Source organism: Diceros bicornis, chromosome 20 (assembly GCF_020826845.1).
Source record: "Diceros bicornis minor isolate mBicDic1 chromosome 20, mDicBic1.mat.cur, whole genome shotgun sequence".
In the NCBI taxonomy this organism is placed as follows: domain Eukaryota; kingdom Metazoa; phylum Chordata; class Mammalia; order Perissodactyla; family Rhinocerotidae; genus Diceros; species Diceros bicornis.
The window spans coordinates 30,806,953-31,383,668 of NC_080759.1; the positions used below are offsets into that span (position 1 = coordinate 30,806,953).

The window sequence follows — 576,716 nt, forward strand, 5'->3', positions numbered from 1 at the left end:
CAGGGAATATTTTTTATATAAATATTAAGATCAAATTATTTTAGAGCTTAAACTTCTTTCAGCCCTGCCGCTTCATTTTACAGATGAGGAAACTGAAGCCCAGAGAGGTAAGGAGAATTGTTCAACGTCACATAGCTAGTTAGTGCCAAAGTTCAAACCGTATCTTTGCCCAGAAACAAGGGATCAAAATGGCAGACCGAAAGGAGTATTCTAGAGTTTTAGGGGTTTTCAACCCAGGTCCCAGTCTTGATCGACACTCACTAGCTCTGTCTCCTTAGGAAAATCACTTCACTTCTCTGAGCTTCGGTTTCTTCATTCGTAAAATGGGAATGATAGAAATCCTTTGTATCATTGTTGTGAATATTGGGAGATTTTACATGTAAAATGCCTGGAACGGCATCTATCTCATAATATGTGCTCAATAAACAGTAGTTACATGTGTTATTCTCTATTATCCAGAATCAGCAAGGCCAAACTTCTCCACTTTGGGGACCAGCAGGAAAATGTCCAATAAAGACAATCATTCCTTAGCTCTCACTCCTGCCTAACTCTAGGATACTCAACAAACACTAAGAAAGCAAATCCGGTGTCCCATGGACTAAGCCTAATGAACACATCTGAACCAACAATTCATTTAGGTTTGCACACAGAAAAGAGTAAAAGAGTTTCTAATTAAATAAGGGGTCATAAGTTTTGCTCCAAAGCATATATAGTACAAAGTTTAGAAGAGCATAAAAACGTTACATTTTTTTCTTATTCTTGCTAAAGAAGTAAGTGTTCAGCATACTGTTATAGTTGTCATTTTCCCTCAGTTCCTTGTAAGAGGGAAGGTGGGGTAATAAAAATCTCTGTTTTTCAAATGTATACGGGTTAATCATAATAGTTTTATTTTGTATTTTAAATTGAGATTGTGTGGAATGCAAAAGGCATTGTGAAATTTATAATCACATTAATAACTTTTTTGGGTTTTTTTGCTGGGAAATATTCACTCTGAGCTAACATCTGTTGCCAATCTTCCTCTCTTTTTTTTTTTTCTCCACAAAACCCCAGTACATAGTTGTATATTCTAGTTGTAAGTCCTTCTAGTTCTTCTATGTGAGCTGCCCCACAGCATGGCTACTGACAGACGAGTAGTGTGGTTCCACGCCCCGGAACTGAACCCGGGCTGCCAAAGTGGAGTGCACCGAACTTCAACCACTAGGCCATCAGGGCTGGCTCATTAAGAACTTTTTTTTAATCTCTAAATTTAGTGAGGGTTGAAGATTTCTAAAACGTCAAAGCTTGTAAGTCACGTGGAGCTGCAGGCATTTCTAATGCGCAGATATTCACGTCTGAATTGCTCTCCCTGCCCATTGACTGACTTGAGACAGCTTGTGAACTGTGTCTATGCAGGTGGATATGCATGTGAGTGGCAGAGTGTCCCCAAGAGACACCTCTCTAGAAGGTAACTGGTTGCTGTCCACAGCAGGGAATCTGTGTACGTGGCCAAGAATCTGGGCTGAAATTCAGATGTCTTTCAATCCAGTAGTGGTAGTGTAGTGTAGCACTCAGGTCTCAACAGAAAACAGAGGGTGCGTTCAAGGTGGTAATCAGAGAGTGTTAAAAAGGGGTCTATTTATAGAGGTATGGACAGGAGTCTGGAGTCAGAAGGGACGGTGAAGCACCAAGGGGCTGATGACAGTGAGGGGGCATTATCACCGCTAAGGGGAAGGAGAGAAGGTGGAGTTACCGGAACCTAGTAAGAGCTGTAATGCGGGACAGGAGCCATTTGGTAGGAGTTTGACCATCATAGATGAAGAGGGCCACCACAGCCCAGCAGACTGGGGGTCAAAAATACCCTGACCTCTCCCTCTCCCACCCTCTCACTCCTACCACTGCCACCCATTGACTGAATCCAACAGATGCCTATTGAAGCAGTCTTTATAGGCCAGACTCCTGGGGTGCAGAGCAGAGTGAAGAAATGGATTTGGAGGGGCAAATGGAAAATAATCCAGTGTGGCCAGTTTTTGAGTGCAGGGAAAGGCCCCAAGACACTGTTTTCCCTGCATTGTAACGGCTCTATGACTAATTTACACTTATTGATGGAAAAAAGTATCTATTGTACCAGATCATATTAGATATAGCAATTGGAAGGTTCAGCCCAATTCTTGCAAGGAGCTGAATTCTCTCAACTAGGAAGGCTGTTTCACTTTGCAGCCATTGAAAGATCCCCAAGGATTGATGTTCTCAATAGTCTTCTGTACACGTTGGAGTTTTGAGGGGCCCAATAAGTGACACTCCTGTTCCTTGCTCAACATAGACATAAGAATTAGACAAATGAAGATTTTTTTAAAGTCACCTTTAGTATTGACAAAGCTGATATTAGAAAGCAAAGTTTAGTAGGAAGCCAAATGGTCTGCTGCAGGATACGACTTACCACCCAGTCACAGACGAGGCAGGAAACCTGCAGGTCTTCCCCCAGGGGCAAGGGCTTTACTGCTAAATTCTTGAGCAGAAGAAAACACACACCTCATGCAAATAGACAGACCCCAAACAAGGAGAGGCGGGAGCTGAGGCACGGTGCTTAGTTCCTTCTCCCAAATTCAGGGGATAAGTCTATCCTGTCCCCTGCTGGGAAGAGTTTCAACAACATTTAAAGAAGTATAAGAACAGAAAAATCAGATAGACCTGTGGTTCCTCCACCCATTGTTCCCTTGCTGATAGCAACACCCAGGGGTGATCTATGGGAGAAGGGGTTCCAGTTGTCCCCCAGGCTGTCAACATACCCAACTTCCAGGAACACTTGTTGGACCTGTTGACACTGATATATACAACTTCTTGAGAAACCAGTTCCTCGTTTCCCCCCTGTGGAGCCTCTGTACCCCCACGCTATGGATGAGAGAAGCAGGAAGAACAGGCTACATCCCCGCTTCTGTCCTCCAGGTGGCAGGAGCACCATCTCGACTGTTCTGCCTCTGGGGCAGCCTCAGGCCAAGCCAAAGATAACACCGTGTCCATGCACAGGAACACACTGTGCTTTTCTAGGTTCCCGGGGAAACCAAATCACAACGAAGTCAACAGTGTTGTTAACTGTGGATAGCTCACATTTGGAGTAGGAAGGACAAATATGAGGCCCCAGAACTTCCTTCCGTCAAGGACTCAAGAGCCCCCTCCTAGGTCCTCTCTGATCTCTTGCTAACTGGGTTCTTTCAAGCCCTGTTTACTCTGTGTCAGAAATTGTTGAGCAGCCTAACTCAAGTACCCTGGATAGAAAGCCACTCTAGTCCCTCTGGAGAGAGGGGCAAGGAGTTGCAAACACCCTCATGCCCAAGACCCACTGACTCTCTTCTCCAGTGTTCCACGCCCCCAACCACCCATAAACCCATCCTAAAGATAGTATGGCAGAATGCAACACAGGCTACTTTCTCAACTGATTGCCGGAAACTACAGCTATGTATGCAATTGCCTACTTGATATTTGTTCCTGGATGTCTCAAAGGAACATTTTCCCCCTCCATCCCAAACCTGGTCCTTCTGCAGTGTTTCCCCTCTCAGTGAAGGCATCCCCACCCAGCCAGATGTGCAAGCCAGAAACCTCGGAGTCGCTCCTGCCAACTCAGCCCATATCTAAGTTGTTGCCAAGTCATTTCGATTTTGTCTCCTAATTACGTGTTGAATCCCCTTCGCTACCGTCCTGATCAGTGCCACCATCATTTCTCGCTCCACCTGCCCTGTCTCGCCCTCTCTCCAGTTCAGCTGGAATAATTTTTGACAGAATGCAAATCTCATCATTTCACTTCTCCACTGTAAAGCCCTTCAGTAGGCTCTTCTTGCTCCTGGGACAAAAATGAAGATTCTAAAATGGCCCAGTAGATCCTAATCTGGCCATTCCTCCACCTCCAGCCTCTTGTCTGGCTGTGCTCCGCTTTGCCTCCCTCTGTAGTCCAGTCTCCCAGGCACCATCTCTCCTCCTCCCAAAGAGCCAGTGTGTATGTGCTTTCTCTGCTGGCAACACTCTCTCGTCTCCTCTGTGCAGGTTTAAGCCTGTCTGACACTTCAGATCTCAGCTAGCAGTCATTTCCTCAGGAGACTCTCTGACTTTCTGGAATAAAACAAATCTCCCTGTTATATCTTTTCATGACACCACTGTGCATCTCCTTTCAGAGCACTTGCCGTAGGCTCAATCTGACACTCATTTTTAGGTTATTTTATTAATGCCTGTCTCCCCAATGAAATTGTATCCCCACGTGGGCAAGGACCACCTCTACTTTTGCTCACAATGGATTGTATTCACAGTGCCTGGCATAAAGACTAGTAGATTGTCTATAAGTGTCTGTAGAATGAATTGCAAGGTCCTTCTCAAACATCCAGTGGAGCAGGGCATCGCTCGTGTATTGTGACTTTCACTTGGGCTGTCCCCTCCAGCTCAGCCCGGCACCTTGGTTTATCCAGCTTCTACCCCTGTGGAAGCCTGTCCTTCCCCCCTGCTCTGTGCCTCCCAGGGAGGGTGACACCACCAGGATGGGCTTCAGTGCCAAAGGGACTCATCGCTGAAGCTGCTCCACCAAGACCCCACCAACCTCCTCAGAGCCATTTCATTGACTTAACTACTTTAACATTGGGAAGTTTCCTACCCCCACGCTGCCAATGTCACCTCCTTTTTGGGGAATTTGACTGAGCTCACTAGGGTTCCTCTAGCTTTTTTTCTGCTTCAGGTGGAGTGCAGAATTGAGGCCTGTAATGTGAATCAAAAACTCTTGGCTTTCTTTCATTCTCTATCTCTGCCCTGCTCTCCTTTTCCTCCTCTTCTTTCTCCCCCTTAACTTCTCAACCAGCCCCACTGTCTAGGGGAACTACAAACCAAACCCTCTGCTTAGGAGCTGTCAGGTAGACATGACAGAGTGGTCCCCACACCAGCACACTAGGCCCACAGAATGGGGGGACGTTCTCTGATGCACACTATTTTCTAGAAAGATATCTATCTGTGCCTTTCATCAAACATCACTCTCCCATAGTGTGTGTGTGTCCATAGCACACAGGTGTGTGTGTGTGAGTGTGTAGGAGACCCGAGGAGGGGTCAGCCCCCATTTTCCACAGGCAGCCTCTCTCACTTCTCCAGCTGCCTGAGGTCTCTGTAAGAGATCCTGGGACAGTTAGAGACTATTTTTCTTGGGGTGGCCATAAGAATGCACCTTTCAGAACTTCAACTTACAGGGAGCAAAATTGACCCCAGCTGCTGAGATCTGAGATCCATCTCCCGTTTGCACTAAGCACACTTTTTCAGGGGATACCATAGCAAGCTTGTTCCTGGGTGACTTAGGACTCCTCTGACAGCTGACTTTCACTCAAAGACTCCCTGACCATCTGGAAGGACCTCTGTAGACTGCAGGGCAACCTAGGATGCTTCCATCCAACCTTCTTTCCCTCTTTCCTGGACTTGCATTGCCACTCCCAGCCACACCAGCTGCCTATGCATGCTCTCTCACAGGCATTTCACCTACTAAATCCTTGCACGTTTAATCCCATCTCAGCATCTGCTTTTCGGAGGACCCAGAATAACACCTCTTCTTATCCACCTCCTCTGGAAGAGCAGCCCATTTAGTAACAGCAAAGCCTTCCAACCATGCTCTCAAGGATGTATAGATCTTGAGATAAGAAAGGATGAAAAATAACATTAAAAGCTACACGTATATAGTACATAGACATATAGATGGACTACACACAATATGTATTTCTTACATAAACAAGGCAATGGCATGTTTCAAAGATGCCCTTCCAAAGAATGAAACACTTCAACATGCTGGGGTTCCTAGGTCATCCTTAGTCCTGCTGAAACTCTTCTTGACTTTGAGAAGCATTTTACATAGTGATGAGTCCTTCAGTGAGTACAGCAAGGTCAAAGTTTTCTACATAAAGGCCAGGACCACTTCAGCATTTAGTGCCGGGCTCTGCATACTCTTGTTCTTGCGGGTCTTCTCCTCCTTCATAGTGTCAGAAACCAAAAACGAATGTTTCATATTCCAAACAGAAGTGGGGAAACTAGTGAGAGAATGAACAAAGCATCTATTCTGAAGTGGGGTTGCCAAAGCTGTGCTGTGGGAGAGGAACATGAAGTCCAAGGCTTCACCAGTGTTCTTGGATCAAATCACCCATTGGAAGAATGGTGTCATTTACATGTATATGGCATTTATTGTCATTTTATATTCATATATGTGCACATAAAATGAAGTCCTTTTAATCTAGGAAATTATTGATCTGTAATTCTAACCAGAAAGTGTTTATTATGAAAAATAACTACCCCATGGTGTTGGCCTGGTGGCGTAGCAGTTAAGTTCGCGCACTCCGCTTCCGCAACCCCAGGGTTTGCGAGTTCCGATCCCGGACGTGGACCTACACACCGCCCATCAAGTCATGTTGTGGCGGCAACCCATATACAAAATAGAGGAAATTGGGCTCAGATGTTAGAACGAATCTTCCTCAGCAAAAAGAGGAGGATTGGCAATGGATGTTAGCTCAGGGACAATCTTCCTCACCAAAAAATAAAAAATAACTACCCTATTTATTGCATACTTGTATTACTATATGTTATGTTAAGCTCTTCACATACACTATTTCATTTAATTTTCAATTTACAGAAAAGGAAATTATGTGGTGTGATAGGATTCTGCACACTAAAGACATAATTTTATCCCCTCAGACTTTTTTTTCTAAATAGATTTATTTTCAATCATTGAATCAGTAGCAGAATGAACTAATCACAAGGTTCTAAGATGCATACCACACAGGACACTTCTGGAATAAGGAAGGCGGGTAGCGTTTAAGAACCTGCCCTCAGTTCCACAGCTCGTAACAGCAGAAACAAGACTCAGACTCAAAATTGTTAAACTCTAAAGATTTCTGTTTCTTAGAACAATAATAGTGAGCACTTAACAACAGAGTTGAATGCTTGAAAAAACAAATAACAACAACAACAACAAACTTCACAATTAAGGAGATAGCTGGGCAAGTCAATACCAGAAATGACTGTAGATTTGAACCTGAGCTCTGGTTCAGGCGTTAAATGACCTTGACAAACTGAACTTTCTCTGGGGAGAAAAGAGCCTCTCTTCTTAAAAGTACAAAAGAGCTAATGGTACTGAAAACACACCGCCTTCTCTCAGAAGCAATGGAAGGAATAAAAAAGAAAATGAAACACTCTCTCACTGTTATGTACAATGTAATTGCTTCAATCAAGCTAAAATTTTAGCATTCCTAAGGGTGTAGGAAACATATTATCACGGCTGACTTATGTTTTCCTCACTTCCTGATGGCCTCAGAAATTCCAAGTTGAAAAATGAACTAACTTAAAAAAAATTTTTTTACTTCTTTGAAAATTATTCACTCTTTTCCGCCTGTTTTCTCCCCGAGAAATATTTTTGAACAGTGTTTGCTACCCCCTATTTATAGCTTTCCAATTTTGGCAGGTATGGGAGAGTTTATAAGTGGTTTGTTTTCTTTGCTATATCCAGTGTTGATTTAGGTCGTTTTAGCCACTGAAACAATTGGAAGCACTTTCAAGGAAGGTTGAAATCTGTTGACGACTGATAACATTGTGAAATCTAGGTAGTCTCAATCAAGATTTTGTGGTAGCGGGATGGGGGGAGCTCATGTCAATTAGAAAATCTTAGCAATGTAATGCTGAATAATTATCTTACTTCTTTTTGGGGACAGTTCTGGAGGAAGTTTCCCCTTGACATCGGTAGGAAGAGCATCTCCTGAATATTTTCCTAGTTGTTGATAACTCTGGGTTGGATTGCTAGTTTGACAGCTAGATAAGAAAGCATGTGGCAGCCACTCTGGCCTGTAAGGAACCTTCCTTAGGAACTTATGTATAACATTTGGGCTTTAACCAAGTTTCACCAGAAGCAAACATTAGCGGTTCCTTTGTTTAGGAGAAGGGCCTGGAATTTCTGGGTTTTGTTTCATAAATGACTGAACTAAATAAATACATTTGAAAGCCAGTAGAATTATAGGCATCTTCCCCTCCCATCTGGCATGTTTTTATGGGTGGTATGGTTGGGTTTTTTTCTGGATTTTTCCACCCTTTGCCTCCCTATAATTTGTGGGCCTTGAGAAAAGTCATGGTTTTCCCTATAAATGTGGAGGGAGAGCTTGTTTGGGGTCATCTCACTTTTTCTTGTCGCCTTGTTCTTGTCTGCGGTGCTGTAGGGAGGGGGACCACAAGGAAAGAGCCCCAACACAGAGATGGATTTCCAACTTCAAAAGCATCAGGGAAAACGTCAGTGTTTCTGAGATTAAGCAGCTCCTGGAAAGTCAACCTTACTGAGGACAGGAGCAGAAGGTGGGGGCTTCTAGCCTGCCATCTGATCCAGAAGCAATCTGATCAGGGTAGAACCATCACAGCTCGCAAAGACACTTAGAAGAACACGAGACCCTTGAATAGCTCTACTCACCCACTGGAGCTGCAGAAAAGGCCACTAATCCTCATACACACCTGGGAGGCCAGGCACTCTCCACAGTTTCACTTGAGGAAAGAACTTTCTCCAAGGTCACTCGGTCAGGATAAGTCAAGTCTAGAAATAGATCTGAGGCAGCTCCATACCCACCACCCACTTCTCCACCTCCCAATCCCTTTGCAGCTCAGTTCTTTCCTTTCCTCTTTGGTCATTACTATGATTTTTTGCCCTTCTGCTCTTTTTAAAATGGAACAAGTACTTTAACGAAGTCTTTAAACATTTCTTATTATGAAAAATTTAAATACATATAGGTAAAAAGAAAAGCATCCTGAACCCTATATGCCATCACCTAGATTCAACAATTCTCAAGAGTTTTGCCACAGCTACTCCATGTCTCCCTCATTTTTCTCTATTTTAAAGCAAATCCCAGACCTCAGACATATCTCTTCTCAGACTTGTAGCATTATACACATCTCTAAACATTGTAGATATTTTCATTTGTAGCCATGCCATTTTTCCACTCATGAAATTCCTTGATATCATCTCCCACACGCTTATATCTAAATATCCCCGGTGGTCCCAGAGAAGTCTATGTACAGTTGATTTGATTGACCAAGGATCCCATCAAGGTCTTCTCATTGCATTACGTATCTGCCATCTGTCTTCATCTTTTTCTTTTCTGACACAAATATTTTGGAGGAATCAAGTCAGTTGTCCAAGTGCTCACTATTTTCCTACATTACGTGTATTATTTGAGAATTGAGAGTTGGAAAACCTCTCCCACCAATAAAGAGCATTAAGTATCCAGAAAGAAGATATTATTAACGTGAGGATAATGTGTAGGTGATGACGATATATCCAAACAATAAGAGAGAATTTCCTTAGATGTTGAAATAGGTTAGTAAGAAGGATTATAATATAAACCATTTGTTGTGGTTTAGGTATGGTTCTTTTCTAGAGATACAGAGTAAAGCAACAGGACAAAAACTCATTTTTGAGGCACTAGGTTGAAACTGGAAGGAGTGCCCACCAATAGAAGTGTCTGGGCTGCACTAGCAGAAATAGTCCATCAATTGCCTATTTTTCTCTCCTAGTCAATTCTTGTTTCCCCTGTTGTCTGTTTTTTCTATTCTTGAGTTTTAAAAACAGCTTTATTGAGGTACCATACAGTACAGTGCACATATTTAAAGGGTATAATTTGATACATTTTGAGGTACAAGTATACTTGTGAAACCATCACCACAATTAATATAATGTTCATATGATTCAACCTGAAAGTTTCTTGGTGCCCCACTATAATTCCTCGCTCCAGCTCCTACTTGCATTTCCTCTCTACTCCAGACAACCACTGATCTGCTTTCTGTCACTATCGATTAGTTTGCATTTTCCGGAAATTTATATAAATGGAATCATACAGTATGTACTCTTGTCTGGCTTCTTTCATTGAACATAATTTTTGTGAGATTCATCAATGTTGTAGTGAGTATCAATAGTTCCTTCCGTTTCATTGCTGAGTAGTAATCCATTGTTCTCTATTCCTGATTAACCATGGTACGGATTTAGGAGTCCCCTGTCTGGACCACCCTTGGGTCTTTAATGGCTTCAGGACTTCTGATGAGACACTGGCCTTTCTATAGCCTGCGGCAAATGACACTTCCTCCGTGAGCCTATTCTCAAGAGAATAAATTCTTTCTCTGTCATTACAGGCTTGAACTTCCCTGACTTCAGTTCAGATACATGGGGATCTAAAGTCACTGTCTCTTTCTAATTTTATAATTACGTGAGTATGTAGGTAGCACTAGTGATGGACATGGTTGGAATCGGGAGAAGAATAACATCCATTTAATAAATCGTACTGACTCCGATTTTCACTCAAAGGCAACACCAAAATCCCTTTACCTACCAGTCCTATGAATGCTGCCTTGAACTATGGAATAGTTGATGGATCCTATTTCTTTAGCTACTATAATATAGATTCCTTCACCTTTTTTAAAGATTAAAACAATGATTATATTGAGACTGATTTTCTTTAAATCTTATGCAGAGGATGTTGTTGTTATTTATCACTCGTGATTATTTAAGATGCATTAACATCCTCCAAAGGTGGGGTTGTTTTGTTTTGTTTTAAAATGAGACTCGAACCCAGGTTAGTCTGATTTCAGAGCCCATGTTTTTTGTTTGCTTGTTTGTTTGCAGGGGAAGATTCGCCCTAAGCTAACATCTGTTGCCAATCTTCCTCCTTTTTCCTTCCTTTCTCCCCACTAAAGCCCCAGTGCATAGTTGTGTATAGTTGTAAGTTCTGGTGTCTTCTACGTGAGCCGCTACTGACAGACGAGTGGTGTGGTTCCACGCCCAGGAAACTGAACCCGGGCTGCCAAAGCAAAGCGTGTCAAACTTTAATGGCTAGGTCATCAAGGCTGGCTCCTCCAAAGGCGGTTTTTAAGCACAAACTCAGAATGTTGATCTAATGATCATAGGACATATCCACACAGTTCCAGAGGGGGGAGGCAAACATAATCACAGTGAGAAGAGAAAGAATGAGAAAGAGTTTTTCATCCTGCTCCTAATCCACATTGTAGAATGAAAATGATGTCCCCACACTATCTCCCATCCCCACCCTGTTCAGTAGGGGCAGGATGTATTTTTACTAGAAAAGCTTATCTTGCGCAAGAAAGCACTTCTGGTTTGCTTGGCACACACTGGTCTTCTTCCTTGATGAGTCAAAAAGAGTGTGAAGAGAGTGTGGACGGGGATCCAGGGTCACAATTGCCATTTTATTTCTTCCTAGAATAATATATTCTTTGCTGGTGGCCAGCATGCTTATTTTTATGTAGATTTGACCTTGGTTGCAACCTTGAACAACTAAAATAGAATAAAATAACTATAAGCTACTTCAAAAAGCTTGACCTTAAAAGTATATAAAAATGTAAGACAAAGGCAGGAAACGAACCAGGCCACAGCTTTAAGCAAAGAATCAGTGAGCTTCTTGGGTCTAGTTAAAATATCAGCTTTGTGCATATTAGATTCCATCCTGTGTTTGACTATTTCTGCTGTGAGTGCTGCCTTTATCGATTGTTAGAGTGGAATGTTCAAGAGCATTATATTACAATCTGTCTCCAAATGGCTTTTTAGAAAGAAATTTCCTGTAACTCAGAGGCAGAAATGATGCAGAGAACTTTGAAAGGGAAGAGGCTAGACAGCTGAATTTCACTCAGACTTCTGCATATGTGGAAGTGATAGAGTGCACCCAGAGAGAACTTGTATTGGTTTCCTGAGTATGGAGGGTCAGTTTCACCCCATTATTATCACATCACCAGAAACTATGCTGAATAATATATAAAGCCAAAATGATGGGGAGAGGTGTGGCTTTGAAAGTCACAATACTTAAAAGATGCCTTAGAGTCCAGGGCCTCTTAGTTCACATTGCTCTCTTGCTTATCTCTCCTTCATCCAACTGCCTCCTGCATGTTCTTGCCTAAATCTCTCCTCCACCATGAAGCTTCTCATCCTTTTTCATTGATTCCCCTTTCTCTGAAAGCACTACCTTTTGTACCACTGAATGCCATCTGCATATTTCCAAATAGTTACATATGGATTGATTTTATTTTACAATTAGACTACCAAGTTAAGAGTATGTCTTACACATTGTGTATATCCCAAAGAGAGTTATAATGCATTGTGTAGAAACCAAGTCTTCTTTCTGTGTGCGTGTGTGTGTGTGTCCCACCCTACTTCCCATTGGTTCCTTTAGTCAAAGCTGTGGTTTATCTAAATTAATATATTTGAGTTATGTATACCAGAAACTTCAACTCAACTCAGCTTAAACAATAAAATGAATTTCTTGGCTCAACATAACCAAAAATCTAATTGCAGATCTGGTTTCAAGTAAGGTTCAATCCAATGACTCAAGGATGTCAAAACAGACCTGATTTCTCTCTGTCTTTCCATGAAACTGGCTTTATCCTATTATCCTTTTGGTCTCAGGATGGCAGCTAGCATTTGGGGGCAACATGTGTATCCTTGTTCACATTCATGGGAAAGAGAGCATTTTTGTCCCAGCATTCCCAACAAAAGTCCTGAGAATCATTCTGCCTGGACCAGCTTAAGTTACATGTTCATCCCTAATGATCCTCCTAGAAAGGAGTATGGATACACAGATTAGCTTAGCCTAACTTCCCTGGAATGATATGGAGCCCCAAACCAAAACTGGGAAGTCAAATTAGTATATGGGGGCTTTGGAGGCCACCAACAAATGCTATAAAATTTCAATCGACTTTATCAACCTCCCACAGTCTGCTCATATTGCATCTCATATGGAAGGATCTGTTCTCTGCCTTTCAGGTTTTTTTACTCTAGAGAAAATAAAAGGAACCAATTGAGAACTTGGGCACTGGCTGGCCTCCACAGATTTTGGCAAATTCTCATGTTGTCACGTCACTGTACGGTTTCCAGGGACTGTAGTTCTCTTCTACTTACTGTCCATCACCACAATTTTCTCTGCAAAATAAGTGCAAAGAGGGAAAGGAAGAAAGAAGGAAAGGAGAGAGAGAGAAAGAAAGAAGCAAGGAAGGGAGGGAGGGAAGAAATGCACTTTAGTTTATGGGCAAACACGGAAGCCCCAATGGCTCTGGTTCACTCAAGCTGGGGAGAATTCCTGGACCAGGTGTCAGAGTATAGTATTGAGAATATAAAATGAAGAGCCACCATTATTTGCTGGATTTACTTGCAATTGCTAGTTTATTGCCAGATGAAGACCAGATATTTCTGAGTGAGAGACTGGGTTCCTGAAGGTGACACTCCCTGAAGTATGAAGCTTGTTCCTTCTTGGCCCCATTTGAAAGCTCTACAGAGGGCAGCCACATGATTTCAATTTCTACGTTTCTATTTTGGACCAGATCTGGGATCGTTGCTGCTGTCAGAAATAAGCTATTGTTGATGACAAGACTAAAATGTACTTTCAATTTGTGTGACTAACCAAGCAAAGCCCGGTTTTTAGATATCTGCCCACAGAAGCTAAGAACGAAGGGGAAGGCACACAGTGAAAATGATCATTACTGCACTGATTTTGGAATAATCATCTTGTCATCCAAGAAAGTCAATCTTTGATTTGAATCGAGTGTGGGAGGGGGTGGCAGGCAGGGAAGAAAATAAAACTCTTCAGAAGGAGAGTTTGTGTAGAAGAAATACCTCCATGTCCTTTGGGATAACACCAATTATTTTTGAATATAAACTCCAGACTTAGAAACAGTACAAATATTCTTCACTTTGCACAACCCTGATATCTGAAAATATAATTTACAAAACATCAAAGAAAGAAAGTAAAGGAGATAGAGTAAGGAATTCTTTCTTTTACAGAAAGATTTCTTCAGGGACCATTTAAATAACAAAGTCCCCTTGACCTTGCAAGATAGTTCAACTCTCCCCAAACTTTTCTGGAACCCATCTACTTTGCAAAAGGAGGTGGAGGTGAGATTCAATGTTTAGCTACTTGTTGAAGCTTGAATAAAAATGTGGAGTGCTTGCTTCATCTGCCTAGTGGAAGACTTCAGTTTAAAGAAATCTTAGACACATTTTTCTTTAGTGCCTTATTCAAATTACTATGTTGAAAGAGATCTAGAAGATAGGAATTGTTCTTGCTTTTTGGAAGGAATCATATCAGATGAAAGAGGCACAGACTCTACTAAAACTAAAAATGACCTTGAGAGACACATTGTTCCGTCTTCTCAAAGGCCTGTCTTGACAGGATGAAACTGGTGTCTAGTCATGTCACCCACAAGGTGAGGGGGTTGCATTGCCAATCTCGAGGGGCCCTTCAGGCCCCATCAGACTTGAAGTCTGTGTGCCTGGGTTGGCCAGGCAAGAATGAAGGACAACACAATGCACACATTCAACCAGTGTGGTCTGCTTGCCAAGCGTGCCTCCTGGGCACTGACTGTCCTCCCACAAGGCGATTCCCACATCCTCAACATTGTTTGTGGCATTCCAGGGCCTGCTAACCACTTCTCCACACCAAAACACCTGTGAAAGGAGCACTCTACAATCAAAAATTTGAAACATCATTTATATCGAATGTTTAGACAAGATAAGCTGGAGGTCTTTGCAGCAGCTCGTTACTAAAAGATTGTTTAAGAACTAGCAGTTACTGTCTGGAAGATTACAGCAAGGAAGAGGCTTTTATAGATGGTCCTGATGTGTTTTAAATTCTTAAAGGAATGTTCACGGCTGGTTGTTGACCTGTAATAGCGGCTGAATATCAAAGGCAAGATAGTTGTCACAGTGATGGTACACCGGAAATAACATAGATACTGCCTACAATACAGGACTCGATTCTGAGTGTCAAATGGTAGTGGGAGCCACAGAGAACCTCAGAAAAGGCACAGAGAATGCCAAGAAATCTGATTAAAAAGTAGGAAAATAAGATAAGAAGGAAACTGATATGAAGACCCCAGAATCATTTAGCTCAAGGAAAAACAAAGGTGAATGAATGGTAGCTGGCATTCTTGTCTTCACTTGAAGCACACGCAATTCATGTGGAGGGAAATGTGAATGTCAAGGAGCTTGTTGAGATGGGGGAGGTTTGCAAAGGTGATTGAGAATCGGTCTTTCCAATCTGGGATAATTTATGAATAACTGTGCCCTTTGCAGAAGAAGAAAGACTCCTTAAAGCTTCTTCTCACTATTCTATTTTTCTCTTCATGGACTTCATGTTTCTAAAAATTCTGTAAATCAATTCTACTTATTGAGTAATCACATATCCAACCTGGTTTTTCTAGTCCCAATTTACGCTTTTTGTCTGGTGCAATTATTAATAGCTTCCCCTTTCAATCTCTGAGTATCTCATTTGAAAAATAAGGTTTATGGTTATCCTAATAAGAGGTGCAGTTTGATTTTGGAAATATCTGTGAATTCCCTAGGCTAAACTCTTTGATTCGTCCTGAGCTAACTTTTGTGCCAATCTTCCTCTATTTTTTAGTATGTGGGCTGCCAGCAAAGCATGGCTGCTAACAGAGCAGTGTAGGTCTCTGCCCGGGAACCGAACCTGGGCCACTGAAGTGAAGCACGCTGAACTTAACCACTCGGCCACTGGGGCTGGCCCCAAAACTCCTTTCTAAAGTAGCTCACAAGATTCTATTATTGGGAAAATTGGTCTAGATAGATGAACTTTTATCTTGCAAATGTATGATTCTGTGATGCTACTGACATTGTCTAAAACACCAATTATTCGTCCCAGGAAAGTGACACGGACAACCACCCATAGGTCTCTTCAGTCTCCTTTGGAACAGACAGGAACTATAACAAAGTTCATACCTCTAGCCATGAATCGCAAAGGAGAGGAAACCTCATTCTACCATCTGAGCTGGGAACTTCATAGTTTTTTGACGCTCAGGAATCAAGCCTCTCACCCATCCTCGTATTCTTCCCACCTCTGAGAATGTATGATTGTGGAAAGAGAATAAACATGATATCTCTGAATTGAATTCTCATTCCATAAATTCAGCAGATACTTATTGAGCACCTACTTGTGCCAGGTATTGTTCTAGATACTGGAGAAATAAGAGTGAAGAAAAGAGACATAATCCCATCTTCTTGGTACTTACAGTTTCATAGGGTGACAGATAGTAAATCCAAACAAATGAATAGATAAATGATATGTAGTGTAGATCATGTATTGTAAAATATTTTGAAAGAAGGTGGGCCTTGAACAATAAAACTCAGGTCACCAGAAAGAGAAGAGCAGAAGAGCCTATTCTCCAATCCTGCCCTTGGATGGAAGGCAGCACCATGGCTGCCCGTGGACTGCAGGATTCATGCTTCTTCTCTTGATATAAATAAAACAAGTGAGTGCTGGTTGCACAAACCAAATGATTGTCACTACTTGCTGTCATACTGGGGAGTTGGGCTCCCCAAATGTAAGAGTAATAGCTGTGGGGGTTACCTGAGCTCTCAATGGAAGTGGCTCATTCATCAATTCAAAGGAAAGGCCATCCCTGCTCAGGCATTCCATGTTTCCTGAAATAAAAGCAAGGCCAAAGAGACACAAGTTTTGTTTTTGAGAAATAATTGGTTTGGGGATTTGAGTTTATTATTTTCTTCTCCATTCTCATTCACTGATTTCCTCTTGAAGCCTCTCCTCCCCATTTCATTCATTGAGGTGTCAGAGTGAGCAGTATTAGCTAGAGGAAAAGTCTTGGGTTTTGTTTTTTTGTGTTGTTTTTGTTTGTTTGTTTTGTTCTAAATCATGGAAGAATTTTGAAGGGACGATGGCCAAAAATAAACTTTTGAGAATTATACCATGACCGTGGTCATAAAATTTTCCACAAATGGGCTACAAAATGACGTGGAGTTGTTATCTGTTCTCCGAACAAAACTGGAGCATTTTATCTAGATTTTACAAGATGGTTGCAGGTATATACATGGTGCTTCATAAATACTTACTGAATTGACTGGAACTATCTAACGCATTCAGAAAACAAGCATTGTAGTAGGTTGAGGGCCTCGCCAGAGCACTGCTCTGGATGCATTCCAAGAGTTGTTGTCACTAAAGGTTTAAATATATAAAGATGGTACAATAGACTCTATTTCCATGGAAGTAAACTGGACTCTAATTAATACACCAGAAGCTGAATCGTTTTGTTTTTTCAGGCACATAGAGAGGAAGTGCCATCCCCTTGGTTATGACACACTGCCAGTTAATTGATGTAGAGTTACTCCTTTTTTTAAAGGAGTAAGAAAAGAAACAGAGTTGAGAGCGAAAACTGCAGAAACCTCAGGGAGAATTCATACAAGGAAGAAGAAAGCCTGGGAAGTGACTCGCGTTGCCCGCCATCGCAGAGTCCAGCAGCGTCGGACTCCCTCTTTCCTGCATGTTCCAGAGGAGAGGAGCCCTCATCTTAACGCAAGAATTCTTGCAAGTTTACCTGGACAGCCTTACACTCCCATTCTCCACAGTGCCTATTTAAAGCTTTCCTACCTGTCTCCACGTCTTCAAGCTCAAACACCATCCCCTACACTCCCAGCAGAGACGCGACCCTTTACTTCATGGACAATAGGAGAAGCATCAGAGGGAGACTCCTCCACTTCAGTATCACCATTCTCCGCCCGGCTCTCATTAGACAATGGAAGAGGTGTCTTTCCTCCAGTGTCAACCGTGCTCTGGTCCCGTTACTTCCCACATCTTCAGGAATTTGCCCCTTTGATCACCCACACTCTTTCCTGTACCTTCCACTCACACAAGAATGTGCTCGAACCTCCCTCATCTTTAAAAAAATAAAATAAAATCCCTCAATTTCATGTTTCCTCTAACAAGGGATCTTTATGCCTTCAAAGCCAAGATTTTAGAAAAGGTGGCCCTCACCGTCCCCTCTTCCTCACTGCCATTTCCTCCTTACCTGCAGTTTGCCTCTCCCACTTCACAGAAATTCCTCGCACTAATGCCTCTGATTCCTGCTTGGTTACTGAGTGGACATGTTTTGATCCTTGACTTTTCGACCTCCCTATGGCACTGGGCACTCTTGCCTCGCCCTCCTTGAAACACTCTCCTAGTCCACAAAACCACTCTCTTGGATTTCCTCTTAAGGGTTTGACGACTCCTCAGTCTTCCTCTTGGCTCTGTTGCCCTCATAAATGTGGGAGTTCTCTGGGGATCCATTCTGATCCATTCTTGTCCTTTTTCTTTGCTGTTCCCAGAGTGATTTTTTAGGCAAACCTAATTATGTTCTTCTCTTTAAGGTTCTTTAGAAGCTCTCAATTATCTTCAGAATAAATCCCAACACCTAGGCAGGGCTTATCAAACCTCTCCTGGTCCAAATCATGTCAGCTTCATCTCTTACCCCTTCCCCACAAACTCTCTAAACTCCAACTATAGTTAGCAATTAACTGAACAAATCATGTTCTCTCTGGTTTCCATGTCTTAGAAAATGTTGTTTCTTCTGCTTAGAGCATACTTTCTTTCTCCTTCCTCATCTAACAAATGCTAAGATTTTCTCCCAAAGCTCAGTGCACATTTTTGTCATAGGGTTTATTAATTTGTATTGCATTTGTCTGTTTTTTCCATTGGAGTTTGAGTTCCTTAAGACAAGGACTTTATTTATTTACTCTTTTAAGCTCTATATTCTCTTTGCCAAACATAGTACCTGCATGAGCAATAAATTTGTTGAATGAATGAGTGAATAAATGAAAGACCTCATTCTTCTTAGTTCCAAGGACAATATATAAACTAAGCTCAGGTCACATAGCCTTTTCCTATCAGATCTGAGTACCATGCTTCTGAACCAATTGTACATATCTCCACAAAATAAAGGATATTGATTTTCCATCTTCAAAATAAATGTGGTTCCTGTTGGAAGAAATGTGTTTGTTCTGGCCTTCGTGGTAGTCATGGAAATGAATTACAGACCTGGGCAAAAGGGCATCCCTCAGTCAAGGGGATGTGGTGTGATCTGGTGGGTAGAGAGGGCGTCTCAGAGGCAACGTTCTATTTAGAGCCCATGTTGACTTCTCCAGGCCACTAAGGTGACAAGCAGCAAGGACTGACCCCTTCTCTTCCAGTTCATCCCTCACATGAAGCTAGGCAGAAAGGATTTGTTCTTATATTTTCAAATTGGGTTTGTTTCTAGGTTAGAAAAGCATTTGCTGAGAGATGCAGCCCAGAAAGAGCTTTGCTAAGATTTTGTTCCCAAGAAAGTTTCTGGTTAGGTTGCTACATCTGTGTAGTTTTTATGAGCTCATTATGGGTTTGTGCTGTTTCCCCCACAAGATACCAATGTCTTTAAGAGCAGGAACCATATGTTTTTCTTTCTTTGTAGTGTCCCTTAAACTAAGTTTAGCTGTCTACCTTCGGAGGACTGGCTTACAGACCTTATTAATTGTTTATGAGAATAATTACCAATCATAAACTTAGATACATTGTCTTGAAAAAAAGTGTAAAATAATCATAAAACTACCATTTAGTATATAGATCTTCAAGACGATAACACGTAAGCTTCTCTACAGAATCCTGGAAAATATGAGAAGACCTCGATCAGAAGGGATGCAATTTCATGGCGCTAGCTCTTGAAGCACAATGACGTGATTTTCTAATCTATTCCTAGGGCAATAAATAACGTATTTTTAAATTGTGGCATAATCGGCTGCAACAGAAGATTATTGCAGTGATGGGTTGCTTTTTGGAAACATAGTTATATATGTTATTAAGCAGTATAGCAGGGAGAGAATTGATGGTCTTCAAGTAGGATTCCAACCAGCTTTAAGTACTAGGTATTTATAGCCCCTTAACACGCCTCAGACAGTGAGTTAAATATTAAAATGACATGAGCATTTGATAGAAGGACCTTTGGTTCAAGACTTCTAGATCCCTGAAACCTCTTTGTGGTAGCTAGTCTCCAAGATGACCCCAGCTGTCTTTGCCTTCTGGTATTCATGCCCTTGTGTAGTCTCTTCCCAAAATGAATAGGGCCGACAAGCATAACCAACAGGATGTTGTAGAAATGATGGTCCATAACTTTTGAGGTTGGGTCATAAAAGACATTGCAGTTTCTGCCTTGTTCTCTCTTGGATCAGTTGCTCAGGGATCAGACAGCTGCTCTGTTATGAGGACTCTCATAGTAGCTGTATGAAAAGGTTCATGTGGCCGGGAACTGAGGCTTCTTGCCAACAGCCACCAGCCACTTGCTAGCAATATGAGTGAGCCATCTTGAAAGTGGATTTTCCAACCTCAGTCAAGCCTTCAGATGACTGCAGGCTCAGGAATCATCTTCACTACAACCTTGTGAGAGATCCTGAGCCAGGACCAACCAGAGAAGCTGCGCCCAAAATCCTGATCTACAGAAACTGCAAGATAATAAATGTTTATTATTATTTTAAGCTACTAAATTTGGGGTAATTTCTTACATAACAATAGCTAAAACTTCATATGACTGACATAACCATCTCCCACCTGCTAGAAATATTGTCTCTTGAAAACATATACTTTTGTCCTTCGCTAGAAATTGCCTTCAACTGAAGATATGTCTCATCCAAGATTATGTATGGCCCCCTGCCTAGGACAGCTTGTGACCAATGACTAGCTGATATGGGGATAAAAATGTCTAGCCCCTTTGCTTCAGTTGCCCTTCTCCCCAGTCCTGCTTCTTTCAATTGCTTAAAGATGTATCTCCTGAGTGCACTCCAAGATAAACCATCTACATGCAACTCTCTGTCTCAGAGTCTGGTTTCCAGGGCACTCAACCTAAAACAGTTGGTACCTGGAATGGTCTTTGGAAGCAGAGCACGTGGGAGATGGCCTGGTTGGTTTGCCAGGGCCTAGGAAGATAATAATTGAAAGATTGGGTACAAGGATGTCTGGGGAGAAGGCACTTGGATGGGCCTATGGGGGTGGTCACCACCAGATAGCAGAAGAGGCATTAAATAACCAAGTGACTCAGCTAGTAGATGTCAACTAGCCTCTGTCCTCTTCAACCCAGTGCTTGTACAATGGATTCATGAACAGAGGAGCCATGATGGCAGAGGTGAAGGCTTATGCATGGGCCCAACAGCATACTCACAAAGGCTGATTTAGCTAATGATGCTGCTGAGTGTCCATCCAACTTGCTAGCAGCAAAGAGTAATGCTGGGTCTCCAATATGGCACCTTCATTCAAGGAGACCAATCAGTCATTTGGTAACAAATCAATTCCTTTGAATCTTTTCAATCCTAGAGAAGGAGCAATTTATCTTGACTAGGATTGACATTCATCCCAGATATGAGTTTGCCTTTCCTGCCTGCACAGCCTTAGCTGGATGTCTTCTGTGATCCCATGCCTAGATTTAGTGGTTTTGTGGACAGGAACAGCAGCCACAGCTTGAGAAGGACTTGATACCTCGGGAAAGAGGGTCTAGGTCCCCCCACCACGCTAGCTACCTAGACCAGCAGACATGCTGGCTGCGCAGTGAGTGGTGGAGGATAAGGACAATGAGCATCAATCATGAATGTGAGGACAAATGCAGCAGTAGGGCTTTAGTTCATCTCACTAGCACTTCTAAGTTTTCATAAGAAACAAGACTAACCAGAACCATCGAGAAGTTGTCTCCAGATGAGGCAAAATTACCATTAGATGCAAGTGGATCTGTGTGGCCTGCAGTAGACGCTGTGGTGCTTTGTCAAAGTCCCCTCTTTAGGAACAATGTATTCATGCCCCAGATGCTGAGATATCAGCTGCTGACAGGTCACAGATACATGGCTCACTGCGAATTCTCCTCGGCTACAGAGAACCACTTCATCTAAAGTTGTGCTCTCTCCCAGGGACAGCCAGTGGCCAACGACTGGCTGATGTGATGATGCAAAGGTTGGCATATTTGCCTCAATTAGGACATCTCTGAAAGGCCATCTTAGCTCCAGAGCTTCACATAGGAACGGCTGAGGCCTCTGTTGCAGCTTCACTGTGGATCAGCTTCTGCTTTCCCCCAATCCTGCCCTTCTCAGGCTCTTATAGGTGAATCTCCTGAGATACTCCTCCGATAAACCTTCTGCATACAACTGTCTCAGAGTCCATTTCCAGGGAACCCAACCTAAGGAACGCTTCCATATAGAGATTTTAATCTTCCATCGACACAGCAAAAATATAGACCAGAGACAAGTCCATGCTCTTGGTTGTTAACACAATAGACAGGAAAACTAGAAATTCCAAGCTCTGAGGTAGGAAGATAGGAAGAAATTTGAGTAAAGAAGATGTTGCAGAAAGCACTATTGGACCTAGAATCTTGTTTACAAATTACTTTAGTATTTAGTAATTCTAGTTTCCTAGAAGAACGTGGTCTCTAAGGCATGAGACATAGGACAAATAAGTTTTGATTGAGGCAAGGAGAAGGAGAAAAATGTTAGCATCAGTGAGTCTGATTGACTTGCTAGTGGCTGCAAAGAGAAACTGAGCGTGTCCTGAAAGCATTAAGTGGCTGGGAGCATCATGACTATTTCCTTCCTGGATGGGGCATTAAAAAGAGTAAGGTGTAGGGAGTAGGTATACCTTATATATCCCAGCTTTCCTGAGGGAGAGGAGCAATATGGAAAAATACTATCATAAGGCTCTTTGCTTACTGCAATTCTTATTGATATTGTTGCCATATAATGTTTTGCTGGTTGTGATTACTCTAGTTTAATTATTTATTATCTGTAAGTTTCGTAATGTATTACTAAACAACTTGTAGCTTCTTTAAAAGAAGAAATAGTTCCATGGAAAGCTGATATTTTGCTAGAGAGAGAGAGCTATTAATAGGAATTAGTAGGTTGTAGGTTGAGAGGGTGAAGGTTCACTGATAGGGGTGTGCAGAGTTTACACTTACTGAGATTGGTGCAATCCTTCTGTGTATTACTGATTTTTTCCACCAAACTTTTGTCTTCTGTTTGCCTGACGCACTCTTCCCCCTGCTCCATCCTGCTCTCTGCCCCAGGAGGGAAGGCTGACCAGTAGGGATTACCATATGGGCCTCATGCCCTCCAGCTTCTGATTTGATTCAGCCAGCGGGGAGCTCAGCATGGGCAGGTGATATGAAGGAGGGAGGAGAGCAAGGCTGTGGTAATTATTTCCCTTGCTATCTTCCTGTGAGGTTGCCACAGGCTGGATGCATCCCTCCACTCAAGGTCACAGCTTCTGTCAAACAGCTCCTTCTGCACAGCTCTATTAATTCACGTTCTGGTAACAGCCCTCTCGCCAGCCCCTTTTGGCTCAGGGGCGCTGACTACCCCAACTGTTACTTGCTGTGGGCTACTGCATTATCCCTTATGGTTTCCCTACACCCTACCCACATCTTTGTCAATAGTCCTTTCATCAAGCCCTCGTATTATCCGGTTCAAATGTGCCACCGTTTACTGCCAGGGCCCTGACAGAATCATTTCCTTCTATTTCTTTCATGGTTAGCAGACTAAATTCTAGACCTGGCTCTTACAGAAACAAGCTAAGCATCCATGTGCAAATTGCCTCATTAATCTAGACTAGGAAATCCCCAGGATCTGGCATTTGAAGATTTAAAACATAACTGAATTGGATGAGGAAACTCTCCTGACTCATTTCACTGCTTCAATATACAGTATTGTTTTCTTGAGGAAAGTGACAAGGCAGGAGACTGGAAAAAAGAAGGATTAAAAATACTAAGCTGCTCATGAAGACAGAGTGGTCAACACGAGGATTTGGCATAAGAACAGTAGCAGGCAGTAGCAGGCCCAGGCTGGTGGGAGATGGAATCCAGAGGCTTTAGCAGAGCAAAGCCTGAAAGAGACTTTAAGCAAACTCAACCTCCTGGGAAGCCACGGACAGACAGACAGTGCAGTTGGTAGGCCATTCCTACCCTTCTTGGCCACTCCCATGTCTAAGGTTCTAGCGACAGCCTCCATTGACTAAGCACCTCCATGTCCCAGCCATGATGCTTTATCTTCATGGGCTCATTTCCTCTTCACAGGACAGAGAAAGCTGGTGTGGGGAAACAGGCCAAGTGACACGCCCAAGGACCCAGGGCTCCTAAATGATAGAGCCAGGATTCCAACCCTGGGATTTGACCACTCATTCAATTACCTTCTTCTGGAACAGATTTGGCCTGACCCTAAGAATGCACATCCAGACCAGAGTGGACGCTGGGAAGGTTCAGCACTACCTTCTCTTATCTCTCAGAGATTGCTGAGGCAGACCTAATGTGGTTAGTCGAATACCGATCTTCTTTGCGTGAGTCCAAAATTATGCAGGAGCGGAAAAGGCCCCCAACAGGCTGAGCAGTCCTGGATTGGGGAACCCCTGATCACTGCCCCCCTTCCACCTTGCCCTTCCTGCCCACATGTTGGTCCTCACTTCCACAGGGCCACATCCACAGCAGAGCAAGCTCTGGGAAGCAGAGAAATGGGACATTGAAAGGTATTTGTCTTCATGGATTCTCCTCTGTGTGTGGGATTGCATTAGGGGAGAAGGGTGGAGGGAAGGCATTCCTCAAGCAGTAAACAACCCAGACCAATTTGCACCCCAGCCACTAAGCCATAATCTTTTCATTATGCTTTGCATATTTATAACCAAGAGTTCTATTGCTCTGGTACAAACAAGATTGCAATCAGCCTGCCAAAGGATTTTCTTTAGACACATCGGTCTTTATAGAAGAAAAAACGGTCATCCACATTGAATGCCCTTTAAAAAAGCAAGCTCCTCTCCTATTCTCTTTAGCTAGAAAATAGTGTGCAAGCTTGGTCCTAAGAAGAGAAGACTTGGCTTCATTTATGCTGCCCTCCCCAGCTGTTCTTCAGTTTGGTTAGAGCAGCCTCAACTCCTTTTAAATGCTTTGCCTAGTGGGTGCCAGCGTGCTTGAACTGCTCCCGAAGATGCCAATTTCAGCTGCCACATTTAATTTGATGTCCTGAGGGCCTCTTGTGCTTTTTCGGATTCTCTTAAGTGAATAAAAATAACTAAGGAGCATAGAGCACATGACCCTGATTTCGATGTGCAATCTTTTGCTATAGATAGGTTTGCCCATGTCCAGGCCCATTTGTGTTCAAGAAAAGATGGAACAGAAAGGAGAAACCTCCTATCTCTGTTTGCTAGATCTTTGGGGCCTACATCAGCCGGTGAGTTAGGATGGAAGAAGTTTAGTTATCCAGAGGCAAAACACACATACCATGACAGAAGCGTGCCCTACTTCTGTTCCTCTGTGAAAGGAGCAATTGAAAGAAAAAAGCCAACTAGTGTGGGTAGATTCCTTGCTCAACTTGGTGACGCAGATCCTAGGGTCTCATCAGCACAAGTATGTGACCAGAGCGCTGAAATAATGGGAACTGTGATGCCACGTTTTCTCCAATGAAAGAGGAATCTGGAATTTTGAACTGGACTGGAAAATCCTGGACTCCAGGGGATCTTTTTTAGGGTCAAAAAAAAAAAATGCCTTTTAGAAGTAGGAGGGGCCTTGAGAATCCCTATGTTACCCTGAGAAATATCCCAAAGGAATCCCCCGACTGGGCCCGCAGTTGCCCACACCGCAGGGTTAAGACTGTGCCAAGCCCAGCCATGAACACTGGGATCTTTTCTATGGTTCTTTTAGGGCCTGTTTGGGGGAGAAGCAGAGTCAAAGAGTGCATTTCTGCTGCTATTCTTGCTCCTTTACCCAGCCAACCCTCAGTCGCCAGCGTTTCTCAAACTATAGTTTAGCTGTGAATAACTGAGATTTTTTTCCTGTGCTGACCACGGTCGCCTTGGTGGTCATGCCACTTTCTGGCATAACCAGGCAGAGGGCCAGCTGCCTCAGAGCCTCTGAGAGGAGGAGAGAGGAAGGATGCCTTCCCTGCATGGCCCAAAGGGGCTGTGGGTCCCAACCGCCTGGACACTCAGGGTAGAATCAAGCTAAACAAATTATAGGGAGTAATTTAATGATGGGGTGGGCAGAGGGGGCATGTGCCTCAATCCAGACCAATGTTTTCAAAGCCCTCTGTTTTCTGAAGGTGTGGGAACCAAAGCATGGCTTTCTCTTTGTGAATGAACTCACTTGTGGAAAATCCTGCAAAAAAAAAAAGGCGGGGGGAAGGAGAAAGAGAAAGACAAAAAATAAATCTTTGTACTTCAATGCTAATTATCGAATGTACCCTACAATTTCAGAGCTTTTAGTCTCCCCCAAGGATTCTTCTGCCAATTGTTACCAACGTTTTGGTCCCTTACATCTTCTCTTCAAAATGCCAGGATGAGTTAGGAAGCATCCCGTCCTCTTCAATTTTTCAGAAGAGTTTGAGAAGGATATGTATTAAACATGGACCTTGAGGGTGTTATGCTAAGCAAAATAAGTCAGGCAGAGAAAGACAAATACTAAATGACTTCACTCCTATGTGGAAGATAAATAAATAAACACATGGATGAAGAGAACAGATTAGTGGTTACCAGAGGAGAAGGGTTGAGGGGAAGGCAAAAGGGGTAAAGGGACACATATGGATGGTGATGGATAAAAACTAGACTATTGGTGGTGAACACGATGCAGTCTATACAGAAACTGAAATATAACAATGTACACCTGAAATTTGTACAATGTTATAAGCCAATGTGACCTCAATTAAAATAAAAAAATGCCAGAACAGCAGTCATAAAACTCTTTGGTCCCCTTAGAGGCTTACAGTGGAGGGAAATCAATTCAATTTCAGCCACTGGGTAGGATTTGCTGAGCCTTGTACTGAGAACTCACCAGGGTCTCCTGCTTTTGTTTGGAAGCTAAGATTTCCATATGAAACATTAGAAATGATTTCAAGTCCATATATTAGTAAAGGTAGTGGATACAAGATACAAGAAAAGAGGGAATTTAAAGTTAGCAAAAGAGAATCATGACGCGGGGCCTGAGAGGGGAGGGAAATTGAGCAAAGGATTGAGTGAAATATAGTGTGAAGTTGAAGATTTTGAGTAAATAGTGTGTACTTTACTTAGCACCTCCTTGTCTTTGAATCTACCTCTACACACACACACACACACACACACACACACACACACACAACCCCAGCGTTTTCCAACGTCCTTCCTTCATTTCTTCTTTAGCTGAAATCTTACTCATCTTCCATAGCCTAGCTCGACCTCTATCTTCATGTAGACCTTTTTAGCACTATCAGCCCACATTGATTCCCCTTTCTGGAAACTCTTCTTCCACTTATAGTCAATATCACCCCTAAAGTACTTAGTTGATTTCTATTTATTTTAACTGTGTGTTTTCTTGGTCTTTATAAACGAGGTCCTTGAGGACGAGGATCATATCTTCTAGTGGGATCAGACTAGGAGGATACAGTGGAGCCACTTTTCAAACACTGGTTTGACGGATGAAAGGTCCAGAACCTTGTTTCTCTGGGAACATTATCATGCAAGTGTCCTTGACTGGACAAGCTTCCCATTTCTTGGCCATTTCATCAGTACCACCACACAATCTGCCTCATGCTTCTTCTTCTTTTTTTTTTTTTTTTTGGTGAGGAAGATTGGCCCTGAGCTAACATCTGTTACCAACCTTCCTCTTTTTGTTTGAGGAAGATTGTCCCTGAGCTAACATCTATGCAAATGTTCCTGTCTTTTGTATATGGGTCACCACCACAGCATGGCTTGATGAGTCGTGTAGGTCCATGGCTGGGATCTGAACCCGGGAACACCCCAGGCCACCGAAGTAGAGTGCGTGAACTTCACCACTATGCCACTGGGCTGGTCCCCACCTCATGGTTCATAATGGCTCTTTTCAGCCTAGTGGGTGAGAGTGTGTTAGTTCCTTGCAAAATGTTTGAGAAGAAGACTTGCATTGTTCTTAGAAGACAGAGAAGAGCAATTGGCCTGCCTTTTGTACTTTATACATAAATGTTTGTTTCAGCTGTGATAAAAAACCAAACTTAGAGACTGCAGCTACACACTCAGCATGGAAAGGAGGGCAGGTCAGACAGTGATCTTTTCAGCTAATACTCAACAGGGTCAGCTGCCATTTCAAGAACAGTCAACCTTAGTTAATCAGTACGTGGGTAATCCAAGACCTTTGTTCTGGTTCAGATCCCTCTTGTCCTCTTTCTCACATTTTGAGTTTCTAAGATTTCTTCCCCAGAGGGCACGGAGGATAGGGAAGAAGGACAAGGGAAGGGAGACAATTAACATAGGCAGTGGTGTTAGCGGTCACGCAAGCCTGCTTAGAGACTTGCTGGAGAGAAGGCTGAAGGCTGATGTTCACAACAAAAGTTTGGGGGTTAGGCTCACCTCAAGATTTAGGAGATTGACATCGGTCTTAGCAGTATTTTTTCGAATACCATGTTCACTCAGGCAAGGGAAATAAAAGAAAAAATAACCAAATGAGACTACATCAGACTAAAGGTCTTCTGCAAGGTAAAGGAAACCAAGAACAAAACAAAAAGGCAACCCACCAGCTGGGAGAAAATATTTGCAAATCATATATCCAAGAAGAGGTTAATTTCCAAAATATATAAAGAACTCATACAACTCAACAACGAAAAAACAAACAATCTGATCAAAAAATGGGCAGAGGATATGAACAGACATTTTTCCAAAGAAGATTACAGCCAGCCAACAGGCACATGAAAAGATGATCAGCATCACTATTTATTAGGGAAATGCAAATCAAAACTACAATGAGATATCACCTTACACCCGTCAGAATGGCTATAATTAACAAGACAAAACATAACAAATGTTGGAGAGGATATGAAGAAAAGGGAACACTGCTGGTGGGAATGCAAACTGGTGCAGCCACTATGGAAAACAGTATGGAGATTCCTCAAAAAATTAAAAATAGAAATACCATATGATCCAGCTATTCCACTACTGGGTATTTATTCAAAAAGCATGAAATCAACAATACAAAGAGATTTATGTTCATTGCAGCGTTATTCACCACAGCCAAGACATGGAAGCACCCCAAGTGCCCATCAATTGACGAATGGATAAAGAAGATGTACATATACACAATGGAATACTACTCAGCCATAAAAAAAGATAAAATTGTCCCATTTGCAACAACATGGATGGACCTTGAGGGTATTATGTTAAGCGAAATAAGTCAGAGAGAGAAAGACAAACACCATATGGTTTCACTCATATGTGGAAGATAAACAAACACATGGATCAAGAGAACAGATTAGTGGCTACCAGAGGGGAAGTGGATGGGGAGAGGGCCAAAGTGGTAAAGGGGCACATACGTATGGCGACAGATAAAAACGAGACTATTGGATGTGCGCAGGATGCAGTCTATACAGAAAGTGAAATATAATAATGTGCACCTGAAATTACACAATGTTATAAACCAAAATGACTCCATAAAATAATTAAAAAAAAAAGATTTACGAGCTATATGCCAGCTGTGTCCTCATTGCCTTGGAAATATGCAAAACGGTAGTTGGAAGGCAAAGCTGGCCATGTGCAGTATTTGAAATGTGCCACAAATAGTTTTGCCCTCTGTTTTAGTTTTATTCCAGGATGCTATCATTTAATGAGTATTGAGTGAAGACACTTTATGCACAAGATGATCTCGTCTGCAAAACAATTCTTCACAGTGACAATAATTGCCTCATTTATACAGATCAGGAAACTGAGGCTCAGAGGAGTTAAATAAACTTCATCTGTTCAACAAATATTGATTGTAAGTCTTGCATGTACCAGGACTTAGAATGGGCAAGTGGCAGAACTAGGATCCAGTAGTAGACGTGTCTGGTTTCCAAGCCTGTCTTCCTTCCATGGAGCTGCATTGCTTCCCTGAGGGAGGAATATCTCCAAAGGGCCTTCTTTTTCATCTTCATTTTTAAAATTTTCTCTTTGCATTCTGGAAGCTCTTTGAGTACAAAGTGAGGACTATTAACTATGTTCACCAAATGGTAGTGATGATACTGGAAGATTTCTGGTCTGTTTGTCGTTGTTTTTTCGAAAGAAGTGGTAGGGAGAGGCAGGGTCAGGGCTTAATTTTGTGCTTCTCGATTTAGGAGCAGATTTGGGAAAGAATAGGAGAGCATGTAGTTCCTAAAAGCAATATTTTGGCTGTGGGGGCCTCTGCAATCTGATTAACTGAGCTGAAGGAATCAGGGGTTGGTTTTGTTAAAGGGACTTAGTCTGACACTTAAATTACATTATAGTCTTGTCCTCTAGGCTCTGTCTCAGGAAATCTATCCAGCTCCCCACTCCACCTAGCCTGGAGTCAGCTTGGACTTCCCTCACCCGGTCTTACTGAGGGAGTCTACCTGTGCAATATGTCCACTTCCTCTGTCCACACTGCCATTCACAATTCAGACCACAATTTTCTCTTACCTACATTTCTTCAACTAATTGATCTCCATAGCTCTGGTTTTAGTTCCCTCAAATGCATTTCCCACACAGCTGCCAGGGTAAATTTTCTGATATGTAAATATGTAATATGTAAATTCAATCTTGTTTTTTCCCATTGCTCTTAAGATAAAGTCCAAACATTTTAGAAGAACAAGTAAACTCCCTCATAATCTAGCCCAGTGCTGTTCAATATGATGAGAGCCACATACATAATTTAAAATGTTCTCATAGCCCTATATAAAAGTGAAAAGGAACAGGGAAAAATAAGTTTAATATATTTTGTTTAACCCAATATATCCAAAATATTATCATTTTAACATGCAACCAATATTTTTAAAATATCAATGAGATACTTTTCAGTCTTTTTTTCTTATACTTTACCCTCAAAATCTAGACATCAAATTTTTATTACAAATACTTGATGTATATTTAGATTTCATAAAATTTACACTTTAAAGAGTAAATTCACATATCCAAATTGTTCCAGACATACTTAAAATTATTCCAATAACTGAATCAAGTAGTAGTATAAATTAAAATTAACTAAACTTAAACAAAATTTAAAATTCAATTACTCTGTCACATTAGGCCCATTTGAAGCACCTAAAAGCTACATGTGCCTAGTGGCTACCATGTTGAACAGCACAGAACTAATCTCTGGTTAAATCTCTCAATAAGACCTTGAGGACATTACCCTAAGAGAGATAAGTCAGACAGAGAACGACAAATATTATATGATATCACTTATATGTGGAATCTAAAAAAGTCAAACTTGTAAAAACAGAGAGTAAAATGGTGGTTACTAGGGGTTGGGGGGATGGGGGAATAGGAGAGTGTTGTTCAAGAGCACAAACTTGTAACTAGTAACAAGTTCTGGAGATCTAAGGCACAGTATAGTGATTATAGACAACAATATTGTATTATAATCAGCAAACTTACTAAGAGACTAGATCTTAATTATTCCCATAACAAAAAAGAAATGATAATTATACAACATGATAGGAGTGCTAACTATTGCTACAATGGCAATCATGTTACAATATATAAATGTATCAAATCAACATGTTTTAATCAACATTAAATTTACACAATGTTATATGTCATATTTCAATTAATGAGAAAAAAATAATAGCAGATCACACTGGTATATATTAGGCACTGCTCTAAGTGTTTCTATATATTAGCTTATTTTAATTGAGTTGTCAAGGACAATCCTACGAAGTAGATACTATGATGTCTCCATCTTACAGGAGGCAAAATCAAGGCACAGAGAGGTTGAGCAATTTGCCCAAGTTCACACAGCTAGAAGGCAGCAAAATTGAGGTTTGAACCCAGAGAGTCATGCCCTAGAATTTGTCCTCTTAAGCATAACAATCTTGACTGCCTCAAATTCCTGGAGCTTCTAGAAGCTTCCTCTCACCTCAAGGCTGTCACATCTGTTTCTACCACATGCTTTAGTGATTCTCCAGTAGGGGCTTGGGAATGCACAGTGGCGCCTTCAGACTGGGAGGGTGCCATTTCCCACACTGCAGCATTATTTTTCTGGTAATTATTTGGTACGTATCTATGTGGATTGTGGAAGTCAGTGTATTACTAAGACAAATGTCAGGGTTCATAACAAATCCCCGGGCAGAAAAAATACTTAATCAGATGTGCTTATCAAGGTTCTTTTCCCTACTTCAGAAATGTCCAAGCTGCTTTTAAGCTGATACTGTCCCCGTGCCCTGACTGAAGAGTTTGATGAACCCTCTGGATTACATAACGTGGTGTGAACTCTCTTCCTCTGGCCGTAGGAGATGATGGTTCTCAGAGCGCTGACACGAACATTTCCTGTCCTTCCCGGCTAATGAAGAACAGCCTTTCCAGGAAACATGTGTTTTGTGAAGTCTGATAGTAAGAGTCAGCCTGAGAATGGTGTGCAGTTAAGCATGATTAAAAGTAGAAGATTAAAAATATTACAACAGGAAATGGAAAAGAATGAGAATAATGAGCAAGGCAGCTCTTGCTACACTTTGACCTCAAAAAGAAGTTACCTAGTTACAGAAGGTAAAGGGATGCTGTTACCATAAATCACTCTTAAAATTCACATTAACAAAATTACATTTATAGATGAGAAGAGAGAAAGCTAATTGGATTCTGGCATAGTCAAACTAATTAGTATTTTTTTCCCAGGCAGAAGATAGGATTTATATAGAGATGCCACTGACATATTAATGGTCACTGGTAAACAGCACCAAATGGTTTGGCGTAACTACTGGAGATGAACCAGCTTCTTAACTTAACCTCATAGACACGAACCAAGAAACATTATCTTCTAATCCACTTGTAGCCAGTTTGGCCTTAACTTAGCACCAGATCCTAAGAGAAAGATTTGAACATCTGTGGGCCTCAAAAGCATGGGTGGATAACCTATGACAGAAATCCAATAACGGCATAAGAGATGAGTTTTAGAGAAATAATATGTGGATGAGGTTGTGAAAAACAGCTTATAAACTTGAAGAAAACAAACAAATCCTTCCTTTCCTTCTCCCCTAACCTATCTCCATATACATCGGGGTTTCTCCTTTATCCCTATCCACAATAAAGAAAGGAAAGAATAAACATTGGCGTGGCACTTCAGCAAGGTGGCTGACGTCCACTCAAAATGTTTTTCCTGGAGACCAGACTTCTACTTCCAGCCAAGATGGAGTACCAAGGACCAGAATTACCCTCCCTCTTGAAACAACCAAAGACCTAAAAAGTATATGAAACAATGGTGACAAGGCACTGAATATCTGGCAATAAAGGATAGTGATCTATGTGAGACAGGAAAAAAAACAAAGTGAGTCCCACAATTGTCCCAAATCACTGCTTTGAGATAATTTGCAGGCCATGATGCAGGGAAGGGAAACCCAGAGAAAGCCCTGAGTTGAGGAGACAGAGCTGAGAGATGGAGGAGACCAAGGCAGCTAGAGTTCTCAGGACAGCACACTAGAGAAAAAAGAGAGAGATCCACAGAAAAAACTCCAGAAAAAATACTCCTTTGAGTAAGTATTTGGCTGATAAGAACAGTCATGTGAGGATCTACTGGAGCCCAGAGGAAGAATCACCCAAAATGATGAGAGATGACAATGTTCAGCTCTCATATAAGGCCAGAAATAATGTCTATTTTTACATTATAAACTGAACACCATCACAATTCATGGGGAATTGCGTAGGGTACACAGATGGGTCTTGCCTCAGTAGTGGGGAATAATTAGCCCTAATTATTGAACACTGAACACTGTTCCATTCCCACCCAACAAATCTTAAAAGCATATCTGAAAGAAAGGACCAAACTCTTTTCAAGTAACTTAACTCTGTCCCAAAACAAGCTAAAAAATGTTTATAGAAATAAAAAAATATTCAACATCCACCAAGGTAAAATTCACAACGTGTAGCTTCCAATAAAAAAGTACCAAGAAGCAGGAAAATATAAAGAGAAAAAGCAATCAATTGGAACTGACCCAGAACTAACACAGGCATTAGAATCAACAGCAAAGGACATTAAAATAGCTATCTTAGCTCTTTTCCGTACGCCTGAAAGCTGAGTAGAGAATGGAAGATATAATAAAGTCCCAAATTGAACTTTTAAAGTTGAAAAGTACAATGTCTGAGATGAAAAATGCACTGGATTGAATTAATAGCTGATTAGACATTCTAGAAGAAAAGATTAATAAACTTAAAGACATAGCAAGAGGAATGATCCAAAATGAAGTACAGAGAGAAAAGTGAATTAAAAAACAGCCAACAGAGTATCACTGAGCTGTGATAACTTCGTGTGGCCTAATAAACGTGTAATTGTGGTTCCCAAAGGAGGGATGGGAGTAGTAGGCAGCTTCTAAGATAGCCCCCTAATGACACTTGCCTGTTGGTATTTATGATCTTCTTCTTTAATCACCACCTCTTGAGTATGGGATGAATTATTGACTCATTTCTAATGAAGAGAATATGGCAGAAGTGATGGGCTATAACTTCCAAAATTATATTACAAAAAGATTCTGGTTTGTATCTTAGGTACTTTCTCTCTCTTGGATCCCTTTTCTCTGGGGAAGCCAGATGCCATGTCACGAGGCAGTCTGTAGAGAGGTCTACCTGGCAAGGAACCAAGGCTGCCAGTAAGTGGGCAAGTGAGCTTGGAATCTAATCTTCTGAGATCTCTCAGTAGCTATGGGCCAACATGTAGACTGCAACCTCACGAGAGCTCCAGAGCTGGAGGCACCCAGCTAAGCTGTGCCTAGATTCCTGACCCACAGAAATGTGAGATAACAAATGTGTATTGTTTTTACCTGCTAAATTTTGGGGTAATTTGTTATATAGCAATAAATAACTAATACAGAAAAAATATTTGTAGAAATAATGGCCAAAAAGTTTCCAAATTTGATGAAAACTATGAACCCACAGATCCAAGAAACTCAATGAACTTCAAGCACGAGAACAATGATGAAAATCACGGTAAAGTACATCATAATCAACTGACTCTAAACCAGTAACAAGGAGAAAATCTTAAAAGCAGTCGGTAAAAAAAGACACACTCACAAAGATAAGGATGACAGCAAATTTCTTGTTAGAATAAATTTAAGCAAGAAGACAGTGGAACAATACCTTAAAGTTCTGAAGAATAAAAGCTGTCAATAACAAAACTATCTTTCTAAAACAAAGGTGAAATAAGGACTTTTTCAGACATACCAAACTTGAAAGAATACCTCAACCGCAGGCCAGAACTTCACTACAAGAAGTTTTACCTGAAGTCCTTCAGGTAAAAGGAAAATGATACCAGATGGAAATGTGCATCTAAACAAAACAATAAAGAGAAATGGAAATGGTGACTACATGGGTAAATTTCTAAGATTTTAAAAAATATTTAAATCATTTAAAAAGATAATTGACTATTTAAGCAAAAAAATCAAAAAACAAAACCTAACAATGTAGTGTGAGGTTTATAACATATGTAAAAGTAAAATGTGTGACAACAGCAGCACAAAGGATAGTAGGAGAGAAAAAGATTAATGTCAGATTTTTATACTGTTCATGAAGTGGTATCTTATCTCTAACTTAGACTGTGGTAAATTAGAGATGCACACTATAAACCTAAAGCAACCACTAAAATAACAAACCAAAGAGTTTTAGCTAATCAGCCAACAAAGGAGATAAAATACAATCATAAAAAAATACTCAATACAAAAGAAGGCAGAATAAGAGGGAGGGGGTGCAAACAATAGATGGGACAAATACAAAAGAAATAATAAGATTAATGATTTAAACCCAACCATATCAGTAATCATATAAAATATAAATGATCTAAATGCCTCAATTAAAAGGCAGAGATTGTGTATTAAAAAAAGTCAACCATCTGTTGCCTACTAGAAACCCATCTTAAATGGAAAGATACAAATTGGTTAAAGGTAAAAGAATGGAAAAATATATACTATGCTAACAGTAATCGAAAGAAAGCTGGAGTGACTACATTAATATCAGACAAAGTAGACTTAGAGAAAAGAATATCTCCTGGGACAAAGGGGGTCATTCCATAAACATACAGAGGTCAGTTCACCACGAAGGCATAATAATCCTAAGCTTTTATGCACCTAAAAAGAGAGCATCAAAATACATGAAGTAAAAACTGATAGAAGTGCAAGGAGAAATAGATAAATAAACAGTTAGCCAGAGATTTCAGTGTCTCTCTCTCAATAATTGGTAGAACAAGTAGACAGGAGACTTCAAGAAGACATGAATAATACTATCAATCATCTTGACCTAATTGACATTTATAGAACACTCCACCAAACAACTGAAGAAGACACATGTTTTTCAAGTGCACACAGACCATTTACCCAAGGTAGACTATATTCTGGGCCATAAAGCAGGTATCAGTAAATTGTATATTCTATAACCATAATGGAATTAAATTAAGTTAGTTTAAATTTAAATTAAATATCAGTAACAGAATACCTTTGGAAAACCCTCCTAAATATTTGGAAACTATATAATATACATATAAATAACACATGGGACAAAGAAGAAATCAAAAGCATTAGAAAGTATTTTGAAGTGAATAAAAACATAAAACCAACGTATCAGAATATGTGAGATACCTCTGAAGCAGTACTTAGGGGAATTTTTATAGCACAAATATACCTGTATTAGAAAAGAAGAAAGGTCTCAAATCAACAATCTCTGCTTCCACCTTGAGAAACTAGAAAAAGAAGAGCAAATTAAAATTAAACCCCAAACCAAAATAACTTCAAAAAAATAACAAAGTTGGAGAACTATCAACTGATTTCAAGACTTATTAAAAAGTTACAGTAATCAAGACAGTGTAGTGTTGGTGTAAACATAGACACATAGATCAATGGAACAGACTAGAAAGTTCAAAATAGATCCTCACATATATGGACAACTGATTTTTGACAAAAGTGCAAAGGCAATTTACTAGAGAAAAGATAGTCTTTTCAACAGATGAGGCTGGAACAATTGGATATTCACATGCAAAAAAAATTGAACTATTATAATCCATATCTCATACCACATGCCAAAATTATCTGAAAATGGATTAGAGACCTAAATGAAAACCCAAAATGAAAACACATCTAGAAGAAAATATAGGACAAAGTCTTTATAGCCTTGAGTTAGGCAAAAATTTCCTGGATACAATACCAAAACCACGATCCATAAAAGAAAAGATTGATAAATTGGACTTCATCAAAATTAAGAACTTCTACTCTTCGAAAGATACTGTTAAGAGAAAGAAAAGATAAGCCACAGACTGGGAGAAAATATTTACAAAGCATTTATCTGATTTCTATCCAGAATAGATAAAGAACTCTTAAGACTCAAAAATAAGAGCACAATTGACCCAATTGAAAAAAATGCGAGCATAAGACTTGAAAAGACACGTCACTAAAGAGAATATATGCCTGGCACATAAGCACACAAAGAGATGCTCAATTTTGTTAGTCATTAGGGAAATGCAAATTAAAACCATGTTGAGATACCACAGCACACCTATTCTCATGGCTAAAATGAAAAAGACAGACTAAATCAAGTATTAACCAAGATATGGAGACATTGGGACTCTAATACACTACTCCCGGGAATGCAAAATGGCACAACTGCTTTGGAAAACAGTCTGGCAGTTTCTTCTTTCTTTTTTTTTTTTGTGAGGAAGATCGGCCCTGAGCTAACATCTGCCAATCCTCCTCTTTTTGCTGAGGAAGACTGGCCGTGGGCTAACATCTGTGCCCATCTTCCTCCACTTTACATGGGACGCCGCCACAGCATGGCTTGCCAAGTGGTGTGTCGGTGCGCGCCCAGGTTCCCAACCAGCGAACCCTGGGCCACTGAGGCGGGGCGCGTGCACTTAACTGCTTGCGCCACCCGGCCGGCCCTCGGTTTCTTCTTTTTTTAATGTGCATTGTTTTCAACTTATTGAGATATAATTGACATATAACATTGTGTAAATTTAAGGTGTGAATTTGATACACTTGAGTTGATTTGACACCTTATATATTGTAAAATGATTACCACCATAGCGTTAGCTAATACATAATTACCATTTGTTTTTTGTGGTGAAAACATTCAAGATCTACTCTCTTTCCAACTTTCAAGTATACAACACAGTATTGTTAACTACAATCACCATGCTGTACGTTAGAGTCCCAGAACTTATTCATCTTATTAAATGGAAGTTTGCGCCTTTGATCAACATCTCCCCATTTTCCCCACCTCCCAGCCCCTGGTAACCACCATTCTACTCTCTGCATCTGTGACTTGGGCTTTTTTAGGTTCCACATATAAGTGATATCATACAATATTTATCTTTCTCTGTCTGACTTATTTTACTTAGCACAATGCCCTCAAAAGTCCGCCTGTATTACCACAAATGGCAGGATTTCCTTCTTTCTCATGGTTGAATAATATTCCATTGTGTGTGTGTGTGTATATATCACATCTTCTTTATCCGTTCATCCATCAACGGACACTTAGGTTGTTTCCATGTCTTGGTTATTGTGGATAACGCTGCAATGAATATGGGGGTGCAGATAGCTCTTTGAGATCCTGTTTTCATTTCCTTTGGATATATACCCAGAAGAGGAAATGCTGGATCATATGGTAGTTCTATTTTTCATTTTTTGAGGAACCTCCATACTGTTTTCCACGGTAGCTGTACCAATTTACATTCCCAGTAACAGTGCAGATATGAGAAGGATATTCTAGCCTCCTCTTTTGCAACATTAGTAAAGACTGTTCTTCCAGTGATTTCCTTCCTATGGGCAAGTCAGCAAACTGACCTTCACGCTACATGTAGTCTAATAAATTGATTCACGATTTACTGGAATAATCATTGGACTTTGTTTACATGTTGTGTTATTTGCTTCAGAAGTACAGGGATTTCCCCTAAATCTGGAATTAGGAACAAGATCTCAGCTGTGACTTATTCAAGGAGTAGGCCGAAACGTAGCACCAGGCTGTGAGAATAACCCAAATTCCTTGTTTGGGACCAGGACTTTTGTGTCTTGGTGTTCACCAACATGTCACGCCTGCTGTTTGCATGCTGATGGCAGACTGTTTCCTCACATCCAGCAATTGTAAGCTTGCTTGCTACTTTTGTATAGAATGACGGGTGAAAGAAAAGGCGCCAACTTCCATCTCCTCCTTTCTCAGAAAATGTACCAGAACCTATAAACTCTCCTCTCAGTGGAAGCCCTGAGTTTCATGTGCATAGATCAAAGTAAGTACCAAACCCGTTTCACCACTTTCACGGGCCATGGAGTTGGCACAGGCACGTTGCGGGCTCAACTCCAGTTCCTTGTATTGATATGAGGCCATGTCTCCTTGGTGACTATCATGTCAGATCCACATGAACTTTAAAAGTCACATGTGTGTCATCTCTGGGACTCAGGAGTGTGCAGAACCTACTCTTACTCTCCTTCCATCAACATCATAAAGGCTAAGAACCCCTATATGTCTGAAGCTCATGTATAAGCACATCTGTGTATGTTTCTTCTCAAGTAAATAAGGTAATTTTCTTTTCTATAAAAGGATTCTCAATTATGCTTTATAGATGTGTGTAAATAGACAAGCATGAATGACGATAGGACAGTGTTCAAGTGACTCTCAAGACCGTTAGCAAAATACCAGAAAATTCCAATTCCTCACTAGATTTTTTGTGTCGGATTGTAACGTGAGTGTCCACAGTGCTCAAATTAGCCAGATAAGTAGCAAATCTCCCTTAACTTGGTGTCTTCCAAGGAACAACATTAAATTAGTATTTGATTGAGTTTGGTTTTGAATTTCAGGATTTCCTTTCATCCGTTGAAGAGGCCATGTGGAAGAACTGTACTATTTGAGCTGAGGAGATATTTCTTGTCTCTGGTTGGTTTGTTTGGACATTTCTGGCAGCGAACAGTTGCGTTTGTTTGCATGTTTATAAAGAGTCCTTTATTTCACCCTGTGTGAACTTGACATTTCACTTTTAATATAAATAAAATGAAAATAAAGCAGTAGTCATTTAACCCTGTGCTAACCAGAGTACCTGAATACAAAAACCAAAAGTCTAGAAGCTTCCAAATGTGTCTGCTTTTGTTGGAACGACAACCTTCCTGCAGTAGCGCAAAGCTGAATGGTGCAAGGAAACAGTGTTTTCAAATTTCTATTCACTGCCTCAACTGTGGTTCACAACAATAGTGATCTAGCCATTTTGACATCTTGGCTTTGTTAAATGAGCTTAGTGATGGGAGACCACGTCTTCCTGCTTCTGACCAATACTTGGGCAATGACTTCTAGTCTCTTCTCTCCCTCCCCTTCAGCACACAAAAACATACTACTTGTGTGTCGTTGCAAATAACCTAACCTTTTTGAGACTTTGTCTCACCTGTGAAATGTCGATAATGCTATTCTCTCGCAGAGTTGTTGTGAAGATAAAATGAACTGTGAATGTGTCTTGCGCTGTGTCTGGAATATAGTACAAACCCAATAAATGTGAGTCTCCTTCCCCTAGGTTTTCTCCTATCCCCAGGGCTGACCTCGCGAGCGTGCAACCTGTGGAGTCAGGAAGGCCCCATGCTTAGAAGGGCCCCTGCCTCATGGTTTTATGTTCTGCTGTCATTGTCTTAAAATTCGTAATATTTTTGGGAAAGGGGCCCATCCACATTTCCATTTTGCACTGGGCCCTGCAAAATATAGCCAGTCTGCATATCCATTTTTACCCTTTCTCCCCTTTTCCAAACTTTTTGGGCTCGAAGAACTAGATGTTCTCTTGGTTGCTCGGGTTGGTCCATTCCGTCAGTTGCCCACGAGGTGTTCTGGTGGCCAGAGTGATGCCCATGGCTGAACTCCATTTTCTCAGCCTTGCCCTAGGCCTTACCCTTTTCCTGCATAGAGTTATCACCATGCTTCTGGTTAAGGTGCATGTGAACAGGTCAGGAAGTAGCTTCAAACAATAAAGCTCCTCTTAAAAGAATATAACTTCTAGTTGGCCCAGCACAAGGATAGTCTAAAGAGGACCCATCAGCAGCCAAATCATCAGGTCATTGGTGCTTTTTGCTTTCATGGTCTGTTCCTTAATTTTCCCCACCAGAGGCAGAGCTAGATTTTGTGAGGCATGCGCTTATGTAATTTGGGAGCCCTCTTTAGAAAAAAAAAAGTACAAAATTACAAATACAAAATTATATCCAGGGTGTTGTGAGGTGCCCGTGCTGAGAAGGAACCTGAAGCTTGTGCTTCCTTAGCTTCCCAGGAAATCTGCCCCACTTCCTCCCCTTTGTATCTAGGAGCTTTTTACTTTCTAGTCTTTCTGCTGTGAAAACAGAAAATAATTATGCTATGGCCTGGCCCACTCACTCACACCCTGCTGCTTTTCATACCTTGGTGATATGAAACCATCTAAGGGACCTTGAGCATGGCACATTGTTTAGCTCCTGTGAGTGTTGGAATTACTCAGGCCAGGGCTCCCTCTCTGTTTCATTCTGTGAATGCCTTAATCTGTTCCTATCCTTTGACACCATGCAAATGTCAGAGGCTTGTTTATTCTTGTCCCCAACCCTGAGCTCTTCCCCGAGCTTCAGGCTCGTGTGTGCAGTGGCCTCCTTGACACCGTCAAGTGGGTCTTCTCTTTCCCTCATTCTCCTCACAACCGTCATCGTCCTATTGCTGCTTTCTCCAAAATAACCCCCAAATCCAGCCATTTTTTTTTGCATGCCCACTGCCATCATCCCAGTCCAGGTCACCTCAACCTCCTATAGGGTCTCCCCATCACCACAAATGTCCCGCTCCAATACAGTCTCTGTTTAGCACCCAGAGTAATTTTCTAAAGCCTAATTGGATCATCACCATCCCCAATTTAATATCCTTTAATGGATTCTCATTGGGCTTTAAATAAAATTCTTTATCGTGGCCCATATCAGGTCCATGGCTCTGGATGATCTGCCTCCAGCTTCATCTCCACTATTCTCCTCTTTAACCACGTCAACCATTGCAGGGCCTCCAACACACCACGCTCGTTCCTGTCTCTGAGCCTCAGCCCATGCTGTGCCCGCTGACCTGAGAGGGGGCTTCTCACCTCTGCTCTTTGCATGATGGGCTCTTCTCTTCTTCAGGTCTCAGCTGAGACATCTGAGAAGACTTTCCAGTCCACTTCAGGAGTGTAGGTCCACCCTTCCTTTATCACTGCACCCTGTTTGTTTCTTTTATAGAACTTAGTATTTTTGGAAATTACATACCATTTTTGTTGTTTGTTCACTCGTTGTCTATTCTTCCGTCAAGCTGCAAGCTCTATAATAAGGTTAGGGACCATGTTTGACATGCCTTGGACAGTGACCAGAGGAAATAGGCATAAATACATATTTGTTAAATGAATGAATGAATGAGCTACCTCTGAACATTGAACAGACCTTATTGTGTTTTAGTGTACTGCAATTTAACTATTTCCATGTATTTTTTCCCTGCTTGACTATAAACTCTATGGGCAAGTTATCAATAATATTTACTCTTTGTATTGCCATTATTTAACACAGTGCTCAAGGTACACATATCTTACTACGTACTCAATTAATGCATACTTACTTAAATTAGCTGCCAAATTATTGATGACCACCAGCTCTCAACTTAGAAACGTTCAATGGAATGCAGGAGAGGTGATCTTCTCAGTTGGAGGAGCAGATGATAGGGAGAGAATTTTTAGAATTACCTAGGGATAAGATAAAGAAATGTTAATTCCACAGTAGCAAATTAGATCCTTGAGAGATACTTGAGACAGTAGATAACACCAGACCACTAACTGAAGCGTTAATGCAGTGTGTTACTGTAGCTTACGTAGGGGAAGAAAAGTCACAGCTTTTCCCTAAGCATATCAGCACTCTTATCTGTGGTATTCATTAGGTTAAGCTCTGATTCATCCAATAGGTGCCCAAGAAATATTCATTGATTTAATGAAATAGCAATTGGCACGTCTGAATGTTTTTATCTGATGTAACTTTGTCTTCCCAACTAAATTATAACCTCATTGATAGTAAAATCTTAGAGATGTAATTGTTATTTCTTTGAATTCTCCATAGCAATGACTCGTAGCTTTTGCAGCTAGAGTAATGTCAGTAAATATTTGTGATTGATATATACCATGTTTCCACACTATATGCCAAGGCAGAAAACCAAGCACTTCATTGTTATCTAGGGCTGTCAAACTGGTCATCTGCATTCTTGCTAATTCCTAAACCTGACAGCGATCTTACATATCACCTGGTGACACCTTCACTTTACGGACGAGGAAACAAGTCTAGAGAAGTTAAGCGACTTGCAAAAGTGGTACCATGACATGAATTAGACTTCAGGCTTCCCAACTTGGGGTCCAATGTTTATTCTACTATAGAATTCTGAGAGTGTGGCTGCAGAAGAATAAGAAAACAAAAAGAAACAGAAATTAGATAGGATTTACTTAAGTTACAGATTATTTAATGAGATTCTTAAGCATTGAGAGGTATTTTTATTTTATCGGTTTCATCAGTGAAAGCACAGTAATGATTCCAAGGTTAATACCAGATTAATTTGCCTTGTAAAGACTCCATTGGATTGAAATAGGGAGGAAATGTACAGAATCGGACTTGTCATATTTCATAGAGAAAATGTTTGTGATTTATGATACTGTTCTATTATTTTTCATAAACTTTAAAGCTTTAATTTAGGGTTATTTTATCTTTCTACAAGGAAAAAGGCATTTTTCCTCAAGACAAATAAACAGCTAATAGAGAGTGCTTAATTATGAAGATAGCTTTTAACCTTTGATTTACCCTTTTCCTGATTTTGATAAACATTAAAAATTAGTGTAAGCCCCAGTTTGAGATATAGAAAGACTCTAAACAAACATACTCAAGCAATCTAAATTTTTCCAGATGACCCAGGCTGACCACACAGTTAAAAGACTTCCCTTCTACTGGAGGGATTGGATCTTCTATAGCGCTAATAGGTCCCGGAAGAGTAATTTCCTACAACTGTTTAGGGAGGTCTGTCCTCCCCACACTGAGCAGGCTGCCAGTCCGGGGGCTTATTACCTCAGGCTGCACATTGGTATTATCTGCAGAGTTTTTAAAAAATATCAACCAGATCCTATCCCAGACCAATTCAATTTTAATTCTGAGTATCTGTATTCTAAATATTTAAAATATTTGAAATGACATGAACCTGATATGCAGCCAGGGTTGAAAACCACTGGTCTGAATGAGTCCTTCTGTGCAGATAGAGCCCTCTGTCCCAGCCCCTGCCCAGGTGGGAGAAGTACCCACAGAAGGAATGGAAATGCTGGTTCTGCAAGATCCCGCTTGTTTTCTCCAATCCTGAGCTGAGAAGTGGGGGAGAGAACAGTGGGTTCCAGGTGTGTGCCTGGAGGACAGATTTTGTTTCGTTTTTATCTTTCTGCCAAAAGTGCAAAAAGAAACTAGAGGCCTCCACTAACCCCTAGAGCAGGGTTTTTCAACCTCAGCTCTATCGACATTTGGGGCCAGATACTTCTTTGTTGTGAGGGGCTGTCCTGTGCACTGTAGGATGTTTAGCAGCATCCCTGGTCTCTACCCTTTAATGCCAATATTACTCCTCTCCTCGAGTTGTGACAACCAAAAACTGTCTCTAGGTATTGCCAAATGACCCTTGGTGGGGTGGTGGCAAAATTGCCGCTGGTTGATATCCTAGAGAATCCTAGAGATAGCAGCAGAAGCTCTGATGGGGAATTTGGTGGTGACTGGGAAGGCATGGCTTTTGTAGGTATTGGCAGAGGAAGGCAAGTATGGCTGTGTTGGTGAAGACACTGGTGGAGATGGGGATTTTGGCCAAGGTAGTAAGAAAAACCCTAGAGGTGGTCATAGTGACCATGACTGTGGGCCAGCAGGGAGTGGTGGGAGAGACCTCAGCTGGTCATACTAAGGCTCTGGATTAAGGGAGCAACGCCAGGCAGCCAGGAGGTGGGAGCAGTTGCAGAATCTTCAAGAAGAAGGAAGATATTGGTTGAACTTTGATTGGGGCTGGTGGAGCGAAACATGGGAGGTATGTAGAAGGGTTGGGAAGGGGCTTGAATGCCACTTTTGAAAGACTAAACTGTCACATTTGGATTGGATTGCTGAGGACTGCCAGTGAGAAGGAGCTGTCCTTGATAGTGTGGGATTCCCAGATACTAAATTAACGGAGTGAAAACAAGAGCCAACTTTGCTTTGAAATCTTCTCAAGATTTATTTAACACCCTAATTAATGTTTCATTAGTCATAGGTATTAAAGTAGGACCTTAAAAGTTACCCTGCATTTCCTTCCACTCTCATAAATTTAGTCATATTTACCTACCTCACTCTCCCTCCTTAGATAAAAGAGGAGAGCAGGTTAGAGAAGATGAAAAGAAGCAGTATCCAAAGCCTGTGAGATTAGTCCTGACTCCACAATTTAAATCACATCATTCTACCATTTAGGCTTGGAAGGGACCATGATTTCACCTGTGCTTTTCCATGATATTCTTATACAGAAAGATTACTCACTGTGTCTACACTGACAAAGGGCGTTATGGCTTTCGGCAAAACAAAGGATAATACAATGTACAGTAAATTCTTTGAAGCAAACAAAAAATAATTCAGAAACACTTTCCAGAGTTGGTTCACCTAATTCACCAGGTTTTTCAGGTTTAGGGAGCAAATGACTTTCTTTTTATGGAGAATCATAAATTTTAAAGCAGAAAGTGATGTTAGAGGTTATCTAGTCCTTCAAACATCAATCTTAATAAAAACTTAGGACTATAGGAATGTTCTATTAACCAATTCTAACCTTAAAAATGCTTTTGGCTAAATACAAGAAATGTTAAAATGGTGCTTAAACTTCAAAGTAAAAAGAAAAAAATTCCATCAGCTCTCTATTTCCCCTTCTGACATATATAACTACCATTTTACCACCACTCATTCAATAGTTTAGGAAATGTACTGTTAATTCAGCAACCTCAAGTGTTTCACTGGAAATAAACCAATTGCCACTTGGAAAAACTGTTGAAATGTGTTTGGAGAACCCTACACCAAGGTTTAGCTGGTCACGGTCCAGGTCTCATATCACGTTGCAAACAGGCTGCTTTTAGACCAGCTCAGCTTGTGCCTCCTTTTTTTTTTTTTTTTTTTTTTGTTAAGGTCATGGAAGCTGAAGGTTGAAAAAGCAAAGCAAACAGAAAAAAGAAAACACATTTTCTTCAGCTTAGAAATAAGCAGGAAACTCAGAGAACACGTTCTTAACAATAAGACCTCAGTAATAATACTGAATAGAAACTCAACCAAGTGGATCTGACAGAAGCCCAGGCAGAGATCCAGGAGATTCTTGTGGCGAGCGCTGAGTCACTCCTGGGCCTCCTTTTCCTCATCTGTACATTGGGGCTGTAAGCAATGAAGCTTGTATCACTATGATCTCATTTTATGTATTTTTTAAATGTTTATAAATGCATAGATCATTTCTGAAAGAAGCCTCCTCCTGAGAGATGATAGAGTTAATGCACAATCCTACATTCTGAATAGTGTTGAAAAATATTGTTGGTATGATGATCACCTCTAAATTAATTCCAAGTCTGTGACAATTGTCATCTGTGCTACTGCATATGACCCCACGTACCTGACTTTACCTGTCTTCAGATAATCTTGGTTTTACCACTGGCTTACTGTGGGATTTAGGGAAAGTTACTTATCCTCTCTGAGCATTGCTTTCCTTGTCTGTCAAATGGAGAAGGAGAGGCGGGTTATCCTAGGGCCTCCAGCTCTCATACTCTAAGGTCAAGATGAGTCAGCTGTAGTGTGCTGATCCCCTGCTCCACCCACTCTTGTAGAAGGGTCTCTGTCCTTCTAGAAGAACATACAGGAATTTTCCATTGGTTGGGAGAAAGGAGAAGCTCTGATCTAGTGTGTGTGTGCGTGTGTGTGTGTGTGTGTGTGTGTGTGTGTGTGTGAGATAGAGAAAGAGAGAGAGTGGCCGGGGTGGGGGGCCTTGGAGAAGCTGTGTTGAATGCTGAAGCTCCTGTTTTCAAGAGAAAGCGCTGATAGGTGAAAATGACAAATAGAATTCCAGCACAGGCCCCTGCTCTGATCTGTGGGGGTGCTGGATGCACAAAGAACATTAGGAGGCCCCTTCTTAGACAAGGATGCGAGGCCCACTGAGACTGTGGGATCTGGTTATTCTGGCTGGAACCTTGAGCTGTAAGTGCTGTCAGTAGATTATCAACAGAAATGTCCTGACAAGTGCAAGAAGATTCTATGAATAAAAGTGTTTGGATTTCGAAAGTTACATAACCAAAGGAAGACACCAGTGTATGAAGTAGATCTCATTTCTCTATATTATAAAGAAGATATTTACAAATGCATAGATTGTTTTAGAAATGTTACCCAAGACTTTGGAGAATGGAACTGGTGGGGATGGAGAAGGTGAAGGAGGAAAGAGACTTGCTTTTCATTGTAGTTGTGGGAAAAAAAGTCATGTGCAAGTTTAACTTTTCTAATAAAAGTACTAATTAGTCTAAACATATAGGTGGGATATGACATGAGGGTGTGATTTTAGAGGTTTATAAACCACTTCCCGACCATAAGAAGTATTGGGTTGCCTCTAACCCAGGAGAGAAAGTGTCACTTGATGAGGAAGGATTGGGCTTGGGAGTGGGACAGACATGATTTGGCTCCATCACCTCCATCACCTAATGCGGAGCTGTATAACATTGAGCATGTTAACCTCTGAGCCTGTTTTTCTCTATAAAACATGAAGATAATACCCACTCTGTAGGTTGTGTGGGGATGGAATCAGACAACAGAAGTACTAGCTTTTATTACTATTTTTAAACAGTAGATTCTGGCACTACAGATAATTCCTACTATCTGGCCGTTATTCATTATCTCATCCTGTATCTGCCCCAAAATAGAAATTCATATTGATTGACTGATTTTACAAACACGTATATAGCACTTGCTACATGCCAGGCACTCTTCTGAATTCCAAGTAAATTGTAACTCATTTAGTCCTCATAAGAATCCTAGGAGGTAGGTACTATGATTATCATTCTCATTTTACAGATGGGAAAACTGAGGCACAGAGAAGTCAAGCAATTTGCCCAGAGTCACAGAGGCAGCAAGTGGTGACGTCAGGATTCCAGTCCCTGCACTGAGCACAGTGTTTGCCCTAAATCTCTACACGGCGCTGGCTCTGTGCAAGACTGGAAATATAGCCTGATGTCTTTAAAACAATTGGCCTTCTTTGGGCGAATGTGGTGAATATTCAAGTCAGAGATGCTATTCTGTCCCTTTCTCCCGTCCACGGAGGAGGGAGTTAAACACGAACTAGTGAATTCACCTTCTTCTGGGAAGAAGCGGTAGAGAAAAGGCTGCTCCCCTCAGCCTCAGAAGCCGCAGAGAATGGCCTCCAGGGCCTCCGAGTACTTGAGTTCAGGCTCTGCGTTATCACATTTGCATCTCTGCTGCTTCAATGCAGATAGGAAATATTAAATTTCGCTTGTGTTTACTGCATTCAGTAAACATTCTTTGGTGCCCACTATGTGCTTGGGACTTTAAAAGTCTACAGAGCCGTGTAAATGACCAGCATCTACCCTCAGGAAGCCTAAAGTACTGCGATTGGAGACCACTAGGACATACACAGGAAGATATTAACAACAATAGGATAATAGATGGAGGTGTTAAGTGAGTTGAGTTTAGGGATGTGATTCAGCCTGGGGCAGGCCAGTTCAAAGTTGAGTCTGACCACAAGAATGAATATGAGAAGACAACATCCTGGAAGACTGGACTTTCTTTATATAATAAAGCTCTTCTGATATTCACATCCAATCCTGAAGTTCAGTCTCTGGAAGTATGAAAAGACCAGTTTTCCTCCAGGGGGTTAAATAGGTGACTATCGTATTGTGAGTGATGGAGATCACTTCTTCCAGAAATGCTTCTAGAACCCCTCGAGCCTGGGCTGGCTACTTGTCTCTTCTCCCAGGTCACCCTGGGCACATCTCCACCCTTGCCCCTTGCACATGTGTTGTAAGGATTTGCTTAAGGATCACCCCCTGCCCTGGGGTTTGGAGGAACTGAGTTAAAGCAGGTCAGACAGGTTTCCGCTGAAAGACTTCACCGAGCTCATATGTATTGTCAATATGCAGCTTTCCCCAAACATATTTGACCACAGATTCTCACGTGAGGAATACCTTTTAATGACTCATGGGACCAGAACTATGAAGAACACAGTTTTTGAAGTGCTATGCTAGCTGTGGAGGAGAGAGAAATTGTGAGACAAGGCCCTGAACTCTAGGAGCTCAGATTTCAGTGGGGAAGATAAAAGCCTAAGCAAGGAATTACAATTCAGTCTGCTAAGTGCGAGGTTACAGGTGTGTACAAGGGATGTGGTAGCGGAAGGGTATAGAGAAATAAGAAAAGGTCAGAGAAGGCTTCAAAGAGAGGCTTATACAAGAACTGAATTTTTAAGGATGAGTTGTCCACCAGGACAAAGGAAAAGGGCATTCCAGCTAAAAAAGCCCTGGAATTAGGAAATGGCATGGTTATTCAGGAGATGGCCACTGGTTGTAGATGAAGCATGAGGTACTAGTTGGAAAATGCTGTAAATAAACCTAGAAGAAGGAGGGCTAGTCAGGAAAGAGATTGTGTGCCAGGTGTTGTGTTTAAATTTTATCTGGTGGTAGGCAATGAGAAGTCATTGAAGCATGGAGTAAAACCATCAACTTCCCACTTTGAAAAGAAAATTATAGAGTGGCATGGAGGGCAGATTGGGCAGTTGTAAAACTGGACACAAGTGACTGGATAGGAAACTGCTGGAATATCCAGTTGAGAGATGATGGGGGATAACGAAGAAATTGGCAGTGGAGAAGGAAAAGTGTGAACGAATAATCACACGATTAAGAGGCAAAATTGACTTATGGATGGAGGAAGGCAGATGAGTCAAAGATGACTTCCCAGTTTCTGGCTTGGATGACCGGGTGGCTGGTTGTATCATTATTAGGAGAGAGAATACAGGCAGAGGAGCAGAGTCAGCTTGAAGAAGAGAACGGCTTCAGTTTGGGGCATGTTAATTTTTAGGTTTTTATGAAATCTATAGGTAGAATTACAGGTCTGGAGTTAGCCTGGAGATATATATTTGGAAGTTGTCAACCTAAAAATAGTATCTCAAGCCACGGGAGTGGATGAGATCACCCAGCAAAGTGAAGAAGGAAATGAAAAGAAGCCAGCCAAGTGCAGAAACCTGGAGAACAAATGCTAAGTGAGCATAGCGGAAGGAGGAAGGAGGTCCCAGGGGAGTGATGTGGCAAAGTGTCACGGAAATATGGTCTGGAAATCAGTACCTATGTGTTGTTCGTGATCCTGTATGGAGTGCACTAACCTGTGGAAGAGCCATGCCGTGGTCAGAACTCAGGGTCCATGAGTGAAATCTCGAACCGACACCAGACCTGCGTGTACCTTGCCTCTCTCCCTCTTCCCGTCTTTACTCCACTCCTTCAAGTTTGTGTCCTGGTGGACTGGCCCCTCTAAGGTCAATCTTCCTGCTCTGTTCCCTACTCTACCTCTGTCCTTGTCTCCTCCACCAGACCAGTGTTGGCTTCTGGCTTCAGCCCAGGGCTGCTGGATGCTTTGTTAAAAAGTGCCTGCCCTCATCTCCTTCCCTCAGTTGCAGACGACCAGGCCCAAAAATGATCAGGAAGGGCATCCAGGCTTGAGTCTTAGACTTCAAAGTCATTGTCATAGAAGCCATAGCTGAGACCATGGATGAGATTGTCAAGGTAGAGTTTGAAAAAGGAGAGGAGAGGGACAAAAAGAAATTTGATCAATCTGCTTTAGGGGACTGAGAGAGGAAGAGGGCCAGCAAGGGAGGCTATAAAATAATATTCAAGAAGACTGAAAAGAACCAAGAGAACATGGTGAGATGGAAACCATGGGAGGAGACTGGTAAAGGAAGGAGGGGTGTTCACAGTGTTGAAGGCTGCAGAGTTTGCAGAAGGTGGCTGGAGAACAGGCCAATGGATTTGGCCGTGCAGAAGTCACAGACAATTTGCTGAAGAGACATTTCAGGCACATGATGGTGGCAGAACCCAGAGAGGTGAAAGTTAAGGATTTGGAGGCAAAAAGAAAGCTCTTTCCAGAAGTTTAATGATGGAGGAAACAGGTTTAATTAATTAATTTAATTAATACATTTAATCCTTAAGCATCTACTCTGTCGAAGGCAGTAAGATGATCAAAAAAAATTTAAGTGTCTAAAGCTGCCCCTCATACCAAGGAGCCTGCAGTCTAATTGAGAAGATAAGCTACACAGAAAAAGTTAACTAAAAATATGAAACGTTGTGGAATTGTTTGCCATTTTCCATACTCAGCTCTGTTCTCACTCTATGTTTTTACCCCTCTGTAATTTCACCTGCTCTCGCAGCTTCAGAGACCACCTCTGGTATATGAGCTGTGCCGAAAATCCCGACCTGCCCTCCAATCTCCAGATCAGTGGTCCTGCCTGCACACAAGGTCTTCCATCTCCACTGTTATTATTACACCCCATGGATTCTGTAACTGGGCTGGTGACCCTTTTAATATTGGTGCCAGAACACTTAAAGTCAAATTTGGGACCACTTCATCAAAAATGCTTATCCAAGCTCTAGGATTTGAAGGCAATGGTTTTCACTGTTTCCTGGAGACCTAGCCATGGCCCCTGGTGTATCCTCCAGAAAGGAGAATGGAAAGACCTGGTGTTTATAAACCCGTGTCCCTGGCTCGCTTGCTGTCCTTACTCTGTTTTTTTCTGTGCCCCATTTCTGAGTTATGCTCTTTCTCGGGAAGCACAGCTCCTGGGAGAAGCCTGCTCATTCTCTTTCCTGGCCACAGGTCTGGGTGAGGTTTAGGACCCAGAAAGGAGCATGGAAGAAGGTCTCACCCACTTCTCTTCCGGGAAATCCATGCACTTTTCCTTAGCACAGGGATGATTTTAACTATCTCAAAGGGGGTTGAGAGGATGAACTGAGATAGTGAGTGCAGATTCTCTCATGTTTTAACAAATATGTATTGAGGGTCTGCTATGTGCCAGGAATTGTGCTGGGCACAGCTGCCTGCCCGCAGGTTCCTTACGGACAAGTGAATTACTACAATAAAGTGGAAATGATGCTACGAAAGGAGTAAACTATGGTTCTCTTCTAGGGAAACTCAGAAAAGGGGCGAGAGTCTGCTATTGAGGAGTTAGAGCCCGTGTCCTTTGAGGAGGAACCGAGGAGGAGGGTGGCAGTTAGCCACCTGGGGTGTGTTGGGGGAAGGAGAGGAAAGAGCACGGGGTCTGTGAGTGATTCATCATGGCTGACGCTAAGACTGCGGAGTAGGGTGAGGTAGGGGGCCAAGTTGACAGTGTGCTTTCAAACACAAGGCTATTTATATTTTATCCTGAAGGCAATAAGAAATCAGTCTTAATTCCTGGAGCCACTGTCACAGATTTGTCTCTTAGAAAGATCCCACCATTCCGGATGCAGCTGGAGAAAGCATATCAATCTAGATTCTAATCTAGACCAGTGTTTCTCGACTTCTTTTTCATTATTGCCTCCCTAAGGAGCTCTTTTAGACATTTTTTTTTTCCTAATCACTCAGCAGCTCACCCATGAAATTTTAATATCAGAGAAATGCTGTCAATCTGTTTATGTACTATAGACTGCTCCCCCAGAACCAATTTTCACCTCCTGGGAAGTGATAACAGCTCTTTAGACTCAGGTTCAATAAACACTTGCCCATTCTTAATGCCCCTGGACCCCTCTTCTCCCATGCTCAGTTTCCAGCCTGTCATTTATCAGATTCTATCTGGACTCCCTCTTAATCACTCCAGCGCAGGAGTTCTCAACATCTGCATTGGGGGCTGGACAATTTTTTGTTGTGGGGCTGTCCTGTGCATGGGAGGATGTTGAGCAGCATCCCTGGCCTCTGCCCCTAAATGCCAGTAGCACCCTCCTCCCCAGTCTCGACAACCAAAGATGTCTCCAGACATTGCCAGTGTCCCCTGATTGAGAACCACTACTTGAGTGCTTTAGCTGCTGGTTCTTCTGCGCCTGCAAAGCAATATTTGCAATTACAGTGACTAATTTTTCAGCCCAGGGGAGATGGCACACCAGAGGGAAGCAGGAAGGGAAAGCCCTTGCTCCTTGCATTGTAATCCTCTCAACCTACAAGCTACTTCTGTGTCTTTTCTTTATGCAACACTGAACTCTCCAGCTCAGACCTCTAGGTCCTGGGTTGATAATCTCATTACAACTAATCCTGTTTACAGCCATTCTCTTGGCAGAACAATCTTGTCAGGACCGAGGCTCTGTCCTTGCCACCCACTGTTCTTGATGCTCCATTGTTCCTGGGGACTGTGGCCTGGCTGCGTATAAGCGCTCATTGATAGGGCTTATCCTGTTTACAGGGAGTCTGCAGAAGGGCCTCATCAAATACTTCCATCCCTTCCTTCAATAAATGGCTCCCTTTGATCTGTCCAAGGCAAAATAGTGTTTATCAGAAGCTTGGCTTCCTCTGGCTGATGATGGGGACATCCTGTCCCAGAAGTCTCCTCAAAATAACACTTTCTGAATTTCAGAATATTTTCAGGTTTCTCTTTTTTTGTAAGCATTTTTGCAGGGTATCTTTTTATGGCAAGTGAAGAAAGCAGTGATTTTAGTTTTTGAAGCCCAAGGTAACACAAAGTTGAATGGCCTTCTACAGGTTACTGCCAAACAGGAGAAAAGGAAGGGGCTGATTAAAATATAAACATTTGGAAGCAGAACAATATACAAGGTTAGAGCTGGCCAGGTGAGATCCCTCTCCGTATTATCAACTCAAAACTCCAAGTTATCTAACAAGGTGAGAAAGAGGTCATGGGTGTTAGTCATCTGAATAACAGGGCGGTTGAAGCTAGTTCAGTTGTGCAAATGAATAAGTGGGATTTTACACTTTCTTAGCTTTTAAAAAGTTGCTGGGTGAAGTGAGATTGTCCATCTGTAGCAGTGGGTCTCAAAGTGTGGTCCCTAAATCCAGCAGCATCATCTGGGAACTTGTTAGAAATGTAAATTCTCTGGGTCTGCCCCAGATACTGAACTGGCAGCTCTGGAGGCGAAGCCAGCAATCTGTGTGCTAACAAGCTCTCCAGATTTCGATGCATGCTACAGTTCGAGAACCACCAATCCACAGCAATAACCGCCAAACTGCGGTGTACCTAAAAATCACTTAGAAAGCTGATTGAAATGCAGATTCCCAGACCCCATCCCTAAAGATCCAGATTCAGTTGGTCTAGGCTGGGCCCTGGGAAGTCTGTCTTGTTAGTAAGCGTCCCAGGGTGACTTGGATGCAGGGGTCCAAGGCCCATGCTTAGGGAAGCACTGAGCTATATACACAGGGGCAGTCGAAATTTCCCACAGTGCTCCAGTCCTATTCTGAGACTCTCTTCAAGGCTAAGAATAAGCAGGTATCATAATTCAGCTTCCGTTCCTAGTCACTCTGTGAAGCTGGCTGCTAGGATTACCTATTGCGGCAGGTGGTTCTTTTCAGGATTATTCTAATACTAGAAGGTTAGACTGGGCCCATCAGTTCCTTTCACACTGGCTGACATCTGAAGCACTTTACTAACTCCTAACCTGGATTGGCTCGCACTGTGGGCCTAGAAAGGAAAGCTTCTTATCCCGTTACTAGTTCGTTGAACCACAATCCAGGACACAGCTTGGTTTTCCCAGGAGTTTTATTTTGCACAGTTGATGCATTCCAGTCATTGTTGGGATGCGTTTTCCGTCTCCTCTTTCCCTCCAGCCCCGGGATTATGCCACACATGCGTATATAGCCTCCCGGTGTGATCATCCTCGGATCCTAACCATCTCTCCCAGATGCTGTCTCTCCCACCAGGCCCTTTGCTCTGCAGAACTGTGCTCGCCAAGGTCACTATCAGCTCCGAATCCCAGCTCAGAGAGGGAACTGCTGTGTCTCAGACGTTGACTGTGGTTTGCCTCCTGCCTTCCTAGCTTTGTCCCTGCGTCCCTTTAGACTTCTTACTTAACTTCTTACAAATTTTCTTCTGGTTCTAAGTGTCTCTCAGGGCTCTGTTCTTGACTTTCCACTAATGAAAAATGATATTTCTCATATGGTTTATTCTCAACAGACTCTTCCTCCAGTCAGTCTTTGGCACCCTACAGAGATGGTTCTCCTTTGTCCCCAGTTACTGTAACAGTGGCTCCTAGTAGAGCCACTGTGTACAGTTGTGCAGTTTGTGCACTGCACAAAGACACCTGAGGAAAGGGGCAAGTATGCACTAAAATCCAGCTTGCACTCTGCTCACCAAGATGAGTGCCTGACACAGTGCTGTGGACACCTGGAGGAAGATGCACTGTTTTCTTTTTATGAAAAATATTTATATAAATACATAATTACATTAGATTATCAGCTGAGACTAGATTAATGTGTTTTATTGTCATCTCATTGTTTATGTGAAAATGAAGACTTTTAGAGTGCTTGAAAATATTTTTTGGGAAATAATTAATTCATGGATTTTATTTCTTAGAGAAGTTTTAGGTTTGCAGAAAAACTGAGCAGAAAGTACAGAGAGTTCCCAGTATACTCCTACCCACTCCTTCCCACCCTACCTCCAGTTCCCCTGTTATTAATATCTTGCAGTGGTGTGGAACATTTGTTACAACTGATGAACAAATATTGATACATTGTTATGAACTAAAGTCCATAGTTTACATTCGGGTTCACTCTTTGTTTTGTACATTCTACAGGCTATGAGAAATATATAATGACATGTATTCACCATTTTTGTATCATACAGAATAGTTTCACTGCTCTAAGAGATCCCCTGTGTTCCCCATCTCCAGGTCCTGGAAACCACTGATCTCTTTACTGTTTCATAGTTTTGCGGAAGGTACACTTTTTTCTTGGTACAAAGGAATACCCACCAGCCAAAACCGCAAGGATGCTTCTGGCCAGAGGCACACCATTTTTAAAATTTAACCAATGCCTTGAGTCTAAGATCAAACCCAATTCAGGATCTCTCCCTGGGTCACTTCAGGGTATCCCATCTACTTTCTTTCTCCCTATCTTGTACATCCTTTTCTTGGTAAACATTACCTTATGCTCTCCTTTCTCCCCTTCATCCCTCCCTCCCCTTCTCCGATGAATCTTCTATGTCAGTTCTGTCCAAAAGAATCTCTGCAATGATGAAAATGTTCTACACCTGTGAGGGCTGGTACAGTAGCCACTAGCCTCATGAGGCTATTGAGCACTTGATATGTGGCTGGTGTGATGGAGGAACTGAATTTTAAAACTCTATTTAATTTTAATAATTTCAGCTTAAACAGGCCCATATTTAGTGGAAAATTTCTACTACCCTTGTGTATATAGGTCAGTGCTTCCCTAAACTTGGGCCTTGGACCCCTGTATCCAAATCACCCTGGGACGCTTATTAACAAGGCAGACTTTCCAGGGCCCAGCCTAGACCAAGCGAATCTGTATCTTTAGGGATGGGGTCTGGGAATCTACATTTTAATAAGCTTCTCGCAATAGCTCGTGGCTATTGCATTGGACAGCACAGGTTTAAATTTTTGCCTATGCCAAGATCACCCATTCTGACAGTGTTCGTAAACTCCCCCCCACCTCATGCTTGAAATCCTCCCCTTCTCCTTGAACCTTCTCTGACTAATTAGAAAAGAAATAATTCTGCCTCACCCCATTGCTGAAATACACAGCTCCTGTGTCTGCCACATTTTTCACCATCAAATATGCACATATTCTTCTCTTTACACATAATATTAAGATGTCTTGTAAAATTTCTTTAATTTATGAGCTCTTCCATGTTCCTTGTCTATATATTTTTATGTCTCCCTCTGTTAAATGTTTCCTGTTCCAAAATGTATACTCCCGGAAAACAGAGTAGAATTACATAGCTAAAGCCTTGGTTGGAAATAACTATAAGCCATTGTTAGTGGGTTAATACATGCCATTTAAACGACTGTGGCACAACATTTAAGGTGTGAAAGAGAGAGAAGACAAGAAATAATAATATCAAAAGAAATTAAGAGGTTCAGTCAGGAGTCAGCATGCAATGAGTAAGGAGCTATCCACTGTGGCTCTCAGGAGGCTGGAGTTCTAAGCACATCTGTGTCACTAGCAGGCCCATGACATTGGTGATATCACTTAATCTCTCAAGGACTCAGCTTTCTCCTACTAGAATGCAGGGGTTTGACTAGATGCTCCAATTCAAGGTGTCTCCTAGATTAATATGCTCCTTGGGTAGAACATGATAACACAATGCATAAAGATACATGCACCCTGTGTTCACTGCAGCATTATTCACAATAGCCAAGACTTGGAAGCAACCTAAGTGCCCATCAAGGGACGAATGGATGAAGAAGATATGGTATATATACACAATGGAATACTACTCAGCCATAAGAAACGATGAAATCCAGCCATTTGTGACAAAATGGGTGGACATTGAGGGTATTATGCTAAGTGAAGTAAGTCAGAGGGGGAAAGTCAAATACCACATGATCTCATTCATAAGTAGTAGATAAAAACAACAACAAACAAACACATAGAGACAGAGACTGGATTGGTGGTTACCAGAGGGGAAGGGGGAAGGGAGGAGAGCGAAAGGGATGGTTAGGCACATGTGTGTGGTGATGGATTGTAATTAGTATTTGGGTGATGAACGTGAGAACATGATGTAATCTATGCAGAAATAGAAGTATGATAATGTACACCTGAAATTTATACAATGTTATAAACCAATGTTACCGCAATAAAAAAAAAAGTAGTCTGGGAATAGCTAGGAAGTTGAAACAAACTTGTCACACAGAACATTTCACGGGGTCCCACCCCCGCCACCCGCTTCCCCAGCTAGCAATGTTTGTGATGAACACATCAACTTTGCTAAGGACAAGACCCAAACAATATTTTAAGAACCAACAAAACCCAGCTCAGAGTGAGTCATTGGTCCTGACTATAGTGGCTAATCTGACCACAAACGTTTGTGAAGAGTCTATATGGTATCCTTAAAACATCTACACAAAACCTTTTATTTCCAGGGCTTTGAACAGAAATAAACACAGTCTTTAATCCAAATTCTACATTCCACAACACAGATGAAAAGTTACAGTATAAGCATGGACTTCCCGGCCATGTATCTCTTGCCTGCTTGCCCATGTGAGCGGTCAGTTCAGTGCCTGGTCTCTGTGATACACGCAGTAGGAAATCTTTGCGTATAAAAATAGGGTGAGTTGTGCTAAAGTAAAATCCGTGTTCTGGAACTCTTAATGTGCACATAATTACCACTCAGGCCTACGAGCTAAATGATTTGCTAATGGTAACTAAAATGTGACACGCCCCAGAGTGAAAGAATTGATTCCTAACTTGGAAGAATCTGAGTAGATTGTCCTCAGCCAACTGCCTAAATATTTTTCCTCTCTCTCCCTAAACCTTGCTTCTGCTACCCTGTGTATAGACTAGGAATAGTGTTCTGATGACTAAATGAAACTAGGGCACAGAGCTGCAAACCCTTCCTTCAGAGTCCTGGGCACCGTTGCAATTATACATTTGTTTATGTCGTCACTTGACTACTGTCTCTCTTTGCTGGACTGTAAGTTCCAGGAGGGCAGGAGGTCAACTTGTGCTCAGAGCCTGGTATGGAGTAGGAATCAACAAAAATCTGGAAACATGAATGAAACATGGAAGCCATTCGCAGTCCCTGGAGTCAAATCCCTGGGCTGGGATCCTGAGTTCTTAGACAAGTAGCTTCCCTGTTTCTGCCTTAGTTTCCTCTTCTGCAAAGGAAGGTAATAATGGTGTCTGCTTGATTGAATAATTGTGAGAATTAAGTGAGATACTACATGCAAAGAGCTTAGAACAGTGTCTGGTACATAGTGAGGACTCAATGTTAATGATTTTTAATTATGATAATGATGATAGTTGATGTGTAATATGCACTTCACAAGTGACAGTTCTTCTTCTTCTTATTTACTATTGTTACTGAAAGACTATTTGCCCTTTGAAGTATCAGTTATGTGGAGGTTCTCAGTTACATATGTTATAACAGGACCAATGCTTTACCTTTATATGCTATGCCAGGCACAGGGGCAGAGACAGGGTGTCAAAGGAGACGCCAAAATGATGTTCACAATGGTACATGGGTCTCTAGGATCCAAATTACAAAAAGTTTTTCCACCTCCCTACATTCATCCCTCTCTTAACTCCTGGTACCCTCCTCTCAGCTCTATTTGGCCAATCCTCCTGAAAGCCCCCAGCTTGCAAATCAGCCCCTACTATAAGATCTGTCTCTACCTATCACAGGTAAAGGATGCTTGGCAACCTGTTCTCCTGTGGAAATAATTTATTGTCAGAAGGTAAATGTTAGAAGCTGTATTCAGGACAGGAAAGGAAAATAGAAAAGACCTGAGGCTAATTCTAGATCCTGAGTATACTAACTGAGTCATCTCTGGTAAGTTACTTGATTGTGTCTCAGAATAATTATCAGTTAGGTGAGAATAATCAATATGTGATCTACCTCCTGGGCTTATGAAAATTAACTGAGATAAATATATAAAGGACCTAGTTCCAATTAAGGTAAGAGAGTTTCTAAATTGTAAAGAGTGGAAATTTTGCCACCTCACTCTCCCTTCCAACTCTAGCCATTCTGAGTTTTCAAATTGATCTGGGAGATTTTGATACAGGCTTTTTCCTTTCTCTAGGGACTTCCTTTTTAAGTAGTGGAGCTACTTCCTGTCTGAGGACAAAGGAGAGGGGGGAAGGATACACATACACACACACACTTTTTTTCTTCTTTGCCTTCTGACTCTCTAATTTGTAAATGAAATTTGAATAATGTTATAATTCCATTCCAGTATTTTTCATATACTGTTCTTTAACGGAATAAGGTTATCAAATCTTATGCTTATCACTTCCCCCAATTTTCTGGATTTAATGACAATAGATTTGAATTTTATGGCATTTTCGGGAAAAAGGTTTTGCCCATGTAATTTGAGATTCAATTTCACTGATTTGAGAACTAACTGTTGTTGAAGTTGAATTATTTTTAATAAGCAAAATCACTTTGATCCATTCTTTTTTTTTTTACAATTAAAGAACACTCACTTTAGTATTCATAGTTCTTTGAAGTATAATACCGTGCATTACTATTTCTTATTGAAACATAATCTAGCAAGATCAATAGTTAACTTGGAGGAAAAAAATCGGGGGAAGGGTTAGCATTACACTGAAAGAAGACAGTATCCCAAAGACCATGACTGTAAAACATGAAACCAGTATCACAGAGCTCCTCAATGTAAAAGCACAATAAATACTAAGAAATATATGCACCATCTGATCGTTTCTATTCTGATGGGTAGAATATATAAAAACCTTGCTCACGTATAGACAGATGGTTTAGATGATTGGGTAGATGATCTGGAAAATAAAATGAAAGGCTCAGAGCATTTCATAAAGCTTACTAGAGCAAACCTAGTTCTAAAGAAAAATTTTCAGGCAAATTCCCAAGTTGAGGTCTTAATATACTTTTTATTTTATTAGAAGCCATTCCTTTCCTGAGCATTGAAGGGACAAGATCTGAGAGGTGCTTGATGAATCCAGGGGGATCTAAGGGCTTTTTAAAAAGGTATTCAGGGGCCTAAGCAAATATAGCCTCTGAATTCTGTAAATATTCGATTCCTTACTTATTCGTCTGAACAAAATCAGACCTGCTACCAACAGCTCTAACTACGTATAACTTTTAACCTAAAAAAAAAAAAAAAAAGGTAGGAAAGAAAAACTGTGCTTTGGGATTTAGTTAGAATTGAAAATTCATTTCCTTTCTATGTAGTAACACCTTTTGTGGGGCTTTTCAACAATGAGGTTGGTTAGAAATATTTAAAGCCATGGGGAATGACTGGAGAGCCTCCTATCATGCCACATACAGTGTTCTTTACATTAACATCATTTCCCTCAAGCCACTTCCTCTTTCCTCCATCTCCCCTTCCCCCTTGCCAGGATCTGATCAGAGAGAACCTGCTTGGCTGTGTAGCCCTAAGAGTTTGGTTCCTAGAGGACAGATGCTGGTCTCCGAGTTCTGGAACTTTCTGCCTGTGTGACTGTGGGCTTCTGAACGTCAGTCTACTCATCTGCAACAGGATACCCACTTCACAAGGTTGTTCTCAGAATTAAATTCTATAGTGGGGATTTTGCAAGCAGGAGAATGGTTTCCCTCACAGCCCCCAGTTCCAGTTAACTTTCACTTTGACATAATGTTGCTATAGGTCAAAAATAAAATAGGTCTTGGGACATGTATAAATGGATGGTGTCAGAATAAGATTCCAAATTTTACTGTAGCCACTGAAAAGGAACAGAAGGTAGGGTCTATCTCCCGGCCAGGGCCTTTGAATCCCTACACCTAACGTGGGCCTGTGTACCTAGTAAGCACCAGACACACGTATTTTTGAAATGGTCTTTTGGTAGATTTGGTAGAGGTAAGGAGGTACTCCGGCTAGAATGAGGCTGGTAAAACTGGAAGATGGTAGAAAATCACGGGTTAAGATCAAAAGATTGGAGTCAAGCACATTGGGTTCAAATTCCAGCTTCAGAGTGACTTTAGACAAAAGTGCTTAATTTCTCTGAATCTGGGTTTAAATCTGATCATTCTTCTCCCTATTCACTCCTCACACACACACACACACACACACACACACACTCACATAAAACAATGACAACAACAACTACCGCTCTGAATGTCGTCACGGTTGCCTTTAGGATTAAGCCTCAAGCATGGCCCCCAAGATCTGGTCCCCCTCACAATTCTATCCCTGGTTCTCTCAGCTCCAGAAACAGTGGCCTTTTTTCCATCCCTCAGAAGTGCTATCTGGCACTTTCTTGCCCCTGTGTTATCCAACAACATCTTGTCTCTTCTGACTAGAATGATTTTCACCCTCCCGCACCAGTATCGCCTCCCACATTACCCGAATGTCTATGCTTAAACATCACTTTCTCAGCGAGATTTTTCCTGCTATCCCCAGCTATGGAGATATATTCCTTAATTTCCCTCTTTCTTTACACTCACTGCGTTATGATGTCTCTTTCCCCCATTAGACCCCATGAGATGTCTGTGTACGTGTAGAGGGCAAGGCCAAGGTGGGATGGGGAGCACCAGGGCCACTTTTTTCGCTACTGCAGTCCCAAAGTGTAGCCCAGTGGCTGCTCATAGTACTCGCTGACTAGATTCATGAAGGACTTACTGTCAGGAGACTAATATCTACTCACAGGCTTGTGAGGGTAAAGGAGATTGTGTATGCATAGTGCTCAGTACGACTCTTGACACACAGAAATGTCTCAGTCAATGGTGGCTATTATTATTAGTAAGAATGTTTAAGTGAAGAATTTGTTTTATTTCTAAATTCTTTGGTGTACATTTCTCCAATGGGAGAGAGAAAGGAAGATAAGCAACCTGCTCTTTTTACCCATTCTTCTGAATACTATTTGAGAGTTTTAGAGCAGAACGAGATGAAACACTCTGCCAAACCTAAAATTGGAGCCAGGACAGAAGACAGCTTTGATGTAATGGTTCTAGTGTAATTGTATGTTTGCATGGGCCTCGGGTCTGGCTATGTTCCAGGTGCAAACATCCCAGTCCATCAACCAGATGTTACCAGTTTGGAGTTGTTTTTTTTTAGCAGAAATATGATCTATGCCTATAGAAACCTATATGTTAGCAACTTGAAAAATGACTGCAGTGAATATCATATAAAAATACAATTTGCAAAAGATAATTATGGAATCCACACAAAAGTCTTAGACCTGAATCGTATACCTGAGTAATAAAAACTGAATACTGTAACTGTAACTGGAATTTTAAGGTAGGATTTTCACAATGGGGACGAGATTATGTAAAATTTGATGTGTTAGAGTTGCATCTTCTTTTATTAAAAGAGTATAAATAAGTGTGACACTTCTTTTATTTTCAACTGACCAGGTCTCTTAAGTTACAAACTTTGCTGAAAATCTAACGTGGGCAGGATAGATACTAATGAGTCTTAGTGTTGGAAGAAACTTCATGCATCAAAGGAATGAAGTCATAATGTTGGTATGTCATTTATCAGGACTGATGTTTTTAAATGGGAACTTTTAATTCCATCTTCTAAGACTGGTTCAAAATTTCATGGGGCAGAGGAAATGAAGGGACATTTGGAAGAGGAAGGAAACCTGACTAGCTTGTACCTCTTCTAAACTATTATCCCTCTACTACTGGTAGCCTGAGACTGGCTTTTCTCTAAGCGTCCCTGATTGAGCTTCTGTTAATAGACTTGGTATATCAGTTGAGGATGTGCTTGGCTGCAAGTAATAGAAAACCCCAAAACAGTAGCTTCAACAAGTAGGGGATTATTTTTCACAAATTACAGAAATCCAGAGTTAGGTGGTTGCCGGCATTGTTTGTAGCTCACAATGCCATGAGGGCCCCAGGTCATTCTATCTTTCTGCTCTGTTATCCTTAGTGCCTCATGTTCCAAGATGTTCCCAGATGTTTTCTGCAGTTCAGATATCATATCTACTTTGAAAGCAGGAAGAGAGTGGTGTCTCTGTCTCCTTTTAATGGGAAATCAAAGACTTTACTAGAACTCTCAAGTAAACATCTACTTATGTTATCATTGGCTGGGAAAGTGAATCTTTAGCTGGACAAGTGTTTAGTGAGGAAAAAGAGGGAGATGGATATTGGATAAGCAGCTAATAGTGATGCTACACTTGGCTTAGTCTTCCTACTATCATTGTTGCCAACGGGAAGTAGGGAAGGGGATTGACTGACCTAGGTGATCAGTCATGGTCTCTTGGTAGGGCGTGGGTGAATAAGTAGATTTGACAGGCCATTTCTGGTGGCTTCCAAATCCATAATAGCTCAGCCAGCAAGGGAACTCACTAATAATATTTTGCTATTAACTTTAAAAATCATGATGTTCTTTAGAATAAGGCAGATAGCCATTCTGAGCTGAGCTAGATGCTTTCCTACACAGACGATGAGCAGCTAAGTGACCATTCTCAGTGGTTCATAGGTAACTCTGTATGACCGTGTGTCCCTGCACTCCAGAAATAGCTGGGCCTTTGTGATGTCCAGGCTGGCACATAGCCTTTTCTTCAAGTCGGAAAGAGATCTGAAAATTCCCATTCCGTTCCATTTGCAGAAGCCACCACAGCATTTCTTCTTCTGACCCTAATGGGAAGCACATGGAGATCATTGAACGTTGGGAGCCCTTCTATGCTCAAATTATGTTTTCAAGTAAGGGCTATGATAAAGTAACCTCCAAACATGACCCTGGCAAAAGTCAGTAGCCTTGCTTATTCTGGCCACGTTCCTGGTGCAACCCAGGGTTCTGGGAAGATTTACTTTAATTACAACCTCTCTCGCCCTCTTTCTTTCTCTTACACCCATGATCTCTTACATAACATGTGTTAGAGTTACCGAAACTGAAAATTTTATTCTTGAGCTAATTAAATGGATGTAATTTGTACTTGGTTTCTTTTCTTTTAGAAAATCCGGTCAAATTAGCATGTTGTACTCTTTTTCTAAGGCACACATAACTTAAATTCTCTTTATTTCTTTAGTTTTTATGTCTCAGTGAAACTTCATTTTTGTTTTCTGTGGCAAAGATAATAAAGAGACTTATGATATCTTCTAAATTTTCTTTAGCCATACAGTATCCTAAGAAGAATATTTTTTTAAAGACTTTTTTCTTAGTATACTAATAAGTTCTCATGAAAATTGGTTCATTTCCAAAATGTTTTGCATGGAACTTAAAATTCACATTAATTAACTCAAAACATGTTGGTTAATACTGGAAACACTACATTCTCCATGAATCACGAAAATATTAGCATTCATTAAAACACCAGATCAAAAAAGTGTTTTCAATTGTAGCATATTACTTACCACAAAATGTGTGTCATAATTTTTGCCTTCAGTTCAATAGCAGCTCAATGTGACAAACATTGATTGAGCACCTTATGCATATGCAAAGGCACTCTGCTCTGAGTAACAGAGGAATTGGACACCACCCTACCTGCTCTCAAAGGACTCATTCTATTAAGGGGAAACAGACACATAAGCAAATAATTACGAGATGTGATAAAACACAATGATAAAAAGATATAAAGGAATGGGGATTTAGCTCTGTTGGACGATGGTGAAGAGAGGGTATTGGAGAGAGTTCAGAAGGAAGGTGAGGCCTGATGAAAAGATTTTCTCAATTGGAGGGGGGCTGAGGGAATGGAGGAGGGCATTCTGGGCAGAGGGAAACCTAGTAGAGATGTGCAGTAAAAGTGCAGTTGAGGAGTGATGAGAATATGAACTAGGACAGTGCCAGTGAGGAGATGACAGGGGATGAACTTACAATACTTGGCGGGGGGTAAGACTGAACACCTCGGCAATTTAATTTAGTATCTTCCCAAAAGGCTACCAAAGATGAGACTTATTGATGGTTTATCAAGATGATTTTGCCGGTATTCTTTCAAAAGATAACTTGATTTGAAGTAAAGTTTTGACAAATATGAGCATAATCTGTTTTCATTTGAACATTACATGTATATAAATGCCCACGGCGATATGCATAAATAGTATCTTTTTGAGACATTTTTTCTTGGTACATAGCAATGGACTAAGGACAAAATAAGAAAATGACATAATATTTGGTGGGCATGGAAAAAAAGCCAACCTGGTTTTCTCACTGGTCTTTAAGTCTCCTTTCTGCCTGCCTGAAAGAGTTACTTGGCCACCTACCACTGCATATTAGCAGAAAAGCTTTCCCAACCTTGCCTATAAATGGCCAAGCAATACACTGCCTCATTCATTCATTCTGTTGACATGTTCAGAGTACTAGGATGCTTGGAACCGAGGACAGAGAAATCAAGAAGTTGTGGTCCTTGCCCATGAGAGAAAGCGGGATGTAAACAGATACTCTTAGTACAGTGTGACAGGCACTTTATTAGACATGGGGCCAGAGTCCTGAGAGAATACAGAGGCAGGAGCTAACTTCCTGGTACCAACAGAAACACTTCACAAGGGAGGTGACAATAAAGCTTTGAAGGTTTTGAAGAATGGGGAAAAAGAAGACATGTGACAGCATTTCAAATATAGGAACCGTGGGAGATTATATTATTGTTTCTAGTTATTTGCTCCATCTTCCTGTGAGAGGTTTATATTTCACTGCCCCAATTAAGGTCAGACTTGGCCATGTGACTTGCTTTGGCCAACAAAATGTGAGTAGAAGTGTTTTGTGCCACTTATTAACTCACATTTATTGTGTATTTACTATGTGCCAAGCATTTTGTATCTGTTTACCAAAGTAATCCTCACAACAACCCCATTTGGCAGGTATTATAATGACTCTTTTTTTTTTATTGATGTCATAATAGTTTATAACATTGTGATTTGTCAGTCACCATATATATGTGCCCCTTTACCCCTTATGCCTGCCCCCGATCCCCCTTCCCCTCTGGTAACCACTAATCTGTTCTCTTTGTCCGTGTATTGGTTTACCTTCCACATAAGACTGAAATCATACGGTGTTTGAATGACTCTTTTTTTATAGATGAGGAAATTGAGGCACAGAGAGGTTAAATAAGTTGGCTTGGTCACTCCAAAAGAAGTGATAGAGTTGGAATTCCATCCCAAGCTAACTGGATGCCAGACCCCATACTCTTCACCACTACAGCACACTCTCAGAATCCAGGCACATGGTAATCAGCATCTGAACTAAGGCAGTGCGTGGAGATAGAGAGCAAGGTCTCAAGTCTCATGTTTCTGAGATTGCACAGAAGGTGGGCGTGACTTGGAGCTTGGGGATGAGAGAAATGGAGAGGCCAGAGACAATGCCCCATTTTTTATTCTGGACACTACATAGTTGGTGAAACACTGAATGTAAACAGGGAATATAAGAACAAGTTTGGGAAGGAAAATGAAGAATTTTGTTTGGAATACGTTAATTTTGAGGTAAATATGCAGCACCAGGTGGAGATGACCTGTTGGCAATTAAAATATGGTACCGAAGCTCAGAAGCAATGTGGAGCGGAGACAGATCCCAGTGGTGCAGAAGGCCAAAGAGTGGACTAATTCACCCTGGCAGATGTAGAGAATGAGATGAGAAGAGAGCCAAGGGCAGGATTGGAAGAACCCCATCATTTAAGGAGTAGAGCGAGGAGGAGGAGCCAGGGAAAGACTGAGAGGCAATGATAAACAAGGGAAAAGAGTCAGAGAACAAAGGATGGGTTTTCAAAAAGGTGTTCACCACCAGTGACTTAAAACTGGAAAAATCAGGAGGTGACCACGGCCATCTCTGCTTGTGGCATGCTCCAGCCACATGATGACTTTGAGAAACAGGAACTTCTGCTTACACAGCAGCAGAAACATTGAACATGACTAGCATCCCACTGGAAGTGCACCGATGCATTGGGTGGAGGTAGAGAAAAAGTAGAAAATGAGTTTCCCCAATCCTGACTCTCTTAGAGGTGAGTACTTTTATGCTTATTTATAGCTACAGAACCGCTTATGAACTTTTAAATAAGTTCCCATAAATGGAAAAAAAAAAAGTACATTGCTTCAATTTACAGGAATTGCCTAATTCCAAACATGGTAATGAGAAAGATTTAAAAGTAAAATCTTTTCTGGAACACTTACATACCTGGAAGAAGTGACGTACTAGATTCACTTCTTATGTGCTCTCTAGTAACACTATTAAATTTTAACAGCCTATAACTAGTTAGCATACTATTAAAGATATTTGCGTAGAATTCCCTAGGTTTTTGCAATATTCTACTAGGAATATCCCACGTGCATACTTTGTAGTAGGGGAAGAAGAAAATGTTATTTTTTCTGCAACACAAATGGCATCCTTGTCCAGTGCACCTCAAATTGTTGAAGTGTGTTGAGATGATGTTTGAAAAGAGTTCCATGGAAACAAAGCTTGGAAACATGGGTTAAACAATCTTAATTTCTTTTTCCATTGCAGATTTCTGAAAGCCTTTAATATGCTGGTTTACATTAAGTAGCTCCAGAGATGGGTATAGTATGCAACAGTCCCCAAACTTATCTGATCACAGATTCCCCCATTTTTTTTAAAGAACACATGACCTAATTTATCTAATGTCCTATGTGGTAGATGATATTTTGTTCAAAAATGTTTGCTGCTCCTGTCTATAGCATCCTTTTTCTATAGAATTATCTTTCCCTACTCCGCTGAACACAGGCATGCTTATGTGACCTGGTTTGGCCAAAGTAATGTGGCTACAAGTGACGTGTGTCACTTCTGAGCAGACACTTGAAGAACCAGCCTGTAGTCTACCTATTCTTTTTACCCTCTGCTACAAGACCAACTATGTCCCAAAGAAAGATTGTTCCAATAACTCAGAGTTCTGGAGTGCCCTGTGATGGAAATGTAAATGCATAAGAAATAAACCTTTGAAGGTGTAAGGCGTTAATATTTTAGGTCATTTGTTACCACAGCTAACTCAGCCTAAGCTGACTATGTCCTAGCTCTAAGCGTTTCTAAATTACCTAAACTTTACTTCTTTTTACAGATGCACTCAGTCAATCTCAATCTTATAAATGATGAGATGTTCTTAGAATTATTCTTTAGGATCAGATAGTAACACTTGAAGATGACATTAAAAAACCTGCAAGAAACAGGACTTAAAAAAGCAATGGTTCTCAAACTCTTGTATGCTCAGAAAATTACCTGGAATTTTGTCCAAAATGGACATTCCCAGACCAATTCCTAGAGATTCTGATTCAATGGGCCTGGTGAGGGTCCAAGGAATCTGAATTTTAAACCTGCCTCCCAAGATATTACCAATGCAGGTGATCTGTCAGCCGCACTTTGAGGAATGTGTTGGTCGAAAGCCACTCATTTGATTACCAGTTATGTGATAACATGCATTTCACTGAATGCCGTTTCAATTTAAGGAGGCACCATGGAGATTCCTCTTGTTTCCTCTGAGTTACTAGAGGCTTGTATGAAATTAGCCTCATCACGCTTTAGTTTATATTCACTATATTTTACTGCAAAATATTTTCTGCACAAAATGGTACTCTCATGCTTGAATGCCTATGTTATTCAAAAAGCCTGACTCTAGGTGACCCTTAGCTCTTTCAAAAAAATTAATCTGCTCTAAAAAGATTAAGTTCTGTTACCAGTGAAGATCAAGGGCTATTTTAGTTGCAAGTGACAGAAACCTAATTCACACTGCCTTAAGCAAAGTTGCTGGTTGAGCAGGCAGGACATGTTAGAACTGGAGACCAGACTTGCCTTTGGGAAGGTGTTGGGAGTGGGGGAGGTGGGTAAGAGGGTAAAATGAGGACGATGTGCAGATTCTTGCGGGAGGAAGAGCTGGCAGGCAAGGCACTATCTGGAGAGTCCAGGGACAGGCGAAGGGGAAGTCTAGGCAGGTGATTTGCACCAGGGAAGTTTGGCAAGATGTGATCAGATAGAAGTCCTGGCAGCTGGGTGGGGAATGACCAGCGGGTAAGGAGTAGGGAGGTAGACAAAGTAAAGAGTGTTAGTCAGCTAGGATCACTTATGATTGGATCTAGATGCTCAAAAGATGGCTTCAAATATCCGTTTTCTTTCCATCTCGCAGCTCTGCTTTCCTCCATGTTAGCTTCACTGTCAGGCAGACTCTCTCATGAGGAGCAAGATGGCAGCCACCAATTTAGTAATCCCCAAACTGGGTCTGGCTTGGGTCAAGGCCAATCTTTGACCCAATCATTGTCGTCAGAGATGCCCTGTTTGGCCAGGACTGGGCTATGTGCCCATCTCTGGAGACAAGGATGAGGTTACAGCTGCTTGAATCACGAAGGTTCCCCAAAGTGAAATTAGGGCACTGTTCCCAGCAGCAAGCAGGCAATGAGGACCGGACAGGGAAAATTCAACCTGTCCACTGTAGATTTGACAACACTTCTCCTGTCAGCAATCTGACGGGAAGGGAACTCACACACTGGATTTTTTTTCCCCAAAGGGGATTTTTTTCTAAAACGAATAAAGCAAGCAATTTTATTCCAAAGCGTTTGAGTAAGCAAACCATGTCTATTCCTTTTTGGGAAAATATCAGAGAGAAACTCCATGTTATAGATTGTAGTTAGGTCTAATTGCAGTCATAGGAACCTGTGTTTTTTACTTCAAGGTTGCCCGTTAATAAAAATTTTCCACCATGTGTTAAACCTACATACCTATTAACCTTGCTTTAAATTCACAATTATTTAGTTTACAGGAAGCCAAATTTTCTACAGCTGCATTAAATTTAAGAGGAAAAATGCTGGCAACCTCTTGTTCCTTAAGTCAATCACCAAAGGCTGGAATCAGAGCCATTTGCTACAGAGTTCTCAAAATATTGCAGAGAAGAGGAGTTCAGTCTTTATTATGACTTCTATTGACTCACTCGTGATTTTTAACCAAGATGTTCCACATCAAGTCTCTTTACAGAAAAAGGTTTTGGAATCCGCTGCGCCTTTCTATTTATAGCTCATATTTTCACTTATTTATTACTATGGAACAATTTTAGAGTAAGAAAGTTCACAAGTGAAGTTGTTTCTCCGTTGACCTATTCCTTTTACCTAAAGAAAGCTTCCTTTGCTTGTCCGCCTGGTATTAGGTTCCCTTTCTTGTATTTATTTTTGTGTACTGTGTCAGTATGATGCATTGTATACAACGAGTGTTCAATAACTGTCACTAATTAATGACTCAGCACAGCATCAACATGTTTTGCATTATGCCACCCTTCACTGAAGCACTGTGGAATCGTTTTTGAGACAACTCGGAGCTCTGCCAAGATCTAGATATTTGGGCATTTTACCAGTGACATGGGAAATTCCAAAAGTGAGATTTTTTAAAAATATGGCTTCCTTTCTTTTTTAAAATCAAAACATAACAGCTACTTTTATTTGTGAAGGCTCAAAATATAAAGTGGAGCACAATTAATAAAATGGAGTTTATCTGGGAAGACTATTAAACTCTATCTAGTTGTTGATAGCTTTGGCATGTGAGATTTCAACATCTCACTGTGGAGAAATGTCTCCGAAGCGTATAATCCATATATAACTTGTGTGATCATGCAGATCAAACAATTTCTGCCCTTTCTCATTTCACATTTTCTCCTCTGCAGGGCTGATACAGTAACAAGTATATTTATCATTTTCAGACAGTTGTAGAAAACAGAACCAGCCAGGAAGCCAGACTTGTCCTGCCCCCGCAGCCTAGTGGCCGCTGTGAAGGTGATAAATGGCTGCTATCCCACATAGCCTTTAGGAACTGAAAAGTTCAAGGGCATGGAGGCCTTATCTGTGTCAGCCCCTTCCTTTGGTAGCTTGTAGGAAAACTGTCAGAAGTCAGAATGGGAAGAGAGAGGAGGGAGGAGAGTGAGTTGGCTGGATACCATGGCCAGATGTCCAGAAACCAAATCATAACAGTCTTTTCAACTGGTGTCCTTGAATTCCTTAAGCTATTCATGAAATTCGTATAACCTTGAATATCTGTTTATATCATCAGTGTCAGTTCGAATCATGGATTCCATGGACAGCTTGATAAATGATCTTCAATGTTATCACAGACAAATGCATGATGGTTCAATCAATTGTTTTTCTTCTGTGAGCACTTTGGGATTGTGTCCATAGATCTATTTCTAGTTAAAAATTTAGTTTTCACAGTGTTGCTTTACCAATTTTCACAAGTTTATGCTTTGCATGTATCTATATTTTGCCCCAAGTGCCCCCCCTCCCAACAGGCATACAAGCAAACCTGAGGTAGAAGTATGGTATGTTTGGTTACTTGATTCTTTCTTATCAGAGGCAACTAACTACTGTATCCAGATAAGTTCCTGCTGACAATACTGTGATGTGCTCCGAATCTTCCTTCACTCAAGGCTCTAGTGGCATGTTGACTCCTGGCATTTACACTTGTTTGCTTATTGAACGGTGTCAAGTTTCTATGGCTCCGAGTGCTGGCTCACATTACAGTCACATGGAAGCAAGAAAATTCAGGCAAGCCTTTCACGGAAGCATAGGCCTGCCACAATTTCAGGTTTCTTGGTAAGTGAACAGAGAAAAGGAAGATGTCATCTGTCTCGACTTTTCCAAGATTTTGACAGAAGGAAGTTGTGGAGTTAGGGATGTGGGCAGGTTGTGTTAAACTGGAGATCAGACCCGCCTCTGTGTCTGGGAAGGTGATGGTTGGGGGTGTTGCTGGTGGTAGAGGAGGGATGAGCACAGTGTGCAGGCCCAGTGCAGGAAAGGAGAGGTAGCAGGGGGTCACAGCACCTGGAGAGTCTAGGGACAGGAAGGTGGCAATCCAGACAAGTAATCTGCTAGCAAGGTGTGATAAGGTATGAGCAGGCGAATGTCTTGGCGGGTGGGCTAATCATGACCAGGAGTGGTGGGAAGGTAGGAGGTAGTCAGGATCGAAAGTTCAAGAGTGCTGGTCAACCAAAGTCATGGCACCATATGCAGTGAAGGAGTAGACTCTAATCTTGGGAGTTAGAGGTTACAAGGAGAGCAGTAAGACAGAAGAAACACAGTCATTAAATTCAGAAGCGATCTGATTACAACAGTGTCTTGGTCACAGAAGAGTGAGGAAGAGGGAACTAATATTCATGGACCGCCTCCCATATGCACATAAGACACCAAACTGGGCTATAGATTTTCTTCATTTATTCAACAAGTTTTAAATGAGCACCTACTATGTGCCAGGCACTGTTCTAGGCACAGGGGAAAGAGTAGTGAAGAAAACAAAATCCGTGCCCACTTGGACCTTACATTCTCATAGGGGAGACAGACAAGAAACAAAATAAGTAAACTTTATACTGAATTAGAGAGTAATAAGTGCTCTGGAGGAAAATAAAGCAAGGTAGAGAGACAGGGACTATGGAGGAATGGAGTTTTAAGTAAGGAGAACAGGGAAAGCCTCTGAGAAAGTGACGTTTGGGCAAAGCCTTGAAGGAGGTGAACTTTCAGATACCTAGAGGAGGTAGGTATATATATTTCAGATATCTAGAGGAAGAACTTTACAGGCAGAGGAAACAACAGGTGCAGAAGTCGTGGGTGTGAGCATGCCTGGTGTAGTCAAAGAATAGCAAGGAGACCAGACCAGCTGGATTCATATAAGTGAGGGCAGAACTGAAGGAGATGGGAGAGGAAGTAGGCTAGTGATGTATGAGAGAGAATCATCTATGCCAGTGGTTCTCCGTGGGGGTCAGTTTCCTTCCCAGGGGACATTTGATGATGTTTGGAGATATTTTTGATTGTCACAGTTAGGGGCTGTTTGTCCCAACTGAGACTTTAAACAGTTAAAAGTGGGCTCTTCCCATGCACAGGAAGCTCCCACATGGGCAAATAGTGGGTGGCCCGCACATGGAACAGTGGCATTAGATTTCAAACTTGTCTCTGTAAATTGAAGTAGTCAGAAACAAACAGATAGGAAGTTGTTTTATAAAACCTATTACTGAAGTATAATACAGATAAAGAGCAACGTACCTATCACAAATATACATATTGATGAATATTCATAAGCAAAAGTCCAATATGTAACTAGCCCCCAGATCAAGACACAGAACATTTTCAGTACCCTAAACCTCCCCTGCCACCTCCTCCAAACACTACTCTTCCAAGAGTAGCCACTATCCTGACTTTTAATACCATAAATTAGTTTTGCCAGTTTTTGAACTTTTTATAAATGGAATCACATAGCATGTACTTCTTCCCCTCAACATGATGTTTGTGAGATTCATCCATGTTGTTGTATAAAGTTGTAGACTATTTATTTTTATTGTTATATAACATGCCGTTGTGTAAATATAAAACAGTTGATCTATTCTACTTGTATGGGCATTTGGATAGTTTCCAGTTTGGGGCTATTATGAATAGTGCCACTTTGAAATTTTTTATTTTTATTTATTTATTTGTTTGTTTGCTTATTATTATTTTATTTTTTGTGTGTCTGAGGAAGATTAGCCCTGAGCTAATATCTGTTGCCAATCCTCCTCTTTTTGCTGAGGAAGATTGGCCCTGAGCTAATATTCGAGCCCATCTTCCTCTACTTTACATGGGACGCTGCCACAGCATGGCTTGACAAGCAGTGTATTGGTCAGCGCCGGGATCTGAACCTGTGAACCCCGGGCCGCCAAAGCAGAGTGTGCAAACTTAACCACTATGCCACCTGGCTGGCCCTGAAATTTTTAGTGCATGCCTTTTGGTGAACACATGCACACATTTCTGTTGGGTATACATCTAGGAGTGGAATTGCAGGGTTGTAGGAGAGAAAAGAAGTCTTAATAAGATGAAATGCAGTGTAATATAGCTAGAGCAGTAAACAATTTGTATAAATATGATAGAAAAGGTTTGGAAAGGTTCAATAATTGTAGAAGCCCAGAGCTCAGGATAGAAAAGGCTGTCACGGGGAGAATCAAAGTAGAGTGTATTCTAAGCTAAGGAGAATGATGGTGCATGTAGATAGGCATGTAGCTTACAGAAATCAAGTGGCAGCTGTGCGAGGTAGTAAAGGGCTTCGGTAGTAGCCAAAAAGACCTGAGTTTGAACCTTGCTGTACCAAATGTGACAGTGTGACTTGGATGCATCACTTGACAGCTGAAAGCTTTGGCTTTCCATTGCAGGAAATATAGGGTTGTTGAGAAGAATAAATTCATTCATTCAACACCTATTGATTGAATACCTAGGTAGGTGCAGGGTACTGGGGATTCAGTGATAAACAAAAAAGAAGAGTCCCTGTCCTAATTGATTTTACTGGGAAGGAATTCAGTGAACAATGATCATTTAACTACAATTGTGGTAAGTGAAATGATCTAACCTAGTCTGGGGGTCAGAGATGCTTCTCTGACGCCAAGTAGACATGAGCCAGGCCAAGAGTTGGGGGTTAGAAATTCCAGGCAGATGAAATAGCATGAGGGAAATCTAAAGAGGGAAGGAGCTTGGCATGTGTGAGGAAAAGAGACAGTGAAGGTGCAAACAGAATGCAAAGGGAAGAGGGAGGAGAGGTGAGATGGAGAGGCAGGCAGGGCCTTTAAGTGATGAGATTTACATTAATTGATTTTTAAGGATTTTAAACTGAAGGTATGGAAAGGGCTGGAAAATGGAGTAGGAGTGGTGACAGAATCTAGTAAGTGCAAAAATATAGATTGATTTGTGACTTTGCATTTCAGTATTCATCCATCAATTCATTTACATTTATGGGATGAGGCACTACCAAGTGAATCTGGTAATGTCTGAAATTATTTGGGTATCCACAACTATTGAGTGGATGAATACATAAATAGTAACTTACAAGGTTAACACAACTTGAAAAAAAATCTGTTTAAAATTATTTAATTCCCTTTGCTCTGATATTAACTTAGTTCTTTAAGCAGATTTCCATTCTAGGAACAGTAGCTAATACTTATTGCATTACTGTGCACCAACTTCTATTCTAAAGAGTACATAACAGGTGTATTCTCTCATTTAATCCTCATCACAACAACCCAGAGAGGTACGTTTTATTATTATCCTCATTTTACTGATGAGGAAGTAGATGCTGAAAGGCACCCTGAGCTGCCTACCCGAGATCACCAAGTTAGTAAGCACAGAGTCAGGATTCACACTCAGGCGGTCTGATTCCGGCTCACAACTCTCCCCAGTTACTCTTTATAGCCTCCAGAAAGAGGGCGCAAACAAGCTGACGCAAACATCTGGTGGGTTTGATTGCTCCACTTGTTTTAAATTAATAAATTGGCATTGTGCATTACACGTTAATTATGTGAGTTGATTAGCATCACTTGATTCTCTAGGGCTTCATGCACTCAGAGTGGACTAAGGAGGCTGAGGTTCCAAACCTGCAAATCCAGCTGTGAATCAATGACTGGACCCGAGGGGAGGATGGGAGTAGAGGTTGGGGAGGTAAGCAGGGTCCAACCCTGCAGGCCTTGTAGACTGTGGAAGTGTTTCAGATTGTTCTCTTGGTGATGGGGAAGGGATATGATTGATTAGGAGATGATCACCATAGTCTGGGTGAGAGATGCAGGTCATGTGGACCAGTGTGATGGCAGTTTAAAAGGGAGAAGAAAAGAGAGAGTCTAAGTAAAAGCCTTTGCAAAATGCTTGGCACAGAGTAGGCACATTGTAAGGGGTGGCTATTGTTAACAACAATGACAAGTTCATTTCAATCTAGCATGCCAAATGTCATGGATTGGAAACTGCTGTCTAAAGCATGGCACTGAGAAAGATTACAAACCTCTCTCAGACCCACGTGGAAAGAGTGCTGTGATGGATTAGAGATGTCTGCCATGGGTCTGGATAGGCAGCTGGTGGCACACACACTGAGGGGAGCTTTAATAATGATTTTTGGAATCATTTCAAAATCAGATGATTTTGAGTCATTTTTCTCAATATAAAATAATATAAAAATGTAATATAAAATATTATTTAATATAAAAAGATAAGTAGGCTTAAACTATAAAAATATTTTTTTTATTAGAAAAAAAGCAATACCCGATGGATGGTGGATTATAGAAACTTACTGAATTGCCCTTGAGTTTGGACTATTCACAGACAACACATTGCAAACAAAGAGTTCCACAGGCAAGTTCGTTTGACTTAGGTCGAATACTTTATCCCCCTCGTAGAGATCCATGATGCATTAGCATGCTAAAGGTTCAGAAAAGGAAGCACATTAAAAGAAACCTCTTTAATGTTGTTGCACCCAGAATTAAATTGATTTGACCATGGAATTATTTTTTCACCTAACACATTAATATCTCATAGAAACATCATCATGTTTCTACATTACATTACTACATCTATTCTAGTCTACATTACTATTGTGTTATAATAATATTAGGCCGTGCTACAAAATTTGTAATGCCGTCTTTTGTTGATCCTGGCTTTTGTGGAGCTCAATCAGTGGGATAAAGAGAGAGGGGGAGGAGGAGACCAGTACACAGTTTGTTTGTTTTTAGAGAACCATTCTCACTTAAAGATAATCGATTGTATATATGACAGCTTTGCTCTGAATCTGATCACCTACTTTGTGACTGACAATATAGAACCTTTGGCTGATGAAGATCAATTTCTAGCCTGAACCCACGTTCTGAAGTTGCTTGAATTTGGACTATCCAGCAGACACACAGATTCCACAGATGTGGGCCAGTCACAGAACACTAGGGCTTATTCATTTTAAAAGTTTCCAATTTTCAGTTCAGTGCCTGGTACATAAAAGACACTCCACAAATATCTTTTGGGTAAGTGAATGAATGCAGAACTGAATGAATAATTATGGTAGCTATTTGTTCTCACAAGAAAAGGTAATTATGAGACCAGTAGGTGTTGCACCAAATCTGGGAGAAATTTTAAATAGAACAATAAGTCTAAGAAATAAACAAGATTTCTTTTTTTGTTCTATGAGAGATTTAGCACATTAGATCTACTTTTGTTTGAATTATACATACTGCTGAAAACACCATCTTTGGGCAAAAACTGGATAATGTTATTGAGTAACTTTGTCCTTTAATAACTTGGATAGGTTTGTGGGAATTGGACAAGTCACATAATCTCCTTGTTTTCTTGTCCCCTGGACTAGGTGATCTCTAAAGTCCCTTTCAGGTCAAAAGTGTCTGTGAATCTATTCATTTATAAATGTGATGCTTTGTGCTCATTTTTTTTTTTCTTGCAACATTGGAAAAGTACACAATCTTCATTATAAAACCAGGTCTGAGGCCAGATTGAAAGGGCCCCAGGAAAGCACAGAATTCCAGAATGTTTTGCAAGAATATCCTCTCATTAAAGGAATGCTCGTAAGAGGAAAACAAGAGCTCTATTAACAGATTTCCCCACAGAAGAGCTGTATGAAGGCCCCTTCACTGAGTATATGAATCTCAGCAAGAACAGCAGTCTCCTCTGTGGAAGTCTTGATGAGCACAGGTGAGCATGGGTCAACATGGAGACTGGTGACATGGGCAGGTCCCCTAATAATCTCTAGCTGCTATTATGAGCCAACACTTATATTTGCTTATTAAATGGCAGCCACTGTTCTAAATGCTTTACTGATTTAATTCATTTAATCCTGACAACAACCCTATGAAGTCAGTGTTACTATTATCCTCATTTTACAGATAGGCAAACTGAGGCATAAAATGCTAAATTTGTCCAAGATTATGGACCTAGTGAGTGGTGGAGCCAAATCTGAAGCCAGGTAGTATGGATCCAGAAGTCCTGCTCTTAAACACTCTGCTGTACAGCCATCTCAGGATATTGTCTAGCTATTGATGAAAGCTGAAATAGACCAAGTCACAAGCATTTATTGGGAGCCCACTGTGCTAAAGACTGTCAGAGACTGAGAGAACTGACATGAGGACTTTGCTGTTCTTACCCAGCTAACAAATAAGTAACTTGCTCCAGGCAGAATGAAATGAGTGCTGGAATCGAGGTTCTAGGGAAAGAGGCAGGTAGAATTTAGCTAGCCTTGAAAAATAGGATTTTAATAGATAAAGTGGAGAGCATTTCAGGTTCAAGCAACAGCATGGATTTCAGGGTGAACTCAATAGCCTTGTCTGCACAGATTGTGAGATATGCAGTGGGGAGATGATGTTTGGCTCTTAGAAGGTTCTGAATGTTGTGCTATGGAGTCTAAATGTAATTCTATAGGCAATAAGGAGCAATTTGGCTTTTACTTGAAATATAATTCTGGAGATAGCATGGTGGGCTGTAGTCTAAGTGGGAGGAATGAGAAATTAAATTGGAGCAGTTTCAGTGACAAATATAGAAAGGGATGGTGGGGTGGATGTTGTGATGTGGTCCCAGACCCTCTTAAGGAGTAAAGGTCTTACGCTCCAAGTCACTGGGAGTGCTGCCTGCAGAGAACCCTCAGCTGTCAAGCCCCTTTACCCAAAGTCACGTCCTCTTTCTGGGATGGTTGGCATCCAATGACTGGTTATTGTGGGGTATAAATGCCCCAACCTCTCACCCTAGCTCAGGACAGCTTGAAGGATCATCCCAGCTTCAGAACTCCCTGCACTGCAGTTGAACTTCTTTCTCGGCCCAATCCTGCTTACTTCCCTTCTCTTTGACAGGGTGTTATTCTCCGTAATAAATCTCCTCCATGCTAATCTCTGTCTTAGAGTCTGAATCCTGAGAAACTCAACCTACTCCCAATGACTGTATGGTGCACTGTAGAAACAAAACCCACAGTTGGGCATCTAGGCAGGAAGGTAGCAAGTGACAGAGAAAGACAAGTCAAAGAAGATGCCCAACCAACGTAGCTAGAAGGGTGATGGTCAAAGGCAGCTTGGTCCCTCCCCTGGACAACTACAATAGGCCCCTCAGTGACCTCCCTATTTCTCTTCTTGACCCCTACAATTTGCTCTTCACAGATAGGCCAGAGGGATCACATACAGAAGAAAATCAAAAGTCCTTATCCTACCTACAACGTTCCACCTAATCTGGCCCCCAATACCTCTCTGACCTCTCAGTGCTCCCCATGCTCCAGCCACCCTGGCCTCCTTGCAGTTCTGAAACATGTCAGTCACACATCTGTTGGTTCCCCAGATATTTCCAAGGCTCCATCTTTCATTTCGTTTGTCTCTCTGCTTAAAAACTCCTTCTCAAAGAGGCCTTCCCGATTACTACATTTAGAATAGCAGTCCCTGTCATTTTCTATCACTTAAACCCACTTTATTTTTTTCCAAAGCATTTATTTCAAGTTGACATTGACATTATATTATTTATATATTTGTTGATGTGTTCATTGTCTGTTTCTCGCTCTAGAATGAGAGCTCTACGAGGGCAAGAACTTTGTGCTCTTCACTGTTAAATCCCTGGTCAGGAACATAATTTGTGCATAAGTTAATGAAAATTGGGGACCTAGGAGGAGTGTACTTTCAGCAGAAAATATGTTTCACTTTGCATATGTTGAGTCTGAACAACATTTAGAACAGTCATATCAGAGGTTTAGAAGATGGTTACCAATTCAGGTTTCTAGGTGGAGACAGAGAAGAGGAAGTTCCTCAGAGTGTCCAGTACCCTATGAAGTGTGTGGGGGAGAATAAGCTAGAACAGCAGTTCCCAAGTTGCTCTGGGGAAATGTGATTCTCATGAGAGGCTCTTTGAACAAAAGAATAGCATGGTTGTTCATATTCTTTCAATGGAACAGAACCCAATTCAGAAAGGTTTAATAAATGAAAAATAAATAAGCAAAGAAAGAATGAGAGAGAGAGAGAAAGGAAGGGGAAGGGGCTTTATTGGCTTGTGTAACTGCAAACTCCAGAGCTTCAGGATGGACCAGATCCAGGGACTCAAAGAGTGAGACCAGAACTTGGTGTCTCTTCATCTCTCAGCTCTGCTCTTGTCTTCTCTGAGGTGACTGCCTTCTCAGCCAGGATCCTTTGAAATGGACCACATGGCAAGTAGATCACCAGAATTAGTTCCAATTCCATCCTATCAGCAAACCCAGCTAAAGATGGTGCCTCTTCCACAACAGTTCCAAAAAAGTTTCAAGAAATCAGGCCTAAGGAGCTGGTCTGGCTTGAGTCATGCGCCCAGAGGGATAAATAGTGTGATTCACTTTGTCTGGGACATATCTGATATGGCGTGCTGGAGGCTCCTACGACTTATTGCGTGCGTCTCTTCCCAACTCTACGTTCAGTGATTTCACTCTGGTAGCTTGAAATTGGCCATGTTGGGAGTATTTACGCCATGGAAATGGGCAAATGCTATAAATCAAGGCCATTTTTCTTTGGAGAGTTGGTTGTTAAACACCTACCAGCACATCACTGGTCATATGACCATTTCTAAAGCCAGAGAATGGGCGATGGCCCCACCAGAACTGAAGAGCTAAGAATGGGGGAGGGGTGGCTCCCCAAAGGATAATCAGGATATTGTTACTAAAAGACAGGTGAATCAATATTGGGCAGTGTCCTCTACACTGTATATTATATTATATCATATTGTCCCATCACATCACATTATATTATATGATAATTGGAGATCCACAATGAACTAACAGCTCTAAAATGGCCTGTAATCTAAAAAGCTGTTTGGGTTTATTTAACCCATTGCCACCAAACTTCTTTAATTAGGGAGCCCCTTTTCTCACAAAACTGATTAACTTCCAACATATTTGGAAACTAGTGAACCAGAGTATAGCAATACTAGATAAGGGAACTAAGAACAAAAATATTAATATGTAGCTCTTTTGCTGTGTTAGTGGCTGGGAAAAAATGATTCTTTCATGTTTCCCTCTCCCTGGAATAGCAACTAGAAAACATCTAAAATGAACAAAGTGTGATTTTAAACCAACTGATATTCCTGCATATTTTATATTGAGTTTCAGCCACTAAAAAGGCTTTCAAATCAAAGGAGCAACAACTTTCCTATATCTTTTAGGCTGAATACTATATGTTAATTTCTAGTACTTTTATGAGCTATAATTAACCTTGGGCCTCTGAGAAATCATATGTTAAGGTTTTAAGCATTTAGGTAGGTCTAAAACTTAATCTAGTGCTGTGATAGGAACAAAAAATGAAAAACAGAGAGCAATAGAAAATTATTCATAGTTAATTAACAGGAATTTAATTTGAAAGCAGTTTTTTTTTTTTTTTTTTGGTAACTCAAGCCAATAAACTGCATTCTATGTTTTGAATGGGGCCTACAATGTAAACTCCATGAAGATAAAGGCTTTATATATTTTGCTGTTGTATCCTTAGCATTTGTGTGCAGTTAGCACTCAATGAATATGTGTTGAATATTGAATAAAATCCAAAATTGATGACAGAGCTTCATTTTCATCCTACCTTATTCTTCCTCATAAACCTGCCTATCATACCTCCCTTTACGTAGGAGCTGGCCTTCCCTCCATAGCCCTGGTCACAGATCTACATTACCATTTGAAAGTTTTTATTCTTTTTCATGATCTCTCTCCCTCCCTTTTTGCCCTGCATTGCAAACTTATTTAGGGTTGCACTTATACCACTTGCAGCAAAGAAATCTTCATTGATCAAACTTCATTGATATCCATTATACTGAAAACCATATTTATGGAATATATTATGGACCAGTTATGGAACTGGTACTCTTTGTTCTTTAACTGACTGTTTGTTTTGTTTTGTTTTCTACAGATGGACAACTGTATTTAAAACCCAGGGCTCAATAACTGAATATAGTCCTAAGAAACTCCTAACTAAACTGCTGTGTGTAAAATAAAGATGCTGCTGTAAGGCATAGGCAAAAAGAACGCTCTCTTTAAATCCAGTGGAAGTCTCTGAGGATGCTCCTGGCTGTTGGAGGTTTTGAATATGAAGACACTTTCATGTTGAAGGAAGCAGTAACCCCACAGAGGTAAATGGTAGTATAAAAATCTGATCAGGGGGTCTCAATGTAGAGGGGGGAAGCTTGGGGATAGTGGGGTGGGCCAGTCACTACAGAGACACAGTACTGTATGATACAGCAGAACTCAAAACAATACCCAGAAGAAACTGCACATCATCTATCTCAGTGAGTAATAAAATCTGAAACAGGGATGTACAAGAGAAAGAGTTAGTTCAACCCAACAGAGTCAAAGGAGAGGAGCAAACTGGACTAAGGAGAGATTGAAGAACATTCAGAGCCTGCCTTCCGGTTGGAAAGGGCTTTGCATAGCGCTTGGTCAAAACCCAACTTTGTCAAAGTCTCACCTACGGCGGCAGCAAGTTGTAGGCAAGATCCTAGCAAAGTTCCTGAAACTGGAAGTCTGAAAGGTTTAGTGGCCAGCGCCGACAGTGCATGCAGAGTGCAGTAATTAGGAGCGTGGGTTTCAGAGCTAGACTGCGGTGGTTTGAATGGCACTGTTGTCAATATCTGTGTAGCCTCCTTCGTAAACGGGGATGACAACCCTCCTTGCAACTCACAGGGTTGCAGAGAGGACGGAAGGAGTTGGTACACAGTAGCTAGCATGCTGTAAGTGCTCAATAAATGTTCATTGCTGTTATCTACGAACTAAGTATTCAGAATCCTCCTTTTAGCCAATGTCTTCTAAATCATCATAACGACTTTGGAATTAGACTGGTATGGTCAAAATTTTGTTATTTTACTTCTTTGAGCTTCAGTCTTTTCATCTGTAAAGTGGGACTAATATCTATATCATACAGAAAGAGCCCAGCACTGAGACTATTAATGTTAATAACCAATTAATATTAATCTCACAACCTGAGGGTCACTCTGTACAACTATGTTTCTCTTTCTTAGAGCTAAGAAAAAAATCGAGCGAGCTTAGATTAATTGGTGTAGTCTAGGTTGGGCCTACCTAGGTGGGCTTGAATTTGATATCCTATGAGGACTTGAATTTGAATTGGATGGTACCTTAATTTAGGTAGTGTCAAGATTTCTGTCAGCTCTTTGTGCATAACATTCCGTGTTTAAACAAAATAACCAGAAACCCAAGATTTCTTGGGCACATCTCAGAAAAGGCTTTCAGAGCTGCAGACTTTCCTTCTGAGAGTGGTGTCCTCAGTTACGTGAAGTTCCAGTGGGGAAATCATCAAACAGAAATGTCCCTGTTGACTAGAGCTGCCATAGTGATGGCCACTTTCGTTTTCCGATAGGAGACCCAACCCGTGTACCAGTTTAGGTACCCGAAGGAAACTCTAGGGATAGTGCTGTTATTTAAATTAATTATTCAACTGACTCATTATTTTTCTGTTATCCAACGTGTTAGAGACCTTGAATTAAGCCTGTCGGCAAATGTGTAACCATTGAAAATTCTTCACTCTCAGAAACAGGAAACAAAAACTTACTCTCTTTTGGTTTTAGATTTTTTGGTCTTGTACAGAACATGGAAGGCGGTGGATTAAATGCATTAGTTAGAATAATATATTCAAGGATTTAAGGAATTTGGGTCCCATTTCGAACCACTCCACTACCTCTGGATTGACCTCAGCTCAATTTCTTAATCTTTTGGCTTCTTTCTCCATCTGCGCAAGATGCCTCTGGCAACATGCTGAGTGCAGTAGCTGTAGGAATAAATTAAATAACGGGCTTAATATCACCACTGAGAATGGAGCAAATTGCTCTTTTGTGGGATCCATTAGCTCAACCGAGAATATTAGCCCAGGATTCTGGGTCTATGATGGACTATAAGGAATAAGGTAGCATCAATTTTAATGTCTTGCTTTGCCCCTAAATGACACCAGACAGCAGATAAAGAAAAGAGGAGAAGAAAGAGAAAAGTAGGGACAGAGCAGAGGGCTTGGTAAGTCAAAAGGAAGACATAAAAGATGAAAAGAGAGGACTAGTTGATAAGAAGTGAGGTAGGAGTGGAGACATGCATAAGAGAGAAGATGGGAGAGTAGGAAGAGAAACAAGATTACTGAGTGAGAGGAAGAGGAAGGATTTGAAATGAAGATTCTAATCAGAGAGCAGTTCATTGGGACCAAAGGGGAGGTAGGAGAAGGGGGCAGAGCAGAGGGGGCAGGCAGGGTTCATTCCAGAAAGAGAGGGATTGCTGGTGGTGTCCCCTCCTTTCAGTGGCTCTCCACACAATCCTGGTACTCTCCCTCCCCGTCTTAGGCTTCTGGTTCTGGGAAGTAGCTTTTAACAGTTCGAGGCATTTAACCTCTCAGAAGTATAAGAAATTTAACAAGACTCTTGAGGTGACAGGTCTTAAGACCCAGGGAGTTAACTCAATGTTGGTCTGTTGGGGGAAAGGGCCGTTACTCAGTGCACCTCAAATCAATTAAGTGAAGTCAAGCAGGATGGGAAACGATGAGCAAACAATAAAAGGGAATGAAAGAGAACAAAGACGATTTCATGGGTATCGGTGAAACCCATTTACTCCTCAGAGTCCTCTAAGCTTCACCCACTAAGGAGAACAGGATTTTATAACCACCTCACAACCACCCTTAGCCCCAAAGCAGGCTTATGTACCCGCTTTCATAGGTTTAGGAGTGGTAGTAGAAATTGCAATAGTGATAATATTTGCAGCTAATATTTATTGCTTACTTTGTGTCAGGCACATATCCCCTGCATTCTTCCAAAAGGGATTTGGGGTGGTTTAGAATAAAAGACAAATTATAAGGGGGAAGGAAAAATTATACAGACACACCTTGGCTAAGGGAAACTATAGCATATTTAATACTTATGGCAGTAAATGGTGTTGTAGAAATTAACTCATTTGTCTTCTCCACATCCTATGAGGTAGGTACTTTCAATAATCCTTTTTATAGAGTAGGAAACTGGGAAAACCAAGATTTGATATTACGTCCTTGGCTTGCCTTCAAAGGCTAGTATAAAAAAATACTAACTCTGTAGGAGTCTTGCTACTTACTTTCAACAATAGCAATTTCAAAGCTATTCACTAGAAAAAATGTATTAGCTCTGCCTGCCACCAAAAGATGGCCAAAACCGTTGGAGTGTAGTGTCCCTCGTAACTCAGACTTTTGAACACCCCTCATAAAGGACCCTTATGACAAATTCCTCTCAGAGCTTGGGCCAGGAAAGACTTTCTCCTAAATAAACTGCCTGATTCCTTCCACTTGACTATGAGAGTTAACGAAAATCTTCATTTCCCCTATTTCACTTGGCTATGAGGAAGCTTGGAACTAAGTTTTGTGCTCAAACGCTATTGTTTGTCTCAGCCAGAGTTATTTTGACCTTTTATTTTTTTAATATTTGTCTTGCATTGTAAATTACCTTAAGTCTCTTTGGAAGAAGGCACAGTATAAATAAACAAAACACAAACAAACTGCAACCCTGTTGGGGCCATGCAAAGATATAATAATTTACAAAAATAGTTACATAACCCGCCAGAAATCTTCTTATCTGGACAGGAATAGTCTAAACAGAATCTTGGGCAGATACTGTCTTTCACGGTGTTTATCGCATTTTTCATGCCCCTCAAATAGCACTCCAAACCACTTTGGGTAAAGAACATAACATCTAGAGAAAATTAGCTGATTACACTCATACGTCTTTTTGTTACAGGCATCTAATTAAAGCTTTGAATCTTGTCCAAAACCGTGCTCTAAAATAAACCAATTTAAATCTACATTTATCAGTCAGGCTTAAAACAAAGAATAGCTTCACTCATTTCAACTATTCACTGGTTAATAACTATGCTTAATTTGCAGATTTTTATTCGGTTCCAAAATTTCTTCCAGGAACAAAGCCATATCTCGTCCCCCTGATTGATAAACACTATACATGTTAGATCACACATCCTGAGAAGCCTGCTTCAGGGCCAAGATGTGAGTAATTTAATAATAAAACCCCATCAGCTCACATTTGCTGCTTTTGGGAATGATTGATCCTTTCAAAGAACAAAGCCTTTCATTTCCAGAATTTTCATCACAGGTGATTATGAGTTTTGTTTCACTTAAAGATTATTTTATATTCAAGCATTGCAAATGAAATCTTATTCACAAAAAAGAAATGAACAAAACAGAAAAGCAGAGAGAAGACCCAATAGCTGGAAAGAAGGGCACAAATCTTGCACAAAATAATTAACAAAGAAGCCACTTCTGCTTATTCAGCAAGTAAAGTTCAACATTTTGCTGCTTCATTCCCATTCAACTTTAGCTAGTTACATAACCTACTCTTTTACTTCTAATTATGTGATCCTTTCTATTTCATTCTTTGTTTGACAAACATTTAATGAGAACTGCCATGTTTCAGGCTCTTCATATTATACGATATAAATATCAACCAAAACAAATTCTTGTTCTGATACTTATTTTGCAACATCTTATGAAATTGCAAAAAAGATAAATATTATATAAAAGAGTATTTACAACATAGACCGGTTTATGACAAGGGAAATAAAAATGGTGTCAATCCATGGCAGTAGGAATTGAGCTGAAATTCCTTTAAGAATTCATAGTGGTTCATTCACATTTTATACTATAGAAAAGAAAAATTTACTCCTATCAGCATAGACAGCAGGACCATATTAAGTGTCACAAACTGAGTGATGGCCTAGTCATAATCAGAATATTGCTAATGTATTTTTAAAGCCTTTGCTCTGTTATGAAAATATAAAATCCATTATTTCTCATGAAAAGTTTGTATACTACCACTCTTCAAACTTGACCTTGGAATGGTGTGGGCACTATGATGCTCCTTAGAAGCTGCGGCAAGTTTCTAAGTTTCCTGACCTGTGAAGTGAGTATACATTGGAGACATGTTTTCTGTGAAGCTAATAAAAGCATAAGTTTCAAGGCATCTTCTCCAGACCCCCATCCAAGGTCCAGGCAGAAGCCCTAGAAATACATTCACCGGGTCATGTTTTCATACAATTGGCAAAAATAAGATATTTTAACCACAATTAGCTGAGATTGAGGTCTCTTTCCACCTTGATTTTCCGTCTATCACTTTCCCTCGTGTTGGGTGGCTTTTTTGTTTTGTTTTGTTTTTCTTTAAGAGGACCACCCAAACTGCATAAATTTCAGGCCTCACAAAACCAGCATCAACCCCTAGGTATAATAACAGTACCTATTTTGCAGGTGTGTTGTGAGGATTAAAGGAGGTAATGAACAGTGTGAGACATGTTTTCCAAATAAGGTCTTAAGAGATAATAGGAAGCATTTAGTTTTGGTGTTCAAAATATGCACATGGATGGAGTGGGCCATTAGGACACTAGTAGGGACCATGTCCTACTGTGAAACACGTTTTCGTCTGGAGAGCCTACTTTGCAATCAATGTACTTGCCGGTGTTTTGTGCCCATTTTGGTTACATTATCAACGGGGAAATGTTATTTCAGAAAATAAGCTTCATTTTACCAATTTAGAAATTGCTTTGGAATTTCACCCGAAGGTCTCTAAAAAACGTTGGCCTTGGTATCGTGCATCAAATAAATCACAAATGAAACAAACAAGCTGGCTTCCTATTGAAGGTGTGTCTGCAGTGCCCTGAGACTGCGTGCCAGGGGCTTTATCTGGCACATTTCTGAGCTTAGCAAAATTAATTGTGCCGAAGAGAACATCATCAAACGCGTCCGGCATAGAGCGTAAACATCTTCAAACCGTGATTCTGCGCCATCAAACGCTCTCCAGCTAATTTCATTTGGTGCATTACCCTGGAAGAAAATCGAGGCCAAGTGAAACTGCGGAAATGGGAACAATGCACGGAGGAAAAATCTCACCCCATTAAGGGATCCGTTTCTACACGGCACAAATAAGCCCACCACGCCTTGGAGGCAAGACTGGATGGCTCCAGGATATTCTCAGAACGCCCTCACGAGCCCTCTCAAGCTGAGGGAGCTCTGCACCAGGAGAAGGAAGGTGGCCTGAGCCGCAGGGCCCCAGCCTTGGGGGCATTTTAGGTAACTCACAAAATCTAAGCAGTCGCCGCCCCCCCCCCCCGAACGCGCAGAAGCTGGTTTTTGTGTATATTTACAGGGGAGACTAAAACACGGCTCCACATGCTCCTCTCCTCTATGCAATGTGTGCGATGCGCATTGACAGCGTTTTGGGAGCCGCTCTCCTTCCCGCAGGGCCGCCCCGCGCTGGGCTGGCCTTCGGTGCGGATTTGCCCCGGCTGGGCCGCTTCGCTCTCCCCGACTCTTCCATGACCTTCCGAGACTGGCCTCCGGACGGGACTCTCTGCGGAAGCACCACCCTCCGCGCTTGGCCCCGCGCGCCGCCGCGCTCCTCCAACTCCCAGAGGCGGCGCCGCGGGCGAGCGTCGGGCGCGCGCGGCCCGGCCCGGGGGCGGCGGCGGGGGCGCGCGGGCGGCTTCCGGCGGGGGCGCGCGGGGCGCGGGCGGCGGGGCGGGGCCGGGCTGGGGGCGGGGCGGGGCCGGGCTGGGGGCGGGGCGGGGCCGGGGCAGCAGCGCCCCCCGCCGAGTGGCGTGCAGGCGCCGCCCCCGCGCGCCGCAGTCCCGGCTAGAGCGTCTCGGCCGTGGCCGTGGCCGTGGCCGTTACCGTTGCCTGCGCGCGGCTCTGGCGGCGGCGGCGGCGGCTCCCCGGGCTCGCGGAGGGCAGCGGGCCGGCCCTCGCCGGTGGCCGCCTCGAGCGGCCCCGCACGGGGACTGGGAGGCGAGACGGCGCGGCGGAGGCGGCGGGCTGTGCCCGGCCCCCCTCCTCCTCGCCTCCAGCCCCCGGGCGACTGCGGACTCAGGGCAGCCCCCGGGCGGCGGCCGAGGCGGCCGAGCGGACGGCGGGGGATGGCGAGATAGCGGCGCGGGAGCGGCCCGTGAGTGCCGGGGGCGGGGGGCGCGGCGCGCGGGGAGTGGGAGCCGCGGAGCCTGGAGCCGGGTCCCGTGGGCGCGCCGCCGCGAGCGCTGGCCGCCCGGGCGGGGTGGGGGGCTGCTCCGGCCGGCTGTGGTCCCGGGGTCGGGGAGCGTCCGAGATGAGTGACCGGGGGGCGGGGGCGGGGGAAGCGCTCCAGGTCGCGCTGCTCTCCGCGCGCCCTTGGGCCACCCTCCGGTCCCGGAGGGCGCCGACTCCCCGGCCGCGAACTTCTGCCCAACGTAGGGCGGTAAGTTCTGAGGCCAGAGGCTACCTGGGGGATGGGAAGGAGCTTTAATTTTTATTTTCCTTTGGAGATGTAATTAACAAGTGATTTCGTGTCCCCGTGCCTCAACTCTTCATTAAACTAGTTCTTCATCCCTTCTGGATTTCTAGTGTATTTGATTTACCTGTATTTTTATGTACTTATATCTGAAGGCGCTAAACTAATTAAATACAAAGTTATAGTGTTGACAGTCAAAGTTAGGCTTCATGAAAGATGCCACTTCTGATGTACTGTCTTAAAGGACAGAGCTGGAATCCTGAGTTCTGACCGACGGAAGACTCTGCACATCAAGTGCTGTGAATTTACATTTGGGCTTGAACAGCGTGATTCTGGTCCCCACCTTCAGCTACCAAAAATATATGAGGTCTTTTATTTGCAGTTGGGTATCTTTGTGTTCCTTTTTGTATGGGTGTGTTTAATGCAGTCAAATATTGACATAACGTGTGTACTGTTTTTGAGTGGCGTTTGTATGGAAATGAAATTTTTACATTTCTTTTTATGTGTTCTTTTAAGATACGATTTTCAGCAGAAAGGTTTCAGTTTAAAGTTTGCCTTCTGATTTGTTCGTTTTCAGTTTCAGATTTGTCTTTAATTAAAAAAAAAATTTTGCTCGGAGTAAAATTGACGTGTCTTAGTAGTATCATTTAGTCTGTGGTCCAAAATTGATTCCTAAATTAAATTTAAAGCAAATTCCCTTCCCCCACAAATGAAAAAGCATTTGTTTAGTGCAAATAAGGCTTGTCCCTCCCGTTAAATGATGATTTTGTCCAGATCTGAAATCATATTTCACTAATGTCAGAGGGTTCCTTGTCTAACTAAGCCTGGCAGAGGAGGGGAAACCTAAGTATAGTGTTTTTAAAAACACGAGGCTGTCTTCCTACTTGTTTCTTAGGTTGACTTTCTGTTTTATAGCCAGGTGTAAACTGTGTTGATTGGGAGGTTTCATTAGCTCGATTTAAATATGAGGTATGTTTTCAAGGTGAACCTAGCAGCTATTTCCCTTCCAAGAACTGAATTGAGGCTTATTTGCTTTGTAATAGGTGACATCACAGCGCGCCTCTCTAATTAGTGGAGACTTGGATTCTCTTCTGGGAAATAAGGATCAGGAACTGTACCATCAAAGGGAACAAACTTTTGTGATTTTTGAAAGCTTTTACTTCTTAATGGTCGTCCTTGACTAAGTTGATAATAGTATAAATGATTCTAATATTAAAATTTATTGTATTAATTTGTGGGCCAGGCAGTCTATGCACACCGGAGAAGATTTGATAGATATAAAAAACCATAGAGTGGAAGTATACCTCTTCCCCCCCCCCCCACCTGTTCTCCCCAGGAACCGGGGTGACTAGCTCCTTGTGTATCTCTCTCCAGATACAGCCTATGCTAATATAAACATTTTGTATGTGTTCTTTTTGTTTGTCTTTCCACAAACGAGGACACGTTGTATACTCTGTTCTGCACCAGCTCCCTGCCCTTGCCCATAGAGTACTAAATCTTGGCAGTCTCCATATCAGTACCTAAGAGAGCTGTCTCATTCTCCGACAGCTGCCCAGTACTCCATTAAGGGTGAACCATAATTTATTTAACCTCATCTTTATTGAGAGATGTGTAGGTTGTTTCTAATATTTTGCTATAAAATTATTGGAAAACATTAATTTTTGAGGTTTTTAAGTGGATTTCAATTATTCCCAAAGCCCCAAAGGCAGTAGTAACTTACTTCTTTGCATCACATTCCAGGAAATAAATGCCCCTTCTCTCTAATGTACACCTTTTGCTTTTATATAATTTCAGAGCAATCCATAAGGATCTTTGGTATCTTTGTGGTGAAGCATGAGCCATGATGACCAGTAACTAAAAGTCATATTCCTTGGTCAACACCTTAGCTCTTTGTTTCAACAAAACAAAGAAAAGAACGTATATAAATTTTTCAGAATAATCTGTAAGAAAAATTCTTAAGAGTTTCAATATTTTTGAACATGGAGAAAAGGCTCAGACCTTTGATTAGATTGAAGATGAAAGCAGTTTTGTTTCATAAAACTTGTGTGCCATTAAGCACTAAAATCCCTGCCTTCTGTAGATTATCACCAGCATCTCATACTTTAATGTTGCTATAATATGGTTACAAATTATACAGTTTGGCAGAAGGTTATTAATAACTCTTAAGGGGGAGTATGCTTTTAGAAAATATTTGGCCCTTTTAGATTAAAAATTAAGTTCTCAGAGAGCTTTTAAAACAGAATGAATTGTAGAAGTAATGCTAGAAATGGAGCCTAATACGTTATAAAATTTTAGTGTTAGCTAGTGTTGAGCCTTAGATTTCCATTATGCTTATTTTTGAGAGTGTTTTTAAGACTAATGTAAGCTATAATGATCTTTTTTTTTTTAACCGATCAAACAAATCTTTTAGCAATTAAAGTGTTTTCTTTATTATTTGCTACCCATCATTGTGGTACAAAATTGCTAATATTGCTTATATTTGCTCTTCTTAAATAAGTATTTGTTGAGCATCTTATATTCCACGCAGTTCTCTAGGGACTAAGACTAAAGCAGTGCCCACGACAGACAGACCCCCTATGAGTTCACATCTTAGTGGGGAGATGGGCAAAAAGCAGAGAAGCAATAAAGGAGATAATATCAGATAGTGATGAGTACTGGGAAAGTAATAAGATAGGGTTGCTGCGGTAAAGAGGGCCAGGGTGGGGGCTGCTGTTTGAGAGCATCAGTGGCCCTAGAGGCCTCTCTGAGGTAGAGAGATTGGTGGAGAGATGTGAGCTGTGAATGATGGGAAGAAGCCTGTGTTTGGGGAGATCTGGAGGAAGAGTGGTTCAAGTGGAAGGAACAGCAAGTGCAAAGGCCCTGAGGAGGGACTGAGCCTCCCAGGCCAGAGGAACACAGGGCTGCCTGTGTGGCTGGAGTGTATGAGGAGGGGAAAGGGGAAGCGAGGCCTGCAGGAGAGAGCAGGTGCTGGGGTTGGTGCCCTGTGTATTTGCATATGTCAAGGAATGTTGACAGAAGTGAAAAGAGGCCTTTGATGGTGGAGTTCCTCCACCTGCTGGAAGCTCCAGGCAGGCAGGCTCGGATCTGCTGTTCCTCTTTGCTTCCCCAGCACCAGGAACAGCCTTGGTCAGAATGGGTGTGAATATTTGTTGAATTAATGAATAATCAGAGAGGTTAAAAAATAATCTTGCCTGATTTTGGTCAAAATACCCAGATTCGGGAGTCTTTTGTCTGAGCTTCCCATCTTGGCTCTGGCCCTTGACATTCCAAGTCTGTTATACACATCCTCTCAAATTATTGCTTTAAGTCAGTTGCATTTGATTGCTATTCCATGAAATTAAAGTATGAAGCCTTAAAAACATACCTAATTTTCCAGGACATTATAGTGATTTCTGAGTAATTAGGCAGAAGTTTCGTCTTTGGTTTGAGTGCATTAGCCATTTGCTTAAGTGTAAAATTTTCAAAGATGCCGTTATTTGTACTCTGGACGCTTTAGTTCCTTTGGGCAGACGACAGACTAATGAGCAAATAAAACGTATGTACTTGATGCAGGTACTTCTGTTCTCACAGGAAGAGTGTGTGCATGTTCTATTTTAGGGAATATCGGGAACTGGTATTTCCTCTTCCCAACCTCTAATCTCTCTGTCATTCTAAATATATGTTGCTTTATATTAATTGAAAGCTTGCAAAACGCGTTTTGTGCCAAGCAATTGTTATAGACGTCTACTAAGGATCTGTCGTCTTTCTCTTGGCTGTGACCTTGGGCTCCTGTTGGACATCAGGAGTTTTGCAGTCTTGCAAATGAGGGTTTTTAATTTTTTAATTTCCTGTTCTAATTGGTTGATACCAGAACCCAGTAAGTTGTTTCCATGTAAGATAATTTTATCTTCCAACTTTCTCTCATAAGCTCTGTGCAAACACTGTGTAAAGGGTGGATTCTGTGACTCCTGAATCTTAAGTAAAGTCACCTTTGTCCTTTGTCCCTGTCATTGCTGTGAAAGCTCTTCAGGCAAATGGCAGAAGCACATATGCATCTGTTTTGTATGTAACTGGTTGTGGTAAATTTAGAGGCTTGGATGTTTGAGTTGAAGTACTTTTACTACTTCCTTTACATTTCCTTTGTGAACTAGAGAGATGCAGGAATGCCAAATTTGTCTTACACTGCCGACAGTTACAACAGATCCCTTCTTACCAGTTGTTGCTGGTGATGTTGCTCATGTGAGCAAAGGTTGAGCATTTTATGGTTTTATGTTGAAAGTTGAGGAAAAACTGGTGGGTGAATTTTTCATGTACTTTTTCACAGAGGTGACAAAATCTTGACTGTTGTCCATTCTTCTGGTTTGTAGGGCAGATAGAGAGGAAGACTTGGAATCGTTATACGTGCCTATAGTTGAGAATAAGTTTCTGTATTATTAAGTGGCAGTATTCTGAAAGACCACAAGGAGGCGATATTACTTCCTGAAAGTGTTTGTGTGGCTCTTCCCTAGAGGGGGCCTTGGGATGCTGAGGCCCCTTGCTATGCCTTCCTCTAACTGTTCTCAGAAGCAGGCTTCTCCAAGGAGACCCTGGATCCCAGGACAATTGAAACGGTGGTGGCAGGAACATCTGGTGGAAAATAACAAGTGGCGGCAGAAGTAGTGCTTCCCATTTGTAATATTAGAAATGCTAGTGAGGCAGGGAGTTGCAGACATTCTGTGCACAGGATTGTGTGTGTCTGTTGAGTTGGGGGTGAGGGTCAGCGAGAGAGAAGTGAGAATGCACCAGCAGGACTTCAGTGCTGCAGCCCCTGAGGGTGCCACATGCCACCTTAAAGCTGAGGGGACAGCCATTCCTGTCTGCAGGCTTGGAGACCCTCCACCACACCAGTGAGGTCCTGTTACACGTTTCATGCCTTAGTATTTATAATGCAGTACAAAAGTGAAGGAGGCAAGAACATTTCAGAAGCCTCTTCAAAGAAACAAAGTTGGGAACATGAATCTTCTTATCCTGTGTTTATTCCTTGAAGATACCTGGATCACCAAAGTTTTACTGTAGATGTAAAATTATTTATTTTGGAGTGCCTGGTTCTGATTTCATGGAAGAACTATATAGAACTTAAAATGGAAAGCTGTTATGAGTAGTGGGAACTTAAACATTCAAATAAAACCAAAGAAAGTGTAGAATTTGAGAGCCAGAAGAGACCTCAGATTATCTGGTCAACTGCTTAAGTTTACTGATAAAGAAACCAAGACCCAGAGGTGTTATAATCCAGTAGTTCCAGACTGGCATTGTGGCCATGCAGGGTTCTGAGCTCCCCCCGGAACAGCAGCTCCTCAAAGGCAGGAACTTGGTGGGGTTCACCACTGTGTCCTCAACATAGAACAGTGCCCAGCCCAGAGTAGGCATTCAGATGTCTGTTGGATAAGTGAATACCTAAAAGGATTTTGAGAACTTCAGATTGCCACATTAGTTATAGGATAGTATTTATAAAATTTGAAAGAATATAGAATTTCAAGAGTTTCTTGTTAAAAATAGAGCATGTTGCTATTCAAGTCCAAACTATGAAGTCTGGTATTAGCCAGATGGGCAAGTGAAGATGCAGTGTTCCACTTACTAGCTTGGCACCTTTCTGAACCCGGTTTCACTAGATTTTCCAATAGTTATTCTCTTAAGTTCAGTCTGCTGGGATCTGATGTCATTAAAGTTTTTTTTGTTTTTTTGGCGAGGAGATTAGCCCTGTGCTAACATCTGCCACTGCTCCTCTTTTTTTTGCTGAGGACGACTGGCCCTGGGCTAACATCCGTGCCCATCTGCCTCCACTTTATATGGGACGCCGCCACAGCATGCCTTGCCAAGCGGTACATTGGTGCGCTCCTGGGATCCGAACCAGCAAACCCCGGGCCGCCGCAGCGAAGCGCATGCACTTAACCGCTTGCACCACTGGGCCGGCCCCTCATTAAAGTTTTATATTTTGCATTTGAAAACATATATGCTTTCAAATCTAGCATTTGTTGTCTGAATTGTTTGATGTTTTTCTAGATATGTTTTATCAATAGTTTCACTATTTTTAAAACTTAGGGCCATATAGGGATTTGATTGTTTAAAAACAAATCTAGCCAACCAGAGCGTTTTGGGAATTGTCACTTTCCAATGCTGCTGGTGAGTATTTCAATTGTTATAACTTTCCAGGAGGGCAATTTTGTATTACTCATCAAAAACCTCAAAAATGTGCCATGTCCCTTAGTCAGGCATTTCCACCACTAGGAATTTAAACTAAGGGAAAAAAATAAAGCGTGTGCACAGAGAACAACGTATAGTGGTGGTTCTCTCCTATGCAGTGCCTCTGGACGCTATATCCCTGTCAGGAGCTTTCTGCCCCCACAGTGACTCTAAACTGGGTGGGAAGTCTGCTTAATGGAGTGTCTCAAAATCGAGAGGGGGGTGCTTTCTGAAGTTTGGGGAAACTTCATCTCCGGATTCTGGTGACCTCTACATAAAAGCACACAGGGAAAAAAACAACCTCTAATTTGCAAAGATGATTTTTGTAGCTTTGTTTATGATGGATGTGAACTAGAAACAACTTAGATGCTCAATAATAGGGAGATTGGTTACATAAATTGTGGCATATACATGTAATGGAAAACCCTTTCTTCATTAGCAGTGAGGTAGGGGAGTATTTATTGATGTGGAAAGATACTCAAAATGTGTAGACTGAAAAAGCAGATTGCAAAACAGTATGTGTAAGTTGATCTAAGTTTTTCTGGTTGTTTTTGGAGGGTGAGTGTGAGAGAGTGTGTGTGCATGTGTACGTTCAATTTTCTGCCTTTTATGTGGGAAAATGCCAGGAAGATTATACATCAAATGTTGGGTGAGATTATCTTTGTGTGTTGAAATTATGAGTGACTATTATTCTTTTTATTTTCCTGATTTCCAACATATAAAGGATGTTATATAGTAAGGGAATAAGATGAGACCCCCTTTCCCATTTACTGGTTGTGTGATCTTGGGCAAGTTCTGTGTCTGTTCCCTTATCTGTAAAATGGGAATAATCATATCCAGCTCATAGTGCCTGCAGGTAGTGTTTGATAAATGTTACCTTGACCTCACCAATCTGATGTGATGATTAAGACCGATGTTGTATTCTTATTAATACAGAATTTCTAAGCAGAATAATTTTGTTTTGTAACTTATATCCAACTGCATTTCAGGACATACTGACAAAATATTTCATTGCTTCTGGTCACTGGGAAATATTTTGTTGAGTTTTTGTTTACTTTAAAACTGAAATGCTTTCTATTGCCAAGAAATTTTATTTTCTATTGAAGGCATTTTTTCCTTCTGTTGTCTTCAATAGTCATGTATGATAAGTTCTTGAAGGTCAGGGTCCATTCTTCTTTCTTTTTATAGAGTTAAAATGAAATGTGATTCATTGCTTCAGTAGCTAGTAAGGACCTTTTTTTGCCAATGGGTAGGCATCAGATACGCAGCAGTACCCAGGCCAGACATGCCCCCATCACTTGGGAATGACATGGGAAGTGACCAGAACAATTCAAGGCTGGGAGGTGCACTCACAGTATATGGTGTCAGCACCGTTGGTAGTCAAGTAGGCCTCATTTCCTCTCCTGCAATTCTAAAAGAAACTTGGTTGTGATGTTACTCTTCAGTGAACACAAACATTGCCTCCTGCTTATTCCACCGACTACATGAAGAGCAGAGTAGGTTATTTCACCTTGACATTCTCTGATGATTTAGTGATGACTCATGTTATACATGTGTGAGAATATCCTAGGCTAATAGTCTTAAAATTGTTACTATATATCTTCTGTGAGGGATATGCCGTTTTCTTTTATAAAATTATTGAGGTGAGTTCCTACTAATAAATTGAGGATGAATGGAATTCCTGGAGATCACATTTGAGAAATTCCAGCACATGGTCTTACTGAGGACGAGGGCAATATTGCATGCAGTTTAAAGTCATGTTTCTATTTCACAGTATATAAAACTACATTAATTTTGTAATTTGTTCCTTATGTAGGGACAGTTTTGTTTTTAAGTTGGCAACAGTTGTGAATATTTTGATATAAAGTATACTCTCGTTAGTTAGGAAGGATGTCTAGAAACCTTCATGATAATACTGACCTTCCATTTTATTTCCCTCGTGCAGCCTAGTAAAAGAAGATGGTTTCACAAATTGTTTTTTCTTGTTCCTGCATAGAACACATAGAAGGTTAAGTCACGTCACAGGTCAGAGCCACCAGCAAAGTCAACATTTTATTCTTTCTTCGTCTCACATTTTTTCCATCTACGCCATTGCTTTCCATGGCCTACTTTACTCTCTCTGCCCCGCCTGGAATCAGCAGTTAGCTTTATTTTTTTGGTTTGTGGGGAGGTCACTCTTCACGAAGAAACTCTCTCTCTTAGTAAGCGGTACTGAGTATGTATTGGCAGATAGGGAGCAACCAAGCTGTGTTGACATGCAGACCTTAGGCTGTTGGCTGGATGTAGAATTTAACCAGCTCGCCCTTTCTCACATGCCAACTTCAATAAAATTACAGGTGACTCTGTTTTGGAACTTTTCAGCTCACTTACAGATAGTCAGAGCTGTGATTGCTATCTTTACGCGTTCCATGGGCTGTGCTGCTGGTATCAAAACCTCAGATGCTTACAGGGACATTGGAGGTCATGTCCATTGCTGAGTGGGTCTGATCTGCCTTTTGTCTTTATGCTTTTGACAGAAACAATGAGAAGTATTTAACTTCCTTCTTAATCCTGCTATAACATAGACAACGGTGATAATCTAGATAGTAAATGGCAACTGAAATTTGTCTCAGTTTTGGGGACCAGTGAGGAAGGACACTGGGGAAGGTTGGATCTGGAGTGATGTGAGCTGAGTTTTGAAGGACGAGTTGGTGTTTGTTAAATGGACAAGGAAGAGTGGAGTGGGAAGGACATTCCAGGTAGAGCGTACAGTGTGTGCAGTGACACAGAGGATGACAGAGCCTGGCACCTTTGGTGGGACTCGAGCACAGGGGCAGTGTGGAGCAGTGGGCAGAGGTGGGACGGGGCAGTTAGGCGTCATGAAACAGCAAAGCACCTCAGGCCATGCTGATGTCGGCACCTTTTCTGGAAGGCCAGGGAGAGCCGTGGAAAATTTCAGGCATGTGAGACCGACATTTCAGGTTGTGCCGTGGAGGGCTTGGGAATTCACAGCCTGGCGAGGAGAATGGCAGTGGTGCAGGCTGAGGGGAAGAGGCCCCAGCCAGGCCCGGCCCCAGAAGTTTGTCTTTATTTTCCTAATGATGCTGAGGCAGTGACACATGCAGTGGTAGTGATACAAGCTCCTCTCATGCTCAGGCCCCCATACCATTGTTTTAAATCTTCTGATTAAACATAAGTAGTAAAAAAAACATTCAGTGTGTTTAAAATTCTCAAACACAGCTCTGTTTGATGCTTTACCCTTAAGTTGGTAAACGTTCAGGGGTCCCTAAATGTGGGTGGTGTTATATAATAGGGAGTAGGTGAAGTCCAGCGCGATGAAGTAGCCACTCGACCTAAAGAGGTTGGTGAAAGGGTACAAAGTTTCAGTTACGAGATGAGTAAGTCCTGGGGACTAATGTAGACATGGTGACTGTAGTTAATAACACTGTCTTGTATACCTGAAAGTTGCTGTGAGTGTAGATCTTAAGTGTTTTCACCACAGACAAAAAAGAAGGTGAGGTGATAGATGTATTAATTAACTTGGTTGTGGAAATCATTTCACAGTGTATATGTATATCAAATCATCATGTTGTTCACTTTAAATATATACAGTTTTATTTATCAATTATACCTCAGTAAAGCTGGGCAAAAACATACAGAGTAGGTTGCACCTATGGAAAGATGGGATGAGAATACTTAGAGTAAGATTTATATTGAAGCAAGAATTTATAATAATTTGGGCAGTAACAAAGACAACAATAATAGCTTATGTTGCATGTTAATAATACCTTAATGTTGGATTATCTACTTACTGATTTTTCAGGCTAAAAATGAATCCTCCACTTTTAATACCACTGAAGGACAGGATTTTAGACATTGTGATGAAGTGAGACAAAAGTGTTGTCCCTCTCATTATTATTTTGGCAGTTACTTTACGTTATTGGCCCATTTCACTAAGTAGACGTCTGTGTCTTTTCCCATGTTACCGCTAAATCACATCTCCTCCAGCCTGTATTTGTTCATTTTCTGTGTGTTATTGTTAGCAAAATCGTTTTATTTTGGACCCTGAAATTATCAGTGCTAAATTTATCTTAGTGGATTGGTTTATTGGATTAATTTATTAGAATCCTCATTATTACATCCAATATATTTTCTACTTTGTCCATTTTTTTCACCCACAGATTTGATGAATGTGATTCCTGTATCTTCATCCAATTCATTAATGAAAATGTCAAGAAAGACAGAACTCTGTCACATCTGTCATAATCTTTGTCCAGGTTGACATCATCTATTAATTAGCCCCCTTTGAGTAAGGTTGATCACGTGGTAAAAGAACCCCCTTCACTCTTTTTTATACAACCTGTATCTCTTCATCGTGCTCGTAAACGTCTTTCAGGCATTAGAGAAGGTGTTGTTCAAACCTGGGTACCTCGGAGCTGTTTCTGACACTTGCTTTCCCAGTTCCGCAGGTTCGTGAAGTTAGAGGGTAAGGTGCCGCTGAAGTACATTGGTCTAGGATCCCTTCCTAATACGTTCTGTGATCCTATCCAGGATCCGTGTCAAGCTGACAAGTCTCTAGTTCGTAGACTCTGCTTTATTGACAGAACGTCCCTTTCCGAAGTAGTTTTCCCAAAGCCAATTATTTCAGGTTCCGTTGTATGTTTCTTTCTCTTTTCCACCTATATGTAGAAGACTCGAGTAAATGTAAGGTTACATGTAGTGTAAGTTACGTGTAAATGTAAGTACTGTCCTTCCACATGCTTAGACGACGTTGTAGACCATGGTTGGAAGCTGAAAATTATTTTGGTTCTTTTTTTTTTTGTTTTGAGAACCACTTGTATTCTAAAATGATGCTTAGGATTTTGAGATCTGGGATTAAATAATACCATAAAGGGAAAAAAAAGGACCATTTGAATTCTTTTGGAGAGGAGAACTTTCAGATTCCGACCCCAAAGAATGTTAAGAATATTTTGGTCAATATCTGTGCACTGAAATGTAAGTCTTCAAGCAGTTTATATTTTAAGATTATTTCAACAGCACGACAGGAATTTTTTAATGCCAATACATTTTGAAACAGGTTGTTAACTGGCGCCCTAAGAACTGTATTTGGCCTGCAGATGTGTTTTGTTTGGCCCACATCGTGTTTTTTTAAAAATTGGAATTAGTTGCCAGCATTTAAAAATAAGGAGATTCCACATTTTAAAAAACCCCAAACCCCGCATTTCTGGCCCTTTTTGAAAACCTTGAAGGTCTGTGACTATGCTGGACACAGGCTCCTGCGTGGTGGCAACGTAGAAGTAAGGAGCTAGCTAGAGGCTGCCCGCCATAGCCCCCTACTCCATGTTGCATTTCCCGTGGCCACCTTCGCTCACTTCGTCTGGCTGGCCCTCGGAGTCCGTTTGAGCTTGCACCTGCTGAGTTAAGAGCTAACCAGTTAAAACTGTACTTAAAGCTGGAAGGAGAAGAGTAAGGTGGCAGCTGTTCACTCTTTAGTTCCCTGAACATTGACTGTTTGACCTTTTTCATGATGTGATGTCCCCAAGAATGGCATTCAAGTAGGTAGGTGAGGGGGACCGGGGCAGCATTCTCGATCACGTGCTGGATCTCCTAATTCATGGTGAGGTAACAAGCAAGGTGTCCTAAGAGTAAAACAACTGTAAATTTCTTACGACACTTAAAGTAGGGGAAGGAGACCCCTGGTCATCGTTGTGTGATTTTAGAGATGTTGGGGGAGTTGTCCGAGTCACATACCTGCCACCTAGTCAGTGGTGGGATAGGGACCAGAGCCCAGGACTCTTGCCTCTGGTTCAGTGAGTTTCTGCTTCACATTTTTCTCTTTAGTGTAATGGTCTAAGGATGAGATTTATGGTCAGACCTGGATTCAAATCCAAGTTCTGCCCATGGCTAGCTGTGTGACCTCAGGCAAGTGTCAAAAACCTCCCTCTGCCTCATTTTCCTTGTTATAAAAAAGGGAGAATAATGATACTGACCTCATAGGGTTGTTACGGGATTAAATCCAATATTGCATTTAAAGAACTTAAAATAGTACCTGCCCATAACAACCAATACATAAATAATGCATGATATCTGAAAAATAATACTTACGAATTCTATATTATCGTGGTAGACTTAGCTAAAACTAGCATTTCAACTACACAAAACTATTACATAATTAATATTTTTTTCCCTCTTAGAATTTAGAAAGGGCTTTAAGGATAGTTTTACTCCATGTATTTAAAAAAAAAAAGCCTCCAGCAATATAAACCTATCCATAAATTTTTCTATAGCAAACAGGTACATTCAAAAGCCTACCATTCAGCTCACTCTTCCGAATGTAAAGAAACAATTGAGTGTCATCAAAATATTTTAAGTCCTCACCAAAGATGCCTTTTGGGTGGATTTGTTCAGTTCTCTAAATAAATCTTGAATAGATAGTGCACATAAAGCCCTCTTAGATGCAAGAGTGTTACAAAGATAAATCTCTCCTCTTAGGGAGCTTATAATTAATGGGAAAAGAGGGCGACAGGAAGGGAAAGACTAATCGCTATAATACGTTGTATGATGTGATAAATACCCAAAGTGGAAATTAAACAAAGTGCAGCGGGAACATTAAGAGAGCACCAGTATCTGGATGTCGTGTTCTCTGAGAAAGCCAAAAGGCAGAGATGCCCCAAAGACAGGGAGGAGAGGAGTGGGGGCAGGTTGTGGAGTAGAAGTTTGAATTTGAGTTTGCACCTACAGTCTGAGCAATTGGTGGGACAGCCTCCTGACATTTGGCCTGGAGCTTGTAGGAATGATGAGGGTCAGAGATGGAGATGCTGTTCAAAGCTAGGCAGGTAGTCACTGTGGAAGATGGATTGTGTGAGGCGCTTGCCGGAGGCCATGAGATGAATTAAGTAGTGATTGATGGAAATGCTGGTGTGGAGCAGTGGAAATGGAAATAGGGGTAGAGGATGGGGCAAGAGTCCAGGCATGTTTTGGAGGTAAAACTGGTGGGTAGGTGGAAGGGTGAGGAAGAAGGAGTCAAGAGTGACTCCCATTTGGGTGACCCAGGAGAGACTGGGGCACAGAGAGCAAGTTTGGAAGGGAAAGTGAGTTTAATTATGTACATGTGGAGTTTTTGAGGAATCTGTGAAATACGTAAGTGGATATGTAGCATCAACATATTTTGTCATTCTTGGAGGACCTCATTGGAGTGGATTTGTGTAGATAAGCAAGAAATTGTCCAGTAGATGGTTAATCTGTAACTGGGAAGAGGCCAATTCTGGAAATACAGATTTGGAAGTTGTTGGTTATGAGTGCTGGTTAAAGCCTCGAGAACAGGTAATGCTGTTCAGTGAGGGAATGTGAGGTGAAAGAGCAGTGGGCTGAGGTAGTCCCACCAAGGAAATTGAGAAGAACTGGAATCTTAATGGCATCTCAAATCAGTGGGGGAAGGAGTCGATTATTTAATGAATGGTGTTGGGATAAGTGGTAACCTTTGGGAAGGGAAGGAAAAGTTGGGTCCCAGACTCCTACTATACACCAAAACTAATTTCTTATGGATCAAAATTTAAAATGTTAAAAGTCTTAAATATACTTGAAGACAATATAGGTGACAATTTATATAATCTAGAAGTTCATGGTCATATGGACAAAATTGAGAAATCTGACTTAATGAAAGTCAAACAAAAACCTCACTGGAAAGTAAGAAAGCAAACTGGGAAATACATTTGCAATGTATGTAGCAGAGTTAATATGCATCTTAGATATTCCTTTCTTATCAAGCAGTGAGGAAGAGCTTAATGCCTAATTAGAAAAACAGGAAAAAAGTAGAATAAGGACTTTATAAATAAGGCATTGCAAATTACCAATAAACATATGAAAAGGTGTTTTGAATACGTAATCAAGGAAATGCCGTTTATGGCCTAACAGTTGGAAGAGATTAAAATTTATAAAAAAGATAAGATAATCCTTGATCTTGGTGAGAGTGTGGGAAACAAGTTGGGAAATGGAGCTGTTCCCAATTCTTTTTGCAGGTAAGCTCTTAACATGCTTTCTTGCATATTAAAGAGATCTTGGATATTTTTGAACAAGAATGTTCTTCAGGTTGTTTCTTTACTATAATAATAGAGTGTTTCCCCTTGTAATAGAAGGAAGAAATAAGTTCATTTGTTTGATAGAAGTTTATTAACATATATCGAAGGCTGTTGCATGCCACTCACTCTTACAGCCCAGCTGAGGTGAGAGATGAGTGTACAGATACCACTCTTCAGCATTGTAGAGCTTCCAGTGAGTTCTGAAGGACAGGAAGAATTGGAGTGTGGAGAACATTGCAAGGGGCTTTCCATAGGCAGTGGTTTGATGGGAGGCCTTGACACCACCAGGAGTGTGTGGAGCACTTGGGGAGCTGAGAGAGTTAGCCCCGTTGTGGAGTCGAGTGGAACAGTTGGTGACCACTTGAAGGGCTTTGTCTACCAGGCTGAACAGGAGCTTGCTGTTGGAGCATTGGGAGCCTTTGAAGGATTTGAAGCACCAGAGTGATGTACTCAAATTTGTTTTGACATGCTGAAGTTGATAATGAACAGACTCTTGAATGAACAGGGAAGTCCTTACTGGAATGAAGATTACCAAAACTGACAGAGGAGTGTAAGAATCCTGAAAAACAAAATGTGTGGATGACACTGTATAAAAAATTCCCAGGAAATGCAGAAAAATTAAAAAATTGACAAGATTGTTCTGTTTGAATCACAGACCAAGAAATAATTGCATTTCTTTTGGGGAAACAATATCCTGCAGTATCCACAAAGATATATTCTTATAACATAGCCAAAGTTAAATTTCAGTATTATTCTCTTGCATGCAGAATGCAGATTAAAGTATGATCATAGAATCCCTAAGCAGTTGAGCTGTCCTCTAATTTAATTCCCAAGCTTTCTTTGTTCATAGTGTCATTAGTGTTTCATTAATGTGTTTACAGTGCCCCCTGGTCAAAAGAAATACCTAACAGTTCTTGTTATGAAGTGGTTAGGTCCAAACAACTTCATAAGTATTTATGACCTGACACTTTAGTAGCGGTGGGAAAAAGTAATGCATATCAATTTAAAGGAAAAATAATATATTTTTGTGTGTGTGTGAGGAAGATCAGCCCTGAGCTAACATCCAATGCCAATCCTCCTCTTTTTGCTGAGGAAGATTGACCCTGAGCTAACTTCCATGCCCATCTTCCTCTACTTTATATGGGACGCTGCCACAGCATGGCTCAACAAGTGGTGCATCGGTGCGCGCCTGGGATCTGAACCTTCGAACCCCAGGCCGCCACAGCGGAGCACGTACACTTAACCGCTTGCGCCACTGGGCCGGCCCCAATAATATTTTTATTTTCTTCTTAAAAAACCTCGTGTGCACCTCTTGGGTACTGCATAGCTTCTCAAACCTTAGAAACAGATTGGACACTGCCACCTTCATTTCCATTTCTACATTGAGTTTTGGGTGGCACTTGTGTTTTATCACAGCATTCAACAACCCTCCCCTCCCACTTCACAAAGCTATGACGTCATTGAAGGGAATGTAACATGACCTAGTGTTGAAACTGAACTGCCTTGAGCTAAAGCTTCTGACAGTGTTGGACAGATGTCGCTTGTTTCCTTTGAAGATTTAAAATATTCTCTGACACCCCAGTTCATTTGCTTCTGTGCCTTGGGGCACCCGGTTTGGGAACCACAGCTGTAAGTTATGTTCCCAGTGTTGGCAGTACTTGGGTTAGCATGAAGCCTAACCATCAGAGCAGTACTGTGTGCAGGTGTATTCATTTGTGTCTTGGTATCCATTCATCCATTAGCCAGTGTAGAGTTCTGAGCGTCTGCTCAGGACCAGGCACTGAGCTTGGACTCTGGGGGCTTACAGTGAACTGAGAGATGCCCATTTCCTCTCAAGGAGCTTACAGTCTGTTGGGGGAATTACAAAATTGGGAAGTGACGCAAGCAAGCAGGAGTCAGCGAAGTTTCTGTAAGGGGCCAGGTAGTAAATATTTTAGACTTTGCTGCCCATGCATCTCTGTGGAAGCTACTCCATCCTAATTCTGTAATGTGAAAGCAGCTACGGGCAATACATAAAGACATTGGCATGGCTGTGTTCTAGTAAAACTTTATTTACAAAAGCAGAAGTGGATCAAATTTGGCCCATGGGTCTAGTTTGTGCAACCCCTGTAATAGAGATGTAATTAAAGTGTCGTGGAAGCAGGAGGAGGGGGTAGCCTGTGGAATCCCAGAGGATATGGCAAAGGTTATGAGGAGCTCTTCCGACCCCCAGCAGGAGTTTCCCAGGCAAATTGAGGAGGGTGGCAGAAAGGAGTACTGAGGGAATTCCAGGCAGAAGGAGAAATGTTTGCAAATATGAGGAGTCATGAAGAGGTCTGGCAGCTTGGAAAACAGTATCCGTTGGAAGGGAGGGCCCAGGGCTTCTTTCCTGGGTTAAAACTCCAGTTTCATGAATCATTTTTCTCATTTTTTTTGTTTTCTACCTCATTTTTTTTGATGAATCACATCCTGTAGTGGCCTCCAAAGAATGCGTGCTTGGAAGGTATGTCTTCTGAGTTCTGGCATATCTTTATAAAGTGTATTTTATCCTCTCACTTAGTTAGTGGTTTGGCTGAGTATAGAATTCAAGTGTGAAAATAATTTTCACTCAGATTTCGGAAGATGTTCTCTTTAGCTTTCTATGCTAAGAAGTCTGATGTCTTCCTCTCCCCCCACCCACTGAATGTTTGTTGACCACACACCCAGTGTCTCCTGTCCACCCAGAGCCTGCTCTGGAGTTAGTGCTGTCACCGTCCCTGTGTGGCAGTGGGGGTTTGTCAGGCTCAGCTGGCAAGTCAGGTCACAGAGTCTTGGCTTCATGTACTGTCCCATGCTGTTCTCATTCCTGAGCCCTTGTGTGACCCGTCTCCCTGGAAGCTTTTAAGATCTTCTTTTATACAGTAGTCTCAGTGATGTACCTTGGTGTAACTGTTTTTAATTATTGTAGTGGGTACTTGGTATGGGCTGCTTGAGAACTAGATTTTTGCAGTTGAGTATATATATCGATAATTCTGTGTACGTCTTTATTGTTGGAATCGTCTCTTAATTATCTTCCTGAAACACCACATCCTTCAAGCTTCCCTCTTCCTTGAAACCTTTACTGTCTCCCCCACTGTGCAGTCTCAGTCGGCCTTCCCAAACCAGCCAGGTTTGTGTTTTTCATACGCATGGCTCTCATTTTGCTTAAATCCCTCACACTTCACTTGAATAATACACATTGATAAACCTCACTGTGAAGTTTATGTTCCTGAAAAGCCTTCTTCAAAGGGTAATGCTGGAGAAACTTAAGATCTTGTGTGTGAGGGGAGATGGAGGTGGGCAATGGAATTAGGAAAATAGTTGCTAGTCAAAGTTTTTAAGCAATTTTTTTTGTGTTCCCTAATAGAAAACAGTAAAGAGAGGGGCACTAAGAAGAATATGAATCAGCAGTATAGATACTGTTTACTTTCCATGCCGTTTCCTTTGTGTGTGGTAAACGTCCCAGCATCTCCTCTCCTGTAGATTCTGTGGCCTGCTTACGCATTTATTTTGCCTTCTTGTAGTGAAGCGGCTTTTCTCCCTCCAGTATTCAGTTCCTTTTGTGAATTAATGACAAGGGAGTTAGCTCATCATGATGACAAAAAGATAGATTGTCGAAATAAAAGATGCTTTGTGTTGTCTTAATTCACCTCTCCCTGACGGAGCAGGTATTTCTCAAGCCCCTTCCTCAGCACATGGCTGGGTGGCCCTAGAGCCAGTGAGGGTAGAGGCCTGCCGGCAGGACGCGCTGACTCATCCTCTGTCACCTTCCGTCTCTCTCTCTACCCTCCTATCTCCCCTTCCACCCCCCGCAAAGAAAAAAACAACCATAAACAGACTGAACAGAATGTGTCAGGACTACAGCTTCTGGTCCTCCTCTGCCTTTACATTTACTTTTCTCTTCTCAACTCTTTTTTTCTAAGTAGTCTCAGCAGACAGGTCCAAAACTTCATGTGGACTGGAACCGGAATTCTCTAAGCTGAGGAGAAAGCAAATCAGAGTGCATGTATGGGTGCTCCATTGTCACAAGAGGGGACACATTGTTGACGGGCGGGAGCTCTGCAGGAGGGCCTGGGCTTTGTAACGTCCTAGGACTGAGGTCAGGATACCTGTAAAGAAACAAAAACAAACAAGCAAAAACCAGATTTTTTCTTTTTTCAATAGTTTTATAAATTGATTCTGCTTGACCAAGTTTCTTAAACCAAGGGATTAATTGACATTTTTTAATCCTTTAACGTAATTATATTGTGTAGGATACAAAGTGGTTGCCCTTGGGCAGGACACAGTCTGAAGGCATATCTTGGCCTTTAGAATGTTTAAAAATTATGAATTAGTTGCTTACATTTACAAATTTGGGCATTTCATATAAAATCCCAGATATCTACCTTGGCTTGAAAAATCAGAAAATCTGGCAAAAGGAGGCCCCTTGCTGCCACCTTTAGAAGAGGCGGGCGAGCTCCGGATCCACCTGCCCCTGGGGAGTCTGTTACCTGTTCCCCTCCAGGCATTCCCATTTGCACTGTGCTGCTGTGTCGAGACAGCTAGCCTAATTTTGAAAATTAGCTCCTGAAATTCTCTAAAAATGTGTTCTCCTCTAGGGAATGAGGCATGGGTGGGAAAAAGGAAATTCTGACATTGTTTCTATCAGAAGGGAGCAGAGACAAGTTTCAAGTGTCCTTTTCTATGGCGCTTACATTGGAAGGCTCCCTTCGTGTTGCTCCGGCTTCAGATAAGTCTGTTTGAAGGTTTTGCTTGGTAGAGAAGTCAGATCTATTACAAGTATAACATTACATGGCCTAAATGACTCGCTCAGGCTTTTCTACGTAAATGTGACGACGGAAGAAAGCTTTCTTTATCACCCTGCCTGTTTTCGGTTAAGCAGGTGTTGGCCAGACTGTGGTTGATGCTCCTGTTCCTGAGCACCCCCAACACGCCCCCCGACCCGCGTTGACCTCCTCGACGGCGTCCTTGCTCGGCGGCTGTTGCTGGCGCTGACCTTGTGCTCGAGTGTCTGCTGGCTTGTTGCCTGCCAGCGGAGTGGAGCGCTACAGCTTAGCTCTGGGGAGTTTCGCACAGGGACCCTGAGTAAAGCCGGCCTCGCTGCTGTGCTTGAGGCTGAAGCTGGGAGGGATTAAGTGATTTGCCTTCACTCACACCACTGATTAGTGATGGAGCCAGGATGAGAGTCTGAGTCCTCACCACCTGGTCCGGAGCTCGTCCCTGGCTCCCTCCATTCCCATCTTGCCACTTCATGGGACACACATCTCTTTTCTAGAACAAATGTCAACTTGTACTGAGGAAGTGTCTCACTTCAAGATAATGTTTAGCCAGTCAGTAAATACGGTTTGTGATTATTTTAGTCATGGTTTGGTCTGTTTCATCTTCTTTGTTCAGTTATTCCTGTACACACTATGTAATTCTGTAACTTTTAGCAGTTGGCATTTTAGACATTCCATAAATACATTTTCGTTCTAATAAGTAAGCTCGATGACACTGGCATTGACTAGGAGGTTATTCATCTAGGAAATAATTGAACGCTTTTGAAGTATGTGCTTGTGCCTTATGGATAAAACTATTTAATGTATTCGGGATTCATTTTCTGGGTTTTTGACAGTACTCAACAATAGCCAAGAAGAGATCTTGCCATTTGCTTTTGCTAAGAAGAATGGTTTTGGAATTATCTTTCTGGGCTCCAGTTATTTAGATGTTGGATCTCCTTTCCTTCAGCAAGTCCCTGTTTCTCATGTCTCTTCTCACATTGTCTATTTTTGTCCTTCGTTTTTTTCTGAAAGATAGCTTAATGTTTGATCTGTCTTTTTAAAATTTTTAATACCAGCCAATATATTTAACTTTTAAGAGCTATTTTTATTTCTCATTTTTTCATTGTGCCCTCTTCTTGTGTTTATGGCTGTGCCATGTCTGCTCTGAGAATACTATTTAGAGGTGGTTTTCTGTTTGATTTTTAGTTTTCCCCTTTCCCACATTACCCCTATTTCCTATGGGAGTAGTTTTTATTTTTCTTATTGGTGATCCTGTTTATCCTGAAATTCTCTTTGCTGTTTTAGGCTTTGCTTGTGTCTTTTGTGATCCTTGGTTATCTGTTCCAATATAAAAATGAGGCAGTGTTAGGTCTGACAGGAGTTTTCAGTACATTGGAAGGACTTGTTGGCTGACAGGCTCCATTCAGCAAGAGTGGATAGAACATCATTCCTCTGAGGAGTCCCTTGGTGTCAGGTGTGGAAGGCTTTCCTCTTTGGCACTCATGTCTTGGTTAGCTGCTCTGGTCTCCTCATTGATTCTTTTACATTCTCTAGAGAGAATACCTCTGTTTGGAGTGGGGAGTAGGAGCACATCAAAGTTGACTTCTATAAAAAGATCTTCGATTCCTTGGCGTCAGCCCCATAAGTCACTGCCTCCTTCTTCGTGCACCCAGAGAGGATTTAAATGGCACCACCATCCATCCACTGTTGGTTTTCCAGCAAATCTAGTAACCATCTTTGCTTTCTCTCTTCTTCCTGTATCCCACACAATACACAAAATACACTTACAGCATCACTATGTGCTTGGCACTATTCCAAGTTACATGTATTTACTTATTTAATCTTCACAACAAATTTATGAAGAAAATACAGTTATCATCCCCACTTTACAATGAAGAAACTGAGGCACCGAGAGGTTAAGGTCACACAATAAGTGGCAGAGCTGGGATTCAGACCCTGTCTGTGTGTTTAAACACCACACTTTCCTGCCTGTAATGTGTTGGTGAGACCCTCCATTCTAGAACAGATCCAGAATGTGACTGCGTGTCTCCACCTCCGCTCTTAGAGTCTGTCCTCCATGTGGCAGCTAATGAAGTCTTCCCAAAGTGTAAATCGGATCATGATCTCCCCTGATTAAAACACGCCAGTGGCTTCTCATCTCAACTCCGTTAAACGCCATACCCTTCCAAGGACCACGAGGCTCTCCATGGCCTGACCAGCCCGCCTCTCTGACTCGCCCCCGCCTTTCGGCCCTCTTCCTAATCAGCTTGTCTTGTCTCAGGGTCTTTGCATTTGCTCTCGCTGTTCTTTCCCCTGATCTTGTCATGGCAGTCTTCTCATCATTCAGGTTTCAGCTCGAGTACAGACTTCACTCACTCACACACTCACACACATTGACTTATTCCAGTTTTTAAAGCGCTTATCAGGATTTTAAATTTCTTATTTGCTTGTGTCTTTGTCTCTCTGAACTGCAGTCTAAACTCCCTGAGGGCTGGGCCTTCGTCTGGCTCAGTGTTGCGCCTCCAGTGCCTGGATGAGGACCTGGCCCTTGGTAGGTCGTCTCTAAGCATTCTCTGACAAGTGTCTCGAGAGCTCTTAGGCTGAACAACACCTTCCTCTGTTGCAGCCTCCCCCCCCCACCGCCTCCCCCCCGCCCCCAGATTCGGTCAGTACTCATATGCATGCTTTCAGTTTTCGACAGAAATGTGTTGAAATCTCTTGTCCACCAATGGTCCCTTTCCCATTACGGTTGTTGTAGTGTTTGTACACTTTAGTTATTTGTGTCTCATTGTCAGTATTTTTGTCACATCTGCAAACTCTCTGTATTATTATTTACCATAATTTTTTCTTTAAACTGTTTGAATTTATATGAAATAGAAACTTTATATCACAGTATAAATGGAAAAGAAAACCATTATTGTCCTAAATAAGTGACTATGAAAGTTAGTATGTACTAATTAAAATTAAAAATGTTATTCCATGTATCACTTAAAATTGTCAAAACTTCAGTTTTATGCACTGCTCTTCTGTACTCTGATAGTATTGGAGTGGAGAGTTGATAAACATGTCCTCAGTTATAATCTTGAACTTGAAGCCTGTCGCTTGAAAATTGACCCTATAATGGATCCCTGAAGCAACAGCTGTGTCCGATTGTTCATGTCTCCTAAAGCTAGGGCAGCTTGAGTCTAGTGTCTCCAAAGTTATTGATGTACAGTATATCTCACTATTTGTCAGTACCGTTTTCAGTGTTGGCGTGCACGGTATAAGACGTGTCTTTGGAGCAGTTTGAACACCGTTTGAAATTCTTCTCCACATCTAGGACTGACTGCATTGCATGGATGATGGACTTGACCTTATGTTTGAGACGACCATCGTGGATGGTGGCCAGTAAAAGAATGAGGATGACTTCAAATTTCCAGTGGCTCTTGTTAACATTTATTCTTATATATTTAATGAATCAAGTAAATAGCCAGAAAAAGGGTAAGTCCATCAGAGTCATAATGAATTGATTTCAGTGTCATTACCATTTTGATTATGAAGGAATCTCGTGTATTTATTGAACTCTTCAGGTTTTTCGTAGTTAAAATCCATTTCTTTGTCATCTCTTTTCTGTGTACATTTGGTTCTCTTAAAAAGGCCCATAAAGATGGATCTAAATATTTTTACCCCATTTAAAAAATTAAGCTACAATTTACATACAATAAAATTCACTCTTTTAGGATAAAGTTCTGTGAGTTTTGACAAATGCATTCATTCATGTAACCACCAGCACAATCAAGAGACAGAGCAGTCCCATCATCCCAGAAAATTCCCCATGCTCATCTGTAGTCAGCCCCTCCTATCCCCACCTCCAGCCAACACTGATCTATTTTCTGTCTCTATAGTTTTGCCTTTCAGAATGTCACATAAATGAAATCTAAATATCTTTCTTTAAGAATATGTTGTTTTTATCTTATTTAAATATATTAAGAATGTTTGTTGCCTAGCTTATTTCTATAATGAACATTATCATCCTTCTGCCCCTGAGTTTAGTGTTATATTATTTCCATAATTAAACAGATCTTCTCTTTTCCCCAAGATCACTATTACTTTATTATGATTACTGATGAGTTCTAATGTGAGTGCTTCTAATGTTTTTGTTTTCTGTCTTATATAAATAGCTTTATAATTTATTGCTATGGTGAATATCATGCCAGCCATATGTAAAAAATTAAAAAACTTTTTCATAGACATTTATATAGACAGTCTGAGATAGAATACCTTTTTTACACTATAATAGCTTTATTCTCTCCCTCCCTCTCTTCCTTCCTTTCTTTTTCTCCTCCCTCTTGTACCCTCCTTCTTTCTTTTCATTTTCTTTTCAGAATGACAGTTTTTCATTGTAGAATGCTTATGTATTTCATAATCTAATGTTTCTTTATAGATGTGAATAAGTACTATTAGGATTGTAATCTTCTGAATTACCTATTACTTTTCAGTTGTTTAGGCCTACACAAAATACATATTTTTCAGAGACTCGTGTGAGTTCATTACTATTTAAATGTAATATGCTCCATAAAAATCTAAAGACTGGCTGGGGGCTTTCTGTGTCAGTGGTAGTCTGGGAACAGGCGGGGAAGCAGCAGTGGCTAGGAGTGCTTAGAAGTGTTTGTGGGCGCGAGAGACACATGGTTTTACTTAGAGTCACCTTTTTCTTTTTGGAAATGGGGCTATTGGAGATTAAAATCTCCCAGGCCCTCTCTTGATCTCATCACTGAATCCACATAGTTGCTCCCTCTGCTTATCCCAGTTGCCTGGAAGGGGAATTTTTGAGAGAGGCCTAACCCCTCAGTGGTCTAGAGGCTGGTCCACTTTCGTTTTAAACCAAAGCTACAAAAAGAAATATAAAACCAGTCACCTCCTGTGACTGCAGGTTCATCTCTGCACAGAGGACATGGTCCTCTGCAGACACATGTGCTTGTACTTATGACTGGAGACAGTTGACCTGTTGACCTTTTATAGTGCAGTTAAATGATAAAGCCTGTTCCCTGTGTGTGTGTGTGTGTGTGTGTGTGTGTTTTGTTTCTCCTTCTCCAGGGGCTCCTCGTGATTTGAAGTGTATAACTAACAATTTACAAGTGTGGGACTGTTCTTGGAAAGCACCCTCTGGAGCCGGCCGTGGTACTTTCTATGAAGTTTGCATTGAAAACGGGTAATGGAAATACTTTGATTTATAGTTATAACCTAAAGGTTCTTTGTCTTTAATTTTAGAATATAAAGATAATTATTCTGGAAATTTTTAAATGAAATTTTAAATCTTAGCTCTCTTTCCTAAAAAATCTGAGTCTTACATCAATCAAGATGAAAACAAACTCTCCTCCTGGCCAAAACTTTGATTCTTTAATTATGTGAATAGTAAGTATGGGACACAACCCTGCTGTGCTCTGGATTCTGATCTGCTATGGGGAAGTTTTGCTGGTCTATCCCAAGCCAATGTCTGCTATATCAGTTAGGTTCAAGTTTTGACTCTGCCTTACAGAAAATGTCAGTCATAGTGGCTTCAGAGACAGGCATTGACTCGCGTGTGAAAGGTCTGGAGTAGGCAGTTCAAGGCTGACGTGGTTATTTATGGCCATGAGAGACCCAGGTTCCTCTTTATCATGCTCCTCTGCCGTCTTAGCATGTGATCTCATGGTTCAAGATGATGCTTGAGGAGCGTCTATCATGCCTGCATTCCAGAAAGCAGGAAGGAAAAGAAGGATGATTTTCTTTAAGGAGACCTCTAAGAAGTCCCACACAACACCTCTGCTTATGTAGTATTGGCAGAACTTAGTCAAAGGGCTAAATCTATTTCCATAAGAGGCTGGGCAGTATGTTCTCCTAGCTGGATGGCAATATGCCCAGATAAACCTTGGGTTGATGTTATTAAGGAAAAGCAGGAAATGGACATTAGGAGGCAAGTGGCAGTTTCTGTCACACCACCTTTCCCTCTCAGGTAATTTTGGAGTGGGCTAGAAGCTCTGAAGCCTGGAGTTGAGGCCTTTGGGCTACATGCAAGCCAGAACATTCTCCTTGCTTTTGCCTAATCCCAGCTGGGCTCTGAGTAGCTTAGCAATGCAGAGGAGTTCCAGCACAGCAGCTGCAAGCCCCAGTGTGCGGATGAGTGGTCCTCATGTAAATTGATGTAAATGTGTATTTAAATACACTCAGATTTTTTCCCATTCAGTGTACATTTATTGAGCATTAGTCTAAGCATTGTGATAGTTTATCAGCCAGGATGAGCTCAGTTGTATTGCAGAAACAACCCTCAAATCTTATTTTCTGCTGTGAAACTAGAGGATTGTTTGCTGCTGTATTCTGTATTCTGCCCCACGTGTCTCCCTTAGAGCCCAGGCCTAGGAGTCCCTCACGCTCTGCACATCATGACAGGGGAAGGAGGGGGCACAGCCTGTGCTATTTTAGAACTTCCTTCTGAAGTGGTGGATGTGACTTTCACTCACATTTCTCTGCTAATAAAGTCACATTGCCATGCCTTGCTGCAGAGGAGCAAGGAAGTGCAGTCCTACTGTGAATCTAGGAGGGGAGAAGCTGAAAAATTTGGTAAATAGCACTAATGACTACACAGGCCTCACAGAGAGGATGTTTTTCTGGCTCCCCAGGAGTTCACAAGAAACAAATCATGACAGAGCTGTGGGTTAAGTGCTGTCAGAATTACCTGTGAAGGGCTGAGGGAGCATTGACTAAGGGGTGTGGGGGTCCAGAGAGGCTGTCAGAGGTGTGCTTGTGGAGTAGGAATACTCGATTTTCTCAGCAGAAGGACAGAAGGACAGTCCAGCCTGAAAGAATATTGGGTACAACGGCGTGATCATATGAAATAGCACGATTTAGAGAATTCAGGTAGTTTTGTGTTGCTGGCACCTAATGAAGCCTCACCATGTGAGGTTGAGAGAGTGAGTCGCAGTCCTGAGTGAGTGATGTGAAGAGGCCTGTGCGGGGCGGGGGTGCGGGAGGCACTGAAAGTCCCTTTGCTTGAATTAAAATTTTCATGGGAAGTTAGAAATGTACATGAATAACAATAAAAAGAATGTAAATATGCTCTATAGGGATACGAAGGGCCATGGAATCACAGAGTTAAAAATCACTGTTGTCTAAGAGCGTTTTGAAAGCAGAGCAGACAAGGAAGTTTTGTTCACAGTGAGCCATGAGCCGAGGCGGAGGAGCGGACAGATTGAGGGTGTGTTTGAGGGGCGACAAGTAGCCAGGTTCCTTTCTGTCCTCAGTGTCTGTCGAGCACTCTCTTAGTGTGGGGCCCTGTGGTGGTCTGGTCTAGAAGTGTGGGCTGCGTAGGGGGCGGGGCGTGTGTAGGGGGAGGTAAGGGAAGGGAGGCAGAGGGAAGGTTGGGTGGGAGTTTGAAGGGCATGCTAAAATCCTAAGTTTCCTGAAAGAATCATCTGTGCTACTCACTTGACTTTCTGGTACCATCTGGTTATTTTTCATACCACCATGTTGATGCGTTTACCATTAACTTCTCTTTTTTAAGTCTTAAAACGCAGTATAACCTATCATTTTTTTGTATACAAAAAAGCATAAAGTATTTTCCAGTGCATTTTGTGTTAATGAAGTTTTTATGAAAATTGTACTATTAATTTTATCTAATTAAAAATTAATTTCTTATATTGCAGATCCTATTCTTCTTGTTATCCATCGGAGAAAACAAATACTAAAATCCCAGCTCTTTCACCTGGTGATCATGAAATAGTGATAAACCCTCTACGTGATTTTGGAAGTTCTATAAGTAAATTCATGCTCAGTGAAAAAAACGTTTGTAAGTATTTGAAAAGAAAATTGATTTGAAAGTAACTTGGAACAGCGCCTTTGTTACTATTGTGGTACTTTATAACTGGCAGAAATTTGACATTCTGTTGCATTTCAGCGGTTACATTAATGCTTTCATTTACCCAGCAACCTTACTGTGGCTGGTAGAGCATGGCTGAGATCAGGAAGGAAGCAAACTTCTTCTCTAGCGATCTAAATAGATGTGACAGAGTTCAAGATCCTTCCCTCGGGTGGATCCTTTGTTCCCAGCCCCTGGGCTTCGTTGATTCCTCTGCACCTCTCAGAATTTCTCAGGTGTCCCTTCTCTAGGAAATAGTCTTTGACCACCCCCTCCCAGAGGAGACCCCATTCCTTTCTTAGCATTCCCTTAGGCAATCTGTATTTCTCTCTTGTGGCATTTCTCATAATTGCATCAGTAATTTATTATGTAATTAGGTGCTTACTGTGTGTCTCCTCCACAAGAAAATAGGTTCTGTGAGGACCAGGCCTTTGTCTTCTACATCCAGCCCCTCGCCCAGTGCCTTGCCCAGAGCAGGCGTCTTCTATAAACGTGTTGACTGAATGCCTAGGGCATTTGCTACATGCTGAATTTGAAGCCAGAAATAAACCCAGGCTGACAGAGATGGGAATTTTGCTATGCAGTGAGACCTTGAAAACCCCAGTAGTCTTGACTGTTTTAGTAGTGGGGTAAGCAGGTTTGTTGGCTCCTGACAACTATTATGGGATGGTATCGTAATGATGTTATAATGAATCTTGTAAGGATGACTGTCTTTGAAGCAAGAGAAAGAAAATATAATTAACTTGGTGATCTGTCCAGTTTTATGGATAGGATGCATGTTTGGAGTGGTCTGTGTCTGACATAGCACCGATTTTGAAAGGACAATACAAAGCGTGCTGTCCAGGAATTAGAATCTGCCCCATTTTCTGGCTGAAGTGTTGTCTGGGTGAAGTGCTACTTATGGCTGTCTTTCAAGATAAAGAGAGAAGAGCCCTGTTTGTTATTTTCTTTCTGTTGTTTGATCTGTGTGACATTGTTTTGTACAGGTCAGCCATGATCCCAGTACCCACTGAGAAATACTGTTAACACTTAAATGTATTTTCTGTGCATATGCATATAAACAGTAAGGTTCCTATTACTTTATAAGCTGCTTAACAGAAGACATAGATTGATTTTCATGTTGTTATCTAAATAAATCTGTGTTATTTTTACAGACTGCCTAGTATGCATTTGAATGGAGGTACCCTAATTACTTTAAGTGATTGATTATTAACATTGAGATTTTTATTTCCAGTTTTTCGGTGTTATAACCAAATGCTTTAACGAACGTCTTTTGCACATAGATGTTTCTGAACTTGTGTGATAATTTCCTTAGGCTAAATTCCTAGAATTGAGAATGCTGCATTAAAGACATTCCCTTTTTTGTGGCTTTTGATATCCATTGCCAGTTGTTCTCCAACAGTTTTGAATCTCTTTGCATTCCCACAAACGTTATATTAGAGGGTACTTGTTGTTCCACATCCTTGCCGGGACTGGGTATTGTCCATCTCTCTTAGTTTTGCTAAGAGTTCAATCAGTTTCAATCTGATGGCCCCCAGATTTTAGCACTGTTGTTTTTGCTTTTCTGTGGTTACGTTTTAAAAAAAATTATCATTCATTTTTACTCTTTTCTGAACTATTTGTATCCTTTGTAAATCTTCTGTTGAAATTAATCTTTTTCCTCATCAGTTCACCTCATCTCTATACTGTGGTTGTTAATTCTGTCATATTTGCTACAAATATTTTTCCAAGTGTAAAATGTAAACTTTGTGGTATTCTTCACACTACAGGTTTTCATTTTTATATAATAGAATCCCTTGCTATTTTTCTTTATGAGTTTTTGATTTTGTTATCATGCTTGATTTAAATCTTTCATCCATCTGGAATTATTTTATAGTAAGGTATGACGAATATAACTTAATTTTATTCCAGATTTAAAAAAAATTCCCCAGAACTCTGTCAGAGAGCTGGTTTATGTTGTCTGATTTCTCAGTAGGTATCGAGAAGGTCCTTTCTGGGAAGCTACTTGAAGATGACAGTGTTAGGCAGAAAGAATGAGAAAGGCAGATCATGACAGACTCTAGGTGACTTATTAGATTAATCGTTCCTTGTTTTTACATATCATGTGATTTGTTGATAGCATTTTTAATAATAATGGACCTGATTGTGATTAGAATATTAGATTAACAATATCCGAATACTAAGATATTTCTACTACTAAGGAAGTACCGATAAGAAAATTGAAAAGCAAATTAGATGAATGTAAGAGAGGGAGGTCAAATCTCTGAGCACCTACTATGTGCACGAGAAGCTGTGAAATGATAGTGCAGCTGTGCATTAGAGGATCTGGGTTCTTTGGCGATTTGCTGTTAAATAAAAGTGTGAGAAATTAAGTTTTCTCCAGATCTTAAGATGCTTTCAAAAGTAGACATATAAAGCAAACAAGATATTTAACATACGTGTGTGTGTGTGTATATATATATATATATATATATATATATATATATATAAAGCTTCTAATTAACAAGGACAAGCACAAAAATAAGTCTTTGTAAGACTTATTAAGTTTCTTAAAATAAGCTGAAAATTTGGATCTGTCTGAGACAGAATAAATAAACTGGATCCTGTAAGAGCTGGGGAAGCTCCATTTTCTATGTTCTAAGGCAAAAGGAGAATGGAGGTTACGGGTAAAGATGTACTAGCTTTAAAAAAATAAACAGGACTCATTAAATTTCTTTTGAACTTTCTAGCTGAAAAGTTCCTACTTTCTAGAAGAAAGCAAGCTAACATTGTCCTCCGGTGTCTATTTTAGCTGAAAGGAAATGCAGATGATAGTCCAGGGGAACTTAGGGGAACTCCCCATGTGTACTGTGAAGAAGTTACTATGAAGTAGTGAAAAAAGTATGTGTGTGTGTTTAATCCTTTCATTTGTAATTATGACTATTACTGTCTTTAGCTTGAAATATTGGATATGACTCGTGTTTGGAAGAGTAGCCCACTGCTATTTAGATAAAATGTAAATTATGTGGACTTTTCAGGGAGGGAGGCATTTTAATAGATAAGTGTTGCCTTAGTAAAATACTCCCATGTTTCATAATTTTAAAGTTACTACATCACGACATCTTGAAACATTTGAGAGAACCACGCTCTTGGAAGCCTCTGCTTTGTGTGGTCACACTGGCACCTTGAACTTTCCCTCTTCTGGCACTAAGTCAACTTCCTTCTCCTCGTTTGCTCCTTCTTTTTAAAAGCAGCTTCCCACTTAAAACTTCTCCTATAAAGCATCCTCCGCTGTCCTTATATGGCTGTGTAAATGTTGACTTTGCTCTATCGTTTAGGCTTTAAATCCACATGTTCTGTTTCCCGTACAGCCCTAAACATTGTACGTAAATCCAGTATAGAGCACTGTGGTCAGCAAATTTTAGTTAAATTTATTAAGAACTTATTTTTAAGTTCCAAGACTAATTTATATTGGTTGGCTCTGCTATTTTTGGTATTTTGCACATTCAGCTACCCTATCTCTGTAAACCCCTGCAGTTTGTGCTTCCCATGACTTTATTCACTTGGTCCTTGAGCTTCATGGGGAAGCACCGGGATAGAGATGAGGCCTGAGAACGTGTGTCTCTGGATTTCTTTTAACTTATCTTCACCTTACTGTCCTTTGAGGAGAGAACATGTGAAAAAGAGGCGCAGATTTCTCTGCCCCTCATACCAGAAAGCCTGTGTTTCATAGATGGAACAGGCTCATACCTTGTGTTTTCCACTGATCCAAAAAATTTTAATAATTTACTCATCCCTTACGGGTAGGAAGACTTGAAGATTTTGAAGCATACTTTATTCTCTGGGCTACTCCCCACTTTCTCCCTGTGAGATGCTGTGTCCTCGAGCCTAGTTTTTCTCTTTGCCTTTTGTAATACAGCTTCAGAGCCCACTGCCCTTTCACACTTCTTTCTCCAGTATTGACAGTGACCTCACCAGTGTCAGTGGTCTTTTCTCAGCCTTCCTCTATGAGCTCTGTCTCCTTTGGCCAAGAGGACAGCCTCTTTCTTTTGGTCTCAGCGATCCTGAATTTTCTCTGGTTTCCTTCTGCTTCTATATTATTCCCTCTCAGGATTCTTGCTGGTCTCTGTTTCCCTGAAGGTGTGACTGCCTATTGGTGGCTCTCAAACAAGCTTCAGCTGTTTTATATCTGTGCGTTCATGTTCATTTCTTCAGCTACACTCAGTGAGTTCTTCTTGAGTCTGTATCCACGGTTCTGACTTGTCACCATTCTCGCTCACTGTCTGTAGACCCCCCCATTGACCATCTCCTCTTCCCCTGACACTTTGTCATCCACAGCCAGTCTCCCAAGTCTCTTCATAATGGTCCCTGATTCCTTTTGCTTTTCTTGCTGCTCTCTGGGCTAGAAACTTGAGGAAATCTTAGATGTTTCCCTTTCTCATTGTACTAATCCTTCATTTCTTTGATCCAGTATTTTCTTTGAAATGCCCATCAGATTTTGTCCTTTCATTTCCGTATGTGGCACTATGATCCATATCCTTATCACTCTAGCCAGGCTTTCTCCAGTGGTCTCATACTTAATCACCTACTCTCTTGCTCCATCCCCTGCAGACCATGTTGCACTCCACTGCTAAACTAGCCTTTCTGAAGGACTTCTTAATCCTGCTAAGTCCTTAGATCTGCACAGTACCCTGTTGGCTTCCTTACTCAATGACTTGGTCATTACTACGGTCTTGCTATTTACTGCTACCTGTACCAGTAATAGCTCATTGCATCGTGAAGTGGGTGACTTCCCCCAGGGTGGGGGCCTCTGCCACTGGGAGATAAGTGGGAAGGATGCAGAGAAAACAGATGGAAAGCTTTACTAAGGCAAACTTGCCATATTCCGTTGTTTTCTTAGGCCCGACCTACAGCCATACAAGGGAGGCTCTTTTCTTTCTCTCTGATGTTGCCTACTTAAAGCTTCCAGATCGAATGACACTAGAGTATTGTGGGAACCTAGTTGCTGTTGGTATTAGAAGACATTATGGATTTGAAACAGCCAGCTGATAAATAATTTTCTTAACTGTGGCTGATGAATCATTGAGAGCTGCTTGTACAAATAAATACATATATTTATTCTCTTTTCAGAATAGGTTCCACAGTTTGCTTTTCATTCTTGATTATTTTTTGATCAGGAAGGAATAGAATTTAAAATTAGTTGATTAATGGAATTACAATTTGAAAAATCATTACTTATTTTACTAAGTTTTATCTTTTGTTTCCTTTTTTTAAGCCTTAATTCCAGACACTCCGGAGATCTTGAATTTGTCTGCTGATTTCCCAACTTCTACATTACACCTAAAGTGGAATGACAGGGGTTCTGTTTTTCCACGTCACTCAAATGTCATCTGGGAAATTAAAATTCTACGTAAAAAGAATATGGAAATCGTAAAATTAGTAAGTTTGAACAAAAATAGATTTTTTTCTTGTGACATTAAAGAAACTGAATAATTTTTTAAAGAATTTTAAGGTGGTATCAGTGAACCTTTAGATTATTAAGGAAGTAGATCAGATGTCCTTTCAGGGTTCATTAAAAACTCGACACTATGACTCAAAAATCACTTAATTATTAAAATAATGTGTAACCGTTATAGGAAGTTTAGGAAGTTAAGGGAAGAATAATCCGTGATTCTACTGCTTGAACACAGTAAATTTCATCTTTGTGTATTCCAATCTAGCCTTTTTTATATGCATGTTTTTACATAAATGAAATAAAAGTAGACATATAATTTAGTCTATTTTTATCTTTGTCTAATATTATAAACATAAAAATAAATGTTTTGAAATGTATTTAGCCATAGTAATTATTGAGAAATTTTGTATAGATCTGTAAGTTTAAATCTATCTGAATCTGAAATAATCTTCTTATGTTTATTAGTACTAAATTCTTCAAAATTTTAAACTTTTAATTAGTTTAAATTTCAAATTAAAATTTAACTTTTAAATTAATTTTTCATTTTAATTAAATTTAAATTTAAAATTAATTTTTCTTTCTTCCTCTTTTAATCGTGTTTATGCATGGTTTCTTTATGATCTGTCTTTAGTTTGCCCTTAGTCTAAGGGATAGTGAGAAATAGTAGTGAAAAGTTTTAAAAGCTGGTATGTGGTCATTCTCCCTTTTATCCTTTTACTCTTTTCCTCCTTAATGGATTTTAGCTATGCTTAGTCACAGATTTAAGAATTAGAAGACCATCTCATGATTTTACAATTTATTTACCTAAGTACATAGATAAGACAATAATAATAATAAATAGGATTCTATATTTCATAGTTACTGTCCTATTTTTCCTTTTTGACAGCCTATGTATTACATTCCTAAAATAATAGCAGCCACAATTGTAGTTAGCATGATCTAGGCTTCTGGCCTTCCTGACACTGTTGTGAAAGCTCTATGTGTGTTAATTCCTTGTATCTTCACAACTGGCTCATGAGTGAGGCACTGTTAACATCATCCCCATTTTACAGATGAAGATACAGAGTCATAGGAAGACATGAAGTGGTGGAGCCAAGACTCGAACCTAGGGAGTTTGGTTCCAGAGTCTGTGCTCTTTCTTAATCACTACAATTTATGTTATGTAAAAAGTATATTCATCTTCATCTAAGATGTCCCGCTTTTCACCTGTCCAAATTGAACACACTTTTCCAGACCCAGGTCAAATCCTACCCCATATTTTAAAGCCCATCCTAATTACCTCAGCCTAAAATGCTCTCTCTTTTCTTGAATTTTAGTGATAGTTCTTGACTGTCAATCTCATTTGCAGCTGGCTTTGATTTAGCTCTACTATTGTTGTCTTAAAACTATCACTTATTTAAAATTGTATTGTGTAGCTTTTTATTGTGGCCTAACCTTTTGTATTCTGGGTTACTACTTACTGGCTTACGGTGATTTCTTAAAACTTCCTTTTTCTCATTTATAAAGGGGTGCTAATATTTGCTCTAGTAAATGATATGATGTTTATAAAGCTACTAAACAACCATTAGTTGTCATTACTTTCTTCGGGTGCTAGATTTTTTTTTTAAACTAACTTAGGGATGCTAGAATAAGAGGGATACTCTTGGAAGTATGAGTGAAATCAAACATAAATGAATGGAAATATTATTCTAAGGTCATAGAACTCATTGCCACAAGACAGCAATGGCAGGGTAGTAGTTCCCTTCTTTTGGGAATATGATCTGTGAAGAAAAATCTTTGGATGGGGAAATACAGCAAGAGGCAAAAAAAAAATAGAACAAATTAATTTTAAAAAGTGAAATATAAGAGGGTAAATGATCCAGGTCTATAGTAAAATGTGACATTTATTATAATTATATGTTGTTAATATCAGTATTTAAAGCAGAATTGCTTATAATCAGTCATTTTGTGACAGGTTAGAATGCTATTATCTTGTAATATTTTAAAGATCAAGAATACTGTACGTTAGTGTTTAATTTATAAGTTTCATTTCCAGTGTTTCATTTATAACTTGATGATTTCTGCGCCCACAGCCTGGCATATAGCCGTGGAAGCTGTGCACAGCGCAGCCCAGGGTGTGAATGACGCCTGGGGCTTATGTGGCACCCCCCCATTTTTCTCTTCCTGTCAACAACCAATTTCAGTTCTTTTAGCTGTCTCTTTTATTATTTATCTCCACTTTTCCGAATAGTATGCTTATCTTGCTTTAAAAAAAATTTTTTTTTTTTTTCAGTTTTGAGCGATATTCTGTTAACTTCCCACAATGGAAAATGAGAATTTAGTTCCCTCTTAACTCCCCGCCCAGGCACAGACACTGGCGTGCTTGTGTGCTCTCCCTCTCTCTCTCTCTCTCTCTTATATTTCCTATCTTTTTCCAGTACTGTTCTGTTATAATTTTTGGTAGACCAGTGTTCATTGTTGGTATTATGATTATGTAAACACTATCCAAAACTGAACCAAGTAGTGTTTACTATTTCTACTTGTCCTTTTTTTTGGTATGACTTCTTGTATTGTCTTGTATTTTTAGTTTTACTTGTCTGCTTCATTAATTCAATCCTAAATTCTGTCCAGGTTGTATGAATCTCCTCTCAAAAGTGTTCAAACATACTAGTATTTTATCAATTTTATCTTTGTGAATAAATCTCTCTGAGAGTCTTCTGACTTGCTTCCCAACCCTTTTCATGTAAGGGCTGACATAGGTCCTGATAATATTCATGTAGCACGGAGTGTGGTAAATAGCTGAAGATTCTTGTGACCAGAGGTGTCACAGGAGCTCCAGCAGCCTCAATTCCCACCAGCCAGTGCTAGGTTTGAAGAGATTAATATTAACTTAGGTATATCCATAACCCATTCAAGACAAACCTAAGTGTCTTTTGGCACATTTATTAGGAAGCTGTGGTCCAAGTGGTCTCCATCATCACCTAGGGGATTCCTTTTACCTTTTTCTTGTGATGAATCCTCTTTTTCCTGAATTCCCTGTCTTCCTCTATTTCCTCTTTTTGGTGGAAGTATAGATTCTAATAGTTATTTGCTATATATTGTAGATACTCTGTTATTTACAATGGTAGCTTGTAGATTTTTTTCTTTTAATTTAAATTAGTTGCCAGCAAAATTTAAAAGACTATCAGTTCCAAATGTTGAGAAGATGTAGAACAATTGGAACTTGCATACACTTCTGAGAGGAATGTAAATGCTACTTGATGAATACATTGAGAGACAACATTTCTGAAAATGCCTTTATTCTGCACTTACTCATGATGCTAGTTTAGCTGGGTATAGAATCCTAGGTTGGGAAATTTTCTCAAGATTTTGAATACATTGTCCCGTTTGTTTCTTATTGTGGATCTATCTTCATCTGTTGTGCTGGACACACATTGGATCTCTTTCAGTCTGAAAACACCTCTGTCAGGTTAGGAAATTTTCTTATTTTATGTCTTTGATTTCCTTATCTCTATTTTCTCCTTTTTTTCTCAGAACTTCTGTTTTTTAGAAATTGCACCTTCTAGACTGGTCCTCTGATTGTCTTATCATTCCTACTTTTCATCTGTATTTTGCTCTATTTTCTGAGCAATTTTTCCTAAAGTTTATCTTGCAGTCCTGCTATTAAATTTCTATTAATATATTTTTTAATTTAGAAGAGATCCCTTTTTTATTCTATCTGTCTTTTGTTTTTAATATATCCTTGTTATTTCATGGATACGATATCTCTTCTTATCTCTGAAGATATCAGAGATTAAAAAAATCTTTTTTCTTTTTCTGCAGTCTGTTTCTTCAAGCTGCTTTTTTCTTTATTTTGATCTTTGACTTTCATAATAGAACTTTTTCTCCACTTTCTGGTCATCTGGTTACTGCTCATATTTAAGTGAGTGGCTCTTAAAAAATAAAAAAAAATCTAACTGGAATTTCTGTTTGCCTGGATGGGATTTGTTGACTGTGGCTTCATTACGGGTGATTAGGATGGGCTATCTGGTTGGCAAAATCTTAATATTATTATTTTAGGTTTTTATTTTGACCTGTGAAATGCACCATAAAAGTTTGTTTAGACTCTTACTTGGTGAGTTTGAACTGGGCCCTCAGTATCCTGGAAGCTGAGTAGAGAAAGAAGGCAGGAGTGCCCTAGCCTTCAGAATGCATAGGTTAGCAATCCCCCTGTTTTTGGGACAGTAGTCCCCATTCTCAACTCTTCCTAAAGTTCTTCAATCCAGAGGTATTCTGTTTTACTTTTCCAGAGCATAAATCTCTATTCTCCTGCCAAGCTGAGGGGTAGTCCTTTGGTAGCATAGAATAATGGAGGGGATCTGGGTGTCTTACATATCTTCAAATAACTTTCAATCAGCCTTCCTGTTTTGCACCTCACCTTCACTGTGCATTTCCAGGGGAACCTGGTGTAGCCACTTTCTTAGCCCTTTGGCATGCCTATGATAGAAATCAGGTTATTTCTGGCTTTCCCATTGGAGGCTTAAGATTCAGCTTTCTCAGGTCTTCTGAGTCAGTTACTATTGTCCATCTGCTTTCCATTGTCCAAAATTTTATTGGTGTTGGTTCTTCTCCTATTTTTTGCCCTAGTGCATCTGTACCTTAAAGAAAAATTCTGTGTACTCTTGTTTTAGTGGGATTTCAGTTGGTAAGAGAGAAGGAAATACATTTATTTAATCTATTCTCTTTAACTGGAAGTCCCAAGGTCTCTTTTAGTACATCCTCAGTATATGATTGAAATCTTACCCATTTTTCACAATGTAGATTAATATTTTATATTATTATAAGTTGCATATTTAAAAAATAAAATTTTAAATATATAATGCTTATATAAAAAACAAATCCAGTCTAAAATAATAATTTATTTTGTTGAAATGCTGCCCCTCTCTTTGACTTTAATTTTTGAAGGTACAAACCCATTAATTATTTTTTCTCCATGAAAAATGGAGATCATTTTAGATATTGTATATTTTCTTGTGAACTGTATTGAATGTTTTGGGATATCCACATCTTGTGTAATAATGCAGTAGGGCCTAAAGAAGAAGAAGTAAACATAAATGAATCCATGATTATTGTTGCTATACCTCTCCTTATAGTAATGCCTTATGCCTTATAGAAAACAGAGACAGTTTTATAAAAGGACAAACCTTTAACTTACTTAACTGGTGATTGTATATAGTCTATTGTGTTTTTTAATCCTAAAGGAAAGCAGAACATATCACCACTTGGAAATATAATTTTGTGTTTGTGTTCATTTTCTTAGGTGACCCACAACACAACTCTGAATGGTAAAGATACAGTTCATCACTGGAGTTGGACCTCGGACATGCCCTTGGAGTGTGCCACTCATTCTGTGGGAATTAGATGCTACATTGATGATCCTCATTTCTCAGGTCGCAAAGAGTGGAGTGACTGGAGCCTGCTGAAGAATGTTTCTTGTAAGCTTATATTAAAGACTTTTTGTTTCAAATGAATTAGGTTAATCTTGCTTAAGGGTAAGCTTTAGTTTAAGCTTTCAGTTCTCTGAAGCCCATTTGGCTGCATGAGGGTCACCTGGGGGTCTTCTAAGTCCCCCATCCCAGAACATTTTGATTCAAAAGTCTAAGATAGGCTTCAGGAATCTGTATTTTTAAAGAACTTTCTGAGTGATTGGATAAACATCCAGGTTTGAAAACCACCGTGGTAGGCACTGAAGAACATTTGAAAATTATATGCAGGTGGTAAGTCTATATTTAAAAAAAAAAAAATGGCTCCCAATTTCTCACCCACAGAGCAGACTCCTGTGAGCTGCTGAGTTATTGCAGAGAACATGGTAATCTGCAAGTATACCAGAAATCATCTGTACAGTGAATACAACTCATATGCAGGTAGAATGTTGGCAGTGTGAGAGAGGGCCTGGGAAACTGTTGACAATAAAATGACGTCCTTGAAAAGGCTGATAATCATTGTAGATGGTCCATTCTAGTGACAGCATGGGGAAGCAGACCAGAGGGAGGAAGAACTGGAAGAAGGTACGTAAGGAGAATCTGGGTACAGTTCAGCAGAAGACAATGAAGGTGTAAACCAGGACCCTTGGGTCTAGAGATGAAAAGGGGGAAAAGGTGTGAAAACACTAGAGAGACAGAATTAGAATTAGTGACTGTGCATTTGGTCAGGGAGAAATAGAGCCAAAGATGACTGTTAGTTTGTGCAGCTGGGTAGCTGGTGGTGTGGTTCACTGAGACAGAAAATAGCTGAACACATTAGGTGGGAAGGATAAATTTCATTCTTAATGTGTTGAACTTGAGGTGCTTATGAAGCGTCTGGGTGGCAGTGTGTCATAGGCAGTCAGAAATACAAGTTTGGCACCCAGGTGATTAGTTGGAGCTGGAGATACGTGTTTGAGAATCGTCAGTGTATATGTGATGTGATGTGGAGGTTAACATAACTCAGGGAAAGGGGAATGGGAACCAGAGACATATCCCCTAGAAACTTGTATGTCTGAGGATAGCGTGGAAGAAAAAGACGCCAGCAAAGGAAACAGCAGCCAGAAGGTTAAGAGTAGCCCAGGAGAGAACAATGTTCTGGAACCCAAGGGAAGGGAGTTTTGAGAAGGAAGACTTTAGGCAACGTACCAGATGCTGTGGAAATCAAAGGGAAAGACTCCTGAGAAGTGGCCATTGGATTGAGCACTTGGGCCAGCGAGCCACTCTAGTAGAACGGTCAGGGTAGAAGCCAGATTGCAGTAGATTAAATAGGTGAAAGGAGACTAGAGGTAATTAAAAAGATTGGCTATTTAGGACAAAAAAAAAAGGGGGTATGGCTTTACCTGCAGAGAGTTGGGTTTAAAGAAAAAGTGCTTTTAAGGATGTGGAGTACTTAAATATATATTTAAGCTGATGGAAAGTAAGAAGGCTGTTCTAAATACATAGAATCATTTCAAAAGAATGGAATTATTTAATGAGTCCACTTTTTCTTGGTGTGGATTTTTCACATGTGGATATAAACGCAATTAATTTGAACCTTTAGACTTCTTAGACATTAACCTGTGACCTTAGACATTGACCTACCATCCCCTCCACTCCCCCCGCCATCACTCCATCATAAGTAAATAAAACCACACCCCCTTTATTTGTTTTATATGTCTTGCTCCTTTGAAACCTGGGGGGCATACCTTATCTTTGGGCCACCATTATCACGAAGCACGTAACGGTATGTTTGGTATACACTGGGCTGTTTTATGGTAAAAGACTTCTGGGTTATTTATAATTCTTTTTGCTCTTTCTAGGGTCTCCTGATTCTCAGACTAAGGTTTTTCCTCAAGACAAAGTGATACTTGTAGGCTCAGATATAATAGTTTGTTGTGTGACTCGAGATAAAGTTTTATCAGCACAGATTGGCCTAACAAAGTGTCCCCTTATCCATCTTGATGGGAAGAATGTTGCAATCAAGATCCAAAATATTTCCGTTTCTGCAAATAGTGGAACAAATGTGGTTTTCACAACGGAAGATAACATATATGGAACAGTTATTTTTGCAGGATGTAAGTATATAATACTAAGAAGAGTTCTTATTAATCTGTTTTGATCCTCTTTGAAAGCCTTAATGCTTTTTCTGGGGGGGTGAATCTATCTCTTATTTTTTTATTCTTTAATATAAATGATATATGAAAGTACCAGAATTTTTGCTTGTTTTAAGATGAATTCTAAGCTTGTTTTCTATATACCTGCATCTGTCTAACTTATAGGTTTTGTAATAAGATTTGAAACATCCAGCTGCTAATTTTTAAATTCTTATTTAACAGCTTTGTTGAGTCAAGAGTAGTTAGTATATAATATTTCTTAAACCTACATTGTTCAGGAATTATTTCAGATAAATTAATTTCCCACCTAATTAAAGCATACCTTTTTAACATAAGTACCTGAATTAAAGAAATGATAATGATTTTACACAAAATCTTTCAATAACATAATATATGCTTCTCCAACTTTTAAAATAATATATTTGAGGAGAAGAGGGTAGCTGGAGCATGTAGGTAAGAAGACGTCCTTCTTAACTGTGTTCTCTGTGTGATGAGTGCTCTGTAATGCAGGGACATCTTTATTAACATGATGTTCACACCTGAAGTCTAAAGTCCCATGACATTTCCAGAAGTTGTTGTGGGGGACTGCCCTACCTTGTGTTGAATGTCCACAATCTTGGATTTCAGCTTTTTCTGTCCCCTTTCTGGCAACTGTCCTGTGGTGCTGGTGGCCTTGCCTCCAGCCATGCTTCCCTTCCTCCTCACGTTCTGAATCAAAAGGCTCTGCGTTTGGTCTCAGGGTCTCAAGGATAAAGTGTGTGAGATGTAGTGAGTGGGTTTTGTGATTTTCTTTTGATTGCTTAGTGATTTTTCCTGTGCTTTCTTATGATTCTCAGCTGTGCTGTAGATCAGCCGCTCTCAGTCCCTTTTTTCCGTACATAGAAACTTATAAATTACATTCATTTGCTGATATAGATAGCCCCAAGAGAATAACCAGGATTAGGTGCACTTCTCAGCTTGACAGCTATAACTGTACTCTCTTTTTGCCTTCCCTGTAATACATTTTGGAATTCAAGTGAGAGTGAGGTTATGTTGACATTTAAATTTTAGAAAATTGTTTTCTTTCCTAATGGAATTTTAGGAAATGACTTGGAACATTCCTCACAAATGATCATGGAGTCTGAGTTGAGAACCAGTGGTATGTGCAGTGAAAGCGGCCTGATACGGCATACCAAAAAGTGAGATATCCACTTTAAAAGTATGAAAGAAAAAAATTAAAACTTAAAAGATGAGAATATTCAGTTATTATTGTTTCCAACAGTGTTCTAATCTTTTATCGTAGTACTAGAACAAATCTATTTAATTCATAATTTCACCTTCATTTATAACATTTGGAGGTTTAAATATTGTTCAATATTTGTCAACTAGGAGCAGCAGTAGAATTTCCCTTCAGAGGGAGCTCTTTAGAAACTTATAACAAGGGCAGTTTATGGTGTGAGTTAGAGATCAAGATTCATGTATTTTCTTTCCCTTATGGATAGCCTGTTAACCCACGATTTATTGAAAAGACTGAAAAGAGTTTTAGAATCAGCTTGTAGTTTCCTCCTATACACACACATACACAATCAAAACCTGCCTGGATTTTGATTATATTAAACCTATCAATTCAGGAGAATTTTCATTCTTTACGATACTGAGTCATCCAAACCATGGACATAGTATATCCTCCATTTAGTTAGGTTGTCTTTGATTTTTCTTAGTGATATGAGGTCTTTTATATATCTTCTAGTAAATTTACTCCTGTGTGTTTGGTGTATGGCACTGATAAAAATGGCTTCTTTTTTTTTCTCTCCGGTTTATTATGGTTATTGCCAATAAATTTATTATTTAGCAGACAGAAGAATAGTTATTTACCAATACTTAGTGTTCATGCATGAGCTAATTCAGTCATAATCAAAATAGATCTTTATAAACATTATTTGTTCAGTAATCACTCAAATGAATAATTTTCATGGATAATGCCACTTCAAGCATTAAATATTGACCTGAACGTTAATCTTTCATTGTACTTCAGATATTTTAAAATATATACTGTGATGTAGGATTAGAGCATGTAAATATTTATATCACATGTCAAATTTTATACTTTCTAATTTGAAAATATTTTCATAAAATGGCTTTGTTTTTTAAGCTGCATTTTCTGTTTGCTGGTATATCGAAATACAATTGATTTATACCTAGATTTGTCAAGCTTCAGTTGATTCTTTTGTAAGTTAATTTCTTTGAAAAGAAAATCAGTACATTACCTTTCAGATACTGCCCCTTCGTGGTTTTTCTCCTTCTGTCTTTGCTTCTGCTTCTTTATAGTTTGCTCATGTTATTTGGATTTTGAGTATTTCAACTTAATGTATCTGCCAGATACTAAAATAATCAGCATTTTAAATATACGAAAAATTTTGGTATGTCATTTTAATAAAGTGATTGAAAGTTTGCCCTTATATTTAAAATAATTTTCAAAACAAATATATCAATGGTAGTTTCATTATCTAATTGTTAGACTTTCATATAAATACTGATTACTCCTCTTAATATTACCTAAAATATCATTGAAGGACCTTATTCTTATCTCTGGGGAAGGTATATGAAATTTTCTAAGTTTGGTTAATAAAATAAGAACTGTTTTTAAAATTCAGTTTTTTAAAAATAAAATTATTTTACAGAAATTTTCAAGTAGATAATTGGTTAAAAAACACTTACCTTTAGAGAGAGATAGTTGGGATAAATATGGCAGTAGGAAATATCAGTTTCTATATATGCTTGGTTAAACGTGATTACAGAAATCTGTAATCAGTGTCAGACTGCAGGATTTTCCCTTATCACTTTAAAGTTCTCAGACATACACAAAAACAAACTTTTTTTTTCTAGTCCTGCCCCTATGAAGCCAGAAAGAGTAATTTCGATAGAGAACAAAACAACAAAAGAGCAGCAGTCAGTTTGAATATAGGGAGATGCAGAATTTTACCAAGAGTTACTTTGTAAATAATAGTCCTTGTAACTTATTTAAGAACTCTAAAACTTGTAACATGACTTATGTTGACTTTTAATATGATATGGTACTTCTTTTCAAATCATGATATGTAGATGATAGATAATAATACTTGTGTGTGTTTGTGTTATTTTTTCTTTTTTTAAATTTTATTGAGGTCATAATAGTTTATAACATTGTGAAATTTGAGTTGTACATTGTTATTTGTCAGTCACCATGTATATGTGCCCCTTTACCCTTTATGCTCACCCCCCAACACCCTTCTCTGGTAACTACTAATCTGTTCTCTTTGTCCATGTATTGTTTATCTTCCACATATGAATGAAATCCTGTGGTGTTTGTCTTTCTCTGTCTGGCTTATTTCGCTTAACATAATACCCTCAAGATCCATCCACGTTGTTGCAAATAGGATGATTTTGTCTTTATTAATGGCTGAGTAGTATTCCATTGTAGATATATACCACATCTTCTTTATCCATTCATCAGTTGATGGGCACTTGGATTGCTTCCATGTCTTGGCTGTTGTGAATAATGCTGCCATGAACATAGGGGTGCATAAGTCTCTTTAAATTGTTGATTTCAAGTTCTTTGGATAAATACCCAGTAGTGGGATAGCTGGCTCATATGATATTTCTATTTTTAATTTTTCCAAAATGGATGATAATACTTTTAACCTGTAGATTTTCCTGACTTGTTGGACACAGCTTCCTTTGAGAGATTTGGTAGACTCAAATAGGATTTAAGGGGAGAAAAATGATAGTTGGTGTCTTCAGGTTTCTATTGGGGAGTATCCAGATGTGCTAGTAGTCACTCTTCAGTATATTTTAATCCATTATTTCTAATGTGAAATGAACTCTGAAAAAACATGCTGTACAAAGAATGGCAATTCCTGCATTGTTCAAAAAGTAAAATGTAAACATTAAATTATTTCATTTTTTAAGGAAATTGTACAAAATATAATTAATTAACATTTATGAAACATAGTGTATTTCCGGGAAGATATGTGTAACAATAAGTAACTACATTTTTTTTCGTTTTCCTGTTAGATCCACCTGATACTCCTCAAAAACTGAATTGTGAGACATATGATTTAAGAGAGATTGTATGTACATGGAATCCAGGAAGACCAACAGCGTTGGTGGGCCCACGTGTTACAAGTTATACTTTATTTGAAAGGTAAAGGTCACCAGGAAAAGATGTCAAACTTAAACAGCAAGGAGTACTTTGGAAAGATGTTAAGTGACATAGGGAAACGCTCCATCTTATTGGTATTATGAGCAAGATATAAAACCAAATATACTGTATAAAATGGGATATACTATAAATACTGCAATTTGAAATACATGCAGACTCAATTTGTCTCCTTTTATAAAAAGCCTAGCAGGAAGAACCAACCCTCAAATATGAACAGAGACTGTTTCTGGGAAGTGGGCTTATGGCTGATTATTTTCTTCTGTTTTCTGTGTCATATACATTTTCTTCCCTGAGTATGTAGTACGTCTATAATTAGACTTGTAAACTTTTGAAAAATATTAATTATTAGAAACTTACCCATCCATTTTTTCATGTACTGTTTATCTCTTGCCATTTTGAAAATATTTTAATATTCCTTATTGCTCTGTTAATTCAGTTTTTCAGGAAAAAATGTTAGATTTAAAAGAACTGAAGCACTCACAAATGAAAGCCATCAGTTACTCTTTCAAATGCTTCCAAATCAAGAAATATATAATTTTACTTTGAATGCTCACAATCCTCTGGGTCGATCAGAATCAGTGATTTTAGTTAACATAACTGAAAAAGGTAAGCTGCTACATAAACCAGTATCTTAAAAAGTCACTTCAGAAGTGGTGAAATATCTTGAGATGAATGAAAAGTGCTTCTATGGATAACTTTTTACTGATTCGTTTCTTTATAGTTACTTAATATTAATTCTGTAAGTTTTATTTTAAAAGCTTTAAATAGTATAATTTCAAGTTTCAGCATTTTATTGAATTCAAATAAAATTTTGAATTATTCATTTACACAGAAACTGTAAGAGGCTTTATCTAATAGCTTTTGATTTCTGAAAATTTTTTTTATATTTTTATTTTTTTATTTTTGCTGAGAAAGATTCACCCTGAGCTAACATCTGTTACCAATCTTCCTCCTTTTTTGCTGAGGACGATTGGCCCTGAGCTAACATCTATGTCAGTCTTCCTCTATTTTGTATGTGGGTTGCCGCCACAGCATGGCCACTGACGAGTGGTGTGGGGCTGCACCCAGGAACCGAACCTGGGCCACCGAAGCAGAGCATGCCGAACTTAACCACTAGGCCACTGGGGTCAGCCCCAGATTCTGAAGAATTTCGTGCCCAATTTTTGAAGACTTTTTATTTTGAAATAATTATAGACTCACAGGTAGCTGCAAAAATAATAAATTGGAGCCCTGTGATCCCTTCACCCAACTTTCCCCCATGGTAATATCTGTGTAACTGTAGTACAATATCCAAACGAGGCAGTTGACACTGGTACAGTACTGTGAAGCAGGCTCCTGAACTGGAAGACTGACCTTGCTCAGTTTTCCCCAGTTTTTACAAGCATTCAGTGGTGTGTGTAGTTCTGTGCAACTCGATCCATGTAGAGATTCACGGAACCAGCAACATATCAAGATACAGAACTGTTCTATCACCACAAAGGAACTTCCTCATGCTGCCCCTTTAGCAACCCCCCGACGCTCAGACCCCTGTCCCCAGGCAACACCTAATCTGCTCTTCATCTCTTTTGTTTTGTCATTTTGAGAATGTTATATAAATGGAAATCATACAATATATAACCTTTGGAGGTTGGCGTTTTTTTACTTAGTGTCCTTGCGATCCATCCAGGGTGTTGTATTTATCAATAAGTAGTTTTTTCCTTTTTATTTCTGATTTCTGAATATTTGCCAGCTGTATTAATATATAGCTCAAAATAGAAATAAAATATGGTCTGTCTTCTTGGCATTCATTCCTGTGGACATTCCATGCGTATTAGCTCCGTGCCAGGCTGTGCACACACAGAACAGTGGCATAGGGACCTTCTCTTAGAGACTCACAGGTCAGAGAGGAAGGGCTTACATCAAATGCCTATATACAGCCTGTCAAGTGATTAGTAGATGATCCTGTTGCCTTGTTTGTAAATATAAGTCACTTTTATCAATTATTCCTTCCCATCATCTTTGTTATTTCCTGATTTTTCCTAAGGTCAGAATGCTAAATTTTCTCCTTGAATGGCAGTGGTTAAATGTATTTGTCTGCCCTCTGCCATTTCAACCTTATTTTCCACATGATTCTTTCCCACCACTCAAATTAGTGTATACGCTATCACCAATGTCATGTGCTCTTTGCTTCCATATACCTTTGTTCTTGCTAAGACCGCAACCTGAAATACTTTTCTGCATCTGTTTTGCCAACTTTAGTCTGATTCTTCCTTCAAAGGTCATGTTAAGTTCCATCTTCACTGAAAGACTCTCGCTACCATGCTTGCATCTAAATTCCTAAAGTGGTTATCTGACCACACATTTAGAACCTAGCATATATACTTTTGTTAATTTTATTTATTTTTTGTTAATCATTCCTCATGTAAATTAGGAGTTCCTTAAAGGTAGAGACTATGCTCTGACTACTTTTTGGTGTTCCCAATACCAGTTGAGGAACCTTGAGCATGGTTGGTTCTTAAAAAAATATTGGCATGATGTCAGCAGTAAAAGTGAGGTTTGTGTATTCCGCAGATACTGGGTAGAATATTGTTGATCAGCACTGATGATTACTCTCTTGTTTTTTATTTTCTTTGATTCTCATTTGTCATATTAGAAAATAGCTTTTAAAGTAATTAATCTTTAAAAATTATATTTACAGTTTATCCCCATAGTCCTACTTCAATCAAAGTGAAGGATATTAATTCAACAGCTGTTGCACTTTCCTGGCGTTTACCAGGCAACTTTGCAAAGATTAAATTTTTATGTCAAATTGAAATTAATAAAACTAATTCAATACAAGAATTGGTGAGTAAAATTCTTCTATAAACTTCTTTTGAGGTTATTTTAGATAAAATACTTAGTTTTCAAAAAGAATTAAGTAAATTGATATGCATAAGCTCTCAGATCATTATAGAGATTTACTAAGAACGAAAACGTTCTATATCAATGTAATAACAGCATTAGATGAGAACAATTATAATACTGGATATCACAGAATGTGAGTTTGGCTTTTACTACTCAGAATGTTTCCAGGTCTAGTATAGTACCTGGCACGTAGCTGGTGCTCAATAAATTTGTGAATGAATGAGGAGTTTCTGCTGTAACCTTTAGCATCAGTTAATGGACTAATCAGCACTGGGGAAAAGATGTGGTTTTTAAAACTGCCAAGTGCAGCAGTAGGAGCAAGTTATAATTGGTCTTTATAAGTCAAAACATGACTTGCTAGTACATTTTAAATACTTAGGTTGACTTTTATACTGTACCATCTTGTAATTTGTGGTAAGTCCAAAATAAATGATATTGTACTTAAATATTCATTTGGAAACTTACTGATGATTTCTAGAAAATCAGTCACACTACAAAATGTAACCTGAAAAGCTCCTTTGTAATTAGTAATTGGGAGTTCAGAGGCTTTTGTGAAGCATGCAAATCCTCAAATTTGTTTAGAATCGTTTCATTTTCATTTTATTTAGTTTAAGTATTTGTTGAATATTCTGCATGTTTAGCACCATACTAGAGGTTCAAAGTGCCATGTAAAAAAAGATGCACAAGACAATGCCTGCCTCCAAGAAGCTTCCAGATATCATCTGAATAATTTATTTAATCCTCAGAGTCATCTTAGATTGCTAAATTGAATTCAAGTTTATTGCATTACCATTAGCCATTGACAGATTATCAAAATTTATATCATACTCTCTGCATAATTTAATTGATCATTATTACTTAGATCCAATATTTGGATTAAAAAGACACCTAAATTTTGTTTATTGCTATTGCAGAACATAGTTTCATTGATTTGGCGTTTATATAAAAATTAAAATATTGTAGTGGCTGAACTATCTTTGGTCTTATAGAGGCAGTCTCACATGGACATTTAGTCAATTAATGTTACAAATTTGAGTGACTTTCTTACCAAAAAAATGTGTTTGTATGTGTATATATGTATTCATCCACACATGACATTACATTACATATATAGACCCATATTTGTTTGTTTGTTTTCTAATAGCGGAACGTCACAATCAAAGGAGTAGAAAATTCAAGTTATTTCGTTGCTGTGGACAAGTTAAATCCATATACTATATATACTTTTCGGATTCGTTGTTCTACTGAAACTTTCTGGAAGTGGAGCAAATGGAGCAATGAAAAACAATATTTAACCACAGAAGCTAGTATGTTAACTAAATGACTTATGGCTAGTTATTACTGTGGATCCTGAAATCTTACAATTTTTTTTTAAAGAAAATGTCACCAAAGTGACTAAAAATAGGAGAATGCTTAGATAAATACTGTATAACATCTGCTCATAAAATATCATATAGACATTTTGAATGATGGTTTTTAAAGTTCTGTGATGATATGGAAGAATGCTTGGCATGTGTTGTGTGAAAAGACTAGGCTCCCCTGTCTACAGTATGACTGCAGCTATATTAAAGTGATGCATAGGAAACCAAACTTGAAACTGTGGTAAGATTATGGGGTGATTTTTCTCACTCTCTTTCCTCCTTTTCCTGGAATTTTAATAATCTATTTAGATTGCCTTTTTATTGCAAACAGTTATTAAAGAGAAAATGAATGGGACTAAAAGTTCTTGAGCTTTAGTTTCTGTAGTACACCTAGGTCAAAATAGGTATAAAATTAGCCAGCTGGTTTTCTGAGGATGATAATTTCCAAAGACAGAATGAGATGCTATCCTTGGTTAATCAGATGCCAGCTTTAAAAACAGAAAACTTAGAAATAGGTATAATTTTCAGGAATCCTTCAACAAAAGATAGCAAAAGCTTTATTTGCACTATATAATATAGGGAATGTAAAATTTTTCCCCCAAAATTAACAAACAGTAAAACAAAAAGTAATAGATATTAATCCAGATTTTCTCTCTCCATGCAAAGGCTAGAGAGATGAGAGGAGCTTTTACAATATGTATAAGAATTATTTGGATCATCAAAAATGAATCCTATCTATGATTCCAGAGAGAATGTGTTAGTTATCTATTGCTACATGGAAATTATCCTAAAACCCAGTGGCTTAAAATAGCAAACATGTATTATCTCACAATATCTGTGGGTCAGAAATTCAGGAGCAGCTTAGCTGAGTGGCTCTGGCTTAGAGTCTCTCGTGAGGCTAGAGTTATCACGTGGGTGGGACTGCAGGCTTGATTGAGGCTAGAGGATCTGCTTCAAGATGGTTCACTCAGGTGGCTATTGGCAGGAGGCCTCAGTTCCTCACTGTGTGGGCCTCTCCATAGAGCTGCTGGAGAGTTGATGACATGGCAGCCAGCTCCTCCCAGACTTAGTGATCAAACAGAGAACAAGGCAGCCTCCACAATGTCTTTTATGATCTAGCCTCAGAAAGGGACATGCCATCACACGTGCCTTCCCATATGGGTCACACAGGCCAATGCTGATACAGTGTGGGCAAGGACCACACAAGGGTATGAATATCAGGGGGCATGAACAATATCATTGGTCATTTGGAGACTGGCTACCTCAGGAGCTTTTGCCTTCAGTGGATGAGCTGTTGTTGCCAAGAGGAAACATTTTATTTATACCTCATTCAGATGAAGGCATTAATTCACTTAACAAATACTGGTTGAGTACCCACCATGTGTCAGGAATTGTTCTAGTCATGAGGCATTTAGCAGTGAATAAAACAGCGAGCTCTGTCCATGGAGTTTATAGGACAGAGGATTAGAAATGAGTTTCTAAAAATATGTAATAGTATGTTGGGTGGTTGTGAGTGCTTCAAAGAAAAATAAAAATAAACCCTAGAAAGGGGGCTAGGGCATGAAAGCCGGGTGGTGGGGATAGCGGTTGTAATTTTAAATAGGGTCGCTGGGAAAGCCCCCCAATGAGGTGACACTGGCACTGAGTATAGAGGAGGTGAGGAAGCAGGCCACATGGTCAGGTCGGGGGAGGAGAGTTCTCCATGGAGGGAGAGACGGTGTAGGACGCACAGAAAGCCTGAGGCAGTGTCCTCAGCGTGTTGGAGGAGCCAAGTGTGTGGCCAGAGCCAGCTTGAGTCAGGGGAGCTGGGAGGATGTGAGGCAGAGCGGCACCCAGGGGGCCGTCACTGACGGCCTTGAGGGTGGTCCTGACCCATTCTAACGGGCCTTGTGTTTTGTCGACATTGAGAGCTCAGCTTCGTTTTCTAAGTGGAGGATCCTGAACTGAATCCAAACACCTAGAAATTAAGAATTCCAAACACCTAGAAAAAAATTTCAAGCACCACCATCTCAATTATCGATATTATCAACTGATATATAGTACACATCTTCAATTGCTAACTTTTAAATCTCTTTCCTAGTTCCTTCAAAGGGACCAGATACTTGGAGAGAGTGGAGTTCTGATGGAAAAAATTTAATAATCTATTGGAAGGTAAATATCTAATTTTTCCTTGAATATTTAAATAACTGTATTGTGCTGAACTAGTTAACTTACACATGGTACTTGGCTTATCCAGGAGCTTGGGTTCCCCAGACTGGCTTAGTTGGCAGTACTGCCGAGAATCTAACCTGGCTCCTAAACCTGCAGATCCCTCATCACTGCTGATTCCCCACGGTGACTGAGTGAGGATCTTGTCTCAGATCTGAGCGTTCTTTAGTTTGGTTTTATGAGGCCTGTGAAGGACCTGAGGATTTCACAAATTCTATCTGTTTCACTTTAGAAACTCAGCCAGAAGCTACAAGTTAAAATCCCAAGTGTTGATGTTCCATTTTTCTTGGATGCATAGAAAACTAACTTTTTGTATATTTCATATATAATTTGTTTCTCTTAAATAAATTATATTATAATATTCTAATTATAAAGTTTTGCATGGTTTTGTAAAATTTTTAGATAAAATAGGTGCATTGCATTATGTTTTTAGTAGTTTTTCTCTACTAGAGCAAACATTTTTGTTGCTATATTCTTTATCTGATTTGTGAACATCAAAAACACATACAGGGGCCGGCCCGGTGGCGCAAGCGGTTAAGTGCGCGCGCTCCACTGCGGCGGCCCGGGGTTCGCTGGTTCGGATCCCGGGCGCGCACCGACTCACTGCTTGGTAAGCCATGCTGTGGCGGCGTCCCATATAAAGTGGAGGAAGATGGGCACAGATGTTAGCCCAGGGCCGTCTTCCTCAGCGAAAAAAAAAAAAAGAGGAGGATTGGCGGATGTTAGCTCAGGGCTGATCTCCTCACAAAAAAAAAAAAAAAAAAAAAAAACACATACAGTTGTTTTCTACATCAGATTTTGTAAGAGCAGTCCTAATCAGAGTCCTTTAAAGAGTGAATTTTGTTATTGAAAGTAAAACATAATTTTATTTTTTGCATAAATAGAGCTTTGAGTAAAGTGAGGTCAGTGTGCAAGTTCAGTGTAGGTTCCGTTGCTTTGCAATCGTCTGAGCAAGACTGCATTCCCTCTTCCTCTTGGTTAGAGAATCCCCGGCCTGCTCTCAGTTGTCAATCAGATTTCATGATTATATAGTAACAGTTATACAGGTACTTCAGTGTAGGGAAGGTCTGGAATATTGTTCAAACTAGATGAATGTTTAACCAAGGATTAAAAGTATTAAAGTGATTCAGATTCTGACTTCAGTGACTAGGTTGATGGTACTGCTGTTTGCCAAGGAGGAGCATATTTGGGTGGAAAACTAAGTTGTTTTGGACACGTTGAACTTTTTAAACGTGTGAAGTCCAGTAGGTGGTGGTTTGGTATAAGGCCTGGAGTTCAGGGGAGAGGTCAGGGCTAAAGACGGAGCTTTGAGTAGCATATAAACGAGGTCACTTGGGAGACTGCAGGGGGAAAAGAGGCCAGGGGTAGGACCCTAGGTGACCCTAGGTGATAGCAGCATGTAAAGGACCATCAAAGGAGGAGGATCCAGAGAGGAGATTGGGAAGGTTAGAGGGGCAGGAAGACCCGAAGAAAATAGAATTGCAGAAGCCAAGGGAGGGGGTTGTGTGAAGGAGTGGTCAGCAGTCAAATGAAGGCCACAAGTCTTAGGACAATAACGTGTCCACTGGAACAGGCCATTGGAGAGTTATTGGGGACCTGGCCGGAGCAGTGTCTTCAGCAGAGTATTAGTATCAGTGTCAGTGTGGATCAGAGGGTCCCATGCATGGCCGTATAAATTGGAGCAATTGTTTTGAAAAACAGTTTAGCTACATAAACAGAGAAATTTGAACGCTTATTTCCTTTTATCCAGCAAGTCCACTTTGGGAATTCGTATTAAAGAATTATCCTAACTATGAAAAAGGAAAAAGAAATGTGGCACCAGAAGGTTCACCAAAATATTATTTTAATATTGTGAAAAATGGGAACAACTGAAATTTCATTTTTTTAAGGAATATTCAAGTAAACTGGTAAAAATACTACCTGAAATATAAAACCATTAAAATATATATAACTGTATCATCATGGACAAGTGTGTATTGAGAAAAGTGAAAAGAAGATATAAAATTGTATAGTATGATTAAAACAATGTTAATAAAAAATCTACACCTAAAAAAACAACTTGAAGAAAATATCAAAATGTAAGAGTATTTAAGAGATGGAAATATGGGAGCTTTTTCCTTGTTTTCTTTCAACTTTTGTATATTTTCCAAGTTTTCTGTAATGGACATGTACTGCTTTAAAATGAGAAAACAATAAATGTTTAAAATAAACTTTGATGCCATAATTTTTTATGTTTTGTTTGTTTTTAAGTAGAGCACTGCTTCTCATCACTCTTTTTTGTTTGCTTCTGAAAAATGTAAGGCTAAATATTGTTTTGTACTTACTTAACTTTTAAATTTCTGAGCTCTTACTACTTAAAAGTATAGTTTTTCTTTAATATCACTCCCTGATTTATCCAGGTCTCAGTGGATTTTAAATCTGTGTTTTACACTGTTAACAACTTCATCTTTCCTTGTTTTGATCAGTGTGATATACAGTTTAGATTTGATAGTCTTGCCTTGTTACATAGTCACTTACTGCAGGTTTTTATAACAGAATTAATTTTCTGTTTCTCATAGCCTTTACCCGTTAATGAAGCTAATGGAAAAATACTTTCCTATAATGTATCTTGTTCATCAGATGAGGAAACACAGTCCCTTTCTGAGATTCCTGATCCTCAACACAAGGCAGAACTACAACTTGATAAAAATGACTACATCATCAGTGTGGTGGCAAAAAATTCTGTTGGCTCATCGCCACCTTCAAAAATAGCTAGTATGGAAATTCCAAATGGTGAGTACTTAAGATAAAGTAGTATATAGGAAGAGGAAATTAAAGTGAAACATTTTGAAGGTGTGGCTTGCTCTTACGTACATCAGCTTTCTTCTCATATCCCCTGCTGCTAATATATAAGGAGAAACAGGCAGATTAATGTTGAATATTCGTTGAGAGACAGCAATCATAAGTATTGACTTGAAGTATCTGTTGAGGGATAAAATAATTACCGTATCCAGTTATTTTAACGTATAATATTGGAGAGTTGTGGTGGTGGATGTTACTCTTAGGAAGAAATATTTGAATAGTTATTCAGATATTGTTTTTATATATCTCTTCAAGACCAAGAAAGTTGATGCTTATGTCTGCTATTTTATAGACTATTTTATAAACTGTCAAGCAGGAAAAAGGACTCATTTTAAATTGCAGCTTTGTTGATAAGACATTATTTATTAATGGGGGTCCTTTACTGATAAGAAATTCTTCTTAAAGTCTAAATTAGATCTTCAATATAAGTTTAAAAAATAACCGTGGTGTAATTTTCAAGTTCCTTAATGGCTTCCTTTAAATCTTACGGATTACCAGTGATGAGTCCATTGCTCCTTAGCTGCCTTGACAGCTTTTTGAGTCATGAGTTTTAAACAACCCCTCCTGCCTCTTCTCCCAGTTCCAAGTCCCTTTCCAAGTCATTCCCTGATCCCCCCTTTGCTGTCCTGTCCCAGTTTGGAGCACCTTTCTATGACCACCCATTCCTAGAGGAAGAAAAGTTGGTCCAGTTAGGATCCTCCAAGTATCTTTTCAACTCTTGTTTGAGGCTGCGTCCTGTTGCTTGTTACTTACCTGGTTCTTTGCTTTGGTTCATTCGGCCACAGTGGGATTAGGAGGAAGGAATGGGGAAGGCACAACGCATTTCAGAGGCACAGGACACAGAGCCCAGATGGCAGCACACACCGGGGAGCAGAGGTCCTCAGGCAGTGTTGCGGGGGCAAAAAAAAGAGAGATGTGTGAACACCCGTAAGAAGATAATCGACTCATTTTGATGATATATTTCACTGCTCTCACAGTGATAGGAATAGCTATGTTGTGTTTTAATTCAAGAACTATATTCCTGCCTTTTCCATATGTCCCTCAGAAGACAGTAATTTACAGAACTAACGGGTTAGTCATCAGCTTTCAGACAGTTTGAAGCCCCAGAACAAATCATTGTTCCTTGAGGATTTCCTGAGGTGGAGGCCTGCGACCTCAGAGCAGGTTTATATTGTGGATTTTTAGTCACACTGAGCCAAAAAGCTGTTATGTCCAAAGTCCTCTGTATTCTAAGCCAAATTGTTGGCTTATGTTCAGTAGGTAGTTGCTTTATGAATGCAAATTTTGTTCAACAAAACCTTCCTGTGGCTTTTTCCTGAAAATATAAATATAAATTTATATTTATAATATGTATATAATGGTTATATAAAATATAAATCAGTTACAGAAATTATTTCTTGTCTCCTCTTACTGTGGGAAATTTTCCTCTCTCTTTTGGCCACACTCTCCTAACCCACCGAGTCCTCACCCCCAGCCTTGGGCCCCCTTGTCACCTCGGCCAGATCTGGCAGGATGGGGAAACGAAACCTCACCACGGCCCCTTATGCCAGCTCTCGCCCCTCCACACCCCAGGGGTCCTGTTTCTGCTTTTTTTCTCTGTGCCCACACTGGCCACCCGATCCCACAGCTTTTGATCCCACTGCATTTCAGCAGATTCCGCTCTCCCTACTGTGTCTCCAGAATCCCTTCAGCCCACCCATGTGGTAGCAGTCTTCCTTGAAAGGAAGAGAGGGGCTGCTTCATCCATTCATTCATTGTGTGTCACTGTAGTCCTGCTCTGTGCCAGGGGCTGGTGTTGCAGGCACCTGTGAGCACGGAGCTCCTGGTGGATGATGAGAGGAGGGGTTCACGCTGTCCCCTCGTGCTCTGCACCAACCGCCACCTGCCTCCCTCCCTGTGCTGCCACATCCCCTCAGCCCCATCCTCATGGCCCTTGAGCCTCGGATCCTGGCCCCGCTCGTCTCTGCCTGAGTCTGGGTGCTTTTTTATTCCTTCTTTCCAGCTGCTGAGTTTATATGTATAGGGAATTGGTATAGTTGCAACAACAGTAACAGAGCAGCACTTCTAAACTTTGCTAAAGGTTTATATAGTTTGAGCAGTTTTTTGAAGTTTCTGTACAGTAATTTTTGTAACTCCTGCCCATTTTCATATGATTTACCTTATGTTATTGTTTTTAATGTGAGTAAAATATCCTTCTTTCTTGTTGAAGATGATCTCAAAATAGAGCAGGCTGTTGGAATGGGAAATGGGATTGTGCTCAGTTGGAATTACGACCCCAACATGACTTGCGACTATGTGATTAAATGGTGCAATTCATCTCGGTCTGAACCCTGCCTTATGGACTGGAAAAAAGTGCCTTCAAACAGCACTGAAACTGTCATAGAATCTGGTAAGATGAGTTACTGTCTCTCCATTAAAGTTCTTAGAAGTATTTTTAATCAGAGCAACACATAGTGGGACTGGGTGCAACAGAGTGATCATTCTCCCTTACCTCTAGAGGGAGTGAAATCAGTTTAACTTTTCTAGAAGGTGGTTTGGGACAGTGTGTATGTGAAAGGAGTCATGTTCTTTGATCTAGTAATTGCTTGTCTAGGAATTTATTCTAAGAAATAATCAGAGAGCAACACAGGTTTACATCTAAGAATGTTCACCATGGCATTATTTATAATCGTAAAAATTGAAAACAACCCAAATAGGAAAATGAGTAAATTATTGTAGATCTATAAAATGGAAGGTTAAGTAGCGTTAACAGTTGTGTTGAAGATTTAACAATATGGGAAAATGCTCGTAAAGAAAGAAGACTCCCACGCTGTAAGCAGTATGGCCTCTTCATCGTCCTCCTGCCTTTGTTTGCCCAGGCTCCAGGTTACTGAGGTTAGGGAGAGACCGAGCACAAAGGGCCTGCACCCATGACCACTGTCCCTGATGCAGGATGAGAGGGCATCAGTGTGGCAGTGGGCCCTGTGTGGTCAGCGCCTGACCGCTAACCAGCCCTGAGCCTCGTGAGACAAGCTGCCCCTGATACGATGCAGCCTGAAGTTCAGCCACGAGGGGTGCTTGGTAACCTACAGGCTGAACTCGCCTTGTCCTTTGGCATTATAGCCCTCTTTCCACTGCCATTGCTCCTTCTGAGAGGCTGATAAGAGTGTTCTGTGCCTCTACCCTTGGGAATTCTGGAACTTGCAGCCTGCTGGTAGTGATGCTTCTTGAGGTCATTCCCTTCTCATGGTTCTCTCTCGCGTGTTCCTGAAGTTCAGGAGAGTGAGCAGCTGCTGATTCCTTCTCTCCCAGGGAATGAGTTCTACTCATTTACTTTTTTCACTATGAAATGGTAAAGATGAGTTCCATTCACTACTAGATTACTACATGTGGGTTTTTAGATTATTTTCCAGTTCTACTTGAAATACAGCCAAACTCCTTCACATGGGTAATTGGTCAAGGCAGTGGTCGTTCCCGTTATCCTTTCTTACAGTGTGCGTCACCCTCAGCATGCCCACCCACCTCACCCTCCTTTTTCCTGCACCTCCCCTTGCTTTTCCCCACACGTAGCTGCCTGAGCATTTCACAGTTCTGGTGTACTCCATATAAATTCTAACTCCTCTGCCATGCTTTCCCACCCAGACTTTGAGGATAATCAGGATAGACCGTGGCAGGGGGAAGTGATGTAGAGAGGCATCTTGTCTCCTTAGATAGAGTATCGGGGACAAGTTTAAGCTGAGACCTGTAGGGTGAGAAGGAGAACTTTCCATGCTGAGGCAGATGAGCAAAGGCCCTACAGTGGTTGAGAAAAGAAAGGCTCAGAGAAGTTAGGTAACTGGCCCAAGGTGACAAAACTAGTATGTGATAGCGCCAGGATTAAAATGCAAAGCAATTCAGAGCTCCAAGAGGCTGGAGATTTTGTCTGTTATTTACTGCTGCGAGAACAGTGTGTGGGCATAGCGGGTCCTTCTCGTATTCCCTTCTCCTCCGGTCACCTACTCATTCAACTATCCTCCCTCTTTTATGACCTCAAAACACCTTCCTTGTTCTCTAACCCACTCAGGCTCTTTTTCTTTTTAAGGTAGTAGAACCCTGTAGAATATTGATATACATAATTATAATATAAAACTGGATACAGATTTCCTAATGTACATGCAGTTAAAACCATAACCTCAGGCATGCCTGTCCCCTAAGAAAAAAGTTATAAAATGATTTTAGAGTTTGATCATCTCATTTTTGACGTGTAGACCACTGGTGTTCTGCGGGCATGTAATTGGAGGGCTCGTGTTTTAACCACACTAGAATAGTTGCTTTCCACAAATTAAATGCAATCCCTTGTGCTGTCATTTTTCCCCCAAGCAGTATCTTCCTTCTAGACCATGACTGATGAGCTCCTAATTGCCTTTCAAGGCCCTGTTCAGATGTCACTTCGTGGTGGCTTTTTCTGATCTTCTTAGACTCATTTGGTTCCCCGTTGAAGGTGCCACAGCCTATGATAGGTCCCTCTACTCTGTGTCGTAGTTCCCCCAGTTCATCTGTCTCCCTTCAACTCTGCCAGCTTCTCCAGGCCGGAGGCCTTGCTGTGCCCACCACTCTGTTCCCAGCATTTCACATGTTGCATTGTTTTGAGGAGGCATTTAAAAGGGGCTTTTTGAATTGAAGTTAAGGTGCTTCTCTTGTATGTCTTGTGGAGTTAATTCAAGGGCACTAAATGGCAATGCTGTAAAGAGGAACAGACTCTAAGCTCTCCTTCCCTTCACACTAAAGCATCAGGGTGGAGTGGAAATGTTAGTATCTGCTTCTTGGAGCAAGGGGAGAGCGGTGTTTCTTTCCAATCCAGAAATAACTCTATTTAGGGAACGGCTTTCCAGAGGCTTGCTGTGGCCTGGGCTAGGTTAGTAATCTGTGGACCAAATCTGGGAAGGAGTCACCATTGGTTGAGTTTAAGGAACAAAATGAAAACCTTGGTCACCATTTTTTTCCCTTCAAGGTAATGTCGTCTTATAATACTAAACTTTTCATTACAATACAAGTGAATTTGTTTAATTTTTGTTTAGTCAGTTTTCACTCTGAATATTTACTAATTTTGAAAATGTGTGTATTTTTATAAGAAAACACCTGTTTAAAATTACCTTTGGAAATTTCAGAATAAGTTATGATAAATTTGATATTTCTAAAATAGATATTCATAGTAATATGTATGGGAAAGTTTACTGATTGTGTTTATCCTATAGATCAGTTTCGACCAGGTGTAAGATATCATTTTTTCCTGTATGGGTGCAGAAATCAAGGATATCAGTTATTACGTTCTGTGATTGGATATATAGAAGAATTGGGTAAGTTAAATGGGTACGTTTTCTTAGAGTTCAGGTAACATGAGGAATTATAAGTCGACAACAATTGTGAGATTGACTTCTAAAAATAAATTGAATTGAGATGTTGAGTTCACGGAAGGAAAAGTAATTTGTATGATAAATTTAAAATTATTTAAGATTACTTATTCTTACTCCGTTTGTTTAGTGTTTATATTTCACAATTTTACTATTGTCATTGAGAAAATTAAATCTTAATTTGGATGTCAAAATACTTAATTTGCACTTATACAAGTTTAAATAACTAGTAACTTATTCAAGATGATCAATAAAGAGGGGAAATAGAAATGAAATCTATTTGAACAGCCACTTAAAGATTTTGCGTAGGTTTTTTCCCTAGATATGTAGTTCGTCTAAAAGTTGTAAGTTCTACCTTTGTGTCTCTAGTTATTAGCGTATAAGCTTCGCAGCAAAAGTGTTTGTTATAAATCTCTGCAAGTTTACAGTTTAATAGAGAAAAAAGTTCTAATTCCAAGTTGAGCTGTTTTTGAGGCTAGAAACCTCATTAAACATTGACATCTTCCTCTGCGTTAGTAAACTCTCCTTAGCTGTTGACTTTTTCCTTTTACAGCTCCAATCGTTGCACCAAATTTTACTGTTGAGGACACGTCTGCAGATTCCATATTGGTAAAGTGGGAGGATATTCCTGTGGAAGAGCTCAGAGGCTTTTTAAGAGGGTATTTATTTTACTTCGAAAAAGGAGAGAGAGACACATCTAGGATGAGGAGTTTGGAATCAGGTAAGTAAATTACTAGAGTGAGAGTAATATTTCTTAGAAGTTCTTCATTAGCCACGAAAAGAAAAAAAGAAAAGAAAGTGCTGCTGAATAGTTTAATATTTGTTTCCAAAACTGAAAAAGTGGGAAATGAAAATGCATGAGTATGAGAATTTTAAGACTTGAGTATGTGATAAATGACATGTATGGTCTTTCAGAAATCATTTAAATCATTTATTCTGAAGCCTTTGATTATAAGCCCCATAGGACGGAGACAATCTCTTACTATAAGTCTTACATGATCTGTAATAGCATCTTATGAAGGTTACTTAAAAAAAAAGTCTTCCTATACGTATAATAATGGAGGAGAAAAACTCAGAAACTCGAAGAATGGCTTTGGAGCCTCCGTTGTTAACTGACAAAGAGCCATCCGCACAGTTAGCCACGGCCTTAATGAGCGGGAAAGCTTAATTGACTTAACTGGGGATGTGTGTATCCATTAGATCTTAAAAAGTACAGTCAATCCTTGGCAGTTGGTAAGTGTATGTCCAAAGACTTTAGAGAATTCTCAGATTTACAAATACAAAAATGTTTATGCAGACTTCTGGCTTTTCCCTAAATTATATTTCTGTTCAGTCAGATGTTTCTTATTCATAGCCACATAACACAAGCATATCATCTTGTCAATTTGAGAGCTTTCATTTCCCTTAATGACCACTCCTTGGAAAGAAACCATTTTAATTATTTAGTGCCTGTCTGACAAGTAGAGAACAACAGTGCTGCGTGGAGATGCTGACTGGGCGTTAGCTAAGTCACTTCCCGAGAGCAGCTGCGTTAAATGTGTGCCTCCTCCAGATCACTAAGTTCTGCATTTCCTGAACCTTCAGAGTTGCCACTGGATGAGGGAAACCCTAAATATCAAATTCTACAAAATTTGATAGAGTCTAGTGTAGTTTTCCTCAAATGCTCATAAATTTTACACTTGAACCAGTTAAAATTCTAACATCTAAAACTTCCAGTTAGACATGGTGGATTGGTCACTAAAATTAGAGAAAAAGAAAGAGAGAGAGAAAAAAAAAATGTGTAAAGCCACAAAAACAAAAAGAAGTGGAGAGGCAAGGGTACACTAAACAGAGGATTTGAATGTTTAGGGCTGGTGGGGCAAATGGCCTAGAGAAGGGGAGGGTGGTGAAACCTAGGTGGCCCGTCGCGCATCAGTGAGAAGTAATTTGATTCATCCTACAGGGCCAGATACTGGAGGCAGATGGTTAGAGTGGATCAGGGCTGAACAGCGGAGGTTGATTCAAAGTCTGTGTAAGGAGCAATTAGGATCTCCAAGTCCTACACCAGCTTCATGCAGCTGATGTGAGTCCCCTCTCCCCTGCCTAAAGACGAGAGGGTTATTTTTTGGAGAAACTGACCCAGAGAGCCTCTAGACAGAGGGACACCATTGTAAATGGTGTGACCTTCCCTCTTTCTCCTCCCCACCCAGCTAATAGAATGTCTTCAGCTAGACCTATTTCCCCAGACAGGAGATTAGAGGATCTTTCTTTGGAAAAAGTAAATGGTGTCTGGGGAAAGACATCAAAGATGCTGATATTTGAGGGATTGTCCCAATGAAAAGCCAGGAACTGACCTGGTCCTTCCCCACCAGTGATAAGTGAAGCCCACCAACCAATGAACCCCACCCATGCACTCAGAGCTTCCAGCGAGCCTGTTAGTGGCGCAGTCTTAAACATGAGTAGCAGCTAGGGGTAACCAGATGGTTAAGAAAGCTTCTAATGTGAAAGACAGAAACCGGAAAAAATCAGAGGAAACATTCAGTGTGGGGAAACAGAAATTTAAAACAAAACTCTCCTTGGATAGTCGAGCTATACTGGTATTTATTGAAAAGACATGATGCTATAAAAAGGAACAATCACAGACAGATAAGCACTTCTCAAGACCTGCACTATCACGCTTTATAGGAGTTCTGTCAAGAGAGAAGAGTGAAACGGAGAGAAGGAAATTATCAAAGAAATAGCATAAGGAAATTTCCTGGAACTGAAAGACCTGAGCATAGAGAGTAAAAGGACCCATTCAGTACATAGTACAATAAATAGAAAAAAGATCTGTGCCAAGCTATGTCATCATCGATTTTCAGAGCATCTAATGTATAAAGACAAAGTCCCAGGAACAATTAGAGAAAAGCAGCTCATGTGCAAGGGATCAGCAATAAGAATGGCAGCAGACTTCTCAGCAACACACCAGATACTAGAAGATGTCATAGCTATGTCTGCAAAATACTGAGTGAAAATTATTTTCAACCTAAAATTCTATACTCTGCCAATCCGTCAACCAATACGAGAGTAGAATTTGTAGATACACGAGGCTGCAGATATTTCCTTCACCCATGCACCCTCCTTCAGCATGAGGAAATAGTGGGACGGGGAGTTCCAACATGGCTGCAGCCTAGAAGGCTTCCAGTCTAGAGCAGATGCTCCAGGGAAGGTGGCCCCTGGGAGGGAAGAGCGCCAGGGGTTAGGGGAGGGCAATGGCCCTGGGATTTTGTTGTGTTGGACCATGTGGAAAATGGTATTGAAGGTTCTTTGGAGGATGTGCAAGAATTAGGAATTGGTCCATCAAGCCAATGAGGAAAAAAAGCAGTTATAACAACAGACAGACAAGAAAGGAAACATAATTGATCATACCAAGCAATTTGTCTTTGCAGTAATCCATATTTATATGATCACAATGTCAACACTGAATTTATCAAATATTCGATGTTTCTATACAAATGATGTGGGTTGTGGGGGAGAAGGGGTAGTGGTAGTGTGAGAGAGCTAAGTCTTCATCTGCCTTGTAGGACGTGAGTAGATAGTATCTAAAATTGAAAAATCAAGCACTGTCAATCTAAGTGTATTTCAAAATATGGAAGTAAATAACCAAAGAAACTGATAACACGATTTTAAAGTGGTTGTGGGTGGTAGAGGAAGGTTCAGGAGGGAACTGCTACTTTTTGTTATTAGCCATTTAGTGCAAGTTAATTTTTTAAACTATCTTCTTGCATTGTTATGGTTAAATTGTTAAAAATAATGGTTTAGGGGCCAGCCCGGTGGCTTAGCGGTTAAGTTCATGTGCTCTGCTTCGGCAACCTGGGGTTTGCGGGTTTGGATCCCGGGCATGGACCTACACACCACTCATCAAGCCATGCTGTGGCAGTGTCCCACATACAAAATAGAGGAAGATTGGCACAGATGTTAGCTCAGGGTCCAGTCTTCCTCACACACACAAAATAATAATAATGGTTCTTCACACTTTCTTTTGAGATGGTTCAAAGGCTTCCTCGCTAGTGGCTCTTGTGAGAGCTCAGGTACACTGCCTCTTTTCCTGAGTGGTTTGACGTAATCTGTGTTGATTTGTACTCTTGTTCGCTGGAGTCTCTCAACTCATAGACAGGAGCAGCCCACGGGACAGCGTCCCCTGCCTGGTGGGGTTGGCTTGTGGTGGTTTTTCATGCTCTTAGTAACCGGAAGAGAAGTGAGTTTAGTTGATTGCCTGCTCTATAGCAGACATTATTCTAGAGAATGTGTATGAGAACTTCATAGAGCCCTGTGAGGTCAGGTCATGATATTCTGTTTCATAGTTAGAGACGCTCAGGTTCAGAGTGGTCTAAATAATAGGTCCAGATCACATAGCTACTGACTGGCAGAGGTACAACTTGAACATGGCCCTGGCCAGCTCCACAGGCTTTCGCCCTGGAGATGGCCAGCAACTGGACTCACTCAAAAAGGATGTGGTTGTGCAAAGTGTGAGTTACCGTGTGTTTAAAATGGTGTAGAGATCAGTAATAATATTCTTCACTTTAAAAATAGGTCGCTCTGACATAAAGGTGAAGAATATTACTGACATATCCCAGAAAACACTGAGAATTGCTGATCTTCAAGGTAAAACAAGTTACCATCTGGTCTTGCGAGCCTATACGGATGGTGGAATGGGCCCAGAGAAGAGCATGTTTGTTGTGACAAAGGAAAATTGTAAGTTAAATATTGCCATTGAGATGCTTTCTGTACTTAAATGCGTAGTGTTTCTAGCAATTTTTGTTTATGTAAGAACCCCGCTTTTTTAAAATTTCACATTTTGTTGCATTTTTATAGTGGGTAGAGGGAAGTGTTAAAAGGCCATGGATGACTTCATATTAATTCTTGTCAGTTATGTGAAGCTATTTCCTAAAGAGTACCTAAGAAATTAATGAATTAAGGATCCATCTGAAGTCTACAGTTCTAAATTCGTGTTGAATTTATATAATGGTCAACCAGTTTAAAATTTTTTGCCCTAATTATTCTTAATGTGATTTTTAACATATCCAGGAGAGAATGAAAGAAATATCCTTAAAAAAAAATGTGTTAAGTACACATTTTTACACTTGTAAACCTGAGATGGAAAGTAAAGAAGAGGATGGACTTGACTGTCAACAGCAAAGAACTTGAATTTGATCACAGGCTTATTCTCTAGCCCTGAGTTGGAGTTTGTGCACAGCCCTTAAATAAAAGACCATGAGGATATAGTTCTCAACTGCGGGCAGTTTTTGCCTCCTGGGGGACACTTGGCAGTACCTGGCAAAATTTTTGGTTGTCATAACTGGGGGGTGCTACTGTGATCTAGTGGTTAGAGGCCCAGGGATGTTGCTAAACTTTCTGCAGTGCACACGCAGCCTCCTCTCCAGACACACACTGAAGAAATATCTGGCCTAAAATGTCAATATGCCAAGATTGAGAAACCTTTCTCTAAAGAATTTAGGTATTAGTATAACAAAGTTTTAAATACTTAAAGGTTATATTTTAATAGTTTTTCAGTGTCCCTGGAATAGTTACGATTTTTTTTTCTTCAAATAATCTACCAACTTGAATATCTTCTAATATGAATTTATTCTATACTTAGTACTAAAAATGGTGATTTTAATGTTTGCAATATTCTCTTTTCAGCTGTGGGATTAATTATTGCCATTCTCATCCCAGTGGCAGTGGCTGTCATTGTTGGAGTGGTAACGAGTATCCTTTGCTATCGGAAACGAGAATGGTAATGGTATCTGCATTTACTCGTGCTGTTTTGTTCTTAAGGGCATGATTATTTAGTTTATGTGTCAACAAATAAGTACTTCTTTTTCGTTGAAACTAGTTAGTGAAAAATATTTGCTTTAGTCAGAATTAATGTTGGATTAATATTAGGCGAAAACATGGCATATTATTTAAAGGTTTTAAAATTAGTAGAGTAAAAGTGTAAATTTTTCCCTACTGTGTTTACTAATAATTTAAAGTAATAGCAGTTGTACTCAAAAAACATATTTATAGGCGTAAATATGCATATAGCTATATGCAAAATTAAATGTAATTGCATGATTAAGGTCTCACTTGTCCTAGTGACCTATTTAGAAAATCTGATCATTTACTCATTTATTCAACAAATATGAATGACCCTTCCCATGTGAAGGGGAACATAGGGGTGAACAAAATGAAAATGGTCCCTATAGACTCATAGCGTAGTGGGGAAGATGGACATTAAACCGAGAATCATCCAATAAAGCGTGCTTGCCCAGTGTGAGTGGGTACAAGGAGGGCACCATGAGGAGAACAGCGGGGGAACCGTGTTGCTGGAGATGGTCAGCCAAGGCTTCCCTGGGGAGTTTCATTTGAGCAGAGTCCCAAAGGGTAAGGAGAGGGAAAAGAATGTTCCAGACAGAGAGAATTGCCTCTGTGAGGGCCCAGAAATTGGACAAGCTCGATCTTCTGGAGAAAGTGAGAAGAATTGTGTGTCTTTGTGAGGCGAGAGAGTGGGTGGCAGGAGGTGAGCTGAGGTGAGCCAGGGGCTCAGCGGGAGAGAGCACCTCGAGATCAATGGGCAGGAGCTGTCCTGAGCGTGGAGCAAAGGGTTGTGTTCATGCATAGACGGTCCTCACTGGCCTTAAGAATGCCATCCTTTATTATAAAGACAAGAATGTATTCTAGCAAGCTTGGCTTATAAATGTAAATAGTAGTAGTTGTAGATCTATAGAATAGTCTATTTTGGTAACCATATTCTCATTATCAAAAATCATGTTTTAAAAATGATTTTATTACCCAAAAAAAGATAAAATGAGAGAGTTTAGAAGTTAGAGCATTTCAGACTTACATCAACAAAGTTATTTTTCCTGCAGGAATTTCAAATAATAAAGTTCTTTTTAACAGCTATAAATATGATATGACACCAAGCAAATCAAGATTAATAGCCTTTCTTTTTCTAATAGTCCAGAGCCTGTTATGAGCAGTAGAGAACTGCATAATGCAAATATGTTCCCTAAGTAATCAATCATGCTTAATCCAGTTTGCATATGAATATTTTGGGTATATGAGCAATGCCTGTATTTTACTTTTGACTTGATTGCACAGTCACCATTTTAGTTCTTTGCTTTCCATTTTTCATAAGATATGTAAGATATTGTAGTTCTAGAAATAGAAGTGCTGTTCATAGTTTGCAAATTGGAACTCTCAGTCTATTGTATGGAAAGCTCTAGCAAATGTTCACGCTAAAAATGATCTTCTACATTTTCAGATGTTCATTAAAATATTCATATGACATGTCGAAATAAGCCTGATGTTTTAAGTTATTTGTTATCTAATTGATAATCTTATAATTATTAAGTTCACTTAATCATTCTTTATTTAAAGGATTAAAGAAACCTTCTACCCTGATATTCCAAACCCAGAAAATTGTAAAGCGTTACAGTTTCAAAAGAGTGTCTGTGAGGTAATCCTTTATTTTTTTACATTTATCTTTGAAGTACTGGCTTCATTTTTTTATATGAAAAGTTTTTAATATGCAGATGTCATCATAAGTAAAATGTATTGAGTAAATAGCAATAACATCTGCTGAATTTGTGACATTATTAATTTTAAATTGTACCATGCGTGCTCTTTTTTCCACTACTATTAATAGCAAGGAAAATATCAATATATAGAAAAAATAGTAGCTTTGCTCTAGTATGCACTGCAGAATAGTAGAGACAAGTTTTTACAAGCAGATGTGAAAAAAACATAAAACAATGCCCCTTTTTGTAGGAAGGGCATTGCAGCGGCTTTTAGTGCTATCCTTAATCATTATTTTAAAATTATTTCTAGGGAAACAGTGCTCTTAAAACATTGGAAATGAATCCTTGCACCCCAAATAATGTTGAGGTTCTGGAAACTCGATCAGCAGTTCCTAAAATAGAAGATACAGAGATAATTTCTCCAGTGGCTGAGCGTCCAGAAGACAGCTCTGACGCAGAACCTGAAAACCACGTGGTTGTGTCCTATTGCCCACCAGTCATTGAGGAAGAAATACCCAACCCGGGAGCAGATGAAGCCGGAGGGGCCTCACAGGTCATTTACATTGACATCCAGTCCATGTATCAGCCTCAAGCAAGACCAGAGGAAGAACAAGAAGACGACCCTGTAGGGGGGGCAGGCTATAAGCCACAAATGCACCTCCCTGTCGCTCCTACTGTAGAAGATCTAGCTGCAGATGACGACTTAGATAAAACTGCAGGTTACAGACCTCAGGCAAATGTAAATACTTGGAACTTAGTATCTCCAGACTCTCCTAGGTCCACAGACAGCAACAGTGAAATTGTCTCTTTTGGAAGCCCGTGCTCCATTAACTCCCGACAATTTTTGATTCCTCCTAAAGATGAAGACTCTCCCAAATCGAATGGAGGAGGGTGGTCCTTTACAAACTTTTTTCAGAACAAACCAAACGATTAACAGTGTCACGCTGTCACTTCAGTCTGCCATCTCAATAAGCTCTCATTGCTAGTGTTGCTGCGTCAGCACTGGGCGTCTTGGAGGGATCCTGTGAAGTATTGTTAGTGAGGTGGACTTCACTGCGCGCAAGTTACGCTAAAAGTGTTAGTGTGCTTTCAATGTAGTCTAAAAGCCAAAGTAGAGTAACTAAGAAATTCCAGCCACACAACTCAAGATTCAAGCTGTTTGTGATTTGAGCTGAAGAATTCTCACGTGCTCTACCTTTAAGAAGCATTTCAAGGCTAATACCGTCTAGTCCGTACATGGAAAGCAAATCCCACAGAAACCGTATTCTGTTAACCTGTTGTTAATGGTTTTCTCATATGTGTACTTTATGGAATCGCAAGCAGATTTGCAGGCAAGGGAGGAAAATGTCATAGTAACAGCTGATGTTTATTGACCTGACATTTGCTCCATTCTAGATGAAAACCAAGCACAGATTTTAAAACTTCACATTATTCTCCTCTATCCACAGCATTTACAAAAATTAATATAATTTTTAATGTAGCGACATCTGTTTAGTGTTTTGTTTGATAAAGTGTGCTATTCCTGTACCTACTGTATAATGGTTATCAAACAGTTTTCTCAGGGGTTCAAACTCGGAAAACAAGCGTGACACTGACCGCCCACATCAGAATCGTGCTTTCTTGCTTTGGTGGGTTTTTCAAACCGTTCCATTTTTTTTTTTAGCTTTTATGCTAGCTTCCCTTATCGCATTTGGTTGCCCTGATATTTAAAACTTAAATTTCTAAGACTATAGATCAAAGTTTTTAAAAACTCCGGGTTTTTTTTTTTTTTGTGATGTAGTGTCAGTTTTATAAGTATATGAGCAAATTCAATATTATTCATAAACACGTGATTCCAATGGTTTACTATTTGAGATGACTACTAAGCAATATCTAGTGGCGTTAGCCATCCATGTGGTTCTGATTGGCTCCAGTTCCTCCTGAGAAGGCCATGCCCTGAGCCCTAGTCGCTCAGGCAGCGATGATGTTTGACACCTCATAGCAAGTGTTCCTCCTGATCGTGTGTCTTAGCATTTCCTCCCTCTTAAATGATCATCAGTCTGGACTATTTGATCCAGTCCTCAAATTTTTAAATATAAAACTAAAAACATAATACTTCCTACAGGAACAATTACTCAAGGGCTATTTTGTATGAAATGTCATGAAATTGACCTGACTCAATAGGCATACCTATGTTAGAGGGCCAGCAGTTACTTTGTGAGCCGTCTACAGACGTGTGTCTTCACACCATCCTCTGCTCACCCTTGGTTTTCATAAGCGATGTCTAGAATGAATGTGGTTCTCAGGAAAGCAAAATGAAAAACTAAAAATGCATCTTATATTTTCCCTGCCCTCGTGTTGTCTATGTGTTTTGTCTTTTGATAGTTAAGGCAAAAGTACTTAAATTTTAAATATTTGAATAAGTCAAGATATGCCTGTTTTTTATCATCTGAGGTTCTGTAATGTATTTGCACATAATGGATCAGTTATTCTTTTTCTAGCTCATGATGTATCTTTATAAAAATCGTGTTGTGGGAAAAAGCCACAAGGTGACAAGGGACAAAATCTATTTAGGTACTCTGTTTATGAATCCTGATTTTGACTGCTAGAATTCAGCTAAATTCCTGAGCTTCATGATATATGGACATGTGGAATGAAGTGGAATTAATTATGTACACACACAGTATATTAAAACTATATAAGAGCTCATAGAGATTTTCAGCAGTGGAAAATGAATCAGACCAGAGCCATCCCTAACAGAGCTTGCTCTGCCTTCTTATTTCTCCTCTTGGGCTCCTTCTCTTAGCTTCCACCCCAGACGCTCAGACCTGGGGCTGCCTTTTCTCCCTGCCAAAGCTTGTCGTTACCATACCCCTCTTGCCCCCAGCTCATGCCTCATTCCCTGTTGAAATCTACAGATCCTGTACTTCATCTCTTGAGGATAAGTGTTGGCGGAGGTAGAAGTTTATTGGTCTAAACTACACTAACAAGATAATGGGAAAAGGCCAGACAACATTTGAATATATACACGTTTGAATTCTGTCACCAGTATATATGCATTTCACCTGTAACCATCTGGATCCAGTGCCCTTTCTAACCCATATAACGACTCATTTGTTTAGCTAATGGTAACTATTACTGGGACTCTTGAGTCCTTCCACTCTGTCTAAAACTTCACTGCTTTTCCTGTATGCAAAAGGTTCAGAGTACCACTCACCTGTCCTCTGCCCCTGGAGTTCTATACACAGTGATCGCTAAGTTCATGGGAAGCTGAGTGAAGCTCTGTTAGACTGGGCAAGCTCCTTATAACTTGCTGTACGCTTAGAAGAATGTAGTTTAGGTCTGAGGCCAAAGCAGGTTTCCTTGTCTTTCCCCATTGAATTGAAGACACCCAGACCCACTCTACAGGTTGGAAGTTATTACCTGGGCAGGTGGGTGCAGCCTTAACACAGGGAGAGAGGAGGGAGTGGTGGAGAGAGAGGACATCCTTTGTCATATATGCGGTTGTTTGTGGCACTGGAGACACATAAATGTGCACTGTTTGTCAATGGCGGGACCATGCACGAGTGTGAAAGGTGGTCTAATAGTGGCCATGCTCTGTCCAGTCATATTAGCTCCTCTCCCTGGGGGATGGGTAACTAAAGGCTAGTTAGATGGGAGGCTAGATGTGTTCCCTCCAGCTCTTCCTGACTGGGAAAACAATAGGGAAATCCCTCTTTCCTCAACTAAGGCCCAATCATTGGTTAGAAAATTCTAAATGTCTGAACTAGAATTATCTTCCATTATGTTGAATAATACTGCATATAGACACATTTTCACATCTCTTATAACCCAATTCACTTGGAAGCCAATTTTAAATCAAGCTTCCTTTGTGAGGAATGGAGATTCTGGTGGTCATTATGACTGCATTTCTCTTATGGGTGGCCCTCGTAAGTAAACAATATTTAATATAAAAATATTCTTAGAAGATTTAGCTAGGCTTTTGACATTAGATAGACCTTGTACATTATGTATTGCATGGAGTAGTACCCATATACAATTGAAATCATCAGTGTGTTCAACCTGTAGAAGCCTGGATTTGAGACTGTGGCCTGAGTATCCGGATAGTTGGCATGTGTTTACGTGCTTAGGTGATGGAGGTGCTGTGTTCCTGCACCTTAGACCGAGAAGCAACCCTTCCTGGGAAAGTTTAAGGGCGGAAGTATCAGCCTCATTTTCCATACCAGCATTACCTTCACGGCTCATGGATCTGAAGGATTGCATTTAGAACATCTAGTCCTCTTGCATTCTCAGAAACTGTGGTAAAAGTCACATTCTTAAAATTTCATGCAAGTTGTATTCTTGTTGGAAAACAGTCCCGTCATTTCTTAATTGTCTTCATACCGTCCATATTTAAAGAACATTACAGTCCTTTCTGTATTTGAATAATTAGATGTAGTTTAGTGAAGGAGACTAAGGAACATTTTCTTCCAAAGAGAATTTGAAATCAATTTTATGGTATTTTGAAATTAAAGTACTCCCTAACATGTCGATATTCAGAAAATGTTATCTCAAATTTTTCTACTACTCAGACACATAATCTCATACAACTTTTTGTTTGTTTGTTTAATGTAATTTTTGCTGTTTTGGTTTGAACCATGTTAAAATTTGTATATCTTTTATAAAATCTTTTTTCTTATTTTGAAAGCATTAAATTGGGCATCTCAAGAGTAAAATGTGGGATCACTGGTTAATTACAGAGACTAGGCACATAGCGGAAGTTCAGTGAGTAATTTTTTATTGACTGAGTTCCATCCCAGAGTGTGCAGATTCAACAGTTTTCCTGGAAGGTGGACTCTATCAAGATCTAGCTTGTGTAGATCTGAGACTATTGCCTCGAAGATTCAATTCTGCTCTAGAAGTGGCTCCCCGGTGAAAGTGAAAACTTGGGCAAGACTCATGCAAAAGCATTGCTAGATATTGTATTTCTCCCTAATTTTATGTGTTCATAGTTTCTTTGTATTTGATGGGTATACAACTTGGGACATTTTTGTACCAGCTAGCATGTGTTCTGGCAAACCAACAACACATTGACTTGTAAACTTAATTGATTAATATAAGCACTCATTTTCTTGATAAAGTATTTCTTCAGAGCATTTATTTTAAACTGGTATTTCCTGCTGAAACCAAGTTTCATGGTACCGTGCCCATCTTATCTTTTATATCCAGAAGAAAATTTTTCACAGAACAAAATGATTTGGGGCCAAACTTAACTGGAAATGCATCTTTTAGACATGACCTTAGAATATCACTGGAAATTACTTGGTTTGAGTTTGGTCTATTTATATCTTCATGGATTATGTACCAGGGCTATTAATAATATTTAAATCTATTATTTGGCTAGGGTGGTGAGATTTTTTGTTTTCAATTAGTGTTTTTGTCTTAACTAGTACATGATCATATTCATGCTAGTTATAATACAAATGAACTATTTTAATGCCAGTATGAAGGATTAAGAACAATATTCAATTAATTGATATGTCAGGCTTTATTGTGTGTGGTAAAATTTCAGGGGGTGTGATTTGATCTAGAATATATCCAAATCCTTGCAATTATGTTGAATTATGACAGGATTCTATTATTTTTAACCACGAGTAGTGCTTGTTTCTCTCTATATTAGGAACGTCAATATTTTGGATTTTAACTATCCAGGTTATAAACAGAATTTACCTATACAAGACAAATTCTAACTGTGCAACATTTTTATGAAAATTAAAAGTAGTATTTTAAGAGGGAAACCCTCTGAATGTTTTTATATGCAAGTGCCTGGCTGCAGAACCGTAGAAACAATGAATTCAGAGGCTCTTAAATAAGTAAACTATGACTGATTGAATATTAACCAAATACAAAGCAGTAATAACTTACATTACTTTTTGGTTGCTATAACTAAATACCGTAAAAACCAAGAGTCATGAAGAGGAAAAACAAAAAGTGTTTAATTGACATGGAAATTGATTTTTATTACATTTGCATATATTTTCTAAGATTGCCTTTACAGTAGCCAATTAGAAGTGAAAACAAAACACTAGCATAGACCTTATGCTGCACTTGGCCCCAAATACTTGGTACAATTGAGTGAATGGCTCACTTAAATGTATTGAATTTCCTTATACATTTAAAATGTACTTCCTTTTAGAATTAACCCATTTTAAATGGGTAACTTTCAGTTTCTGAACTTACTATTTTTCCTAAGCATTCCAGTGGTGCATTATAAAAGATCTAAAGATTTCCAGGTGGTAATACAATTTTCATTAAAACATGAACACATTAACTGTTAGGTTTAACATTAGTATTAATATTTTTACAGTCGATCATAGAAAACAATACTGAATAATGATATTCATAAAAATTCTTTTCAAATATTCTGTCCCCAGTTTGATTCCAAATACTTCTCTCTATTATTTATGATATATCTTTCTATTTAAGTTTTTGTTTCCAACATAATATTTAGGAAAAATGCAAATACGTTATAATTGAAGACAACACAAAAAAAGAAACCCTATTCAGTTCATTGTTGTGGAAAGATAGGTATCATATGATACCCTGGGATTTGTTTTATCCTATTATTTTTTCATAAAGGAGCATGGCTTTTTCTTAAATATGTCTCAATTTGGAATTGCTTGAAAAAGATTGGCCTAGATAGAAAGACATCCTAAATTTGGGATGGTACCACTTAAACAGTATGTCTCAAGCTAAAATCATTTTAAAATACTCAACTTTCCTAGTTTGAATGTGTTACCTTTTCTTCTCTTTCATTTGCTGGCCATAAGTCAGAGGTCCTTATAATGCTAGGAAATTATCATTTTTTACTTTCAAAATTGCATTATAGTGAATTACTGTTTACAAAATACACATACTGTGAACAGATTTAAGTTTTTGTCTTTTATAAGGTTGTTTGTAGAATGAGTGTTTTTTTAAAGGGGATGTTATATGTTAAATAGTTTCCGTTTTTTATAAATACTAGTAACTGTTTACTAATTTTTGTTTGGTCAGGTGTGTGCAAATGTAGCTGAAAGATAGGGAGAAACTGCAGATCTGAAACTGTTCCTTTTTTCATTTCTTGAAATGTTACCACTACAGACTTTTTTTTTTAACCTTAATGATCAGTTGTGATGTTCTCTACCTAAAATCATGCTTAACCGTATAAGGAAACCTTTAAATATACAGATACAGAAAGTAAACTCTATAGATTGCAGTATATTTGTATAATTCATTCTGATTCACAGAATTCTAAGTTTAATGTGGAATAAAACAACTCCACTGACAGAGATGACAACTGAAGTATTTTTCTGCCCTATGAAACTTTGGAGATCATGTTGCTGTTAAAATGGAAAATTTGGACATTTTATATCATCATATAATTTCAGAATTTAGTTTCCATATCTTTTGGAAAACATGGTTATAGCAAGAACATAGAATATAAGTAACCTATTACTAAGACTCCTAAAATGTAAAACTAGTATGCTTGGCTGTTAACTCTAAAGATGTTACTTATGTTTGTTTTTAAAACATGCATGTATTTAACAATTTTATCATAGTATTGTCATGGAAAAAAATAAATATATTTTCTTACAACTTACACTGACAGATTTGGGCATTATTTTTTCTTCCTGTTTTAAGCACTCAGGAAAAGTGGCTTCTGCTTTGTTGTTAATATTTTTGGTTCTATCTCATAAGAATTACAGTGGTTATGAAGCAGTCACATAGTGCTATAACTAAATTTTTAATATTTTAATAGATTGCTATATCGTTGTTATAACCTTCCATATGTTCCATTAAATCTATATTTACCAGAGAAGTTAGCATAAAAATAACCAAATAGAATCCAACATTATAAAATAAATACTAAATAAATACTGGTCCTTAAAGAATGGTTTTTAATTTATTTCCTCTGAAGATAACCTAAACATTTCTGGAGATTCTAGGAATATATCAAAATTTTATTTCAAGTTATTGAATTTGGAAGTAGAGTCATTGATTCAGCAAAACTTCAGTAGTTTTGAAGTGATTGTGAATAGAATTTCATAGGGGGAGAAATTAGGCCTTTAGTCAGATGTACCCTTTGCTTACCCAGAATAACAACTGACATATGAATGGGCCTAGATTCAAGAGAAATTGTAGACCAATTTTAAATTAACTGTGAAACACATGTTAGTATTTAAGTACAAGAAACGAGCTCATACATATGGTCTGTCCTTTAGGGAGATCTCAGTGCATAACTTGTTTCCCAGATGGTGAATTCTTTGAGCCAAAACATATAGCGCCATCAACCCCAGGAACTTGGAAAAGATCAAAAAGAGAGGAATGATGTAATTATTAGGGGAAAGAAAGGATAGAGATGTATGAATAATCATTTTTTTAATGTATAGCATTCAACATCACACTAAAATGTTGGTTTCCAAACTCAAATTCTTTACAAAAGAGCTGTATAAGACTCAGTTTGGAATGGCCTATAAATTTGATCCATTATCCTTCCCTTGGAGTGACTGACAGTAAAATTGAATTAAAAGTATTTATTCAGTCTGCAAGAACCAGCAAAGTTGAAGTAACAGATCTTAAACTGATTTGGGATTCAATTGGAGATGGTTTTATCCCAGAGTGATTAGTCACAGATTAAAGAGACAAGAAAAACTTTAGGGGATGATTTTGATAAAAACTGTTAAGTGGAAATCATGTTGAAATGAGGGCAGCCGCAGTGAGTATCGAGCTGCTCATAATTATCCATCTCTAAACGTTTGAAAGATGAGAAAGAATGTCATCTCAGCTCAAACATGACTCTTTTTTCCCCTCATGCCCCCAGCCACCTTTATCACTGCTGCAGAACTGTGTCTTCACTCTAGCCTGAGCCGTCCGAGGCAGGAACCAGTCTGTTTATCTTCCCATCTCTAGGGGCACTTGGACACATCCCTCCCTCACGTTGTCCTTGGAGTTGATGCGCGAGTCAGGAAGCCTTCAAGAAGCAGAGCGTTGAGAACTCGTGGACCCTTCTAGTCCCAAATTGCCCAATTACCAGTGCAGACAACACACACCCTTCAGAAATGTTCCTGGAGTCGAAGTTTCTCAATTACCATTTGTGGCTCCGCTCCTTTCCTGTGGTGGCTGATGTAGGTTTCACGCCCTGGGCAGTTGCTGCTTTGCAGGAGCCGCGCAGACCTGGCCCCGGGCCCGTTTCACCACTTCCTTCCTGGGCAACCTTGGAGAAGTTATTCAACCTCTCCTTCTCCTCCACTCTACACTGTGGGTCTTGATAACCTACCTCTGCAAAACTGTTGTGAGTTCCAGATGGTGTACAGAATGCCCCCGAAGGAGTAGATGTTGGATTGTTACACGTGTCTCTACCTCTTGAGAAACCTCGGGAACACCTCAGACTTGCTGAGCAGCACCTTCAAGGTGTAAATGCCTTAGAACTGGTTTAGGTGCCCCTTAGATTACGTCTCTCGGTTACCCGGAGAAGAGTTAACACTGCAAAAGACCTGCTAGATGAACCACAGGATCTCTTAACATGTGATCCAAAGCTGTAGTCTTTCCCTTTCTTCACTTGAGTAACTTCTGTCCTCGGGCCTCGGTTTAAGCGTTGCTGGCTCAGAGAAGTCTTTTCCAGTGTCCTAGGACCCTAGTCATTTGCCTTCCCAGCACCCCAACCTGTCCGCAGCACCAAGCACAATCCTAATACTTTTCTTGGTAACAAGAATTGAACAGCGTCTCAGTTGCCGCTGCCTCCACTGAGGTTAGCATAGTATCTACTACATCGCAAGTGCTTGATGAATACTCTTTAAATTGTGCCTTGAAAAAAGATAAAAGAGTTTTAACCTGTTTCCCTGGATGTTAAAAATACGTTATTTTACAGAGAGGTGATCCGCCTGTGAATAGTCTCCAACTACGAAAAGAGGGGAGTCCTGTCAGACTTGCACGCCTTGGAGAGGAATGGAGGCTTCCTGTGAGGGCCTGGGGCAGCTCCCTACCCAGGTCTGGGCCATCAGGCTTTCTTCATGGTAGGTGCTCAAGTATGTGTTGAATGCAGCTCCTCTCTGTTCTCCCTGGAAGGAAATTAGCCTTCACCCTCTTATCTCTTTGAAACAGCAGATAGGAGATAAACGGGCTTTGTCTAAAGTGACAACAGGTTAGAGCCCTTCTCCTACCCACTGGCCACCCCCCCCCACCTCCTCCCCACTTTGAAATTTATTTCATTCTCTCTGGGTTAGGTTGTCTGTATCCTTCCAAGTGACAATTTGCATGACCAAGTGATCCATGCTTATCTCCACCTCTCTTCCCCCAGTTGCGGATCTGCTTCTCTAGGAGACAATCCTTGCCGACCTCTCAGGCATTTACTGTGTGGATACGTAAGCTCTGGTACATTCTGCAGGCTGCACTGGGCTCTAGTCTCCCACTCCACCCCAAAGTAACACATATCTCTTCTCTATATCCAAAACTTTCTTCTCTCAGGCCAGTTGTCCCCAAAGAGCTGGGCCCATGGGTCTAGGCTCCTCCAAGCTTACAGCCTTTTACAATCGGAGAGGAGAGAGCACACTTCCTCCCAACTCCAGGTAAGGATTCTGATTGGCCTGGCCTGTGTCACGTGCCCCTCCCTGGTCCAGTCATGTAGCCAGACAGAGGTTCTATTCAAAGGCCACTTTCACAAGAACCACATATTTAGAGTTGGAGGAGGACTAGTCCCCCAAAAGAAGGAAGGTGATATTCTGAGTGGACAAATAATATTCACTACAAGTTCACTGAAGAAAAACTAGAAAATAGATAAAAAGAAAAAAAACACACACAATCTTTTTATGCAGCATTAGCTATTTTTGACATTTTACTTTTTATCCTTTTAGACATTTTTCCTTTGTGAACATGTGTGTATATATATTTACACATATTTTCATATACATGGATATATGCATATATGTGCATATGTATATAGAAAGGTTATATTGTATATTCTATTTTGGAACTTGATTCTTGAACATGTTTTGAAAATCTTGTCATATCAATAGAATATTTATATGGCATTATTCTTTCATGGATACATAAAATTCCAATGTACGGATGAATTATTTAAATTCTGTAATCTGGACATTTATATTGTTGATACTTTTCATTAAATAATGGATGACTTGGAACATCAGCAAAGATGTTTGGCATTGATTTGATTGGGACTAAGGAACAACACTTGTATTTCACACTAGGCACCATGGGTACATTATGCTTTGAGCACTCCCAAACCAACTTTTTTATGCCATAAAATGTGGTCTTTTACTACTAACTGACTAAAGAAGATTTTGACCTAATGAAGAGTTCTACTGCTTACATGCCATTTCCTCTAAGGTGATGGGGTGGCCAGCAGGAGCTCAGAGGAGGGGATGCTCAGGGCTCATGCTGGGTGGCCATTGGAAAAGGCAGCTGCCTGGCTCAATTTCCTCAGGCCCCAGGGCACCCACACCATCAACTGAACTCCATCCTGGGCCCCTAGTCATTGGTAAAGGGTCCCTGGACCCAAAGGAACAGGATTTTCAGGAACTATAATTAGAGATTTTGAAATATTTTTATGCTGTCTGAGGATAGAAGTCCCCTTCTCTTAGGAGTCTGTTTGACTCATTGTTTGGGGAAGTAGCAGACCGTGGCACATTCTTTAGATGGGAGAGCACATGACATAAAGTGCATTTTAACAAAATGAATCTGGTTTCTGGTGAAGTATTGTCTGGAGGTGGGAGAGCCTGGGAGTTAGAGTTGATGAGAGTTGAGGTGGGCAGAGTTCTAAGATGGCCCCCAAGGTTCTTGGCCCCACACCCGCTACAATCCCATCCCTTGGAGGGTGGGCCTGACCTGTGAATATGGTGAAATGTCACTCCTATGATTAGGTTACTCATCAGTTGACTTCGTGTTAATAAAAATGAAGAGGCGCCTGCTTCTTCAAAGCCAGCAGGAGACCATCTTTCGGAAAGGCCCAGTTCCTCTTGTAAGAGCTCTCCCAATTAGGTTAGGTCCACCATGGACAATCTCCAAGGAAGAGGACTTGAGCCTCCTGTGACACCACAGCCCTGGCTAACACTGATTTGAGGAACAGAGTCTTCTCTGGCCTTTGTATTCCCACCAGCCTCTCATCCAGGGGTTACTTCACACATAGCAAGTCCTCAGTGAATGTTCGTGAGTGCCCATGGGGGGAGCGCTACAGCAATGCTTGTGAGGACCCAGAAAATCATTTTAAATCCCCCCCTCCATCCTAACAACCCCAAAGCCTCCAAACATACTCCGAGGGCTTCAGGCTTCCAGGCCAGAGGCAGTCATGTTACCGTGAATGAGGCCTCAACACTGGGCAAATCATTTCACCTCCCAGCCCTGTCTGAGGGGCTGGACCAGGCGATCACCCAGCTTCTTTCATTTCTGAGTTGTAGAAATGTGGCCTGGACAACCAGTGGGCACTTTTCCTGCTCTATTTGACAATGCCCCCCATTTCACACCCACCCTCCCCACAGTTGCCCTTTGAACCCTAAGTTCAGGGACAACATGGAATGTCTGCAGCCAGGCCAGGAGGTCACCATGCAGCAGGCCTCATAGCCCTACACCCGTCTCCTCCACAGCTCTCTTGTTCTGACAGTCCCTTTAGTCTGCCTCTGCTTTCCTTATGCCAATTTCCTAACAGGGCTTTCTGCAGCTAATCCCTTGGCCTGGTGCCGGTTACTTTTGTTTCTAAATGAATGTAGATGAGCAAATTCCCTGAGCTTCCCTGGCCTTCCTTCTCAGAGACATTCCAATCCAAGTCCTCTTTTAGCCAAGCTGGAGCTGCAGCCCATTAGTACAGGGCTGTCCAAGGAGGCCGTAGCCTCAGGCTGGGCTCTTGCTTGGAGGTAGGCAGCTGGGACCTTAGGGAAGGCCATACCACATGTTTGGAGATTTCTGTGCCTCTGTGAATCATTTCGATCTTAAGCAAATTGGAGAAACAAAGACAAGTAGAAAAGCAACGACTTCATCCCAAATGCTGAGACACAGTGTTCCTCTCGGGTCTTTCCAGGAAAAGACAAATGCTCCTGGAGGCCATGCACTTTCTAGGACAAAGATGTCTTAGCAAGAGCAGGCAGGAAAAGGAGGAGAGGTAGGACGTTTTCTCTGCTGCCTCCCTGCTCTTCAGTTCTGGGCTTGGCCAGGGCTAGGCAGGGGCCCAGGGGGAGCACACTGCTGCTTGGAAATAGCTTGCAACAACTCCCCTGAGTTCTGGAGGTTATTTGTGAAGGAGAAGGCAAAGAGAGAAGAGAAAAGACTTCAAACTCAGACCTCATTGCCTGTTAAGGGGCCCTGAATCCCACTCCGGTGGAGTGGCTCTGGTTTCTGCTTTCAGATTTGTTAAACCCAGGGTCCTTGCAATAGGAGAACTTTGGAATAGGGCAGACTTGGAGCTGTGACGAGAAACTGGCAAGCAGACACTAGGGGACTGGCCTCTGCCCAAATCCCCCTCACTCACAAGACTATGCTGCCAATGACAGCTAACCCGAGGTAGCCCCAGAATGCCACTGGACAATCCTGGGGTCCTTGGGCAGACCACTTCTGACTGAAGGGGCAGGAAAGTTCCACAGTGAAGCATCACGGTTGTGTCCTTGTGGTAGGGGCATGGGGAAGTCACCCCGTCCCTCTGGCCAGCTTCTGTCTTCTTGAGTCAAATGGGCCGTGCCCATCTCTCTGGCCGACATCAAAGGAGGGCTTTTTTAAGATCAAATATGTGAACATTCTTTGAACGTGACTTGAAGCGCAGTTACTCACAGGGGCTATCCCAGAAGCCAGACCATGGTGCTGAATTGGATTAGTCATTTCACTGCCTGAATACAGCCACCTGCAAGCTGGAACTTCCTAATAGCCCATCACTTCCACCAAGACCCACCAGCTCGAAGGCCCTCAGACCTCGTACCTCATCACCTCACAACGGCTGAGGCAGGCAGCTCATATCTCCCTTCTGTGTTTAGTGTGTGCTCTAGAAATACCCAGTCAGGATGCAGTTGAAGGACCCACATTCTCCATCTTGGGAAACAGCTATGTGGGAACGGGCCGAAGCAGCCCTTATTTTGGATTCTGATTCTGTGCTGGCAGCTCTGTCTCCTCTGGGCTCCTTCAGGGTGATAGTCCTGGAGCCCGTCTTTCCTGCCTTTGATAAGCTAATCACACACCCTTCTCAGCTGAGGGTCTGGGCTGTTGCAGGGCACACCCATACTCCCACCTCCATATTCAAGGGCAGCTACTGTGTGTTCTTGGACTGGGCCGGAGCTGGAAGAGGCAAGGAAGGGAATGGGATGCAGCTAATGCTGTGTCCAGGCCCCTCTCCTAAAGGATTAATTGTCTTCCCACTTGGAGCTGGAATTCTCCGCCTTTATTTTCCCCAGCAGCTGGGCCTCTGCAGGCTGCCCCTTGGCGCTTCCCTCCCAGGGAAGAACAGTCTTCTGGGGAAGGTGGTTGGCTGTCAGAGCTGTGAGAGGGGCTGGGAGCCCCTCCTACTCTCTATTCTTCTTTTGGGAACTTGCAGTGCTAAAAACAAGCTTTCTGAGAACCAAATTTTTGGGGTTAAAGGTGAAAAATGCAGCGTTTCCTCCAAGTGGAAAGCACTCGGCCTGCCAGCTCTAGACATGTTTCTGAGATCCTTCTTGCGAGAGGGAGAAGAGGTGGGCGGTGGAGGGAAGGCGACAAGGGAAGTCAGAAGGAAAGCATCAGTTACTTTGAACCAAGGGCAGTGTATGGAAATGGAGGGCCTGTTTGTATTGGAGCGGGCCTGGAGACTGCGACAGGGCTGGGTCCCGAAATGTAAAGCAAATAAGAGGGCAGGAGAGCAGGGCAGCATTCAGAGTGGTGCCTGACAGGCTGGGGTCATCAAACTGCCGCTTCACAGGGTTCTGGGGCAGTGTGGGGACAAAGAAGACCCCATAGGCCTTCCTGAGAGAAACCCCACCACTGGGCTTAGAGGAAACATATGGGGTTGTGAAAGTTTTAATAGGAAAAGCAAGAACACGCCGTTCCTTCACCCCACCCCTAGCCATCCTTTCTTAGAACACATGGGGAGTTCTGGGGAATTTTCTCAGATCCTGATTGTGGGACAAAAGCTTTTCAGGAACCCATGCTTCATGATATCCTTCCTGGGCAGGACAGGGATTGCGTTAACCTCCGAGCTCCCTGGCTACTCCTCAAACCTCTCTCTGGAGCCAAGAGCCCAGCCAGCTTCTCCGACATGCCTCTCAACAGAGCCGCTACCCAAAAGCCATGGCACAGATCCCATCCCCCTGCTAGTCCCTCCTCCTCAGAATAACAACACGGCTGCCAACTGTCCGGCAACAGGTGGAAGAATGAGGGAGAACAAGGGTGCCACAGGCGAGGCTGCAGGAGGGTCAAATCCTGCCCCATCGGGCCTGGCCTGGCTGGGCCAGTCCCTGAGAACTTCACAGAACCCGTCCCCAAGCCCAAGGGTCCCTGCAGAAGAACTATCGTCAGGGCCCACCTCATCCCTGTTGTGCCACTTCTCTCAACAGCATCTGACTTGCTGTGGTGGGTTGATTGCATGAATGGCCCTGATTTTTCACCCTTCCTGAATCCATGCTCTTTTCCAGGTGACCTAATAGTTCCTCTTACTATGGAGGTGCAGTCTATTACTCCATCTCTTTAATGAATTTCTTCATCTCTTGGCAGTTCCAAACCCAGCCTGCATTAAGCCTTATGCCTTTACTCTAGTGCTCTTGCCCTCCTCCATCGTCACATGAAGAGCATGTCAGCCTAGCCCAGTGGTCCCAGGAGGAGGATGAGAGCCACATGGAGCAGACTCCAGTCACCTCACCATCCCAGCCAAGGCCGTCCTAAATTAGCCAATCCCTATACACGTGAACAAGTCCAGCTGAGACCAGAAGAACCACCTAGTCAAGCCCAGCCAAGATCAGCAGAGCTGCCAAGCCAACCCCTCAAGGCGTGGAAGCAATAACTACTTATTGCGGTATGCCACTGAGGTTTTGTGGTTGGTTGTCACGCGGCATTATTATGGCAACAGATAGCAGATACACTTAGAGAGAAAGCTGGGGGACCCACAAATCCAGGCCGAGCTCTTCTCAGCTCTCTTGTCCATCTGAAAACAGGTCTAATCCCTCAGCTTCAGGACAAAGTTTTTATCCTCACAACCACCTCTGCTATAAACTGATCCCACATCTGATTTTTGTCCACGGAAAGGGTGAAAGAGCCTTGCTCCTTGCTTGGAATATTCTGTCTCTTACCCTCTTCTCCTACCCTGAGCCTCCCCTGTGATCAGCTCCTCTCCGGTTCCCCGACTCTGCTGCTCTGAATCCATCATGGTGTCACCCCTCCCCTTCTAGCCCCTTCTGCATCCCACCTAAAGGAAAGCAGTTCAGAATCCTCATCAACTTCAACATACACTCCCAGGCCCCCATCCCCGGGTCACTGCATTTTTCTCTGGATAACACTTATATGGAACAATAGTTCATCTACAAGACAACTCTTCTGGCTTCAGCTCAGCTGGATATTTTGCTAAAATCACAATGACTTTTTTTTGGCTGGAGGCAACTGATTCAAAATGTGCTATGAAAGCAACTCCATTATACCTCGGGAACCACTGGCCCTAGCAGTCTCTAAAGAAAAGGTGTTGATGTGAGGTGGTTGGGAGGTGGAAAACCTACTCTCTACCATGTGGCTTTCTCCAAAGTGTACTCACAAGGTGACATATGTAGAAGAAGATGAATTATTATTGCTGTTATTGTTGTTATTGCCGTTATTTCTAGTAGGAAGGATCCTGGTCATCAAAGGGTCCCACAGACAGGAAGCAGAAGGTTGAAGCACAAAGTGAATGTCTCCAGCTTATTTATTCATTTTTTAGAATTCTTAATGTACCTAAAACTGTGCTTTGCACAAAGCTCAAAGTCTTCGCTGAATAAATGCCGCACAAACAAGAGCAGAGTCATGAGTGGGACTAATTATAGGCTCTTGTGTGAGTTGGATCGTATTTCCCTCCTCTTTGAGGGCAGCGTTCATCTCATCCTTCCCTTAGCAAGTCCTGCCGTGGGGATCTGCCAGTGAGCCAGCTGTCTCCAGGGTCACACACGTGAACAGCAAAGGGGCACAGCGGATGGCTCAAAAGGAAGCAGCCCTTCTTCTCTGGTTCTTGCCCAGATGTTCAGGCCATGCTGAGGCCACCCCCAGCACAGCCTTAGTGTCTATTTCTGGACATGGCCTCTGCAAGGATCAGTAACACCTCCACAAATGAATGACTGACTAACTAAATGAATGAGTTCTAGCCTTCTTCATCTTCTTTATTCAAGTTTACTACAGACACTCCCCTGTCTTAAAACAAAAATGACAGTGACCCACCCCAGTAACACATGTGCCTTTTAATCTGCTTATTTTGGAAGCTTCATATTCATCTCCTAGAGCCATCAACATTTACAGAAAAAGAATGGTCATCTCTCTAAGGTGCCCACCCCAAATTACCTACCCCATTCCACTGATGCCACAAAGGGCCTGAACAAGTCTCATCTGGGAGAAAATTTTTAGGAAGTGTGCAAAGAATTCAGGGTCGTCCACCCAAACTTGCAAAAGTATACTGTGTGGACAACCTGCAGCTATAAAAATATACACATACAAAAGGACAGCTACAAAATCAGGGCGTCCATTTTCTTAGATTTGCATTATAAAAAGTGGGGACTTCTCATTAAAGGTCAACTTTAGGGGGGCAGGATTATGATTATGATTCTATGTCTAGTCTCCCCTCTTCCTTATTTTCATGGAATCATCAGAGCACATTGAACCAGCCAGTGAGGCGTGGAAGGGGTTAATCCTAATAATTCATGGGCCAAGGTGGGAAATTCTAAGTTTAAGGTCACACAGTCATTCCGTTGTCAGTAAGTGTGTCATGAGTCAGGGAAGGAGAAAAGTATTTTAATGCTGCCCTTTGGGTCTCTCTCTCTTTTTTTTTCCTTTCTTTTTTTATGCACTATGAATCACACCATAGTCATTGAGCTACAGCAGACAGGCTCTGGAATTTGCATTGATGTGTGATCTCTGGCAGCCACTACACATTCAATGGACAAAGTCCGATGCTGCTACACAGAGTATTCCATTGGGTTTGGCCCACAGAGTGTCAGCAGGAAAGGCCACACGGGACTCCTATCTTGGTTCTGGTTTCTCATCAGGGTGTACTTTCTCCTTGATGAGAGGAAACACACCTGGTCCCCGTGCCTCTGTGTATGGCATCAGGCAGGGTCTCCGGGCCCCCAGGATTCTCAGGATAGAAGGCTCTGTCCCTTGGGCAAGGCCAGCTGGTGTTACTTGGCTCCACAAGTGTTGATGTTTTTCCCATCCACGGCATCTTCCACAAGGGAAATGTGGTAATCGGTGGACAGGGTGAAATGAGAGATGCAGCCCACGAGGCCTCGCATGTACTGCCTGTTAGTATGCAGAGCAATTTCCTTCATTCCACCTGCCAGGAAGCAAGAGGGAGATGGGGTGAGCCAAAGGGGAGAATGTCTCTTTAGGACACTTGAGTTTCTATTGACCAAGGGGTCCTTTGGCTGATAGGACCAGTGATGGCTGCGAGTCCCTCAGACTTCTCAGTACATCGCATCTGTCTTAAATTATAATTATCCTTGAAGGAACAGGTTAACTTTGATCAATTTGATACACAACCAGAGGCTACAAATCCCCACATTATGTGTGTGATTTCTGACCCTACTGACCACTTAAAACCAAAAAGGATCTGGTAAATTTTGAAATGTTGTGTAATGTCAACAAAATGTAATATGTAGTTAGAGGCGATGTCATCTTAAACCAAAAGGAATACACTGATGTTGAATGCTTTCAATTAAGTTAATTTTTAGAAGATATCATAGGGATAGAGATATCTTTTTATGTTTATGTGTCTGCACTAGCAGGTTCTAAGCTATTTACAGAAATACCACTCATTCTAATTCTGAGAGAGGCCAGAAAGACGGATCCTCCTTCCTCAGGGAGAATTCGTGGAGCTATATTTAGCGGGTTCCTGTTCTATAAACAAGAAAAGCATGGTTTTCCTGGTGGATCAGTCCAAAGCACAAAAGCATCTAAGTGCTTCCTGCCCCCTCAGCCATGAGTCAGAAGTTCAGAAAATGAAAGAATAGAGTATCTGGAGAGCTTCCTGATGTCCAAGTATTTGACTGTTCCAGGGAAGTACACGGCTTTGGGGAGCTCAAGCATGAAAAACGGAGGACTAACAAGAAAAAGCATTGTATAATTTAGATTTGGTCAACGGTCACTTACCCACATACAGAGCTCCATTGATGTTGAGCTGCCTCATCATGCCAGGTGATTTGCCTGTTCTGGCCCCATAGTCATCCACAGTTATCTTTCCCGATTGGCCATCCCTGTGAAAACCACCACCATTTATGGAGCTTCATTCAATCGTTCATTCATTTCAATAAAAATGTATTAAATACCTACTGTGCACCAGGCACTACGCTGAATGATGGAGCTGGAAAAATGAAAAAAAAATAACAAACAAATTCCTGGCCTGCAGGAGTTTATGGTCTACTGAGGCAGACAAAAAATCAAATTGTAAATGACAACACAGTGTCACCACGCTACGGCAGAAGAATGCTGGAGTGCTGTGGAATTACACAGGAGGAGGACGGAGGGTCAGAGAAAGCTTCTCAAAGGAGATTCTGTTTGAGAGGAGTTTTGAAGGCAGAGTGGGTCAAGTGAAGGAGAAGGCTAAGGCAAACAGGAAGTGGCAATGGCAAAGAGAGAAAAGACAAGAGGATTGGTATAGACTGAGCATAGAGAATTCTGGAGGTGGGAGTAGGGTGGTGAAAGATGAAGCCAGAAACAGATGGTGAAGGGCATAATGAGCTTAGTTAGAATTTATCCTGAAGGTGAGAGGGAACCAGAGAAGAACTTTAAGGTGAGGCGTGGTGGTGACATGGTGACACATAGTGAATTTGGATGTTACTCCAGGCACAATGGGAAGCCAATGAAGCAGTTTTCATAGGCAGGTGGTTACTCTAGGGGAGGACAAAGAAGGGCTTAGAAGTTTCTCAAGGACCCACTTGGAGAACAGTGGCGTGGAGGTGTTTCTCTGTGGCAAGGGCTTTGTAATTTTTTTTTTTTTTGCTGAGAAAGATCAGCCCTGAGCTAACATCTGTGCCAATCTTTTACTTTATATATGGGTCGCTGCCACAGCGTGGCTGACAAGTGTAGGTCCGTGCCCGGGATCCAAACCTGCAAACCCGGGCCGCTGAAGCGGAATGTGCTGAACTTAACCACTACGCCACTAGGCCGGCCCTGAGGGCTTTGGTTTCCAAAACTATCCAGCCCCAGGAACCTTCTTCAAAAAAGTACATCTGATTCTATAGCTATTGGAGTATTCCAACCCATGCACACTTTTGTTTTTAATGAGTCTCTTAATGTTCCTTTTTTCATAGCAAACTTCTTGTTTCTTGGATTAATAACCTCTCTCTGATGATATTAATGTTAAATCATTTTTTCATTCATAGTCTCTGTTTCCTCCAAGTTGTTTTGTTCTGTCTATTTGTTCTGATACCCATCTTTTATATTGGAGACTTTTTTCAAATGCCTAGTGATCCCTGACGGCCACTTCATAGTTCAGTTTTGAGCACTAAAAAGCAGATTAGAAGCTCTGTGTGCAGGATGGGTTTTGTTGACTGTGGCTTCATAGTGCTGTGATCTAGCTCAATCATTTCCTTGGGGACATCCGAATTTTCTACTCTCCCTACTGAGGGGTATAGGCTTGGCTGCCAGCATTCTGAATCTCAATGGGGGAAGAATTATGGGGTTCTTAATATTCAACATATGAACTTGGACATAGTCCCCAATGTTAATTTACACAGGATATGGTAGTCCAGTATTTAGTTAAACTTAGTATCTCCCACTCCAGAGACCCCCATTTCACTTTCTCCAGAGACTTGACTTCCATTACTTTTCCATGGGTAGGGAAAGGGTAGTGTGCCAGCTATACGAAGTAGTGAAGTAATTACTTGAGTTCTAATTCGTCAAGTAAATTTTTTAAACCAATCTTCCTGCTTTTAGCCCCTCATTCACCTTCCAGAGGTTCCTGACTCCACCTCTTTTTTGGGGGGGGGTACAATGATATAAATGTGGTTGCCTGGGCCTCACGTCTTGATAGCAACTCTTCTAGCAGCTCACTTTGGAAATATTTCTCCTGTTCTGTCCTCACCCTCAAGACCACACACTGCCTCCCCATTTTGGATAAGCTTTTTTAGAATCACATACCTGAATGCTGTGCTGGACAAGGCCCTCAATAGCTTTCCTTGTCTGCCCTGCCTTTTTTTTTCCCTATTATTCTAAAAAATTTCTATTTTTCCCCACTTTATTTCATCAATTCTAAGAATTTTCCACTTTTTATATCTCTGAAATGTAGGATATAGGAAATAGGATATAGGAATAGGATATAACTTATAATCAATGGCATCTTAGATGTGAAAAAACCTAGTATCACTTTCTAACATAGTAAGTAATGTAGTTCTTCACTTATTGTCTATTGCCTCCCCTTAGTATGCAAGACCATCAAGGCAAGGATGCTGGTACTATTCAATGATGTATCTCATGTGTGTGGAACAGTATATGGCTCACAGTAGTAGATGAATGAACAAGCAAATTTGTGGAGCTTCAACGTCCTCATCTTAAATGGGAAAAAATATGCCCATTTTCCAAGGCTATTGTGGAGATCAGAGACTACGCAGGCAAAGCACAGAGCATGGTACCTGATACATAGAGTGGTAGAGGAGTGTGTTATTATTGTTATTGACTTCATCATCATTCTCATCTACAAAATGAAGATTATAAAACTTAAGTTGCTGTGCATATTAACTGAGATGAAGTATGTAAAGTACCTGGCATCCTGAAGATGCTTAATAAATGAGGATTTGCTTTCTCTTTTCTGCTAGGATTAATGCCTGCAAGACCAGGGTTATTCAGAGCAAGGCAATGTACAAAGTAGGGCTCCCCTTGGAGATTTCCTCTTCATCGATTCCCCTATCCCTGACCCTGGAGCCTGCTGCAGAGAATTAAGGTATCTATCCAACTCTTCTTGCCATAGTTTATATCCATGGCCTTGACCCAGCCCCTGCTTAGATCTGTTGTACCATCCTTTCTAAGCCTGTCTGCTCCTCTGGAACACAACTCACAGTATCTGCTTGAATCCTCCCATCTATCCAGTTCCTGGTCTCAGTTCCTCTGTTCAGCCCCCACTGCAATCTTTTTTTTTTTTTTTTTTTTTGGTGAGGAAGCTGGGCCCTGAGCTAACATCTGCCAATCCTCCTCTTTTTGCTGAGGAAGATCGGCCCTGGGCTAACATCCATGCCCATCTTCCTCCACTTTATATGGGACGCCGCCACAGCATGGCTTGACAAGTGGTGTGTCGGTGCGCGCCCAGGATCTGAACCAGCGAACCCCGGGCCGCCGCAGCGGAGCACACGCACTTAACCGCTTGTGCCACCGGGCTGGCCCCCCCACCCCACTGCAATCTAAGACCCACTAGGAGAGATATCAATGATGACAATAGTAAGAGCCACATCTGCTAAACCATTCTCATGGTGCCAAGCTTGATGCCCTGACATCTAAAGTTCTTCTGGTGGAATATACCCTGTCTTATTCTTCTAAAACACCTGAAATCCTAGCTTGGGTGGGCTGCATCAAGGGGTGGGATGGAAACAGCTTTGATCTAAAAGTCTAATCTTGACTCTGCCTACAAACCATTGTATAGTCTTGGGAAAGTCACTTAACATCTGTTTCCTTAGATATCTAGGAAGTGCCTGGAATCCCCACCAATGTGTATCTCGATGTGCATAATCAAACCACAGCAATTTTGAGGGTTTAAAAATCCTTCCACAATGTCTGAGTGTTCTACCAAGCGTCTCTATTCAAGAAAATTGAGAACAGGTGTTCCCTGATGTTCGCAGATGGGAGTTATAAGGATCAAGTGTGGTCAAGCATTTCATATTCTTTTGGCTCTTTCTGAGACAGCCCTTTAATAGATGAGTAAGAGAGAGAAATGAAGAACTTAGAAGCCACATAGTTTGGGGTATCTTGGAGTTGAGTTGAACTATGAACATTTTAACTTATATTAGAGTATATTTGAGATCAAGGCTGTAAATATTCACTATGGGAAGACATTTCTTTTTTCAACAAATCAGAGTTGGGGCTTCATCAAAATCACTATCTGCCTCAAGGGCTTTCTTGGCCACCTGGGAAGCTGATGGGCACAGATCTGCCTCTGTATCCTCACACAACCTTTTGGGTATTAAGGCAGGCACAGTGGACAGGAAGGTGGGGTCCAGCAAGGCTACTCCCACCACGGCCTGTGTGTGAACTGAGTAGGAAACTGACCATGGTAGCCCCATCTTTCCCAAGCCTCACTCATGTCCTCACCCACTGACCTCCCCAGAAAGGGCTATGGTAAATTCTAAGGGAACCCAAACCAAAGATTCTGTTCAGCTCATCTCCCAGAAACTTATCTAACATGGCAGGATTGACATTTCTTTATACAGCTAAGTTCGAGCCTGCTATTCAGTTTCTCAAAATATATCATTAGGAATATGGACATAGGTGGTAAACCTATAATTTTAAGGGAATGATTCACCCAAAGTTAATCAAAAGTCAGGGTAGTGGCGTCTGTGAGAGAGGAGATATGTAATTGGCACAGGGTACACACAGCTTCTAGGGTTCAGGTAATGTAACGTCAAAAAAAAAGGGCAATTGCCTACGTAATGAGATTTGAAGCATTCCTCAAAGTCCACATGCCCTGATATCGTATCTCACTAGAGAGATCTAGATCTCACTAGATAGTGGAGCCCTCTTCCAGTTTAGCCATCAAAAAATTCTTTCTTGGGGCTGGCCCAGTGCTGTAGTGGTTCGGTTCACGTGCTCCACTGCAGTGGCCCAGGGTTTACAGGTTCGGATCCCGGGCAAGAACCTATGCCCCACTCGTCAAGCCATGCTGTAGCGGCGTCCCATACACAAAACAGAGGAAGACTGGTACAGATGTGAGCTCAGGGACAATCTTCCTCAAGCAAAAAGAGGAAGATTGGCAATGGATGTTAGCTCAGGGTGAATCCTCCTCACCAAAACAAAAAAAGAAAAAAAAAAATTCTTTCTCCAGAAGGTGGCTGTTGAGTGAAGATTTGAGAATTCAGCTTCTCTGATCTGTCAGAGTTTGTGAAGAACACAGGTGGGAGTTGGTAGCAAAATGCTCTGAATGACCCAGATCAGCAGTATTGGGAGCCAGGCAAGGTTGGGGAACAGGACAGTGGGACTACAGGGAATTGGAGAGCATACTCCACCTCTGCTGAGCTCCTGCTCTGTCTCACGTTGTGTGGTAGGTACTCACCTAACAGCCTTGACTCGGTGCCACCGACCATCATTGAAGGAGCCGTTCACCATGATGGATGCCACACCACTGCCCAGATTGTAGCTAAAGGCATCAGAGAAGACCAAGGAAGAGAACAGAATAAAGCACTGAGGCACAGGGAGACAGTCCTCCACAAATGCTTCTCATTGCAAAAGTTCTTTGGAACTCAAAATATAGATTCCTTAACTCAAAACAAAACAATGTTATAAAAGGCATTAGGTTTCCAGGATAGGCCATGAATGATAGGTCTTTTAAATTTTTAATTGTGGTAAAATATACATAACAAAATTCACCATCTTAACTATTTTTAAGTGTACAGTTCAGTAGCGTTAAGTACTTTCACATTGTTATACAAGCAATCTCCAGAACTCTTTATCTTGCAAAACTGAAACTCTGTATCCCGTAAACAACTCCACATTCCCTTATCCCCAGCCCCAGCAACCACCACTCTACTTTCTGTCTCTATGAATCTGACTACTCTAGGTACCTCAGATACGTAGAATCATACAGCATTTCTCTCTTTGTGACTGGCTTATTTCACTTAGCATAGTGTCCTCAAGGATGATTATTTTTAAGCACTATGTATAGAAGCATCATTACTATAGGATCAGGAACAAGAAGGGCTTTATTATTTGTAATATGTTGTACTAGGTTGAATAGTGTCCCCTCAAAATTCATGTGAACCCAGAACCCCAGAATGTGACCTTATTTGGAAATAGGGTTTTTGCAGATGTAATTAGTTAAGGTGAAGTCATATGGATTAGGGTGACCCTAAATCCAATATGACTGGTGTCCTTATAAAAAGAGGAAATTTGGACACAGAGACAGAGACACATAGGGAAGAATGCCATATGAAGATGAAGGCAGGGATTGAAGTGATGCCTCTACAAGCCAAGGAACACCAAGGATTGCCAACAACCACCAGGACCTAGGAGAGAGGCACAGAACAGATTCGCCCTCAGAGCCCCCAGAAGGAACCCACTTGGCCAAAACCTGCACATTGGACTCCTAGGCTCCAGAACTGTGAGAAAAGAAATTTCTATTGTTTTAAGTCATCCAATTTGTGTTTTGTTATGGCAGCCCCTGGAAACTAATACATGTGTTTTCACTTTTTAAAAAACAAAACAGAACATTGCAGAGTAGGCCGAGCCCCAAAGAGATTAAAGGAATTTGCCTAAAATCCCAAAGCTAATGTACAGGACTTGAATTTGGCATCTTATCTTTCCCTCCCCTCATTTTACTCTGATACCAGGTCACTCAGCAGCTGTCTATTTTCTATTTCAGTTTACAGACACCCTGATACCCTAAGGGTATCAGAAGACATACACATGTTGTTTACCAGAGAGAAATATCCCTCTTAGTCAGTGTTCATTCAATTATTCTAATTTAATTCAATTCAACAAATATTTAGTGAGTGACTACTCTAGGTCAGGCACTGGGCCAACGGCCTAGACCTCCCCTTGATAATATAATAAAGCCAATGTAATCATGCTTTTGAAGGAAAAACTGCTCCACCCAGGACAGTTCTCTCCTCATCTTTTAAGAGGACATGTCTCTCCTTTACCTCATTGGCCAAGAAATGGGAATGCCAAGAGGAAACCTGGATTAGCTACTGAGCTCTTGCACTCAGTCTGGGAAAAGAGCAAGAATAGAAAACGCTGGGCTTTCCCCAGGGAAAGCACTATGGGTCCTTTCTTTGATAATGGAGGCTCAAAGAAGTCACACAGCCCATCGACATTTAACCAAAAATAGAACTTGGGTGACTCGACAAGCCATGAGACAAAGCTGTCACTCTGACCCTGAAAAATCCACTGTTTCCTAACGAATTTTCCCACATCAAGTGTCTCCTTTTATGAAACAGCCTGGAGGTGGAATTTTCAGATTTCATTAATTAGTGGCCAAATGCTTACAGAAGAAATGTATGAATATGAAGCAGGGCTGTGAGCTGGTTGGCAGAAACTTAGCTGAATTACCACGTGTGGCTTTCATGAGAGGCAGCACAGGGCAATAGAAAGAGCGTGGACACTTGGATTGGACTAACCTGCCTTGATTTCCAGTCTTGCCAATTACTAGTGTTGTGACCTTGGGCAATTTGCTTCACCTCCCTGAGTCTAAGTTTCCTCATCTGTCAAATGGGGGTAATAATACCTCTCCTATAGGGAATACTAAGTAAGATAACGTAAGGAAAGAGCACAGCACATAGTGGGAACCAAACAAATAATCCCACCATCTTAAATATATGCAGTACTTAATGCAGCTCGTATACAGGGTTGACAATATATCCTGGGGAACTAGCAGTAAGGAGAAAGTTGCCACCAGGAGTTAAACTCATCGAAGCCTCTCCTGGAAGGGTAGTCATGTGTGAGAGTAAACCAACAGGCTGTAAATATGTAACCAAAAAGGTCAGGACACCCAGATCTCAGAATCAAGGTGAGCTGGGTATAATCACGGGGACGCTAGACTGGAATGTGATTGTAATCCAGTGAATGGAAACCTTTTAAGTTGTGTTTGGACAAAGGAAGGGCTTTCCTCTCTTTTGTTCTCCAGCCTGATAAAGTGCCTGTTCATGCAAAGAGCCAGAATGTGCTCAAGGGAGTCAACAGTGGATCTAAGAGACAGGAATCCAGCCATTAATGTTGATGGGGCACGGGGGCGAGTCAGTTGGCATCTCCGTGGCCTGACTTTCCAACTCCTGCCCCCGACTCTATCTGATTTCAGACCCTCCAAATAACCTCCTGCTTCCCCAGATGCCCTGCTACTTCACCCTGGGATATCTGTTTCTTTTATATAATAATAAATGACCAAGAATAGTGGGTTACCTTCATTGGGAGAGGGCATGAGGGAGCCTTTTTGGGTGTAGGAAATGTTCTATATCTAGGTGATGGTTACACAGGTATTTACATGTTTAAAAATTTATCAAGCTATACCTAACATTTGTGTACTTTATGTAAATTATACCTCAATTAAAAGAATAAAAACATATGAATGAATGAACAAATGAATGCATGTCCGGTATCTCTATCAATGTCTTGTGAATCTGGTTGGCATGAATCGGGTATCCTGGTCCAAGTTCACCTAATCATCTTAGCTTGCATGAAAGGCTATGAGGGAGAGCACTAGGGTGGACCACCAGGAAATGCCATCAGGTGAGGCCTTTTGGAAGCCACTAGGCTGTCTCCAGGTGGTGACACTTCTTCGTGGAGCCTCCTTTAAACTGTACCACAGGGCAACTTGCTAATGTCAGATCTCTCCCTTCTCTGTGGTATGAAAATGTTATCAAGGTCACATGGAAAATCAGTGGATAAGATCGTCAGTCGAGTGATTTTCACAAACCTGCTCACTGGGGTCTATGCCCCACATATAACAATAAAACAAACAAGACAAAACAGAAAATAAAAGACCACGCTCTTAGCTGAGCACTTTGATTGCCTTTCTTCTACTCAAACTTGCACCAAAACGAAAAATAATTTTTATTTAGAGTTCTGTTGATCTTCCTTATTCTCTGGCAGAAGGGCTTCGCCCACTAAATTAGGAAAAGGATTAGCATTTAGATGAAGGAAGAAACTCAATACAGTTGAGAATATATTTTATTATCTTCCATTTCCTATTGTTTGTTTGGACCTGGATCAAACAACAAAACTTAAAAAATGTCTCAGCCCCCTAATAGACCAGTTCACTCTCTAGGTTCCACTGATGTAAGCTGCTGGAGGGCAGGACCTATGTCTTATTAAAAATAATAACAGTAACAATAATTATAGCTAAATTTTATGACCCAGTATTGTGCTCACTTCCTTACATATGTCATTGATCTAAGGCAGGGGTTTTTAGAATACAGAACACACTTGATCAAGAATAATAATTTTGATAATTGTTATCACTAATAACTAGATATGCCAGGCCCTGCACTAAGCGCTTTATGTGAATTCATTCATTCAGTGCTCACAACTAACCCTTTCCTTTTATGGAGAAGTCAAGTAACTTGCAGGAGATCACATGGCTGTGGGAATCTCACATGTCTGACTTGGAAGCCCAAGCTTTTGACCACTTTGGGCCATGTTTCTCAGTGCGCGGTTCCTGATTGTTTCCAATCAAATTCTGGCACCCTCCCAGACCTACTCCATCAGAATCTCTGGGGGTGGGCCCGGCAATTTACCTCTGAAGCAAGCTCCCCCCCGAACTGACTCTCTGTCTGCTGACATTTTCAAACCACTGGCCTACACTCCAACTCCTCTCTACACCCAGCCTTCTGCAGCGCTTCCATACATCTGGATTGGGTGAATGGATGTGGGGTTACTGCCCAGAGGAAGGAAGTACAGCAGAGCAGAAACACCATGGCTCCAGACCTGGGATGGGCACAGATGTCTGCCTGGCGTGGGCTAAACAGTGCATCCTTTACACAGAACACAACCAGAACTCCAGGCTTAAAAGAAAAACACGGGGACAATTGTCAGAAACCTGAGAAAGAAAGAGTAACATAAGAAATATGTCCTAGATGGAGTGGAGTTGTTAGAAGGGCATCCAGGAGGTGTGGGAAGATGGGGGGCAACCGGGGGGCTGGCCAGGGCTAGGTGTGAGAGCCGGTGGGAGCTGTGGGGCGGCCCTGGGCAGATCGAGTTTCCCTGTCCGGCTGGGGTGGGTGGTGAATAGGTTTAGCTGGCGGTTTAGGGGGGAAGTTGGGCCTCCCACCCACAGCTGAGCTACTGTTTCAGTTCCCTTTTCTGGGCACAATCAAGTACTTGAGGCCTTGGCGAGGTTAACCACAGGAAAACCACAAGAAAATAGCTTCGCGGCAGCCAGCTCAAAACTGGGGTGTGAAGAGCTCCGCATTTGACCTTGGGGCCAGGGGAGGAAAGGGGGGAGAGAGTGAGAGCTGCGCTCAGGGCCAGCCTCCAGCCTTCAACCACACATGTCTCACAAAATTCCCAACAACCATAGGATCGCATCCCTTAGCACACTCTGCTATTTAGGGGCAAGCGTGATGTTGGACAAGTGACATTTCCTCTCAAAATGCCTTTTATTCAAAGTGAAAAGACTTACATTATCCTACTCTGGCTGTCACTAATCCCAGTGCATGGCCCATGGAAGCCCCAGAATTAAGTCTTCATCTTCTTTGTAGTTCCGTTAACTCGCCTATGTCTATTTCACTTCCAATTAATTCCATATCATTTAGTGAACACTTGTGCTAGTCACCAGAGGGGGGATTAGAGAAGGAAAAGCCCAGAGAAATTCCTGCCCCCATGGGGCAGATGGTCTAGAGACTGAGGAGGGGTTTCAAACCTTAGTAGGCATCAGAATCGCCTGGAGAAACGGTTAAAACAAGATTGCTGGGCCCCACGCCTAGTTTTCCTGGTTCAGTAGGTCAGGGATGGGGCCTCAGAATTTGCATTTCTAACAAGTTCCCAGGTGATGCTAATGCTGCTGGTCCAGGGACCGCACTTTGAGAATCACTGATCTAGATGAGTTATTTCCAACCTCAAGTGAGGATGTGTCATCACAATCTCTAGAGAAGCTTTCTCATATTACACAAGCTCCTCCCTGCCCTGTGGGAACCTTGCTCTCATCCATTCTGGTGGGGAGAAGCTGTCCAGGTAATCTGTTAGCTATTTCATAGCTACTCATGTGACAAATTTGAGAACAGGCTAAATTGACTTAAAAGAGGTAAGAACTTCCAGGACTGCCTTGTCAGTATCGCCGAAGAAGCATTTACAACAATCCAAATGTTGGGTTGATCTACTGAGACACGAATCTGTGCTTTGTTCTTCTTTGCAGTGGGAGATTGGAAAGCAGGCATGCTCCTTCCCAAGGCTAATAGGGAGCGGAGTCAGAATTTAGAGTCAGGAGATTAGATCTTCAGATCTACCTGAGCTGGTGAGCACTGAGCTGTGTACTCACATCCATGCTTGGCAGCATCCAAGTCCTCTTTCTACTACTTCCTAATTTTCAAGTTGGGAGCATGTGGCAGTGACATCCTAGAACAGGGGTCACAAAATTGTTCTGTAAAGGGCCAGATAATAAATATTTTAGGCTTGGCCATAGAGTCCCTATTGAAACTACTCAAGCGTGCCATCCATGGTAAATGAATGAGTATGGCACAATTCCAATAAAACATCACCTGCAAAAATGGGTGGTGGGCCGGATTTGCCCCTCAGGCTGTATGTAGTTTGCTGATGGCTGCTCTGGAAGATGGATGTTGGAAAGAAAGACCAGGAAGTTCAAATAAGCCTGGAGCTTCAGGCAACAGTCTATTCCAGTAGACTGTGTCCCGGATCACGTTTACTTCACTCTCATTTGGCACGATGTGCATTGTGTGAGAAAAATCACAAGGTGATGCTGACAGCAGCTGGTGAGGTGGTTACCTGAACACCAGGGCTCCATCCCGAAGGCCCAAGGAAATGAAGTCACTGTTGGGCCTCATGGGGCTGTCTCCCCTCCACATCAACAGGCCATCTTTGGCAGTTGTCTTAAACCTCATGAATGCATTTGATCTTGATCCTGACACCCTAGAGGAAATACACAAACAGTTGCACCAAATCAACCAGTATCCACCAACATCCATTTCTAAGTAATCCCAGTTTCTTCTTCCAGCCCTGAGAAGCCAGGTCTAAGGATAATCTGGCATTTCTGACACTTATTACCAGGGGATTAGAAATGGCATCACCATCATGGGTCTAGAAGTCTGGACTGATCATTCTGCAGCAGTGTCTTCCTCTCCAAGTGTGGTGAAACCACACATGAGAGCTCTTGCTGAGTCACAGATTAGCCAGACACCAACCAATGCCACGGTCCCAGGCTGCATCCCCAACACACACCTCAGTTTTCTCTCTTTCCTGTCCTACCACTTAAAAGTCCTTGTGAAAGTGTTCCCCATTCCCCAACAGAAAGTGGGTTTCTTAATTGCCGAGAGGTTCAAGTTGGCAGCTGCTCTGGGCTATGATCATGGCTGTGGATGGCCAGCTCTGGTGGTGACTGTTCTTGAGGGCACAGGAGGAGTGACTGGACAGGGGGCACAGTGTCAGCCAAGGAAGGTGGCTTGATGGGATGATGGTCTTGAGAGGTGTTGGGGCAGAGGCAGGCTGGAGAGGAACAGGAAGCCAAGAGGAAAGGAGGTGTGCTCAGGCAGGTCAGGTCCCACCCCTACAGCCATGGCTGGGAACAGGATCATATGCTTATGTGTTCTTATCAATTCTTGGGAATAGACTAATTCAGAAATCCAGTCTCACCAAAGTGATGTGGGGAAAAGAGCAAGCATAAGGTCCTTAAATAACAGATGAGATTAGAGTAAATATAATTTAATATTGCTACTAATATGGCACTATAGTGCCATATTTCCATTCTCCTAGAGTGGATTGAGTGGTGAACAGTGGAGGGGGACTTTTGTCTAGGCTTCACAGAGCCTAATATAGACAGGAAGAGACCAAGTTTGCCTTTCTCATGCAGGGCTCAGAGTGGTGAAGGAGGACTAGGGTCCATGAAGGTGACTTCTCCACCAGGCCAGATGCAGAGCAATCCAGCCCTGGCCCATTCCCTAGAGACCTGCTTTTCCCAGTCTTTTGTTCCAGGTTCCTTCCTTCCAATCAATGCCTCAGATACATTGATTGATATAAACCAATCAAAATGGTTCTACTTCTCTTGCAGTGATTGGTTTAGGGATGGACATGTGACCCACCATTGTCCAATCAGATCAGAAAAAGAATTCTTTCCTTTGAGTCACATGAGGGAAAAAAAAGTTTTTTTACTTCCACTGGATGATTTATTGCCCTGATTTATAGCCATCTTATGAGGATCTTATGGACAACTGTCTTATAATCATGAAGGGAGTGGCCTCTGGAGAATATGCTGAGGATAATAAGGCAGAAAGATGGAAGAGACTTGGGCTTTGATGATACAGTTGATTCTCTGAATTAATCAACCCAGGAGCCAGTCAAAGTCTGGATTGCTTACTATATGAAATAACAAATACACTTCATGTTTAAGACATTTTGAGCTGACTTTTCCGTTACTTACAGCCGAAGGCATCTAACTAAAACTGATTCTGAGCTTGACTTCCACCTGCAGCTTCACGCACATGCATATATACACGCACATACACACATGCACACAAGTGCCATCTGAGTTGCTCTGGTTTGGGGCCCCACGCCTCCTACTCTCACCAACCCCCTCTACTCCCCTAAACCAGCTGGTGCCTCTCACTAAACCCCAGGGGACTGAGGACTCGGGCCTCTCACACACTGTCCCTGCTTTCTGGGGGCTGAATGTCCTTCCATCCTCGGGGAGAAAGGACTGAAGAAGGAAGAGCATCTCTCTTGGCTGGAAATCCATTTTTCCTAAGGTCCCATGCCAAGACAACCTAGATAAACACAACATGGGATTAGAGAAATGGAGTGATGCCTGTCTGGGGTACATTCAGAATTACATAGGGACATAGGGACATCCAATGCTCCAGGAAAATGTCTCTTGACCACTTTTGCTCTTTGAAAAGCCACCCAACTCCACTAAAAACGGTGTGCCTTTAGCTTAAAGCTTTGCCTTAGCTAATCTGTTAAGATGCAGTCAACCTGAAGAGGAAGGAAAATTCTAGAATGATTATGCTGGCTGTGGGGTGGGGGATTGTGCACTATAAACTACAAAGAACTAGGGGAGAGAAAAGAAAGAGAGAAGGGGTACACTGAAAGTGCCAAAGATGAGCCAGCCTTTGCATTGTCATGTAAACAGGCTGATCCAAACCAGGGGCTTGGACTCCAGTGCAGGGCTGGAGCTTCTGCGACCAGGGATTAAAAGCCATGGCTGTGACTTGGGCTTCTCCTTGTGCCACGCTCTTGTATCCACATGAAGAGAGTTGAGGAGCTCCTCACAGAACTGGTCAGAGCCTGAAGAAGATGGTGGACCCTTGTTGATGAAGATGCAAAGTAGGACATGGACCTGGAGGTGTTTGTCTGGTTGACAGAGCACCAGAATCCTTCTCCTGCTGGCTCTGGGCAGAGCTGCAGACTCTGGCCACAGAACAGCAGGAAGCTAACAGCTCTGCCTGGGAATCACACTCAGAACCTTGGCTTTGGGAGCATCAAGTTCTCACTGCTTCTCAAGGCCCAAATATTAGAAACCCCAGGGCTAGGCACACTCCTCTCTCCAGGCCTTTTGACCAGAAAGCACTTGGGTTGTTTGTAATAGAGTTGTTTGAAAGGCTGCATTTTTCAAGTTTTGTTTGTTTTTATGTTTTGTTTTGTTCTAGTTTCCATGTTTATTTTGTGTGGTTTTTATTCTCCTGAGGCCATGGCTAAACTGCTGTCTTTGAGAATTATCTTCTGGCTTGTAAGATAAGGAAAAGCCCTGGGAAAGATATTGAGAAATCTACCCCCATAGATCTAAGGAAGGTGCCTGTTGAAACTTATTACCTCTTGAGGATATCTGGATTGTCATATATCAGGTAACTGCGGCCGATAAACTGCGGAATCTCAATGGCTTCTGTGATTGCTGAGACAGAACAGAAAATGGAGGTTACATGATATGTGGCTCTCTTGACCCCAGCCCTCAACCACGTGGCAGGAAAATACAAAGAAAGCCAGCTCCTGGAAATAGGACATTTAACAACTTGTCAGCCACTTCCTCTTGGCTGCATACACCCTTGTCCAGGTTCAGAGCTGCCTGGCCTGATGGCCTGCAGTTGGCGTCTCCCTGTTGTCCCCTCCCTGGGGGATGGCCATCACTGTTATTGGCCTCAGCACTACTGAGAAGGCCTTGCAATACCAGAAACTTGAACTGCACCCAATTATTCTTGGAAGCCAAAGAGCAGGTCTTGGGCCATGAGGGGAGCAGCTAGGGATAACCCTAGATGTTCTCCAAGGGAGGCTGAGAAAATAATCCCCAACAAAGCCCACCAGGATTTCTTTATTTGAAGCCAATCTGCCCCAGAACCCCCCCACCCAACCCCCCCAGCCATGATCTCAAGAGATTGGAGAAGTAGGAGAGATGAAGCTTTGTTTGACTCTTGTTTTTACAAATCACCTTCCAGTGTCATATTTCACCAAATCTTCACCACAATCTCATGAAGTAGCAGGGAGTATGGGGGAAGGGCAGGGTTGGTTATTCCTATTTTATAGAAGATGAAAATGAGGCACAGAAATCATCAAGATCATACAGCTAAGAGAGCAATGGACCATAAGCCAGATTGACTCCCCTTAATTCTGGCCCTCAGCCCACTTTTTACTTTCCAATATTTTAGAAGGGTATTTCCTTCTTTTCCCAATTTCTCATCACTGTTTTCCTGTGGAATCACCCTTTTCCACACAGCTAGCAAAAGACTAGGTTCAGTAGTTGTGTTTGGCATTTATAAATTAGGGATAATTTAGGGGATTTCTACTAGAGATAATAGCAATATCTCTTTCCTTTTTAGAAAGACACAGAAATGGCAGTTTAAAGAAATAAAAGTAGACTGAATCTCATTGTCAAAGAAATGTGCAAAACAAGAGAGAATAAACAAGCTTAAGAAATGAGTTATAGTTTCACAAAAATACGTGGTTGTTGCAAAGAAGACATTGAACTAAGGACTCTTCTCTCTAAGGAGGGAAAATGTATGGTTATTTCACACTATGAACAATAAGAGAGTTTAAACTTAACTTCTAAACATTAAAAAAAAAAAAAAAGATAACAGCAAACCCCAAAACCCAATGACATTGGGCCCCCAAGTATAAGTTCCTATGTTGGCAGGTCACCCATGGCGTGTTCCCAAAATCTTTTCATAAAAAAGAAAGGAAGGAAGAAAACAAGAAAAGCAAAGGAAGAAAAAGAAAGCTTTAAAGGATTGTTAAAGTGGGTGGGAGGAAAAGGAGATGAAGAGGAAGGGAAGTTGACAGAGGAAATGAGTGGGATGCAAAATGACAAGAGCTGAGTAGAAAGATGAGTGGGAAGAGAGGGAAAGAAATGCCACAGAGAAGGAGGAGAAGGCATGAACAGAAAGGAGAGCCAGGTGGACAGGCGCCCCGGGTAGGGAAAGGAGAAGGGGAGGGAAGAGGCAAGGCAGGGAGAGAATGGACCCAGAGGACTAGAAATAGAACTGAGAGGGCGAGAATGGAGGATGAGAAAGGAAATAAGAGTGCAAAAATGCAGGAGGTGAAGGAGCTCTCAGCTGGGACGGCAGGCCCAAAGTTTCAGGATACTAGTGCTGAGAAGGGAGGAGGGGGGAATATCTAAGCTGATGGAGGAGTCCTTCCCAGAACTAAACATCACCAAGGCGTCCCTGCTGGGTTTGGCTCATGCCCAGGGTGAGAGGCACGGGCAGGGCCCGTTGCAGCTGTTATTGGCCATAGATGTGGGCCTGTGGCCAAAAGCCATGGTTCGCCTGGACTCTTTGAAACAGTCAGAAGGTGCTTGTCATACATCAGTTCCGCACGCGGAACATCAAAGGGGTCTGTGTGAGCCCCATCCAGCTGCCTGCTAAGCCCCTAGCTCAGGAGCCCAGGCATTTCCCGAGGTCCAGCTGGGAGACAAGTGTGTTCTCAGGCCTGGCACTTCTGGAGGGAGGATTCCCACCACCCTGGTTGGTATGCCCGAGTCCCACACCACTTACCCCAGTTACCCTGTGCATGTGGTTGGCCTGCAGTGTGCCTGCGGCCTGGCCAGAGTCTGCCATGGCACAAACCCAGAGCACTTTCACAGTCTCTCCTAGGACTTACTGTACTTACTATTGAGGCAGTAGTTCCCACACTCTGCCAGGTGACAGCATGAAACAGAACAGGGAAAGTCAGAATGTCACAGTCACTGTAAAATCCCAAAGACTGGTTGCAGATCACTGGAAACCAGCCTTGTTTCCCTTGTACAGCCCTGCAGAGGGCCCAGCACGTCCTCTAGGGAATGTGAATATGAATCCTAACAAGAGCCACTGGAAATCTTGTCTCATCATGATTAGCACCAAGTCACCCCACTCGCCTCCCCAGTCTCGGCTTAATGGTGGGGCTGGAGGTGGTGGTGGACCAAGAAGATGTGTGTAAAAAGTTGTTGGACACTTCTGAGGCTCCCCTGACCTTGAACTGACAATCCTATTTCATTCTAAACCTGGAGAAATACTTCCTTGCTAAACAGTTACTTACCTTGTCAATGATTATTATTTTTCTTGGCTCTAGGCTGCATGTGGAAAGGGAATGATAAGTCAGCCAGCTGCCTCTTTTCTCTCCGTAGTGGGAAATATCACCCTAATTCCCACCCCTCCCCTCTTTGCAAGATTCCAAAGACTTGGCTATTTAGTGATTAACAAAGGGCAGGGGAACCCTCCAGAAATGGCACCACTGAATACAAAGTGGTAAAAATATACTCAATGTAGTCAATACGTATGGATAAATATTAATTCCATCCTAAAACATTAGAGCTGGAAGTGACAATCTAGCTCTTTCTGGTTTGTTCAAATATTGTAAACAAGATTATATTTTAACCTAACCCTTTATACCTAATTTTTTATGCATTGCCTTTTCTCTGTAATGAAGGCTTTACTGATACATTAGTCGAAACGTGGTTTTGTTGTTCTCTCCCATTTATACCTAAAATCTTGTGCCATCTGGTGATACAAAAAACACCCCGAATGAATAGCAGCCTCCAAGCCAGCAGCCCAGCAGCTCAGGCAGAGCAAATTTTCCACTTGAGGGACTTGAAATTCCCAATAGACTATGAAGAGTTGAAGAAAGTACTGGCTCTTTCATAGCGTCACAGGACATTAGTGAAGGACCTGGGGGTGTTGTAATCTAGCTTTCTCAAAAATACCCTGATAGGTGGCCATCTAGCCCGAGGCAACACTTCCCAGGATGGGCAGCTCACTCACCCACAGGGCAACCCTCCCTTGTTGGACAGTTCTACTTGGTACAGAATTCTTGGTTACATGAAGCTGACTGCAACCACAACATAAACAGACAAACAAAACATCTTTCTCTACACTACCAGCCGTCATCTAAAGACCAACATCTAGGCTGAACATCCCCCTATTTTCCATTGTTTAATGATACACCATCCGAAGAAAAGAAATTCCCTGAAGTATGCATAGCTTATATGTTTTATTAATTCGTGTTTTTATATACTAAGTTTTCTTAAAGTATGACCTGTATTTACTGAAGCTATTCTTTAATACACCGGAACCAAAAAAATTCACCCAAATCAGACCCAGCAATATGATGTGAATCTACTAAATACAAAGTAAAATGTCCTAAATGTTGTGTATGTGGTAGATCAGTACCAATCAGGCAAGATCTGACCTTTTAAGACTGTGCATCCCTGACGAATGTGTGACCCAAGGCCAGGCGGTGCCTTAGTAGCTATTGTGTCATAGTGAGTGCGGAGCCCCTCACCTGCTACAGAGAAACAACCCCATCTAGTGGTCTGCAGGGTCCTGCACGGTCTGAGTCCACTGTTCTCAGGAATGCAGGGAAGGGAAGGGAGGACCAGGGCTCAGAGTTCTTTCCCAAGTGGGCTGTCTTGCTATTGGCTGGGAGAACTGTAGGAGAAAACAGCTGCATTCTAGACTCTTGTCTTAGACCCTCAGAGCCTCGCAAAGGCTCTGAGAAGTTCTGCAGAAGAGAGAGCTGTTTAAATCTGTTTACTCAGCATTCCCCTAATTTATTTGACCAGACCACAGACCCCCCTCCCATTTTGTGTATGGGAATGTATGTGTGTTTATGCCTGTATGTGTGAGCAAAACAGCCATTAACATCACTTAGGACTTCATTTTTTACATGCTCTTCGTGAAACTCTGCTTTAACTTATGAGTAACTTACTTAGATACAAGAGCTCTGAGGGCCTGGGACACAAGATGGGTAAATTTGAACGAGATCAGAGAGAAAGAGGAAAGAAATCTCGAAGGATGGGGAGTATCTTTTTGAGAATGGAGGCCTTGTTGACATTCCCCTGGTGAGATGAGAAGGGTGCCTCAGTATTGGGGTGCTGCATGGGGTGCTGAGGTTTGAGATGGAAGAAAGCACCTAAGCGTGAGAGCCCCCAAGTGGAAGATGAGAGACCCCTAAAGTCAAGCCTTATGATTTTTGTCAGCACCTGACATCACGGCTGGAAGTTAGAAGAATCTCTGGCTCCTCCTATCCTGGTAGGTTCCCCAGGCTAGGACAGAGAACCTCAATTTTCTGCTGCTGCTGCTGCGGGGAGCCTGCCATGCCCTGAAAGCAGCCAAGAGCTCAGTGGGAGCCCGATGCCACCTCTGTCTGGGCTCAGGCTCTCCTGTTCCTGCCTCTGACCTTTCAGAGACCAAGGGAGGGCATCCCGAAGCCACCGTGATTGTCTGAGTGCCTAGAACTGCTCCAGATTTATCTGAGTTTGTGGCCCCAGCCCTCCTGCGCCAACAGAAGGTGAGAACAAGTGCCCAGTCTCCTGACTAGGGTCCTAGTGGGATTTTCCTGCCTGCCACGAACTCTCTGATGAGGTTAGAGAAAACCAGACTCACTGAGGATCCCAAAATGAAACTCTTGACAGAGAAGGTACCCCTTGGGATGGATTGAACGAGACCTGGTGCTGGGAATTTCTACAGCATGTTACTCAGTGTGAAAGCACTGGTTTAACTTCTAAGGGGGATGCTAGGAATAGATTCTTCCTTTTGAAGCAAGATCTGGTTATCAGGGAGGGAAGAAAATAAACCTTTAAATATATGAGGCTACGAATCACCTCGTAGATTATACTGGTTTCTCTCTGACAACCAAGGATGGCTGCTAACCACTCTCAGTCTTTTCTGCTAAGAATTTACCCAAACTTTTAGAATGTTCTCTTGCATCTCTATGGAATAGTGTAGTTGCGTCTCATCCTTTTCTTTGCAATCGTTACCCAGGACTAGACACTCACCCCAATATTATAGCAGTCTGTATGGCAAATGCCCACCGCCGTGTGCCTGCCAGGGCCTGGAAAAATTATCCTTAACAGCCTAACCTGCACCTAGAGCCCCATTAATCCTCTCAAACCATACAACAGCAGAGGAAATTATGTGATACAGGCCATGCCTCCCGTATATGAATCTTCATAGGATTGGCAACAGCCGCCATTTTGCTAGGAGCACTATTTCTATTTCTAAGCACAAGGCGATATAGATACAACACGAGGGGAGCTAACGGTTTTAATCTTGGCTAAAGCCTAGTATGTTGCAGAAAAAGAAGCCTAATGCCTCCCGTTCCCCTGCCACTGTCCATTCCCTTGGGTCTTGCTAGAATGCCCTGGCCCTTGCCAGAGATCTGCCCCTTCAATCTAGTGAGATTTGTTTCTCATTGAACCTGAACCCATAGTTACGAAGCTACACAAGTGAGCACTGTATATCTATTGTGGCTAATGTTCTGTAGCAGGAAACGAGGGTTCACAAGATCACAAACTATCCTTTCCTTCTTCCTCTAGTTCCCGAAGCTAAATGTTCATTTAAGCCCAGACTTTCTACATTGACCATTAGCATTAGCATTTAAGGCAGAAACGAGCTTGAACTGCCTGGGGTAATATTGGAGACCTGGGAAATTCAAACGCTGGTGTGTGAAATCCAAACCCAATTTTCTGAATGAATGGGCTGCTCTTCAACTAAATCTCTGCCAGTACACGCTATTAGCTAAACAATGATCTGCTTGTTAGAGTTACACAGGATCATTCACAAATAGATCACTTACTCCTCTTCCGGGGAGTCATCACTAGGATGAGATACGTCAATAAACATATTTCATATGATTAGCCATGCAGGTTTCCAAATTCTTTTAAATATAATACTACTTAGTCTTCCAGCTGGCAAATTTCATCTTTCATATTTTCTAAGACTGCTGCAAAACCATTCCATATACAAAATATCTACCTGTAATTTACAGTTTTCCTCTAAGCCCTACTTCTAATAAAAATCAGGAACCTGGAAACAAATAGGAAAGAGAGTGAGCCCGTTCCTTCACTTAGGCTCGCTGCCTTACTTCCTGTGGGCCTGTCTGCTTTCTTTTGTTTTTGTTTTTTGTGAGGAAGATTAGCCCTGAGCTAACATCTGCCAATCCTCCTCTTTTTGCTGAGGCAGATTGGCCCTGGGCTAACATCCATGCCCATCTTCCTCTACTTTATATGGGACACCGCCATGGCTTGACATGTGGTGCGTCGGTCCGCGCCTGGGATCTGAACCCACGAACCCCGGGCCACTGAAGTAGAGTGTGCGCACTTAACGGCTACACAACCAGGCCGGCCCCTGCTGTTTTTTGTTCCTAGACAGGTGGACCCCACTGATGCTCTAACCAAGAAGGTCCTTATGGCCTACATAATGCATCTGCATGGTACAGGCCTCTTCTAGACCCCAGGCCTATGGCCTCCGCCTCCCTTGAGCAGGTGTGGAAAGCTCAGTCCAGCAGGGGCTTGTGGTCTGTGACCTGCTCTGCTTTCAGACAAGGGCAGGTTGGAAGCTGAGTAGCTCACAGTACCTGCTAGTGGACTTTATTTTTCTCGCCAATAAGAATAAGGGCTAGTATTGGCTGAGTACTTCCCAGCCATACTTCTAAATGCTTTATGTACATTGCTTCATTGAATCTATACCACAACCCTCTGCGTTAGATACTATTGCTATTATCATTCTCATTTTACAGATGAGGAAACTGAGGCACAGAGAAACTTAGGTATCATGGATAAAAGCACTCTACACAAGGTTATTCATACTTTAGAGTCAATAACGTAAAATTCATATTTTTCTGTATTTGGCAAGATTTCTCAGATTTCTCTCTATAGCATTCACAGGCAGGGGTCAAAATATTTATCAGCCTGTAAAGCACAGGCATCCACCATAGGCTCTGGAAGTGACTCAGATGCAGGGGATCCTGGAAACTCCTCTATATTATGGGTTAACCTTTTGGTTCCTGGACCATGAGAGGATTCTCAGGGAAGAAGCTAGGGCAGGGAAGTGGGGAAGCTATTTGCCTACGCTTACAGAAGTATTTCAGCATTTTAATTATTAAATAATTATAGTAGTTTGTATACAATTAACCACCTAATACGTTATGAAATCATTGATAAAAATAACTGGTATGGCTGTCCTGGTGTTACCAACTCTTCCTTTAAGAGTGGCGGTCCCCCAAATGGTCTGTCCGTTCTCTCTGCTCCCGGAAGCAGTGCCTGAGACCCCTGCATGTACCTTTCTGGCAGTGCAGCCCCTCAAAGCCCAAGGGGCAGTCACATTCATAGCCCTCCTTCCTGGGCCGGCAGCTGCCCCCGTGGGCGCAGGGGTCCCCTACGCAGGGGTGGGCTGCATTCTCCACGTTCACACCCCAGGTAAAGTCATGCTTCACGTGGATGGTTCGGTCATTCAGGATGATCTGGGGGAGAGAAAATGTAAAGAAATTCATGAATTCAGAAAGCATCTTGGCAGTCATCTGAAGCTTCTCTCAGCACACTAACCTGAGCTACATGTAGTGAGGGAGCTTTAAAAATAAGAGAGAAAGTCCAGTTGCTGCTTTTGTAGTCTTGTAAGTGATGCAGGAACTGAAGTGATTACATTTGTCCCTTAGGAGAATCTACTGAGAGTAAAGCATCCTCCGGATCTGGAAGAGTAGGCCAGGCTGGTCGTAAAGAAGTTTCAATAACTTCAAAATTAGGGTTCTCAACCTAGCTGCGTATTAGAATCACCTGGGGAGTTTTAAGAACTATACTAATGCCAGCCCCACCCGGATCAATTGAATCAGAATCTCTGAGGGCGAGATCCAGTCAGCAGTAACTTTTAGAAGCTTCCCAGTTGATTCTAAGGTGCAGCCAGGGTTGCGTGAGGCTGCTATAAAGCACAGTAGGGAAGAATACATAACAAAGTGTTATGCAGGCAGGAATCAAAGGAGAGGTCACCTCTGGTGGGGTGGGAATCAGGAGAAGTTTCTCGCTGTACTGCTATATCTTCCTGGCTAACGTTCTCGTGTAGTCTCCACGAGACCTCCACCAGCTGGGCCTCCCTGATTGTCCCACTCACTCTTGCTGTCCTGACTCTCTGAAACTCTTGAATTCTTTTCCTCTCCACATCCCCTTCCCCACCCTTAAAACAAAAAAGTGAAACTCGGATCACATTCTTAGCACCGCTGTGCATATTCACAGGACAAGAGAGCTTCTTTACCCTCATCCCCTTTTCCCTGCATGGGGATATAGTGAAAATGGTCAATTATAGGGAGAGTTTAATGGGCTCCCCAGTCCCAAATAAATGGACCCTGTGTTTTCAGCCCTTGACTCGGAGTGTGTATTTACTTTGAGTTTCCATGTCTCTCAGGCTTTGCAGAACTTGGAGACAGAGAGAACATCTCCCAGGAGAATCTCCACCATGTAAGGGGTCCTAAAAGGTTAGCAATGGCCCTTCCTGCCACTAATCCATGTTTCCACAGGCTTGCCTAGTCCTTGGAGAGTGTCGGGAGAGCTGGGAGTAAACTTTTCCCCAGTCCTGAATCTCAGAAGCTGCTAGAGAGGAGCCAGAATCCTTCTACAATCTCCCTCTTTTCATGCTGCAAGTGAATGACTGTGAAACTGAGTCATATGTACTCAAGACAAGCCCGGAATGGCACCGTTCACTGCAGGATATGGTACAGTCAATGACTCGGTCACTGGGAGGGGAGGGTGGCCTTTCCAGGAAGTGAAGAGAAAAGGCTTGCGTGTACTGTGTGAAGGGGGGAGCAAAGTCTGGCAAGGGTGGGGAGGGAAGTGAAGACTCCTAGCATCTCAGCTTGCTTCCTAAGTGAGAATTTCAAACACACGATCAAACACGGCCAATCCCACTCATGAGGGGACGATGGTCTGAACTGAGGTGTCACTGACATCACAGTTCAGCAACAAAGGGAAATGCATTGGAGTCAACAAATATTGACTGGGCCCGTTTTCTGGGCCAGACACTGGGATATAAGAGGAGAAAGACACAGCCCCAGGGGTCCTTCGCAGCTTCCGGATGTGCAAATCACGACAGGACCTTCTTTCAGTGTCCCTCCTTCCTCTCAGCCTCCCCCATACTTGGCCTCAGGTCTGAGAAGGATGAATGGCCCATATTCCACCACTGATGCTAAAGGAAAACAGGATGATGCTGCCATCCAGGAACCAAATATGCTTTCCTTCAAATCCCTTTTCTCCTGGTGTTTGGTGGTCCTGGAAATCTGGTGTGTCAACCTGTATGTCTGTTGCAGACAGACCATACTCTCACAACCGGAGAGATCATGGACGGCCCCAAGAAAAGGAATAAGAGACAAATATGAGTGGGGTCAGTGCCTTGTATCTTTTACTAGCTGAGTGTTTTTTTGTTCTGAACCTTCTATGGAAGGACTCTTTAATCTATGCTCTTAAGACCTTGGTTACAACATTGATGGACAACTGCTAAATTGTGGGAGTAGGAATGAGGGTGGAGGTGGGAATGAGAATTGGCTCTTGCCTTGGGCAAAATGCAAAGTAACCCCACAGAGAAGCAGAGCCAAGAGTTGTTATGAGACTCCATTCGCCTCCTTCCCTCTTGTAGGAGTATCTGCAGCGACCTGACACCAGTTGTGTCCCTCAGCAGTCCCAGGATATTTTGGTGGATTTGCTGTAAAAATTCATCTTCATTGAGTTGCATTCATGGAATGTCTGCTGGGCATAGACCCAGGAGACGACATTATTAGAAAGTGGGGTTGGAAAGCTATGCTGTGAGCATTAAATAACAAAATCTTAAAAATTTCTCAAAGTTTCTTTTTTGGGTGTAGCAGGTTGCACAGGTCACAATTTTCAGTTCCATTGTCTGCAGTCCAGGTCACACAATAAACATGAGAAAGTGAAGCCTGTACCTTCTGGATGCTCCCACTGAATGGCTTGAGGATGCCCGAGTTCTTCTTCACCTCATCGTAATTGGGGACTCCACCAATAAAAATGTCCGTGTTGCACTTAATCTGTGTGAAGCCTCCCTGCCAACAGATTAAAAACAAAACGTGGTATCACTTGAGAAAAGATGGTTAAGACTACCAAATGGTAGAGACAGCCTGAAGACTCACCACAGCAATCTGTCTACACGTTGGCTTGATTTTCTCATCGTTTTGCATTGCTACTTACCACCTGTTTGAACGTTTGCAGTACCCCTCGCCCTGCAGGAAGATTACTGCCCACCTGTCCATCTCAAGCGGGGCCCGGTAACTTGCTTTAGTTAATAAAATATGAGCAGAAGAGAAATGAATCGCCAGGGAGCGGTTCACGTGCCCTGTTCCCCCTCCCTATTCCTTCAGCCTGGGTCTCAGATCCAAGCTGCAGCTGACAGTGGCTGGACGTGTAACGTGAGTGAGAAATAAACCCTCATTATAAGCTGCTGATATTTTGGGGTTGTTGGTGACTGGCTGCACCACAGTCGAGCCTATCCTGGTGGCTGAGGTCCCACTTATTTAGCACTTTGCCCAGAGGTGGATGCATCGTCAGCATTCCAGTACGGCCTGCTATTGTCATATTTGCTAATGGTAAAGATAGACCTCTTTGGACTAAGAGGAAAGGAAGGCATGGGGGGTGGGAGGCATTCCTTGTTACCAAATACAAAGGGCAGAGAAATTCTTTCCAGATTCCCAGAGAATGCCCGATTGTCAATCCCCAGAGGCTTCCCTTGCTTCTGGTCATTTCGACAGCCTAAACTCCAATGGCTGGGCTAGATAACAAGCTGTGTGTAATATTTAATATCTAAACTCCTTCCAACATGAGCCTTAAATGAAATGTTAAAATGTCTAAGATAACATACAGAGATAAGTTAAAATTTAAGATCTCTGGGGATGCACACACTTTGGGTAACATAAGTTATTGCTTCCTTTGACGGTGATTCCACCGTCAGTTTAACAATTACTACTGGGCACCTGCTATATCTAGACACTAAGTGCTGGACAAACAACAATAAAGAAGACAGACCAGTCCCTGCCCTCCAGAGGCTTCCACTCCAGGAATACAGGCAAGCAAGGGGGCAGGTGGGATTAGTACCGCAAGGACCGTCCAGGTGGCTATGGGTGCACCTGGGAGGGGGGGGGTCAGTGTCTCATACCCTACCCCAGACAGAGAGAGTGGGGGAGATGGTCAAAGAAGAGTTAGAATTGTCGAAACTGATGAAGTCAGGTGTTGGAGGGAATATAGATAGGGGAAGAGGCAAAAAGGGACCAGATCATGCATGCATAGGCATTTGCACTCTATCCAAAAAGCAATGAGTTTTAAGCAAGAGAGAGAATAGTCAGATACATGTTTTAGGAAGATCACTGGCCAGAGGGAGGAGAATGGATTTGGGGTCGGGCTGGGTCTTGATGGAGAAGAGGAGACAAGGAGAGCAGAAAGGAGGATGCTCCATCTAGGGGAGCCCTCACAGTGGCTGGGTCCAGATATGTGGCTGCAGGGAAGTCTTGATTAGATTACAGACTGGATTATCTTCCATCAGTAACCTTTGGGCAGCTTCGAGGGTTCTTATTTAACTGCGGGAGGTGCCATCAAAGAAGCAGAAGGGCTTTCAGGAATTCTTGTGGCCCACGGAATACCGAACCAGGCAGAAGCGGTCACCACACACCCACAGGCACCCATCTCTCTTGTCTTTGCTCTTACTGGAAGTTAAAATAAGATAATAAAAGGAAAAGGAGGAAGGTTGCAGGGTCAAAGGGGTTTCAGAGAAGCAGGCTGTTTTGAAAAAACTATGAGTTATCGTCCCATCCAGTGAATGGGGCGGGGCCTTGTGGGGTGAGAGCCGTTCCTCTTGGCTGCTCATCAGAATCCTCCCCCACCACCCTTCTGTTGACAAGAGGCACTGCTGCAGCTGCCCCGCCCATGTGAGACCGCAGGAGAGAAGCAAACAGACCCCACCAAAGTGAGGCCTTCTGAAGTGAGGTGCTTCATGTCTGGATCTGCCACTCCTGTTGAGCTGGAAGTGGTTGGAAAACCTGAGCAAACCTCCTGTTTGGGGTTTTCTGAAGCCCTTGGAAGCACTGTCCCTTTGAGTCCTGCCATCACTTGACTCACAGTTCTGGGCTGTTGGTATTTCTCAATGCAGTCGGAGCAATCCGTTTTAGTCTGGACACTTGGGGGCCTAGGTCCTGGATTAGCCCCTGGAATTGTTCTCTGATCCCCACCCCCACCCATGTCTAAGCTCTAAGAACACTACCCCTTGAACAAGGTAGTGTTCTGCTTGAATCCTTTGGGGGGAGATCTGATTAAGGCTCAACTCTCCGAGATCAAGTGTGGGGCCTTCCCACTCCTGTCTCAGAGCAGCCTCAAAAGAACCATCCTCAAATGCACACAGAACAGCCACACCTTCCCTCCCACATGTTCACATTGCTTTCCAGGTGGCCAGCACTCCAGTTAGCTCCATCGGTTTAAAAAGCCAACAGGGAGGGCACTGGTTCCACCATATTGGGTTAACCCTCATTCCCTGATGTGGTTGTAATAGAAACTCTGAGGTGTGGTTTTTACCTCGTGTTGTCTCTTCACTGTTGGATCCCAGTGGTAAATACTGTGCCCTGAGGAGTTCCTTATTTATAATCAAAGGCCTTAACATTACTATTTACAAATGCTCCCATCCTAAGCTTTTGTTCCTGTTTTACAGATGTTTGTAACTAAGGCCTAGAGAGATATAATGCTTTTTTGAATTTATATTATTAAGTCAACATACTGTCAAGTCTATACTTGTGAGCTGCTAATTCTGTCCTGGACTAAAGTCAGTTGTTAGAATTTTCTGGATTGTACCAGAAGTGACTCCTATTCTCCCTTTAAAGTCTATTTCCCTTAATCTATCTTCCTCCCTTCCTCCCTCCCTCCCTCTCTCCTTTCCTCCCATCCTCTCATCCTTTCTTCCTTACTTCCTCCCTTCCTTTCTTCCCTCCCTCCCTCCTTTCTTCCCACAAATACATATGGAACATTTTCTAGGTCTGAAGGGTGCTTGCCTCTTGAAGCAGAACCCAGTTTGGGGTTCTTTTAATCCTAAGGATGTCCTTGGTTCTGACAGAACTTCCCACCACTGCAGTCCCTGAGGCTGGCCTCTGGACGTGTGTGTCCTTCTTTCTTCTCTCTTCCTCAACCAAATACCTCTTTCCTCACCCAAAGTCTCTTTTTACAACCAATCCATTTTCTTTTCAGAACACTCATCAATGCCCTCTTTAAATCTTGTGATGCACAAAATGAAGATGGTTGGGAATTAAAATACTGGCAAATCTAAAGTGCCCTCTGTTTTTAGGGGTCTGTAAATTTTTTGTGTGTGCAGAATCCTAGTAGCTTATAGTTTAAAGCAAATCTCTTTTAGCTCTCCTTTAAAATATCATTTTCCTTTGGACATGACCTTGGAAATAAAATCATGCATGAAAGTTATAAACTTGAGTAGAAATTCGGAGCTCTAGAGATCATGAGAGTTTGCTACATATTAGCTAACAATAAGTAAAGCTACATAGCGCTGGCCATATGCCAGGCTCTGTTGTGTTTTACAGACATAGTTATTCTAATTCTCACAACTCCATGAAGCAAGCACTATTATAATCACCATTATCCCCATTTTATAGATGAGAAAAGACACACTAGGGGTCTGAGTTCACATTACTGGTAAGTAACGGAGCTAGATGTTGAACCCTGGGAGTCTGGTCTCAGAGTCTGTGTTCTTGTCAGACGTGTTACCCCCACACCACAGGCCCTACCTCATAGTCTGTGTTCTGACCTCCTACATTATCCACCGACAGGAACAAAGGCGAGGGTTGGCAGCGAGGATTGGAGGTGGCAGGCAGTCTTTTAAGTGTTGTACTTGTACTGGTTCACTTAATCCTTACCACCACCCTGTGAGGGCACCACTATTATTACCCCCATTCACACTTGGGAAATAGAAAAGTTAAGTGACTTGTCCAGTCGGGAGCCGGGCTTTTAGCCCAGGCAGATTGGCATTAGAATCCATGTGTTTAACCACTATGCTGCCGCTTTTCCCACAGGACAGGAAGAAAACAGTAACCCAGTTCGCACTAACCATCAGAACCAAAGGTGTGTCCTTCTTACCTCCGCCATTCCCTCCACGACCTTCTGCTTATCCACCTGTAAGATACCATTCTTCGCTGTGCGAGATACATGCAGCTCGTGCCAGTGGCCCAGGGAAAGGGGGTCTTCACTCCTGTAGGAGGAAGGAAACTGAGCGTGGGTTAGCATCACTGGTGTGACTGATACGTTCATCCATCCAGCTCTGATGAAACTGATGCCAACCTCAGGCACCTCACTCTGTTCAGCAAAAAGAAAACAATCATGCCTACTTAGTACCAACACAGCAGGGCTCGCTCTAGTTATTGGACCCCGTCAGGGTAGGAGCATTGCGCTTATTATTTTATTTACGCCTTACATCAAGCCTGAAATGTGGGTGGATTGAGCCTGGTTTTCTAGATGAGGGGTGACAGGAGGGTTAAATGTGATCAGAGTTACATACAAGCTTTGAAGAAGGGAAAATTATATGGGCTATGGTGTAAAACACAGATCCCTTGGTGTATCGATGTCTGCAGCATCCTTTGAAATGCATAAAAAAATAAGATGGGTGGATGGATGGATGGATGGATGGATGTAAGGTTGGGATAAAGCAAATACAGCAAAATATTAATTGTAGACTACAAGTGATGGATGTAAGGATGTTTACCGTACAATTCTTTCAACTTTTCTATAGGTTTGAAATTTTTTCATAATAAAATGTTGGAGGGGGACAAATTCCATGTTGTCTGATACTGTGAAAAGGATTAAAATTACTTTAAAAATTCAATTATTAATTCAAGGTGGAAGCACTTGAAGTTTAAATGATATCGATAGGAGTTTTACACATTACTTTTTATAGTGAGGTGTACAAAAAGAGTATAATTATTGCATTTGTATTTCTAATGATGTCTAGTTCCTGGCCTTCACTGAACCTCCCACTTATTTTTTGGTCCTGGATCATCTTTAGAAAACCATCAGGAATACCAATGGGCACAATTATTAAAAGGTCTCCACCTCCTCACTTGATTTTTTTGCTCTGGCAAATGCTTCTGTGATTTGTCCTTAGCAATTAGAATTTAATCACCTTGGCTAAATCAATATGCAATAAAGAAACCAGCGGCACTTTTTAAGTGGCCCATCTCCATAATAACTAACAGCGCCTCAGTCGTGTTCCTGTCCTGCAGAGGTCATTCCTGTCAATACGCTGCCTTCCTCAGCACAGTTATATTGATCACGGCCATCACGAGCTCATTTCAATTGTCTCGATTTTTGAATCAAGTTCATAATGAATTTGACCACCTTATCCTTCTCCTAAAGTTAAAATGATTTGGCCAATTCCCCAACTTCCTGTAGTTCAGGCTTTCACTGAATTTTCTTAATTAAACAGGAAGTCTTTGAAATGGTTTTCAAAATACACATCTCCCAGAGGGGGGTCTGAAACACTGACAGTGATCACTTTTGTCAGGTTACATTGGAGAGGGATAGGACAAGGGAGGAGATGGCGGTTTGTTCCGTGGAAATTCTGAGCCTTTGCCTCCTTTTCATCATACCTAATACTCAAGAATTCTTTTTCCAGAGCCAGCCCTGATGGCCTAGTGGTTAAAGTTTGGCACTCTAACTGCATTGGCGGCCTGGGTTCGTTTCCCAGTCCTGGAACCATACCACCTGTCTGTCAGTTGCCATGCTGTGGTGGCGGCTCACATAGAACTAGAAAGACTTACAACTAAGATATACAACCATGTACTGGGGCCTTGGGGAGAAAAAAAAATAGGAAGATTGGCAACAGATGTTAGCTCAGGGTGACTCTTTCCCACCGGGAAAAAAAAAAAAGAAAAGAATTCTTTTTCCAGTTGCCTTTCCCGGCAGGCAGGGAAACAATAACTTATATTTTTTTAAAAATTAAAAACATCTTCTGTCAAAAACAGGCACAGAACTATGAAAAAGAGAAATGCTAGACTTCTGGGGTCCCATGTGTCTGTGACCCCACAGCTGGAGCTGCCACTGCAGAGGTGCAGGGTGCGGGGTGCAATCTGTCCAGGAGGAAGGTTGATGAGCCCTGACCCTCCCTTGGCTCTTTCTGGTCATTCCTTATCTCGGAGGAAGCCACTGGAAAGTACAAAGTGATATTCAAGGTATCTCCCTTTCTCAACTTGACAAGTAGTTCTAAGTAAACTGCTTAGACTGTTTCACACAATCATATGTAAATTGAATCAATTAAATACCCACCAATGTTGTCTTGAGACATTGGATGTTTTTGCACAACCAGAGGTACTGGTTATGCAAAAACATAATGTCTGTCCATTCCCCAAGGTGGGAAGTGTCACTGACGTGTAGGAATTCATCAATAAGGGCAAAAATGAACTGTCCTTTTTAAGAATTGTTGAAACCTAATGCAGTGAGCATTTCCCATCAGCCACGAAAAATGAACAGCAGTTTAGGGCAAGGCAAGATTGTAACATCTCACCCACATAGTCTTCCTAAAAATGACAGTCCAGCAACATGAATAGCGATTGAATACAGCCCGCGAAGACAACAGCAGCAGCCTAGCTGATATCCTGCCGTAGGGCATCAACGAACAAAACATCGTAGTGAGTTTCACAAGAGAAGAATCTGCCAAGTGTAGGAACAAGAAGTACATCTGCATTAGATTCACAGGGCTCTGGCTTGAAGGTAAATACTAGCATGGGAGGAACTCAGTAAGAAGATACAGACATAAAGAAATAAGAAAAACATCTGGTCTACCAACCACAGGCTCCTAGGGATTCACAAAGATACTGACGCACTGTACGAGAACAATCGATCTGCTAGGTAAATTAATAGCACAAACGAGATAACAGGAGGAAAGTTTTGATGACTCAGACCCAATTCTGCAGATAGCAGCAGGTACTTGAGAAGCACCTATTTACTGCCATGCTGTTGAAAGCACTCATCACCCAGGCTTCTTCAGCATACTGGTCAGGGATGGATCTTGGCAACTGACAATAATGCATTGTCCGGTTCTTTATAGGGAGAACAGTAAGAGACCTGCTAAATAACTAGTTACCATCAAAGAAACAGTGCAAGAGGAAAGTTAACATTTCAAGTGAGGTCACCAAAGATGTTTCTGTTCATTAAATCTCTGTTAATACTTTTTTATTAATCGCCATATATCTGCTGAGCGCTCACCAAGTGATGCTCTGGGCAAGGTGCTGATTAATTACAATTCATCAAGTTTCTGCTGATGGCAGTGCGTGATCTCAGGTGGAGATGAAGGCAATCTAGCCCCATCTGGAGCAAGCCCGTCTTCCATAGCTTGATACAGAGAATCGCTACCTGCTGGGCAGTTACTTGAGAAGAGGAAACCTTGCCACCAGGACAGCAGGATCTATAGGAAGCACGCCATCTGTATGAATCAGGACAGGTTTCAGAAAAGACGACTGTGCAGGGAAGACAGGAAGACTGCAAACTATTAGACGACAAATTCGCCTTCTTCCCAAGTGGCTGCTGTTTGGCTTTTTGAGGGAAGGGAGCCCGCAAAGGTCTCAGCCCTTACCTGAGAACACCAGTCCCAGAGCCACAGTCGAAGCGGAACTCCACGTGGCCCCCTGCCATGTTGATGGACAAGAAGTCCTTGCTCCCTGTATCATAGCTGTACAGGAGGACGCCGTCTCCCGAGTCTGGCCGAAACGTCATCTCAAACTCCATGAAGGAAAGGTACTGCTGGGGCTCCAGTGGCCAGGGTGTTGCAGCATATGATCTCAGGGACTCTCTGAATCGAGGGATGGTCAAGCTGAAAGCTGAAGAAACAAGCATGTTGTTAGAAACCCCCCTGTGGCAAAACTAGCTCTTTTCCTCCTGGGTACAGAGCTAAACTACATTTCCTAGCTGCCCTGAAGTTAGGTGGGTGGTGTAACTGAATTCCGGCCAGTGGAATGTGGGTGGGAGTACCATACAGCACCCCAGGTCTCCATCCACCACATGCTTTCTCTTCTCTCACCTGCTGGCTGGATACAGGAATCAGTGGAGGATTGTAAGGTTCTAGCAGAGCCCCTAGAAGGCAGGAGTCTGCATTCCTAAATGACTGCGTGGAGCAGAGGCCACCCCGCTACCACCACCACCTGCAGGGATGTGTGACGTAAGCAAGGACCAACCTTTATTATGTTAGGCTCCGGAAATATGAGATGGTATGTAACAGCTTTGGCTTACCTGACTAATATGCCTTCTTCTAGGTGACATGAGATTTGAGATTATACAGTGTTAAAAAAAAATTTTCCCCAAGATGTCTTAGATCCAAATCTGAATCACTGGTGGAAAAGTCAAAACATGTTCAACTCCGCATGGTTTTCCAAAAATCTTTTAAATCCCTAAAATTTCCATTATTATATGTGTGTATTTGTCTATACATGTGTATTTACATGTATATATTTATTGAGAGGTGGAATAATTCAGCATAATGGTACAGAGAAAAAGAAACAAGATCACTTTTTTCCCATCACGTTGTTAATGTTTCTGTGTATTTCTTCCCAACCTTTTCTCTGAAACTGTCAGATATTCTAAGGAGCAGGAGCTGTTCAGTCTGATATAGACCACACAAATATGGGCTTTTCAAAGTTATTTGAGGGCCAAGAGAAGCCCACCAAATTCTGGCCCAGAAGCATCTTAAAATGGACATATCTTTGATTGGTTCGACATTTTAGCACTCTAACACACATTGACCTGGTGGAAAAAAAAAAAAGATTCTCCCATCCCTCCCAACGAAGCAATATTAATCCCATAAAAATGTATGGGGCTTTGCTAAAAGTACATTGATGAAAAATGACATCAACATGAATTAACAATGCAGACAGAAATCGCCATCAACTTGCTTCTTTCTCACCATCTTCACAGTGTCGACCTTTAAATCCCAGGGGACAGAGGCAAATGTAGGAATCGGCTTTGATTGCTGTGCAGGTGCCGCCATTGATGCAGGAGGCTTCATCACAGATCCCACTGCTGCATTCCCCTAAATACAGAACGGGAATCACAAAGCCGATTCATCTTGTGAGCCAGTCCAAGACGATGGAGCTGACCACGCCAACAGCTCATGGTTCTGAGTAAATACAGTTCACTTCCCACTCCTGGTGATTTGCACTTTTGCACAACTGCAAACCAGCTTTCGGGGTAAGTGGAACCTTCCCTTCATTTTAGTTTGATTTTGGCTTGTTCTTTATGAAGAGCCACAGAGACTCTTTAAAACATGGTGGACACAATAAATCAAATAATAAATTGTTGGGCAATTTCATGACTGACAGGGATGACTGAGTTGTTTCTGCTTTAATTTGTCTCTCCGTTGTTCCCACAAGAGCGTGTTTCAATCCCGCCAGTGTCAACACAGTGTTTATGTTAGAAGCGTTCTAATTTCCATGACCCCAATTACCTTAAGTGCTGCCGCCTTGTTGGTTGAAAGTTGAGGCAAGCAAGATAAGCACCCAAGGAGTTAAGCAGCTATGTCTAAGCTTATTAGCTGGCCTGAATTGTCCACTCCTCCGTCTGGGGCAGGGAGCTGAGAGGCAGAGCTCCATAATACCTCAGCATGTGCGTTCCAGAATCCCTATTTCTATCTCCAAAGTTACAATCTTATGAGCGACAGGAAGGTGGCCTGGAGTAAAAAGTGCTGAGAGGTTCAATCTCAAATGGGTTCATTCTCTTATCCAAACATATATTAGAGAGGCCCATCCAGGGTATACTTTGTCATTGTCAAGTGTAGATCATCACATGAAGTGGGAACAAACTGACTTTTCCTGGGTGGCTTCTCTTCTGCATCTTTGGTCTTCCTTTTCTCCTTGTGTATAAGAAATAAATTAGGCAGATAGGCCACAATCTGGCCCGGAACGACATGGGTGAGTACAACACACTTCTTCTCGGGATGGAGGCAAAAGGAATCTCTGATTGAGCTGTGAGGGGTCCAGCTCTGTACCCCGCGATCTCCAATGCTGTGCCCTCATCAGCTGGTAGCCTGTCTCCTGTGAGAGGAAGAGCCCTCCTTGGCCTAATTGTGTCATCTCAGCCAGGTGAGTCTCTTATCCTCTCCTCAGCAGTCATCTGTGTTTGTTGAATCAAGCTTTTCAAAAAGGCTCATTGGGAGGAGGGGGAAGGGCTGGGCACAGGGTGTACCCAGGAGAGCAGACTGACTTCAAGGGCTGATAACAGAATTTAATTAAAGCCCTTCCAGATGGCTTGTCCCTCTAGCTGGGGTGGGCTGGCCCCTGTGAATTCCAGCTGGGGGCCAGTGGAAGTTCAGGCAGAAGTGACTGGTTCTGCACAGCCCTGAGAACATTGCCAGCATTCACAGTCTCCACAGAGAGGCTGACTTTGATCTTAGCCAAACTCTCACAGGTCCCTGTGCTACAGCAATCTCTGTGGGCTGAGATTCTTTCTCAGAGAAGGGCTGGTCCCACAGGAAGAAGTGGGGTCCTTGGGTTATTTTAGATACACGTGGGAAAAATTATTTTACAGATTTGTGTTGCAACTATTTTTTAAGAGGTAGGAGTAGGGCAGGGGGCAAGAAAGCCAGCCAGAGTTGTTTACTTGATGAAAGCAGAGTTTCAGCCAGATTATGCTGGCAATGGCATGCAAAATAGATTGTGAGTGATGGGGGTGGGAAAGACGACAGAAATCCTACAGGGAGGTAAACTGGGGTTGGATAGGGTGATAGCAGAGAAATAGAAAGTAAAGAAGCAAAGAGACACAAGGAAAGAAGAAGTAACCAGTTCATTCTATAGGTTGAAGGTGGAGGAAGACTAGCATAACCTCAAAGTTTCTAGCGTGGAAGACTGAAAGAAGAGGGGCAAGATGAAAGAAATGAGCGCAGTGGAGAACAGAAACTGGGTGCTGAAGAGCAGACGAGGAGTTGGCTTTTGCTAAATTTAAGCATAAGGTGACTGTGGAAACATCCACAGCTGAGGCCCCTGGGCAAGAAGGGATCCGTGCACAGGTGAGGGCTGGAGGGGCCGTGGCAGCAGGGCAGTGACGCTGACACCAAGAACGGATGGGCTCCCTGCAAGAGGACAGGATGAAAGGCCCCATGGACTCCCAGGGAACCAGCAGAGAAGACAGAAGGAGGACAGGCCAAAGGGCCTAAGGACCCAGACAGGGCAGCTTCAGGGAAGCTCAGGGAGGAGCAGGAGCAAAGAGAGCCTCAGAGTTAACACCACCGAGAGGTCCAGGAGGGTTTTGTGCAGAGAGGACCACTCACAGCTTTAGGAGAGCAGTTTCGCTGTGCAGTAGAAGGCAGAAGACCCCTCACAGGAGGTTCAGACAGGGGGACTGGAAAGCTTGCTGGGGTCAGGTCTTGAAAGAGAGGAGAGAGGTCCCCAGGTACCCAGACCAGAAGGGTAGCAGGGTTGTGCCAAGCATGGCACTGATTTAAGCTGGAAAGGACCTGAGCAACTGGGAATAAGCTAGAGCAAGGGGTCTGTGGACTTAGTGGGGAAAAACAAGAATCTTTATTTTCCCTAACCTCTAACTGGAATTGAGCATTTCCTTCAATTATTAATGGCGGCAACAAACATCTAGCATTAGCAGTTTTTGTGACTTGTGACCAGTAGCCCTGAGTTATCATCATATGGCATTCCATTAGTTGAAGATATCTTGAAATACCATTTATGTTCATTACTACTTCGAAATCATGGTAGTTATTGCTCCCACCATTAAATAATCCTGTTCTTTAATGTTTTCTAAAGCAGCACATATATTATTATAGTACCAAAACTTAAAAATATTGTATAGCTTTATCTCAATATAATTGTTTCCTCTCATGTATATTATTCACTGCATTTAAAAACATCATTTTGAGAAGCGGTCCATAGGCTTCACCAGACTGCCAAAGAGGTTCATGGCACACAAAGGTTAAGAATCCTTGGGTTATTGTAGAGATTGTCCTGGCAGCAAGGTCCTAGGGATGGGTGCAGAGTGCAGATGAATAGGTTAGTTTTAGAGATGAGGAAAACTTTCAACTCTAAGGGTGGGAAGAAGGAGGTTGCAAGGTCATGTGTATAGAGGGCTGGCAGGACCTCATCATCAATATATAAAATAATTTTTGTTGACAGCAACACTTACTATATGCCAGCTATTGTGTAGGTTTACGCAAGATAATGAAGTGAGGGGCAGGAGGGCAGACCTCTTGAACCTCAAATAACTTGGGAAGCTGGCTCTGTGACTTTGCTCCAGCAGGGTGTGGAGATCCAGGACAGGATTGGAAAAAATGAGTGGTGGTGGTTTATGTTTGAGAATTTAGGTGGAAATAATAAAATAAAAGGCTGGGCCAGAGAATGCAGAATTTTGCTGAGATTGCTGACTATTCTAGAAGTTGCAGAGTTGAGTTGCAGAGAGTCCAATAGCTGGGAATAGTCTAATGAAGGAGAAGAAGTGGGAAGGGTTGAGTAATGAAAGGCCCCTTTGAGGAGTGGAAACAGGTTTGGTGAGGGTGGAGGGGGAACAGAAAAAAAGTTGTGGTTGAAGATGGCAATACCATGTTAGAGGTGTCAGATGGAAGAACCACAACTCTGCACTGTCGTCACCTCCTCTGGAAGCCTGTATCTCCACCAGAAATTCACTGCTGCTTGCATGAGCCCAGTCTTCCCCAGGGTGAGACTGCATTTAACTTACAAGAACTTGAATTTCAGGAGGACAACTCAAAGGAAAGCAAATCTGGAGGTTGAAGAAGGATAACTAGCCCTGCTCTTATACCCCAAGGGGAAAAAAGAAAGAGAATAAAAGAAAAAGGCAATGTGACTGATGCCTGCCATTAAGGTTCATAGAGAGAAACTGAATAATCCAACATCTGCCTCCAAGCAGCCCAGAGCCAGTAAAGTGGGCTCTCCTGGTGCTATCTGCTCAGTGGAGAGGTTGGCATCACACTGTGTGAGAATTGAAAACGCTGTCATAAACTGGTCCTTGCTCAACTTTGCAACTTCTTAACTAGCTGTCAGAGGCTACCATGCAGCCTCACGACTGCCAGAGCTGTCCTTCAGGGCTGCTTCCCTGTCAGGTCAATGAAGAGAAGCAGCAACTCATACCCTGCTTGATGAGTGGAGTCAGAATATTAATAATCATATTAACAGCAGTAAATATTTACCACATGTTTGCTATGTGCAAGGCCTTATTCTAAGTACTTTATTCGCACCACAACTCATCCAGACAAAATCTTATGAGGTAGGTACTACTTATAGATGGGGAAACTGAGTCCCAAAGACATTAACTGATTTGCCAAATCCAGGCAATGTGCCCTCAGAGTCCAGGCTCTTACACACCACATGAGACTTCTGATGGACCTGCTGGATCTCACGTTCTGTATCATCACAGACATCCCAGAAGAGGGATTTTGGAGACATGGTCCTACCACAGCGGGTGCTTCTATAATTGTTTTAGTCATTGCTGTTTATTGTTTGCTTTGACTAAGTGATCAATTGGGGTTGAGGGTAATAACATAGGGAATAACATATGGGTAGTAATCTTTTCCTTTTAAGAAAACTTCCTCTTTTGTAGTTTTAACAATGGTATCACCTTTAGGAGTGAGCAAGGTGGAGGTAAGCAATTTGAAGTCAATTTGGGAGACTTTGATGTGATAGATGTGATTAACAGGGCAGGCACTGGAGCCAGACTGGCTGAGGTCACATTTAGGCTCTGCAACTTACTAGCTGTGTGACCTCGGGCAAGTTACTTAACTCTTCTGTACCACCCGTTCTCATCTGTTAACACCAAGGCTAATCCTAGCACCAACTTCATAGGAATCTTGGGAAGGTTGAAGCAGTTTAGAATGGTGGCTACATATAGTAGGTGCTCAACTAATATCAGCTACAAAACAGACAAACTGTACCTGGAGACACGAGGATCGAATCCTAGCTCTGATCCAGGAATGGAGAGAGGGATGGACGAATACATGGTAAAGCAAATGTACCAAAATGAATGGTAGAGTCTAGGCAGTGGGTACATGGTGTTCACTGGGCATTCTTGCAAAATAACATCTTGGAGATGGAAGGAAAGGAGACCCAAGAAAGGGACTTGCTATTTCTTGCCAAGGACAATGTCACGTGAGGACGTGATGCTTAGAATTGTGGTAACATCTTGAGATTATGAGTGAAAAGCAAGAGAATCACAGAGACACCAACTGAGAGTTGTGACATTATTGAGTCACTGTTATGGACTTAATTATGTCCCCCCAAAATTCATAGATTAAAGCTCTAACTCCCAGCGTGACTGTATTTGAGAGAGAGGGTCTTCGAGGAGGTAATTAAGATTAAATAGCCATAAAGGTGGGCCCTAATCCAATCTGACCGCTGTCCTTTTAAGAAGAGGGAGAGACACCAGGAGCACAGACAACAGGTCATGTGAGGACACAGGGAGAATATGGCCATCTATCTGTAAGCCAAGGAGAAAGGCCTCAGGAGAAACCAAAACTGCCACACCTTGATCTTGGATTTCAAGCTTCTAGAACTGGGAGAAAATAAATTTCTGTTAATTAAACCACCCAGTCTGTGGTATTTTGTTATGGCAGCCCTAGCAGACTAAAACAGTCATTGAATTAACTAACCTTAGAATTATCTATCTGCTGCCTGCAGTGACGGAATAAATGTCCTTATTGCTTTAAAAACAATTCTAGTCTTTTCAACAAATAGTGCTGGAACAACTGGACATCCACATGCCAAAAAATGAATCTAGACACAGACGTTACGCCCTTAACAAAAATTAAATCAAATGGAACACAGACTCAGAGGTAAAATGTAAAACTATAAAACTCCTAGAAGATAACATAGGTGAAAACCTAGATGACCTTGGGTATGGCAATGACTTTTTAGACACAACACCAAAGGCACAATCCATGAAAGAAATAATTGATAAGCTGGATTTCATTAAAATTAAACATTCCCAATCTGTGATAGACATTGTCAAGAACATGAGAAGATAAGCCACAGACTGGGAGACAATATTTGCAAATGACACATCTGATAAAAGACTGTTATCTAAAATATACAAAGAACTCTTAAAACTCAACAAGAAAACAAACAAAAAATGAGCTAATAGACCTTAACAGACACCTCACCAATGAAGATACATACAGATGGCAAATAAGCATACGAAAAGATGCTCTATATCATATGTCATCAGGGAAATGCAAATTACAACAACAAGATACCACTACACATCTATTAGAACGGCCAAAATCCAGAATTCTGCCAACACCAAATGCTAGCAAGAATGTGAAGCAACAGGATCTCTTGTACATTCCTGGTGGGAATACAAAATGGTACAGCCACTCTGGAAGACAGTTTGGCGGTTTCTTACAAAACTAAACATACTCTTACCATATGATCCGGCAGTCACACTCCTTGGTGTTTACCCAAAGGAGTTGAAAACTTATGTCCACCAAAAAAACCTGCACAGGGCTATTTATAGCAGCTTTATTCATAATTGCCAAAACTTGGAAGCAACCAAGATGTCCTTTAGTAGGTGAATGGATAAATAAACTGCGGTATAGCCACACAATGGAATATTATTCAGTGCTAACAAGAATGAACCATGAGGCCGTGAAAGACATGGAAGAACCTTAGATGGATATTACCAACTGAAAGAACCCAATCTGAGATGGCTACATACTGTACGATTTCAACTACAGGACATTCTGAAAAAGGCAAAACTATAGAGAATATAAATAGATCAGTGGTTACCAGGAGTTGGGAGTGGGAGGGGGAAGGAGAGGGATGAAAAGGCAGAGCACAGAGGATTTTTAGGGCAGTGAAAATACTCTACATGATACCATATTGATGGATATATGTTATTATACATTTGTCCAAACCCATAGAATGTACAACACCATGAATGAACCATAATGTAAACTATGTACTTTGGGTGATTGTGATGTGTCAATGTAGGTGCCTCAATTAACAAATGTACCACTCCGGTGGGGGATATTGACAATGGGGGAGGCTATGCATATGTGGGGGCAGGGAGTGTATGGGAAATCTCTGCACTTTCCCCCTCAATTTTGTTGTGAACCTTAAACTGCTCAAAAAATAAAGTCTTAATAATAATAAAAAAAAGAAAATAGAAAGAAGAAAAAAAAGCAATCCTAGATCTGCCTGCTATTTTGGATAAGTTATTTGACTTTTACAAGCCCCAGTTTCTTTATGTATAAAATAGGTATAATAATAATTTCTACCTCCTAGAGTCAGTGTGAGGAGTAAATGAGAGGGCATATGAGAAGGTATTGGGCACAGTGGTCAAGAATTAGAATTTGACCATTTCCCTTAGAAGCAGAGAGCATATGAAATCTCTTCTTACATTATTGTGTCAGCTTTTCCACTGGACTGGGTAAGGAAGGGTGAAAGGGCTGAATTGCTTGTTGCTTTGTCCGATGAGACCATGACACTTTCATGAAGAGAGCCAAGATGGCAGCAGGACACAACCAAGGGTTTGGTGCGCCACATTGTTTACCACGGCTTGGTGTTCAGACTAGGGTCATCACGTCTGCAGAGCACCAACATCACCCCTTGGGCCCACCTCCCTTCTGAAGTTCTGCATTAACCAGCCGCCCAGGGTTTAACCCATGAAGCTGCTCACCTCCCTGGCCCACACCAGAAAGGCAATCCCACAAGAACACCCTTGCCCCCTGGGCATCCACTTACCCACATCAGCCCCACTGAGTGCTTTCCCCAGTGGCCAAGGCCTCATGTCGATTCTCTTCCCGTTAACAGTGAGAGACTGCACACAGCCTTGAAAGCCTCGGTTTGTTCCTGTTGCTCTGACCAACCAGTAAGCACTGGGAGCTCCACCAAGATAGAGAGGTGTCCGGAAGGTAATTTTACTGTACTGGCCCTTTAAGAAAAGTGAAAACTGTTAACTCACTAAACAAAATCAAAAGCCAAAACACAACAGATTTTAATGAGGGACATGGTTAAGGCATATTACAGCCCCAGTACTTTCTTCCATCTTGATTTAAGACCTACTGGAAAATTAAACCCACAGTTACCATAGGAAACTTAGCTTCTCAGAAGGCTGTGTTTCGAGAAGGGATGATTTTGTAATGCCTAGAAGGGAAGGGAAGATAAGTCAGAGCCAAGAACAGCCCAACAGGCAGTGTACCACGCTGGGCATCCAAAAAAAACTTTCTCTTTCCAGTCCGGACACCAATTTCTTGTGTACCTTGGATGGGTCATAGGGCTATTCTGTGTCTCAAAAGGTGATACTACTAATTTTGTGTATACATGGGCTAACATTGACCCGTTCGTTATCCTAGTCACCTTTAGACTATATCCTGCAAGAAACACTGTGGGGAGTAAATTGCCAAAGAGACTGTGTAGCAAAATATTTTGAAATTTGCTCATGGATACAACTTTTTTTTCAGTGTTATTACAGTTAGGTAGGGACGTTTCCAATCTTAGACCAAACCACAATCTGGATTGTAGGTTTTGAGGTTAGAAAATACAGAGCTGAACATTAGGTGGGACAAAATTAAGGCACCCTTAGTCATTCTATTTTTTATTACAGAAATATCTCATTCATTTGGATTAAAAGGTATAGAAGGGGGCTGGGAAAGGCATCTGCTAGAACTTATAAAATGTCCAGAATGTGAGCCACTGAAACGTAATCTTGATCATTTACAGCTTTGTTACTAACAAGTAGAAGAACATCTAATCATTGCTTTACCTTTCCTAATGAATAGATAAGAACCATTTGTAAATAGTATATTGAATGTGAGCTAGGCAGCTTGAAAGCACTCACAGTGGATTTTAAAGATGAAATTGTTTGCCAGCCACTGGGCATACTGCCTTCCTTAGATGAACTGAATGCCCTGTGGCACTCAATGATCCTCAGAATTCGCACCTTCTGGATCCTGTCTTCACCCCTCCGATTCTGTTTCTTGATCCGGAGACAGAGCACGGGTCTGACAGCTCAATCCTTTTCTCCTTTTCTGGCTCATTAAGTGCATGGTAGGGGTGTGGGGTTCCTTTGAGTCTCCGTTCACAACATCCCAGGCAATAGTCAAGCCTAGCCTTTGCCCTCCTCTGATGAGGGCTGCCTTTGGGTCCCTGAAGCCTGCATTGCCTGCCTAGGCTGAGATCTGATAGTTTGCATTCCCGCAGCACAGCCCTTAACAGTTTACGATGGGTGCAGAAGCATGGAAGTCCAGTTCCCTTGCTTTGGGTTGGGATCACTCTGAGGGATAATTTCTCCCAAGATGCCACTCTTGCTGACTTCCACCCCTCCCCTGTCCATCTTCTTCCCTCTTTTACACATTTCCTATGGGAGTACTTTCCTAATGCATCATGGGCACAGGACTCCTCCTCTCAGGTCTGTTTCTGGGGAACCCCAACTTAAGACAGAGTCACTATCTCGCGAGACGATTTATTAAACATTCCACCTCTGTGGTCGTGCTCATACAACTTGCTTAGCAAGTCCTGGGAGTAGAGAGGCAAATGTCGCTCTGAATATCCATAAAATTATATGTTTCTTGCCATTAATTCTGACATTCATAAAATTATAGACTCTTAGGATTGGAAAAAAGTATGAAAACTCATATACTCCAAGCTCTTATTGACTGCTGGATTCCTTGTACATCCCTAGCAAAAGGTTTTGGTAAGTTACTTTTTGAAGACCCCCAGGACAGGGAACCATCTCCTGAGATAGACTGTGATACCTTTGTATAATTAGGTGGAGCTAATACTGGCTCCTTGAGACTCTCCTCATTAGACTTCAGCCTTAGGGGTCCACAGAGTAAGTCCTTCTTGCTCAAGACTCTCCCTTTGACTCTACGATGAAAAGCCACCATCCACACCTTCATCCTCTTTTCTCCAAACTCAAGAATGCCCGTTCAATCAATCATTCCAGGGATTTCAAGTCATCTTCCTGTCCCAGTGACTATACTTTGAACATGCTCTAGTTTTTCTGTGGCCCTCAGAGTGTGATCACAGATCTGAATGCAATCATTTTAGAGGATCAGTCACCTTTAGAGCACTGGAAGCTACACACATAGTCACCAGAATAGAATAGGGTTATCACCTCCCTTTTCCTAGATGCTACGCCTCTATTAATGCAACCTATAATTTCTTTAGCTTGTTGTTATCACATGGCCTTGTTTATTAACTTTTATTGAACTTCCTTGCTTTAAATCATAAGACATTTTCACATGCGTTGCTTCTATTACAGCTTCTCCATCCTCTCTTCATGTTAGTATTTTGGACCCAAGTTCAATGCTTCTTTATTCCTATCAAACTTAATTTTAATCATATTAGGCCTATTGTTCTGGCATTTATGTGACTCTGTAGTTCATTTATCCTGTCTTTTCCTTTCTTAGAAATGTATGCGTATGTTAGAAATGCATATCTTAGAAATGATCTCCCCGGATTCACATTCACTATATTTGGATCCTTGCTCATTTGGAACCATTGGGGTCCAAATTAACGGGGATCAGCAAGGCGTGACCTTTTACATAAGATGTCTTGCCAGCAAAGAATAGTAAAGAGCCCAGGCAGGGAGGAAGCTATATACAGATACACAAAGGCTTTCTTGCTACATTTTTCCTCAGAGAATACGGACACCTGTCTAATATAATTACAGGCTTGGTTCCTTGGCAGGTTGCTAATCCAAACTGTTTATTCCAAACACAGTCCTAAAATTGCCCAGAGCATGATAAATATGTGAATACCTAGGTGATGTGCTGAGTAGTCCAACAGTTACATTGTTTTACCATTCCTATAATCATGGCCCCCCAAAAAGGTAGAGGAATGGATGGTTCTTGCATATTGAACCAAGGGAAGCTTTGGGGACTATTTTCTAAAGCCACAGGATTGCAACACCCCTGCCTTAAAAGCCAGCTTTGTGTTTGGCACTAATAATGGCTTTTATTCTTCCAATATGGGCCTTCCTCTACCCCTGGCTTTGATGTGCTTGTGGAAAGAGATCACGTCCCTGGGCACAAGGCCTACTGCATGTCCCTGTGCACCCACAGCAATGGTGCTTACAAATCCACTTCTTCTCCTCGGTAGCTATGGGACGGATGTGTGCCTGAAAGCCCACCTAGAGTGGAACAGCAGGAGCACACTAGAGCTCAGGACCACGGATTCACCATGAAAAATGGCCCATCCAGAGCTGGGATCCTGCCAAGGCAGCTTCAGTTCTCTGCAGGGGGACCCTGTTGGGATGTTTCTGGTGGGTGCTAGGCAGTGGGCAGGGAGCAAGGCTCGCACTCACCTGGGACTGGCCTGTCACCGGGGTCCCATTGTTCAGCTGCAGCAGCCCGTTCAGCCCATCTCGGTAGAGCGTAACCGTGTGCCAACCCCCTAGTTTGATTTTGGTCTCACTTATGATGATGGCGACCCCAGTTCCACAATTGAACCTGTGGGGGAGGAAAAGGAGAGGAGGATTCTTTGATCAACCAGCTCATTACGTTTTCAGACTCCATGGACATCACTTCCAGGGCGACGGCTTCTCTGAGAGTCAGTCTGTTCAGAGGTATGCTTATGAATATCAAGAGCTGTTTAAATCTATACACGGAAAAACTAGATGCTTCCTCCCAGGGAAGATCTCGGTCTAGTTATCTTTACTCTGCCCATAGAACCTTTAGATGTGGGGCCTTCTTTAAACTGAGGGTCTCTGCAGCTTAGAAAATGACAGGCATCTAAGATCCTCCCTCTCCTTTTCAGAGATCACCAGATGCTTAAAGTGGATTCAAGGTGCAGCGAATTAGAACTTGAGTCATTCTGTTTCTAGAGATTTCTCTGGGGACTTCCTCCAACTCCCAAATGACAGGCTCAGCAATATTAATAAAATGTAACAAAACCCCAGTCTTCACACTCCTTTTGGCAAGCTGGCCAGCACTGCCATCTGTGCTCAGCTGTGCCCAAAGGCAAGGTGCAGTTTCCATAGGAGGCTCCAGTTCAGGAGTGAGGTGTGGGCGGAGGGGGAGCATTCTCAGACGGTTGCATTATTCTTGTTTTTTTCCCCCCAACCTCCCTATGGCTCAGGGTGCTCCACTGGTCACTATGCCTGGCATATAGAATTTTGACCCTTTCTGGTCAAATTCCAAACAGCCACCATGCCACTTCCCCATGGGTCGTGAGACTGCCTGTGGGGAAGGCCACCATCGTCCTTATCAGGAGCTGCACTAATTACAGCCCACTTCTCACGGCCTCCCTTTGTCTCATGACCCTCAGTGGAGTGCAGTGGGGTCGAGAGGCATTGCAGGCCAGGCTTACCTAGAGGGGGATATCAGAGGCACTCTGGAGGAGTTGTTGGGTTGGAGAACTGTACCAGATGATAATTGCCAGTGCTACTGGGAGTCTATCAGATCCCACAAGCTTAGAACCACTGCTCCAGATCCTGGTGGCTAACCTCAAACTTCCCTGAATGTAGCAAACGATGGGGGCCCATTTTCTGCTCCAAGTGGGATGCTCAACAGTCTTCTCCAGCTGAACCAAAAGTAATTTTTGTGCTGAAATAATTAAAAGACAATAATGGTTGATGCCTATAGTGTGCTTGCTATGGGTCAGGCATGCTCTAAGCACTTTCATGTATTAATTTATTTAATCCTCGCAATAGCCCTGGGAGGAAACGCAGGCTTAGAGAGGTTAAGTCATTTGCGGAAGGTCAGGCAGCAGGCGAATTGTGCCATCAGGATCTTAACTAGTGCACTTGGAGAAGGACAAGGCTGATCCCCACTGGTCATTCTCAAATAGGTGTTGTGTACACCTCCATAAGGGTGATTAAAACACTCACACCTCCACACAACTCTGCCTCCCAGAAAACCCGAGAAAATAAAGGTGGCTTCCAAAGTGTGTTGAGAGAGAAATGACCAGGGCAGAGGAGGTAAGCCAAACAGGTCACCACAGCCCTGAGAGAAGACAAGGATGGAGTTTAAGCCTCTAGAAACCCTTGGGAGGTTGTAGACTTCTCTCTGCTCTCCATGGCTGTCAGCCGTCTTTACCACAAGGGGGCCAGGACAGATCCCAGCCTTCTTCCCATCCCGTCCACTAGAGCTCTAGGAGAGAAGAGACTTGATCGCTTTGGCTTACTATTGCCTTCTCAGGATCTACAGCAGTGCCTGGTACACTGTGGGCACTCAACAAACATTTGCTGTTGAAAGAATGAACAGTTACAAGGAAGGTTCCAAAACTCAAGTTTCAAAGGTTACCCTGCAATCCTGATACTCTGGTATTTAGTAAACTGGTCCATGCTCACCTTATACTACACACTGTTCCTTTATCTACAGGAATCCATCTTGTATGTATTTTATTCACATTATAAAAATGTAAATATAATGTAGGAGAGTATTAAAAAATCTGTGGCATTTAGGCAGGAGTTACCTGAATTGGAGTGAGCGTCGGATGATCGCCAGGGACATGAAGTCACCCCTCCCGTGTTCATTCTCCCCGCAGTAGAGCAGTAAGCCGTCCTCCGCCTCTGCCTGTCAGTATACAAACAAAAGCCACGTGAACAGTGAGCGCCACATCTGCTATAAAGCGCCACCTGGAAACACTCGTGGATATGAAACGAGCATTCTCCTCTGTGGTCCTATTCCCAAAGAGACAAGCACACGGACTCTGATTAACTCCCAGGTACCTAGTCCCAGTTCATTTCCAATAAACAAATGGTGGCCCTATAAACAGTATGTGAGGAACGGCAGTGAGGTAGGAGGCCCCGTATTCGACCCACTCTTTACCTGCCTTTGTGGATCCACCAGCAGAACCTCAGGAAAACCATGTGCACAAAGACTGTGGTCACAGAGAGGCTGTTCTCGTGTTCATCAAACTGTATTCTCATCAAAGGGCATTCCACTTTTTTCTTTTCTTTTTTTTTACTTCCCTCTTTCTGGGGAAGCATGCAAATTTGCTTATTTCCTTCTATCAGGACAACAGGACAGTAAAAACAGCCCAGCTGATAGACTAGTTTGCTTTTCACCCGTGTTGGCTGTCCTAGACTGGGACAGATCATCTTTTGGATATTCAAAACTGTGACCATGACCTCAAAGGGGACTTGTTTCCAGGTCTCTAAACCCTTTCATGTTGTCTGAGATACTCAAAAGAATCACTTTAAGCTGAAGTCGCTGATGGAATTCTGATCTGCAGTCGATTCAGATCAGAGAGCATCCATTGGGCTCTCACTATAAGCCAGGGTAGTGTACAGCAGGTTTTCTCTTTGTTCAATTATAGCCATAGCAATGGAGGCAGACACTTGGGCTTCTCTTAAAAGGGATTTTGGAATGGAGAATGCGTTATGCCTTCTGAAATCCTGGCCCGGAAGGAGTCACGATTATGGGCAACGTGACTGAGACCCAAACATTGTCACTGGGAACCACAGGCCTGCCACTTCCATAGTTCAGCAACATACAGAACCCACCCTTCCCTTGCTGGTGCCCCTGAGTGTGTGAATGTGCCCATCATTCTTGCTGTCCTGTGCATGGGTTTGGGGACAGGCTCTGTGTCATATTTACCTTTGATATTTACATCCCTGCTTCCCCTCCCCCATCTCCCTCCTTTTCGACGTAGCACATTGCTGCGTTAAGAGGTCTAGTAGGCACTCATCAAACAAGCAATGCTTCTTACCCTAAATTCAAGAGTAATTTGAAATGCCTGATAGGAGTTCTTCAGAGGTTCAAAGGTTACAAAGGAGTGGCCAAAAAACTGAGGATACTGTATAACAATATCTGAAAAGAGAAAAAGACAACACAAAAGAACGCTGTTTCCTCACTTCTTCAAATGCAAAGATCAATATATACTGCTGCCTGGATGTCCTTAAGTGAAAATATTTGATTTGTTAGACCTAGCTTACTATCTTCCTTTCTCTACTTTTTACACCTACAATTCTCATTCTTGGGGACCTCGAGCTTCTGAAATTCTTAGGGAGAAACTGGATCTTTGGAGATTATTACTTGCTACCCTAAACAGAAAGCAATGACTTTAAGACCACTGACACCTGCTTTCCAGCTGTACATCTGTGTCATATAAGTTGGCTCAATTATTATCTTTCTTAACATTCATGCACACGCTTGGGCTGCATTTTTTCAATAGAGATGTGATAAAAGTAAAGCCCACCTCCCCAGGGTGCCATCAGGATGATTTTTTAATTGCTCCCAAAGTACTACACATTCGGCCCACATAGAAATAGAGCTGCTATCTAACTAGAAGCAATGGAAGTTGCCTCACATGCTCTGTATAGCTAATTTAATGACCAATACGTGGAAGAAGGGGCTTGTCTTAGAAAAAGAGCCAGAAGGAACCACCCGTAGAACCCCAAACTGCCCTCTGGCTCCCAGTGGGGCCAACCCACCAGGATGTTCTTCCCCCCACCAAGGGCCTACCTTCTGAGCAGCTCTCACCACCTTTGCCCAGGATGCAGTGGCATCGCGAACCCCCCCAGGTGTAGTCATTGACACAAAAGCTGTCAGCAGAGCAGAGAGTTTCATCACAAGACAGGTCAAAGAGCCTCGGCATCATAGCCATGCCATTCTTCCCCTTTCTCTCCAGTGGAGTGGGTTGGGGAGCCACTGTAGTCGTAGGGAGAGATGCTGGGGTAGGGGGGACAAGCCTAGAACTGGTCATTGAGTTTGGTCTAGGAGCCATCTTGGATTCCACCAAAAATTTCTTATTCCCTCCTTTGATAGCAGGAAGTGGTTTAACCTAAAGGCAGAGAAGGGAAAGGGTTCAGGATTAACACAGAACACAGTAATTAGACTGCCTTATTTATGGTTAATGCCTAATACTTGAAAATATGGTCACTTTTGATACTTTCCCAAACCCTGGGATGTAAATGCGGGAGATAGTACTGATCCCAGTTTATGGATAAAGAACTTGAGGTCAAGGATTTTAAGTACCTTGCCCTGTATTACTCATAAAATCAGTGGGAAAACTGATATAACATGATTTATTATTATTACAATATGACAAAGATGCATTACTTTGTGAAGGAATTGTTCATTTCCTTATAATACCTGACTTTATAAAACTTCACTTGGTGGGAAATCGAAGAATATTTTTGCCAGATAGTGAAGTCGGCAGGCAGGGCTGACTACAGAACATCGCATGATTGGTACTTAGTTACCACTAGTTTATGATCACCTGGAGCCTAATAGTCAGAGGAAATAAATGAGTGTTAAAAGCAAATGGGCCAATTTAAGTAAGTTTTAAGTAAAATGTTCACGGTCCGTTGGCTAAATTGCCTTGTTCAGCAAGAAAACGAAAACATCTGGGTTTTAAGAGCAGAGATTTTTGTTACCTCCTCAAAGGAGATATCCAAATCTAAGTCGTCTTCAAATCCGTCATCATCCTCGCCGGCTCCCATGTCGGTTATATAATGGGGTCCGTAGCGGCCACTTCCTACTTCCTCAGGGCCTTCACAGAGAAAAGCAGCACACTGCCGTCAACATGCCTTCACCCCCTTTCTATCCTAATCCAGCCACATACAGAGCTGCGCCAAACGGATCAGGATGTGTTGGAAACACAAAAGAAATTCAACACTGAAGTAGAAGTCAATGATGCAAAATATGAAGAATGTTTCATTTCATAAGTAATCAAGAAAATGCTAACTTAAACCAGAAAGAGCCGCCATTTTATACTGACAAGACTGGCAAAAATATAAGAGTTGGGCAATAAAAAATATTACCGAGGATGGGATCCAGGGGCACTCTTATACACTGATGTTAGATGAATGCAAACACTTTGCAAAACTCTTGGAAACATTTAAAAAGTAGAAAATGTTCATAGCTTTTGACCCAGCAATCTCACCCTGACTTACAAAATCTGGAACAACTCTTCCACAGGGGTACCAGGAGATGTGGAAAACATGTTCACAGCATCAGAATTTGTAAGAGTAAAAATCACCCCAAATTTGCTATTTATAATAGCAAGTAAAACCCCAAATATCTATCAACAGAAAATGGATAAGTGAATTATAGCATATCTATGGAATGGAGTACTATATAGCAGGGGAAATGAATGAATGAGCATTTAATGCATCAACATGGTTTCATCTCACAGGATTTCATGCAAAAAATGCAAGTTGTAAAGGAACACATTCAATGTGATGTCATTAATATAAAAGTCAACAGCAAGGAAAACGATATAATATTTAGGGATACATATATATGTAGTTTAAACTCTTAAGAAAAGTAAGACCATGACAAAAGTACCTTGGGGAGGTTAGATGACGGATGTGAATAAGGTGTGACACACAGGGACCTTTGAGAGTCCTCTATGATATTGTACTTGAGACAGCTGCTGGGTACATATGAGTGTTTGTATTTTATATGTTATATGTATATTTTTGATGTATGAAATACTTCATTCAAAGTGCTTTAGGGGCCAGCCCAGTGGTGTAGCAGTTAAGTGCGCACACTCCGCTTCGGCGGCCCGGGGTTTGTGGGTTCAGATCCCGGGCGCACACTGATGCACTGCTTGTCAAGCCACGCTGTGGCGGCGTCCCATATAAAGTAGAAGAAGATGGGCATGGATGTTAGCCCAGGGCCAGTCTTTCTTAGCAAAACAAAAGGAGGAGAATTGGCATCGGATTTTAGCTCAGGGCTAACCTTCCTCAAAAAAAAAAAAGAGTTATTTAAAACAAGAAAGAGACTTAAGACAGGAAACACTTCCACACTCAGAGAAAAGGGACCCTATATGGTATCTTGCGGGCCAACCATTTCCATCTGTTTTAGCAGGACAATAGGATCTTTCAGAGCTGGAAGAGGGGCTGAGAAAAAACTCATAGCGGACAATACAAGGCACAGTCCTTTGGGGGACAGTCAGATTAGCATTCTTATTCAGTTGTCATTCACAAAATCTACTGTCCTCAACAATGGGACCTAGGTTCCACACAAGAAGCACTCCTCCATGGTATGGGAGTCTTCTAAAGTGCTGCTCCATAGCGCCCCCTTTTCCTCCCAGCGGGATTGGATGGCACAGGTACCAGTTGCCTTCTCTAAACAGGGCACACCAGGCACCAGCCTTTAGGATAGTAACAACTCTGGCAACAGAAACTGATTTTGAAGGTTGCTGATGGCCATTAGGTATTAGACCTCCAGCGTTTGGATGACTAGTTAAAAAAAAAAGAAAGAAAAATGACATTAAAAACATAAATTGAACTTAAAGACGTTCTGCTTTCAGAATAAGCTAAGCCAAACACCTTTCTCGCAAAAGAAAACTCCCCCTTTTCCGAGCAAAATAGCAAGCAGACTGAAAACAGAGCTGGAGGAAACAACACACGGGGAGTGGGAGAAGCCTCCTCAGTGGGCACGCTGCTGACTAGAAACCTCCTCCTGGACCAGGAAGAGAGAAACGTGGAGCGGGTGATTGGCAGGCAGAGGGAAGGAGCCATTCTCTGGTGTTCAGGCACATGTTGGTGGAGGGGGGATAAGACGGAGGAGGTGGCATTCTCCCCACCTCCACACCAATTCCCCACAGTTTTATCTAAAATAGCCCACATGTCAGCTGAAAATTCAAGCCTGTTGATGCCAGATTTATACCTGGACACAAGTTCTCTTAAGCCACCAGCATCCAGCCAGCACAGCTGTGTGCCAGATGTGTCCACACAGAAAGCCAGGTAGCCCTAGAACACAGCACTCCCCTCCTGTCTCTCTGTATCTGTGTATCTTTCCACCTCTCTCCTTGCTTCTCTCTCTTTCTCGGGGTCTCTTTCTTCTTTCTGTCCCTTTCTCACGCTCCATTTCTGTCTCTCTCATATATTCAGAATTGTTGAATTTCAGAAGAAAGAATCCACTTGATAATAAAAGAATTATACAGCACATAGATGAAAAGGGCTGGATTCTACCTTCAGTAAGTCAGTCTCGCCATCTCCAGGGCATTCTCCCTTGCCCTCTGCACATTCTTGCCACTCTTGTACTATTCTCATCAACGTTAAGATTCTCTCCATTTCATTTTATGATACCCTATCTGAAAAAACACCTCCAAAGTCCCCCCACGGCCTACAAGACAAATCCTAGGCTTCTTGGTCGAGAATTCCAGTTTCGTAATAACAACAACTATTTTTCCTCCTTTCCTCCATCACCATTATTTATTGAAACCTACTGCCTCTCCCCCCCTTAACAGGTACCGTTGGGAGCTTCACATAATACATTTCTAAACTTTATAATAATCTTGCAAGGTAAGTACAGGTTAATTTCATTTTGTAGATAAGTAAACTGAAGCTCAGGGAGGTTAAGTGATTTGACTAAGATCCAAGATGCTGTAACTGACCAAGCCTAGATCAAAGCCAGGTCTGTCTGCCGGCTGCTGTTTCATTGCCTATAAGACAAGAAGCCACCGTGGAGGTAGAAGGAGACTGAGATTTAGAAAATTAATATTTATTGATCATTTTTACTGCACCAGGAGATTTTCATACATTGTTTCTATTAATCCTCTCCAAATCCTGTGAAATTGGTATTATCACTGGCATTTTACCACGTGGACATACAAACTCAGATTGATTAAACAAGTTGCTCAAAGGCACGCAGATAGTAAACGGTAGAGCTAGATTCATTCTTGGTCTCTCTTTTGACTACATTGAGCCACTTATAATCGGACTTCAAATTGTGTTTTCAGAGTTTTTTTTTTTTTTCTTTTTCCCTTTTCAAAAGCCATAACGGTTGAACTGGTCTACTAGTTGTCTCCTGAATACATCTTGTGTTTTCTTATCCCAAGACTTTGGTTAATATTCGTCTCCACATGGCCATCCTCCTCCTCTCTTTTATGCTTGTACATAGCCTACCTGTCCTTCCAGCTGTATGCATTTTGTGGAGACAGAGCTGAATGTGTGTCATCAAATGACGAAAATCAAGTGATATGTTAAAAAGAGACTATCAGACTCTTCTGGAGAAAAAATGGTGACTCCAGAAGAGATGGAGCTGCCAAGACCTATAGAACATTCCTCCATCTCCTTCTGGACGGGGCTATCCACCCACGGATATATGCCCTGAATCACGAGCTCAGAATAAGCTTCCATAGCTTGATGAAATCAACAGATGTTTAAGATGGTATTTACACCTTGTGGACTCCTGGCCTCGGAATGCTGTCCTTGTGTTTCCCAATTCAATTGTGAACCCCTTAAGAGCAGGAAATACATTTCACACTTCTTGACGTCCCTTCCCATCCTCCATTTAACTGATGCTTCACATACTCACCAAGGCCAAGACCTACCACCAGACACAGGAGACACTCCCACGATGCTGTACTGTGGTGGGACTCTGTCTCCGTCCTGTCCTGGCCCAGCTGGCCAAGCCTGTTTAAGTGATGGAATATCTGGAGAGGAATCCTTGCGTGGTGAGACTGTGACCCCAAATCCAAAGACATTGCCCCCAAACTGCCACCATTTCTGTCTCTTTCCCCAACTCAGAGCTAGAAGTTTACAGGTGAAAGAGACCTTAGACACTATCCAGTCCAAAATTCTTATTTCATAAATGTGGAAACTGAAGCCACAGAAGAGAAGTGACTTAAAACCAAGGTCATGCATCTCATTAGTAGAAGATCCAAAGCCAGAATCAGATCATATGACCCCTAGTTCAATGCTCATAACACTCTATCATACAGATGTTTTGGCATCAAGTATCTAAGATACTTCAGCCAGAAGAATATAGAGAAGCCAAGCGTTGGGGGATGGGTAACTGAGGTCTCTTCCTGCCCCTTAACCCACCCTAGGAAGTCTATCTTGAAGGAAATTCCTTAGAGGAAAGGACCACAAATGTATTGCTGCAGCTATGAAATGGTACCATGATGGGAATGAAAATGATTCCAGATTCTCTGCTCATTTTGACGAGTAAAATAAGGCATATGTTATTCAATGGGTAAAGTTCCCTGGTCTTTAGACTAATTGCTTCTGTTTTGACACTGTATATAACATATCTCCTTGAAGCTAGAGGTTATCTCTCAGTTTGGGGAAATGAAGAGTGTAGGATAAGGGTGGGGAAAGGAATATGGAATTACAAGGACTTAAAGACATTTCGACTTTTGTAGAAGGACCTTAGAGATCAGCTAGCACAACAAGTCCACTTTACAGAGGAGTAAACTGAGGCTCAGAGAGTCCATGTGACTTGCCCAGAGAGACAGCTCATTAATGGCAGAGCCGGGCAGAATTCTGGACTCCCGGGGCTGCACTCCAGTACCTTTTGCAGGATCTCTCCCTATCATAACAACCCAGGCTAATAGTCATTTCCCATTTTAAACAGGAAGGAAATGAGCACAGAAAGGACCAGATGCAGCATAACTCAAAGAAATCCGGAATAAAGCTCACTGCTTTTGTTCCCTGACAACCCCACCACCTTAGATCTCAAATCCACAGCTTATATGAAGTTTTTACCAGTGCTATTTCTAAGTGAGCACAGAATGAACAGTCCGACCCAGTGATAAGAATTCTCCCAGTAGCCTGGGGTTATTGTAATTAAAGTGCATAACTTATGTCTTTCTACTTGGCACTTTGTTAATTAGGAAAAGAGAACATTAAAAAGGAGGCATTGATTTAGAACCAGAATAGTCAAAGCACTGACTGAATGCAAAACAAGTTCAAGGGTTATTCCACTATAATAAAAACTAATTCACAAAACAGAAATTTCCGTGAATAAATTAAGGGATGACTTTTATTTTACAAAAACTTGTATGTTTGACTTTATAAAGGCATCATAGGTTTTCTATAAATAGTCAGTTTCTCTGATGTATGAACATGACGTAGCTGGAAATATCCCTGGTCAAGGAATCCAAATAATTGGGGGATACAAATGACTGTGTGACCTTGGACAAGTCACTTAATCTCTCTGGATCTCATGTTTTCTAATAAAATAAGGAATGGGATTAGATTTGATGAGCTGCGAGATCCTTTCTAGCACTAACATTCTGTGACCCTAAAGTTTACACTTTTGACTTAGACATATTGCAGGCTTCAAAAGAAGTTTGTTATTTTGTTTTGTTTGAAAAAGAAACAACCAGGGAATTTTACTTATGTGAAAGAAAAAGAAAAAAGGAGTAAGTTCAGCATGGAAGTTACATGCCTTGGGGATTGTAGCTTTGTGTTCAATATTATAAGCCTCCTAGAAGATGTGATCTATCATTTATCAAATCCATCTTCATTCATAAGGATCAGTTTGTATTTGAGTCTCTTCTCTTAACAGCTCTTAGCAATGATGAGAGAGGAACACTTATTCCCCACTCCTGAAGTTGCATTCTGTGGAGACACAGCTGATTGTGTGTCATCAAAAGACAAAAATCAAGTGATATTTTAAAAAGTGACCCTCAGCCTCTTCTGGAGTTTCCGAAATTCTGTTGGATTCTTGTCCAACTTCTTCTCCTCCCTACAGAGGTAGAGACATAAACTTAGATGCTGAAGGGAAGCATTTGGTCCATATTTCTGAACTGAGCAAAAGTTAATCTATCAAAGGACCTGGTGGAGGGAGGAGGAATTTAGGGCAAATTTGGTCTCTCCCATCTTCCCTTTCCATCTAGACAAGTGGAAAGCAGTGATCTGGGCAGGTGTGACTTCTCTGCAGACCCAACATTCCCCCAAGTGGGCTGTTCCATAGTCTGGATGGGGCAAAAGGGAGTTTGCAAGCCCAGTTTGTATCTTCAAGTAGGCTACGCTGTCTGACCCAGCCTTTATCAGAAATAAGGATGGCAATTGATTCTTCATCTGCTGACTGTGTTGTCTTATTTCTCAAATGGTTCAGAAAATGGGGAAAGAGGAAAAGTGTTGTTAATTGGGCATCCTCAAAACCCGAACATTCACCAGAATAAGAATGATTGGAGAGAAAGGGTTCCCCATGAGGCAACGTGGCATGGACAGAACCTGGGTCATCTCCTTCGGTGAAAATATTCAAGACTTGGTTGGTTGGATGGAATAATGACAGGTCAGACCTGTGGCCTTTGCCCCTTTAAAGCCTCCCTAAGATCCTGTGTTCCTTGGCTCTGCCAGTTCGAGCCTCATCTCACACCAATTTATCCCTTCTCATCTTTCTTCTTTCAGTTGGGGGAACATACCACGCTTTCTCCTGCCTCAGAGTCTTTGCACATGCTCTTCCCTGTGCTTGGAAATCTTATCCCTCACTGCCCATCCTTTGCCTTTTTGATTCTTTTATACCTCTGTTCACAATCACTTTCTTAGGGATGTCTTCTTTGTACTCCAGAGAAGGTCAGTTCCCTTCTTGTATATTCTCATAGTTCTCTCCTCTTTTATAGCATTGTTAGTTCGTAACTACATATTTACTTGTGGGATAAGTTCATAAATGTGACTCTCCCACTAGATTGCAAACTCCTTGAAGAAAGCAATATGTCTATTTTGGTTTCCATTGTACCACCAAGACCTCACTTTCTGCTTGGCACATTGTAGGAACTTACAAAATGTATGGGAAATAAAGAGTGAAGTTTTGCAATAATTTAGGCATAATAAAAATATATGACAGCAGCATTCATCTGGGTTCTTAACAGCAAAAGTCCAAGCACAGAACTCACACAAAGAGTTTGAAAGCTGTTAATACTTCTTTCCAGGATCTTAAAGAAAACATTTCATAGAGTTTTCCTGGAAAATTATCCATATTCAGAGCCCCTTCTGGGGTTGGTCTTCCCAAGTGGCTCATCTGCATTAAGTTGCTCTGGCTGGGGCTGTATGTTTTAAGTAAAGTCAGTCCTGCCCGCCTGGCCAAAAATGACTGAGCCAGAATCTGTGCCCAAGCCTAAAACAATCATATCCCAGCCAACTACTTCTGAGGGGCCTTGGCGTGAAAATCTACCCATGGGGGCTTCATATTGGAGGGCAAGGCAGTTATTCCTGCCCTAACCCCTCCTCCCTTATTTGCTCCTGCTGTAGATACTATAGGAGCTAAATACTGGATTTCTGAGCTTCCTTTGCGTCTAGAGGCAGCCATGTGATAGTTTGGGTAAGATACAAGTGGAAGTCTCTTGGGACTTCCCTTTCTACTATATTGTCTTTGGCAATGAAGGTGGTTGTGACGGCTGGAACTGCAGTAGCTGGCGCATTTCTAACGGAATTTGATGGGGATTGAACAACTCAATTAGACCCTCTATCTTGAGAAGTGCGCAGCTGGGTGCATGCTGAGGGGGTGGGGCACAAGAGTGCAGCTGCGATCCTGAAGACCACTGGGGAAGACTTCGGTTCTGCTCAACATCAGCCTTGGCAGCACAGAGACTCAGAGAGTCCTCAAGGATACTGAATGGTTTCCCTTGCTTCTTCCCTTCCCTCAACAATCAGCCTGAATCTTTTCCTTCAACCTAAATGAAACTAACTAATCCAGGGGTGTGTTTCTACAGTGGTAAGGGAGGGATTGTTGGGAGAGAGCAGCTGTAAGGACCAGCCATAAGCAGATTTTTCTATTCATCACGCTTCATGAAACTCTTACTTGACCAGAGCCCAAGAATGGCACCCCAGGCACCAAGCGACTTTTAGGGCCCTCACCTCAAACCTTCTCTGACTCCTTTATCTTTATGCACACACACACAGAGGAAGCACCAACTGTGCACAGTCCCTGTGGGGTACTGCCTTTTGAAGAACATAAACCAGTCAACCAAACACAAGCCACTGCATCTTTCTCCCTCAGAGCCTCCTTTCTAAAGATAGTGGGGCTGTGGAAAGTTATGCACATGGCCAGAAACCAAGGTGTTAGGCACCTCCTTCTCTGCTACCTGCTGATGGAGGAGATACAAAAGCAAATAATGATGCAAGATGTACCTGTGAACACAGCAGGAAAACCTAAGGCCATCTTTTCATCGTGGTGTGCTGGAAATTTCAGGCTTGGAATCTTTGTAACTTCAGACAATAATGAATAATAATTCACTGACAACATTCTGTGGCGATACCGCAGGGCTCTAGGTGGGGTGGGCAGTGTACAATTTGGATAGGCAATTAAAACATTTCTAAACAGCTGAAATGGTGGCTGGCATTAAGAATTCAGTGTTATGTATGCAGCAGACACTCAATATGTATGTGTTGATAAGAGAGTGAGTGAATGACCGAATGTTCTCTTTAAGAGACATATCTTACAGGGTGCTCTGCACATGGTAAAGGCAAAATAAATGTTTGTTGAAAGACTTCAGTTCTAATCTGGTTAATGTCAGTGCTCTAAGTGTCTAGTTAGTCATTTTCACTGGGAGTTTCATAGCAATTGTCAACTAACTATTAATAGCAGAAAACTATTGTCCATAGTGTCAGGAAGACACGGCTTAAAATGTAAGAGCTCTCTCTTTCCCTTTCTCTCCTTCTCTCTTTCTCTCTCCCTCTCTCTCCTTCTGTGGGATAATTTGGCAGCATATATCAAGTGTTTGAGTTATTTGATTTTGTAATTCTACTACTAGAAATTTATCCTAAGAAAATAGTCAGATACATTTTAAAATGTCCATTATCATTTAAATATTGTTTTAAGAAATCGAATGGCATGTGGTATGTTCATGAGATGACTGCACACTTGGAAAGAATGGAGGGCACTGGTGCTCTTCACATGAGTATTCAGGGTGGAAGCAGATTGGAGTTGAAGAGAGAATCGGAGTTTAAAAAAAGTGGCAACAGTGAATGTAGACAGCACAACAAGTCTAGCTTGAAGGAAAGCAGAGAAATGAGATGGTAGGTGGAGGGGTTGTGGGGTCAAAGGAGTTTCTTCTGTGAGTATGGAATATATGTTTGAATGTTGATGAGAATGACCTAGAAAAGCAGAAAGTGAAAGATGGATCACGTAGGAGAGATTGGGGGTAACAAACACAAAACTGGTGTATATAGTGTGATCTCCAATTGGCCCAGTACAATACAGGGCTCAGTTCATATCTTGCACTTGGGAACCGGGAGGGAGACTAGAGAGACTGAGGTGAGAAAGAGAGAAGAGATGCAGCTTGCCAGTGGCTCACAGTCCGCGGGGAGGGACACATCCACTTACAACTACAGGACAGGACAACTGACGCTAGGATGAGTGTGAGCACCAGTGTCTCTCTGGATTTTCTGGAGTCCTTATGGTGGCTTCAAATTTGGGCATCAACTGTGGTTCAGTTCTCTTAGGTATTCTGATGGGCAAATGGTTTAAACCAGAGACAGTTACACCCTCTCATCCCTCCTCTCTCCTTTGATACAAGGAGCTAGGAGAAAATAATTACCATCACAAAATTCTGCATTTGATTAAATTATTGTTCAACAGTGAGAGCAAAACAAAGACATGATCACAAAGCGTGAGAGAGTTTATCACTAACAGACCTTCAAGGATTTACTGAAAAGTATACTTCAAGAAGAAGAAGGAAACAGTAAGATGCAAAGAGTAGTGGGCAGAGGAACTGGTGAATGTGTGGGTAAATCTAAATAAGCATTACTGTAAAAAAAGAAAGCCTAAACTGTGGCTATTAAACAAGATGGAACAAAAATACTGAAAAGTAACGTGTAAGACAAGAAGGAATTGATGTAGATTGAAGCTGCTAAGGTCCTTTTATTGTTTGTGAAGAAGGTAAGCCATGTTGATCAACTTTAGACTGTAAAAGTTTGATAAAAATTTATGGATAGTAATAAAAGAATGTATAATTCATCCCAATAAAGGGGAAAGAGGGACTAAGAAAATATTGTAAGTCCTATAGAAAACAGGAAAGGAGCAAAGATAAAGATCCCCTCTTTCCCAAATGGAAAAAAAACCCAGAATAAATAGCACAAAATAAGATGATATAAATAAATAAAACATGCCAACAATTATAATAACTGTAAATGTAATAAACCTTCCATTTAAAAGACAGTGCTTGTCAGATTGAATTTTTAAAAATTAAGCTAAATGTTGTTTCCAGATAGTACCCAAAACATAAGACACAGAGATATCAAAAGTGAAAAATGTAATAGACGTGTCAAGCAATAGCCAAAAGAAAACTAGTGTATCTATATTATTATTGGACAATATAAACCTTAAGGGAAAAAAGAAGCATCACCAATGATAAAAATGGTTACTAAATAATGATTAAAGGAACCACTGGGAATATAAAATGATTCTAAACTTGCATGTACCTATATTACAACATCACATATATATCAAGAAAAAAATTGAGAGAAGTACAGGGAGATATAATGGGAAATTTTAGTGTCTCTCTTGGTAGTCGATAGATCAAGCTGGCAATATAGAAAATTTGAACAATGATATTAAAAAGTTTGATCAAATGGACATATATAGAGCCCTAGACACAAAAATAAAAGAATGTACATTCTTTTCAAAAGTACATGAGAAAGGTGCATGGAGAAAAACTTTAAAGTTCACTAAAAGACTTTGAAAAAGAGCCAAATAAATGGGTGAGATATAACATGGCCATGGACTGGATGATTCTATGTCATAGAGATGCCAATTCCTCCAAAATTAATTTATAAATTCAATGTAATTCTAATTTTAAAAATTCAACATAATTCTGATTTTTAAAATCCCAATAGGATTTCATGGAATTAAAAACTGGTTCTAAAATTTATACTGAAGAGCAAAGGGTCAAAAAAAACATGGCAATTTTGAAGAACAAGATGGAGAAATCATGACTACCAGAAATCATGACTTTATAAAGCTACGAAATTAAGACAATGTGGTATCAACGTAGGGATAAAGACATAGACTTTGGAAATCAGAAATAGATCCACAAACGTATGAAGATCTGATACATCAGAAAGATGCCATTAAAAATCAATAGGAGATGGGCCAGCCCCGTGGCATAGCGGTTAAGCACGCGCACTCCGCTGCTGGCGGCCCAGGTTCGGATCCCAGGCGCACACTGAGGCACCACTTGTCAAGCCATGCTGTGGTGGCATCCCATGTAAAGTGGAGGAAGATGGGCACAGATGTTAGCCCAGGGCCAGTCTTCCTCAGCAAAAAGAGGAGGATAAGCATGGATGTTAGCTCAGGGTTGATCTTCCTCACACACAAAAAAAAAATTAATAGGAGAAAAGGTGAATGACTTAGTAACTGGTGCTGGGGCAACTGGTTATCTATATGGAAAAAAATATTAAATTAGGTTTCTACTTCTCCATACCTCAAAGCAAATCCCAGGTAGAGTGAGACCCTAAAAATGAAAAGCAAAATTTTCAAAATTTTAAAATAAAAACATAGGATTTTGCTTAATGACCTTGGAAAAAGAAAGTCATTAAAAAAACACAGAAAGCATAAATCATGAAGGAAAAAATTGAGATATTTAACTACACTGAATAAAACATTTCTATTCAATAATTGATACGATAAGTGAAATGGAAGATAAGTCACAGACTAGCAGAAGATATTTGCAACACATATTATTGACTAAGGATTTGTATTTGAAGATATATATTAATGCTTATTATGCTCAATATTATTAATGCTGATAATATTATATTACAATATATAATAGTATTATATTATGTATTATATAACACTATATAATATATATACTATATAATACACTATAGTATATAATATACTATAGCAGTACAATTCAACTTGCATAAAAGTCAAAAACATAATGTTGTGGAGAAACAATAGTCACAAAAGGATACTTGCCATGTCACTGCATTTATAAGGAATGTAAAAACATTCCAAACCATACCATATATACTTGTTAGTACAACAATTAAAATGCATAGGGAAATCATAAACACCAAATACAAATACCTCTCAGGACGAAGGAAGAAGACTGTGTGTGGGGGAGGCGCGGGGAAGGGCTGCCCCTGTATCTGTAATGTTTTATTTTTGTAACACTGAAGAAAATATGGCAACTGTTAAGATTTGACAAAGTTGGGTCATGGATACCCAGGTATCTCCTTTATTTTTTTTTCCCTGAGAAAGATTTGCCCTGAGCTAACATCTGTGCCAATCTTCCCCTATTCTGTGTGGGACTCACCGCCACAGTGTGGCTGATGAGTGGTGTAGGTCTGCACCCAGGATCCGAACCTGTGAACCCAGGCTACCGAAGTGGAGCACGCTAAACTTAAACACTACACCACGGGGCAGGCCCTACACAGGTATTCCTGATATTTTTTACTATGTTTGAAATTGTTCATAATAAAAAGAAAGCAATGCAACAAAGCCTGAATTTTACTGGGAGAATGAAAATCCATACCTAAGAGAATAAGGAACAAAAGCAATACTGCAGAAACTTGAATCAGTGATGTGGGGATGAACCTGAGAAATTCTCCAGGAATGCTGAGAAAATGTCAAAGAGATGGAAAAATATGAGAGAAAATAATAGATATGAATGTGGATATAGAGGACAAGATCCAAACTAAGGAATTATGGGTGTTTCTTTGGTATTTACCAGAATAAGGGAAACAGAAATACTATGAATCAAAAACATAATAGTAAAACTTGTCAGAGCTGGAAAAAACCCTGAGAATATAGTTTAAAAGGGCTAATGTTTCTGCTAAAATTAAAAAGCCTACATTTAGATATAAACTGACAAAATTTCTAGAATATAAAGGAAAAACTTTAGGAATTAAGTGGGTGATTTCTGTGTCAACAGGAAGTTGGGCAAGTAAACAAATACTTGATGTTGAAATCCATGGCTCAGGAGGTGATTTATCCAGATTGTCCCCGGCTTAGTATAGACAAATTCGGAAGGTAAAAGAGATTCTACTACCTTCAGAGAGTTCTGAGCTAGAAAGAATTAAGATACTTTGAAATATCACTTTGAACTTCAGTTTAAAAGAAAAACCTTGGTATGCAATAGCAGAATGTATATTAGGTTTTGATCTCTAAAATATACCCAGAGAACTTGCTGAATAATTAATTTTAAGGGATATATTAATCATCAATGCTTCTAATTTTCTAAAGGTTTCCCTTCTATCAAGTTCTATCATACCCATAACACCATTACTCAACTACAATCGAATTTTTTTTTGTGTGTGTGTGAGGAAGATTGTTGCTGAGCTAACATTCATGCCCATCTTCCTCTATTTTGTACATGGGATGCCGCCACAACATGGCTTGATGCGTGGTGCGTAGGTCTGCTCCTGGGATCTGAACCTGCAAACCCCAGGCCGTCAAAGCGAAGTGCATGAACTTAACCACTACGTCACCAGGCCGGCCCCTACAATCCAATTTTTAATGAGGATTAGTAAAAATTTAGCCATGCAGAAAATGTTTCCTCATCTACTAAACCAATATTAAAGCCAACATTCATTGTAATGGCTCAATCTTCTTTGTATAACGATTCTCTTAGTAATTTCTTCCTATAACTGAACACAGAAAAAAAACATTTTCACTGAAACACTAGTTTGCATCCTTTGGTCACTGAGAGTTCTAGAAGACCTTGATTTCTTTGTCTTTGCTAATAGGAAGCTCAGAATTTAGTGACATCTGGAACATAAGTGACTGTCTCATCTCATACAATTACGTCTCCTACCTCTACTTGGTTTCTGATTATCTTATATTTCTTTTTAATTAAGATGTGTGAGGGTGTGTGTATATATGTATAAACTTCCTCAAATCATTTTTGCACATGGGTGAAATATAAATGGTTTAAAAATACATTCAAATGTCTTGAGTGAACTCACATTCCAAAAGTGTGCATGGGTCTAGTAGACAGTAGCCACACTGTGGAAGAAAGGATCGGTGATAACTACGCTAGGGAGGGTCCCCTCGGTGTCCCATGGTGACAAAAACAACTCCTCCTTTGCATATATCATCATGGGAGTAGAGCCAGTCTCACATCAGGGAAGGGAGTCTGACTTAAGTCCTCACTCCAACCCACAATCCTGCCCAACAATTAATTGAGAACCTCATACAGACTCCGTGACAGGAAGAAGCCAGCCTCTCTCTGGGTCATGAGTTTAAGTTGTGCCCAAGAAACCTTTCCAAAATAAATGGGAATAAGAGTATTCTGTTCTCATTTTCAAAAAGGTATTGGCGTATTGATTACACCAAGACACAGACAGAGGAGGATCCAGCGGTGCAGCTGAGGATTTCCAAGCATTGAAGCATCACACACCACTCTCCATCAGAGAGAAAATCATGAAATGCTAATGCTGAGAATTCACTGTCTGGAGACCAAATGGAAGTATCAGGTGGGCTCACCATGGGGTGCTTTCTAATGGAAGAATTTCTGCAGTGGTTTGAAATCTACACCTTGAGAAAATACCACCGAGCCGGAATTTGCTGAGCAAGGAAAGATGAGAAGGTGGAAGAACATGGAGACTTCTAGAGCCAGTGGGTAGAGCTGTAACACCATCCCCTGGGGTGGAGGGCTCACTCTACGAAGCCAGGAGCAGTGAGACAAGAGAGGCCGGCTGGGGCTAGATTGTGGAAGATTTTGAATGTCAGGCTAAGGACTGTGGCCTTTATCCTGTGAACAAGGAGGTGCAGGAGAGTAACGTGCTAATGGAATGGTTTTACATTAGCCCAACAGCAGGGTGCAGGGTGGTCTCTACTTTCCGCCTCTGTGCCTCTGTATCTTTCGGCGCATTCACATCCTCAAAGATCTTCCTCAGCACTCAGCTCAGAAAACCTTCTGCCTGGATTCTTCTGTTCCTCATCCCCCGTCCCCTTGGAGAAATCCCACTCAACTTCTACCAGCCATCCCCAATGTCACCTTACTGGGAAACCTTTGCCAACCCCCCTCCCAGCTCCCTGATTCACAGTCAAATAATCCTCTGCCCGCCACTCCGAGCTGCAAAGCACATTCTGTATACTGTGCCTCACTAGACGGGTCGTTGTTCACATGTCTGTTCACTGGACCAGATCATGAACCCCAGGAAGGCAAGGGCTAGCTAAATTCTCTTTGAAAAGGGTTTGGCAAAAACAAATATTTGTGACATTACTGGCGATCTTTTTGGTGACTTCTATCCTGAATACACCCTTACTTTATGCCTTTCAGTGCTAATATATAGTTTATATGAAACTGTATTCAATTTCCTTATATATTTGATTCAGTATTATTCAAACTGCAGATTTCAACCCATTAGTGGATAGTAAAAACAATTCAATGGGGCCAGACTATATTATTTAAAATGGAACCAAATGGTATAAAAATATAAAGCTTTGCACTTAACACAGGTGGGTATTATTCTGTGAGACATTGACACACACACACACGGATTTCTAGATATATTTGTGTATACTGGCTGCAGTGCAAACTGTATATTCTTACTGTGGGTTGCAGTTCAAAAAAGTTTGAGAAATACTTCACTCAAGCTGTTTTTTTGAATGAGGGTTAATTTTCCAGCCTGATTGCCATTTTATTTTGAGCAAGGGTTGGATTTTCTCATTTATTTTTGTCCCATAGGAGAGTTTCTCAACCTTGGCACTATTGACATTTTTGGGACCGATCACTGTTTGTTGCGGAGGCGTGTCCTGTGCATTGTAGGATGCTTAGCAGCATCCCTGGCCTCTACCCACTAGATGCCACTAGCACTTTCCCCCGAGTTGTGACAGCCAAAAATGCCTCCAGACATTGCCCAGTGCTCCCTGAGGGGCAAAATCACCCCCCAGTTGATAATTACTACCCTATGGCGCCCAAAATAATGCTGAGTATTTAGGCAGCTTTTAAGAAATGGATACGACAGGTCTGAAGCAAAGACCCTGCAGGAGACAATGCAACAGAAGATGTGAGGATACTGGTCCCCAAAGTTTCTTAGCCTCTATCAGCTTTACAACCAGGTCCCAAGGGGCCACTATGACCGTACAGAACGTCTTCAGTCTACCCACAGGATTCTCACTAACGTAGCTAGAAGGGTGTGCAGCAGGACACGGCAAGTGTTCAGGGTCAGGAGGTGTTCTTGGAAGCACCAAGAAAGGAGAAAGCATCCCAGTACTTCTGGCTGAAAGAGGTAGAGACTTGCAGTGAGAGAAGCATCTCACGAAACTCATGCGGAAGGTCTCCACCTGGGATCATGGAAGCAACAGTCCCTCTGCTCTTAAAAGGAGCTACAGGCACACAGGAGACGGTAGGAAACCAAATGTCAGGTGTCAAGAAGCGACACTGCTCTTACACGGAGGGGCCCAACTGTGCATGCAAGTGGGGTCTGTGCAACAGAGAGGAGGGTAGGAAATGCAAGGAGCACTGGCCAGAGAGTCCTGTGAATCTAACACTCATGGCGACTAACTGTGACCTAGAATGAGTCACATAATCTGGTGATGTTTCAGTTTCTTATCAGAACATTGTGAAAGTTTGGCTAGGTCCTTAAACTAGTTCCCAAATTCCACGATTTTGGTTTGGCTCTCTACCTTTTCTTTTCATATATCTTCTCCTTAACGCAAAATAAAATTGCTTCTCTATTGGTCTCCCTTCCTCTTCACTGATTTCCACAGCACAGCCACAGTGATCCTGTTTAAAATGTAGGTCAGAGCATATCATTCTGCTCCTCAAAATACTTCATAATCTTTGCATCTAACTTACACTAAAACCCAAAGTCCTCACCAGGACCTAGAGGTTGGACATGATCTGGCCCCTGGCTTCTGGCTACCTTTCCAACCTCATTTCCTATCATTCTCCTCGTCACTTACAATGTTCCTGTCACATAAGCCTCTGTACTATTTCTAGAGTATCCCAAGCCTGCTCTCACCCCAGGACCTTTGCACTTGCTGCTCCCTCCACATGGAGAGACTCTGCTCAAATCCCTTTTTTGAAGACAAGCCTTCCTTGATAGCCTGTTTCAAATAGCAGCTCCCACCATCCTCTCTGCCCTCTCACACTTTCTCTTTTCCTCTTAACACTTATCATTAAGGACATATTATTTATGTAATGTAATGTAATATATACTTATTTCATCATCTACTTACTTACTGAGACTGATTCTCCCACACGTAAGCGCCATGAGGGCATGGATTATCTATCTTGTTTATGGCTAACACCCTAGCACCTAGAAACTGCCTGGCATATTATAGGTATTGAATGTACAGTTTTAAAACAAATTGGTAAATGTATGCTTAAACAAGTGAAATAATCACTATAGACTCAGAAACAAAATTATTTACTTTCTTGAGCACCACCAAGTCATTTTTCAAGTTAATGTAAATAATTACCAGTGGTGATGTATGTAACAAAAAAAAAAAAAATGGGGGCCTGATTTAATTTCAAGTTGTTTGTAGCTTTCTTACTTCTCATTCTTCTAATTTTCATTGTTCTGATTCTCTCTGAATTTAACAGCCATTCACTTCATTTTATTTTAAAAAGAAATTTGTTGTATCAGTTCTTTGTCCCATGAGGACTCAGCATTGAAAATAAGTAAGATGTTACAAAGGACTCAGATCACTGAGGAGGTTTCAGTTTCCTCTTCGCGAACTTTTCTTTCGTTGCAAAAACTAAAATCTAAAATTAGCTGCCCTCTCCCGTTTTGGTTGGGACTAGTTAATCATGGAAGAAGTCAATCATTCGAGTTAACGTAATGGGACTTCGCTGTTGTGCCCTCACCTCAACCGCTTCAAGCGACTCCAAACCGATGCTCAAGGGCGATTCTGGCTCTGAAAGCCTGTGAATTACCGCCCTCTGCTGGATGATTTGTGAACTACCGCCACCTGCTGTATGAAACTTCGTACTTCCTCCTGAGGAGTGAGCATTGTTGGTCATTCCCTAATGTTTGTGATCCTCAGCGTCCGTTGGTCCCTGGAATCCCTTTATGACCACGTGATCAAGACTACTGATGGGAGAAATATTCCACTGGGCCAGAATGGACACATATTTACATTTTTAAATATGGTAGACGCAAGAGTTGGAGTCAGATTGCAGCACTAATCCATGTTCAGTGATGGATTTCTAGCTCTCCAGACAAGTGGGAATGAGAAGCTGGAACCAAAACTTCCAATTTGAGACCTTAGCTTCAAAAATAGACAGTTTCATTCTTATAGCAGATGACTCTTTCTTTTGAAAAAGATTTGTGTCACAAAATGTGTATGAACTCCATGCTTTAGTATGGATATTATCTCTCAAAATACTTACTAATGGTTAGAATAGCAGGTAAGAGAGCTGGGTTTCAAACACCATCCATATCACCAATGGGCTGCACACATTAGTCTATCCATCAATAAACATGAGGCAGAGATAACAGCCTGGACGCACTCTGCTTCATAGAGATATCAGAAGGGGAAATACAAACTTGACAAGCCAAAAGCTAAGTAGGGGCACTATCAGGAGGCCCAGTTTTATATATGATACCAGCAAAACGATCTAAATGTCCATCAATAGAGAATTAGTTAAATAAATGTGGTAGAGCTTTATAATGGAATACACTGTGGTTATTAAAATGAATGACATAGATCTATATTTACTTATATTTAAAGATGTGTATAGTATTTTGTTACACAGAAAACATGTATGTACTATGATCTCATCACTGAATTAAAAAAAATTCTGGAAGATTATATACCAAATGTTAATAGTGGTTATGTCTGGATGCTGAGATTAGAGATAATTTTCATTTTTATTTTTTACATTTTTTATGTTGTTTGAATTTTTTTCCTAATGATAACTATGCATTACTTTTTCTACTTAGAGACACCAAAAAAGCTCTTTCTGCTTTGGGATTATTGCAATGGTTTCCTTAATTGGTCTCCCTGCTCCTGCCCTTGCCCCTCTACAGTCCTTCCTTCACATATTAATCAGAGCGATTGTGTTAAAACCTAAGTATAAGGTCTTTTCATTCATTTGGTCAAGGCCCCCACCCCCACCCCCAACTCCAAGCCAACCATCCCAGTCTTCCCATTTCTTTCCAAGAAAAGGCAAAGTCCAATGGCCTCCAAGGTCCTAATTAGCCTCCACCATGACCTCCCTCTCTCTCTGACCTCACGTCCTTCCACTGTTCTCCCCCAGACACCCTTAATCTGGCACACAGGCCTCCTTCCTCTTCCTTGAACATCCTAGGATGCTCCAGCATCAGGGCCTCAGCATTTGCCTGGAACACTCTTCCCCCAGGTAGATGGATGGATAGATAGATAATCAATAGATAGATAGATAGATAGATAGATAGATAGATAGATAGATAGATAGGTAGATAGACAGATCAATTGATATAAATCCAGAGAGTTTGCCCCATCCTTCTTACTCAAATGTCACCTTCTCAGGAGGCTTCCTCTAACTGCCCACCCCCTTCCCTGTTTTGTTTTTCTCCATAGCCCTTATCACCATCTGACATACTATCTACATTTTTTAATGTATCTGTTCACTGTCTGTAGACTGGAAGCTCTGCGAGGTCAGGAATTCTCTTGTCTGTTTTGTTCTCTGCTGAATCCCCAGCATCTGAAACAGTGCCTGGCACAGAGTGGGCACTAAATATTTGTTGGAAAGAGTAAATGGATATATTGTAAAATAACTTGGGGAACTGATTCTTTAGGAAAAAGGAATCCCACAAACTTGAGGAATCAAGTTGAAAACAAGGTAATCACCAAACTGGGCTCTTGTCTAGGATCTGCCACCGAGGGACCTTGAGAGGGCTGCTGAGGCATTCTCGGCCTCAGTCTCCTCATGTGCAAAATGAAGAGGTGGTTCTTTCCAGCTTGATGAGTTTGTCAGCTCTCAGTCAACAAAAATTTGGCTGTGAGACCTGACTATCACCTCTGTTCAAGGCAATATGCTAAATAGGCAAAGATGAATGAGGTAAGGTCTGTGCTCTCAGTAAGAGTGAAAGACGAAAAAATAATCCATAGTTTTGGAATCCACGTAAAAGGCAGCAATCTCTTACTATATGAGATGATACTGTTACTTCTTGTGGTGAATTCCTTCCTTCTGTTCTCCAAGACCCACCTCTATCCTTCTCCACTCTGCCCTGGGCCCTGGGAGGCTGACCTGCCTGGCTTCCAGCTGTGTCCTGCCCATTGGAAGCGCCAGCATGAGAGGGAAAGGAGGGAGGAAAAGGAGTCAGAGCATTTGCTTTCCAACTTCCACGCCATAAGGTTGTCATGGGACACGTGTCTGAAAGTCACAGCTCTTGCTCAAAGGCCCTGTCTGTCTGTGTCCAGATGCTGGTAATTGCTTCCTCTTGATTTCCTTATATCCACGCAAACTTTTGCAAACAATTCCTTTACTAAACTCACTTCAAATTACCCAATTGCATGTGCTTCTACTTCCTGCTAGAAGCCTGGTGACACCTGAGATCATTAGAAAAGTGATCTTTTCTCACGTAGTTGGTTCTGACTTGCACATATTTGTACGTATTTGTTTCATACTTGGTTGCATAATTGGATGGATCCCTCAGCCTCAGCCAGCCTGCACTGTGTCCCTCCTACATGTCTGTCACTGTGTTAAGCTGATTTCATACACCTCCTCTCTGTGCTAACCCACGATTGTGGCCCTGCTCTCTCATCAAAGAACCTAAGTGATTCAAGGATTTAGATGCTGTGAAACAATCTCAGTGGAGAATTGTGTAAAAGCAAGAAGTGATCCAAAGGGAAGAACAGAAAAGATTAACCATGAAATGATGAGTACAAAGGAAAGAGAACAAAACGAATAACAAGGAAATAGAAGGAAACAAAAGGAAAAATAGTAAAGAACATTTGTGTATTACTCACATCACTATATTTATGTTTAAAAATCCTTTGAGATGGAGTGGAATAAATAGTATATGGTTGCTCAACTTGTGGCCCGCTAAATACCAGCTGACTGATTGAATAGATGCTACAGTTGACACTAGAGCACCGTGGGTGCCTTTTCTTTGGAAAATTATATTTTCTTATCATTTGTTTTAGTCTTTCTTCCCTATCTAGCCAGAGGGGGTAAGATATCGGTGTACTGATTATACGTAAATGTATGGTAAGGTAAGATGTACAAAGGCCTCAGAAGGGCAATTAATAGGTAGCAGGTATTTAAACAGCAAAGTGAATCATTCCTTTTAGAACCAATAAAGTTGTGCAAATGAGTGTTACTCAGATTTACATGCATCAAGGCATTAGCAAATCAATAGAGCGATTACCGGGGAGGGCAGCTGAATGTACAATTGCATTTGAAGTTATGTTTATGCAGAGATTGCATACTTAAAATGCAGATTGTTCTAGGCTATGAGTGAAATCAATGATTTGCTCTTCCTCCTGCCCCCTTTTTGTCTTACATTCTAAAGATTTACAAATCCGTGAAGCTCACCAATTTTCGGCCTATCCCAAGCTCCTGGAAGAATGCCAAGCAAAGCAGCCTCTCAGCTTTCTCATTCTCTTTCTCTTTTGAGAGCAGCACAAACTTGTCCGAATGCAGTTAGGTTGCAAGCAAGCTCTAGAGGTCTCATATTTATTTCAGAACATTCATGTGAAAATTAAATCGCAGGGATTTCCATCAAGGGGACAATATCATTAGTATGCACTGATTGATTCCTTCCAAGTTTGACAAAATTGCTACCAATGAGAGATTTCCCCAAATTTCCTGGAGAATCTCTCAAAATTTGGGGAGGAAAACCCCAGCACTATACTGCAGAAGTCAGCAAACTTCGTCCCCTGGGCCAAATCTAGACTGCTGCCTGTTTTTGTACTGTTGAAACAAATTTCTAGGCCCAAGATGGAGTCGATTCTGCCAGGGGTGTCAAATCAGCAAACCGAAACTTACATAACTCTCTCATAAATGCTCTGCTTGACCAGAAACGAAGTATATTCAGCCAATCAATCCCCGAATGCCAAGCCATCTCGGAGCACTATGCTTATTTCCTTCTTCTTTATTCATTTTCTATTTTTCTCTTCCTCATTCTTCATTCTTTATCCTCTAAAAGCCTCACGCCTCCTGCCCCATTCTGCAGTTCTCTGGACCCTTAAGAATGGAGACTGCCTACTTCACGAAATGTTCAAGTCTGTCTGTGTCACCTAAATTGTCTTCTTTAATGATTCTTAACAGTACATGAGTTAAGAATGGCTTTTATATCCTTAAATGGCTGACAAAAAGTTAAAAAAAGAATAATCTTTGGTGACACATGAAAATTATATGAAATTCAAATTTCTGTGTCCGTTGATAAAGTTTCACTGGAACACAATCACACACATATTCTATTGTCTATGGTTGCTTTCAAGCTACAACAGCAGAAACGACTTGAAAATCCCAAAATATTTACTATCTTGCCCTGTACAGAATAATTTGTTGATCCCTGTCTAAGTAAATGGTTAACTTTTGGGAGGTTAAAAACAAACCAAAGCTAGAGGTACAGTAGGATAACTCTGGGGGGTTTTCTTTCTTTTTCTCTTTGCCTGAATCCAGGATGTGCTTGAGTGGTAAGAGATAGGAAATGTTATTGGTAGAAAAGGTCATTGGGCCTTGCAGTTTTAATTCTCTGTTGTCTTTTAAATCTGTAGTCTTTTAAAACTAATCAACCAACCAACCAACCAACCAACCAACCAAAACCCATCCTAATGATTCTACTTGACCTAACCCATGTGGCCGCTTCTATTCCTCCACTTCTGTCAGGAGAGTTTTGCTCCTGGCCCTTTGTTTCTGAATTCTGACATTCTAATGCCTTCCAGTCCCAAGAGCAGAGCTCAGGGTACAGAATCATAAAGAAAGAGAGACAGATGGGCTGGTAATCACCCAGGTCAGTTACACCATCCTTCAGTAATTATGCATTGAGGAAACACGTCTCAACATCTCCTTCATCTTGAAAAGTGAGTAGATGTCATAATCTCTGTTTCACGTCTATTTTCTCAAAATAATCTTGAGAAGTAAAATATATTACCTACCTCGGACATTACTGTACCCATTTTAGAGATGAGAACATTGAGGCCCAGAGAGATTAAGTGACTTTCCCAAGAAGGTCTCACAGCAAGGCAATAAGAGAGCTGTTCTCCTGGCCCTCAGACTCACACATGCCTGTCAGATTCTGCTCTGTGTAAAGGCACAGTGTTTGCGGGCAGTGAGGAGCTTCCAGGGTTGGTGAGGACTTTTCATAGGCACAGACCAAAACAGCCAGCAGGCTGAATGGAAGCTGCAGGAGGGTGATGATAAGTCATAGGGATTTTGGAAGAAGCTGCTTCTACTCCCTTCCTGATTGCTTTCTACTCATCCCTAGCATGTGCCACTACCTCTGTCCCCACCTGCTTCCCCTCTGCTCACTGTGGCAGGCAATTCAGGGTACTGCTACCAAATAGGAGCCCTTCCTAGCGACTGGGGACAAGGGAAATCTATTTTGTGGCTACATATGTGAAAACACGTACCCAGGAGCCCTTGCGTGCTGAGCTGTCCTCTGGGGACACAGTCAGGCAATTAAAAACAAGGGCCCAAATCTCAGAGCAAAACTGGGCAAAAGCCAGATTCACACACGGACATCTGCATGACAAGGATGTAAACAGATACACAACAAGCAACAGCTGGACAGGGCAATGTGTGAGAAAGCAGGAAGAGAGAGACAAGAAAAGTGGGGTGCGGGGGCAGGAAACATCATGGAATGAGGTTTATTGTAGAAATTTGATTGATTTGGGTCAGGGTGGGTTGATTCAGCTCAGTGGAAGAGAAGTTTCTGAAACTGTTGAAGAAAATAGGTTGTGGAGAGAAGAGTATGTCAAACCCCAAACATCCATCACACCTCCCCGTGCAATCTCTGAGGATCTGAGACCATAACTAGACTTATGAGGACCAGGGGAATAATGTACTCTAATTTAGTACAGAAATGTTACAGCTTATTCTAATGATCAACAAAGAACACAGGAGTAAAATGAGGACCCGGTTTGAAAGAGAGAAAATGTTTCTCCCTTTCTTACTCCCTTATTAGCAAATTGTACTCAATTGGCAAGTTGATTCACTGGAATCTTTCTCAAACGCCTCCTTTCCATCCTTATTGCCTTAGACTTAAACTCCCTGAGTTTGCATTCTCCCTTCCTTCCTTCTTTCCTCTCTCCCTCTTTTACTCAACTTCTTTTTTATTTGCATCACATCGCAATTCTGGGAGTTTGACTTGCCTATGAATCTTGCCAATTGGGGAAACCCACTTCTGGGCTGGTGGGTTTCTAGACCGACTTTCTCCTCCCATCTTCTCTTCGGGTTTCCCTGACAGCAGCAGTAGAAAGTTATCCAGCCTCCAAAGTAGTCACAGGCTCTTGTCTTGTTAAGTCACATGCAGTCATTCACATACTCAGTAAATCTTATTGAGCATCTACTTTGTACAGGGTGTCGGGAATACAACCTTGAAAGAGTCATTCCAACTCCAGTATGGAGCAAATCCTGGAGGGAGGATACAGATAATGAAATAGTTTCAGGCAGTGAAGGGCTGTGGAGAAAATAAAGCAGGGGATAGGCTGAGTGAGTGTGAAGTTCAATGGAGCCTGTCTGAGGAAGTGACCTCTGAGCTATGGGGTGGGGCGTGGTCATGGAAAGACCTGGGGAGAGATAATTCCAGGCAGAGGAAACAGCAAGTGCAAAAGCCCCAAGGCAGGAAAGAGCAGAATGACTTTTGCTAGGAACAAAAGAACACCTTCTGCTGGGGACTGCCCTGAGGATGCCAATTTCACCTCAGTGAAGAACTGATTGGTTCTTTACCTGCCTATATCATGAGGATGGAACACAAGAAATTAGATGATTTAGGGTGGTAGACCCAAGTTCCCCTCCCAGGGAAGGTTACATAATCCTAGATTTGGTTACCCATGCGAGTTATTTTTAACCTCATTTCATTTGTCTTTGGCAAAAAGAAAGAAAACATTTTTTGACTTTTGCCATTTCTATTACATCCAGTTCATGTCCTGTATTACTTGTTCCATCCTTCTTGATCAAGCTAAGCCTGGATCTCAGCTAATAAGTGACCACCAGCTGGGCCAATACATGTCCTATGAAGCCACACATGTGTACCTGTGTCTGTGAGGCTCTACAGAGCCCCCTGTTCTGATTGGCCAATTTATAAGATCAATCATAGGGAAAAAAGGATGCCATGGAATAATAAGGTAAATTATAATGTTGTTGGCATTTCTTTCTTGAAGAAAAAAATACAGCAGGAGATGGGGTAAGGAGTGAGAGATGGTAATCTTTGTCGTCTCTGTATTTCCTTACAGGAGCAGAATACGCGCTGATATGAGTGCTGAGTATCTGGTGAGGGGATGGAAATAAACACAAGGTCATTATTATTCAAGGTCACTGAAATGATCCTGTTTCTCATTAGAGGACCTGGACACTAAAACATCTAGATATTTTCTTCCCATTGTACTTGTGACATTGTGGAGCTGAGGTTAGATGTGGACATTGAGCACACCTCACGACACTCCAGTGAAGCCACCAAAATCGTCCTCATTCCTCACTCAGGCTGGGCACCAATTAAGGAAACACTAGGCCCTGGCTTTCAGTAACTACAGATGTAAGAGCAACTAGGATCACCAATTGCCCTATTAAGTAATTAAGCTGCTAATAGGATCTGGCATTAATCGGTCCAGGGCAAGTCAGTGCTTTGTTAGTTAGTAGAGCTGGAGTGTTATCCCTCCTTATGAAAGGAGGTGGATGTAGGCCTAAAATAGGCAACAGAGGAGCCCAGCAAGAGGCAGTGTCCAGGATGGGATCTCAGGGTTCCCCTCAGGCATTCTGCGCCTCAGTAGTCAACTTGAACATTCTGCTCTGAAGTTCGCTGTTCAGGGAGCAAAGTGGCATCACACCAAGAAAACATCCAGCCATGAGAATGGAGAAGCCCAACAGGTAGAAACACTGGTCTCACAAATTCCTTCAGAGTGGCATTCAAAATATTTACCAACTGGCTTGGCTTGGGTCTAACCAATCAGAATCAGCTGTAAACTCCCAGGGCTATATAGATGCATACTGATTGAAGTTCAGTTCTGCGTGCATGTTTTACTCACATTTTTGTACGTACAGTAGACCTTACAAGTTTTAGAAGAAAAAAAAATTTCTAGTTTGTTCTGCACTGTCAGAACTTCCTTGGTCCATAGATTCTATATCAACAGTCCCCTGTAGTTTATTTAATTGCTGACTTTGCCATTCTCATGCTATTTCACATTAGAAGATAAAGAACCTTTTTAAATTTGAATCTCACTCAGGGAAGTGGCTTTGCAGTCACCCAAACAGAGTTCAAATCCTGCCTTTACAATTATTATTCTTGGCAAAGTGCATAACCTTTCAAAGACCCAATTTTTGAAAATCTATAAAAAGGGATCCTATTCCTCCAGCAAGGGTTTTGGGGAGGATTAATACGGGGTTTCCTAGGTTAAGTGCTCGGCGTGGTGCCTAGCTCACAGGAGGCTTTCACAATGGTAGTTCTGATATTTAGAATTTATTACAATTAGGATAAGTGCTATTTGGTAATTAGCTAATTTTATATACGGAAAAATGGGTTTTGGAAGCAAGATAATAATCTAAACTAACAGCAAAATAAAAAGTGTGAATACTCTGCCAGAATACAGAGTTTTCTAAAACATTAGAGGTGATCACAAGAAAAAACTACAATTGAAATACCAATTACAGCACATTCTCATGTATTCATGAAATAGGCCATCTAATAAATTCTATTTCTGTTATTCTGATTTGAGTAACCACATATAGGTAAAAGCAGTCAAATTATATTTATTTAATAACATTTCATAATTGAGAGGTTTCACTGAATCGGCCACCTCCCCTGCACGCAATTACTCTGAAACGATAAAATTGTACTTCACATAGGAGATCAATTGTGATGAAATGTTACATATCTGTGAAGGACTTTCGCATAGCTTATCCCACTTAGTTCACAAAGCTGGCATCCACCAATGGGAAAACAATGATTAGAAACTCTAAGACCAGACCAGTGTTTCAGTTTAAAAAGAAAAAGTTCAAGAGAAGCCCCAACCCATGCCCCGCCCCTGACTCCAATCTCCACACCCTGTCCAGGGCCAGCAAGAGTTGTTCTAGCTCATCCTTCTTCTACGGTTCTTGTCTCTGTGGAGAAGGAGATACGAAAGGATAGAAGGAGAGAGGTGAGCATGGGGCAGCTCACAAAACGGGAGCAGAGGAGTCCATGTGTGGGGAAGTGTGAGGCGGGCACACAACACAGAGGGCTGGCTCAGTTTGTAGCACGAAAAGACAAACTAGAGTTTCAAAATACTGTCAGATCCCGCCCCAGCTATTGTCACCCCAACTTTGGGCCACGCATTGCAAAGTTTAGCCAAAGATTATAGCATGGATCCCATCCAGCAAGAGTGGAAGGAGGCCCTCCTTTGATCTGAAATACATTAGAATCCTTACCATTTCTTCTAGAAAGAAGGAGCTTCACCCCTTGCCATATGCCTGGGGAGTTTTAGCTTCCAAATTCTAAAGAAGAAGAGAAGTGAAACAATTGCTGGGTGATCGTGGTTATTGTGTATGTAGGGAGTGTGTGTGAGTGTGGGGGTGTGTATGTGGGGTGTGACCTCACCATATCCCTCATATCCCCATATCCCCCAATAATTCAATTTGAAGGAAGGAGCCCTGACATTCAAGGCTAGAGTAAAGGTTGTTTTCAGAAGAGCCAAAATTCCTAGGACTTGGGGAACTTGGTGACTCTTCAGCCCTGGAAACAGCCACGGCCTTGGAAGTCAACCGTGTGGATGGTTTGTGAGGAGGGGAGAGGAGTTTATTCAGATCAACTAACAAACAAAAATAGTGCTCTATGCGGACCAATGGAAAGCCAACTGACAGTGTTAGGTGGGCTTCTTTTCTGATAGCCTCTTTCCTGGGTAAAGAGGACCCAGGGGTGGCACAGGAATCTGGAGGAATTTATAGGCAACACAGAGTCTTCTCTGCCTAGACAATTACAGAGACTTCAAAGAAAAAAGTGTCAACATTTCAGTTCTGAGGTCTCCCCACTACACAGAGCTCTAGGTTTCTGTAAATGTGCCCCCCACTTCCAGAAGACAAAGATTTCTACGCTGGGGTTGACAAGGTGGTCTAAGTAATTGAAGTGTGGTTCTCAAATCATGTGGGAGCTTCTTAAACCCCAGATCATAATCTGAATCTGACTTTTCTCAAAATCCCCAGGTGATTTGATAGACACTGGCCCAAGCTCCCCTGAACTCCCCCAGAGAGGCACTATGACAGAAAGGAACTTATGCCGTCAGCTAGCCCCCCAGCTATGTGTCAGCACACCTCTTTGATTCCCCTGACCATCATTCAGGGGGACTGATTTTACTTGAGTGTCCTTGATTTGCAAGTGGTTACTAACTTCGAAGAGTCTGGGAGCCTTATTTTTTCTCCTATGATTCTAAGATGAACCCATTTTCTCAAAAGATGAAAAAGTAGGGCGGGGTAGGGGGAAGGCTGCACAACATCTTGGTACGTGGTCTGTTCTGTGATCGTGAAGGAAAACTGACCTCAAACTCCCTAAGGATGATGCAAAAATAAATCTTCTGTTGACTTCCTATACATAGAAACAGCCTGTGTCCCTGTTGAGAGCTTCTAACTTCCCAAAGGCTGGGAAAACTGCAGCAGGAAAAGCTGAGGATAGCCCCATTCCAGGCTGTCCCTCTGCAGGGCACTAAGAAACTCCAGTCAGCCGGGTCCTAATGAGGCAACTCCAGCAAAGCAGCTACGCCTGCCCTTCAGAAGGGCCGCGGTACTCACGGAAGGTTCGGATGGTGTCACTGGGCTGGCTGCGGGGGCTGGAGCCATGGGGATTCACGGCCCTCACAGCAAACTGGTAGTTGGTATCTGGATCGAGGCCCTTGATGACCATGGAGTCCATCTGGATCCGCTCTTGGAATAAGGTCCAACTCTTGTCGAAATCTGGTCTTTATTGATTAACAAAACAAAACAAAACAAGAAGCAGTAGTTCAGGAACAGCAGAGGGAAGGGAAACTTGCTGGCTATGTAAACCAACGACATTTGAAGTCTGGAGGCAATACTTATAAAAATGAGTTAACATTTCCTAGCTAAAAGTCATCTTGATTTTAAATCATAGGTCATAATCTTTACATCCCTGCCAATAAAAGCAAGGAGATTATTTTTAGGGCCATCTTTAAGCATTGTTTAAAGATCATCTGCTTTTCCTCGCACGGACTTAACTACAGAGAAAAGATCCCCACACAGGAGTTTATTTTCAAGGATTCTGCCTTCCAGATGTTTCGTAAACAAGCCTTCCCTGATAGTCCCCATTCTCGGAGGTCAGGAGAGCACAGATTCCATCTCTTTATAATCTGTTCACAAAATAAACAAATACAAGTTTTATAGGGTGACTAATAGCATGCATTGCCATGGGAAAACCCAAGAAGATTCTGTTCATGGCCACTCTTACTCTGAACAAAATTGTACGACTGGGCCAACTTGCTGAATTTTCACATGTCCCTCTAAGAACCCTGCAGAGGATGCAGCCCTTCACTTCGAGCTCCCGTCTGGGAAGCAATGTGCTGAGGGTGTTAGAGCACAAACTCTGCAGTGGGACAGAGCCGCTCAAATCCTGCCTCTACTACTTCCCAGCCACTACTGAACCTCTTTGAGTCTCTATTTTCTCATCTGTAAAGTGAGGGTAATAAAAGTACCTATTTAAGAGGGCTGTCATAAGGATTAAATGAGATCTATCTCCTCAGCATAGTGCCTGGCATCTCGCTGTAAATACTCAGCATGGGCTAGCCATTATTTAAGGGACTGAGCACATTACAGAGGCCGGAGGCAGCCCTGGGCCACCTGCCTACTCTCTACCTATGGGCCCCAATGCAGTAGCACCAGCCCAGGTGGCTAGTCAGCACTTGAAGTGGCTAGTCTGGACTGAGATATGCCGGAAGTATAAAACATATGCTGGATTTTAAAGGAAAAAGAAGAATGTAAAAAGATCTCATTGATTACATGTTGAAATGACAGTATTTTGGATTCAGTGGGTCAAAATATATATTATTAAAATTAATTTCACTTGTTTCTTATTACCTTTTTCATGCCACTATTAGAAAACTTCAAATTTCGTATAGGCTTGCTCTGTGTTTCTACTGGACAGCACTATGGACTTCCTAGTTGGAGGGAGAAAGGAGAGTGTTCCAGGTAGTAAGAACTGCATGATGAACTTGGGAATGATTGTGTGTGGCTGGGGAACAGTGTGAATGGCCTAACTGGAGTGGAGGTTTTGTATTAATACCTAATAATAGCTACCATTTATCAAGTGCTTGTGAAGTACCAAGCATTATTCTACTACTCAACTCGTTTACTTCTCACAACTACCTTATGCAGTAGATGCTAATATTAAAAACCTTTCCCCCTTTTTTCTCACAGAGGACACTAAGACACAGAATGAGTAAGTAACTTTCCCAAGGTCACACAGCTGATAAACGGTGAGGCCAACTTGGGTGGACGGGTCAAGGTTGGATTAAGAAGATCTTTGATATAGGATGAAAAATTGAGGTTATAGTGATGGGGGGTGGTAGTCTCCATCTTCGAGCTTGCTTCCGGACCCCCTGTCAGTTGTTCTACTGTTAAACACCTCTGCTCACAGAAACCTAGAGGAAGGCAGGAAACAAAAACCATTGATGTTTCTCCTTTACGAACAACTTATCAGGCGAGGAAATAGAGACTCATTTTGCTGAAAGCAGATGCATGAATGATACATGGATTGCTTTAATATGTGCCCGCCTTGTTTTTCATGAGCAGAAACTGTTGAAAGCCAAATGGAGTCCTTAAGCCCAGGAAAAGATGCTTCCTCAGGCTCAGTGGGCTGATGAGTAGTTAGTGGGGCCCGTATCTCAGAAGAATTCACGTGTTTGGAGAAGCAGAGGTCACAGAGAGGAAGCAGGGCTCCTTTCTCTTTTTCGAAATCCTTTCCCTAAAGATGGACTTCTTGTGTAAACTAACTTTGTCATCAAAGAGAAAAACCTCAGTGAGTGGAAGGAAACACATTTACAAACTCAAATTAGAACAAAATCACTCCACAGAGGAAAGCCACAGGGGATACCTAAAAGTAAAGTCAGAGAAGATGTGATCTTCAGATAAAACCCTCCTGTTATCCTTTGCTAAGCTTCCCTTGTGGCGCTTACAGAGGAAGTGACTGGTAACTGCTCTGGGAACCTGCCATTGTTTACCCAGGGCTACCTGCAAATATTGGCAACAATCGTCATGTAAAAATTATAGCTCCCTCCCTGCCCCCACAAAAATGGAGATTATTTTGTATTTTTTCATTTAATGCAGGAAAGAAAGCTATTTTTTCAGCACATAAGAGATTGAAATCATTAACATTTAACTTCATTGTATAGAGTGAGAGGAGGAAAGCTCAGGCAGATGGAAAACAAGTTCAAAACCTTTAACATTTTGCCTCTGATTTTGTCATGGCTTTTGTATTTAAATGTCTTTAGAGTCTCTTGCGGTACAAAAGTGCAAAGGTGAGGTTGAGAGAGAGATAACCAGGCAAAAGCATTGTCTTAGATCATCCTCAAACAATAGCTTTATCTTTTTCCACTAAAGAAAATCATTTTATCCTAACTACAAAGTTGTCAGTCAAATCACCATGGCAACACTAGCCTGCCAATTTCCCCAACAACAAAAAGGCATTAGGTGGAGTGAACTAAGAATGTGCTGCCATCCCAGGTAAAGATGGGCAGCCACCAGCACAGCAGGCACTTTAAGCCTGGGATAGGGTTGGCTTGGGCATCCTGCATCTCGGGAGATCAATTGAACACCTGTGGAAAGTGGTTAGGTAAGAGAGTTCGAGTGGGGCCGATACGATGCAGTCAGCAGTGGCTATAGAAAACTCACTTAGCTGATTCAAGTAGTCAAGACTCACTCACTGGTTCGCTTTGGTGGGAAGAAGCATTACCATTGGCAATGTTAAAATCCAGCCTGGTTATCAGGAATCTTAGAGATCACTTGGTCCAAGTGTCTGAGGGCCCTCAGATATTACCTGCAAGACTTTATGTGTGAACACCATTTTGTTTTTCTAAGTAAATTATCCTTAGCTTTTTATCAGATTCTCGAAGATAATCATGATCCCAAAAGCTTTAAGAGTCACTGATCTAGTCCAGTCTCTCATTCTACCTAGTTGGACACTGAAGGAAAATAATTTATTTAAAGTCCTAGAACCACTGGGTAGTATATTTTTCTGCTTTATTCTCTTTCTTGTGGGATTTTGACCACCTCACCTATTGCCAATTTCAACCTTAGTGAATAATCATTTTTCTTGGTATTATCAAACCCAGTAGGTGGTTGCCTTGGGCTATTCAATTGGCAAGTGATTAATGATTATCAACTGAGCATCCATCACAGAAACTATATTCTGGGAGCTCCAAGGACCTATAAACACAGCTTCATTCTCGGGGAGTTTGTAATCTAATTAAGAGATAACACATCTAAGGATCAGTAGGAAGCCAGTGCAAAACAGCATATTTCAAGAGCTATATTCGAATGGGTCAGTGTGAACTGGAATGCTGGGGAATGTCTATGAGGACCAGGAAGACCTTAAGTTAGATTTCTAATGTATTTTTGTTTCAATAACTGAAAAGGAATAGAGCATGATTGAGTGGAGGGAGAGAAACATCAGCTTTGTGTATGATCTGAATGTATTAAGCACCAACTACATGTAAAATACAGTGTGGGATATCCAAAGAGAGTTAATGTTATGGGTCCCTGATATGACCAATCAATTAATCTATATAAAAGATGTGTATAATAATAGCCCTAAGTATGTAAATGAATCTATGGCACCTCTCTGCATATCACACACAATCAAGCTTTCCTTATCAACCTCTACTTAACTAACTTGTCAAATTAACCAATGATCCTCATTTGTTCCCACTCATTCAGCATCTGGCTTATCAGTCATGTTTATTCCCAAATCTTTGATTTGGGAATATCTGTGATTTTTTGTTATTGCAATTATGTCATTTAGTAAAATAAAATATAATATTATATAAACTAGTAAAATATGAGTAAAAAAAAAGTGATAGCTATGTTAAATGTTTTTGAAAGACTTGATAAAGCTGAATCACTAAAACATAACTGCCTTTGAACTAAGTGAAAGCAAGACAGCCATAAAATATTGAGAAGAAAATTATAAAAATCTGGAAGGATTCTGCAGTCAGATACTTTGCAAGTGACTTTAAGTTTTTACCTTGAAAAAACTGTAAGTAGAAATTGTAGGTGATAACTTAAAGATGCGGTTAAAATGTCCATACTGCCCAAAGCAATCTATATATTCAATGCTATCCCTATCAAAATTCCAACGACATTTTCACAGAAATAGAAAAAAATACTAGCAAACTGAATTCAACAGCACATTAAAAGGATCATATACCAGGATCAAGTGGGATTTATCCCTAGGATGCAAAGATGGTTCAACATATTCAAATCAATAAATATGATACATCACATTAAAAGAATAAAAGATAAAAAATGAATGATCCTCTCAATAGATGCATAAATAGCATTTGACAAAATTCTACAAACTTTCATGATAAAAACACTCAACAAATTAGGTAAAGAAGGAATTTACCTCGACATAAGAAAGGCCATGTATTTCAAGCACACGGCTAACATCATACTCAATGGTGAAAAGCTGAAAGCTTTTCCTCTAAGGTCAGAAACAAGAGTGAACAAGGGTGCCCACTCTTGCCACTTCTATGCAACATAGTAATAGAAGTCCTAGCCAGAGCAATTAGACAAGAAAAAGAAATAAAAGGCAATCTAATTAGAAAGGAGAAAGTTAAATAGTCTCTGTTTGCAGATGACATGACAGCATAAGTAGAAACCTGTGAAGACTTTACCCCAAAACAATTAGAACTAATAAAAAAATTCAGTAAAGTTGCAGGATACAAAAAAATATACAAAAAGAAGTTGTGTTTCTATACACTAACAGCAAACTATTTGAAAAAGAAATTAAAGAAATAATCCCATTTACAATAGCATCAAAATTAAAAAATACTGAGGAATAAATTTAACCATGGAAGTGAAAGAACTGTACACTGAAAACTATAAGACATTGATGAAAGAAATTGACAAAGACACAAACAAATGGAAAGATATTCTGTGCTCATGGATTGAAAGAATTAATACTGTTAAAATGTCCATACTACCCAAAGCAATCTACAGATTCAGTGCAATCCCTATCAAAATTCCAATGGCATTTTTCACAGAAATAGAGAAAACAATCCTAAAATGTGTATGGAACCAAAAAAGACCCCAAACAGCCAAAGCAATCTTGAAAAAGAGGAACAAAGCAAGCGGTCTCACACTTCCTGATTTCAAGCTATATTATGAACCTATAGTAATCAAAAAAAGTATGGCATGGGCATAAAAACAGACACATAGACCAATGGAACAGAATAGAGAGCCCAGAAATAAACCCACACATATACAGTCAACTAATCTTTGACAAGGGCACCAAGAATACACAATGAGGAAAGGATAGTCTCTTCAATAAATGGTGTTGAGAAAACTGGATATTGACTAGCAAAAGAATAAAACTGGACCCCTATCTTATACTACTCACAAAAATTAACTTGAAATAGATTAGACTTAAATGTAAGACCTGAAATGGTAAAACATCTGGGAGAAACATAGGGGAAAAGCTTCTTGACATTGGTCTTGGCAATATTTTTCAGATTTGACACCCAAAGCACAGCCAACAGAAGCAAATATAAACAAATGGGACTACATCAAACTAAAAATCTTCTGCACAGCAAAGGAAACCATCAACGAAATGAAAATGCAATCTATAGAATGGGAGAAAATATCTGTAAACCATCTATCTAATAAGAAGTTAATATCCAAAATAAATAAGAAACTCATATAATTCAATAGCAAACAACAAATAGTCCAATTTAAGATTGGGCAAAGGACTTGAATATACATTTTCCCAAAGACATACAGATGGCCAACAGGTACATGAAAAGGTGCTTAACATCACTAATCATCAGGGAAATGCAAATCAAAACCTCAATGAGATATCAACTCACACATGTTAAGAAGGCTTTTATCAAAAAGATAAGAGATAACAAGTGTTAGCAAGGATGTGGAGAAAAGGGAGCCCTTAAACAATGTTGATGGGAAAGTAAATTGATACAGCCATTTTGGAAAACAATGTGGAGGTTCATCAAAAATTAAAAATAGAACTACTATATGATTCTGCAATCCCACTTCTGGATATACACCTGAAGGAAATGAAGTCACTATCTCAAAGAGATATCTGCACTCCCATGTTCATTGCAGCATTAGTTACAATAGCAAAGATATGGAAATAACGTAAGTGTCTGTTGATGAATGAATGGTAAAGATGATGTGGTATGTATACGTATAATGGAATAGTATTCAGCCATGAGAAAGAAGGAAATCCTGCCATTTGTAACAGCACAGATGAACCTGGAGGACAAAATGCTAAGTGAAATCAGGCAGATAGAGAAATACAAGGACTGTATGATCTCTTTTATAAGTGAAATCTAAAAAAGCTGAACTAAAGAACTAGAGAGTCAAATGTTGGTTGCCAGAGGCTGAGGGAGAGTGAAGAAATGGGGAGATATTGGTCAGAGTATAAACTTTCAGCTATAAGATAGATAAATTCTAGGGATCTAATGTACAGCACGGTGATTATAGTTAATAATACTGTATTGTCCACTCAAAATTTGCTAAGAGGGTAGATCTTAAGTGTTCTCACCACACACACACAAAACGGTAACTATGGGAAGTGATAGATATGTTAATTAACTTGATTGTGGTAATCATTGTACAACATATACGTATATTAAATCATCATATTATACACCTTTAAAAATCATGTTTTACAACCTAAACATACACAATTTTTATCTGTCAGTCATACTTAAATAAATGTGGGGGAAAAAACCTGAAATAACCAGAAGAATTTTAGGAAATGCAAATAGTTGCCTAGGACATGGCTTCACAAGACAAGATGCATAACAGAATAAATATTCAAAATGATCTCCATATACAGAAACACAAGGGCAAAGCCAACTCAAATGATAAATGTAAAATCTTATATTAAGGTTTTAAGAAGCCAATGGCACAGATATAAAAGAGAAAACCTGGTGTGGCAAAAATCTACGGGGAAAGCAGGGGGCATAAAACTGGACTTTTCACAAACTCCATATGAATTCCCTGAACATCTCTGCTGTTGAAAAGGCCCAGTGCCCATATCCTGGGGAGAAGTGGTTTCCTAGGTTAATCACTGGGCAAGAGGTGCTCTAGACCCATCACCACTTGAGGCAGAGTTCTTGGCTTGGGGTGGAGAACACAGAGTGAGCATAGGACAGTGTTTTTAGATAAGACACAGACTATGTGTCAAATGAAAATGGTGAAAACGCCTTCTATGGTTTCCATGTTGGACTGAGAGACCCAGTGGTTCCTTGGAGGGAAACTAATGGTAGCACATTATAAGGAAAACCCTTTGATGGCAATGAGGAACAGTTGACAATGAAGCCAACTGCTTTGGAAGGGATGAGGGCTGCATCAATGGTTGTATTAAAGCAGAGGTTGAGTGGCCATCAATCAAGGATGTAACAAGTGACTTCCCAAACAGAGTAGGAGGTTGGGCTTCATTCAGAGTCTCTGACCTCGACTCACAGTAAAAAATACACTTTTGCATAGTAACCCAATATACCTATACATATTGTATATATGAATTATATACAAGCACGAAGCCGAAAGAAAAGTTTCAAGAAAAAATACTTATCCTTACTATGTTATCCACTTTGCTATTTTCTTTTCTTTCTCTTTTTCTTTCTTTTCTTCTTCTTCTTTTTAAATGCTGTTAAGAACACACTAAATTGATCTCACTACCCACCGAAGTATTGTGACCTATAATTTGAAAACACTGGACTAGAAGTTTTTCTTCTAGAATACCATAGATGGCGCTTCCAACTCTAAAATTCCAAGCTTAAAGGAAGCAGATGTCATCAGCCATGGAGAGGAATCTATGACTTATAGCTTAATCAAATGTCCAGAAAGTGGCAAATGAAGCCTGTTAAACTCCAAATATGCTCTAGATACATCACATTCTAGAGCACTGTTTTTCAGTTGTTTTTGAATGATCCACAGTGAGACATACTTTGGACATTGCGATCCAGTACACACCACACATACACACACACATGCACACACACACAACTGAAACATAAGTTTCACAAAATAATTCTTACTTTTACTATGTGTGATACCCTCCGATATTTCCTTTTCTGTTCTACTCTTTTTCACTTTTGAAAAACTTGTTCAGGACCCCCTCAACTGATTTCACTACCTTCTAATGAGTAACCACCCACAATTGGAGAACCTCTTCTCTAGAAAGTTGGATCTGAGGTGAGGAGTGAGCTCAAGCGTGTTATAGACATTAACTAGGAAACTGGGCTAAGGATGGATAAATCCTGCTAGGAAAATACTTTTGAAAGTGGAATTCGTTGGAGCAGAAAATAGTCCTCTAGGGGATACAGCAGAACATCCAGAATGGCCTTGACAGGGGAGGCCACTCTACTGGCCCGAGAGGGAGTGGACCCAAAGCCTAATTATAGCACAAACAGAGATATGTGTGGTCTCTTTCCCTCAACATTGGACCTGTCATTCCATAATTTAATGTTTTCTGCAGGACCTTGGATTATCTGGAGGCTCCTTTCCTAAATATTTTCCTTCATGTTATTCCTTTTAAGCATCATCTCAGAAACAGAATTAATAAGACTCTCCCATGCCTTGCATCTGATTCTACTGCTACACTGATTATACCACCTTCTAAGGTAATTTCACATTTCTGTCTTCTCTTCTAGGCTGTGAGCTCATGAAGCATGCTAACTGTCTTATTCATCTCTGTGTTCCTTGGAATGTCCGCATGATCTTTCAAAAATGCAACTACTATGGGTTCCTTTCCTGCTTAACACTTTCCATAGGTCCCTATTGCCTTCAGGACAAATACAAGCTCTGTTATAATGCCTTTCTTGTTCCGACCCTTGCTTACCTATCTCACACCACACAAAGCTCCAGGATTTCTAAGCAGTTCCGGGAACATTTTCTTCTTGCCTCCAAGCTATTGCTCAAGTAGCTTCTTCTGGCCTGAGCCTTTTCATTCTGTGTCTTCCCTCCCCTTTGCCTGGTTATCGCTGATGTGTCCTTCTTAGCTCCTATAAGAAGCTTTCCCAGACTCCTTCAAAACTGGGTCAGATGTCAAGCTTGTGTTCCTCTGGATCCCGGTCCCCACTTGCGCCTGCAACACTCACCACTCTGGACTGTGCTCATCTGCCTTCCTCATTGGGCAATAGTTGATTCACCTCTAAATGTCTTGCACATGCTTTGCATATAGAAGATACTCAATACCCACATTTTTGGATGAATGTATGCTCATAGTAGGTATTTGATAAAGGGTGGTTGAGCTGAATTGAAGTATCTTCCAAATTTGACATTAGGAATAACATGATGCCCCAAACCAGGAGGTGCCATCTTCAGCCGGCTGCCAGGTTTTATAAAAAAAGTTTTACTGGAACACAACCACATCCATTTGATTAGGTATTACCTACTTCTGCTTTCCTGCTACACTGGCAGATTTGCATACTTGATACAGAGACCGCAGAGCTGGCAAAGTACAAAATATTTACTCTCTGACCCTGTGAGAAAAAGTTTGCCAACCCCTGGTCTAAGACAACATTCTGTAACCTTGTTTGTGCCACTTTGACAGTCTGAGGAAACCTATGAATCCTTCTCAGAATAATATTTTTGAATGCATAAAATAAAATACACAGGTGCACAGAGGAAATCAGTTATATTTAAAACAATTATCACAACAGTAAAAAAATTATGATATAGTAATATATGTACTTCTTTTTTTTTTTGCTGAGGAAGATTCGCCCTGAGTTAATGTCTGTGCCCATCTTCCTCTATTTTGTATGTGGGTTGCTGCCACAGCATGGCTTGATGAGTGGTGTGTAGGCCCACGCCGGGGATCCAAACTCATGAATCCCAGGCTGCCAGAGCAGAGCATGTGAACTTAACCACTATGCCACCAGGCTGGCCCTCCTCTCTCTATTTTTTTTTTTTGGCTTCAGGAGGATTAGTCCTGAGCTAACATCTGTGCCAATCTTCCTCTATTTTGTACGTGAGTCACCACCACAGCACAGCTGATGAGTACTGCAAGGATCCTGTGAACCTGAGCTGCTGAAGCAGAGCATGCCAAACTTAACCACTACACCATGGGACTGGCCCCTGTACTTCTTTATTGACACATTAAATAATAACTATCAATGAATTTAATAACTATAACAATTTCTAAGTAGTGATAAACATAGGTATTCTGAGATACGTGCAAAAATTGTAATGGGCTAAGAATGTATCTGTGACTCTAACAGTGACAAAGTCCCAGGAATTGCTCATACCACTGTGGTTTGTTGACTACATTCATATTTGAAGAAAACATTAAATTTCAGTTGGTAAAACTAAGAATGTAATTTTTGTCCAACCAAAGTCCAGGGACCCCTTGAATTCTATCCCTGGATCCCTTGGGGATCTACAGACTGCAGGTTAAGCACCGTCTCTAAGAGAAGACACATAATCCCAGATTATCCAGGTGAACATGACAAGGGTGACAGAAACCTCCAATTCTCTGTCAATTTTACGGACTGGTTTTATATACAGGATTTGTCTACACTAAAGTGAATTTCAGAGGAAAGTCCAAAACCACTAAGTAGTCACAGTTAAAAAAAAAAAAGGTGTATTATTTGACCTTCAGCTTTCAGTCTTTTTTCTTCATGAATTGGTTCAACCCAACCAAGTGACAAACAGGTGGATAGAATGGGGTAATGACAAACTTAGCTGGCAATTTGTCCCAGGCAGGGCAACTGGGGAGCACACATTCATTTACAGTTTACAAATGGCTCCCAACGCTGTTACACAAGAATTCAATTTATGTCAGCTCCCATCAATCTGGCCAGGGATTACATCAGGAGAGCTCACGGTAGGAAGGATTGAAGCTTTAAGGGATCAATTTGTAGAACTGTAGGTCAGACTTCTGCAAAAACATTCAGAATCGTCCTTCCATTGGAGCCTAAGTGGAGGAACTTGACGGCTACCAGAATTTCTGGGACCAGGCACCAATCTGGAAGGTGGTTCTGAGATTTTCAATTTGGAAACTAAAGGTCAGAAAAAGGACTTTTCATGAAGCACCGCTTGTTAATATGAAATCTCAGCTGACATCCAAGTAAGCCCACTCTTGCTTATCTCTAATTCTATTGTTAGCGGTAAGGAAGGCTTATCCTTAAACGGCACAACTTCCCAAACACTTTCATGAAAAGGAAGGGAGATATTTTGTTTTTTCCCATTCTCCCCAAAACTAATTAATTGTGTAAGAATGATTCTTTAAATATTTTAAGCTCTATTCTTTTGGGAGCAGGAAAACCAACATAAGGCTATAACACTGTTAAATATTGCAACCATTTGCCCAATTGCTATAAATTATAGTAAAATGCTATGAAAACAGTTGGCAATTCACTTACATATTGTGAAGAGCTTCAAAACACAAGTGATCATTCAATACGAAATAAAATCACAATGGGAACTCTCAAGTTAGTCTTATACATTAGGTATTATATGAAGCTTTACCACATACCAATATTCCTTTTATGATGAGAAAATGAAATCAATAAATAACTTTGGGTCGGGGTGGGGGAGGGAGATGTGTGTGCAGATCCACGTTGGGTTTTGTTGGGCTTTTATTTCTGCAGTTGGTAAGGTAGGATGTTGGTTACTGTTGTGGCCTCTGAGAATAGTGGTAAAGGATTCACTGAACCCCCTGTAGCTCAAGTAGCAATACATTTCCATTCCCATGTGGCTCAGGGTAAGAAAAAGAACCAACATAAAAAAAATCTTCCATGGGCCGGCCCGGTGGCGCAAGCAGTTAAGTGCGCGCGCTCCGCTGCGGCGGCCTGGGGTTCGCTGGTTCGGATCCCAGGCGCGCACCGACGCACTGCTTGTCAAGCCATGCTGTGGCGGCTTCCCATATAAAGTGGAGGAAGATGGGCACAGATGTTAGCCCAGGGCCAGTCTTCCTTGGCAAAAAAAGAGGAGGATTGGCAGAAGTTAGCACAGGGCTGATCTCCTCACAAAAAAAAAAAAAAAAGAAAAATCTTCCATAAGCCACTCTTCTAAGTACTGTGCCAACATCTTTTCATCTTCCCACCCCTTCTGAGGTAGCCACTATTATCGTCCCTACTTTACAGCTGAGGGAAATAAGGCTCAGCAAGGTTAAGGAGCTTGCGCAAGGTTCCAGCTAGTTGTTGGTATTTTCTAGATTCAATCCCATGACTTCTATGCCCAAATGTTCAGCAGCCCCTATTTGACACGTGGTATGTTTGCTCCGTGCTACGTGCTGTATTCCACAGAGGGGAGCAAGTCAAGACGTTGTCCTCATGTCCTGGCGAGAAGGACAGACCTTGAACAAGTTGTTAACTACAAGTGTGCTGAGTGTTGCAAGTAAATGTTGCAGGGGTACCTAACCGAGTCTGGGGAGGGGGCAGATGTTCAGGGAAGGCTTCCTGGAGGAAATGGTACTTAAGCAGGGGTCCTGAAGGATGAACAGGAGTTGCTAGGTAAAGAGGTAGAAGAACTGTCCTGGCAGAGAACTATCCAAGCATAAAAACTTCTAGCCAGGAAAGAGCATGGCTACATAGGCAAGTAGAAAAGACCTATCAAAAAGCCATAACAGGAACGGTTCGCATTGACTGAGCCCTTACCGCGAGCCAGGCCCTATCTTGTGCATTTCATGTGCATAAACTCATTTAATCTCACAACTCTAGGAGGTAAGTAAATAGTTATCCCGTTTTTCTGTCTAAGGCACAGAGGAGTTAAGTAATCCGCTCCAAATGACACAATTTAAAAGTGGTGGAGGCAAGGGTTGGACCAGGGAGCTAGCTCCAGAGCCTAAACCACCGGTCTATACTGCCTCACCTTTGCCATGAGAAGAGAGAATCAGAGTCACCGGATTTAGAGGTCAAATAGTCCATATTTTATACATAAAGAAACTGAGAATTGGAATCAAGCAACTTGTCCCCAGGATTAGAGGCCAGCTCAGAGCTTGTGTTCTGATTCCACGTTTGGACAAATTTACACCTGAGAGACGAAACGAAGAATCAGACTGTAAGTCTTGATTCTGAATGAGAAACTCCTCTAACTTTCATAGCCTGTGACCTTGACCATGAGTCAAATCACATCATCCCTTAAAACTATTCGAGGAAAATCCATAATCTGTTCAGCTTCCATTCTGAATCCCAGACTTGATCTTCATTTCAGTAACAGCCTTTGCAGGGTCACTTCCTGTGAGGAAACTAATTAAGTTCATTTGTTACTTGTAGGGTAGAAAAGAGTTTATGATGGAATAGAAAGACAGGTGACTTTTGACAAAAATATCAATTTGTGAAATAATTTTTAAAACCCACCCAAGTGTGCATGACCTTGAGAGTCTCAAGTGAAATCAACATGTAGGCATTGTAATCAACTTAGAAGCAGCCCTGTGTGAAGGTGAATATTGCAAGACTTATTATGGAAGGCATCTGCAAGGGACCAGGGAGTTATTTAGGCAGAAAGGTGTGAGAGGGAAAAGAGGGGAAGCATTATTCTTTCTCATTTATTAGTATACCTGAATTGGGTGAAGATTTAGAGATCAAGATTTCTTGACCTGTGACCTAAAACATACACAGAAATATTTTGAACTTGCACATGCACCCAAAATAAGCCAGTGGAGGACTTGATAATGAAAACAGCCATTGAAACAAGCTTTAATCTATTCTTTCCAGCAACTGACAACACAAATCTCTGAAGCAATTTTAACTAATCAGATCACACCTACAAGAAAAACTATAGCTAAGTTAAATGAAAACTATTTTTCACCCTTAACCAGCCTGATAGATAGTGTATGTGGAGCATGGCACCCCGGTTGGAACATCAGAGGTGAAAACTATTTTTCCAGGCCTTTGGTTTTCATTGCCACCATAATATATATTTTTTGCTTGTGAGAAAGGCACTTACCCTGGGGAAATTCTTAGGCAGAAGGAGGAAGGTTTCTCAGATATTTATAGCCCAAATATTTTAAAACATAGGTAGCTATATTTATGCTTGGTTCTTATTTTAATAAACACTAAGCATTGCTGCCCACAAAGTATCAATTTAGAAAAGAAATATTCTCCTTCACCTCAAATGTGTGATTCTTCTGTTTTAACAAAGCAGGTAAAAGTTCTAAAAACATTGCAAAATATGTTACAGCATGTAGACTTACTTAGAATTTGCCTCTTCAAATCCTTTCTACACTGATTAAAAATTAAAAATCTAGACCCAGCCCTGGTAGTCTAATGATTAAGATTTGGTGCTCTCACCGCTGTGCCTGGGTTTGTGTCCCGGTTGTGGAACCACACCACCCATCTGTCAGTGGTCATACCGCGGCGGCGGCTCACATGGAGAACTAAATTAACAACTAAGATACACAACCATGCACTGAAGCTTAAAATAAATAAATAATCTGTTAGCAAAGAAGCTAATGAATAACCACAGGCCAGTTTTGGGGGAGATTATGAAGATTACACCCATCTAAAAGCTTCATCCTGGCTGAGCCAAAGAGGAACCCGCCTCTCTGATCCAGTCACTGAGGGCACCCCTAGAGGGTGCTCACTCCATGGGTGCCCTCCATTTTGGGGGAGGTAGAAGCAGACAGGGAACAAAAATTTGTTTGGTCCTAAGCACAAGAGAGATATTATGATACTCATGAGAGCATCATAAATATGTAATGTCCACCTGAAATATCACCGAAACTAGCAAATAATCGGTCAGTATCCCGATACCCTGGTCTAAGTGTAATTTCTTAGCTGAATCTTTTATTAGCCAATTAAATATTTTTTTTTAAAGTTTTTTCCAACTATTTCCTAACAATGCTTTTGATAACATTATCCTCATTTAATAAGAAGAGCAACTGATGTATAGGTACCTACCAAGACAGAGAGAGGGACGACAACCTCATCATCCAGTGACAGAACTCAGACAAGAACTTTACATTATGATGGTTGAAATCTGAGGATAACCTCTGGCAATGAATTGATTTCTACAGTTTCCTAGCCTTGGCCTGCCTCTTGGATATAATAAGAAAGGTGTGGCTCACAGAGACCTGTCACAGGTGTTTCTGAACACAGGACATACCTGGGCAAAAGGAATTCAATATTAAACATTAAACAGACCTCTCTAGGGAAAATAGAATAACTGAAGACCCCCAAAAGTCTTTCACTCTAATTGCAGTTTCTGATTTAGAGCCCAGGACAGCTCTCTCTAAACACACATCCTCAGGTACCACCTGTAATGGGATAGAATCTGAGATGTTTACAAGTGAATGTGGGGATTTATTTTGCAGCCAAACACTAAATGCCACAACAAGCTGTGTGAGAGCTATCTTTCTGGAACAACAGCAACCAGCTGTCTAAGATGAGGCTCCCCTGTCCTCAGCCAGCAGGGATCTGGGGGAGCTGAGTCCACGCCGCCATCTCTGAAGATGGATCACAGATGTGAAGGGGATGTGGGGTTTCATAAAAAGAGCACCAAGCTGGAAGTCAGGAGACTTCAGTTCTAATTTTAATTCTGTCCCCATCCAGTCATTTTACCTTGGCAAAGCAACTTAAGCAACTGAGTCTCAATTGGGGAATTGGTGGTATGGGGGTAAAGGAAACATATTGAATGTCTACTCTGCATAAACACTCTGTGAAGACCACGAGCAACAGCCCTGCAATGAGGGTCCCAACAACTTGATGTTACAGATGAGGAAATCCAGGTTCTGAAATAAAATAACTTGACCAAAGTTACATATTCCTGAAGAGATCACCCAGACAGAATTCCTAGTACAAGAGCTGGAATCAAAGGCTGGCTTTGCCCATTCCATTATGTTCCATTTGGAACTCCAAGACATCCAAGAATTCTAAATTGGAAGCTAGCTTTCCAGGACACTGTGAAGGTATATTTGTCAAGACAAACAAATTAAAAAAAATATTTAACAGTGTGTTACAATGGTATATAATTTTAAAATAGGTATACATAAGAATTTGGGGCCTGAGACCCTAAAATGTTAGGGACAGTTCTGAATGTTACATTGCATTTTTGTTGGAAAGGAATTATAATTATTAAATGTAGGCACATAACACCCATATGTGCCTTCCATTTGTGTAGGTTTTCAATGTCTACAAAGCTCTTTCTCGTATGTGATTTTGCTTGATCCTCCCAACCACACACTATAAGGCTGGAAGGAGTTATCGCTATGCTTTGCAGATGAGGACATTGGAGTCAATGCTTCTGGGGCCCATGTCACCTCCCCTTGTTCCACTTCTGATTTCAGCAGCTGCATGTGAGCTCAGACTTGCCCCACACGGCCAGCATCCAACCCCAAGCACACGCTGTGCTCATCTCATTCCTCCTTCTATCCCAGGACCCACCTCCTTAATCCACAAGCCAGCAGAGCCTAGAAGTGTGGGAAGTTATACCCCTGGGGAAACCTCAATCAACAAGGGAGGACAGAAGCCAGTGGGTAAATGGTTTCTGTCTTTTTGATAGGCAAATTCGAGAGGAATTCTGGACCCCTCAGAGAGATCTCAACGGAATCAAGCTCCTACAGAAACCCGTGTTGGCTGTAGAAGTGACTTCAGTGGCACACAGTTACATGTCCTCCTTCTCTGTCTCACTCTCCCCACTTTCTCATTCTTGCTTTCAAATAAAACAAACTACTTGCACCCAAGTCCTTGTATCGGACTCTCCTTTGGGGGACCCCAAACTATGAGAGGCACTGTGCCTTCAGGAGGTGAAGTGACTTGCCTCCTGCTGGCCAGTGGAAGAGGAAGAACCCTCTTCCAGTTCTCCTGGTTCTAAATCCAATGGATTTCTTTCATCCTCTACTTCCAGTTGTGCACACAGGTTAAGAGACTGCAGTTTCTACCTTTTACCAATAGGCCAGACTTAAAACAAGTTTAAAAAATTCATCTTTTAGCACAAAATTAATAATAAATGATAACCATCATCTTTGCTGGGGGTTACAGAGATGATCTGCTAGGCTACCATGAAAAATTTAGCATTTTTCAGAATTTTAACGTATTACATTTTTGTTTTCTGGTGTGAGATAAGTAAATTAGAAATGCTAGGTTTCACTCCAAGTTTTACAGATGAGAAACCTGAAGTTTTAGACTTTCCGGTATTTCACATTGTACTAGTATTGGAACCGGGATTAGAATCTTTCCTACTCCAGGAACACTCTGGGCTTTGCCTAGCAACTCTATTCAACAGCCAGATTGTAGATTATCCTCAATGAAGAGCATTGGTCTGAAGCTTTTCAGTGGGCATCTTTTTTTTTTTCTTCAATTTTCCCAGCATCTGTTCCTCCACCACAGTTAATTCCACCACAATTTTCCTTTGAGGAATCAACCCTCTTGAAGTCTCAATTCACGTACTTCAGGTCTGAATGACCCACCAGTCCTTAGTTCCAGAGCTCAGAATATGACAAGTGTCTGACCAATTAGTGTACTCTCTTCCCTCACCAAAGTGATTACTTGGAGAATGGAGAGGGACCCAAGCCAGACCAATTATAGTGAATATTGAGATTTTAATGGGTCCACTAAGAAATAGCCACTCTTTTCCAGTGGGGAGCTAAGCTAGTAGGCTGCAAGTCTTCAGTGTCTGGTGGCCATCTTGCCATCATATAGGAAGAGCCTACTTGAAAAGTCAATGAAGGCAAAGCACAGCACAGAGACGGATGGAGACAGACTGTTGATGTGACACGGATCTATTCTTCCCTGAATTTAGATTTGCCACTGGTCTCTACAGTCACAGGAGCCAATACATTACTGCCTCATCTTCTTTCAAGTTTCTGCCACTTGGAGTTCAACAAATCCTGCCTGAAACGAGCTCTGTACTCAAGCATTAAAGAGACTCAGTGCAGTGCTTCTCCGAAAAAACAAATGTCTGTTTTCCGCTACCAAGGAATAGGCTGGGAAGTGAAGAAACAGAAGCAGAGCTAATCAAATCTTGGCAGAATCCTTTGTTCCAGCTTCAGAGATCCTCAGGAATGAGGTGCTGTACTAGGTCTCTTTATGAATCCGTGAAGCAGCAGGCCTCAGACAAACCCCATCATCTTTAATGCAGAGAACACCAACCCCACAAACATTGCTTTCGTCAGCGAGGTGCTTCAGTTCAAAATCTAACTGCAACTCGGGTTCAGAAGAAGGATCTTAGATTGAGAATTGCTTTTGCTCATTGTGTGTGTGTCTGTATGTGTGTGTGTGTGTGTATGTGTGTGTGTGTGTGTGTTTGCTTAAAATTACATAGCAGCATTGAGAATCCATGTTTTTACATCTGTAAGCTCACAGAAGAACTTCCAATCACTCTTCTACCCTCTGATAAGTTGAATAATGAGAACTGGAGAGGTAGATGAGAGAAAAAAGCTGAAATCAAACCAAGAAACTTGCCCCAGGGCAATACGGATGTGAAGGAAACAATAAATTGTACTTGTTTTTAAAGTTCTTTTTTCCCCTCTATCAAGAAAAGTCACCATCAAATATTTACTTCAAATATAATGTTTCAAAGCCAGGGAGGCAAGTTTCAAGCCTTGAAATGCAGCCTGGCTTGTTGGCAATGGCACCTCAGGGGTTTACAGAGCCTAGGACTGTCTCTGACGGTGGAGGGAAATGAGGAAGAGGCAAGGTGAGTGTGGGCAGGTTTACCAGATGACCCATCACAGAAGAGGAGTAGGGACAGGTGGTGGCCCAAGGACAGAGCATAAACATAGGCCTCCAAGCCTTTGTCATCTCTTACATATACATGCAATGGAGACAACTCTCTCTCTAGTCTTCCACCATGCTAGGAATACCTAAGGTCAATACCTTTGGCTTTTGAATGTGACACACAAACTTACCTGATGAATTCCACAGAATAGTACTGAATAGGGGAGCTTCCTTCACTTTTTCCAGGTTTCCAAGACAGGGCCACCTCAGAATCAGAAACCACAGTGACGTGCGGCTGCTGGGGTGCTGTTGGAGGCAGACAGGAATCTAGGCAGGACAGCAAACGACTAGAGTTGGCTGTGGTTTTTGCTGCTGGAGAGGTTTCATACATAAAAAACACATATGCTTCTTCTCTGTTCAGAACAGACTCAAAACCCAAACCAAACAAACACACACATAAAATCACAACTGGATTCATCTGAATCCAGTTGAGTAAGGTTTGAGTCATTGAGAGTGGGTCTTCCCTTCTTGCTCTAGCATCCCCACTTGGAAATCCACCTAAATTACGCCCAGCCCCTTGACCCTGGGACACACAATGGTGTGTACCCTTTAAACTTTCAACCACACTCCCACTTCCTAACAACTTTTCATCTCTGTATGCATGTTGGAATTGATATTTATGCACAAGGAAAATGACATGGTTAGCGTTAGTGTCACTTACTATCAATTCCTTTGTGTGCATGTGTCCCCCTCGCCACATCAATCACCAGAATACAGGTCAATAGTAGGACATTTGGGAAATGCCCTCATGTGCAAAGATGTAGGAGTCACTCAGGAGCCTATCACCCCAAGGTAACTGCCGGTACTATTTTCACATCCAGACGTTCACATCTCCCAGTCTTTGTTTATACTATTGCTTCTGCCAGAAACATCTTTCCTGCCTTCTCTTCCTAGCAAAATCCTATGCAGTGTTCAAAATTCAGACCAAAGATATGGTTCTTTCTGAAATCCTCTCTGAGCCTCGAGGCGGAGGAAGTACACCCACCGAGCGCTCCAGAGCCCGTTGCGCAGACCTCGGATGCACTAGAGCTACTTGCTTACTATTTGCGTCTCCCTCCACAATGAGCTCCTTGTGAGAAATGATGTGATTGAGACACCTTTGTCCCCCAGTGTCCAGCACCCTAATGAGCCTTTGTTGGATTCCCTTTGCCTATAAAATCTCTTCGCCCACTCCCCTTCTTCACCTTCTTAATTCTCACTTCCTCATCTCCACTTAGTAGTCATCTCCTCAGCGAATTCTAACCTCATCCCCACATCCGGTCTCCCTTTGTGTGTTCTTACAGCTCTGCAGGTAGCACTTATCACGATCTGTGACTGCACATTAGTTAGATAATGTCTTGATCCACCCCACTAAGTTCCGAGAGGGCAGGGCCTTTGCCTGTTTCTGTTCATCACTGAATTCCCAGAGCCTAGCACAGTGCCTAGCACACAGTAGTTCCTCATTGATATATACTGAATGCAGGAACGAATGAATAGCACCTGTCACTTGCCTATTATGATGAGTTGAACCCATTTTACCTTGGGGCAAAGTGGTTACATGCCGAGGAGAGCTGAGCCGCCCTTTGCCAGTCTGGCTGTAAGCTGCCACACTCACTCGATATTCAGTGCCTGGTTTCAAATCTCCAATCACTTCCACCTATGAATGACCAAACAGGAAATGTGTCAATGATCAGAAGTTCTTTTGCGGCAAACCAGACAATTTCAATGAGGGTTGCATCTTGAGGATCCCGTGAAATTGCTTGAGACAGGGATTGTTTTGCTTTTCCTAGGACTGGCCAAGTTTTAAAATTTGCAAGGAGGAAAACATTGTGACATATTTCTCAAGACTAGAGAATTACCTTTTACTGGAATCTATACACTGCCCTAGAACTGGGACTCATTTACCCTATCAGATGTGGCTCTTAACATCTGAGTTCTTTGCTCAGAGTACTAGGCTGCTGGGATTCAGGTAACAATCTTTTCCAGGGTTGGAATCCCCCAGTTCTTTCTTTCCATTTGCACATCATAGATGCTCCGGAACCAGCCACAATAGCAAACTGAGGTCTTGATTTGTACCCATAAAGTAGGGACTCAAACTTTGGTTCTCAAATTTTAACCTGCATCTGAATCACCAGGAGGACTTCTTAAAATAAATGCTGGACCTGGCCCCCAAGGTTTCTGATTCAGTAAATCTGGGAAGGGGCCCAAATTTGCATTTCTAACAAGTTCCCACGGGGTGCTGCTGCTAGTCCAGGGACCCCATATTGAGAACCGCTAGGACTGACGATGGATGTGTGTGTGAACTTCAGCTTCACAAATGACTCTGACTAGAAAGCCCCAGCTCAAGAAGACTAGCTCTCCCTTGGGCTTTGGCAAAGGTGATGTGTCCCTGAGGCTACAATGCAAAATAGTAACTGGGACGCTGGGTCACATTGGTCCCAGCACATTGTAGGGGAAAGGACACTGGATTTGGAATCAACCAGTCCTGGGCTTGAATCCTGATTCTGCCACCAAGCTGTGGCCTTGGTATTAAATTCCCTGAACCTCAGTTTCTTCCTCTGTAAAATGGGGATGATATATAACTATCTTGCATAGTCATAATATTTGGGATAAGGTGCGTAAACTAACTGGTACCTAGGTTGTCCTCAAGAAGCGGGTTGTAATGATTATTGTCTTGTCTACTCTTCTCTGCTTACCTAGGTTTTACCACTTCTCTGAGGCCCAAATCTTCTCCTCGACACTTGACCACCCAGACCTGATCTTACCCTACCAACTGTTGTGCCACTTAATTTAGCACTTACATATATTACAAATTATTACTATTTCTCCTATGGGATGTAAGCCACTTGAGAGCAGGGATCCTGTCTTGAATTCTACACAAGCTCCTCTGCAGATGATTAAACATTCATTGTTGCTAAGGAGAATTAATCAACTGATTAACAAAATTCATTTAAAGGATGCAACAATTATTGAATACTTACACAGTAATCCTTAACCCTGAATGCACATTAGAATCACTTGAAGATCTAAAAAAATACCGATGCCAGGACTCCACTCCAGTCTACTTAAACCAGAACCTCTGGGGGCCAGTGCCCGGTGTCAGTTTGTTGAAAGCTCTCCAGGTGAGGCTAATGGGCAGCCAGGTTTATAAACCACGGGTCTAGGGTTTGGCTCACCTCCTGTGCTCTGAATTCCATCTGTTCCCTCCTCTCTCCCCTGTATCTCCATCCTCTCCCTTACCCACCTGATCCTTCTATAAGCATTTATTGTGCTCAAGTCTCTCTCATCTTAAAAGCAATCAATTATTCCCCCACCACGCATGTGCCCCACCTCATCTCCACAGAGGCAAACTTCTTGAAGAAGTTGTCTCCACTTCCTCACCTCCTATTCTTTCCTCAACTTACCCTCATCCCTCCTGTCCTCACTACAAACCTATTGAGATGTTCTTGCCAGAGTCATCACAGCAACTTTGTAGTAAGTCCAATGGGAATGTCTCAGTCTTTACTTGACTTTTTGCCACTTTCAATACTGTTGCCCACCCTTGCTTCTTAAATCTCTCGGTTCCCTTGGAAGCCATGACTCTGCTCCTTCTTGGTCTCTTTCTACTTCTCTTATTGTTCCGTCCCAATATCCTCCACCCACTCCCCATTCTCTGCTTACCCCCTAGGTGTTGGTCTTTCCCAGGGGTTCATCCCTCACCATCCTCTCCTCTCACTCTGTCGTCTTGCTTGGGTGAGTTCATCTACTACTCCCTTAGCTTCTAGCACTACCTTCGCGTGACAGCTCCCAGATCTACACCTCCAGCCCTGACCTGCCTCTTGATCTCCAGATGTGGATTTGTGACTGCCTCTTCAACATCTCTACCCAACACCCACAAAGCAACTCAAGTTCAACCTAACCAAAGCTCAAGTAATTGTTCCTCCTCCTACTACCAAAAACAAAACAAAAGATTGCTTCCCCTCTTGTGTTCTCTCTCCCATTACTTAAACCAGAAATTCTTGACACCTTCCTCTCTCTGTTCACCCCTCCTCCCTGCCTACCATTCAATCACTTACCAATACACTTACCAGTACTCTCTCATATCACTTGAATCTGTTTATGTCATTTCATCCCCGCAGCCATTTAAGTCCATGTTCTCATAATTATGACAATGACTCTGATTCTCCCTGCCACCAACACTTCCTGCACCTCCAATCTAGGCTCAACCCTGCTAGAGTTATCTTCCTAAACTCCAGATCTGATCATGTCACTTTCCGCTTTCAAACTCCCTTACAATAGCATATTTGTGTCCCCCTGTTTATCCTTCCAGCATCATCTGGTGCCACTTCCCTTCCTTATATTCTACATTGCAGTCATACTTAAGAACTTGGCAGGGCTCAAATTTATGCCATTCAATTCCTTGCCTCTGGGCCTTTGAACCTGCTGCTCCCTCTACATGAAATGCCCTTCCCCTCACTCTTGCCTGGCTGGCCCCTGCTCATCCTTCATGACTCAGTTCAGCTGAGACATTACCTCATTTCTCTGACCCCCAGCCTCCAGTCTGGTTAGGCGCCCCTCCTATATGCTTCCCTGGTGTCCTTGGTGTACCTCAATCTTAGCACCACTCACCTTCTATTGTAAATAGTCTGTTTATTTGTCACCTTCTCCCCACCCACTTGAGGGCAGGAAGCAAGTTCTTATTCCTCTGGCATCCCAAAGCTTAGCATAGTATTATCAGACATGTAGCAAATGCTCAGGCAACGCTTTTTGATGAATGAACAAATGAACTAGTGAACGAACGAAAGAAAGAAATCAAACCAAGATGTCCAATATAAGCAGATTACCTCATCAAGAATCAGCTTCTACTACTGACCTCTCCATCTTGATTAACAGCATCAGTACCTCTGCCCCGGGCCCTGGAGTTAATAACTCCAGAGACAGAGCTGACTTCCTCTAACCCACCTCCCTCCAGCCTCCTCCACGTGCCTTTCAGACCTGCTTCCTTCTTCCATTTCCTTTGACTGCTTCCCTGGATCATGTCTACAGTCTCCAATCCTTTATTCCCTCTCTCCCCACCACTCCATCCTACATGCAGCTGCACAAGGGGTCTTTGCTGAACATGTGAATCTGCTTTCAGAGCCCTCCTCCTGCTCTCATTCCCTGCATCTGTGCCACCTAGTTCCACCGTCCGTCCTCTGGTTTCATGTCCAGCTGGGTGGTTAAGAGACTGGAGGTCGCAGGTGGATACAAGACTCCTGCTCTCACTCCTCTCCCAACTGCCACTCCCTGGAAGCAGAAATGCACTGTCAGACCAAGCTGATGCTCTCACAGGCTTTTGCTTTAAGATCCTTTCCTCCTGTGAAGTCATGCTGTGAGAAGTATGGGGGCAGTGATGTGGTTTCATAAATAATTACAGGTATTAGCTATGAGCCAATACCAAATACAGCCACCATTAGTTACCATTTATTGAGTGTTTTCTCTGTTCCAGGAACATGTATAACTTGATTTAATTCTTTCTTCTGTCCTATGAGGTATGTATCACTCTTATTTTCATTTACAGAGAAGAAAACTGGATCCCTGAAAATTTAATGATTTGCTCAAGGACATATTTTTATTAAGTGGCGAAGTAGGGATCTGAATCCTGCTGTGTTTGACTCCAAGGCCCAAATTTTAATTCAATAAAACATGTACAAAAAATGTTAAATAACATTTAAATCAACAAAGAATACTTATACAAACACTGAACACCAGACTATTATTTTATCTATAAACATGGAAGTTTATGTATCAGAAATTTAAAAGTCATCACTGAAAATCAAGAGAAATTACACTTGTAGAAGTTGCTGATGTAGATTAAAAAACAATTAAACTCTTGGGGCTGGCCCAGCGGCATAGTGGTTAAGTGCGCGTGCTCTGCTTCGGGGACCTGGGGTTCGCACGTTCAGATCCTGGGCCAGGACCGACGCACCTCTTATCAAGCCATGCTGTGGTGACGTCCCATATAAAGTAGAGGAAGATGGGCACGATGTTAGCCCAGGGCCAATCTTCCTCAACAATAAGAGGAGGATTGGCAGCGGATGTTAGCTCAGGGCTAATCTTCTTCACAAAAAAAAAAAAAAATTAAACTCTTTATTAGATATGGAAGATTAGCACTACCTTTAGCAAGGTATATTCTGAGAGGGACAGGGTGACCTTCCCAGAAGCCAACTATTTCCAGCCTTTTCCTGTGTCTTTCCTGTGCTGACAGGCTGGTAAATTGGCATAAGGGAGTGAGGGTCAAGGGGACTGAGTAGGTGGGGCTGTGAAAAGAGGGTTGGATTCAATGATTTAACGGTCACTTCTTCCTCCAACATCACTCCTCCCAAATAGAATCCCTCAGGATATCGTCACTTGTGATAATCCTCGAATTCTTTAGTAAAATACCACACAATTCCACAAATTTTTTAGTTTCTGCCCTTAAGTGTCTTATAACCACTACTTCAGCCTTGCATCAAACTAGAGGAGATGCTAAATATACTCTTTTCAAAGTAGAAAAACAGGGCCGGCCCCATGGCTTAGCGGTTAAGTGCGCGCGCTCCGCTGCCGCGGCCGGGGGTTCGCATCCCGGGCGCGGACCAACACACTGCTTCTCCGGCCGTGCTGAGGCTGCGTCCCACATACAGCAACTAGAAGGCTGTGCAGCTATGACATACAACTATCTACTGGGGCTTTGGGGGAAAAAATAAATAAATAAATAAATAAAAACTGTATTTCAAAGTAGAAAAACAAAGTGTTTTGTTTTGTTGCCTTGTGGAAATTTGAAAACAAGTCAAAATATTTCTCTCTCTTGGACCTTATTTCTGCACAAGATGGGGAGAAACAAAGTTAGAGAAATTGCTTGCTTGGAGTAGTAGCCAGAGTGAATTCAACTGTCTCCCTTGGCAACCTTACACACCATTTTTTTTTTTGGCAAAGTTGGGTGCTTTGCTGCAGAATAACCCTGCTGTGTGTTTGTATAGCCCTTTCTGAAATGCAAAAACCCCTTCCCAAAGCTGTCTCCTTTGTTTTCTCAACACTGCCCGTGGCTGTCGGTGCAATCAGAGAATTTACATTTATAGAAGAAAAAAGCAAGACTACTTAGTTCATTGAGCCCAAGGAGAAAGCCTGGACAACTTTGAACCAAATGAGCTATTCCCTAGGACTCCTGCCTCCTTCACAGATCACCAGAAACAACAAATTTTTATCTGATAATTGGTATAATCTTAATAGTTTGCATTTATATACTATTTTGCAATTTATAAAATCCTTGCATACCTTTGCCACATTTAATCCTCACAACAGCCCTAAAAGGTCAGTCTTCCCCATTTTACAGATGATGAAACTAGACCTAGAGAGTTTATATAACTACCCCTGGGGACAACAATGGGTCTGGTTTCCTTCATAAAATGCACCACAACTTATGCTTTCAATTGCCTACTCCCAGGCATAGCATATCTAAATCTCAGGCCATCACCTGGTTTTTCAGATGTCCAACTGCCTTTTCTACATCTGTGTGCCTGTCCCATTCCCTCTGTTCACTGTCTGTGACAGGGATAACTCATTGTCCCCACATATCCATTCTCTTTTTTCATATAATAGAATCCCGGTATTTCAGCTGGGCCATGGCCACTCAAAGACTACATTTCCCAGCCTCCTTTGCATCTAAGTATGGCCATGTGACTAAATTCTATCCAATAGCACATGAATGAAAATGCTGAGGGCAATTTCTGAGTTATCCCTTAAAAGGAAGAGTTGTGTTCCCTTTCCTCTTTTCCTCATCTATTGGCTAGAATGTGGCACTGAGACATTTTGGACTCAGGGAGGAGGGCCGGAGGGATTTGCAGAGCAATGAGACAGAAGGATCCTGGGTCTCTGACATAGGGAAGCCACCAGAAGAGCCCTAAACTGGTTATATCCAGAAAGTTAAATGAGGGAAACATGAATGCACATCTTGTTAAAATTACCGTTATTTTGGATTTGGAGACCACTAGACATTTGTTCTAATTGATACTTGACACAATGTACAAAAACAACCTGGATAGCTATGTAAGGACCCCCTGAAAAGATAGGACTATTCTTCACAGAATACCTGTTCATTTTGCAATGATGAAACCATGCTGAATGATTCTGAACTTAAATATCTGACCCTGATTTCAGACCTCACCTTTACCCCTCCATGCTGCACTTTTCTCCCACTGCTGGACCCCCGGGCATTTGTTTCCACAAATGAAGCTGGATGTTGTCTTGTTCACTAGTCCAGATATGCAGCTAATACACAGTGAGGGCATCCAGTGAGCACAGCTGAGAGGAGGCATGAAGTGGGAGAGCACTGGACTAGGAGCCAGGAGACCCAGGTTCTGAGGCCATATAGCTGTGTGGTCTTGGGGATGCCACTTAACTTTTCTGGGCCAAACTTTCAACACCAAAATTCTATGATTCTTCTAAAATAACCTTCATTGGTAGGTAGTAACCTTGAATTCAACTTCACAGTTGACTCTATAAATAAAGGTTGGACCTCAGTTGCCTTAGTGGAAGTTGGAAATATCTAGCAACATTAGATGAAAGGTACTAGAGAAATAGAAAAGTGCCATCTTCCAAATATCCTTCTCCCAATGGACCTCGGAACGCTGTGCAGGCCAGAGTGGATGGAGGAGTTGGAGGGATTTCCATTCCCTGAGTGGTCACAGAAAGTTAGAATATCTTCCAGGGTTTTACACAAGGGGCAGCATTGGCTTTGGGGCTGGACAAATCTTCCTCGTATGGGTCTGTCCTGTGTATTGCAGGAGAGTTAGCATCCCTGAAGCTTGTCCACTAAAATGCCCAAACATATTTCCATATGCCCCAGAGGAGACAAAGGAACTCCCATTTGGGAACCATGTCCAATCGACCCCTTCATTTTATAGTGAAAGAGATATTCAGAGGGGTTCAGTGACCTTGCTCAAGACCACCCCTGCTCTGATGACAGAGCTGGGACTAGATGCAAGTCTCATGATTCCTGGGTAAATTTTCTCTCTCTAACCTTGGATAAGACCCAAATAGAATCACTGTTCAGGATCAACCAGACCAGTAGACTCCAAGGCACAGTGGTGGTGCATCCCCCTGTGTGAGCAAGACAATCTGCTGAGACGCTCGAAGAAAACATAAGAATTTTCTATTTCTGTTTTATCTTCTCCTCTAAAATTCTGTGGGATTTTATAATGCACCTAATATATTAGTAGAGTAACATATGTATAATTTATAAATACATAAATATACATATATTGGTACATGTTCAAATATTTTTTAACTGATGATATGCGTGATCAAAAAATGTGGAGACCACCAGTTTAAACATCTGTTTCTATTTTTGACTCTAACAAAATTATCAAATTGCTCTGATTTGTTTTACTATTTATTTTTCCAAGATGAAACTTGCAGGTTGTTCTTCCAAGAAAAAGGTAAGTGTCAAATGCTAACCAAATCAGAAGCTTCGATATCAGCAGATTATCAGAGAATGCATCAGAATTCCACGTAATCGGCCAGGTGATTTTGGTCATTTCATCATTTAAGTCAGATTAACCATTTACCAACCCAATCTTCTGTTTGGCATTCAATCCAGAAAGTCAATCAACTAGTTTTAGGTGAGCAGTCCTGTCTTGGAGAGAAGGTCTGGAACGGTGAGAGGAAGCAGAGAAAGGAGAAGAAAAAAGGAAGTGGAGGGAACCACTCCCTCAGTGGTGCTCACCAGTTTACATATTTTCTCTTCTTTTCCATCTTTTTCACCTAGTCTTGGAACAGAGCTTAAATTACTTCAACCTTTAAAAATGCTCCTTTTAACCTTACTCTGCCATGTGAGATGAAGCAGCACATATGAGGACAAAAGCAGATTCTTTCTAAAAGATTAAAAATTCACCTGGACTTCTCTGCTTACACTACAACTAAGCTCTCTCTGGTGGGCCTTAATCGGTATGAGGGAGATGCAGGAAAATCAACATTTTGATGAAAAGAGACCCCGCTGAATCCTGGGTTGGGGCAAGGGTTTAACTTTTCTAAAACCGACTTACAAAAATCATCTGATGATCAGATTGTCCCTGGAAGAAAAAACAAAACAGCATGAAAAGGAAAAGAAAAGTTGCAAGACTAAAATGAACCCAAAGAGTAGCTGCCCTTCTGCGCCATACAGCAAAGGGCAGCAAGCACACAGCTTCTCAATATGTATTCTACTGACCACTCACTCAGTTATTATTGTGCCAGGTGCGGTGCTGAGGACTTTACGACCATGAGCTCGTTTGATGCTCACAGCTTCCTTATGCTACAGGATGATATGATATGGTCCAGAGGTTCCCAAACTTTCTCTCTTCATAGCACCTTTAGTGTCTCAGTAGCAGTTTTACAGCACCTCTAATCCAAAAGAAATGCCTCCCAGTTCCATTCATTCAGTAGTTATACCCAAACGACTTGGTAGTAGTATTTCACACCTATGTTGCTGTTTTCCTTGAAAAGTTCAAATATTCCACAGTGCCCCTGTGAGTTTGCTGCAGAGCCCTGGAGCACCCTAGGACACAGTTTGGGAACCACAAATACACTACCCATGATATAGGTACCATTTGAATCCCTGTTTTGTTGATGAGGGAACAGAGACCCAGTAAGGTTACCCAGCTGGTTTCTTTTATTACAGGAATCTGAATGCAAGTCATCTGAACCCCGAGCCCACTGTGCTATACCAGGCCCCGCCCCCTCCCTCCTTTCTGACTCATGGCCTTATGTTTAGTCATTATTTCCTCTCTCCAGTCTGTGTATTCCACACCTCCCCCACCCCGCCCAAACACACAAGCACACGGGCATGTACACATCCATGTTCGTTCCCTTGGTTCGAACCATTCCTTTCCATTTGAATGTCCCTCTCTCTCCTCTGCCTTTCCAGAAACTGCCCCTGCTTCAATTCTCAGCTCCAAGTTTTACCTCTTGACCACTTGTTCCTACAATAATCTCTCCCTCTTCAAAATCTCAGTCTTTCTATTAAGCGGCATGTTATTGACATCTGGTCTTATGTTGCTCTCTAGTTGCTCTACTCGTGTAAAGGTAGTTTTCCCAATAAGACTGAAAGCTGCCCAAGAACAGTGACTGTGTGTTATCTTGTGCTGGACGTATAGTAACAACCATAAAAGTTTGTTGAAATCAGCAAGATAATAAAATGCTATACTTTGATAGCATACTCTAATATCTGGATGTAATTAATGGAGAGAGTATATTTAACATAAAGGCAATGATCATCAGGAATGATAACCAACATTTATATGGCTTCTTTACATTTTACCAAAGGCTTTTACATTCACAGTTTTATTGGCCACTCACAACAGTGTAATTATTATACCCCTTCCATGGAGAAAGGTGAGGCGAAGACAGGTTAAGTGACTTTGGCCAAAGTTACCCAACCTGTAAGTGGAGAAAGGAGGTCTAGAAGCCAAGGGGGCCTGTCTCTCTCCAGGCCCTCTGCTCCGTGTTTGCACTGCCATGGCCTTTCCAGGGATACCAGCGTCCAGCCTGGGTTCATACAATGGGGCAGGATCTTAATTTCAGAGGCACCATCCAGACTCCAAGACACCCATCACCCGCACTGTGCCCTCTGCCCGGACTGTGCTCCAATCAGAGCAGTGAGCCACACTCACTGCAGGACAGAAGGCTGGGCGGCTGGGGACACTGCTGAGGAAAATGCCAGCCCCTTGGTGGGGTCCAGGGACTTGCTGAGAGTTCCAGTGCTGTCAGAGGGAGATGGAACCTCAACCAGTATTTTCCTAGCCAAAGCAGGGCTCAGAAGTGTCTGCCTTGGGTTTACTCTGGTACTTGCTAATGTATGATTTGGGGAAAGTTACTTCAGCTCTCTGAGTCTCAGCATAAGAGAGGTACTAGGATAGTTGTAAAATGAGGTCATAGGATAGTCATGAAGATTAAATGGAAAAACAGTGTAAAGCATGAGGGAGAGTGCCTGACAGGTAACAGACGCTCAGTAAGTGATAGCTGCTCATCACAGATGACAAATAGGTTTCAAATTATGTGCTAGGCACAACAGACACTTACTGAAGAGGAATTATAAACATCACCACCACCACCATTATAGCAGTATTCTGGGCACTGGTGTTAACTCCTTGTAGAGCCATTCAAAAGGCTCTAGCCTGTAGAATAATTACAGTAAAAGGGGGAAGGAGGAGGAGAGTGAAAGAAAAGGAAACAGAACATGCCTAAGACAGAAAAATTCACCCAGAGACCTCGACAGGAAACAGAAAAAAAATAGATGAAGAGCCAACAACTGGTTAGTGGAAGGACAGGGTGCCTGGCTCTAGAAGAAAAATAAATAACTTGGACCCTTTGAATATACGTTTCAAATTACATCATTTTCTGCTGCATTGTGTCTCCAGGCAGTTGGGAAGATACAAATGTGTTGTATTTATTTACAAAGCGTTATTGAGATTTCAAAAAAGTTGGAATTGAACTTTATGAAAAAAAGGGTTAAAAAACCCCTGTACGGTGGCTGTTTTCTCACATGATAAATGGGTGGGCTGAGTCCAGGATGGAGGCAATTATGCCCAGGACTCTTTCTTCGTACAGCTGCCTTTCTGGAGATATAGACACATGTGATGAGGTAATTTACATGAAAGACATTTACACATTCCAAAGGACTATACAAACTTTAGTTATTACTATTGTCATTATTATATACAGCAGCACACACACATCAAATTAGAATCCTTCCAAATATCGCTGACATGCCAAGCACCCGTGTGTTTTTGAGGGGGGCTGCCAGGACGGAGACACTCACCGTGGTTGGGGTGCCCTGGCTGAGCAGCACATTCTGGGACCGCTCCTGCAGGGGCTTATCTATGCCAACCTCAGAGTAGAAGACCTGGAAAAGATGCAGACATCCAGGTGAGAGCGGAGTCAGTACTTTTCTACCAAACCATGGTCCTGCGGTTCCAAGTGCACTCAGAACCGCCATGGGTTCTGAGGTGCATTGCCTCATCGCACACACGCTAGTTCCATGGCAACAAACATCAGACATACTCTGCTGGGGTCACAAACTCATAAGCCTGCAGAGGCCAGGAGGAAGGCATGTATCAGTGAGGTGGGTTGGAGGCGGCTGGACCCCCAGCTCCTATTATTTTTCCCAAAACCATGACTCTCCGGTAATCTTTCATTTTCCCACTTTTGATATAACATGAGTCCAGAAATACATTTCTCAACTTTAAGAAGACAATAGGACCAGGGCCATGAAAAATGACCACTCTCCTTTGGTGAAAGGGAAACAGTAGGAGGTGGCCAGTCTGGGGTGTTACCGGGGCAGGGCGTAGGTCCAATCTAAAGCTGGCAGCTCAGCTCCAGCGGACTTGGTGCCCCATGGGAGTGTGGGCCCAGTGAGGCCGGCTCTCCCGATACTCCCAGAGATTTCAGAACTCCAAATATTTATCTGAAATCTCCTGACTTCGAAAAGTCAACTTTTTAAAAACACTGTTCAAAGAAAATATCTTGGTGAAGTGAAATCAGTCCAGTCCGTAACCTCTGAGAGGTAGGGATGCATTCTCTGCTCTCTCCTCCACTTTGCTTCTTCACCCCTTACTTTAATTCAGATTTTACATTATTTTGTATTTATCGACAACCTTCCACAGTGACTCTCTATTCTTTCCCATGTTTCTGCTTTGGTCTCCAAATTTGACTGGAGGCAATTGGATAGCAGGAACCATGTCTTCTACTTAGTCTACATCTTCCCATCCCTGAAGAGAGCAAGGATTGGGTAGATCCTTGATTTTCAAGGCACTTACAAGCGCCCTTAAAAGAGAAACATTTCCTCTGGTTTCACGGGGGGGAGAGTGGGGCAGTTATTAATGTGAGAGGGCTGATGTAAGGAGGCCATATATATGAGAAGCAAAGATGGGAAGGGCATACAGTTACCCCAACACACCCTCTACAAAAACCCCAATGCTCAGGTACTCACAGTATACCCAGTGACAGGGCTCCCAGGATGCCTTGGCATTTTCCACTGGATGCTGAAAGCCGTGCAGTTCAATGCGCCCAGCATGATATTGAGAGGAGGCCCCACTTTGCCTGTTTTGTTTTCACCAAAACAAAAGAGATTGTGTTAGAAGCTCCATGCATCCCACCTTGGGTATGCTTACACAAGACACAAGGGAATGTACTTACGGATGGAGAGCATACTTAAAGATGGTTCAGGCCAGAAATGCAGCCATCTCTCTTGTATACTACACCTGTGTCAGCTGACTTCACCAGAACTCTGCTATCCCCTCCCAACCTGGCATTGGTAGAGACATCAGCCCCAGCTATTGCTCTCAGTCACTTCTGTAACTTCTTATACCTCAGGACCAGCAAAGGGAAATTCAGGCTAGCATAGATCACACACTTCTGACTCGACTCTAGGAGCTGGGAATGTATTAAAGCAAGATGATAAAATTTTTTTAACTCAGTAACATATGTGTGCTTTATATATATGTTGTATAGATATATCTATTAATATAGCTAGTGTATGCTTATTGCAGAAAATTTCAAAAATATGGTTAAGTGTAACATGGGGCTAGGAAATTTCACTCGTTTTAGTATATCGTTCCTTAAATAATTTTATGTTTATAATTTTTTTGTTTATAAAAACAATATGTGCAAATTGCCAAAATTTAGAAAATACAGAAATTAAAATTAACTCCACCATTCAGAAATTAGTCCTGTCAATATCTGAGTATAGTAGACCTCCTTTTGGTCACATGCAATTTTTTAAAAAATATATATATATTTAAAGATATATGAATACATAAAAAGATTATATACATAAATACATATATTTATATATAAAGAAGCTGCAAATTATATACTGCATATATAATTTTATTTTTATTTATTGTGTTCATTAAGTATAATAAATATATAATATATATTCATAATCTTTAAATAATAATTTTAAATTAGTATATGAAATATATATAGATAGTGTATATTTACTGACTAAAATCATTATTTTTAATGGCTGTTAGGTCTTCCATATAATGCATGTGCCATAATTTACAGATTTCTTATTCTACTGTTGTTAGACGCTCAATTCATTTCCAATATTTTGCTGTATTAAATAATGCTCCATGAGGGCAGGAACTAGATGTGCTCTACTCCGAGCACAGAGACTAATAAATGGAGGAGCTCAATAAATATTCCTTGAGTGAGTGAATGCTCTGCAATTTGATTTTCCACTCACTAATATGTCCTGATGGTCTTTTTTTTAAGACTGCATATAATTCTTCAGCATATCTGTTAGGATACTTTCCTTGCAATTCACAGAGATCTAATGTGTCTATTTATTGGACTACTGCTGGGGCCTCCCTTCAATGTTTTTAATAACAGAACCCAAGGCCTTTCTGGTGGGCCAAGTAACAGAGGCTCAGTGCTGTCACTTGGCAAGAACTGTGAGGCCAGGAGGCAGCTGCCACCCATTCCAGAGACACCTACCACTGCCATCACTGTCACCACTCAAGTTTTTGATCTTCAACTATTCTCTGGCTCTGCCTTGGTTCAAGATTTAAAGTCCCATCTGACTGGCCAAATTTATGTCAAGTGACTCCCTCTTGACTCAACCAAGTGGTTGAAGAGGAACGATTGATCTTTTTTAATTTCCAAACTGGGAACTAACAGGATGAAGAGAGTCCTGGGAATTGTTCTTCCACCAAGCCTATTCACAGTATACAGTGTCCCCAAAGGAGGATAGGACCAGAGAAAAAGAGTAGTGGGAGGTAGGATGGCCAGGTACTCTGCTACACAGAGCATGTGTATACATTAACCATTACTCCGTTGATCGGCATTTAGGTTATTTTCAAAATCTCACTGTTAAAAATAACGCTGAGAAGAACATCTGTGTATGTGGCTTTTTTGGCACATATGCCAGTATTTCTGGGATGTATACCTATTTAAAATTAAGAGGGGCCAGCCCCATGGCTTAGCAGTTAAGTGCACGCGCTCCGCTACTGGCGGCCCGGGTTCAGATCCCAGGCGCACACCGACGTATCGCTTCTCCGGTCATGCTGAGGCCGCGTCCCACATACAGCAACTAGAAGGATGTGTAACTTTGACATACAACTAACTACTGGGGTTTTGAGGGAAAAAAAAGGAGGAGGATTGGCAATAGATGTTAGCTCAGAGCCGGTCTTCCTCAGCAAAAAGAGGAGGATTAGCATGGATGTTAGCTCAGGGCTGATCTTCCTCACAAATAAATAAATAAATAAATAAATAAATAAATAAAATTATGAGTATATGCATTTTAATTTTTAACAGTTACTGACTTATTGCTCTCCCAAAAGGATTAAATGAATGAATCTTGAAATACATTCAATTATTTCATTTGGGTAAATTCTTGAAGAAGAATTCCTATAGCTAGGACAGAGTTTCTCAGTCTCCACACTATTGACATTTTGTGCTGGATAGCTTTTTGTGGGGCAGTCCTGTGCATTGCAGGATATTGAGCAGCATCCCTGGTCCCTACCCACTAGATGCCAGTACCACCCCCCCAAACCCTAGTTGTGAAGACCAAAAATATCTCCAGACATTGCCAAATGTCCCCTGGAGGACAAAATTGCCCCCAGTCAAAATCCATTGATGAATGAGTAAAGACTGTTTCTAAATATAACCAAACTTACATTTAGAAAATTAGTCAATTTAGAAGCCTATGGAGAATGCGTATTGTAAGTAACACATCCTCACCAGATCTGAGTATTGCTTAAAAATCTTTGCTAATTTGATAAGAAAAAAGTTGAATATTTTAATTTTGTTTTTGGCCATTCTTCTTCCTTTATTCATGTGTTTTGCTCATTTTTCAATTGGGTTATTAATTTTTTTTTCTCATTGATTTAAAAGAACTCTTAATATGTTAAAGATCTGAATCATTCACCTATATTTTCTCTATGTAGTTTTAAGCTTGGGCCCAGCTGTATAATTATCCATTACTGGCCAGCTTTATTGCTGAGTTCAGAAGTCCACGCTAACAAAATCTCAAAAGAGGCTAGGAAATGTGGGAAAAGATCACAGAAGTAATTTATCAGACCCTTGTAGAACCAAAGAATAACCAGTAAGCACAACCTCACCTTAAGTTCTTGGAATAGCACTTACTCCCTTTACTTTGGGAAAAATTACAGCTGATCAAGATGGGCTACTTGAGTCAACAATTGGAGAATCAGTCCTTGTACCCCTTGTGTATCTGCCATGGTTCAGTACAGAAATCAGAAAACACTCTAGGTATTTTAAGCAGCAAAGTGGTTACAAAATTGGTGGAAAGGTTAGTGGAATGGAATTCAGGAGTCTCCATTGGCTCTACTTTATAGATGATAGATCAGCAGATTGATCGATTGATTGATAGATGATAAAGAGAGAGAGAAACACAGATATATAGAGAAATAGATAGATACATAGATAGGTGAGAGAGAGAGAGAGATGATAGGTGGATAGCTAGCTAGCTATAGTTGTGATTCAGAATCAGGAAAACTCTGCCTTCACACTTGGTGCTTCCATTACTGCTGCCGCAACTGCCTCCAGACACCCACAAAGGTAGTAATGAACCTTGGAATGATGAGTTCCTATGTTTTGATGGCCTCGCTTGGTGGGAGAAACAACAGCAGGAAAGTGGCCTCCCTCTCACTCCCGTCACCCATATCTCACAAGAGTGCATCTAATTGGTGGGACCTAATTTACATCCAAAATACTGGCTGTGAGGCAGTCTGGGAAATGTAGTTTTTATTTTTCCAGCCTTTGCATTACAGAAATGGCACCCAGAAGGAGGGTAAAATGGATGTTGAACACGCCCATCTATAGTATCCATGACATCTTGGTACCATAAAAAGCATGAATTCCAGTATGCTATCCCTTTACTCATATTCTCTAGGAGAGTATTCAAATCGAGTGTCCCTCTGTTGAGACAGTTAGGTATGACTTCTATTTTATTGGCATAGGCATTCATTTATTCAATCTTTCACACACCTAACAAATATATATTGAGCTCCTATGTGTATCAGACACTGAGTTAGTTGGTGAGACTACATTAATGATGAAGAAAGACAGGGGGCCACGTAAAAGTTAGCAGGACATTAAAATTGAGTGTGAGAAGCATAAAGGGAATATGGCGCACTTTGATGGCACATAGCAAGGACACACCTGACTCCACCTGACAGACTAGTAAAAATGAGGCAAAGTGGGGGTGGGAAAAGTGTCCTAAGCAGAGAGAGCAGTATATACTCTTCCCCAAAGAGAAGGGGGAAGAGCCACATCCTAGAACCACGATGGCACCGTGGTTGAGTGGATGCAGGTGGTGAAGGAAAGGAAGGAGTCAAGATGGCTCCAAGGATTCTGCCTTGGGCAACACAGGGAAGGGGGTGGGTACATTCATTCATCTGCAAAGACAAAGACAGCCTTTACTGCCCATGAGTAGGTGGCATGGTCATCTGTAGCTGGTGAGCAAGAGGTGGCCAGGTCAGACATTTGGGCCAAATACCGAAAATATTCCAGATGAATCAAACAGTTAAAGACAAGAAATCAAATTATAGAAAAGAATTGAATTTTAAAATCAGATTTTTTGAGGACAAACCTTTCTAAGCTTAAAAGAGGTAAAAAATAAATCAATCACAGAAAAGCAATGGATTCTACATCATAAAACTTTCATTATGCCTTCAAAAATTACAAAAGAAAAAAATCAGAACAACAGATCCAAGGGTAAATAGTTGCAGCAAAATGACAGGCCAAGGGATATCTTTATTATAAAACATATCTATTGATAAAAAACATATTCAGACCCTAATAAATAAAATATGAAGAGCAACTCACAAAAGAGGAAGTATAGCTGGTAAACACACAAGGCAAAATATTCAAATTTGCTAGTTATCAAATAAACACAATTTTTTTTAAATTGAGATGTCATTTTCACCTATTAACTTAGTCAAAATGTTTAAGTGATGGTAACTAGCACTGACAAGAATACATGAATGTGCTACTCTCAAAAAATTACTTATGGCAGTGTAAATGAGCACAGGCATTTTGGAAGACAATTTGGCAACGTGCAATAATACCCAGAGCCATAAACACATTCCTTTCCTTGGGATCTCAGAAGTGTGATTACAGCCCGTTGTGAGGAAAGAATCTTAAAAGAAGAGAAGCCTGCTCACATGAAGATGCTCTTCATTGGATCACTTGTAATACAGAAAAACCATAAACAATCTAAATATTTAGAAACAGGGCAATAGTCAGGTCAATTATGGTGCATCATCTGGATGGACTGATACGAATATTAAAAATGAGATTTGACCAAACACCTGGTGATATCTTGGATTGGATCTGGAACAGAAAAAGGACATTAGTGAGAAAACCAGTGAAATCCAAATAGTCTGTAGTTTAGTTGATAATAGGGTACTCGTACTAGTTAGTACCATCACCAGTCAAGTTTCTAGATTTGACAAATATATCATGGTTACATAAGACAATAAGTTGAGGAAAAACTGGGTGAAAGGTAGACAGGAATTCTCTCTATCTTTGCAACTCTCTATAAATCTAAATTTATTTCAAAATTAAAAGTTTATTTAAAAAATGAGGCTTGTATTCCTCTGTAGCAACAATTATGATGTAGTGTTAAATAAAAAGTACACCCAGGGGCTGGCCCAGTGGTATAGTGGTTAAGTTTGCATGCTTTGCTTCTGCGGCCTGGGGCTTGCAGGTTCAGATCCTGGGTGTGGACATACACACCACTCATCAAGCCATGCTGTGGGGGCATCCCACATACAAAATAGAGGAAGATTGGCACAGAGATATTAGCTCGGGGATAATTTTCCTCAAGCAAAAAGAGGAAAATTGGCATAGATGTTAGCTCAGGGCCAATCTTCCTCACCAAAAAAAAAAGTATACCTAACTGCCATCAATACTATTATTACAGTCGTATGAAATATTCATTTGAAAAATAACTTGAAGGCAAGAGAAAAAGGCTTTCTTACATTAGGGTGGCTGAGATTAAGGATGATTTTTTTCCTGTTTTCTTCCATTTGGTAAGCTTTACAGAACGTTGTATATTGTTTTTCATAACTTTCGCTTCATGACGGTTACACCAATCAGCTAAGCACAGGCTGTGTTGTCTAATGTTTGCAGTCTGTCTCTCTCTACTTAATGGTAAAGCTAAAAATAGTTTGCAATTAATGAAGCAGATCTATTAGCTCTCAACAACCAAAGATAATGTACCTGCATAAAATAATATGCCCGGATCACAAGTCAACTATCACCATAAAGTGAAGGCGCCCTCCAAGGAGGCTATTCCTGCCATAAACAATACCACTCAGAATTGTCAACTGACAGTGACTCAAGTGCTATCAGGAGGGACCCGGTACTATAAAGGACACTGAACAGCCACTCCCTTGCTCCTCCCTACTGTGGTGGCTGGCCATAACCTAGAACAAGATTTTGCAAAACTTTTTGCTTTCTGTGCCCTGGATTCTGTAGGACAGTTCTGATTCTAAATTATGTCTCACAATTATGTCCCCTTGGATTCCTCATCACGGCAGTGGAAACTAGAGGGGCATGACTATGGGACCTCACAGGATGTGAAGGCCTCGAGGATGACCCAGGACAGGTCTCACGAGGTCTCAGGGAGGAGACAAGGGCCTATGACTTGGGTCCTGGCTTCACATCTTCGTGGCGATTCTAAACTAGAGCTGATGGGGAAGCCCAGTGCTCCGAGCACGCTGCCTTCACATACACTCACTCACGTGTCCCCCATACTGATTTGAAGAATTTTTTTTCTTTTTCAAAATAACTAATGTCTGTATAATGCTACAATTATTATTATTATTTTAATTTTCACATCATTTTAAAAAAGAAATAAAACGGGAGAAAATATTTGCAGACCAACATATCTGATAAGAGATTAATATCCAAAATGTATAAGGAATTCATACAACTCAATTGCATAAAAAACAAATAATCTTTAAATAATCTTTAAAAATGGGCAAAGGATCTGAATAGACTTTTTTCTTAAGAAGAGATGCATTATTCCTTTTCTAAGAAGATATTTTTCCTAAGAAGACATACAAGGTATGTGAAAAGGTGCTCATCATCACTAATCCTCAGGGAAATGCCAATCAAAACCACAATGAGATATCACCTCACACGTGTTAGAATGGCTATTACCAAAAAGACAATAACAATTGTTGGTGAGGATGTGGAGAAAAGGGAACCCTTGTACACTGTCAATGGGAATTTAAATTGGGGCAGCCACTATGGAAAACAGTATGAAGATTCCTCAAAAAATTAAAAATAGAACTACCGTATGATCCAGCAATTCCTCTTCTGGGTACCTATCAAAAGGAAATGAAAACAGGATCTCAAAGAGCTATGTGCAAAGAGCTATCTATATTCATTGCAGCATTATTCATAATAGCCAAGACATGGAAACAACCTAAGCGTCCGTCAATGGATGAATGGATAACAAAGATGTAGGGTACATACAATGAATATTATTCAGCCATAATAAAGAAGGAAATTCTGCCATTCGTGATAACATGGATAAACCTTGAGGGCATTAGGCTAAGTGAAGTAAGTCAGAGAAAAATAAATACTGTATATGTGGAATCTAAAAAAAGCCAAACTCATAGAAACAGAGAGTAGACGGATGGTTTCCAGGAGTGGGGGTCAGGAGGTGGAGTGTGAATGGGAGAAGGTGGTCAAGGGTATAAACTTCCAGTTATAAGATGAACAAGTTCTGGGGATCTAAGGTAGAGCATGCTGACTATAGTTACCAGCACTGTATTGTATACTTGAAAGTTGCTGAGAGAGTACAAGTTCTCACCACATACACACGAAAAAATGGTAACTATGTGAGGTGATAGATGTGTTAACTAACATTGTGGTAATCAGCCTGCAATATATACATATATCAAATCATCACACTGTACACCTTAAACTTACACAATGTTATATGTCAATTATATCTCAATAAAGCTGTAAATGAATGAATGAATGAATGAATGAATAAATCAATAAATGTGAGGAGAGGGGAAGAATAAAATACAGCTAAAACTCCACTCTCCATTCCTTTTCTCTTCCTTCCTCTCTTTCAGAGGTAACAACCATCTAATGTTACTGTCATATCCCCATGTAAGTTTGTATACCTTAATTTTATCTGCACATTTGTTTAACTTATTTTTACTGGAAGCATCCTAACTGTCCATCAGTAAAAGAATGGATAAACTGTGGTTTACCCATACAGTATACCAGTATCTTTCCCACTTCAACATTTATTTCCTTAAAAAGAGAAAGAGATCTAGCTGAGGAAAGAGAGAGAGAGAGAGGCAGGAGAAAAACTTTGTAAATTTTAAAGCGCTACTCAAATATTAGCCAGCTTCTGATCTTCCCCTCAGTGCGGGCCTAGCAATCATCTTTCTTTGGTTTCTAAATCCGTTGCCAGTTGTCCATGTGTATTTCAGTTTCCAAAATTTCACTGCTTCCATCTTCTTTCTGTTTCCTTTTATCCTGTTGTTTAATGCTCTTTGCCCCAATTTACCAGCATTTTAGTGGGTTTTGGAGGGACCAGTAGCAAGTATGATTGTTCAATCGGCCATGTTTCACCAGAAGTCAGTTGATCCTCATAACAATATGGGATAGAGGAGGAAGACATTATTCCCACTTTATAGATGAAGAAACTGAAGTCTAGGGTCTGTTGATGTAAGATCTTATCAATGTGACGGAAAAGGCAGAGACAGCAAATAACCAGGCAGAGATGTTCTCCCTCTCCCCGCCCCTTAAAGTTGATGTTCTTGGTGATTCGGCCCAACCTCCTCTTCTCAGCTCCCATTACACCCTCTTCCTGGATGCTCTCTTCCCTGCCAGTCACTACCACATATATGCTGGTGGCTCCCCAATCTATTTCTCCAGCCTAGCCCTCTCTTTCAGAGGGGCAGGCCTATGTACCTAACTGCCAAGTGGATCCAGACATCACACAGGCCTCTCGAATTCAACACGTCAAAACTGAATTCATTATCTTTCTCTTTAACCCGAGCCCCTCCAGTAATCCCTGTCCTGGTAAAGGTCATCACCATCCACTGTGACTTCCAGAAACGTGGATGTCACCCACAGCATCAAATTGGTCACACAGTGTCCAGTCTCTCCTATTCACGGAGGCCTCAGAATCCTCCTCAATCCAGTGCCTGGAGCAGCACTACCAATTGCTCAGAGCTGTGCACGCAGTGGAAAGTATTTGCCATTGTCAAGACTTCCCTGATGGTTTCTCTGGCCTTTCCAAGTCCTGAGAGATACAGTTTCCTTCCCACAGCTTCCATAGCCCACACTCTTCTCTGAAGAATATATGTTAGCAAACTAAATGAAACTTTTTTTTGTCTGCAAAGCAGTTGAATGCAACATGAAGGCTGCTGGGGCCATAGGATTGGCGGCTCTAAAAGTTGAGTGTAGGAGGGGTGTATGAATGGCCATCTGGTTGGAAGGAAGCACCAGAGGCCCTGTCTTAAGGCACGTTTGCATCGCGAGCACAGCAGTTTTCTCTTTGTGTATTTTAAAATGTCCTTGAGGGTAGGGCAGTGCTCCAGGCCATCTGAAGCTGTATTTGCAGAGCAAGCACATTGTCTACATAAAGACTCTATGACTATTGGGGTATATATGGAGGGCGGCAGGCTAAAGGCAGGAGTAAATCCTCCAGTAGCGCCATCCCTGGGCTGGAGAGATTCCAGGCAGGGAAGGGTGGTGAATCCGGAAAGGCCAGAGAAACCAGCAGGGAAGTCTTGATGCATGCCTGGTATCAGCTTACACTGCAGTGTGGTCCTAGGTCGGGGGAGCCAAGGAAAGTATTTCTCTAAATCTCTTCCAGCTCCCAGGGGTCAAGGTAAGAGTGCAACTAAACTAAGCAGACTTTCCTTACATTTCTACAAGCTCTGAGTCATCACAGGAAAGTCTAATCTTTTCAAGTCATGCCCAAGCTACACTATCCAAAAACCCTCACTGAAGCAAAAAAAGTTTTGATAATGGTTGTAACACTGAGGTCTTCTGGGATTTTCTCTATTATAATGTAAAAACATACTAGTGTTTCCTTAATATTAAAAAAAATGAAAGTAGTAGGTCGCTTAAATGTGGACTAAAGATTTAAGCAGTTGAATACAAAAATAACACTCATATTTAACCATAACGAATTTACAATGATGGAAAAATATATTACACAATAAAAAACTAGTTTTGAAGAACTGTAGCCTTTAAAACTAATGTAATGCATTTATACAATATATCCTGAAGCTGTGTTCTTAGGATCTAAAAGCTATATTTCTTAAGAGATAAATGAATAAAAAGTGTGTTTCTTTGCCATGAGGGAGCTGTATTCTTACGCTTTCTTCTTTGGAGGGCTTTCAAAACTGTATTAAGATTTTCCATTAGAAACTTCTGAATAATTAGGTCAATTTCGTATGGTAATTTTATTTCATAAAATACTTCAACTTCTTGAGCAAAATTCATCTCTGATTCGATTAGTTTTGTAATCCAATTCATAAAAACACTTCAAAATGCAAACAAAAATATCATCTGTGACAGAAATACATTGCTAGCTTTTTAGTTATTTGATTTTCACAGAATGAACCAAGTTATATTCACTGATGCAATGGAAAGTGCCCAGACTAACTAAAAATAATCAGGAAATTCTCAATAGGAAAGAAAACCCTATTTCCATCTTTTTGAAGCTTGCTTCAACTATTATTCCTAAAGCAGCACTATGAATATGTAACCAAAATCTGCCACTAGAGCCACTTCTAAGGTGATGCCTTCAAGGCAGCAGTAAAAATGTGGGTTTAAGACACAGAACAATGTTTGCTGTAGTTACTCAAGGATTCAAGAATTTCTCAGACACTGGGGAGCAGCATGAAGTGTTTTCCAGAGCCCTGCTGGCTTCTCTTTGTGGGGCGGTTACCACTGACATCACAATAGTGCTTCACTTTGAAATCCACCATTCCAAACTGTCACTCCAGAATGTAATCCATCATTCCAGAGTGTAATTCCAGAATGTAACCCACCACTCCAGAGTGTAATTCCAGAATGTAACCCACCACTCCAGAGTGTCCTTCCTGAATGTAATCCATGACTCCAGAGTGTAATTCCAGAGAGTAATCCACTATTCCAGAGTGTAATCTGCCATTCCAGAGTACCTCCGTTTCCTCATTTGCTAACCACCGATGGGCTGGATTAGATGATTTCTTTTTTTTTTTTTTTTTAATTTTTTTTTTTATTTATTTATTTTTCCCCTAAAGCCCCAGGCGATAGTTGTATGTCATAGTTGCACATTCTTCTAGTTGCTGTATGTGGGACGCGGCCTCAGCATGGCCGGAGAAGCAGTGCATCTGTGCGCGCCTGGGATCCGAACCTGGGCAGCCTGCATCGGAGCGCACGCACTTAACCGCTAAGCCACGGGGCCGACCCAAGATGATTTCTAAATGCCCCTGCTACTCTGACATTCTATGATACTCTCCCTAAACACCAAACGCGGGAGTACCGTCAGAATACTAAAGGTAGGAGGGCAGAGTCGTTTGGAGCAGTTCCTGGCACAGTACTCCCTTAGACCCAGGCAACATGGGCCCTGTTTTAGAAGGCCCAGTTTGGACCCTCCTCTGGTCACACCATGCCTCTTGGCTGGAGTGTGGCATTCCAGGCCAAGAGGACACGCCTACAAGACCCCAGGACTCCTCCATTTGTGGACCACTCCCTGAGTACCCCAGACCCCAGATTCCCTGCCCAGATGGTCCTGAACCTGTTTCCTGGTCCTCAGTGGCCTCTCCCCTGGGTCTGTCATTCTCAGGGAGGACCCTGCTGGTGGTGTATACACATTCAGGCAGAAGGGCTGGCCAATGGATTGCCGTTTGCCAGGACAGGCAGCGGTCAGAGCTCGGGTTGTGGGCTGAAGTGTCCGCATTTGTGCACAGGAGCATCTTCAGGGAGGGACAAAGTGAGGGGTGCACCAGACCAGGGCTCAGGGGCCCATTCTCTCTTCTTTTCAAAGTGGAAATTCAAGGAGTCTGAGAAATCTAAATTGGAATCTAGTCTTCCAGGTCATTATGAAAGTATATTTGTCAGGGTAGAAGGAGAGAAAAAATTCTGTCTAACAGTTTGTTAGCTATTGAATGTATCGTAAGTTTTTATACAAAGGTATGTGGGCATCCATTTGAACTCTTACTCTTGATGCATTAGCGTTAGGGGCAGGCCTGCCTCTGAGCATCACACTGCTTTGTAAACAGCTCAGCCAGGTTGTGAGGGGATCTCACAGAGGACTCCTTCTGGCCCAGATGTTGACTTCCAGCAGAGGGAAATCTAGGCTGAAAGCTGTAATAGTGGTTCCTGTTAAGCAGCAGTGGGCAAGCCCAAGGGAACACAGATACCAGAAATGGAGAGAGATGCTGGGGAGAGCAGTAGCACCACAGAGTTAGTGATCTACCAGAGTAACAATTAGGTGACCAACATCTAGGCCCAACTCTACCCCTAACACCAGTCGTGTTAGAGAAGGTTAAGGCCAAAAACAGCCTTTAAGTACCTAAGGTATGCGGGAGCTCACCTGGTGCGACCTTTTGCTTTCACTGATGTAAGCTCACTTCTCACCACATCATCCAAGAAAGCAAGCAGGAGGGCTGTAGGTCTCCACTCACCAGCCTCTTGTTGCCATACGCATGTGCACATGCATGCAGACACATGCACATGTATACACACGTGCACACACATGCAGATGCACAACATACACATCCTCCCCACCCCAAGCAGAAATCACTTACATCACTTAACAAGGATTCATTATTAACAATGATTAAACGTTAAGATCATTTAACAATTGGGGGAGGACAAAGAAGCATAGACTGTGAAACTAGACAAATGCATCTGAAAAAGAGTACAGTGTAGAAGACTTTAAGCTAGAAAGGAGTTTCAAATTCATGTAATCCGGTGGTCCTTTAACTTTTGCAAGCATCAGAATCACCTGAAAGGCTGTAATAACAGATTGCTAGCCCTACTCAGAGTTTCTGATTCAGCAGGTCAGTGATGGAGCCCAAGAACTTGCATTTCTAACAAGCTTTGAGGAAATGCTAATGCTGCTGGTTCCTAAACCACAGTGTGAGAACCACTGGTTTGGTCTAACCCCTGGTTTTAGCAATGAGGAAATGAAAACTCAGAGAAGCTAAGTGTCTTGTGCGAGGTCACAGCAGCTACTGAAGAGCTGACACTAAGACCGTGATTTATTGAGTCCCTAGCTAGACGCTTTCTACCATCTGGAATGTACTTTCAAATCTCACAAAGCTGTAGTGGATTTCAACTCGACCCTGGTCCACTTCTCAGGTTGTACCAAAGACTCTCAACCCTTTTTCTTGCTTCAACATACACCACACTCCCCTCGGAGGACATGTCAGTGGAGATGGTTCTCAACTGGGGAAGAGGCTTCGAAATCTCTATGTCTGGGTCAAGGACACTGTTGTATGGAGTTTGAAGAAGCTCCCCAGGTGGTCCTGAGGTGAACCTGCCCCTAACTGAGCCCCATTTTGAGTCCCATTCTTCCAGATGATCTCATCCATTCCCACAGTATCCCCAGACACTTGCCAAATTTACCTTTTCCAGCAAGCTCCGCATGACTAACTGGGCATCTCAGCCTTGATGGCTAACAAACACCCCAAAGTCCAAATGTCCCAGATTGAAACCATCATCTTCAGCCTCTGAATCCCCTCCTCTCCTGTGTTCCCCATAGCCCAAAACCCGGGAGCATCTTTAACTCCTCCCTCTCTCTTATGTTCTAGATACAACTCTCCATGCTGCCCCCAAGAGCCTATAGACTATAAGTTCCATGAGGGGAGGGAATTTTGTGTACACCCTTTTTCCTTGGCACCTACAAGAATCTCTGGAACATACTAGGCATTCCATAAATATTTGCTGTCAGATTGACTAAAGGACTGATGGGATAAAACCCTACCTTCATTCTAGCACTACTTCTATTTGTCCCCGATTTGATGAGGTGTGAAGGATACTTCACCTCTCTGGTATTGCTGCCAAAAATGCACATCCCCAGTCTAATCATTAGAAAATATTAGACAAATCCAAATTGGATGACACTCTACAAAATAATTGATCAACACTCTTCAAAAGTGTCAAGGTCATGAAAGACAGAGAAAGGCTGAGAATTCTGCCACAGATTGAATGAGACTAAGGAGACATGACAACAAAATGCCATGTGGTACCCTGGATTAGATCCCGAATAGAAAAAAGACATTAGTGGAAAAACTGATAAAATTTGAATAAAGAGTGCACTTTAGTTAATAGCATCGCACCAATGTTAACATCTTAGTTTTGATAAATGTACCATGGCAATGTAAGATGTTAGCATCACAGGAAGCTGAGTGAAAGACATATGGAAACTCTATACTCTTGCCACAACTCTTCTATGAATCTAAAATTAATCAAAAAATAAAACTACTGAAGAAAATATGTGGATCCTTCCTTTTTTCATCATAATCCCAGCAGGAGACCATCTTCTCTCAGGCAGGGCCCCTTTCACCAGGCAAGGCTGTCTCCCGTCTGGAGCATGACTGTCCCAAACCCTGAAAATCAGCAACAGAGTGCGGATATCATCCCTCACTACTCACTTGCAGTGACTGAACAGCTATAGTAACTCATTGGTGAGAGTGGCTTCTCTTTCTTGTACTCTCAGGATCGGGTTTCTCTCCTGTTGCCTCCTGCCAACGCTGGCCCCGCACCATATGGCAGCACATCTGGTCAGGGGTGTCTAGGCTACACCTGCCTTAGGAAGCAGCTTTTCCTTTCCCTCGTGCTGGGACAGAATCTGGCCTCTGCGATTTTCAGATGGAAGCAAAAGCATTTTGCCAAACCTTCACCTGTGGCTGCTTCCTGATAAAGCCCTTGGGTTAGTCGAACATGAAACTTAACGATCAGTAAGCTGCATAAACTTGTATGTAATTACAAAAGGCTTAAAATTTCTTGTCTTTCAGAGATTAGAGATTAATGGTCATTTAAAAGTGGAAATGAAACCAATCACTTCCCTTTCCCCACAATCTTTTTTTCCAAAAATACAGGAGGTTCATAGTTTCGGCATCTGAATTTGCTAGGATGATAGCTATAATTTAGTGGCCACCATCTCTAAGCCTGGAGCTCTTCAGCATTTTACAAAGAGGGCCCCTTCCACCACCTCCAAGCCCAAAGGACACATTTTGGCAAATAGGAAAAAGAGTCCCCATCCTGGCAGACACAGACCCTCCGGCCAGGAACAAGGCTTGGAGAGAGGGTGGAATTTTGCCCTCTGGCAAGTTGCATCCTCAACCACTCATTGACCAACAAGATGATCTCTAGCTGCATTCCAGATCTCCACAACTCTTGGGCTGCACACAACTGGCCCAATGTTATGTAAATTCCTCTTTTTAATTCTTTCAACAGCTCTGCAAGGTAGCTGCGATTATTACCCATTTTTCAAATGAGAAAACTGAGGACAATTATTGACATGTTCAAGATCATAGAAAGTGGAGTAGTGAGCATTTAACACTAGTCCTCTCTGACTCCAAAATGGATGTTTGCAATTACTTCCAGGATCCCGTGATGGAATAACCATTGGCATGTTGATGGAAACAAACTGAGATTTTACTACATGGGGCAGTACTTGCCGGCAAAAATCATGTCAACTGCATATCCTGCTTATTATGCCCTTGGACCAAAGCAGCAAGTCTTCCCTTGCCCTTTGCCCTTTCTTAGTAGTATCTTAAAAGATAACATAAGAAAATGGGGAAATTGTATTTCCCCAGATTCAAGGTTAGGGAGCACACTGACCTGGCATGGTTATTCCCCAAAAGAGAAATAGTGGGAACAGCCGACTTGAACCTCCTGTCTCAAGGAGGCTCAGGGGGTAGTTAGGGGGATGTTATGAGAACATGGGCTTTGGCAGGCAGCAGAATGTAATGGAACTGAGCCTGCAAGATAGAGGGGATGCCGAATTTTCAATAAAAATTGCCAAACTTACAAAAATGTGGAAATGGAGAATAACAACAGTGAAAATTCATTGACTGCTTATTATATGTCAGGTACAGTTCTGGAGGCTTTGGATTATTAACTCATCAATGTTCACAACAACTCTGTGAGGTGGGCACTACTATTGTCCTATTTTAGGAGTGAGGAATCTGAGAAAGAGAGAGGTTAAGTAGCTATTCCAAGGTGATAGAGATGAGCCATGAACTGAAGACAATTCCAGAGCCTTGGGGAGTAATGCATGGAGTTTTGTCCCAAATTTAACCAACCAACCAACCAAGGAACAGGGGGGCCCCAAAGACATCTAGGCTATACTAATAATAAAAACAAATAAAAATAAAAATAACTGCTTTAAGGACCAGATTCTGTGCTTAAGCACTTTACACATATTTTCTCATCTAATCTTCACCAAGAACCCCATTTCACAGACAAGGAAACTGAAGCTGAGAGAGAGAAAGTAACTTGCCTGAATCACACACTTCCGAAGTGGCAGCTAAGAATCCAGGTCAGTTGGACTCCAAAAACCAAGCCTTTCCATCACTGGGCTTTACAGTTCTCCCTATTGTTGGGGATGATGCCAATATCCTTCTCCCCTTCTAATACTCTAGTTCCAGATCATCTGTGCAGGACTGTTCAGTTAGGAACAATAAGATCCTCTGATTCATTAAGAAAGCATAATAGAAGCATCTTACACATAGACTTTGGAAACACAAATTGCACTTACTACGTATTTGTGGAACGAATGAAGGAAGGTCCAGTATGGTGCTATAGCCTGTGAAGGGACAGAAGTTGCATAAACATTGACCATGCCTATCAGGACTTACGATCTCAATGAGGAGAAAAGACAAACATAACTGAAACAATAAAATATGAAGAGTTGTCTATTGCCCAGCACAGCAAATCACGTCACAGGTAATGGGGAAGAGGGGCTGGAATTACCAAGGACTATAAAATCTAAGTTAGAAAATCAATACCCAGTAAATGAGATTTGAGATATGCAAAGTCATCTTAAGGAGATGGGATGATAAGACTTGAGTAAAGTACAAGGCTAACAATCATGCTGTATGTACCCCCATGGTGTCCTGGCTGGTATCCATTTTGATTAGTGAATGCTCATGTCATACCAACTGTTAAATATTTCGACTCCTGTAATCAGTCAGGATAGGCTAGGTCGTGCTGCTGTAATAAATGACCCCCAAAACACAGTGGCTTAAACAACAAGGATTTATTTATCATTCATTCTACAAAATTGCCAAGGGTCAGCTGCCACTCTCCTCCATGCTGTCCCCACTGTGGGGCCCAGGCTAATGGAGTAGCCTCTATCTGGTGCCTGGTGAACCGTGTGCCGGCTCGTCAAGCTTCTTCCTAGTAGTGACACATGTCACTACCACTCACCTTCATTGACCAGAACCAGTCACACGGTTCAACTTGTGTTCAACAGGTCACCTTTATAAATAAACAAGAGGATTCTACCAAGATGTGAAGAAAGATGCTATCCCTTGCTGGGGAATGGGGATTCACGTGGAACACAGAAAAAGCAGTAAGGGAGGCAAACGACAGTGGTACCCACCAAGCCCTGCCTGGGGGACCTAATGCCTGGGATGCCTTCTAGGTACACCTCTACATCCCTGAGTATCTCCTTTCAACAAATACAAATCACTCTGTGACTGTTCAGGGGCCAAAGATGGGCATGGAGAACAAAACTATTGGACATTTGTAAGTATCTATTGCCTGCGTCCTCACGTTCACATAATTGTTCTGGCTCCGCTGGGCTCTCTCTTGAAATAGTGGACTTAAAATACCCTTCAACTATAATTAAAACACCATGGTATTGGCATAGGAATGGACAGGCAGATCAATAGAACAGAACAGATAGCCCTAGAAGGTATAAAAACTTAATTTATGATAAGAAAGTCATCTCAGATCAATGGAGAATGGAAGAATTATTCAACGGATGGCATTCAGACAGTTGGTTAGCAAATTAGAAGAGAAAATCAATTTCTAGCCTTAATTCATGCTACACACCAACATAACTTAGCTCCAGATGGATTAAGGAATTTGAGAAATTTACATTTGTAAAACCATGAAACAAGAAGATTCTCCCCATTCACTTCTATCGACCTCAGCATATTTACTTTTAAGTTTTTATTAATAGAAGAAATCGTACACGAAATAGACTACACAACACATTCTTTTAAAAACATTTCTTCCTGTCAAAACAACAACCAAAGTTAAAATACAGCCTGGGGACAAATATTTACAGAGAGAAAAAAAGATAAATATCATTTAATATATAAAGCACTCATACAGACTATATCAGAAACATTTCATGGTGCATAGAGAAAAACAGACAAAGAGCGTGAACAAATTACTAAAAAAGATAAAATTTTAAAAAACACACGCAGAAAAATATTCAAAACACAGGAGTATTTAAAGAAGTACAACTTATTGCCACAATAAGAGTTATTGCTTACCTATAAATTGAAACAAGTTTTTAAAAATGATAAAACCCAGTTCTACAAAGGATATGTTTTCATTCATTTTGATTGTAGTTTTACCCGGCATAACTCTTTTGGAAAGTAATTGGGCAATGTATGAGGATTCTTAAATATTTGCTAATATGACCTCGTATTCATACTTTTCACAATCTATCCTAAAGAAACAATCTCAGATATGAAAAAAATTTTATGCTCAAGCATGTTCATCTCAATATATTTATAACACTGAAAAATTAAAAACAACATAAATTCAGGCAAGAATGTTTAAGTAACTTTTCTTTCTACTTTCCCATATATTTAAATTTTCTCTAAAGAGCATGTATTGCTTTTATGAGAGAAAAACAAGTATCTTAATAATTGATAATAATAACTGAGTGTTGACTGTGTCAAGTGCCATGCTGGGTACTTTACAAAATCAAGGCAGAAGCATCTACAAGGAAAGGCAGAAGAACATCTAACATGTACCAGACGCCAGATAAGCTCTGACTGATCCCATATATTATCCTGTCATTAGGTGTTATTATTATCCCTATTTCACAGATAAGAACCTGAAGCACAGACAGATTGAGTGAGTTTTCCAAAATCACACAGCTGGTAAGTATGAGATGGAGCCAAGATTTGAACCAAGACAGACTGGCTCCAAAGCCAGCATTTGTAACTATACAGTGATTATTGCATTTAATCGTTGCAACAACCTTATGGGTACCATTTTATAGACGAGGCTTTGAAAATGTTGTGACTGTGGTTACAGGACTAGCAAGAAAGGAGCTTGTATGTGAACTCAGTCATTCCGCCTCTGGAACTTCCCCAACCCCCATTCCTAACCGCTGGACAGATTGCTTTGCTAAATCTCTAGTACACACAGCTCCTGTATGCTTCTCATTTTCTCTCAGCAGCCTCCTTTTCCTTAGTTAAGAAAGTAGACTCTCAGTTCTCACTGTGCTGAATGTCCAAGAACTTTAGTAGCCATCCCTTCCTTCTGGTTCTCTGCCTTCTTTGCATTCCTTTCTCAGCATTTGCAATTCTAGGCTTGCCAACTTTGCTCCAAGTTCATGATTTGATAAAGCTCTTGGTAGAGAGGGGCGTGTAAGTGCATTACAACATTTTGTAGATGTCTTTATTTCTATCATTGCTTCCATTAAAACAAAAAATACAAAAAACGGACAGGTGGCTCTGCATACAAAATGTCATTAGCGAACAACCCATGGTTCCAAGTGGGAAAGAGAAAGACCAAGGGCCAAGCAGAGCGAAGGTGGGAGGGCAGAAGGAGACTAAGCAAGGGGGGATGCTGATCCCTGCATCTGGCCACCTCTAGAAGGAGTCTCATCCATCACAAGGCTTCCTGGCACAGACAGAGTGCCACCCTGAGACGATCATTCTTCAGTAGTCTTCACACGTGAATAGCTCTTTGTGAGAAGCAAAGAGTTTGCTGGCCAAATTGGTTTAAATAGTGACATAGATAAAATGCCTAAAAGACTGAAATCTTAAGGAAGGTCAGTGTCACGACATTTGCAAGCTTGTGTTATGTTTGAAAATTGTCTGCAGGGCCCACCCAGTGGCGTAGGGGTTTAAGTTCGCGCACTCGGCTTCAGTGGTCCGGGGTTTGCCGGTTCGGATCCTGGGCGCGGACTTACATACTGCTCATCAAGCCATGCTGAGGCAGCATCTCACATAGAGCAACTAGAAGGATGTACAACTATGACATACAACTATCTACTGGGGCTTTAGGGAGAAAAAAGGAAAAAAGAAGGAAGATTGGCAACAGATGTTAGCTCAGGGTCAATCTTCCTCAAAAAAAAAAAAAAATTATCTGCAAATTCACGCCAGAAGGGTAGATGATAATGGCCTTAATATTTATGCTAAGGCATTAGAAAAAAATGGATATATTTTTTTCTCTTTTTAGGGGCTAAGTTATAACATTCAAACAAAGAGGTTCCTAGAGAAGGAGGAAAAAGTGTGAAGAAGGCAGGAAGGAAGATTGAAATTGTGAAGAATTGGAGGGTGGAATAGCTTCATGTAAAAATAATTAAAGAATAATTATAACAGACACTTTTTGAGCCCTTACATGTCACACAAGGTCTAAGTGATTTAACTCAGTAAACTAACATGCATAACTAATTTAATCCTCCCAATAATCCCACCAGTAGGTGTTATTATCGCGCCCATTTCACAGATGAGGAAACCATGGTACAGAGTTGTACAGTGACAGCAGGATTTGAACTCCACTGTCCAACCCTAGAGCTCATGGCTCTGACCACTTTGCTAATATGAAGAAAGCAATCTCAGAGCAAAACAGTGACTTAAGTAAACGGAGAGAAGGAAAGATTGCACTGTTTGCAGATTTAGAGAAATAAGATCTAGACAATTGTATGTGAAAGGTCATCCAAATCTGTTTCAGAACTTTAAAAGAGAAGAGTCAATTTTTTGTTCTAGGGATGAAATACCATGTAGTGTTCATGCTCTGTGTGTTCCTCAAACATTTGGCAAACTTTTAGGCTCTGAACGGTATTAGTGACTTGGAATTCCCCATTATGACTTATTTGAACTCTCTCTCTGTCATGGCCGATGCCACAGACTGGCATTATGTCCCGAGGCGACATTTGGTGTTGTTGTATAGTGTTGGGTTATTATCAGTCATTAAGGGGATAGGCAGGTTGGACTTTACCTGCCCCCAAAGAATTGAATTTACTGTCCTGAAGTGGACTGTCTGTCCCCTTTTCATGTTGGATCAGAGGAGTGAGAGGGAGGAAGCAAGTGCAAGCCCGGAGCAAGGCTGAGAGATAGGCATTTGCAGATCACCAGCCACGTGAGGTCAGCCGCACCCTTCACTCGGGCTTTATGGCACAAGCACAGCATGCTTGACTCAAGGCTTTAGGTCATATTTCCCAAGTGGTTCCTCAGCTGCTGCTGAATATAGACATCAGTGGTTGTGGGCTTGTAAATACACTGGGCTCAGATAAACACAGAGACGTAGGGAGAGGGCAAGCAATCTACACTTCAGGCTACCAGGGAGGGAGCAAAGTCTCACTGCTTTTCACCTCTTGATTTCTTTTCTTTAAAAGTGTTAGTGATTGGGCCAGCCCCGTGGCTTAGTGGTTAAGTGCAGGCGCTCCGCTACTGGCGGCCCGGGTTCAGATCCCGGGAGCGCACCAACGCACTGCTTCTCCGGCCATGCTGAGGCCGCGTCCCACATACAGCAACTAGAAGAATGTGCAACTATGACATACAACTATCTACTGGGGCTTTGGGGGGGAAGAAAAAAAGGAGAAGGATTGGCAATAGATGTTAGCTGAGAGCCGGTCTTCCTCAGCAAAAAGAGGAGGATTAGCATGGATGTTAGCTCAGGGCTGATCTTCCTCACAAAAAAAAAAAAAAGTGTTAGTGATTGGCTTCAGTCTAATCAACACCTAGTGGGCTACGGAAGAATGAAATGCTTTTATTACTACTTGCTTGTCTCAATCCTGTCTATGCTCAGCGGTGTGCTGGTAAAGGCTTTTAAAACACCCTATTTTGTAATGCTTGCCAATTTCCGGGGTGTAAATTTTCACACCATGGCCAGTTGTAAGTTACCAAGGCAAGATCTTTGAATGTGAAGTTGGGAAGAGATGGTGCAGTGGTACATCATCACGCAGTATTTCCACGGTACAGATACTAGATGTAAATAATCTCAAGAACATAAGCAATACAAAATGCAGTCAAATAATTAGAAAATGATGAGTTTTGAGTATCTGATTGTAAGCTTATATAATCTAACTTTTAGAATGGCTGTGTTTAACAGCTGGCTCACAAAATTCCTGCAAATTTAACAATTGGCTCTTGCGAGCTGGGAGGAGCTGGCTCTAGCACTCCACTGTTATCAATCCTACCCAGCTACCACTACTGTATTTGGATCCCGAGGCAGTCAGGGCCACCACGTACTGTTGTATTGTGGGCAATGCAGTACCCAACCTGCTCAACCTAGTACAGCAAACCTGCAGGGGATATGCAAACCAGGGCATATCTTGGTTCTTCATTCCAGATTCTTTCTTCTCTCCCAATCCTCTTCTATCTATCTTGGTGAGGTAGGCCTGACAGAAAGAAGAATTTAAGAACTCTTTGACCCCTATTTCTTCCTCTAGAGTCAGTCATCGTCATTATCTTCATTACTGCTATTTTTTTTGAGCATCCACTCTATATTCTGGGTTCTTAATACAATTTACTTTTGAAACTCAGAGAAATCCTATAAAATAAACATTAAATAGAATAGTTTTTGGATAAAGAAACTCAAGAGAGTGTAAGTACCTTGCTTAAGGTCACACAACTAGAGAAATGCCAAAGCTAGGATTCTGATCCAGATCTGTCACAGGTTCCAAAATTGGTGCTCTTTCCACCGCGCCAAGTCGCCAAGCTTCCTTTCTCTTGGTACAACCCAGGCCTCAGCACGTGGAGGGTCTCAGGAGCAGAAGACACCCAGTCGAGGCTTTATTAAGGGGAAGAGAGAGTCATGAGGGTGCTGAGAGGTGCCCCATTGGTGGGCAGGGACTCCCATCCCTGAGGAAGACAAAATAAAAGGGGCAGGAGTGGGGCCAGCTGGCTTTCAAATGTTAATAAGAGCTTTTTGGTCATGGCACTTTTATATAATAAAGGCTACCCTTTTGTCTTTTATTTAGCAGTTGTGAGAGGAGAGAGGTCTTAAAAGGGACTACTTGAAAAGAACATAGACGAAGAAGTCTGTTTATTCGTAAAGGGACATCTTTCTAACATTTTTTCTGGGAAACTATTCCTTCCCACACAAAACCATGGGGATGGAATAACTAGGCCTTCCCCAGAAGCTGAGCACAAACTGAGAACCAAGTGTGAGAGCAGATCAGAGAAATGTCAAGAGATCAGTCAAGACCAAAGGAGGCCACACCCAGCCCTCAGGCCCGACTGGGCAACAAGGCCAGAGGGCAGTGTAACTCAGGTGGTCAAAAATATTGGAAAATCCTGACTAATGAATTCATAGACTCTTAGGCATATGGTCCCTTGAATGTCTAAGCAGTTTGAAATATTTCCTTAGTTGGACAGCTACCCAAAGAGAAAGATCTTGTGCCAAGAGAATTATATGCAAAAAGCAGCAAAAAGAACTATAATCAGCAATTTTTTCATAGCTGCACGAGAAAACGGAGTCCAACACAGATCCATGGGCTACACCAGGTGCCAAGAAAGCAGGTAAACTAACAAACGAAAATAGTAATGGAGCTCTCTCTTACTGAGTAACAACCCCAAAACTTAATGGCTTAAAATAACTTTATTATTTATTTGTTCATGATTCTTCAATCTGAACTTGGCTTGGTGAAAACAGCTTGTCTCTGCTCCTCACAGTGTCAGCTGGGTTGGCCTGACTGGGGCTGGAGGATCCACTTCCAAGACGGCTCACTCACGTGGTGGCTGGTTGGTGCTGCTGTTGGCTGGGAGCTCAGCTGGGGTTGGCGACCAATGGCCGTGGTTCTTGGTTTTTGCTGTCAGCTGGGCTTACTGATTCTCCTACATGAGACCTCTATATGTGGTAGTTATATTGGGCTTCCCCACAACATGGTGCTCTTAGGGCAGTTAGACTTCCTATGTGCAGCTGGCTTTCCCCAAAGTGCAAAAGTGCAGGAGGTTTCAGGACTTCTTTTTTTTTTTTTTTTGGTGAGGAAGATTGGCCCTGATCTAACATCCCTCGCTAACCTTCCTCTATTTTGTATGTGGGTTGCTGCCACAGCATGGCTTGATGAGCGGTGTAGGTCCGAGCCTGGGATCTGAACCCGCAAACCCAGGCCACTGAAGCGGAGCGTGCCAAACTTAACCACTACACCACTGGGCCGGCCTTGCTTTCAGGACTTCTTAAGGCTGAGGCCCGAAATTGGCTCATCATCACTTCTTCTGTATTCTGCTGGTTAAAGCAAACCATAGGACTAGCCCAGATTCCAGGAGAGGGGACTGTAGAAGTGCAAGAATACCCACAGAGAGGCATGGATGACAGGGGACCACCAATGTAACAGACTACCACAAGGTGATTTTTCTCACTACTCTGAGAAGTATCCTATACTCAGCAGTGTTAACTTCAGTGTATATATAAACAGAATAAATAAAATTAGAATTATGAGAAAGCAAAAAGAATATAAACTATAGAATAGCAACAATAGCAGCAACTGCAATTCAGTGAAATGGCCCTGAACAGCAGATACTGAACTTTAATAGCCGACAATGGGGACAGGCTATAGCTTCTCTGTGAGCCCAGAGACCAGGCCACCAACAACCAGGACTTCAGCCTAAACCAAGTAGCCATTGGGCCTAAAATGCATGCTCTGCTGGGTCCATTGTCTTTGAACAGGTATTACAAAGTGACTAAATGGTGAACTCATATTTGTGGATTGACTAATAATTTGGTGTTCCTTCAAAGCAACACTATCTTGAAAAAAAAATTTTGGTGATTCAAGTAAGATTTCTGTTCACTAGGCCTAGACTTTTACAAATCAAGTAATAATTTAGTAGGCTGCCCATCTATTTCAGTTCTAGGGACACCATGATGAACTAGCCAACACCAAAGATCTACTCTGATTACTGCTTGGCTCTGCTGCCAATTATGATAACCATGCCCACTCAGTCTCTGATGATCGAGTGCTGCCTCTTGGCTCCTATAACCATGGGATCCCATCATCCCCACTGAATTCAGGGAGCCCAGTGTGATGGCAGCAGTTCCCACAGTCATTTCTGGCCTACCCAGAATTGCTCTTCAAGAATGCCAGGGCTCACCTAATGAATGTTTTCCTCACTGCCTTGGTGAAGGAGGTGTCCTCTGAGTCTTCCTAGTGTCACAGTAAGAGGGTAGGTATGCAAGTCTTACATAATAAATCCATCCTAGTGTTCCAATATCCCTAATTTGGATTCCCTGAAATAATATATAATTTTCAGTGTTGGTAGTTTTTTTTTTTTTTGTACTTATCACAGTTTTCCAGTCTTTTAAATCTCCTCTCAAAACATTAAGATGTCATATTTTATCAATTTTATTTTGCTGAAGAAGTATCATCCAGAGCCTACTGATCTGTTCCAGTTTGGATTGGTTGTCTTCTTTACCTAGTAAACAGTTATCATCCTAGCATTTCCTCTACATCATTATTCTGGGATTCCTTGTACCCCTCTCCTAGGTTGGGTCTCCTGTTTCCTGCATCTGGTGTCCTGTATCTTGCTTCTTCCTAAGTTACCTCCCTTGTTTTGGTGGAGTCAACCTCCAGCAGCTTCCTGAGAAAAAGCACAACGAAGGTCAATGTATCAAGAGTCTTCTATCTTCACCCTTGATTGATAGTTTGGCTGGGTATGGAAATCTAGGTTAGAAATCATTTTCTTTCAGAATTTTGAAGTAATTGCTCCACAGTCTTCTTGCTGTCAGTATTGTTGAGATGTCCAAAGCCATTTTGATTCTTAACTTTTTCTATGTCTTCATTTTTATTCTGTGGAATTTTGTACCATTTTCTCTTCATCCTGTGGTTTGGGTCAATTTTCATCCACTGTGTATGGGCCTTTTCGATCTATAAATACACGTCCTTCAGTTTTGGGAAATATCTCTGAACTATTTCATTAGTGATATCTCCTCTGTTTTTTTTTTTTTCCCCTGTTATTCCTTTATAGAATGCCCATTATTTCTATATTTGATGTCCTGGACTAGGCACTAATTTTCTTATCTTTTCTTCCTTTTTGCCATGTCTTTGTTCTACCTTCCAAAATATTTCTCCAACTTTCTTTTTAATCCTTATAGTGATTTTTTAATTTCTGATATCATATTATTAAAATCCCAGGGCTCTTCTTTTGCCCTCTGCTTATTATTTCTTTTTATACACTATCCTGCTCATGTTTCATGGTTGCAATATCTTATCATTCTAGGGATTTGACGGAATAATTTTTTTGATGTGTTTCTTTTACATTTTCTTTTCTTCTCATAGTTTCTATTTCTTCCAAGTTGCTTGTTTCTGTTTTATAACTTTGGTTTCTATCTTTCATGTTAGAGGCATTCTTTAGACCTGGGAAGCCTTGATTATCTGCTCATATTTAAATGTTCAGGAATAAAAAGCTCCTTGTAAACTTTGTGTGTGTTAGTGAGACTTCTTGACTGTGACCTTTACTGTAGCTGTTTCGAGAGTTTTCAATATAAGTATCATTAGATCTTTCCTCATAGGCTGGTAAGATCCCAGAGAGAGATCCTCCAATATCCTACCTGAAGGGAGAAGTCTGTCTGCCAAAAATATGGGAGCTGCGTAAGGAAGAAGACTGGAGGTCTCAGCCTTCCATATACAATAATTTTCAGTATGGTACCCATCTCCTCAATAGTGATGGGTGCACAGAACTTCTGCTTTACCAGTCTTTTGGGAAGGTAAGTGGGAGAAACTGCCCAGCTATGTAGATGTTAAAAAGAGATCTGGTACTCTGACTACTTCTCAATCCTACTTTCAACCAGTATGCCTCATTTTAGCTGGAATTCCTTTATTTTAATCCTTATTTTACCTTATTTTATCCCCTTTACCTCCTACTTCCAGAAATATCTAGCACTACCAATCTCTGAGAATTTAGGAGATTTCAAGGTGTAAACCTGATAGGCTCTCAGCTTTCCTTACTGCTAGTTTAGGATTCTGTTTTCTTAAGTCTATTAAGTCACTCTTCCATCTACTTTCCAGCTTCAAAAATGTTGTGGATGTTGACTCTATTCCCATTCTGCTGATTCTTTTGTAAAAAAAAAAAAAAATCCCTTTGGAGTCATTTTAGTGGGGCTTTAAGTAGGAGTAAAAGTAGCTATATGAGTTTAACCTCCACCTATTGCCCCCAGCATTTGAGCAGAAACTCAAATCAATACTCTTTACATATATGATCAATACTTATTTAGAAGTACAGGCTTCACGTTGCCTGGGGGACAGTGAAGAAGGGTGAATGATCCACAGCCTTCAGCTTCAGCTGTATGGCCCAGCAGTTCAGCTCTGGCCCCAGACTTGCATAGCTCTTTCAACAAAACTTAGAAGCCCTGTAGATAACTGGACTATCTCCCCTACAGAGCATTTCAGGGACTCTTTTGTTAATAAGAATTCCCCCTTGAGCATTTTATTCCATCTACCCCATCCCAAAATATCTTTAACAAAAGGTATCTTCCAATCATTAAGTACTCTCTATGAGAGGCATTCTGGTAACCACGACTGTCTTCGTATTATATTTCCAGTGAAATTTTTACTTCCTTGTGATATTTTAGCACTCCTAAGGCAACTGCTCAGTTACCTCCCCTGTTAATTTCTCACTGATTGTGAACTAATGCAAATACTACAGTAGACTTGGGGAAAGCAATGTTTTGTTCTTTAAGAGTCCTTTAAAGATATCCCAGAAGTGTTGTGGGTAAATCCTAGGGACAAAGGGTGTATTTACCACAATTCCACAATTTGCAGGTGCTTTTCCTACCTCCTCTGTGAAATGGGAATGACAACCCTCCCCTGACCTTCCCTCACATGTAGCTGTGCACAATGAGTTAGATGATAACTGCTAAGCCCTGGAATTCTACAAGTCCAGAATGAGATTTCTGTTGAATTTGGGCTATTAGAACACAAGGACAGCTAGGAAGTAGCAAGAGTGTAGATTACTCATGAAATCCTCACTGCAGGCATGTACAGCCTGTTCAGAAAATTACCCTGGAGCTGAAATGACTAAAGCTTTGTCTCTTACCAGGTGTGAGGGAAGCTTTAGAAAAATGTATACTGTCCTTTTACAGTTATTTGAACATGGGGAGAAAAGGCTTGTTTTCCAGGTGCTCTTTTTTGATTTTCAGACACCTTAAAAAACAAATCTCTTAAAGAAACAGAGTCTGAAATTTCAAGTGCCCCTGAACTGCTGGGAGAAAATGAACCTAAGGAATGGGAATAAAGTTAATTTATATTTTAAAAGGGCGCAGGGAACTAATTTACTAACTCCTTTTCTCGTGCCAACATCTACATTTATATTTATTCTTTCATTGAATTCTTATAACAACCTCATAAGGTAGTCAATATTATTGTTCCCATAATGCAGATAAGAAAATGGAGGCTCAGAGACTTGCCCAAGTTCACACAGCAGGAGAGTAGCCAAGCTGAGATCTGATCGTCAACTTGCCTGACTCCCAAGTCTGTGCCAGGTCCATAACGATTATCTCAGAGGAATCCTGCTTTAGAGCTCCCTTCTGTGTTGTGAGGTCTATACATCTAGCTGAAACTGATCTCTTTCTACTGCAAGATTCATCTGGACCTTTTGGGCTGTCAGGAGAGGGGGAGATTGATGCCAACTGTATATGACACACTGGACAACTTGCTTGGCACAAGACACTGGGTTGATCTAGACATGGCTGGTAACCAGTTATACAATTCACAGAATTGAACAAGTGTCAATCCTCAGTTATCTCTCTTTTCCTTCCCATATCATTTTTATCTTGTTCCACCCTACCCCACTTCCAATTTCCACATGACACCAGCAATGAAATTTTATGGGGTTTTGTATGTAAACTCTAGCAAAGAAAGATGTAATAATGCTATTTAAAGGGACTGAGCTATAAATAATTTAAACCTATTGTTATTTCTCCCATCTTAGAAAAAAAATTCTCCTGACTCTACTTCTCCTGGTAACCACCACTCATTTCTTTTCTCCCCTTTGCAGCAACACTCCCCAAAAGAGCTCTTTATATTCACTGTCTTCTCCCATCTTCCCTTAAGCTCACTTCAGTCAGATTTTTACCCTCACCATGTCACTGAAATATCTTTCTTCAAAGGCACCAATGTCCTCTATCTCTGCTAAGTCCAATGGCCAGTTCTCAGTCCCCACCTTACTTGACCTATCAACAGCATCTGCCAGTTGATCCTCTGTCCTCCTGACACACTTTCTTCACTTGGCTTCCAGGACACTGTGCTCTCCTGGTTTCTTCCTGGTTTTACCTTACTTCCTCTCAGAATCTTCTGTTGGTTCCTCCTTATCTCTGACTTCTTAATGTTTTAGTACCTATACTCCCTCCCTCGCTGGTCTCATCCATATTTGGCTTTAAATACTACCATTTTGCCCACGACCTCTCCTCTGAACACCAGACTCATATAGTCAACTGCTTTCCTGACACATGGATGTCTAACAAGCATCTCAAATGTAACACCTTGAAAACAGAACTGATCTTTCAAGCGCCATCAAACCTGCTTCACCCATAGCCTCTTTCATCTGAATTGACGTAAAGTCCTTCCTTCTAGTCGCTCAGGCTAAAAATCTTGGCGTCATTCTTGCCTCCTCTCTTTTACTCACACTCTACATCCAACGCATCAGGAAATCCTGTTGGCTTTATCTTCAAAACGTAGCCCCAATTCGAGTACCTCTCACCACCTCCGGTGCTACACCCTGGACTGAGTCACCATCATCTCTCTCCTGGATTACTGCAATTACCTCCTAACGGGTTTCCCTCTTTCTATTTTTAACCCCCTAAAGTCTAGTCTTAACACATCAGCCAGAGTGTTACTTTAAAAAGGAAATCCAACCAAGTTATTCCTCTGCTCAAAACCTTGCAGTGGCTCCTCACTTACTCTGCATAGATCTGACCCTCGACCCCTCCCATGATCTGACCCCCTACTGCAGCTCTGCTCTCCCATTTCCTACCACTCAGCTCCCGCCACCTTGGCCTCCTTGATGCTCCTGGAACACGTCAGGCACACGCCCACCTGAGGACATTTTTACTGGCTGTTCTTTTTATTGCTAACTCCCTTCCCTCTTTAATTCTTTAACCTTCTCAAGGAGACCACCCTGACCACCCTACTTAAAATTACAGCCCATATCTACCATCTCTTATCCTCCTGACTATGCAGTATTTCTAGTTTTTCTATGGCACTACTAATATACATTTATGTACTTATTTTCAGGTTATTGTTTCTTATCTCTGTCTTCTCTCTAAAATATAAGCTCCGTGACAGCAGATCTGTGTCTGTTTTTGTTCATGGAGGCATATCATGCATCTCACACAGTTCCCAGTACATAATAGATGCTTGATAAATACATGTCAAGTGAATCCTGTCCTATACCTCGCTAGGGGTTTGGCCGTCAGAATCCGCATGCCGTAGCCAACCCTCACTTACCTGTCTTGCCACAGTGTCCTGAATTCTGTTCCATCTCACCGAACTTGAGCTTCATGTAAGCTACATAGTACATGGGTGCTTAATAAGTAAAGAATAACAAGTGGGCATGGGAACATTATCGAAAAAGAATTATTTTTTTCACAGTAATGGGCACCTGAGGAAGCACAGTCTGGCCTGCATGAGCAGCCTTTTTTTGTGTGTTGCAGAATACAAGGCACAGCCCAGGGGTAGCACACCGTTGGGACCAAGAGCACAATCCCTGTACCACATCGCCCGGGTCATGACCTGCCTCTACCACTCGCTAGCTGTAATCACTACAGGGAGTTTCCTTAACCTCTCTGTGCCTCATTTTTCTAAAGTATCAAATGGGAATAATAGTTGTACCTATATCCAGTATTGTATAACGATTAAATTTGCTAATACAAAATAAGACACTTAATACAATGCTTAACATATAATAAACATTCAATAATTTTAGCTAATATTTAGTAAAATATATTTATATTTTATATTTATATTTATTTGCATAATTTAATAGAAGTCTTAACTTTTACATTCACAGGCACTGAAATAGTTATACAATAGAGTGCTCAGTATATAATAGAGTACTTTACCATCTCAAAACCCCAACATCTGAGCTTCTATAAGTAATTTATAGCCCCAGAGATGGTCCAGAGATAGGGGCTTGTAAAGGCGTGGGCTCATTAGGACTGAGCAAGTGAGCTATTTGTAGGGGGCCCTGCTACTAGGGAGCAACAGAGAAGGTACAAGGAACCGAGATGTTTCACACCTCTCCTAACTGAAGAGCCCTGGAAGAGAATAGCTGGGAAATTATCTCTAAAGATAACTCAGACATTGCTCAGATACGGCTAGAGCCACAGGCAACTCAAACTGAAGCCTTTGAACAGTGATGACTGCTGCACAGAAGAAAACATCAAAGAGAGACGCACCACCAGTCAAGATTCTGGGGTAGAGCATGTTAGAAAATCATTTCTTCCTTCTCCAGGCAGACAATAGCTCCTCTATTACCTATCTTGTCAAGCCTGAAGACAAGCTTATTTTGCACCTAACTCTTTGTAGAAGACTTCGGTTTTCTAGTAGCTACTCTTCCAGTGGTGGTGTTTACACGCAGTATGGATTTGGCTGAACAGCACCGGATCCTGACTGAAATGCACTAGACACACATTGTCCTTGGAGACTGATGGAGAGTGGATCCAAGCTGCAGGCCGTCTACTCCCTGGCCACTTCTCCCTACCAGGGGGTCGGGGGTGCCCAGAAATAGCTCTTAGTCTTTGGTGGGAGGTTTTCAGAACCCAGAAGTTACTGGAACACCTCCTGATGCTGTTGTTTGGATGGTGAGCCCAGCAACAATAACTGCAATCCTTTGATGCCAATCACACTTACTAATGAATGGCTCTTGCTGGCTTTTTTGCCTGAGAAGTGTGACTTTCAAGACCAGGGAATTACTACAGAATCAGCATAGGCTCAGAGAGTCAAGCAAATTTGGGTTAGGACAGAAGTGTTTTTCAAAAGGTTTCCCTCCATTTCTGATGTGATTTATTGTTCATATAGCCCATTCTTTAGGAAAAGTCCAAAATCCACAGGGCAGCATCAACAGGAATAAAATATCCAACTGACAGTTGAACGCTAAAACAAAATTGTATAATTTGAAATTCACTAAGACATTAGATATTTTAAAAATTCTAGGAATTTCTATGTTTCTGGCTAAATAAACAACAAATGATAATGGTCTTTATTTGGTAAAAGGATGACTCTTTAATAATATAATAAGATCCCTAGACTCTATTAACTTCACCTTTATCATCATCTTTATTTTTCTAAACTATTTATTTATTTAGTTTCAGACATATAGAAAATTTACAAAAATAGTATAGAGAGTTCATGTATACCCTTCAGCAAGCTTCCCCTAATGTTATCATCTGGCATAGCCTTAGCACAATGATAAAATCCAAGAAAACACTGGTTCAATACTATTAACTAAACTATAGTCCTTATTCAAATTTTCCAGTTTTTCCACTAATATCCTTTTTTTGTCTTAGAATCCAATCCAGGATCCTATATTGCATTAAGTTTTCATGTCTACTTAATTTCCTTCAATCTGCAACATTCCTAAATCTTTTCTTGTCTTTCATGCTTTTGACACTTTTGAAGAGTACTGGTCAGTTATTTTGTAGAATATCCCTAAATTTGGCTTTGTGATGTTTTTTCCTGATTAGATTGAGTTTATGCATTTTGGGCAAGAATACCACAGAAGCGATGCCCTTCTCAGTGCATCATATCAAGGGGTACAGCATGTCAATATGTCTTATTACTGGTGATGCTAATGCTGGTCACAGATAACCTTGGATACAGTGGTGTCTGCCAACTTTTTCCACTGCAAAGTTAGTATTTTTCCCTTTGTAATTAATAAATATCTTTGGGTGAGGAGCTACTTTGTTACTATGAATTATCCTGCTTCTCTTCAAACTTTTGCCCACTAATTTTAGCATCCATTGATGGATCTTGCCAGTATTCGTTATTACCGCAGCATTTGACTAACAGTGATTTTCTATTTCCTTCATTCTGTCAACATGTATTAATTGGGATTCTTCTATAAAGAAGGTGCTATTCTCTTTAAGTAAGAGGCAGCTGAGTACACTATGAAGCCACTGAGTCTAGATAAAAGAGAATGGACTTTAGAATTAAACTGGCCTCTGTTGGAATCCAAATTACTCAACTTACTAGGGTACGGATTCAGTAAGTCAATTCTATCATCACCATCATCATCAAAAATTAACATTCCCCTCCTGTAGAACAACTCTCTATCTTGGTTTAGAATAGTTAAAGCAATAAGATGCAAGAGATTTTCTTTCTATCCTTCTGCCTGGGCTTCTCCCATAAAGGGATTGGATGGAGACCACTCTTCTTTCTATCCTGACTCTATCAATACCCCATGGACACTAATTTTTTCCCCACACATCATTTCTAAAATATTACTTGGCCGGGAATGTTGGGTGTAACCAGAAGTAGACTGGTTAAACTCTTCAAAGTTTCTTAACAAATATTCTGCGGCTTGCTTCTGATTGTATTTTGCAGTTTAAACAGCACTAACCCTAAATTTACAACAAATAGTCCTCTACATTTCAGAATGGTTACTTATACTACCTACACAGTGATACCTGCCTTCACAGTGTAGGTATACAGAGCGATGGTCTTTCAACTCACCATCAATTCAAAAGGAGGTTTGCTTAACAATGGAATACATTCTGCTTTACGCAGGCATTTTTTCCTACTAGAAATGTGCAAGATAGCTTTTACTAGTTGCCTGATAAGTGTCATCATAATCTTATTTATTGTTTGGGTGAATTTGGGGTATGTAAGAAGGTATACTTCAGTTATAAAGTTCAAATCAGGACCCACTTCTCAGTACCAGCCTAAATTTTTAAAAAATCAGTCGAATTTCTATTATTAATTATTATTTTCTACACTTTTCCATTTGATGAAATAGTGGGACTCCTCTAACATACACCTGGAAGAAGAGAAGGGATGTCCCGTTTGGTCATCCCCCATTAGGCAGTTTGTCCATCTGTACCTTCTTCATCAGCCATACAGTTTTAAATTTTTCTAATATATTGTTTTTTTTTTTTTAATTTTTTGTTTATTGCAGTAACATTGGTTTATAACATTGTAAAAATTTCAGGTGTACATCATTATACTTCTATTTCTGCATGGACTACATCATGTTCACCACCAAAATACTAATTACAATCCATCACCTAATATATTGTTAAAACACCCATTTATTTAAGGACAAAACATGGGCCTCTCTCTGTCTTGATTACTACCACAAACATGCTTTCTTCTTCAAGTCAAAACTGATAAAAAGTTAATTAAAAATTTCACAATGTTATAAACTATTATGACCACAATAAAAAAAAAATTAATCAAAAAAAGCCCAGATCACTACAGCATTCCATGAACTTTGTTTTGCAGTCAACTATCCAGATACTCTGTTAGTGGTTAGTGGAATCCAGCTGTGGTTCTTAGTCACAGCATGCTGCCATCAGTGTGAGCTTTATCACAAGTAATTAATTACTAATCGTTCCTAAAGTACCAAAGTTTAAGAATGATTTGCTTTTTTGTCTGTTTTTGTGAGGAAGATCAGCCCTGAGCTAACATCTATGCCAATCCTCCTCTTTTTGCTGAGGAAGACTGGCCCTGGGCTGACATCTGTGCCCATCTTTCTCTACTTTATAGGGGACGCCACCACAGCATGGCTTGCCAAGCGGTGCCTGGGTGTGCACCCAGGATCCAAACCAGTGAACCCGGGGCCAACGAAGCAGAGCACCCGCACTTAACCGCTGCGCCACCGGGCCAGCCCCTGATTTGCTTTTTAAAAATAAGTCAAGGTAGGGGCCGGCCCCGTGGCGTAGCGGTTAAGTGTGCACACTCTGGTGCTGGCGGCCCAGGGTTCAGATCCCGGGCACGCACACATGCATCGCTTGTCAGGCCATGCTGTGGCAGCGTCCCCTATAAAATGGAGGAAGATGGGCATGGATGTTAGCTCAGGGCCAGTCTTCCTCAGCAAAAAGAGGAGAATTGGCATGGATGTTAGCTCAGGGCTGATCTTCCTCACAAAAATAAATAAATAAATAAAATAAGTCAAGGTAGATATACTTTCTTGAAAGGGAGAGGAATCATAGAATTATAGCTAGACTCAAGACAAACCTGTAAAACCTATAGCCTTTCTTGTCTTATTGAACAGTGGAAATGATTCTGTATGGGAGCATCATCCTGTGACCATCATCTTCTGTGTGTCACTTTAGGATGGCCATTGTAGAGGGGCATTGGACCTTCAATGCTTATATTCTAGTTACACCATACATATGTATTTCACTTACAGGAACTCAACTTATGCACTCGGCAACAGGAATAGGTTAGATTATTGACTAGGGGCCGGCCTGGTGGCGCAAGCGGTTAAGTGTGCATGCTCCGCTGCCACTGGTTCAGATCCCGGGCGCACACCGATGCACTGCTTGGCAAGCCATGCTGTGGCGGCATCCCGTATAAAGTGGAGGAAGATGGGCACAGATGTTAGCCCGGGGCCAGTCTTCCTCAGCAAAAAAATGGGAAGATTAGCAGATGTTAGCACAGGGCTGATCTCCTCACAAAAAAAAAAAAAAAAGATTATTGACCAAAAATATTTAACCTCCTCACCCTGCAACACGGAAGTAGTATACTTCCCTGCCCCTTTGACATTGGGCTTGGCCATATGATTTGCGTTGGCATCATGGTAAGCAGGCTTATTTACTTCCCCATTCCTTGTCTTTAAGCTTAGCAATATTACTTACTTTGGCCAATGAGATATTAACAGACCTAACGCAATAAGAGGCGTGAAACGTTCTTGTGCACTTGTGCCTCTGTCATGACAGCCCTTCAGCCTGGGTCCCAGAATAGACAAATATGGGGCAGATCTGAGCCTAACCTGTAACAAGGAGTCAAGTCCAGAAGAACCTGCACCTTGAAACAGCACTGCCCAGCTGAGTCCAGCTGAGATAAGTCTGACCCCAGCCAACCTGCAGAGACACTGGTGAGAATATTGATAGCTCTTACAGATCATTGAGTTTTGCAGTGGTTTGCTATCCGGTAATAGCTGACAGACAGAGCAATAAAGAAGAAGAGAGAAACATCAATATAAAGGGTGCTTAATGAGTGAGCACCTGGAGTGAGTGAGATGGGAGTCTTGAATCTACTTTTCCTTATTAGATCTCAAGTCCTACATGCATCACCCAGTGTGAGTGTCAACCCTACAGATGTTTAAAGAGAAATACTTTTCCTACAAATGACTCCTTAAATGAGAGTCATATGTGTAGACATCAAAGCATATACACTATACCTTATGAATAATAATAATAATAATAATAATAAAAGACTTTCAAGATTAATGTTGACTCCTTGTGCAATTTTGATGTAATTCACTGACTTTCGGGAATAACTGCATAAAACTTACAATTCCACCATTTGTATCTTGAGGAACCACATATGTAGACACTTTTGGGGACTAGTAAAGAGCAAGTGGTGAGGAAAAAGAAGTTTTCTGTGTGGTTAACTGTTTACAACTAAAGTATTTCGGGAATGGAGAAAGATCTTTGAGGAGAAATTCTTGGCAGCTGAGTCTCCACGCAGTGCCAGTACAATTATAGCACTGATCATTAAAAAATACACTGAAAATTTATATAATGCATATGACTAAATTTAATCCTCGCTGTAATTCGGTGGGTAATAATTACTGTTATCCTGACTTAATTTATTTTGCAAACAAGGCAACAGAAGTTCAGAGAGGTTGAAGGTCTTGTCTAAAGTCACACAGCTGAGACTGGTAAAGGAGCTGGGACTCAAACCCAGGTCTTCTGATTTCAAACCCCATGCTCTTGCCACCACACCACATATGAGGCCAACTGCAGTACAGCCCAGATTAGAAAGCAAAGGGTCTGCAGAGTTTGGAACACTAGACAAATTAAAAGGCTAAAAACAAAAAGCCTTACGAGACTAGAAGTTCTCAGTCAATAGCAGTTCAAACTCTTCTGAGTAGAAATGAAAACCATATGGAGTCAGAGGCTCAAAGGCAGAAATAAAAGCTGCGACCTAAAAACAAACAAAAAACAGGAAAGGAGCTTCTTCCAACAGAGCTGCTTTTCACAAGGGCAACTCTCCGTTGCATGTTCCATGGTGAGAGGAATAGACAGCAGGAATTGATTTATTTTTAACAATTATTAATAGTTCTCCATAAAAATATCAATTATCTCACCCTATATAATAATAATAAATGTTTATATGACTCGCTATATAGCATTATATCCTTTCCTTCTAACACTGGCACAGAATTTGAATCCTCCAGAAAGTTCTCCTTGATTAATCATTGCCCACTCTCCCAGCCCTGGCCAATCTGCTTACGCATGTATATACAAAATTCTCATCATATCAACACGTGCCTTTGCAAAATGTACGTAAATTGCCTATGCACGTACATGTGAGTACTATCCCCCTAGTATATCTGGGATCTTTACGTGATTTTGATACAAAAATAACTATTAACTCACTGACTGTTGGTACTTGGTTAGTGTAGAACATCAAATGGGGACAGGAGTGATTTATAAATGGGATGGATTTCAGAATCTGCGGGATAAAAGCAAACTTTTAGGTTGACTGTACTTGCAAGAGACTCACACAGGGCAGCTGATTTTCCAGTGTTTTCCTTGTAGACTTTCTATTTAAGCAGTGGAGACAAACACAAGAAACATGACCAAGCCATTCTTCAAACAAACTCCAACTCAGCCATATAAGAACAAAGGGGCAGTCAATGAAATCGAAAGGCAACTCATTTAAAACAGATAAAGGAAAATGCCTTTTTTTGGTTCACTACATAATTAACTTAGGAATTTGCTGTGCAAGAATTAAGTAATTTGATATAATTTTTGGAAAAAGGATTTCACTAAGAATACAATCTGTTTCTACACTTGTGAGGGGAAAAAAGGTGAGAAGGGTCACCTCTCCTTATTTAGAATGAGTGACCATCTGTGCCCAGAAGCTCCTCCTTGGGCTCAGCATTTCAAGACTGAATGGCAATATGAACGAGGAGGGGTGGGGTTACTACGTCAGAAAACCTCATGAGTGAAAAAAGCAACACCATGGACTAGGCCAGGGCCATCTCTTCTGCTGTGATTTCTTGTCATGGAGCTCTGGTGTGCAATGGAAATCTGAAAGCCACTCTTCAGTAACACGACAGTGTCTCTTTGAAAGCGAGTGAGAGCCAGGTGGAATTTCCTTCTTCAGTCCCCATCACTTTTCCTAGCCTATAGAGGGTGCAACTCCGAGTATCAGGTGAAAGCACTTAAAGAGTCGCTTCCTTTTCCCAGGTGTGAACCAAACAAAGCCAAGGGTTTTTGTCACCTCCTCATTAGCAATCCTTGGCATGTGGTTTGGAGTGTCACCTTAAGGTTAATTGCATTCTCCTGAGCATGTCATCTGAATTAGACAAACCATCTTCATGCCACTTCCCTTTCTAATGGAAATAATGACAGGTACACATCTCCCAGACAAGACACATGGAAGGGAACCCACCACAATCTGCTGGAAACCGCCCTGCCCTCATTAGTCAGCAACTTCTCCCATCCCTACTTAGGGGTGGAAACTGCAAGTGGCAATGCAGATGCCAGAAGGCAGGTGAGTAGAGAAGCTGGTGGTGGCACAGTAAGCATAAAAACAGAAAACTGCCTCCTCCCAAAACCCAGACTTCAATGTGGCCTTTGACAAGGTCGGCCAATATGGACTGAAAGTGACAGTACTGTGCATATGGATATGTGTGTGCATCTATACAGTTACATTCATCTGCTTTATTCCACCAACCTTTGAAGCAACTGAATAAAATATGGTCCATGCCCTCAAGGAGCCTACAGTCTAATCCAGAGAAAATCCTATAAACGCATCCCTGCCATGCCAGACAGTACAGGGTCAGTGCCACAGGAGCATAACTGACTACTGGAGGGTTTAGAGGTGAGAAGGAACATTTCTGATGATCAAAGAAGGCTTCATGGAGAAGGCAATATTTGAGCTGAGCAGAGAACATGGATAGAATTTAAAAGGAGGCATGGAGCAAAGAGAATTCCCAGCAGAAAGAATGGCATGAACAAAGGGACAGAGAAGATGGTTTGGAGAGTGGTCAGTGGTCCATTTTGGCTGGAGCACAGATCCATCTCCAGTGTTAGTAAGTAGTATGTCGTCAGAGTGGACAGATGGTGGTTTGGGAACTAGAGTGTTTGGGTTTAAATCTTCTTCACTGTATGCCTTGGACAAGCAACTTCACCTCTCTGTGGCAGACACTGCCAATGCTTATATCCCCTCGGGTTATCAGCACTGTTTCAGAAAACTGATAGCTTGCTCACCTCTGCTGAAGGGTATACTATGGCTGACAGCGTGTGCTTGGCTTGTGGGCAGGGCAGGGCAAAAGTACTGGGGAGTTAACATCTCAAGAGCAACCCTCAACCAATGACATGCAGCAGCGGGTGGGAAATTATCCCAGTCCCTTGGCCTGGAGTATGGAGCTCTATTCTATACAATCTCTCAGAAGGTCTGCAGCTGGACTGAGAGCCCTAGCTGCCCACAGTGGGAATATACCCGTGATCTAATTATCGACGCTCCTCTGTTGCTATTATCACAACCCCCCTACCTGATGGGGCTTCCTGGCATCCTAGTCCTTGCTACATGGTCTGGTTTTGGAGAGACTCAAGCTAGGACATTCTTTGATCCTCAGTTTCTTCATCTGTCAAATGGGGATGATAATGCCTACCTTGAATAATTGTTGTAAGATAATGGATATAAAAGATCTAGCAGGGTGCCCTACACAGTAAGTGCTTAATAAATATTGGCTATAAAATAGACTATATGACAGACAGTGGAAGTTGCTGAAAGGTTTTAAGTAAAGGAGTGCTTTGAGGAGACTATCAATGGCCCTCCTTGGAGGATCCTGGTCTTCAATGAAAGATTCTGATCTTCTTGGTAGAACCCTGGCCTTCGTTGCAGGATTCTGGCCTTCATTGTAGGACTGAATAGTGAAGCGCCCTAACGTTTCCCAATATCCATTTCTCCGCTTATTCCAAACACATGAGAGAGTCACACATTTCAGCCATGTGACTAGTTTTGGCAAATGACTGTTAATGGAAGTTAGTGTGTCTTTTCTGGTACAAAACACTTAATTGTCAACGTGAGGTCCTCCAGGACCTTTGCCCTGCACCAGGAACTGATAAAATTCTAAATAGTAGAGCTTGGGTCACTGAGTGAAGATGCTGTGGAGATCAGCCTCCTGTAATCTATGATGACAATGTAACATAAACTACAAGTAAATTTTGTTTTACGCCGCCAAGAGTTTTCTGATTGTTACTGTAGCATATCCTAGCTTACTCTGACCAATACAGACAGGAAGGAGGCAGAAGGACTGAAGGTTAGGTTAGTCTATTGCAGGCCTCAAGTAAAAAGAGTTTGAACTAAGACCTAGAAACTGGAATGCGAGGAAGGGAAATGAAAGTAATTGCCAAGGAAGAAGAATCAGAGAGAAAGGGAGAAGAGAGAAAGTAAAGATGACTCTAGGGATTCAAGTTTGGAAAACTAGAAGGAAGATGATACCATGGAAGAAAAAGGCAATCTAGAAGAAAAGGGGGTCTCAGAGAGGCCGTTTGGTATGAGACAAGTTTAAAGAGGTTCTACTCCATACCACCAAAAAAAGCCTTCCTACCTTCTCCCCACATAGGGCAGAAATTGGGAGTTAATAATGAGATGAACTGCAAAGGATTCCCCTAGTGTTACACTCATAACAAAGCATGGTGATCATGGACCCAATTATAGAACATAATGGTGGGATGGCTTGTACTCAGGACTCCTGACTTATAAACCAGTGCTCTTCCTAACACTCAAAATTGCCCCACTATTAAAGAAATAACACACATCTGGTCTACACAACCAGAGGTGGGGTTGCTCAACAATGTGGTTAATTTAATATTGTCTAGACAACTGAATTATGTAACTTGTAAGGAAAATAAAGCAAATACTTGTCATCTTTTTCCTTCTTATAGTCTGAGAGTGTTCTACCACCAGAAAAATTAGCACTTAGGTTGTCCTAAGCTTTATTATGTGACTGAAAAATACCACTTCTCTCCAAGAACTGATAGGAGCCCTGTATTTTCTCAACTTGTGGACCAAAGTCTCAGAAACTCAGAACCTCACTCTCAAACCTTAAATGTGGACTATGCAATCAGACTCTTTGATATTATAAAATTTATGAAATTATTTCGTTTTTCTAATTAAAGTACAATTGTGAAATGAGGGCTTTCTATTTGACCAGAAGATGAGAAGAATAATATGCAAAACAGATAACATCAAAGTGGAGGTCCTTTCTTTCCCAGCCATATATTTTTTCCATTTTCCAGTTTTAAAAATGATCATCTTCCTTTCACAAAGTCAGAAGTTATAGCTATTTTACTGATTACATTGAAAGTGCCAGAAGATGTCAAGAAAATTGGGTAATACAATAAAAACAGCCTTACCATATATTTAAGCCCTTTTATCTTTAATAGTTTTTTTAAATCTGCAGACCATCTAACCTGCGCACTGAATTTTCATTTATATAAAAATACATTAATAAAGATCTATATTAAGAAATTACACTGAAAAAGCAGTTCATAATGTACCTTTCAGCTTTATAATTAGTTCTGTAATCTGTAATCAGATGATTTAAATCTAATATAGTTAAATTACAAACTCAGTAATTTCTATTTCCAACAGGAATCATTAGATCTTTTGAATTTTGCAAAGCGTTAATGAGTTTTAGAGTAATTATTATATTTCTTATTCACTTTATTCCCAGCAGTTAGCACAATACCTGGCATATGGTACTTGCTAAATAAACAATTGCTGAATGAATAAATGAATATGTAATCATAAATAAGTGATTAGCAAGAGCACAGTCATTTGTCATCGCCCCCACTCAAGTGAATGATGCTCACTTCCATGTCTCGACTCAGAGCACTGATCCATTTTCTTCTGATTGGTTGAGTGTCCATTCTGACTGGATGGTCCCTTTGCCTTACAGGTCATTAAATAGAAATGTGCCTGCCTCCAGACAATACGTGATAAAGTACAAAGACTATTATTCTAAGAGTCAGAAGATGTAGGGACAGGTTTTGCTATTCCTGTGACTCTTTCTGAGTTTGTTTGTATGTGTAAAGGAGATCTTCATCGAACTTACTACAAACTAGGCTCTGTGCTAGGCACATTGTAGGCATTATAAGATTTAACTCATAAAACTCCAAAAGGTAAAGGATTTATCCCCAGTTTACACGTGAAAAAAAAGTGAAGTTCAGAAAGATTAAGGAACTCATCCAGTCACAAATCTAGGAGGAAGGATTATGAAATAGCCTTAGCTGACTCCAAAATCTATCCCCAGTAGCAATACTAATGCAAACTCTGAAGCACCATACACATATGAACCATCCTCATCATAATCTGTCAATCTCCTATATTTCCATGATTGCCTTCATAGATATTTCTTGCCTGAGGGCAACAAATACCACTTAACATATTGGTGGAATCCTTACTTTGCCAGATCTCTGTGGTAGACTCTGGCCAGGCCTACTGGGTTCAACCCCATCTTGGTCTGTTTAGATGGGACATGACTGTCTGAGCACGTTCACACACTGGTCATCATTTCGTAGGTGCAAAGTCACTCTTCAGGAGTGATGTCTGCTCACTATTTTATAATCTGTGTGAAGTGTAGCAAGATGGTGCTAGTAGCACAGTACCCCACACTCAGATATTCAGTCTAGCAATATGGCTTTCTGATGGAAATTTTACATGCATAAAAGCTAAATATGCTGGAGTTTCAGGTTACATGGCCAAGGATTAAAGAGGCTTGGTCAACTCCTACCAAGAGCTTCTCATGCCCTGGCAGGACCTCACTCTGGACTGGAAGTCTCCCATGGCCACCAAGTCAAGTGTGTCTTCCTTGAGGAACTGGGCAATTTGGGAAGCTGTGCTTGCCTTACATCCCCCAGGCTGATACCTCATGATACACTTTGCTGAGAATCTATCATTTGTGCTCATTGGAGTGAAATGTAAGATGTGTCAGAGTGTTCATTCGGGTCAAGTCTCCAATCCATACTCTGCAGGTCAACCTCAGCCCTGGAGAGGCAGAAAGAAGTGGCCAAGAAGGAAAGCTCTGCCCAGCTTGCCTTGGTTCAAATCTCAGCTCTGCCACTTAACTTCTTTCTGCCTCTGAGTCTTCATCTGCAAAATGGTCATGGGGTAAGACATCGCAAAGGGATGTGAAGAGGAATAAAAGTATATTATATCTAAGCACTTGGAATAATACGTGGCATGTAACGCTATATGAATGTTTGTTTTTTATAAATTCTAAAATAGTTTACTAATCACCATATGTTTTTACATACATGTGTCACTACAGAAGACACAGGATTTATGGACGATTGGAAGGGTTCTCACTGAAAAGAATTTCATTGATTTGAACGCCACCAAGGCAGTTAGTTGACAATTTCATCAGTGTTTGTCAAAAGCTTGTGTACAGGCTACTGTGAAGAAATTACCCATGCAAAATACGAGTGTCAACAAGAGGCAGGGAAATTTGTTTTAACAAGCTAAAACAAAGCAACTTTTTTAAGCACTGTGAGCAAAAGAGAGTCTACCTAAGTTACTTCCTGTATTAACCAACAGCCTCCATTCCTTCTGGAAAGTACACGAAGACCGACCACCGCCAAGGCCTCTGGAAGGGTTGTACTGGCAGGCTCCAGTCTCTGTAGGACCCTTGTGCATCTACTCCCCCCACAGCTGAGTGGTGTGTTACCAAGAGTCAGTTGTGTTGTTCCCAGTTGATCTTTTAATCATATGACCTTTCATTTTGCAAACAGATGAATAAAAATACAACAAGAAAAATGGCTTTCTGTAAAAACCAGGTTGACTGCTTTATGATAACTCAATAAAGGTCATTCCTAAACATCAATTGTTGCAACTCTAAAAGGCTGTAAAATCTAGAAGCATTCTACATTCAGATAACGCCCTATGGTTGGAGTTTATGCTTGAAGATGACCAAGACTCCAATCAGTGGGCCCATGTTAAAAAAAAAAAAAAAAAAAGCTTTGCCCCTACATCCAAACATTGTCGAATAAATCTCCCATTGCTATCTTTCAACTGAGAATAAAATATACTATATTTAAATTGTCCCCTAAATGACTCTTTCAATTAGCTGACCAATCCAAATTGGAGTGGGTAGGAGAATTTCTACTGTAATAATATGACAGTAGTTACTCTTGATAACAACTGAGTCATTTTTTTCTTTAAAACAGAACCATTGTCATTAGTTTAAAATATGAGCAGAATGGGGGTTCTAGGATATGGGTGAGGTCTACAAGGCTTTCTGTGTGTGTGTGTATTTTAGACACAGTCACTTATTGCCTATTATCTACATCAAATGAAGAGCTTATTGGGTGATAACTTTAACTTTTCAGAATTATTTACAACTAGAGCAAGACCCGTACATCTATCTGAGGCTAACTCCCCTGGACTTGCTCTAACATCCATCATACATTTTAACAATTATAACAACCCCATCTTTGTGGTGTTTGAGAACTGAATCAAGCTGTTTGCCAGGAAATGAAAATTTCAGCAGGAAAAGAGGATGTTAATGATGTTAATAATGAATGAAGAGACCATAGAAGGAACATAAAATAAAATATTTACTATCTAGCTCTTTACAGAAAAAGTTTGCAGACTATGCCTCTAAAGGATAAATTCTATACAAAGCAGTACTCTACGAAGTATGACTGTAACTGTGTTTTTAAAAAATGTTCTGGAACTTTGCCATAGTGGATTAATTCCTCAAGGTTACCCCCAACGAGAGTCAAGCCAAGTGATTAACTAAGCCACTGACACTGTCTTATGACACAAATTTCCCCTTCAAGGGTACCTCCTGGAAGGATTCACTTAAGACCATGCTAATGGGGATAATTCCAGATGGGAATTTTGATACTGTACAAATGTATTTTTTTCTCTGCCCTGACACTCCTGTTTACCTGAGGGTTTCTGTGACTTAGAAGATGATGCCTCTCATAGACCCTGCAGTTTGGAGCTAACCAAGAGGAGCCGACAAGGTAGCTTGGGCTACCTTTTCACAGGTCATTTGTTTCTCCAGGCACGGCACTGTCTTAGGAGCCAGGGCTGAGAGTTCATTACCTCTAAACATACAAGCAAGACCAAAGTCAAAAGTAAAGACAAGATAGCCATGAAAACAGAAGTTGCACATATGAATCTCTACCTACCCCCATGGTCACAGAGGTCTAGCAGACAGAGCTCTAGGCCAAGGGTCAAAAGACTTGAGTCCTAGTGCTGACTCTGATGCTAACTAGGAGCATGACCTTAGGCAAGTGACCTATCTTCACTAGACCATACAGAGTTAGACAGTTACCTCTAAGGTCCCTTCCAGTGCTAAAATTCTAGGATTCGATGAAGCCAGCCTTAGGAGGCTGTGCTGTTACTACCAGTGCCTGGCACACAGCTAGCACTATATAAATCATAGCTATCATTATTGTTTTATGAAGGCACAATTCATACCTTTAAATGTCAATGTGGATTCTTCCCCATTGTAACAATCAACAGCCTAGAAGCAAATTCTAAACAACAGGGCATAACCATAAGCAATGAAGACTGTAATTCCTACTAACCTTCTGGATTAGCACAAACGAATAAAGCTTTTTGTTTTTGGTTGTTGTTGGTAGTGGTTCTTGTATCAAAAACGCAAGCAGCAGTCACCCCCTTCCTGAATATCTCCAACGAGAGAACTGGTTTGATCCAAAGCCTATATTTTGTACTGCAATATAGATTTTTTTTCCCCTCCTGAAAATACTGATGCAGGTTAGGACTAAGAACTGGGATTCGGGATTCGGAGTATCCAAGCATCTTTTGCTTTCTTCCCAAAAATATAAACCCTTTGGGGAAGGGGGTTGTCTATCAAAATGGTAAATGGCATTCAGTCTTGAGTTTCCAAATAAAACTAGTCAATTATGGGTATAGCAGAAGTGTTAGTACCCGGCATAAGCCTTCGGGTCCCACCACTTCCAGCTACCAATGTCTGCAACTTTTTGCCTGAGAATTTTCTCAGAAATCTACTCTGCTTATAAGCCTGGCATGCTGTTCATGATGCGGAGTTAACACACATCCTTGCAGCAGCCCTCCCCTAGCGACAGGTGGAACTGACGTAAATACCCCAGCTCCCTCACCCCTCAGGTAGGATAACTCTGAGCCTTGTGTTCAATACCATTTTCTAGAATTTCTCCCATGAGTTTAAGCTCTAATCATCTACAGTATAACTTGCTTGATAAGAAACCCTTCAGTGACTGCCTCCTCAGTGGACTCCCCTGCCTCACTTCCCCACTCTCCTGTGTTTTGTTTTTCTTTTATTTTGTTATGCCTTTCAAACAAACTATTTTCATTCAAATCTTTGTTTTATGGTCTGTTATTGAGTGTAACCTAATTAATTCTTTTAAGTTTGAATAATAAGCATTTTGTGTGTGTGTGGGAGGAAGATGAGCCCTGAGCTAACATCCGATGCCAATCCTCCTCTTTTTTACTGAGGAAGATTGGCCCTGGGCTAACATCCGTGCCCATCTTCCTCTACTTTATATGGGACACGGCCACAGCATGGCTTGACAAGCGGTGAGTCAGTGCGAGCCCAGGATCCGAACTGGCGAACCCCGGGCCGCCAAAGCGGAGCGCGCTCGCTTAACCACCGTGCCATCAGGCCGGCCCACGAATAATAAGCATCTTTAACTCTACTAATCGGTAGAATATCAGGTACAAGATATTTATAGCCAAGAAATCAGAACAAAGTCTAAAAAATATCAAGAGTATAAAAACCAGCAACAAACCTAACAGAAGTGGGAGAAAGTCTAAGCTTGCTGTGGTCTTTCCCTTTAGGTCAAGTTCACTGGCGCATAAGAAGTTAGTTTTGGTTCATGGTGACTTCCTCAAGAGATGAAGAATTATCCTCCCTTCATTTCCTATGTGTCCAGAAACCTTTGGGTTCCTAGAATTTCTATTAGGAGTCCTGGATATCACTGCCATCATTTCTCAGCACCACACAGTGATGGGTAGGTCAGTCTCAATGTGCTCTTATCCAAGCAGTCGGCAGATTTAGGCCCAGAGGACAAGCTCATCTTCAAAAGATCAAGGTTTCTGTTATACTTGTAGCTACTCCATGAATTTACAGCAGGCTTCTTTAAGCTAAATCAGATCTGATCCTCAGAGAGTTCTGAATGCAAGCTAAACACAAATCAAAACCTTATGGCCGGGGCACAAGCGGTTAAGTGCGCGCGCTCCCCCGCTGCGGCGGCCCGGGGTTCGCTGGTTCGGATCCGGGCGCGCACCGACGCACTGCTTGGTAAGCCATGCTGTGGCGGCGTCCCATATAAAGTGGAGGAAGATAGGCACCGATGTTAGCCCAGGGCCGTCTTCCTCAGCAAAAAAAGAGGAGGATTGGCGGATGTTAGCTCAGGGCTGATCTCCTCACAAAAAAAAAAAAAAAGAAAAAAAAAAAAAAACCTTATGGCCATGTCTAAGGAGGAAAATAGCAGAAATAGGGCATATATTACAAAGCAGTAGTACCAAAGGTATCAATTAGGATCTCAGCAGGAAGAAGTTACTTAATTAAAAAAGATTTTAGGGGCCAGGCTGGTGACGTAGCAGTGAAGTTTGCACACTCTGCTTCGGCGGCCCGGGGTTCGCAGGTTCAGATCCCGGGCACCGACATGCATACTGCTTATCAAGCTATGCTGTGGCGGCGTCCCCTACGAAGTAGAGGAAGATGGGCACGGATGTTAGCCCAGGGCCAGTCTTCCTCAGCAAAAAAGAGGAGGATTGGCAGCGGATGTTAGCTCAGGACTAATCTTCCTCAAAAAAAGAAAAAAGATTTTAATTAAAAGGCTACTTACAGAGGTGTGAGCAGCTGTAAGGAACAACTAGGGATATTGATGCACCCAGAGGCCAGCACCCGTGAGACACTGCCACTACCCCCAGGGCAGAAAATGCAAGTGGGGAAAATATTGTTACTGGAACCGGCCAGAGTTGGAAGTCATGGAGGGACAGGAGCTGTGGTTCTAGAGAAACACAGTACCAGGGCAGGGAGGAACCAGGGAAGAAATACACCAGATTCTCTCTCTTGCTCTCCTCTGATCTCCTCAGATGATTTCCATTAGCTGAAACCAAAGGAAGCCAAAGGCAGAGCAGTCTGAGTGATGCAGTAGGGCCAGCCCCATGGAGCAAGGAGCAGGGCAGAGAAGAGTGGAGGGTAAATGTGGAGTGAGGAGCAGGACAAAAGTACAAAACCATCGGTATGTGGGTGCAGAGCAGAACATGTTGGAACCTCGCTCTTTATGGGTAAACCTTTGTAGTCATTTCATTTGTTTCCTTCACACTTAGTTCATCTTTTCCATCTCTTTATTATGAAAATATTCAAACCCACAGAAATGTGAGTTTTAGAGTGAATATGTATATACTCACCACATGGATTCTACCATTAATATTTTACTATACTTATATTATCACGTATTTATCCAACAATCTATCCCTCTCTCCACCCATCAGTGAATCTTATTTTTTTTTGCATTTCCAAGTAAATTTCAACCATCAGTACACTTCCCCCTAAATACTTCAGCATCATATCATTTACTTAGTTTATTTTTAATTGCTATTACAATGCAGCTTATTTTCAGCTCTACTATAGATACATAGCAGAGCTGAAAAAATATATATACACCAAGAACTGAAAATATATATATACCAAAAAGTCAGTTGGTGAATGGGTCAATCAATTGGTTGCTTTCTATTGGGCTGCCCAGGGACATTCATTTTATCAGGCATGTTGGTCCTTACAAAACAAAGACTAGAAAAACCTTTGCAAACACTCTAGCTTTGGGCTGCTTTACTTTCCAGGGATTACAGAATTGATCTTCGTAAGCAAGCCAGGGTCAGCACAACAAAACCGAAGAAGAATCTTGAAGAACTTGAGTGCTGTTTTCCTCCCAACCTCGCAGTCAGATCTCATTACGAGAGATGGACTGGCTTTATCCCTTCTCCTGCAACCTGACCTTTTCAATCATTTTCAAAATCACCAATGCCATTCCCACACAAGCCTCATTTTCTTTTGGTTTTAAAGACAGAAGGGGAAGGAGGGGTATTGAACATTGGACTGTTTTAACTCCTCCTCCCCCACTGTCTTTTGATGTATGAGTGAACGGTATTATTGCCTTTGCTTCTTAACCTCCCATGACATGATGAAAAGCAGGTCTGAGGCAGCCCCACAGTTACTTCAAACTCTACCTGTCCTCCAGGTATCGAAAATGACGTATTTCACAGTATGAACTAATCGGACGCTCCTTAAAAAACCACAATTCCGATAGCCTCTGGCAGCGTGGAGGTGGGATTTAAATTGCATACTGAGGCAGACTGACTCTCTGGGCCATTTCCTCCTCTAAATCACACTGCAGTGTGGCTTTTTCAAATGTCTGCTCAGGTTGAGCAAAAACGTTGGCACATGGAAGCGACACCTTTTCTATATTGTGCTGGAGGAAGGAAATCAATTTAGGAGCTGGGAGCAGGATCCAATTAATCACATGATGTTAAAACGCATTTGCTCAAAGTGAGGCCATCGTTTTCCATTTCATAGCTGTCTGGGAAAGGCCGAGTGCATGCAAGACACTCCACCAGGTGATGGAGGGGACACACAGGTGAAGAAGTCATGGTGCTTTCCTTGACAAAGTTACCAATCTAACAGAAGTCATGAGTCAGGTACACCGATGACATAATACAAGGCAGAATGGGAGAAGCGAGAAATGGCTTCTGGCTGGAAGGGCGCATGAAGACATCACAGAACAGAGGGCAACTGAGCCATGCTTTGAAGGGTCACTGCATTTCTTTGGGTAGAGATGAGGGAAGGATATGCAAAACAGGCAGCTCAATATGTGGACAGGTTCGGTACGGGGAAGTGAAGAGGAGGTCCATAGACCAGCAAATAATCTGACTTGGCTGAAGTACAGGTTGTGTATTCAGTGAGAAGACAGGAAAAGTAAGTTGGAGCCACATTGTGACAGACCTCGGATGCAGAGCTTTAGAGTTTGGAAGGCAGTAAGACAGACAAGAATATTAAACACAGGAGTGACAGGATTAGAACTGCATTTTGGGAAGATTATTCTGGAGAAAGTATATGGTTGAATCAAAATGGAGAGAAAGTAGACACCATAAAAATAGCATCTTTTACATTTATTCTCTTAATATCACAGTAAAGAAGGTAGCTAGGGAAAATTTTTTATATTCTAATTGCAAATAACTTCTTTTTTGGGTAAGAAGCCGTACGGCTGATTCATGAAAATCTATTACTACTACAGTTGCTGTACAAAAACATACGATCTTGACTCTTCCTGGTTTTGTACGAAGCCCAAAATGAATGTTGGCTGTCTTTATTAAACTCTAAGCTGACTCCAGGTCTTTCATCAACGACTTGAACTTTATGACTGATCTAGACACCAAAAGTCATCATTTGGGGATATAAACTCTAAGAATCTATAATATGAAATTAAGGAAATGAAATTCTTTTCAATTCCATTTTCATGGGTGCCTAAGCTCAATATACATTTGTGTCAATGTTGTCAATATTTGAGGTTATACCATATATAGAAAAACTACCATCTCTACCGCTATATAAACTCTAGAAACCATACTGAACCTGATTAATACGGACTAACTTTGGAGTGCCCATTATGTACCAAATGTTTAAATACTTGCCTAAGTGCATATCCAGTCATCATATTATCTCATTTATTTATCACACAAAACCCTTGTGGTGGGTATTATGAACCTTAAATTTCACGTAGAAATCTAAGACATAACAAGATTAAGTACTCTATGTGGGATCAGACAGCTATAAATTTTCAAGCTGGGATTCAAACCGAGGTCTGTTTGACTGGATTCTTGTTATAGTTCCTCCAAGCTGAAAGGGATGTGTGTTATGTGCGTAGGTTGTGGCCAAAGTCCATCAATCACTTTAAAATTGCTATCAAAGGAATGCTTCTTTTTTCAACCTAATGGTTTATTTGTCTAACTACACTAATTAGGAACTCCTAGTACATCAAAGAGATGTTTAAGAAACTAACAGAAAGCCTTGAGGCTTGAATGATAAACCTTGAAATATGCCACATTGAAGGTCTAGCAGATATCATTTGCCACTAAAGAAGATGGCTAAATAGTAGAGGAATGGAAAGCTTCAAAGCCAGGCTGAGTCATCTGGGTGGTCCCTGAGACACCAAAAGGGTCTTCTGTAAGACACAGCTGGGAAGATTCTGGGGCTATATCTTCCAGCGACTACAGCTGCTTCTTAGGTGCAAACAGCCCCTCAGTCACCACCTATTTTGCAAAATGCACACCAACCAGCTAGGAGTATAACTGAAAACAGGACCAGTTCATTCTACAGAGTGTCACATGACATGTATGGAGTCTCCGCAAGTAAAGGGTGGCAAATCTTGTTGGAAAGGTCCCTCCTGGCCGCAGAGCTAGACTTGGGCACGTTGCAGTAATCATGCTCTTATCCATTAGCTGCAGGAACACCTCTGGATTGATGGGAAGCAACAAGGGCTAGGGGTTAGACAACCTGGGTTCATGTCCTGGCTATGCCTGTTTCCTTTTTGCTAAGTTATCTGGTCTTGACTCCCTGGTGGGGCAAGGGTTACGATCAAATGAGATCATTTCTATGAAAGAGCCTTGCAAAGTGCAGTGGTTCAACCAAATGTATCAATTCATTTTTGTTAGGATCAGTCCACACCATCTTCATCCCCATCAAAGCAGGCTGTGGTGTCTATAAAATGATTTTTATATTTTAAGATGCATCTCTCACTGAATAAATTATTCTACCATGAATAGTCCTTTTTGTTATGGGACACAAATAGAAGGAGCTTCTAGAAAACTGTGGGAGAAAAAACTGGAGTTCTAGTAGATACGACTTAGAAATTCACTCTATTTAACCCACTGCATAGTTATTTTACGTTTTATAAGGGATTAATTTTAATACTTGTAAAATGTAGGAAATATGTAGCGACATATGACATATGGTCACTTAACCATATACATATTTTCGGACCCTACTGCAAACTGATCTAAGTCAATCTGACTGCTTAGTTTTTAGGATCTTTTGTTAAATCATGGTAGCCTCCAACAAGTGCAGTAACTACCTGCTTTTCAACCAGGTTGTACACTACAATGAAAGCAAATTCCAGGCCAAATTCTGCCACATCTACAAATATTAATGGGCAAGAAGTCACAAAAATTCTCATACAACCTACCCTTTTAACATCCCTTGTTTGTCCTTTTAGGAACCCCAAAGCAGTGCATCAGAGAGGACCCCCCACATCTGGTCATTGTCTTCCTGTGTACACAGCTGAGCTACTTCCTGGCTTCCTCGCAGGCAGGTTGGGTTCTGGCCTGGAACATAAAAACCCCTCCCACAAGCCTTCTTTCTCTTTACCTTCTGTGACACCTTGGAGTCCCACTTTCAAGATGGTGGCATTACAAGACGGAGATATTAAAGACAGAAAGATTCTGGTCTTCAAGTCACCATTTGGAGGAGAGCAGCCCCCGAGAGCTGGCCAACAGGGAACATTTACTTTGGACTTAGAGTAAATTAGAATAAATTTCATGTCAAGGCACTGAGATTTGGAGTTGTTTGTTGCAGCAGCAAGCACCTTGCTGAGGCAGATACATCAATATTCTAATGAGAGGGTCAGCAAACTATCTAGGGGGATAGGAAAATGAGTCTACTGTTAAGTGAGGGAAATACAGGGCTAAATAGAGCTCTAGCCTGACTCCAAAGGAGTTTGACTGCCAGGCTTGCTGGATTCTTATTCTCTGTCCATGCAAAAACAGAGGGATATGTACATATATTTCACCAACGAAAACATTATTTCTAATATAACCTATGCTAATTAACAAATGCTCTAGGCTGGATTTTTGATAACATCATTTGAAGTATTTTCCAAACCACCTTTGAGTGTGGACTTCATAGTCAAGTTCTTCAAGTAGTAACTACCCAGGCCAGGAGTGTGGATTCCTGGCTAGCACAGAGGGGAAGTTCAAAATATTTAACCACTGGTATGGCACAATCACTGAGAGACTAAAATACAAGTAAACTCTTAAGCCGGAGTGGTACCTTCTATCTTGGATTACTTCAAGTGTTCATTAAGCACCCTTACGGTAGAGATTAGAGTAATTCACACACTGACCGTTTATACTGAAGTATTTAAAAAATAAATTACAAACAATATAACAGGCATCTAATTCACAGCCATCATTCATTTTATTTATTTCTCTACTCACTCTAAGAATTACAAGCAAAGGATCATGGGACCTATTCCTAAGTGTAGGATTAGATCAATAAAATTAGCCATCTGTCCAAGGAAGGCTTTAAACTCAGGTTGTATTTAAGTATTATGTTCCCAACTTCCCAGATGTTACAGAAAAGTGCCTGCTGATACAACTCCTTTTGCACAATGTAAACCATTAACTGGCTAATATAAACTTATTGTACCAAGAAAAATAAATAGCATTACATTGCATTAAATCTGATTTGGGATTTTGGGTGCCCTGTCAGCAAACACAAGTGTTAAGATTTAAATTGCTCAGGATTTGCAGAGTCAGACGAAGAAAGAATCTTCAAGTGTCTTTGCAGGAGTAGGAAGCAAGAGACTGGAAACGAGATCAAAGCTTCAGAAAGCGTATTCTTGGTTGGTCTGGTTGAATAAGGTAATAATAATTACCATGATTATTGTTAGATAAGAATATCCTGTCTTTATGTAGCACTCCAGCTCTTTCAAAGCACTAGTCTGCTTTATTTCCTTTGATTCTGAAAATAAGCTCGTGGGGTTATCTGGGGTAAATGGGGGGTTTTTACAGCTGAGAAAATGCAAGAATGATTAACAGGAAAAAGAAGAGCCGCTGAGCTTGGTCTCTATCTTTCTGTGTCACGGGTAGTGGCTCACGAATTACTCCAATCTATTGATCAATGAGCAAATCCGAACCATTTCTTAGCTCTCTAGCTTCATTTTCACCGACTCCCAGTCACACATCCATCTGGATAATTCTCCTTCAGGAACAGCTGCTCCCCGCTACCACACCCTGCAAAATTTCCCCAAGACAATTACCAGGCAAAAATCGTCCATCACCCGTGGGGTCACTGTTTCTCATAGGAATCCGCTCAAGCAAGACCACAAACCTGGCAGCCACAATTTCCAAACCAAAAATCAAGGCATGTGGTTGACCAAAGAGTCTTTCTGATTTGTCAATTAATTTATCTGAAAATTTTACAACTCAGTACAAATTAAATCATATGTTATCAATCATACATTAACATGTATGGAAAAGGATAAAAGTACCTGGAATCATAAGTGCCTGTGTTTATTATTCTGATGACTGGAAATACACATATTCTTCCCTTTTTTTCCTTCTCTGCCCAGATTAAACAAACAACAAATAAGCTTCAGCCTTCTAATCCTTTTTAATGCCTTGGTACATGCATTACCTCATCTAATCCTTCTAGCAGCCTTAAATGGTAGGTTCTTCCTTATCCTATTTTTACAGATGAGGAAATCGAGGCTTACAGAGCTAATATAACTTGCCCTATGCCACCAAGTAACTAATTTAAAAAGTGTCAGAACTTGAACTCAAATTTGTCGAATATCAGAGTCTGTGCTCTCACCCAAGCCTTCCTCCGCAGCCAGGAGAAACCAGCCCTGGAGACTGAAAGAAGGAGCGCCTGGGGGTGGAGTGGGTCTGGGGGGAACGGGAGCAGCGGGATTGGTTATACAAAGTTCAGCATAGCTTTTTGTTAATGCTACTGCAGGGTCTCCCTCCTTCGTGCAGCCATCTCTCAATGAACGGATTGGGGAAGCGAGGGTGAGTAGGGGGACCTGCTCAGAAGAGATGTTCTTCAGAAGACCTCAAGTCTTAAATCCAACCTTCGGAAAACCCGCGGAAAGCCTGAACAGAGCTGTTCTGGTTAAAATACAGACGCCCAGAGCAATGTGTTGTTGCCGGCAACCCACTTGGTGTGGATGAACTAAGTGGAGACTGGCGGTGTCGTAGCAAGTACCTGAGGTGGAGGTACAGGGAAGGGAGGCAGTGGGAGGACCCCAAACTTTCCTTTGTCAGGTCTCAAGTGTGGACTGTGAACCACCTGTATCAACAGGCAGATGTCCGGGATGCCCTCCAAGAATTCTTATCCACATGGAAGTCCAAGAATTACTTGTCTGAGTCAGAGATCTGAGATCCGCTGAAGTCAGAGTGCTCTTAGCCGGCTCTGGAAAGTGCGCCCTCTGCAGGCAGCAATTTGATTTGCCTTTCACCTGCGTCTCTCCCACCCCTCCCCGCTTCCCTTACCATGAGATCCGGGATTCTCTAAGGAAACGTCTTCCAGCTCTTTTCAGGAGGCTGAAGCCACACTCTGGGGTCCTTCTCAAAAACAGAGGTCCACAACCAATGAAATCAAAGATGAGTTTTGGGAGGTTTCCCTACAAACTGCCATTTAGGCTCTGCAGTATCTTCTTACTTTTTCACTTTTTCTATCCCTGAAACAGCAGGTGCACTTCCAGTACCTGCAGCTTGACATGCCATGACCAAAACAGGGGGCAGGGGTCTTCACCAGCTCAAAAGATTTTCTGTTGCAATTAAGACATCACGTCATTCATGTAGTAAGTCGGGAGAAACTACAGTCCTATTTGCCGCGTGGGTGAGGCAGGAGGAGACAGGATATCCCAGGATAAGCCTGCGGAAGCTGAGGTCCCACCACAGCCTCAGATTCTTAAGTCCTTGTCTTCCAGAACCCTAGCTCTGGGTCACTGGACCACTTGTGAGCTATAGTAACCCATGAACAGATGGACAACTATCCCCCAAAGAATTCTAAGGTTATTAAAGCCTTGGGCTCAGGATAAGAATCAAAAAACAAAAAAACACCACTCCATTCCTTTCTGGCCAAGTCACTCGTCCATGAGAACAAAGTCTGAGAAACAAGTACTGCCTCATGTTACACTACATTTACCCCTGACCCTGACCTCTCTGTCCCTTTACCTCATAGGGAATCAAAGGAAAGAAAGAGAGAAAAAGACAGGGGCTTCTTTATAGGGATTAGACATGATGTGAAAACAAACAGGAGGGCTGATGGAAGGAAGGATCGGAGGAAAATATTTCTACCATAGTGCCTGAACTACATATATGTATATATCCCTGGTGGCCTTTATGAGCTCCAGCTTTCCCCAAGAAGCAAGACAATCTGGATCAGCCTTGTGGTGGAGTATGGTTGTTTGGGAAGGGAGAAGGAGGGACATCCAGAAGAGATGAGCCCCCCCCACACACACACACAAATTACATGCTTTGGGAAGGGGACTTGGATGAGAGCTATAAGTGAGGACGTAACCAGTCTCCTGTGAATACCAGGTTGTTCAGGGTGCCTTGTGTGGCAGAAGCAGAATAGGTTGATCCCTGACCCCTGACCCCTTAGCCATTCAGTCTCAGACTAGCAGCAGCAGAAACCACGTAGAAGCACATATACTCCCCACCATCGACCAACAAGGTACATTGCCCAAGAGCTAACTCTGCTCCTCCAGTCTTTTGTTTTTCCTGAGTTTCCCTGGATCTTCATTTTAGTCCAATTTTACAGGTAGAGAAATGCTGAGGAAGCGGAATGGGAAGATTAGAGACCTGCCTCTCCCTAAGGATGACTGTGGAGCCCCAGGTCCTCCAGGGAAAACCTTGAATTGTGCACCTTGACCTGACCTTGTCCCACTGATCCTGGGAGCTCAGGCAAACCGGAAAGACAGGAAGGCAGGCAGGACCCTCGTGCAGTCCTCCAGGCCCTCTCTCTGTGCCGGAGAGTTAATTCACACCAGGAGTTACCAATCTGCCTTTGGGAATATGCGTGGCTCAACGCAGGCTGGTTCCGGCAGTGTGTCTGGGTTTCCCTTTCTCTTCCTCCTGCCCGACATCAGAAGCACAACAGTCCTTCCTGCACTTTGTGGTGAGCCTCTGGGTAGGGGAGGAGTGCTAGAGACCACTCAAGAGGGTCTGGGTACTAGCTCCAGTCCAGCTTCTGATGTCAACTTGGGCAGGTCCCTTCATCACCCTCAGCCCAGCTGTAAAATGAGGACTTTTCACTTCCTTCCAGGTCTATGATTCTAATTTGTAATCTCAAAAGGAATGAAGGATACCCTTCAAATTGTGTTTCTGTCATGAAGACCTGGGGAAATGACAGTGTCCTGTGCCCTACCGATCTTCAGAAGCCCTTTTTTCTACCTCCACGTATGCTAGTGGGCCCTCTGCCCTCACAAGCCTTAGCTCCCAGGAGTTCAACAAGCGAAAGCAAGTGGTTCATCATTACCCTGGAAGGTTATACCCTCGATTCTTGTGGATGAGGTCAGTAGACAATAGCTTCCAGAACTCCATCTTAGTATCATTCACACTCTGTTATCTTTGGAGGCCTGGGCATAATCCCATGTACAAATGTTTAACAGCGTTTAACAGGCTCCCTACACACAGCAGCAGGGCTAACACCCTCCGCCTGGCTCTGTCCCATGGGAGCTCTCCTGTTCAGCCAGGAGAAAGACACCCTCCAAGACAGGGCTGCTAAGGACTGCATTTCTGGTCCTGAATATCAGAGCCTGAATTCCTGTTCCACCACTTACTAGTTGTATGACCTTGGATGAAATATTTAATCTCTCTAAGCCACAATTTCATCTTCACACAGGGGTAATAATAGTATCTATCTCATAGAGCTGTTGGGTTGATTAAATAAATCAATATGTGTCAAGTTCTTAGAATAGTGTAGCAAGCATTTAATTAGTATTAGTTATTATTATTTAATTTGACTTAACTGGAAAATTGTCACTTCTTGTGAGTCTTGGCAAATACAGAAGTTTCTTTATTAACGCTCAATGACCAAAGACGGAGCTATCTTGCGGTAGAGGGAAAGGTAGCCTAGGTTGGACCCAAAGTACTCATAATTGAAGCTGCTACTTGGATTTTTCTCACCAGACGTAGGTGGGGATGGGGAATTTTCAGGTGGATTTTGAATCCAAGACTTCTCCAACAAAGCTGTACTTGCCAAAAGTAGATTTAGGAGTGTGGAGACAGACAGGGTCATTCAAATAAAACAGGACTGTTCCAGTACGCGTACACGGTAGCCACGCTACCTTCAAAGTACTGCAAACAAACCAATTTCTATTAAGGAAACAAGGTACAAAGAAATTCCCATATGGATACTAGCAAGATTTGCTGGTGTCTGGGGAAGATTATAAATTAACTGGTTGCTGTTCACATCAGAACCAAGCGGGGCACATTCAGTTTTTAATCTGGACCAATTTTCCAGATCAAAAACTAGTCTCTCCAAGGGATGTAAATGAGCCCAGGAGGAAATTTTCCCCTGAAGTTTATGAAGTAGCTGTCATTTTAATCTGAGCAGCTTTCCAACCTGGAAGCCAGCGTCTGGAGAAAATTATAAAGTAATGAAAAACTCTTCTAGGCTGAACCTAGTACAAACAATCCTTCTACTACAAATTTGATGTATTTAATATGGCAAAATATTTAAAAGGTAGGCTTTCTACTCTCAAAACCCTGTCTATGCTTCAGATAAAACCAAAGAGGCCAACGTGGCATATTCATGGCATGAATATCAGAATAAGACCCTGGACGAACGAGGTAGAAAATATTTTTAGGAGAGGAACTACAAAAAGTAAGAAAGGAAATATGGTGAACCATATGAGCAGTTTTATACAGCAGGCTTTTGTGAGATACTTTTAAAAAATTCTGCTTAAATGGATTGAAATCTATCCTTAAAAGAACATTACATATGCTGCTCATGTTTAACTATAGATATAACTATGCATTGTTCAAAAATGGTGACTGGATGGTTTTATGTGAAGAAAACGGCAGAAGGCAATTGATCATGATGAGCTTATCTGGAGGAGGAAAGATTTCACTGAAATCCTTGAAGATGTGTGTATGTGTGCATACAGGAAGAGAAATAATTTAATATAATATTACCTTGGACTGCTACTATTATCTCCAAAATGAATTGAACAGCGGAAGTAGAATAGCTCATAATTTAAGTGTGCTGCAGATTATGATAATGACTCTAAATTTCAGGGCACGTAGCAAGGCACAGGTGATAATAGATATGGCTTGAAGAGGGGGAGGGTTCTCCCAGAGCTGAAAGGCAACAAGTCGCATTTCTAAATGGAGAGATCCTTGAGCAGCGAAAATATTTAAGCAGCCACGTAGGAACCTGCCAAGATCATTTTCTTTGCCCTCTGATAAATTTCCCCTGGTTTGTCTCTTTCTTATAAAAACATTATTTGTGAAGATTAACTGTGCTTTCTGCAAAGTTTTGCAGACTGCATTCAAATAAAGTTATATTGTTTTCCATTGTTCATAAGATATAATTAATCCCATAAGACAATCTCACAAAGTAAACTAAGAAAAAACAGATTTTTCAGAATGCTAAATATAGTCTCAGCAAAGAAGAATAAAAATCGTTATTTGGGAAACAATGTTTAGAACTTTATTGTATAGAGTGTTCTACTTAGAATAATCTCACAACACAGGCCAAATCAAAGTAGATAAAAATTAACGAAGACTTTTTACCAGCGTAACTAGAGGAAATGTAAGTTGTTGTGTTTCAAGTTCTCTCTAATTCTTTGTAACAGCCTATAACACCATACATCTTTCTTTAAATCTCAGAGCAAAGACAGGAGTTCAAAACACGGTAAAATTAACCCATTGGGCGTTCCTTTCTGAGAAAACGGCCCCAGAGTGGAAGAGGATCCTACCAGCAGAGGCCACATCCCTACATCGTGCGTGGGCAGGACCAGGGATGGGCACAGGGGACTCCAGGCAAGTCTTCAGATACTTAACAGGAAATGGCTGGGCTCTGGACAATATGAATTCAATAAGATGTTTAGAGACACAGGAGGAGCTGTTTGACTTCTCCTGCACGGTTGCAATCCTCTGTAATTGAGACAGCATGATCTCTGCCCCTACGCTCAGCCCTCTGTGGTCAAATACACAGCCCTCCGCCTCTACTGTGTCTGGAAAATAGATCATTCTTTTAACAAACAAATACCCTGGAACCGCCTGGGCTGGGGGAAGGCGAGGTTCGCGTCTTTTCTCAGCTCTGGGCAGAGACGAACCCAGTTAAGCTGACGCCGGTCAGGGGAGAGAGGGGGGATGCGTTGCCCACTTTGCGTCCTCGCCAGGGACCCGGACCCGGGCGCTCCGGGCGTGGTGCCCCCGGGCGCGCGAGCGCATTACCTGGTTTTCGGAGAGCTGCTACGAGCGACACAGAACCGGGTCTGAGGCTGGAAACCAGGAGCAAGAGCCGGAGCAAGACGCCTTGGATTAAATCCATTTCACCGCGGGCGCCTGCAAAGTTTCACCAAGTCCCGGGCGCACGGGGAAAGGGCGTCTCCTGGGGGACGTGAGACGCGGTCCCCACGGATCCCCTGGCCTGAGTGAGGCGGTGGGGGCTGAGGGAGCTGGAATGGACTGGGAACGAGGGAGGAGTTCAAGTAGGCAGGACAGCAGCCGGGAGGTCGGCGTGCGGGAGCGAGCCGGCTGCGAGCGGCGGGCTTTTCCGGGGGGGGAGGGCGGGGGCGGCGAAGAAAGCCGACGGGGAGGGACCGGCTGGCCGCGGGAGGGAGGGAGGCTGGACCGGCCAGCGGATGGAATTACAATCGTATGGAAGTGAGAGGGGCAGGCCCTGAGACAATTTACTCTTCGTCCCCTGGGGCAAACAGCCCACCCATCACCCGCTCTAGCGACCCCCAGCTCAGCCCTTCCCAGCCGGTGACCTACTTTGGGGCGCTAGGAGGGGCCGACTTCAACCACTAGGGACGCAGGGCCGGAGTTAGGTGATTTCGAGTCCAGGACCCTCTGCCGTGATCCTGACCCTGAAATCTTGCGGCGCCTCCCCTTCCCTTGCCTGTCCCCTCCGCCAGCCGCGCTCCTCTAGGTCGCTTCCCCCTAGTTTGAGGACTTTTCCCACCACCTCCAAAGGTTGCTCTGGTCAGTCCAGCGCGCTTGGGCGAATGGGGAGTGGGGTGCGGAGAGGAGGGGTGGGTCTGTGATGTGCAAGTGGGGGAGGGTAAGAGGAAGAGGGGGCGGGGCCGGCCGGGTCTGGGGCGCTAAGAAGGTAAATAGGATTTAAGGCGCGCAGATGGAGAGCTGAGGCCCGGCCACTCTGCTGGAAACGCCGGGTGGAGATTAGGGCCCAGCGCGGGGGAGCAGGGTCCCCTCCCGGCAGAGGAAGGGAACTTGAGACCCTCCAGGGGAGGAGATGAAACTCCAGGTTAAGCCTGGCGTCCGGGAGAGGGACGCGAGCTCGAGCCCCCTGGCGGACGGAAAAGACCTGGCTGGGAGGGGGCGGGCATCCGATAGGCTGGGGCTGGGGGCCGGCGAGGGGCCCTGGCCACGATCTTGGGATCAGGGTTCCCGGGTCGGCTCCCTGGTCCGGAGAGGACCCTTCTCCTCCGGCTTTGCTGCCCGAAGACTTACTAAAATGCGCCATTTGCCAGGTTCCCCGGTAACGCTTCGAGAGGCAAGACCCCAGGACTCTAGTGCCGTTGCACACGGGCGTGCTGAGCTCCAAGCCAGCGAGAAGAGAAAGCAGATACAATAAATAAACCAAGAGGGAATAAACCTAGAGGGAAACGCAGCCCTCACCAGCTCTTGGGGAAAGATCAAAGGCCCTAGGAAGTGCCCCGCAGAGGGAGGCTGCGGTCGCTGGCCGGGAGGACCTCGCGCGCCCCGCCCCACCTTGCAGCGCGGGCGGCTCCGTGGGCGTCCTGGGCTTCATTGTTAACCCGGGTTTGGGAGAGCCGGAGCGAACACTGTTGACTGATACATCTCTCTCCTCTCCCCCGCCTCCAAAGATTTCTGCTTCTCTCTTAGGAATGAAGTATCCCCTGGCTAGAGGATCTGTCGTGAGCTCGATCTTGTTAGCAAGCTGAGACTATGTGCCCTTATGTGTTGGCATTCTCAGTTGTGCAACTGTCCATAAATGAATTCAAAGTCCCCTCCGACTTGAGTATTTGAAAGACTTAGCTCTGACACCAGAGCGTGTCCTTTCACCCGGAGATGGAGTCGAAAACACGGACAGACTGTGCTCTTCATTTCCAAGGTGATGATAAAGCCATGTCTAAAGCCAGGTAATGCGGCCGTCCCCAGTGTTGGCAGTCTCAAAGGGAGCAGAATCTTAGACCCTTAGGATTATCCGAACCCCTAAAGGTTATGTAGGCCCTGCCTCCATTCCACGCAGGCATCTGCCTTCAGTATCCTTCCCAGGTCGTGTGCCTGGGCTTGAACTTCACCTGTGACAGAGAGCTCCTGCCTCACCACCAGCCTGGAAGTTGTAGAATAGCTCTTTTTTATGAGAAAATGATTTCTTATATCAGACCTAAGATGGCACCCAGAACCTAGCTTTACCAAGAAGATACTTCCCATGTTAGTTCTGCTCTTTCCAACTTAAAAATGAGTCTCCCTGATGTAGAAATTGGAAGTAATAACAACTATTAATATTGTGGCTAGCATTTACATAACACCTACTAAGTACCAGACCTCTTTGGAGTGCTTTATAATCCCAGTAAGGACTATACCAGGTAGGTATTGTTTTTGGTATTACCCCCATTTGACAGAGGAGGAAACTGAAGCCTGAGAAAGTTAAGTAACTTGCCCAAAGTCATGCAGCAACTAAAAGACAGAGCTTCGATTGAATCCCGGTGGTCTGCTTCCAGAATGCAGGCTTTTAAGGAGACAGATGGAGAGCAGACGCAGCAGTGAACCAAGAATCCTGAGCTCTGGGTGTTTAATCTTAGGCTCTGCCCATAGTGTATGCTGGTAAAAAGAAGGAGCTGGATGAAATCATCACTAAGTTCTGGGGTTTGCTTTCTCTTTACTCTCTGATAAAACAGCACCATCTAATCCAAGTCATGTTTGCTCTGAAAGCGCCTTTTAAAAGAGCTGTACAAACTGTCCGTTGCAAATTTGCAAGCCTGAGTTTCAGCCCTCTTGCTGATATCCTTGACATGCACCCATTCCACCTCCCCCTCCTAGGCACTGGGCCTCCTTCCATCTTTTGCAGACAGCCATAGGCGATCTGGAAGGTAGCTTGGTTTCTTCCAGACCCTTCTTGTTTCCTCTTTGTGGGGATTACCTTCCAGTATATTGTTATATTTTACTTTCTCGAGTATATTGTTATATTTTACTTTCTGGAGTATATTGTTATATTTTACTTTCTCGAGTATATTGTTATATTCTACTTTCAAGGGCCTCCACACGCTCTGGATCCACAGGCCGTTGTGATAAGACCTTACTTCTTGAGATCTGCTTGTTAGACTGAACTTATTCCCTTCCTTTGCTGGTCAAATCACATCCCCCAAGTTTCCCTCTTCTTCCAGTTTGATAACCAGTTTATGGCACTTCTAAATCTTACTAAAGACTTGTGAACACTTGCCTTTCACTCTCTTTCTGCCTTCTGGGAGGAGGGGAACTAAAGAGGGCAAAGAAGCTTCGAATGTTTCATTTAAAAAAATCTGTTCAAATTCACTGAAGGTCTGAACTCAATTAATAAGGTCACTGGCAGAAGAGTGACCTGCCTGCTTTGCTCAATATCATGGAAGAAGAGTCTGACCTTTGCTCCATGGAATAGATTTGGAGGCTGTTAGAAGAAAGTAAAGTTAAACTTACCCATTACAGAAAGTTAGGAAGTTCCTAAATGAGAGTGAGAAACAGACAGCAGCAAAGAATCACAATAATTTATTTCTTTTGAATAGGTTATATGTACATTTAAAATTTGAAATACGCATCAGGCAGAGTATACAGTGAAAAATAAGTTTCCTTTCACCCTTCCTCTCTCAGAAGCAGCCACTGTTATCAGTTTCTTGTGTATCCTTCTAGAGAAAGTCTATGAACATACAAGCAAATATATATACATATGTTTAACACAAACAAGAGCATCTTGTACATGCTTTTTAAGCTGAAGATCCTTCTAAACAGCAGATACAGATCTGCCTTCTTCTTAACTGTTGAACAATATTCTATTTTGTGATGTACAACTATTTATTTGTTCTTTCTTCTGTTGTTTCCAATTTTATTATTATAGACAACACCACAGTGAATGACTTTGAATGTATAACAATTGCACACGTTATGATAGACTGTAGGGTACATTTCTAGACTAGCCATTGTTCAGCCAAAGGGTAAATGCCTTTTCAATTTTGATAGTTTGGCCAAATTTCCTCCCAAGGAGATTGTATGAATTTACATTCCCACAAGCAATTTGTGAGTGTGACTATTTCCACAAACTCTCACCAACATAGTGTCTTATCAAACTAGCACTATATATTATCTACATATCTATTACATGTTTTAATCAACATACAACATATAAAGAAAAGTACACAAATAGTAAGTGTACCAATTGATGAATTATAGCAAAATGAGCACATTTGTATACCCAGATCAAGAACTAGAACATGATCAGCACCCCAGTAGTCCCTCCTCATGCTTGCTCCCTAGATGTATATATTTTTTAAAAAGAATGAGGAGAGTTCAAACCTCCCATTCACTTTTAATGAAAATACACAAATAAAAATGGATCAGAAAAAAATGTAAGCACACCCCACCCCAACATGAAACAAACATTCCTTGAGGTTTGATCCCATTATGTGTAAGGCTCTGCGCTGAGAATGCGAAGACTATACGAAAGAAAATACAGCAATGTCTTCTGCACTCTGGAAGACTACTATTTTGTTGAGAGAAGATAGTTGCACAGCCAACTGTTCCACAAAGTAGAACAAAGGAAGCAGTAGATAGGCGTGCAAGCAACATGCTGTTGGTATGTCAAGAGAGGAAGACTGTTACAAATGATAACCTATGTAATAATATAAAACATAGCCATCAACCACACAAATGTTTAAATCATGCTTATATACATGATAGGATTCACCAGGGACAAACTGGAGTTACCAGGGTAAATTACCTGATATCGCCAAATCTGTCCTTCCTTCTGCACACATTTCTAGCAGCATCGATTAAAAATGACTGGGGAATTATAGTTAAATTGGGCAACCTGATGATTCCCTAGCCTTTGATTTTAATATAAACTTTTTAATGAAGTCTAAAAATACATAAATCCTAAGTGTATAATTCAATGGGTTGTCAGAAAGTGAATAAACCAATGGGATGAGCCCCCAGATCATAAAATAGAACAATGCCAGACCCTAAAAGCATTTTCATTCCTCCTACTAATCATAACCTACCCCACAACCAAATGGAAAATCATTTTCCTGATTTCTAACATCTAGATTAGTTTTGCCTGCTTTTAAAGTTTACATAAATGGAATTCAGCAATTTAATCTAGTAATGTAATCATTTATGTCTAGCTTCTTTTGCTCAATGTTATGTTTGAGATTTTTATCCAAGTTATATGGTCATTCCTTTTCATTGGTGGATAATATTTCATATTCCACCAATATGTTCCATATCTTACAATTTGCTTACATTCTACTGCTGATGGACATTTGGGTTGTTTCTAGCTTGGAGCTACAACCAAAAATGCTTCTGTGATCACTCCTGTATGTGTCTTTGGTAAACATGAGTATGCATTTCTGCTGTGTATACCCATGAGGAGAACTACTGGGTTATATGGTAGGCATATGTTTGGGTTCGGAAGATAATGTCAAGCAGTTTTCCGAAGTGGCTATACCAATTTACCCTCCGACTGGCACTATATGAGAGTTCCAGTCATTCCACCATCTCACCAACACTTGATATTGTCTGTCTTTTTCCTTTTAGTCATGTTGATAAGTGTGCAGTAGTATCACATTGTGGTTTTAATTTGTATTTCCTTGAAAACTAATGAAGTCGAGTACCTTTTCACTTGTTTATTGGCTATTATATATTCTATTTTGTGAGGTGCCTAATCATGTCTTTTGCCTATTTTTCTATTGGTTTGTCTACCTATTTCCTATTGATTTGTAGAAGTTCTTTATATATTCTGGATAGAAGTCATAAGAGTTTTTTCAGTGGTGGATACATACATTGAAAGTATTTTTCCCACTCTGTCTTGTCTTTTAACTCTCTTAATGATGACTTTTAATGAACAAAAGCCCTAGTTTTATCGTAGTACCATTGATCAATTTTTTTCATTAATGTCTAGCATTTTTTAAGTCCTGTTTAAGAAATCTTTACTTACCTCAAGGTCACAGAGACGTTAATCCATGTTTTCTTCTAAAAGCGTTATTGCTTACCTTCCACATTTAGATCTTCAGTAGATTTTTGTGTATGATATAGGGTAGTGCTCACAGCCTTTTTGACTGGACGCTTCCTGCTGATTTAGACATGGGCAGCTGCATCTCCATGGGGAGGAAATGTAGCTTCCAGAATGTGGCTTCTGGAGTGTATCTTTTTCTCTGCAAGCATCAGCAAGCTGATGTTCAAGGCTAAAACTGTGACTACATTTCTCACCTGGTGTGTCCGAGTAGATAGCCACCCTGCATTATAACAAGCCCATCTGCTCCAAAATATCTCACTTACTGGTCTCCTTGTTTTCTTGAAATTTCTACCATTTGAAATACTCCCATGGGTTAAAAGTGTGACTTGTTTCTGACTTCTATCCTTTCTATTCCAAAGAGCATTGGAGAGAGATGGAAGAGGGATGTTGTAAGAACTTTTATCCAAGTGGTCCCTCTTAAAATGGGTGTGTTCTTCCCGAAAAGGAAGGAGGAATTCTTTAATACTGTGCCTGTTAACACAGAGGTACAGACTAATTTACAAGCTAATTCAGCTGTCGCCAAGGATATCAGCCCCAGAGTCTACAGGAGGTGTAGTATATGAGTTTGATAGTGATTTGGGAAGGGGAAATTAGTGCTGGGTGAGATTCAGAATGTGGAATAAGGATTGTTTGTAATAACAAAACTCTGGAAGCAATAAACATATCCATCACTAGAGAAGAAACTGGTAAAATACATTATGGAATATAATGGAGCACTGTATAGCTAGCTGTCTAAAAAATAATGGGCTTAGAGCTTCATGTGCTGAAATGGAACAAAGTGGACAAAGCAAGATACAGAACAGAATACAGGTGTTAACAAAGTGTGGGTAGGGGATACGGGGGCCTGGGATGAATTGGAAGAAAATTAGCATTTTGTTATTTTTTTACTGCTTATATATATACACATATATATACACACATATTTTTTTGGTGAGGAAGATTAGCCCTAAGCTAACATCTGTTACCCATCCTCCTCCTTTTGCTGAGGAAGATTGGCCCTGGGCTAACATTCATGCCCATCTTCCTCTACTTTATATGTGCGACATCTGCCATAGCATGGCTTGATAAGCGTTGCATAGGTCCACGCCTGGCATCTGAACCTGCCAACCCTGGGCTGCTGAAGCAGAGTACATGAACTTAACCACTATGTTACTGGGCCAGCCCCACTGCTTATATTATTAATCATAGGAATATCTTTATTTAGGTTAAAAAGAAACTGTGAATGCATTTTAAAAGAATATAGGACAATCTAGGTAGAGTGACAGGAGGAATGACAGAGACTGAGAAACCAAGAGAAGAGATACAGGTCCCACACATCTTAGGAGAAGGAGAGAATGAAGAGTTTAAGACAGGCACTCCCAAGGTGGGAGGGTATGAAAGGCAGACCTCACAGATAATGTGATTTTGTCGGGCGCTGCCAGATTTAATGTGCATCTTCCTGAAAATGCGGGGAGACCCTGGAGCATGTTGAGGGATCTCCAGGGTTGTGTGATGTCCAGCTAACAGGGAACCACACACACAACACAACGAAACGCAGGAGCCCCACAGTGCCCACAGGCAACTGCTCACCTCACTATGCGGCATCTATTTAGAGAGCTGGCACACAATTTCAAAATGCAGGGCTCGTTTGTGAAACGCCACGATGTCAAGAGAATCTCGGTGGACCAGAGGTCAGGAGAGCTGCCCTCCGGCTACAGCCCTGTCACTCATTGTCAGTGGGACTTTGGTGATTCGATCGACCTCTTTAGATCTTATTTTTCTCCTCTATCAAGAGCGGGTGTCGGATAAGATGATGTCTCAGCTTGTCTAGGGCTCATCATCTCAGCTTCCACAGAATAGTGTCCACTTTTCCCAGGACAGACAGATGTCACTACTCAAAAACAAAAAGGAGTCTTATAAAAGGTTTATTCTCAGAAAGACTTTGAGGTTGGAAAGCAACAGTCCCTTGCCAAAAACTAAAAGAAAACAAAATAAAGTGCAACATTTAATACACACACACACACACACACACACACACACACACACACAGATGGCAGGACAAAAGCTATTCCTTGCCTCTGAGAAGGCTGTAGGAAGCAGACTCACAGTTTCCAAGCTGGCCATATCCAGTCCACCCAGACGGAGAAAATGGGGAGGTGTGAGAAGGGAGGGCAGGGGAGACCAGTGGTGGGAGGTGGGCGTAGGAAGCAGAGGAATGCTGGCACCATTTCTGGGTTATTTAGTGACAGTGCAAATAAATGCAGATTTTTCTGATGCCAAGAGAAAACCTGTGGAAAGAGGCAAAAGGCCAGTTTTTCCATCTGAGTTTGATTATATTTTTATTTATGTGTTTCTTAAGGGAGGAGGAGGAGGAGACTGGAAAATTTGAAGGTGGGGTCTGATTAGGGAGTGTCACCAAGTAGATAGGGTCACCGAGGTAAAATACAGCTAGGTCAGGGGGAGACTTGGTTTTGACCCAGCCCCAGGGGAGAAGGGATGTGAGAAGAAAAGGTTTAAGCAAGAGAAGTTGTGTGGCACATCAGGATGGTCATGCTGGTAGGAGGGAGGAAGGAATGGGGTTGCTTCAAAGGAAATTCCTTATCCAAAAAGTAGGAGAGAATAACTTAGGTTCATGTGTTTAAGTTAATTGACAATATGAAGAAAGATCAACAGCGAAGGATGAGGGAGTAATTAGCCTTGGTTTCCTTCCCTGCATAATGGGATGTAACACATACTTGGAAGGCTGTACCCCTCAGATGGGATAATCCAGTGCACTGTGCATACCATGCACTTGGCATTCACTGAATGTTGGCTTTATTTCATTCCATCATTCTCACATTTATCACAGAGAGAGGCTAAGTCCTCTCTAGAGTTAAATTCCAGAAGACCAGTGGATTATTGCTAGGATGGCAAAGAAGACTTGTGGCCAAAGATGAAGCTTTGATTCAGATACTTTCAAAGTGAACTGGGAATTATGGAAAATCAAGGTTTGTATTTTGGGACAGTGAAAGATCTCTCCCAAAAGATAATGACATACTAGATAGGGATTTTCCCAGGAAGGAATAATGGCTGAGTCATCAAAATAAATGAAGATACACACAGGATACACCTACAACTGAAAGGACACCACCTAGTCCTCACTGCTCCTGGGAACATCTAGCCCATTCATATTTTCCTTCAGCTTTAGTGCCTCTTAATTGACCCGGTATGCGTGCTTCTCTATGTTCCCTGTTTTCTTCTTTGTTTATTACTTATATGTCCCTGGATGAGTCACATTGCCTGCCTGACATCAGTTTCCTGGGCTGAACTGGATGGAGCACAAGATCCTTCCCAGCTGGGAAAGTCTCCCATCTGTGTTTGGGATGGCAGCCCCAGGCACATCCTCCTCAATCACGGTCAGACCCCAATGACTTATCCCAGGAAATGCTATCATGGCTCTGGCGTCTGAGCTGAGGAATAGACCAAAGTGGTTGCTGAGTCCAGATGATAGGAAAACCTGAGAAGCAGACACAGATTGTGGAGATGTTGACTTGCATGTAGTAGGCAGTCCTGAAAGTATTTGTTTGGCATACAAAGAGGGATGGCTTTAATCGCTCTTTGGTCCCAAGCTCTATTATAATCATGGGTTTAATTAGAAAAAAACAACGACACACAATTCAAGCTATCCACTGTCACTGGGGTGAAAAGCAGACCGTACCTATATAATGTCTTTATTTTGAATGCATAAGAAAGTACATGTATATATATATATATATATATGTGCCCCCATGTATCCTCACCCATGCAGGTGCACACCTGGGCTGTCCCAAACAGTAGAGAGCTATATGGAGGGAAATTAGGACAAAGAAGAAACCTAGAAGTCAAGAAAACAAATTGGGAGTGGAGAAAGGAACAGAAGTGGAAGATGCAGAAAACAGAAGAACATTCTCACCTATATTCCATTAAGTCCACAGAATTAGCTCACAAGTTTGATAGCACGGTTCAAATTTTAACTATTTAGCATTTTTAAGACAAGTCAAGTAGATAAACAAAATTGCTAGTTCAAATTGGTGGCTCTTTACAAGTGTGCCCTTCTTGAAGAAATCTGAATTAATACAAAAGATAAATTTGGGGGATGATTGAGATTTTGTCATGATTGTTTTAAACAATTTTAGGAAAGTAGTCACTACAAGGAGACCTTTCCAAATGTCCTAACTGTGAGTAGAATAGACAAGCTAAAGTGTTAGCTTTAATTTCAGTTTATATGTATTCAAACATAAATACAAAGCATTATTGAAATGAAAATGTAAGGCAGTGAAAAAAGCGGAATATATGCACCAAAATTGAGATTTCATTAAAATTTTTTAAAAGCAAATATTTTATTAATGGAAGAAAATAATTATACTTAGAAAAATATATCTTTCTTAAAGTGTTCTCCATCTTCCTCTCTCATGTTTTCTTGGGAAGCTGAACTGCATGTTCCATAATGGAGAGCAGAAATACTCTAAAACTCTGTGTCCCTTTCTGGGCACCCGAAACACAATCCTCTCTTCCTACAATACTTGCTTTGTCTAAAGAGTAAACTTTAATAGCAAGTTATCTCTAAGATTACCTATTGGGATGTTTAAAGAACTGAAAATCAACTTTTAAATCTCTAAAGCACTCTAAGTTTGTCTAATGTGTCAGGTTCATGATTAAACAACACTCTAATATGTTTCTCCAGATTTGAAGGCTAGGTGAGCAGGGAATGGGAGGAAGAAGGAGATATAATGGTATTTTATCCACAAATATCCAAATTAATTAGACTGTTATTTAGTTTGCAAAAAAATATATGTATAAAAGGGGCGTTTGCAAATTAAATTTTCTAAATTTTGCTTTGTGTGAATGATACACATTAGAATCTAAAATGTTAGTGCTTCGAAATTTATTTATTAGTAAATGTTTGTTTTGTGTTATATTTTTGTTAATAGTAAATTAATATGACAATGCGTCATAATTTGATTTTCCTTTTAAAATAACACCCTTTCTCCCTTCTCCTCCAGTTTTTGGCTGATCATGTATTTAGTATGTTCAGAATTACTGTTAGCATGATTTATATATTCCCAAACAACAATTAGTCTAATGCAGCACTATCTAAATAAAACTAGATAGTTTAAAAGCTAATAAAACATCAACAAGATCATTTTCCCCTAAATCTTGCAAAAAAAATTTCATTGAACAGTAATGTCACAAACAAAAGAGCTTATTACTCAAGAAGATTGAGTGGAGAAAAAGAATGAGTTGCTTTTGAGGCCAGCAAGATTATGACATTAGCAAAATTTCTCTTAATCAGGCCAAGGACCAGGCTGGAAACCCTATGCCCAGCTGATGGAGCCCAGCAACCTGGCAGCTGTAGAGCTCTTACCTCCCCACACCTCCCTCTACCCTGGAGGACCATGAATGCGGAAGCAAGAGGAAAAGCCGGAAACCTGAAGTGGGTTGGCCAAAGAAGGACTTCCGGTTCTTGGCCTGGTCCAGCCCCTTCCTGCCCAAGGTAGTTCAGCTGACCTAGAACTGGTCACCAGCAGGCATGAAGTCTGCCCCTCTGCAACCCGTCTTCACATCCTACGCTTTCGTCTCATTCCCTAACTCGTGGCTCCTCCCTCCCAAAATACCACTGTGTGAATTGGCAAGCCTACTAGTATATGATATTAAAGAATTTGCAATAAATTATTTATGCTGATAAAAAAAAAAGAAAAGAAAACTATTTCCAAGCAAAGTATAAATGAGAGATAACAATTTTGCCTTTCTGAGGGGATATTTGCATTTTCACAGAAAATCAACCAAGCAATGAAGTAAATAGTCTAGGATGCAAATGGATGGCTCTGGATCAGTAGTACCTAACTTGGCTGCACATTAGAATCTCATGGGAGAACTTCACAAAATACTAATGCCTGGGGTCCATCTCCAGAGATTCAGATTTAATTAGCCCAGGGTGAGGCCTCAGCAGTGGGACTTTTAAAAGCTCCCCAAGTGATTTTAATGTGCAATCAAAGTTGGGAACCATTGATTTAGAGAGAGTCATATCCTGAAGCTGGAACGTGAAGGCTGATGAGCCCTTGGGGGTGGCTGGGAGGAAGACGCTGCAGATAGGATTTCTCCATCACATGGAGGGCTGGTCTGGAGCAGCACTTCTCAAACTCTAGCGTGCACATTCATCTCTTGCGATCTTGTTAAAACGAAGATTCTGACTCCATAGGTCTGAGTGGCTCCTGAGAGTCTGCATTTCTAACAAGCTCATAGATGATGCCTGTGCTGCTGATCCTAAGGCCATATGTGAGTGGCAAGGGTCTGGCTGACCTTGAAGATCCCTTCTGATCCTAAGAGTCTGTGATTCTCTGACTTGAGAGCATCATGGCTTGAAGAGACATTTTTGCAGAAAGGGTGCCTAAAGGCTTAAATCACAGGGTGCTATTTGCCTAGCCCTGATGTGATTATGGACAAATTTGCCAAGGAGCATAACTCCCTCGACATACAGTTGGAGGAGTCAGGTTGATACAGACCCAATGGAGGAGCAAACGTGCTAAGGAAACATTTCTAGCTCAAAGGGAACAAAGGAGCCCCCTCAAATGCTCTCCTGAGTAGACCTGGTGTCAGCTTTGAAATCCAGGCATGAGAGTAAGGTATAAAAAAGTAGGGACAAGAAGTGGGCATATAATATTTAAGTATATCAAATGATTTCAAACAGTTTACATTTTATATTTTAAAAACTGTGAAACCATATTTGGACAAAAAAACTAAAGGTAAATGCAGTAAATGCACATAAAGAAAAATCATACTAGCTCTAAGTCAATTACTGTATTAGGTTGGGATGATATATTCCAAAACAATTTTATAAATCTTTTAGGAATTCAGTAAAATATATTTCCTTTTGATGTTCTTCTTTATTAAATATTCTGTCTAGAGGGCGTACCACCTCTTAGGCTGTTGGTTTTCTGAAGAGGTTCTTATCTGTGCTGAGACCATGATCACGCACCATCATAGGATAAAGACGAGGATGTAAATTGCAACTGGAAAAGAAACAAAATCTAGATTCAGAAGAAGTGTCCTCACAGAATTTTGGAAGTCAGAAATTTTACAGAAGACCAAAAGCCTAAGTCCACAATGAATGCAACAACTTTCAGAGTCCTCTAGGATTCTTAAGCGTGGTCTACAGCAGTGGTTTGTAAAGTGTGATCTGGGGACCCTTGGGTGGGTCTCCGAGACCTTTTCAGGGGGTTTGTAAAGTTAAAGCTATTCTTATAATAACATTAACATGTCATTTGCTTTTTTGACTTGCAGCCTTGCATGAGTATACAGTGGAGTGTTCCAAAGGCTTCATGTCATGTCATATCACAACAGATTGAATGCAGAAGCAGGTATGAGAATGCAGCTATTTTCTATTAAACCTGACATTAAAGAGATTTGCAAAAATGTGAAACAATGCCATTCTTCTCACTAATTTTTTCTTAAAACATTTTAAAAATTTCTCAGTGAGAAGATTAGCCCTGAGCTAACATCTGTTGCCAATCTTCCTCTTTTTGCTTGAGGAAGATTGTTACTGACCTAACATCTGTGCCCATCTTCCTCCACTTTGTATGTGGGATGCCGCCACAGCACGGCTTGATGAACAGTGTATAGGTCCACGCTCGGGATCCAAATCTGTGAACCCCAGGCCGCTGAAGCGGAGTGTGCGAATTCAACCACTACGCCACTGCCAGTTTTAATTTTTATTATGGTAAATATTGACAGATATAACCCATGTAAACAAAAGCTCTTTGGTGTCCTGAATAATATTTAAGAGTGTAAAAGGGTCCTGAGACAAAAAAAAAACCCAAAGCTTTGAACCACTAGCCTAGGGCCTTTCTCCTTAAAGTATGGTCCACGGACCAGCAGCAGTGGCTGGGGGCCTATTAGAAAGGCAGAATCCTGGTGCTACCTCAGACCTATTGAATCAGAATCTGCATTTTCACAAAGTACCCAGGTGATTCACACGCAAATCAGGTTGAGAAGCATTGGCCTATGGCTTGCCTTTATTTAGTCAATTCTAATCTCAGTACAGCATAATGATTAAAAACGTGGACTTTTTGAATACCATCTTAACCACTCCTTAGCTGGGTGAAGTTAGGTAAATTACATAGACTGTTTGTGCCTCAGTTTCCTGATCTGTAAAGTGGGGGAAATAATAGTCCCCAGCTCATAGAGTTGTTATGGAGATAAATGAATTAATATACGGAAAAGTGTAGAACAATGCTAGCCTGTAATAAGCACTCAGTAAATACTGAGTGTTCAGTAAATATTCATTGAGTTTTAGTTGCTGTTCCTATCTCAGGGAGTGGACAGATCAGTGGGAAGGCAGGGATCCCAGCAACTTCCATGCAATAAAGCTGCCAAATCAATTCCCTCTGTGTTCATAAGAGGCAGAGGGAGCCCAAAGCCTAGCCAAGGAAGTCAAGGATTTTATTCTGAATCTCCAAGGACAATGGGAGTTTCCAGATGGACGAGCATGGAGGAGGCATGTTCCGTGGTAGAAACAGCAAGCGCAAAGGCAGAGAAGCCTGGGAGAGTGTGACATGATTGAGGACCTATGCTTTTCCTCACCACAAGCCTTTGAGTTTCACAGAAACTGAGGCACAGAGAGGTTAAGTAACTGGCCCAAGGTCACAGAGCTAGTAAGAGGAGTGGTCAGCATCCAAACAAAGGCAGGTGGGCTCCCAAGCCCATGCACTTTTCCACCACGTGAAACAGCCTCTGTCCATGATAGCAACACTGTGAAATGTGTTGAAATTTGTTTTATGGCTAATAAGTGCCCTATGTTTGCACATGTTCCAGGTTCTCTGTTTGGTGTGTCCGATGTGCCTCAATAAACCAAACTGATTAATTGTTTTCTTCAAATCTGGATGGGGTCAGATCATGAAGGGTTTATTTGCCAGGCAAAGGAATCCAGATATCATCCTGTGAACAATGGGGGAGCTCTGAAGACTTGTAAAGGGAGTGACATTCTAATTTCAAGATTATAAAGATCCGTCAATTGGAATGTTGTGGCAAATTATATTCACCCAAAGTGATATCGTGATGAAGAGATGCTAAGAAAGCAAGAAAAAAAGACCAGGAACCGTGAACTGGATCCCGCTAAAAGTGCTCCAGCATCCAAGAAAGAAGGGCATCGCGGGCGTTCACGGGTAGGGCATTTTCCTAAAAGGAGAGCTGGACTGAGGAGAGCTCTTTGTTAAACTCCACCTGGAGATCTGGAGATTAAGTTGATCCTTAGGTTGTGAGACCTCTGAAAAGAAGGTGTATATGTTTTAAGCAACAGAAAAATCAGAGTCCAAAAATCATGCTCGATCCTGGGGAAAGTAGCCAAAATGTGCTGCCTAAGCACATTCCTGCCTCCTTTCACATGGAGTTGTGAAGAAGTCAATCTCAGCAAATGCCTGTCCCCGCCCCCTCCACCCCCGGAACCCCAGCATCCCTCACTCTTCAGAGCAAAGGAAAAGGGGCCTTTTCTCAAGTAACTTCATTTGTTGCTGGCCAGAGGGATGGGGCTTCCTTTCCACCTCTGAAGGGGCAGGTGTTTGTTCACATAGGAAGGAGGCAAATGGACACATTTGGGTAATTAAAGTAAGGGGAAAATTCCATATTAAAGACAAAAACTATAGGTCAGAAAACAGATTGGTGGTTGCCGGGGTTGGGGTGGGGGGAGGAATTGACTACAAGGGGCACGATGTATTTTGGGGGGATGATAGACCTGTTCTATATCTTGACTGTGGTTACCCAGTTGTATGTATTTGTCAACTTTTCTAGAACTGTATATTCTATGGAAATTATACCTCAGTAAACCTAACTTTTAAAAAATGCATATTATGTCTTCTCTATTTCTAAATTTGTTCTCTTTGTATGTATCACCTTAACATTCTTTCATAGCTAATATTTTCTGAGTGCTTAGCATTTTTCGGACACAGTGCTAAATGTTTAATATTATGTTGAACCATTTCAAATTGCCATTTTCATAGGTAAAAAGATAGTCAAATATTGGCCATTTCATGTGATTTAACCTAATATTTACCACAACACTTTGACGTAGGTACTATTATTATCTTCATTTTGAGGTGCAGAGTGAGGCTCAGAGTGGTTAAGTAATTTTCCCAAGAACACAGTAAGGAGTGAAGCCAGTTCCAAAAAAAACAAAGCATATGTTTAATGGAAAAAAGCAAAATACAGAGATTCTCAAAGAAAGAAAAATGACCCACCCACAGCACCACCCTCCAAAGTGATAATATTTTGGTGTATGATCATCAAATATTTTTCTAATAATTTCATTACAAATTATTCTGATGCTTTTTTCCAATAATTGAAGAAGAGCAATATAGACACTGAATAAATACAGCAGAGCTATAAATGAGGATTTTGTCTTGTTTCAGCTTGCTGGGCATCTTGATAATTGAAAAACAGCTTACTGCTATTTTACGCACTAACAGTTCTAATTTTTACAGTCCATCTTCTCCCCTCCTCACTATCTACCCCTCAATACGGGAGTCAATCTCACATACTTAAGATGGCTATTGATAATTATCACGAGGGGCCGGCCCCGTGGCTTAGCGGTTAAGTTCTCGCACTCCGCTACTGGCGGCCCGGGTTCAGATCCTGGGCATGCACCGATGCACCACTTCTCCGGCCATGCTGAGGCCGCGTCCCACATACAGCAACTAGAAGGATGTGCAGCTATGACATACAACTATCTACTGGGGCTTTGGGGAAAAAAAAAAGGAGGATTGGCAATAGATGTTAGCTCAGAGCCGGTCTTCCTCAGCAAAAAAAGAGGAGGATTAGCATGGATGTTAGCTCAGGGCTGATCTTCCTCACAAAAAAAAAAAAAAAGATAATTATCACGAGTTTCCAATGCAATGGTGGCACTTGGAAAGAGCCTAAAAATACAGGTGTCCATGTAACTAATTACCACATTAATTTATCTTAAGGACACCTTATCTTCTCTGCCCTGTGAGTCATTGATAACTTGCCAGCTTCAGATGAATTCACTGTGTCAGAAATAGAGAAAGAGCATCGTAGAGTTCATTCCAGTTGCCAGAGAAGCTCAATAAGGCCCCAAGAAGCTTTTGAAAAATCAAAAAACTCTTAAAAAGGTCTTTAAAAGCAGTTTTTCATGTTTGGCCCAACAGAGTAGCAATGCTTCTTTAAAGATAGCGGGAATGTGAGCCAATCAATACACTATTAAGACGCTGACAGCCCTGAGATGGGATTACATGGTGAAGAAATTGTGAAACCTTTAACTTTTTCATTTTCAGCAAGAAGAATTGAGGGAAGTGGCTTTTTTTTAATTTATTTTTATCTGAATAGCCTTAGGTAATACAATTTTTTTCATTTTAAATCAGGAAGTTCACCCTCAGTCCACATACAACCAAGAGATCAAGTTAACTTGATATCTTTTTCATAACATGACTTTATCCCCAAGTCTGGCCAGCGTTCCTGGTTTGGTGGAAAAGCACAGCTGCTTACCTGGTAAAGACTCCAACTAATTATTGCCCTTATTCCATTATTGAAAATATAGGAGCTTAACCAGATTAACTTACACAGTAATTTGGCTGCACTTACACATTACCTTGAGCTCTGAAACAGTTTCTAAATAGAAGTCAGTGGTCTATGAGAGATTTTTAAGGCTAGAAGAATCCGTAGAAGTCATTGTATTCCACCCCTAATTTCACAGATAATAAAATGGAGACTCAGAGAGGTTAATTGACTTAAGACCACACAGATGGACAGATAATATTAGAGTTGGAAATCACCCTAAAACCCTGACCCTTAGGGTTTAGGTTAGGGTCATAGAAGAGACCAGTGACTTTCAACTCTGAGTGTACCTTAGCATTACTTCAGGGAACTTTAAGAAATCTTGATGGCCAAGCTGCACCTCAAATTAATTAAATTAGACTCTCTGGAGTGACACCCAGGCATCAGTGCTTTTTAAATTTTCTGCGAGATCCAAGGGCAGAGAACCATTGGGCAGAGCCTCTTGCTATTCAGAGTGTTCACTTAAGTCAATTTATCAACATTATTAGAAGCATTTGCATGCATGATTTTGAGCATACTCCACATCAAATTTTGTCCTTTCAACCTTAATGACATGTGGAAGTCATTAACACTATTTTACAAATATTTTCAGCTCTCTCTCTTCGAGGTACTTGGTAGGTCTATACTCCTGGCACCTTGTGATTGAGTGGGGCGAGTGACCAGTGCTGGCCAATGAGTTGTGAGCAAACGTCACTTTGGGCTGGAGCATTTAATTGCTGGTTCAAGCCCTTCCAAAGCTCTCATTCTCTCTGTCACAATGATCAGCTGAGTGCCACAGGGTGGCCGTTCTGTAATCCTGGGTCCCAGAGTGAACTCAACACTCACAATGGATATGTCACATGGATGAAAAATAGACCTTGGTTGTTTTAAGCCGCTGAGATTTTGAGGTTGTGTGTCACCACAGCATAAGCTAATCCATCCTGAATGATTCACTACATAATCCTCAAGTTAGTGTTATAAGAAAAGTAAATTATCTTTAAAAGAGGAATAAGTCTTCTCTCTCAAAATCAGTATTCAAGATTTCATTGGGTATTTGCCCATTTTCTATTGAGCCTGGATCATAAATATTTAATCTCAAACTTTTGAAAGTCTTGTCTCGTTTCCAACATTGGCACTGCTATTTCCAGGCATCATCAAATGTCAACTAGAAGAATCACATAAAAAATTTCCAGATGTTCAGAAGTGAGAAGCTAACTTTAACAGACTCGAGTCTTCTCAACACATCCATACAGGACTTCTCCTAACATTACTGCTGTTGTAATATCTACCAGAGGACTCACACTTGAACTCATTTTTGAGTTGTCTCTTTACACTGTTGAGTTGTTGCTTTAGGGTTGTTTACAATTTAAAAAGTCTTTAATGGGGGACTAATTTGCTATTAAAATTCACATAGTTATGACTGGGTTCCAAGTCACTGACAGGCAATCACTCTAGGGTCTGGAGAGATGACCTCTAACTTTCTTCTGGGGCTCATATCTTAATATTCTTATTTATGAATATATCTGACCCTTTTCTCTCTTCCTCAGAAGTTATGGTAATGACAGAGGCCCATGGAGCCTATGATGTTGAAGAGACTGTCTTGGAGGAAGGGGTCTCCTGTCTCCAACTTAGAACCTGCAGGTAGAAGAAGAGAAATGCACCAGCACCGATTATGAGCTTAAATCCAGCCAAGATGATGACATGGGATGGGGAAGAATAGATTATGGGAAATTGAGTGCCAGAGTCATGGGGTAAAGTGGCTGAGAAAGGGCTGAGGAGACACCACACCAGCTCTGGTAATCCCTTGTCAGTCGATAATAAGTGAACTTCCCATGCAGTTGAACACAGCTGAGAGAACAACCTGGCATTGTAAGAGTGAGATGGAGTGAACTCGTTGACTTAGTAATGAGCTTCTTACTCTTCTAACATGTATGAGACTATGACTAGCCCTGGAGCCTTGTTACTCTGTGCTACAATTATAGACTTCTAAGTCAGAGTGGGCCTTCAAAGACTTCTTTGACTCTGTAGCGTCTCATTTTATGTAGTTAATGAAACAGATCCATTTTCAAGCATTTACTTTCATTTCTTTGATTCCTCTTGGAAATTTCTCCCCACTCCTAGTAACCAATCCTGCAACTCAATGGTGGTTCTACAACTTCAAGAATAAAAAATGGGAAGAAAAGAGGTAAAGTCACTTCACAAAATAGTCAAGAAGTTTCTAAGAATGCTATTTTTTTTCCTGAAGAGGAACTATATTCCTATTGACTAAAGTTAAAATCTGCAAAATTTGCTCCAAAAAAATGATCAATGAGCTGTTGTTACTGAGAAGTTATCATGATATAGGAGAGATTATAAGATCTGGAAAATGAAACGCTTCGGATTCGAGTCTCACTCTATCATTCACCAATTCTGCAAGTGTGAAAAAATTAGGTATACTTCCAGACCTTAGGTTTTTAATTTTATAAAATGGGATAATAATAAACTTGCTATATCTTAGCTGTTGCGTTAAGATCTAATTGGATAACATACTTTTCAAACGCTGAGCTTAATATTCTTATTCATATGAGAGTATCTGGAGGTTTAATCATAATCATCAACAAAAATGGATTTTGAGAGCAATAAAATGAAGTGTCATGATGACTGCAATTTACTTGGAAATTTCAAAATTGACAATGTTTTACAAGTGTGTGTTAGTTTTAATAAATACTCTGAGGCTATTATTGCCCTAGTAGGACATGCACATTTCAGGGGTGTCATCTAGTCATTAATAAGAAGGCCACACTCCAGAGGCAGCTGCTGTAAGCACTTCAGCTATCTTTGTCTCTGATCCACACCAGAGGTTTTTCTAATTAGCAAAATGAATATTAGCAATGGGTTTTCACTGCTGAAAATAATAGTGCTTAATATATATAGATTGGCTAGTGCAGGAGTCAGAAAATTTTCTTTGTAAAGGGTCAGATGGTAAGTTACTTTTGACTTTGCAGGCAAATTACTCTACCACAATCATTCAGTTCTGTCATTGTAGCACAAAATCAGCCATAGACAATAGGTAAATGAATTGGCATGGCTGTGTTCCAATAAAACTTTATTTACAAAAACAGACAAAGACCAGATTTGGCCTGTGTACCATAGTTTGCCAACTGCTGGGCTAGAATAGTGTAGAAACACTGCCCACCCTCGAATGGACAGGGTTGAAGAATACCAATCTCTTCACACATTAAAACGGTTCCCAGGGTTGAGTTCCAAAATAGTCCTAAATTCACTGCTGGCTTGGAGGATTCTGGTTACCTGATGGCAACTACAAGGTTAACCGAACCCTGCCTCTAGGATGTAATGGCATCTGCGTCAAATGTGCCATTTAATCAGGGAGCAATTGGAGCATCAAAAAGGACAAAGGCCTGAGGTCCTTGAGTTGCATACTTTTATGCCTGCTTGTCCATAAATGTTTGTGTGGGAGCAGAATTTCTCTGAGTCTTGCTTTTCTTACCTGTAGTGTGATGACAAGCTTGGAGATCTGTAGTCCTCACCTACCTCTGACTATTGGCATACACCCAATGAATAAAAAGAACCTGAGAACTCAACGCTGCCAAATTGGCTTAGGCCAGTTCACAACAGAAGTAGAAAACAGACAGAAGGGAGAAAGAGTATCACCAACTCAGGAAAGAAGAACTGATTCTAGAGAAAGGGAAAAGGCAAGCAAGAAAGCCCTACTCCATGAAGTCACAACCACACAGAACCTCATCCTTCAGAGTCAGAGATGACATTCTCTCTGCATGTCTTTGCGGCTAGAGACCACCCCCAGATTGAAAAGCCCTTTCAACTCAGTAGAAGACAGGCCTTTGACTTGGGGCAGCAACTACTCTTACAAAGCTTGTTATTGTTGGCAATTTTGCTGCTTTGAATCGTGGTATGTGCTTAGAAAGATCTCCTTTCCAGCTGCTGGACACCAGGCAGAATTTCCAACAACACTTTTATAGGGATTGTAAGGATTAAGTGAAACAAGGTATGTAAGGCCTGGCCCTTAGTAAGCACTCTATAAATATGAGGTGTTTATTATCATCTCCTGAGTGTAATGTGGCTTCTGTCCCACAGGAATCTTTGGCTTTTTTTTTTTTTTTTTAACTTCTGCTCTTTCCCTTGTGCTTTCATTCACAAAATTCTACAATTTTAGGGCAGAGAGGGGCATTCAAGATTATCTAACCCAATTTCCTCATTTAATTTCAAATACCTGATCCCTGATCAGTGAGAAAGTTTGCAGAATTTCCTTCTTATCTATGTATTATATATTTCTCCATGGAGACATAAACCACATTGATGCATACTTAAATTAGGCTTTAGAATTATGTGGCCAAAAACAGGGACTAGAATGTGTTAATCTATTCCAACCAAAACATGGGTCAAGAAATAGTTAAAACACACAGAAAAATAAAATGAGTTACTTTTTCAACAGTGTAAGTCACTGTAATATAACTATTTTGAATAAAAATAATCTTTCTTTTCCTCTTCTAGAGTTTGGAGAGCCCTTCCACTTTATGAAATAATTTCTGACAGCACTCTGAAAAGTTCATTCATTCATTCATTTATTCAACCAACAAATTTTCATAAAATACCTATGTTGTTAGGTTTTTCTTATAACAATTAGAGCCAATAACTATAAATGTGTAACTCCCAAAACTATTATCTCCAGCCTTAACCAGCCTCTGTCTTTGCGTTTCCATTTCCTTCCTCAGTTGTATAGAGATGACCTGAACTTCATTCATTCAATAAATATTCATTGAGCAACTATTCAATGTTAGCCACATTTCTGGGCACAGGGCACAGCAGTGAACAAGCCAGACGTGGCCCCAGCTCTTATGGAGTTGACTGATGTTCTGGTGAACTTTCTGAAGTTAGTATTCCTTCGTGCCACAGCCTGTTGAAACCTAAATTTATTCAGATTCCACTAACGGTTGTTCAGTTCATACTGTTGACTAGGCATTTTCACATGCCTCTTCTCTTTATCCCTCACAACAACCTTGTGAAGTGAGGATTGCTATCTTAATGTGTCCAAGATCACACAGGTCTAGCAAGTGGTGGAGCCAGAATTCAGACCTAGGTCTTCTATCTCCAGGCCCCAGCTGCCCTTCCCTACCCTGTGCATCTCCTGGCATCTTCAGCCAGGCTGGCCTTCATTCTAAATGTCATTAGTCCACACCTCTCGCTCCTCTCTCACCTCCCCCACCCCAAGGCCCAGACATCTCTGCATCTTGAAAATTTGTTTCTGTTCACCATCTTTAGGTCTAGGCTGCTGTACCTCCTTAACCCTTCAGCTAGGCCCAGAGAGGACAAGCAAGTGGATGGTCTTTGCATCATGGGAATTCTTTGGGAGAATTTCTCTCTAGTGGAGGTGTCCAACACTGGTCATTTTAAAGACATTCTTATATAATTGTAGTCCTTTATGGTATCTTGCAGATGAAAAATGCTCATATCTTCTGCTCCTTGATATGTGGTTAACAGATAGGCAGTCTCACATGTGCAAAGTGATATTATTGGGCAAATATACTCATTGAAATATTGTGATAGCAAAGATTGGAAACCACCTAAATGTCCCTTAATAGAGACTGGCTAAACAGAGCATGGTACATCCATAAAATGGAATACTATACAGAAAAGGGAGGAAGTTCTTTGTGTATTGATATGGGAAGATCTTCTAGACAATATTGTTAAGTTAAAAAAGAAAAGTTCCAAAGAGTACTATATATTTATAGTATAACATCAAATTTGTGTGGAAAAATGAATGTATATGTTTATTTAAATATGCATAGAATACTTTTGAAAAGATATGTAAGAAATGGGTAACAGTGGTGGCTTCCAGAGAAGGAAACTGAGTTTCTAGAAGGCAAGGGAGAGAGAAGGACTTGCTTTTTTCACTAAACGATCTTTTATGTTGCTTGGATATTATATGCATTTTATTATCTACTCAAACATTAAATTAAATTATTTAAAAAACTGAAAAATAAGATGCCCATAAGAGATTCGACCAGCTCAAGAACAAAGCCAGTTTTAAGCATGTCCAATGCTTCCTTGAAGTTTAAGTGTTGGAAACCTGGGAATGCTAGTTACAATATTTTTTTTTGCCCATATGCCTACGCAAAAAACTAAAAGTCAAACAATATCAATGCATTAGCTATGGACAAGTAGACTGAGGTTACAAAAGACTTGCATATGTTACAGACATGATTTTGGTTTGAATTTCTATAATCATCAACCTCATTAGGTTTATAAACTCATTGCTCTCTAACAATCTACAAGCGAATACTTAGAACATCATTAGGAGCCCATTAAAATAGAATCATGGAAAAATATTCTGTTAAACAAATCAAGGAAAGAAAAAGCCATTTCCAGCTAAGCTTATAACAAGAAGCATATGCTTGGCCACTGGTAATCACAATCCCCTAACTCATTTAATTACCAAATTCGACTACATGAGACTGTTTTTTGTTTTACAATCAACTTAAAAAATAAATACGTATTTTTTAGATGTCATGTGTTATGCACCGAAAGAAATATGAATTTTGAAAGGAAAATGACAGAGTGCTCTTGAGTGCTCTGTGGCTCACTGCTTTACGTCTCCCGGTTAAAGAGCTAGTTAGCCATCTTTTTACGTGACTGTGGTGTGTGTAGGCAGATGCTACTCCACGCCAGTTCTGTGAACAACCACACCAGCTCCACTGTGTCCCTTCCCAAGCTGAACTCGGATACAGATGTAGGAGAACTCTGTCTATGAAGTGCTTTTATCCTGCTAAGACATAGGGAGCCCTCACTGGGGCTTACAAAGGTGAAAGCCCAGCAGCTGGATGCCTGCCAGTTAGACATGGCAATGGCTGTCAGAATGTTAGCCTCAACATGAATGTTAACTTCCTCCCCACTTACAGTGCCATGAAAGCTATCAGTCACAGACTAACTGCTGAGACAAGCCGTTCGAACCTCTGTTTATTTCCCACTCACATCACAGTTTAATGTGAACTGGCGGGAAAGTGGGAGAAGGAGGAGAGGAAGGGGAGGGGCCTGCTCCACACAGTCATTCAGGACCCCAGGATCCTTCCGTCTTGTAGCCCCCCATCCCCAAGGCAGGTACTCAAACTTTTTTGTGTTATGAACCCACTTGGCAGTCTGGTGAAGCTTAAGGACCATTCCCAGAATAATATTTTTAATATATTATTTTTAAATGCACAGAATGAATTACTTCAGATTGCAAAATCAATAATATTGAACTACAGTTATCAAAATATTTAGGAAATTGTGATATGTATATGTACTTGTTATAACAAGAACTACCACAATGTCAGTGGCCACGATCACACAGCATTTTGTGATCTCATCAACAACTGTAATGTGATGTGAAAATACGTGTCATTTCTACTGGTGACCGAGTCACAGATACTGCTAATTTTACTGTGGTTTGTTGCTTTCGTTCATAATTGAAGAAAATACTAAATTTCAGTTAGCTAGAGAAAATAAAGATGCATTTTTTTCCCCATTCAACTTCTCAGGTCTCCTGAATTGTGTCCACAGATCTCTCTGGGGGTCTGAGGACCACCCCCCCAAGCCCCATCTTTCCCTGGCTTCTTTGCTTCCACTCAGCAACCAGGAAAAGAAAACACCGGGAGGATTGCAAAGGAGGTTTTACCGGCCAGGCTTGGTGGCAGCAGCAAACATCACTTCCGCCCACGTTCCATTGAGTCGTCCAGTCGCACCTAACGCAAGGGAGGCTAGGATATGCACCCCAGCTGTGTGTCCAGCAGACAAAGGGAAGTGGTTTGGTGAAGGATTATGCAGTCTCTGTCACAGAAGACTTCACGATTCAAGAGAGGGGAAGAAAGTCCTGAAATGGTGCCTGTCGTATATTTCAGAAAGGAAACATTCTTCTGTAAACAACAAGCTTCTTTTGTAGATACTTTGATTTTAATGAAAATGATTTTATATGAATGAACTTTTTTTAAAGAAGAGTTTTTTCTCAAATTCAGTAATATAGATACCAAGAAACCAGTTTTTAGACTCTGAACCCTAGGGCAAAAATTCAGCCTTTCGATCAATACTCAATACTCGTTTAAGGTCATCCTTGGCCCCCTCGTCTGCCAAGGTCTCCAGTTGATGCTCCCGCCCTGCCCTGCACTTTGGCAAGACCTGATGGTTTCAAAGAAATAACACATGAGGGTCACAGAACAGAGCAGGCCAGAGTGTTGAGCTTTTTGAAGACTGAATCTGAAGGTTTTCCCTTCTCATTCTCCCAGTGAGGGAAACTGTGTGCTTTTGGCCATTGACTCTTTTCCCTTCTGAATGCTTAGTATTCCCTGGAGGCTAATTCATGAACAGAGCGTGATTCTGATCTCAGGAATATTTGTGGATACACCAGGGCTGGGACCTGAAGAACTGGCGTCTGCCCTGGGCATTAGGATTTCAGTCCCCATTTAGCTAGCATCCAAAGACCGGGGGCTGCATTCCACAGCAAACACACTTGCTCCGTTTGAAACAGACAGACCCTGTGTCCTGTCCCTTTTTGGCCCCCAGCAGTTCTCCCTGTTCTCACACGTGCCAGAAGACAGCCTTCAGCACATCAACCCTAGCGTTTGTTTTTACCATTTCCAAAGGTGGTGCCTGTCCCGTAACCTGATAAATCATAAATGAAAAGAATTAACAGGGAGTAATGCAGTGATGGAGCTGGGTTCACTGGAAATCATTAGCCTTCAGCCTCACACCAATATTTGGAGCCATTCAAGTGCCTGCACCCAGCTTCACCCCCAAAAGCTGAGGGCTGAGTTCTCACCTCCTGTGTGATGAGGAAGGTGACAGAGTGGCCTCTGGGAAAACCACCTCATTCCATTCCCAGACTAAGGAGAAAGGCCAAAGATTTGGAAATGCGTGTGGTGGCTGCTGACCCCATTTATTCTCAGAAAGCATTTAATTCTTCACGCCACGCTCTTCTGAAACGATATCGGCATCTGCCCCGTAGTAACGAGCCCCCTGACGTGTGGTTTCTGCTGGAGAGTAAAAGAAACACAGCCTTCATAGCTCGAGCATTGATTGATAGGATGATTTATTCCATGGCAGAAGCATCCAGAATAATACAAGAATAGGAGAGCTTTCATTTTTTTACTGATTCTTATGGGAGTTCAGATACAGTTTATTCAGAATTCAAGATGGCAAAACAAATGCTGGTAAAATCTAAATAGATTTCACTTAATTGTATATTTATTTATTTTATAAATCTATTATATATATTATAGAGTCCACTTAATAATTATACTATTGTCTGTTACTAAACTCATAGCCTAAAAATCATTCCACTGACACTTTTTCAGAAATTCTAGTGTAAATATTTTCTTAATTCTGCTGCGAGTTAGTGATGTTTGCAGACAGGTAACCTCATTTCCCCTGCAGTCTTTAGAAAGCACGGCAGACTTCTATTTTAAACACGTATGAAGCATACACAACGAGCACACACAAAGAATGATGCCCCAAATGCAGATCAGACTGTCCTGGACTTGGAGGAGCTTGGGTCGAGGTCAAATACCCATGTCTGTGTCTGAGACTGATGGGTGCCCGATGCCTGGCTGTATGTCCACTGGACCGGCCAGGTCACTAACTAGCATGAACAATGCTGCAGAAACAGCAACTTCTCAATTATTCAGGGGCTGATTGTTCAGCTTTTGAATTATCCAAAACGTCCATACAGTTTTCTCTTTCCCCGCATTAGTATTGCCCCAAGAAGGTGATGCTGTAATCTGTGACTTTACCTCTTTACAAAAGTTTTGGTGGGGCAGATACTGGAAACTATTGGGGATGGAGGGGGGAGAGAGAGAGAGAGAGAACTGTTAGCTATTTATTGTGATTATATTCTTTGAAATTGATTCATTATAGCCAGTAATGCAATGTTTCCCATATGTGCAAAACAATTGCCAGTCTTCAAAGCACTTTCTTTCTTTCTCCATCTTCTCTCTCTCTCTTTCTTTCTTTTTTTGCTGACCCACTTCCTTCCAAGACAGAGAGGCACTAAAAATCAGCAAATTCAATGCGTCTTTTTCATTTACAAAGTACGTATGCTCATATACACTCTCTGATTTGATCCTCACAAGAAGGCCTGGATTTCTTTACTTTACTAATGAGGAAATTGAGCATCAGAGAGGCTAAGGACCTTGCCCAAGGCAACACAGCTAATAAAGAGCAGAGATGAGATCCAAATGCAGGTTTTGTGACTCAGATGCTGTCGGCTTCTGTCCACCAGTACTGCCCCACCTAAAATAGCATCTTCCTCAGCGTCGGCTGCTCACTAACGCTGAGGGGGCCAGGCGTGGGTTTATGTTGAGCGATAACTTTCTGCAGTAAGGGTAGGTTGGTTGACCTTAAACTATTTTCATTCCTTAGCATTCACCTTTAGTGGAGAGTCTAGAAAATATTCAGAGATGTAGAACTGAGATAAAAAAAACAAATGCGGAGGCTAAGTGTATTGTTTCCTCTGGCTTGAGTGGAGAAGGGACAGTTGAGGCAGAAATTAACACAGTGAACACATGTTCTTTGGACTTGACAAAATCCGACTGTTAAAGAGCACTGTCCCTTGACCATTGCAGGTTTTAAGGGCCACCTTATTCCTGAACTTTCAGAATTTGCCATCTTTATGGCTACTTATTTTGTGAAATCATAGGCTTTTACAAAATATCTGTGAAATGAAATGAGAATAATTAAATGTGGGATAATATCAATTACCTATAACTGTGCTGGGCTCACAGCAGATGCTCAATATGACAGCCACTATTGCCGTTATCATTACTGTTGTTGTTGTTGTGAGAATGATTCTGCTTTTCTCCTTATTATGAAATAGCCAAGCTGTATTTCTTTGCTTTGCCTCTGATACAACACATATAAAAGCTTTAACTAAAATTTTATACTTTATTAGTAAAAGATAAGTGCAGTGACTGATGGTGATAACCAAGCCAACTTTCATAAAACGTCTCTTTTGATCTAGAATACATTATAATCACAATGCTTGGACACTCCAACCAGAGTTGCTACTAAGTACATAAATGGATTTTTAGAGAGGCATTATTACCTAGCCAGCTAGAGTCCATAAACTATGACAATGATCTATGCCAAATAATACATTTTCTTTTCTTCCTCTCTTCTCCCTCCCTCCCCCTTCTTCCTCCTTCCCCTTCTTCTTGTCTCCCCTTACCATGATGGTTCACTGTATGTCATAGTTAAATACCTTGAAAGATAGAACAGAAAACATCTGTGAGTAGCAATCAGATTTACATACAGTGGTTTGGCTGATGTTTTGTTTCTCAATCCTGTAATTGTTTGATGATTGCTGTCTCCACTACGGTTTGAGGGTGAAAGTCCACTCCCCCCAAATCTTCCCCATGCCTGAATTTCTTCCCCTGGGTATTCGTATTGGGAACTATCTTCTCTTTGCCCAGAACTCTCTTTAAAAAGGCAAACAGTTACCCATGTACTTTGAGAACATTGAGCAAAGAGATGAGGAGGTGGAAGAAATGGTGAAGGATGTGGGTGAGGGAGGATTTCTAAAGATAAGCATTATTTACCTCCCCTTTTGCCCAGGGCCAACCTTAGCTCTGAGTTCATTAACTCTGCAATGCAAATACCCTCAAGTAATGCCAAATTGAACTTCTGATCCTCCTAAGGACCAGCTGACTTTTACAATCAGATTTTCCATAAAGATTATCAAATAAACAAACAAGTGGGTTTAGAGCAAGTGACTCAAGCCAAACTCTCTCATTGTCCCACATCAGATCTATCAGCCTGCAGCCCTTGTGCATTCAGAGTCCGTCCCCACTGCAGTCAGTCAAAAAGATTTCCCTGTTCCTATGAAAGTCCAGCCCTCCATTTGTGCTCTGGATCTCTCCTCCCTCATCATCTCCAGGACTTTGCTTCTGTGGTTATTTATTTCCCCCTCTATCTTTCTTTTTCCCCTATTCATTTATCCCCATCAGCATATAAACATGCTGACCTCTCCTGGTTCTCTTATGTCAATGGCACCTCCTTCTCAGCCTCCTTTGCCAGCTCCATCTTCTCTACCAGTTCTCCAAACAGAGATTGTCATGGCTTTGCCTCTACCCACTTCATTTTCCTAACTACCTTTCCCTCCCTGATCTCGTCCAGTCCCATGGCTTTAAATAGCAGCAATATGCTGATGATGCCCCTATTTACATTTCTAGCCTCAACCTCTTTCCTCAACTCCACACTTGTATCCTTCTTAGGACTTGATATATCTGTGTGGATGACTAATAACATCTCAAAAGAGAACTATTGATTTCTGCATCTCCTTAGCCTGAAGTTACTCCTCTCTCCATCTTGATCATCTCAGTAAATGACTCTATTTTCCAACCAGGTAATTAAGTCAAAAAGCTAAGAGAACTCTTTTTTTCTCATCACCCCCATCAAATCCACTGGGAGATCCTGTTAACTCTCCCTCCAAAACACATCCCAAATCCATCCACTCGTCTTTATCTCCACTGTTACCACCTTTGTCTACACCACCATAATGTTTTTTCTTAATATAACCTCCTACAGGCATCCTAGATTCCATGTTTGTCTACACAACTCATTCTTCATGAACTTGTCAGAATTACCTTTTTAAAATATAAGTAATGTCATGCTTTTCTTTTCTTAAAAAGCTTCTCCAACAGTTTCCCATTGCACTTAAAATAAAATCAGAACTCCTTATTATGATAACCAGGCCTGCCATGGAAAACCCTGAAATGGACAAAAATGAAAGCTCCTAAGCTCGTAGCACAGGTATAGATAATAAAAGATTGTTCCAATGCTGAAAAAGCAAAAATTCCCCGTCCCTTAACCCAGCCATTACACTATATTAACCCAGCTACGCGTGACATAGCTTCCTTAATAGCAGAATGATTGCCTCATGTTATGGTTAGGCTTCCTCACAACATGGAGGCTGGGTTCCAAGTGAAAGCATCCTGGGAAGTGAGAGCACCAGGTAGAGGTGCATTCTTTTTAAGACCTAGCCTTGGAAGTCACATAGTATTATTTCTACCATACTCTGTGGATCAGAGCAGTCACAAATTGCTGCCCAAATTCAATGGGAGGGAACATAAAGCCACCTCTCAGTGATAGAAATGTCAGTCACATTACAAGAAGAACATGTGGGCTGGGATATATAGATGGGTGTGGCCATCTTTGGGAAAGACCATCTGCCACTCATGTAGGCATGGTTGTAATTTTATATTGCATGGCCCAGTATTCTTTTAGTCAAATTGTTCCTGGTTCATATCCTTGGAGTAAGTAAATAGTTCTATATTTTATAGCATTCCACAAAGACTTGTAGGTGCTCTGCCTCCCAGACAAGTTTGAGAACCATTGGTTGTGTCCAACTCTTTCATTGTGTAGTTGATGGACCAAAGGACTAAAGAGATTATTGTGATTTGCTAAAGAAGAGCTACTACCAATCTCTTTTTCACTTTGCCTGGTTCTAGAGGACATTCTAGGGTGGGTGAAATTAGAGCCTGATTCTAAAGGATGGAAGAGCTGGCGTTGGAATGATTGGGCAAGTAAGTGGGTGCTGCTGACATGTGGGATGGACTTTAAGAAAGTTTGGGGCACTCGGGTTTCCCCTTGGTGTGGATCCTGAAGAGTTCTGTCTGGCAGTGGGAAATGGAAGGAGTGCAGGATGAGCAGAAGGGGACAGTGACTGGAAGGTGATGAGGCAAGGCAGTGTTTCTCCAAGTGCCACTGGTGGACCAACTGCACGAGAACCAGAATCACCTAGAGAGTTTTCACAATGCCAGGTTCCTGGGTCCCATACCTTCTGAATCGGAAGTGAGGCCCAAGAATCCACAATTTCACAGACTTTCAGTGGGTACCTATGCATGCCAATATTTGAGAATTACTGAGACAGATGATGAAACTAACTCGGTTTATAAAATTGAGCCTGGCTCAGAAATATGAAACCAGCAAAAGGGTCATGAATATCTGCATCACCTGGACAAGGCTCATCAAGTAAAGTGGAAATATACTCTATCAATGAAGGAGAAACAAAGATTTAAGTTTTCCTCAAAACAAGAAAATAATTTGGAAGTGACTAAATCTCACAGATTTCAATTTTCACCCTTGAAATATGATTCAGCAGTATTTTACAGCCTATTGTCGTTGTTGTTGTCAATAAATGAATCTTACCAAAAGAAAGGTTACAGTTTGACTTCATTACAATTTGACTTCAAAACATGTCCCCATCTAGTACTTCACAGAATTCAATAGGAGAGAGAACACATCTCTGTCTGTGACATTCGACTGATTTGCACATGCAAGAGTCAAGAGTTGGAAAGCTTACATTTCCATAAAAGCCTAAAGACGAAAAGCGAGAACACTATTTGTATTGGAGGCACTTGATATGATCCCATTCTGCTTTGTCTCACAACCCGTCCATGGTTTCCATTAATATCTTCTCTGCCTCATCTCTGAAATTCTTCATCATCAATGGCTTATTGTTAAAAACTCTGTTCCTTAGCTTCAGGCCATCTTTACCAGACGGCTCCATCTTCCCCTGTCCCCAACCAAGATTGCTTTCTTTTTCCTGACCACTAAAGAATTAACTTCCTGACAGTGTGCAACCATTTCAAGGATGTTAAGACTCTCTGGCCGCGCCAATAGAAGTGACTCGTTGGGTCTCATTGGGCTGGTAAGACACCCTCACTCATCTAATGGACACCCCAAAATGTCCCAGAGACTCCCAGAAAGCTTCTCTTTAGGCAGCTAATTTCCATGGCAACAGCCATCCACCTGCTTAACATTTCCAGATAAGACAGTTTTCCCTCCCTGGGGAGTGCCGATGCTGAGCCTATATTATTAGATCACATTTTGCATTCTGATCTCAAGTACCTTTTTAAGAAAGATGTTCTGTAACTTTGTTTCTGAAAGCACAACTGTTGCTCTTTCTTTGAATGTGTCTGCCTTCCTCTCCACCCCGCCCCCTCTCTTCCCCCTCCCCTCATTGGTGGGCTGCACTTTGGCGGCCTACTAAACGACTTGCACACAGTTCCACTTTGTTTGCTCCATATCTATGATTTTGGCTTTCTGAGAGGAGTTATTGTGCTAGGAAGGACTATTTGATTGGAGAATTGTTTAGACTGTGGCAAGTAGAACAGTTAAATAGAATGTTTTATGGAGTTAAACTTCAAGGAAAATGAAGGCATCTTTAATGCACAAAAAAGAAAAAATGAAAAAGTTGGCATGGATAGGACACTTAGGTCATACTAAAACAAGAGTCAACTCAGATCTTCATCTCAACTTCACCAAATTGGAATTTTAACTTTGACATGGAATCCAACTGGTGAACATTTCAGTCTGTGAAGAGGTAGAATTGGGAAAATGAAAAATTTGCTTGGAAACACTCATGAGCATAAATCCAAGCTTTCATAGCAGTGATTCTTAAAATTCAACGTCTTCATTTTTTCATAATTCTTCCTCATTTTTTCCATCATGTGGGTTTAGCAAGCAGAATGGCATTTCTTTTTCCAATGCTCTTTATACAACCTTATAACGATTGGAAGCCTATGTCTGTTAAGGTTTATGTCAAGATGGCCCCCAAATTCTGATGCTGCAATGAAGCACATTCTAGTGGAGGAGAGAGGTTGTATGAACTCAAACCCTTGCTGGAGATAGAGCAAGGCAATATAATCTGCTGAAACAAATACTTGCCTGGGAGCTAAGAGACCAGAGTTCTGAGCTTGACTTTTCCACTGTCTGGATAATCTTTGGCAAACTTTTTGACTTATCTAGGTATCAATTTTCTCACCTATGAATAAGTGGAATGAATTCAAGTTTTCTTTTAGCTCCAAATTTAGAAGTTACTGCCATTCCACACCTAAAATTTCTTTTTACATTTCTGATTCATCTTGTAGAGGAAACTAAGCATGGTTTTTCTATCTCATGGGTGCTATGGCAAATCATCTGCCAGTGTTATTAGAATGAGTCAAAAAATGTTTTGTTCATTTCATTTTCATTTGCTGTTGAAAAGTCTGTGCTCCTCATGCTCAAAACATTTCACATTGAGGGAGTAGAGCCACATGCACGCAACTTCAATTTGTATGACATCCCTCCTATAAACCGTGTCTCTAAGTACTTTACAGAGCTTCTGTAAAACAGTTATGGAATTATAGAAACAGGTGAGAAAGATGGTTGAGGAAAACGCAAGGAAGAAAAGACATGAAATGCAGATTTTTTTCACATTTTTCGTGTGTATACTGACATAAAAAAATCCTGTCCCCACTAAAGAATAATGTGGGCTAAAAATCCCCCCTGCCCAGGGCTTCAGACATGATACGATTCTCTTCTCTTTGCTATTGGATGTATTGTGAGTTCAAACAACTAAGGCAAAAATCTTATTAATTTGAAAGTCCACATTTTCAAATAGGTATTCTGGATGTTTCAAAGATTGTAAGCTTAGAAACCTGGGTAGCATTTAGGTCTCTGAATCTCAAACCAGGACACATCAAACTAATGCTGGTGGGTCAGGGAAATGAATTTCCATAATAAAAACCTTGCCGCAAACTAGAGGTTTACTGGATATCAAAACTGTGCTTTTCAGATGAGTTAATAATTACCAAGGAGTTGGATATACCCAGCACGGATGTTAACATGACATGACAAACTTTTGGAAACAAGAAGCTCACATGTCCTGATGGTCCAGATGCCAGAAGTATCTTCTACCCTTAGACACACATCTGGAAAGAGATGAATACATCCTATATCATGGCTGATGTTCATTCATTCTCAGCATTCTCAATAATTAGTGTAAATTAATTATTTTAAATTATAATTACTGTATAGCCAGCCCTGGTGATCTAGTGGTTAAGATTCCGTGCTCTCACCACCATGGCCCGGGTTCATTTCCTGGTCAAGGAACCACACCACCTGCCTGTCGGTTGTCATACTGTGGTGGCCTTGTGTTGTTGTGATGCTGAAAGCTGTGCCACCAGTATTTCAAATACCAGCAGGGTCATCCATGGGGGACAGGTTTCAGCAGAGCTTCCAGAGTAGAAAAACTAGGTAGAAGGACCTGGCCACTCACTTGTGAAAAAACTGGCCATGAAAACCCTATGAATAGCAGCGGAGCACTGTCTGATATAGCACCGGAAGGTGAGAGAATGGTGCAAAAAGACCGGGCAAGGTTCCGCTCTGCTGTACGCAGGGTCTCTAGGAGTCAAATGGTCTTCACCTCACTAACAATAGCAACAAATTACTGTACATTATATATACGCATAATTATTATCATTATTATAAATCAATGTAAATAATTAATAATAAATTAATGGTGTGTATTTATGTTGCCACCTCTCTTTTCAACACACTTGAGTTAATTTTGTCAAAAAGAAATAGCTATTGCCTTCTCTGATTTATAAAAGCAATATATACTCAAAGTAAAAACAAAAACAAAAACAAAGAAAGGCACATTGTAAGAAATAATATTGTTTAGCTCACAAAGCCTTCTCATTCTTCTAAATTCCTGAAATGTGTTAACCATATGTATTATTTATTTGGACACCTTGAAATACAGCCTCCTGACTCTTGACACTTTTCCCAAGAGGGAAAAGTGTCTGCTCTCTGCTCTGCTCAACAGGGGAGGGAGTTCATGCACTTTTCAAAGCCCCTCATCCCATTCTAGCCCTAGAGCCTCCTTTGTCTCCTATACGCAGCATGAGTTCAAGGTCACACTCCATCTCTTCCCACCTGCTCAGCTTCTTGAGAGACTCCACTCCCTCCTGCCTTGACCCCAGAAGATTAGCCTTGGAAATTTGGCCCATGCCTTGTATAGGTTTGTCAATCTCCATGGCCTCTGGAAGGTGAGATGCTCATAAGAGGTTAGGGATGGAGAAGGTCACCACTTTGTTCAACTCCTGGGGGCACACTCATGCTGCCTTCTGTATGAAGAGCACCCATGCAGCCCTTGACAGAAGTAGATGGCTCCTTAGGAACTGTGCAACATGGAAGCCTGGTGGCCAACATTCTCAGAGGAACATCGTGGACTGGCACAGAGCAGGCATTCTGGGCACATTGGCTATTGTTGTTGGGAGTAGGGGCAGTGGCTCACACAGTCACGTGGCTCATCCACTGCTCAGCCACCAGGCCGTCTAAGGTGGCTGCCATTTGGCTGTGGCTTTGCTGGTCACACAAAAGGCCACCCACACCTTAGAGTGATCTGTGGCTCAACTTAAAACAGACACAGTTGCCCATTCTAGAACAAAGCAGAAAACCCCCAACTTGTAAGATAATTCCACCCAATGCCCAAATGTGGTGAAAGTTTGCCAGTCTGAGCCAGAGGTCTGCTGTACACATCGGATGTCCTGCACTATGAATTTAAGCATGCAATCTGACAGTATTCTGACTAAAAATGGGAAGGGAGAAAAGAAAATGGCTTATGGAGACTACACACCATGCTTACAATTCAAGAATTTCTATCTCCCCTCCCCCCATTTTTTGTACTAAGTTGAAATTTTTTTGGTTGAATTGACAAAAATAAAGAAATGCCCAACCTCTTTCTTCTACTTTCTTAAACTTAAAACTCATACCAATCCTGGGTCTGACTGACATTTAAGATTGTGTTAAAGTGATTAACATTTGTTTCTGTTCCCTCCTCATTCTTCTTCTTTCTCTTTCATTTGTCCCTAAACCCCAGGCACCTTGAACCTTGGCTGCTTTGGGTTCTCCACTTCCAGGAAATGTCCATGTATGAACCTTTCAATTTACACCTTTTCAAAACGTATCTCTCTAGGCCTCATTCATTTACCTTCCAGGGAATAAAACTTGATGCATTGATTTTTATTTATGATTGCTAATAACTTAATGTGCTACCCTTCCTAAAACCAGGCACCTGCATGTGTTTGCATGCACACACAATTCTAATAAGAGCCTTCAGCACATTACCCAAAGGAATGAGCAGTGATGGAATTTTAAAGTGGCCACAGAAGTAGATATTTGGGAAGAAGATTGTCTAAAATTAAAACTAAAATAACAACAGGGCAAACTGGATTGTTACCACCATCATTCAAAAGGAACCTTCTCCTTCTCCTGTTCTTTCCCCTGTACCCTAACTAAATACCCTGGATATGGCTAACAGGGTCACATCACTTCTCCACATCATAGGGTAACATCTTCCCATGACAAAAACAATGAAAATCCTACCCCGAGGAGGAAGAGGTCCTTGTATTCTTAAAACTCTAGAATTTGACCTGGAGAGAATCTTGATGGCTGTCTTATTAGTCAGGAAAGGCTAGCTGATGCTTCTGTAACAAACAGCCCCAAATCTCAGTGGCTTAAAAAAACAGGTGTATTGAAGGCTAATGCTCCTTGAGAGACAACCAGTGAGTTCCGCTCTGCACTGTCCACACCCTGAGATGCAGCTGACAGAACATCTACTTGCTGGAACATTTCTAGTTGTCGTGGGAGAGGGAAAGACAGGGAGAGAGAATGACTGGATGTGTGCACAGGCTGTTAAAGTTTGGTCAGATGTTACATGTATCACTTCTTCTAACACTTCACTCAGCAAACAAGTCCACGGCTACACTTACTTCCAAGTGGATGTGGAAGCTCACTTCTACCACGAGCCTGGGAGAGCAGAGTCAGAGGACTGACAAGTCAAACACTATCATTTTATGGTAAAATGCCAAGAACAGAGCCTGGCATTTAGCAAGAGCTATTATTATTATCATCATTATTATTGTTGTCACATATGGGAAAACAGATCCAGGAACATGAAATGACTTCCTGAGTTCACACAGCTAGTTAAAAACAGAACAGAGATGAGCATACATATTAACTGAATCCAAGACTGGAGTTCTTTTCCCTCAACTCGTCTAAATGCCTAGAAAAGATGATCAAACGCGGTTATTGGATCACCACATTCAACCAGATGACCATGAGTTTTGCTTTGTTTTCATATTGGGTTACCTTCAAAAACAGGGGTCAGCAAACTTTTTCTGTGAAGGGCCAGATCGTAAATATCTCAGGCTTTGCAGGGCGTGTGACCTCTGTCACCCAGCTCTGCCACTGTAGCATGAAAGCAGTCGGACAATAGGTAAACAAGTGGGCCTGGCTGTTCCACTGAAACTTTTTCACAAAAACAGACAGGCTGGAGCTGGCCATTGAGCTGTAGCTTGCCGATCCCTGCTCTGGAGCGTCCTTTACTAGAGAAAGATTCGTCAGCGGAAAGTCCGAGAAGAACACAAAGAGAGAAACCTTGGGCAGGTTACCTGACGTCTCTGTGCCTCGGGTTCCTCCCCAGCACAAAACCTACCTTACAGGGTTCTTGTCAAGATTAAACAGGTTGATCTGGGCAACGCACTCAGAAGAGCGCCCGGCGCGCAGCACGCCCTCGGTTCACCTCCGCAGAGGTTTACCGCCCCTCTCCGCGCGGCTGCCACTGTCCTCGGTGCTGGAGGGTCGACCCCGAGCAAAACCAAGTGCCTGCCCTCTGGAACTAATATTCCGGTCCAGCAGGTCAGACAAAGAAACAAATAGATACGTAAGATGTCAGGAGGTGATAACGGCTGAAAAAGAAAAGAAAGCAGGATTAGGAGAGGTTGGGGGGGTGTGTTTGTAAAGTTTTGTGAAGGGTGGGTCAGGGGAGAGATTTTGAGCAGAAAACTTCGTGAAGGAGGAAGCGAGCCAGGTAGATATCCAGGGGAAGCGTGTTTCAACACAGGTAAAAGCAAGTGGAAAATCCCCGGAAACAGAGGCTGCTAGAAGTGATACCGGAGGCGAGGGGGCGTGGCCACAGCCTGTGCGAATTCATGGGAGAGGGGCGGAAGGCGATGGAAGATAAAACCTAGAGTCCAGGAGAATATGAAGAGGACAGATTATGGGCCCTGCTAGGGACTTTGGATTTAATTCTGCATGAGATGGGGAACATTATTATTATTATCAATTATAATTATTATCCTGTACCATCAGCTCTCCTTTTTCTTTTGCTCACATTTTCTGCACTCTTCCTTCCTCCTATTTCCTTTCTCCCTGCTCCTTCTCCTCTGCATCCTTTCTCCCCATCTATCTATGCCTCTTTATCTGTGCTCCTCTAGAGCACAGATCCTCTAGATCTTTTTCTGCCCTTTCGTAACTCTTCGTCTTTTAGGTAATACTTAGCTCTGTTTCAAGGAGGTCGCCGGAGGTCCCTGGCCCTGGGAATAATCAAAGGAGAAGATTGGCCCAATCAGGGCTTTCCAAGAAGATTTAACCTAATTGCTCAGATGTTGGGCATCAGACGGAAAAGGCTTAGGAAGAACTAGATGAGAATTAAAGCAAAGATCATCAAGAATATTTTGTGGCTATTTTTTAAACAAGATCCCAAAGCATTTAAAGAAATGTGCACATTGTACTGGGTTGATGTGAATGTGGTAGAGAATCAATGGGTGCATAATCAATTTTTTCCATCCTTTTTGCACTGTGAGTTTGTGAGTGGGTGTATGTTTATCCCAGGATTCAGAATATTACCAACTCTTGATCACCAGAACTAACAGATGTAACGTAAGTATTCCAAGTAGCTGAAAATTGAAAAGTACTTTTCACAGACACCTTTGCAAGATAAGCTGTTGTGTTCTGATTAAACAAATATTATATATGTATATGATGGAGGATCTTTGGGTACATATACCGTAGAGAGAGAGGGGAATGGAAGCATGCAGAGACAGAGAGAGAGAGAGAAGGGAGAGAGAGTGAGAGAACGCAATGTGACCATCAGTAATCGAGGTCGCTGTGTAATGTGTTTAAACACGGTCGCTGTTTAATCTTAACCCCAGCACAAGGGCCCCTGGCTAAAAGTGCTAGAGGGCACTGAAATCCTGCTGTGCTCAGAAATTTGTGGCTACATCTGCCTGCAAGGAAGCATTTTTTTTTTTTTTTTTAATTTACAGGAAGATCACATATGGGCTGGTGGATCTTGTGTGCTTCCCAAACTCGAATGTGATACAACGAATCACCTGGAGAATCTTATTCAAACACAGACTCTGATCCAGTGGGTCAGGAGCAGATCCTGAAACTCTGCATTTCTAATAAGTTCCCAGGTTTTGCCCACACTGCTGCTCCGTGGGCCATGCTTGATTGGTAGAACGGGATTTTTAATGTAGCAATAACTCAAAAGCTTAAGTCACGTTAAATATCCATTTTGTTGCATTAAATGGTAACATTTGTAAAAATATATCTTGGCCAGAGGTGGGCAGGTGTGCCATTTCTGGGGTGGGGACCTCTGGAGTTTCTAAACATAAGTTTCCAAGATAAATTTACTTCGTTTGGAAAAATGTTAATAAATCTATGGGAAAAAATTCCAAACGTAGTCCCAGTGTTGGCCTAGGTGTCCAGCTGTCTGGAACCCAAATGGACACTGATCAGTTCTTCCAGCTCGGGCCCTCTGGTATAGGCAAGATCTGAAGCCTGTCACAAAAGCGCCAGAATACCTGGCAAAGTTGTGCTGGGAAGTGACTTGGACCAAACAGGGGCAGCTTGTTAGAGCTTGTTGACCTTGGGTGCCATCTTGTGGCCCAAAGGAAGAAAACCTTTTTAAAAAAATCTAGAAACAACCAAATGTGATGCAGTTCTCACCTATACATAAAGCTGTTGTGTTAGGTATTCTAATTAAGAATAATGAATCTTAAAATATTAAATTTCTAAAATGTGTAGGAGTTTACTATAAATTCCTTTTTTCTCTTTTTTTCTAATTGTACAGTTGAAATCCTTGGTAAATTGAACATATCCAGTTTCAGCTTCAGCAAACGTCTCAAGAGGGCTCCTTATGCCACCAGAGTTTACCAAAATGAAGATTTCGTCCAAATCCTGGCTTTACATGCAGCAGCTCCTGTCCCAGGAGTTGAGGGTGTGGTAGATTGAATTCAACGGCCCCAATTCTTCATCCCTCCCCATATGCACACCCTTTATCATGTGACTTTGCAGTTCCCCTTACTAGAAGCAAAGTGTGCTTCCCCATCCCTTGACATTGAGCGTGGCCGTGAGACAAGCTTTGCTCAAAGAGATGTTAGAAGATACGACACAAACATAGTCTTGAGTTGTGCTTGGCCAGTTGGACTTCTGTCCTCCCTATGAGAAGAACACGCTCCAAGAATCCCACTGACCCAAGGATGAGGAGAGATTCCAAACAGCACTGGAACCAACCTGAAGCTTAGATCTCAGCCTAGCTCAGCCTGGATCAGCCACTCCTGGGCTGACCTGCAGCTGCGTGAGCAAAAATAAATAATTATTCATGACACTGAGCTTTGTATATTTTGTTATACAGAATTTTTGTGGCAATAGGTTACTACACGGGAGTATCCTTTCGAAATTCATTATGCTTGCTGTCTTGTGATTTACCTTTCTCCTAAAAAACAGGGCACTGCAAAACTTATAGATAAGTGAGGCACTCAGTGAATAGCTTCTGCTTATGAAAGCTTGGCCATGGCATGGCACCACTTCCAACTAAAAATGTACAAGTCTTGTGGGAAGAGAAAAATGTTTACAGGCGTATTCCAACTCTTTGGAAAAAAAGTTAGAAGGGAGGAAGTCACTTTTACTTAGATTTTTGGTTTTTCATTTTTCACTTGCCATCACATAGCACCTGTAAAAGAGATGAGATCAGGGGCCGGCCCGGTGGCGCAGGCGGTTAAGTGCGCGCGCTCCGCTGCGGCGGCCCGGGGTTCGCTGGTTCGGATCGCGGGCGCGCACCGACGCACTGCTTGGTAAGCCATGCTGTGGCGGCGTCCCATATAAAGTGGAGGAAGATAGGCACCGATGTTAGCCCAGGGCCGTCTTCCTCAGCAAAAAAGGAGGAGGATTGGCGGATGTTAGCTCAGGGCTGATCTCCTCACAAAAAAAAAAAAGAGAGATGAGATCAAAAGGGGCAGCAAAGTGGTGTTGAGGGGAGAGAAGGAACATAGAGAGGGAAGTGGGTGGATAAGAGTGGGAGGGAGATGGGAAGACTGGAGAGGAAGTGAAGATGGAAGGGAAAGGAGCAGAGATTTCTCACCAGAAAATCTAGGGAGTTTGGATGGGACAATAACGGAATAGGTGGCTCTCCCAACTACATAGCGCTAACAGAGATAGAGGTTTGTTTTGATAAACAAAATGTGTGATATAGCATAACAACTACATTTCCAAACTATGTTTCACAATTTGTGTAGCTGATTTCATGTACTTTGTATTTCATGTTGTGGTACTTTGCAGACAGTTACAATTTCACCCCTCTGGGACATTATGTTGGAACTTGGCAGGTTAAAATGTGGGTGATGTGGCCCCCCCACTGTGACACTGTTGATACTGGGAAGTGGCAACTGAGATGGAAGGTGATGAGAACAGGGAAGGTAGGATGGGAGAATAAGAAAAGAGGGAAAGAGGAGAAAGAAGAACCAGTGTGGTCACCAAAGAGATGGTTACTGATTTTGCTCCACTAGTCACATGGCACTCCTGGTTGTCAGCACAGGCTGAGCCCCCATCCAGAACCAATGGTTGGCTGAACTCCTTTCTGCAGCCTGAGTCTGGGAGTTGAGCATGGGTTTGCAGAGCTGGAAAGCTGGGTAGGTGACATGACTACCTTTTTCTCAAACATGTCTGAACTGTGTTCACAAGATCTTGGTCTGCCCAGTCTTACCTCCATCCTTTCCTCCCTCTTGTTTTTCTGTCAGGAAGTCTCCCAAGTCTCAAGGTGGAGCCATAGGTATAACTGCACCCACAATATTCTGCAGGGAGTATGAGGAGGTCAAGTTTCCCTTGGAGATGGTCCCTTGGGTCCACCAGAACAATGCTCTCCAAAGTTATTTGGTCCAAAGATGTCACTTTCATTCACTTCATTTCCAGTGTGCTTTCCTGAGTGGAGGAGTGAAGGAGAGATCCAGGCTGGGAGTTGTGCACACACCCAAGCACACCCCTGGGGAGTCATCAACCAAGGAAATCTGGTCTGAAGAAAGAAAAGTTGAGAACCATACTTCTAATGCATCTTCTGCCTTAAGGCATACTCTGTCCAGGCTCTTCCAGATATTATTAGGTACCCCACTCTGAAAGATTTGGGGAGAAAGAGAGCCCACATGATTCCTCAATGGCACAAGTCTTTGAATTTTTCCTTTTGTCTAAACAAATTGCTGTAAATAGTTTTCAGGTTGGGTCTCTCTCCCAGCCCTCACAGAAGCAGGTGGCTTGTTTGTTAGAATACTCTTGCTGCCCTATCCCTTCAATTCCTCCACTGTTGAGGATGCCAACTGTTAAGTTTTGCTTTCACCACTTTCCAGCTCTTTAACTTTGGGAAAGATGCCTTAAGTCTCTACCTCCATTTCCTCATTGTTAAACTGAGGAAATAGGTAATAGTACCTATTTCATAGGGTGGTTGCGATGACTAAATAGCAAAGTAAGTGTCCAGACAGGTAGTTAGAATAATATATGTTCAATAAATATTAGCCTTCTTTATTAGCTTATTTGGCCAACAAAACAAATCTAATAATAGTAATAATAACAACAGTCATAACTACCATTGTTTAAGGACTTCTTATACCCCAGGAAGTACTCTAAGTACTTTTCCCACATTAGGTTGGTGGTTAAGATTCCAGAATCTGATCAGATAAGGGGATTGGATAGGATCAGATAAGCAGAAACTTATCAGGAACTCAGATTCAAAAACCAGATGGAAAGGAAAAAATAACTGTTGGTGGAATTTAGGCATCGACTACAATGTAAGACAAGAGGTGTGGTGTAGAGAATGACATTTGTGCCTGGACATTTCCAATATCCTTCAAATAACACCTCATATAGCTGACCACGGAACAATTCTTTTTCAGCCAAACACAAGATGAGCTTACTAGGGCTATATTTTCAGGTGCTTGGGGGCCGACAGAGGGATAGTGATGGAGTGCATCTCCCCTCTATACCAGGGCACATATGTTGCTTAGTCTCCTGGCCTAGAAAGGAGATCTGTTCCTCGAACATCAGCCCCTGAGACAAGAAGTGGCACCAATGAAAAACCAAATAATAAACAGGTGGAGAAAAGTAATAACCTGAGCCTTGCCTGGATTGGACTCAATTTCTGCCTGCAGCATTTCAGTTTTAACTCACTAAACTTTGGTCAGAGTCTGGGGAGAACAAGGCAGCACAATTCCGAAAAGCAATCAAAAAGTGACTGCCAAGTTATTGGGAGGGTCTACGGTGCGTTTCTAAACCAGCGCTAATCTAATAAATGTACGCGCGATGAACTGTGAAATTGAGAACATGATTGTCCACATTCTCTAAGCCAAGGGAATAAAACAGTCATTTCCCCCTTTATTTCATATGAAAAACGAGTCACAAATAATCTGTTATTTTGTACCTTTGTATAAAACATGGAAGTCTGTATGTCTAATGGAATTTGTCAGCGGCGGGGAAAGACTTAAGAAAACTGTGATTGTTGGCTTACCAGAACCTCAACTTCAAACAAAAGGCAAGGAACAGGGCTGGACCTTTGAGTTAGAAGGCCTGAGTTAGGACCTCAAACTCTACCTTTTATTGCTGTGTGAAGTGAGGGTATTAATTCCTATTTTACATCATCAATGTGAGGTTTAAATGAGATAGTGTATGTAGAAAGCACTGTTTTAAGTGTATGAATGAGTGTAAGATAGGAAATAGGGTGTACAAATATTTTCATTTCAGCTTGGGGAATTACGGATAGAATACCTTTTTGTAATTTAGCCATATTTATTTGTTTAAAAAACCCGAAATTTAATCATTACTATGAGTACAACTACTACAGCTTAGCAAAGGCAATAGAAGCATTGACAATCATGATACTGTAAGATCTTAGGGTTAACATTTGGAACATCCATTCAAATTAACCAATATTTGCTCAGAACATCAACCAAGATCATGGTACTGAGCTAGTTGCTATAGGAAATACAATGATGATTACAATTCAGTGACTGCTTTCAATGTGCTTACAATCTAATGGAAATTGGATGGGACAAAATAAGTGAATTTTATATAAGACGGAAAATTAAAAATGCTTCACGGAGGAGAGGGCATGAAGGATGTGGTTTGAAAAATGGATAGTGTATTGTTCAGGGTCTAATCTGGAAAGCAGAGACCAAGCTAAACATTTCTAACTAGAGGATTTAATTCAGAGAATTAGTTACAAAAACACTGAATGGGCCAAGAAAGCAAAAACAGGAAGGCCAGGCAATCCAGAGATTTGTAGCTGAAGGAAGAAGTTTCTATCCCTACGGCTGCAGAAACAAAGAAGAGGAGGAGATCTTAGCCGAGAACTCATTCTCCTGCACTTCGGGGTTGGGGCCCCCTAGCTATCCGGGACTGATACAGAGGGGCTGCTACCTGGAACAGTCCTGGAACCATGGGGGCCACATCCCTGACAGAAAGCACCACGTAACAATGCTAGTTTCCCAAGGAGGCACTGTGCCGCTAGTGTTGGCACCATTGAGAGGGCACTGAGCTTCAGTGCTGGGACCAGGAAAGAGCCTCCATGCTGCAAAGCTGGGCCTGTCAAAGGGCACTAGAGCTTAGAGTTGTCTATGAAGATACCTCCAGTACCTGGAAGCAGTACAAGCTTGTCCTCTCCCCTCCTCACTTTCCTATAGCCAGTCAGTGCTCCCATCAGTAGAACCCAACCAGAGGACAGCTGGCGAAGGTGTCTAAGAAATGGAGATTGGAGTCTTAGCTCCCCTGCAGCACTCAGCAGAGTGAGAGCGGGGGCTGAAAGAAAGCAGGCTAACGCAACCAGCATGGGAAAGATGGTGAGAAGCAAGGAAGGAGAAGAACTTTTCAAGACAACTGTTGAACATGAGAAGCAAAAAGTGCAATCTTGTTTGGTGTGCCAGCCAGTTTTCGAATTGCAAACAGGAGAAATGAAGTCTTTATAAGAAGCAACTTATGGAAATGTTATGAGGTAGCTTGTGAAATTGAAAAGCCGGGAAAACCAGGCTCAGAAAATCTTCAAAAAGGGAAGATCGACAGCTAAAAATTCAGCCAAGGTCCACCATAGGAACAGTACAGGGAGCCTGAGATACAACTGGTGCCTCAGTAATAGGCCACTGGCCACCATTGCTGCTAGATTCTAGACTGAGCTGCTGCTGCTTGGAATAACATCAAACTATCCCCGTGTCTTCATGATTTAATATCATTTAATATTCAAAGTCTGGGATAGAAGTTTTTTGTAAGCTGATCGCAGGACAGGTACACTCTAGTTTCCAGGAAGTGGAGAAAAGAAGTATCTGACCCCATTTTGGCTTCCGTAGTGGGAATCAAACCCCTGCTTCCACTAAGACATACACAGTGGAAAATTGTCCCAAGTCAGAGGGTATTTTCTCTGTTGAATAACTAAAGAAGACATTATAGAGGATAGTCCTCCCTTCTGGCTTTCCAAAATGTGCACACTTCCTTCTTCCTGATATTGTGCTAATCCCCCTGCCCCCCAATTATCCTACAAAGTAGTTAAATAAAAACACCCCCACCAAAGAGACAAAGGTTTTGTCAGTCACTACATCCGTTTCCACATCCAGGATCTCTGGGTATCACTGACTAACTGCCCTGAGCAACTCAAAGGAGGTTTTAAAAGCACTTAACTGTTTCTCAAAGTTTTTTTTTTTTTGCTGAGGAAGATTTTCCCTGAGCCAACAACCATTGCCAATCATCCTCTTTTTCTGCTTGAGGAAGACTAGCCCTGAGCTAACATCTGTGCCAGTCTTCCTCTATTTTGTATGTGGGTCAGTGTCACAGCACGACTGACAACTGATGTAGGTCTGCGCCTGGGATCTGAACACGCTAACCCGGGCTGCCAAAGCAGAGGTCGCCAAACTTAAGCACTAGGCCATGGGGCCAGCCTCTCAAAATTGTTTTTTAGTTATGTTAAGAGATGCAATCACCAATCACCCTGAACCGGTCCAAAGCCCACCACACGAGCGATGCCTGAGCAGATGGCCAAGAAGTGTCCAAAAGTTACCTTTGCTTCATTTTAATGTAAGATCTCTGCTCCAGGAGGAGCTTAAGCCTTGTTAGCATAACATGCGAGGTATATGAAAGCATGTTTTCAAACTGCGCCTGTGCAAGCTTATACCCACCTCTACATGTGATGATGGAACTTCCCGTTTGAATACTCATTCCCCTACCAAAAATAAAACGTGCCTGTTTTCCCTTCCTGGGAGAGCCACAGCTTTGGAAGTGATTCCCTATGGTCTTTATTTGCTGCAAATAAATTTTACTTTGTGTGACAATTACTCCTGGTGAAGGGTTTGATTTCACCTCACCAAGAAGCCAATCCACTTTGGTTCGGTAACATGGGTAATGCACATTTCTACTCAATCTATGTAGTTCTGTCCAAATTCCATCTTGGTTCCAGTCATAATATAGTAAGACCATATTAGATAATTTCCCCATAGAAAACAGCTAATAAATCTGTACATAATGAGAAAAAAGTAGCTACCTGAAGGCACTAGGACAGTGAGCAAAGGTAAACAAACTCTAGTAGGGAGTATATTCTAGGGAGAGGAGAGAAAGGGAGCTGTATGAAGTAAGTTCCCACATGTAAGTTTTTATATAGACTTGTCTTTACAAGTGGACCCCAAGGGTATTGCTATTCCTAGGGGCCGGAGGACTTCATCATCCCTTGTTGGTTTTCTTAACTTTCCTAACCCTGCCTACACCTCTGTAAAGAGTTCCTTCATTAAGATCTCTTCTTAATGTAAAAGTGTTTCATCTGATACCACGTCACTCCCTCAAAATTCAGAATCCTGAGGAGGGTTTTTGACTGCCTGAGCCTGGGTCATATGCCTATGTCCCAGTGTCTGCAGAGTGGGGAGAAGCTTTCCCCTTCCCACTTCCTTATGAAGGAGGTTCTGCCTCTCACCAAGACCCACAGTCATGGGGATTTCTCCAAAACAGAAAGGATGTTACAATGTTCAGTAATTTTAAAAAAGACAAGCATCTACCAGATTGTTCAATTGGCAAGTAGTTCTGCTTGGACAAAAAGGAAAGTATGTGTGTGAGGGTGTGTGTGTGTGGGGCGGATTAGGCTACAAAAGAAGGTGGGAATTTATTAATTAAGGAGGGCTTGAATGTTAACCAAAAGAATATATATCTCATGAGATGGGAAATGGGGAGCCATTGACAGTCTTGAATAGGGAAATGACATGATGTGTCTACGCTTTAGCAAGATTCATGGGGCAGAAGAGTGAAAATAAATCACTGGAAGGAGAGAATTTAACTTTCTCTGTTGGGCTGTAAGCTTCGTGGAGGCAGGGCTTTCTGGAATTGTTTAATGTTTCTCTTCCTAGAGATTAGCCCAGTGACCGATAAATAGTGGGTATTTGATCAATACTTGTGATTAAGAGCAAAGAAGCAAGGACTAATTAGGAGGCTATTACATGAGCTCTGGTGAGAATCAACAAGGCCTTAATGGAAGGAAAGAGAAATCGCATATATTGAGCACCCACTATGTGCCAGGCATTTCACCTATATTATCCCATTGAACTCATAATCAATCTTTGGAAGTAAATATTATTTGTTTCCATTTTACAGATGAGACTTGAACAAATTAAGTAAAAGGTCCACATTCATACATACAGTAAATGACAGAGCTGGGATTTGAACCCATGTCGGACTCTGAAACTCACACTTGTCCACTACATCATGCCATCAGGGGTGGTAAGAGTGGGTGGCGGTAAGAAGAGGACAGATGTAAGCAATGTTGGCATGTGACTAAGTCCAGTGGGTGGGACAGAAGCATGAGGGAAAGTTGAAGAGTTTGAGGTTTTGAGCTGGAATCATGGCGAGAGAGGTGACTTTACTTAAAGAACTCAAGAAGTAAAGGGGAGGCACTTCCAGGGACGGGAAGCTTGGGTTCTCTTGGGACGTGCTGCATGGGGTCCTGGGGGACAACCGGAGGGAGCTATCCATGGGGCTGCTGGATGCAAGTCAGGACCCCAGGACATAGGCAGCAGTAAGGAAATGGACTTGCAAGTGGCCCATATGGAGAGGATGCTTTGAAGGCGTGGGCATGGAGAGAAAGTTACCAAGGACAGGATATGGATGTATGCGATCCGGGTGTGACCTGCAGGTGGGGCTGAGTAAGCGCAGATCCTCAGGTGCCCTGAAAGTAGGTCTGCCTTACTACCTCTTCCTATCAGCAGTTTTCTTGTGATTTTCCACATCCGTATAAGTGGGGTGTGTTGGCAGGGGGTGAAAAACACACAAAGGAGTTCTGATCAGTGAAGGATTTGCTGTTGGTGTGACTTGTGTGTTGTACACACATAACTTGCTCAGTCTTCTCAAGGAGGGAAACTTTCAATAGCCAAGTTAAGAACTGCAGATGCTGATGATTCTCCATCTGGGGGCTGAAAACCCAAACCTCCAGAAGCCCTGACTGCTCAGTTCACCTGCCTGTTTCTAGAGACTTCACCTGGGCAACCCCAGGCACAGCCTCCAGGATTGGGTTTCTTTGGTGGCAGGTGGGGATGTCCTTTCCTCTCCATCCTTCCCTCTCCTGCCCCCTCCCCATGAAGACTTACTGGGCCACGTCACCTTGTGTGGGGGGTCCCTCTCTGCTGGGCTTTCTAAGAAGCCAGGTTGCCCCCTGAAGAGAAGGCACCACTGAAATGCTGCTTCTCAGGCCAGGCTGCCTGATTGACACCGCGTCAGACACGGTCACCTTCATCTTTCTCCGTCAAACCAAAAAATGACCTCAAGTTTCTATTTGAATATAGATAATCCAAAACGACTGAACTTTAAAAGCAAGAATCTTTTTGCAGGCAATGTTCTATAATGGAAGAATACTCTGATTAATTTAGGAAAGCATTTTACCCTAACTTAATTAGAAAAGACAGAAAATGTGCTTTTGCACCTGTTTAGGATGACATCTCAGGGCATCTACGCTACGTAACAATTTCTATGACAAACACAGAGACTTGTGAGTTGGTAGTTGCCTAATTCTGGTTTTCTTCTGCTTGTTCTCAGAGGTGGAGAGCTGCCTGTGTGTTTTTATTTCTCCTTCTTTTTTTTTCCCCCAGGAGGAAAAAACACATGTAAAACACACCAAATCAGAGAGAAATAAATAGTCAATATGCCATTGCTGCGTGTAAGCTGTGGTTTATTTGCCAGTTGGCTCTTTGAATTCTCCTGTGAAGCACTTTGCTGGCGGGTTGGGCTCAGTGCACTCTGAGTAGTAATGCTCACTAAGGACCACCAGAGGGCAGTCACGGCCTCATAATACGTCGGGAAAGCGCCCTCGCCTCCATCCACAAAATGAGCATCCGGGAGCAAATGGCTCTTGCATTCTGTAACTTCAACCACCTCTCTCAACCACTGTATAGATAATTGCCCTGAGGGAAAATGATGCGCGTGGGTTCAACAGTCAGACTGCCTCGGTTAAATCCCAGCTCTGCCACTGACTAGCTGTGTGACCTTGGACAACTTACTTAATCTTCCTGGACCTGTTTCCTCTTCATTTCTAAAATGAGGATATTTGTAATCTATATCTCATAGGCTTCTGTGAACATCTAACGAATTAATATTTATCAAGCACTCAGAACAGAGCCCTGCACATTGTAAGCTATTATATTTAATGTTATTCCTAATCATATTACATTAAACCCTTTTATTTTCTTTTTCAGGGCCCCAGTTAAAGTGTTCAAGGAGAAGGGATGTGACTCAGGAGGAAGGAGGGAGAAGGCTTTGGTGGGTCTCAGGCCACGCCAAGAATCTCTGGATGATGGAGAAGGGGGTGTCGGAGATGTCTGCAGCCTGCAAGAGAGCAGGAAAATAGTTCTAAGGGGGGGGTGGGGCAAGGCCTGGCCTGTTTGCCTGTTTCTTTCTCAAGGGCAGAATGACAGCCCCAAGCTTGGGCCAAGGGACGATCAGCAGGCATCTGGCACAATAAGGGCTCGAGGCAAGCGAAGAGCTGTCCTTCCAGCAGCATTCAAGCGTGGTGCAATTAGCTGCGGCCCGGGGAGGCCGTCCCGAGGTGCCGCCTCTCCTTGCAGTCTGGGTGAAGGACAAAGGGAGGGCACCAGCTCTGAGAGAGAGGCCTTGGGGGTTATTTTACGACCAGCGTGGCAGAGGCCAAGGAACCAGGTGGGTGTTCTAGCTGCCTTTAACAAAGGCATGAACGTGACAGAAGTGAGTGCTGCCCCGCCCATGAGGCGGCGGGGGACCCACGGCAGAAAGCAGGGGTGCACTCGTCTGGAGATGTTTCAGAAACCTCTGGGGAGGGATCTGGAGGTAAGTTCCGGGTAGGCTCCTTGAGGACAGGGGCCACATCTCACCCAGTCTCGTGGAGCAGCAACTGAGCCTGCCACAGGGCTCTCTCCTGACGCACGAGAGGGTTGCAGCTCCCCGCCCACTTGAAGTGGTAGGGCCGTGTGACTTTCTTGGGTTAATGAAATATAAGCAGAAGCTTTAAGAGCCGGTGCAGACCTCACCACGTTCTTTTTTTCCTCTGACCCGGCAGTTGATGGCTGCTCCATCAGCCTGCGACCCAGTGTGACCACGGTGAGCAGAGCGCACCCTAGGCTGACCTGTGGTAGACTGTAGCGGGAGTAAGAAATCAGCCTTTGCTGCTTTAAGCCATGGAATGTTGGAGTTGTTACTGCAGCATAACCCAGCATATCCTGGCTGACACAACAGTTCCGTTTGCACAGCCCTCTGCCGTATACACATGCCTTTTTCATGTGCACTACCTCATTTGATCCTCTGGAAAGTGCTGTGAAGTAGGCCCATTACCCCAATTTTCCAGATAATGAAACTGGGTCCCAGAAAGCTCAAGGATTCAGGGTCCCAGAACAAAGTGATAGAGCTGGGAACCCAACTGAAGCCCCAGGACTCCGCCACACTCTCTAGGATGACTCCCGACACCTAGCAAACATATATTGATGGAAACAAAAGTGATAACGGCGGCCAGCACAGCCGCAATCATCCGCATCACAATGCTTTCACGAGGATGACTGGTTTCTTGGTGTCCTGGACATACATGCACAGCACAGCTAGTTCCATGAAGAGCAAAGGTCGGTAAGAAATGATGCGTACAGTGTCTTACAGAGAGGACAGACATCAGACAGCATGGCCTCTCTTGTGAGGGCTAGCTTCCTGTTATCAGTAGCCTAACATTTATCACAGTGTTTTTTAAGCCAGCTTCTGTTATACCACTCCCCTCTCCACCAAGTCCCTAACGCGATCATCCTGACGCCAAACCCTCTCACTCTTTTCTCCTCCAATAACATTGACCTGTTCTAGCACCTCACTCAGGGCCCTTCTTTCTCCTGGGAAACTGGCAAACTATGCCAGCTCACTCATGAGAAGGCTGTGGATGTGCTGTTGTTCCTATATGTCACATTTAGATGTTAACCTGGCTCTCTCCCTGCCGTTCCAGCAGTGGGATTTCAGAGCCACTGGGCAGGCTGTAGGGGAGGGATCTTGGTACTGGCTGACTTTTCATTACTCCTCAGATCACATCCTGTAATTGGCAGCCAATTCCACTCAGCCTAAGACCGCTTTCTGCATCCATCCATCCTTCACTGCTGACTTTGAAGGGATCAAAAGAGCCCTGTGTATTTTTGTAATCTCCCTAATCCTCATAACTATCCCTGTGAGGATGCAGGTATCATCACCACCATTTTTCAGATGAAACGAAGGCCCAGAAAGTTTTAGTGACAGACCCAAGGTCACCCCCGTGAGCTGGTGGCAGAGATGGGAATAGAACTCAGACCGGCTGATCTCCTAGGCCATCAGTCTCCATTAGACCCTGCTGTCTCACTGAATTCCCCCTGCAGTTTTAATTGAATATCATGTTCTTCTTCACTTCCTGCCCTAAACAGAGCAACAGCTGCCACTTACCCTCCTGAGCCGGCTGGCGGTACTTCAGTGGTGGGTGAAGTTATCCTGGGATATAAAGTGGGTGAAGCATTTCAGGATAAAAGGGCCCATCCGAACAGAAGATGTTCACAAAAGTATAAAAGGGATGCCCCAACTTTACTCTTTTCCCTGACTTTCAAATGACATCGGAAAACTGCATGGGAGGGTGAGTATGGGAGTTAGAAGGAGGGGATCCTGTTGAGGAAAGGAAAAAAATATGTATGTGTAATTGGATGAAAATTTCTTGGCAAAAAAAAAAGGAGCAACGTTATTGGTGAGAAGTCCAAGGTATAGCATTGTTGAACTGTCCTAGGTTCATTTGCTTTTCTTGAGAATGATGCTGTAGGGTTTCAGGAGGATTATAAGCCAGAGGACTAAGATCCACTCTACCCCGTTCCATCTACTGCACAGTTTCTACAGCAGAGGTTCTAAGACGTGGGGGTGTATCAGAACAACGGGAGCAACTTGGGAAATGCGTTGGTTTCCTGCCTGTCCTGGGAGATTGTGGCTTAGGAGAACTTGTGATTGATTTGGTGGGGACACTTAGGGAAAGCCTATTGTGTCCCTACCCCTCATGCACATTTTAGAAAGATCTTTTCCCGTGGAGAATGAGAGGAGTAGGCCTGCAAGGGAGGGGGCTGCATGTCTCCTCCACGACGTTAGGTTTGGGTCGTCTCAAGGCAGCCTGCTCCACCATGGGAACATTTGCAGAGGCCTGTCTGCAAGTGAAATGAGGCTCCTAATTACACTTCAGTGCATGTAGGACCCATGAGAAGAGGGGAATCTCGCCCTTGGAAATCTGAGCGGTTTGGTCCAGGCCAGGAGGAAATTGAAAAACTTCCCAACCAAAACGTCTACTTCCCGAAGAGATAAAAAGCAGCTCAGAGTCATAAATCCGTGCCAACACCCAGGACCCAGAGGTCAGGCTGGAGCCCCGGAGGGGGATCAACGTGCTCCGAGGGCAAGGAATGCAAGGGTGGGGATCCCCGGCCATCACGGTGCAGAGCGTCCCCACAAACGCCGAATGGGCGCCAAGCAGATGCCCCCCCCCGGAGGCCGGGGCTTTGGCGTTCGTGCTGCTCACAGGGCGCGAGGCAGCAGGATCCCCGAGAAGCAGTCCATCCCGGGACCCTGTGTCACCGCTGCATCTCTGTTTTGCAGAGTGGCATTTTTCCTGGAAACCAGCTTAGGCAGGTTCACCCAAAGGAAGCAAATCATGAGAGAAGACGGTGTAAAACAACCGGCAGCCTCTGTTTTCTAAACCGAGAACCTGAGCTGAATCTGGAGGCCGGCTGCCCAGGTGCCGGCCCCAATCCCCAGAGGGAGGCAGTCTGCCCAACTGTACCCCATACTGGGCAGTGGGCCCCTGAGAAGGCAGCCCTAATTACCCTCAGGAGCCCGTGAAGTGTTCAGGAAATCATGAATTATGACGGCCACAGTGAGGACTGAATTATGACTCATGAGGCCTTTGGCTGTTAACTGCCATTCCAAGGGACTTCCAGTTCCAACACCTGACATTCCTCCTCTGGGGAAGGGTTTCCCATGCTCCCTCTCATCTTAAAGTCTCAATCACCCAAAGTTATGAAAATCTGCATAAAGGTGTCCTTCAAATCAAGGAAAAGCTTTATACTTTTCTCACCAAACCCTTAAAATTTGAGTATCGCAGAGGTTAATCGGGGAGGGGGTCATTTCCAAGGGCAAAAGGTGGGCCTGCTGGTACTAACACTTCTACATTTCTATATTTTAATCACTTTTCACTGCTAGAGAACAAGGTAGATAATTGTCCTCTGAAGTGAGGGGAGGGTGGAGAAATTTTAAATAGTTTGAACTTAAAATAAAGCTTGTTCCCTTCAAGGATGGCATGTCATGTTAGATAAGTTCTTCAACCTTTCCAGGCCTCACATTTTTCTCTCCATAATATAGCTGTCATTTCATCCAGTAAGCAAATCATGAATCTTAGCTGCCTCTGAAGGACCTTGAACCCCACATTCGAAAGGCAGCAAAAGCTGAGTGTAATATTACTGTGTGATTGCTGGAAATAAAATCAGAACTTAATTTAAAAGGCTGTAGAATTTGATGGGCAAGACTTGCGAAGATATAAGTAAACATTTAAAGTAGAGACATCACTGTTCAACAAAGGGTTGATTCTGTTCTCGAGCAGTCCTCACTAAAGGCCGTCTCATGTCTCTGAAATGATGTTACAAATAAAACAGAAATCAGGAAAAGGAGAGGTGACAACATGTAGAGAAAGGGCCGATGATCTGGACTTGACCAGCTCCAATTAATTTCCCAGCACTAACGAGTTCATAATCTTGGGCAAGTCATCTCATCACTCTGCCCCTTGCTTTCATCATGTTTTTGTTTAATTGAGGAAGAGTCGCTCTGAGCTAACATCTGTTGCCAATTCTTCTCTTTTTTTGCTTGAGGGAGATTAGCCCTGAGCTAACATCTGTGCCAGTCTTCCTCTATGTTGTGTGTGGGCCACCGCCGCAACATGGCTTGACAAGTAGTATATGTCTGTGCCTGGGGTCCGAACCCGCGAACCCAGGCTGCAGAAGAGGATAGCGCCAAACTTAGCCACTAGGCCGCAGAGCTGGCCCCCCTCTTTACGGTTTTTAAGTGTACAGTAGAGGATCGTTAACTACAGGCCACACACAGTGTTGTACAGCAGATCTCTAGAAGTTTTTCATCTTGTGTTACTGAAACTCTATACCCATTGAACAACTCCTTGTTTTCCCCTCCCCCCAACCCCTGGCAACCATCCTTCTACTTTCTGTATCTATGAGTTTGATTACTTTAGATACCTCATATAAGTGGAATCATGCAGTATTTGTCTTTTGTGTTTGGCTTATTTCAAAACTTAGCATAATGTCCTCAAGTTTTATCCATGTTGTAGTACATACCAAGATTTCCTTCTTTTTTAAGGCTGAGTGATATTCCATTGCGCGTATATACCACATTTTCTTTATCCATTCATCTCTTGATGGGTATTTAGGATGCTTCCAGATCTTGGCTATTGTGAATAACATTGCAATGAATGTTGGTGTGCAAATATCTGTTCGAGATCCTGTTTTCAATTCTTTTAGATATATACTCAGAAGTGTGATTTCCGGATCATATGGTAGTTCTATTTTTAATTTTTTGAGAAACTTCCGTACTGTTTTCCATAATAGCTGCCTCAGCTTATAATCCCTTCCACAGTGTGCAAAAATCCCAATTCCTCCAAATCATCACCAACACTTGTTATCTTCTGTTTTGTTTTGTTTTGATAGTGGCCATCCAAAAAGGCATGGATGAGGTGATATCTCATTGTGGATTTTATTTGCATTTCCCTGGTGACTGGTGATATTGAGCATCTTTTCATACGCTTATTGTCCATTTGCATATCTTCTTCAGAGAAATATCTATTCAAATCCTCCACCCATTTTTGATTAGGTTATTTGTTTTTTTGTGATTGGGTTGTAGGAGTTCTTTATATATTCTGGATATTATTCCCTTATCAAAATACAAGGTTTGCAAATATTTTCTCCCATTCTGTAGGTTGCCTTTTTACTCTTTTATTGTTTCCTTTGCTGTGCAGAAGTTTTTCAGTTTGATATAGTACCACTTGCCTATTTTTGCTTTTGTTGCCTATATTTTTGGTGTCATATCCAAGAAATCATTGCCTATTCCAATGTCACAAAGACGTTCCCTATGTTTTCTTCTAGCAGTTTTATAGTTTCATGTCTTCCATTTAGGTCTTTAACCCATTTTGAGTTTATTTTTGTATACAGTGTAAGATAAGGGTCCATTTTCATTGTTTTGCATGTGGAGATCCATTTTCCCAGCACCATTTGTTGAAGAGATTGCCTTTTCCCATTGTGTAGCCTTAGTATGCTTGTCAAAGATCATTTGACCACGTATGTGAGGATTTATTTCGTGGCTCTCTCTTCAATTCCATTAGTCTATATGTCTATCTTTAGGCCAGTACCACACTGTTTTGATTACTAAGCTTTGTAATATGTTTTCAAATCAGAAAGTATGAGGCCTCTAGCTTTGTTCTTCTTTCTCAAGATTGTTTTAGGGTCTTTTGAGATGCTAAATGAATTTTGCGATTTTTTTTTCTCTTTTTGAAAAAAATGCCATTGGGATTTTGCTAGGGATTGCATTAAATCTGTATATGGCTTTGGGCAGTATGGACCTTTTAACAATATTAAGTCTTCCAATCCATGAACATGGGATGTCTTTCCATCTATCTGTGTCTTCTTTAATTTCTTTCATCAGTGTTTTGTAGTTTTCAGTGTATAAGCCTTTCACCTACTGGGTTACGTTTAATCCAGAGTATTTTATTCTTTTTGATGCTATTGTATATGGGGTTGTTTTCTTAATTTCCTTTTTGGATTGTTCACTGTTGGTGCCTAGAAATGGAATTGATTTTTGAGTGCCAGTTTTGTATCCCCCAACTTCGTTGAATTCATTTATTCTAACAGTTTCTTTTGGTGGGATATTTAGGGTTTTCTACATATACGATCATGTCATCTGCAAACAGATAATTTTACTTCTTCCCTTCCAATGTGAATGCCATCTATTTCTTTTTCTTGCCTAATGACTCTGGCTAGGATTGCCAGTACTACGTTGAATAGAAGTGGCAAGAGTGGGCATCCTTATCTTGTTCCTGATCTTAGAGGCAAAGCTTTCACTTTTCAGCTTTGAGTACGATGTTAGCTGTGGGATTTTCATATATGACCTTTATTATATTGAGGTAGTTTCCTTCTATTCCTAGTCTGTTCAGTGTTTTTATCATGAAAGTATTTTAAATTATGTTAAATGCTTTTTCTGCATCAATTGAGATGATTATGTGACTTTTGTCTTTCATTCTGTTAATGTAGTGTATTACATTTATTGATTTTTGTTTGTTGAACCATCCTCACATCTGAGGGATAAATCCCACTCGGCCATGATATATAATCCTTTTAATGTGCTGTTGAATTAGGTTTGCTTATATTTTTATTTTATTATTTTTTTTTGAGGAAGATTGGCCCTGTGCTAACATCTGTTGCCAATATTCCTATTTTGTTTTTTCTCCCCAAAGCCCCAGTACATAATTGTGTATCATAGTTGTAGAGTTGTAGCTCTTCTATGTGGGACACCACCTCAGCATGGCTTAATGAACAGTGAGTAGGTCTACACCCAGGATCTGAACTGGTGAACCCTGGACCGCCAAAGCAGAACATATGAACTTAACTGCTATGCCACCAGGCCAGCCCCTAGGTTTGCTCATATTGTGTTGAGGATATTTGCATCAATATTAATCAAGGATATTGATCTGTAATTTCCTTTTCTTGCAGTATCTTTGTCTGGCTTTGGTATCAGGGTAATTCTGGCCTTATAAAAGGAGTTTGGAAGTATTCCCTCCTCTTCTATTTTTTGGAAGAGTTTGAGAAGGATTGACATTAATTCTTCTTTAATGTTTAGTAGAATTCTCCAGTGAAGCCATCTGGTCCTGGGCTTTTCTTTGTTGTGAGATTTTGATTACTGATTCAATCTCCTTACTAGATGTAGGTCTGTTCAGATTTTCTATTTCTTTATGATTCAGTCTTGGTAGATTGTATGTTTCTAGGAATGTATCCTTTCTTCTAGGTTGTCCAATTTGTTTGCATTTCATTGTTCATGGTAGTCTCTTATGATCCTTTATATTTCTGTGTCATCAGTTGTAACATCTCCTCTTTCATCTCTGATTTTAGTTATTTGTCATCAAGTTTAAAAGGAGATTGTTGAACTAGATGCTTTCTAAGGCCTTTCTAGCTCTGAAATTCTTTGGCATCTCAAAGGAACACTTAAAAATGTATTATAAAATATTTAAGACATACAAATTATATAAAGAATACAATGAATACCTTCCCAGCTTAAGAAATATAAGTTATCAACATAATAGATAACCATAATAGGGACCCTTCCCCAAGTGTATTCTCCATCCCAGAAGAACTGATCATCCTGAGTTTTGTGCTTTTCATTCTCATGCATTTCTTAATACTTTTATTGTATACACATATATGGATCCCTGAGAATTATATGGTGTTTTTCCCTGCTTTTAACTTAATATCAGTTGTATCATACTGTATTTATTAGTCTACAAGCGACTTTTGTCCTCTTAACATTTTGTTTGTGACCTTCATCCCTGTTGGTGCACATACACTTGTTCATTTTCACCCCTGTCTAGCACTTGATTATATGAAGGTGCCACAGTTTACTTATGCACTGTTGATGGACATTAGGTTGATTCCATCATTTTAACAAATAATCTTACTCCAGATATCCACGTACATATCTTCTTTGCGCTTGTGTGAGACTTGCTCTAATAGTGGACTACCTGGGGCATAGGGAGTGCATGTCTTCACCACAATTAAATAATGCTAAATTTTTCTCTAAAGTAATTGAACCAATGTATACTCCCACCATCAGGGCTTAAGATTTCCCATTGTTCAACATCTATACCATCACGGGGTAGTGCCAGATGTTTTATGCCCAACCTGATGGGCATACAATCATAACCTGATGTAGTTTTCACTTGCCTCTCCCTGATAACCATCATGGTAGCTCACTTTGTCATATGTTTAGCAGCCATTCATGTTTCCTCCTCTGTGAATTGCTTCTTCATATTTTTTGCCTACCTTTGATTTTTAACATGGATGGACTGTATTTACTCCCTATCCCAGGAAAGTCATAGATTGCTTGACCAGATCTCACTACTGTGAAATGCGTTCTTGGGGAATTTATAACATTATCTCCCACTTGTACCACAAGAATGTGTGGACGAGCATCGCCTTTCCTTAGGTGCTTTCAATGGATCTATATTTTCTTCACACCAGCCAGTGCAGGTGGAAAATGTGAGTCTCCTGTTAGAGAACTGAAACTCAGGGTCCTCACAGCACTTGTTGCTGAGCTGATGCTGATTCTATCCAGATGGCCACCTGCACCACCTGATCTGGAGAGGCCTAAGCATGCACCGGAAGGAGGCTGTGCATGCTAATTCTCCACATAAAGAGTCGTGGAGTTATGGCTCCATGCTCTAATACTGAGAGTTTCCTGGGTTTTATGGAGAAATGTGTATTCCTGGTATTTTTCAAAGTTGCAAAATGCTAACGTTTATTTAGAGAAGTGTCACAAGTGAAGCCAAAAGAAACATGCCCAAGGTTGAATTTGAGATGTCTCTAACTGCAACTTTGGAGCAGAGCAGTCACCAAACAAGGGTCAGCAGTGAAGAGGCAAAGAGCCTCTTGTGTTCATTCTTGTTTAACTCTTCTTATGAAAAACTAATTTTGTCCACAAGGAGTTTAAACAAGTGATGATACAAGAGGCAGTGGACACACAGGAAAATCGACCTCAGCTTGTAGATCTGACTAGCCTCTGATTTATGTGAATTACTGCTGCTGTCACTACAGATTGTTGTCCCAGCTGCAGTCAGGTTGGGTTGGTTTGCAAAGTGTAATGCTAGTGTAGACTTGGAATGTTCAAACTGGGTGCATCGCCACTGGAGATGACTAAACCCTCATTGTTAGAGCCCAATGTAAAAAGTAGAAATTGTGGCTTTGGAATTGAGACAGTTCATAGGACATTTAAGAGACAGATAAGAGAGATTTTTTTTACCCCAGCTTTCAGTCCTCTTCAAAAACGTGTGTGTACACACACACACACACACACACACACACCTATATACATAACAGTTCAGAAAAGCATATCTACCCAGTGCAGCCCTCTCATTCTGCTGATTTTAGTTTCTCCTATTTCTGCTTCCAAGTATCAAGAAAAGCTTGGAATCGAGTGAATGCAGAACAAAAAAAGTAAGAAGAATTCTAACAAGCAAGCCCAAAATTCATAAAAGAATGAACAAACACGTTTACCAGCAGATCATGAAGCAAACCAGCATACCATCAACATTTTAGTGAATTAATGAATAATTATTGAGTGCAGGGTGTTGTGTATATTCCAGATGGGGAGGCTCCTGTGGCTTCCCCAGGGCCCACTAGAACAGGTATTTAGGAATATCCCACACCTGTATGACTGATTCAGTCTTTAATCAGCATCTTAGACACAGCCAATAAAAGAAATATAGAAAACACAGACCTAAGTAGAGAATAAATAGAAGACTGTGGAAGGACCTGGGCAAAGGGAATCTTTGAAATTAATGAAGCTTGACTAATTAATCCATTTGCAAATATATACCAGGACCTGGTATATGTTGTCAATGTCTATATCCTTTCAACAGTATAATAGTACCTGTCTCTCTGTGTCTTAGTTTTCTCACCTCTAAATTGGGGATAACAATAGTGCCTACCTTGAAGGATTGTTGTGTTAAATGAAACAACGCATTTAAAGAAAATAGAACAGTGCCTGAGTTGGTAATTATGCAATCGATATTAAGGAAGGAGACAAATCATAAGCACATAGAAACTGAACAACAATAAAGACATCAAAACAAGAGATGTCACTAGGCAGTGCATTATTAATTGCTAAACAAGTGCTTCTCACCCCTGAATGTCAAAACCGAGGGCACAGAGCTAAGAGAGAGCCAAAGAGTTTGATTTCTCTCACTAGCCAAGCACCTGCCTTTTGCACGTGTCTGAGAGGCTGCAAACTGGGTCCCACCAGAGACACCATGGATCGTGATAGGCTTTTGGGAAAGGACCCAGAGCTGCCCCTTAGCACGGAGGCAGTACAGCAGAGTGCTGGAGAGTACAGCCATGGTGCCAGACCGCCCAAGTTCAAAGCCCAGCACTGGCACTTACTACTTGTAGGCTCCTGGGAAAGTTATTTAACTCTTCTGAGTCTCAGTTTCCTTGTATGTAAATGAGGAATGATAGTAGTATCTATTTCATAGGTTGGCATGAGGATTAAATGAGAGATTTCACATAACACTTGTGATAGAGTACCTGGCATATTCAAATTAAATTGCTCATCTGAATTGGATGCTAACCCAGCTGCTTCTTCAAGATCTCCAAGGAAAGAAATTTCACAACCTGCCACAGTATTCAACCTGCTCCAGTGTTCAAAACTTCCTCCTGTTAATAAATCCTCCCTTTTTTAAGTTTATATAATTTGTGATAGCCATTAGAGATTTTTATAAACCAACTCATTCTACACATGAGGAAACTGAAGCCTGGAAAGTGTAAGTGACTTGCCCAGTTATCCAGATGGTTAGTGGCAGAGCTGGGGCTGGCTCCCAGTTCTCCTGTTACCCAGATCTGTGCTTTTCTTACAAAGTCTGCATTTATTGTTTCCCTCTACAGGCCTTCTTGTCCCATGCTCATTGTAGTAGAGACCCTTTGTTCCATGTGATTCCACACTCATAGGCAGAGCATTCCAAGCCTTCCATGGTCTGCCCTTATCTACTTGGTGGGTCACCCAACACATAGCATCTCTCTTTCCCATGTGGCCTCTGGACAAAATAAAACAAAGGGTGCAAACATGGCCAGAACTTCACCTTTATCACTGATAAAGGATAAAGTGGAGAACATAGCTTAGTATGAGAGCCAAGGGGCCTGACAACTGACACCCTGACTGGAAAGACTCCCCCATGCAGCCCCAAGCATGGTGGCTGGGGCAAGGAGAGCAGATTTCCATGTGGCAGACATTCCCAACCCCAAGAGGAAGAAGAAGGAGGGCTGGGCAGAACACTGCCAAGTATTCTTCCCCAATTTACCAATCAGAGGAGTCACTGCACCTCCCCAAGGGTGGGAAGAAGTCAAGGGTGTACGTAGAAAAGTCCCCTTTCATAGAAACCAAGAGTGGATAAAGACTTCCTTTTCTATTGTCACCTGTTTCTAACCACCTCTCCCTTGTTCCTACTCTCTGGCCTACAAACCACTTGTAAGCCTTTGGCCCCACTTGATTCCTGTTTCTGCTCACATTATTCCTCTTGAACACAGTGCCCCTGCCCTCTGTGTCCCCTAGTGTTGATTGCCCACTCATCTTTCAAAACTCAGTTCATACAGCACCTTCTGTATGAAGCTCTTCCTTTCTCTTCTCATCTCCCCCCTCAACACCCCATGGGGTAGAACTGGTCAACGGCTTCTTTGTGTTCCCACTGTGTTCAGTACAGACTTGCCTCATAGCCCTTCTAGCACTTTATTCCACTTAATTTCCTGAAGGCAGAGGCCACCTGGTACTCATCCTATGTCCAAAGTCTTACACAAAACTTTCAACATGGTAGGTCTGCAATAAATTTTTTTGAATAAATGATTATGAATACTTTTCCTAGGTATATTACACGATATTAAACAAGGTTCTTGCCTTCTTCTCCTATTATTGGAATCTCATTCTTTCATTTACCCATTAAGCACCACCAGGTATGTGGCACTTTGTTAGGTACTGCAAAGATACATAGTTTGTAGCCTCCCCTTTCAAGAATCCTAAAGTCTACTTAGAAATATAAGGTATGTTCACAAAAAAAAATCGAGTGTATGTACGTGATTGAAACAAATACTTCTTTTCATCCATAGAACACACTTTATAATTTTCAAAGCTAAATCTGCACAGTCTGCCATTTGATTGAATGATTACTCTGTCAGTCAGAGCACACTCGCTAGCCTCATTTGACAGATTAGGAAATTGGGCTTGAGAAGCCTCAGGGGACTTACCCAAACACACCTAGCTGGCAGATGATAGAGTTGGAGCTTGAATCTAGGCATTTGTCTCCTAACCCACTGTGGTCTTCACATTGAGCAGCCAAACACGGAAGTGATAAAATGGAGGGTATTTTGCTATACCCTGAAGAGAAAGTGGCGTGTACACCCTGCTAGTGCCCTATCACCTTTGGCTGGGCTCAAAGTCCCAGTGTGCAGGCTGGCTTCCTGCATCCCGACACCCCCACACTTTGATCAAAATCTTCCAGTAGGTGAAGCCCAGGGTCTTTTGGCCAAACCAATGGGGAAAGTTAGAGGGAGTTTAGGGGCTGAGAAAAGTACTACCTAAGGTGGAGTGTTAGCTATCCAGGTGCATTGAACAAAAACGAACTTGAAAGAAATGCAGATACAGGTATATAATGTCAACGTCTTTATAGATCCCTGCTATCCTAGCTCTGAAGCTTCAAGTCTATATGAAAATCTTTATATCGACAATGTCTCTTGAAGACTGTGTGGGATGGTGGTGGAATAGCAAATTTGAGTGAGAACTGAGTTATTTTCTGGCCAAAAGAGAGGATTATAATAAACAAGCCATGAGGTGGGAATCATTTAGATCTGAGAAGGAGAGTGCTGTTTGTTCCTCTGTCTGAACAAGTGGTTGCAATTTCACATCTATCTGTAGATTTCACTTGAAGGAGATAGACCTTTCCAAGTCTTCTGTCTAATGGTCCTTGTTATAATGCCTGTAATTTCCCTTAAAATACTTCAGTGTAAACAGAGTGATGTGTATGTGTGAGTACAAGTTAACTATAGCCTACAGTCATGAACGCTGGAAGACACCTACTCAGGAGTGCACACCACCAAGGAAGAATACAAAAGGCTTCAGCTCTCCCCATCTAAACCTATATCTGAGAGTTGGTTAATCAGCATAAAGTATGGTAAAGTATTTTTTCATCTGTAAAGTAAGTGGTGTTCAAGATAAATGATTGCTTAGAAAATTTGTAAAGGCACATTGCCCTTGCATGAATCTGGAGAGCCCAGCAACCTATCACCCTCGGAGGGGTGCTCTTGACCTGGAATTTCATTTATTCTCTGTACCCTACACTTGGTGGAAGATGCATTTGCTGATTCTGCTGTCAATGTTTGATGCATTTGCCTTGGTTTGCTTGGGGTAAATCTTTCATTCAGTGTGCTTGTCAGACAAGCACCAAGAGTGGAGATCTTCTGAGCTTATGGGATCAGCTGCATGGTTGTTTGGGGACCTGACTGCTGGTCAATGTCAGAATGTGGTAGAATGAGGTCTGAGACTTGCTTATTGTTGCTACCATCAGGTAGCCAGGTTGTGGAGGAAGAAGACGTGGAGTTCCACCCCCCTCCCCAAATTGTTGAAGGTCGCCAATATTTACTACTAGATTCTGTCAATTGCTAATGGCCAAAGTGGCTTTAGGTCCTTTTGCAATAGTCCTTAACAACCCCCTCCATTTTTAACAATCTTCTTCATTTTTTGACCTTCTTTCTTCCTTCCTCATCCCCAGTTCTGTCAAATGACACCCAATCAAAGGAAAGGGCACCAAAAATGTTTACTGAATACTTACTCTATGCCCTTTATATGCATTATTTCATTTAATCCTCACTTATAATAATGTAGATATCATTATCCCATTTAGTAAGAGTTGAATCTCAGAGGGGTTAAGAAACTACTCTAACATCACACAGCTTGTAAGTGATAAAGCTGAGATTTTAAAAGCTTGGAATCAAGAAATCATGCTCTTTTCAGCTGACAACTTCATACATTATTTTGAAAGGGGCTAACAATGGTTGGCACTTTAGGTTCTTACACCAGATGGCTTCACCTGGAATGTTTTGAAAAACTGAAAACAATCATAATGACTTATGATCACCTTTTCCTTTCAAGCCTATCCTTCTGCTGTAAACAAGAAGAACTCTTACCCACTGTGGGTAGAGAAGTTTCCTTCTACTCTTCAATTGCACTCCAGCAAACCATACCCATGGTTAGACCGTGATGGAATGACAATTAGTAGACAAGATGGAAGTGAATCCATATGGTGTCAAAAAGCACCTGAGGGCCATATGGATATGCTTCATTTGATTATATTGAACCATTATCACCTCTAAAGCCAAAGCATGGCTGGCCCTTCTGTTTCCACAGACTCTCTCCTGCTGGCCTTTGATGACTTCTTTTCCCCTTTGAGGCTTCTTCTTACCTGGAATTTGGCCTGATTTCTCCTGGATCACTAGGCATTGTTTAGCATAGGCCTGCAGACCCTGTGAATGATCCCAAGCCCTACACAGTTTAGGCCTACCCATTAATTGCCTCAAAGAAATTTCTTTGGGGTCTTCCTTTTATTTTTTTATGGATGCTTCTGTAAAAGAACGTGTGTTCTTAGAATCCTGTTTGCTTGGTGTTCTCTGTACCCTGCATTCATTTCTGGGAACCTGGAGTGATTTCAGAGGACAGGATCCTGACAGTGAAAGCCTAGGAGATCAGACATATGAGATCAGTTCAAGGACTCTAGGAGGAAAGTCAAGACAGAGAGTTAAGTTCCCATTTTGAGGCCCTTATTGTTCTGAAAACATAGCCATGACAACTAGAATGTAAAAGGAGAACATTCAAAAGAAAAGCTGTACTCTAAATTAAGATAGACACATCTGTGCAATAGATATTTAGCAGAAAGGTAAAGTAATCCATGGCTAGAAGCCAAGTTCTGGAGAGGAAGAAGTGGACTGGAGTTCAGCTGCTGTAGAATAATTGGAAATTAAGTAATAATAGGGAATATAAGTAAAATTAAATAAGACAATATTGGGTAAACACTACATTGGTTGTAGTTAAAGGGAGAATTTGTGAATTGGAAGACAGTTCTGAAGAGTTCACTCAGAACACAGCTCAGAGAGATAAAGAGATAAATATGAAAGAGCTGTAAGAGACAGGAAGGTAAATTGAGTGGTTATAACATGTGTGTAATCATTTCACCGAAAGAAAAAGAGTGGCTGATGGAGAAGCAATACTTGAAGAAGTAATGGCTAAGAATTTTTAAGAACTGAAGAAAGTCATGAATCCTCAGATTGAAAGCACATACTGTATACAGCGAGGCATTTAAAAAAAACAGAACAAAACAAAACCTGATACTTCATGGTGAAATTGAAAAACACCAAAGACAAGGAGAAAATCTTAAACTGAGTGTTTTGGGGTTAGGGCAGTGTGATAGGGACCTATCTTCAGGTATCTGACAAGCCATATATTGGAAGAAGGGTTAGTCAGAATGTCTCTGAGTCCTTCAGAGGGTGACCCAGGACCTAGGAGAAGAAATCACAGGAAAGTAGATGTTAAGTAACTTTAAGGAAGAACTTTCTAACAACAAGGGGTCTCCAGAATGCATAACCTCTCTTATAATAAGAAGTGAATTCTCTGTTATTAGCAAGTTTCCGTCCTACACGGAGTCCCCCATTCTAAAGGGCACTGGAGGGAAGGTAGGCAGACTTGGGTTGGACTAGATGGCTGGGGCTGGGGTGGTGGGATGTGAGCAGCTTAAACATTGTGGAGAATGGAGCCTGGAGGATGCAGGGAAATGGAGAGAAAAGAGCAGTGTCCAAAGGGGAAATGTGATTTTACCTCTGTAACTATTTGTTTGGGTCTATCCTCTTGCTTGTCATTTTTGAAATGAGTTATACAACTTGCTTCAAATTCTACTCCACAACCTCTCCTAGAGTCAGACAATTTTCTCTCTCATCAACCTGTTTCTTCTACCTGCATCTTTTAGCAGAGTTATTCGCCATCTTGAAACTGCTCGCCCCCGTCACCTTTTCCGGAGGAGATTAGACAGCCAACATAAAACTTACTAGCAGTTTCCATATGTGAAGGTGCCATTGGAGATGTCTATTTCTGAGCCCTTTTCTCGTAATTCCCTGATGTAGAAGACAGAGAGAGTGACTGCTCTGTCATCATGACAACTCAGGTCAGTAGACCGTTTTATGCTTTACAAAGCTCTGTCATGTACACTAACTTCATTTAATTTTCACAAAAACAGTAAAGCAGTCATTATCACCACCAGGAAATCAAAGATCAGGAAGGTTACATAATGTATCTAAGGACGAAAACCAACACACAGCAACAAATCCAGTGCCTGGGCCTCCAAATCAAGAGATGGTTCTAATGTCCCATGTTGCCTCCAGGAGGGAGGTTATGTCTATTAGGCATTGTGCCTTACCTGCCTGTCCCCCTGACACCCTGAGTGAGCTCTGTATGCCCCTACCACTCACCAGCTGACCCTCAAAAGAGAGATTCCCAGAGAACCATGGTTATGGTAGTTGAGAGAATTAGTCTCAGCACCTAGCACTAACCCCTGGCAGAGAGTAGACACCCAGCAAATGTGAATGGCATTGAATTAGAATTATAGCTCAGACTTGTTATGGGCTAAATCGACTTTCAGTTGGCTGGCCGGGGAAACCAACCAGTATTTTTCTCTCCACAGGGCTCACTTCGCTTTAGCAACTCTGGCCTTCTTGTCGTTCCTTGAATATACCAAGTTGACTCTTGCCTTGAGTCTGGAACTTTCCTCCCCTACTCCCTCACTCCTTCGGGTCTCTCTAAATAAGGCCTTCCCAGGTCCCTTTATTTATAATCCCAGTCCCATCCCAGCACTCCTTATTCCCTTCTCTATTGTATTCCTGTTTAGGGCACTTAGGATCATCTGCCATAGCATAGATTTCACTTGTTTATTTGTGGGTTCTCTGTCTCCCCGACCAGAGTATCCACTCCTTGAGAACAAGGGTTTTTTGTTGTTGTTGTTGTTGTTTTTTGAGGAAGATTAGCCCTGAGCTAACATTGCCATTCCTCCTCTTTTTTACTGAGGAAGATTGGCCCTGGGCTGACATCCATGCCCATCTTTCTCTACTTTATATGGGACACCACCGTAGCACGGCTTGATGAGTGATGCATAGGTCTGTGCCAGGGATCTGAACCTGCACACCCCCAGCCGCTGAAATGGAGTGCATGAACTTAACTGCTACGCCACTGGGCCAGCCCCGAGGACAAGGGTTTTTATATGTTTCTTCCCTGCAGGCTCTCCAGCACGTAGAACAGTGCCTGCCGTGTAGTAGTACTCAAGATGTATTTGTTGAATGAATGAATGAATGAACGAATTTATTTATGAACTAATTTATGTTCCAAAAGTTAGCTTGTAAATTGGTTGTTTGAATCTGGAAATCCATAGAAACAATATTATAAACAGAGACTTTATGGACATTTTTTTTTGTATACTAATAATGAAATACAGAAATTATTTTTACTAAATCATTTAAATCTAGTGTTGCCTCAGGTCGCATTGTTGACTATCCAAACTTTGAGATAGGTACGGGGAAGAAGACTCACAGAGCCCATGAGTCAGCTTGAAGCCATGTGGGGACAAAGCGCAGGCTTTCCTGAGTGGAAGTTGAAGCAGGGGTTCTGGGACTGAAAAAGAAAAAGACATCCAGATGGAGAACACCAATCCCTCAGCTGCAGAAGCTGAGAACCTTCTTTGAGTCTAAGACTGTGCTGGGTGGTGTGGGCCACAAAAAGTCTCAGATACGATCACAAGGAATTAACATACGGGGTTGGGAATTGTAGGGGAGGAACACAAGAAGCACACGGGGGAATGGGGATGTGTATGTTACAATAAGAGGGCCAAGGAGGAAGGGCAGCCGGGCCTCTGGGGTTTTCGGAGGAGGCTCATTGGAGGAGGTGGTCCTGCAGCTGATCTTGCAACTGGATGGGTCTACAGCCTCAGGAGGAGAGGGGGCAAGGAGTGTGAGTTCCACCCTGGGCCAGCAGAGCTGGTGCTGCAGAAACAGGGACCAGGGTGCTACCAGTACAAAGCTCTGTGCTAGCAAATCTAAAAATACCCGCCCTCTATTTTTTTCTTTCCCTTTTGGTCTCTTACTTTTCTTCTCACCCTCCCTCCTATTTTCTTCCTTCTCTGATTATCCTTTCTGGCAACCCTTGGACTCATCTGCTCATTCCCCCAGGGAATCTCTTACCCGCTGGGTGGGCCAAAACCTCGCTGGACTCCCTGCTGTTCAGGTACAGGTTGGCAGCCGCTCCAAAGGCCCCCCACCCCCCTCAACTCAGTTCTTTCAAATGCCAATTAACAGGTGTCAGAAATGCTGGCCCCGACTAAGAGACCCATGTCTGCATAACAACCCAACTATTTTGGCTATCCACCCGCGAGCATAAATATCATGGTGTTTGAGCCCTTGGGGCCTGTGGAGTTTACAAGTATGCTGTCAAGATCTCTTCATTGGGCTAGTGCTTGAAGTGCTGCCAAGACGCCAGGGGACTCCTGTGCTTTTATGTGTTCCCAAGCGCAGGCTGCCCTGGCTCCAGGAGGAGCCCTCTGGGGACCGAGTGTCAGTGTGAATCTCAAACAGCAAGCTGACATTCCGGTTGGGAGTGTGACAGTGCATGCCTGGGTGATGATGCCAGGGCGGCAGGTGACACGGGTCCACCACAGAGGGGGAGAGAAACTGGAGTGGCTTCCAGTTACATATCCTCAGAGCTCTGAAGGATGGAATCAGGGTCGGGGGAACAGTTATAAAATGATGTTACAAAATCCGGATGTCCTGATCAAATTGAGACCACTGAGATGGGGCATTTGGAGCAGAGAGGACACCAGTGTTCCCAAAAAAGGCATCTGACCTGGGCTAATCTAGGATTAATGACATTGCAAGCCAGAGAGATGGACCACTGTCAACCAGTGAAAACACACATGCACACACACGCACGCACACAGTCCGTCAGACACATGAGAGAAAGAGTAGGCATCCATTTGATGCTCCCTAGATGCCTCCCAGAGGAATTCCTCTTTCAGGGTGCTCTCCCCTTCCCCTCCAGGCCTCATGCTGGCCATGGAGGTTCTAATTCAGTGTAAACATCTGAAAACAGAGTGGCTGCCAGGGAGGAGAAAAAAGAGGCGAGGGTGGAATGGGATGGGGTGGGGCATGGCGACAGGAAGAGCTCAAAAGATTCTCAAGTTGGGTGGCTACCAAGGTTGGCTTGTCCCAGAGGGCAGTTGGGCCCCAGCCTGGGGGGCAAGGAGGAGCAGGTGTAATGTGTGCTTCTGCCAGTGGGGGCAGCATTTCCTCCACTATGCCTGCCTCAGGCTCTGCTCAGGGTTCAGAGCTAGGAGAGTTTGTTGACCTTTTATAAACTTGTTCCACCCCAACCAGAACCATATCCAAGGGCTTAGACAAACTTTGCCTCATCCGCTTTGGGTTCTGCACAGCAAGTTGGAAACATCTAGAGTAAGAGGCCTGATCAGGGGGCTACTAAGACATCCCCCTCAGGATCAGCCTGGTTATGCTTTTGTGATCGTTGTTCTAGAAACTCCAATGAAGAAGGCTTTCCTGATGTCTCTAGCTCTTTCACCACTTGTCATAGAAGCCCAGAATATTATAGATTTTACATTTGCAGTGAAGTATACAAGATCATATACTTCTTTGGTGGCAAAACCCAGCCCCTAGGTTCCTAATAATCTTTCTGCTACACTATCCCTTGTTGTCTCAGTCTTGTTCATAACCCGTTGACTAATCGAGATGATAAATTACTGTAGGTACATACGTCCTTGGGAATATTTCCTCTCCCCTGAAGCAGACTATAAACTCTTTGCGAGCAGACAGAGATGGCCTTTATTTCTGTGCTCAATGGTCCTGATTTAATATTACAGTCTCTGTGCAGAGCCTATTCCATGTGCTACTGGCCCCTGATGATTTGAGGCAAAAATAGAGAGCCCATACAGCCCAGAAGTGCCGTGAGAAAAGCCTGGATGAACTTATCAAGAATCCCCACAATGACGTCAAGTCCTGCCCCTCAACTGTCAGGATTTGGAAGAAGTCACCGGTCTCCAAGCGAAAGCCAGATTCCTGTAGAGGTGAAATAGGAAGCTTTCAAAAGGATGAGGTCAGTTCTCCTGAAAAGAAATCTTGTCAAACGAAGACAGAAAACAAATAATTTCATCCAACGTGAGAAAACAATTTATTTCTCTGCTCCATGGTGGCCAGAGGCCACTGAGCTACAAAATCTGCAGGCAGTGTAGATTTCAGAAAGCTGTCGATGGGGTCATTTTTATTGTACAGTGCATGGCCCCAAGATGGCCAAAGAGGAGTGTCGAGCCTTGAATCCTTGCCCTTTTTGGGGAGGGCCACTCTGGGCAGACATTTCGCTGATCATAATCACTTTTATATGTAACTGGACCTTCATTCATTTGGTAGTATGAGCTACGGAAGGGCGGCACAGATTAGAGAGCTATGTCTGTAACTGACGAAATCTGCGCCTGGCTTGCGTTTGTGGGGAAATTAAAAATAAAATGAAGCTCATCTGAGAAATGCGTAGACTGGAATTAGCCGTCTCCTGACTGGTCACGCATGGAACTTGTCGGAGATGACCAGGACAGAAAAGTGAGACCTGGGCAGCGGATCGGGCCATGCTGCCCGCCAGGCTCTTGGGAGCCTGTCATAATTTATAATGGATTATCTTAGGAAATGGATGAGGACGGCTTGTGTTCAGGAGCCAGGAAAGACTATTTCAGTTTAAAAAAAAAAAAAAAAAAGCCCAGAAAACATGTCTCAGAAATGCATGACCCACTGTTATTTTTTCCACGAGATATTTAATGCCTTGACTTGGTTTGAATTAACCCAACAAGTCCTGTGCTATGAACAGGACATTTGAAGGGGACTAACATCACCAGGCCAGGTAAATGGCACCCCTTTGTAGCAATGGAGTTGGGGCTCCTGCTTACATTCTTTGCCATAAGGTAGCTATCCAAATATATTAGAGTTTTACAGTTTATCTTTTGAGTTTCGACAACTGGGGCTTACACACACATGTGCACACACACGCATGCACACACAGACACGCACACCCTTGAGGTTGTTTTCCCTCTGTGACTTCTCTTTCCTTCCAACACTGCCCTTGATGCCCACTTCATTTGACTTCATCAAGTGTAATTGCTCTGGACCAACTATATTTGGTTGCATAACGAGGAGAAAGGGCAGTAGCCTTTGTTGGCTCTTCTCTGGGCAACACGATAGTGCATTACATAAATTATGTTTACCTTATGTAGACCCGTGGAGGTACCATCACTTTACTGATGAGGCAACTGAGACATGGAGAGATTATGTGACTTGCCAAGTTCTACCATCCGGTAAGTGGCCTAGCTGGGCCTTGAACCCGGATCACTGTGGCTTCAAGCCTGGGCCTATATACCCAGTCAAGGTGAAGTCAGAATCCTACTCTAACTGGGCAGGATCTGCAATATCGGATGAATTTTGACACAGCAGCCAGCTCCATCTCAATCCTTAGCTCACCCAACCTAGTCCTCAAATCTAGGCTTCTTTTCCTGGAACAATTATGGAAAAAAAAAAGCACTTCAAACTTGCAAAGGTAATAGCAATTAAACAACTCATTTTCCATTGTCAGCCTGGTTTCTCTGTCTTAGTAGAATAAGTCTAATGGGAAGTTTTATAAGGATGACAAAGACAGACAATGCAAGTCAAGCTTGTGCACAAAGCTTCCTTGAAAGCTTGGTAATTAATGGCTTTGCATTGTTCTTTAATAATAGTCACGTTTTTAATGCACTGGAATAAAGGCACAAGCTCTGGAACATGTTTCAGCCACACTCTGTGTGAATACCGTCTCTATTTTTTCATTCAGAGGAACTGCATTTCTACCCCTGTAGAAAGAAAGACCAAGATGTAGCTGTTTTGTTCAAAATGTAGCCATTTAGTGCATCAGAGATGAGATATGAACCTTCACATCTAGGTTTTGGGGGAGAATTCAGGGTTGAAAGGAAGGATGTGAAATATAGTCACAACCTTCCTACATGACCTGTCTATGTCACACAGCAATGGAGTGTGTGTATGCAAGTTAACGTGACTCACCCAGGAAAAGTTCAGTGTGCTCCTCGAGAAGGCCTTGTGCAGTCTATGGAGGAGAGGAAGTAGGAGGCCGTCTGCCATTGAGAGATTTCCAAAACAGCATGTCCCAAAGAACTTTTACTCCTGCCTAACAGATGCCTGAATTCTGCCATTGGGGTGAAAGGAAAGGGGAACAAACATTTAACAGATGCCTACTATGTGCCAGGCACTGTGCTAGGCACATTCTCGAATCTTTTTAATCCTCATCACAGCCCTCTGAGGTATTATTCCCTTTTTAGAGATGAGGAAATTGAAACTAAGACAGGTTAGGTTACTTGCCAAACATTACATAACCAGTAGGCAGCCTAAGATGCAAGTCCATGTGTATCAGACTCCCAAACTGAACTCTTTGTCCCCTGTTAAAATGTAACTGTCCCTGGGAAATGTGGCATATGGGACCCTATCAGTCATTCACATTGTAGTGTAATGAATTGCTCCTACCTTTTCCCAAGAGAAAGTTTTGCTTAAAAAGCCTAAAGGTTCTAGATTCCACAAAGAGGAAGAAAAGGAATAGTGATGGCAAAGACACATATCAGTCACTTCCCAGTTTTGCCCAGCCCTAAATATCTCTGGCAGTCTTCTCAAAGCAGGTGAAAGGGAGAATGGAAGAAGTGAAATAGAGGGCCCTTCTTCAACTCTCATTTCTGAAAAGATAGTGAAGAATGGAAATGCTGCTAATGTTCCAAGAGCAACCACGTTGAGAAGGGAGAGAGGGGCTTATTTTTAATTTGGTGGAGTGCAACTCAAGACAGAAAAGCAGCTGACCCTACTTAGGCCATAGCATGGACCTGGGTCTGCAGAGCCTCTAGGCTTAATGGGTCTGGGAGTTATCCCTCCTGGTCCCTTTCTTCAAACCGGTCTGCTCAGCACCACACTCTTGGCCACTGGGATGTAGCACTGTGGGTAAGAGCAGAGCAGTGAAACTGCTTTCTCACTTCCAAGCCATGTGGCCTCCATCATGTCGCTTACCCTCTCTGTTTCTTCATTTGTAAAATGAGAATCATAATGCCTACTTCATAGGTTCATTGTGAGAATTCACAGAGAACAAGATAACGTGCAGGTAGCACTTGGTAAATGGTACCTAATGCTACTATATAATCTGTAGTCAGGATACATGGGGAACTTTGATCAGAAAGCTTTGGGGTCAAGTTGACCTTAGCCATTGACAAAACTTTCAGTTGCTACGCAATGTGGACTGAGGGGTAATGGAGAGGACTTTCAGTTCCAAAGTCCAAACTCTGCTCTACCCAAAAGCCATAATGTCTGAAATGCCACCTTCAGGATATATTTCTTTGGCAACTTCCCCAAATATCCTTTTATGAGTTCCTTTGATGGGTAACACATTAAATTGGTGGCTACCAACGCCAGCTGCCCATTGGAATTGTCTGGGAAACTTTTAATAAATGCTGATGCCTGAGCCCCACCCCAGACCCAAAAATTTAGAATCTCTGGGAGGGACCCAGGCATTAAAAAAAATTACTTGCTAAGTGTTTCTGAATTGTCAAGTGTGTAGCCAAGATCGAGAACCCATGCTTTAAATTATTTTATTCCACTGGAATGTAAGCACCAGGAGATCAAGGAATACAGTGTGGTATCCTCAAAACTTATCACTGCACTTGGCACAAATATAGTGAACCTACAAGTTCGTTGTGCTGTTGTTGTTGAATAAAAATAAAGACGCTGATGACTTTAAATTCCACTTTAGTGAGAGCCAGAGGCGAGGAGAGGGACAAGGGGCTAAAAGGCACAGAGAGGAAAAATAAGCTCTAGGTTATTACGGAAAGAGCAATTCACCCTTCTAAGAAAATTCAGCTACTTGTTACTCTAATGATGTTTCTGACAGGAAAGGACAGATCTCTTGGAAGGAGGGGCAGATACTACCCTAGGACTGAAAAACGAGATATCCTTCTTCAAGTTTCTAGAAGTAACAGAATACAAAGAGAAAAAAATTTTCAATTAAATATTTCAAAAAATCCCCCTGGCAGTTGGAAAAATAGAAAACCACATGCTCTGGAATCAGGGAGCTCTGGCTTCAAATCTCACACCTCCCATTTATTAACTGCATGACCTCGCAGAAGGAGGCGGGAGGTTTTTCCTGTATTTTTTTAAAGCCTCTCTGATTTTCAGTCTCTACCTCTATAAAAGTGGAAGTAATATTATAGATCTCCCAGGGATGACAAAGGATGCTAGGTGAACTTGCTGGCACATAGTAGGTGATTGATGCATGTTAATTCCCTCCTGTCTGCTCCCTCCTTTCCGGCAAACAAGGTTATTATTACTCCAGAGATCCACAACTTTTCAAAAATGAGAAATCAGGTTAATGATTGCTATATTTCTGAATTCTAGTTGCTGTGGGAATGTTAGGGAGAGGTGAGATGAGTGCATGGATCCTCAAAATTACAAGAAAGGAAAGGACTACTCAAGAAAGGCCAGGTCTACTAGAAATCAGCCTCATAAAATCGGTAGCCAAACCCTGAAATAACCATGTGCTGGTTAGGCTGACTTTAGAAAACATGAAGGAGATGTCCTTCTTTTTCTGAGGTCTGGAATAATGTTAATAACATTGGAATTATCTACTTTTTTATAGGTTCAGCTGTAAAACCATTTTAATGGAAAATTTTAATCACTTTCCTAATATCCTCATAGTAAATCTATACAAGTTTTTCATTAATCTTTATTTAGTTATTCTGTATACTTTTTTATTTTTCTAGAATTCTATTTTAATTTATCTACGGGCTTTTTAGCTATGCCTATTTGCATTATTATAGTTTTTTAATAGTTTCTCTGTGGATTAAGATGCATATTATTAATATTTCACAGTCTCCTTAGAGTTAATATTACTGTACATTGCAACTGTATGGATCAATTTCCCCCCACCCTGTACTGTATGCTATAATTGTCAAAAACATTTCATCTTATATATGTCATACACCCACAAGACAATGTTACAATATTATAATTTTTGCTTTGAGTGATCGTCTTTTAAAAAAATTAGGAGAAAAAATCTTTTCTGTTTATCCAGACATTTACCATTTCTGATATTCCTCGTTCATTCCTTGAGATCCAAGTTTGCCTCTGGGATCATTTCCCTTCAGTTTAATGAACTTCCTTTAGTTCATTCCTGTGGTGCAGATCGGCTGATGACAAATTCCCTTAGTTTTCTTTGGTCTGAAATAACATTTATTCTGCCTTCATTCTCAAAGGATAGTTGCACTGGATGTAGATTTCTGGCTAGATAGGTTTTTTGTTTTTTTGGTTTTGTTTTTCTTTCAGGACTTTAAAGGTGTTGTCTCCTTGTCTTCTTAGCTCCATAGTTTCTGATGAGGGCAGAAGTCACGTGAAATATTATTTCCTTGTACGTAATATGTCATTTTCTTCTGTCTGCTTTCAAGATTTTTCTCTTTATCTGTAGTTTTCAGAAGTTTGATGTGATTAGGCATGGCTTTCTTTGTATTTATCCTACTTGGGGTTAGCTGAGTTTTTGAATTTAGAAATTTTTGACTTTTGTTAAATTTGGGAAATCTTTAGCCATTGTTTCTTAAAATAGTTTTTTCAGCCCCATTCTCTCCCTTCCTCTTTCTGAGACTCCAATTACACATATGTTAAACTTTTTGTCCCATGGGTTCTTGAAGCTCTGTTCATTTCTTCTCAATATTTTTTCTCTTCATTCTTCAGATTGGATCATATCTTTCAGTTCACTGATTTTCCTCTGTCATCTTCATTCTGCTCTGAATCCCATTCAGTAAGTTTTAAAGTTTTCAGGTACCACAAATTTTTATTCTTTTTTGTGGCTTCTGTTTCTCTGCTGAGATGTCCTATCTTTTCATTAATTTTGAACATATTTTCCTTTATATCACTGAACATATTTATAATAGCTGCTTTAAATATTTGTCTACTAATTCCAACATCTGAGCTACCTTAGGATTCCTTTCTCTTAAAAAATGGGTCACATTTTTGTAACTTTGTATCTTGATCGCTGTAATGTTAAGTTGTAGACACTCTGCATTTAACTTCTTTGTTTTAGCAGCAATTAACATGGTTGAATTCAAACTGCAAACTCTATCGTTTGGGTGGCACCTCAAATCTCAGTTCCATTCTTTTAGCCTTAGATGGGCCTCTTAGTCTGCTCTATGTAATAGTTCAAGATCAGCCAAAGATTTGAGCAGTTTACACCCAGAATTTGGAGTTCTGCCTTTCTGGCTCTTTCTAGGAATCTCTTTACCTTCTTGTGGCTGTGGTTGCCCTGAATCCTCTGGTTCTACAAGCCAATAAAATTGAGGGTTTTTTTCAGAGTTTTTGCCACCCTGTACCTTATAGACTGAAACCTGCCCTTAGAAAAAAAGAGGAGGGAATTCACACCATCCTCTTCCCTTCTTCTAAGCATCAATCTAAAATCTGCCCCCAGAGTCTACATTTCCAGGACCTTCAAGTAGTTGTGTTTTCATTTAGTCTGCAGTTTATGATTGGCATGGTAAGAGCTTACTTGTCCCAACTGTAAGCAGAACCAATCTATACATTTACTTTAGGTTTTTAACTTTGTTGCCCTAGGGGAATTGTCTCAAAATTTTTCTTCTTATATTTTGTAAATATTTTCAAAGAACTGCTTTGGGAATTTATTTATCCTCTTTTCTAATTATTCCCTTTGTTTATTTCAGCTTATATCTTTGTAATTCCAGGAGAAAAATATACGAAATAGTTGTTAGAATTTGAGCTAGAATGAGGAGATCTGAAAGGTAATTTTTTCATCTTAATTCATCTATGATGGAGAAGGTAGAGGAGTGCTTAGGAATACAGAGAGGCGATAGGGGAAAAGGAACCCTCCAACCCACTCCCAGTGTCTTATTGGTCTTGGACCATTTTATTTGCATCTTAGAACAATTCCCTGGTTTTTTGAGGTCTGTCCACATCTTGTTCTAAAAGGCCTAACTTAAAGACCTTTGTTGAATCACTAATGATGAGAAATTGGAATAACCCAGCCTAGCTCTGACATCAAAGAGGAATAAGGACATAATCAATGAGACTGGAAGAATGGAACTGTTTCTCAAAGATAACGTAAATAGGCTGAAACTAAAGCATTTCCAAATGGAACTACGTCTAAGGAATTGACAGTGAAATTATACATGTGGCAAAGACTTCTTCCTCTGATGGAGCTTTCCTGTAAGCTGATAAAATACTATTTTTTGTGACCACTTACAAAACCTGGATATTGTTAAGTGGTAGCAATGAAATGTCAAAGGGAAGCTTAGCTATAAACATTGGTACTGGCCAGCTCCTGAGTACTCCAACTCACCAAACCTGGAGAGAACAATACAGCAGGAGGAACAAGAGATCCCTGGATAGGTCACTAGTGTGCCAACTGTTCCCGATTACAACAAACATTTAGGCTCCCTACCCATCCTGTTTTAAGGAAGATATACTCCCTCAGCTCCAGCCAAACTGCCTTACTCATTGTTTCTGGGACATGCCCCGTGGTTTCGGTACACACTGTGAGTAAAGCACAGAAGGGGTGCCAAGATATGCTCTGGGTTGTGAGGAAAGCAGTTTATCAGGAGGGCACAAGAAAGTCTCTTCCTCCAAGCGAATGATGGGTGAATGTACAAACTTCAGTCATTTGTGTGTGGGCTTTGCCTCCAAGGTTTGAACTCTTTAAAAGTAAGGCTTGTGCTTTCTTCTTCTTTTTTTTTTTTGCCCACAGAGTTTACCATAAAGCCTGGCACATGGTAAGTATTTGACGAATATTTCTTGATTCTGGCCCACGTAACTTTTCCTATTTTTCATATTTGTTTCCATATTCCGATTGAACTCCACCATCATTGCCATAGGCAAAACAATCCTGTCTTTCACTTGCAAATTTCAGGAAGAATACAAGGTTTGTGAGATGATGGCCAGAGTGGGTTCTCTAAGATCAAACGCTAACTATGACCACTGTGATATTTAGAAACCCATTGTGGTAGGCAAAATAATGCCCCCCCCCCAAGATGTTCACAGCCTAATTCCCAGAACCTGTGAATATATTACCTTACATGCCAAAAAGGACTTTGCAGATGTGAGTAAGTTAAGGACCTTGTGATGGGGAGATTATCCTGGATTGTCTGGGGTAGATCTGGTGTAATTGCAAGGGTCCTTTAAATGTGGAAAAGGGAGATTAAGGAGTTAACATGAGAGTGATGCAGTGTGAGAGCAGCTCAACCAACCATTGCTGACTTTAAAGATAGAAGAGGCCATGAGCCAAGAAATACGGGCATCCTCTAGAAGCTGGGAAAGGCAAGGAAACAGATTCTTCCCTGGAGCCCCTAAAAGGAATACAGCTTGCCAACATCTTCAGTTAAGCCCACATCTTCAACATCAGTTAAGCCAGTTGAAACCCATTTCAGACTTCTGACCTCCAGGACTGTGAGATAAAAAATTTGTGTTGTTTTAAGCCACTAAGTTTGTGGTAATCTGCCACGGAAGCAATAGGAAACTAATATACTCATCTAGATGTTAACTTTTTTCCTGAAACTTTTCTGATATACTGAACTATCAACTCTATTTGAGAGGAATATTTCATAAGCCAAAGAATCTTCTGAATATACCACTCAGTTTTCACAGCAACATTAATTTCTCCTTTGTCTTTATATTAGTACCTAATAATCTGTAGATGTAAAATCGCCACTAGGTGCCATATCTAACACAGCATGTACCAGCATAAAAGTATTTACGTTAGAGGTTTCTAGTTTCCTGAACAACTTATTTTTCTCCACTTATTTTACTCTTTAAATTTATAATTCAGTAATTTGTGCCATGGTGATAGTCCAACAATGTATTAACTAATACAATATGGATCACCACCAATAACAGAATGGATGCTGGCCAAAAACTCTACCAGTGGGGCCACCCTAGTGGCATAGTGGTTAAGTTTGTGTGTTCTGCTTCAGCAGCTTCAGGTTCAAGGGTTCAGATTCTGGGTGTGGACCTACACACTGCTCATCAAGCCATACTGTGGTAGGGTCCCACATACAAAATAGAGGAAGATGAGCACAGATGTTAGCTCAGGGACAATCTTCTTCAAGCAAAAAGATGAAGACTGGCAACAGATGTTAGCTCAGGGCCTATCTTCCTCAAGCAAAATGAGGAAGACTGGCAACAGATGTTAGCTCAGGGCCTATCTTCCTCACCAGAAAAAAAAAAAGCCTCTCTACCAGTGCACACCAGGTGAAAGTAAGCCCTGAGAGTAAATGTCCTAAAAATTACAGATATCTGCTTTTACATATGGATAAAATCTAATGAATTCATCTTTGCTGTTTTGTAACACCTCCCACTTTCCAATCCCCAATTAGAATCCGTTATATATAGCACAGCCTTTCATAAATCTTGGTGAGAACTTCTACTCAAACACAGTCAAAAATAGCTGGGGATGTGAATTCCAGAGGTCCGGACCTGCCACCGAGAATCTTTGAAGTACAAAATAAAGAACTAAGTATTGTTGGCAGAAGTGCACGTGTAATTGTAGCTGCCATAATGGAAAACTACCTAGAGGAATAAATACCCCAAGAAAACTAGGTCTCATCTGTCATATTAGAGTTTCATAAATCAACTCAGATAACATGAATAATGATATTCTGAGTCATTTGGAAAGTGAAGAACTGAGGGGATATTTGGGCACTGGCTGGTGCCAATTCACGGAACACCTGAAGACAGTAGTTGGGAACCCAGTCTCCATGGATTAGAAAACCTATCAGTGCTTGGGAGAAATCTCTACTCTGGGCCAAATGCTGAGTTTGGCCAAAGTTGCTGTTGGGCCTCACCCCAACCCCTGCACCCACTATGAACTTCTTGGGGGACCTGCTGTCCTTGTGTTGCCTCTTGGATGTCCAAGACATTTCAGTGAGGTCACTCACATGAACCTGAACTTCTCTGATCATGCTGCTTTTCCTGAATGTTTCATCTCTTCTCTTCTAGATCACTGCATATATCAAAATGAATAATTAATTTATGATTAGCTAGGAGCTTTCAAATAATTAATGGATAAATAACTGCCTTTACCACTGCCACAGTCTATTATCACCTCTCCCCAATTTATTCACCAATCAAAACTATAACAATTCCGCTAATAAAATCTCCATCAAGAGGCACTTCTTGAAAAGACATGGAGGAAACAAACACATATTACTAAGTAAAGAAGCCAATCTAAAAAGGCTACATATTGCATCATTCCAACTGTAGGACACTCTGGGAAAAGCAAAACTGTGGAGACAGTGAAAAGATCGGTGGTTTCCAGAGCTTAGAGGGGAGGGATGACTAGGTGGAGCACGAGGATTTTTAGGGCAGTGAAACTATTCTGTATGATACCATCATGGTGAATACATGTCAGTATACACTTGTCAAAACCCATAGAATGTGCAATACAAAGAGTGAACTCTAACGTAAACTACGGATTTGGGGTGACAACGATGTGTCAGTGTAGGTTGTAACAAATTGTACCACTCTGGTGTGAGATGTTTATAGTTGGGGAGGCTGAACGTGTGTGAGGGCAAGGGCGTATGGGAACTCACTGTACTTTCTGCTCAATTTTGCTGTGAACCTAAAACTGCTCTAAAAATAAATTTTATTAAGAAAAAAAGAGTCATCTCTTTCTAATGCATTTAATGGATCCTTGCTGTATTTGTTATAAATACCAAACTCCTTAGCCTGGCACCAAATGCCAACCATGGGTTGCCAACTTCTTTCCTTCAGGGGAAGGAGATCTCTTTATCTTCCCTGTATGGTCCCTATGCTTCTCATCTCTCCATGAAACCCTTTTGTCTCAATCGTCCTTTCCTCTGTCTCCACTTTAGAATCCTTCAAGGCCCACTCAGATACCACCTCCTCCACCATTCTCCCTCCATCCTCTGCTCCATTCAGAAGTTATAGTTCCCACCTCTAAACTCTGATAGCCAGCCACATTTCTATGACATCACTTTCTACCTTGCTTTTTGTGCACATAGCTCACTCACACTAATGTATTGTCAGTATGGAGGACTACTTGTGATGCATTCTTGCATCTCTCACGGCACCTAGCATAGTGCCTGGATATTAGGTGATTAAAAAAAAGAGCTGCTTAAATAAACGTTAAACAAATATCCTATTTACTGTGCTGTACCAATCCAAAATTATACATGCATTTTATTAGGGAGTTTCATTCTGGATAAAATAATTTAACACAAAGGAATAAGGTAAGACTTTTCAGAAGACTCATTAGTGAGACATTTGGGGAAGGTAAGCATGTTCATCCGTTAATCATACCTTAATGGTTTCATATTTTCTCTTTTAAGCCACCCTTACAAAAAGTCACCTCATACTCCTCCAGCACAGCTGTCCCCATAGAAGTGGTAGAAGAAGCTGGGATCCTAGAAGGCAGCTGGAGCAGACATTGTTGGTTTCTTGGCCATCATCCATCCCTCCCTTCCTTTGCTTTTGTTCAGGTCTTCACCCTTCATTTACATCACTCAGGGAGCAAATTTTGATTAATCTTAACTAACTATTGTAATTTTATCTCCCTCATCAGTGATTGGTTTTGAAAGAAGCATGGATCCAATCCTGGCCAATGATACAAGAGGACTTACTTGGGGGGTTCTGAGAAGTTTCCTTACAGATAAAAAGAGATACATAGGAAAGGCAGCCTCTCTACTCCTGGACATCCTATAGATGTCATATAGACCCTATAAAAGTCTGGATTATCTATTCTGTAGATAACTACCATAAAGTTGTCAAATATCATAAATTTAGACTTTGTTAATGTGGTATTTTCAATAAGGCAGTGACTAAACTGAATTCACCTTTGCTTTAAAAGTATCTTGTAAAGCCAATTCACAGTGTAAATAACGTTTTAGGAAGCATAGTTAAAGAGAGCGGTATTAATAAGATGATGAATGAATGCCAGGATCAATAATATTATATTTTGTTCATTCATTCATTTAACTAAGAATTGATAAGCCCTCTTCAACTGTGATTACAAAGCCCCATCCTTGAGGAATCGGAGATAATCACTATGACCAAATTTGGTCAAAATAACCTTTTTTAAAAAAAAATATGCTTTCTCCTGGAATGGTGGATGAAGGCAGTGTTAATTATAGTATATCTTAATTTTATCAAGGCATTTTAAATGTCTTTTAGGGTTACATTTCTTTAATATGAATTTTTGTACAAAATATTCTAGAATTCAGTCATTAATTAACAATAAGAATAATGATTACTACGATGGACTTTTCAATAAGTCAAAGTTCATGAGATACAAACTTACTTTCTAGTGATTTCACAATGTCCTGTTCTGTGTGACAAACTTTGAGGTCATCAAAGAAAGCCCTTTATTGTTGTGAAATAATTGGACAATGTGACAGTGATTGATTCTCAGTTCTTAAGGAATTAGAAGGGACAAAGGAGGTAAAAATTCAGCTGATCAGTTTCAGACAAATCATCAGATTTGGTCTGTATGTCACAGTCGTTCCCTTCGTCTTCCCAGAAATGCTCTTGGTATTAATTTTGAAACATTATAAAACAGTTGAACTTTGGAAAGCCTGGACATCATTAGTGTCAGTGGACGCACAACAGAGTAGTCATCACATGAATGCAGCCTATCACAGATTGGACTCCTTCTGAAAAAATCAAACAGAAGGAAAGAGAGAGTCATGATGGTGGACTTACCCCTTGGATACCCTTCCTGATGGGCAACTAGCTGATCTTAAAATTCTGGGCTCCACCAACTGGATTGGTTGGTCAGTAGCAATTTCTTCCAATGTTGCTCCCATGACGCAAGCAAACAGACACTACTTTTGTTCTACTTCACCCCCACACCAAAAGTCACAAATGCCTTCTTGATGGACTGGCTCCTGGAATTGTGCAGCCCCCACAGCTGATTTTCTTTCTGGCAAGCTGCCTCCTGGTAAACATCTATGGGGTGAGCAAGAGGATGTGTGGGTACAGAGCGGTGCTGTAGGGCTACGTCTATGATCATGCTTTTGGTCATCCTCATTTCCAAATTGCATATTATGAATGTAGATTGTATTGGGGACGTTGGGGATAGAGGAAAAGGCTTGTTCATTTCTATTCAGGGAAGAGTTATCAGAGCTTACCATCTCCAAACTTCTATTGATTTTAGAATCAGAGGAAGAAAGGATGCAGAGTGGAGTCTTCCTGTGCCTGGAAAATAATAAGAGATTCACTTCTGGTTCAGCTGCATCATCACCCCATCACTCTTCGCTTCCTTTTACAGACCTTTAACCCAAATTTGAAGATAGGCATGTTTTCTTATTTGGGGAAATTTCCCTAAATACAGATGCTGAAATGAAGATTAATTTTATAAGGGAGTAGAGGAAGATGGATGGTGGATAGGGAAGGGGAAAAAGCCAAGCAGGGCTGTGATTTTAGGGAAAATGTCACAAAGGGTATTTGAGTCTGATCTTTCAGGAGATCTCTGGAGTGTGAATTACACCTCCAAGTTTATCCCAAATGGAGACAATGGATCTGGGATTTCATTCTCCTTTGCCAGTCAGTCACTGGCTAAGGGCTGCACAGGGAGATATAAACTCTCATGCGCTTCTGGATTTCAAGCTTGCAGGCAAAGGAACAGTCTTCCGAGAGTCACAAGTGTCAACTAGAAACAAAACCACACAGAAGCCAGAGAAAGGGCACACCAAAATGGTAAAATGGATCAGAGGGGATCTGAATCAAGCAGGGCAGTGTCCCTTACTGTCGTCTCCTAGTCAGAGACAGTGTCCTTTAGCCAAAGGTTGTTCTATAGTTTTCAATGCCTGTCTCAGCAACCTCTCAGAATCTGGTTTTGTGAGAGTCACACCAGGACCCAACATCATCCAGTCAGTAAATACAGTGTAAGTACAGTAAGTTACAGTCTGTGCTTGAAAACTAATCTGGTCAAAACATTTTAAGGAATCTTGAAAACCATTAGACTTACTGGTATTGGTCTTGTCTCTTGCTCTGCAGCCCTGATCCACCAAAGTCAGTTTTCTCCACTTGCTTTAGCTTCACCAATCCTTTAAATTCATAAACACATCCTCCTCCAGAAAGGTTTCCTGGATACAGTGAGAAGGTAGCACCATTTAATGAAATTCCTGAATTCCTACATTTAATGGGCACACAGAATCTGCCCCATGTTATTCATTTTTATATATACCTTAATTTCCCGAATACACTGTAAGAGCTTGAAGACAAAGCTTAGTTACCATCTCTGCTTAAGTAGCACATTACACTTGTCCCATTTGCCTCAGGCAATTGTTATGAGGACATAAAGGTATTTGGGGTAAAAAAGTGCAAAAGAACTATAAAGTATAAGGTGACGTGTTTATTAACTAGTCAATAATAATATCATTCATCTATTTGAATTTACTGCTTCTCTTTCCAAAGGAAAAAATATGAATTGGTTAACTTTTTTGTAATTTGTTTTGCAAGTTGCCTTTTTCCTCTAATACACAGATTTGTTTTCTGCATTTTGAAAAAAATCAATCCAGCTGTTCAAATTGCTGTACAGTTTTATTTGTTATACTTTCTCATTCCCTTGTTCCAACTCAGAAAATATGGAAATATATTTCTGCGGAATGAGGAGGAATGTTAAGTTTATTTAATAAGGACTAGTGAAAGGTTATCAAAATATTTCCCTTCTAGGTCACAAAAGTATGATCTTTTGCAAATAATTGAATGTAAGAGACCCATAGATGGCCAATGAGTAACTGAAAACGCTCTCGAAGTCAACTCTTACTCTGAAAATCAGAAAAAGGAAGAAGACTTGAAGAAGTTCATATTTGACAATTCTGGCACTTGGAAAATCAAGTCAACAAGTAAAGTTGCTGTCAAAGAATGTGAACAAGGCCATTTACAATTTAATCACACCTAATTCTTCAGCTCTTTATCCATTCACTCACTCTCTCAAAAACCATTGAGTATCCAGTATGTGCAAAATGCATCAGGCTTCTTACTGAAGTTTGAATCATTTGTGGACCTGGGCTATTACTGAAATTACAGGGCAGTGAAGCATATTATATTAAGGTAATGTCAGATTGAATAAAACCAGCTTTTAAAGCCTACCTTTTAATATCAGGTTGACCAGTTCCTCCTATTTGTCCATCTGCTAACCTTTAGAAAGATTCTTCTCATTGCTGATAAGGCCAGTCACCCTGATGATTACCCAGTCTCCCCTCTGTAGTGCATAAAGGGCATCTTTGTTTTCCTCGGAGTGAACTCAGAGCCAAGACCGGGGAACAGCGAAATACTCAGGATGGAAATGAGGTGTCTTCATGACAGTAACCTCCTTCTTCAGCCCCCATTATCGAGATCAACGTGACTGAGTCACCAGTGGATGAAACCAATGATTGTTTTACTCTGCCTACCCAGAGTCACTCACTGAGTCAGTGGGTAAACTGGGATCAGAACACAGCCTTGTCCTACCAAGGCTAAGCAGTTCTACTATATTTATCCAGGGTCTCATGATTCTTAGTGCTTTTTGCTCTGCCCTCTAATTTGCACTGTGCCTGCCGTAATATTTAAACGGGAAGTTGCCAGCAAAAATGGTCATTATCCGAGAAATCTATTTAAACATGTTTATAAGGTCAAATGAAGTGGGTGGTGGATAAGCTAGACAGAAAACAACAAAAGCTTTGGCTCAGCATAACCAGTGAGGCTAAAGCAAAAGAGAGTAGTGTTTTAATGTCGAACGAGCACAGTGAGAAAAGTCAATCTAACCAAAATTATATCTAAGTGCACGATTAAGCAGTCAAAATAGGCAACTGCCCAATTGATTTCTATTTAAGAAGCTGAACAATGGTTGACTTATTTTAACTTAATGGATTGAGAATTTGAGGCAGCATGTCAACAGGGCCTCAAATCCTAACTTTGGAAAGAATCTTTATATCCATAGTGCACTCCAATGAGTTTGGATAATTGAGAAGGAGGCCCAGAATTAACCAAAAATGATCTTTGATGAACTTGACCATAGGTGGTAGCGAGTGTTGTAGGACCAGGGGGAAATAAGGAAATTGGGGGAAAATTTAATTTCTCTCAGAGTCCAAGCTGGACTTTCCGTACATTCAAGACTTTGAGGAACAGCTTTCAGTCCCAGAAAAATCCACATCTCACGGTTTTGACCCAGCCATCCCATTAAGTGACCCCCAGGCTCTGCTCAATTGTCCTTGAACATCAAAGAGGAAGAAGGAAGAGGAGGAAAAGAAATTGTTTCCTCATTTTTGTTTTCTAAGAAACATGGATATGAGTTGGGAGATTTCAAGTAGCAAAGAGGAGTGTAGCATCTGAGAATGCTTCCTACACATTCTGCATGAGCTTGGATGCTAGTTCATGAAGATCAAGATTGAGCAATTAAATAGATTCTACGCAACTGAAAGAAATCCAGTATGGTTACTATTGGAAAATTTGACACACATGGGCATGGAGTAATTAACTCATAAAGGAGAGTGTTTCGTTTTTACTATGAATGAAATTAATTTAATGAAATCCTTTCCATACAAAATTCCCTTAGATATATTATTTCTTCCTGGAGCTTGATGTGCTAGTGTTTGGGCTAGAACTGCGTAACATTTGTCCTATATCCCTTCTATTATGCCACAAAATAAAGCTTCTTTTGTCCCTTTCTTCCTGGTCCTGACTCTCTTCTCATTTTTAATGATTTCAGAAGTGACTTATAGAGGACATTATAAGAAAGAAAAGGACATTAGAGAAAAAGAGTACAAAAGAAAAGAAGTTAGGGAAAAGGGGGCAAGCAGAAAGAAGGGAGAAATTTCAGAGTGACGACAGAGAGAGAGAGGGCATGGGGAAGACAGATGAAATTTGCATTAGCATGTTGAGGCAATGGATCTTCCTAGAGCTGTGCTGATCAATACAAGAGCCCCTGGCATGTGTGGCTATTGAGCACCTGAAATGTAGCTGGTCTGAATTGCAATGTGCTGTAAGTACAAAATATACACCAGCTTTTCTGCAACAACAAAAAAAAAGATTGCAAAATATCTCATTAATATTTTTATATTGATTACATTTTGAAATGATATTTTGGATATATGGGGTTAAATAAAATACATTATTAAAATTAATTTTGCCTGTGTCTTTTCTCTTTTAATGTCACTACTAGAAAAACTAAAATTACCTTTGTGGCTCACGTTATATTTCTGTTACACAGTGCTGTTCTCCATCTTCCTGAGAAGTGGTAGAAGCATTCTATTCCCTCCATCATCTCCACCACAACAACCCCCAAACTCTCAGCCCAAAATTCAAGTCCTAACCTAATTATAAACCCTTCAACAGCAATGTCAGTGCCTGGGGTTTCCTGTTTGAGGCAGGGAACATATCTAGCAGCTTCTAGTCCTTGAGATACAGGTCCACAGCTGAAACGTAGGGGCCGTCAGGAGAGGCAGTCCTCAGACCCCACCCTGTGGCATTTCTAACTGAGGCAATGCCCAGCCTTTCTCAGTCCCACTGTCCGTCCTGTTTCTCCCCACTACGGCCCCAGGGCTCCTGGCACAATGGAGTTTTTTGTCTTCCCTATAGCCCTCTTGTCACGGTATTCTCTGCCTCAGCTACCTTTCCAAGGACTTACCTTTTTTCTCCAATTATAGGCACTTTCAGCATAATTTAGGGTAAAACAAAAATTTTTACAACTCACAGAACACAATACATCAAAGAAAACATGGGCCTGGCCTAGAGTATGTTTAGGGTGCTATGAACCTTTTGGTGATTTTGGAGCAAAGATCAGAATAACAGAAGGCTCCAGGTGGAAAGAAAAAGGAGGAAGAAAGAGGAAGGAGGCAGAACTGGTAGAGCAGGTACAATCCAAAGACTTCTGGGAGGAATTGTCAACCAATTATTTAGATTTATTGGGTGTGTCCTATCTCTGTAAAGTCACTGCATGCCACAGATGGCGTGGGACCGTCTCTGCTCTTTCTACCACAGGTTCAGCCTATCTGTTTTCAGGATGCTCAGAGCCATGGCAGATCCCAAGTTGATTTTCGGATGCAAATACAAATATTGGAGCGGAAATTATACACCACTACTGGAGACATCGCACAAATCATATGCCTCAGCCAGGATGGGGCAGTAGTATCATGTTCTGGGTGAACTACTCATCAGGCAGGAAGCCCATCCTTTGCACTGAGCACTTTCCACTCATGCGGCACTTCCCATGCTGAAGCCGTATAGGCTTTCTGTGAAAAAACTCATCGATTTGTCCCAAAGCACAGTCAACTCAACCAAGAGCGCAAATGATCCAACAGTTGATGCTGCGACTTAACACAGCCATTCACATTGCATCACGAATAACTAATTAATTAATAATTTAATTCCACATCTGAGCTAAACCTCGGCAAATTGGTATGGGGAAAAAGTACATCTTTTCATGGTCATCCCTGGAAGTTTTGGGAATAATACTAATCTACTTTCTTCTGCCCTCTCTTCTGTCACCCTTAATCACGCCACATGGGATTGGAGTATCTCTGGTGATTTTCAGGCAGACAGTAGTATGAAAGCCAGAGAGATCTCCAAGGCCAGCCTCTCACTATTCACCCAAATTAGGAAGGTTCCTGTGACTTTAGATTGACAGCTGCCTGCTGAGTTGTCAATGTCCCTTTTTTAGGCCAGTGACCTGAGAACTCATCCTTTTTGTAAGTGCCCACAGGATAGCATGAGGTTTCCTTCCTTACTTAAAATTTTGGCCCTGATGTACAGAAACAATTCAGGATTTTGCCCTAGTAGTGTTGTCAAGACTGTCTACCCACTCCCCATTTCTTTCTTACCAAACTAACCCTAACTTTATTCCAGGAAACAATGTGTCCAGATGAAAGACTACATTTCTCAGCCTCCCTTGCTGTTAGGAGTGGTCTCTGAGTGGCATTTGTCAGGTAGGACTTCAAGGGAAACCCCTGAAAAGAGGGACAGGCGGCTGGTACATGCCCTTTTGTCCTTTCCTCCCTTCTCCCTTTTTCCTTCTTCCTGTCTAAAACCTAGAAATGATGGCTGGAGCTTTAGCAGCCATCTTGGACCATGAGGTGATTCTGAGGATGGAAGGCAAGCCCTAAAGATGGTCAAGAAGAAAGATAGAAGGAGCCTGGAACACTGATGGTCTTATAAGAATCCATAATAGCCCTGGGTCACAGACTCCCTACTTCTTTTACACAAGAGAAAAATAAACCTATATCTTAAGTGACTGTCATTTGTATTTTCTTTTTTAAACTATCCAACCTAATTCTAACTAATATATGTAGAAAGAATTCTGGGTGAGTTCTCCAGAAATCAATTTCTGTAATAGCCATTCACCAATTTAGTAATTTGCTAAATTACCCATTTGCTTAAAATTTGTTTCTAATAATTACTTATGAAGTTTACACCAATTTGTATTTTGCTAGAGCCTTTTAAAGTTTACTATATTTTGGTATATGGTAATTTCTTCTTGTTTTTGCTAGTGTTGAACATATAATGAATTTCAAGGATTTTATAAACAATAAAGTATGTCTCTTTTTTCCAAAAAAAATGTTCAATTTTATGTCTCCAGCCTTTCCTAAATTCACTGAGAAATAAAAGTTGAGAATCGTAGGTGGGAATTGGGAAATTGTGACTAGGAATACCTTTACATATGTATCCTCTATGCACCAACACCCAGCATCCCTGTGTGTGCTGAAGGAAACCTACATTCACGCACACACAGACACCCTGACTCACAACTAAACTTCACATTCAGATTCATAAGTACTTGCCCCATTAACTTGTCTGCCTCCTCCCATTTGTCCATCTTTGTATTTCTAGTGTCTACTGTAATCATCTCCAGATAACATTGAGAGATGCATTCTGAGACTTTTACGAATCTCTAGATTTTTCATTAATTTTTCTTTTTTCTTACTATCCAACCTAATATTTTTAGGTTCAGTGTCAATCATTAATTTTATTCAGACAGCCTGAGTTCAAACCCCAGCTCCACCACCGACAAACTGTGAGACCTTGGGCAAGTCATTTAATCTCTCTGTGCCTCAGTTTCCTCATCTGTTGCATGGGGATAACAGCAGTGCCTATCTCAAAGGGTCGTTATATGGATTAAATGATTTAATACATAAAAAGTCCTTAGAAAAGTGAGTAGTAGATAGGAAGCATTTTAAGTATTTACTCGTATCCAACAAGAATTTGTTGAGTGCCAACCTCATGATAGGCTCTGTCCAGGCAGTGGGGATACAGCAGTGGAGGGAAAAGAGATAATTGCTGCCCCCCCCACCCCCTCCGCTGGAGCTTGCATTACCTTAGCAGGTTTCCTCAGCTCTCCCTCAGAGATTCAGATTTCAAGTGTTATTGGAGTCACTATGCATTTTTAACAAACACCCCAAGTGCTCTGATGAAGGTGGTCACTGAACCAAACTTTGAGAAACACTGAAAACTAACCCATCCTGCATATGTAGGATTTAAATTCCTGCTTCACCTCAATCACAAATCCTTATATATTCTGAACCTTTGGGAAGAGCCAAAATTTGGGACTCCAAGAGACTCAAGGACGGAGTCTGGCACATAGCGGAGGGATGGAAGTTCCTTCGTGTGAAAGGTTCTCACACGTGTATGTAAGTGGAGGGATGAGGAGCAGGGAAGGGAGGGGAATCACTCCATGTATTAGTGATTCCCAGGTTGCTCTTGGAAAGTGAGTGAGGACCACAAAAATGGTGATGTTTCCTAACTGTTTGCCACCTGGGCTCTTCCTTATCTTCCCTAAAAAGCCTAACTTGGAAACAACCACATTTGAATTTGTTTGTTTCTAGAATTGTTCACTTTTCCCTCAAAAAGTAGATTGACTAGGGGCTGGCCCCATGGCTGAGTTGTGAAAGTTTGGTGTGCTCTGCGTCAGTGGCCTGGGTTCACAGGTTTGGACCCCGGGCGTGGACCTACACACCACTCGTCAGCCATGCTGTGGTGGTGTCCCACATACAAAATAGAGGAAGATTGGCTCAGATGTTAGCTCAGGGCCAATCTTCCTCAGCAAAAAAAAAAAGGAGATTGACTAAAAGTAGAAATAGATTCAAGCAACTTCTGGATACATTCAGGATGATACATCCACAGTGAGGCATTAATCTCCAGGGATGCTTAGGACACTCTCCTCACCTTTACTTGGAAGGGATATTGGAGCAAAACTGCTAGTCGCTGCCCTTCTTCCTCACAAACCTTCATTTTGTTGGATGGTGCAATGTTCCCAGCTAAAAAGCCACACTTTCCAGCACCTCTTGCAGACAGAGTTTTAGCCCATGAGGTGTGAGCGCAAGTCTTGTAGGTGGAGCTTAAAGGAGGATAGACCTACCTGGCCTGCACCATTTACCTCTTCATTCCTCCCAGATCTCCCTAGATACCTTGGCCATGGTATCTGTAAGCCATTGAGCCAATACCATTAACCACTTACCTCTGGACTTTTTGAAAGGTGAGGAGAATAAAACCCCTAATTTGTATAAGTCACTATTTGTGGGGGAGGGAGTTGTCACTTGTAGCTGAACACATTTTCTGATACTGATATGGGGGAGATGGCCCATGCTTCCCATAAATATCTTTGGTGCCATGACTAGTGATACAGACCTACCTATCTCCCTAGCAACGTGTTGGACCAAATGGGAATTTGACTGCATGTCAGAGAAAAAACAAAATAACCTGTCTTTGTCCTTTACATCTTTAAAGGAACTTATTACTCTCTCATTATTTTGATTATTACTTAAATGTTGTTTAATAGTAATAACACTGCTAATAAAAATCACACAACAGTTTCTTACATAAATCCAGGCAGAAGAAAACCTTCAAATGGCCTACAGCTTTAGAAAATATATAGTGTCTATCCTTATGAAGTCATAGGATAGGAATTATTTCATTGTTAATTTGGGGCTCATAATGGGAAGCTGCAATTGAATATCTCAGGAAATCTCTCTTGCCAAATTAACTTTCGGAAAGTTTCTAGGCCAAAAGACTGCATAGCTTATGTGGGAATAATCAGAGACCACCATTTATCCCATCAAACGACTGGATTATATCAGTCTGAGGGTCAGCCAAGGTTAATGAACCCCACCTGTGTCCTTAAGGGCCCCTGTAAATCAACCTCAGGTGGGGTCACTCATTAATGTAAAGGTATCCAGTACAACTCGACTTTCTTCCTCCTCCTGGGCAGTTGAGATGATGTTCACAAACAATTTCAAGGTAATTCTGGAAACAGTGACATGCAATTTAGAGAAGCATTAAATTCACCTCCCCAGACATTGAACACGATTTGATTCCAGGTCTAACTCTAAAATGGAGGAAAATAATTTTAACCTTACATTTAGGTATCTACAGAGCATCTCAGTAATGAAAAGAAATGAATAAATTCTAAACTAAATTTTTCCCATGTAGAAAATTCAACCACCGGGTCTTTCTATAAACTATGTCTTCAAAGGCCCAACACCGTTTTTCCTTTCCTAATTGTTATTATGAGACAATAAATCTCTTATATGGAAATAATGCAAATATAACTGCACAGCATATGTAGGCCATGTGTTCTAGCAAATCCATAGAACTGTTTCATTTATGTTTTGGTGAAAGGCACAACAATCTTCCAAGAACATTAATCACTAATTTTGGAAACGTAGGATTAATATGTGACTTAGCTCAATACTGAAATAGGGCTTAGTAAATATCTGTCAAAGAAAGATTCATTCATTCAACAAATACTTAGTGAGCCCCTACTATGCTGGAATTTAAGTATTATTTCTTTCTTGGCTGAAGTGGAATTTTAAGTAATAATGTGAATGATATTCATGTGTCATTTTAAAAATGTGTTACAGTTTAAGATTTTCTAAAACAAAATACTCAAGAAAAGTTATTTTAGTGATTAGAAGGATATTTTATTATAAAAGAGAACCACCCAATCTTTTCTTATCTACAAAATTCCCGGAGATTTTGGTTAAAGCTTGTTAAATTGAAAATAACATAAACCTACTGAAACCAGCTTAAGCAAATTTATGCATTTTAGGACAGGAAGTGTAGCTGGGCCTTTCAAAGAATTAGACCAGAAACTGTAAAGCTGCCAGAACCAAAGTCAGTTTCTCCATCTCTGTGGCGCCACGTGGCCTCTTGTTTCTGCTTTTGTCTGCATATTTGCATTTATTTTTCTCTTTCTGCAGACCAGCCTTCTCTGCTTCTGTCTGAACCCCAGCTTCACCTCATAGTCTGACTCAAAAAGTTCAGCTGAATCTGGCCAGCATCTTAGAATCCTAATTCCAAGTTCTGGGATAGGAAGATTTGGGTTGGGTGTCCCCCACTGGTCCAATCAGCTTTGACAATGAAGGAGAGGTTACACAATAAAGATATGCCATAGGAGCCCATCGCTATGGATGGCGGCAGGAGGGGTTCTCAGAGATGGGGAGCATGGATTGGGAAGATATCTCCAAATTTTTTCCTCGCTTGAACTGAACAGAAAATGTTTTCAGTTGTGGGCTTTAGTATAAAGGTAGCAGTCTAATTCTAAACCTCACTCAGCTTTGCGGAAAATTTACCGGAACAAATGTATTTATCTCTCTTCGCTGGAAGCAAAGTTGCAATTCATTCTTGCTTGGTCCTCTAAGGTAAACTAGCTTCATTGAGCCCGACAGAATGTATTGTATGTATTAAGAGATGTGCATTCCCGTGTAGTCTTAGCTTCATTCAAGTTTTTTCCACGTACTTTCCACCTGGGAGTTCGCGTATTTCCATAGTTCTTCACCCTGATTTCTCTCCCAAGACACATCACCCCACTTAGTTATGGGTGCATTTGACACAATTTACATGATTGCACTGGCTTGGAAATCTGTCATTGCTCTAATAACATAATACAATCTCAGAAACATTCCCTCAACTCAAATTAAAACCAAGTCTAAATTGTTCCATCTTCCCATATGCAGATCAACAGTTTACATCTAGTTCAAATTTTCCAACATCATTTTCTGGAACCAGCTCTGCCTTGTCTCAAACCCTCTCCTGTGGTTGCTTCAAGGTAACTCTTACCCTGGCAACATGGCGGCACAGTTGCACTTTACGTCTTCTTCCTATTTAGGAAATCATGTCCAAGTTTTTCCCTCATTGCTCTAATTCTTACAAACTAATCTCAGTGAAAAATTATAAAGCTGATGAATATTTAAAAGATATGTGGAAACACAGTTTATTAAATATAGCTTCCCTCCCGGACACGAGATACTGATTTAACTCTTTTATTCTTATCAGACGATGTTTATCAGACAGGAGCAATAGGCACCCACTGTAATGACTGACCCCCACTTAGGGTCTCAGACTTTCTCAGTGGAGATAGTAACCTTCTCAGAATAAAATTATTGTGAGTTCACATGTGTTTATTAAAAATACTATTTATCTAGCTCTTCTGATGTTTTTTCAAAACACATCTACATAGATGATCTTACTTGATCCTTACAACAATTCTATGAATGAAGCAATAAGAATAATAAAGGGAAAATATTATCCATCCCATTTTAAAGATGAGCCAACTGTGGTTCATCAACCTGAAATAACTAGCTTTGTGATTTGGTCACCACCTTCCAAAGGAGTTTTGGCCTGATCCATAGAATGAAGGGGTTGAACTAAGGGTTCCCCAAAGTCCCATCCAGCACTATTTCATTTTTAATTAGTATTTTCTCAACAGAATACACACTTTAGTGATAGGGCTGAGGCTTAGAATTTAGACTCATACTCAGGTTCTTTGAAGAGGAGTAGGAAAATTTCATGAGATCGAACAAAAGTAGGATGTTACAACTCCAAAGAGTTTGAAGTTGCTGAGTTAGAGGTTTCGTTTCTAAGATTATGACAATACCCAGAGTGAATTATGGAAGATAGTGTAAATAATTCTAAGGGTGAATCTCAACTTTCACTGGCAGAATCTTAGCAACAAGTGGAATATTTGAAGCAGAACAAAAAAAGTTTATCTTTCAAGATGTAAAATGGTCATGTTGAAAAATTCCATCCATTTTCCAGCCAAATGGCCCAAATAAAGTTACAAATGCAGGTGGACCTGGAGCAATTTTTCAAAATGGATAGGTTTTTATACAAGTAACGAACGTAGTTTTCACATAGATCCTCTTTGGATCATGGCTTGTTGCCTGGAACAGATTTAGCTAACAGGTCAGAGGCAAATCACTCTAAGCTCAGCACAGGACTGCTGAGATTCCACCCTCAAGTGTGTGCTTGAGCTGCAGTGGGTGCTTACCCCCCAAAGTGCAGAGTCCAAGCACTCAGGGACATTGAGCCTCTTGGTTCAGGAAGCCTGTCACCAGAGAACTTACTCTTCTAGACCAGCTGTGAACTGGCATTGCTTGGCAGAATCTTTAACCACCATTAAATAAAAACCCTGGACCAAGCCACACAGCTCTACTTCGATCAATATTTCCAATTTAGAGGGTCTGCCCTTGTGATTTTTTATTATGGGATCATGATTGAAATGACTATTTTTTTCCGTCCAGAGTGTCTTTTTTTAAAAAAAAACAGCTTTATTGAGATATGATTTACGCATCATAAAATTCACCCATTTAAAGTGTACAATGATTTTTAGTATGTTCAGAGTTGTGCAACCACGACCATAATCTAATGTTAGAACATTTTCATCATCCCCCAAAGAAACCTCGTACCCATTAACAATCACTCTTCAGCCCCTCCAATCCAAGCCCTAAGCAACCACTAATCTACTCTATGGATCTCTGTCTCTGTAGAGCTGCCTATTCAATATATGGCATCATGAGACTGGCTGCTTTAAGCAGCATAATATTTTTTAAGATTCATCCATATTGTAGCATGTATTAGTACTTCATTCCTTTTTGTTGCTGAGTAATATTCCATGGTAATGAGTATATCACATTTTGTTAACCCATTCGTCACTTAATGGACATTTGGGTTGTTTCCACTTTGGGGCTATTATAAATAATGTTGCTATGAACATTCACATACAAGGCTTTGTGTGAACCTATCTGTTCACTTACCTTGGGCAGATAACTAGGAATGGAATTGCTCCATTGTATGGCAACTCTATGATTAACATTTTGAGAACCTGCCAAACTGTTTTTCATGGCACCTTCACCATTTTATATTTCCACCGACAATGTATGAGGGTTCTGATTTCTCTACATCCTTGCCAATACTCACCATTGTCTGTGTTGTCCATACCAACAGCATGTCTCTCCCAGTTGGCTCTTCATTGTAGTTTTGGTGACTCTGGAAGATGACTGTCCGTCTACTTGATGGCATCTCTTTGGGGACTCCCGAAATGCCTCTTTTTTACACCCCAGTCAGACCACCCCAAACATACCTAGAGGAAAGATTCTCTATCATTTTTGCACGATGTGATAACAACATTTAATTTCATTGAAATAAATAGATTTTCACCATTTAATACCTGCTTGGTCTCCTTCTTTCTAGGGTCCCATGACTCAGAGATCCAAGTGCAGAAAAGACAGCAGACCATTCAGCCAAAAGAAGAGTTTCAGACTTCCCCAAAATTGCATTTAACTCAGAAACTCACAAAACAATCACTACTTATTATTTTGATATTTAATACTACTACCTGGTATTTACTTTTAAAAAATAAGGGTGCAATCCAAAGCCTGTAAAGTATCGTTTCTCAAAACGATGTCTGTGAGCCACCTGCATCAGAATCACCTGGGAGGAGAGGTGGCTTGCTAATTATCAGATGCCCTGCCCCACTTCAAAGTTATCATATTAGTATCTCTAGAAATGGAATAAGGGAACACGCACTTACAACAAGAGAAGAGGTGAGTCTGGTGTGCCCTAACATTTGAGAATCTGCTATCAAGCCTGGAGAATGTGTCTGAGCCTGGCCATCTTCTGGAGAAAAGAGTGGGAGAGCTCTGGCCATACATCCCGGAAGTTGTTCACCCGAGTTAGGGTAGTAGGGAGGCTGAAGAGGGGATTGAGCCTAGCAAGAAAGAAGCAATCATTCCGTAGAGCATAGGCAGCAGCTTTCTTACTTAGGAGAATCTTAGAGGCAAGGCCTCTTAACTTATTTGAGGTGGGTCGTGGTGTACACACTATACCTACTTTAAAATTTGAGGCTATTGGGTCCATCACATTGAGCTGATCCCCTTCAAGATGACTTGAGTTGTGGCTATCTCAGTGAGTAGAAATGAAGGATCCACCAAGTGAGACCCAGGACCTGGGGGGAGAGGCCAAGATAAGACCTGAGATGCTGGGCTGGAAAGAACTATTTGGATGATTCTGCCAACTCAGCTCTGCAAGTAGAGCAGTGCAGACAACCTCTGGTGTGGTGAACCTCGAGGAGCAGTATTTGGGTGTCTCTCAGGGATTTCTCTCCCAATCCCCAATAGAGAGGGGGTTTCAAGAGTGGTAGCAGCAGCAGTGGTCAGAAGAGTCACACCCAGCGGGTGGCGGCCACTACTCCAAAGTATACTTCCCCACGGATGGCAGGCGAGGTGACAATTAGGTAGCTACTCCTGGTAGAGTGAACTCTGGGAAGGGCCAAGTGTGTGTGGGGGGGGATGGGGGGGTTGGGCAGAAGGCAGCTGGGCAGCTGTTACCAGGAAAACAAGGTTTCCAAATTCTGTAGCTGCCAGCGGCAGCAGTGGCAATAAGAGAATGGCTGTTGCTCACATTAGAGAAGGAACACACCTCCTTTCTCTAAACCCCACACAAGCGACTAAAATCCCATCCCAGCAGCTGCAGCCAAGGGTGGGTTCTGAGTCCAAAGTTCTGGTCCAAGGCAGAAGGAGCCAGTGAAGTAAATGTGAGCTAAAATCCCACAGGAGAACCCTGATGAAGCTTGGAGGTCAAGTCCTCAAAGGGCTGATGTGGGATCTTAAGTGAACAGAGTCAGAGGCAGATGAAGCCTGGACTGAAACAAATGAAGCTGATCCCTGGTTACAACTGTGAACTCTCTCAAGGTGTGGCTACCTTTCTCCACTGGCAGGTGAGGGCACAGAACTGGGCACAGAGTACAGACGGGCTGGGAGCTTATGCTCCCTGCGCTTCCTGGGGCTGGTCCCTGGTCAGGGCTTACTTGGGAGGAGAGACAGTGGGACGAGTTTTTCCTGGGCCTGGCATATTCCACACAAGGAGTGAGCCTGAGCCTTTCTGTTCTCTCTGGAAGGAGCTAGAAAAAGCACCTTAGGAGCAAAAAAGGAGTACTCAGGCTGCTGATAGCTGGGATTGTCAGTCAGTAGAAGCCCAGGGTTGTGCTACTGTTCTCCTTTTGAATGCCTCCTGAGGGTCACAGGTGTAAATCTAGTCAGTTTATTATTTGGGAGATTCCCAAGTACCCTTGGTCTACACGGCGTGCACACGCACACACACGCTCATACACCCTCCTACAAGCACACACACCCGTAATCAGATGCCACAGACCACATAGGTTACAAATGCTGTCCTAGAGAATCTGGAAAAGAGTCGATGCCCATCCTGTCTGAATCCGCCCTGAGAGGAGATTCTTTTTCAGCCAGGAGACAATAGGAGGAAGGCAACTTTGTCCTCAGTGAGGCTGGTGAGGACTGGGATACCGAACCCATCCGAGCAGCAAACCTCGAGAGCTCAGGTTCCCTTGCCAAACTTGAAGAATTTCCTGGTCTGAGCTGGCCCTAAAATGCCAGAAAGGCCCTGGAGCTCCTGTCATGTTGGGATTTCCAGTAATGGGGGCTGAAAAATCCTTGAGGGGAAAAAGAACCCAAGCAGTGATTTCACAAAGGGAAAACAAACAAACACATCCCCAAGAGGGGGTGAGAAGGCCAGCCAGACTTCTACTTTTAGGAGAAAGGCACTTCTGCATTTTATCTGCTCTGGCTGGCCCTCTGGCACTTGGGCGCACGACAGTTTTTATCCTCTGTCAATTACGCCATCTCAGGTTTTCAGACAGACTTGAAATCATTATTTGGGAATCTTAATGTTAACAGAGGCTTTCAAAGTGACCTCTTTCTGCTGCTGCCGGGAAGGCTGAGCAGGGACACACTTGAGTGATGACTGAGTGCTGATAACTAGAGAGGGGTGAATTTATGAAGTGAGCCGCTCCTCAAAAACACAAGTCACTCAGAATTCATCGAAGCAGGTGCGAAATGACCAGGTTTCAACAGCTGAGGTAGGATGATACTTTGTAATAAGAGAAGCCCCATTCCTGGGATAGGGTCGAGTGAGACCAAGACTAATCAGGGCATGCTGTGACAGAGGCCAGCGCTCCGGAGCTGGTGAACCCACGCGGAGATGACAAGCCAGGGGACTCAGCGGGGAATGCAGGGCAGCCAGGCGGGAGGTTACCGCAGACCCCAACAGCCTCCGAGGCCAACAGAGAGCCTAGTCCTAGCAGCAGAAGGGGATGAGGACAATGTGGGGCATGCTGCAGGCTTGTATTTTATCCAGTAAAAATGTTATAAGTGCAGTTTTAAATATTTCGCAAAGCAAAAATATCAGCAGGCATGGGGGTGACTTTAGTAATGGTTTTCTGTCTCTTTCTTGCAAAAGACTGAATCAGTCATGAGCCTGTCTGTCTTCCACTTTAAATGTTCAGTTTCCTTAAAAGTAATTCAAAATGAAACGCAAACTTCTCATTTTTTTTCTTTTAAAGAGTGTACCAACCCCACAAAGCAGATGAATTTTATTGACGGCACTTTTTGGAGTTGAGTAAAACCACTCTTTTTATTTATTTTTTATTTTTTATTTTTTTTTAAGAGCATTGTCGTAGGCACAAATCTGAAGGGCACAGGGCCTAGAAAGTGGACAGAGCAGGGCAACTTTTCCCAGGGTCTGACAACATGAGGTCGCTCTGAAATCTTTGTGAGAAGGGGCACACAGTTTCCATCATAGCCCCCATTAGGGGGACACTTGGCCAGGAAAGTCCCCTTGCACAGCCACATTCCAGAGGAAAGACATAACTGAAGGAGGATAAAAAAATTGATCCGCAAGCTGAAAGCCACCACCAGCCAACAACATTGTTGAAGTGGTTTACTTTGTGTTTTTAATAAACAGAAATGGTGTGAAATGCTGTGGAGGAAACACAACATTCCAAGTAAACTCAACCTGGGTGGTATTCCTATGGACCAGACATTTGAAGCAGTGGAAAACTAAGCTCTTGCTTCACTCTTTTTGTTTTTCTTTTATAATTTTGACTCTGCTTTTGAGAGGTCAGAGTTTCAGGCAAGACTAGCTACATAATTTGCAGGGCCCAGAGAAAAATGAAAATGCAGGGATCTGTTCAAAAATTGGTAAGACTTTCAACATGGTGGCAATAGAACATCAGTCAAGCGTGGGGCCCTTCAGAGCTCGGCTCTGTGGCTTCAGGGGTCACTTTACCCTTTTTATCTTTAGGTACAAACCTAGTGGAAGTCAAGCCTCTGTTTCTTGGATGAGGCAGCGCTGCTTGAGGTAAGTCTTCAATCCCTGCCATCTTGCTGTAGGTAAGAGCATCTTAGCCCTTGCCGGGCCAGTTGAAGAAACTGTGGGGTCTCAGCCCCAAAACAGAGAAGGCAAAGCAGCTTACTGACCTGCAGCCGTGGAAAACACTGGGGTTTCTATTTCATTTCCTAAAAATAACATCTGCTTTGGGATTTTTTTCTGATCATAAAAAATAATACACATTTATTGAAGAAAATACAAAGAGGACAGAAAAGCCTGAAGAAAAAAAATCACCAGTAATCCAACCACCCACATATAACCACTGGTCACATATTGTTATGTATCCCTATTTTTGCTGTGTTTTCCGTGTGTGCGTATTTACAAAGCTAGGATCATACTCTAATATTGTTCGACTTCTTGTTTTAATCCCCTTATTACTGAATATTCCTTAATTACCTCGTTTTTAGGGGTTTTACAGCAGTCATATATATATACACACACACATGGAGAGAGAGAGAATATTATATATTTATAGCACAATATATTTAACAGATATGATGTATATATGTAATTTATATTTATATTCTAACATATACACATATATGTGCAGACACACACCAAAATACATTTAAGCTGTATTATATGAATTTGGTCATTATTCACAAAAACAACACAATCTATGTCTGGCCACACTGGTCAGACTGAAAATAAAATTCCCTCCTCTGCTCGCTTTGAAGCATTTAAAAATGAGGAGCCAAATTCATTTTTTCAATTATAAACTAAAAGGAAAATCAGAGCATCCCCAGCCTCTGTGACAATTTTCTCTCTGCATAATTGGCACATTTTTGTCAAATGATTAGTTCACTGAGTGCAATTCCGTTGGGTCTAATAGGTGAATGGCATTTCTTGATATTCCGATGTGATGACTCATTGGAATCTACAAATGTTCACTTTTGTAATGAGATAACCAGCCATATTCCTGCTCATAAACTGGAGCATTGCCTCATTCAGTCACTCAGGTGGGGGCGGCAAAGAGCCACCAGATTAACAAGAATAATACTAATAATACACCAAGATGTTTCTAAGCATGAAGAGACGTTTCAGAAGTGGCTTTTCATTTCAACATTCTTTCAACAGTTCAGTCAACTTCTCGTAAAATTAATAGTAAATACTTTTTTAAGGGGTGTGTGTGTGCTGGTATTTTGTGTGATTTGTTTTGTGTTATTGAAATATGCTACCCTGGAAAATGCTCGCCTATAAATGCCATTCTGCATAAACGTGAACCGGGCAGCTGATACACAGCTTTGCAGTTCTCTTTGAACTGCAGTTTTGGGCTTTCTGCTGCCTTCTTCTCTCCAAGCACGTGTCTGGGAAAAACTGGAGATGCGAAGAGCAGAAGTTGTCCTGGAAACAGACTCTGTCCCCGTAGGCAGAACTGACTAACATTGATCGGCAGTTGCCTCTTGCCAGGCACTGGGCTAGGTGATGTCACACTTCTCTCATTAACACTCCAGCAGCCCTCGTAAGTATTATTAGCCCAATTTTCAGACTAGAAAGCTGAGTCAGACCGCTCAAGTGTCCTGCACTGTTAGGTGGCAAAACTGAGATGGGAATCAAATCTCATTCTCCAAGCAACATTGTTTTCCCAACTAATCTGCCCCCACCTCCTTAGAGGGACAAGAACAGGGACCCACTTGGTCCCGCTTCTCTGCAGTATCCGGAGGGCAGTTCTGGTGAATGATGGCATGTGGTATGATTTTTCAGAATGATTTTTCAAAGTTTCCACACTTGACAGCATTCACTAATGACTAGCTCCTTGTCATATGCATTCCTTTAAAGATTGTAGCCTGGGCTAAACAACTCCAGAGGAACAAGCCAACACTTTCCTGGTGATCTCAAGAGCAACCTAAACTTTCGGACTTTCCCTAAGAGTTGAAATAAGAAAAGACGTATGTATATGTGTGCACATGTACCTACAGTGGACACGAAGCAATGGCGGGTGGGGGTAGGAGCTAGGTGATAGGAGCAAAGGCCTCAGGAACTCCACCAAGTAACATGATAAACCCGAAGTTCATCCCCCCATCAGTGCCGTAGACCCCATCTGATCTATTTCTACAGGCTTCCCTGCCACGCTTATATCCACGTCTGTCCCACACCGTTTCACATGTATGCACCTCTGCAGAAATCCCATGATTTTCTGCAGGGCTACAGTGGCTGCTTTAAGGGGTCTAAAATCCTTTCTGGGTCAGATTATTTGTGAGGATCAAACTACAGCTTCAGCTGGTCCAAGAGAGGCAGCCAGGTCAAGGGGGGGTCAGAGTGTAACTCTTGCAGGGGGAGGGCATTGGCCACGGCCCTTCCCATCCCAATACACAGCCCCAAATATACACACACTAGGTTGTCCTCCCTGCACCTGGTACATTGTATACTCAGCAAGGAATCCCTTCGAAGCTTATTAAGACAAGTTGGACCAAGGAACTGCTCACTTTACCTGGCACCACTGCCATGCTAGTGAGGAGAAGGCCTGGAAAAAGCACCAAACTCCTGTCCACAGACATGGACAGTGTTGGGGAGCTGATACTCTCTCAATTATTCTAGGCTTTTAACCCAACCCCGTCTAGCACGGTCTCACAAGTGCTCCTCAATAGTTGTTCAACAAAGAAGTCCCGTGACCTGTGAGACCACATCACCTGGAGCTTGTTAGAAATTCAGACTCTCAGCCCCACCCCAGACTGTAGAATCAGCACTGGAACAAATCGCAGGCAATTCACATAAAATTTAAGCTTGAGAAGCTCTGCTCTAGACTGCAGAGGAGGGATGTCAATGCTGGTTGCACATTAAAATTACCTGGAGAAATTCTTAACCGGACCAAGAGATGGGCCCCACCATTAGATTTTGATTTAATTTGTCTGGGGTATGCCCAGGCAGGGGTATGTCTCAAAAGCTCTCCAGGTAAGGTTGCCAGATTTGGTAAATAAAAATAGAGGATAGCTTGTTAAATTTGAATTTTGAATAAACAACAAGAATATTTTTACTGTGAATATATCCTATACAATATTTGGGACATACTTACATTAAGAAAATATTTGTGTTTACCTGAAATTTAAACATTACTGGGCATCCTGTATTTTATCTGGCAGCCCAATCCCCTGATGATGGTGATGCTAGTATATATCCAGGGTTAAGGAACTCAGCTGTAAAGAAAGCCTATTGTTATGCAAATACTTGTCCTGTAATTTCCTGAATAGTCCTGATTTCAAATACTCTTTCTCATGGTGGTCACGGACCATACTATTGGAAGGAAGTCCTTTCTCATCATGACCATGAGCAACCATTAGGCCTGTGCAAGTCTAGCAATGCCAGTGGATGGAGAAATAGAGTTGCCAGGTGACCTACTTATACAGGATATGTCCTGTATTTAATGATTTTTGTCCTGTGCCATATATCAACTTCGTTAGGACTCCTTAAATGTCCTGTATTCAGTTATTTTTTAAATAAAGACAAAAATTTGGCAGTCAAAGCTGTTTTTCAAATTTAATTGGGTGTTCTATATTTTTATTTGTGGAGTCTGGCAACTCTATGGGGAAACCACTCTGCTAACATCTTGGGGAATTCATCCTGAGAAATTTGTCCTCCCAGATTCAGTTCTTGTCTCAACCCCTGTTAAAGTTTTTTACTCCAGACCTCTGAACTTCAGTAGGTCAAGTCTGCTGGAAAATGTGGCTACTCTACTAGCCAAGAATTTCAGTTCATTCTTCATGTTCCTGTTATTTAAGTTGAATTTAATAGTTTGGCACTTATCTCACTCGTATATCACACATGGGATAAATTAATATTGACAGACATTTGTTGCTAATAAAATGATCCCAAACTTCTTGGTATTTTCCTTCTTGCATTACTTTGAAAAGAATAAAATTAAGACAAGTGGTGGTTATAAAAACAGAGAACTGGGACTCACAGATTAGCCAGAATGGACGTGAAATGACTATTCATGGACTCCGGGCTCCCATATGGATCCCAGGGTTGTAGATGCTACAGAAGAGATGGGGAAGTGGATGGATGTCAAGTGTGCTCAGCCAAATAACACAAACATTGTGAGAAACCCTCGAGGAGAGTCTTGATTGGGACCCAGTCGGCTGGGGGTGGTGGCGGGGGCAGAGATGTTAATGACCTTGTGCTAGAGAGAAGCCTGGGGCACAGCTGAAGCACCAGCCAGCCTCCAGGAGAGAGCTTTACTCATATCATCTTCTCCCCCTCACACTCCCTGGCATGATTCCTACCCTTGTCCTCACTGTGGGCCAGGAAACAGTGGATACAAAGTCTGAATTTTCAAGCTGCATGTTCAAGTTGAAGAATTAGCCCAGTAGGCATCAAGAAAGCCAAAAGAGATGAAAAGAATGTAAGAGGAGTTAACAGATACAAAAGGAAAACACACAAGTGTCAACATCTCTCTAATAGGAATCTCAGAAAGAAAAATGAGAGGAAACAGAAGGAAGGAAGTAGTGGGTCAAGCAGACAACAAACAAGCACATGTACAGAAGATTTTAATACCATGATTAAGAACTGCTAATATATATTAATATAACTGCTATAATATATATATTCAATAATATAAGCACTAACATATATACATATATACCTTCATTCCCAACAAACAAAATTCATATTCTTTCAAGCTCATATGAAACTTCACAAAAATTGGACATGATCTTGGCTGCAAAAAAAAGACACAAGACATTTTAAGGCATCAACATCATGCAGACTATTTTCTCTGACCCAGTGAAATAAAATTAAAAATTCATAAAATGATAGTTTTTTTCTTAATTCCATAGGTCTGGCAACCAAAAAAAGATACCACTAAAGAACATTTGGATGTAAAAGCAAATCAGCTAGAAAAGTTATTAAAAACATAGAGCTTCATGGCAAGGAAAGCATTGCATTTCAACATTAGTGGGATGCAGCTAAAGCAGTGTTTAGAGGGCCAGTGATAGCTCTAAATATATGGAACAGAAAACAAGAAAGATGGCAAATGAGCTAAGTATTCAACTCAGGAAGGTAAAGAGCAGCAGAGCATACATAAAGAAACAAGAAGGAAGAACATAAGCTAGATAAGGGGTGTAAACAATGAGAGACAAAGAGAGAGAGAATAATGAATATGAAAAATGAAAGCCAGTTTTCTGAAAAGCTCATATGACTGGAGGGAGGGAATTACAAATAATATAAAGAGAGAAAAGAGAATATAATTATAGAAATACCAGTTTTTAAAGTTGTTAAAATACATTATTAAATCCAACAAATTTGAAATATGTATTAGTAGATAGCTAGAAAGATAGATAGATAGATGGATAGTTATATGGCAATGATTCTCAGAATGTGGTCCTGGGATCAGTATCAGCATCACCACCTGGGAACTTCTGAAAAATGAAAATTCTCAGGCCCAGACCTACTGAATCAGAAACTGAGAGTGGGGCCAGGAATCTGAATATTAATATGTGTCCCCGCCTCACCTCAGGTGATTCTGATACCTGCTACAGTTTGAGATCCTTCCATATAGGTCATAAGAGCTATGGAGAAAAAGCAGGGGAGTGGAATGTAGTGGAGAAGGACATCTATTATTTTAAATAGAATAATTAGGGAAGGCCTCACTGATATGGGTGACTTTTGAGCAGAGCACCAAAAAGAGATAAGGAAGAGAAGAAAGCAGACATATGAGTAAAAAATATCCTCGGCAGATGGAATTGCAAGTGCAAAGGCCCTGAGGCAGGATCATTCTTAATGTGTCCAAGGAATAGCACAGAGGTCAGTGTAGCTGGAGCAAGTGAGCCAGGGAGAGAGCACTAGAAAATGAAGTTAGAAAATTAGAAAGGTGAAGAAGGACAGGTATGGGGGCAGATCCTGTTGGACCTACACTTGATTAACTCACTAGATCTCTTCCCTTCACCTTGGATGCACTTTGGTGAATCAGTTGATCTCGTTCCTTAAGGACTCCTGAAGTTATCTGCCAGAGAGAGAATTTTATGAAGGTAACTGATTACAAAAGGATGCAGGCATGGAGAAGCCACACACATGGGTCAAATACCATATGGCGAACGTCAGAATTCCCCCAAATCTTCCACCGCTGCAGTCTGGTGCTAGGCCACGCTGTCTGTGGGCCTCCTTGGGGCAGTTCTTGGTTGCCATGCTGTCTAGCTGAGCTTCTTGCCCCTTGCTTCTAAGGCATGGCAGCAATTTTCAACATGATTATTCATTCTTTCTTCATTTTGGAGAGAAGGCTCAATTACTTCTAGAAGTAGTAGCAAACTGACCCAGAGGGCAGAATGTTCTTCATATTTCCCTTTTCCGGGCACCAACACTTTCCTCCCATCTTCTCCACGATGATTTGGTTGGGGGTAACTGACATTTCCGTGGCTTTCTGGGGGACACAGTCAGCCAGGCGGGAAACAGCAGCAGCAGGGTGACAATTCCTTTCAGTCTCACAGAATTGATAGTCTTGATTTTCTTTGCTGAGAAGCAGCAAATCTCATGGTGAGGAGCACAGACTTTGGGGAGAGAGACACGCCCAGATGCCAATGCTGGCTCTGCCAGTTACGAGCTTGGACAAGCCACTTAACTGAGCCTTATTCTTCCCATCTTTAAAACTATTCCATCATATTGACCTCATTGGGCCTTTTCATGAATTTAAACTAGATAACGTGCAAAGAGCCTAGTAGTTTGCTTCACACATATCTCATACTCAGTAATTATAATACTGTTGTCATTGTTGAATTTTTAACAGCACACTCCAAATCAGATCCCTATACTCCAACGATGAGAGTGTCCTGCTTTCCTGTGTGCAATTCCTGGGCCTATGTATAGCTTCAGATCCATTCCACAGGATCCTTCTCTGTTCTGCTCTCCATCACTGGCGGGAGTTGAGGGTGGGGAAGGGCAGAGGAAACAGGGAGGGGGCATTTTCCCAGGTTCCCAAGATAGGCGACTTCTGACTGGGTTCAGCTAGTGATGGGGTGGCACCTTGGGGATAAGTCAGGATATCCCTCCTCTTCCTGCTTGGCCTCAGGTGCATTTCTCGCGGAGGCTGTATCTCCCCTGTGGTCCCACCTAGTGCCTGACAATCCCCAGTTTCTATGAGGTGATCTTGATCCTTGGTAACATCGCTCTTCCCTTTGCCCACATCACTCAGGGAGTGGCAGGGGATTTCCTGCTCTTTCTCATCTTTGGGCACCTCTATTCTTGGTTTCGTTTCTTCATTTCTCCATCCCTTTGTAACTGTTCTCTGAATTCAATTCTTTCTGCGGTCATAGCTCAAGTGGTTTCCATATTCTTGGGTAGAAGCTGACAGATACTCATGTCCTCTCACTAACATTTGCTCCCTTATTTAGGATTGTTCTGAATCCTCCATTCCTTGACTGTACTTGGGGAGAAAAAACAACCTAGCTCCTGTGTATAGACCTTAGAGCATTTATTTCAGGCTTTCACTTAGTCCTAGAAATGCTGGCCCTTCCCCTGCCCCGCCTGTGACATAAACTAGGGCCAATCTTGGAAAAAGGAGAGAGGCCCACAGGCTGGCAGGGATATTTGTACTCAATACAAGAACATCTTCTAACAAGGAGAGAAGGTATGACTTTTCAAAATGGAGAAGGCCTTCTTTGCATTTAAAAAGAAGCAAAGGTAGTTTCCTGATTTCACCTGACTACAAAGCTAGGATAATCAAAACAGTGTGGTCCTGGCATAAGGATAGACATATAGATCAATGGAATAGGATTGACAACCCAGAAATAAACCCTCATATTTATGGTCAATTAATTTTCAACAAGGGTGCCAAGACTATCTGATGGGGAAAAGACAGTCCTTTCAACAAATGGTGCTAGGAAAACTGGGTATCCACATGCAAAAGAATGAAGGTGGACTCTTACCTCATACCATAGGCAAAAATTAATTCAAAATAACTCAAAGGCATGAATTTAAGAGCTAAAACTGTAAAACTCTTAAAGGAAACATAGGAAGATTTTCATGACTTTGGATTTGACAATTGTTTCTTAAATGTGACAGCAAAGCACAGGCAACAAAAGAAAAAAATAGAAAAACTTGACTTGATTAAAATTAAAAAGTTTTGTACATCAAAGGACACTGTTAAAAGAGTGACAAGACACCCCACAGAATGGAAGAAAATATTTGCAAATCACATCTAAGGGGTTAATATCCAGAACATATAAAGAACTCCTACAATTCAGCAAAAAAGACAAACAACCCAATTTGAAAATAGACAAAGGATTTGAATAGACATTTTTCCAAAGAAGATATACAAATGGCCAATAAGCCCATGAAAAAATGTTCAACGTCATTAGTCATTAGGGAAATGCAAATCAAAATCTCGATGAGACACCACTTCACACCTACTAGGGTGGCTACAATCGAAAAACAGAACAGTGTTGATGAGAATGTGGAGAAATTGGAACTCTTGTACATTGCTAGTGGGAATGTAAAATGGTGCAGTCACTGTGGAAAACAGTCCAGTGTTTTTTCAAAAAGTTAAGCATAGAATTACCATATGATCCAGCAATTCCTCTCCTAGCTATATACCCGAAGGAATTGAAAAGAGGGACTCAGATAATTGTATGCCAATGTTCATAGCAGCGTTATTCACAATAGTCAAAAGGTGGAAACAACTCATCTCCATCAGCAGATGAATGGATATGCAAAATGTGGTATATACATACAGTGGAATATTATTCAGCCATAAAAAGAAACGAAGTTCTGACACATGCTATAACATGGATGAACCTTGAAAACATTATGCTAAGTGAAAGAAGGCAGACATAAAAGGACAAATAATGTATGATTCTACTATATGAAATATCTAGAATAAAAAATTCAGAGAGACAGAATATAGATTAGAGTTTACCAGAGGCTGGAGAGAGGGAGGAATAAGAAGATATTGCCTAATGGGTCCAGAGTTTCTGTTTAGGGTGATCAAAAAGTTTTAGGAATAGATAGTGGTGATGGTTGTACAACATTGCGAATGTAGTTAATGCCACTGAATTGTACACTTAAAAATAGTCAAAATGGCAAATTTTATGTTATATATATTTTACCACAATAAAAAAAAATTTCAGTCTGTAGGTTGATGGACTAGACGTGAACAGAGATGAAAGTGATTTATATATGAGTTTCACAGTCAGCCATCCCCCCAACCTCTACGGCCGGTCTCACGGGGTCAGCTCCCAACTCTTCTTTCCTGCATGAATTTCTTGAGTCCAGTTGATAATTAAGATCTCTGTACACAGAGAGAGGGTGCAGGCTTCTGAGAATGTTGTGATGTGTATGAACAAGGAGTGGGGAGAGTCAACAAGATGAAAACGTGTTGTTAGGGGGATGGAGAGGGAGAAGCGTCAGCAGCCGATGTGAGGGGAACTCTTTGGGATATGGGGAAGATGTCTAAAGAGGTTATTAGGCATCCTTTAAGAAGATGTATAATAAAGATGGATGTTTTCTTCAAGGAGGAGCAGAGCAGGATTGCTGTTTCTTTGAATGCAACACTGTGTAAGGACAGAGCTACATGAAATGTCTGATTTTGTGCCATCTACGTACGCAACAGACAAATGGTCGTTTGTCCCCAGAAAGATGCAGCCCAGGCCCACCCCCGACCAGTAACGTTTTTAAGCAATGAACCAAAGGCCTCATATCTGTAGGCTTTAGAGGCAAGATTGTGCTGCCAACAACAACAAAAATGTTCCTCCAGGAAAATTCGTAAAGCAAACCTCACTTGTCAGACACCATCTTGCTTGCAGAGGTGTACTTTCGAATGCTAACATTCCAAGAATTCTAGCAGTGGCTTTCCAAATCTGCTCCAAACTCAGGTTTCTTCACTGACAGGCCCTCCCACTCCCAAACACTCATTCATTCTTGTTTCCACCTTTGATGTGCCCTTCCCCCAGATCTGCAATGTTCTCCCACCTGGAATGTCCTCTCTACTCCTCTCTGCTCATCTAAATCCCACCCAGCCCAGAAAACCACCTCTTCCTTGAAGCCCTCTCCAGACCTCCAATTGCAATGATGTCTCTTTACCCTGATCTCTCCTAGTCATTATTTTTTCTACCTCACATTTTAGCCCTCAGTAATGTTTTGCTTCCTATTGATCTCTCATTGGTACCAGGACAGCTCGTAATTCCCTTGCAGATGAGGCCCAGACCACACATTTGTACGGCTTTTCAATCTGACAGTAGCCTAACACTATGCCAGGCACATAAGAGGTACTTAGTAAACTTGTTTCTTTGCTGTGAGTTGGTCCACATGATCCTCCCTTTTCTTAATCCCTACCTCTCTGCCCCCACCATCACCACATACATGTTTTTTCTCTCCTGGTTCTTCATTTTAAATTATATAATGTGAAGTCATGTCACATACTGAAGGTTACTTTGTAAAGCAATTTGCCAACGGAAGGTGTTATTAACCATGCCAGGACAGTCCCTGGAGGTTGGCTCTCAGCAGCCGGCCCTTCACCTTCCTTGTTAGCAGAGCCCCAGTTTTTTCCAGGTAGCGATGTGCTCAGCCCCAGGAGATAAATGCAACTGGTCTAAACCAATTCTAACAGGTCTATTCAACTTTACCTGTGAAGCCAGGGGCAGTCAGGTGACCCAATGAGATGTAAGAGGAAGTTGGCTGGGGGTTTCTGGAAAAGATTTTTTTCCTGATGGAAAGTAGCCAGTCGCAGAAAAAAATCCTTTTGCCCTCTTCTCTTCCTAACTGTTTGGAAAGGTGTGATGTGAATAACATGAGTTTGGAGACCCTGCAGCCATCTTGTGGCCATGAGGTAAATGTAGTTCACGAACAAAGATGGCAAAGAGCAAAAAGAGAAGGAGTGTGGGTCCTTGACAACATCCTTGAGCCACTGAACTTACCTGGAAGCCTTCACTTTTGGAACTTTTGGATGTGAGAAAAATACGTGTCTAAATTAATTGCAAATGTCGGGGTGTGGGCCTCACCCCACCCTAGACTTTTAAGGTCAGCCCGGGTGGACCAGGCTAATGAAGGCAAGTCTCAAGTGCAGCACTCTTCTCCCCTTCTGCTCCCTTTGCCTCCTCCAGTCTGCACAGCTGGAAGACAGAAGCTTGGGACAGCATGGACATGAATTCAAACAGAGCTTCTCTCTATGATGTTCCCAGCAAGGTCAGCAGCTCTTTCACAAGCTTACCATGAGTCTAAGAACTAAGGAAATCACCAGGAGTGTTCTGAGACCTCAGACTCAACAAACTTGAGTCTTTCTCTGGACTTATCAAACCTGTTGCAAAAAAGATGTTTGTGATAACCACTATAAATTGGACCCATCTGGCCATGTAAACTTACAGAATGATAAGTGTGGAGGAGAAAGTGGAACAAGTATCTAAAAGGAGATTTTGGTCTTGTGTTCACTTGATCCTTAATGTCCTCTTTTGCTTACGTAATGAAATAATCATTAATGGTGAGGTTCTTTTCTTTTTTTTTTTTACAGATGTCTTCTCCCGATTAAAGTGACGATCTCAAGTTATGAGAAGCCAAGAACTGCTTAGCCTCAAACGATTTTTCTTTAGAAACATAAAACTAAGGACCTCCTGACTTGGCACATCAAGAATTATTTAACGATAATTAAAAACCCCATAATTTTGATATCTGTCTTGACTTACCCGTAAATAGCCCAGGCTGCGCACTCTGATAGCTAATCTTTGATAGGTTTATTTCACTGCCTACATGAGGGAATATTTTTCTTCTTCAAGTACTAATCAACCCCCAGCTAGTGAAAGACAGTGTCCCTAACTCCCATACAAGTCAAAGGGATTTTTTTAATACTTTACAAACCAAAGGTTTTTAAATCATGTTTAATAAAGGGAAATTTTAAGACTTTTATATGGAGCTGTTGTGTTTTTTAACATTCTTTTGAAACAAGATTCAAATCTTTGGCACATGAAGTATAAACTGAAACCATTTGCATTATTTGAGGAAACAAATGCTTTTACTTAACTATATGGCTATTTCAGAACCTAGTAAGGAGATTTAATGCGAGAGAGTAGAGGGGTGCTTTTGAATAATTCACACAGCCAAGATCCCAATCAATAAATGAGTGATAGGAACAGAGATTCAGTTCACAGAAGGGCAAATACAAATATTCCATCACTAATATGCTCAGAACCCTTGCAAGTAAAAAAATAAATAAATAAAAATGACAAAATGAGATGTTTTTCACCTATAGAATTTGGGAGGAATTAAATATGTACATAATATTTAAATATATATATAATAATCAACGCTGGATACAGGATTGTGATACAAACATAGACCTTGTGAGGGTATAAATTGGCACATATCTGACAAGAAATCTGTCCATTTCTGTTAAGAACTGTTAACACATCCATACAGTTTTGACCCAGGAATTTCATTTTTAGGAATCTTCATGTAGTAGACACAGGTTTAGGTGGAGGCTGTGCTCACAATGCCTCCCCTGGAGACCGTGTGTGTGTTTGTGTATGTGTGTGTGTGTGTGTGTGTGTGTGTGTGTGTATCCCTTAACTGCTTGATCCAGGGTCTGACTTGAGCCACTCAGACTCTCTCCCCCGGTAGTGGGGAGCAGGGAGACAAAGCACCTGAAAAGCTCCCTGGTCTTGCCTTCCTGACTGTAGGTCATTTACCATGTTCTGCAACTTCAGGAGCTCCTCCCAGCTCCTTCCAACAATCCCAATCTTGCATAACTAGCTAGCGTTGTGAACATACTTTAAAACGTCTGCCTTTAGGAATCAGGCCTGTGGAATTAATCTGAACTTTGGACACAAAGAATACCAGGATCATTTACAATATAACAAAGTGAAAAATCTAAGTGCTCAAAGTTTGGGGAATGATTGAGTAAATTATATTTCAGCCACATAAATTAAAAATTGTGAGTCATTTAAAACTGTGTTTCCAAAGACATTTTAATGATTTAGAGAAATGCCTATGAAACCATGTCAGATGAAAAATAAAATTATGTTAAATTATAAATATAACATGATGTCACCCATGTGTCATATATGCATGCACTTATTAAAATGAACAGAGAGAAATGCAACAAAACAGTCATCCACAGTAGTGAGATTTTGATTTTCTTTTATCCTTTTTCAATTTCCAAATTTTCAACAAAGAATATCTATTACTTTTATAGTCAGAAAAATGTATCTTATTTTAAATAATTAAAATGAGGTGAACCCTTTGTTTTATATGCATTCACCCACAGGGAATGAGATGCAGTTCTGTTGGACAGCGTGGGGCAGAGACGGCCACCTAGGTTCACATTAAAGTCACTTGGAGCGCTTTTATCCATTTATCTATTCATCGCTTTCACTTTGATGATGACTTTATCTTTATACAGTCAAAGATGAGCTAAGTTCACCACATGCTGATTAAAAAGCATTAGTGTTCCATTGGGTTCCTGCCATCTTGGTCCCATCTCCTCTCACAGCTGGACCACTTGCCTGCCACCAGCAGGCTCCATCCCACTCCTGTCATGGAGGCCAATCCTGGCTTTAGAAGAAAGGGTTGAACCAGGCTCCATCCAACATCTAGTGTCTACACATTAAGCCTTGTTATGGTCCATCTCAGACATGACGTGGGGCCAGGAATTTCCTTTGCCCTGACTAACGGAACAACTGACTCTTTTTTGCCCCAGGGAAGTTAATGGCACAATACCACAACCTTTCTAGGACTGGGGCTTGGCATGCCTCTTCCGTTGCCTTTTTCTCTACCGCAAAATTCATGATCCGTTGACAAACTTTCCAGGTGTTGCTTAACTGTCAGATTGCCTGTTAGGACACGGAGAGCTTTAAAATTATACCCACGCCCAGATGATTCTAATTTAATTCATGGGCAGGGGGAGGGGAAGCCTGGAATCAGCATTTTTAAAGCTCCCCAAGTGATTTTATTGTGTAGGCAGGCTCCAGAACCACTGGTTTCTTTGGATTAAATCCGCATGGTTAAAGCCTACTGAGTATGACGGGATCTCACTGAATGATTAAAACTGATGCAAATGAGTCATCTGTCCATTTCAGGCAAGGACCGAGCCCTCATGTGACACCCTACACCTCCTCCCTGACTTTAAGTAGTTTTTCTACCCCTATAACTAGAACCATTTCTAGCTCCTGAGCCCCAGGCTGGACTTCCATATGCCTACTGGCCATCTACAAGTCTGTCCCAAAGATCTCTCAACTCCACATATCCCAGACTGGCCAGTTAGTTCTCTCTCCCTGGCCTCTCCCTATGCTATGTCGCATCAATGATGGCACTACTATCCATGCTACTCCCAACCTAGACATCTCTGATTCATCTGCGACTCATTTGTTTATCCCTAACATCAAATTATATGGAACAGGGATCATAAATGTATTATCTCTCAAAAGTCAGGCTGAAGAGGGAAATGTAGGAAGAGTCTGGGTGTGACATGGGGAAAGAGAGAGTGCATCCTCCATCAAAATGCATTTAAAGTTCAATTTGCAAAACACTGCAGGGCAAATTGCACAGGTCAGTGTCCCAGTTTGCAATCCTTGTATGAAGTCTCCCTCCTTTGTACCTATCTCATGACTCCATCTCCTCTCCTTCCTTCTCTCTGCTGCTGACCTAGTCAGACCCTTCTTTCTTACCTGAGCTACTGGGACAGCCTGACTGCTGTCTGTTCTCCACAGTGGTGCCTGAGTCATCACTAGCCACATCACTACTATTCTGAGTATCCTGGAGTACTCAGACCTTGGAGCCGAGCTGCCTGGGTTTGATTCTCACCTCCACCAGTCCAGTGTAACCCAGAGTGATCTTGGACAAGTTATCTAACCTCTCTGTGCTTCAGTTTCCTCATCTGTAAAATGGGAATAATAATTCTGATACTTACGTCATCAAGTTGTCATAAAGATTAAATTAGCCAATGTACATAAACATCTTGGACCAATTCCTGACGTAAAAGAAGCACTATATCTATTTGTTACTATTATTTGTATGAATACTATTATATCATTAAATGAAGTCCAGTTCCTTTAAAAAGCCTTCCAGGTCCCCACACTCTGGGCCCTTCCTACCTTCTAGCCTGATCCTTTTTCACTACCTCACTCCCACACACCAGCATTCGCCACACTCGAGTATTCATCCATAATTTCCTGTCTCCTGGCCTTTGCTTACCCTTTGTTGCCTAGGAGGCCCTTATCCTCATTGCTGGCTATAGAAATTCTGTGAATTCTTCAAGTCCAGCTCATAGGAAAACTTATTCTTGACCCCTTTACTGATGCCCCAACTTGGAATTAGTTTCCCCGTCCTAGGCAATGTATTTGCCCTTCACTTTTCACATTTAACAATTGTGCCTTCTATGACCGGAGGCATTTGTGGCCTCCTTCTTTCTCCTGCCTCCCCCACAACCGCCTATTGTCCAGGAAACTGTAAGTTCGTAAAGGCCGGGTTCTTGTCTTGTTCATGTTTTAAACACATTTAATATTTTAAATTTATATTTTATGACCTCACATTTAGCCAAGTGCCTGGTGTAAAGGAAGTTTTGCTAAAGTTTGTTGAAGAGAATTATTAAACGTGTATAGACGCTCTCATGTCTATTCCAAGCTGAAACAGACACTTGGTAATTATCTGGTGACTATAAATAGGGTGTGAAATTGGACACTCAGGACAAAATCGTCTCTCTAAGGCCCAAGTGGTCTGACCTGGGTGTCTACACCAATGAGACTAATGCTACAAATCTGGGATATCCATTGGTCTGTGAGCATCTGTTCAGACTTTTTTGGCAGCAAGTAATACAAAACCTGATTCAAACAGGTTTAAACAATGGAGGGAATTTGGTGCCACCTGATAATGAAGTAGGAAGGTTCAGCAAAGCTTGCTCAACAGTGTCACCAAAGGCCCACTTCCATCCTATCTCTCCAGTTGGTCTTCCATATGTGATGTTGAACCCTAAGGCTGGCTGTCCTATGGCCACAAGATGGCTGCCAGCAGCTTCTGAAGAATATATGCTTCCTCACTCATGTCCACTGGCAGGTCCACCACGTTGCACAACTTCAGTGTTGTACACCACTCATAGAACGGAATTAAACATAATGCCAACAGTGTCCCTTGGATATGTGCAAAGCAATGGCTCTGTCCACCAGAAAGAGAATCTCCCCAGGTAGCTTCCATGGAAGAGAGAAGAAACTCCTTCACCAGTAGCCTTCAGAAAGCATCTTGTTACATTTATGGATCCCATCCTCTCTGCCAGTCAGAGCCATAGAATGGGACCATTTGGATTGATCATGTCAGACTCCATGTTTGAGAGACCCTGGGTTACCATCAAAGCAAGAAAGATGGCCAGTGACTCAGCTACTAGAGAGCAGGGAATATAGCGTTTGCTCCATTCAACCAATGATATATATATATAAATATATATATTTAATATATGCATACAAGTATAGTAAGACTATAATTTTCATTTATTCAACAAATATTTGCATGCTATGTGCCTGGTAAAATGAACATTATTCAGTCTCTGCCCTCAGGAGCTAACAGTCCTTTCTCCTTTCCTCCTCTCCTTTACTACCAAGTCGAAGTGGCTGAACCCTTCTCTTACCTTTGATATAATCTCTTCAGAATCTCTGTTTCCAATAGGCACCTTTGTTTCGCCTTTAAGGTGACTCATGGGCTCACGTTGAAGCCATTAACATGTGTTTAGAGATTTGAGGTGCTGTAACAAGTTTATGCCTGTGGCCCTGTGGGCATCTTTCTAAGGATGACCAAGGTCATGCCAGTCATAGAGAAGGGATTGCTAAGGCTCACCAGAAACCACCTTGGCCCCTCTGAGCAGCCCTTGGAGACAGGTAGATTTCCACAATTAAATGCTCCCAGAGCTATTCCAGTCATTCTACCCATGTTGCTACTCATCCAGGAAGACATGTTTGTCCTCTTTTTAATGAATGTTATATTTATATTGGATCCAAGACATTTTGAGACAATTAAAACAATGAATTTCCCATGTGTAGTGATATTTCTGACCTCCAACAAAGTCCATATGTCCAGTTTTACTGGAGTTAAATCTATCAGATGAGACTCAGGAGACCAGAAGTCTGGGCTCTGTCATTTATTAGTTGTTTTACTGTGAACAAGTCACTTCACCGCGTTAGGCTTCAACTTCATTAATCAACAACAGGATGCAGAAAATATTTATTGGGTGCCTGTTACAGGCCAGATTCTGTGCTAGATGCTCAGGATATAACCATAAAGCAATTTCCTCACCTACAAGGTGAATGGGAGGTCTAGAAAAAGTGAACCTCCCTCCTGCTATAAAGGCTAAACGCTTTGGAGATGGAGACAGCAGGTACATGTCCCCAAGTTCTGCAGCAGTGACTTATCAACAGCGGGTTGTGATGAGCACAAAGCCCATCCCCACCTGTCATAACCATATCTCTCCTCCTACTCTTGGTGCCGGGACTGTGTGATCAGGGTGTAAACTGCCTTCTGCCAGGGCCTGCAGAACTCTGACTCTCAGTAATCCATCATTTAGTTTATAGATTAGTAGGTTATAAATATCCTATCCAAAATAAGTCATATATTTCCTTTCCTTAAAGTATATTCCCAGAAGAACAGGTGTGCTTTATCTCCTCTCATATAAACATCAGAGCCTGACCCTGTAAGTTCATTAAAAAAAAGAGTCCATTGGTGGGTGGTAAAATTCCTTTTGGACTCTCTGGCTGTTCATGGAGTTGTTCTCAGAGTGATCAGTGATCATCTGGACAGCGAGGAGAAATTAATCACATTGGAAGTTTGTCTGCTGCTATAAACCAACCAGAAATAGTAGAGCCTACAGCTATGAGGCACAGGGGAAGGAAGAATGGAATTGGAGCTGGAGAAGCTGGGTTTTTTTAAGTCTCAGCTCAGCCAACTTACCAGAGAGACCTTGGGTATGTCATTAACATTTCTGAGCCTCAATTTTCTTATCTGCAAAATGAGTATAGCTACTTCTCAGAGTTGTTGTAAAGATTACAAGAGATAATGTGTGTGACATGTACTCTACAGATGTTCATTATAATTCTCTGCCTTTCAGGATTTAAAGCACTTTCTCTTAGAATAAAGAGGAGAAAGGTGCTCCAGAGGTCAACTAGTCATCAGATGGAATCATAGAGTTTTAAATTGAGATAGGACCATGATGACCATCCAGATAACCCACGCTATTTCACAGAAACTAAAGTCCAGAAAGACTGAGTCATTCACTCAAGAGAACAGTATTGGATGCCATAAAAAAAAAAAAAACTAAAAGTGGTTTTTAAAATAGGACTTCATCATCTCACATAACAAGAAGTCTAGAGAATGGATTATTTTAGAAAGTCAACATTGTTAAGACTCAGACCTTCCTCTTATGTTGGCGAGATGGTTGCCACAGTCCCAAGTATCACAGCCTCAAATGACAGTATCCAAAGGGAGGAAGGGTTTTGCGTGTGTATGTGTGTGTTGAGGAAGGTAGAGGGAGGAAACTCTCCTTACACATTTTTCTTTCCCTATGAGAATCTAAATATTCCCCAGAGGACCCCAGTGGACTTTCCCCAGGTCTCTTTAACCAGAACTGAGTTATATGCCCACCTTTAAACCAATTACTGACAAAAAAAAGAATGAGGATTATCATTATATGTTTAGATGATTCATGATTTTTACCCTGGGATTACCTTCCCTGAGCTTCTCGCCGACACATGCCTAAATAAAATCTGAGTTTCTATTACTAAAGAAAAAGTGGGGGCCGGCCCCGTGGCGTAGCGGTTAAGTGTGCACACTCCGCTGCTGGCGGCCCAAGTTTGGATCCCGGGAGCTCACCAACGCACCGCTTGTCAGGCCATGCTGTGGTGCCGTCCCATATAAAGTGGAGGAAGATGGGGACAGATTTTAGCCCAAGGCCAGTCTTCCTCAGCAAAAAGAGGAAGATTGGCGTGGATGTTAGCTCAGGGCTGATCTTCCTCACAAAAAAAAAAAAGAAAAAGTAGGGAGTAGTCATTGGGCAGGCAGCCAACGGGGTCTACCATCCTGTCAAAGTAGTCCCATCTTCCTGGCGTTTATTATAGGTGGTGGTGCATTGGATAACCGGTGGCTCTTGACACATACAGAAATGACTCCATGATATCCATGGTCTAGTTCCTTCTATGTACAGGCTAATTTCTTCAAAGTTGGTGATCTTCTGCAACACATAAAAATTTCAGTATAGTCTTCATTCTCCAAATATAAAGAAATGTTAGATGAAACTCTAATAAATTAATTCGTAAATAAGAACATTAGCTAAATTATCTATTCATTGATTCCAAACTTTTTTTTGAATTCCTACTATGTACTAGGAACTATTCTTGGTATGATTTATACATGGTCCTGGGATAAATATTCAACTATTTGGAAAAGCAAAGTAAATAAGTGCCTAATCTATTAAGGAGTTAGATATTTTTAAAACAATATTTATGGAAACTTGAGGTTAGTAAGACCTATCACAAAGGAAAGGAATAAAATCATACAGGAAAATTTTAAGTTGCAAAAAAGTTTTAAACTTTTTCTTCTACATATCGAAAAAGCAATATGATAAAAGATTAAGAACAAACTAGGAAAAATATTTGTAATATGTTTGAGAGGATTTGATTTCTTAATATATAAAAAGCTTTATAAATCAATAAGAAAAAGAGGAAAACTTAAAAAGATGGTCAAAGGACATGGCATATAAGTCATAGGGTAAGAAATATAAATGGTCAGTAAATAGATTTAACATGTTCAACGTCACTGTAAAGTGCATAAAGTTGTATGTTTAAGCAAATACAATACCATTTTAACTTATTAAACTGGCAAATGATATTCACAAGCATTGGTGTGAGTGTGTAGGAAACAGCATTCTCATATATTGCTGGTGGGAGTATGAAGTGGTTCCGGTTCTTGGGAATGCAACTTAATGATATGCAACAAAACCTTAATAAGAGGCATACTTTTTGGTCCAGCAATTCTCCTTCTAATCATTTGTCCTAAAGAAATAACCAAGGGTATGTGCAAAAATGTTTTGAATCAATATGCTCGCCATTGTTACTTATAATGGCACTTGAAATTCAGGCTGAGAATTCCAAGTACAGACACCAACCTTAACTGGAAACTGAGCTGAACTTAGTTCTGGAGCCTATTAGAATTTTATGGATTGTGCAGCATAAAGACTTAAAAAAAAAAAAAAACAAGGTATTTATATTGTTTAGGCCCTATTTAGTTTTGCTTTACAGTCAACGTCTCTTTGATAACCTCTATGATCCTTTTGTAGCAAAGGATAACCAAAAAATATTAAGAAAAATTATCTTCATCTGCAAATTTTTTAAAAATGTTTTTAAAATGACGTTTTAAATTGGATCATCTAGGAAAAATTAATCTTAAAAGGTGACGTTAAAATTTTTAAAAGATGAAACTACAGGTGCTACAAATTTAAAAAGAAAAATAAAAAAGGCTTTTAAACTAAAGCCAAAAAAGAGTTTAAATGAGAGGAACAGCAAGCTTACAGCCAATTTTCTGTTTTGTTTTAGATTTTTAAATTATTTTACAATTATTACTATTTAACACTCAGTTATTTAATATTTAATGATTAAAATTCTGAAATTTTGGATTGCTCATATTTAGAATTGTGGTTTGTATGTTACTTAAGAATTAACTAGTTAATGAAGATAATTTTTAAAAGAATTCAAATTTTGAGGGCCAGCCCCGTGGCGTAGTGGTTAAGTTCACGCTCCACTTCAGTGGCCTGGGTTTCTTGGGTTCGGATCCCAGGTGCGGACATACACACCGTTTATCAAGCCATGCTGTGGCAGGCGTCCCACATATAAAGTAGAGGAAGATGGGCACAGATGTTAGCCCAGGACCAATCTTCCTCAGCAAAAAGAGGAGGATTGGCAACAGATGTTAGCTCAGGCCTAATATTCCTCACAAAAAAAGAAAAAAAGAATTCAAATTTTTATTAATGGTTTGTAAGATTTCCTCAGTATATGTAGTAAGTGCTCCAAAATAAGTAAAGCTAATAGCAGCTAATGTTTATTGAGTTACACTTACTGTGTACCCGGCACTGCTTTAAGTTCTTTGCATATATTAACTCATTGAATACTCACAGCAAGCTTATGAGGCAGCACCATTATTACCCCCATTTTACAGATGAGGAAATAGAGGCACAGGGAGGCACAGGGAATAACCTCCCAGGTACACACTATTAGCGCATGGAAAAGCAAAGACTTGACCCCAGACATTATTACTCCAGAGTCCTAGCACTGACCATTAGGCACAGCTGCCTCAACTACCTAAATAAGATTTGGTACCTGGTTGTGGAAGATCAAGATGACTCCACAGAGTAGAAGGAGGAGGTGGACACAACATTTCCAAATGGATCCACCAGACGAATCATCTGGGTAAACTTGTGAAAAATGCAGTTTGTGGATTCAGAATCTCCAGAGGTGGGAGCCAGGGAACCGCCTTTTTAGCAAGTCTTGGGGAAGAGGGAGAATCCCCCTTCCACCCTTTCCCTTAAGGTTCTTATGGCTGGCCAAATAATTAAAAGACAGGTTAGCAGGAGAAATAATACCAAGTTTAATAACATGTATACACGGGAGAAACCAGGGAAACTGAGTTTCTCAACACAATGGCAGCAATTCTCATCTTAAATACCATCTTCAGCTAAAGACAAAGGAGGATGTTGGGGGTGGGGGGAGTCAGTTACGGGAGATTACCAAGAAAGCACAGTAAACAAGAGTAAGGTTATTATGCAGATTTAAGGCCTCCCCTTCCACATTGATAAGTTTCTAGAGATGGGGTCATCCCCCCTCTTCCCAGTACAGAGAGGGAGATACCTTTAGAAATGGAGATTTCCCTTATAAATCTAAATGTTTGTCTGGCAACTATTTTCAGGGCCACCTAGAGAATGTGGCCTGGGCGAGACAGAATTTTTGATAAGAGGCGCTTGTTGGTGCCTTTCCTATTGTAACATTTATTTTACTTTATATTACAGCCATCATATGATAGTGGCTCCTTCCTGGAACTTCTCCTATGTTAAATTCTTTAGGCAGTTTAGGAGAGGTCAAATGTCTATCAGAGAAAATAATCAAGGTAAAGAGACATATTTCAGGGTGGCCAATTTTGATCTCCCACACAAGTCACGGCATAATAGGCAATGATTTTTCAGGGTTTACTGTGCACCAAGCAGGGAGGTAACTGCCTTCCATGCCTTACCTCATTTAATCCTCACACAGACTCCACGTGTTGATACGCTCCATACTCTTCCCGTCTTAGGGATGAGGAAACAGAGGCTTTGGAGGGGTTAGGTAATGTGTCCAAGGCCACATAACCTGTGAGCAGTCAGATTAGGACTCATTGGGCCTCCAAACCTTGAGCTTTTACAGTCAGGGCCCCATGAGCCAGGCAAGGACATCACCCCACAGAGGCAGGCTGCTAACTCTACGTGAGGGCTGATGTGCAGCCTGGTGTGGCTGGCCTGGTCCAACCCCAGTCAGAGTAGAACCTGGAATCTGGAACCTTCTCAGACCCTCAGGACCTGATAAGAATATTAGATACTTTAAGCCACTCTGCTCCCCCAACACTCGTGAAATTCAAAATAAAAACAAAACTAAACAATAAATTAAACTCAACAAAGCTGTAATTTTTTCTCATCACCATGACTTTGATGTCATTTTGAAAATATTAAATACCAATTTCTGTTCAACTGCGCTAAACACGTGGTTCCTCTGCACTGGGGCACTGGCTTTTAATCACTGCTAAGGTCCTATTCTGCTACATCTTTGCCATCAATTAAAGTTTCCCTTACGGTAAATTATGGCCAATGTGTTTATGTGGGAAGGGGGAAATTTCCTGCCTCAATTTAGACTGAGGTGTCAATATGATAAATATCGAGATAACAAGGCGGATATGAGACAGATTCTTCCATCATCACACATACACTCTCTCTCTCTCTCTCAAAGGAATTCCTCTGAGAACATGGAGCATAAAACAGGGATCAGAGAATGGAGAGAAGAGAATGTTGTGAGGAAATCTTTGGAGAAAACTGTGCCCTGAACTCTCTTTCCCTCCACCTCCCCAAGAGGTTTGGGCAGTATGTCACAAGGGGTCTTTCCTGGATCCCCTTCATTAAGCCCAGTGTGTCTCTACAGTGGGAGGGTCTGCATTGCCAAGGGCTGTGGGAGCCTGTGGAGAGTCATCAGATGAAGGAGGCTGGAGGTGTATGGCCAGCTGTCTTGGACTGATGGAGGCAGCACAAGGCCGAGTCAGAACAGAGATGGGGCCACATGGGTTCAAGGAGCTGAGGGAGAGATGCCACACAGGGACCCAGGAGGATTCCATAGAGGCTCCCATGAGGGAAAGCCTTAGCCACCTGCCAGGTCTGAAGAGTCTGGTTGGGAACTGCTCTGCCCCTTGTCTCATTCCCCCACCCCACCCTATCCCACCACTCTGGCAGGGGAAAAGAAAAAGTTCTTAATGAGTGGGGAAGAAAGACAGTTGAGGCCAGAATGACGGCAGGACCGCTGAGGGCTGTTGGGGGTGGAGGGGAGATTTGCTGCTAGGTCAAGTGTAGAATATTTATGATTACCAGTGTAGGCTTTCTGTCTTCTGATTCAAGACTATGTGACTTAAGGCTGTCACTTTCCTGGGAATGAGCATAAAAGTCACAGGCCTGCCTGATTTTTCATCTGGGTTAAGGGAACATTACGATTACCACCTCCAAATAAAGTTTAAAGGTACCAAGGAAATCAAACATAAAGTTGTGTCTTGAACATTTCATAAGTTGTACTTGTTCAATATCCTGCTCTCACTAAAATTTATCCAGCACTTACTTTTGTCAGGCATTCTGCTAAGCGAATCACTTGCTATCTTACTTAAAGCTCAAAACTGTCCATTAGGAGGTATAAACCATTTTTACACACAAGACAGCTGAGGCTCAGAGGGGGTAAGTGATAGGCTGAGCTGCAGTTAGAGCCCAGTTGTGTTGTCTCCACTACAAATACCACGGTGCCGGGGTGGTAGTGCCTGCAGCCTCCTGTGGAAAGATTGCCCCATTGGACGCTTGGGGCAGCGGGCATGTTGATGATTTGTTCTGGACTAGAATTGCAGAGACGAGAATTGCCATGCATGTATAGAGACAGCAAGGCATAGAGTCCTTGGAGGTCATCTGATTTGAATTGCATTTCAGACAGCAGCAGGGATGGACACGCATGGAACCGCTCACCCTCTCCTCCATAACTCATCCTGGCATGGTGGCGTGGAGGCACATTCCCACCTCTGATGTTGGTGGATAAAGCAAGTTAATAGGTACAAATCTGGGCACATTGATATTGCGGGGGATCAGAATTTGCCACCCAAAATGTGTCCTTTGGCTTGATTATTTTTAAAAAGCAAAAGACTGACAAAAATTTTGACCTTCTCACTAACTGCCTAAAAGAATTGAAGATAGAAGGGCTGTGCCAGGAAAGAGCTATCACCATAGATAACTCTGGGTATGATAGACTGGGAGGATCCCAGTCTAAGCCCATTTTTATCAAAGTTCTGTCTCTTGGGTCCCATTGTCTATAGATGGCCCAGCAAACTTTATTTATCAAACATTTGCTTTTCCATTCCATGTAAATCCCCTTCCTCCCCTTTGAAGTCCCAAACCACTACCCCCAACATCCTCCTTTGTCTTTAGCTGAAGATGTTATTTAAGGTGGTGGCTTCGGCCATGTTGGTGACTTACTCAGTTTTCCTGGCGTTCTCCCATTTATACACGTTATTAAACTTTATTTGATTTTCTCCTGTTATTCTGTCTCACGTCAATTTAATTCCTAGACCAGCCAGAAGGACCTAGAGGGTAGAGGAATAGTTCTTCCTCCTCTATAACATCATACTGGAGTAAACTGTACAAGCCACAAACATCTAGAATGGCAAAATATATACCAAGTAGGGTGTCTAAATCAGCAGACAGACAAGGTAGAAAAGGTAGAGTCTAGAATTTGACAAAAAGATGCTGTTTAAAAGTACCATGAAACACATGCTGTGATAGGAGTAGGGTCTTTCAGTCATCAGGGTCAGTGTTTGAAATAGAAAAACTGCGTTTTCATCAATCTTTAACCTAATGTGTCAGGAAACTGGATAGGTGACATTTTTTTTTTTAACTTTTCATAAAGTCTCAATAAATCAGATTCAAACTGACTTGTAAATTTCCAGGCAACCCACCGCCACCCCACCAACCCCTACCCCCTCCACCTCCCACCTCCGGAAACCACATAAACATATCAACAGAAGCAGGTTGCTCTCAAGGACAGCCTGCTGCATTCTTCAGATTACTAAATCCTCATGAAAAGCCACCATTGTCCTGGCAAGGCATTCATGCCACCCAGACTGACCGAGTCTCCTACAGAATCGACGATTTCAGGCCAGAGGGAGATCCCAGCCAGCCACAGGGAGGTAATTGCACCAGTGCATGGGGGCAGGAGTGGGATGGGGGGAAGGTCACTAATTTATCTTAGTGGGACGCTAACTTTGAAGCACATTGAAGGCTACTTAAATGTTAACATTTCGAAGGGGAAAGCACAAACACCCAGCTTTCAAGCCATCAAATTTTTCTTTTAAGAGATAACCACTTCTGACTCAGAAGACAAATATTAAAAATAAAAATACCCAATCCAAACAAAAACCAGACCAGCTCTTCACCATACGTACGATCTTGGTGGTCTCCAGGTGAATGAAAAGTAGTGTGTGTGTGTGTGTGTGAGTGTGTGTGTGTGTGTAAGTACAGCCCAGCACAGGTTTTCTTTTTTTTTTAAGTTTATTTTCTCCTACCTTTCAAAGGTTAGCTAAGTTATACAAATTCATCTGACCAAAGCAAATCCTATTTATAAGTGATGAAACATGGTCTTATGAAACATAAATAGAAAGAGATATTTCATTAGCACGAAGCAAAAAAAAAAAAAAAAAAAATCCCCCAAAAAACAATTCCTCACCTACCCCTGGATTCAGCAAGGGGAAAATTGTCTTAAAGAATTTAAATAATGAGGCGTAAGTCATGGCACTATTGCATGTTTTAGAAGTTATTTGTTCTTCCTTTCAAGTTCCTCTCTTCACGCCCCCCCCTCAAAAAAAAATTGAAGGAGAATGTTACAAAGAAACGACAAAATTGATGTTCTTTCTTTACATTCAAAGCTGAAATTTTATTTGTTAAAATCGGAGTGTTGGGGCCAGCCCTGTGGCATAGTGGTTAAGTTTGCGGGCTCTGCTTTGGTGGCCTGGGGTTAGGCGGGTTCAGATTCCGGATGTGGACCTACACACCATTCATCAAGCCATGCTGTGGCGGGTCCCACATACAAAACAGAGGAAGATGGGCACAGATGTTAGCTCAGGGACAATCTTCCTCACCAAAAAAAAAAAACAAAACACAGAGTATAAGCTGAAAACAGGAGGTTCCAAGGCTCAGATTTGGACTTTGTCCTCCTGCCAAGGTCTCTTCATTAGAAACCACCTCTCTCTCTCATTAATTTGCCTCTGTTTTCAGTCGGTGACTCACTCATGGCAATGAGAGCTGCACCCAGCCTGCTCCTCCAGCAATAACGCTTTCACTGCCCCTGGAGGAACCCCTTTTGTGTCAGTTGCAAAAAATCAGCTGCAACTTTCTGGCTCTACCAGGACAAAGCTTGGAGAAAAGAGAGTATGTGCAAACTGTCACTCTAATTCCACTTTCACAAAAAAATCTTCCCAAAAGATTTAGAATGCGATAGGGCTTAGAAGCTGAACAAAATGAGGCAAGCTTTGTATTATAAGCAGGTTTATTAGCCTAATGAAGCATCTTGGGCTTCCTTCAACTCTCTTCCATCACTGCTAACTGGGAAACTGAAAAGGTGGCGAGAAGGATACTACAGACGGTATGATACCATCTCAAAAGGGATTTTGAGGCTTACAGGTTCCTTGTTTCGTAAATGTAGACACAGCACACACACATGGATGTTAGAAAATGTTCTAGTGCAACTCCGATGAGTACAGAACTGTAGCATTGCAGAACCAAAGCAAAGCATAAACTCTGGGTTATTTTTTTCTCTTAATTCACATCCTTGTCCAGGCAAAAGTCTGCCTTTACTCCCTGCCTTTGCCTCCCAAGACCGTCTGAGGAAGAAGAAATCACACCCAGCCAAACAAACAAAAACCAACTAACCCTCAGTTTGATAAAATTTCAAATGCTGAAGTCATAAATAATGGCATCCACAATGGTTTAAAAATCTATTTGCCTACCTTCTCCCTCTCCTCCTTCTACCCAAAGCCTCTCTTACTTGTTTTCCTTGCCCTTCTCTGCTATTTCAGCCAGAGGAAGGAAATTTGTATTGAAATTTGGGGCCAGGTGTGAGGTATTTAGATTAACCTTGGCAGAGATAGAAAAGATAAATTTAAGAAAAATATAAGTTGGCGGAAGATATTGCAGTAGATGTTTCCCCAGGAACAGGATTAAAAAAGAAAAAGAAGAGAAAAGACGTTACATCCGGCATATTTCAAAGACGTGAGAAAACACACGGATTGTATAAAAGAAGAGTAAGCTCCAAGTTGGCTCAATTCATAAAGAATTAAGGAGGCAGCAATAAAAACGTGAGACAATACAAATACAGCAAAAGCCTTCGCTTATTCTGCACCTCCCCACCCTCACACACACGCAGAGTCCATACATGCCTTCCACAAACTTTCTTTGAGTATTTTTCTTGGGACTTTTTTTTCACTCACATTGACAGCCTCACAGCTCTTTGACACCCACAATTCTAGTCGCACCAGCCAACATGGTCCAGTTCCACACTAGTTTCTTCCATCACTCTAAATGTCTCTACCACCAAGATCTCCAACTCTGGAGTTCTCCTCACAGACCATCATCTCTTTGTCTTCCATCTTTCTCACTCCTTTATTCCTCCTAAGCCTAACCTCCCTGCACCTAGGCCCCCCTACTACTCTCTTCCTCTAGCCTTTCCTGTTTCATTTCTATCCCTATTCAGCCCAAACTTCAAGTCATTTATTTCAACAATCCCTATCTAGACCATCTTATCAAATTCCTGACTCTGGGAATCCACAGTCTCTCCAGTCCCCATTTCCCTCCAAGAGCAGCTGAATCTCACTGGAAAAACCAATTCAATACAAAGCCTACTATTTTACTCCCATGTGCTCAGGAACCCCCTTCTCACAGCATTTTCCAAAGGTATTCAAAACTCGTCATGATATTCCTTCTACGTACCACAGTTCTCTTGCACTTATCTTTGATGCCCAAACCCACATCTTCTTTTTCTACCTATTCATCTAACGAGGTGCCACGTCCTGCTGATTTTATCTCCACAATAACTTTTAAATTATCCTCTTCCTGTCAGTTTCAGTTCCTATGACCAATGCCCCAGTTCATTCCCCCAGGATCTCTACTTAGCAGTTTCAACAGACTGGAGTCTGCTCACCCAACTCCCAGCCTCCTCTTTCCAATCATTCAATCCTGCAATCATTTCAGTCCTGTGAAAAACCTTTCAGTGGCCTGCTTGTTGGCTACCAACTGAAATACACACCCCGCAGCCTGGCACAAATCCATCTACAACAAAGCCTCAACTTGCTTTTCCAGCCTCATTCTTTGCTGTTCTACTATTCTTTGACCAAACTGGAAAGACACATCATTGTCACACCACTACACTTTTGATCAATTTCCATCCACCTCTATTTATCTTTCAAAATTCTGCCATCTTTCTAGCTTTTCTCAAATGCCTCCTCTTCCGTGAAGCTTCACCAGCCAGTAATCTTTCTTTCCTTCAGGCTCCACAGCAGATTGTTGGTCACCAAGAGTGAAACCATCTCACTCTGCCTTGGATAGTTTAATTCTCTACTTGTCTATATTGGAAGCTTCCGGAGGAGCCTTATTTTTAGCTTTGTATTCCTACAGAGTCTGTAAAGTACCTTCCATGATATAGGAGCTGAATAAATATTTGTGCAAAGAAAAAAAAGAAAGAAGGGGTAAAACAACCGGCTGGATCTGGCATTTCAATTTTCCACTTTGCTCTTAATTGCCAGGGTGGTCCAGTAGATCCTTTCACCTCTCTTGGTCTTGTCCTTCTACTTGAAAAAGGAGATGTTTTAACTTGATGGTCTCTAAACTAATGGTCTAACTCAAATGCAATAAAATTTCTTCTGCTAGTTGAATAAATTTTGAAAAATATTAACAAGCTTGGTTTGTCACTTCCATGAGAAAGATCTCCCCAAATAGGTAGTTCCAGGAACTTCCAATCATAGCATTTTCACCATCAGGGCTGACTATATATAACCATATTTAATGGGGAAAGGTCTGGAGAGCGAGGTTGTGATCCCAAGTCTGTCTGACATCTCCTGACCCACCCACCCACCCCAACATTTTTATGTGCAGATATTTAAATTGCATGTTGTTTTCCCAGGACTTAAAATGAATTCCACAGAGTCCTCCTTTCAAAGTCTTATTGGGTCTAGTGAGAAATGATGACGGGATCAGGGTCTGCCATTATTTATTTTTTAATTTAATTTCCTGAGTCAGTTTCACCTCTCCCTACTCACACAGCCCAAGGCTAAATGGTGACCCCTATTCTGAAAGTGGTATTTATTTATTTATTTATTTAGGTAGCTCCTGCTGCAAAAGACCATACTAGAGCTCTGCGATTTTGCTACTAAAGGAAACATGTTTTTGGTTTAGCCTTTTCATAAACCACATGTCAACTGATAGAGTAAAGGACATTTTTGATTCTTGGAAATGATATTGAACATTATGGCATGCTGATGAGTTTGTAGGATGAATAATACTATATCAAATATGATTATTATGTATCATATGTACTAATATAGCATATTAACACTACAACATTCGTCTACAAGAACAGGAAAGAACTAGAAAAAGTAAGACTCTCTGAGAAAGTCACTTGAGCCCCATGGCCCTTGGTAACAGAACTTTAGAGCTGGGCAGCCCTATTACTAGCTGATATTTGCGAAGTACTTTACTTTCCAACACCATCTCATTTAATCCCAGTGACAACCTGATGAAACAAGCCGAGAAGGTGTTATTATCCCTGTTCAACATATGGGAGACTGAGTCAGAGCCACAAGCCAGGAGTCCTGGGTCTTGGTCCCGTCACGTTGCCACCATATTGTGCTGCCCCTGAGAGGCGTCCAGAAAACATTAATTCCAAAGCCCACCTTCTAGAAATGAGAAAAAGGAGACACAGACTAAGCCAAGGCCCCCCAGCCAGTTGGGCAGAGAATGCGTGAGAGCCAGGTCTTGTGACTCCCTAGCCAGCAGACTGTCTCTGCTCATCAAAAAAAAATAAATTACATAAAAATAAATGGTTCTCAGGAGGTATTGATCATGCAAGACCAAAGGCATTATATAGGCATCGTGATAGTTCATGTATGTCTTTAAACTGTGAGAAAATCATCGTGATATCTGAGGGTGCCAACAATGCTGCTCGAACAATTAAGAAAATAATACTGGCCTATGAGTATGGTGCTTACTGCTGCCTTCCAATCAAGTTAACAATAAAGTTAACTTGACAAATTTAGTGATTTTAGATATTTAGTGATTCTTACATATAGTAAAATATACACATATATATAATCTACATAATGATATGTATTATATATTATCAAATTTAGTGATCATATATATATAATTATATAACATATAACATAGTTATATATAATCAACAATTTAGTGATTACATATAAATTTGATGATATATAACTTATATCATTATATATACACATCCTGTTGCACAGAAAAAAATTAGGCAAACATAGGAAGTAGGTCATTTGAATGACGAACTGGCATCATACAATCCAATTCATAGTGTTTCTCTTCTTTGTTAGTCTTCCAGCCTCTGTTTTCAGCATCAGCGACATCAGTTTACCCTGGTGCTCTGAACTCTTTTATCTTTTTTTTTTTTTTTTTGAGGAAGATCAGCCCTGAGCTAACATCCATGCCAATCCTCCTCTTTTTGCTGAGGAAGACCGGCCCTGAGCTAACATCTATTGCCAATCCTCCTCTTTTTCTATTTCCCTCTGCTCCCCAAAGCCCCAGTAGATAGTTGTGTGTTATAGTTGCACATCCTGCTAGTTGCTGCATGTGGGACGCCGCCTCAGCATGGCCCGACAAGCAGTGTGCAGGTGCGCACCCGGGATCCGAACCCGGGCCGCCAGTAGCGGAACGTGCACACTTAACCACTAAGCCACGGGCCGGCCCCTGAACTCTTTTATCTTGATCTCTCACACTTTCTGTTCCCCTCATTTAGTGCAATGGCTGCTCCGATGTACCACCTTCTCCCCAACACACCCCCAACACACACGCACACGCACACACACCATATAATTCCATGCTTTGGTGCCTTCGCTCCTTCTATTTCTTGTAGTTAGAATACCCTTCCCACCTTTATATGCCTGGCTAAATATCACTTATCCTGTGATACTCAAGCTTTATCTCTGACGACTTTACCTGAACTCTCAATTAGAATAATGCTCTTCATCCGTGCTTTCACAAATGCCCTGTGCATGCCCCTATCTTAGATCTCATCGAGTTTCATTCACATTACCTGTTTACATCTTCTGTCTAATTAACCAGAGGGCAGTTGTTTAAGGATTTACACTAGTCTCTAGTGACAAAGAGCTGGTGATTAACGTTGGAGCACCAGAAGACAAGCTGTCATCAGCGGTGGTAACTCATTTAAGCAGCACCTCTTATAGAAGACCACTTAGCTTAGCTGGTTGATGTATTTAAGAACTCTATTCAGTAACCCTCATCTTTGACATTTCTCCATCTTTGTAAAATCCTCCCCCTCGTTTTTATTTTCCCTTACATTTTCATCATAAATTATGCCAGCACCACCCCCCATAGCATACTCTCAGTCCCATAATCTCATAATCTATGACAACAGTAAGACTTTTTTCTTTAAAACTTGTAATCATTTAAGATGTCTTTAATAGTGATTTAGTGAATAAAATCTGTTTTTACTTATGAAATTGAAAGTCGAGTATTTGATTTTGTCAGGCTCAATATTTTCCTTGAAAACGCTTAATAAACTGTTTGTAATACACAATAAAAATTATATAAATAGATTCAGATTGTCCCTTATTTGAGAGTTAATACTTTCAACAAGTATTTTTTAAAAAAGAATAAATGAGATGGAAATTGTTAAATATCTGATAAACTTCTTCAAAGATTAGTAATTGTCGTCTCTCCTCCTTCTGTTCCTAATAAACTTTCCCAAACATATTATACATTAAGGGCATTTTTCAAAGAAATACTGTTTTTACACATTTTTTTCCCTTCTGTTAGTCTGATGCCACTGCTGTTATCCTCCAGTGCCTGAAGATGCGTCGTCATCATTGCACACACGTGTGTCTGCTGAGCGTGGCTGCCTCTGCCACCTCCCTATGCACCACCCACTGTACCTTCCAGATCTGTCTCCCACGACAGGGCATGGCCACCACTCCCGCTGGGTATTTCCACTTCCGCCAGTGCTGACGTGTCAAGGTTTTGGAGGTGGCAGAGTTTCTGCTTTGGCGAGGTGGAGAACATTGCCCTCTCCATACAGTGTGGTTTTGCCACCAGAGTCTCCCAGCGTTTTGACTTCCAGTTTCCTGTGTCCCCACGACTTAGACATGATTTCACGGAGGGACTGGCTGAGAGCTGTCACCCCTTAAAGGACCAGGCTTCTTACTGGGGCACACTTGTCCTGCCTCCTTCTCCTCTTAGGACAAATTCTTCCTGAGAAAGTGTCTCCATCTCCCGTTCACATAGACTTCTGCAAATGTGCCCGTAGAGGCGATGTTGGAGGTATTTGAAGCAGGAATCTAGTTTAGGCTCAGTCTAGGACAAGAGATGCTACACATATTTCTGCCCAAAATTTTGTCCAGGTGCAAAATGAATGTGAACGTTTGGTTAGGCATTGCAAACATGGTCTTAAATCTATCACATCACAAGCAGATTCTCAGAATATGTATTTGGTTTTTATTAAGACCCCTTCCAAAAGAATAGTTTTCTATGAAACATGAGTTTTAAAAAACCTATAGAATTAGAATATTTTAAAAACATTTGAGCATGTAGTTCTGGAGGAAAAGTAGGAGGAGCTGGCATGGAAAATCTGAACATTCACAGGATTCGATTCACATGATCTCAGTTATTAAGGGAATTACTTAATGGCTATTCTCATGTACTTGTTTTGTAACTCTCTATTCAGCTTTGATGTGGATACACCAGCTTTGCTGTCTTGGGTTATAAATGGAGCACTACTGGAAAATTGGGAGTTTGGAAAAGAGCAACAATGGTGATTGAATGAATGATAGCAAAAACTATATAAGGAAACATTTAAGGAGATAAATGTCTACATTTATGTGAAATATATTTAGCATAAACTCACATCTGAAATGTATATATGTTCATGTATATAGAATAGCTACTGATAAACAAATATTTCACTTTTACATATGACATCTATTATGTGTGTTGTTTTGTGAAACACTAGACGTCAAGGGCTAGAAGGGACTAGAACAAACCATTTAATCCATTTGCCTCCATTTAGGCAGGTCCTCTGCATCATGCATGAAATCTTAGATGATGCACTTAAGCAGTCTCCAGCTTGGCAAATTGCTGGCATAACCACACAAACTATCAACTTCCTGTATACTTATCCTTACCCATTAGCATCTCCTTGGTGCTCTGTAGGCGGGCGTAATTGCAGCTAGACATATTTTATGCTTTTCAATCAATAAACATTTATTGCCATCCTATGTGTAAACTATCAATGCTGTAGGGAATTTGAAGAAACTAGTAGTACCTGAATCTATATTTCATTTACCATCCATCATATATACACATATGAATATATATATATATATATAAAGCACTTTCACACATGCTATTTCAGTTAATATTCACAACAATCTCTCTTAAGGATAAAAAAAGTGAATCTCAAAGAAAGTAAGTGACTTGGCCAACAGCCCACAGGGGCAAAACTAAGCTGGAATTGAGGTTTATGATACTTAAATCCAAGTTTACAATATCACAACTTTCCTTAAATGTTACCACTTCCCATAACCTTGGTGCCCACCCCACAAGGAATTGACAATCTTGGGGCAAGCTAAGACATGTTCACAATGATCACAGGATGATGTGATGAGTGGTAAAGAATGATAGAAGTTCAGAGTAGGGAGGGATCAATCACTTCCAAATCAGGTGATTTGGAAGAGTTCATGGGGGAGGTAAAATTTGATTTGGCTTTTGAAAAAGTGGTGAAATTTTGAGAGATGAAGATGGGAGAAAGGGCATTCCATGAAGAATTTTTAACATTGGAGAGAACAGGACATGCTTAGTGATTGAGACCTTGGATGGAATTTAAAGCTTGCAAAGGGGCACATAGAAAATTAGCTTCACATTAAAAATTAGGGTCAGACTATGGAGGTCCTTGAATACTGTAAAAAGGTGTTCAATGTTCATGGAAGGTTTTAGAGCAAGATATCTCTGGGGCTGTGTGGAGTATTTATTAGAGGAACAGGAAATTAGAGGAGGGAGACCAGTTAAAGGTCTATTAAAAAATTCAAGTGAAAAAGATACAAACTTATTCTAGGGGAATGGCAGTAGAAATAAAGAGGAGGAAAAGTCTGATTGAAAGGATTAATTAACTAATTGGATAGAGGGGGTCAAGAGAGAAAACAATCAAAGAAGACTCCATGCTTTTGCGTCTGGAAGAGTGAAAGCAAACAAGACAAGAAGAAGCATTGGTTTGGAACAGAACACAATAAGCTTGCTTTTGGATATTTTAAGTTTAAAGTTGTAGTAGGATTGTCATATGGTAAGACACCCAGCAGAGAGTTGAAATGAGACCAGCTCATAGAATATAGGTCAGGGCATGAAATACAAATTTGAGTGATATCTGCCTAGACATGACTAGTCAGGCATAGGAGTGAATAGGAGGTTACAAAAGAGCATATTAAGAGATTAGATGGGAGGAGAAGGGAAATGAAGGGATGGGAAAGAGAAGAAGAGTGCAAAATGACCTTTGAAAATGTTTTAATTTAATTGGCATAGGCAAAGAAGGCAGAAAGGATACTGAGGGGCAGTAAGAGAGGGGAGTAGAGAGCAGGAAAATAATGTTTTTTTTCTTTGCTTGAGGAAGATTCGCCCTGAGCTAACATCTGTGCCAATCTTCCTCTAGTTTGTGTGTGGGTCACTGCCACAGCCTGGCCACTGACGAGTGGTATAAGTCCATGCTCTGGAACTGAACCGGACCACCGCAGTGGAGCGTGCCAAACTTAACCACTAGGCCATGGGGCTGGCCCCGGGAAAATAACTTTTAAAGGAAGTCAAGACACGAAAGAGAATGAAGCCACATCATGAGATTCTCCCTGCCCCAATAGCTCCTAAAATCTACAAAATGATACGTTAAAAAAACAGTCCCCCAAAATTCCAAAGCAGCAACCAAGCTAGAGTAGGGTATAGCCCTATGCCATAAAATTCAAAAAGTATTGGCCAATGAAACAGACAGAAAATTCTGCAGTGGAGTGGCACAGTCCACCTCAGCAAGGCTCCTAACTCTGTTTCTATCCCCGGGAGGCACACAGGCATACCAACTAAATCTAGGAACATCTCATTAATATCCCAAAATTGGGTGAGAAGCTCACTCTCCAAATAGGAAGTTGTAGAAAATGTTGGAACACACTGGAAATGAACAATGAGTTATAATCTCTCTAATGGCATTGAAGACTCCAAGACTAAACATGAAATTGGGGAACAGATTCCAAGTTTGAGGGTACTCTCCCATAGGACTAGAACACATCTCTCTGCTCAGTGAAGAAAGCCTTCGCACATTTAATAAACATTTAACAACATTAGAAATGACTGCTGAACCCTAATACTCTAACAAATCTGTGCAGTACCTTAGCTGGGCTCTGTCCTGCTCTGCCATGCCTATAGAAAAAGTGGAAACAACACAAAAGATCCAGTCCTAAAACTGTGGCTTGTCAGAAAAACAAATGATTGTCAAAAGGAAGGGAGATAAGAAAACACTTACGTTACATTAGGGAAATAACAGGTCTGAAAAACAGACTGAGAAAGATGAAAATTAGCACCCTGGCAACCATCTACATACACATAAACACACACACACACACACACACACACACACACACATCTAGAATGCAAAAGATAAAGAAATAAATTTGGATGCAAAACAACTAAAAATCAGAAGGAAATTCTTCACAAGTGCTCTGAGCTACAGAAAACCTAGTAAGAAGATAATTCAATAAAACAAGGGCCCATAGTCAAGATGACTAAACAACGGAATGAAATAAACAGGAAAGTTACAGAACCAAGACGACAGATCAAAGGAGAAAACAGCATCATCTACGATTAAATTTGAGACTATAAGAAATAGACTAGACCCACCTAAAAATAAACTTGCTAGTATATAGGAAAGTGAGTGCAAATTCAAAAAATAAAGTACAAAGAGACAAATGCAATAAAAAAGAAACTAATTGATAGAGAAAACAAAATTATTACAACATAAGAAGAATTAGTGCTCTTGAAAGAATTTTAAATATGGGATGGAAAAAGTATTAAATGATATAGTACGAGCAAATTTTACTGGAATGAAAAAAATTCAACCTGTAGATCACATCACTCTGTGATAACAAATTTTTTTTTTAATGGAGACCACTTATACCTCTAAGGTAATGAATTTCTAGATAATTCTCAGGTATCTACACAGAAAAACCCAATCACCTCAAGGATGGTAATAACAAATTGACCTGTCTTCTCCATAGCAATATTTGATGCCAGAAGATAATGTAAAAACATCTACAAAATTCTAAGAGAAACAATATTGTGTCTCAAGAATATCAGAACTAGGAAAGATATTGGTAATAATAGCCAGACATTTTCAAATATGAAAAAATTATTACATTAAGGCTTTTGAGTTTTTTCTTATTTTGATTTTTAAATGCTGATACATGATTGCAATTTAATTTATATGGAGTAAAATTCATAAATTTTAGTGTATAGTTCAATGGATTTTGACTTGTGTAATCATCACCTTGATCAAGATTTAGAATATTTCAATTACCTCAGAAGGTTTCCTGGTGTCTCTTTCCAGTAAATATCCCCATATCCTTTTCTGATTTCTACCACCATAGGTTAATTTTGCCTGTTCTTAAAATTCATATAAATTAAATAATATAATATTACTATTTTATCTAGCTTCTTTAGCTAAAAATAGAATTGTTATGTTTCATTCATCTTGTGATGTATGTTGATAGTTCTTTCTTTTTATTGCTGAGTAGTAGACAACAGCTTTTCCATAATGTTGATGGATGTTTGGGTTGTTTCCAACTTGGGACTCTTAAAAACAAAACTGATAGGAACATTCTTGAACATGTCTTTTTGTAGGATAGATACAGTCCTTTCTTTTGGCAATACAGTTAGGAATGGAAATATATAACTTTATTCGAGAGTGAGAAACAGTTTTCCAAAGCAGTTGTATTATTTTACACTCCCACAATAAATGTATGAGAATTCCAATTGCTCCACATCCACAAAAGCAGTCTTTTTAGTTTTCATCATTTTGGTGTCTCATCATGGTCTTAATTTGCATTTCCCTGATGACTAATAATGTTCAACAACTTTCATATGCTACTGGTCATCCACATGTCTTCTTTGTGAGGTGACTGTTCAAGTCATCTACCTATTATTTATTTAGATTGTCTTTTTTAAAATTTGACTTGTAGGAGTTCTTTTACATTCCAGGTATCAGTCCTTTCTCAGATATATGTTTATGAATTTTTTTCCAAGACTGTGGCTTGGCTTTTCACTTTCTTATTATCTTTGATGAACAGAAGGTTTTAACGTTGAGAAAGTCTGATTTATCATTTTTTTCTTTTATGATTAATGTTTTATATGTCTTAAGAAATCTTTCTCTACTTCAAGATAATAAAAAACATTCTCCTATCTTTCCTTTAGGAAGCTTTATCGTCTAAGCTTTCACATTTGAATTAATTTTCATGCATTGTATGAGGTAAGAATCAAAGTTTCTTTTCTCCATATAGATGTCCAGTTGTTCTGGCATCATTTATTGAAAAGACTTTCCTTTCCTCATTGAATGACTTGGCACCATTTAAAAATCTAATGGACTGTATGTGTGTATATCTATTCCAGATTCTCTTTTCTGTTCTATCAATTTGTAAATTTACTTGTCTACCCCTACACCAACTACACTGTCTTAATTACTGAAGCTTTTAATAAGTCTTGAAACCTGATAGTGTGACTCCTTCAATTTTGTTCTTCTTTTTCAAGGTATGATGGCTATTATGAGTCTTTGCATTTCTATATAAATTTTAGAATCAGCTTGTCAATTACTGCTAGGATTTTGATGGGAATTGCATTCAGTCAATAGATCAATTTGGGAAAAACTGACATCTTAACAATATTGAGTTCTCTAATCCACAGGCATCATGTATCTTTCAACTTTTTTCAGTCTTTTAAAATTTCTATCATTAAAGTTCTGTTGTTTTCAATACATAGATAGGTCTTGTACATATTTCACTCAATGTATTCCTAGGTATTTGTAAATGATATTTCTTTTAATTTTCCAATTCTTCATTGCTAGCAAACAGATGCACTGATTTTTATATATTGACTTTGTATCCCTTAGACATGATAAATTCAGTTTTTAGTTGCAGTGATTTATAATTTTTTTGTAGATTCCATTGGATTTTCTATGGACGCTAGTGTATCTGTGAATAAAGATAGTTCTTCCTTCCTATGTTTATGCCTTTTACTTCCTATTCTTGCCTTATTGTACTGGCTCTGGCCTCCAATACAATGTTCAATTGGACACCAGTGTGTTATTTGTGAATAAAGATAGTTCTTCCTTCCCATGTTTACACCTTTGACTTCCTATCCTTGCCTTATTGTACTGGCTCTGATCTCCAGCACAATGTTGAATTGAAGTGATGGGAGGGAACACTTTTGCCTTAAAAGGAAAATAATAGCTCTCCATTAGATTTTGTGTTAGCTCTTGGTTTTTTTGTAAATGATTTTATCAGGTTGAGGAAGTTCTCTTCTATTCCTACTTTTCTGAGAGTTTTTTCATGAACAAGTGTTGAGTTTTATCAAATGCTTTTTCCGCATCTATTAATATGATCACATAGTTTTTCCCTTTATTTTTTAATGTGGTGAATTACGTTGATTGATTTTTTTGATGCTGTTCCAAACTTGCATGACTCTACTTGGTCATGATGTTTTACCTTTTTTTATATATTTGCTTGTATTTGTTTAGAATTTTTTCATTGATGTTCATGAGGTTGATGGGGTCTATAGTTTTCTTTTTTTGTATTTTCCTTGTCAAGTTTTGGTATGAAGGTTTTCTGGCCTCATAAAATGAATGGGAAAGTAGTCCCTCTTCTTTCATTCTCTGAGTTTTAATATTCGTATTATGTCTTACTTAAATGTTTGGTAGTATTCACAAATGAAGCCACTTGGGCCTGAGATTTCCTTTGTGGGAAGATTTCTAATGATGGATTTGAATTCTTTAACAAATATAGAAATATTCACGTTTTCTATTTTTACTTTTGACAATTTCATAAAGTTGCCTTTTTAAAGAAAATTGTCCATTGGTCTAAGTTGTCAAATATATCATCATAAAATTGTTTATAATATCCTCCATTATCATCCTCTTAATGTCTGTAGGGTCTGTACAGATGTCACCTAATTCATGTTTCTCTTTTTTTTTCTTGATCAGTCTTCCTGTGGGTTTATTAATTTTATTAATACTTTAAAGAACTTTATTGATTTTCTCCATTTTTTGCCTATTTTTTATTCCTGCTTTCCTTCTGCTTTTTTTGTTTTGCAAAAACAATAAATGGATTTCTTTTTAGGAAAGAATAAACAATGAAGAAAGGAAAGAAAGAGGTATATTCAAAAGTGTCAAATCTTTATAGCTGTTAACAAAAAGGATGAGAGATAAAGTCATTAAAATTGGCAAATAGGAGATCATTAGTGACTTTCAAGATGTTTCACTGTATAAACAAAAGACTGGAGTCAGGTACATCTGAGTTCTGGTAATGGAATTTATTTTTCTTTTTGACCATCCAATATATGAACACAACTTCCTTTATCTGACAGTCCCCCCATTCCCCAACACATACACACACACAAACTATGATTCTTGAAGGAAGGCAAAACCTATCTCCCACAATAGACATGGAAAATTCCCAAAACTTGCCTTCCCAAGAAACCTTGTAGCTGGGGTGCAGGCCCACGACCTAGGTTCTGTCAGTCAGACATACCTAACTCATATCAGGGAACCACAAGAAAATTTCCCCTAGTGATAACAGGAGTTGCAGAAATATTATGTTCCTGGGTGATGATGAGAATGGTGCTGACGCGGGCATCTGGTGTCCATCTGGCACTGTCAGCAGCAAAACCTGCAATGTTCACAGCTGCCAGAAGTGTCTTCATCCATCCACCTCTGGCCGGATGAGGATTACTTCCAGCTATACAGCCCTAAATCTATGCCTCTAGGCTTGACTGGGGTTCTGTGAATGACCAAACAACATCATCAATTCACTCTCTGTTGAAATCAACCAGCCTTAGTTTCTGTTCCTTGCAACTAGGAGTCCTGACTGTCATAGGCTGAATCCAAGCTCCACACTTACTAGATGAATGACTTTGACCAGGTTATGCAATGTTCTTGAACATCTTTTCCCTCAACTACTAAGGGAAATAATGGTCCCCACCCCAGTGCAGTTATGATTACTAAACAAGACAACATATACAAAAAACTTGACATGTAGTTGGTGCTGAATAAAGTTAATTCTATGAAAATAAAAATTTATAAGCCCCTAAAACATTGATTCAATCTCATTTAAAATCACTATTGAATTGTATGTCATGGATCACAATGGTTAATGAGAAATTTGAGCGTAGAGATAGCAGTGTAGACTTTACCTTTAAGATTTTAATAAGGAAAGACAAGTATAAGATGCTAACTCAAGAGGGAGCAGGGTTGAGATAAGATGATTTTGTCTTTTTAGGAGTTGGAAGATGAGCTTGTTTGTAAGATAACAAGTAGGAACTAATAAACAAAGAGATCTTTGGACAGAAAAAGACTGTTGAGAAAAGTTCTTTAAAGATGTGGTTGTGGATTAGAATCATCTTTGCTTACAAAAATAAAGATAGAGAATTTTACATACCAGTTCCTATAAAACACAAAGAATAAGAAGTATTATCCAGGTGGGAGAAGTTCCTGTTTAAGTTAAATCTATACATACTCTGTATCTTGTCATCATAAAATTGAATTGTTTATTGAAAAAGGCAAGAAGCTCTCCTGTGATTTTCTGCTTTTAACCACAAAAGTTTTATAGTTATCTCCCATGGAATGTAAACCCTGACTACAAAGCTATGATAACTGCAAGTCTTCCTTTACATAGTTGTTGTAAAGATTATATTTGGACACTTTATATTTATTATAAAAGTAATTTTTGCTAGAATATGTTTGTTGCAGTAAATGGAATTCTACTCTCCTAAATTATAATGTACACACAGTTTGGCGTTGACGGTGACCAACTCTGTGCACTCATTAACTGTCTTCTCTAACTCACTGCTATCTATGGGACAGGCCCTTTTGCCTTGCTTTGCTCCTCAAATCTGTTTTTAAAGTTAAATTTGTGACTCTAACAGATTTGCTTTTAAACATGACATGAAGCTTCTTTCCCTATTTTCTTCCCCTTCCTCCCCTCAAGAGAGCAGTTTTGGTAGAGCAAGGGGGAGGTAGGCAGACTGAAAGGGTTTAGGGAAAATGGCAGCAAGCAAATGGAGCCAGGCAATTAGACTCCATTTCAAAATATTGGGGATAAGTGATAGGGCAGCGAGATAAGATGCTAACTCAAGCGAGTAGAAGGTTAAGATAAAAAAGTGTTTTTTTGATGGGGAAAACCTGTATTTGTTTGTAAGACAAGGAGCAGGAGCACATGAAGAAGGAATAATTGAAAACTCAAGAGAGAGGGAATAGAGTAATGAAACAAAATCTTGGAAACACTAGGAAAATACAGGGTCAAGGACACATAGTATGGGACTGGTGTTTGAAAGGAGGAAGGATATTTCTTCCTCTGAGAAAAAGAGAAGGGAAGGATGATGGAAATTTTAGGATGGACATGAAAGCTCATGTTCAGATATCTTTAATATTCCATTGAGAGATAAGGGCAGAGAAGTTAGTTTGAGGGCTGGAGGAAAGTAGAGAAAGCGTGTGGATATTGTTCAGGGGAGAATGCTATGGAGAAGCACTGGGTTGAATGAAATAATTATTGAGTAGCTGTGAGGATACAAATGAAATGCCAGTGGATCCAATTAGCAGAGTTCCTTGAATTTTTCTATTTACATGTGGGTGTCGAGAGTCTCTAAGAGCAGTTGAAATGTTAGGGACACTGGTCTTCCCAAGAAGCTACTACAGAGCTTTTGGAAAGATCCAAGAGTAAACAGAACCACATAGAATCAAAATAATAGAGCCAGGAGAGAGGGAGGGACACCTAGGAGACAGTGGGGCCCACAAGTTGACCTCCATGCAGAGGGATGGCTGGATGACCTGCTGGCAGTAATTGATAGTCAGACAGTGTCCCCTAAGAACTTGAAAATGAGAGAAATGAAAGAAAGTGTCTCTAACTTTTCTATTTTGAAACCAATACACAACAGATCAGGACTGAAAGATGCATTGCCACCTTAATGATCAAAGTGGCTCCGAGGTCTGCTAGACCAGATGGTGTGATCTGATTAACTATATTAACATATCTAAAGAAAGTGTCAACCAGCCTAAGAAACAGAGACAAAGAGAGCACCATCCAAGGGGAAAAGGCACCCATGCCTGTGGACTTTGAGTTTCCTGGTCCCATCAGTAAGATCACCCCTAAAATGAATTGAGGAGTGACAGGCGGTCTTTGCCTCGTGCCATTCAATGGTTCAATCATCTGACTTGGTGCTGACCTAGAGATATTCTCATCATAATTTGGCTTCCTTCAATTGTAGGTCTATCTACAGGGAGATAATACACAAGTCCTGTGACATGAGTATTCTAGCCACTGTGATGATTATTTTTTGTTGTAAATGTGTTAACTAGTGACCAGTTTTACATATCAGTCATCTGAACTTGGCTAACATAGCCTCTGAAAGCTAGATCACTGATCATGAGTTTCTGAATCTGCAAGGCTGAGGTCAGATGTAATTCACCAAAGTAAGGCCCCATCCTTCAAGTTTTCATGGGAGACAACAGGCTGGCCTTCCCTTGGTGAGAACCCACGTCTTCACAGCTTTTTCCATTTTGAAACAAAAATTGGTATAGAGCAGATTGGACAGGGTCTCATGTGTTTCACTCTTACTTGCCATACAGATGACTTTGCAGGCCCTCCAGACCCTGGATGACAGAGTCCCTTCCTGTAAAGGGAAAATGCCCTGTGCCTGGCAGGGGAATTCCAATGCCAAAATTGGGTCAATATCATTGTGTGCAGCCTTTGAGGAGCCAGTAGTCAGCAGTTTCATGTTCCTCTCAGTGTTTTGTTTTTGGTAAAACTCCAGGCTGATGACTCTAGATTGTGCGTTTCTATCTCCGCAAGAGCCCAGTTAGCATTTTACAGGTAATACAGATAAGATAAGCCATTCCTTCAAAATACTCACACAGGATGTGCTCCTGAAAGGTCTTCCAACTACAAGGTACAAATTTCTCTCTGGGATCTGGGAGGTCTTGCCTACTTAAAAACACAACTCTTTGCCAGGCAGGTAGAATGCCTCGGGGAAGGGGTTCAGTTTTTAATCTTGAGTGCTGATATCTTTGTGCATGACAGCTCTCTGTAAGTCCTTTGCCCTGCTAAAAGATAAACACTGTGTTCAGTATTTTCCAAAAATGTGCATCCATCTGGATGTCCTCTCATTTTTTCCACCTCCAACTTTCACACTGGAGTTTTTGTGCGTGTTGGGGCTCAGGTGTGGGAAGGAAGGAGACGGAGGGACTGTATTTTTTTAAGATAAAACTATGATTGATTTACCCGAGATTTTCTCTAGCTATGTAACAAGAAAAGGGATAAGTGAGTACACTAATGGAAATGCTTGAATGTGGGTGGCTAAGGGCAGGGTTGGCTGGGGTGACCCAAGCAAGGAGTGGGGATTAGAGAGGGGCACGTGAGGCACATCAGGACCTATGATACACAAAAAGCTGGAGGCTGAGACCCATTGCTCCCAGGAAGACAGTCAATAGAAATTAGACTCCAGGGAGAGGAGAAGGGAGCCTGGACCAAACAATGTGACCACTCAGGGGAGATGTGGAATAGTGAGAAAGCCAGACAGAATGCCAGGGGCAGAGATATCCCTGGGTTTAGCTTTGAAGAGATGGTATAACCAATAAACACCAAACCCAGTGCAAAGTCTGATATGGGCTCTTCTGCGTATAGAAAGCTTGTTTTTCTTAATTAGATCTTTGTGATCAAAGACATTTTATTAATAACAAAATAATTTTGTGATAACACAAACATAAAATATGACAATTTAATGAATCAAGATAATATGAAGGAATTTTAAATTTTAAAACAAATTAAGAAAGGTTTTTGTTGTCATTGGGATTGGACCCAGGGACCAGGGCAGGGCAGGGCAGGGATATGGCGTGGGTTTGTGGTAGAGGGTGGGACTTACGGTTCCTCCCTCCACCCTGCTGCTTCTGAGTCTTTAGAAAAGGTTTGGGATCCTTCTGATTCCCACCATGAAAGCTCGTGCTCTGGCGCCAGTGGAGCTTATCACCCAGGAGACAGGATCCTTCAGGGACCGCTCCAGCCCAGGACAGGTTAGGAGCCAGACTCTACTCCAGTGTTTACCAGCACTAAGCCTTGTCGATGACCACTATCCACACTCACTTGGACGTCTCAAGTCCATAGTTCTATTAGTCTTAACAGCACTCAATGTTCCATGAATGCAGCATAATGATTACAAACTAGCCTGCCTAGGATTGGACTCTGGTTCCTGCACTGTGTCGCTTAGAATAACAAACACACAATAGCTTAAATAGTAAAGAAGGCAGAAGGTGAGGCAGTTTCAGGGCTGTTTCCACAACTGAATGATGTGGTCAGAAACCTAGGTTCTTTTCAGCTTTCCATTCAGTCATCCCCAATGTGTTAGAGTGCTGTTCCTAGCCTTGTTGTTTCTTGATCACAAGATGGCTGCTGTTGCTCAAGTGTATTTTTAAGGACCAAAGCAGATAGAGAGGAAAGGAGAAGGCCTCTGAGTCATTGTCAGGCTCTTTCTTTTCAGAAAGAAAAATATTTCTCAGAACCATTTCCCTTCCCACACCCCCCCAGCAAGCTGACTTCCCTGTATATCTGCCAGAACTGGATCACCCTAACTGCCAAAAAGTTTGAAGAGTAAGCCTATAGCATTTAAACCTCTGTTGTGGGAAGCAGATTTTGCCTTCAAAGAAAAGAGAAGAAATGACTGTGGGTAAACAGCTGTACCTGTTCTCTATTGCCACAATAATGTTACATAACAAGTCACTCTAAAACTCAGTGGCCAAAAACAATGATTTATGAATCTATGAGTTGACTAGACAGTTCTACTGATCTGAGCCTGGCTCAGCCAATCTTGGCAGGGCTGGTTTATGTATCTGCAGTCAATTGGTTGGTCAGTTGGCTAGGGGCAGCCTTACCTAGAATGGCCTCAGTTGGGATGACTGGTCTCAGCTCCATGTGGCCTCTCATCCTCCAGTAGATTAGCCCAGGCTTGTTCTCATGGTGGAAGCAGGGGTTCAAAAGAGAAAGCAGAAGCATGCAAGGCCTAGGCACCACATGCAGTTGCTTCCATCATATATACTGACATAAGAGAGTCACAAGGCCAGCCCCAATTCAGAGGTTGGGGAAATAGACGTCGCCCCTCTGTGGGAGGAGTGGCAGTCACATTTCAAGCGATATGGACACAGGTAAGGAAGAACTAGGGCCATTTCTACAGTCAATCTATCACAGTAGCCAATAAAGCTTGCTGTAGGCTCTTATATGTATGACCATGGACAAGTTATTTAACCTCTCAGCCACAATTTCTTTATCTGCAAAATGGTGATAATAATAAAATCTAACTTATAGGATTGTTATAATGATTATATATGTATCAATCTATGTCAAAGGGCTTACAAGAATGTCTTCATTTGGTAAGTTACCACGTACTAATCAATGTTAGCCCTCATGACTATTGGCCAACGACTGAGTATAGCAGCCCTGGTCTTAACTATCTTATGGACAGAGTCATAACTAACTAGCAATTCTGATGCTTGGGACAAAGAGTGTAAATTTCACCCTCACATATCCTCAAATTCACTTTGTAATTCACGATACTGCTCACAGATTGTTTTTAGTAACAATGTTGTCCCATACTCTAATTTAACTAATTCTTCTTGCTAACTAGGATCTAACTCAGTTGTTCCTATCTACTAAAAAGGGGCTCATGGGCTGTCAGCATGTGAATATCACAAATATTTAAATTACACATTCTTTTATAAAGTAATTATTTCACATTTTTTGTGCCCTGTAAATTTGGATGTCCCCAGGAGTAGGCCTGGTTAGGCCCAAGTTGCTACATTGCCTCTAGAGTGTGCTAAATGGAAGGGGTAAGGAGAAAAGAGGGGAGAACATTCTCTGGGAGCACAACTTTGCCTGCAAGGCCTCTCCTTCCCTGATAGAGCAGGCACTCTAAGTGGACGGCTGGGGTGAGCTCAGGCCAGCGTAGTTGTCTACTTAGCTCTCTGCTCCTCGAGGGCCAGATACATGAGGAAGCAGATTAATCCAGCACCCAAGTGTGAAACAAACTCATTTGACCTTGACCCGTGGTTAAGAATACACTGAGTAGTTTTCCAGAACTCAGTACTCACATACAAATACATATACTTTAGCCATACAACACACAAATATATGCACATGTAGAAAACAAACTAAAGTTTAATGAAACAACACTTACCTTTTGTATATGCAATACCTTCCGGTATTTCCTCCTCTATTGTATTGTCTTTTTATTTGTATTTTCATTTCTTTGAAATACTGCTCATGACCAATTAAATTGATTGGGAAATACCATTTGAATAACTATTTTGAAAAACACTGACTTATGTGGCATAATGTAAGGAGCATTAAGCAAAATTTCTCTCTTTCCCAGTTTTCGCTATTTCAAGACTCACTGAGGGGACAGTGTCAGAAGGGTCTGTAGCTGAAGCAGTTTTGCACAGTGGTTAAGAGCAAGGAGTCTGTAGAGAAAATGCCTGAGTTCAAAGTCTGGCTTAGCCACTTGTTAAGGATGTGATCCTAAAGGAGCTATTTAATTCCTTGTGTTTTGGTTTCCTCCTGAAAAAATGGGAATGAGATTACTCCTTCATCGCTGTTGTGAAAATGAAATGAAGTCACTTGGCATGAGGCCCAGCACAGAGTAAGATGGATAAATATTATCTATTACTACTCCCTTGGGAGGGGCTGTTAATCTTTAACCCCTGGTGAAGCTATTTGATCCAACTTTATTCTAGTGGAGAGCTAGCTGGCAGAGTGGTGCAGGATGGAACACAAAACAAGTTTTGGTACAGAAAAGTTAGCACATCAGGGCAGCCCTAGGCTGATCCAGCAGGAGAGGGACACTGAGGTAGAGGCAGAGGTGGTAGGCAGGGAGAGAAGTTCCACCACCCAGGAGAGGTTCTGAAGAAAGAAGTGGGTGGAGGTTGGAGGCTCTTGTATGGATGTGCTTAGGTCTTTGATCTTGTGGGTGACTGGAAAAGTGTTTAATAGGTCTCCATGAATTAGACATAGATGCCTGTCTTTCTACAAGTGTAGCTTTATAGCATATGTGATTGAACTTGGAACACATGCACTGGAACCTAGGCCTTGGTGCTAACATTTGTGCAAACGAGAAAGACTGACTTCTCTGAGAAAGGCATCCCTGCCCAGGACACTCAGCCTAATGAGCAAACTGAGGGCTAGATCCCAGCCCCCTTTGCTGGATGCCCTTGTGTAGCACACAAACTGTTTAGTCATCCTTGGTGGCCTCGCTGGAACTCTGCTAATTTAAAGTTATCTCTTTTCAGGATGTCTTCTCCTGGATTGCCTTCAAACCTTGTGAGACATTCATTTACTCTTCCCAATGGTAGCAAATCCTCCACTGTTCAAGCTAAATTTGATTTGGGAAACAGTCAAAATTATTTTGATCCCAGATGTGATGGTAATGAAAATGTGCCACTCATATCTCCGGTTGCTGGGAGCATAATTAACCGACGGTCCCAGTTGCTGCCCCTGGGGATCCACCATACTTTTACCATGCAGCTTCCAGACAATGACTCAGCGTGGCAGGAAATGAAGGTAGGTCCATTCCAGCAAGACATGGGAGTCAAGGGCTCCCCATCAGCCTGGATGAACATTTTTTAGAACTGTGTTGCAGTCTGATATTCTTTCCACCCAGGCCACCTTCCCTCCCTCCCTCCTTCCACAGGTGTCAGACCTGCAATGCAGTCTGAAGGCTCTTCCCATCTTTCTTGTTGCCTCCTTTTCCTGGCATATCAAATAACTTCTTATCAGCAGATCCAGACTACAGTATCAGGTTTGGTGAAAGAGGGGGTGGTTAATCTGTTTAATATTTAGGACAAACACTAGAAGTGGCTATAAAATAAGTACGATGAATTTTCTTGTGTAACTAATAAAAAGAGCTCAATGAATATTGATTAACTATTGAATGAGTGAAAGTTTCTGAAATAAAATAATACCATCTTCTATAGTTTGGTAAATGTCTACTGGTTCAGGGGCTTCTAGTAGACCTCCAAGTTATTCTTGGGAATGCCCAAAAAGATTCCTTATACGTGCCTGTCTTGTTCTCACTCTGCTCTGGCTCCCACTTCTTCACACCTGTCTGCAAAGCTACTGGGAAAAGTCCCACGACTGCCGTTGCCCATTCTGGGAACACCAAGGTCCACCTGTGCTCCAAGGGCCACTTCAGGATGCTCCAAATCTTCTAATTCCTCTTGAACCTGAACAGGCCCGAGTCATATTAAGAGGTCAAGGGAGAAGATGAGGAATGGTGGTTTCCTCTCCAGCTCCATGCCACAGTTTTTACTTGGACCTACCTATAAGCATCTCTTGTCACTAGATAAGGGAAGTTTCATCAGATTCTGCTACTCTTTTCTTTTTTTCACAAGGAGCTCAAAATAAGTCCAGGGGACAATGTAGGAACAGACACCTTCTACCCCAGCTTAAATTCTCTATTTGAATCCTCTTCCAAACTCCCTTGGCCCTTTCTGGGTAACAAACAAACAAAACTAAAGATGCTATGAGTATGAAATGGTATATTAACTATATTTTCTTATTTTCTGTGTTCTTGATACTCTGGCACATGGGGCCTTGCTGATCCTGGAGAAACTGCCTCTCCCAGGGTTAGCTAATTCCCAGAGATAACAAATAACTCCCCTGAGAGCATGCCTTTCATCCAATATCTCCAAATTTTGTCTCTAAAATGAAGACAATTGCTGATAGAATTAAATCAAATGAGAAGGTGTACATAAGATACTTTGTAAACAAAAGAAGGCTATTCAAATATAATAACCCAGCCAATCTAGAGCCCGTACCTACCAACTACTTCCTTTACCAAGCTCTCATAGGTTGAGCCATTATCCCTCCACCCTAATCACTCCAGGGCCAGGTACCAGGCAACTAGGGGCAGTCCCTATATCCCACAGCCTGCTGAACTAGCCAATCCTAAACCTACCTATCCTGTTTGTCCAGCCTTGCCCATTCCTTCCCACAAAAACTGCAATAAAGTCTCTTGCCCATGCGTTCTCCTCATTCCTTTTGCCTCCTGAATGACCCTGGTGCTCCCCCATGTAGCCCTGCGAGACATGGCATGCACCCTTTTCTTGGGAACTGTGAGTGACAAACTATCTTTTCAATGGCCTTCATCTCCTGGTCTGTTATCCTTACCATATCTGACTAATAATAAAACCTACATTTTAAGACAAATGGATATTAGGGAGATTTCAATATGAGGGCATCTACACTAGCAACAATCAACCCTCAATTTTTTGTTATGTTTGAACAAGCCCTCCTTTGTTTACAGAGTATCTCATATACACCATCTCAATTGCTTTAATTCTATTAGCAATTTCTTCATTTTAGAGACAAAATTTGGAGATATTTGAGCAAGGGAAACATTATTAAAAGACATGTATATTTTCTATGAGGTATAGGGGACAGAATGCAGAGCACAGGTTCTGTAGCATTGGTTTTCAAGTGGTCTCAAAAAACATACCAATAAAAACAACAATGACAGCCTCTAATACTTCCTGAGCATGTCCTATGTGCCAGACGCTGGTAGGTAATTTTCATATATTAACTCATTTAATCCTCATGTCAGTGCTCAGATTAATACCCAAGGTACCAACTATTATTTGCCCTGTTTTACAGGCAATCTGAAATTAATAGGTTGAAAATTTATTTCTGTCATGCAATGTTAGAGCAGCAAATAACTTTAGAGATCAACCCTCCCTATTTCACAGATGAAATATATGTGTTTATGTGTTCAACTCCACTTGAAGGTTTTGTTAATTTTGAGCACACTCTCCAATTAAGGCATATGTACCCTGATTTTGCTAATCATGAGTTCCGATTCCCGTGACCTCTAGCCCAGCTATGTCACATAAGGGAAGTGACACCTACTACAATAATCTCAAACCCCATAATCCATCATGCATACTTTGAAAGCACTAAAGGGAAATGTGTTACAACAACCAAACACACCTAGTGTATATCACAAAGCTTGCCTAAATATTTCCCATTTATGCTATTTTGAGAACTGGCTTCTAGCCCAGTTCCGACAACAGTGTTCCAGATTAAGTGGAAGGCCATGTGAGCACAGTAATTGAAAATACAGTTTCCCCCCCAGAGGGCTATTAGTTATGAGTTCACTTTCTTGTGTGTGTGAGATCCCCTTCTGAGCATTTATGAAATATGGATTCTGCAATTGTCTCACTCAGTGGAAAAAAATGTGTGTCTTATTAGGTTTCCAAAGGACAATAGTATGTTGCCTCTAATCAGCCTTCCCTCAGAAGATTCTGCAGAAGCTGGGCCCAGGAGCCCCTCCTTAGACTCCCTCTCCCATAGCAACCGCCTCACTCTTGGCAAAGGCACAGACACTTTGCTCTGCTCAATCCTGATGACGTCAGTTGTGTTAATAAGCTAAAGGTCCTAGACAACAGTAGTCACCACAGAGCCATCTCAAAGCCAGCTTGAGCCATCTCGAAGCCAGCTCCAGGGGCAGCAGGAGCTCAGTTCCTGGACAAAGTCTCACTGTGTTTTTGAATTAGAGCCCTTGATGGCAAAGCTCCATTTTTGGGCATAGCCCATCTTGGGATCAAATCCAGTGGCCAAAGACAACCTGATGCATTAATTTGGCTGCAATCTTCTGAGCAAGATGGCAACCAAATTTCAAGAACTTGGGTGAGCTCCATCTTCTTTCCCACTCCTGTATACTTCTGCACCAAGTCTAAAACTTAAAGGAAAGGAGAATACTTGGCATATGATGTTTTTCCAAGATTGAACAGCTGGCTTCGATCTATTAAATTGCAGCTTTAAATTAACACAATCTATACCTCGCCTGTAAATCAAGGAAAACAACAATGTACCAAAGAACTGGAAAGAAGGTTCTGGGGTTCTTTTAAATTGTGCCCAAAAATTTCTAATTCTAATTTTGAAGAAGGAAAGGATCTTGGTCTGAAATCACTGAGTGTGTATGCCAAGCAAATTCATTGAATTCTTTGGCATATTATTTGTGCTTTGGAGTCTCCTAATTAGAATTATTTACTCTACTGAATTAAATAAAGTTATAACTTTGATTTCAATCTGCAGCCATTCCATAACCCCATCAGAAGAAGCACAATATCATTTATGTTCATAATTCAATGTGCTTTCACAGTTATGGGGTGAGTAACTGATCCAACTATATGTTCCTCTAGGTGTTCACTTCATCATTTTTTCCATTTATTAGTGAGGCCAAGAACACAACAACATGTCTGTGGTCAGCCCCCTACCTCCTGCCCAAACTTTCATCTGAATCTATAAGTTTAGGGGCTTGAAAAAGAGGTAAATTCTAAGTAAACCCAGAAAATATCGTTTATTAAGTTCCTCAAAGGCTGTTTTCTCAAGGAGGTCATCATGAAATCTCATTTGCAGACAACATGCCTGGCAGAATGGATCAGCAGCATGTCAACAATTCCTTACTGAAGCCCAACAGCATAGTCAGCACTAAGGGCCACACTAACCGCGAAGAATATGGGAAAACAGAGAGTTATTCACTCTTCATTGTGAACTTTTTTTGATTTTGCTTTGCTTTGTTTTTTAAATTATATGGACATGGCCAGAATTTGAACTGCCATTGTCTGGATCAGACCATGAATAACTATCTGCCTTAACCCAGAAGATATGCCAGATCCCAGATCCTTGTTCTCTATCTGCTTCCACCTCTAGGAAAGGCTGTGCTTCCCTCCAGTGAGTGGCCCAACACAATCTGGCAATGGCTTTTCCTGCGTTTTCTGGTAGGGAATATGGGAAAGAATATATAAGGAAGACGTGTATGTATGTGTGTGTGTGTGTGTGTGTGTGTGTGTAATGGGTTTTTTTGCTGCTTTTTTTTTTTTTTCTCAAATGATTTTTCTATCTTTGAGCTTCCAGGATAGAGTAGTACTAATCATTCCAACTTTATTTATTTGCTAGGTTCTAGGATTCCTTTGTAAATTGGAGCTTCAAGGCCTATCTCCAACAAGTTTTTTTGTTGTTGTTGAGGTATAATTGATATATAAAATTATATAAGTTTCAGGTATACAACATAATGATTTGATATTTGTATACACTGTGAAAGGATCACCACACTAAGTCTAGTTTCCATCTGTCACCGTACAAAGTTACAAAATGTTTTCTTTTTCTTGCGATGAGATCTTTTAAGATTTACTCTCTTGGCAACTTTCAAAAATGTACTACAATATCATTGACTACAGTCACCATGCTGTACATTACATCCCCGTGACTTATTTATTTTATAATTGGAAGTTTGTACCTCTTGACCCCCTTCACCCATTTTGCCCACCCCCCCACCCCCTTTAGTTATTCTGCAAATGAGGTTCAAAGCAATAAAACGAATAGGAGTGTGTCCTTGAAGGAGGAATTTGCTCCTTTACCGTTAATTCTATAATTGTTCAGAATAAGGGTGTGGTAAATGGACACTAAAAGGAAAGTTTATTTAGTCTAAAAATGAGAAGACAGAGGGAAGAAATGTAATACCCCTCTGGAGGTAGATTAGACGAGGATTAGCAGCTGCTCTGTCTCCTTTGATGAAAAGGCTTAACTAACAGCAAGAGGAATTGAGGATACATCTTAGGAAAAACTTCCTGACCCTTATAAGTCCTGGCAATGTCTCATCAAAAGGGATTGCCAAGTGTACCTCTAGATATTTTTTAGAGTGATGTTGTCTTTGTAAATTTGGTTTTTTGTTATTGTTATTCATTCTAAAGTGTAGAAGTTTTAGATTTTTATGTTTTTTCTTCATAATTCAAGTAGTACATGTTTATTGAAGAAAAAAGTGGAAAATATCGATGAGGAACAAGAAAAAAATTATCTGTAATTCCATCATCCAGAGATAAGCACCATTATCACATGGTGGGCTGGGGCATGTGTTTTCAGACATTTTTCTCTGGGAGATTGGTTCAGTAAATGCTGGTACAGTCATAAAATGTAGCTGCTGAGAATGATACACACGTGACGCATGGGCCTTGGCCTCGGCGTTTATCCAAAATCTGCTCTTTGGTTTCATCTCTGGCCTTGGCCTTGGCAAGTGAAAGAGCTGAATGCTAACTTCCTCACCATCAGGCAACCTTGAACTCATGCGTGTTCAGTGATTGTGTGGTGGAGCAGACGATCATCACATCCAGCTGACAATAATGTCAGTAACTTGAAAAAAACACAATCTGATTTTGAGCTGATATCTGAATATTCACCTAAAAATATACACAAGCATTTTAGGTGCAACCTGGGAGGAAAAATCTCTATATTCTACATGTGCTTTATGTATTGAAATTCTAACAGTTGGAATACAAATATTGCAAGTATATATAGATATTTACAAAAAAAATGCTATAATAATTAAGAATGATTATAAAAGTTATTAATTTTATGTACTAAAATGATTATTGGAAACTTTCAAAAGGTTAAATAAATAAGAGAACAGGTTGAAAATATTAAACTATTAATACAATATTAATATAGAATAAACTAATGCAAATATTGATAGAGACTGAATTAGCTAGGTAACTTAGGAAGATCATGATATCCTTTATGAACCAAAGTGTGTGTATAAAAATTTAAATAATAATAGAGGGCAGACTAATATTCAGCTATTCATTTCTATTTGGCCATGATTTTTTTATGCAAAAGTTCTGTTTTGGATTTCTTCACCTTTTTTTAAGGTGACAAAACTATTGTGTAAACTCTATCACCTTAAAATTTCACAAGGAGAAAAAGTTCCCAAATTATAGACCAAAACATCCATAATAAACCATCTTTTCCAGACATGATAAGAAATAAAAAAGTATAAATCATAGAATAAGTTGTTAGAGAAAAATGGCACATACAACACATTTTGTTTTCACTAATCCAATTGCAAAATTACAAACTTTATAAGAATTCTCTAAGAAGGTAATTCCTTTTAATCTTTGAGCTTATAGAACTATCATTTTAACTAAAAATCTTGTTGAAATTATTACTATAGCTACCTGTCCTTTTTGGCAGTCAAAGATAAAGGATTTCTGAGATTTGCTAAAGTTGTGAATCTTGGATAAAATGTTTCTTCTAAAAAACCGACTGTTGAAACCTTTGCCTGAATTACATTCTGCTGTGCACAAATGGTTGGTAACATTATTAAATGTGTCAGTTGAAAGTAGCCCTCTCTTTAGTATTGAAATGTGCAGAATAGTGGCTGAAAGAACTATCTAGCAATTGCCAGCTCTGAGAAACTATTATAATTTTTCTAGAGTATAATAATGAATTTTTAAATTTTGACTATTAAATATTAACAATGAAACTATGATAACAATTGAAAATATTCATAAAATTCCATATTTATTCTCATAGTCCAGAAATTCTTTCAGTGATTGTGATATTTGACTATAGCCTCTGCTTCAGCAGAATACATATTTTCATTCTCAGCCATTTGTCCCAAATACATAAGTATTATACATTTGAGACAGAGAAGTGTGTGCCTATTAGGATGCTTTCAATTGCATGAAACAGACATACCTACCCAAACTGGCTTTTAAAAAGTGGGAAGGGGAAGAGAAATTACTGGCTCACAGACTTGAAGAGTTTGAAGTGGTGCATAATACTTGCTTCAGACAAGGCTTTACCCAGGGCTCGAGGATGTGAAGAGCATTTGGTTGCTCTCTCACCATTTCCCAGCTCTACTTCCTAGCTCCATTAGCTCCATCCTCAGGCTCCATCTTTATGATGCAAAGATGGCTCCAACAGCTCCTGAAGCCACTTGCTTCCACATTAGCATCCAGATAAGGAGCAAAACAGTCTTTGTTCAAGTAGTTCCCAGTAAAACTCGTGAAGTACACTCTGTTAAATGTATGCTTACATGATACGTTCACCTCTGCAACATCACTGTAGCCAGGAGGATATACCATATGGTTATTTGTTTAAATTAACCAGCAGCCATCCCTGGAGATGGGAAAAGGTCAATGGGGAAGTGATGGTTTCCCAAAAAAAGTTATGGGATGCTGTTACCAAGAATTAGGAGAAATTGATGTTGGCCAGCAAAAAATAGATGTTAACCACAACATGGAATATGTTTTCCACTGTTAAATAAGATATGATTATAAAATGATGTGTAGAGCACAATCCCAATTTTTATTTTGATGCAAACATCTTTTGGCTTCATTTATTTAACCAATACTCTCTTATTAGTTTTATAGTTTTTTGCACCATTTCACTATTAGAATCAATACTTCAACTAGCACAATTGTACATAAATTTTTGCACGTAAGATGATCTTCTTAGAATAAATTGTTAAAAATTCAATTGTTGAGTCAAAAAAATTACACAATTTAAGGTTTTTATACATCTTGCCAAATTGCCTTCCCCAAAAGCTATACTTCTGGCAGCAGTGTATAGCAATGCCAGCTTCCCATAACCTACCTCACCAATAAATAATATCATTTACCAAAACAATAGGCAAAAATAACATCTCATTGTTTCAACACGTAGCTTTTGGAACTCTACTAAAGATGGAATTATTCTGACATCAGTTATCCACTGATATTTAATTTTTTATCTATTAATATTTGATTAGTTTGTTGATATCTTGGCTCATTTCTCAATTGGCTGTTCATCGTTATGTACTAAAAATAGTAAACTTTTGTCTGTCATATGTTGCAATTTTTTCTCATTTGTCACTTTATTTTTTACTTTGTTTATGGTGGAGTTTAGTTGTTTGTTGTTTTTCTATACAAAAGTTCTACATTTTGGTGCAATCAAAATTATAAAATATTTCTTTGGAGATTGCTGTCTTAAATGTCCTTTTGAGAAATAACCTTCTCCATCCCAAATATTTCAATTTTTAATTACATTTTCTTCTAGTATATTTATTGTTTTATATTTTACTTTTAAATTCTTAATTCATCTAGAATTTACTTTGTTGTAAGATATGAGGTCAGGTCATAACTTTACTTTTTTCTAAGTGGCTAAACAGGATTCTTAATGGAGATGTTGTATAGCCTGGTGGTTAGGAGGGCTGGCTCTGGAGCCAGACTGGTGGGTTTGTGACCTTCCAAAGTTATACATCTTTTCTCTGTCTCATCTACACCATAGGGATGAAAACAATGGTGCCTACCTGGTAGAGTGGTCTTGAGAGTGTCGTGTTACAGCACATAAGGAATTAGAACATGGCCCAGAGCATAGTGAATGGTAGGCATTGTTGTTACTACTATTTATTGAAAGATCTGTCATTTCTCCTCTTGAGATATTACCTTTGTGAAGCACTAAATATTTATCTATCTGTAGGTCTTCTTCCAGAATTTTAATTTTCTTCTAATAATCAATCTGTGTACTTCTGCCTCTGCTGATTTTTAAAGGGGTTCATATCAATATTTCTGGAATCTGCAGAATGAACTTGTGACTTCTTAGGATGCCTGATTTCTTGTCCTTAAAAGTGCTAGGAGTCATTTCTTTCCTACATTTCTCATGTCAGTTTTTCACAAATTAGCTCTCATCACCAAGCTCTATGGATATCATTTTGTGGTTCTTCAGCTTATTCTGTCTCAGCCCGGCCACTTACTGGCTGTATAACCTTGGGCAAGTTACCTGCACTCTCTGCCTCAGTTGCCTCATTTGTAAAGTGGGGGTAATAATAGTTATAACCCATAGGTCTCCTGTGAGGATCAAACAAGATAATGACATAAAGCACATAGTACAGTGAACATAATAATCTCCAAATAATTGTTAGTTATTAATTTATTTTAATTATTACTTTTATCATATCAAAAGACACAAAAGTCTCTCCTAGCAACTATTGACATGAGTAATCAGGATATAAGGGATACAGAGAAAAGGAGACCAATAGTATTTTTCAAGTAAAGTTATAATTTTTTCCAAGTTAACATATAAATAATAGCACCCAATATAATACTTTGTACATAGCAGGTGTTCAAAAAAATTGAACTAGTGAATATAAAGAAATCATATTATCTTTCTATCTGTGCAGTGCCGAGGATGTCATGGGATGTGAATACTGAGAAAGAAAAACCTCACTAATAATGTTCCTCAAGAAGTGTAAATCAATTTAGCATTAAGATTCTTGTTCAAGGCTTCTGGTATATCTTTTTCCCTATGACCACCACATGATTACACAGGTGCAGAAGAAAGAGAGAGAGTAAAAAGAGAAAAAATGCTTAGGAGTTAGTAGTCAGAGCAATAATTCCATTTTCTTGAGACTTATTTTCTTTGGAAACATGTCATACCACAGAGTAATTATCCTCTTTTATAATCTACGTAATACGCATTCACGTATGTGTGCGCACACACACACACAATCCACAAACAGGCATTTCTTGACATTTTAAACCATTCCAGATTGGCTCAATTCCAGTTAATCATATTAAAATGTCAAGAAAATTAAGTATTAAAGATACAATCTGGTCTTTCTTGAACTTATTTACTTGTTCTTTAAAAAAAAAAAAAGATATGGCAGGGAGTAGCTGACTGCTTCCTTCCTTTAGCAGACAGTCTAATTATATCTTCTTGCTTTTACTCAAGCAATATCTTTCACCATGTGTAAAATGACAGAGAGGCAGAGGATCTCAAACTTATATGAGAGAAGGTGGGGCTGCATGTGCTATTTTTCCCTGAGGTTTGAAGTGCTAGGACGAGGCTACTGATAGAGACACTTGCGAGTCTCTCAAGTCTGAGTCATCTTGGGGGTGCCAGTAGCATTTGAGATACTATGCCAAAGAATTATTAGGAACCAAAACACTAAAATCACTCCCATGTGAGTGTGAAACTCAATCTTCTTGACTTTTGAAGGAGAGATGTTTCCCTTGTAATTCCGTCATTTTCAACGCCAGTAATTGCACACTGGAGCCAAAGACTGATGAGGAATGGAAGTGGAAACCTGGAGATAATTTAAGAATAGCTTAGGTAACTAGACTCAGTCTTTGAAGAAGGACTCTATGGAGGAGGTCTTAAATGATCTTAAGTCTTGACCACAATTCCTTGGACACCACCACAGAAAAAGAAAACATCACTTATGTTTACATGGTATCTGAAAATTCAACTATGTCAGCTTGAGCTGATTTTTACATCCATTTTCACAAGTGATTTAAGTCGCCAATTAATTGGCAAATATTCAATTCCCATCCACTCTAGTTATCTATGTCAAGAGAAATAAACATGTCAATGCAATCAGCAAAGAAAGAATCAGAGAATTCCTTTATTGCTCTGTGACACATAGTCCTTTTTCTGGTGAACCAAATAACGCACTTATCATGGTCAACTCAGAGTTTAAAAGTAGGTATACTTCCTACTTAATATGTAGCTTTATGTTTTAAATCTGATTTAGACAAACTCCTGAAGTCCAAGGACCCTCTTCCAAAGATTCTAGAAAACAAAATAAATAGATAGATGGATGATGATGATAGATGATAGATAGATAGATAGACAGATAGATAGATAGAAAGATGATAGATAGATAGATAGATAGATAGATAGATAGATAGATAGATAGCACATAGGAATCATCTAAAGAATAGACCCCAAGTTAAACAAATAAAATACATTTGTTTTCTCCAACTTCATTAATTTGTTATTCATTCATTTCACACATTTTATTAAATCTTAGTCACTGTTCTATGCATTGGGGATGAAATGGTGATCCAGAAAACAAGTATTTTTCTCTGCCCTCATTAGAGCTTCTAGTCTAGTGGAGGATATTGCCAATAATTAGATAATTTTATAATCAAGCACAAAATTCTTCACTGGGTCAAGTGGCTACAAATAAGAGAGAAACAGATAGGAGGATCTGAAAAAGCCAGAGAGGTCAAGGAAGGCTTCTCTGAGAAGTGATACTTGAGGTGATATATGAAAGAGGAAGAAGATAGGCATTAACTAGGTAAAAAGAGAAAGGAAGGTTATCCCAGGTAAAAGGATCAGCATGTGCAAAGGATGTAGGGTGGGAGAAATCAAAGAGCGTAGCAATTAAAAGAAAGCCAGTGGAACAGTGGGAAACAGGGGGTAGCGTACAAGATAGAGCTGGAGAGCCCATACTGAGTCTTTTCTGCACCTTAAGGGTGCAGAAATGGGAAGCCATTGAAATAATTTATGCAGGAGGATAACATGGCGAGAATTACATTTTTGTAACCATCAGTCTGGATGCAATGTTGAGAATGAATTAGAGAAAGTCCAGTGGGGCAATCAGGAAACCAGCTAGAATATCAAGAATAAGCTATTGCTGTTACCTGGCAATGATGGTAGCTTAATCAGGATGGTTCCAGTGGAGATGTGTTGAAGGGAAAACCACCAAGACTCGAATTAGATTTGAAGAAGGAAAAGGGCATATGAAATAAGCTTATCCGGTAAAACTAACTGCTTTTGGTGGGGGGAGGGAGGGTTAAAACAACAGCAATACTTTACAAGGCCAAATACTGCTCATGACTCAGGCAACTGGCATTCTAAATCTAAATAAGTCTAAATCCAGAATTGTGACTACTTTATTCTGCTCTGAATCCTTACACTTACCTCCCAGAGCTAATCTAAGACAAAACTCCAAGAAACTATAGAAGCTCCACTTCTGGTTAAGATATAGAAAGGCATAAAGATTACCACTTTCATCATAACAAAAAAAAGTAAAAGATTAACTAAAAATTATATTTCTCTTTAAAGCCATCAAAGAGTATTAGACACACACAAGAAAATTAAATAGACTAATTCCAGAGAGGGACATGCCCTTTAAAGAAGAGCAAAAAGTGGTGATTATTTTCATACTTGGGGCAAATTGCCTAGCCTGAATATAGGCAGATAGGCCTGACATAAACACAAAGAATTTGCTGGAATGAGGAGAAATCAGCTGAACTTTTAACAATAGTGTGGGCTAGCATGAAAAATTGGAAACTAGAAGAGTCCCAAACACAAAAAGTACATCTTTCAGAACACCAGTCCTCCCCCATGGGAATTTTGCTGAGTCAGTAGCATTTGGGGCAGAGCTGCAAAGTAGAGAGAGATCTTCCAGGCCCTTGTGCTGCTTAGGTTCCAGAGCTTTTCTGGAATTGAATCCAGAGGTGAAATCAAACTAACTAAAACTGCAACCAAATCCCCTTCTAGTTCAAATCTTGAAAAGTTCAAAGAGATCAGCCCCATAGATGTGAAGCAAGACATTGGAGGTTAGGCTGAAAGGCCAAGAGAAATCTCCATAATCTCAATGGCAAGAGGTAAACTGAAACTAATTAAAGTTGTACCCCAGTCCCAGATCAGCTAAACTCATGATAGGATCTGGATAAAAATCTCCTTCCCAAGATTCTGGACAGAGGAAAGAGAAGGCCCTCTCTGGGAAAAACAAAACAAAAATACAGAATCTGGTTCAGTTCCTGTTGTTCTTTTAAACAAAATATCTGACATACAATAAAAAATTATGAGGCATACAAAGAAGTATAAAAATGTGACCCACAATCAAAAAAATAAAACAGTCAATAGAGGCAGACCCACTGATGACCACACACTGCAATCAGTAGCCAAGGTCTCTAAAATAAGTATTGTAAATAAGTTAAAGAATCAAGTTAAATATATTAAAAATGGACAGGGTGGGTGATCAGAGGGAAATTTCATCAGAGAAACTAAAGTTCTAAAGAAGACTCTAAGAGAAATTCTAGAAGAAAAAACTATATCTGAAACAAAGAATGTAGTGAATAAGCTTAAAAGCAGACTGGAAGAAATGAAAGATCAGTGAACTCAAAGATAGGTCAATACAAAATAGTCAAAGTAAAGTACAGAAAGAAAAAAGAATTGAAATATTGAACACAGTGTCAGAGACATGTGGGTTAATATCAAATGATCTAACATACATGTAATTGGAACTCTCAGAGTATACTCTCTCTACAAAATGGAATCCAATTAGAAATCCATAATAAATTCATAACTAGAAAAACCCTCCAATATTTAGAAATTAGGCCATGTACTTCTAAATAATCCATGGGTCAAAGATGAAATGAAATTGAACTTATTTTTTAAAATACATTTTACTGAATGATAATGAAAACAAATATCAAAATTTGTGAGATGTAGCTGAAGCAGTGCTTAGAGGAAAAACGATAGCTTTAAATGCATATATCGGAGAAAAATAATGATTTAAAACAAAGAATAAAAGGCACAAAGATTGATGAGGAAGAAATAAACCATCTTTGTTTCAGACAGTATAATTATGTATGTAGAAAATCCAAAGGAATCAACAAAGAGACAACTAGGACTACTGAGTGAATTTAGCAGTGTCACAGGATACAATGGCAATACATAAAAATCAATTGTATTTCTATATTCTAGCAAAAAAAATGGAAAATGAAATTTTTAAAATACCATTTATAATAGCATTGAATATCTAAAAATAATTTTTTAAATATATGGGCAACTCCTCTATACTTGTAAACTACAGAAACATTTTGAAAGAAATTCTAAATAAATGGAGAGATATCAAGGATTGGAGGATACAGGATTGTTAAGACATCCATTCTCCCCATATTAATCTATAGATTAAACATAATCCAAATCTAAATCTTAGCAGGTTTTCTTTTCTTTGTAGATTTTAAGACTTATTATAAAGTTGCATTCATTAATTCCTCTTGTGTCAGCAAGAGGAAAAGCAAGTAGAAAATGGAAAAGAATAGAGTCCATAAATAGACCCATATGCATATAATCAATAGATTTTCAACAAAATTCAATGCAATTCAGTGGAGAAATAGCAATGGTGCTGTGACATCAACTGGTGGTGGAACAAATGGATATCTGTGTGGAAAAAAAATAATGTTGATTCCCTACATTATAGCATGCAAAAAAAATATACATTTTGGGATGATCACAGCTCTAAATGCAAAAAACAAAATTCTAAAGCTTCTAGAAAAAAATGCAAAAGAATATCCTCATGACTGATACTGTCAAAGATTTTTTAAGTCAGGATGCAAAAAGTATTCACCAAAAAAAAAATGATGTTTAATTTTATCAAAATTAAAAGTTTCTGCTCATAAAAGTCACTATTAAGAGGAGTGACATCAACATCATGGTGGAGTGAGCTTTCCCGTAAACTCTTCCCCTGATAAGATACAACAAAAAAGGTCAATCATAGAAAAACAAAGGACACTCACACAGCACAAAGGGACATCAGAAAGACTCACACTGCCGCACACCTGAAAGTGGACGTGCTGGGGCCCCCGGAGGAAGTGACGAGAGGTAAGGAGAAATCTTCTCCCTCTCCATCAGATCGGTGACTCAGGTCACATGGCTCCCAGAGAGGGGGGAGGGGTGGCCCTCTGCAGTGAAACGATAGCTCTTCAGGCTCTCTCTTCTCAGTGGGAAACTCCCACAGAGAGGACTCAGAACTGCTGCAGGGGTGCCATCAATATTTGAGCACCCCAGGAGAGCGGATAATGAGGGGTGAGCGAGAAGCCCCCCGTCAGGGACCCAGCGAGTAAAAGAGAGAGCCCCCCCCACATGCCCGACACTGCAGCTCAGCTGCCCAGTCAGAGCAGTCGGGGTGAAGCACAGGCGGCCCGCGGCAGTGAAGCGCAGGCAGCCCGTGGTGGCGGAGCAGCCACAGCGGAGCACAGGGTGCTCAGATTACACAGACCTTGACCCCCACACTGTGACGGCAGGTGGAAACTGCAACTGCATATCTCCAGGATGAGGAAAAACAAAGCCAATACAGCAACCATGATGCAAAAGTACATTAAATCACCAGACCAGAAGGAAAATGACAAGCACCCAGAAATCAACCCTGAAGGCACAGAAATCCATAACCTAAATGACAGAGAATTCAAAATGGCTATCATAAAAAAGCTCAATGAAATACAAGAAAACACAGACAAACAATTCAACGAGATAAGGAGTTTCTTCACAAAAGAGACTGAAATCATAAAGAAAAACAAATCAGTATTGATGGAGATGAAGAACACAATGCAGGAGATAAAGGAGAATACGGAATCTTTAAAGAACACAGCTGACAATATGGAGGAAAGAATTAGCATTCTAGAGGATAGGAATACAGAATGCTCCAGATGGAGGAGAAGAGAGAACTAAGACTAAAAAGAAATGAGGAAAGTCTCCAAGAAATATCCGACTCAATGAAGAAATGTAACATAAGAATTACAGGTATTCCTGAGGGAGAAGAGAGGGAAAGAGGAACAGAGAGCCTATTCAAGGAAATAATCACTGAGAACTTCCCAAATCTGAGGAAGGAGCAGGAAATATCAGTAAGTGAAGCCAATAGGTCGCCAAAATATGTCAGCAGGCAAAGGCCCAGTCCAAGGCATATAGTAGTAAAGCTGTCAAAAGTCAATGACAAAGAAACAATATTAAGGGCAGCTAGACAAAAACAAAAAATAATGTACAGAGGAACTCCCATCAGGCTCTCAGCAGATTTCTCAACAGAAACTTTACAGGCTAGGAGAGACTGGAATAATATATTCAAAATACTGAAAGACAAAAACTTTCAGCCAAGAATCCAGCAAAAATAGCCTTCAAATATGATGGAGAAATAATAACTTTCCCAGATAAACAAAAGCTAAGGGAGTTCATGGCCATGAGACCCCCACTACAAGAAATGCTCAAGAAGGCCCGCAGGCCTGAAAAAAAGAAGAGAAAGGGAACACGAAGCTTGGAGCAAGGAGAAAAATAGGTAGACAAAATCAGAAAAATAGTAGATCTTTACTGAAATAGGTTAGCAACCACTTAAATACCAAAATCAAAGATCAAAGGAAGGAAATCACCAAAAATAAATATAACCTCATCACTTTAAACACACACCCATGACACAAGATAGAATAAGTTGTGACAAGAATAACTTAGAAGGGGAAGAGGAAAGACATTGCATTGACTTAGTATAAGGAAATAAGAGGCCATCAGATAATGGACTATTTCATACAAAAGATTTTTTATACAAACCTCAAGGTAACAACTAAACAAATAATCAGAACAAAATCACATATGATAAATAAAGAGAAAACTAAAAGAGTCGTAAGACAGAACAACCAAACTGAATTGGCAGTCCGAAACATATGGGACAAGAAACAAAGGAAATGCAAAACAACTGGAAAAATTAGTGATGAAACAGCAACATTAAGCCCTCATATATCAATAATTACTCTAAATGTAAATGGACTGAACTCTCCAATCAAAAGACACAGAGTAGCAGGATGGATTAAAAAGCAAGACCCAACAATATGCTGCCTCCAGGAAACACATCTCAGCTCTAAAGACAAGCACAGGCTCAGAGGGAAAGGATAGAAGACAATATTCCAAGCTAATGGCAAACAAAAGAAAGCAGGTGTTGCCATACTTATATCAGACAAAGTAGACTTCAAGATAAAACAGGTAATGAGAGACAAAGAGGGGCAATATATAATGAAAAAGGGACACTCCACCAAGAAGATGTATCAATTATAAATATATATGCACCCAACATAGGAGCACCAAAGTACATAAAACAACTATTAACAAACCTGAAAGGAGATATTAACAACAACACACTAATAGTAGGGGATCTTAATACCCTACTTACATCAGTGGATAGATCATCTGGACAAAAAGTCAATAAAGAAACAGTGGACTTAAATGAAAAACTGGACGAGATGGACCTAGTAGACATATACAGAGCACTCCATCCAAAAACAGCTGACTACACATTCTTCTCAAGCACGCACGGAACATTCTCAAGGACAGACCATATGTTGGGAAACAAGGCAAGCCTCAATAAATTTAAAAAGATTGAAATCATAACAAGCATCTTTTCAGACCATAATGCTATGAAACTGGAAATCAACCACAAGAAAAAAACTGCAAAAGTGACAAAGATGTGGAGATTAAACAACATGCTACTGAACAACCAATGGGTCATTGATGAAATTAAAGGAGAAATCAAAAAATATCTGGAAACAAACGAAAATGAAAATATACCATACCGACTCATATGGGATGTAGCAAAAGCGGTCCTGAGAGGGAAATTCATAGCAATACAGGCCCACCTCAACAAACAAGAAAAAGCCCAAATAAGCAACCCTAAATTACACCTAACAGAACTAGAAAAAGAACAAACAAAGCCCAAAGTCACCAGAAGGAGAGAAATAATAAAAATTAGAGCAGAAATAAATGAAATTGAAACCAAAAAAACAGTAGAAAGGATTAATGAAACAAAGAGTTAGTTCTTTGAGAAGATAAACAAAATTGACAAACTCTTAGCCAGACTTACTAAGAAAAAAGGAGAAAAGGCTCAAATAAAAGACACTATTGAGAAAGTGAACAAAGGCAAGCTGCTAACTATGAGAAAATATTCACAATACATATATTATAAAAAGGGATTCATTTCTAGAATATATAAAAAGTTCTATTAATAATTTAAAAATAACTCAATTTAAAAGAGGGAAAAAAATTTAAATAGATATTTCTCAAGAAAAGGTACAAAATTAGCCAATAAGCACATGAAAAGGTGGTTAACATCATACATTATCAGGGAAATATTAATTAAAACCATAATGAGACACTACTGTCTGGCTAAAATTAATAAGTAACCATATCAAGTGTTGGTGAGGGTGTGAAGAACTGGAACTTCCATACATTGCTTGTGGAAGTGTAAAAAGATACCATCAATTTGGAAAACAGTTTGGCAGGTTTTTATAAAGTTCAATATATCTTACCTTCTGACACTCCTAGAAATATACCTAAGAGAAATGAAAGCATATGCATACCAAAAGACTTGTATACAAATGTTCTTAGCAGCTTAATTCACGGTTGCCAAAAAAGTCAACAAACCAGATGTCCATCAAAAAGAGAAAGAATAAAGAGACCATCCCCGTGGAGTAATGGTTAAGTTCGGCGCACTCTGCTTCAGCAGACTGTGCTCACTGGTTTGGATCCCTGGCGCAGACCTACACCACTCATCACCATGCTGTGGCTGTGACCCACGTGTAAAATAGAGGAAGATTGGCATAGATGTTAGCTCTGGGCTAATCTTCCTCAGCAAAAAAAAAAAAAAAGAGAGAGAGAAAAAGAATAAACCAATTGTGGTGAATTCATACAACAGATCTTTGGTCAGCAATAAAAAAGAAGTAAAGACACATGCAACCATATGGATGAATACACTGAGTAACAGATGCTAGACACAAAAGACTGCATACTATCTGATTCCGTTTATATTAAGTCCAAGAACAGGCAAAACTAATATATGGCGATAAAAATCAGAACAGTGGTTGCCTCTGGGCAGTGAGGGAATAGACACCTTTCAGGATAATGAAAATTAATGGTAACACAGGAGTACACACATTCATCAAAACCCATTGAACTGTACACTTAGATCTGTGCATGTTGCTGTATGTAAATTATTTCCTCAATAAAGGAAAGAGAAAAGAAAATAATCATGAAAGCGAGCATACTTAACCACATGAAAAAAAACACAGATACACAGATAGGTTCTATTCTCTATCCAGAATATTGAATTTATTATAAAAACATGACTTCACAAGGCAAGGGAAAAGTACAAAAAAAGAATATAAAATTAAGCAAACTATTAAATTTTTACTTTAAAAAGCAGACACACATAGGGGCTGGCCCCGAGGTGTAGCGGTTAAGTTCGTGCATTCCACTTCAGCAGCCTGGGGGTCACTGGTTCGGATCCCAGGTGCAGACCTACTCACCGCTCATCAAGCCATGCTGAGGTGGTGTCTCATATAGAAAAGCTACAACTCTCAACTATGACATATAACTATGTACTGGGGCTTTGGGGAGGGGAAAAAAAGGAAAAAAGAAAAAAAAGAAGAGGAAGATTGGCAACAGATGTTAGTCCAGGGCCAATCTTAAAAAAAAAAAACAGACACACATAGAACAGGATCCTTCAAGAGATAAGTTTTTACACAACCTGAGAAATCTCCTTTCTGGCAATCTGACAATGTTTACTGTCAGAATGAGCCCAAGGGGAATTTCTTACATTTTTATCAGAGGAAAAACTAGTTTCAGTGATCATCCTCAAAGATAATGAGTGGCAGCCTGCTGCAAAGAGCCATCTCTGCAGCCAGGCAAACCTAAATTCAAAGCTTGTCTGTGCCTGTGAGTTGCTCTGTGACTTGGGCTGTAATCCTTGACTCTCTGGTCCTCCATTTCTTCATCAGTAAAACGGAGCAAGGGTTGTTATGAACATTAAAGGAGATAACATATGGGAAGCACTTAGTGTCTGGCACATAAGCCACTCTCATAATTAGTTGCTGTAATTATTACTAATGGAGAGGAGATAGCCTGCGGAAAGGTGGTGGAAGTAGACAGGAGCTGAAGTTGTCAGGAAGGAGGTGTTAGTTTTGCTGAGAACTAACCTCAGTGTCACCTTTGCTGAATATTTGAACCTCAGTGGGTATTCTTGTTATTGATGGAACCACCATATCTTCTCTCATTTGATGGCTCCAGAAGTCTGATTCTAGGTTGCCCCTTAACACCCACAAAACAACCACACACACAAACAACAATAGGGTTTAGCATGGCTACCTGGGTTTTCCATAATCTGGAGTGGTTCAATATATAGTTTCTAAGGATAATAGAAAATGTACCACCAGATCACTTCAAATCCCATTCCCTCAAAAGAAAATAATTATAGTTACAACAGATTGACTGTTCTGGATCACTTTTCTAAACATTAGTTTAGTACCTCAGGGTTTTTCCATGTCCAAGTCCTATTGTACAATCTACGTAGATACTCTGTTCTCTGTGGAACCAGGCATATGTACTTCTTTATGTTTGCCTGTGAAATTTGAAGATAATCCTAGTAGAGATTGTGTATAATCTGGGCCCAAAATAGGATTTCTGTGGTTTTACACTGTTGTCATCATATCACTTCAGAGAATCTCAGAATTGCAAGGGATCTTTTTGGAGATGACGAAACACTCTCATGCCACCTCCTTCATAACTCTCCCTACTAAGAACCTGTGGTTAGCACTATCATCTCCATTGTCTTCAACTTCATGACCTCACAAAGCCCCTTAATGCATGGTTAGAGAGCCCAAACTGGAAAGTTCTTTCTTATCATGAAATAAAATCTCCCTTTCAAATATCCTGTCAGGATTCCTTATCCATCCTTGGAAGAAAACCAGGATTAACATACTTCCCCTTGACATGGCAGGTCTTCTTCCACTTTTGGAGTAGCCAGCAACTTCCCTAACCACACCATGCAAACGAAGATGTTCCTCATTGTTCTCTACTTACGCCCTTGCTATTTCCTTCAAAGTGCTTATCACAATTTCCAATTGTTTTTTGTATGTCTTTTTTACAAGAGATTGTTAGCTCTAGGAGGGGCCACACAGAGCTGTCTTAGTTATAGCTGTACCCCCAGCACCTGGCATCAAATCTGGCACCTCATGGGCACTCAATAGACACAATACACGAGTGCATGTCTTCAGATATTTAAAAATAGCTCATATTCTCTCCTTAGCCTTTTGTGACCTGACCATATGTCTTCATTTCTTCTGAGAGTTTTCAAATTGCAAAGCCCAGAGAGCAAAGAGATAACAAATCTCTGTGAAAAGGTCTGGTATAAAGAAATAGGAATTGGAGAGGTTGTGAGCTAGCCAGAGTACATGCTTTGCCCAAAGGCACTCAAATTCAAAAAATTTTAACCACTAGGATTGTTGAGCATAACGTGTCTGTGGCTGGATTGGGCCTGCAGGCCACCATTTTACAAGTCTTCTTTCAATGCTTCCTCCTTGAACATAGTTTCCAGATCCCTCATCTCCCTCCCCTGGAAGTATTCCAGCGTGTCAGTGTCCCTCTTAAAGTTTGCTTAATTGACCAGGAGTCACAGCACATGAGGCCTGGGGTACATGGGACTGTTACAGTAAATGGCTCTCGGAGAAGCCCAGGAGGCCTGAGGTCTCTCAGCAGATGTCCCACATTGTTGTTGGCTCCAAATGAGTTTGCAGTCAATACATCTTTTTTTACCATGAGCTGCTGACAAGCCACTTAATGATAATAATATTTATGAAACAGCCTAAACAAAGATCTCCGGCCTTGGAAGAATTCAGGCTATACATTTCATGATGATGTTTTCCTTCAGCACAAGTCTTGACAAGAACAGGATTCCCCAATTGCCCTGATCTCCCACAGACAGAGGAGGTCCAAGCAACCAATCCAATCACAAAGGAATAATCCAGTCAGTTGTTCTTCCTGACCAACATAATTAAACTAGGCCAAGAGTTCCCACACCTGGCTACATACTAGAATCATCTCTGGCCTTGTCCCTGGAGATTCTGACTAACTAAATCTGGAGCACCAGGAATCTGTACTATCAACAAGTTCCCTAGATAATGTGGCACATCCAAGGATCTGAATTTGGGAACCACCGTCTAGACTAGCAGCATCAGAATTACTTGCAAATTCTTGAAACTCTGGAAGTAAGGCCCTCTAAGTGACAGATACATCCTAAAATTTGAGAGTCACTGATCTAGATCAGGGTTGACAAATTTTTTACTAAAGAGCCAGATGGCAAATATTTTAGGATTTGTGGGCCAAGAGGCAAAACTGAAGATATTATGTCAGTACTTACATAACTGTTTAAAATGCAGCCATTTGTTGTAGGTTAAATTATGTCCTGCCCTCCCCTGAGAAGATATGTTATGTCCTAATCTCCAGTACCTCAGAATGTAGCATTGTTTGGAAATAGGGTCTTTGCAGAGGTAGTCAAATTAAGATGAGGTCATTAGGGTAGGCCCTAATCCAATGTGATTGATGTCCTTATAAAAAGGGGAAATTTGGACGTAGAGACAAAACCATAGAGGGAAGACGATGTGAGACACAGGAGAATGCCATTTACAAGCCAAAGAATGCCTAAGGCTACCATAAACTAGGAGTAAGGCATGGAACAGAGGCTCCCTCACAGCCCTCAGGAGGAGCCAACCCTGCTGACACCTTGATTTCGGACTTAGCCTCCATAACTGTGAGACAATAAATCTGTTGTTTAAGCCATTCAGTTTGTGGTTTATTATGGAAGCCCTAGAAAACTAATACGCCATTTAAAATGTGAAAACAATTCTTAGCTCAAGAGCCATACAAAAATAGGCAGGCAGCAGGAGAGATATGTCCCATGGGACATATCTAGTCTGTGCCCAACCATATTGGCTAAACATTCTGGCAATCAACTCATTGTCTATAACCTCATAGTAGACCCAGTTTTCAGTCCTCAAGTCCTACTCAAATATTACCTCTTGGAGAGGTTTTCCCTGATCTCCATGTAATGTTGATCCTGTAACTCAGGGGCCTTATCAGCCTTGCTCGCTGCTATATCCTTAGAACCTGACACATATCAACATTCAATAATTATTCAACGAATGAGTGAATTTAAGACAGATAATCAGAAATTCTTTCAGCTGGAGGAGACTACAGATTTCATTAATCACAGTTCTTCAGTTTTCAGAGAAGCAACTTACATCCATGGGGTGTCAGTGATTGCCCAAAGTGAAGTGGCAGAAAACCCCGGGTTAAAATTTACTTGTCCAGACTCCCAAACTTAGAGCTTTTTCATCGCACCACTCCACCTCTTAAATATCCATAAGCCTATCCTGAAACATTGGCACTTAAGACACATGTTAACCACATTTTTACACGAGAGGTCTGCAAATAGGAAGGGGTGTCAGGAAGTTAGGTGTGGCTAACACCTGGCCATAAAGAAGCCACAGGCGGGTTGAGCACGAGATACACCAGAACATTTCCTGAGAAAAACTTTGTGGTAGACATTTACCAGGGTTACCTAGCTCTCACCCCTTTTTGTAACCACACCCTGATTTCATTTTGGGAAATCAATTATTTTCCATGGTGTGTAGCCATGGAAGGAGGTGATTCTTAGAGCCTACCTTCCAACTGCAAAGAGAAAGACCAATCCGTACAATACCCCCCGACAGCTACAGTCAGGGGCCTGTATGTGATCTAACTCATTTAATGGGACATTGTCTCCCAGACTTTGTAACTCCCAAGCGAGACAGGACACAGTGTATTAGTTACCGAATGCTGTGTCAAATGACCACAAATTTAGTGTCTTAAAACAACACGCATTGCTTTGTTCATAGTTGTGTAAGTCAAAATTCTAGGATGTTATGACTGGGTTCTTTGCTCAGGGTCTGTGATGGTTAATTTTATATGTCAACTTCACTGGGCTAAGGGATGCCCATATAGATGGTAAAACGTTATTTCTGGGTGTGTCAGTGAGGGTGTTTCTGGAAGAGATTAGCATTTGAATCAGTAGACTGAGTAACGAAGATGGTCCTCACCAGTGTGGGAGGACATCATGCAACTGAGGGCCCGAATAGAACAGAAAGGTGGAGAAAGGGCAAATTTGCTCTCACGTTGATCCATCTTCTCCTGCCCTTGGACATTGGTGCTCCCGGTTCTTGGGCCTTCAAACTCAGACTAGGACTTATACCATCAGCCTCCTGATTCTCAGGGCTTTGGACTCAGGCTGAATTACATCACTGGCTTTCCTGGTTCTCCAGCTTGCAGATGGCAGATCGTGAGACTTCTCAGCCTCCGTAATCATGTAAGCTAACTCCTACAATAAATCTCCTCTTACATATACCTATATATCCTATTGGTTCTGTCTCTCTGGAGAACCCTGACTAATACAGAATCTCACAAGATGTTGGCCAGATGTGTTCTTATCCGACACAGCCCTTTCAAGCTCATTCCTGTTATTAGTAGAATTCAGCCCCTTGCAGTTGTAGGACTGATTTCCTTATTTCCTTTTTGGCAGAGTCACTCTCAGCTCCTTGCAGCCATTTCGTGGTCCTGCAATATGGTCTCTTCTATCCTCAAAGCCAGCAATGGCACATAGCATATTTCTGATGCTTGGAATCTCTTTGACTTCCTCTTCTGCCTTAAAGGGCTCATCTGATTAGATCAGGCCCATCCCGATAATCTCCATATCTTAAGGTCAACTGACTTTGGACTTTATACTCACAAAATCCTTTCACATCAGTACATAGATTAGTGTTCTATTGATTAACTAAGAGACAGGAATTTGGAGCTCTGTAGAATTCTGCTTACCAAGGTAGGGAACACCTGGAGATCATCTTCATTGCAGGGATAGCAGTGGTGGTAACGCCCCAGCCACTTCGTTCCTGCTAGGAGATAGAGACAGTTGCTGTGTTTCCCACTTCCTGCTTCCCAGGGTTATCGTGTTTCCTTGGTTCCTATCATTCCCAAGCTTGGTCTCCTAGATTCTCATCAAATCTGATGACTCCTAATATAAATAAATAAATCTCCATTTACCTGACATTAGCCAAAGCCTGCTTCTGTTGCTTGCAATCAAGAAACCTGATTGTCTCAAGCTCCAAAAAATGTCCAGGAATCCACCACAAAACAAGGATTCTTATGGAAGGAGAACTGTGGTAGAGTAGGAAAGATCAGAGGTACATGGAGAGCTTTGTCAAACCACACACACCCATCCCCCAAAATCTCAAATGCTAGTTTGAAATATCTAGTTCTACTAAACCATGGGAAATCAACCACTGTTTTATTTAAACAAAGGTAGTCAGTGGTCTACATGGTAAAAATAAATTAACTGGTCAATTTAAACAAAGACTTATTCTAATTTTTTTTATTGGAAAAGAATGGACTAGATAGAAGCTAAAGTTCAACTAACACTAGTTGAAAAGTGAAAAATCTGTCAAAAAACCTTTTGACCTCATATGGTTGCTATACTAAATTTAACTTTACGTTTTCCTAAACTAAACAAATTCTTCCCACAGACTCAGCTAGACGACACACGCCTCAAGGCTCAGATTTTGTACTTGAGCTTGTGTGCAAGGTTACCTTTTAATACAGAAGCTAACACGGGCAGGGTTTCCGGTGTGGCTTCAACGGAAGCATATGTATCAACAAATCCCTTTCTAGTACTAAGTTTCCTCCTAGGGATTTCTTTGTTCTACGGGGTGTAAAGACTTGGTCAGCTCATTTGAATCTGGTCACAAGAACCCAATCTGTTACCTTCCAACCTAGGTTTTTCTGAACCCAGACAAATCCAAGGACTAAAACTGCCCCAGACTGAACAGGGTGACTGGCTTAGGTGGGCATGGCTAAGCAGTCCAAGTTGCACAGAAGAGGGGAAGCAAAGCAGCCCCCTCTCCCCCTGAACCTTGATTTTTTTTTATAGACGGCAACCTTTATGTGGAAAAATGCATTTGCGCCAGCCTCCTTGAGAGGCGCTGTGGCAGCTCTTTCCTCCTTTGTTGAACTGACCTTGGAAAAAGCACCGCTGAGTGAGGAATGGCTGGCACTGGGCAGAACGTGCTGCGTGTTTCCACAGTCTACTCCAGCATAAACAGACTACGCTTATTACTTAGAGAAGAACCAGGAACTCCCCTGCTTGGGAAAGACAAAGACCACATCCAGGGAAATTAGGAAACAGATGAGTGCATACTTTGTGCCCATCTTCCTCCTCTCCCCGCCCTTACATACCCAGGGCTTGCACTTTTCTCTACATAGCTTTGGGCACCCTAGAGTATGGTGCATAATATTAGCATTTAGCTCCAGGAGGTGGTGTTCCATACCTTTGAGGCATCCTTGGATTTTTAAGAGCAGGTAGGGAAAAGTGAAGGAGACATTTCCTACTCTGAGCTCTTGATTAGTGAATGCAAGGGACATGTGAGCAGTACAGAGATGAAGCATTCAGACTCTGGAGCCTGGAATCTAGCTCCATCACTATATTTGTCAGGGAAAGTGCTATAATTAACAACATAAACCTCCAAATCTCAGAGACTAAACATAACCCAGGTTTACTGCTCACCCAGGTCACTGTACAGTGTGCTTTTGGCTCTGCTCCATGCAGTTATTCAGGGACTCAGGCTCATTCCATCCCATGGCTCTGCCATCACCCAGGGCTTTGGAGTCAACAGGTGAGGAAAGAGTGATCATGGTCTGGAGATGTCTATATCATCCTCACCCACCAGCCATGGACCAGCACTCACGTGGTCTGATCTGTCTGCAAGGGAGGCTGGGAAATGTAGTTTAGCTGAGTGTCCAGAGGGAAAAGGAAAACAGTTTGGCGAACAATTACCCAGTCTCTGTCATAGCTGCTTATTTAAGAAAGTTCCAGTGTTTTATGTTTTAGCTTATTCCTGTGTTAATTGGGTATATTAGTTAAGGTCCTCGAGAGAAACAGAACATATATGTGTACGCATATATAGAGAAAGAAAGAGACAGAGACAGAGACACAGAGAGACAGACACAGACACAGACATAAACAGAGAGAGAGAGAGAGAGAGACAAATTGATTGATTTTAGGGAATTGGTTCACGTGATTGTTGAAGCTGGCAAGTTAGAATCTGCAGGGCAGACCAGCAAGCAAGAGCTTATTTTACAGCTTGAGTCTAAACCCAAAGGCAGACTGGAGGCAAAATCCTTCTTCCTTGGGGAATCTCAGAATTTTAAGGCCTTCAACTGATTGGATGAGGCCCATCATATTATGGAGGTAATCTGTTTTACTCAAAGTCTACTGATTTAAATGTTAATCTCATCCAAAAAATACCTTCATAGCAACATCTAGACTGGCATGTGACTAAATATCTGAATACCATGGCCCAGCCAAGTTAGTACATTAAACTAACCATTACAACGGGTAGACAAATTAGTATGATAAAGCACCCAGGACAATGCCTGGCACCTAGAAAGCTCTCTGTAAATATTAGTGTACTGTCACTACTGTTGTTATTATGATTACTACTACTAATTGAGGTCTGAACACAGCACCATAGCAGCATCACCACCCCGGCATCTCTCCTCAGCTACCCCATCGAACCATCCAGGGAGTGATTGACCTGGAAAGGGCTTACTTTACTTAGACAAATATTTTCTCTATTTTTTTTCAAAGCACTATCCCATCTACTATCTCTTGGTCCTTCTCTCAAACCTACAAAGTGAGTGGGCAGGGCAAAATTATTCCTACTGTTCTTGTTTGAGAGCCAAGGGTCAGAGAGGAGGCTGCCCTCCCACTCACCCTTCCTAATCCATGTCCTGTCCCATTCTCCAGATTCTGTTCTAGGAGAGCCACCCTGTGTGGGAGATGCCTTTCTTCCAACCTGATCTAAAACTCATTATATGTTGTATTCCCATAGAAGTAATAAGGTAACGAGTGTTGGGTAGGGTTAATCGAAATACTCCTATTAATACTACCCTTAAAGTACTTAATGAATTAAATAGGTTTTTGTAGATAGATCTTGGGGAACCTAACTCAACAGTTAAAACATTTAAACTATTATTTCCATGGAAAAACGAGCTCCACAATTCAAGAAATAAATATATGGATGAACTTTTGGAATATGACTCTGTTTGTAAGAGGGGATTTCCTGCGCTAGTGCTGACACCAGGACTGGCCTTAGGCACAGCTGGGAGGCTGTTAGAGTTTGTCTTTGGTCTCCTTCCCATTCCCTGCGTTCTGGGGCTCGCACTTCGGTAGCCAATCTGTTTTCTTCATCATTGTTTCTACTAAATAAATAGGACAGAAGCAGAAGGCAAGAGCCTGGGTATCTGACTTGGCTCTGCCCTAACCAGTTGTGTGACCTCAGACAAGTCTTTTTACTCTGGTTTCCTTGACTGTAAATCAAGGGGGTTAGATGAACTCATGGCAGGTGGCCTTTCAGTCACATAATTTCTCAGTCTACTCTGTGTCACCCCTCCACAGGGTCTCATAGCTGCCTGATAACTGAGGTTCACAAACATCATCTTCCTCTCATCCTACAGAGTGGTTCTAAAGTCTCAAGGACCGATTATAATGACCCCAAAGCTTTCAACACACAAAGAAATTTGCTGCTGATGGGGGGAGTTCAGGCACAGAGCCACTCTATTGGAGAAATCTTTGAGGACGATGTGCCCCAGACTTTGCCCCTTAAATCCTATTGATTGGGAAACAGCACATTCTTCACCCTCTCACCAGCCAGCCTGGGATTATGTTCCCAGCCACCCATGGCTGGAGAGAGAATGTTTATGCAGGCTGGAATGATGGGGTAACTGGAGCCATGTGGAGTTCAGTTGGAGAGAGTCATTCAATCGCAGATATTGCCCCTCAAAACCCAAATTCCTTAGCGGGCAAATTGTTTCAGCTGCCTGAGCTGGTGCCTTTACAATGCAGTTGGTGCAGAGCCTCCTGCCCAGCAAGAAGCACGATTTCCTCTCCCCAAGGACATTGGTGACCCTCACAGAACCTTCTCTCCCTGACCTGCATGCTGGCCAATCATGCTCTTCTGAAACTAGATACTGTGAGGCCAGACCTGTGCATAGCAAAAGAGGCCTCCCCAGCTCACTAATCCAATGAAAGGATAGCTTTACACAGGGCACATAGCGTTCCACTCAGCCCATAATGCCTGCATGTGTCTGGGGGCGGCATTGCTGTTAAATTCCCAAGACAAATCTAAGCCTGCTGAGCAGTCCACCCGCTCTTGTCAACCCTCAGCAAAATAAGTCACACAGTATCGTATAACACAGGCCTGATAGTCCTGAGACCTATGGTTTGGTCCAGTTTCTATAACTCACTTAACAGGTGACCTTGGACAAGTCATTTAAATTCCATGGGACCTTCTAGCTTTAGGATTCTATCAATAGGACCACATATTACCACAGAGTCATGACATTCCTCACTTTCACTACTTTCTCTTCAAAAGAAGAATGTTAAAAAACAAAAGAAAACAAACATCAAATACCTTTGACGTGTCAGTATAATCTTTCAATCCTCCCACTAACCCATTCAGGCAAGTATTATTATTCTCATTTTACAGATGAGGAAACAAGGTTTTGGGGAGGTTTAGTAACTGGTATAGACTGAATTGTGTCCCCACCAAAATTCATAAGTTGAAGCCCTCACCCCCAATGTGGCTTATTTGGAGATAGCGTCTTTAGGAGGTAATTATGGTTAAATGAGGTCTTGAGGGTAGGGCCATAATCCCACAGGATTGGTGGCCTTATAAGAAGAGAAAGAGAGCCCCCCTCACCATATGCACAGCAGAAAGGCCAGGTGAGCACACAGTGAGACATCACCCAGCATACCAGTGCTCAAAAAATGTGTTTGACTGATGACTTCATGACATTCATTTGGACCTGAAGAGTGAACTTGAACCTCCAAACGGTCTCTGGGCTCAGGAAGTTTGAAAATACTTTTTAATCTACTATTACTTGATGAAGACATTACTCCGTACTGCGATTTTAAGAATGACAGACATAAACCATTCAACTAGAACTGGAAAATTACAAATTTCTAGGATGTTAACTTTTAAAACTGTCCATCAATTTTAGTCTAAACTTTCTCAGATGTTAGTTCCAGGGGTGGCACTGCCATTAACACTGAGATCGTTGATGAAAAGCAGACTTCACTGGTTTACAACTTCTACCATCATTCATTCTATTTATTCTTATCACACTCTTCTTTGGTCAAGGTAGAGAATAATTCAGTCTATCATTTATGTTATAATACGTAAAATTTATATACTTAAATATCCTGACAATCTCCAGATTGCTGGGGGTAAAAACTGAAAGGTACAAAACAGGGTGCATTAAAAGCTACTATCTATTTAAAAAATTGAAAAAATCACACACACATATGTAAGTATTCACACATGTATATGTGTATGTATTTGCCTGTACCTGCACAAAACATCCTGGAAAGGATTCACCAAAAACACTAATAACATTAGTTTTCTCTAAGGAGGAAAACTTGGAGGACGGGAAGAGAGAGGAAAGAGAGACTTGAAAATATATTGTGTGTGTATGTTTTTTAAATTATTATTTACTATTCTATTGAGGTAAAGTGTGCAAATCTTAAGTGAACAGCTCAATGAATTTTTACACATGTATCCACTCATGTAGCCATAATCCAAAATACAGAACATTTCTAGAACCCGATAAGACACTCACTGCTCCTATTCAGTCAACACCCAACTCCCAAAGACAACCACCCCTCTGACCTAGATCACAATATAAATAGATTAATACAGGACGCAATCTGTCATGCCCGGCTTCTTTCATCAGACATTAAGTCTATGAGATTCATCCATGTTATTGCATACGGCAGTTCTTTTCCATTACCAGGTAGTATTCCATTGTATGATTGAATACACCACAGTTGGTGTATTTACTACTGTTGACAGACATTGAGTTGTTTTCAGTTTGGGTATATTATGAATAAAAGCTGCGAGGACTATTCTGGTAGTATTCCAGGAGTCTTTTGGTGGCCTTACAAGTACTCATTTCTGAGGAATTGCTAGATCACAAGGTAAAGGTGTGTTGAGCTTTAGTAGATATTTCCAAGTAGTTTTCCCAAGTGTTTGCATCAACTTACTCTCCATTATCTGTGTATGAGAGATCCAGTTAGTTGCCCCACATCTTTGCCAATATTTGGTATTGTCAAAGGGAGACTTTTAGCGAGAATCTTTTCATTATATATCTTTCTGCATCTTTTGATTTTAAAATATGTGTACATATTTCCTATTCATAGTTAAATAAATAAAAGTATTACATGAACACTTAACAAAAAATGAAAGACACAAGCTGGTAAAAGTTATTTCATTTATCTTTTCTTAATATAGATGAATGACTAGCAACTCTCCAGATGTTAAGTACAGAAAGAAAATCAATGCAATGTTGTTTCCAGGGCATTTAAACATTTGCCGGTTGTCTTAAAAAGGAACCACAAACTTCCAGAGAAAAGAGAGAAGAAAAAAGACCAGTGCAAAGCTTACTAGCAAAACAAATACATTGTGTGAAAGCTCCATACAGAGCTTTCAATCAAGAGGTCCTAAAAACATAAAATGCTGGTGCATTGTATCCTCAATAAATTCCATCTCTTTTCCATATTTTGGTCTGGTTATCACTTCGTATCCTCCGTTTTCCTCATCCACAGAATGGAGATGCATTGCTCTCCAAATGTACTCCTCCAACGTGTTGAGCACCTTCTCTATGCCGGGCATATTGACCTCGGATACATAAAGGCAAGTGAGACATTGTCCTTGCTCTTGAGCATCTTGCAACTCCAGTGAGGGAGAAAGACAGGTAAAACAGTAATGAGAGTGTGATAAGTGCCAGAACCCAGATATGCCCAGGGTGCTGAGGGAGCAAAGGAAACACAGCTCAACCAGATGTGTGGAGCAGAAAGATTGCCAGAGAAAACTTGGTGGGGCTGAGTTAAATGGAAAAGGAGGAAGAGCATTCTGGGCAGAGAGAACAGCATATGCAAAGGCATGGAAGCATAAAAAAGTAGATATCTTTAGAAATTTTAATACTGCTATATGACTGGAATAAAGAGTATGTTTCAGGTGGAAATTGAAATTAGGGAAAGCTAGAGAAGTAGATCGGGGAAAGGTCATTACAGACCTTGCATCCTAAGCTAGGAAATTTTAACTTTATCCTGAAAACTTTGGTAGACTGTGGAATATCTGAAGCAGAGGAGTAATCTGATTTTCAAAATTAAAAGATTAAAGGTTTTCTTATGCTGTTCATTTGGACAGAGAACTCAGAAGAGAAAAAAGAAGGAAGGAAGGGGGGTCGGCCCAGTGGTGTAGTGGTTAAGTTTGCACACGCTGCTCCGGCTGCCAGGGGTTCACAGTTTCAGATCCCAGGCACGGACTGACACGCTGCTTGTCAAGCCACGCTGTGGGGACATCCCATATAAAGTAGAGGAGGATGGGCACAGATGTTAGCCCAGGGCCAATCTTCCTCAGCAAAAAGAGGAGGATTGGCAACAGATGTTAGCTCGGGGCTAATCTTCCTCAAAAAAGAAAAGAAAGAAGGAAAGGAGAAACAGGAAAAGAGGGAGTTGATAGAAGGAAAGCAACAAAAGGAAAGTAAAGAGAAGCAGAGAAGGAATTAGACTCTTTTTTTTAATTGTTAAAACATAAGAGAATATTTTCGTGACTTTGGAAAAGGCAAAAGCTCTTAAAGACACAAAAACATTAAACATAAAATTGATAAATTAGACAATATTAAAATTAAGAGCACCTGTTCATCAGAAGACATTATTAAGAGAATTAAAAGGCAACCCACAGTGGAAAAGATAGTTGCAATATGTACATCTGACAAATGATATGTACATCAATAAGAAAATGACAGACAATCCAATAGAAAAATACGTAGACAACTCACAAAATAAGCTATCCAAATAACCAATGAGCATATGAAAGACCTTCAACTCCATTAGCCATCAGGGAAATTCAAATTAAAACCACATGAAATACTATTACACATTCACCAGAATGGCTAAAATGAGAAAGTCCATTTTCAGAATCTACTAAAGCCGAATATACATTCCCTACGACTCATTAATTCTACTCCTAGGTATACATCCTAGAAGGTACTAGGATATTCACAGCAGCACTATTTGTAATAATCAAACACTAGAAACTACCCAAATGCCCTCAATAGTTGAATGGAGGAATAATTTGTGGTATATTCACAAAAATGTGAAACTATACAGCAATGAGAATAAATGATCTACAAGAACATGCAAAAATATGGATGAATCTCATAAACATAATGAGGTGTAAAAGAAGCCAGGCACAAAAGAATACATTCTGTACAATTCCACTTAATAAAGTGCAAAAACAGGCTAAATAAATCTACATTGTTGGGATTAGGATGGAGATTACGTCTGGGTAGGGTAACACCTAAACTCAAGGAAAGTAGGCGGGATTTGTAGACAGAAAATAAATTTAGAATTCTGAGTCAGACACAAGATAAAAATTTTTAGGGTTTTTATGCATCATTTAAGTTTCTAGCTTGTGGTATTTGGGGACATTAATAAGATGACTAGCTAAAAGGGAGGATTTGGGGTGGGGATAGAGCCCAAGGAATGAAAAGAAAATATGCCTCTCCTTTCAAGAGCCACACAATCTAAAATTTCCAAAAAGTGACTCCTTCCTTTGGATTAACAACTTCCCTCTCTACATAGAGCAGAAGAGAAGTAGGAGTATGGCACCCCTGGTGTAGTGCAGACCTGTTTCCCTTATATATCTATAGGGAACAGTATCTGATCAAGAAGGTCCAGCAGAGCCCTGTGACTTGCCTTCTGTAAGTGGTGCTGGGAATCCCACTGAGTTGTCAGCCTGAGAAAGGCAGAAGCCACTTGAGACATGAGAAATGCCAAGGACCTTAGCAGGCCACTGCTCTTGTGAACACTCACTGTTGAAAGTGGCCACAGGAAGCCCTGGCTAATGGGAGAAACCACATGAAGGCTTAGAAGATAGTTCTCGTAAAAGTAAAAATCTAGAAGCAGCCTTCTCTGCCACCTCCAAGGCTGCTACATCACCAAGAAGCCTCTTCCAGGAGGCACTGGTATGAACAGTAGACTGGAGGGTCAGACCAGAGAAGCCCCGCTGATCCAAGATCTTTGACACCGTTGCCATCCTGGCTGAGTCATCCTCAACATCCAAAGAAAGACTACATAGAGATGACCTGATTTTGAATGCATACTTCCCTGTGGAGGGAAGATAGCCATTCCTCATCAGGAAATGGAGTGACATTGGAGGATCAGAAATTCTGCATAAAGTCTCTACGTAGCAAGACACCAACCATTCAACTTCCACTGGAGAAGGCAACCTGGAAAGGCTGGGCTAAATCAGTCTTCTTCAAGCTCTTTAGGCCATGACCCACAAAAAGAAATACTTTTTACATTGAAGCCCACTACACACATATACCAAATCTAAGTTGTCATCAATTGCAAGATACACAATTATCTTACCACTAAGAAAGAAAAGCAAGTTGTCTATTGTAAAAATCATCCTGGTGTCAGAGATTTATAATGTAAAAAAAAAAAAAGTATGTCTTAGAGTGGATGAAATATAGAGAAAATTTCAAGCCACAATACTAACCTTTACTATGTGCTTTGATATTTACTACTCTGTTCTAGTCTATTTAATGTCATTTCTCCCCAAAACACTGGTAGTGACCCATTAAAAATCCATTAATGGGTTGCAACCCGCAATTTGAAAAACATTGGATTAGAATGTATAGGACTTCTAGATAATTTTACTAAGAACTCCAAGGAGCTTAAATGAATCTACTGGCAGGACAACTGAATCCAAGTGGTAGCGACTGTATGGTATATCAAGATATATCTCTGGGCTGAATTGCCTAGAAATATGAAGTGGACCAGTGTGTAGACATTGCTCTGGGAATAATTCAAGACACTAGTGCTGTGGATGCGCATTGCTATAATTAAGCCACAAGATATGTCAGCCAGGGCATTTCTGAGCGCTGATTCCTGCATGCCTCCTGTATGTTGTAAGGTATGTATCCAAAATTAGAGTGACCCAAAGCCCCTAAAAAAGTGTAATAATCCTTCCTTACAACACCCCTGCCTGGGATGTTAAGCTACTATTTATAAACTTGAGTTAAGAGGGAAAATACCCTCGTTTTACAAGTTTCTACAGATCCAAGTGCAACGGCCAATCAGAATGCTCCTTTGCTGCCATAGTTTTCCTCATATTTTGGAGTCAAATCTGTTCCATTCAATGAGAGCCCAGGAAGACATTCTTTAGTTGTGCAATGCTTGAGCACTCTGTTACGCCCCGAGCGTCATTCGAGGGAGACACACATTGAGGCACACAGATGGCTGAGTGACTTTCTGTTGGAATTACAGACAAGCTGAACATCTTGTCAAGAGAGTGGTAGCATGGAACATACCGATGAACTCTTCTATTTTGTGCTTCACACAGAATCAAGAGCAATCACACAGGTCAAGAATTATCCACCAAAACGTAGAAATGGAAAACTTTTCGGGGCTGGCCAGGTGGTGTAGTGGTTAAGTTTGCACACTCAGCTTTGGCACCCAGGGTTTGCGGGTTTGAATCCTGGGCGCAGACCTACACACCACTCATCAAGCCATGCTGTGGTGGCATCCATATACAAAAGGTGGCATCCATATACAAAAGAGAGAAAGATGGGCATGGATGTTAACTCTGAGACAACCTTCCTAAAGCAAAAAGAGAAAGATTGGCAACAGATGTTAGCTGAGGGCCAATCTTTCTCATTAAAAAAAAAAAAAGAAATGTAAAACTTTTGCTTTTCTAAAGGGTTTCCAGGAGTGGACTCTCCCCAATAGCTCTCTACACACTGATAAAATGCCAGTGGAATTACTGTGAGCTGAACTAAGTTTACTTCTTATTTTTCCAATTTAGTGTGGGCTTTTGAAAATATTGCCATAGGGAGGAACATTTTCCACCAGGACAAAAGTATCAATGAGGTTAAAGAACAAGGCAAGATAAGTGTGATCTAAGGGGAAAAAAAGCGTTAAAACTTGGGGCTTCATAAGCAGATAGCTTTCATTATTGCCAAAAGACATGCAGCAAACATACAAAAGCAGAATTTTTCAATACAATCTAAAAAGACAAGCTAAAGCAGCTAAGTCACCTCCATCCTGGACCGTGGCCCTCAGCTTCTCATTTCTGACATCAGTCATGAGGAAGGCCAGTTTACTGCCTCAGTTGCTGCATCTGTTCTCAAACTATGCCATCTTCTAACACTAGCTTAACATCTTTTAATCCTTTTAACCACCTCATGCCATCCAAAGTCCAAAGGAAATGGCATCTAAGCTCCAAATCTGAGGACATGTGGCTGTGCGTCAAGCTCTCTTTCAGAGGGTCAGCATTGTGTAATGCGTATTTAGGTCATTTTACATAATTGTTAGTCCTCCCGTTCCAGAATCCATCTGGGATCAATTCAGCCTGTGATGGCAACAGTGTTCTTGGGGATACTTGGCCAGGACTGGTTTTCTTAGTTTAACATTTAGAGACCCGACTTCCCCAAAAGTGTTATGTTGAAAATCTGGTACAAAGAAAGAGCATGACAGGGCCCAATCAGGCCAGTTATATCTATCCAGGAATGATGAGAGGGCACATTTTTTTCAATACATAAAGGGGCTTAATGAGTGCTCAATAATACTAACACCTGGAAACCTTAGGATCAAGACAAATTAAAAATATTCCAAATGAGTCTGATTCATGTTAAATATTTCCTGTCTCAGTGACCAACAGGCCATGTTAAAACCAGTCCCAACTCCTTTTGGAAGTCTTGTTCTGTTACCCACATGAAAGGTAATGTAAGAATTTTGATCGGTGATGCAAGATTGCTAATTCTCATTGGGTAATTTTCCCCATTAGTCAGAGATCAGTCTTGCCAGCTTGGAGGCCTCGCATGCTTTGCGGCTAGCAGGCTGCCATTAGGAACTAGCTGTCAAACTCTAGGACTAATGGAAATGTATTCTAAAAGCCAAATTCCACCCTTTGCCTGCATGGGGACGGTTCCTAACCAGGCAAAGGGGCCTAGACTCCATCCCAAGGGCTGAGATCCCCAGTCTTTCTTCGTGACCGCCTTCTCACGTCATGATCAGCAAATCCCCATTGACAACCTCTCTCTCTCTCTTTTCCCTTGGAAAATGCCAAAATACTCCCAGGAGGAAGCATTCTCTTTCTAAATCTTCATTGAATGGGAAAGGAGAGATTTGAGGTTTTTAAATTAACAGCAGAGGCAGTTTCATTCATTATACCTTCAAGGGCTAGGATTTGGGCTAATAAGCAAAAAGGCCAATCACATATGGGAAGTGTTCTGTACCCTCTTCTGTTGTAAATCTAATTCCTGTAGCCAAAAATACACATCCAGGAATAAACAGGGTGGCTCTCTCCAATGTCTTTTCAACCGACAGTTCAAGTGGTGTACTAGTTATATTCATGTAGGAAAGGATGTGGATTGGTTTGCCAAACACAAACAAAACAGAACCAACACCATCAGGGATGTCTAGAACTGGAATGCAGTTCCTCTGCATTAGATCCAAAGAAACCCAACTGGAGGCCCAGTCATGTGGCCTATACAAGTGCCTACAAAATCTACAAAACCCCAGAGAGCCATGTATCTAGGCAAGCCAACTCTAATTCACATGCAGTAATGCAAAACCCCTTTCTTCCTCTGCCCCACGGCAAAAAGTGAGTCTGTTCCATCTGTTTTAAATGATTGCTGTTACCTTCCAGCATAACCATAATCTTATTTTGTAAATCCTATTCCTGACATGCCTCGAACCATCTGTCTATTCTTTCTTGGGTTAGCTTGAGGCTGTTTGGCAAACGTATGTCATTACCTGTAAGTGGAGTATCTTTTAGCAGAGTACATGCCCCTTCGAAAGCATGTTGCCATGGCTGCTAGGTGTTCCTAAATAATCTTCTTTGGTTCTTCCTCTAAACCCAACGTGCTTTTAGTAATTTTTAATATGTGCAAAATAAAGGCCAAGAGAAAAAAAAGGCATAAATGTAACTACTCAGGCTTAAGATTCAAAGTCAGTTTGCCCATGCTCTCAAACACAGGGAATCGGTTGAAATTTTACTAATAAAATTGTATGTGTCGGTTTGAAGATAAATGTAGACTATGTTTCAGATTCAGACTTGCAAAGAGTTTTGGAAAAAGAAGTGATAAAATCTGAGTGGCAGAATTTCTGCCATTTCTTGTCCTTATGGAGCTGGGCCAGGGTTCTCACCAAGTCTCTACAATCGATCTCTCCTTTATCATTTTGCCATTTTCCCCTTGTTTAGAACTATAAGGGGTTGGGAAAGACCTTTGAACCCCAAACTGGAGAAGGGTATGTGATCAGGCAATTTAAAGAGCACAGATACAAATGGACAAACACGAGAAAAGATTAGTAATCAAGGGAATGCAGAATATAATAATCAGATCACTGTTGGCGTCCCAAAATGGCAAAGACTAAAAACAACAAACTCTTTTAGTGAGCATATGGGGAAATGGGTACTCTTATGCACGGCTGGAGAAAGTAGAAATTCATACAACTCTCCTGGAGGTATTTTGGCAGTAAAATTTGGCAGACAAATTTAGAAAAATTTGTCTGATACATACCTTTTCATACCATTTGCTTCACTTCCAAGCCTCTATTCTAGAAAAATACTATCATGTGTACACACATGCAAAAAAAAAATGTGAATACAAAAATATTCATAGCAGCATTGTTTATAAGATCCAAAAATTGGAAACAGTATATCAAGAGGGACATGGTTAAACTATAGCTTATCTACTCAAAGGAATATTTTGCCGCCATTAAAATGAATGAGGCAGCTCAACATCATTTGACAAGAAAAGATTGCTAGATATATTGATAATTAAGACAGCTATTTGCAGAATATTAATATATTCCAGTTCATGGAAAACGACAAAGTTTCTAGGTCTATAGCAAGATGTTAAAATGAGCCTCTTCTTCAGCTTTCTCTAAGGCCCCAAGAGAGTTAGAACAAAGCAACAGGTCATTAGCGCTCTCAGATTCCAAAATGAGCTGCTAGACCACCTAGACAGGACTTGCAAGGGAGGCATCTGCAGCAACCATTAGCCCATCACCCACCTCAAAAGAATGAAAGGACTGACATTGAAAAGGCTGAGAGAGAATTTCTTTGGAATCTTTTGTTGGATTGTGGTGATGTTTCCACCTTTATCTCAATCTAAATAAGTGGAGTTTCAGGAGATTGCTCAGAACGCTGGAGACTGTAAGGGTACAGACTGATCCATGACTAAATTTCGTCTAACGGCAAGAGGCTGGATCCAGCAGTGTAGGGAGGCCCAGGCGCTGAGTGCGCTGCATTGCAGCAAACTGTACTTCTCTTACGCACAGCAGCAAGACTGCATCAGCGTTCCCCTTGGACCGCATGCAAGGGAGCCAGTCAGGATCTTGTTAAAAGGAGCCCCACCTGGAGGGATGCTGCCAGCACTCCGCTCACATCCTTCCAATCTGGTGCTCGTATTCACACACCTGCTCCAGGAGTGAGCTTTCATTCTCCCTGGCAGCACCTGCACCTTTTGTCAGAGGATGCCCTCAAGCTGGCAGAAACCACCCCACCCCCCACGCCCCCCCACCCCCGTGCACAGAGAGCCAGAGAGCCTGGGGACTGTGCTCAGGACTTGAGAGGACTGGAGACATTGTTATATATATGAGTGTCCAAGAAAGTTAGAACGAACCTGCGTATCATGTTTATAGAGATAGCAAGGGTTTATACAGACAACAAGATTTCTACCTGTACCCTATGGAGTCCCACTCTTTCAATATAATGTTCACTATTACACAAATATAACAGAGAAAAGTCTGGAAGTTGACACACAAAACCAACTGTGATCTCTAGGGAGCAGAATGTGGTTAGGGGATGAAAAGAACTTGAGCATTTCCTTCTATACACTTCTATCTAGTTTGATTTAAAAAAAAATATGCTTATCTTTTTGATAAACAAAAACTTAAAATATATAGATACACACATTCCTTGTACAAAAATTCAGAAAACTAATGAAAAAAAAACCCAGATAAACCATAAACGTAATTCCACTCCTCCTAGATCCCACCTCTATTAGTATTTGGGGAGTTTTCATTCCCATCATTTTGCTTTCAGGCGGCAAACTTGCTTTGGGTAGGCAAGTTCTCACTGGGCTCCACCTACCTAGTTAAATCAGACAAAGAAGGGTTCCAAGGATTGCTGCCCACCTTCATCTGTATCTCCTGTGGCTATTTTGGGTATATGAAAATTTGGGTATAGGTGGAAAGAAAACTTTGAAGATTTGAAACTTATGGGTCTCCCTTATTTAGCTTCATAAGCTCACAATCAAGGTGGAGATAAGACATCATCCATCTGACATTTCATGCACTGCCTCTAGCCAATAGCAAAGCAGAAGAGCAGAAGACTGGAATTTACTGCTCCTCTTATGAAACTGGAAATACACCATCCTCATCTGGAAGTGACTACCCAAATCAAGCTTGCCAAGGCTTCCAAAGTCTGCCCGAAAAGCCCATCTGAAACTTAAACATCTGAATGCAAATTCCAGAGGAGACTTTATTTCCTTTCTGAGATTTACACAAAAATCTAACCTGTTGCGAACTTAACTCCTGAAATACACAACTTGAGACCTTTAGCAAGTGAAATGGTTGCTACACATGTGGAAATTACCTCCTTGTTTGTCTTCAGTCTCCCCGTTTCCCCTGGGAACCAGAGAGAAAATTTGATTTCTAAACCTTGAAGCAGCATGAACAATGAATAATTGTTACCCTAGAAATACCAGACGAAGTCTATTACTCCACAATGGAAAGGAAACGGCATTGTCTTGGGGCTGTGTTTATGATACCGGCTTGGTGAGTAAAATGATACAGTAGAGAGTGGGGCTGGTGTCCTACTCATTAGAAACCACTGAGAAACCCTCTACACCGAGGGTAGCATCCAATTCCTTTCTGTTTTTCCTCTAGTTGAGTATAGGTTTGGATAATTATATGTAATTTCTCATGTCTGACTACATGAATGAAACTTCTTACCAATTTCCACCAAAACCCTCTCTCTACCAAATCAATGAAGTTAAAGCTGACGGGAAGCCAGTACCAAGAAAATATACAGCAAAGGTTTTCATTTTTTTTCTTTTAAGTGGCAAACCAAAAATCTTTAAGAGGCGACAATCTCATGATCCAGCAAAACAGCAACAGAGCACGCAAACGTTCTCTTGGCTTGGAATATGAAAACTTTTTTCAAGAGTAAATTAAATTGAGCTGAAATTTTAAAACCAGGAATGGCAAAGTGTATTTTACACCAAATTTGTTGGAAGCCAGGCATACACTGAGAATAAACCCAAACCTGAACTGGTGCTAAAGTTCAGTTTCCTTTTAGCAGTTTTTGAAAAAGAAATGAGAAAAATAAACTTTCTAGACTTGAAAATGCAGCTTTTAAAACCAGGTCCCAAGAGCTCCTTGGATGTTGCCTGGCACTTACAAAACAGTGCTAACAAGTTAAGTGTAAATGAATCAAAACCAGACGGATTCCATTTCCTTTCAAGAAAATGGGTGTTTGGGGAAAATAAATAGATAAATAAATAAAAGCTTCCCAAAATGTATGTGAGTTTTAACAAAACCACAGAGTTCTGACTAAAAACTGGAAAAATTTCTCTGAGCTTCAGCCAGGGCTGGGTTTCAAAGAGGTGACGTGGAGGGGTAAGAGTGACATCCAGGAGTGCCTCTCCATGCCAGGCATTGAGCTTCAAAAGCATTGTTTTGATTTCATCCTCAAAATAACCTGCGTGGTCGGCGGCTGACCTGGTGGCATAGCGGTTAAGTTCACGTGCTCCAATTCGGCCCGGGGTTCTCAGGTTCGGAGACCAGGCGCCAACCTATGCACCGCTTATCAAGCCATGCTGTGGCGGGCATCCCACATATAAAGTAGAGGAAGATGGGCACGGATGTTAGCCCAGGGCCAACCTTCCTCAGCAAAAAGAGGAGGATTGGCAACAGTTGTTAGCTCAGGGCTAATCTTCCTCACCAAAAAAATAACCTGCATGGTAGGTAAACGTTCTTCCCCCACTTTACAGATGAGAAAATGAAACTTGGGGAGCTTGAGTCACCTTCTCTAGGTCATTTAGCCAGTCAGTGACCCTGAAGAGCATCTGCATTAGGAAACTGTTCACACACTGCCCATGGTCTTGCTCCATGAGAACCAATGGTTACTTGAGTGAGTACGACTTAATGATGTTTTAATAAGGCGATTCTGGAGCACACTACTAGTGCCGTGCTACATCTTGTCAAGGCCAACATCTGTTCTGGCTTAGATAGTGGCTGCAGCAGAACTAGATGGGGGCGGGGAGCCTTGTCTTGGTTAAACTTAGGGACACTTTGAATTCTTGTTAACTCCAAGTTACTCAACTTCGTGGCAGGTCTGTGCTAAATTCTTCCCCTGAGTTAATTCCTTTCATCCTCAAAAGGACACTAGGAGTTTTGTAGCATTTTTATCCCTATTTTACACCTAAGAAAACTGAGGCATGGAAGGGCTAAGGAAGAGGCAGAGCCATAGAAGATTCTAACCCAGCCTGTCTGGCTCCTCCGGGCCCAGAGCATGTGCACTTACCCCCTTCACCAACAGAAAGGGCACCATCATCCACGTATCACAGGATTGAGTTCAGGATGATGATAATCCAGAAATTAAGCAGCACTGGCTTCCTGTCTTCGTCCATTTGGGCTGCGACAACAAAATACCACAGGCTGGGTGGCTTATAAACAACAGAAATTTATTTCTCACAGTTCTTGAGGCTTGAAGTCTGAGATGAAGGTGCTAGCCAAGTTGGGTTTTGGTGACGGCCCTCTTTCTAATTTAGCCAGCACCTCCTTGCTGTGTCCTCACGTGGTGGAAGGGGCAAGCTAGCTCTCTGGAGCCTCCTTTATAAGGGCTCTGCCCTAGCGATGTAAATACCTGCCAAAGGCCCCACCTACTAATACTGTCACCTTTGGGGATTAGGATTTTAACATATGAATTTTGGGGAGACACAAACATTTAGACCAGAGCACTTCTCGAGGTATGTGATCATCAGAACTTAATAGCATCTTCCCACACATTCATTCATTCATCCAACAGTATTGACTAAGTACCTATGATATATAAAAATAGGGGGTTATAGGGGCCAGCCCAGTGGCGCAAGGGGTTAAGTGCGCACACTCCACTGTGGCGGCCCGGGGTTCACCAGTTCGGATCCCAGGTGCGCACCAATGCACTGCTTGGAAAGCCATGCTGTGGTGGCATCCCATATAAAGTGGAGGAAGATGGGCATGGATGTGAGCCCAGGGCCAGTCTTCCTCAGCAGAAAAAGAGGATTGGCAGATGTTAGCACAGGGCTGGTCTCCTCACAGAAAAAAAATAGGGGGTTATAAAGAGATCAAGGATGTATAGGTCGTTCTCCTCAGGAAATGTACAACATAGCCTCAAGTTGTGCACATCCCAAATTTACTTGGTTCTGGATTTTCCCTAGCCTTCCTTCTGTTATTCTTTGAATATCTTTTCAATTCACTTATTATTATACCAATTTCTTTCTTTTGGACACATCCAAATTTATGGTTTAAATTAGTTTATCCCCGAGGCTAGTGAACCTCATTAAGAGTCAAATGAAGGGAGAGACAAATTTCAATCAAGGATCTCTTTGCATTCACAGAATATTAGAGTTTGAAGAGACCCTAGAGATATAGCCTGAATTGGCCAGAGTAGGCTAACTGATGTAACAAACAACCCCAAATGTTTACTTTTTGTTCTCACAAAGTCCAACATGTATATTCCTGGCGGGGCCACTCTTCTTCAAGTGGTAACACATGGGATCCAGGCTCCTTCTATGCTGTGCCTCCACCGTCTCAACAAAGGGTTTCAAGATGGCCCACCCTTCATCCAGCAGCAGACAGAGGGAAGAAGAAAATTCCGAGAAGGCACACTAACTTCCAACTGCCTCTTCCCATTCCACTGGCAAGAGTTCCTCACACGCCACTTAGGCGCCAAGGTTGCCGGGAAAAATAAGCAGGTTTAGTAAGCATGTAGCCCATCTCTAACATTGGCTCCAATTGTCACCACCATGCAGGCGAGAAAACTGTGCCACACAGCAGCTAGTGAGTCACCCAATGTCACACAGGAGCAAATTCTGTTTTCCAACGCAGTGCTCTTTGCCTACAACGTTGATGCTTTCTAAAAAGCCAGTTACTGTTTTTATTTCTTATCTCATGCTTACTACAGAAAATTTGAAAAATATGGAAAAACTTAAAGAAGAAAATAAGGATTGTTTATAATCTTCCAACAATAATCATTATTTATATTTTGATGCCTATCTGCTAGTCTCTTCCATATATATGCATGTATATTATATATATCTATTAATTTTTAATTATAAAATATTTTAAACATACAGAAAGTAGTATGAAAGAAACCTATATAGCATATATACCACTGAGTATACACCATTCAGTTTAACAAATGTTAACATTTGACCATATGCTTCATTGCTTCAGTTCTCTCTCCTTTCTTTAAAAATAAAATGAGTCCAGCTAAAACCCCAACCCCATCAAATTCTTTCTCCTTCCTAAGAGAAACCAAGAAATGCCATCCTGAACCTGGTGGGTATAGATCCTGTGCATGTTTTTATACTTTTACTATGTATTTATATATCCGGAACAATGTGTATTACTTCTGTACATTTAAAATTTTTGCATAAATTGTATAATGCCATATGCTTCCTTTTGTACCTGGCTTTTTTCAGTCAGCATTATGTTTTAGGATTTATCGTGGAGATCACTTTCATTCCGTTGAACTAGATGTGGTCTTCCACTGCATGACTAAGCCACAGCTTACTTACTTATTCTACCGATATATAGTCAGATTGTCCCCACTTTTTTCCCTTTATAATCATTAAAAAGCAAATTGGCATCAAATTATAAAGAAAGATTTGTTGCCTGCTTTTTCCACTTAACATTACCTAGTATTCATCCCTATTCTTTGAAAATTTTTTTTCTTTTTCTTTTTCTTTTCTTTTTTTTTTTTTTTTTTTTGCTGAGGAAGATTCTCTCCAAGCTAACATCTGTTGTCAATCTTCCTCTTTTTGCTTGAGGAAGATCCACTCTGAGCTAACATGCCAATCTTCCTCTATTTTGTGTGTGGGTCGCCACCACAGCATGGTAGCCAACGAGAGGTGTAGGTCCACACCTAGGAACTGAACCCGGGCCACCGAAGTGGAGCACGCCAAACTTAATCACTAGGCATGAAGCCTGTCCCTGAGAATATTATTTTTAACAGTTGCATAGTATTCTCTCACAGGAACATGCCAAAATTTATTTAACCAATTCCCTCTGGTAGAACATTTAAGTATTTTCCAACAATGTGCTACATAAGTGATATTCCCATGAACGTCATTTTATGTGCATTTTGGCATGAGGACAAACAGAAAAGACTAAGAAGAGCCTGTAGAAAGGGAAAGTACTACAGTGGTTAAGCAGCCATGCTCCAATCCCACACTCCCTGGGTTCAAATCCCACCAATTCCAATTCCCAACTGTGTGACTTTAGCAAACTCCTTAACTACTCTGTGTTTCTATGAAATGAGATTGATAGTAGTACTTACTTTGAAGCCCCTTTTAAGTGGGATTGTACACTTTGTGCCTTATTGGTTTTTTTAAATTCCCTAGTAAGCAAACTGTAGGCAAACAAGGGTAATCCTGCATCTGAGGGTCGAGCTTGCTTACAGAAAGCAAAGCACCATTCAGAGGACAAAGAGTCATGTGAGATTCAAATCACTGATTCCAGAACAGTGCCTGGCGCACAATAAGCATTCAGTAAGTGTTAGGTTAAAAGCTTTAGATATGCAGTAAATACAGATGCACACGCGTGCACGCACACACGCACAGACAGATCTATACCTCCATCACAGTTCGGCTGTGTGACATGGCGCGGTTACACTTTAGTTAGACTCCAACTTTTCCCTATTGATAAGATTACCAATCTTCTCCCTAGTTATTGTTCCATCTGGGACATCTTCCAGTTTTGTTACCTTTGCTGGGAATCCCTTTAGCAAGCCATCACTATCTGACACATTATACACCCAGCAAGTGTCACCAAAACCTATAATTGACTATGAAAGTCTCAGGCTCTTCCTTTCCAATTCAAGCAAATGGTCTGTCTATCCCAATATTTTCAAGTGTCACCTCCCTCAGACTCCTCCTCTCTTTTTGTCCTGTGAATAATGTCCCACTTCTCAACAGACATCAGCTGGCTCAAACCTCAGTACAGATTACCTTTTCAAGGGAGTATAACAAAACAATAAAACACAAAACGAAGAAACCCATTTAATTTGTTTAGTTCTTCTAGATATGGCTCAATAAAAACTTCACTGGCCTCAGGAGACTTCCTCTAATTCAGCTAAACAAACATTCTTCCTTCCTCTCTTAGGAATGCTATTGGGCAGTGTAATGGGCTTTGAAAAGCTATGGGGCTCCTGAACTGGAAAGGGGGATGAAAGGAAGCTACGCATGAGCAATGAAGCAGTCAAGCTCGAAGCCCTGTCCTCACCTCGGCCATCACCATGTTCCAAAATCTGATGAGAACCATAAGTTCACAAGGAAGTACTTACCACACAATTTGTCACTACAATTTCCAAATGGCCTAGGATGATAATGGCGCTTTCATCTCTGTAGTGCCAGGGGAATAGTTGAAAGGCCCTTAATTGTTGAACATCATCGTGGTTAGAACAGACAATTTCCACATTATCAAATATGGTCTAAATTAGCCTCAAAAAAGAAGAAAGAGGTTTCTAGAGAAGATTACACACACACACACACATCCCTCTATGTGATAAACCTAGTTGAAAGGGGGATTAGGTCCCACCCTCCTTTTATGGGGAAAATTAGTGTCTTTTAATCTCTAGGAATGTATTTGTTTTCCTTAACTGCAAGCTTAGCTACACTCTTCCAACTCATTAGTATTAATTCCTTTTCCTCCTACAGCCTGACCAGATCTAATTCTGTTTTGAGGAGTCTTAACAATGAAACCCAAATGGAGTTTTGCCCTCTGGCCTGCAACAACTGGTATTGCTCCTATGAGACCACGTCTAGACTCTTAAGGAAAGTCAGGGAAGATGTCCTCCTTGATTGGTTTGATTGTGTTTTTTGAATTTGAGGAAGTTAGACAACTCTGCTGCCCCTTTTTGTACCCTTGGACGTCCCAGATCTTATCTTAAAATTGAGGGGATACGGAAATAAAGTAGACACTAATCTTATCTAGTTTATGATCATGTCATCCATAATCACATTTTCTTCATAAGAATGCCATTAGGAACTGAGAATTTCACAATCTTAGGTAGATGCCTGTTTATGTCTCTGCTACAGGTTTTCTTTTTCTATGATTGTTTTTTCTTTTTTTTCAGTCTAGGGGGCCAGCAAATAAAGTATTTTATTTGAAGGCAATTAGCATTGATTGAATCATAAACATACCCTATACCTTCATCCTGACAATTCGCTCCCAACCATTCCTTTACCAAAGGAGAAGCAGAGAAGAAGGAGGAGATAAGAAGCAGAAGATGCAGAGAAGGAACAGGAGGAAGAGAAAGAATGAAGGAAAGAAAGTAGGGAGACAGGGAGTGGGGGAAGAAGGAAGGAGGGAGGGAAGGAAGGAAAGAAGGAAGGAAGGAAGGAAGGAAGGAAGGAAGGAAGGAAGGAAGGGAGAGATGGAGGGAATTGTCTGCCATAGTATCTGAAAGAAAATAATGTATGGAATAGAAAGACCAATTCTATGCCCAGTATAGCCCCTAACTCTCAGTATATTCTTAGAGATATAGATTCACAAAGTCTACACTATCCTTAAGGCATTAAACAACCAGTCCCCTCAAATATAGCAAGACTTACAGACCATGATAATGAACAAAAAGAGACCCATAGAGCCCCTTAGAAGTGTCAATATCACTTAGCATTTTAAATTAATGCAGACTTACATTTCTAGGCTCTTCTTAATATCATGAGTTTTGCTGATACCCAGACAAAATGGAATTCTCTCAATTGGAATTGAATCTGCCTCATGGTAATTGCTGCGTAGAGCACTGCCTTGTAGGGATACAGGATGGTGCAAGGAAGAACAGAACTTGGAAGTCAAGGCCACATGGAACTGGCCCCGGCCCTGCCTAATAACTGACTCTGTCCACCTTGGACAATCCATTTAACCCCCTCAGAGCCCATTTCCTCCTCTGTAAAATTTACTAGACAATCTCTCAGAATTCTCCCTGCACTGAGAAGTCCAGTTCAAGCTAGATAACTATTTCACTTGTAATGTTTCCTTCCTCAGTAAAATTGAAAAACAATAACTACTTTAACAGCATGATGTGTGGAATACCATAGAAAATAAAATCCACCATATAAATCTTAGAGAACTTTCAGCACATTCTACATGGAGGTATAGAGACACAAAGCCTATGAATCACAAAATCTCCAAGAGTCTATGATCTATGGTTCTAGGACCCATGGTTCTATGGCTCCATGATTTTGCTGTAAGAGAATAAATTACTTGAGACTCAAAGAGAGAACTCACTTGGATTAGACCCATATTGAGTATCCAGGATAGTGACCAGCCTGTAGATAGTCCCAAAGGGATTTGCCTTGCCACCTTGTAATTCAGCCCTTGATATACAAGGGTTTGGGATGGGTGGGAGTAGAGAGGCAAGGGTTGGATAAAATGAGAGAAATTGAGGAGTATCAGAACATTTTCACTATTTGCATTATTCCTACACTCTGGGAACTCCCACCTGCTTGGCACCCTGTTATTTGGGGGGATACGAAACAGGAAGGTGCCAGAGGGGACCTTTTCTCATCTTGAACTCCCATCTAGCTCCCCCAACTGACTTGGAGGTGGAATGGCAGTGGCAGCCAAGGCCATACTGCCAGAAGTAGACTGAGTATAAGAAAGAGAGGACACACCCAGAAATGCAGCAGGAGCGTGTGTGATGCAGATGTCCCTCACTGCATGCACTTTAGTACAGTTCTGAGAAACTTCTGCGCAGCCTTCTACGTGGCAGATGCTAATCCTGCTCCAAGCATTATAAAAAGGTTGCACTGATTGCCTGCTGTTGACTTCCTTGATAAGGTTAGTTCCTGCCCTACATGTTAAGTGAGAAGGGACCAGCAGGAATCCTGAGCACAAGAGGAAGGCAGCCCATATCAGCAGAGGCTGTGCTCCAAGCTGAAAATGACCAATAGAAGGCCTGCTTGTTATGATTACAATGGTCAAAGAACAGTAAAGAATATGCTCAAATGGACTGGAAGGCTGTTTCTGGCTGAATTACACAAGGCTGCAGCACATTGCTGTAGAAAAGAAAAATATTATAGTCAGCCAAAAGATAAGAATATCTGGCCCACAGGCAAATAACAATGTATAAAGATTGTCTTTTTTTTTTTTTTTAAGATTTTTCAAATTAGCGTGCTGAATCTTTTATTTTGGCTGACAGAGGCAACTGACACCCAAATGAAGAAATACTCAGGGAGAAGGCCAAGTTTCTGAGAAGTTAAAATATCTCTTCCACTTCTCTCCTAGTCAATGCCTTGGGCTTCTCCACAAGGAATAAGCTGCAAATATACAATTGGCTTTCACTTTGCGTGTTCACAGCCCCACAAGAGCTGACAAACTAGCCAAGCCTGCAAAAAGTCTTATCATTAGGATTTAGACTAAAAGGGCTGGAAGGGCCTGGTGAAGCTTTGTGATTAGAGATGTTTTGGTGAGCCCCCATGTCTGGGAAGCCAGGCTCAAGAACAGTTAGAACAGTCAACATTACCTATTGGCAAATTCCTAGGTAGTCATCTGTGTTGGAAACCTTGAGTAGTTTGGTGGTGTCATCCCTATTTTCCAGAGATGAGGATACAAGTTCAATAAGGCATCCATCTATCACCTGTAGCATCAGGAAGTAGCAGAATCAGGCCTCCAGGGCAACACCCACTGGCCTGCTCCCTGTCAGGGCTGCCAGAACTTCAGCTTCTCTTGGCGCACGCTCACGTCTTCTGACTGCCCCTGTCCTTCCCATCAAGGAGACTCACCAGGAGCAGAGAATAGCCAGGATTGAAATACTGCAAATCTCCTAAGAGTTTCTGAAATCCTCAAGGTACTATTTTAAAACCCCCCACAAACCCTGAGGAATTAGACTGGCAGGCAGGGAGACTGTCTGGCAGGGAATGGAGGAGTAACTTGGCTGCTCTCTCTTCTTGCCTCCCAAGAAGAAACAGGGTAATAGCACAGCTCTCCCCTCCTTGTCATTCCATTCACCAGGCAGATGTGGCCAGGGACCAGAAAATTCTCAGTTGTGGAATCTCTCCTCCTTTCACCCTGGGCGCCAACCAATTAGCAATAGGAGATTTGCTGGAGGAAGAAAAATTGAGGTTTTCTTGTTTTTTTAAGATTCGAGGCAAATTTATACTCATTTTTCACTTTAATAGGAATTCTTAAGAAAGAAGTGAAGATTGGGGGCTGGGCTATGCTATTTCTTTGGAAGCCTGGATGACTGTCAACTTGGCAAACTAAAGGCACTTGTATTGGGCTCAGGAACACACACTCTCCACTGTTCCCTTCTGTAGCCACATGTGGCAGAGTTTTCACGTTTTACAATAATTCTTCATGGAAGAAGGATGAAAGTTGCACTTAATGAAGTTTCGGAAAAGGAATCTGATCCTTGCTCTGGCAGCTCAGATGCTGCATCTTTGTAAACAGTGTGGCGGGGGTCTTTGTAAGATTTATAAGAAATGGCAATTGGCAGAGCAGACGTTAGCTCCCACTCTGGCCCTATAAAGCAGTACTGTGGGCTTTGTAGAGCGCTCAAAAAACGTTATTGAAAACAAAGGAGAAATCAATACCGTTCAGTTCACTGCCAACCGTGGGCCCCCAAAGTGAACTAACTTGGGTTCACTTACCTCTCAGAAGAAGAGAGAGGGTTTTAGTTTTTGTCAACTTCAACCAGATTGCAATATATTCAGAGCCCCCCTCCCCAAATCCTTAAAATTGTCCCTGAAATAAAAAGTTTGCAAAATCTCTCATCTATAAAGTGGCAGTGATGCAAGGATTTTCAATTCAGAGCAAAATGATAGGAAAGACATTGTCATTTTCTGCATGTCATGTAGTGAATTTGATACTCACACTTGTTAGATTCGAGACAGCCCTCCAGTTGAGTGTGTCCAAGGCAGCTCTACCAGTAAGTGTCTCCAGTTACCAAGAACCAAGTAATTAACAGGGGGTGGCCAGACTAATTATGAGTTTGGAGAGGAAAGAAATGAAAAGAAGCAACATTCCCTGAGAGTGAGGTTTTATGTAACAGAATATAAAGTCTTTATTTCAGACTTTATTACAGGGAAGGGAATGATTAATTATCAAACACCTTCCTCTCACCTTGAAATAAAAGTTCCAAATGATTATCTCACAGACCTTACTCTTAGAACCTTCTTCTTGTTCTGCCCAATATGAAACAGCTTACAGGTTAATGTGCCAATTAAGCCTCACAGGGCCAGGCTCTCCTTAGCATCCTCTTCTGTAGGAGTCGTGAATGAGGAGCTGTGCACAGGATTTTACTGAATGAAAGAGAGTTTGTGCTTCTCAAGTCACAACCAGCCCTCCCCCTCATCAACTCCTTCAATTTAAAGTTGATGGCCTGTCTCTTCACCCTGTCAACCTTCAAATGCTTATTCTCTAACAAGATACGGAAATGTCAAGTTCTCTGCAGACGGGGGAGAAAGTTTCTCAATTATGCATCCAAATGTCCTCATCACACAAAAGATCCCCAGTGCCGACTTGACCGAGCCAACTTGGAGAGACAAACTTTGGCCCTCACTACCCTGAGGACAAAAGCAAGCACACATAAACGTGGCAGCAGCTCCTAGCACGGCCCGGGTCAGGCCAAGAATTCGTGCCAGGAGTGTGGAATTTCCCTGTCACATAAAACCACGGCAGGGTCAAGAGGCAGATACACTAATCAAGTAGCAGAGCAAGACCTTTCAATGTCTTCTCTCTGGCTTTGATGCTGGGGGAGGTGAAGCAGTCCTTCTGGTAGGTTTAAATGTCCAGGCAAAGTAACTTCACTCTATTAGTGAATCTCCCAGTAGATTGACACAGCAATTAATAATAAATAAAAATGTACTGAATACCTACTCTGTGCAAAGCATTAAGATAAGAACTTGTTAAGGTTATAAAGAAGTGGAGCAGAGTTCCATTCTCAATTGGGGTATAAGCCCTGGCAATTATGATTAACTTACATGGCAGCATATGGATGTCCCATGAGTGACAGTTGTCTATCCAATAGCCAATACCCTTCCTCTCCTGCTAACAGAACCTTGACTTTGTTCAACTATAAGGTGGCTATGTGTTTTCTCAAAGGGTGAACCTCTTCACAGCTCTAGAGGGTGAATCTTGATTGGTCAAAACCAATGATTCTAAATTCTGCCTGCACGTTAGAATCACTGGGGAATGGTTTAAAAATTCCAATAACTAGACCCCCAACCCAAGACTCTGATTTAATTGTTGGACATGGGTCCCAGAATCCAATAGTTTTAAAGTTGCCCGGGTTATTCTAATTTACTTCCGGGGTTGAGAAGCACTGGTCTAAGTCAGCACAATTATTTCATTCCGTCATTAGTGATTGGCCTAGGATTGGTCATGTGATTTAGTTAGGGTCGTAGATGTGAGAAGGCATCTTCTGGGAGGCTTCTAGGGAAATTTTCTTTAGGTTTAAATAAAAAGACAAAAGAAGGTAGATACTTTCTTCTCCTTTTCCAAGCTTTGGACAGTGTTTTGAAAAGAGATGAGGTTTGAAGAGGTGCAAGCAACCTGCAACAGTGAAGAAAAAAGTCAACAAGGACCCTAAAGGAAGGCAGAAGAGAAAGAGAAGAAACATGGTCCATGATGACAATGCTGGGCTGATGAAATAACCAAAACCACAACCTCCCTTCCTCTAAACCAGTGGATCCAAGTCTTGGTTGCACATTGTGAATACCTGGAGCGTTCTTAAAAATACTGATGCCTGAGTGTCACCCCTAGAGGATCTGATTTAATTGGTAAGTGGTGAGGAATGATTATCAGGATTTTAAAATCCTGATTGAATATAGATCCAATTGATTATAGTGTGTCCCACCCACCCCACCCCCAACAGTAGCAGCATCACCTGGGAACTTGTTTGAAATGCATATTTTTAGGTCCCATCCTTGACCTACTGAATCAGAAAATGTGGAGGCATGGCCCAGCAATCTGTCTTTTAACAAGCCCTCCAGGTGTCTCTGATGCATGCTAAAGCTTAAAAATCACTGGTTTAGGATAACTTGACTCCTTGTTTTCTGTTACTTGCAGCCCGATGCATCCTAATCCTGTATCCATAACTGATACAGAAACTCAGAGGAAGAAAGGACTGCCTCAGCTGATTGGATTTGGATAGATGAGGAGGAAGGGAACAGCACAGGCAAACCTCTTATATAGAATTTTTACAGCACATTTAGGAAGTGCAGGGAGTGGAAAGAGGCAGTGGGAGTCAATCAAGCCAAGGCAGAAGGAATTTCTAAAGAGCTGAGGAAATTAAATCTAAAAAGACAGATTAGAGCCATGGTCCTCAGTGGGAGATTCCTGAGTGAGAGATTAAAGAGATTATATTTTATCCTGTAGGTATTGAAAGCCACCAAAGAATTTGAAAAAGAACAGTTTTAAGAAAAAAAAGCAAACATGATATTCTAGGATGATTAAATTGGATGTGGTAAATTGTATAGATTGAAGGGAAAAGAAACCAGATGCAGGGATATCACTATGGAGACCATCACAGCTGCATGTAAGTTCTGGTATTCCTTCTCAACATCCAAATTATTCACTCTGAAGCCAAGGAGTAGGATGCATCATCAAGAAGACCTTTGACCTAATCCTCAACACCTTTGCCTGTTTGGAAGTGAGCATCTGGAAAGCTGCCCTTCAACTTCCACTTTCCTGGGCACCTAGGAAGGAAAATAGTAACGAGTTTCCTCCACCGACAGAACCTTCACTTGGCGGTGTAAGTTACCAGCTATGCACAGGGCCACCTGTTCCCTTGTGGTGATGAGGATGAGGGCTGCCATTCCCTGGGGAATAAAGAGAGGAGGAATCAGGATCATGGGGTGGTGTAGGGGGAGATCTTGGCAGCTGTGAGTGCTGTTTCCCAAGCTGGGCCAGAAATTAAAGCTGGGACAATGTAGAATTATCTGTCTGCTAGCAGGTTCTGATTTTGTGCTGGTACCCACACAGTCTGAAGCGCAAGGTGCCACAAAATATAACTTACAACCTTTTCACTGAACTGATATCCTATCAGTGATATGACTCCACTCGCACCACCATCACTAGAACCAGCAGGACGGTTGTCACCCTCCAGAGTGGCTTAAAGTCATCCAGGTTTTGAGGGATTCAGTTTACCAGGAAAGTTTCAATGTTAGATGTGAATTAAAATAATATAAAATAACATGTTTGATATACATTCTTTCATTTCAGATAAGATTTGCCTTTCTAGTTACATTTGCCCCAATATTTTATTATGAGAATTATCAGGCACAGAAAAGTTGAAAGAATTGTATAGTGAACAAGTAACATTTTGCTATATTTACTTTACCATATATCTCTACAACTACCCAACTCGATCCACCCATCGATCCATTTAATTTCTTTAATGTATTTCAAAGTAAGTTGCAGACATCAAAACACCTCACTCCTAAACACTTCAGTGTGCATAGCTCAGAGTTCAATACTTGTTTACTGTTTCTTTTATTAGGTTAAATTTACATTGGATAAAATGTACAAATCTTAATTATACCATTCCATGAGTTTCTAAGTTCCTTCTGCCTATGTTTCTATTTTAATAAAACTAACGTTCATTAGCTTGCATGTCCCAAGCATATCTTATTATAGGGTCGCTGTCAACTGTGTAACAAGAAGTAAGCAGATAACACAACGAGATGTATTAATAGCATCTTATAGTTTTCACATGCATAAAATGTGAGTGCTTTTTCATCTGACTTTTATGAGATGGTAAATATTGTCAGGTGTTAGAATTTGTTAATGATTAAAATGTGAATCAAAAATATCTTTCCATTCTTCTTTTCATCTTCTGGGTAGGCTGGACTGGTGGGTTCCCTGAAATGACAAGGTGATCTGTTTAAAAAAGAAAAACTGCTCCAATTTGCAAATAGCTTCTGTGTAAATCAGAGTTTTCTTAATATTGTATAACCCAAACAAAGCACAGCGATAAGTAGGAAGCTGATGTACCAGCTGCCACCAGAATCCCTGATTTCCACGTCTATGTTCATAAAGCCTCATTGCACACACCAATTAACTTATAAGTAGCCACGCTAAATGTAAACTTTTAAAATATGACTTTTAATGAACTCTTGCCTACTGGTGCTTTAGATAAAATAAGACTTTAGATAAAATAAGACGGAAAAAAAGTTCCACTGTTTTTTATTAAAAGTTGGAAAACCACTGAATCTAATCCATCACTCTCATCCTGTTGATGAGAAAACTGAGGTGTGAGGACCAGAATTCTTGCCTCTTTGATTCTAGTCTCTTTTCACTAGAAATATAAAAATTGAATTAATCCATAAATATTTATTGTGCGAGATTATGTGTTCAGCAGTGTGCTTGATCCTGTGGGGTTTAGAAAAGTAGAGGAAGACATAGTGGCTTCCTCACTCCAGACAGCTAGCTCCAGAGAAGAGTTTATAATTCTGACAAAGAGGAGAGACTAACATAGGTAAAACAATGCAGGGATGGTGTAAGTTCTGAACTGTATGGACCACAGAAGTGCCACTTGAATCCAGAGAAGGGAACCGGAACAGCTGGATAAATTAAGTTGTGTAAAGAAAGGGAAGGTGGGAAAAAGGATCTGACAGGACAGTCTAGATTGTGTTTGTAGAAGACAAAGTCTTATAGAATCATTTGTACAATGTTTATCCTATAGTGCCTTTGAGAGTTGTTTAAGCTAATTGTTTACCTCATTTACTGTGGGAAAATTCTAAGTCCTCCACTTTTCCATCGACCTGGTATCCAGACCTTTGGATTCACCTTCAAATTTTAACTAATGCCAACTCTAAATAAAGTCATGCCTACAGGGGGCCCATTACACTAAGCTAGAATCAATTGCTTGCTTGCTTGCTTGCTTTTTTTTCCTAACTTGGGAACGGGAGGCATGAGGGTAGGGACAAGATAACAGCAAAACAGATGTTTCTAAAACAAGATTCAAAATTTTGCTACAGAAAGGTAAGAAAAGAAACCACTTCCAAGATTGTGTCAAATCCAGAGGAAGAGGGGCAGCAACTGGATCCAATTAGCTCTGCACAAAAGGCCCCCAGCAAGACTTTTGCCTTCTAAAGTGATAAGCATTAACAGTGTTACAAAGATTATTTAATTTCCTAAGATCTTGGTCTTTGGCATTGTTCAGATTTGGTTCCCTAATACTGGAAGCTCCAGGCCTCCCAATTCACTGCTTCAAAAATCTAAAACATACGACAGGGAAATTCTAGTGAACTCAACAAGAAATTCTGCTTCTTCAAAATTACTAGTCAATTCAAATGCCCAAAACATGTGGAGTGCCACATGTTCAAAGCCTGTAAAATTTAGATGTTGTTTACCCAAGCAACTCGCTAGGATGGCAGCCCAGACATGAAAAATGTCGACACTCACTCCTGTAACTGTACACTGCCCTCACTCCCAACCTGGAACTGGCTATTGATATTCAATAGTGCCACAGGGCCCCGGGAAAGCTCTTAAATAACCTGCTTGCTGTAAGCACTCAGAGCTACACTTTTTGGACCATTGCTTGTAGCTGTGTAGCCTCGAGAATGCTAATTAGGCCACAAAAGACAGGTGCTCTCAAACAATTTGGCCATTCCCAAAAGTAATCTTGCTCTCCTGAACTTTTGCTTTTTTGGTGGGAAGGTCAGGTTATGACTGTATTATCATTAGTGTCTGACCCTAAAAGGGGGAATAATGCTTAAACCCCAGTACTCATGTCTAGCTGCCAAATCGAGCAATATCATCTAATTTTTGTATTTCTACATCTTCTAAACGTCTCTGAAAAATATCTATACAAGCTCAACATCCTGCAGAGGCAAGTTTCTAAGTAAACATTATCTATCACGGGATGATGTATTCATCAAGAGCCAGGTGAGTTATTTTTTGTTGAGACTGGGCAGGTTCGGGGGAATTTACTACTTCTTCTTCTATGATCAAGGAAAACTTAATGAGGAAATTAGGTACACACAAAAGAAAATGTCTTTCAATTTGAGGCAAGCTGGCTCTTGAATTCTTTTTTTTTAAGGAAGATTAGCCCTGAGCTAACATCCGATACCAATCCTCCTCTTTTTGCTGAGGAAGATTGGCCCAGGGCTAACCTCCATGCCCATCTTCCTCTACTTTATATGGGACACCGCCACAGCATGGCTTGACAAGCGGTGGGACGGTGCGCGCCCGAGATCCGAATCTACGAACCCCGGGCCGCCGAGGCAGAGCATGTGCACTTAACCGCTTGCACCACCAGGCCGGCCCCGACTCTTGAATTCTCTATACAAAAGTAAACATCAGAGTCAGATGTCACTCCTTGGTGGTTCCGGTCATACAGAGACATCTCAAAGGTCTTCTAGCAGCAAGCACAGTACTCCAGGACTGTAGGAGGGTAGCAAGGAAGACCATGACATGTCATAGCTTAACTAATTTTTGTCAGCACTGAGATTATTCTTTGCCAGTCCAGAGCAGCCTTCTCATAACATCAGCTGCCTTTGTGGCCAGTGGGTCCTGTTGTACATGCTGCTGAAAGGAAGTGAGAAACTAGACATCAGAATTCAATATAGGTCCTTATGAGTTCTAGGGATGAGTCTGGGTCCCTAGCGTCTGCCTGGAGCTGACAAATTGAATTAAGCATCTTCCTGGAAGCAGCAGGTAACCAACTCCATTAAGCTAGTCGACATTGTATTGTCATTTTTGACTGATGAGCTATTCATGGAATTCCTCTTCTCTTTGAGATTCCACTCACTTAAACCCCTATTATGCATTATGTATGCAGCCCTCAAGAAGATAACGTGGCTTGATTGTCCTTGAAGGAGCTGGATGTTGCCTACTGAAATTGATTATATTGGTGGTCCGACTTTAAGTGAGAGTTGAGTTTAGGATATTGTTCTCAGTTTGCGAAGTGTTTTTTTAATCACTTGATGAGCTGTTCTTTGAGATATTTAAGCTGGCTTTCTCCTCCTAGGCTGAACATTAAAACCAAATCCCAGGTCCATTTCTAAGATAATTAGGGCCCAAGGTAGTTATGGTCAGTGATCCAAGGGTTACACACCCAGTCCACAAAAATAGATCAAGATGCTCTGTAGCTGATGTGAGGGGAAAGTGAAAGAGACAATGAGAGAGAGCACAAACACTGCCGGGCAAATAGCCTCCATCCACAACAGATGAGACGCGTCTTCCCAAGACACTCAGTAGGCATTCTGCCAACAGGGTGTTCAATAGTAAACAGCCACTCTATCAACAAAGAACGAGGGCAGCTTCAGGAAAAGGGAGATACACAGACAAGTTGATATCCAGGAAGCCCGAGCTTATTGAGGGCCCCCACTGTCCACATCCAGGAATCTGATATGGGACTGGTCCCTGCAGATGGGCAGAGGAAAACCCCAAAAAACCACATGGCTCTTGAGCTCACAAATGTCTTTGTAAGTCACACCCAGCTGACTGAGAAACAGCACGCTGGCCCAGCTGCTGGTGGGATCCACGAGTCCACTCCACCGATAAAACCTGACAACCCCCCCCCCCCCGCCCCGTCCCTAAACATGCTTCATTGGGCTTTCAGTACCAGGAGCTTTTGCTCAGAAAAAGGTCTCGAATCCTCAAAGTTGGTGGGGATGGTGATGCTGATGGCTTGTGTGTGTGTGTGTTTTTATCTATCAGGGGCCTTAAGACAGTGTAACATTAGGAAGAACTCGAGCTCTAGAGAGAAAAACCTGAGTTTGAATCCCAACTTTGCCAATTACTAGCTGTGTGTTAAATTATAGTTAAATTATGCCTGCCTCGTGGCTGTTGTGAGAATTTGAGAAGCAGATGAGATGATGCCTGCAAAGCCATGGTACAGAGGCCAGCACACAGTAAGTGCTCAGCACACCCTGGTTATTGTCTTCTTTATCCACACGGTTTTCTCAGAATCTAAGACACACATGTGTGTGCACACACACACACACAGGGTCTCTTTTCTCTGTCTTCTAACCTCCAGTTCTCTGAAAAGTACAAATTCTTACCTCTGGGCCATACAGGATATTCTTTATTACCATAATCTAGGAAAACCTAAAAATATTTAAAGAGGGCTCAAATATATAAAAAGTACTATATTTGTATATAAAAAGCACCTAACTTACTGAAATCCTATCTTGGCTATAGAATCTTCCTTAAATAAAAAATAGGGGGAGGGAGATGTTGGAAACCTTGCACAAGCCATTCCCTTAATGCAGATATCTAGACTGAGGCAGGCTAATGACTGAGGGGAGGCGTGCAAATAGAACTTGAAGCTCCCAGAGAAAATGTAAGAACATATATGGTTAGTTGTGACAACTGCGTATCAACAAGTCTTTACCCCCAAGCCTAATACCTACCCCAGCCTCGAGAATGGCATGCATCATTTTCCTCCTTGAAGGCACTACTATCGAGTACTGGCTTTTTCTGGGGACTTGTCATCTTTAGGACCCTGTTGGAAGCTGAGTAGGCACAAGGGAGAATCAAACTACAAACCACTGTGGGGGGAACAGAGTATTTACACCCTTCCTCTTGATCCCCAAAGCAATATATATGATTATTATACCTATGAAAACAGACATCCATATCCACCACACAAATATATCATGCTCCTGCTCTTGGCAGGCACCCAACTAGCCCCAGCTGCAGCCTTAAGCAAAATCTCTTGGCAGCCACTTGTGGTGGCTATGAAATACGATCAGACAGGAGTCATATTCCTCATACCTGTTCAACTTTGAAACCAAAGTCCTGGAGAAACCGATGAATTTATCCCCAGCTTGCCTATTCAAAGAGGCAGTGATTGCAAAGCAGCAGGATTTTCTCCCTTGGCATAGGTTTGAAAGTTGGTGTCAACCAAAGTTAAAGTGGGGACTTTCTGAGAATATGCCTTCATGGGAAGGCAATAAGGGAACTTTAACCACTGACAACCCTGCTTAGATTGGTGGGGATATTCTGCAACAGAAGACAAGTGGATGCATGCCAAGCCCCAAGACTGCTGAAATGATCAGGGGAGCATATAAAATTCAGCCTGTCTTGCAGACAGTGTGAATTTCCACAAATCTATAACTCCATTTGCTTATTCCCTTCCATGAAGGCACTGCAGTATTTCAATTCAATTCAACGTGTATGTATTTAGTCACAAATGTGTGCCTAAGAATGGTGTGTGTTTGAGGTGTCAGGAGTGACGAGGGGAGGCCAGGGGAAGACTCAGGAGAAGTGTAAGGCGTAGCTTCTGCCTTCCAGAGTTTATAATCTACTCACCGTCACACACATACACACACACACAACCATTAAATTACAGTACAAGGGAAAATGTGATAAAGTTTCCAAAAAAGTAGTCAGGCAGTGAAATTCAGAGAAGAAAGGAATCAGAATGGATTAGGGAGATCTCCATAGATGATGGGAGACTTGAACTGGGACTTAGCATTCATTCATTCATTCATTCATTCACCAAACAGTCACACTCCATACACCACTATGTGCCAGACACCGGAAATACAATAGTGAGCAAAACAAAATACAGTACCCATTCTCATGGAGTGTACTAGCTAAGAGGAAGCTAGACTTACATCAAATTTCTTTCTAGTGCAAATGGCAGTTCCTGCCTCCTTGCTTTTAGCCTTCATTGGTTCCTTCATTGGTCATTCATCACCTATTCCCCTTTCTCTGGTGCTTCCCTAATAATCATCCTAAAGGCTCCCATTCACTGAAGACTTACCATGTGTCCCACACTACTAAAAACTTGACTTGCATTATCTCGTTGAATCCTTGAACCAATATACAAAATACATACATATAAAATAATATAGAAAATAAAAACCAACCTTTAAAATCAGTATGATTATCCTCACTTTCAGTTTAAGGAATCAGACCCAGAGAGGTTAAAATTTTACCCAAGGTCACACAGTTTGGAAGGATTGAGATCCAAGCCTCTCAGATTCCAAACTACCTATTCTATGAGGTGTTCCTTGAAGATCCAGTTGTTCAGCTTAAGGGTCATAGGAAGAAGAATTTTGTCATCACCTCCATTAGAATAAAGAAGGAAATGTTGCAGTTGGATATAAGGTTTTAAAGGCTTTCTTTTGCAGCAATCAAAAAGTGGATAATCCAGTCAAATGACCATTACACCTCTATTTCTCTTTGGCCAGCAAATGAACAACAAATGTTTGTTCTTTTTAACATCAAAAATCTCAATAAACGCATCCTCTATTTAACCTTATATGACTTTCTCATTTGTGCTCTGAAATGTCAACTTCCCCCTCCTAAGGCTCCCTGAGAAGGCTGATCTGAAGAAAGACCTGGCGCTTGCTCCAAAATTCTGATTCCCAGGCACTCTTTCTCTCCCTTTCCACTAAACGTTCAACTTCAAGGGCCACCATCAACAGCTTTTGGCAGATGATTCTCCTGAGAACTTCAGAACCCTCCTGCAGAATTACTGCTCAACCCAATCCTCCCCAAGGTGACCCAGCAGAGGCGGGGAGACCCGCCACAGTGTCTTGACATTTTCCACAGCTTCTTTTAAGGAACAGCTGGGCCATAATAGAAGGTTACTCAGGGATACCCATAGGTTTGACAGGAGCCCATATTTTAAACAGAGCGGATACTAAATCCATCCAACTCCTGGAATGTTACTACTCTCTCAGGAACCCGAGAGAAGTTTCTGATGCTGATCTATAAATCTCTCTGGCCTAAAATACCCAAAATTAGTTTCTGTGCCATGGGAACATAAAAATGATATGGCTTTCTTCTTTGACATGTCAGTTAATAAAGAGTGGGAGGTGGGGCCCGGATGCTGCCTGACAGGTTTCTAAAGGGTTTACTCGTTAAAAATGGGAAGCACTTTAATTACCTGTTTGGTTTTGTGTTATGTGTGTGTATTATATGTTTAAAAAAAAAAAACAGGTCCAATGGACACTCAGGAAATTATATCATTAATTATGCCTGTCAGAACACTATGTGGCCTAAACTAAATGGAAATTTCCTAGGGTTTCTTTTTTCTTTTCTTTTGTTTGTAGTTTTTTAAATGTTTTTAAAATGTTTTTGTAATATTTCCACAGACTCTACTATAAGTACTTGATTAATGAAGAGAATATTTGTTTAGTTTTTGGGGTTTTTTTTTTGTCATAGATAATCCATACAAAAATCTGTGTTATCTGACTTTGGAATTTGTTAATTGATGGCTTGCTTAAAAAAAGATTTACCTTCCCAGTGTGTTACTTAACCTAATAACAATACTAATTTGAAGTCCTAACATACATTAGCTGTGGGGGAAGAAGGGAGTTGACACAGGAGCCTAAATGGTATAGGAAGAGAGGTGGTAGGTTGGGATCCTGGATCCTGGAAGGTATCCCCACTTAATCCGGGAGACAGGAGTGCCATTCCCTTATGGAGTGCCATCCCCTTGATGCAAAGACCCACTTGCTTTTGCAGCCAGGAAGGATTCATAAGACAATACAACTGAGGCAGCTCTGGACTAACAGCCAAAGAGTGGGTAACCTTCCCTGGCCAATACAAAGAAGAACGTCCCGGCTTTGGGCCATATACTGCCGAACTGTCCCAGATCCTAGCTCCCATTCAGCCACATTGGGTTGGGAAGTCAAAGGCATGGTCCCTGAGTGTTTGGGAGATAAACTCTACAACATGTTTGGAAGAAGACCCCCACCCTATGTAGCCAACCTGGACCCAGTTTATAGGGAGCCCCCAGGGAAGCAGCCGTGCAGATTCTTAGAACAACTCAAAAGAAAAAGGGGATAACTGGAGCCCTGATGGGCTGGAGGAGAAGAAAAATTTAGCCAATCTACTCTAAAGCCAACAAGATCCTTCTAAATGCTCTGCAGGGCTCTCTTCTCTTCTGTAGCTCAGTGGTTAGCATCCATGGTCACTGCCATTCTTACTGGAGCGCTCAGGAGGGCAAAGGATTCATAAATACCCCCATCAGTTAGGCTATGCATGAATCAAAAGGGTGCCCTCTAACACTGTAATGGCTTCAAAGAATGGATGGGACCTTCAAATGCACTGCAGGTGGGGGAATAAATTAATGCAAACTTCCTGGAAATCTATTTGGCATAATGTATCAAAATGTATAAAAATGTTCACACACTCTAAGTTAAAAATCTCTTCACTAGGAATCTACCTTAAGGAAATAATCAGAGATGAGAACACATATTTATGTTCAGGAATGTTTATCTTTGCATTATCATAAAAAAAATTGGAGACAAACTAAATATTGTCAATAGGAGATTAGTAAAATAGAGTCTGAAACATCTGTGCTGTGGAATATGAAAAAGCTGTTAAAAGTAGTGTTTTTGATCACTCATATGTGTAAGATAAAAAGAACAACAACAAACAAACACGTATATTCAGAGAACAGATTGGTGGTTACCAGAAGGGAAGGAGGTTGGGGGAGAGTGAAAGCGGTAAAGGGGCATGTTTGTACAGCGATGGATGGAAACTGCACTTTTGGTGATGAATACGATGTAGTCTACACAGAAGTCAAAACGTAATGATGTACATCTGAAATTTATATAATGTTATATACCAATGTGACCTCAATAAAAAAATTTAAAAATAGTGTTTTTGAAAAATACTTAATGACATGGAAAAATGTCTGTGTTAATTGCAACTGAATTACTGAATTACGGTGATTTTTATTTTCTTTTGTATAGTTGTTTACGTTTTTCAAAATTTCTACAATTAGCAAGAATTATTTATATTCAGGGAAAAAATACATTGTTATAGAAAATAAAAGGAAAAATGTTGGACCTAAACCTCAACCAATGATTTGGCTTCCATACTCTTCTCAAGGACAGAAGGAGAGCCTTGTATTGGAATGGAAAGTCATCATTCATTCACATTGGATTGCTGCACTGAAGCTGACATTAGTAAAGTTTTCTAGCTCCTCTTGCACAGAGGCATTCTCTTTCAGAGAAACCCACGGAGGCATCTATACATACCTCAGCCAGCGAACTCTAGATGAATTAATTTGTGCAGAGACCAGTGCCTTGGCAGCCAAGCTCAGAAGGGCTGGTTTTCCTCTTGAAGTCTTTAAGGGCTGTCTAGCAAAGTTCACACTAATATTGATGGTGGCCTTGGACTGAGAGGGCAGGACACTAGTCATTAAAACAGAGTCAACTGTCCCACAGCACTTGTCGCCAGTATAATTGGTGTCTTGCTTTCCCATGCCCTTATTCCAGGAAAAAATTGTTTGGTTGGGTTTGGGGTTTTTGTAAACTGCAGTGACCTTTCTAATGAGGGTCCATATCCTCCTCGCCTTTAGTAAACTCAATATGTATTCGTCAGAAGGCAATTTTTCCCTGCCGCCCTCTGAGTATACATTAGGGCTATGTCGATCATATCGCAGGGGGGCATGTAGAAAGAGATAAAACTTCTCAAACATGAAAAAAAGCTCAATCTTTATCCAAATCCCAGGCACACTTTGCCAAACACTTTCCCCTGAAATTTTCAAGGCCACGTGTTTTAACGGGAAATTTAATCCACATGTTTCTGATTCATATGTACACTTAATGCATCAAAATATCATCTCTTTGAAGTCCAAATGGCCTTTTTATAGACTTCTTCCTTAGGAATGGAAAGTTGTGCTTGGCCAAGAACTAACAAATTCGAACCCTCCAAAGTCCAAGTTCCTTTCAAAGTTCCCAACTCAGGAGATTGAACCAGGCTTTGAAATACACCTTCTGTCCCCCCAACCACCCCCATGTGACTGTAAATCTTGAGATACTTCATTCCACCATGTCTTCTCAGTCTTGATCATACATGTTCATGGAGTCTTCCACTGAAAGCCAAGTAAGAGCTATCTTCCAGTGAATTACCACAACAATGCCACGAGGGAGAGCAGATGGAGGAAAGAGCTAGCCCGCATCTCCCTCCAGGAATCTGAGAAGGGAAATCAAGTGATTAGCCAGGAGTGACAGAGCAGTTGGCTACAGAGCCAACAATTCAGTCTCAACTGCAGACCAGAGGGGAGGGATCGATCCCAGGCTTTCCCTGGGAACCTTAATGGTAAAACATCACAGTTGTAGATTTGGATTCAGAGCTTCCACAATTCTGTTCCCAAATGTTCCATTGCAGACACTGGTCCAAACCTCATAGGACTATAAGCCCATGTAGCTTCTTCAAATCTCCCATCTGAACATGATTTGGAACATAAATCGATGCTGGCAAAATTGGGAGCTGGGGAAGAGCATTGGGAAAGATGAGAGAGAATTATCCATTTCATGCAATGTTTCTATCAAGCTGAGCCCTCTCAGCCAGCTGGGCCCCAAGTCACTAATGTTGGGTGGGCCAGGGAAGTGTGGGGTTATCTGAGTTAAACAGAAAGGATCCGCTCTTTGCCTCTGAACTCCTCTCCAGACATAGGTCCTGTGTGAGCAGGTCTCTGTCTAATTAATTCATCGTCATATCCACCACAGTGCTTCGTGTATGGTGGTCAATAAACTTTCATTGAATAAATTGAGTGTGGCTATTTAAAATAAAAACGTAGTAGATTCTTCTATTGTTTCTTTGAACATCCCTTCTACCTCTCTTTACTCACTTGTACTTCCAAAATTCGAGTGTAGAAAAATTATCAGCACCATCTCTCCAATGTACCCGCTATTAAGCATTATTTAGTAAAAATAAATCAAATCTGTATCTTAAGCAATTTGCCTGCCTTCTATCATTAATCTTTTCAAGTGGGTGGATGAATGGTCATTTGCAAATGGGCATAAAACCCAGAGAATGTGGACTGCAGATTCAATTAAGCTTGCCTTCCTAAGATAATAACTGAAAATGTTTATCAACTCAAAGATAATGTATCTAAAAATATCCAGTCACGTCTACATTAGGGAGTAAAGAAAGACTGTGGCTTATTATTTCCACCCTTTTTAGGCTTTCTAACAAACTTCATCAGTCAAAACCATAATGGTCTACACTTGAGTATATAAAACAACACTAAGTTCAAACTGTTTTTAGAGAATTGTTTATCAAAGTTCTGTCACCCCTGAGGATTGACGTGAAAGAAATAAGGTGCTTCTCACTTTTCAGCTTCCCTGGTAGAATCCACATCTGTGAGCTTTTAGTAAGCCAAAAATTGGAATAAACTAGCCAGGCCACCATTTCTTCTTCAAATAGTATATATTGCCATAACTACCATATGTTTTAGAGAACCTAGCTATATACTGCTTCTGTTATCTAGATGGGAAAACTGAAACAGGTGGACTATTACATAATACACCAACAAGCTGGATTTAGAATTTGAAAGTCAGCATCTCCTGTCTATGGCTTAAACTCCTTAGTAGTATCATATCCCAAAAGCTCTTCCTTCCTCTTAGTCTCATGGGACAGTGAGGGACCTTGCGGATGATCTGCCTCTATATCTTTTCAAAACAAAATTGCTTAGCAGCCAATCTTTTCTATCCATTAAAATCTAATGCAAATGGCCAATATGTAAAGTCCACACTCTAGAGGAGAATCTGGTGGAAGATCAAGAAGTGGAAGACTGGGACCCCGTGTTTATTTGATCCTGAAAAGACTCAAAAACTGACTAGAACTCCTCAAAGCACAGGTTGAAAACCCGTGAAACATTTCATTCCTCAAAACCCAAAAAGGTGAAATGACTTGCCTAGCATGTGTAAGCTAATGGCAGAACCAAGCCTAAACCCCAGTTGTCCTAACTTCCTGTTGAGTGCTTTGCCTGCTGTATTACACTGAAATCTCCTAGCAGGGGAAGATTCATTTTCTAAATCAGCAACTCCATGTCTGCTACAACCTAAACACCAGAATCAAAAGAAAAATGGTTAACGTATGGAAAAGAGAACCTTCTTGGATCAAGATACAATCATAAATAGGAAGTAGTATAGTGGTTTACATCAGGAATTGGCAAATATTTTTCCGTAAAGGGCCAGAGAGTAAATAGTTTAGGCTTTGCAGGCCATACGGTCTCTGTCACAAGTATTCAAATTTCACTGGAGTCAGAGACAATACGTAAAGGAATGAGCATGACTGTGTTCCAATAAAACTTTATTTATGGACTCTAAAATGTGAATTTCATATAATTTCATGTCACAAAATACTACTCTTCTTTTGATTTTTTTCCTCAAACATTTAAAAATGTAACAACAATTACTAGCTCACAGGCTGCAGAAAAACAGACAGAAGCCTGGATTTGGCCCATGGGCCGAAGTTTGCCGACCTCGGTTTAAAAGAAAACTTTTCTCCACGAAAACACTTAAGCAGGATTGAACAGGACACACACGTTCTTAAGTGCTTAGCACACGGTTCTTAGAAGAGCTCAGACAATGCAGTTACTCTCTGAGCATTAGCATCTGGGTTGCCTTTCATTTAAGTCCTGAAGGCCTAGCAGAACCTGCTGGGGAAAAGGTAATTTCCTTGGATTTGATTGGGAACGAGTGGGCTCAGTTGTCTGTTAAGGGGCATGGTGGGAGCTGGTCAACTTAAAGGAGGGTCTGTAGCTCAACATGGAGGCAGAAAAGTGAGGGCCTGGGCCCTGGTGGCAAGATCCCACATATCTGATGCTGGGACCACTTTAAGCAGATCAGTTGAAGATAGTGTCTCTTTTCACTCTAGATTAGCTGTGATCCTAGGAGCCTGGAAGTCACTTATTTGGCTCTTAAATCAGAATCATTAATTCATTGGCTGGCCTGCTTATAACCATCACGGTGTTACCTAACAGGGTAAATAAGGGAGTGTCGATGTACAGTAGTCCATCTTTTGGGAACTGAATGAGTTTTTCCCACGGAAACAATTTTAAGAATAATTAGTAGTGTCACCACTACGTTAAACAAGCATAACTCATGGGGTTTAGCCATAAAACAACTTATTCAGTAGGACTTAATTGGTGGTTACCCTTGGATGAAAATTTGGGCACTCTCATGACTTTTCTGATAACCTTTAAGAAATATGAATATTCTCAATCTATTATGCAAAATGTCCAATCCCATGTAAACTTCAGTCTTGCTAGAAAGTTAAGACTTCTTCCCTCGCCTCTCACTCCTACCCCAAGCTACCGCCTACTGTACTCAAGAAGCCTACGATCAGAAAATGGGCGAAAGAAAATTTCTTCCCTCTTCCATGGCCCAGTACTTTTATTCCTCCTTCCTCAGCTCGCTTAATGTACTTTCTGACCCCTCTGAATTAGAAGTCATGGAAGAAGTGAAGGAAATAGGGCAGCTTATGTTCTTACTTGACTGATATTATTGTGATACTTGAGCATTGCCACTCTCGGGACCTGGCAGATGTCTGACGATAAATCTCTAGGGTACACCTTTCTGGGGTCTTTGGAGATGCTCCATAACTATGGGTCTGCCACCAGTAGAGTGCACTTCTATTCCAGCTGTGGTTTAATCCTTCCTTAGCCCTAAGAAATCCAGCTGTACCTCAAGCTTGCCTCTGCTAAGTCTGAGTACCCCTCCATGAGGCCCTTTCAGATGGGACTTAAGGAGACCCCACACCAGCCGTCTCTTGCCGCAACTCCTGTTATCTGCCCAGGCAGCTCCGAAAGTGCTGGTCAAGCCCATCGCACAACGATCTCTCCCTCCCTCCTCAGGTCAGAGCAACTAGCCAGTCCGTCTCTCACCTTTTGGACTTTCCAAGTGATGTCAGACACAAGTCCAGCTCAGAGGGACGCACGACTCCAATTGGTGTCCTAGAAGCCCCTGTCTCTTTGTCAGAAGAGAATGGGGAACAACTCCTTTGAGTGATTCCTTTGGGTTGGAACACACTCTCCCCCAAAATGTTCTCCCCAAATCTTCAAAAGTATTCCTCTCCTCAGCTCTTTTATATCCTCAATATGGATGAAGGGTTCAAGGTTTTCAGTGTTCAGTCACCTGCTTTGCAAATTCTGGTTTTACACTTCAGTTTGGAATGTTATTTCTATTGGAACCTCCTGTTACTTTCTTCATGAGGACAGTTTACCAAAGCACACCTTCGATGTAATGTAACGAAGCCACAGTGTTAACAGCACCGTGCTGTAGAACCTGGTCACCATTGGCAGCACGGTCCCCATGTGAAAGTATCCACAGCATCAAGGCCCTGCTTCTCCTGACTCATGTCCCACTAAGGTATCCTGGGTAGCCAGCGGAATATTCATTGCCCGGAGCAAACTGCATGCTTCATTTCTCACAGTATTTGCTCATGCTGTTCTCTCAATCTGTAGTGCCCTCCCTTTCTTTCCCATCTCAAAATCTTACTGATATTTATCCTCCAAGGCTTAGCTGACATGCCACCACTGCCAGGAAGTTTTCCCTCAAAGCCCCTATTTGAATTCTCTACTCCTTCTCTTGTGTTCCCAGAGGACTGTGTTTGTACCTCTTCATAACCCCAATATCATTGTCTTTAGGAATTATTTTAGCCAATTGAATACACGGCTGCCTCCCTCACAAGACAGTGAGCTCTGCAAATGGCAGAGACTTTGCCTTATTCTTGTATACCCCGTTTCTCAGCACCACGCCCCAAGAGCAAGGTTCTGCTTATCAAGGCAGAAAGAGGAGGGAGGGAGAAGAGGATCCCAGTTGTCCTCAAGAGTCGCAGGAATCACAGCTCTAGAGCAATGAGGGTCTACCCTGAGCGGTCTTGCCGAGCAGGCATTTCTAGAGCACAGGATAAATAGGGAAATGACTCCCACACTGCACAGGACCCTGCCTGTGCTCTGGCCAGAACCGTCAGCCCTGGCTGGCCAGTTCTGTGTGCCCCACGTTCCCTAGGTTCTTGGTGCTTTAGTGGCTAACACAGGCAGCACCACTATGTCATGTTGCTGAACGTGCCTGGACTTTTACATCCTCTCTTCTCACTTCCACTTCCTGGCCCTTAGCCAATGATTGACTGGTGAGGGAATATGAAAGCCCAGCTCCCTTACCTCAAGGTAGGGCAAATCTAAGGTGTAACTTAGGCTGCAGAGCTCCCTGTGGGATCAGGCTGAGTGACTTAGGAAGTAGTTGAGACAGGATTCAAACCCAGGCACTCTTTACCGCTACCAGGGATGGCTTGTGATTTTAGGTATGACAACTATCATGTTAGGTTCTACAGACAAAGGGGGTGACTCATAGCATTTATGAAAACAAAAAGGAAAGCAGAATATTTCTGTATTAAACTATTATATGGAAAATAGGCAGCTTAATTCATCTCCAAATTATTTGCATTGCATAGATATTATCTTTCTAGGGGAAAAAATGAAAAACTAAGAGTTTTGAACCCAGAGAGAACTGGCATTGAATCCCAAGTTTGTTACAAGTCAGCTGAGGGACCCCAGGTAAGTTATTTCACTTCTCCCAGCCTCTGTTTTTTCGTACATAAAATGGACATAAGAATACCCAACTCGCACGGGTACAGAAAAGAGTAAATATAATATATACAAAGGCACAGTTTCTAGCACATGATCAACACTCAATAAATGGCCATTGTAGTCATATTAGTGGCAATAATATAGACCTTGCCTCTGTGATTTGTAACATTGAGGCTCATAAGAACAAATACAAACCCAACCATGCATAATGATAATCCTTGAATATAATGGAGTATTATTGGTAAAACTGAAAACTCTGAAGATTGCACTTGGCAGAAAGAATATCTACTTAGAGAGACCCATGTACACTCTGGCTGGCATGTCAGGGCTGATCTATCTGCCACTAATCAATGTCTGTTGGGAAATGAGAATATTATAAACATCGTTGCGTGAGAACTAGGGAATGAGTCCTTCCCAAGACAGGTTGCAACTGCACAATTTCAAGCTGACATTTTATTTCACCTTAAAGAAATAACTGTATTTAATAAGACAGTTATCACTAGAGGATCAGAGTCTGAAAACAAAGCTTCTATCATCTGATGCATAACAATTATAAGCAAGATCTCTTTGGGGTTGAGAAAGTCATAGAGAGCCCCAAAACTACTTTTCCAAAATGTGTTATAACTCCAACAAGAGAATTTAGGTACTGATACCTTAAATTCCATTGGAGTCAAATATTGAGTTTATTCTTAGAATGGGTACGTACATTCTTTACTTCCATTTTGCCTTTTCTTTTTCTGGTTACAGATCAGGTTTGTTTAGTTTTGTTACACAGCTTGTAGGAAAACAGCTCTGGAGAGCCCTCACCTCTCTAGAGGTGACAGAACAGTATATGGTAGATTTGATTCAGAAGACAATCTATGGAGAAGCAAATTAGCCATTACAAGCTAAATTAGGGGCCGGCCTGGTGACATAGTGGTTAAAATCATGCGTCATGCTTCGGCAGCCTTGGGTTCACAGGTTCAGATCCTGGGCACAGACTGAGGCACTGCTCATCAAGCCATGCTGTGGCAGGTGTCCCACATATAAAGTAGAGGAAGATGGGCACAGATGTTGGCTCAGGGCCAATCTTCCTCAAGCAAAAAAAAAGAGGAAGATTGACAACGGATGTTAGCTCAAGGCTAATCTTCCTCACCAAAAAAATAAAAAAGCTAAATTAAAAGCCAAATGAAAGCTAAATCACCATTTACTTTGGGGCCCAATTACCACTGGCTCCGGCTCTGGTTCCGGGTTAACCTGATAGACACACTCCTCTCCCACTAGAAGACTGAAAAACTATTCCAAGTTTCTAAACAAATCTAGAAACATAGCCCCACAGAAGGCCCACAGCCAGTTGATGTTTTCCAACCTCTCAACCTCAAGTGAGAGGAACAAGCCAGAGGTTCACGGGTCTCTCTGAGCAGGCTAAGTTGATGTAAAAAGCTTATTTATGGTGGGTGGAATGAGAGACACTTTAAAAATGTACCTTCTTGTATTCCTCAGCCTTTGAGTTGAACTGAATGACATTTAAGGTAGAGAAGGATATTGTCCCACCTCCATCTTCTTCGTATTTGTTCATGTCAATCAATCGCATGTCATCATAGCAGGTACGATAGTAATTTGAAAAGTAAATATTTCTGTCAACTCACCTGCTGGGCATCATGGAGGCCAAAAAAATCAATCTCTTGACTGAATTAAATTTGTTTGGGTTTTGTTATTTTATGGAATTCACCCTCTCTGATCTGTGAATGCTCCAAATTGTTTGGCATAGCATAAAAAATGCAAGTAAGAAAAATTGTCATTCAGCCCTGAGTGAGAGATAATTTACACAGATAATCCCCAAAAGACAGACACAGAGAAGGGACTGCCACACACAATGGATGGAATTTGAAGATCCTGCAATAGATGCGTGGCTTGTCTATTAGACAGAGCTTGACTCTGGACATGTTTTTTCATCTCCTTTATCCTTATGTGTAAACTAAGAGACATAGACTCCCTGGATGAAATCTAAGATTGCTTCTAACTGTATGACTCTGATTTTGGGGTGGGGGGCAGGGAACAGCCATGTTACACATGTAGTATAATTATAAATTCTAAAAACCATAGTCCCATTTGTAAATAGAATCACTGTAAAACAACAGTTAATATCTTCCCAGATGCACAATTTTCACTGCAAAGCAAAGAAATTAGTAAATGCAATTTATGTTAAATTGACAGTGAATCTTTGAAACTCAACTAATTTTTAAACAAGTTTATTTATGCTCTTATTATTTCTAGTTTTTACCTCATTTGTTTTTTAAATCATTTAGAAAACTCAAATAGGTAATAGTCTTTTATTAACATTATGATATATTCAGTTTCCATCAGGCAGGACCCATCAGTAATTTTTCAAAGTTTCTGCATATAAGAAATAAGATATACACGTAAAAACTGTCCTATTTGTGGATTCATGTATCACTCTCTGAATAAGGTGATAGATCCTACTTGAATGCAAAGACACACCTTAGTCATTAATTTCTTTTCAGGATCCTCATTTCAAAATGATAATAATCATTATATGCCTCTGATTTCAAATACGTGGGCAGGAAAAACTTTGTCAAAATTTGAACCACTTCTTTTTCTTTCAGACACATCAAACCAAGCTCAGACCCTTCAAATCCTTCGCTGTTTTTGTCTTGTCACATAGTTCCTGTTGCAGGTTGAACTCCCAGGGAAACACCAAGAGATTAGTGTCTAGGAAGTTTTCAGGGAGTGTCTCGAGATCAACCCCTAAGGAAGAGAAGTGACTCAGAAGCGGGATTGAGAAGAAGGAGAAGTTGGGTTGTGATGTAGTCTCAACAAACACCACTGCCAAACCCACAGGGACCTCTGAAGCTGGGATGGCCCTTCAGAGTTGTCCCAAGATGAGGTAAAACAGCTGGAGGAATAAGTCCTTCAGTCCAGAAGGGGGATCTGTGTAGCTCTTCATAGCATCTATTCCTAATGGAGCCAGGTGTAAGTATGCCAGTAGTCCAGTTGGTCTGTTATCAACAAATATTTGTTGACTATATACCATAGGTTCACTGCTATAGAGACCACCAAATTTTATACACATCCTTGCTATCAAGAAACTTACAATTTAGTTGAGAAAAGTAGACTAAAATGCCAAAAAAAAAATCACAACAAAACTTTAAAATAAAAGGCAAAGACAACACCGCCAGAGAAATAAGGGCAATCAGACAGAGATCATTTTAATATTTGAAGGATAGAGAGATAAGTTAATTCTGTGAAGTTTGGAACAGGAGAACTTGAGTTATATCTTTAAGGTTACTAGGATTTTGATGAGTGGAGAGCAGGAGGAAAGTCATTCTGGGTTGCAAGGTAGCAACAAAAGATCAGAGGGCAAAATGCAAGGCCTCTGGAAGTAATCTTTGTAAAAGGGACCATAACCCTTTGAAGAAGATCTTATTAGGACTGGAGGTAGGAGAAGAAAAGTACACAGTGAGATGTGGAAGCCACTCAGGTAAGTCCAGCTTTTCTGATAATCATGAAGTTGGAAGCATTTGGAAGTAGGAAGTCCTGGAAGCAGGACTGGCGCCAGCAAGGACACTTTTTGATTTATCAATTTCTGATCAGGGCAAAGGCAACTCAGTTCTGGGACTCACTGTGGCAGCATCTCTCTTAGCAGGCCAGTTCTGCAGTGTGATTCTTGGAAGCCCAGCCTAGAGGCCATTCTTTCTCCATTTCCAATGATTTTGTGAGCTAATATCCCTTAATAAATACCTTTCTGCTTAAATTAGCAAAAGCAAATTCTGTTGTCTGCAACTAAAAACCTTAACATATAAACATTTTCTTATTTAACATTCATAACAATTGTATGAGCAGATATTATTATCCTCATTATACAGGTAAGGAAACTGAAGCTGTAAGGTTAAATAAATTATCCAAGGTTTTCCAGTAAGTATTGGGCAGAGCCCTCATTTGAAGCTAGAACTATCTCACTCCCAAATCCATGCCATTTCTACAACATCATACTCTTCCCTGAACACAGAGATATGAATGAGGCTCAATATTTTCCATATGAGTGTGGGTATCTGCAAACAGAATAGTTTCCACAATGGGTCACAAATATTACACTCAAACTCTGAACTGAAATACATAGTCCTAGATGCGAATCATTCCAATGGGAGAGCAACACCAAAAATGGAAAGTCGCCTGCAATCCATGCCAAAGACAGAAAAGGATGAGTCCCTGGAGCCAGCGGGTCATCCTAGCTCTGACTAACTCTACTTTCTACAAATTTAACAACCAAATTCAACAACAATCTCTACAGCCTCATAAATAAATTCAAGGCCACAATGTAAAGCAAGTTTTGCATTACTCAACCCATGTTGTTCCATACAGTGAGTGTAATCGTCTCATGAAAGTTAAGTTCTTCCCCAGGAATAATGAAGGCAATTTAACCACCTGTCTTAGCCCTTTCAGTTTCAAGATCAATTTTATTAGGCAGACTCACTAGACAGAAGCCAAGAGTATGCATTTCCGAGACCAACTATCCATGGTCAAAAGTAGAATCTATTAAAAGTAGGATAAGAGGGGCTGGCCCAGGGGCGTAGCGGTTAAATTCAGACTCTCCGCTTCGGCGGCCCCAGGTTCCCCAGTTCAGATCCTGGGCACGGACCTACGCACTGCTTATCAAGCCATGCTGAGGTGACATCCCACGTAGAACAAGTAGAAGGATGTACAACCATGACATACAACTATCTACTGGGGCTTTGGGGAGAAAAAAGGAAAAAAGGAGGAAGATTGGCAACAGATGTTAGCTCAGGGCCAATCTTCCTCAAAAAAAAAAGTAGGATAAGAAAATAAATGATACAGTATGACCACTACCTTCTCCTAAGCCAAGGAAACAGGACCACCACTGGACCAAGGCTTCTCCTTGGTAAACTAGCAGGAAGAGTCTCAGTCAATGAGTCTCGGTGGAGCCATTTGTACCTACCACGACTAGTTTTCTGAAAATCTGCCAGAGAATAACTTAGGCTCCAGGGGAAAGAGAACTTACCCTCTGATCCCAACACTTCAAACCTGACTTCACACCAGTTTAAAACACTTTATGGCGCCCTTCCATTCATATAGTGTTCTTCTGGATGTTCCTTCTGTCTTCAATTCCATCTTTAGCACAGCTGATAAATGCATGCATGGACACACAGCTGTCCCCCAAAAGGAGCCCCATACTTTTAAAACAGCTTTGCTTTGTGACCTGACCTACAGGCAGGCTGCATACTTCAGTGCACTGACAGCTAAGTCATGTCTTGTGTCCCAGGCACACAGATACAGCAGGGTAGGGAAAGTTCACAAGGAACGCTCACATTTCAAAACGTAAATAAATGGCTCACACCAGAGGCCCAGTGCACTTAAGTTTGGAAGACAAAACCTCCCCAAGAAAAGAGTGACCCAAAGGGAACTTTTCAGAAATCTCTGCAGGACCTTCTGGCTATGATGGCTACACCTGGAGGGCTGAATGAGGCAGATCTACTACCAGCAGGAGACCAGATGTCCGACACTGGGTAAGCTATGTCAACAGTCTTAATTTCTGTTCCTTCCTGACCTCTTCCCTAAATATCTTTCTGATATATTTTTTCCCCACAGAGCCCTATTCCTTTATGCCTTTCTTTTTCTTTCCTTTATCCCTCTTTTCTCTCTCTTTTACACTTTGTAATTCTTATTCCTCCAGCCTTTTCTCATATTTCCTGGTTCTGCAGCTCCTATTTTTCTTATACTTGGAACCCTTTTATTTTCTTCCAGTTTTCCAAGAACTTTCACAGCTGGTCCCATCTGTCTATCCTAAACGATCCTCCCCCTCTTTAAGCATCCTCATTTCCTCTCTGATTCCACCTGCCTTTACTAGGCTCGACCCTACAATCTCCACACCCTAAATCCTACTAACAAATATGGCTCTGGGATGGGGTGGCCAGGGGCTCTGAATTCTTCATCCTTTAAACACCAGACACAGATAACAGACTCACTAATGTGTTATCTCCCTTTATCCTTTTCTTATAGTTATCTCATTTTTCAAAATTTTCTTTTTGATATTTAACTCATTTCAAAACTTGCACAATTTTACAACACAAGTAATGCATGTTCATTGTACAAAAATTAGTCACAATAGACAAGTAGAAAGACAAAAATAAAAAGTCATTGGCAATTCCATCCTTCAGAGAATACCCTTGTGTTTCACAACTGATGTGAGGAACACCGCTTCAAAGATACAAAGATAAATGAGAAAGATATTGTCTTGCTCTTAGAGAGCTTACACCCAGTGGGGAGTGGGGGGAATAAAATAAGCAAATACAATATAACATACTTACAAAACAGTAAGAATTGATAGGAGCAAGGGCAAATAATTCACTCTTTGGGAAAGCCTCTTGGAGAAAATATCATCTATGATGAGCCCTGAAAGATGAGCAGGAATTAGCAAGGCACAAAAGAGGGAAAGGGAACATCCCATGGTAAGTCCTTAAAGAGGGAGTTTGGCACATTCGATGAACCAAAAGGAGATCCATATGTCTGAAAGCAAGGGGCAATGTCAGCCAACAGACCTGGAGAGGTAAGGAGGGGCCAGAGGGCAGAGGGCCTTGTAAGCCACATGAAGAAGTTTCCCTAAAGGCAATGGGAACATTGAAGGATATTAAGCAAGGAAATGACACAATCAGAGTTGCACTTTTAATAGAACCATAAGCCTAAAAGATAGAACCACACTACGCAATAGGTGTCACCCTTATAATTAGAATTTTAACAGGAAGGAAGGAAGGAAGGGAGTGAGGGAGGGAGGGAGGGAGGAAAAAAGCAAAGAAGGAAAGAAGGGAGAGATGGAGGGAGAGAGGGAGGGAGGGAGGGAGGGAGGGAGGAAGGAAATGTAGGTAGTAAGTAGTAGAGCCAGGATACAATCTCAGGGAGTCAACTATACTATAATTATGATGACAGTTACATTCTCTTTTGAGTCCTAACTATTTCGGGTGATCAATAAGGAAACTCAGGCAAACACCTTTGTACGTGAACTATACATTTTCCTTATTATGATAGAATTAGCCTTTGCCTTGGACTCGAGGAGTGATTAATTTCCCTGGTTGAGGAACTGGGTAAGCTGGAACTATGTGTGAGGAGAGGCTTTTTAAGGGACATTCCACAAGCACTCTCAGTACCCAAGGCCAGAAGTGATAATGTGAAATTTTCCAGGTTGCTATTTTGACTGTCTCAAAATCACAAATGATTATTCAACCTTATGCTTTCATTTCTCTGTGCAGCTCTTATCACAGCATATTTCTAAATATTATTATTGTTGAAAGTTGGTCCAGATTCTAAAAGAGCTTATGATTTCCCTACTCTCAACAATGCCTCTCTATCACTCAGTGACACCAGGGAATTTCTGTTGCTCATTAAAGCAATACAGTCAATATAATTGCTTGGACTTGAGCCTTAAAATTAGACAAGTGCTTCTTAAACATTTTTATGGAAACTCAAATAAAAAAGGATTATATTTCATACTGAAATCTAGTACAAAATAAATATCTATACAATTGAAACAAAAGTTTGAAGAAACAATAATTACCACTACAGCATGTGATGTGGGCTTCCAATTTCTTTTCCATTTCATTCAATTCTATTCTATTTATTCTATTATATTCAACTCTGAATTGGTACAACCACTTTGGGAAACTCTTTGATAGGACCCACTAAAGTGGACTACATCGTATCCTATGACCCAACAATTTCACTCTTAGGTATATACTCAGGAGAAATGAGAGCATGTGTTCACCATTGGACTTGTTTAGAATGTTCACAGAAGTAATACAAACAGAAGAAATGCTCATGAGACCAAATGTCAGAAATTACCCAAAAGCTCGTCAACAGTAGAATAAATAAGTAAAGGTTGGTATATTCACATAATGGAGCACTACAATTGTTTGCAATAATATGGATGAATTTATCACATATAATGTTAGACACAAAAGGGTTCCCACTGTATGAATCTAGTTATGTAAAGTTCAAAAATAGCTAAAGGTAATCTATGCCATTATAAATCAGGACAATGGGTTATCTTTGGAGGGGTAGTGATTTGAAAGAGTCAAGGTGGGAAGGCTCCTAGGGAGCTGGTGCTTCTTGATCTAGGTGCTGGCTACATGGGTGTGTTTAATTTGTGAAAATCAAACTATGTGTGCCCTTTTCTGTATGTTAATAATACTTCAGTAAAACATTAGGAAAAAATACTGGTCACAAACCGCTAAATTAGATTCTCCCACTCACTAATCACTTGCAACCTGAAATTTGAAATATCCTACATTAGATACCAAGAACACCAGGGGAAGATACACTAAAGTCTTATGTATGAGCCATTAGACACCACCAAAATAAAAAGAATCCAGAAAAAATGAAACAGCTAAAAATAAGAATATACTGTCCCTTCTTCCTTGATTTTTAATAACTTTACAGCTGCTTTCAATTCAAATCTTTATCGAATCTTTCATATTAATATATACTTGCTGACAATCTCTTTGTTAAAAAACACACAGTTTTGAATATGCTTACCCAGGTTTTTCCATAGTGTCCAAGCCACCAGTCTCTTCCTATTGAAATAGCCAGGAGCAGCTCACTGATAAAAAAAAAAATCTCCCCTAATGCTCCCCTTTATGGCTGTGCCTTTCCCATTGGAATCTGTTTGTCCCCTTAGAGCTTCCATCTATGACAGCATGTCCTCAGAACCTCCAACCCGCTCCAACCCATTCTGGAGGTGAGAAGAGATGCCACCCAGTCAAGTCTGTTTGCAATCAACATCTACACATTTATAAATGAGTGTAGTGCTTGATATTTTAAAGAGACCCAGATGTATTTCCATTAACAACTATTATCTTTCTCAAGCAAAATGTAGATTACAAGCTACACTGCATATG

General features: G+C 41.3%; 2 protein-coding genes across 3 annotated transcripts; one reads left to right on the forward strand and one right to left on the reverse strand.

Annotated features, from left to right (window-relative positions):
• Nucleotides 1–88,681: 88,681 nt before the first annotated feature.
• LIFR (LIF receptor subunit alpha) lies at nucleotides 88,682–158,462 on the forward strand. The gene is made up of 20 exons (XM_058564202.1): nucleotides 88,682–88,892; nucleotides 111,542–111,702; nucleotides 113,299–113,413; nucleotides 115,884–116,026; nucleotides 121,350–121,513; nucleotides 126,808–126,982; nucleotides 128,812–129,066; nucleotides 133,138–133,267; nucleotides 133,722–133,891; nucleotides 135,963–136,108; nucleotides 137,313–137,475; nucleotides 139,610–139,680; nucleotides 142,296–142,509; nucleotides 144,788–144,967; nucleotides 147,792–147,893; nucleotides 148,501–148,668; nucleotides 152,499–152,660; nucleotides 153,609–153,702; nucleotides 155,328–155,406; nucleotides 155,778–158,462. The coding sequence occupies exons 2-20, from the start codon at nucleotides 111,561–111,563 to the stop codon at nucleotides 156,399–156,401; spliced, it is 3,297 nt and encodes a 1,098-aa protein (XP_058420185.1). The 5' UTR covers nucleotides 88,682–88,892; nucleotides 111,542–111,560; the 3' UTR covers nucleotides 156,402–158,462.
• Nucleotides 158,463–172,736: 14,274 nt separating this feature from the next.
• Nucleotides 172,737–348,585, reverse strand: EGFLAM (EGF like, fibronectin type III and laminin G domains). Of its 2 annotated transcripts, XM_058564203.1 has the most exons (23): nucleotides 347,786–348,585; nucleotides 287,165–287,274; nucleotides 285,995–286,078; nucleotides 283,242–283,268; nucleotides 274,741–274,858; nucleotides 273,354–273,489; nucleotides 254,102–254,268; nucleotides 224,982–225,097; nucleotides 224,068–224,386; nucleotides 223,313–223,413; nucleotides 222,074–222,174; nucleotides 219,963–220,107; nucleotides 216,398–216,587; nucleotides 208,612–208,737; nucleotides 207,289–207,532; nucleotides 203,802–203,913; nucleotides 199,613–199,729; nucleotides 196,972–197,152; nucleotides 189,260–189,338; nucleotides 186,224–186,367; nucleotides 179,847–179,930; nucleotides 174,743–174,846; nucleotides 172,737–173,927 (listed from the first exon to the last, which is right to left on the reverse strand). In XM_058564203.1, exons 1-23 carry the CDS (start codon nucleotides 347,880–347,882, stop codon nucleotides 173,773–173,775), a joined length of 3,057 nt encoding a protein of 1,018 aa, XP_058420186.1. In that variant the 5' UTR covers nucleotides 347,883–348,585; the 3' UTR covers nucleotides 172,737–173,772. The 2 variants fall into 2 exon arrangements, with proteins under 2 accessions (XP_058420186.1, XP_058420187.1); XM_058564204.1 differs by lacking the exon at nucleotides 283,242–283,268 and having other exon boundaries at nucleotides 347,786–348,584.
• Between the last annotated feature and the right edge of the window lie 228,131 nt (nucleotides 348,586–576,716).

Coding starts and splice junctions, on each gene's coding strand:
- LIFR (XM_058564202.1), top strand. CDS start 111,561: ATGATGGACTTGACCTTATGTTTGAGACGACCATCGTGGATGGTGGCC. Junction 133,268..133,721: donor AGTTATACTTTATTTGAAAG/GTAAAGGTCACC, acceptor CTGTTAATTCAG/TTTTTCAGGAAAAAATGTTA. Junction 148,669..152,498: donor GATGAGGAGTTTGGAATCAG/GTAAGTAAATTA, acceptor CTTTAAAAATAG/GTCGCTCTGACATAAAGGTG.
- EGFLAM (XM_058564203.1), bottom strand. CDS start 347,882: ATGGATTTAATCCAAGGCGTCTTGCTCCGGCTCTTGCTCCTGGTTTCC. Junction 223,414..224,067: donor TGGTGAGAGCTGCTCAGAAG/GTAGGCCCTTGG, acceptor TTCTCTTTTCAG/ATATTGTTATACAGTATCCT. Junction 179,931..186,223: donor GATGGAGCCCTGGTGTTCAG/GTAACCACCTCA, acceptor TGATGCCTTTAG/CTACAATCTGGGCAGTGGTG.